Source organism: Bombus vosnesenskii, unplaced genomic scaffold (genome assembly GCF_011952255.1).
Source record: "Bombus vosnesenskii isolate JDL3184/JDL3185 unplaced genomic scaffold, Bvos_JDL3184-5_v1.1 scf7180000013398, whole genome shotgun sequence".
Lineage (NCBI taxonomy): Eukaryota > Metazoa > Arthropoda > Insecta > Hymenoptera > Apidae > Bombus > Bombus vosnesenskii.
This window is the reverse complement of record NW_022883023.1, coordinates 708,109-1,130,791: the sequence shown is the minus strand read 5'-3', so window position 1 is coordinate 1,130,791 and position 422,683 is coordinate 708,109. Positions and strand designations below refer to the sequence as shown.

The 422,683-nt window shown below is 39.5% G+C and overlaps 35 protein-coding genes, 2 long non-coding RNA genes and 2 pseudogenes across 88 annotated transcripts; 19 read left to right on the top strand and 20 right to left on the bottom strand.

Moving 5' to 3' along the window:
* The first annotated feature begins 28,191 nt into the window (after positions 1-28,191).
* Positions 28,192-37,948, top strand: LOC117237742 (DNA (cytosine-5)-methyltransferase 3B-like). Its single transcript, XM_033502042.1, has 18 exons — positions 28,192-28,200; positions 30,287-31,484; positions 31,778-31,866; positions 32,254-32,358; positions 32,433-32,514; positions 32,898-33,008; positions 33,095-33,238; positions 33,606-33,697; positions 33,786-33,896; positions 34,020-34,242; positions 34,857-34,984; positions 35,087-35,134; positions 35,598-35,662; positions 35,751-36,016; positions 36,117-36,353; positions 36,749-36,890; positions 36,963-37,177; positions 37,265-37,948. Exons 1-18 carry the CDS (start codon positions 28,192-28,194, stop codon positions 37,489-37,491), a joined length of 3,492 nt encoding a protein of 1,163 aa, XP_033357933.1. The 3' UTR covers positions 37,492-37,948.
* LOC117237713 (polynucleotide 5'-hydroxyl-kinase NOL9) lies at positions 37,633-41,611 on the bottom strand. 3 transcript variants are annotated; one of them, XM_033501989.1, is made up of 7 exons: positions 41,432-41,611; positions 41,093-41,316; positions 39,387-40,963; positions 39,107-39,306; positions 38,563-38,613; positions 38,283-38,476; positions 37,633-38,196 (listed from the first exon to the last, which is right to left on the bottom strand). In XM_033501989.1, exons 1-7 carry the CDS (start codon positions 41,497-41,499, stop codon positions 37,940-37,942), a joined length of 2,571 nt encoding a protein of 856 aa, XP_033357880.1. In that variant the 5' UTR covers positions 41,500-41,611; the 3' UTR covers positions 37,633-37,939. The 3 variants fall into 3 exon arrangements, with proteins under 3 accessions (XP_033357880.1, XP_033357881.1, XP_033357882.1); XM_033501990.1 differs by having other exon boundaries at positions 41,093-41,304; XM_033501991.1 differs by lacking the exon at positions 41,432-41,611 and having other exon boundaries at positions 39,387-40,940; positions 41,024-41,235.
* A 193-nt stretch (positions 41,612-41,804) lies between these two features.
* LOC117237734 (histone lysine demethylase PHF8-like) lies at positions 41,805-72,240 on the top strand. 4 transcript variants are annotated; one of them, XM_033502031.1, is made up of 14 exons: positions 41,805-42,010; positions 42,371-42,456; positions 42,549-42,827; positions 42,912-43,053; positions 43,155-43,604; positions 43,686-43,887; positions 43,970-44,739; positions 44,803-44,850; positions 45,093-45,301; positions 45,389-45,591; positions 45,823-45,870; positions 46,171-46,354; positions 46,445-48,120; positions 72,034-72,240. In XM_033502031.1, the coding sequence occupies exons 1-13, from the start codon at positions 41,913-41,915 to the stop codon at positions 46,522-46,524; spliced, it is 2,799 nt and encodes a 932-aa protein (XP_033357922.1). In that variant the 5' UTR covers positions 41,805-41,912; the 3' UTR covers positions 46,525-48,120; positions 72,034-72,240. The 4 variants fall into 4 exon arrangements, with proteins under 4 accessions (XP_033357922.1, XP_033357924.1, XP_033357923.1 ...); XM_033502033.1 differs by having other exon boundaries at positions 41,837-42,010; positions 45,126-45,301; XM_033502032.1 differs by having other exon boundaries at positions 41,837-42,010; positions 45,117-45,301.
* Positions 72,241-87,739: 15,499 nt separating this feature from the next.
* On the bottom strand, positions 87,740-95,134 carry LOC117237733 (leucine-rich repeats and immunoglobulin-like domains protein 3). Its single transcript, XM_033502030.1, has 14 exons — positions 94,571-95,134; positions 93,365-93,436; positions 93,111-93,254; positions 92,885-93,022; positions 92,648-92,788; positions 92,275-92,562; positions 92,019-92,162; positions 91,698-91,936; positions 91,448-91,594; positions 91,047-91,361; positions 90,680-90,961; positions 90,309-90,584; positions 89,924-90,229; positions 87,740-89,823 (listed from the first exon to the last, which is right to left on the bottom strand). The coding sequence occupies exons 1-14, from the start codon at positions 94,864-94,866 to the stop codon at positions 89,696-89,698; spliced, it is 2,916 nt and encodes a 971-aa protein (XP_033357921.1). The 5' UTR covers positions 94,867-95,134; the 3' UTR covers positions 87,740-89,695.
* A 475-nt stretch (positions 95,135-95,609) lies between these two features.
* Positions 95,610-98,585, bottom strand: LOC117237736 (RING finger protein 11). Of its 2 annotated transcripts, XM_033502037.1 has the most exons (3): positions 97,980-98,585; positions 97,277-97,667; positions 95,610-97,055 (listed from the first exon to the last, which is right to left on the bottom strand). In XM_033502037.1, the coding sequence occupies exons 1-2, from the start codon at positions 98,109-98,111 to the stop codon at positions 97,314-97,316; spliced, it is 486 nt and encodes a 161-aa protein (XP_033357928.1). In that variant the 5' UTR covers positions 98,112-98,585; the 3' UTR covers positions 95,610-97,055; positions 97,277-97,313. The 2 variants fall into 2 exon arrangements, with proteins under 2 accessions (XP_033357928.1, XP_033357926.1); XM_033502035.1 differs by having other exon boundaries at positions 95,610-97,667; positions 97,980-98,584.
* Positions 98,586-99,637: 1,052 nt separating this feature from the next.
* LOC117237750 lies at positions 99,638-117,458 on the top strand. The gene is made up of 23 exons (XM_033502048.1): positions 99,638-99,902; positions 100,140-100,403; positions 100,701-100,745; positions 100,828-101,962; positions 102,359-102,722; positions 102,949-103,258; positions 103,334-103,836; positions 103,964-104,259; positions 104,380-104,887; positions 105,038-105,179; positions 105,243-105,416; positions 105,497-106,042; positions 106,276-107,203; positions 107,390-110,339; positions 110,591-110,940; positions 111,074-112,461; positions 112,575-112,759; positions 112,871-113,025; positions 113,225-114,396; positions 114,478-114,689; positions 114,805-115,833; positions 115,952-116,395; positions 116,480-117,458. The coding sequence occupies exons 2-23, from the start codon at positions 100,316-100,318 to the stop codon at positions 116,561-116,563; spliced, it is 13,008 nt and encodes a 4,335-aa protein (XP_033357939.1). The 5' UTR covers positions 99,638-99,902; positions 100,140-100,315; the 3' UTR covers positions 116,564-117,458.
* Positions 116,830-121,331, bottom strand: LOC117237752 (TBC1 domain family member 22B). Of its 2 annotated transcripts, none has more exons than XM_033502053.1 (8): positions 121,214-121,331; positions 120,257-120,430; positions 119,583-120,142; positions 119,379-119,509; positions 119,035-119,289; positions 118,694-118,943; positions 118,378-118,601; positions 116,830-118,274 (listed from the first exon to the last, which is right to left on the bottom strand). In XM_033502053.1, the coding sequence occupies exons 2-8, from the start codon at positions 120,337-120,339 to the stop codon at positions 118,134-118,136; spliced, it is 1,644 nt and encodes a 547-aa protein (XP_033357944.1). In that variant the 5' UTR covers positions 120,340-120,430; positions 121,214-121,331; the 3' UTR covers positions 116,830-118,133. The 2 variants fall into 2 exon arrangements, with proteins under 2 accessions (XP_033357944.1, XP_033357943.1); XM_033502052.1 differs by having other exon boundaries at positions 121,157-121,246.
* On the top strand, positions 121,226-127,153 carry LOC117237751 (tetratricopeptide repeat protein 39B-like). Of its 3 annotated transcripts, none has more exons than XM_033502051.1 (13): positions 121,226-121,345; positions 123,061-123,181; positions 123,438-123,644; positions 123,733-123,802; positions 123,881-123,909; positions 123,981-124,161; positions 124,236-124,368; positions 124,815-124,947; positions 125,035-125,134; positions 125,202-125,267; positions 125,350-126,071; positions 126,154-126,387; positions 126,462-126,564. In XM_033502051.1, the coding sequence occupies exons 4-13, from the start codon at positions 123,779-123,781 to the stop codon at positions 126,562-126,564; spliced, it is 1,725 nt and encodes a 574-aa protein (XP_033357942.1). In that variant the 5' UTR covers positions 121,226-121,345; positions 123,061-123,181; positions 123,438-123,644; positions 123,733-123,778. The 3 variants fall into 3 exon arrangements, with proteins under 3 accessions (XP_033357942.1, XP_033357940.1, XP_033357941.1); XM_033502049.1 differs by lacking the exon at positions 121,226-121,345 and adding an exon at positions 122,272-122,529; XM_033502050.1 differs by lacking the exons at positions 121,226-121,345; positions 123,061-123,181; positions 123,438-123,644 and having other exon boundaries at positions 123,779-123,802; positions 126,462-127,153.
* Positions 127,154-127,516: 363 nt separating this feature from the next.
* LOC117237741 lies at positions 127,517-128,072 on the top strand (annotated as a pseudogene).
* A 529-nt stretch (positions 128,073-128,601) lies between these two features.
* LOC117237714 (importin-9) lies at positions 128,602-133,911 on the top strand. Of its 4 annotated transcripts, none has more exons than XM_033501995.1 (14): positions 128,602-128,617; positions 129,173-129,268; positions 129,335-129,719; positions 129,801-130,034; positions 130,110-130,479; positions 130,556-130,800; positions 130,904-131,165; positions 131,250-131,569; positions 131,642-131,861; positions 131,953-132,224; positions 132,348-132,756; positions 132,981-133,129; positions 133,209-133,275; positions 133,401-133,911. In XM_033501995.1, the coding sequence occupies exons 3-14, from the start codon at positions 129,393-129,395 to the stop codon at positions 133,613-133,615; spliced, it is 3,090 nt and encodes a 1,029-aa protein (XP_033357886.1). In that variant the 5' UTR covers positions 128,602-128,617; positions 129,173-129,268; positions 129,335-129,392; the 3' UTR covers positions 133,616-133,911. The 4 variants fall into 4 exon arrangements, with proteins under 4 accessions (XP_033357886.1, XP_033357884.1, XP_033357883.1 ...); XM_033501993.1 differs by lacking the exon at positions 128,602-128,617 and adding an exon at positions 128,639-128,705 and having other exon boundaries at positions 129,338-129,719; XM_033501992.1 differs by lacking the exon at positions 128,602-128,617 and adding an exon at positions 128,639-128,705.
* Positions 133,706-192,451, bottom strand: LOC117237717 (PDZ domain-containing RING finger protein 4). 2 transcript variants are annotated; one of them, XM_033502000.1, is made up of 7 exons: positions 191,668-192,451; positions 138,374-138,754; positions 137,424-137,594; positions 136,817-136,915; positions 136,443-136,478; positions 134,917-136,368; positions 133,946-134,821 (listed from the first exon to the last, which is right to left on the bottom strand). In XM_033502000.1, exons 1-7 carry the CDS (start codon positions 191,686-191,688, stop codon positions 134,441-134,443), a joined length of 2,541 nt encoding a protein of 846 aa, XP_033357891.1. In that variant the 5' UTR covers positions 191,689-192,451; the 3' UTR covers positions 133,946-134,440. The 2 variants fall into 2 exon arrangements, with proteins under 2 accessions (XP_033357892.1, XP_033357891.1); XM_033502001.1 differs by lacking the exon at positions 136,443-136,478 and having other exon boundaries at positions 133,706-134,821.
* LOC117237726 lies at positions 164,008-165,049 on the top strand. The gene is made up of 2 exons (XR_004494054.1): positions 164,008-164,124; positions 164,271-165,049. It is a non-coding gene; the product is annotated as an uncharacterized LOC117237726 (long non-coding RNA).
* Positions 192,452-195,972: 3,521 nt separating the features above from the next.
* Positions 195,973-197,890, bottom strand: LOC117237724 (BLOC-1-related complex subunit 6). 2 transcript variants are annotated; one of them, XM_033502013.1, is made up of 4 exons: positions 197,548-197,890; positions 196,911-197,438; positions 196,651-196,811; positions 195,973-196,561 (listed from the first exon to the last, which is right to left on the bottom strand). In XM_033502013.1, exons 1-4 carry the CDS (start codon positions 197,635-197,637, stop codon positions 196,510-196,512), a joined length of 831 nt encoding a protein of 276 aa, XP_033357904.1. In that variant the 5' UTR covers positions 197,638-197,890; the 3' UTR covers positions 195,973-196,509. The 2 variants fall into 2 exon arrangements, with proteins under 2 accessions (XP_033357904.1, XP_033357905.1); XM_033502014.1 differs by having other exon boundaries at positions 196,272-196,561; positions 197,543-197,888.
* A 117-nt stretch (positions 197,891-198,007) lies between these two features.
* Positions 198,008-200,759, top strand: LOC117237722 (GPI transamidase component PIG-T). The gene is made up of 8 exons (XM_033502010.1): positions 198,008-198,476; positions 198,545-198,722; positions 198,816-199,047; positions 199,118-199,285; positions 199,352-199,649; positions 199,724-199,876; positions 200,015-200,261; positions 200,351-200,759. The coding sequence occupies exons 1-8, from the start codon at positions 198,299-198,301 to the stop codon at positions 200,604-200,606; spliced, it is 1,710 nt and encodes a 569-aa protein (XP_033357901.1). The 5' UTR covers positions 198,008-198,298; the 3' UTR covers positions 200,607-200,759.
* Positions 200,760-200,991: 232 nt separating this feature from the next.
* Positions 200,992-205,639, bottom strand: LOC117237718. 6 transcript variants are annotated; one of them, XM_033502005.1, is made up of 8 exons: positions 205,393-205,502; positions 204,021-204,468; positions 203,289-203,568; positions 203,021-203,161; positions 202,732-202,929; positions 202,457-202,642; positions 201,865-202,375; positions 201,067-201,743 (listed from the first exon to the last, which is right to left on the bottom strand). In XM_033502005.1, exons 3-8 carry the CDS (start codon positions 203,490-203,492, stop codon positions 201,067-201,069), a joined length of 1,917 nt encoding a protein of 638 aa, XP_033357896.1. In that variant the 5' UTR covers positions 203,493-203,568; positions 204,021-204,468; positions 205,393-205,502. The 6 variants fall into 6 exon arrangements, with proteins under 6 accessions (XP_033357893.1, XP_033357896.1, XP_033357897.1 ...); XM_033502006.1 differs by having other exon boundaries at positions 204,370-204,468; XM_033502007.1 differs by lacking the exons at positions 204,021-204,468; positions 205,393-205,502 and adding an exon at positions 205,568-205,639 and having other exon boundaries at positions 201,260-201,389; positions 201,487-201,743.
* Positions 205,640-205,788: 149 nt separating this feature from the next.
* On the top strand, positions 205,789-209,324 carry LOC117237719 (nucleolar GTP-binding protein 1). Its single transcript, XM_033502008.1, has 8 exons — positions 205,789-205,878; positions 205,966-206,240; positions 206,314-206,551; positions 206,639-206,881; positions 206,955-207,206; positions 207,307-207,585; positions 207,665-207,943; positions 208,055-209,324. The coding sequence occupies exons 1-8, from the start codon at positions 205,831-205,833 to the stop codon at positions 208,352-208,354; spliced, it is 1,914 nt and encodes a 637-aa protein (XP_033357899.1). The 5' UTR covers positions 205,789-205,830; the 3' UTR covers positions 208,355-209,324.
* On the bottom strand, positions 208,847-221,437 carry LOC117237721 (bone morphogenetic protein 2-B). Its single transcript, XM_033502009.1, has 3 exons — positions 219,352-221,437; positions 214,045-214,165; positions 208,847-211,172 (listed from the first exon to the last, which is right to left on the bottom strand). The coding sequence occupies exons 1-3, from the start codon at positions 220,282-220,284 to the stop codon at positions 210,340-210,342; spliced, it is 1,887 nt and encodes a 628-aa protein (XP_033357900.1). The 5' UTR covers positions 220,285-221,437; the 3' UTR covers positions 208,847-210,339.
* On the top strand, positions 213,674-219,121 carry LOC117237725. The gene is made up of 4 exons (XR_004494053.1): positions 213,674-213,891; positions 214,121-214,222; positions 215,111-215,237; positions 217,159-219,121. It is a non-coding gene; the product is annotated as an uncharacterized LOC117237725 (long non-coding RNA).
* A 2,946-nt stretch (positions 221,438-224,383) lies between the features above and the next one.
* LOC117237723 (inositol oxygenase) lies at positions 224,384-227,701 on the bottom strand. The gene is made up of 6 exons (XM_033502011.1): positions 227,556-227,701; positions 226,898-227,081; positions 226,255-226,463; positions 225,982-226,118; positions 225,678-225,908; positions 224,384-225,406 (listed from the first exon to the last, which is right to left on the bottom strand). Exons 1-6 carry the CDS (start codon positions 227,571-227,573, stop codon positions 225,298-225,300), a joined length of 888 nt encoding a protein of 295 aa, XP_033357902.1. The 5' UTR covers positions 227,574-227,701; the 3' UTR covers positions 224,384-225,297.
* A 2,414-nt stretch (positions 227,702-230,115) lies between these two features.
* On the bottom strand, positions 230,116-234,779 carry LOC117237716 (splicing factor, suppressor of white-apricot homolog). Of its 2 annotated transcripts, none has more exons than XM_033501996.1 (8): positions 234,527-234,779; positions 233,469-233,638; positions 233,183-233,385; positions 232,867-233,089; positions 232,521-232,603; positions 232,210-232,380; positions 230,712-232,120; positions 230,116-230,526 (listed from the first exon to the last, which is right to left on the bottom strand). In XM_033501996.1, exons 1-8 carry the CDS (start codon positions 234,721-234,723, stop codon positions 230,364-230,366), a joined length of 2,619 nt encoding a protein of 872 aa, XP_033357887.1. In that variant the 5' UTR covers positions 234,724-234,779; the 3' UTR covers positions 230,116-230,363. The 2 variants fall into 2 exon arrangements, with proteins under 2 accessions (XP_033357887.1, XP_033357888.1); XM_033501997.1 differs by having other exon boundaries at positions 234,221-234,670.
* A 1,242-nt stretch (positions 234,780-236,021) lies between these two features.
* Positions 236,022-239,653, bottom strand: LOC117237737 (beta-1,3-galactosyltransferase 5-like). Its single transcript, XM_033502038.1, has 2 exons — positions 238,891-239,653; positions 236,022-238,722 (listed from the first exon to the last, which is right to left on the bottom strand). The coding sequence occupies exons 1-2, from the start codon at positions 239,030-239,032 to the stop codon at positions 237,617-237,619; spliced, it is 1,248 nt and encodes a 415-aa protein (XP_033357929.1). The 5' UTR covers positions 239,033-239,653; the 3' UTR covers positions 236,022-237,616.
* Positions 239,654-242,481: 2,828 nt separating this feature from the next.
* On the top strand, positions 242,482-253,103 carry LOC117237729 (calcium-dependent secretion activator). 6 transcript variants are annotated; one of them, XM_033502019.1, is made up of 15 exons: positions 242,482-242,823; positions 244,457-244,981; positions 245,071-245,238; positions 245,922-246,413; positions 246,599-247,005; positions 247,198-247,662; positions 248,285-248,641; positions 248,730-248,969; positions 249,086-249,388; positions 249,857-250,023; positions 250,309-250,760; positions 251,162-251,320; positions 251,427-251,543; positions 251,618-251,853; positions 251,947-252,142. In XM_033502019.1, the coding sequence occupies exons 2-15, from the start codon at positions 244,559-244,561 to the stop codon at positions 252,140-252,142; spliced, it is 4,182 nt and encodes a 1,393-aa protein (XP_033357910.1). In that variant the 5' UTR covers positions 242,482-242,823; positions 244,457-244,558. The 6 variants fall into 6 exon arrangements, with proteins under 6 accessions (XP_033357910.1, XP_033357912.1, XP_033357911.1 ...); XM_033502021.1 differs by lacking the exon at positions 242,482-242,823 and having other exon boundaries at positions 244,559-244,981; positions 251,430-251,543; positions 251,947-253,103; XM_033502020.1 differs by lacking the exon at positions 242,482-242,823 and having other exon boundaries at positions 244,559-244,981; positions 251,947-253,103.
* A 4,093-nt stretch (positions 253,104-257,196) lies between these two features.
* On the top strand, positions 257,197-259,665 carry LOC117237770 (pyruvate dehydrogenase E1 component subunit beta, mitochondrial). The gene is made up of 5 exons (XM_033502092.1): positions 257,197-257,369; positions 257,485-257,547; positions 257,951-258,157; positions 258,261-258,891; positions 258,976-259,665. The coding sequence occupies exons 1-5, from the start codon at positions 257,361-257,363 to the stop codon at positions 259,122-259,124; spliced, it is 1,059 nt and encodes a 352-aa protein (XP_033357983.1). The 5' UTR covers positions 257,197-257,360; the 3' UTR covers positions 259,125-259,665.
* Positions 259,654-261,603, bottom strand: LOC117237769 (acidic fibroblast growth factor intracellular-binding protein). 2 transcript variants are annotated; one of them, XM_033502090.1, is made up of 6 exons: positions 261,240-261,603; positions 260,915-261,116; positions 260,603-260,830; positions 260,290-260,517; positions 259,968-260,222; positions 259,654-259,878 (listed from the first exon to the last, which is right to left on the bottom strand). In XM_033502090.1, exons 1-6 carry the CDS (start codon positions 261,322-261,324, stop codon positions 259,800-259,802), a joined length of 1,077 nt encoding a protein of 358 aa, XP_033357981.1. In that variant the 5' UTR covers positions 261,325-261,603; the 3' UTR covers positions 259,654-259,799. The 2 variants fall into 2 exon arrangements, with proteins under 2 accessions (XP_033357981.1, XP_033357982.1); XM_033502091.1 differs by lacking the exon at positions 259,654-259,878 and having other exon boundaries at positions 260,016-260,187.
* Positions 261,604-264,953: 3,350 nt separating this feature from the next.
* LOC117237768 (inhibin beta C chain) lies at positions 264,954-270,016 on the bottom strand. Of its 2 annotated transcripts, none has more exons than XM_033502089.1 (5): positions 269,879-270,016; positions 268,806-269,758; positions 268,033-268,290; positions 266,004-266,386; positions 264,954-265,321 (listed from the first exon to the last, which is right to left on the bottom strand). In XM_033502089.1, exons 2-5 carry the CDS (start codon positions 269,287-269,289, stop codon positions 265,154-265,156), a joined length of 1,293 nt encoding a protein of 430 aa, XP_033357980.1. In that variant the 5' UTR covers positions 269,290-269,758; positions 269,879-270,016; the 3' UTR covers positions 264,954-265,153. The 2 variants fall into 2 exon arrangements, with proteins under 2 accessions (XP_033357980.1, XP_033357979.1); XM_033502088.1 differs by having other exon boundaries at positions 269,828-269,893.
* On the bottom strand, positions 269,720-274,149 carry LOC117237771 (cathepsin L1). 3 transcript variants are annotated; one of them, XM_033502093.1, is made up of 6 exons: positions 274,038-274,149; positions 273,223-273,760; positions 272,804-272,980; positions 272,173-272,532; positions 271,441-271,601; positions 269,720-270,893 (listed from the first exon to the last, which is right to left on the bottom strand). In XM_033502093.1, exons 2-6 carry the CDS (start codon positions 273,358-273,360, stop codon positions 270,698-270,700), a joined length of 1,032 nt encoding a protein of 343 aa, XP_033357984.1. In that variant the 5' UTR covers positions 273,361-273,760; positions 274,038-274,149; the 3' UTR covers positions 269,720-270,697. The 3 variants fall into 3 exon arrangements, with proteins under 3 accessions (XP_033357984.1, XP_033357987.1, XP_033357985.1); XM_033502096.1 differs by lacking the exon at positions 274,038-274,149 and having other exon boundaries at positions 272,804-273,051; positions 273,223-273,353; XM_033502094.1 differs by having other exon boundaries at positions 270,739-270,888; positions 273,223-274,112.
* A 310-nt stretch (positions 274,150-274,459) lies between these two features.
* LOC117237760 (microphthalmia-associated transcription factor) lies at positions 274,460-292,038 on the top strand. Of its 5 annotated transcripts, none has more exons than XM_033502067.1 (8): positions 275,679-276,612; positions 278,770-278,977; positions 279,580-279,927; positions 286,273-286,462; positions 287,074-287,149; positions 288,410-288,689; positions 288,900-288,991; positions 290,446-290,582. In XM_033502067.1, exons 1-7 carry the CDS (start codon positions 275,921-275,923, stop codon positions 288,978-288,980), a joined length of 1,875 nt encoding a protein of 624 aa, XP_033357958.1. In that variant the 5' UTR covers positions 275,679-275,920; the 3' UTR covers positions 288,981-288,991; positions 290,446-290,582. The 5 variants fall into 5 exon arrangements, 4 of the variants coding, with proteins under 4 accessions (XP_033357959.1, XP_033357958.1, XP_033357957.1 ...); XM_033502066.1 differs by having other exon boundaries at positions 275,681-276,612; positions 288,900-288,906; positions 290,446-292,038; XM_033502068.1 differs by lacking the exons at positions 275,679-276,612; positions 288,900-288,991 and adding an exon at positions 274,460-275,086 and having other exon boundaries at positions 290,446-292,037.
* LOC117237740 lies at positions 291,623-295,208 on the top strand (annotated as a pseudogene).
* A 1,118-nt stretch (positions 295,209-296,326) lies between these two features.
* LOC117237764 (alkaline phosphatase 4-like) lies at positions 296,327-302,426 on the top strand. Its single transcript, XM_033502082.1, has 8 exons — positions 296,327-296,933; positions 297,884-297,990; positions 298,718-298,938; positions 299,020-299,212; positions 300,210-300,376; positions 300,729-301,040; positions 301,158-301,587; positions 302,168-302,426. The coding sequence occupies exons 1-8, from the start codon at positions 296,905-296,907 to the stop codon at positions 302,359-302,361; spliced, it is 1,653 nt and encodes a 550-aa protein (XP_033357973.1). The 5' UTR covers positions 296,327-296,904; the 3' UTR covers positions 302,362-302,426.
* A 1,727-nt stretch (positions 302,427-304,153) lies between these two features.
* LOC117237766 lies at positions 304,154-307,052 on the bottom strand. The gene is made up of 2 exons (XM_033502083.1): positions 306,586-307,052; positions 304,154-306,007 (listed from the first exon to the last, which is right to left on the bottom strand). The coding sequence occupies exon 2, from the start codon at positions 305,975-305,977 to the stop codon at positions 304,361-304,363; it is 1,617 nt and encodes a 538-aa protein (XP_033357974.1). The 5' UTR covers positions 305,978-306,007; positions 306,586-307,052; the 3' UTR covers positions 304,154-304,360.
* LOC117237767 (solute carrier family 41 member 1-like) lies at positions 304,937-311,942 on the top strand. 3 transcript variants are annotated; one of them, XM_033502085.1, is made up of 8 exons: positions 304,937-305,044; positions 307,770-307,854; positions 309,256-309,685; positions 309,781-310,252; positions 310,360-310,507; positions 310,602-310,804; positions 310,867-311,015; positions 311,115-311,942. In XM_033502085.1, the coding sequence occupies exons 3-8, from the start codon at positions 309,293-309,295 to the stop codon at positions 311,298-311,300; spliced, it is 1,551 nt and encodes a 516-aa protein (XP_033357976.1). In that variant the 5' UTR covers positions 304,937-305,044; positions 307,770-307,854; positions 309,256-309,292; the 3' UTR covers positions 311,301-311,942. The 3 variants fall into 3 exon arrangements, with proteins under 3 accessions (XP_033357976.1, XP_033357978.1, XP_033357975.1); XM_033502087.1 differs by lacking the exons at positions 304,937-305,044; positions 307,770-307,854 and adding an exon at positions 307,861-307,999; XM_033502084.1 differs by lacking the exons at positions 304,937-305,044; positions 307,770-307,854 and having other exon boundaries at positions 308,998-309,685.
* Positions 311,943-312,511: 569 nt separating this feature from the next.
* On the top strand, positions 312,512-321,896 carry LOC117237762 (solute carrier family 41 member 1-like). Of its 12 annotated transcripts, XM_033502073.1 has the most exons (9): positions 312,512-313,172; positions 315,469-315,571; positions 316,044-316,202; positions 316,302-316,563; positions 316,875-317,325; positions 317,437-317,616; positions 318,739-319,178; positions 319,310-319,530; positions 320,033-321,896. In XM_033502073.1, the coding sequence occupies exons 4-9, from the start codon at positions 316,475-316,477 to the stop codon at positions 320,371-320,373; spliced, it is 1,722 nt and encodes a 573-aa protein (XP_033357964.1). In that variant the 5' UTR covers positions 312,512-313,172; positions 315,469-315,571; positions 316,044-316,202; positions 316,302-316,474; the 3' UTR covers positions 320,374-321,896. The 12 variants fall into 12 exon arrangements, with proteins under 12 accessions (XP_033357964.1, XP_033357966.1, XP_033357968.1 ...); XM_033502075.1 differs by lacking the exon at positions 316,044-316,202 and having other exon boundaries at positions 312,512-312,959; positions 316,423-316,563; XM_033502077.1 differs by lacking the exon at positions 316,044-316,202 and having other exon boundaries at positions 312,512-312,959.
* Positions 321,897-322,709: 813 nt separating this feature from the next.
* On the bottom strand, positions 322,710-328,868 carry LOC117237759 (RNA exonuclease 1 homolog). 2 transcript variants are annotated; one of them, XM_033502064.1, is made up of 9 exons: positions 328,367-328,868; positions 326,409-328,213; positions 325,963-326,302; positions 325,706-325,872; positions 325,166-325,636; positions 324,790-325,087; positions 324,541-324,703; positions 324,161-324,420; positions 322,710-324,032 (listed from the first exon to the last, which is right to left on the bottom strand). In XM_033502064.1, exons 1-9 carry the CDS (start codon positions 328,464-328,466, stop codon positions 323,947-323,949), a joined length of 3,690 nt encoding a protein of 1,229 aa, XP_033357955.1. In that variant the 5' UTR covers positions 328,467-328,868; the 3' UTR covers positions 322,710-323,946. The 2 variants fall into 2 exon arrangements, with proteins under 2 accessions (XP_033357955.1, XP_033357954.1); XM_033502063.1 differs by having other exon boundaries at positions 326,409-328,216; positions 328,367-328,867.
* Positions 328,869-329,399: 531 nt separating this feature from the next.
* LOC117237709 (rho guanine nucleotide exchange factor 18) lies at positions 329,400-345,069 on the top strand. 3 transcript variants are annotated; one of them, XM_033501984.1, is made up of 18 exons: positions 329,400-329,548; positions 329,863-329,954; positions 332,099-332,434; positions 332,558-332,934; positions 333,092-333,241; positions 333,319-333,512; positions 334,320-334,457; positions 335,286-335,361; positions 335,436-335,548; positions 336,662-336,733; positions 338,772-338,825; positions 338,912-339,464; positions 339,558-339,787; positions 339,872-340,416; positions 340,503-340,708; positions 340,966-341,145; positions 341,209-341,915; positions 342,004-345,069. In XM_033501984.1, the coding sequence occupies exons 2-18, from the start codon at positions 329,915-329,917 to the stop codon at positions 342,245-342,247; spliced, it is 4,215 nt and encodes a 1,404-aa protein (XP_033357875.1). In that variant the 5' UTR covers positions 329,400-329,548; positions 329,863-329,914; the 3' UTR covers positions 342,248-345,069. The 3 variants fall into 3 exon arrangements, with proteins under 3 accessions (XP_033357875.1, XP_033357877.1, XP_033357876.1); XM_033501986.1 differs by lacking the exon at positions 334,320-334,457; XM_033501985.1 differs by lacking the exon at positions 336,662-336,733.
* A 238-nt stretch (positions 345,070-345,307) lies between these two features.
* On the bottom strand, positions 345,308-347,815 carry LOC117237711 (WD repeat-containing protein 89). Of its 2 annotated transcripts, none has more exons than XM_033501987.1 (7): positions 347,391-347,815; positions 346,667-346,893; positions 346,269-346,603; positions 346,063-346,188; positions 345,885-345,988; positions 345,626-345,728; positions 345,308-345,550 (listed from the first exon to the last, which is right to left on the bottom strand). In XM_033501987.1, exons 1-7 carry the CDS (start codon positions 347,552-347,554, stop codon positions 345,395-345,397), a joined length of 1,215 nt encoding a protein of 404 aa, XP_033357878.1. In that variant the 5' UTR covers positions 347,555-347,815; the 3' UTR covers positions 345,308-345,394. The 2 variants fall into 2 exon arrangements, with proteins under 2 accessions (XP_033357878.1, XP_033357879.1); XM_033501988.1 differs by having other exon boundaries at positions 345,885-345,979.
* A 153-nt stretch (positions 347,816-347,968) lies between these two features.
* LOC117237730 (probable ATP-dependent RNA helicase DHX35) lies at positions 347,969-357,128 on the bottom strand. 2 transcript variants are annotated; one of them, XM_033502026.1, is made up of 12 exons: positions 356,726-357,128; positions 356,212-356,426; positions 350,758-350,937; positions 350,481-350,621; positions 350,225-350,387; positions 349,791-349,952; positions 349,540-349,686; positions 349,258-349,399; positions 348,870-349,156; positions 348,461-348,766; positions 348,228-348,381; positions 347,969-348,136 (listed from the first exon to the last, which is right to left on the bottom strand). In XM_033502026.1, exons 1-12 carry the CDS (start codon positions 356,754-356,756, stop codon positions 348,010-348,012), a joined length of 2,055 nt encoding a protein of 684 aa, XP_033357917.1. In that variant the 5' UTR covers positions 356,757-357,128; the 3' UTR covers positions 347,969-348,009. The 2 variants fall into 2 exon arrangements, with proteins under 2 accessions (XP_033357917.1, XP_033357918.1); XM_033502027.1 differs by lacking the exons at positions 356,212-356,426; positions 356,726-357,128 and adding an exon at positions 351,561-351,722.
* On the bottom strand, positions 352,238-354,886 carry LOC117237731 (ceramide phosphoethanolamine synthase). Its single transcript, XM_033502028.1, has one exon. The coding sequence runs from the start codon at positions 353,913-353,915 to the stop codon at positions 352,839-352,841; it is 1,077 nt and encodes a 358-aa protein (XP_033357919.1). The 5' UTR covers positions 353,916-354,886; the 3' UTR covers positions 352,238-352,838.
* Positions 357,129-357,895: 767 nt separating the features above from the next.
* Positions 357,896-361,175, bottom strand: LOC117237738. Its single transcript, XM_033502039.1, has 3 exons — positions 360,948-361,175; positions 359,448-359,638; positions 357,896-359,258 (listed from the first exon to the last, which is right to left on the bottom strand). The coding sequence occupies exons 1-3, from the start codon at positions 360,965-360,967 to the stop codon at positions 359,098-359,100; spliced, it is 372 nt and encodes a 123-aa protein (XP_033357930.1). The 5' UTR covers positions 360,968-361,175; the 3' UTR covers positions 357,896-359,097.
* Positions 361,176-364,721: 3,546 nt separating this feature from the next.
* LOC117237748 (cAMP-dependent protein kinase catalytic subunit 1) lies at positions 364,722-368,708 on the top strand. Its single transcript, XM_033502045.1, has one exon. It carries the CDS (start codon positions 365,838-365,840, stop codon positions 366,897-366,899), a length of 1,062 nt encoding a protein of 353 aa, XP_033357936.1. The 5' UTR covers positions 364,722-365,837; the 3' UTR covers positions 366,900-368,708.
* Positions 368,709-422,683: the final 53,975 nt, after the last annotated feature.

The window sequence follows — 422,683 nt, the reverse complement described above, 5'->3', positions numbered from 1 at the left end:
GGTGCACGCCATACATCGAAATCGTTTTGCGCGAATTACAAACGTGCGACGTCGTCTCTCGGCCCTCGTTGATAAACGCGCACTTTACGAACGTGAGTGGAAATCGTCGCGTATCCCGGAGCCGCAATTGCGGAAGATTCGAATCGCGAGAGTCGCGCGGAGATTACGTGTTCCGAGCGGCTGTACAAACTTCTCGGCAAGTGAAACCATTACGATCAGCTGTGTCGTTGGATCGATTAAGTAGTTTCACGTCCGCAGAATTTCGCCATTCTCGCTCTCGTTCTTCCACTCTTTCGGTCTTTGTTCAGCCACGTGGCGATGGTACACGCGCCGATCAGCTTTACGCCAATATTTATAGCCATCAGACTGCGTGGATTTCAGACTTTGTAAGGCAAACAGATTTCTGGCCGATGACGAATCGAAGACTCGTTAAACGGGTCGTTCCTCGATCGATAAATTTCACGATCGTGTAGAATCGAAAATTCACGTAGACGCCGTTAATCGTAGTCGAGTCGTGTTTATTTGGTATTTGGTATTCGATAGGACGCGTCGAAGAAGAAAAGATTCGTACGTAGCGCGGTACTCGTAGAGCGAAGGTGGCAAAAATATAAACAGAAATACGAGCACGAGCGTGCAACTGGAATTTGAAGTCATCGATTCGTTTTACCGCGTGGAAGGGAATCTGAAAAGCGGAGAAAGTCAGCGGACGTCAACGAGCATTCGAGTAGATACGAATATACATGTAGAGAGGAGAAGGCCTTCCATTTAGCGGATACGCGGTTCCGTGCGTTCGCGATACACCGCACCATGCCGTGCGTAATGGGCACTCGGCCCGTGTTACAAATATTACGTTCGAGACTAAATACAAACAATCCGGTTTGTACGGTTTGTACGGCGCAACATAATGCGGACAGGTTCGTTGTTTCCGTTAAAATCGAAAATTATAGACCCCCCCTTCCCCCCGATACGTTTGTCGAAGCTGCTGACAAAGGGGGCAAAATACGAAGTCAATATTTGCGAGTACGTTGTCCGGCCTGAGCTTTCTAATATTTGCGAGATTCGCTACGAACGCTTCGATTTCTTCTGCAACAGCAACTTCAAAATTATAGCGTAAACGAAGGTTTGCAGAATTTGAATTTACCTTCATTACTATCAGGTCGTCGGAAAAGTTTCTTACGTTTTATAAGGATGCACATTATATTATTTTATCGAATTACGTATGGTCGATTTTGTTCTATCAAAATGAAGATCACAACGTTGGACAGGTTAGGTTTCACGTTTGTGTAAAGATGCATCGTTGTGAAAGACGTTTCTGTAAAAGAAAGACACTTTTCGAACAACTTAATATATATTGGTAGGTTCGTACGTTATATCTTGGTGGACTCGTGGTAACGATATTTAAATTAGTGTAAAGTATGCAAATTCGTGATAGATTAATAATTAGAAGCATTATAACTCGCGACCTTATCGATAGAATACACTTGAGTTATCTGCTTAAAAGACACAGACGCTAATGTGTTTTACTATCCGTATTTTACTTTGATATACGTACGTGTATTATTTAAGTACGTAGGTAGGTAAAACAGAACGTAATATGCGGTTAGAGACATCGATATCCGTAATAATTCGAACTTAAATGCCATAATCATCGGTACGTTTCCGCCTCGACGTAAATACTAGTTGAATGAAAACTTGAAAATTCTCTCTCAAGTTCGATTTGTAGTACGGCCGACTATTACGTAGGGTCGAGTCTGTTAATAACGAACGAACGATACGAAGTAGCGCAGGTAAAACAGTTTGTCAGAATTTTCGCCGACGATAAATCAGCTCTCGTCGATAAGCGTCGATACGACTGCGACGCGAGAGGAACCTTCTGGAATCGTTGTCCGGAAACTCGATCGAACGTCGATCCATCCGCGTAACCCTCTTGCTGTCGCGTCACGTGGTAGGGACGTAAAACGCGTCGCGGTATCGCTGGAACGTGGAGGCGAAGCGGTACTTTTCTGTCGATACGGTTGCAAGGAGAGAAACGTTTGCACGACTGTCGAAGACAGAACGATGCCGCGAAAGAAAAACTCGTCAGGACGAAAGAGTTACGTAAAGTATCTCGAGCGGGTATGGATCTTGGAGTGGGTAGAGTTTACGATCGAACGAAAACGCTCGAAAAGCCGGAACTAAGTTTATTTTTTGCCACAACGCCGCGTAATCGCCCGTCACGCTCGCTTTTGTAATCGTCGCGAAAGAAACGCACGACCGTCACGTTCGAAGAAACACACTTATTTTATCGAGTGTCGTTATTCGAGATTCGACAAAGTTACTTTTAGACGTCGTACGTCAAGCTACTTATAGTAGGTGCAAGCGATATAATCGGTGTATTCACGCTCGAAATACTCGCAACATAATTTTACTTAAAGGATACGGAGAAATTGGAACATTTCTACGTACCGTGCGATTCGCTGTGTACGTACGCTTTGGCGAACCAACGAACGTTCCACCGATTCTCCCTGTTTATGGGTTTTTGTTCGCGTAGCAGCGCAGGTTGATCTGATCGGTCGGTAACGTTAAATAAAATCTCGTCGAGCAAGCGGACTTTGTACAAGCGAATTTCTCGTCTTTCGCTGCACGCGTTCCTCTCCGTGTCGTTAGGACGTTTCAACGAAACAGGACAACAGTAGTGGAAAGTTTCGTGTTTACAAATAAAATCATATAATATTACGTGGCAATGAGCGAACGTAGCTCCGTGGTTCTCTCTCCTCTGTGCAACCTGACATGCCATTTCCTCAGCGACAAACAGACCTCGTAACGATCGAAACAAACGAAAGGATATCGTTTTGCTTTCTTTTCTCGCGAACACCCACGCCGCGTGTTTTTGGCTAGTTACGACAAACCTCGTATATATCGAAAACGATCACCGTTTCATCGATATTCCGTAGTCAGCGTTGGCAAAGTTGGCAAGGTTAACTCGAATCGGCGAGCAAACGTCGATAAGAAAGATCGTGTATCGCGTTACTCTCGTGTATATCCTTAGAAATTCATTTTCACGCAGAGACGATAGTTTGGTGTGCGTGTGTCAGCGAGAGAAAGAGAGACAGAGATAGATAGATAGATAGAGAGAGATAGATAGATAGAGAGAGAGATGGAGGGGAAGAAAAGCTTTGAAAGGAAAGGAAAAAAGAAAGCCGCGATAAAAGTGGCTTCGTAGGGCTGTAGCTAGGTAGCTAGGTAGGTAGGTAGGTAGGTAGGTAGGTAGGTGGGTAGGTAGGTAGGTAGGTAGGTAGGTAGGTACGAAGACCATGGGATGCACTCGTACTCGTTCGTAGTGTTATCGACGCGACGCGTCGAGTATTCACGGTGCAACGCGCACTGGCAAACGATCGTTCGGATGCATTTGAGGAGAACCGTGGCAGCAAGCTCGTCTCTTTCCAATTTTTTTTTCCTCCGCCACGCAGCGCCGTTACCTCGGCGCGAAGAAAAAGCTTGGAATTACTTTGCGCCGTTTCTCCGAGCGTGCAAAGTTGCAGCTGCGTTCTGCGTTCCGGTTGGCCGTTCGTTAATAGCGCGCGGCCATCGTTATCTTCGCACTTTCGCGTCGTCCACCGCTGGCTGGCATCATCGGCCTTAAACTCTCGTCTCTCCGTCGTCCAGACAATACGGAGAGACGAAGACGCGCGTGTAGGCGTTGCAAAGGTGACTCTCGGCTCTCGGAGGAGAAAAGAATGTCGGGTTGCGCGCATCGCAGTCGTCGTCGCCTGTATTTACATCTACCGTCTACGTAACGCGGCGAAAGAATGGCGCCGACGGAAAACGTAGTACAGTCACGGGCAATGCGGCGTGTTTCTCGTGTTGTTGCTCGTGCCGTAGCTTCGTACCGAGCGATCACGGACCGAGGCGGTGACGGCATTCGCGAATCGAGATCGGCGAACGCGAAAACGCGCGCGGACCACTCCGTGCTTCGATATGCACGGCTTGCTCGTGAAGCTTGACTAGAAAAATGGTAAACGAAGACGAAAGAGGGGAAGGAAGGGAAGAAGAAAGAAAGAGAGGGAAAGAAGACGGACACGGTTCGTGGAGGAATTTGGTCGTTGAAGCGCGTTCAAGAAACGAACGAGCGGGGTCGGTACATCGGTGAAAACTACGTTTCGTAGTCGGCCTTTTTTTTCCCCCGTGCAACGTTGCTCGTTTTTGCACGCTAATTCGAAAATACTCGGAATAATTTTCAGCCAGAGCTATACCTACCGGTGGTCTATGTACTTTTTATGTGGCGCTCGGACCTATGTATCGCGGGCCCCGATGTACATGCATATAGGTGCGCGTATATGCCACTAAGGTAAATATACAAGGTATATAAGGGTAGCGTGTAGGAGATGGTTGGTACATAGAAGTACTTGCTGGAAACGACTAGGGCAGTGAACGAGGGGGGGTGAGACGAGGGAGGCAGGCAAGGGAATGGAGAGATTCTATCCGTCTCTCTTCCTCCCTCTCTCCCTCCCTCCCTCCCTCCCTCCCTCTCGACCCCTCTCTCCACTTCTGCTCCTCCCTCGCCCTCTCTCAAACCCTCTCCGCCTCTCTCGCATTCGCTCTCTCTCTCTCTCTCTCTCTCTCTCTCTATCTCTCCTCTCGTCTCCGTCTCTGTTCGCTTCGCTCCCTCCTCTTTCGTAGGGAAAGCTTCGAACCGTTGGTCGAGAACGTTCTTCCGTGTTACAAGGAAACGATTGCGAACGATCGAACGAGATTCGTCCGTTCTCTCGTAACCGATCGTTTCGTTGCTGTCCGTCGATCAACCACGGAATCGCAGTTTCCAGCACGACTTTCCGTTTGATCTTTGGAAAGAAAGCCGGGCTACCGTGTCAACGGTGTCTCGAGCGATTCATCGAATCGAAGCGGAAAACGGAGATTCTGTCGAAAGTCGGCATCGTCGGTGCTTTTACTCGACACGATTGTTTGATCGAGGTACGCGTCGTTCCCTGCCGAGGTCGCAGCTTCTTTTCCAGCTTCCGACGACGAACGTTGCGAAACAGAACTCGCTCTTACCGCTAAAAAAACAACCTTGTTCTTCGTGACGGCGATCGGCGGTGCGTATACCACCGATCCATCCTCGTCGTTTCGTCTTTTCTCCTTTGTTCTGTATCGGAAACACGTCTCCCGCGAACATCGACGAACGCGACAACGATCGGAAAACGTTCCTTGCGGTTCGAGCAAAGGAGAAGGCGCGAGCGTTCCCCGAGGAAGGTCATCCGAGCCTCTTCCTTTCGATCCATCGACGAGACGATCGAACGCGAACGCGAGAGCTTCGGTGGAAAAAATCGAGGAAGAAGGAAAAAGCAAGGGGAAGATGGAAAAAAGGAGCGGAAAAGAGGGAAAGAGGCGAGGTCTCGCGCGGGGTTCGTAGCTACCCCTAAGCCGGGCTGTGGCTGGTGCTGGTGCTGGTGCTGCTGCTCGTTGCTAGGGGAAACCTCCAGAAAACTCTACACACATACACTGCCCGTATGCCCGCTGACACGTATACGCATACCCATACAAATTTTCGCGCATACACCGCCAGAGACACCTACACTACGCACAGACACGGTCGCCAGCTCGCACATGCTCACCGTTAAAGGGGGCAACGAGAGGAGCTCACGCACGTACGCTCACGCACACCTTCATGCGTCCTGGAAAATGTCGATAACGAAAAACCACTGCTCTTTCGCTCTCTCCTCCTGCCCTTCTCTCTTTCTCGCTATCTTTCTCGTCCGCTTACTCGCTCGCCAGCTCGCTCGCTCGCTCGCTCCTCGTTTCGTTCGCTCGATGGTCCGCGCGCGCACCATCGCGAGTACCCATTTCCACTGTTCTTCGAATACCCTTTCCCTCCGTTTCGTTTCCCTTTTTCGCGCGCGATCAAACCAGCTTCCGGAAAAACTGTCTCGTTGCAGCCAGAGGACGAACCGACGATCTCCTTCGATGCGCCGAGCCACGCTCGGTGTCGCGGTTCTCCGCCTTCGTTGCGTGGACGCTCTACCGAATCCTCTGCCTCTACCCAAGATTCTCCCAGCTGCTTATTACCAGACTCGTTTCACGCCCGATTTCCTCGCAAATACGACAGCCCGGTGGGTAGCGAGTTTTTTTTCTAACCGATGTATCCGATGGAGAAGAGAACGAGCGAACGCGGCGAGAAACGCGTATCGCCGAGCTTTCCTCGCCAAGTTTCGACGAAGCAACGAATCCGATTCGATGGCATTTCGCGACTAGAAACTTCTTTCTTAACCGCGTTCGTCAACGTAGCGCGTAGGGTTGGAAAGAAGGCAAGAAGGTGGTACGCGAGTGCCAATCGATCGTAATAGATATTACGTTATGGTTAGAACGGATGCTGTGGAACAAGACATCTTGGAGAATGATGTAACCACTTTCGTAAAAGAATCTTTCGTAAGAACGTTCCGACAGAAAAATAACGAAACGCTGAAAATTCGTAGCGGTTCTAATTGGATGGATAGGGACACCGACTGTGCTAGCAGCTTGGCCTCGAAACGTACGACGATGATCGTAACGCGAATCGGACGATCTCGCGCGCCATGGAGCCGCAGGATCGCGATATCTCTCGGACCGCGTCGATCGCTCGAGACCTTCGTCGAATTATCAGGCAGAACAAGGGAAACGCTGGAAGGAAAAAGAATCGCTGGCGTAACCTTACGTGGCAACGACGTAATGGCTCTCGTAAAAAAAAAACGGAGCGTCCTGCGTGCGCGATAAAAATTTACGAGGCAAACAATAATCCGAAAAACCGCAGGCTCGGCAACGTTTCCAAAGTCGAAGGAGGAGGAGGAGGAGGAGAGGAAGAAAGAGGAGGAGGAGGAGGAGGAGGAGGAGAAGGAGGAGAACCCGTGGTGGCGCCATCGTCTTCCGACAGTCTGCCTCCGGCGTACCAACGATTTTTACATCCACGCATGAATATTTATTTTGCGTAGGAGCGTCAACGTTTCGGCCATATCGAACTCTCTGGTTCGTCATCGCCAACCAAACGAGAAAACGGCGGATGGGTGATAAAAGTAACGCGCGAATCTCGCGCGGACGTATCGAGAACAACCGGAACGAGTGCCCCTGGTATCGCAGATTCGTTTCGCGGAAACGTCGTTACTTTGATCGAAAGCCGGACCGAAATTCGAATTCCCAACTCGAAATCGTTGATTGGATGCGATTGAAAAAGTTAGCCGAGTCATATCTTTCGTAGTTGGTGACTGGAAAGCGCGAATGAAACGCGCGATAGAACGCAACAGCCGAGATGGAGAAGGTTAAGGAAAGAGGCAGAGAGAGAGAGAGAGAGAGAGAAGAGAGGCGAAAAAGAGAAAACGAGAATAGAAGGAAAAAAAGGAAAGGAGCGCGGATCGGCGGACAGGCATCGATTCTGGTCGAAGGTCGAACGACCTTCGGCAAAACGAAGAAGGGAGATTCCCCTGAGTGGAATCGACGTATCGCCTTAGGTCGCGTCGTAGTTCCAAGTTTCCAGTTATAAATTACAGGGTAGACGACCGAGTTCCACCGTTTCTTCTTCGGTCTGACGTCGACGGGGAACGTTCTCTCTTTTCTGCCGAGCCTGCTCCTTCGACGTCCGATCCTTTTTCTCTCGCGTCCTGTTTTGCTCCTCTGCGCCTCGATTCCCCCTTTTTTCTTCTCTTTGGTCGTCTAACTGCCCTAACTGGCTCGCAGAAGCGGTAGACCGCGTATCGAAACGTGCGTTCGAACCACGTGTGGTCCCCATTCATAAAATCCTCGAGCCGTAGCACGTGCATCGAAACCCCCTAAAGGACACCGGCGCACTTTTAAAACACTTCCCCGGGCTCCCCTCGCGATACGACCTTCCCTCTTCTTCTTCTTCTTCTTCTTCTTCTTCTTCCTCCCCTTCCTCTTAGCATATTCGAGTACGCGGAATAAATAAGCACCGACGATCGATCGAACGATACGCGGCGCTACCCTTGCGAAACAAATTGGCCGCGACACGGTGATTCGCGATCGGAATCGATCAACGATCGACCACGATCAACCGTGATCTTACGACCAACGAAAGAAACAGAAAGTGCAATAAAGAGACAGCTGCTCGACTTTCCAGTAAAAGAGAGGGGAATAAATTATCTGCTTCGACACGCTGTGTACATGAAAATCACGGCAAAGAAATATGTCACTTTGCGAGATTAAACGGAAGAATTTTAACGTGACGCGATTAAAAAGGAAAACGGCCGAAGTAGGCGTGAATCTTTTCGAAATAGCTGATACGTGGACGAAGCTTTAGGGAAAGTCAAAGAGAGCCGCCTGTTCACCGTGACGAGCGATGTTTCGACAATTTTCAAGAGTACGAAAAAAGTTTGTCTCTGAAACCGAATGAAAAGACAATTTTGGCATCACACTGTAGCGATCGAAAACCTACCGAATCTGGAAACTGCGCTTGCCTGTAAAAAAATTGAAAACGTGGTTCGTTCCAATCTTATCCCGTAGCTTTCGTATTATACAGCGAGTCGCGCTTTCTCTGTCGATTCGTGGCCGTATAACAAAGATTTTGCGGAAAAACGAAAAGTACAGGAATGATTTTTTTTCTACCACGTACTGTATACGATAAACCGCCCTTTTCCTGGCCATGTCGCGTCAACTAGTCCCTCTCTCTCTCTCTCTCTCTCTCTCTCTCTCTGTCATCCAGCGAATCGATTTTCGCTTCGGCCTCGTCTAGTCGCGCCTAGTAGCTAATCCATCGGTCTATCGCGATCGTCGTCGGGCCGAGTCAAGTCGGAGTCGAGTCGAGAATAATCCGCGTCGTTTGGCTCTTCGGCTCGCCTTCGGACGTGCTCTTCTCTCTTTTCCTCTCGAAACGAGACAAAGAACTCGAACGAGTCCTCTTGTTCCTCCCTTCCTTCTATACTCTCGTTGCCTCCTCTCAGCCGTTCGAGGAGCAACAACTCTTGCGGTCGAGGCGCGATAATCTTGCCTCGAATCTGTATAGTCGCGATCGATCGAGAGGATTCTCCGTTGCCGCCCCTCGAGAAGCGTGCTCGATTTTCATGTAATTCAAATGAAGCGTGAGCCGTCCTCGCCGAGACTGGCTAAGCCATCCTACCGAAACCGAGACCCAAGTCTCGCCGATCAAACGCATCGTGTATTGTTCTCGCTATCAGGTCCGTTTCGCTTCGCCTTACGCGTCGAACCGCGTGCAGAGAAAACCGCGTCGTCCATCCGCGACGTACGTTATTTCGAAACTTTGATCAACACCGACCTATCGATTTTCAATCGCGCGAGAGGCGCTTCCGAGTTTTCCAGTCCAAGGTCTGGGTTATTCGCTCCAATTTCCGCGTGCAAACTGTTCGACGCGATATCGGCTCTCGCGATTCCATGCCCCGTCCAGACCATTCGTTCTCGTTCTATGCAGAAACTGCGAAACGAATTCGCCCTTCGCTCTCGTCCGAGCGTATAGCTCTCGCGTGTCTCTATCTCGATCGTTCGTAAAACGTCGTTGCGCTGTTACAGATCGGATCGTGTTACCCTTGCAGCGGTTTCCGTGCGTTACGATTTCGACGGAGCAGGCACGAGAAGAGGCGGTGGTTCGCGTCGCTGGGTCATTCGGTCGCGATAAACAGCCGCGCGGTTTAAAAGGTTTTCGCGTGATGTACGCTCGCGGAGGCTATCTTGGTCTGGGAACGAGAGAAGAAAAAAAGAACGAACGAATGGACGCGACGGGTTTGCGCGCGGATTCTCTCGACGTTTTTTCCTTGCCTTTCGTTTTTTCTCGCGTTCCATCTGCCTCCCTCTTCGGCCGGTGGAAAATACGCGGAGAATACGCCAAGTGAGTCAATATATCGGATACACACACAGCTGGTATTCCCTGGCCTAGGTCGGCCCAATCAAATTTTATGATTTGTATCCATCTCGTTCCTCGCGATCCTGACCTACCGCCACCCGTTTCACCGATAGTACTCTTTTCGTTGCTTTTTTCGAACCCTCTGTACCTCCATCGGATTCCCCCTGCCTCGACCTCCGCGAAAAAAAGGGAGAGTGACTTCGAAAGTCAATAAATCGAATTTCTATTCGACGCTTTAAACTTTTTCCCTCCAGCCGGCTCGTTTTATCTCCACCCGCCGCACCAACCTCCCTCCCACTCTCCGTTTCGCTTTCCTCGCACGTTCGCCCCTCTCGCGTCTAACGCCAATGAAATACGAACGACCAACAAGATCGCGAATATTTTCTTCCTTTTTTCTCCGCTTTTTCTTCTTCTTTCTCGCGCTTTCGTTACGTCGATCCTCGCGATCGTCGGGTACAGAGTCCAGCCGGAGCGAAGCGCGGGACGGTCGTTTAAAAAAATAGCTCAATCGCGATCGAGCGAGCCGTCTCGTTTGAAAAATATCGTTCTAGCGCGTGTCTCCGGTTTGCGAAAACTCGAACAGCCAGATCGCTACACTGTATCGGTAAAATATCGCGAAACAATTTCGAAATACACGCGTACGTTGTATAACGTACAGCGATCTTGAACGTGTAATTTACGTTTGTATTCTCGTTAAATATCGCGGTTTATCGATACAACGAACGATCCACTGTTCAAGCAGTTAGCGATGTTCGCAAAGCTCGCAATAAATATGTTGTAACTTCTGTACATACCTGTACACCGTCACACTCGTTTCAAATTTCACCGATATAATCGCGATCGTTGCGTCTCGCTACGGTGCTAATGAAATTTCAAAACGTTTCGTATCGCGCGCGTAACCTACGTATTCGTCGACGGTTTCCTCGAATGTTCGAATATTTCCGTGAACCATCGTACGTACGTTAGGCTAACGATACCTTTTCCAAATTACCGAACGTCTGCAAGCGTGTGACGAAACGACCACCGTGCCAGTTACGAGTTAACGAATTAACCGGTTTTCGTTAACCGTGGCGTCGAACGGGCTCGCGATTTTCAAATTTATTCTCCGCTTCTTTAAATTAACGGAGAATCGTCCGGTCGGTGGGAGTTTCGTCGCCGACGATGCCAACGACAACGGCGTCGACGGCGACGTCGGCGATGCTATTGGCGAGCTTAAACGACTGGAACGAGTCTCGGCGTTCTCGGAAAACGTTTAGCCGGCAGCCGGGTGAAATTTGCAGTCTCGATCCGACAGTTCCTCCCCCGAAAATCTTCCACGCTCCAAATGTTCTCCGGTCGGGCGGTAAGACGTTTCGCGGAGAGAAACGAGGTCGTCCGTATGACCTGAAAACTGTCGGCCCGAGCAGAGAACGAAAATCCAAAAGCAGAAGCCAGAGGTAGCGCCGCGTCTGGTTACGATTCGCGGCTCTGCCAACGCGGATATTTGCGTTCGCGTGCGAACGCGCGAGAGAACAGCGCCTGGCGAACGGAAGAAAGGAAACGGAAAGAGAAGGAGACGTGGCAGAATAACAGAGAAGGAAAGAGGAGAACCGGCGAAGGGAAAAGAAACGTGGAACGAGTTTGGGCGAAGACGGGCAGGGGCGGGGGAAAAAGGAGATCAAGAGAAAGAGAAACGACCCTTCCTTCGAATCCCCAAAGCGAGACGCCACGGCGACGAGACTTTGACCGAGTTTTGAAGCGACTGCTACAGCGACGCGAGGACGAGAGGGTGAGGGCGGCGCAGCTGGTGGGGCCGTTGGAGGGTGCGGGAAGCAGAAGAGAGAAACGGAGAGGGTAAGCGAGAGTAAGGAAAAGCGAGAGCGAAGAGGAGCGCGCCGCCCTCCCAGACGACCTCCTCCGTTGCCCCGTATCGCCTCGTAATTTCTCGCATAGCCGACAGTAAACCATTTACCGTGGTCGGTGCCAAAAGTTCGCCAGTCACGCTTCGCGATTCTCGCGCGCCCTCCCGTTGCCTTTCGTTCTTTCCGTCCAAGAAACAACCGACAAACCACGTCGAGCAAGCTACGTCGTCCTCCGCTGACGGAAAAAAACCCGAGAAAATAAGGGCAACACGAAGCAAAGGAGAAGAGGGAAAATTTGTATGTCGTTGTACGGATTGATCGATCGATACCGCTCGTGTACCTGTTAGCCGTCGACGCACCTGTTATCGGGACGCCACTGTCCACCAGATACATCGTAGAAAGTAAAACGCGAGGACGATAGACGATCGCGGTAACGTGGCGAAAAACGGAGATGGGTTGGCCGAACTGAAAAGGCGAGACATGCCTCGGGCGCGTAAACAAGAGGGCCACGCGTACGTCCGATATGCTGGATGGCCAGAGAGAACATAGCTCGGATGCCTGAGGGTATCTACCGATCAAAGTTTCGCTCGGACGTGCGCACGCGACGACCGGTCGAAGATATTCATGGGCGACTTTCCCAAACTTGTCAACAACCAGCCGAAAATTCTTCGTGAAGGGGCGCGAGAGGGGTTGCGCGCGAGTCGCGTGTTTCAAACTTGCCAGTTTCTCGCCGAATTCCGGAAAGTTCCGCCTCTTGTTAGCGCTCTCACGCGGCACCAACCAAATCCCCGCTTACTACGGGCTTGCAACGAGAGATAGCGAGCTGGAAACTTTCGCCAAACCTTCTCCAATCGATTCGAACGATTACACTCGCGTTAGCTTTTTACGAGCACGCGTCGTAAAGGCGCGTCGTAAATATCGCATAGGCGCGGTAGAAACGTTGCTGGCGGAGAACAACGGAGACAAGTCCGCGTGGAGATTCGCGTCCGACGCTGCGTCGTCCGTCGAAACGCTGCATCCGTACGCGCGAACAAAATTGCAACCGATCGGACGTCGATCGTTTTCAGTCAACGCAACGGCGAGATTTTGCGGGTTCGCACGCTTCGCGCTTTCAACGTACCATAGATTTACGAGAAACGCAGCGCGTTTGCGCTCGCGCTCGTCCGTAACAACCGACTCCGCTAATCGTAAATGCCACCATTACGCGTTATCGAGGGTACGCGCGATCTCGCGTCGACTGACGGCGATTTTCATCGAGCGAGGAAAACGCTGGACGACGAACACCGAATTCTGTGTTCTTCGTAATCGCGTATTTCTCTCGGCGTCGTTGAACGTGTCAAGAAAATAATAATTTCTGTCGCGTTGAACGGCCACGCCACTTCGACTCTGCAATCAACGCGTTAAGTCGTTAACCGTGCAGTTCCTGGACGACAAACTCGTATAATCGTGGAATCAAAGGTAGCGAGGGCAAGTCGATCTCGGTTGGACACGTTTCGTTCGCAACAGAAACGAACGAATTCGACGTTCGTTGAATTATCGGCTGTTCGACGATCGGAATAGCGCGTGTCGATTCATTGGTATTATTCACGAGAGCCTAGTATTATGGCTAAAAAATTCATTATACATAACATTTCATCAGTCATGAGAACATACAACGATAATGAATTTTTTACGTAGTTTCGGCTTAGTTTGTAGAGTAACATTATAAATAAACTGTAGATGTTTATTCGAGTTCTTAGAAACGCAATCGAGGCATTAGATTCCAAGTAGAGATTTGTTTTTGTTCGTCCTTGTACGTTACACGTATCTCGTAAGTTTGCGTACAGTCGAGTTTCTCACAAGATCCGCGTTTTAGCCATAACTTGATCAACCATAAAACCGAAACCGCACGACCCTTGGAAAAATGGAAAAATACGTGACCGAATATAAATTCGCAGAATTTTCATTTCCATCGCTGATTTTACGGTATACGACGTTAAGTTGTACTTTGTATTTTCTACAGGGTGATTTGGTAACTGGTGGTACAAGCAGAAGGGGGGCGGGGGGTGATTCTACGCGAAAAAAGAAGTCGAAAATATAGAATACAAATTTTTCGTTCGAGGCTTCGTTTTCGAGAAGATCGACTTTGAATTTTCGCTCGGTACGCGTGCACTTTGTCGCGTCTCGTTATATCGGATCTCACTGTCTCGATGGAAAAATTAAAAAAAAAAAAAATTTTTTTTATTCTATATTTTCGACTTCTTTTTTCGCGTAGAATCACCCCCTTTCCGCTCGTACCACCAGTTGCCAACCACCCTGTATAAATACGCCATATTATACAACGATCTTCGTTCAAACCTTGTTCGAACGTTAACGTTCAACTCTTTTAGGTGTGAAGATACGAGCGTGCTCGTGTGTACTTTTCCATACAACCGAACGGACTGTTAAAACGCGCGTGAAACACACAGGCGAAAAAAACGAAACTCGCTGGTTTGCGGCAAGTCTGATTAAAAAATGACTCGTTCTTTAATGTTGGCTCGTATAGTATAAAATCGAAACACAGGCTGCGATCGTCCTTTGTAAAGGCACGGACAGACATTACACACGTTGCGAGCAGTGCGCATTCGCGCACCTTCGTGCGTACAGACGAAACGTACGTGCAAGTGCTATTTGCGCGTTCGATGCACGTTTTCCCAGTGTCGCTGTACGCGTATGCGTGTCATCGCGCGAAGCGACGCGCGTCATTACACGCTAACCACGCACTGTCTTTCGTTCTCTCATTGTCCGTCGTTGGACAAAGAAAAGAAGATCGCGTGTCGTAATTTTGGCAAGTCCGTCGTTCTTTTCGCGTTGCTGTGTTTCTATCGTTGTTGTCCTTTGCGTTTTCCCGTTCCTATCGTTCGCGGAGAGGAAGATGGAATACGAGAGAGTCTCGGCGACTCGATTACCTCGTCTCGGTGGAGAAGTTCCAAATTTTTTCGCTTTCACGGCCATGCGTTTAATTTACGTTTCGCGGCGAAGCAAGTGGCGAGGAAGAAAGTTGCGGGACGGATCTTAAAATTCAGTGACGGGCATAATTAAACGAACGTTGCGTAATATCTGGCAAACCAGTGGTGTATTATTGTATTAATTTATAAAAAGTGTGTTTAATTATTCAGATCGTTATAACTCTCTGACCGGTGGCAGGCGAATCTACTCCAAAAAGCAGCGCCGTCGTACCGCGATGCAATTAAAGTCAAATGTAAACTGATAGGGACGCTGTTACACGAAACTTCGAGGTAATGATTACGCGAACCGTTGTAATTTATTACCGCGTATGTTCGTTATTCTCAATTGTAACGTAATTCGGTAATACGGCCTAATTGCGGTCTTAATAAGACCGAGTCTGCTACTGTCTTCCACGTGATTTCCACCTCTTTTCTCTTTTGCTATCGTATTTTCAAAAGCGGCGAGCGCAAAGCGAGAATACATTTTTCCACGTTCGTGTAGCGGCCGAAACACGCTATGTCCTTGCTCGGTCCGTACCGAAACCGGTTCATCGAGCATATTTATATCGCCAACGTTTCTTATTTCGTGCGCTGTATCGCAGCGTTAACAGATAAGGCGATCGTCTAAACAGAGGATAACTCGAACGAACGGTACACCCGAACGTATGCAACGGTTAAACATTTCCGTTGTAAATACCTTTTCGCAATTTGTTTCGCGTTCGATAAGCAGGATGACTCATCGAACGCTCGTTATCGCGTTCCTTGCCAAATGGAGCTCGATACGTTTCTCATTAACGCTGGAAAATGCCGCTTTCCTACGTTTCGCTTCTTTTTTCTTTTTCTTTTTTTCCTTTTAACATTTTCTCCTGAAATTACGAGGATACAGCGATCCGCTGAGAACAGGCAGTTTGGAGAAATTGACTAACGATAATCGGCGAAACTACACGTATCCTCGTAGTTGTTTGTGTTTCGTTTGGCCGATGCGTCGACGACGAGCTTTTCCACGGATATTATTCGTCGCGTTAGAAAGTTTGACAAGTTTACGCTTAAAGAACACGGTTTACCAATACAGTGCGACTCGGATCTTTTAAACGCTCCTTATTCGAACCTCCGACGTGTACAAGACGTTGAACTGGAAGCGTATTATTTAGCGGAAACTTAGCATGCGGCATGAACGGCTATCTAAAGTATATAATAAGCCTTAAAAGTAGTGGCACTGTATATCGAAGCTTATTAATATAATGAATATAATTGGCTGTTTAAACAATTTTATCACTTCTTCTAGAAAATGTATACTTGCACCAAATATCCTCTATACTTCCATACTTCAAACTACCATACCATTTCTTTCCGTTTACCGTGTTAATTAAAATTTCAAAATATTTTAGAGATCATCGGCGATCGTGCGTATTCGTAACGAGTCTCTACGAGTGCGGAAATACGTTTGCGCATAACCGTAATTCCTTTAATCGAGGTCCTATCGTATGTAAAAACGGAGAAGAAGAAGAAGAAGAAGGACGAGACGGAGGATGTGTCAGGCACCGTGAAAGCACTGCGAGTTCTCGGTGTTTACGAGCATTTCTCAAACGTTGCGACCCGCGTTGCTTACATCGACTTTGTCGAGACGAAAAGGTCGAAAGAGCGAAAACCGTGGAGGAGCCGGAGAAGCCCGAAACGCGGCGAACGCGCACGACGTATTCTCTGCTTCGACATCAGCGTGCTGCACCTATGCGTGGATGATTATCGAAAGAAGAGAAGAAGGGGAAATAGTGGTGGTAGTAGTAGTAGTAGTAGTAGTAGTAGTAGTAGTAGTAGTAGTAACAGTAGTAGTTGTAGTAGTAGTAGTAGTAGTTGTACTGGTAGTAGTAGAAGTAGAAGTAGAAGAAGAAGAAAAGTAAGGAAAAAAAAGAAACTGTTCGGCGGGTTGGTACGCGAAGGAAACCGTAGGTAATCGAGCGAGCAGAAACGCTGACGCAGATAAGGGAAACCCTTACGACCGCTTCTAGTGCGGCAGCTATTTACGAGCGGTCTCGGTCTGCTCCGATGGAAGAGCCAAGGTGTTCGCGCTGGTCACCGGATCGCAAATCCGAAAATTCCGTGGCTCTGGCAAATTTTCATCCCTTTACTTTATTCTCCGTGTCCGAGAATCGTGTTCTCTCGACACCCTTCCAATTAACCCTAGCTGCATCCTTCCCGATCATTTTCGTTAGTTTCTCGTGGGTAGACATTTTTCCAAGTCGAACACGGCAGAATCGTTATTGATAAGCGAGACTTCTCGTTTCGATCGACGAACTCGTGACGAAATCAGTCGTATCCAAGATTAGACTATCTTCGAGAAAGCAATAAGAGAATGGTTTTTATTTTAGATATAATCGTAACGGAACGTAAATGTCCGCGGTTTAATTACGAATCTCTCGGTTACATGCCGATTATTCCTCTAAAACGTAGAAAATTCGACCGAGACGTAACAAATTCGAGGATCGTGGCAGATTCGGTCGTGCTTTTCGTACAGTTCGTGTGATTCGTCACGCCGTAAAACCTTTTCGTAGACACTGAAATGGCGATAAAATTTTGCTAAAATCTAGAGATGCGCAACGTCGCGACGTAATTTATTCGGCATTCGATTCGCGATTTCCAAGCCGTCGACCGAACTTGTTAACGAAATTATGTAACGGAAGAAGCTTCGACGTATCGAGCGTTGGCGAATCCGCGGATTCTTTTTCGATTCCACTTCCTTTCGACCGTCGAATGCGTAATCGCCGCTCGAGTTTTTGCGATTCTCGAGTTCGCGAAGGTTACTCGTAAAATTCACGCACGTCGTTACGCGCTTTCCGTCGAGGATGCCAAGGTTGCCGCGAAATCGCGTACAACGCGTAACTCGGTTGCCAACAGAATCGCCGGATCGTTCGAATTTCTCGCTCGTTCGTTACGTTGTGCCCGCACCGTGTCAAGAAAACGGAGACGGAACGGTTCTTGTTCTCCGAGCTTTCTCGTCGATACGCGCTGCTGCCGTTGAACGAAAATACCAAAGACACGTATCGCCCCGAGAAATGTTCCTGTCGACCGAGTCCGCGACCCGTCTTTTTTTAACGAGTCCCACGATATTTCTTTTTCCTCCTTCTTCTTTCTTTTTTCGCAACCATCGCCGATACGGACCTCGTGCATCGCTCAAGTTGGTCGATTTTGCAGGACTCGAGAGAAAAAGTTCTAATCCGGCAACGTTGGCCTCCGAGCGAGAACAGACCGGTACAGCTTGATAAAAATAAATTTGCGCCCGGAATAATCACGGAGCTCCCTAGAGATCCGTATGGTCGGTGTCTTAGGTGCTGTTTGGCGTAGCGAGACCGATACGTAGCGCGTTATGCGTTGTGCGTGGCACCCGATGCGTAGTGCGTTCCGATCACGGAGAAGTCGTTTTTCCTCCATAACGGCCGGAACATCCGCGTCACAGCGAATCGCCGAAAATCTGCTGCAACGGACGACGGCTATTCGCGTTCCGCGTGTCCGCCGCTTTCGAAGCTATGGCAAAGCAAACGCTCCGATCGAAGATGTTTCGCGCGACTTCTCAAACGGACGCAAAATCGATCCTCTAGGTCTGTCATTGCTCGATCTTCTTGGCGACGCGGTTTTCCTTCGTCATCGATCGTGTACGATACGATGCTTTTTCGAGCGGAGGACCGGCCACCGCGGCGACATCGCTGTCGTCGTCGTCGTCGTCGTCGTCGTCGTCGTCGTCGTCGTCGTTCTATCTTCCGTTCTACGGAACGAGTCACTCGAACGGGTCCTCGACTTTTGAAAAGACGCGTATCACGAACGTTGTGGAACGCGTTGCACGAACGAACAACCGATGGAAGAGGAGAGAGGCGGAGAGCGGGAAAGACGCGTGTTACGAAACCATAGCCTGCGAGAACCGAAGGAGGAGAAGAGAGCAGCCCGTTCTCGACGAGCTTCCTCTCGTGCGGCCGTTTCAGGTTTGATCCGCAAAACCTGAAGAAAGAAAGACTGAAAGAAAGAAAGAGTTCACCCGATTCTTTGAACGAAAGAAATTCTTTTTTGATCCACCTGAGTTTGTCTCGACGCCGATTTCTCGACTCGGATTGTTGAATTCTCCTTCCCTCCTTCCCGTCTTTCGCATCCACCTTCCTACTTTTCCTTCTCTCGCTCGTTTATTCCCTCTCCGCCTCTTTCTTCCTCTTTTGCCGCGTTACTCGCTTCTCTCCTTTCCGTCTCCTACCCTCCTTCCTACCTCCGGCTCGCCGTTTCCACCTCGACGTTTGCTTCGGGCTAAAATAAAAACGCGAGGGAGATAACCGTGTGCGAGACGCGAGAGAAAGGAGAAGAGTGACGGAACAAGGAAGAGGGAGGGAGAGAGAGAGGAACGGCCGAACGCGTACACGTACGGAGAAGAAAAGAAAGAACGGACAGAGTGTAAAGGCGCGAAGGAGTGGAGAGTAAAATGATCGGCGCGAAGGGAAGGAAGAGACGACGGAGCCGGAGAGGAAGGTAACGCGGACGAACCGAGCATACTCGAAGGAAGAAGAACGAACAGAAGAAGCGCGAGGCGAGGAAGAAAAAAGAAAAGAAAAAAAGCAGCAACGGACGCGCGAGGAAGCAGAGGAGAACCAGTCGAGACACGGGGTTAGGGTTTCGCGTCGCTCGGAATGCGATTTACGCGCGTTAACTCTAAAAGTCATGCACGTCTCGTCCTTACGTTCCTTTTTCTCCCCCTTTCCTCTTCCTCCGCTTGTCCTTTTATTCTGGTCCACTAGGCGGGAAACGATCTAACCGATCGGCCGCCACGCTCTCCTCCTCTTTCAAAACGCATGCCGAGTGTTTTTCCGCGTTTCGACTACGTGCCGCGAATATCCGAGACTCGGCCGTGAACGAGACGTACTCGCCATTCCATCGCGATTTCCCGAAATCGCGAATTCTCGACAGACGCGCGCGACAATCAGCCGCGTCGATCACGACTGCTGCGTCGTTCGTGTAATAACGCTCCCAGGTAATTAGAATCCTAGTCCGTCGAAGAATAATTGCCGTGATTGCGCCAGCCTCGATGCTAGCGATCGAGTTAGCCAAGACTGGGCTGCGACGCTAGGTTCCGCGCGAGCTGTAACAGCGGACGTTCCGACCAATTCCAAAATCAAAATGCACAACTACTCGAAAGAATACGCGAAAGGATCCGACTAACAGCTCCGCTAGTCCAACGCCGATAACAACGAATCGAGGATCGGCAAGACTCAGTTAGCGACGTTGTACAGTCATCGAAGTTGCGACGCCAAGTCCAAAGTGGTCAAACTCTCCGTAGAACTTTAAACTCTGACTCGTCACGCGTCACGTATTTACGCTATTTGCATAGAACGCGTCGACCGTCTCCTGTTCGTCGTTCACGGTTCCAGCCTTATTCGTTCTCTACCTCCAGCCGACTCTTCGAACCTCCGATCGCGCGTGAATGCGACAACCTTGGTCGCGTATCTTTATCGCGGTGCTACCCTGGGACGCGGTGCACGAGCAAGCTTTGACCGAACGTGTCCGTGTAAAGTTCGTCCTTGGTTGGCACGTTCCAATCGTTCGTTACACTCGGGGGAGGAGGACGCTTCGCTTTTTTTCTAAGAGAAACGTTAAACGGTGTTAAATTACCGTAGCAAAGAATACGGCTTTGTCGAAGCCGATTCTCGGATACCTGGCTCTCGTAGGCCATTCATGTATTCCGAACTTATGGAATACATGAATAACTTGGACGAGAGCGACCGGCAGCGAGTCGAAGGAAGCGAGCGGACAACGAAGAAAGAGAAGGCAGACTACTGATCCGAGAAGGAGGCTCGATCTTATCGATAAGGTCGATTTTTATCGCTGAAACACGATTTATCCGCGACACGTGACCGCGTTCGCGTTCTCTCTACTCTTGTTGCTCGCGTCCGAGGAGCGTAGGTGGCAGCGATGAAATCGTTTACCATATCTTTCTCGCGTTATCCACGCCAAAACACGTCCTTCGGCCACGTGGCTTCGTTTACCTTCGTATCTTTCGATTGTTGCCGTGCCGAGACCGCGACCGCGACCACGACCGCGATCGCGCGTTCGCACCACCGACTCGCAATTTCCTCGTCGTTCCTTCCCTTCGATCCTCCGTAGATACGAACAACGATAATCTGCCAGATCTACGTTACGCGGAGCTCGCAGCAACCAGTGCAAGTCCGATCGACTCTGCCGGGTTAGACACACGGACTTTGATCTCACACGCGTTTTCCGCTGTAGTATGGACGCTATTAGTAGATTGCGGTTATCGGTTGATTTACGTTTACGGGAGAAATCCTGCTGTTCTTCTCGCTTCTTTATCGAGTTTCTATCCGATACTTGCACCACACGGGTATTTGGAAATTATCCGTATCTTAATAATATCCGTTGATATCGGATCGCATGTAGCTCGACAGAGTGGAAAAAAATAGCAGGACTAGAAACGTATCGAAAAAAAAAAAAAAAAAAAAAACATACGGATACAGACCGGAAGCAAAGTGTCCTCTATAAAACTTATAGAGGAAGTCGCTCTACTTAGCTTTGGATTATCTCTTTGGAAAGGTTCGAGAAAATAGGAATTCGACAAAAAAAATTCGCCACTTAATCGTTAACTGATACGCGATTGTATTTGCGTGAGCGAAGCAAACGGAATATTCCTTTTACCTCTGCCTCGTCGTTCCTAGTCCTGTTTTCCACTGCGCGTAGTAGCGTTCGATACTATACCGTTCGTCGCTTGGAAGGCACTCGAAAGGAATGCAGATCCGATTGGTCGTTTATCATAAACTCGATGCAATAATAAAAAACACGCGTATCGCTAAAAGTTTCGCATCTACAAAGTTTTTACGCATCTACAAACTCTCAGAGTTTTGTTTCTAAAGGCATCAAAATTCATAAACACGCTGCTTGCCAGAGAATTCGGTGCTCGATGGGTTTCGTTAAACGAACACGCGCGTCGTTTCACGCGTCATCTTCCGAACGGCGAACGACGTTTCGTTCGAGGCGACGCGCGTCTTCGTGCATCGGACGAAGCGAAGGGATCAAATGGATATCGGCGACTCGCGATCGTATCGAAGAATAGCGCGATGGAGAGGCGAGGAAAGTTGGCGAGGAATTTGCCGGGAAACGGCTAGAGATAGCAGATACCGGTCGAAGCAGAGAATCTAGTAGCCTTGACCTATTGGCGGCCTCGCGTCTGGTCCAAACTTCTCGCGGTTTCGCTTCGCTCCTGTTCGATTCGATTCGGTTTGATTCTCCAGAAGCCGCATCAAACGCGTTTATCGGTGTCCGTTTCCGGGCCGGACACAGCCGCTGCAAGAAACTTCTTCCTCGCAAGGAAAAAAGAAACCGCACGGCTATCGGCGACTATGTTCACACGATGCGATCACCGACGGATTTAGCTACGCGTTTCGTCTTTTTTCCTTTTCTTTTTTTCTTTTCCTTTTTCTTTTTTTTTTTTTTTTTTTTTTCTCCGATCGAGGAAAACGCTCGCTCGACTCGCGCGTTGCCTTCCACTCGGTTATCGTCGCGACATCGATCACGGTACGCAGACCGTGGTGGGAACTTCAACGACGAGATACCTCAAACAAATTGTACGGTTTAAGGAACGAGGGCACGACCGGACCTTGCGCAACGAATACAAATGCTACCCTGTCCCTTCGTGGCGCGTGACGAAATTCATAAAAAGCCTGAGAGGTCGGGAACCAAGGGTGGAACCGCGGCCATGAGACGGAGAGACAGGGACGGAGAGAGAGAGAGAGAGAGAGGAGACGCTCCTATCGACGACAACGCGATAACGCGTTCGTGGGAAAGGCTGTGACGAAATTGAAGGATTCGCACGGTGCGACAGAGACCACAAGTCAAGTCGTCGTCAAGGAATCGGAGATTTTCGAGCCACGATCCTTCCATCGTCTCGGTTCCAACTCGAACTTCTCGTTGGCGATCCGACGGCGACCGTGGTGGAACTTTCGACTTGTTCGCTTCTGTAGCGCTTTTGCTCGCGCTATCGTTGCTCCGTGACAACGGACGATCGCGATACGCGTTACTGCGAAGACAAAAAGTGAAATTTCACGTGGAAACGGGGAACGCTGGTCTGTGTCGCTGTGTCGTCACCGTCGGAACGCGGATTCGGCCTCCGATTCTCAACGGAGATCGGTGCGAAAGCCTTCTAGACGCGTGGTTGATACGTTTCGCGGTTAAAACGGTAGGCGAGCGTAACAAAAGTAAAGACAGCGAAAGGTTTCGCGTATATAGGAAACTTACAGTTTGTAGTGGTGCTGCATGTGATGAGCCAAATGCAGGTCGGCAGGATGTTGTTGAAGTTGCTGCTGCTGCTGTTGTTGCTGTTGTTGTTGCGGGTGCATAGCCTGGTGATGATGTGTCTGCGGGGGATCCAGGCTAGAGGCACCCAAGAGGGTGGCGCTCTCCCTAAATAGCGTTGCCACCTGCATCCTGGCTGATTATCGGCCGCGTTTCCGAGCGAATAACCGCGTATTTGTCTGTCCGCGAACGAGTCACGTCCTTGCGAGATTCGATACCACTTGCACGGTATCACCGGTAGTGGTTGCCGACGGTTTTGCCAGTCTTTGAGAGCAGCACGCTTCCTGGCGTCGAAGAACGTCGGGATACTCGGGATCGCGAGGTTCCAGAGAAAGATTGGAAGGGTCGATAGACGGACAGGTAGACAGGTAGGCAGGCAGTCGGGTGGCGGACGGGTATGCGGGCAGGCAGGTACAGGCAGACAGGCAAGCAAGCGAGCAAGCAAGCGAGCAAGCAAACTGACAGACAGGACCGCTCTCCCCGACGGCTTCGCGGAGAGAACGCGAGCCGTCGGCAGGGTAACGCGAGTAGAAAGAACGCGCGCGATCCCGCGTGACTAATATGCTCGCACCAACACTCACTACTACGGCACTGTGTGTCACCCTGCGTTGAACGTAAACTGTCGTACCGTCGCGACGACGGGACCGACGGCGAGCCCGGTCGGTCGCCGACGACGGTCGCCGGCAAGGAGGCGAGACGGACGACGACGGATCCGGCGGCGGCGATGGCGGCGGCGATTGCCGCGTATTCGAGCGGATTCGATCGAGATTCAATCGAGTCCTCTCGTGCTGCTCGTCCTCCGGTTACCGCTCGTGATCCTCCTTACCACCATCGTCATCGTCCTCCAGGATATCCGACGGTCGGTCTCGGGAGCGCCTCGATCCTCCGTCGGGCAGCTGTTGACGTCGGCTCGGTGTATCCAAAGCCGAGGTGTTGCGAGGGCGAGAAAGAGAGAGGGAAAAACGAACCGCTGTCGTTAGCCGGACCCACGGTGTCCAGCTGTGTCGATACTTTTGGCTGCAGACCTTTTCGAGAGACGCTGCTCTCTCGCAGTTTTCACCCGTACGCGGCTACACGTGACCACCACAACTGCGATGGTTCAGCCAGCCGAGTATCCCTCTCGGCCGAAAACTTTCTTCTCTTCGAGTTTCTCCTGTTCCGCGTTGCCGGTTCTCGGTCGACCCTCTCGCGTCTCCTCCAGCGTCTCCACTCGTTTGGTTTCGTCGTCTTCGACTCTCGTTTCTTCGCTCGCAATGCCACTGCACGGTTTGCGTTGCTCGGCCTCCTCAAGACGCGCCGACCAAAGAAAAGGCTACTCGACTCGATTCTCGCGACGGATCCGTTCCGTCCTCCACCATCTCTTTCGCTCCTCGTCCGTTTCCTCGCTCTCGCTTCTCTTGCTTGTTCGCTCGCGGCAAAGCGGTCTCGTCCGAGGGATTCGCGTTCGCTGCACCCACGCCCCGAACGATAAAGACGGCACAATGTTTTCTCTTTTTTTCCTGTCTTCCGCCTTTCTCTCTCGCTCGCTCGCTCGCTCTTTTTCTCCCTCTCTTGCCTCTTTCTCCGTTTCACTGGACGAGCGTCGATGGTTCGTTCGGTCGTCTCGCCAACCGGACGACTCGTCGCGTTATTTCGCTCTCGATAACGCAACGACGTGTACCGCTCCTAAACCTCGGTACGCTGCTCCACGATACGACACTCCACCGCGAACGCGCCTTCTCTTCGTCTTTTTTCTCTCCTTTGTCTTCGGTGTCCGACTCTATCCCGTCTCTATCTGCTTTCTCTATCCTTCGCTGTATACGCCTTGCTCCGTATTCGTTTCGACGAGAAGTCTACTGTCGCGTAAACATTCGTCCACGCACACCACGGATGTTGAAACCGCGGCAGCAAGAGTCGGTGCCGCACTGCTTGGCCGTGTCGCTGGTTCGGTCGCTCGAGCCGAGAGGTTCGTGCGTTTCCGACCTCCATCGACTACGTTCGGTCTCGCTCGGTTTCAGAGCCTCCCGCCGACCGCGTCGGCGGCGGCGGCGGCGGCGGCGGCGGCGACGACGACGACGACGACGACGACGACGACGACGGCAATGACGACGACGACGACGACGACGACGACTACGACGACGACTACGACGACGACGACGACTACGAAGACGACGAAGACGACGACAACGACGACGACGACGACGAAGACGACGACAACGACGACTACGTTGCTGGTACCAGTAACGGTAGCAACGGCGATATCTGTGCCAGCGACGACGATTACGATCGTTGCTAGCAACGTCTGTAAAATTTCTACATTTGTCTCGTCCTCTTCTCGCCTCTCTCCCCTCTGTCGATCGTTTCTCTCTGTCAGGTGTAATAGACGCGTTCGCGTTCGCGTCCGCGTTAACCAACGCTAATCGATATTCGACGATCGACGATAAATCGAGTCACGCGACTTTGATTGGTCAAGAGGAATCGATCCTTGCTTCTCGCTGCAATTATTTGCCTTGCTGAATTTCCAACGGTTCGCGGTTTCATCGTACAGACGTAGCCAAGAGAAAGAACGTATTTGGTCGAATCTGCGTGTATTCCGATACCGACGGCATTATACAAATTACGCGACAACATCGCGATTGCTGGAATGTCGTAACCGAATCCTTCGAGACGAGTAACACGCCAGCTCGTGTCCTTTTCTCGACGCACCGATGGGCGCGACTCCTTTCGACGCAAAGCAACGATCTTTCGAAACTGCCGCGTACCATCGAACCAGTCGTGCTAATTGACCGCGACCTGCCACCGCTATCTCGCTAAAGCGACCTCCGAATTCGCCTTCGAACTCGAAGAAATCGCGAGACGCATCGAACAGAGACGATGGCGCGAAACCGTTCGAGTTTTCAAGGAATCGCGACCTCGAATCTCGAAAGAGACGCGTCGACCCGCTACGCAGTTGCCACGAGTCTCGTAGATTCCGCGGGGAAAATCGATCGGCGTTATCGATCGAAAGGTCGCGCGGCTCGACCGGCCGTTGCGTTGGTTGGCCGATTTCCTGCCAGTCTAACTGGCTCGCTGGCCAAGAGCCTGGCCGCGGCGGCGGCGGCGGCGAGCCGTGCGCGCGGCTTGCGCTCCCAGCGTTTCACCGTAGCTGCATGCACGCGTCGAAACGCGGCTCGGTGCACGCGTGTCCGTGTAACGCGTGCAATCCATTCGACCGAGTCCGCCGTGAGGGTGTAGATCGGAGTGGGAAGGCGAACGCGAGCGCGACTATACGCGAACCCGTGTGGGTGAGAGAGCGCGCGCGAACCAGCGTATATCGCCGAGAGGCTGACTGCGAGACAGAGAGACAGAACGTTGGAGAAACCGAGATAGCTTCGACGTATATAAGGGCACGTACGCGTACACGTATGCACGACCGACTGCCATGGCGGTAGTGGTGTATGCGGTGACCCTGCCGCGATGTAGGTGGATGGGTTGCCAGGGCTGTACCGAGAAACCCTGTGTCGACGTCTCTCTCGGCCCCTCGAGAACCTCTATATCTTTCAACGAATTTGTTCGCTCGCGTCTCGATTCGAAATGTCCTGGAATTTCCATTTCGATCGCTTCGAACGATACGAAGCGAGATGATCCATCCAACGGTTCATACGCCGATCTACGGTGAACCGTTTTCGATTCGGGGCAAGTGGCGCACGCTCCGATCGAAAGTCGCGCGATTTCGCGCAAACTCGAAACACCGTTGCTCGATTCGCCGTTTAAACGATTGACATCGAAACGAGAATCGAGTTTTACTGTTGTTTCTTGGAGAGAGGGCAAGCAAACGAATATTTAACGAGACGCGTAGTAACAGGTAGTAGAGAGAAGATAGACAGACGATCGTACCGGTTTACGAACGGAAACGAAACGAACGCTCGTTTCGCTTGGTAGATACGATAGGCGGCGATAGTTCGATCACGCGCCGATATCGCACGTGTGGCGCGCGCGATCTCTTTCGTCGATCGTCGCGGTAAAAATAATGTCAAAGTCAAACTCCTTAACACGCTCCTGTTTCGAGTAGCCGCTTCGTGTGTGTGTGTGTGTGCGCGCGTGCGATGGCCAATCGTACGTATATAGATACTAGCAGGTCGCAGCGTGAGCGCGAGCGCGACCGAGCGAAAGCAGCGGGGTCGAGGGTGGATTTCACGCAAAGCCGAGCGAGCGAGAGGGAACTCGTTGCGCGCCACTCGATGAAGCGAGAGACGAACAGATCGCGACCAAGCGGGAAACGCTCGTACAGACCGATCCTCGAAACAGAAAGAGAACTACCGCTGGGGAAACGAAAGGAGGCTCTCGCGCGCGCGATAGACAGAGAGAGAGCGCAACGCCTGCTGCGATCAACCCATCCTTCGCGTAGAAGGAGCAACGAAGAGAGAGTAAAAGAGTGGGACAGAGAGCAGGAGGGAAGGAAAAGACGATACCGTCGTCGAAGCTCACGCAAACACGCTCCTGGCCGAGCTCGCACACCGCTGCCTGCCAGACTCCCACCACGCGAACTTTCGGAAAAATCAATAGAATACAAGAAAAGCCCACGCTGCGCTAGGCGAGTGGAGCCCTCTCTTCCTCGTTCTTCCTTCTCTTTACTGCTCCCTTCTATTCTCTTCCTTCCTTCCTTCCTTCCTTCCTTCCTTCCTTCCTTCCTTTCCTCCTTCCCTTCTTCCTTCTTGCCTGCCTGCCTGCCTTCCTTCCGTGCTTCCTTCCTTCCCTCTGTTTCCCTTCTTCCTTTCGCCTCCGCGGTTCTCTGTTTGTACTCGCTTACTACTCGCCGGTCGCGTCCACCACGCAAACACGAAACGCTTGGCGATGCTCTGCGTCCGACCCAACAACCAAGATAAACGGTTTGCCTGAAAAAATCGCGAACGGAGAAAAAGCAGCTGACGGAGTCAGCCGCACGTGTGCGATCGACACGAATCTCAGATCGACCAAATTGTCCGCTCTACCGTGAGTTTGCACCGAGTTGCGCATTACCCGTATGAAACCTTCCCCGTCTCTCTCTGTCTCTCTCTCTCTCTCTCTCTCTCGCTCGCTCTGTCTCTGGCCCGCATTTTTCCACTTTTTTTGGAAACGAGACGTTCATAGAGACGTTGTTCCGTAGATTTTTCTTCAGTTTGGCGAAAAGTGCTTTTCCTACAGTTATATAGCATTTATGGTAGTAATAACGTAGATACGATGTAAATAAACAAGGCGAACTGAGTAATGCAAATTTGATATAAATGTAGTATAAGTGAGAATGGAGCAAGTAATTCGAAAACGATAGAAACGCGCAGCGTAGACAGCAACGCGGAAGGCTTTCGATACAGAGTGGAAGGAAGGAAGGCCGCATAGAGAGAGTGGAAGTTGGTTGGGCGAACGATCGCGCGGTGCATGGATCTCGATCCGTGTGCACCTTCTGCGATCCAAACGGAATCGTAGCCTACCTCGTACTAAACGGAACTGACCCAGCTTCGTGGCTTTGTACCCTTCGTTGATCCGTCTGTCTCTTTTTCTCTGCCAGTCAGTCGATCCCTCGCTCGCTCGCTCGCTCTCTCCCCTCTCTTTCGCTGCTTCTTTTCATCTTTGTCCGGTATTGCCGGTGCACGAGGCCTCTCTCTCTGTCCTTCGCCCCTTGACATTCTCCCACCGCCGACGAGACACCCTCGAGAAGTTTCAATTTATACTGAAAGTCGTCATGACCGAATCTACAAATACGTACACTCGCTCGCGTTCCTAGTCCATTCATATCAGCTGAGTGCACGTAAACGTTACCGTATCGTTCTTGGTCCGTGATCGCGTACGAGCGGTTCGTCGAACCGCTCTGTATTTTCTGTCACGCTGTTCGCTGTGCCGACCGAAATCTCTTCTGCATCGCGACGAACAAGATTTTTCGAAAAACCTTGGGATCGTATCCTTGGCGCGTTAATCGACGTTTCGTGCGGTCCGAGCGAAAAAACCTCTCGCGTGAGATCGCTACGCGGATCCAGTCACGCGACATCGAGAATACCGTGCGGCTAAGAACGCTACGCAGGATCGCGTGCGCGAGATTCCCAAGCTTCGAGTATCTTTGAAAACACCTAACGATACGTTTGATCGTCACGGCACGGTGAACGGCGAACAGTGAACGGCGCGAGTCGACAACCCAGCCGACCATTCTATCTCGCTCTCCCTTGAGAATCGTTCGCCTTCCGTTTACATCGGCGAGCGAACCAACTCTAGTTCCAGCTTCTCACATTGTCGCCCTAGTCACCGTCTGTTTGCGTTACGAGGCAGACTGTGTAGAGTTTCGCGTGGTGAAATGTTCGCGCGCCATCCAAGCCACGATCGGAGAACCGTAGTCGAAGACTCGGGGCTCAACTTCGAGTCGGAGTCGCCGAATAGACAGGCAGAGGAGGAAAGGTGGGAGGTAGGCGACAATGTCGGTTAAGGAGGCCGAGAGGCCCGTTAAAGAATCGAGAACGCGGCCTCCAACGAGCCGACTGCGAGTGGACACGACCTGGCGGACAATAAAATAAGCGAATCAGCAGGTCGTTGTCGTAATTCTGGCTACGTCACTGGTACTACCCCTCTACACTCGACAGAGGGTCGTGTACCCTCGCGTAGAGGGGGATAACGGCGGCGGGAGAGTGGCGCGGAGCGGCGCACAGAGAGAGAGAGAGAGCGAGGGAGAGAGAGAGAGAGAGAGAGTGAGTGAGGAGAGGAGAGGAGAGGAGAGGAGAGGAGAACATGGGGTGAGAGGCGCGCACGGGGCTAGGCAGGAGGGACAGCGGTGGTGAGAGGAACGCGCGGAACGCTTTATGAATGAATGTTTCCACGCCAAGTGTGGCGAGAGAGCGAGAGAGGCCCCCGTGTGTCCCGCGTGTAAACACAATAATACCGACGTTTCCATTCATCAGGTCGACCCCGGCAAAGCATGCCGCGACCTCGAGAAATGCCTTTCGAGGCGCCACGTGGATCGCATACCCCTCCCTAACCCTCTACCCTACCCTCCCCCCTCTTCCTCTCCCTCTCTTTCTTTTTTGTTACCAACCCTCCGCGGTGCTGTTTCAAACGCGATTTCAATCTTTCCTGCTCGTTTCATCGCGCTATATCTTCTCCGTGCCATCGCCGTGGATCTCGGGCGCCGGCTCGCGCGCTCCATCCGTTCTGCTTTCTATCGTACCTGTGCCGAAATGCGTCGTCCTTCGGGGGAACGCGTTGCCGCGATCGATCTCACGCGATCTCACCAACGAAATTTCGAAGCCGAGAACCTGGAAATCCGCGGGAACGATGATCGAACGCGGCTAAAACATTCCCAGTTGTTACCCCGATGAAAGTTGCGCTTTCTAGTTCGAATTGTACGCGTGTTACAGGTCTTTGAGCAACCCAGCAAGGATGCGTTGCAACAATGGGCGGGGAACAGCGTTTGGTCCATGGTATGCGCCATGGAACTGGGCTTGATATCAGACGCTTCCCGAAACAACACGGTGTCGGATGAACGACCGTCCGTCCAGACTAACGCCACCGTTTCCAAGCCCTCGTTGCCCTTGGAAAATGACTGCGTCGGTGCCGCGAGTGAGACGACGAAGAGATCGAGATCGTCCACCAGGAGGAAACGAAAGTGCAAATTTCCATCTAGATCCAAACACTCGTCCATCGGGAAAGCGGTAAAGAAGAGCAAGCGCAAAGATAGAGGAGATGATTCAGCCACCGCGAACAACGACTCCAACACCGTAGATAAGTTTTGGAAGTCCCGAAAGGCGGGTCTCGACAGATCGGAGAAACGAACCAACCAAGAGTCCGAAAGTTCGCAACATTTTCTTCCTGACGAAGCTGGAAACCAGCACCACCATCGAGACTCCATCGTAGCCGAACGCGACGACGATGATAATTCGGCGAATCGATCGAATCACGCGGCAAACGGCCTCGTCATTCAAATTGACGTTCCGCAGACTCGTGCGTCCGATCAGCAGGTGTCTTACGAAAACGACGTGGCTAACATCGTTTCACCGGACTATAATCGCACGGAGGAAAGCGATCTCTGTGTGATCACGGCGCAGATCTTGGAAACCAACGAACTCGGCGCTTTTCAGACCTCAACGCTCGTCCTCGACGAGCAGAAGGAGCAAATGTTGGTCGACAACGACGAGGACGTCGTTGAACGTCGTTCCTCGAAAGAAGAATGTAACAACGAGGGTACCTCGACGACGAACAACCACGTCGAAGATAACGCGTCGATGGCCGATCGAATGAAAACTGAGGATTCGTCGGAGCAACCACCGGAGAACGACATTGCCCTTGAACGGTTCGACCAAGCCGAATCGACGAGTTTCGACGATATGGATACGCTTCCTCTGGCGAAAAGAATCTCGTCCGAAAGTCGAGCGTCCAGCGAAGGCGAACGAAACAACGAAACGACCAAGCCGGTGAAAAAAGCGGCGAGAAACAAAGGATCCAGGTGGAGCGAAGAATATTACGAGATCAGAAGGGTTACGCGAGGATCGATGAAAATCAGCAAGGATCTTTTCGTCGGCAAGCTGGTGTGGGGCTGTTGTTCGGGATGGTGGCCAGGCGAGAATTTCAAAACTATTTCTTTCTAACATGTCCTTTCGTTCGGTAGCTCGTACTCGAGCCTCGTACTCGCGAGTTTCCTACTCGATCGATTATCGGCAGACTGGAACGTAGCGATCGGCTTACCCGATCGAAAGTTTAAACGCGTGTATAAAGCTGGAATAGGATCACGGGAATGCGCGTGACGCGATGTGACGCGATGTGACGCGACGTGACGCAACGTGACGCGACGAGACGAGCACAATCGATGTTGCAGCTATGTCCTAAGTAAACGTTTCTATGTGATATTACAGCGTTAATTATCGATGCCGACCATGTAGGAATGTTGTCCGAAGCAGGCAAATCATGGGTTTACTGGATTGGAGAAGCTCGTATATCATTAGTGAATATATCTTTCAATTTATTTATTTTTCCTTTTTTTTTTTCTTTCTCTCTCTTTCTCTCTCTTCGTTCTTCTTACTCCCTTAACGGTCCAGAAAATTTGATCAAAGCCGACCAAAGACTCGTTAGTTGCACTTTGTCGAGAAATTAATCGAATATTAAATTACTCCGTGTGCTTGTAACGAATAAGTGGCTGCGATACAAACGTTATGAACTTGCCGAATAAGCCGGTGTGTAGTTTGATGAAACGCAAGGTATCAATTGCAACGTGACCGAACGAGACGTACGAGTCTGAGACTGTCAGAAACTGGACAGTTAAGGGGTAACGCTCACCGCGAGCAACGGATTTTTCAAAATTGCCAACTGACATACCGGCGTTTCGTTTTAGTTGAATGAAAAGACACAGATCGAACCGTTCTCGTGCAATCTCAAGAGCCGACTAGCGCATAATTCAAACGAAGCGCGAATGCGTGTCATCGACGCAACTATGCAGGTTTTTTTTTTCCATCTTTTTCTCCCATTTTTTCTCTCTCATATTTTATTACTTAGATACGAGTTTCGCTTCAGATGTTGCGGAAATTATTGGGCGGCACTTTAACCAAGCCTTACTTCAACTGGATCGAGAACAATTTATCATTCATGATCGAAAGTAAGTGATCGAATACGTGGGTCGTGACCCCTGCAACCAATTATTCTTAGCTGATAGATTTTTCACGCTAACGAAACGGAGAACACGCGAGAAGAACGCATTTCTTTCGATCGAGAATTTTCATACCTCGCTCCTTTTAGAACGATAACGAAACCTACGATATGACAAACTTTGGTACTACACTTTCGACTTATTTTTATGCGCGTAATCGGATTCCGTCCGGTTGAACTACGATTGCGAAATAATAACAGGAGGTCACGACTCCAAAAAAAAAAAAAAAGAAAAAAAAAATAAAATAAAAAAGAAAGAAATAGAAAAGTATTGCTTTGGCGCACGAACCGATAAAACGGTCACATCGATATGATCGTATTTTTCTTACATAGCGTTAGACGAAATCAGGTTCTACCCATATCCAGACAATATACAACGGAGATTAAACAGGCTTAAGGAGAGGAACGCAAAAATTACGGAGAAATTCTTGCTAGACCAAAAACGTATGTTGTTACTTTCTTCGTTCTTTATTTTTCCTCTTCTGTTTCTCCTCCGATGCGAATATCAATTGCTGGATTTCTTTCGATAGGCGAAAGTCAAGGGAAAAGGTTGGCTGAAAAAGCGAAGGATTCGCTGCAACGAGGCAACGTAGATTTAACGCATTTGCCGTTGAAAGAACAGAATCCGGGGATTATAACGTGGGCTAAAATCGCCGGACACAATTGGTGGCCAGGTAATGCGCTTTAAGTTCCTTCTTTTACGAGGCTGTTCGCGGATTACGCGTTCTCTCGTACAGTTTTCAATCGTTTCGTTCTTTATTACGAATATCGATAGGATGAAATTCCACCCGTACACTGTCGTTCGTACGTATGCGACCACTTTGTTAACACGAATATTACTAAAAATACGCGAACAATGAGAAATTAACGATTGAAAGATTTACGTACTATGGTCGCGTAGAGCTACGAACGACAACGTTGTTCGCGAGTAAATACAATTTCAAGACTCGTCGAATATTTCAAGCATCTTTCGAATATTACAAATTCACGTTTTAAACATCCCTTCGCACGTTTCCCAAACACGCTCCCTTTACGTTGCAGCGATGATTATCGATTATCGTGACTGTTGCATGCGTGAACCAAGCTTTGGTTGCCAGTGGATTATGTGGTACGGTGATTACCAGCTCTCAGAGGTAAAAATTATCGAACGTTACTAAATGTTCCATCGAAAAGGAGCCGAATATACGCGTAGACTGTTACACGATTTTCATTGCGCGACAGGTGCACCATCAGTTGTTCTTGAGATTCGACAAGGGCATGGAAAAAATGCGCAACTACATAAATAATACGAAAAAGCACATATACCTCGTTGGAGTTCTCCAAGCCTCCAAGGTATTTATCCGCGTGTCGTGTCGTTTTCACCGTCTTTCGTAATCCACAAAATTCCGTTTGAACCGTTACTTTCCAATTTTTTCTTTTTTTTTTTTTTTTTCTTTCTTTCTTTCTTCTTTTTAGGATTATTGCTCTCGTCTGGGATTCAAAACCGAGGACTGGACTGTAAACGACGCGTTGAGATATTTCGCAACGAACAAAGATTCCAAAGAATCGTGCGCTCAAAGGAAAGAAGATTCCGTCAAAATATACGATAAATATTCAGCTTGCATAGCCAAGAAATTGAACGAGTTGAAGAACAATACAAATGTAGACGATGACCGGACGAATGACATAAAGAACAGTGGTAAGTTCGGCTGAATGGATACAATGTCGTGCCGTGAGTACGCGGAAACGTTGAAACGCTTGCACCGACAGCGTATAAACGCTCTTATATCATCTTCTTAATGAAACTAAAGGAACGATACTTTTTAACACTTTACCGACCGATAGCCGATTAATCGGTTTTTGTCGCCAACGCTCACCGACCGATAGCAGATTAATCGGTTTCTGTCGCCAACGCTCACCGACCGATAGCCTATTAATCGGCTTTTTGTCGCCGATGATCTTTCTCATTATTTGAGCAGTAATTTGTTATTTAGTACTAAGGTACCTTGCTCAGTTGCGTCAGTTGCAGTTTTATAGCAATTTGAAAAACGTACCGTTCGCGATGAACAAAAAGAATGATATTGGAGAGTCTAAACCGAAACAGAGCCAGGCAGAATCTGCGCCTGAGCTGCTGATCGAACCGCGCGTATGCTGTCGAACCGCTAGCGGTCAGTAAAGTGTTAAGAGTCGAGATACGTGGCGAACTTTGAATTCTGAAAATCTTGACTCGCTTACACCGCTATCGGTCTCAGCACACCATATACGTTATGGAAAAATATCTGTTGTAAGACATAAGTATCTGTTTCGATCTAGATGACTTACGTTCTGCGATGAACGGAAACATCGCGTTCGAATCGTTGTGCCTAAAGTGTCTACGAGTTGCTGAGGGTAAGACGGAAATTCATCCATTCTTCGAGGGATCTTTGTGCAAAGATTGCTCGGTAAGGTAACGCTAGTAAAGCATCGATAACGTCACAGAGACCTCGTATTATAATTTTGCAAAGGCAAATCGTTGTTCATGCTTGGAAATTGAACCGTTCTAGGATCGCTATAAGCCCTGCATGTTCCTTTTCGGCAACGACGACAAATGCGTAAGTATTCCTGTTTCGATGTACGTGCTGTAAAAAGTCCCAGGGTTTGGAAGTTCGTTATGAAATGCAAATAAAGCAGGTTATTGGTTTTTGTCAAGTTAAAAGAAACATATTAGAATAATAAATACACTATACATGTGCATTACACAAATCACAGGTACAAGAAGAATATATTTTCCAAAAATAGTTGGTCATAAATCATTATAATTTATAACAGTCTATCGTTCATAAAATTGAGATTCATAGAATTAAGATTGGACATGGTAAATACCATGTAAATTAACTAAAAGGAAGTTACAAACGTTCAGAAATTTCTAAGAAGCTGCACGTTTCTTGCTTCGCTAACATACCTATAGAATATACCGACAAGCTTTGACTGTTAAACCCTGGGACAGCCAATGTATTGTACAATGTTTCACTTAGCCGAAATAATCGTCCAATTCATTCATTGGTTGTTGATTAGTTTTACTGCACGGTGTGCGCAGCCTCTGGCATGATGATCATATGTGACAAAGAGGACTGCCCAAGGTGAACTTTTCTTCGTCTTTGCGAGTATAATTTCCAAACGTATGAACACTGGTAAATTGTGCTTTTCTCTGTTTCTTTTTTTTTTCAGAGTGTATTGTACCGCCTGCATGAAACACCTGTTGTGCCCAACGACCTATGAACAAGTTCTTCAGGAAGATCCTTGGGAGTGTTTCCTCTGCGCAACTAACAATAAGCCTCGACCGTCCTTCGATTCGATCATCAAGCCACGAGCAAATTGGAAAGACAAGATGATCAATATGTTCCGTACGAAATCTAACCCGCAACAGTTAGTGAAACGTAATCAGGAGAAGAAAAAGATACGCGTCCTGTCCTTATTCGATGGCCTCGGTACAGGTGCTGCGTTGAGATTCTACTCTTTTTTCTCTGCCAAGAAGCTTGGCACTTGGTCCAGTCACGGTTTACCGATTTTTCCTAAAGATACATGCTTTTTCAGGTTTACTGGTACTTCTCAAGTTAGGTTTAGTCGTGGACACGTATTACGCGAGCGAGATCGACCCGGATGCGTTAATGGTGACCACTGCGTATTTTGGTGATCGAATCGTTCATTTGGGTAACGTGCAAGATATCACGAAGGAAAAGATTGAAGAAATAGCGCCTATCGATTTATTAATCGGTGGATCGCCGTGCAATGATCTCAGCTTGGCTAATCCAGCGCGACTCGGCCTCTATGGTTCGATTAGTTACTTTTAAACACAATACCATATATATGTACACCCCCGTTTATAAGTACACATTAGAATAGAGGTTAATAGTTCCGGTTTTTGAGAACCATTATTTTCTTCCATGCGGTTAATTCGTTAGTTTCGTCCAACTATTAGGTTAGCAACTAAGTGGTAATTAGGTGGTAATGACAAAAGCCGCAATCACTTAATTGCCAACCCAATATTATTGCATTTTGTCATGTAAGTACGTATTGTATTCTGTTCTTAGACGAACAGAATTCTGGTAATCTGAGATAAGGATTAACCTCCATAGGGGAGCAGAAAATACAATACTTGTAAACCAGAAGGGTGTACGTAAGAACGCGTAAGCGTTTTACGGTTTTTCACGGGTTTTTCGCTTCAGATCCAAAAGGGACTGGTATCCTATTCTTCGAGTACTGTCGTATCAAGGATCTGCTAAAGGAAGTCAACAACGAATGCCATTTGTTTTGGTTCTATGAAAATGTCGCTTCAATGCCGACCGAATATAGATTGGAAATTAACAGGTAAGTTGAAACCGAGTTGAAAGTTTTACAGAGTTCTTACATCGAGAACATTGAAACCTCGTTGCTTAACAGACATTTAGGACAAGAACCTGACACGATAGACTCGGCAGATTTTTCTCCTCAGCATAGATTGAGGTTATACTGGCATAATTTACCGATAGAAATACACTCATTGTCTACACAACGAGAGCAGGACGTTCAGGATATACTTACGCCGCATTGTCAACGTTATTCGCTTGTTAAAAAGATTCGGACTGTTACTACGAAAGTAAACTCGCTAAAGCAAGGTACATGTTCTTAATCCTTAAAAATGCTACTCTCCGTTCGTCGCATTAATCGCGTTTTAATTATCAACGATTTCTTTACATTCGTAGGCAAATTGGCTTTGAAACCAATTCTTATGAAGGACAAAAGTGATTCCTTGTGGATAACCGAACTCGAAGAGATATTCGGATTCCCGCGTCACTACACGGACGTGAAGAATTTATCGGCGACAAAAAGACAAGGGTTGATAGGAAAGTCTTGGAGCGTTCAAACACTAACTGCCATTTTTAGATCTCTTTGTCCTTTTTTCGAGTGTAATACGAATGAAACGAACTAATCGTGATACGTTTAGGAGAATCGAAAATGTTTAAGCATAGCGTGTGCTTTAAGAAGCAAAGACAAAACGATCAAACGTGAACCAGATCTCGCTTCGTCTAGTCCAAAAGGAGGATATAGCGAATACTTTAAGCATTTCATTAAGTTTTCTCCAATTTATTTTGAATTTTGTTACAATCAAGATAAAACAAGTACCTCGCAGTATTTTCTACCATTTCTGTCCTTTCTATTAAAATTGCATCTTTGTCTTTTTCTCTGAAATATATACTTTATACACGCCTCAAACACATCATACATTTTGTACATTTTTTTTTTCTTTGGAACGATGAGAAAGATAAGGAAACGAAAGAAGAAAAAAAGGAAAACAATATTACAAATGCGTATTCTTAAAAAATGGAACCAAATAGATGACACATATGCAACACTTTTTTGATACACATAAAAATATATTATAGAGATTTATCGTTATTGTTTCTAGTGTTGTTTTGATATCTCATACGGAAATACCCCCTGCGATGTTCTCGTGACATTGGTAAAACATCATTCCCACCGATATAAGGTACGTTCTTGTGTTGATTATTTTGTAGCAGCGTAGTCGGTACCGGCATACATCCCATCAAACAATTCACATACCGCATTATAGAAATCGGTAATGGTGTGTTTATAAATATCTCTCTTCGTTCCATATCAACTCCTCTGATGATACCTACATAAAAAGCAATGTCACGCATTAACTTCTAATTATCAAGTAAATACGAAAAGAGAAAAATATATGTACGTTGATATGCTTACCAAACCCATAACATGTGCAAAGAGGTGCTCTGTTTAATATACGTGGACCAGCCATACTTTCACCTTCTTGCCATTCATTGTTATTCATATCGATTCCACATAATGCTACTATATTACCATTCACTACGTTTAACGCATGCGATGGAGGCACTGACGCTCGTGGAATTGAAATGTACAACGATGCAAAAGATGTTCTGTAAGTAAAGACATTTTCTATACATTAAAGTGACTTAATAATTTGATACCTTTCACTCGACATGTGCGGAAAGATGATACTAACACGTATGGAACAGCTTCGTTGATGCTTAACGATAAAGGGTCATAGCGTCTCCTAAAGAAATATCAGAATTCACACCATTAACATACGATCAAACAATTGTGAATATATCAAAATGACTATCAAATAATATTGATATTGTAGCGGCACGTGAGTCATAGGACGATTCGAATCGAGAGTGACTCGTGTTGTTGTTTTGCTTCGGGGTATTGACACTGTTACGATGTACGAGATTTAAATGTAAACAAACTCCGGGCAAAACAATATCGCCGCTACGTGCAATCGTCAACCGGAGTTCAACCTTTCCAGTAACCCCCCCCCCCCCGACCAGTATAAATAAGCGAACATGCTCTCTAGGACATTCATTAACTAGTATCCTTATATCGAATAGCATTGAGCTATTATATATATATATACTAACTGTGTATTCTGTACTTAGAACGATTTTAAATATATCTGATTATCATAAGTATTCACTCGTGTCGTCATTTAAAGCAACACGTTTAATATCCACCACAATATTGTATGTTAAATTCATATATCTTACTCGGAATTCCAAGAGTTTTGTACAATTTCACTCAAGTAGGAGATCATTACAAGTTCTCGTTTTTGATACGGCTCCATGTTCCAATTGTCGTATCCTGGAGCACCTTTACGTTCTGCATTTGAATGTATCGTGAATAATTCGTAATCGCATGGTTGACTCCAGTCAATAACATTCCAACTCCAACTCGACCAGGATAATTGCTACAAACAATGCGTTTCTTCCGACGTATCTGTTTGCAAAACTATTCAAATGTATAGAATGGTAAAATAGTTACAATTACCTGTTGATTTATCACTTCTTTACTTAAGTAGTTGATATAGTTATTCTTTGGATTCTCAGACATAATCTGTACAACGAAAGAAGGTCGAATCAATTTGATCGTAAACAAGATGATATCCCAACCAATACCATGTGAAAAACCCATCGTGTTTACGATAATAGGTAGGCGTGACAAAACTGGGCAACTTAACAATTTATTAATCAACATTTTAATACTCTCGATGTATCGTGTAATGCATCGTGACACGTCCACATCTCCGATATACAATTGAAAAGCCGGAGTCTTTAAATGCGTGAAGTTTGGTCCCAATAAGGGTTGTTCGATTAAACTGTATGATATACATCCAGCTGGTGTGCATTCTGCTTGTCCTGGGTCAACGTCTACAAGAACCACCATTTTGGAAACAGGTAGTAGAGTATTTATTAAGCATCGCATTGTAGTTGATTTCCCGACGCCTTTTCCACCGGCTATTAAGGTGCATGACCATTCGTTCTCACGGCAACGTTTCAACATTTTGTCAGTAACTTCTTGCATAATACGTTGGTCAATAATTATTTCCTTACACGCGTAATTATCAATATAAAGATTCGACTGTAATATTCTTTCAGCCCTCTTGGGGTCAGTCCAAGAATGATAAGATACATTTTTTATTTTTGGAAATAGGTTAAATGGATAAAAAACGTGTAAAAACCTAGTCAATTTGTTGTCCAAATTTGATAACAAAACAACTGCCATGCCGGGTTGAAGTTCTTTGATGTCTGCGATTAGTTCGTTCTCTTTGTTTTGATCAATGCCTTCTGTGGACAAAGATACCCATATATTTGATTCCAAATTTTGTGAAAATTTTTCACTCGTTTCGATCGAAACGTTACTATATCCTCTTGGTGAATAAATTTCGATTGGACTGTTCTGTGTGGTAATGACGCATCCGTAAACTTCTATAGCCCCATATACTACTTGTACAATTAACTTTCCAGTAAAGCAAAATCGTGTGTTTTTCGACATAACTGCGACTACTTTGTTCTTAAGACAATAAAATCGTACCGAGTGCTGATCAATGAGAACAGTATCATTATTACTTGAAGTTACTGTTTCCAATGTATAGCATTTGCTACTGTTACAGATGCTACTTTCAGTGTAGCATATATCAGAAGGTCTCTTAGGTTTTGCTGAATTACTGGGAGTAGTATTTGAACTGCTATTTTGTAATTGCTTTTTATCCTTACGTAGTTTGTGATTACTCTTGTACGGTGATACGATTTTAGTATCCTTTACTCCATCAGATAAATTATCATTTGGATTTAATGATTCACCAATGATGACACAGGCCTCATTCCTCATACTTTGCATACATAATGGATAATTGTCAAAATCATTGCCCTTCATCTTTTTTTCTTCTTTTTGTTTAAGTACATCAGGTATACTTAGCGAGGATAAATTTTTTGACAGAGCTTCTACTATTACTGGTGAACCTATAGTTTTTTGCTCTGGAATGTTGCAATACTGCTTGTCATTTCTATCTCTGGTCAACTGTGCCCCTAAAAAGTCATCGTTCTGGAAGGAAAGATCCACAGAATCTGAAATTTAAGCAACCTGTTTCCATAATGGTGTTTTTTGCTTTAATAAAGATACTATACCATATTTTATCTTCTACTTGTAAATAGTGTGCAGTATTTATCCCGATTTGTGAATAATAAATTCCTTACGTTGTGTTCCTTTTATATTGGTGCACTTTTTCTTTTTACGTTTTAAATTACATTGTAAGAGTATTTGGTTTTTGTTTAACGAATTTTCAGGCAGCACACTGTTTTGAGCACTTTTATTCTTTTTGGCCAAAGAATTCATATTTAAACATTTAAGAAGAGATTTTCTTTTTCTTCGTGTTCGCTTGTTTCGTGCTTTATATTGTGGTAATTGCCTAAATTTAAAATTGAAGTTTTTGAATCAATACAATACGTGTTTTAACAAATTTACCAACACATATTCATTCAGTCATATAAGATAAAATTGTTAAGAAGCATTCTAATTGTTCGACATTTACTCACACTTTGGTTTGCTTTATACCAATTTTCAAAATTTTCGTTTTTAACTTCGTTGCTTGTGACGATTCCATTTTTATGTTTTATAAAATTTGGTTATGAAATAAGAAGATTCAAATCTCAGAAAGACGCATTTTTGATAACTAACCTCAAAATAAACCAATATTATGATCCGTTCTTACAAAAATGTTTTGTATATTTATGCAAAGAAAAGCTATACGACGCATGCGTGCTGTAAGTGTGTGTATATAATTATATGTATATATATACATATTAATAACAAAATCGTGACAAGTGAACCCGGTTTTCAATTAGGGTACCTTTTCCACTAAATCTCCATTCGAAAAATAGAAATGCTCCTTTAGTATGCATTCAAAGAAGAATAACAGGGCGGCTCTTTAGCGACGCATCACGGCTACTATAGTTACCATCCAATGTTAACGATACGGAGTCGCGAAAGTGTATTTGGCGTTAATATTCACGAAAAATGGAGTTACCAGTTACATATTGTTTATGTGGCCGTTCTTACGATTTCGAACAATTTATGATACAATGTGATGTTTGTAAAGAATGGTATCATGGAGGGTAAGTGTTTGAAATATTGATAATTAAAAACAACGGTCTCTCCAAACACTATGATTAAATTATGCTTCCCGGACCGAATATAAACACGTTTCGTCATCTATCCTGCAAAACTCATTAAATAATTTAGCTACTCTCTCATGATTTCCTTTTCATAATATCTTTTCTTAAAATAATGGTTACAGCTTTTGCAGCAAAAGAATTAGGTTTTGTTGATACTTGCATAACCTATCCTAATGACGCGAAAATTTTTGATGCATAAGTAAATTATGCGGCCAGATTATATATTTTATGAATATCTTCTACATGTAACAAGATGTATCCATGCTATTTAAAATAATTTTTATATTTTTCTCTCTATAGGTGTGTTTCTGTAAAAGAATATATGTCCATAGATCTTGACAAATACCATTGTCCGCGTTGTGAAGCAATGTGCGGGCCATCGCTTAGTGAGCATATAGAAATTAATTTTCTCTTACTGTACTATTTATATAAAAAGATCTACAGCTCTTTTATTATTCAAATGTTAATTGTATTTCAGTGAAAACAAAATTGAATTGGCATAGACATGATTATACCGAGCCCGATGCTGATACAAAACCAGTTCAAACTGGCACACCAGTATTTATAAGGGAATTAAAATCCAGACATTTCCCAAAAGCTGATGAAGTTGTTAAACATGTTAGAGGACAGCAATTGACTCTTCAATATTTACAAGCTAATGGCTTTGAAAGTCCTATTATAATTGATGGGAAGGATGGACTTGATATGACCGTTCCACCACCAAACTTCAGCGTTTATGATGTCGAAAGTTACATAGGTATTAATTCTTTGTATATATGAATATTTATGTTACTCTTATGTATTAAATGTTTGTGCTAGATAAAACTGATTTCTTTTTCAGGTGGAGATCGAGACATGGATGTAATCGACGTTACAAGACAAAGTAATATCAGAATGAAATTAAGAGACTTTGTTGAATATTACAATTCCCCTTGCAGAACAAGGGTTCTTAATGTGATTAGTCTTGAATTTACAAACACTGGGTATACCAATATTAATTGCCTTGCCACATATTGGCTTTAAATGTTTCTAGGAAATATATGTATATATATATAATATATAAATTGACAAATAAACGTTGCAGTCTTTCACCAATGGTCGAGGCACCATACATCGCGCGTAAACTTGACTGGGTTAATTCTGTTTGGCCGCGTGATTGGCTCGAGGATAGTGACATAAAACGCCCCGAAGTGCAAAAGTATTGCCTAATGGGAGTCAAAGACAGTTTCACAGATTTCCACATTGATTTTGGTGGTACATCTGTGTGGTATCACGTGCTACGCGGAGAGAAAGTGTTTTATCTGATCAGGCCTACCCCTGCTAATTTACAACTGTATCAACATTGGATGTGCAGCTCAACGCAGAGTGAAACCTTCTTTGGAGATCAAGCCGATGCGTGTTACAAATGCGTTATAAAACAAGGCCAAACTATGATGATTCCAACAGGTTGGATACACGCTGTATTAACTCCAGTTGATTCTTTGGTCTTCGGTGGAAATTTTGTACATAGCCTTAACATTCCAATGCAACTACAGTGAGTACATAAACGCGACTGATAGTGATCATTGATTTAAAGATCATTTCGAATGTTTCACTTAATCTCCAAACTTTATAGAATATACGAATTAGAAAAAAAAATGAAGACTCCTGCCAAATTTCAATATCCTGGTTTTGAGACAATCAATTGGTTCGCAGCAAAGAAATTACTGAAAGAATTGAAAGAATTAAATAATGAAGGAAAGAAATGTCCAGCGTATCTTTTACAGGGTGTTAAAGCATTACTCAGTATTCTAAAACAGTGGAACACAGATAAGGACGTGAGTTCATTTTTTCCATGGTAAAATCATTTTATCGTAGATTATGTATCTCATTAATATTTCTGAATTGCTTCTATTTTAGTATAATATGACCAGTAGAGGTCAAATACCAGAAACAATAAATAGTCAAAAATTGTTAAAAGATTTCAGTAAGGAAATTCGACATGCTGAACGATACTTAATATCTTTAAATCCCCCGAAACCAGAGCGAGAGAGTAAACGCAAGAAAAAGAAACCATTGAATAAAGATTTTGTAGATTATGATGTTGCCGATAGAATGCCTGATAATCCGTTCAAAGCAACGTTAAAAGAGACGAGTAAAGCGAATTCTACGATTGTAGAGTCACCGTCATCCGGTAGACCACCCTTGAAACTCACATTACCGAAACCCATCATGTATCCCTATGCCAAAACTCAAAGTCCAACATTGGAAGAGAAAAATGTTTCCCCTGTTAGTAATAGAAGATCGTCAAAACCGGGTAAACAAAGTCCAACCGTAATTAGATTTAAGCTCGGCAATAATGAGGTGGTCAGGAGTACACATGATGACATAAATACGTATAATAATTTACACTCTGACCATCCCCTTGGGACATCGAAAGAATTAACTTGGAAACAAACTTCCATATACGATTTTCACGACGGCAGCAATGAAAGCGATTATGGTCGATTTACTATTGACGAATCGCCAAAACGAAAGAGAACACCCAAAACTAATACGCAAAAGCGTTTAAAACGCGATTACGATGGAGATGTTGATGTTTTAAATGATGCACCAAAAAATGGAATCGAAGAATTATTAAAAGCTTCGGCTTATACCTTGGGAAACGGGACTCAAAGATTGGATGTAACGTACGTATTAATTGTTCAACAAATTTAAGCATTTTCATGTAGTACAACGTTTGCTGATTATAGGACATCAATGATATCACAATATAGTCAACCTATGCCACCACCTACTGGGTAAGATAATATGAAAAGTTAGCATGCTTGAGGAATTTATTTGAAAACGCATGTTTAACATTACTTTATTATTTCATCTGTTCTTTCCTTTTCTTTTTTTTTTTTTTTTTTTTTTTTTTATTAAGAGAACAAACAGAAGTGTATATATGCACGCGTGAATATGTAAATGTGCGCACTTGCGCGTGAGTGTATTAATTTTTAATAGTGTAGCATTGTTATGTTTTACGTTTTTGGTGTCCTAGTATTTATAAATTGAAAACAACCAGTTCTGGTAGGGCATCTCCTTCGACTCGGGAAGCAATTGCCGGGATGCTATCCTTCAGTGAACAATGTTATTCAACTACGTCAAATAGTACATCGAAATCTACAAAAATCACGAAAGTTCAAACTAGCGAGGATGACGATCAGTCTATAGAAAATATCGATAAAGTTCATCAGGACGATGATTTTAGTACGTAAAATTATAAAAAGATGACTTCTACATGCGAATGCATTTGTATTGATAATTAACATTATCATGTATATATTTTCGGTATAGTTTACCCGACTCTAGACGCTTCAGACGATGAAGATTTTATTTTTAAACCTAAAGCGAAAAGTCAAATAGACGAGGCATGGAATCCAAAAGCCAGAGTAGGACCTCTCTTGCCAAAAACGAATCGTCCAGCTCGAGAAGGTGTCAAGAAAACATCTGTCGAAAAAGGGCTCGAAGCAGCGGCAGCGAAACGTGCAAAACAATCGGTATGTACAAATTTGCTTTTATCTTTTTGTTGATGTTTTTGTTATTGTTATTCTCATTATTATACTGATCGTCACGTTAATTAATAATCAAATAAATTCTTAACTCGATAGATAATATAGGTTCCTCTTTATAACACAAATTAACTCATTTATCATTCTATGTGTGATCCTATGTTTACATTCATTTGTATTTCCATGATTATTTCTTTCTTGCATACTCATATCGCATAGGACGATTATCTGGATAACAACATGGATAAGGGCTCCAAGAAGAAATTGGTAGGCATATTACGGTTTCACTCTTCGTTTCATAACATGTGTTGCATGTATCTTGAATACGATATCATAATATCAGCAAAAGTAATATGTTATATATTTGATGTATATACATACATATAACTCTATGGTACACAGATATTACTATTGATTTTATTGAATATTTGATTGCAAATTATACTTCTTTTATAATATACTTATGATATACTTTTGTAAATTATATTTCTGATTATATTACTTTCTATTTCGTTGAACGGTATTTAAGGTGAAACTAATTTATCTTTAATTCGTATAATATAATAGAGCACAACTAAGCGGACGTATAATAAAAAGAAGCAAAAGAATTCATCTGTAACTTCGGCAACTGGTACATCGGCCACATCTTCGGAAAATACCGCAAAAACAAGCATCGGATTCGGCTCGATATTAACGAGTCCTAATAGGCTCAAGGATGTTAAAGCGAAATTAGCCGCCCCAGTTCCAGTTGGTAAGATACTTCCTTATTTTAGAACATTTTTTCTTCTGGTATTTTATCAAAATCAATACTATTGTTATACTATTGTTACTTAATTTTCAGAACGAAAACCAAAGAAAGGAATGAAAACGGCGAAGCAACGCTTAGGAAAAATTTTGAAACTTCACAAAATGATGCACTAGGTTAAAAAATAGCAAAAAATCATGAACGTAACGGACTATACATCACATTACACTCTCGATTTGTGTACAAAAACTACATATGTAATAGATGTACATTGCTATGTAAATATGTTGAAATCATTAAGGTAGTATAACTATCTTAAGAATCTAGTTTTTAAAATTACGATCGTTTTTAACGAGATATTTATATTTATTATCGCAGTATTTAATTTTAAGATATATATACATATATATGTATATATTGTATGTTTTGATACTTGACTACTTCAGTAAGAGATTATTTATGTTGTAGCGAACACTTGCTGAAGCTTTTCATAAATGTACAATTTTATTTTAAAGCATTATTCGTTTATAACTAACGAAAGAACAACATTGTCCATCTAATTGTAAAGAGGCTGTAGTATATTAAATCTTTTTCAATTCACTATATAATAGTGAACAGCAACAAATTTTGTATGGCATAATAGCTGCACGACAACGAAAAACAGTGGGATAATCGATACTGTATTCTGTATACATTTACTTAGAACTTTTGGTCTCGATTATGTGCTTTTCGTTATATTTACGTCTTGTACTTACTTCTATCTTCGGTTTATATCAAGTTATATTCACTTTGATATATTATAATATTTAATAATTTATTCAATCACCTATACTCTATACGTTTGAACAAACACTAAACGTGTTGTAGAATATGATTCATTTTCATTTTTATAAACTAATGTAATCCTTTTTGTATATCTATTAATATCTTGTAATTGAGCATGCTCATATGTCAAAAGAATACAAACATTGCACACATATACACATATAAATTACAGCTGTCTGTCTTCATTTATTATCAGTTTCATTATCAATGACACAATTTCTCATTTGTAACCACTGATTTATATGTATAATTATTAATTGAAAGATGACACTAATTAAAAGGTGACACAGTCTTTCATTTATAATCACTGATTTGTATGTATTATTATTAATTGAAAGGTAACACCGATAATATAATTTTCACAGTAATGTATACAATATATTTCTTTTATAATTACTATACATACTATACATTCGTTGCGACGTTTATAAATGCGAGATGCGATGTATGGATTTCATACTTCCCGCTGAATATAAAGTGCAAAGGAGTGTGAGCGCATGCGTGTAATTATCTGTACTCGGCAGTATTCAGTAGTACCTTGATTGATGCTGACCGTTTTGTAAAATTTCTCGTTGATTTGATGTGTCTTCGCGAAAAAGTCTATCGACCGTTCGTTCTCTGTGTCCGTCGCTAATTATATCTGCGACTGTGTATTTCAACGATTTAATCGTATTCAATATCTGTTTTCTAATCAGTGTCAATTGCTCGTGTCTTTTCTTCGAAAAATTTTCTTCTAAAATTTATGGTGCTTTCAACACGTAGTGTATGTATATACGTATAGAACTTACGTATAGCATACAAATTGTGAAACGATCGTGAGCCAGTGAATCAATAGTAAAAGGGAAATTCATTGTAATATGCGATAATACCGACTGGGACGTGAAATTGTTTCCTTTTGACCGCGTGGAATATTCAAGACGCTATCGCGTGTATTTGACGTTCACAAGGTAAGTGAAATGCATGCCTTCCAAATGAAACATCGTCAGATTAAAACATACATCTTGCCTTATCCATACACAAGAAATCTAATTAAATACTTCTATTTTAATGTTCGATACACTTCGCTAATCAAAACGTGCAATGCAATCTTTTAATCGTTTATCGTGAACTGGACGAATATGAATTAAGAAGAGAATTATTGAAGATTTTCCATTTTAGACCTTCCATTTTATCCTAGTAATGTCTTATTTAAGTATCGTTAATGAAATCGTTTATTCCCTAAATAGCAGTTATCATTAACAAACATATGGGGAGACTTCCGCCTCTGCAGTAATACTTCTGTATATATCAGTATTACTTTGAACTTAAAATAGATTCATCACGAGCATTCGTTTCTTTTGGCATGTTCAAATGGCATAAAATTTAACTCTGAAACTGTATTACGCAAAATTATTATTAGACAATAATGTGAAGATATAAACAAATAACGTTTCGTAGAGAACAAATATCAAGTAAGTTGGTTAGTATTCATACTACCTATTTACATAGTTTCGTAAATTTAGCACAGTGATCTTTCAACCATTGCAAAAAGAGTTGTCAAATCGCTTTGATGATCACTTACGCCGAATTATAAGAAAAAGTGTATTCTCTTACAAAAATTTTATATAATCATAAATCAACAAAAATAATACTATAAATTAATAGTCGATATATCGTACATTATACATAATCATAGGTAAGATAACAGAGTAGACTTCATACGCAACGCATCTTTATGTTATATGGCCTAAGGACTTTACACTCTGTTTATGGCCGATTCAAAGCAGAGTAAGATTACGATACTATGTACGATATGAAAAGATATCAATTAATCGATATTCAACAAGACTAAATGTCTATACAAAAGTCTTTCTTCAATTAAACAGATTTTGGTTTTACTTAAATGTGAAATTAAAAAATGTCTCAAATTTTATGCTTATTACTTCTATATACAGGGTGTCCCATTTGAAACGAAGCACGTAATTATTTTCTAAACCTAAACTATTCGTTACGGAAAAATATGTTTCAAGTAAAACTTACCTTTGTTCCGTGGGGAACATCTTGTATGGAACTATATGTTTTCATTGAGCCACGTTTGTAGTCTACTACAAGATGAATTTCATTAACCTAAATGTGTCGGTGTTTCAAGGTCATTTCCTGCTGTTCAAAACCTACTTTCGTTGAACGTAGCAAGATCTCGTTCTTCGCAATATTTTATCGATACGGTTGTAAACATAACTCGAAGTCACACTAATAATATGCATTATCGTTACTTCTGTTTACAAACAGAAGTTTCCTACCACTTTTGTTTTTAATTTTTTTTTTTTTTTACATAATCTGATAATAATCGATGAATAAAACGAAATATTTACAACGGCTTTCAGTGTCGTAATTCATTGGTTCAAAAGTTGCGCGTTATTACAGTTCGAGGAAATTATTTACAAGCACTACTACCTCATTGATTTCGATGATTTTTGAATATGCGTAGAAACCGACATTGTACAACTTTTTCCTATACATATAACCCTCGTTCGACCTTAGTTTCCCAGATATTCTACTGGCACAGAACAAAAAACCATTGGTAGTACTATAGCGAATTCTGTCTCTGTTTCTGTGAATAATTGTACATTCATGACAGCGTGTGCGTTAGCATTTGTTGTCGTTATTTGGCGCGGTAATAGTATTATAGTATATATAGTATATTATATATAGTAGGCGGGTATAGTTAGAATTGATCATAATGCTACCTAGTTTTTTGCGAATATCGCGGAAACTAAGGTTAAGTGACGATTATATGTATAGGAAAAAGTTGTTCAGTATCGTGGCACGGACAACATATCTAAAAATCATCGAAATTGGTAAGGTGGATGAGATATCGATATTTAAATAAATTAATAAAATCGATTGCGATTGTTATCAGATTATTCGAAAACAATCGTAAAACAAGTGGTGCACTAAGACGAAGTTTAACCAGATCTTTTGAAATCGATATTAACACATCGAGTACTGCGGCATAGTCACGTTATAGACGAGTGTCGTTCTCTGTTGAGGTCACGTGTACCACGGATTACTCGCGTGATTACATTCATTGGAAATGTTTATAAAATATGAGTTGACATTTATAGAAGTACAAAAATAATTAGCAGGAAGAAAAAAGGATAATATATATATGATACGCAATATAAAAACAATGCACACATTTATTTGAGTAAGATATAATTAAAGAGATATAAAATCAGTGACGGTTCGTGGATTTTACACCCAGCGCACTGTGTGCTACGTACACGTGTAATCCTAAACAGTATGAAATTATTAAATCGGCACGACAATTTTTTTTAATTGCGAACATGTCAATAATTCTAGTGTTGTGTATGGGACAGTTTTTCTTCCCTTCGATCGGATGTACTCGCGTATTAAATTAAGATTCCAATTAAATCAACAGGAAAGACTTTGAAACATTCACAGCAACCACAGAAACGAGTAGAACGCGCAACACTAACTGCAGCACGGAACAGGACATTTTGAACGAAGTTTGAAGAAGTATATAAGAGAGAGCGAGGAACTTCCTACCACTACCGCTGTCACTGCCTACACCAGTAAGATCTTATTTGTATATGTGACTTTTCGGTCAATACGCGAGTTTATCTTTTCGATTGTATTGAGCATGGCAGTGGGAGTAGGGGTAATCTTTCCTCACTTAAGGAACCCCTCCGGTTACCCTGGCGAGGAAAGATATTAACAGCTGTAGCGATACAATGGTCAGCGATAGACTTTTGTTTAGTCTAAAAGCGATTTTCATACATTATGCTCGCATTTAATGAGCAGAAGGCGTGTAGCAACTGTTGCGAGCCGGCCGCAGTCATTAACGCACGTTTCGTTTATGCAAGGAATCAACTCGCTGTGACAGTGAGCCATGAAGAAATAACAGCACAAAAGAAAAATTATACTATCAACAATTTCCGAAATATTTGAATGTGTTGCAACACGTGTATTGAGTAGCTGCCCTTACACAAAACGATGTTTAGCGCTAAAATACATTAAACAAAAGTGAGATTTATTCGGACAGTCGTCACAAAATGTTACTATTCTCACAGTACATCCTCTTGCTTGTTTGCCAGCAAATTTTTGAACACTGTTTATATAACATTCAGTTGACGCTTTGCTTTCTTCTTACTGCATTTCATTACGTTCCAGATATATCGCTCGAAAAATCTTCGTCTTAATTCCATGTTGATCGTTGAGGATAATTTATATAAACTTTTTATTTATATTTTGGAACCAGATGAATGGTAAATCTAATTTTCATTCGCTTTATTCTTTTGAGATGGAGGATGTGCTATTGAAGTTACTGCGGTGTTTATCTCCAACAATGTTTATTTCGATGCGGAGTGTGCATCGCTTGAGCTCCACCTCTGTCACGTTACGATCCACCTCAAATTGGTTACCCCGACGTGATCTGAACGAAAGAGGTGAACGTGTTTGGGCCGCATAAACATCCTACCGTAAATCAAGGCTGTTCATAATGGCAAACGGCGAACGCCACAGCGCAGACACAATAAGTCAACTACTCCGCGTACCTCCACTACGGCCTCAAAGAATAGTAATGTGGTTTGCCATGTTGGAAGCACAGTTCGAGGCGGCACGCATCACAAATGACAAAAGGAAATTTACCGCCCTCGTCGCGAACCTCGGTGATCAATATTTATATCAAGTCGAGGATATAGTGCTAGGATCTGCCGGCGACGAGACGATATTAGAAGCTCAAAAGTGAACTCGTCAAAAGACTGGCCGATTCGAACGGCACGGGAGTGCGACTGCTGTTCGAAGGTTAAGAAATGCGAGACAGGACACCGTCTCAGTTCTACAGGAACCTGAAGAAGCTGGCCGCCCCATCGGACGACGATGCTCGGAAGACGAGTAACAACACTGTGAACACCTGCGTACATTTTTTGATGTACTGTGTATGTACTGTTCGCGTTTCCCTGGTTCCAGATACAGGGGAAACGGCACTTATTCGCGCGATCACGGAAGGTTCTATGGTAGTTGCATATGCCGGGCTGCTGCAGTCTTTCTCTCGAGCGCGATCTGCGACGTCGCGAGCGTGACCCAGGTCGGTGACGATTGTCGAGGAGCAGCGCGCTAATCTGCGCTTCCAATCGACTTACCCGGTCGTGCACCGTGTCTAGGGCGCGGTTCGATTGCTCGCTGACCGCTGCTATTTGTCCGTGTACCGGGCGTATTTCGTGGATCCTGTCTGCCACCGTGGTCAGGACTGCCGCACTTGTTTCCCTTATGACCAGGCCAGGATCTGTTGCGTATTCACTGAAGAAGGATCTTCCAAAGCGTCGGAACGAGATCGTCCGAGATCGATGGGGCGGCCAGCTTCTTCAGGTTCCTATAGAATTGGGACGGTGTCCCATCTCCCATTTCTTGACCTTCGAACAACAGCCGCACTCTCGTGCCATCCGAATCGGCCAGTCTTTTGACGAGTTCACTTTTGAGCTTCTCGTATCGTCCCGTCGCCGGCGGATCTAGCACTATGTCCGCGATTTGACCTAATTATTGATCGCCGAGGTTCGCAACGTGGGCGGTAAATTTCGATTTGTCACTCGTGATGTGCGCCACCTCGAACTGCACTTGCAACGTGATAAGCTACATCGTTATTCCTTGATGCCGTAGTGGAGGTACGCGGAATAAGTTGATTTATTGTGTCTGTGCTGTCCGTGGTGTTCGTTGCGCCCCCTTCATCGTTGCCATTTGCCATTATGAACACTCTTGATTTACGGTAGAATGTTTATGCGGCCCAAACACGTTCACCTCTTTCGTTCAGATCACGTCGGGGTCACCAATTTGAGGTGGATCGTAACGTGACAGAGGTGGAGCTCAAGCGATGACGATACAGTTCTGATGATCACTGAACTAAACTGCTACTGTCTCGATAGCGCCTCGATACAGACTCCATGCAGATTTGATACAGAATTCATACAAACTCGATACAACTAACCGTGGCTATCTGTCTGACTGACTAACCGTGCGACTACCAGCGACTACCAGCGACTACCGGCGACTACCAGCGACTACTGGCGACTACCGGCGACTACCAGCGACTACCAGCGACTACCAGCGACTACCGGCGACTACCAGGGACTACCGGCGACTACCGGTGACTACCGGCGACTACCAGCGACTACCAGCGACTACCAGCGACTACCAGCGACTACCAGCGACTACCGGCGACTACCGGCGACTACCAGCGACTACCAGCGACTACCAGCGACTACCATTGCGAGCTTCTCTTTGTCTCGCTTTTTACAGGGTACCGAGGTGCTCGGAAGAGAAAGTTTTCTTCCGAGGTGGGGATGGAGAAACCCGTAGGCAATAAAACAATAAATTTTCTCTTCGAAGGCTCACAGGTTTTTTAATAAGTCGCAGGATTTGTTTTTTTACGACGTCCTGTCTTCGGAAGTCGTTTCGCGGACTATGCGGCCAACACATGTGCTTCAACCCTTTCTATACGGCCATGGGTTGCTACACTTTTATGCGTATGTCCTACCCAGTTGAATTACGTTAAGACTCTCGCTGAATAATAAGAAATGACAAATAAAATGAAAGAAAAACGATGGCCGATTTGAACAAATTAGCAACGCCATCGTGCGATCCAAAGACGCATCATCATGCCGCATGACCCACCGATGGCTCACAGTATGATAATCCTGTTAAACATGACAATTATGTACCAATTAATGATATTATGAAACATTTCGCGATAATGTTTCTTCTTATGTGTAATTATCCAAATGACCTGAACGAGAAGTTCAGCGTGGGCCATCCGTGGCTCAAATCAAAGGTATCAAATCAATTTACGATGGTTCGTTACATACTTAATGAAATTACTTGAAATATAATTCCAAACGAAATGAGCCATCGTAAATTGAATTGATACCGATACAAGAAACACGCACTGCCAGACACAACAATATTGATTCTTAATACCGATTCCACGAGATTGTAACAGGAACTAAGAATGTTCTGGAAAATTGTTGTTTGTAAAGAGAAATAACAATGCAACTGTATCGACGAAGTGCTACGAGGAACGAGATCATCTTGAATTTCTGAAGAAAAGAAAGTTTGAATTCGCCTCGAAGTGGGCTATAAACCTAGCTAAATGAAAACATATACAATTTATAAAAACAAATTGAGGTCTCGAACTCCTTGACAAATCTATTGGTCATCGTAAGATGTCCTCCTCCAAACAAAGTACGTATTACTTGAGATATTTTTTTCTGTAATAAATAGTTTAGCAGACAATTGCGTGATACCATTGAAATATTCTGTGACACCAAATGAGACAAAAATGAAACAAAGCAGAATTGCACACACAAACGAAAATAAAGTTTGGAAACTCAAGTCTACGCGAATTTGGCTAATTTCCAATTAGACAGGAGTAGACAATCTGTAAGAAGTTACATATTCTACGAGCGAATATAAGCCCGTAAAATAAAATAAAATTCTTCTGTTTAAGGTCACATTTTCCAAAGAATACAGTTTGAACACGTTCAGCCACGACTGTCAGGGATTTGGAACGAAAAAGAAGGATGTTGAAAAATGGCCACTTTTAGACCTCCTTGCGAACGATAAATTCTTACAGGACATTTAAGAGCATCTTTCGACGAACGATGCGTGTTATTACCATTTATCCAAAATGCCATAGGAAAGTTAAGAAGAAAATGAGTGCGAAGATGAAAAAGTGGCAAACTTACTCGTGTGTTACACTTAATCTTCATTTTCTTCATACTCTTGTTCACTTATAGGATAATTTTTCGTCTATATCGACATCGTAATATCTCAGACATTCTGCTGTAATACCACTAGATAGTTGCTACGTGAGAACAATGATGAACGATACGCTCGCTGACTTTGTATCCGCATATATATGTTTTGTATGTCAGGAACGAATTGCACTCGGTCTAAAAACAGAATTAATGTAAACACATTGAAGTAATTATGAAGTGCGAAAAATCAGTCAGAGTCGCTCTCAGATACTAGCTTGAAGACGTAAACAGATAAGACGTTTCCCCATTGCATCTGTCAGTTTCGATGTTCGACTTTGAATTGCAGATTGCAATTAGCATTCGATTCCATTCACTATCAAAAATATCAAATTGAAATAGAACCGAATAATTGCATTGGAATAAAAGGCAGTCGAATAATTAAAAATACTTTGTTTACCTATTAATTGACAAAGATAAAACCGAATTGGAAGACATTGTAGCATAGGCATGCGGGTGCAAAGTTGATGAACGTAACAACGATCCTGTGATGCTCTGGACTGGCTCGATTCCAAGCTTCAATTGATTTACCGGCAGAATTGCGAAAAAATCATTTCCTAGATGGTTCAGTATGTGGAAAAGGTGAAAATTAAGTGTAACGCATGGATTAGTTTCTTGAATTTTCTAGAATTTTTCGTACCCAAGGAAATCAAAAAATGGTCATTTTCTAACATCCTCCTTTGTTTTTCATTTCCCACGCGTATACTTGACAAGTTTTCAAACTTGATTTTCCAAAAACTGCAGCCTCCAACGCAACTTTGTTACTCCTCATTTTCATCTTATTTTGATTTATTATTCATCTTATTGTCACGTGCAAGAAAACGCAAAGTTCGAATATACAGAACGTACTGTAAACGCGATTGTCTTGAACTCGTTTCAATTATTTTCCTGCATGTAGAATCTCTCTGACCCCGTTTATTATTTTAATATACCCTTTTTGTAGCTTAACGAACTGGGTAATATGTAAGTCATTTATTTAAGTTTTTCAGTAATATAGGTTTGCGTAAATTTTATGCATTCGTTTTACTCCTTGGTTCTTAATGGGTTAAATTTTCGTTTTGCTTGACACACAATCAGGATAGCAAATCAACTCTCTATATGGACAATAATGACCACATTTGCACAGTCATCGTCGTTGACACAAACAACTGCTTTTCTATTACGATATCCTACAATTTATTAATTCTTATATTTTTATTGTAATGTTACGTTTTCGTCAATTTGCTATAGTAATAAATGTTTTGATTTCTGCAAACTGACAATCAAAGGCGATACTTATTGTCTTTCTGTAGAATATACAGATATAGATCTGTTATATGTAATTTAAATTGTTTATTTAAAAATCTTATCAATACTATATTAAAATGAAATACTTAACAGATAAGTTGAACGAGCCATTTTGAAATTGATAGCGAGGCTATCGTGATTGAAATCGATTAACAAAAAGACTTATCGTATATTTGTTAGCCTCGCTATCGATTCTAAGGAAACTTGTACAACTTATCTGTTAAATGTGCTCAGAATAACGATAGCTTCTTGTACAAAAGCTACTCAACGAAACTACTCCAAAATATTTGACATTTACTAATACTAATAATAATTCGTTAGAGATATTTATCGTGCCATGATATTCTACGATAACTCTAATAGAGATCAATGTTGTCCCGAATCTTTCCGCTTTAATTTTACAAGTAAATTACAGTCTGTTAATAAAGTCAAGTGTCTACAGTCTACGTAGTCTTATATAAGCAGCAATGAATGAGTATATTAATATTTTTATCGTTTGTTGAAAATATTAGTACGTAGCTGCAAAACAGCCAAATCTCAGACTGATTAGTGTTAAAGAATGGAAAGAAAATTCAGATTGGCCAGTAATAACGAATGGAAAAAGTTACTGGTGTGAGCAAAGCCAAAAGTGGAGGAACGTCTACAAGAAAGGAAATTTTATAAATTAATTTGCAATGGTATACGTTTGAGAATATTGTGGTAAACTTCTCATTCTATGTGCCATAATGTATATATTAATAATATATTTATTTTATTCATGACTTTCGGCTGTCGGTCACTCGCGATTACATCTTCGTTTACATTTACATGTACGTTTTATTTAAGAATCTTACAACCTACGTGATACGTATATCGATAATTGATGAATTTTCTTAATTCTGTCCTAAGCAAGTATGACTATTCGACAATTATTTATTAATTGTATTATTTTACTTGTTTATACAACGTTGCATTAAAGGTATTATAATCTCACTGTCTCTCCCTGGAGCTCGCGAACAGCTCACAAGTAGAACTTAAATACGTAAACCTGTTATGTATGCAATAGAACTCTATTTACCTGATCTCATCAGGAACCTATCGTACAATAATTTATCGACTAATAATTTCGATAATAATAGATTGACAAGTTACGAGTTGTAGCTTCAGTTATAGATTTCTTTGTTACACATTAGCTGATGGAATAGTCATGTAACTTGTCGCTTGTAAAGTTTATCAAAAATTTCGCTTCGGTGCTTATTGTATCTTAGTGAAAATGTATTGTTAGTAACAACAATGCGTTCCTAGCATCATACAAACGCCACATAACATATATTTCGCGTATCTTCGCATTTCTTATCGGCGATGGAGAAAAAACCATTGCGTTATATCGTTTACGGTAATAGCTATGATTGTGATTCAACAAACTTGAACCTAAATGAACTGAGACGACAATACATATGTTGTTTCTTATAGATTCGGGCAAACCATGTTGCAACATGGATAATAATTGCGCGAGCAAGAATTTGTGTGAATAACTAATGATAAAATTAAGAAATGATAAGAAATAATTGGATAATTGTTTTAGAGTATCGATTACAAATTCTAAGGATATATTCAGCAGAGGAGAAAACAATTATTGGTTAGGAGATGGACACGAGTAAAGACTTGAACGAATTTCGAATATGCGGATTCGGAAACGATCTCACGGTGGTTGGCAGCGGTCACGGTAACTCGGTGGAAAAATCTATTGTGAGAGTGGGAATTGTTGTTTTAGGTCTTAAGTGAAAGTTCAGTTGATCGGGAAGGGGATACTTTATGGAACAGAGGCCCTTGAGCTTGAGTCTCACGATCTGGTCGCTGACTTTTCCAGTTTTAAATGACGAACTGAATACAATAGTTAGACTTTCCGAAAACGCCGGAAAACGGAAAGAGTATCATCTAACAGTATATAAAAATCGCTATGTATGGGGCCACGTAAGGTTTAACGACTGCACGTAGTAGGAAAAGTACATTATGATGTGTAATACGTTATTTAACCCATTAAGAACTGAATAGCGAAATAATGTGAATATTAAACTTCAATTTAAAATTCGCGCTATAATTTTGAATGTCGATGGCAGCATATCTAATCAGTAAAATTGCAAATCAACATGAAATTGTACGAAAAATGAGAAAGTTGTGTAATAAAATTTCCAAAGAAATTTTTCCACACGGTAAAAACCAATATCTCGAATAAATATCGAATAATGGAACATTTTAATACAAGGTTACGTTGGAGTTTGTCCAATTAATTCGAATGGAACCACAAATTGCTTGATAATTGTTCAGCGTATGAAATACTTTGATTTAATATGCCACTGCATAATTTAATCTATAGAAACAAAAAAAAGAAATGATATATTATTTCTCATTTCGTAATACGATCTTCCGATTCCGAGCTGCTATCTTTTCGCATTACCGCGCTTGCGTACGTGTACGCATATTTTATATGTGTAGCGCAAAGTTGATTGGAAAGTTGAGATAAAGAAGCTGAGGGTCGTTCGTTTGATTGTCTAGTGATGCTGGTTGTTTGGCAAGGAGCTCGCCGTTGCCTGAGTTGCAGCGGGCAGCGCACCCATCAAGGCTACCAACTGCGTCGTCATCGTGGATCAATTGGTGATAAACTCGATCGATATCAACTCGGTACCCGGTAAGTCGCCTGTGAAGACAAATCGTAATTGATAGGTGTGCAAATTTGTTAGTTGCGCATTTTATCGAACCAACCTAATCTCCCGTTCGATTCGTGTGATCGTACCCCCCTCTCTTCTCTTTTCTCACTACAAAGATAAAACGGTTAAACATTTAACGACCGAGATAATCTTCCGTGTCTGGGTTCTCACGGGTTTTATATAATTCGAATATTCAAAGATTTGTTTGCGTTTCAGTAATTTTTTTTTCTCCCTATTTATCGTTCCCCCGGAGCCGATACATTCTCTATACATTTCGTCCAATCAGACTCCTCAAGGCAAATTAATTACCCAAAGGCTGATGGATAGTGGACTTACGAGAATAACTTTATCTCGTAGTCCAAGGTTCAATGCACGTAAGTGCCTTATTACAGCATTCAAATTAATTGAACGCCAGAGCTAGTAAATCACATTTCAGTATGTATTACGTATACGGGTATACATATGTATATGGTCACGCATACACGCACAAACACATATGCGCAAAGAACTCTGGACATTGTGTCAACGTACTTGGAGACCCGAGTAATCCTCCACTCTTATTGACCTGACCAATTGATCGAATCGTTTAATCGTGGAAAAATTTCATGTCGGCCGCTAAAAACATTGCTACAAACATTCACGATAATTTCAAGCACGTGTAGACTCGATGACTTTACCAGAAAAATATAAATACGAACAGTTATAGAGTGACTTTGAATCACTTGCTGTACAACTGTGCAACGGCTATCATCACGGCTCGCTTTGACTCGCGACACGATTACCTTCTCCATCAACTTTTACATACATTCGAATTGTATCTAACGTTGGAAAATAATTCCGTTCATTCGTCGTTAAACACTCGATATTATTTTGTTATTATTCACTGGATCGTTAATGGAAGATGAAATGACATATAAGCAAGCCAAATCGAATGTATCGATAAAGCAGGCTACTTGATGCGCGCGAATTTAGATCACGTGACGAAATCGTAATCGCGTGACATTAGGAAAATCAGCCGACCACACGGTCACGCAGAATCACTGACGTTAAAAATCTGTCGTTTAAGTCTACTATTCTTTATGTGCCAATTTATTCTTCTCGGCCCACCAGACGAAATCAATTGAACAATGACAATTAGGAGATCCGAGGTTAATTGAAATTATTATTGTTGAATGTTTTTGATTTGTTGCGTTATAGGGACAGGAGGCGACTTGAAATGATTTCTCGCTAATTACGCTAAATGATATAATTTAATAAAATATAACCTATATACCACTACAAATTGCCACAAATTTTGTGTATAAATGGAATAAGCTTTTGTACTGCTTTCTTTAATCTTGGCATATATAATTTAATTTTAATTAACATAAAGGAGAAAATTTCTCAAAGAATACCTATAAGTTACTTCTTGCATAATTGAAGTAATATCATTAAAATGAAACTCTACGAGTCAGGAGTTACAAGTTATTATTACTAATAAATTCTCTTGCATCATAATAACAAGTTTGATGATAAAACAGACGACATTTTTTACAAGTAAATTTTATAAGTCAAAGATATCTGGATATCCCATTTCACGTAAAATCGTAAAATTATGGAAAAGTCTAGAACCTATAATTTGTAATTTATCAATTCACTAATATTATTTGTTAATAAATGATTGTGTAAATGGACTCAGTATGTAAGTAATAGATTCTAGAAAACGAAACGTTGAGGGGAGTATCAGAGAAGAGTTCACTATAATAGATTACGGCAGATACATAATTTTTACCGGCGAAACATATCGATACGAGGGGTAACTCTATAAAAGTTCTCCCGATTCACGCCAGTGCGTCAGTGAGCAATTGGACGCCGGAGCGTTCGTATCTCTCGAAGGTTACGCTCCTTCGTTGCCAGTGCCGTATAAGATTCGCCGTGGTGTGCTCATATCGTTTCCGTTATTTTAATCCTTCGAATAGCAATTTTCTCTCGTTTAAACGCGACGTCATTACCGTGCGTGCGTTATTTCATGTTTGTTTCCTTCGGCCGATTATTTAATCCATACAATCGTGTTAGGAATAATCGTGAAGCATAGAACTGGTACCTAACCTCTAACGATATTAGCTTGCTGACAAGAGATATTCAACACTGTCATAGGCAAAAAGTCACGTGTATTGGAAGAGTGTGATGTTTAGCGTGCACGCGATACTTTCTTGCCACATGTTTACGATCTAAAATTACGTAGTGCAAATAACTTGGAACGAAATACATTACCGATGAGAATCATTCAAGTGACTCGAAGTTAATGTTTATTCTGCTTATTGCACCTCGATTTCTGCAAGGAATTTTTCTTCGACGAAATAGTGTCGAGGTTAAGGACGCATCAAAAAAGAGTCTGAGGTTATTTCGAACGGTATGTATATAATATCTTTCATCATCTATCGAAAAACAAGTAACCGTTCTTTTCAATCAAAATAAATATTCGTAAAAAGGCGGATTGTTGTAAATATTTATTATTCTTTTTTTATTTTTTTTTATGTTTGTGCAATTTTACAAATACCGTTGTTCTGCTTATACGATTTATTTTATTGCCAATTCAAAGATAACATTGCAATTAAGTGAATCGATTCTCGGAGTCACAGGTTTCTCTAACGGGAGAGGACCGATCGTTATCGTCGTCGAGTTGAGTTATTAAAATGAGTTACTGTATGATTTGTGTAACTACTAAGATAAGGTAAATTATCGACACAAAATCCATTCTTTAAAAAACTCTCAGATTAATTCGGCGTGTCGTTATGCAGCATCAATTATTGCGATCAAAGAGAGGGCACTTGCGTTGTAAATGTACGCGGTGGTAACGTGTTCAAACGACACGTGGTATCTTCGGTTCCTTTCGTATCGATTCGGTAGCCCTCGTACGTTTAAAATCTATTTGCAAAGATCAAACTATGGATGGGATGCGAGCCTTTAAAAAATTATCTTATTACGACAAAAAAAGAAAATTAAATGATATTGAGAACGACTTTGTATTCTCCCTGTCTGGCGAATCTGTCTAATCTATCGTGCAAAAAGTTGGAGAGAGGTCACAAGAAAAAAATTCGTATAGATTACATTCTCGCAATTACTGTTCGCATAATGGAAAAATATCTGTATGTACAGTATGTGGATAGAAATGACTATATTTCGATAGTATTTCACAAACTTTTCCCCCATAATATATTAAGCGAATTAGTAAGTAAATCTATAACGATAAAAACAAAAATTTTGCTCGTTTATGGTCGAGATAAAATTAGTGAATGATTCGCATCGTGGGCACGTGGTTCGCCTTCGGTTGTTTTCGCTGATCCTCGCGTAAACTCGATGTCTGGCTAGACGCCACGATGCACACATACACGTCGATGCAAACCAGTTCATACCGGGTTGTCCATGAGTGTAGACCGAGTTTGAACGTAAGTGGAAAGATTAAAAAAAGAAAGTTCTTCCAGATAATGTTTCATTTGTTTCCCTTTGATATTGACTTCATTACTCTGCCATCTCTTTAAATCTACGCAACGCTGTTATTATAATTTATAGACAAAAAAATTTGATTGCTTTTTTCTGAGACACTGTAGACACACGATGGGCATGCCTACCTCTTTATCAAGAGAACGAGGATTTGGCAAATGTAAAAAAAGAGAGGGGGAAGAAAGACTGACAATCAGTAAGGGCGATAAAACGAATGAACGTCAAAGAAAGAAGGAGCGGGTGGGATGAAACGAGAGAGATTGAAAGAGGGAGACGGACAGGAAAGGAGAAAGAGGGGACGAGAGCGAAAGAGCGTCTGAGTCTGAACGGTGGAGGTTCACTTGGATACTCTCGGTCAGTCACATACGCAACGCGGAACAGTGAATAGTGAATACTTTTTTCTGTAACGAATCGATTAATTTGATTTCGTCATCAACGGTATCTACTGCGTGTTTAATATCTGTAGCATTTCCTTGATAGCTATTTGTATCGCGTGTGTTTTCGCTTTCAAGATTGTGCGATTCGTTTGGTCCGATCTTAAGAGTGGTTAACCGGGGGTGTGAGTGGGTTTGTTACGTGCTAATTTTTCCTCTTTCTTCCATCTGGTTCACCGATAGTATGGACAAAGGTACGTTCGCCTCCTGTTCAAAAGAAACACAATTTTATCGATCTATCGCGTTTCGACTGTTTCTCGATATCATTCAAAAACACGTGTTCTGACGTTCGCCACCGCTAACTCGATTCCTATTGGACGGAAATTCAATTTTTTTTTTAGAACGTCTTACATAATGTGTTTTTCTTATCTTTAATAGAACGTAAATTTTTGCAAGTTTGAGTGTAGTTCGGAAGATTGAATTTTTATACGTACATGCAAGTGTTCAGACAAAGAACATTTTACACGTGATTATAGTTGTTAGACCAATCGGTGCTAACACGCACATACTCGTATATGTTGTACAACTTTTGCACAGAAAATAAGAAGGAAAAATAGCCTTGAATTTGGTATTTCGCATTTTACGCTAATGTTTACTGACATGATCACATTGGAACGTTTCGGCAGTCTTGCAACTTATCGAATAGATAATAAAAAACAAAAACAAGAAAAAAAAAAAGAAAAGCGATACTCTTTCGATGAACGTAGGGACGTGTCGGAATGCTATTTTTTTTTACAAATTACAATTTTTTTGCGATGAAATTAACGAGACCGTCCAAACAATATCCGCTTAATGATTCAATGAATATTATCTTAAGTAATGTTGGTATGGCAATGGTATGGCAATGTCACAATTGAGAAGTTGCCAGAATTGATTTCAAAGTAAGTTAGAGGGTCGACCTAATGGTATTATTAGATTTCATATTGTAGTATTGTGAACTGTCGTATGGGAAAGATTCACAGCTTCTCATTTTCAACGTGTTCAATTATGACAGCAGACGAATTAATTGATCAAAGCAAGCGCACACATCACGCGATAGAATGCATTTATGTTGTACCAATATAAATCGAAATGATAGGAACGATCGTAAAATTAATTCGGTCACGCGTTGCTCCGTCAATCATCAACGATGTTTGTGACCCTCTACGACCAGAGAAAGCGGATACATACGCGCGGTCGTGCCTTCGGAAGTCTTAATCTCCGATTGGTCGAATTGGTAGGCGTTGGTTTCGAGACGTCTCGCGATTGGTTCAACCAAAGGGGCTCGATCCTCAGCGACTCTCATTCCTCCACCTTCTCCTTCCTTCTTTTCATTTGTCCTTTTGCATCTTTAATTAACAACTACGACTCTCCTCTAAGATTTGACGTAGTTATACAAAGAATCTAAATATGTCCTAATCCTTTTGGAGATCTTCGAACTTTTCTTATTCCAATCTTGCACTATTCGATTCATGCATTGCTTTTACACATGTGTAAGTATGTATACGTATCACGATGATTGGAGTATCGATGCCAAGTTCAAAAGGTCATACTATCGAGTGTCTGCAGGTTTCACTGTTCTCGCGTGTTTCGATGGTGGTTTTATTTGAGCGATACCATGGTCGTGACGAATGTTCGATCGTCTACTACCAATGAGCAGGTTATTTTAACACTTGTGACGTAATGAGAAGCGCTAGGAGACTTTGTACAATCTCGTACGATGAGATGTGTGCTAACTGACGATGCAATTTCAGTCGCGGCAACTTCAATTCGTATAGTCGATAGTATCGAGGAAAAAATCTTCGTAGAAGTTAAAAAAAAACCAAGAAATTGGCAAGTTACTGTTACTACGGAGATTGTCCGGTTAGAAAATTAGAAGACTTTAATTTCGTAGATTACGAGAGAGCCTTTTTGTTGAACTGCGGTTATATGAAGTTTATATGAAGTTGGTTCAATGAAGTTTTAGTTTCAGTACCCAATTAAATAAGCTACTACTGATTGAATTTACGCATTTTAAAGGTTCTGTTATATTATTTTGTACATTTTTGTATATTTTAATTTCTCATAAATACATAAACATTCGCATTCTGATTATAATATTTAATTAATTATGAAACAAAGAGAACGACTCTTTTGATAGTTGAAATATGCGACTAGATCTACATTTTCAAAATCATGACTTATATTGGTGTGATTTTCAGTCCGCTGTTTATCGCAACAGTATTAGTATGATCTTTCGAGATTGTAAAATCCTGAGAAATGAGCGATAAGCTTGAAAATTTCAAAATCGTGAAACAGCAATAATTCGAATGTTGCACGAAACACGCAAGAAGCGCGGGAACAACGTCACGTTGCAACGTCATGGGTCGAATGTCGGATAGTCGCGTAGGTAGTAGAGAACCTCGACCGAGAAGATGAGATTCGAGTAAAAGTTGGCAGCTCTATCTTCGTTTCGTTTTGTCACTGGCCTAAATTCCGGCTTACTCTCGTCTTTTTTCATCATTATTTAAATGCAACTTTCTCCTTATAGACAATGATAAAAACTTAATTGGAAAAACAAATTGATTACATTTGTTTTCATTAGATGAGTTAACGATTTTGCGAGTTATCGGTAAACTAACGTATACTTATACATTTATAGGAAGTCGAAATGTATAGAAATACAGAAAATATGCATAATACAGGAAAACATATAAAATATCGTAAAAGTATACGTAAATTTGATATAAAGTTTCTTTGTGAAATCGTTAAATAAGACGCACGTTCGAAGAATGCTTCTAGTGATATACATCTCGTTTTATAAATAAATATTATAAGCCGTTGTTAATTTTATTTTACATTTACGCATACGTATAAAAATATAATATATTGCATCTTTATAATATATAAGGAATAGAATATAAATCGCTGTTTATTTGTATATATAAAAATATGAATTTGCATCGAAAATATGAATCCGCAGTCCCAGTTATGGATTCACGAATTCGATTTTCAAAAAGAAAGTTACCGATCGATCCGGAAACGGTCAACAGATTAGCAAACGATATAATATAAAAAGATACTTGAAACAATGAATTTTATTTGACTAACTAGCGTGTCATTGAAAGAGGGAAGGTCAAATATCGAGCTTCTATGAGACTTGATCATTAAAATCGTGAGGAAATTGTACGCGTGTTCGTCGATCTTCACTGGGGGCTCGTCGATGCGCGAGCTCGATGATTGGTCGCTGTATAACTTGACGTCAACGTGCAATGAAATAATCGAGGGCTGGCGCAATTGCGCTTTATTATTTTGTTCCTTCCTTGCAAATCAGCCCTGGTAAATCAGAATTATCGTGATTAGACGTTATCGGCGAACGAGTCGCAATAACGACGAAATTTTTCCGCGTTAAATGTTTCAAAATAGATTTTAATCCGAATTAAACTCTACACTGTTCGTTAAAAAGAATAAAGCGATTTTTATTCTTATTCATCGACTAAACAGATACAAGAAAATGTGTGAATTCTCTGATTTTAACCGAGTTAATTTGGTTTTACCGAAAAACAGAAACAATGATGAATACATAAATCGAAACGATGTTGCATCATCTCATGGTATGTACATATCACGTAGGCCTTCGCTCATCTGGACGCTATAGAACGCGAGACGGGACTCGACGCACGCTTTACCTGTTACATAGACTAGCACACATTTCGGTATACGTGCCGATGCACACGCCACGTCGCTGTATCCCGTGATCACTTTAAATTTTAAGTAAACGAATCGCTGTTCTCGCCACACAAATTCCGTTACGCGCAACATACGCTGCTGCTTAGACCAGTTGAACTGACTGGATTTGACTCGTTGATCCATAATTGAGACATTCGTCTTTTATTGCGTAAACGTGTCCTTTTGTTTCGTATATCGAAAGTTTTACATTACCAACAGATGTATAGTATTCGCATTATCGACTACTACCGCTATTGCCTACTATCAACACTGTTAGCGACTTGTACATTTCGTTACGTTATCTCCTCAAAAGATGGAAGCACCAACGTTCTTAGCGATTTTTTCACCTTTCGAGAGTTTGGAGCACTCGTAACCGAATTAAGCGTAGAGTAATTCGTATCGTGTCACGCGTACATTTTTTAAATAATCGATGGGAGAACGATTCAAAGAACAATTCTGCATAACGAAATTTATTCAGTTAATTACGGTTAGTTAGATGAAAAGGAGAAAAATATGTAGAAGTGATCAATTTTATTTCGTGAGTTGACACGTTCTTTTTTAATCAGTTCGTGCATAATCGACGCATGGCTTGATCAGCATAACATCAACATTATCTTTTTAGTATTTAAGTTTAAATCATTACCAATGAGCAAATTTTTGCAGCAGATTCGTAAAATAATTTTGATTTTTATATATTTACCAAAGTTATCTCGCATTTTTCTGCTTTTCGTTGACATTCAAGGACACATGTTCAATTCAGTGATAATAATTATTTGACATACCTTTAAATTCGTTAATCTTTCGCGGCGTAATCGTCGCGAATTATTTAGCATATGTATTCGGTGTAAATATTCGTCAAGGACGAATATTCGTGAACGTTGATCGTTTGGGTCACGTTCATCGTCATACATATAGGTCGAATCGTGAAAGGAAAGGAAGGGAAGAATATTCGGCCATTGTTGATTGTTCGCTACGCGTTACAGGCTACAGGTGTGCAGCTGTGTCGCAACGTTTGAATAAAACGCACGTTCGTGAATTATCCAATAATAGCAGTTTTATTACACGGATGGCAATTAATTTGTCGTTACTTTTCGTACACGACACAACGATCGACAATTATACGACTTATTGTCGTATCGTGACCTTCTACTTTGTGGTTTTTCACATCAAACATATTCTCGTGCCTTGTAATTCGATCGAACGAGAATTTTAAAGAGCGCGCTACAGATTATTTTTCGTTTCTTTCTGGTTGTCATAGTTGTCGTCATCGTCATTGTGCCCTCTCGAAACCGCGAGCCCTCCACTCCGACCTATTTCCAGCTAAAAATAGCCAATAGAATGATTGTCGTTAGAGCAACGTTCATTCGGTCGCCGCGTATCGCCATTAAACTTGAAGACTTTTTACGCGCAATTGACACTCTTCTCTCCCTTTGCCTTGCTTTCCTCGTTATTCTTTTAGTCAACTCCTTTAAGCACGAGTCTTTCGCCGCGAAAGCAACGTGCGCGTTGCTGTCCCCACTTCGCTGCCAACAGCGAATAATAAGCAACGAGATACGCGCAACATCGCTGGCCGCCGCACGCACGCGAATCAGATACTTTTAACTTGAACCAGATCTATCGCACCTTGTCACCTCTATCCAATCCACTAGTCTTCCCGTACTTCGTGCTTATTCTCTCAAACTCGCTTTCACTTGTGTGACTGTTCCTTTCACGGCCATATTTCTTTTTTTACTGGCAATTATAAACCACGAAAGAAAGCGACACGAACGTGCCACCTTTTTTCTTTTTTCTCTATTTTATTCTTCCTTTTTTCTTTTTTGACCGACAGACCTTGAGACAAATACATCCTAGTATTACTGTATCACTTTCGACGAATAACAAGCGAACCTTGCTTTTGTTTTCAAATATCATAACGTCAGATTAGAATATGAATATACATTATGCTTCTTTGCTTTCAAATACAGTAACGTTAAGTTAAGTTAGAACGTATGTATTAATTTTGTGTTTCATTTTCACATACAATAACGTTAGATTAGGTTAGAATATGAAAGTGAATGTTGACTTTCGTTTTCGGGTACGATAATGTTAAGTTAGATGAGAACATAAACATAAATTATGTCTTTCGTTCTGAAATACAACAACGCTTAGAAACAGAATAGATTAAAATATATTGTTTCCAGATATATATGTGGACGACATCTGGCAAATGTCGTAGCTACTAGCTTCTAGCTACCATCGTCGTGTCCTTGACCGGTCGAATTTAGCACATAGATGGTTGAGTGTAAGAGGTTGGATGAGGTTAGAATCGTGGCTAGAATCGTTGAGAGTAACGAAAAGTTGTTGTCAGAGGGGAAAGAGAGTAGATTCGAATCTGTGACGGTATCGACGAGGCGCGGGACGATGGTGGTGCGACATGGGCCGATCGGGACCAATCGGGACCGCGATACCGGGGGCTCGGCTGTAGCGTTCCTTGCGCATTCCTCGGGCATTCCTCGCGCACGGCCTATCACGAGCTCATAAAGAAGCCGCGTACCTTCTCGGCCGATTTAGTCGCGTACCGTACCTATTGCCGCGTAGCGTGCATCGTGCACCGTACACCGTGCACCTTCCCCGCACGAGCACCACCGACCTTCCATCATCCAAAAATTCCTCGAAATCGGACCTATTTATATTCGACTAATCCTTCTTTCCCAACTTGTGACTACATATTGCTCGTTAAGTCGCGGTCAATTAAAATTGTTTTTCGTTATATCCTCGACTCAAGCAACGATCTGCAACAGCTATCGTTGTAAATCGGCCAAGGATTCCGGAAAAGCAAAACTTTGGCGTTTCTGCCAGCAAACTATCGTCGAGTCGTAAGTATCGAACGATCGATCGAGACCTCGTAAGGAAGGAAGCAGACGACAGCAGTGTCGGTAACAGAGATCGGGGAATCGTTAGGCGCGTAGGTATTACGTTGCAGCGATGACCTTTCTGCCCTCGAAATTGTATAGTTTTACGATATCGCGTGTCCGCGTCGCGTAAACGATCCACTCGGCTGATCAATTTCTCGTGGCGATTCTGTCTATTCTCTTGGCTAGAGAATCGAATTGAAAATCGCGAATCCAATGAAATCGTCGTTGGAATGGCGAGATGCGGCACTATGACCACGTGTACTTGCGTCAGAAAGTCAGCTGGAACGAGAGACAGGTTTAAAAAAATGTTATTCGTGGAAATGAAACGGTTGGTCGATGCACGTTTTATCCGCGTGATAGTAAACGCGTGAATGTTATTGCGATCGCGGCTAAATACCTTGTGTTTAATGGGTGTTGCTTTAAATTTAAGCCTATATAGATATATTCCAGCTGGAATTGGCGGTTGGTCTGTTTCAAGCAGTCGAATCGAGTTGTCGCTGTTACCGCCACCATTGTCGTTACCGTCTTCGTTCGGATTACAGTAATTGCAATCGTCATGACTTGGACGTGTTCGCGGCATATTGTCCTCGTGATCGTCATTCTTTTTTTTAATTCCCACCTGTTTTTTCATTCTCGCCAGCTGCACCGTCTATTTCAAAGTCGTGAACTTTCAATCGAGATTGTACACCTTGTCTCTATTATATATTGTGAGATAGAATTCTATCGCATATTTTCGATTGTGTCGTGTCTTAAGAAATGAAATCTTCGATTTGTTTGAAAGATAAAACCCTAACATATATTTCTGATTCGTCGAAATTCAGATAACGAGACAACTAAATACACATAATTTTCACAGGTGAATAAAATCATCTGTCTGTGGTGGATTACACGTGCCAACTCTGTCGCTCGCCACTCTTTATGCAACATTTCGCAGCGGTTTCTTTCGCCGTTTCACCGACGGCCTCCAATTAACGAGATTGCTGGTGAAACGGCGCCGCGATAAATCCTCCAAGCGATTCGCGATGCGTATTCGACCTTGCTCGTTCGTTTCTCATGGAAATTTCCCTAATCGGCCTAATGCGATCGCGCGTATCGCCAACAAGATCGTTGGTCGATTTTGCGCTCGTCGATAGCGTCGTTTATCACCTTGACGAACGATTCTGACGCAAAGCCAACGAAAATGCGAGACGATCCAGATGGGCATACACGTTGACGAGATAATCGGCTCTTCTTTCCACTCGACGAATCTTGAACATCGGTCCAACCGACCAGCGGAAGGAACACGCGTTTACGATTAGGCGTCAGTGATTGGTAACCGGCACGTTATTTTTAAGCGGTCATACCGCCAATAGCTCTTTCGCCTTCTATTCAAAGACGCGAATAGAATGGCGCGATTTGTTCCGTTTCCTCTTTGGTTCTGCCGACCCTCGTTGCGGCCATTTCTCCGACTGTTGCATCAAATGGGTGGTCGAGCTTCGTCGCTCGCCTCTCGGTTCCGTTTGATTTTCAAATAATTTTTTTATTCGTCGGCTCGATCTATTCCGAATAAAAAAGAGTGGATTCGTACATTGAAATTTTGGTTCAGATAGCTCACAATTGGAGTAATATTTTTTTTATTTATGATTTAGTTCTCTGTGAGGTTTCATTTATAGAGAGGGAGTGACGATAGGACAATTTGCATCAACAAGGAGATAGTTTCTATACTTAAATTGTATTTATCGGAAGAGAAAGAAAGTTCACTACACGATTACTGCATGAATATCAGTCGATTATAAATTTATAAGGTCTTTCGTTTATTTACTCAAAATACTGGGAAATGGAGCAGTCTACTTATTGTGGCAATTAACAAGAGACGGCCGCAATGATTCAGATTTCCTGGCGGTTAATGTGCATGTCAATGAGTTAACAAGGAAAAACGAGTTGGCTTGTTACTCGGATTTCCAGTTTCTTGTACATAACGTTATCTCCTTTGTAATCGGAAAAAGTGCGAATAATAAAATCACGAAGCGAAGTTATGATTCTGTTTCTTACAATTTACATATTCGTACGACGGGAGTTTGGTAATTTTTTAAAACGACAAGAGCTCGGCTAATAAACAGATAAATTGGTATTAAGCGAAATTTCGTTCATGTAAATGGAGCTTTACGGCATGGACATTTCTGAACAAGTAACGTTGATTAACTTTTAAAGGAAACGTGGAATTTCACAAAATCTGTATATTATTATCTAAATATTATTACATACAATTTTCTGTCATCCTTTCTAATAATTCTCAACTCAAACTTATTCCAATCGCAATCAATCCAAACTTACAGCGCAAAGTACGAGATATCTCGTAGTAAGCAATGGATGGGTTAAAGTAGGACGAGTATCGTTCACTGAAAAATGTTAAATAACGCGAATAATTAGATAACACACGCCGTAAAGTGGAGAACCTGTTATTCGATGCTTAATAGGTCTTCACATCGTTGTACGATATTTGGCAGAAGTGAAATGTCGCGTGCCACAGGCAAATCGTATAAACCAAGCGCGACAGTGGGGGTGTTAAAGATTAATCGAAGCACGAATTTTCTGTTTCAGGGAGGATGATGCGGCCTTGGAGCTGAGACCGCCCCGCAGACTGCGTCAGACGGAAGGTCCGGTACCACAACCGATCTCCAAAAAGTAAGAAAAGCTCTAATATCGTCTCGCGTCTCGACCTTTCCACGTTGCTAGCGTACTCGCAAACAACTCGAGTATCAGAAACGAAACGATAGAACAAAGCGTTACGAAAACAAAAAAAAAAAAGAGCGAATACAAAAAAAAGCAGAGCTTAAGCGTGCGAGAGGGGGGAGAGAGAGAGAGAGAGAGAAAGGGTGAAAGGAGGCGACAGAAAGAAGCGGACGGAGAGCACAGGTGGTAACCAGAGCTAAGAAGAAGAAGGAGGAGCAGAGACTGAAATAGGAAGGGCGAAGAAACGAATGCTTTCGAACTGAGACGGTGTATAGGTCGTCGAAACTATACAGGGTATGTTGCAGCGGTAAACAGACGATCGAACGAAGAATTTAAGAAAGTTGGTTCGAGTGGCGCGCTTACTGCCGCATCGTTGTCTTGCGAATTCGAAGCAAAAGAGGAACTTGTTGAAAGAAGGGAAGTAGAGGAGACAAAGAAAAGGAAGAGACAGTCGACCGAGATAAGAAGAGGGATCGTGTGAAAGGGTCGACCGGGTGGAGAAAAAAAATGGCTTGCAGCTGCACGCGCTGCGGTTCGACGAATATGCTGCTGAGTGCTGTGTTCCTCGCGTTTCTCGTCGTTGCTCCGTGTTACGCTAGCACAGAGAAGGCAAGCTACGTGAAACCGCCTCCGTGTCAGAGGTAAGTACACCATCTAGAAGCTAACGCGTAGAAGTCGCCGAGGTAGCCGTGTCCGCGATGCTCGTATCTCGAGCCGAGAACCGCTCTTCGCTGTCGCGTTTTCTCTACCTTTCTCTCCTCTTTTCGCCTCGTGCGCTGCCACGCGTCCTTTCGTCCCGTTTTCCTCGCGCGGTTCCGTTGGCGCGCGTTAATCAACGTCTTTTTTTGCCATCGAATCTATCGTATAGCGCAGAACGGCCTCAGAAGCGGCATTTCCCGGCCAAAATCGAACTTTTGAAACTGGATATTCGTAGCAAGAATCTCGTACAACTGCCGCGTCTCGTAACCAGACTGCGGATATTTGTGTAAATACGCGGATACAGATATATCTCGCGAGCACAGTTATTTACATACCTGTGCGTGTTATGAACGTTTTGTTATTTACGTGCGTGCAAAGAGCGTAAGCTTTATTGTAATTTGAACCTTGAGAAGATGGATAAAAAGATAATTGGTAGTAATGGGCGTCGGACTTTTTTATACGAATGTTTACAACGATGTTGAGTTACACGAGCGTGTAAATTTTACTTCCAACGAATTTTAAATCTTCGCAAACCCTAACAAACAGACGTCCGAGCAATTTTTCACGTTCTGGCTACGCGTACCAAATTTCAGAAATTATGGCGTAAAAATTCGTATTTTGGTCGAAACGAACTCCGACGACGAAAGAATTTTTCCCTCGCTTCTTCGCCATCGCTGGCTTTATCGTTAGAACTAAACGCTGTTTAATCGAAATTGACGATGGTCGAACGTATTTCTTTTTTGCACAAATCGCTTAGATTAGTACTTGGACGTTAATGCGTGCTATCTATTGCATAAAGATAAATGGCCGTCTTTCATCGTCGAACAAAGTCATTGCCTGTCGACCGTGTTTCTTCTTTCATTTTGCCAGGTTTCGAGAAATACGTTCGCCGTGGCTTCTCGAATAGCATCGTTCGCCTGATCCATTAGTTTTCGCGTATTGGCATACACTTTACTTTGAACGTCACTCCGTAAAAGCTATTGGTTGACTAAAAATTGCTATTCGAGAAGCCAATACCGAACGTACCTTGCGAGATCTGGCAACATGTAACGAGAAACGCGATAGACACCAACTGGTGATCGTTCATTTCTAAGCGGACGCCTTTCTTGATATTATACACCATAGGAACAGTGACTGCAAACAATATTGGCACGCACCCTTATTTATCATCGTGAAGCGTTCTTCGTCGTGTTCTATACATATCATTTTCACAGTACGAAATTTAATATACTCGGGCCTAACCGATTAGTACATAAATATTTTGAGGAATACGATGGCGTGGCAAGATACTTTCTGCAGTCGCCACCGTAAATCCGTCCAAGTATGAACGAACGATTTGCGTTAAAAGAAACTTTTGCTTTATTTTATCTGTAATTTTATTTGTTTTATTTGTTTTATGCGGCTTAACGTGCATACAAATCGATCGATCGTATATTCTCTCTGGCTCGTACCATCGGTGTCAACTCTAGTAAATTTAGATGTTGCTTCTCTCGCGGACAGAATAATACATCGGTATAAATATGTTTGTAATTTTGGCGACGAAATAGCGCATCCGAGACCACCGTGTATCGTCTGCGCGAAGCTAGCACTTCACGCGCTCGTTGCGTAACCGGATGACTCGCGAGTCCCGGCCATTGAAACGAGGAATTCTCGTGTCCGGCATTGTCGTCACTCGTGGCAGCGCGCAAAAGGCGATCCGATGATCGACACGCGCGATCTCATCGCGTGACTTTCGACGAAATTAGTCGCGATTCTTTCGTTCGCAAGCCGGACTAATCTTATCGACCGGAAATAGATGTTCGATCGTCTGCAAGTTGATATTATTTGCGAACGCACGACTCCTGCTGATTCATCGTCGAGGAGAATGCCAACGAAATTGGTTCGTTCTCGTCGCGCGTTTTCTCAGCTTCCTCGGCGAATCGCGGAATCGTCGCGAATTACAAGATCCCGGCGAAGTTGCAGCCAGCGAGAAACGGCCTTAACAATGAACTTGGCCGAACGAAGCTGCGCGTGCCTCGCCTAAATTAGCGTGTTCCGCAAGTACAATGAACGTGACCTTAACGCGCGATACGTCGAACGAACCGAGCACCGTATTTGCGAGGTTTACGAGCGATTTCTCTTGCATTCGCTCGTCCCTACTCGGCTCGGCTCGGCTCGGCTCGGCTCGGCTCGGCTCGGCTAGCGAGGCCGATGATGTTTCGCTGAACGTTTCTTTGTTCGGATTAGTCGAATTACACGAAACCCGTGTTTTTTCAACTCTGTCGAGTATTTTTAATAGAAAATAAGAAATAAACATCGGGTAACACGTAATATGATGATCGCATAGTAAACGATTGTAACGCTCGTAGTAAGTATCGGAACAGTCGTGTAAACTTTTTACGAACACGTGTACGTGTCTTATACGTAACGTCGCGAAGTCGCATACGTAAAATTTGTTTACGATAAACGTTCGAATGCTTTCGCGAGTCATTGCTATAACTTAGAATCGACTAAATGCTTATGCTTCTGGACAGGAATATCTGCAAAATGTTAATTACGAGCTTGATTACAATCTGAACGGAATAAGAATAGACCTGGCTGACAGAGCCAAGGAAAAATCGGCTTGGTTTTCAAAACTAATATTAGCGAGTACGAAACTGAAAATAACGTTATACAATAAGCTTGGCGATCGCTGTTACTTCCAAGAAATCACCGCATCCTCGTTCGAAGCTAGAAAGCGGATTTCTAGCGAGACGAGCGGAATCCAAGTAAAACAACGGGTTTGTATCGACGTTTTTTAAACGAGCTTTGCAATAACGTTCTTCTAAGCGCTTGAATTTTATTGCCGTGATCAACGAGGACGAGAACAGAAACTGGCAAAGAATATTTCAAGCCAAGTAAATAGAACGGTTTCAAGTTACTCGAATTGATCCGAACGAGGCGTTGCGTTTCAGCCGCGTACGATAGCTTATCATAAAGGTGGTAAACATCAGCTACGAACGAGATAATGGATTAGCCACGTTATCGTAGCGAGATCACAGTTTTACAAAGACTCTCGTTTGCCGACGAGATGCGCGATAACCAAAGCACACGTGATTAGTTCGATTCGCACGACGCGTTACACCGCGTGCGTTCCTATAACGCGTCCGCAGGAAAATTTGATTATCACGATGGCGATGAAATTGAACGAAACAAAATGGAATTGGACGAAGCGCTCCAGCTTCGGATTATTTACACGTGACTTTAATCAAAATAAGAGCCACCGGGTTAATTGATTGGTCTATGAAAAGATTGGTCACGACGAATATCGAGGGACCACGTTGCGTTAACGCGACGTATCATTTGCAACTTTGCGCCATCGATTTAGTTTCTTTTCGGTCTACTTTTTAACGTTGCAAAGAGAGAAAATAAATTCCACGAATTCGGTCGACGCTGCTTCCATGCAGATCCTATAACTTGCGAATACTCGGAAACTTTTCTTTTTATCGCCATTTGTTATCCCGCGCGAATGTTTCAAACGATGCAACGTTCGAGAGACGGTTCGTCGTTCGGATATTCGCGCGACACGTGTGGAGGTCGATATCGCTGGGAATTTTCGTTCCACGCTTACGTGTAAGAGTATCGTAAATCCTTGACCAAATCCTGAGACTCGTGTGATCGGAAATTGCTCGTGACGTTGGACGGTGCCTCGTTAACGAGAAGAATACGACGAGTTCGGGGAAATCCGCAGATTTCTACGATACGGATTCGACGTAGACGAGCGACGCGTATTCCTTGAGAAGATTTATTTCAATTAGAAAACTACGGGTAAATGGCTTTGCTACGATCTTATCTTACGATATAACATCGAACAGAATACCGTGGCTCGATTAAATTGATATTCCTAGAGCGAATACAAAGCAATAAAACTGTCGTTTGCAATCGTAAATATGTTTACTTGCTTCTCGCGTTATCTAAGGAACTGATGAAACGCGCGTGAAATTGGCGAAAGAAACGTCGCTCGTCTGCGTCGGACCACAAGACGTAAGGGCTGGTAGGAACGAGACGCAAGCTTATCGAGACACACAGCTAGCGAATTCTAGCTCGTTTCGACCGGAATTTGTCGTCTGATTCTATCGAACGTGGATGAATCGGAAAATCAACGTACTGATGGGACATACGCGTGCGTTTCTGTGGCTTGCAGCGATATTTACTGCCATGGCGAGCTGCTGCACACGATACAGATGGCCTCGATCTACAAGGACTCGAAAACGTTCGTCGACATGAAGATGAAATACTCGCCGAACGAGACGCTGCTCTTATTTCGCGAATTCATGGAACGCGTGGATCAAGCACCGACCAGGAACCAGATCGAACAATTCATCAACAACACGTTCGACCAAGAAGGATCCGAGTTCGAGGAATGGAACCCAGTGGACTGGACCAGCCAACCGAAGTTTCTTAACAAAATCCACGACCACGATCTTCGCAAATTTGCATCTGACTTGAACCAAATTTGGAAGATGTTGGGACGAAAGATGAAGGACGACGTGCGGATCAACGAGGATCGATATTCCATCATCTACGTGCCGAATCCAGTGATCGTCCCCGGCGGCCGATTCCGCGAGTTCTACTACTGGGACTCGTACTGGATCGTGAAGGGGCTGCTGCTTTCGGAGATGTACACCACCGTCAAAGGAATGCTAACCAATTTCGTCTCGCTGGTGGACAAGATCGGTTTCATCCCGAACGGAGGCAGAATTTACTACGCCAGGAGATCTCAACCTCCCATGTTGATTCCTATGGTCGAAGAGTATCTGAAGGTGACCAACGACTACAAATGGCTGGAAGATAATCTTCACCTTCTAGAGAAGGAGTTCGAATTTTGGATGACCAATAGGACGGTGGACGTTGAAGTGGATGGAGTCAGATACACTTTAGCCAGATTCTTCGAGGAGTCTTCGGGACCTCGACCAGAATCCTACAAGTAAGTAAGTTGACCAGAATGTCCTAAGAGAAGAGTGGATTCTTGATTTTCCCTACGCAGTCCTGTCTCGTCCTCTTCGTTCTCACCTCTGCCTTTCTCTTCCTTCTTCGGTGCTTTCGTCGCCGATCCTTCGTCGCGACCGAATCTCGTAACGCGTTCTAACGAGCACATTTCTACCGACCAGAGAGGATTACCTGACCAGCCAAAGTTTTCGCACGAACGAAGAGAAGGACAACTATTACGCGGAATTGAAGACCGCGGCCGAGTCTGGCTGGGACTTTTCTAGTCGATGGTTCATACTAGACGGCACGAACAAAGGTAAAGCAGCCGCGCGTTGTTTTTTCGCCTTGTCTCGAAAGCGAGTCCAAGTTCGCGAATTCGAAGATGAAACGATTCCTCAGATTCGTCCCGTTGACGATCGGTAGTCGCTGTTTCGCTCGCGTCGTTGCTGTTCTCCGCGCGGCTCTTTGCGATCGAACGCGCGAATTATATCGCAACGCGTATTTTCAACGAGATGATGCGTAATTTTCGAAAAGGAAGGTAGATTCTCGGAAAAAAGACGTCCGGAGGTGCATAAGCGTAAAGAAGACGAGGAGAACAGCGAGATTAGAGATTACTTCGTATCAGACTCTCGTATCGCTCGGTAGTACGTGCGTAATTTCATACGAATACAAAGAATTAACGCTACAATCACGAAACGCGGAACTCGATAAAACTTTTCATCGCAAATACTTTTCGTAGCCACGTCTGTGTCGAGCGTATCGTATCCTGTAGCGTCGCCGTGTCCCATTCACGATGAGTAGCAACGCGGCCACTCTACGAACTTCTTGTTTAGGTAACCTGACGAACTTGAAAACGAGATACATTATCCCCGTGGACTTGAATTCGATAATATATCGAAACGCGCAGCTGCTAGAACAATACAATCAAAGGATGGGAAACGAGACCAAGGCCGCGTACTACCGGAAAAGAGCAGAGGACTGGAAAAGAGCGGTCACGGCCGTACTGTGGCACGACGAAGTCGGTGCTTGGCTCGATTACGACTTACTGAACGACATCAAAAGAGATTATTTTTATCCGACGAATGTTCTACCGCTTTGGACCGATTGTTACGACATCGCAAAGAGAGAGGAATACATAGCGAAGGTGCTCAAGTATCTAGAGAAAAATCAAATAATGTTAAATTTGGGCGGTATACCGACCACCCTCGAACACTCTGGTGAACAATGGGATTACCCGAATGCCTGGCCGCCCTTGCAATACTTTGTCATCATGTCGTTGAATAACACCGGAGATCCGTGGGCGCAGAGGCTCGCCTACGAGATCAGCCAACGATGGGTTCGCAGCAACTGGAAGGCGTTCAACGAGACGCACAGCATGTTCGAGAAGGTAACGCAAAATTTCATGGGATCTAGATAAACTTAGGTAACTGTAAACGAATAGACCGTCTGTGACATGTTCGTTTCACAGTATGACGCGACGGTATCAGGCGGTCACGGAGGTGGCGGTGAGTACGAGGTGCAACTAGGTTTCGGTTGGAGCAACGGGATCATCATGGACTTGCTGAACAAGTACGGAGATAGACTGACAGCCGAAGATCGTTTCGTAATAGTGCAGAGCTTGGCCCCACCAGCGGTCGTCGTTTCGACCGCCGGTCAAGTGATGACCGGTATTCTCGCCCTCGTAATATCGTTGGCCGCGGGATTCATCGGGTGAGGTGAGTCTCGTTCCCCTCTCGTCTTTTAGCTGCAGCCTTAGCTTAATTCCGTACGGGGATACGTGTGTCGATGGTACTTATCACCGCTGGAAAGAATAAAAAAAAAGGTGGAAAATTAATCAGATTCAGAAGTGCCTACGTACGTTTACATCGGCGAAACAGAAATTTCACAATACCTAGGAATGGTGTAATAAATTATTCCATTCGCATAAACATCTCATCGTTCTCTCTCTAGTTTTCCAACTAAGAAACAAATAATCGACACCCAGCCATTCTATTACAATTAAATATTGTATCACGTGGGTATTTCTCTCCTGGACACGTATCTCGTACACGTATCACGGTACACGTGTGGAATTAGTTATGGCCTTTCTATCGCTGAATAATACGTCACTCGTCTCTTCTCTTTGCTTTATGTTTCAGATATCCTTACGTGCGCGGTCTGTCGCATCTATCCGTCTATCTGTCGATCTGTAGGGGAATCTTTGCGAAATCAAGCCGTCTTTTATCGTTACTATGTAGTAGTATTAATCGATCGTAAACGCATAGATCCAAGAATTATCCCTGTTTGCTATCGATCGTTTTTTCCCTTTGCGTTAACAGGTCGACGTCCAAGGGAAAAGCCGAGACGTATCTTGGCTATTGTTACGGTCATAAACGGTTTATCCAAAGTCGTAACGTTTCCCTGTTGCCGCTAATTATCTAGCAATTATCTTAAACGAACGTCGCTCGAGATTATCGATGATATTCCTTTCGAGCGCGGTATCGTGACAAGCTACAACATATTTCTCTATTCCATCCTGTGTCTCCGCATCGTGTCGCGTGCAATATTCTGTGATTTTCGTAACGCCTCTTCGCTGGTCGAGGACGCGCTTCTACGATAACGATCTTTCGGTTCAACTCGGTTGACTCGCGGATCAGACCACGTGCGCATTAACGTGTACGTTAATTCGCGTAGAGGAATAGCCGAACGAGGGATTTCGCCATAACTTTCAGTATTAATTGAGTTGTATAGCTTTGCGTCGCCGCCAACGTATCCAGCTGAAAAGCGAATCACGCGTATGAATTTGAATAACAACGGTGTAAGGAAATCTTATAGGAAAGGGTGGGAGGAGGAGCTTATATAAAGCACGTATAGCTACGAAAGCTTACGTAAAGTATGTATAGCACCGACGAAGTACGCGGAGTATTCTGAGAAGTATTTTTGAATTAGGCGCGCCGCGTCTAAACGTTGTAAGACAAATGTTGTTGACTTTGAAAAACACCTGTTGGTGTTTGGTGAAAAACAATTATGGTGAAAGGATCGAGAGCGAGAATAGTAGCGCCTTGTAGTAGATCTTGTCTAGTCAATCCGACCACCGTGCTACATCGTGCGTGTACCAAAGAGACCTTATCAAGAACCCATCTCCGAACCAGGCTACTCCTCAAGAAGTATTTATTTTTCTACGTTTCGCCGCTAGCAATGACGATTCTTTATTGGAATAATCGCTACTATTAGATTTACGGGATCTCCAAGTATCGGGTAATATAGCGTGTAAGTTCGCTTTTAAGTATCGACACGTTGCATTAGCAATACGTCAGGATTTGTCGTCTTAGTTTTCAATATATTTATTTGAAGGGTAACGTAACAGTTAACGTAACAGAGTATAGCGTTCGCTGGTAACGCTCAACGCTTACAATTAGACCAACTATTTCGTGATAGTAGTTGAATCGTTCGAATATGTAAATTTTATTAGTAAATACGTTCGTTCCACGCGTCCTAGCGGGTCGTTGATCGATCCGTAAAGCAGGATGGGGGTGATGGTTGCAGGACGACGAAACGAAGTAGGAACGACAAACGAGACAGAGTAAAAGAAACGTCGCTCGTATGAAAAAGGTAAACGGAGACCGTCTTCGGTTGTTTCCGGTCAACGATATCGGCATGCTTCCTCTTACCTAGGTTTACCTGCGTGTGTGCTGATTTTTAAATAAAGAGTATATATTAATCAGAAAATTTACCTAACCTGTTCCTCTAAAGTTGCGTCCTCGTTGAAGCGATTGAACAACGAGGATCTTCTTATTCAAGTTGCATGAAAAAGTTACGGGTCGTTGCTCGGTGTTCTTTCATGTTCCCTCGCGTTTCTGTTGCTAATGACGAAGCTTGGTGCTCGTTGCCTGTTTCCGTAATGTCGAAGACCGCGGCTGAAAGTAAGAAACACGCAGCAACGCGTTGCAACAGAAACGAACGTTCCTTCAGCGTGTACAGTTCGTCGACTATTTTACAACGCATTTGGATGTAAACGATTTATTAAAAACAACTTTCGCTTTGAAATCGGAAAAGAGAACTCCGAATGTCTAATTTTACGATTCGATATTTGTTTAATTTCGTTCGGAACATGCAGCAACGACAGGCAACGAAAAGCTGTTCGGTGTTGCTTCAGCGAGGACGCAGCCTATCGTTTCTCCGATCCTCAAAATTTATCCCTTTGGACAAATCCAAATCCATTTCGCATATCCATTTAAATAAACTCGCATTTTTCCAACTGCAGCTATTTATTCGCGCCACTGTGCCGGTTGATCGTGCTGAAAAACGACGCATAAAAGTGAACGTGACTCTTTCTCGCATAACATTTCTCTTTTATCTCTTTTCTCTGTTTGTCTTTGTTATCGTTAAACACATAAAATGGACTCATTTCGAGAACGTGGAATGACGACGTTAGAACTCGATCGTATTGTCGAGACAATCGACATTGACTGTCTGACGGTTACGCCGATTTCATGGCGACGCACGGAACACCGGAAGTCGCAATGATATACGTAACACACGCTCGCTATATCGCGCCGACGTAACCGCGATCGGTAAACCAACGCGAAACAACATTTTCTCGTCGCGACTCTTCGATTCTACACGATCTACATAATCTATCGTTGTATTTTATTAGTAAACGGATAACGAAAACAATTCGTTCGATCTGAGAACGTCGAACAAAAGTTTATTAGTCGTTTGATCGTTTATCGATAGAACAACGATACGTTTCAAGCGTTGGTCGCGTAGAGTCGCGTGAATCCCATGGACCTAACATTAACATACATACGCTCACATACGATGGCTCACGAAAGTATTCGAACACTCGTAGAAACTCTTGGAATATGTTACGTATGTTATGGAAAAGATTTTGCATGACACGAGATCATCGATAAAGTTTGAAACAAGTTTGAAAAAGTTACAAGATATTTCTTGCAAACATGCGCTTCGTTATTATTATTTAAGCTATTATTTAAACAGTCATGTATCTATTATATTATTATCATTTTTAATGTATTTAAATTATATTACATTTTTACAAACTATATGCTTACAGCAAATATCTTGTGACTCCTATGTAAATTTTTAGACTGCTTTCAAATTCTATCACCGTGATTACGATACTTGTGATTCGTTATAAAATTTCGAAAAGTTTCGTATGTTGTAGGTATATGCGTAATATATTTTAAAAAACTTTCTACGATAAACGTTTAAATACTTCTGCGAGTCAAATACTTTTCTCATCACTGTACGTACACGTGTTCATACGGACGTGACGGGAACGCATCGTCGAAGCACTTGACACGAGTTCTCACAGAATCGATCTTCAAGATGGTGTATCCTCTTTAACGCGTATATCGCCAATTGCGCTTCGTTTCTTCCTGAAATATTACAGAACGATATTACGCGATTCCCTCGGCAAAATCGATAGCAAACGGTGGATGATTCTTAAATATCTCGCATAACGATACAAATCGATGGAATAGGAATTAGGGATCGCGATTGACAATCGACTAATCGAATCGTTTGCTACGTTTACAGAATGGTGGTTTACAAAAGGCGGCACTACTATGTTCCTGGACCGTCGACGATGCCAAACAAGAGAAAAGTGATCTCACCGACCGGAAACGTTTATCGAAAGAGGATCGCCTACACTGAATTGAAGGACATGAACAATGATTGACGACCGTTGCTCTTTTAGAAAGCCGATTCGTTTAAAGAGACTCTTAAAGCGCAACAAGAGCACAAGAAGACCGGGGATAGGATAAAAGGAGCGCAGACGCAAAAAGGACACCAACTAGAAACCAGAAACCGTCGATTACTGACTGATCGCGATCAAGATCGACCGTGAACCAACCAACGAAGATCGTCGCTTTCGATTTTCTCGCCAAAGGCTAGAAAGCTTGGTAACAATTCGTGTGCGGTTTCAGATCGTCCTCGCACGATTCGAATACGCGAACATCATCGCCGTTGATTCGCGCACGCATCGATCGCGGTGAATCTTCCGACTCGAACGTTTTTACGGCCGGATATTCGTAACGAAAGTTCGCACGTTGGTCGTGCGTGATCGCGTCCGTCTCAAGTTCTTTTTCTCTTTCTCGGTTTTCAGTTCGGTAAGTGGATCGCGCGCGCTACATTCGCGGGGAAGGTGATACGGTAGCACGGTGACACGTTAACGACTCTTTGTAGGACAATTCTGTCGCTGATAGACTAAAGCGCGAAAATTCGACTTCTCCGAAGGAAAACGTTCGAGAAGAGACGTCAGTGCGGAACGATTTGGAACGCGACACAGCGCGGCACTAAAAACCGCTGGAAACCGTGCGTTTCGCTCGCCAAGCTTCGCCGCGACTTCGACGGGTGTCCGCTCGCGTCGTGGGCTCCCCCACTTTAACCCTTCCCTTCCACTACGCGCTCGGCCTAATTACACGACAGCTATCTGTATTGCAATCACGCGCTTATCCTTCTTGAATTACCTTATAATTTCGAAACACACTGGCGACGAGCGGAACTCGCGGAATTGAACACGGATGATGGTGTGAAGAGCTGTGCGGTGCAAGGATCGAAACGAACGACAACGTGCGTGCGTTTAAGCTTGGATGAAGAATGTGCAACTTTGCGACCAAGCTTCGTGGCACGTACTTCCACGTTCATTGTTTATAGGTGAGTTTAGATAATCGATTCTGTAGATAAAAATGTCGTATCTTTGAGGATATTTTTGTATAATGAGCAGCTTGTACGTTTGATGAAAGTTGCGTTCTGATTGCTATTTACCATCCGGGATAATTCGCTTGAACGTTATTATCGACTTGTATAAACGAGTCGCGCGAAGTTGCCGCAAGGTGCGCATCGCTATCCAGAAACGGTGACGAGATGAATGATCAATTACCGACGACGAGATTTCGCAAGAACCGATCTTCGTGCTTTGTATCCGTCTAATTGTAAAAAATGCATCGAGCTATCCTCGTTCGTTTGTAACGATCGAATCGAAACATCGAAACGAGACGTCGTTTCTAATTCGAACTCTATGCTCGCCCAACTTTTCTTGTAAATAGTAATGCGTGTTTTCGTTGTTCGACGATTTGGAACGTCGATACGCGGCACGTAATTGGCCAAACGCATAAGACAATTTGAACCGTTACTTCGACTACAATCGTTGTTTATAGACAGATTTACGCATCAGAAAGCTCGAACGAACAAAATTTAGCATGGCCACGGAACGAGTTATTGACGAACCGTCGTCGAAGCGCGTCAACCGACGAATCGAAGATCGACTGGTTCGAGACTGAAGAACGTTACCGCGATATCTGCATCTTCCGATAATCGCGATCGATCGCCGGCCGACGAGCATCGACCAACGAGCACCGCGTCTTAATGATTTTTGACAATGTTAGTTTTATTGTGAGCGACGCAAATATTATATATATATATATACATATACATATATATATATATAGATAAATAGATAGTTAGGTAGATAGATAGAGAATTTTGTGTTTGCGAGTGAACGAAAAATCGGCCGAAAGCCGACGAAGAATGATCGCGGTTGATCCTACGAGGAAATTTACCGCATCACGAAGGATGACGACGCGGTCGGATGGACTCGATCGTTAGCTGCGACTGTTTCGCGCACGCGCATGCCTATTCTGAAACCATCGCGCGCCGTCTTACCGACGAAAATTCGCTCGAAACCTGTACATATTTTGCGGTGAAATAAATCTGTTATTTTCGCGTTACCGTTTAACGACGGAGACGAATCGCCTGGTTCGTTCAGGATGCGCCGAGTCAGAATGCGCATCATGTTTAACAAGCAGGATATTAAGTAATTATATTTGCGATTTGCAGATAAAACGGAACCGGTAAGAATCGAACAATTCTTTTTCCTGCGAATATCACAATTTTCAACGCCTTTTATTGGATTGTTCGAAAAGTTCGTAGCATTTTTATTACAAATTCCGTTTATCAAATAATGAAATGTTTAAACAACTATACTGCTCTTGGTTGGATATTAAAGAAAATTATGAAGAAGTATCCAAAATTTGTTAATAAAATATGTTTCTCTTTTTCAGTGGGACAATGTTAAACGTTATACATTCAAATTTTGAATCGTATCTAGAATGTTTGTCTCTATCGGCTTCGTTATTATTTATTGTGATCTTTACAAAATTTAGTCGAAAGTCAAAGATGGAATAAAAAATACTTTAGAAGCCTGTAAAAGCTATGCGAAGTTCATTGATGAAAAAGACGACAAATTTTTAATTTAGATCTTTCTTAACTCACATTACGAATTTCCCGAACAGTCTAATTTGTTGGTAAATTCCTTCCATTAACGACAACAAACTTCAAGAGATTTTTCGCAAGAGATATCGTGGCTTTTTACCATCAAAGATGTTGCTGTTCCCCATTTAAAAGGAACCACACGATGTATTTTACTTAACTAAACTATTTTCTTCTTATTTATTTATATATTGTTCGTCCTTTAAAGCGTCATAACCCACGCGTTTTCTTTTATTGTTTAATCGCGTCGCAGAAAAGCACGATTCTACTTTACCATCGCATGAAATGAACGTTACCAACAGATTGCGAATGTTTACACAAATATTTATCAAACTGAAACATAAATATAGATTTCTTCCAATTATTAAATGCTATAAATTGTGCTTTACTCTGAATATTTTATATATTTTTCTCCTTTATTTTCCATAAATGCATAAATATTCGCAATCTGGGTATCAACAACGATCACTTCTTGCGTCAACGAATCGAACGACAATTTTAACACACACTGTGTATATGTACGATACTTTGATCATTGTGATACTTGGAAATAAGTAACTACCCACGTGCCGTTATATATGTATTACGTTTCTTACATCTTAATTCTCTTTTCCCCGCCCAAACTTCTTGTTTCTTTCGTTCGCATTTGAAAACTATGTATAGAGGAAAAACACGATAAGCATATTTCCCATCTCTTTTCTATCATGCTGTAGTTTTAAAGTTCACTATGCTATTAATTAATCTTGCGTTATAAAAATTGTTCTTTTATTTAATATTTATTCCAAACATATATTTTTCCATTTTATTCATAGTTCGAAAAGCACTGCTTGAAGTTATTAAAGTATTGAACATATTAAAATTTTCTTTATCTTAACAATCATACTTCCGGCTATCCATATCTGTCAGACTCTTTCCAGTTCTAATTATTTTATATTAAAATATTCCTTTTCGGTTTTAATACGATATTAACGTCGAAAAATCAAGAAAAAAGTACTTATCATGTTTTCTCTTAAGATCTTAATTCTTAAACGAATCGGACATCGCGTCCTTTTATTTTCTTCGAACGATTCTAATCGCGAATGCGTAACAAAATCATCGAAGGGGTTTCGTTCCTATCGATCGTTCATGACTGACATCAACGCCAACAGATTGATGATAAAAAATCAATTCTGAATTCATCTGAATGCGAATCTAGTATTTTTTAACCCTTAGAGAACTAATATCTCGTGGGAACACTTGTATATGTGTGTGATGCGTGTTTTCATGATCACCGATGTAGTGTAAACAGGAATATTTGAAATCGAGAAATGGCTGCAACCGCGCAAAATATGTACACCCGCACAGATACGTTCATTGATAGCAGGAAAGAAAAAGGAAAAAAGAATATAGAAAGAAAGAAAAGAAAGAAAGGAAAAAAAAGCAAATGGTTATGATACGCTGGCGTATCGTTTTAATGTTTCTAAGAAGATTGCCGAATCCGTCTGCTTTTTTCTTTCTTTCTCCTATGAATGTACATGTACATGTATCAGCAATTGTATATTTTAACAAAGTATGCTCGTTTGGTAAATAAAGCTCAAGAGAAAAGAAACGAAACGAAATGTTAATAGAGAGGAAAGATGAGGGAGTTTGTTTGCTGACTGACTATATAACATTATTCTGATAGATTACTTGTATTTGTTTATAATATACCACGTAACAACAAGGAAAAATACTGAATTAAACGAGGACACCTTATTCGGTGTATCACACACAGGCACGAGTCAATCAACGTTTTCGCGACAGATTCTCTTGTTTATTGGCAAAATACGGTTTAATACTTGTCAGTGGTAAGTTTGCACGATCCCACTGGATCTGCTGGCCTGCTGGACGCAATCTTAATTCGCAATCGTTCGCGACTCATTCCTGAATCCACCGGCGACGATACATTGAATTTTCATCCTCTTCTCTTTCGCAGAACAAAATAACTGTATATTTGATAAAAATCTTCCGTAGAATGAAAAACGACGCATGCTACAAGTCATTGATGACGAAAAGGGAAAGAACTAATGAACGAAGTTGATCGTAGACCGAACAACCATTTATCGCTCGTGATACGTTACTACGCGATATAATGCGTTGTATCGCGTCAACCAAGAATGACAATATTCGCTTAATCTTCTTTTTCTCTTTCGCTTTCTCGAATTATATGATTTAAAAAAATATAGATGATTATGAAGGATGTATTTTTAACCGCGACATGATAGCGAAACGATAAAGTATCACAATAATAATTTTTGCAAGCGTCGGCTTTTACCAAAGATTTACGTTTTCCTGTTTCATATCTTATACCATGTATGTTCACGGTCATTTTAAATTGCATGTGCGCAGCACGGTAATATCACAAATGAACTTCAAATTCACAAAAACGATAATATCCACTGAAGTTTTTCTACACAGCTACCGTCGTCTTATCGCTTGATCGCTCAACTAATTACAAATCTACTTATCTTACGTTTAGATTTTCTATTAAAACGCACGAATACACAAGAAACAAATTATTGATAGAAGAAAAACGAAGGAAGAAAGTGTTTTCTCCTATTAATTTCTCCTCGATCAAAACGACGATAAAACGCAATCGTGACAACGTTTGCGAACTTTCATGAAATTACTATAATAAATATAGTATTCTTTTCATGTATAGACGCTATAAATTTTAGTAAATTAAATACTAAAGGAAAATCGTTGACTTTAAGCGATGATAATACACAGGCAGATACTAGAAAACTGGTATTGATATCTATCGGTGATGAGCAATCGTTATCGGATTAAATTGTATCAAAGTGTTTATCTAGGTGCGACGTAACCATTAGCTATGAATAAAAAATAAAGAGGAAGACAAATCATGAAGTGTCTACATATCAGCACTTTGGTGCGTAACAATTGTACACGCATACCCGTTCGCTCGTACGTATATATGTATACACAATTAACGCGTTTGTTGTATATGTAAAATACGTGTGCGTGAACTTGTGTACGTATGTACGTTTCTCTTTCTCATTTCATCTGTTTTTTTTTCTTTTTCTTCTTTTTCGTTTAAGACAAACTGACGTCATGGGGCACTATAAATACAAACATTATCTAATAGTAATTAAGTAATCCTAAAAATAAATATCTATCACAAAAGACTGGTTTACGATATAGGTGGCTTTTGCGGGTTACGGTAATTCCCAGTGTCAACATACTCTTATTATTTTACCCTTTCCTCGACGGCACTCAGTTACACACTAATTACGATGAGTCCTTACTTTTAAATATTTACAAATCTTACGTCATTAGTACTTTCTAGTTTACGTATCGCTCTTCTGACAAACGTTTTTATAATAAATACGACAATGATCGGGATCCTTGTCGCTTGTACCCCTATCGTACACCACGACATTAATGTTCATGACACACGAGGATTGACAAATTGCACATTTGCTGTAGCAAATAGTTTGTTATCAAACGGCTGAAACAACGTTCGATCGCTTGCGATTTTTCAATCGTTCTTTTGCACATGGTAAAGAAGAACGTTTATGCACGGACTGCGACGAACCGTTCATGATGAAGACATATTTGAAATTTCTGTTTTTTAAACGGCGCAGTCTTTGTTCTCCAAGACCTGTCGTTCATGATTCGTGTATCGTAACAACGGTGCTCCTACATTCACCACGGCACTTGTTTCTTCCTCATTGTTCACTGAACATGTAACGATCTCTTCTACAAATAGAAGTAGCCAAATTTCAAGATAAAAAGGAACAGAAGACGAGAATAAAATGAAAGATGAAACGGAACAAATGACAAAAATATTTGTACGTACCGGGTAAACATAATTGTAACTGATCGCTACTAGGGTTGGTACTGTCTCCTGTACCGCTGTCTTTACTATGCTGCGAACTCGTTTCCAAATATATATGTGTTTGCGTGTCCGCTACCGTAGCTGCTATAGCTGACGACGGTTGTGAATTTCTAGTCTGAGTAAGAGCATTCAACCGTCTTCTAGTTTGATAGATTATAACCACCCATACTATCGATGTACCAACAGCGCAACATACAACGGTGATTATTATCAAACCTAGTATATCATCCTCGTTTACCGACATAGGATTAGGAGTTGATATCGGAGCTGCAACACGTACAATATTTTTTTATTAGATTTTATTCCAAATTTGAAAGAAAGATCTAATTCACTGAAGATCTCTTACCTGGTTTCACTGTAAGGTGAGATGCACCAACGACACTACCCAATGAATTGCTCATTTCACATTCATAACTGCCAGCGTCGCTAATTTTAGTGTCGACGATTATCAGTAGTTGGTCTTCAGCTGTAAAGAAATGTCGCTCGGTCGCCTGCAGAGGATTTCCATTCTTACGCCATGATAACTTTGGTCTGGGCATACCGCTTGCCATGCACTCCAATACGATCGAACCACCCATTGTCACTTCTTTGTTTTCCATTGGTTTTACGAATGATGGCGTTTCTTTTGGAAGAAAAAGTTAGATATCATAAATCCGATTGAATTTTGCCTACATTAAGTAATTGTAACTGTATTGTGTAAAAGCACATGACACTTACCCAGTATCGTAAGAGTAGCATTCGCGACGATTAAACCAGCAAGATTTTGCGCAGTGCACGAGTAAATGCCACTATCCGCTGTTTTCACGTCGACGATGAATAGTACATCGTCAGTAGGCATCATGTGCATTCTTCTCTCTCTTGCCGCTGGAAAGTCGTTACCACCATCTTTTTGCCACGCTATTTGCGGCGATGGATGCCCATCCGCGGAACACTCGAGTCGAGCAGTGCTTCCAGCGATTACACGTATATCGTGCGGAATTTTCGAAAATGATGGATAAACTACAACGAGGATAAAACATTTTATACTTACATTTGACAGTTTCATATTAGGAACTTACTTAACTTATTTAAAATGAAAACTTACTTAAAATGCTTATTTTTGCTTTTGTGGAATATGTCGTTCCGTATGTGTTGGTTACCATACATTGATATTTCCCAGCATTCGCGTGTGTAACATTAGTAAAATGTAAAATGGAAGATGCCTCTGTTACACCGTTTTCCATAGAATCGGTGTTTATTTGCAGATTAACATCATCCATTTCAACGTTATCATGCTTCCAGGTAAAATGTAGTGGTGCATTGGCAGTACTCGTTGCTCGGCAAACTAGCGTCACGTTATCTCCTTTAATGCCCATTTGACTTTTAGGTTCTTCAATAATCCTTGGCTTTGGATATTCATCTAAATATCACACAAAATCTCGTTAATAGTTACTAGTTTATGGTAAAGTTACGTATGAATTCTAACTTAGAATATAATATACTAACCACATGTAAAATTCTTATGATGAAGCTGAGTCAACGACATTCCTTGTAGCCAATGTGGAAACCCGCAATAAACTTCCGCATCACTGTAACTGTGCTCACGTAACCACATACTTAACCATTGCAGGCCACAGTCACAAACTAAAGCTCCTGTGCATGTAAAGAAAACATGATAATTGCGTGCGAATACTTTGAGTACCTCGTTTCGATTTAAATCGTATCACAAAAGAACACGTTTCACATTCGTACTTACTTGTATTCATTCTCAGTTTTGTTAGGCTAGTCATTGAAACGAATGCATTTTCTTGAATGCTCGTTACATTGTTTCCGCTTAAATCCAGTTCAGTTACGCTACTTAGTCCGGTAAATGCATTTTTGTTTACCGACTTTATTCTATTGTGCGCCAATCCTAGTTTCCATAGTTGTCCAAGTGGATCAAAGGCACCGTTTATATCTTCCACCATGTATGAAATTTTATTGAAGTTTAGTTCCCTTTAATAAAAAGATAGTTATTGAAAGTTTCACAAGGTCTCATATCATTACAGTGTATTATGTTATACTATACTATACGTACAATATCTGCAAATTAGGAGTTGAAGCAAATGCACCATCCGAAATATAGGTAATTTGATTGTGATCCAGTTTGAGCTTTTCTAATTTTTCCAAAAATTCAAAAGTATCTCGTTCAATGCTCTTCATTTCGTTATGCGACAGATCCCTGCAATCAAATTCTCGATTATAATCGAATACACTATGTGTTAATTAACATTACAAATTCCAGAATGTCTTATTGTATATTATATGTATTACGGGATAAAAATATTACTAACAACTCCACAATTTCTTTGCATCTATCCCATGCTTGTATTTCAATGGTGCTTATTCGATTGTGCGACAACGTTAACTTTTGTAAATGCTCTAATCCGAAAAGGCCTCCTTTTCTCACAACGGTTAACATGTTAAAGTCAAGTTGCAGGATCGTCAAATTTTCGAGTGGCCAGAACGCACCATCATGTAACGTTTCAATCTTGTTTCTCTTCAAACGTAATTCTTTCAAATTTTTTAAACCTGTAAGACTAAGTCCTTGGATCGTTTGCAATTCGTTTTTATTTATTTCTCTACAAAAGGAATATCGTGCTTTTATCATCATCGTAAACACAAGTAATAATAAACGACAAAAGATCATACGAAACAATTTCTTACAATATACGCAATTTTTTCAAATTCGTAAAGAGATCTTTCAGCTGCGTCAAATGATTTTTATTCAAACGCAATTCTTCCAACGAAGTTAGATTATCTAAACTTCCGTTTTCAATTATCCTTATTTGATTCATGTTCAAATTTCTGTAAGAAAATAGAAAATACGAAAGTTTTCGTAATTATCGTTATGAAACAACAACGTATCATAAGTTATACAAATAAATAGTAACCAATACATACAAATGTGTAAGGCAATTAGGAGCAAGAAAGGATCCATTCCGAATAACACTTATTTTATTTCCACTCATATCCAAATTTTGAAGTAGCTGCAGAGTAAGTAATGCAGTTCCATTTATATCAGTGATAGAATTATGAGCTCTACAAAAACAGAATATTATTTTCTTCTGTGTTAAAAATAATAGTTTTATGTATACACTATACAATAGTATCTAATTGATATACTCACAATGCAAGGTGTGTTATGTTTTTAACAAAAAACATATCTGGTACCTCCGTTAATTGATTTTTATTTATTTTAAGCCCTTGCAAATGTGTATCTTCTGGTAGAATGATTGTAAAATTGTCTCCAAATTTATTGGCGCTAAGGTCTCTAAAATAATTATCAAATAAAACATCAATTACAATTAATAAAACATTCTTGCTTCAAAATATATTTGTGATTGAAATAATATTTTAAAGGTATTTATAAAAGATACTCACAATTCCTTTAATTTAGTTAAATGTAATAATACATCAGGCTCCAAGCTAGCTATGTTGTTCTCTCTTAACTCTCTACAAAGGAAAACAATAATCTTGATTTTAATTTCTTTCTTCACTTTTTTTTATTTTACTTCTAATAGAAAATATTTTATACTTAATATATATATATGTATATATATATATATATCATCTTTTGTTCTTCATAATGCCAAGCATAATATCTATAAATACAATTATACGTAGCAGATAATATAAGTGGTCTTAAGACAATTTAAGATAAGGATTTTTCCACTTCGATCTTGATCTCCTTGACTCTAAACACCATGTAGTCTCAAACGATTTATGTCAGTACATACTGCTATATATAGTTAAAAATCCTTGCCAGCATATTTGGGAACAAAAACCTGTTTTCAATGTAAAATCTTCCCATGTTTGGAATACAATTACACACGTGTCTTGCCTGTACTATTTTGATTTATTTATAATTTAAAGAATAAAGACTATTTAGATAAATATTAAAATACTCTAGTATAAATTAATTGTTTAACAAATATTAAACTAAAATAACTATTTAAATAAAAAATTAGCCACTTCTTATTATTGCTAGCCTATCTTACCTTACTCAATGAACTATTCTGTACACAATCTTATTAAAGAATGGAATCATATACTATATCTATACTATATATTACTATACTATATGTTATATTTTTAGATTTATTTATGTTACACATAAGTTCATAATAAGAATATAAAGAATATGATATATAAAAATACAATGAGAGTAATAAAAATATTTGAGAAAACAACAAATTAACAAGATGTCATGAAAAGTATTTGTTTTCGTTTAGTTAATGAAGCCAATGTTATTATTGTGTACATTAACGTTTTTGTTAGAAATTCATGGTACGCTATCTTATCTGGTTAGATCATGTTACACTGGGTATATGTAGTTACCCGTTTAAATTTTGGCGATAATTGTTATAACGTGACGTTATAACGATTGGAACAGAATGAAATTAAGAAAAATGAACTTATATGATTTCTAAATGACAATCAGCGTTAAGACGAAGAAGTGGAACATAGTAGCATCTCGGTAAATTTTCGGAAACGAATCAAATGAAACAATCCGTGAAAGACAAGACGGCGTGGCGTCATGATGATGCACGTTCTTCTTGATAGAATAACGAGCGATTATTTACTTACAAGATCTCTGTCCATGGTGGTAGCCCGCTGGGTGCTCCGATCAATTGTAAGCTACTGCAGTCCACTACATTCCCAAGGCACGAACACTCAACGGGACACTGATTACCCTTGGTACTATCGTACGATATCCTGTCGGCTTTTGTAAAGTTCGATGGTGTTACGAGTAACACCGACAATGTAACAACCATCCATTTGTATCTCCACACAAGTCGATGTTGAAGAAAAACTTGTTCCGAATTCGACATCGTATGCACCGTTGTATCGTTCCGCTTAAAATTTATTTCGTAATTGTACATCGCGCGTCAATGATTTTCTCCATAGCGGCTTGCGGAATAACAATGGCATTTCCCGTAAAACCATCACCGTAATAATAAAAATGCCTACGTCCTATCGATTAAAAACAAACTTGTCTCTCAAAAACGCTTCAACCCACACACCATGATGACGCCCACGGACCGATGCGAGACTCCCTCACTGATTGCGCGATGCCATTCTCTCTCTTTCTCCTTCGTGTATCCATCTACTTCTTTGCAACGTTCCAACCTTTATATCACTAGAATTTTAGTTCCTAGCTAGTAACATATTCTATGTTTGATAGCATCGGACAGCATATATATACATATATACATACAGATGCAGATTTAGAAGTATGTATCAAGAAGTGGTAATGAAAATTTACTTTTACGTTTTTCATTAATGGAGCTCTTACTGTATGCGAACGGTACCACAAATGTTATAAAAATGAATTGTTGACAGTCTATGTTCTTTCACTTGATGAAAGAATGTATTTAACACTTCTAGCGCCACCAAAGTAAATTTTTAGAAACTATTTAAATATTTAATAGTAAGATATATGAAACGTAAGAATTTATTTATTTTCAGCATAAACATATTCTGAATCTTTCGTTCATTTATTTCAGTGTTTTGTCCACTACATTTTAACTAATATGAAAATTCTCGTAGGATGAATTTCTGAGTTATTATCAAAATAGCATATCTATCTAAAGTAAGGATAGGTATTGTTGAAAAAATCGTCAGCTGTTACTAAATATTTATATTATTATTATTCAATTTCTATCTGAATATTTATATCTTGTCAGTAAATCACTATTTCACAGCATCGCTTACTTTTCTTCCAAACAAATCATTAACATTACACATGAAGCTTTCATAAAACATTAAAATATTTTCGTCCAAGTAGGAAACGTATGTATATATACTATATGTACGTATATGTACTCTTAAAAGAATATATACATTTATATTCTATGTATGAAATCGACCGATTCGTCCAATTTCTAGTAACGTTATGGGCTGGAAAACCATCATAACTGTTGCAGTTTTTTTATTCTTACGAAAATTTTATTTATGGGCTTTAAGTCCATGTAGAAATCTAAGTTAAATCGTGCAGCCTTTTGTTTAAGTTACGATTATATCGAACTGGAATAGATTGAGTTTAAACTGTTATACCAACTACGTTCCTCCATTTGAAATCGAAATTGTGTTTTGAATTTTATAATGCTATTCAACAAAATCTCCCAAATTGTATATTCTTTATGAATACTTTTATAAAAATAAAGAATGAGTTTCTTATACGTAGATACCTACTGCGATACACGATTATTGTTACTACTAGTAAGAAAACGCAACGGAAAAATATTCAAGTAAGACGTGTTTAATTACTGCATTGAATGAGACTTTGATAATTGCGTTGCTACTGCTTATGACGAAAGCACCAACGAAACAATACGTATAATGGTCGTTACGGTCGTATAAAAATTTTGCCGATAAGGCCATTAGGGTTAATAAATCTAAACTTTTAAATAATTTGAATGCAGTGTAACTATGTGTATATAAAAAGTACATATAAATGATACTCGATAGATACTAGTATAAATATAAAATCCAACCAGCCTGTTTCCTTCTGTGAAGTAACTCGGAATATAAATAAGAGACACGAAATACCAATACCTTTGCTTTACAATTTCTTCGATTATAATATGTACTATTTTCAGAAGAAAGATTATTCATAATCTAAGGCCAGGTCACATGAAAATAAGAGGCATTATATTTAAAAACAATAAGATTAACTTTATATGCCACAAGATATATTCCGAAAATAGGTTTTTAGTATTTGGAAACATGAAACCATCATAAATATGGTTGAAAATATACATAGTACGATATTTTTTGTGATACATAATATTACTTATGATATTCACAATGCATACAATTGGCTATAACTACTCGACCAAATCACCAAAGTCAAGTAGATGCTATTCTTCCTTCAACTGAAAGTATTTTTAACAAGATCTCACATCTTCGGTTGCTCCGTAAATTCGAGCATTAGATAGTGTATCTTTTGCAGCCATATGAAAGAAAAGCTACTCTTTAGATTTAGCAGAAAATTAACAACTATGGCGATTGCTTTCTGATCGTAAATACACTTTACTTCTTATCAATGATCCATGTGTAGAACATTACCCTGTAAGAGGGAATGACCTATGTAGAAGACATTTGAAACTTTTTATAATACAAGTATTATTATTACTTAGCATACGAGCAGGTATGGTGGATACAATGGCAAATATGATCGACCATTAACAAGAAAAGGTCCCTTTGCTAATTAGAAGCCATTATACGTGGTAATAAAATTAATGGTTCTTCTTTCAATTTTTCTGTTCAGCAATAATATTGTTTGATTACCGATTAGCTATTTATTCCATTTCCCATCTTCATGGTGTTAAGTGGTTGGATGGTACGAACTAATCAATGCTGCATCTACTGGTTCCATGCACGATGGACAAGTCAAGGAACGTAGCAACCAGTCGTCGATACATACAGCATGATAAGTGTGCATACAAGGTAAATAACGCACTTCCTCTCCCACTTGAAGCTCCATCATACATATCACGCATTCTCCCTTTTTAGTTCCGTCATATTCTCTCATAGGCAAGTGTTGGATAAGTCCAATGCGCTTTGCTATTCTAACTTGTTGTTCTTCTTCGCTACCTGGTCCTAGATTAACACCGATGCCAATTCGTTGAAGATGAAGTTCCCTTGTGAAAACTGGTGCATAGGAAAAGGTAACTGCCTCCTACAGAATCAAGCATTAGTAAGTTTCATTAGAGTATACTAAGCAAATTTTTTTATCATTGATATATCTTATTAACTTCTTGAGAAATGAAAATTTAGCTAGATATCGTCTTATTTGACAAAAATAGATTATTATTATAATCGTTTGTATATCTTGATAGCATTTTTACAAAAAATATTTTCATCGTTAAAAATACACAAATGAAATCAAAGAAATGGAGTAGAGACACAGTAGGTACGATTAATGTAACGATAAACACCATTCGGATAATGGAATCACGGTTGGTCGAAATATAGGAAGAAATGAAATTACATTGTTAGGTATTGGAGGTCCAAGGCCTTCTTGCAAAGAACCGCTAGTTAACGTAGGAGGATCAGTATTGTTACTCAGCAAAGTGGTATTATCCTGGTGGCCGCTTCCAGAACGTTTCAAACAATTCCCCATTTTGAAGGAACGTCAACTCTAGCTTTGCGTTTCTCGGGCAACGTGGTTCGGTTCGTCAATCCCAACGTCGTGATTAAACGATCGCGATAACTTCGACGTGGGATATTCCGAAACTTGTCCCCATCATAAATTGCTTGTTTTTCCGCCGATACACTTAACAAAGCCCGTTTCGGCCTTCGAACGGATGACACTTTGTGTCTCGATTGAAAATTTCACGTACGAATCTTTACTATCAAAACATCTTCAACCGTCACATACCCGTACCACAGCTGAGCGCCCGACGTATCCAACAAAACGTGACGAGAAAAAAAAACGGGCCAGTTAGTCACAGGTTGTGAAAAAAACACTTTTCACATCCCCCACGCGACGTTCTTCAAACGTTTAGTACACACCACCGCTTTCATCTTACTGCGTAGAAAATACCTCGCTGTGATTCGTCGTTACAACCGTGTCGCATTTTCCAACCTCCAATCACCGAAAAACGATTCCGTGTGATACGAAGAGTTTGCAAAAGATTACGTACGTTCCGTTCAGAAGACACTCGGCAACTAACATGCGATTGGTTCGAAACCAACACCGACATATCGTGAAACAACGTGTTTACACTGTGCCTTTAATTTAAATTTTTGAATTCGAAGCGATTCGCGAAAAATGTCGATAAACATGCTTTTCCATTCGATTTGTTTCCCATTTTTTAAAATACTTTCAAAAGATGGGGTTATTATAATAAGAATGGATCGGTAAATGTGAATAATGAATTTGAAAAAATAATTTATCGGTAGAATGACTGTGGTATGTTCCCGCGTACGGATAGCGTGAGATTAAATACATATGTACAAATGCTGTTTGATTGATACTGTACATTTATTTACGTTCATTTTTGTTACTGTTTCTTTATTTGCGATATTTTCTGTGTAATTTGACGTTATATCGATATTCCTCCAATTTAAAGAAGAATGCGGAAGTTGCAAAAACTCTCGATGTTTATGCGAGAATTTATCATACCATGCACTTTATTATGCACTTCTGATCTTTGTGACTTTGTCCTATTGATCTTGAACGATTCCTCGTTTCTTTCGATGATATGCGGGAATACGTAATATTTAAAACTATACCACATAAGCATTCATTTCAGCAAATACGATTTCTTTGCTCTCCATTGTGAAATCTTTAGTTAAACTTCAACGACGATAACAGAGCGGCGTCGATGCGTTGATCGATAACTTTATAAAATGGTACGGTTCATCAAACCGAATCTGTTTCGAAGCAAGGGGCACATTAAATTTGAAAAGCAACAAGAGAAAAGCAACGATGTAATTATCGTTAACGCATTATAACAGACAAAAATGTGCCGATACTTTGTTAACGTTTCTGAACGAAATAGAAAGAAAATATGCTATAAGTACGTATGGTCAGTGATCAGAGTATGAACTATATTGTTGCAACTTAATGTAAAAATCTTAGGTGGCCGAGAATAATCTTTTTTGTTGTTATCTTATCTAGTTATGACCTGTAACCTCCAATAAGCACGAAAAGCAAGAAGACCTTTGATACTGATCCTCTCCCCCCTGAAAAGAGTAGCAGTGTCGTAGTTGATTCGATGTCGTTGGCCATTCGGTCAGCGAACATAGTCGGGGCAGGAAGCACTTACTTAACCGATCTATCGTGTACCCGTGCTTCCCATCAAGCGTGTACGACCGCGGCCTGCTTTGCACCCCAATCCTGTTCTTAGTGCGATCATTCCCCTCGATCAGTGATTTCTTAGCGCAATCTTTGGATATCTTCGACACGGTACGAGCTACATTATATTCTTTCATGTAGTGTCTTAAATCTCTATCATTTCTCTATTCGTCGATCGAATCCTTTAAATCGTTTCGTGTACAAAGCAAAGTTCAAAAGGCGATGGATCAGTCAGAAAAAGAGGCAAGGAGAAAGAGAGGGGGAGGAAGGGAGAGAGAGAGAGAGAGAGAAAGAGAGAGAGAGAGAAAGAGAGAGAAGGAGAGAGGTAACGAGATCGAAATGTTGCAGGAGGGTTCGAGTATCTGATCGTGTTCCGGTCAGAGGTGTGCTAGTGCTAAACCGCGGGTCATCTCATTCAATTTAAAAGCTGCAAGAAGTCTATCCACGAGGAACGCAAGGGGATGAAGGAGCGAGCGTATAGATGAAATAAGCAGACATTCAGCCCTGTTATCGTAACCAGCAGTATGATTTGGAACAAGGAACGGTCGCGGGGACGCGCTACTATTTTTCTTCTCGTTGCGATCTGTTTCGTCCTCGGTACAGCGCAGCCAGGTAAATTCAAGTTTTTAGCAACCGAAAGATCAACCGACGATTTTCGATCCACGTAAGATCAAATTTGAACGGAATGAAATTCATTTATAGAATAGTTTATCGGTTTCGCGTCGATATTTTTTCGTCGGCTGGTTATCGGTGCCGCTTATTGTTTGACGTTTCCTTCCAAGAATTTACGTCGAGTACTCGATTCGCGGGTATCGGTGGCCACCGTTATCAGTTCAGCGTGAAAAGCGTAGAACGTATTTCTAAGAATCACGAAACGGAGCGTATTTGATCACGAAACTTTCGTTACAGAATTCGTCAAAGATCCTACATTGTGCGGCCGAGCGAAATGCAAAGGTAATTGATACGATTTAGAAGTTCTTGTAGCAGTATAGCGAAAGGGAAGAGGCGAATAATTGATGTCGATCGATGTTTACAGTGACAGCGACGAAGAAATTCAAATACGAAGAAAACGTGTCATACTGGTACAGATATTCGGTAGACGTGAGCACGAATCTGGGCAATGTATCGTCTACGTCGTTTTCGATGCCGCCGTCATCGGATTTCCTTGCGAACGAGTCCACCTTACGATTGGATGCGGATTTGGTGATTCGCTTCAACAATCCTTGCGAGGGAAGCTTGAAATTCCACAACGTGAGCCTAAGTCACGATCCTCGGAAATACAATCCAGAATTTCCCGACCGTGCCGGCTCGGAGTTCAAGAAGAACCTGGAACGTTTCGCGTTGAAGTTCGCCTACGACGATGGTCGGATAGACGAGCTATGTCCGGACAAACGCGACCCAGTCTGGGCCTTGAACTTGAAGAGAGGCGTGTTGTCTACGCTGCAAAACAGCATGCACAGATTTGACGTGGATTATCGCGCGGAAGAATTAGACGTGAATGGCATCTGCGAGACGAGTTATCGATTCCACGAGGCGAGACAGACCAGTCTGGTCGTGAAGAAAACGAAAAATCTGTCAAACTGCATGCACGGGCCAAAACATTTCTCTGTTATTCGTTCAAACGCTTACAAGAGTCCGCGATCGGGCGCTCACGGTCCTCGTCATCCTCTTCTCGAGTCCCGAAGCGATTGCGAGTTAACGATTGATCACAACGTCTACGAAAAGATCGTGTGCAACGAGTTTCACGTGCTGGTGCCGCTGTCGAGTGGCAGTACAGGCGCAAGAACCGAATCGACCACTACCCTTCGATTGATCAAAGAATTGAAAGACGATTATAGCTACGGCAACGAGTACGAACAAAGCGACAATTACGGGTCCGACCAAGAGGAAGACGAAGAGGAACAGGAAAAATATGAAAAGGACAGACACAGTCGCGCGAGAAGAACCAATTTGTTGTACGATTACTCGAAAACACCGAGGACCATTCACGGCGAGTTGAGGAGTGCCAGAGATTTGCTGAAGACAATGTGTAGACTAGGAGTGAGTACGGATGAGTTGCAGCAACGATTTCCCGAGACATTCACTGCGTTCATTCAGTCGGCGCGACTTCTCGATTATTCATCCTTGTCGCAATTATTCGTCAGGGCCCACGGTATTTGCAAAACTGGCAAGTGAGTAGCGTTGAATTTAAAAGGAAAGATTATACTTCCGAAAGACACCGATCGAGATGAAATTTGTTACGTATTATGGGGAGAAACTGTGAACCTGTAATATGAAATCTCAGTTTCGAAGATTCGTGCGTTCGAATGATGCAAATACCTATACGTGAGGCATCGTTCCCTCGTGAGGCCATACGTGAAAGCAAAGCTGAACCAAGTCAAAAATTGTATGTCTGTGAATTTAAATTCCAGTTTGTTCCAATAGACTGTACTCGTGTTTCAAAGTTATCGTATCTTTCCACGATATCAAATTTCATTTCGATCGGTTACCGATCCCATTTGGAGTAATAAGGCACATAATCCAAGATTCCTCGGAATACACGAATTTATTTTTTATTAATTCCACAGGAAACACATTGTCGACTCGTTGCCATTCATTGGCAGTAACGCAGCCTTGAACGTAATGAAAGATCTGATAATAAAACGATACGTCAATCATTCGACGATCGACAAGTGGGTCATCGCGTTTGCTTTAGTTCCTCGGCCAAATCGAGATACGATCAGGGCTCTGTCACCCCTTCTTGATTTTCATCAACAAATTCCAGAGACCCAGTTCATTTTGAGCTACTCCACGACGATTTATGGTTTCTGTTCCACTCACGGCATAAGTTGTACCAATGTGGAACAGGTGACACGATTCCTTTCATACCTCGAGCAAAAGATCGAAAAGGGATGTGCACCTCGAACGCATTCACTTTCTACAACGAAAGAGGTACGTTAAATATTGAGGTGTTTCGGTGAGTTATTTAACCCTTTAATCTTTGTAAAAATTACTAGAATACATTAGAATCTGTAAACTATCAATTTGGTTCTCAAGTGTTTCACTCGTTCAAAAATTTTAAGCTGGAACAACAATTTTTGATCGGCTGACCTATGAGCAGAAATTCGAAAGATGCTGCGAGGTGATTGGCTTACCTAATTCTTCCTTGCTTTTACAGACATTAGAGGCGTTAAAAGCGATCGGAAACATGGGCTTGGAAACCGAGAAGCTATCAAAACTATTGAAAGAATGCATAGATGACGTAGGAGGATTTTTATCCACGGAGGTTCGCGTAGCGAGTATCGACGCTCATCGTAGAATGCCGTCTTGCGAGAAAACGCGAGATCTCTACTTTCTGAACTACTACCGGAACTTTACCTTGGATACGGAATTACGTATCGCGTCTTATCTGCAAGTAATGCGTTGCCCCGATTACAACGTCGTTAAAACAATCAAGCACACGTTAAAATCGGAAGAAATTAACCAAGGTACTTGTTGAATTCTCTTCTATAATCTTCGTTTGAAATAGAATCGGATTTAATTTTTCGAAACTTCGTTCACAGTCGGGACCTTCGTTTGGAGCCACTTGACCAATCTCTATAATTCCGCTTCGCCGACCAGAATCGAAGTTCAAAGTCTTTTGACGGATCGCGACCTCGACGACAAGTTCAACAAAGACAGAAGAAAGTTCTCACGAAACTACGACGGATCCTTTTTCTCGGAGGAATATAATTTCGGTGGAAATTACCAAGGAAATTTAATTTTTTCTCCTAAATCGTATATACCTAGAACCGCTACGTTCAACTTGACCTTCGACCTGTTCGGCGAATCTGTGAACGTTTTTGAAATAACCACCAGACTCGAAGGCTTCGAATATTATGCGGAGAAGTTCTTTGGTCCTAATGGACCGTACAGTAACGAGAAAGTGTCGGGATTCTTCAAACATTTATTCAGAAACTTCAGAGCAGCTCCGGAGCAAGAGGAAGACTATTGGAAACGCGTGAAAAGGCTACCGAATGTTATCGAAAATAATTTCAACGAACCCAGAATCAGCTTTAGTTATAAGGTGAGATAGAGAACGTGACCAGTTAATGATCGCGCATAGCGATGGATTCCTATAAATGTTATTTCGATGTTCGTTATTCGGCTATTTGCGCGCTGTACGAAACGATGGTTTTTCGCTTCGTTTGCAGATCTTCGGAAGCGACTTGAAATATTCTATGTATAACAGCGATCGTGAAATTAGAGAGGCCTTAACGCGTATTAATCCATGGGAGAAGTTTAATGAAATTGCTTCTGGAAAGGAGATTCGCTACGAAAATGCAATAATGTTCTTGGATTCCACTTATGTGGCCCCGATGACATCGGGGCTACCTGTACGCTTGGATTTTGCTGGCTCCGCGGCTTGCAATTTCAAAATGTCAGGGTTATTGGACACCAAGAGGATTTCTAAGAAAGAGATCGAACTCATCAGTAATATTGCACCTAGGTATAATTAAATGCATCGTCTCTCTTCTCATCTTCCTTGTTTTATTTCTCTTGTTGCCTTTATTTTCTTCGGCATTATGAAATTATGATGTATGAAACTAATATCTATATGTGTGAACAGCATGAGCGCCGACTTGATCGGTAGCATGACCGTAGACGCCTTTTATAAGACTGCTGGAACTAAATTACGAACGAACGTGTACTCCTCCGGAGCAGTTCAAATTCATCTGGAGGTAAAAGGATTACAGTCGGTCAAATTGAGTTTGGGCCTGCCGAATAAACAAATGGAGGTATTTTCCGTTGGCACGGACATCCTTTTAACAAGAGGCAACGGCGCCGAATTAGTGGAAAAGCCACTAGGCATTTTAATCGCCGGCCAAAATAACAACGATCGAGCTTTAATACCAATCCCGAAAAATGTGATTAGCAACACGAGCTGCACTTGGGCCGCACTCGATAGATTGATTGGTTTAAAGATGTGCGTTAATTATCAGCTATCCAACGCAACGAAAGATCCGAACGCGCCTTACTTCGTTTTGAACGGACCCACGCTTTTCAAGATCTCTTTGATCAAAGCTGATCCGACCGCCAAGAACTACTTGCTGAAGTATACATGGGAGAAGACAATGGTATCGTCTCCTTTATTTTCGTTTTACAAAAACCGCTAAATTTACACGTACTTCGTATCAGTATAAGAATAAAAGATTTTACGATGATTTTGTAATTATGGGAGACGTAGCGTACATTAGTATCCAATATTTTCGTTTGTCTCGTTTTAGGAGAGAAATATTTTTAGAGTCGCATTCGATACACCTGGATCGTTGGTTAATAGAGAATTAAGCGCAATGGTAGCGTTCGATACGAAGACTCATAACGTAACGGTTTTATTAAAATCTGCTGGAAATTCTCTGGTGGCCGAAGGTGAGCTCGTACGTTAGCAAAGCTATGAGTAAACTTATCGACGATTAACTTCATTGCTTTCAGGTACTTACAAAAGCACGGAAAACGAGACATTCGTGGACATTGGTTTCGACATAAATGGTACCAAGCACTTGGACGCAAGCTTAGGTTACGCGATTAAAAAGTTTCCCTATGGATACACGTTCAACCCACAAATGCACTTGATCGTGAACAACGAACGGGTTGCGGCTCTTTCAGGTTTAACTCTATCGATTCGCCTATCATCAATTACTTGGTTTAATTCGATTTGTTTAACCAAAGCTTCGATTTTATTAAAGGTAAAATCCGAAACGTTTGGAAAAGCAATGTTTCTCAGTGCGATATAGACCTGACTTTCCAAACGAAAAGGGTATGGAGCAAATTCACGGGATACATCGTTCGAAGAAACGTGAGCTTGACCAGCGCCTTCCAATTGGAGTATCAGATACAAAAGATGCCCAAGAAGGAAAGTCTCATATTCGAGCTGTCAGCTTACAATCGTTCGTTGAAACCTGTAACGCACAAAACGGTCGATTTAAAGTTACAATCTAGCGCATATCCTCAATTGAACACGGAGATCAAAGGATCGTATAAACAAGCGCTCGGTCAGTTGGAGTTACGCGCGGAAGTGAATTCAAGTCCACATCTCAAGGACGATCGTCACAAGCTTACAGCGTTATTGAGCATCTTTTATTCGAAAATGTATTTTCAAAATCAGGATACGAAAGTAAACGCGGTGTTCGCCATAACAAAACCCATTCAGAACTTGGACATCAAAGTTGGAATTATTCACTATGCTATGGGACCGGAATCGAAGACGGACTTGTTGATAAGATACGCCCCAGGTTAGAATTAAACGCACAATATTGGGGAAAAAACGCTCTAGAAAACAATGGTCAAATGAAATTTCTCATCCCTAGTCCCTGAAATCCTCCTCCGATCTTCTTCTAACGCAAAATTCAACTATTTCCAGTTGTGATTCTTTTGATATTGATACAGCCTCGTATATAATAATTCAATTCCTGACGTAGAATAAAACCCTTACCACGTCTTCTCATCTCAATTTCTTTGTGTTTAGGAAAAGAGATTAACCTAATAGTGAACTTGATAATGCCTCGCGGCTTGGCGTTCATCATGGAGAGTCGCGTAAACTTGACGATTCCGAACTTTAATTCGATGCTGGTCTACGTACGAATCACAGAGAGAATGAAGCGAACGTACGACTTGGATCTTGCTGGAACTTGGTTCAGCGGGCACAACATAACAGCACGTGGCACCTACTCGGACAGATCCGTGGCGACCGTATTTAGTCACAGTTTGAAGCTGATATTGAAATCTCCAAGTTTCGTCAACGACTTCCTGGTGAATTGCAAGGTGTATCGAAATTACAGCGACGTTAGAATCGCTCTGCACGTAGAGCAGCTGAATCAGGATAGGTACGCTTTCATCTTAAATCACACGGTAGCATCACCGACAAACATTATATCGTACGTGGAAGGAAGATACAAAGGAAACGTGTATTCGGTGATGACAGAAGTTGACACGCAACGAGAGATTCGAATGCAGATACACTTGGACAAATGGCGAGACGTTCATTTAGCGTTTATTAGCATGAACGAGGAAAATGAAAAGAGATTCGGAGCGGAAGTGAAATGGGACGCAAATCGAGATCCTGCGTTGAAACTAGCGTTGTTTTTCTCGTTAGATTGTCAAAAGGCTCAATTGCCCGCGCTTTCGAGCGCTGAGGAACAATTAACTGAACGAAATATTAGCACAATGGTCACTCTGACCTATCCTGGTCGTTTACTAGCCTGCTCCTGCCACGTGACCGCGCGGGGATACTACAATTACATCGTGGATGCTACGATCGATTGGAATCCAGAAGAAGCGATAAAATTGTTCATCGCGACGGAATATAACGTAAAACCGTTGATAAAATCGATCAGCCTGGACACTCGATTGCTCATGCCATTTGAAAATTGGAGGAAAACGGCCTTAGGCGTCAGGCAAGTAACGAAAATTCTTTCGGTTATCTTTGAATTATCTTAAAACAACGTCTATCCAGATAGAATAACGTATCCTTTAACGAATCATTTCTCAAATATTTTATTTAAGTAATATATATAAGTCTAATACAGGAACGTATAAGTCAATTTGGCTCGATTAATTCGTTCGTTCGAATTGGGTTACAGGTACGAACAGGAACAAAACAAGATAAAATTGAACGGTAATGTTCACTGGAAGGATTCGCAACGATTGATGGCGGAATTGGACGGCAGTACGGAAGAGCACGATAACGTTAAAGAATGGAGAGCCAACTGTGGAATAAGTAGCTCCATTCATGACATTTTGTCGACCACAGTCAATGTTACTCATAAGGTTATCGGTTGGGAAACCGCGAACACTCGTTTACTAGTTAAATATCACCCGGATAAGGTGATCAATGCTTGGAGTATTTGGCACTTGGACAAAAAGTCCGATGACGTTTTCAATCTAACTGGTAATCTGCATCTCGAGTCGCCGGTGACTCGCTACAAAGTGAGCGACATGAAATGTCAGCTGCAAGTGTTACCAAACTGGAAATTCTTAGGGGCGGCTAACTTGGATTTGGATGTAAAAACCTATACTGGCAAACTGATCGGCGATCTTCATCGTTTGAAGGAATCCATGGTGGAATTCAACGTTACCACTCCGTTAGAAAAGTTTTCTTTGGTTCGTGGAAGATTCGGTCTGTCGGAAAGCAATAGACACATCGTCGCGGAAGTGACCACTCCAGCTAGCGTTATCGGTTTCGAGATACTCTGTCAGTTCATCACGCCGATTTACAACTTCAACGTTCTACTGTCACTCGCGACGCCATTGGAAATACTTCAAAGGCTACTTTTGGTCGCTAAGTTGAACAATCGAGAGGCCGACTTCCGTGTTGGCTACAACCGTATACTCGCTGGCTTCCAGGGTATTTGGCATTATCGCAATATTACTGATTTTCATTACAGTTATGTACTGTTTACGCCTGTGGAAGGTTTCGAGGAGAACGGAATCGTTGCCAAGTTAATCGTAGCACGCGATAAGAACGAGTCTGTCGACATCGATACGGAATTCTCCATAAGAATGTCTGACAAAAAATACACAGACGTGAAAATCGGTGTCAGAGCTAAAGCCGGTCCGAAACCTGCGCCGATTACTATACCGATTATTATCACGGGTAACCAGACGAACATCGATGAAGTGAAGAACGACGGTAGCAAGGAGTTGACAGAGAACGAGGACAACGTCGAGAAAGACGAGCTGGATCAGTTCGAGGATTACGAGGAGCAAAGTAGCCTTCATTGGCACGGTGAATTCGAAGTGTGTGTTATAATTATCGAACCTATCGTAGGAGAACTAGATATAGACAACGAAGGACCGACTTACAAGGTCGCCGCTGTTCTGGGCAGTTTCGACGACAAGAAAATCCTGTTGCACGACACATTTTGGATGGAGGATCTTTTCAATATGCGGAACAAATTGAACTTGGTCGTTCCGTTCGGTTTCGTCAATGAGATCGTCTGCTCGAATGCGTTTATCGTGGACCTAGAAAAACTCATCTACAGAATGGAAGCAACTGTGGAAGTTAAAAAGAATGTGACTTGGTACGAAACCGGAGTACTCGCTATTTACACCTATCGAAGCGAAAGCGAAGAGCAAGTGCTGGAGTTGAACATAAAAACTCCGATAGAGTCTCTGAAATTCATTAACATTAACAGCAGCCTGCGCGTCTCTGGCAGCCTTTACAGGCCTAAGTTCAGTGTTCGCGCACCGGACAGTACCATCGATGTGAACGGATTTCTGGAAACGAAAGAATCGTTGATGGACACGTTGATAGTTATCAAGGTCGATACACCATTGCTGAAGATACCGAAATCTACTATTACCGCGAAACGAGAATTTACCGTGGAAAAAAGGTACGCGCAGATAAGTTGTAACGTTGCCGAACCTGCCGGACTTTCCTTCCTGTCGAGCTGGCACGCGACGAAAGATGAAATTAAAGCTTTCGTTCTCTTCAACTCTTGGATAGAATCGTTAAAGAACATCAAAGTTCACGTCTCGTATCATCCAAACACGACCGCGAACAACGGTACCGCGAATCTAGAAGTTTTAGCGAAACTACTCGACCGACAATACAAACTATTGGGCAACTATAGCGGTGACAGGATCGAGTCTGAGTTCTATACGCCTGCCTCAAACGGGAAACCGCATCTCCAGTTTCATGGCAACACGATGAAAGAAAGCGATTCTATACACAAATTGAACGGCCAGTTACGAAATCACATGACTTCAAAGGTGTCTACTGTTTTCGGTACCATCGAGCTGACGCAGAATGGCTCTTTGCACGCTGTCGAGATAACGATCCAGCCAAAGGAAGCCGAAATCGGTCAAAACGACAGTTTACTTCTGAAACTGAAGAAGGAGAAGTATGGATTAACCGCTGCGTTAATTGGTCACCCGATAAACGGATCGTTGGACGCGAATTTCGTTAACCCTTTGAACTGGGATGTGAGAGCGCGTGCAAATTTTGACAAAATATCGACCGTGGAAGGTCAGGTGCAATTTATCACGTTTATGAACGTTCAAGTGAACGGTAACAAGACACTGTATGTTCATGCGGAAACACCATTACCGGATATTCGCAACGTCACCCTTACCGGAAGCATTCTGATGTCCAACAATAGCGGTGATATTCGGGCAAGTGGTTGGCTGAACGAGTACACTCGATATGCGATTCTTCAATGGAAGTTGATCTATATGGCAGACATGTTCGGAAGGGTTTTGATTGGATATGAAGGACCGACCGATCTTGACAACAGGCTTGTCGATACTCGGCTATTCTTCAAGAATCCTCGTCAAGCATTCAAAAACGTTGACGTAGGTTTCGATTTGGACGTGGATCGTGAAAAATGGAAATTTGCGGCGAACGCTACTGTTGGATTCCGCAACCATGAGAACATCGATGGAGTGTTTACCGTTAGACTACCACCTCCTGATAACGATGATCATCGTCTTCTTATTAGCTATCACGCCAACGGAGGCTTCAAGGATGTGTCTTACGTGATCGGGTACAACTGTCTGCGTGCGAAAACTAACTACGCTTCCGATGGCTCGGTTTGTCTTTCCACATTTTTTTATCTTGTATCCTTAAATATTTAGATTTTATTTCAATATTTTTACTGTCATTGCCTGTACACGTTATCGTCGAAAACCTAGACACCCGTTGCAGATCTCTTCATCGTTCCGAATCGACCAACTTTGCCTTGACATAATTTTTTCTAGCGGCAACACTACAAACATATTAACGAATACAAGACAAGCAAAACAATCTGTAAAATGAAAAATTCATTTCGGTTTTACCACAGATACACATAGACGAGAAAGACATCAACGGACATCTTCGCGGTTCCTGGGGAATGCTACCAGTTCAATCCGTGAATAATCTCCTGAACATAAGCATCAACGAAGAGTTCAAACTGAAATACTCGCTATACAGTCCAAAGTTTCAGCAACAAGAAACGTTAGTTTTCTTGCTTGATTACGGCGCTACGCAAGGCTCCATAGGCGCTCAAATTTATTATCCAGCTAACACGCGATTAGCTTCGGCAAATGTATCGTACGAAAGTCTGGAGAACGTGAACGGAACCATCAACACCATCTTACCTATGGCCAATATCTCGTCGTTAGGATGTCAGTTCACAGTTCTCACTACTTTGTAAGTAAATCGCGTCATTTATGCGTTCACAGATCTATATCTTTGTCTTTACATATAGTGGGTCGTATTTCTTTTCAATTAAGTTACGTCGAAGGTACGTCTGGGTTAATACAACGAATGATAACTGTTGCAGGCAACGAAACAAGAGATACGTGAAATTATACTGGCCACAAAACACTGCGATCGTGGATTCGGATTACAATTACCGGAGCGAGAAATTGAATTCGGATCTGGAAGGAATTCTGCACGCTGAAGTTCCTCTGAATACACGTCACATCGGCCACTTGACTTACGGTTACAAGAAACGACCACAAATGACCAGCGGTTACTCCAAACTGACGTACAACGGTCAGGAAGTTCTTCACGGTCAATATAATTCGAAGAGCGAGTCGAGAGCTGGCTTCGAGAAAGATCACACTCAAATTACGATTGAGAACGCATACAAGCCGATAGGTATTCTTTACATAAACCAATTTGAGTACAGCGCAGGAAACGAAGGGACCAACTATCCGACTGTCGAATTTAAACAAGTTAATCTGTACCGATTGGATAACAAGACGGCGTTCAACGTAGTGGGCGAATCTAGGATTAAAACGTCGCACACAGGCCAGGATATCCATTTGAAGGCGATACATTTGAACAAGACTGTGCAATTGAAGACCGATTATCAAGTTTTACCAGGCGAATTCGAGCAAACCAGCTGGCTCAGTTTGGGCGACGACGTTTGGGCTTCTTACAGTATCAACATTTTGAACAAAACTACCGAGGAAGTGGATAATCAATTCTTAGTCCTGAACGTCTCTTATCCTCGTAGAAATTTCAGCCTCGACGGCTCTTACTGGATCAGCAGCGAAGAGTTGAGGTCTGCGGTGAAACTCGCTTGGGATCAAAAAACGACGAAACCTAGAACCATAGGAGCATTATTTAACTGGACGAAACTTTCTTCGGAGGATAAAGCTGGCATGCATCACCGAGCAACCTTCGCTTTGATCCATCCGAGTTTCCTGAGACAAGCCGCTCTGATAGGCGAAGTAAAACATAGCAATTCCAGAGACTCCATGAATATTCTTCTCGTCGCTAATTACTCTATCGATCCGAACAAGTGGTTAGAGTTTTCAGCGTCGTTTAGAAATGAAAGTGAGCCACCGATTTCTAAAAAATATTCTTACCAAATAGTGGGTAAGCATCCAAGTACGAAATTCGATCTAGGCGCCGAAGGATTCGTATACGAACAGAATAGCAGGCTGTTCGGAATGGCGAACAACGGACATTACAAACGTGGATTCATAACTCGAGATACTGGAAAACTAAATGCACGATTGGATCTCATTCGCAACGAGATATTTTACCAGCGAGAGTATAACGATGCGATCAAGTTTTTAAACGCTCGGTATTATCCGTTTGACCGCAAATACGTCTTGAACGGTAGTATAATAAATACACCGAATCTAAATGCTACTGGTTACTTCTTTCTCGATCCGACTGAAAAATTGACGTGGATGATGGTCAACTACACTCCAGGTTAGCGCACGAGCTAAAAAGAGAAACATTGTTTCAATAATTATTTGGATTTAAATCTTGCTTCTTTCTAATGTGAACTTATTTTAATGAATTTAATGAAAATTCTTTAACAGATGCCGTGGAGAGTTTACGAATGTATGGTAGAATTCCTGACGCACGGAATGCTGTATTCGATATTTGGAGAACTTACGATGAAGATTTTACCGTGTCAGACGTCTCTTTCTACTTAAAGCTCAATCATTCCCGACTGATTACCTCCACCCTGCGCTGGAGACCCGAGCTCAAGGCCGATATTATTGTACGCAACCATTTCTCACACTATCCTTTCTCATTCAAATTTCACTTGAAAATAGACAAGTTTTCGAAGAAGACGAAGAAAGAAAATAAATATACGTGCTCTTAATTTTAGGCTCTTTTGAAAAATACGGCAATGGATGCATACGATGGTATAAACAACGATATATATTATTGGAAACAATATATTAAAATCGAAACCGTGAACGTAATTTCGGATGTTTGGGATGACGCTCAATTGGATCTTCGAGAATTTATCGATGACTGGAAGTGAGTAACTGTCATCGTTTTACTGTTTAGTATCAATAGACTGCAGATATCTATGTAAATTTATATTTGTATAAATTACCACTAAAATGGCAAAATCTATTTTATGTACATTATCGCTCAGAAGAATCTTTCTAGTATTTGACGATTCAAACGATAGCCACAATAGTCATAGTCATGCCATCGCTTGTTTATGTTATAGCAATCTGAAGGAAGTTCAGACAGACCTAGAGGAGTTGAAGAACTATTTAAATGATTCTTACAACGCAAACGATTTTTACATTAAAGATATCGTTCTTTACGGAGGATATATAATAGATGAGCTGTCGTTACGAAGTCACATAGAATCGCTGCCAAATATCCTGAACGAAATATGGGAAATAATGGGCGAATCTGGGGAAGCGATCAGGAACTCGTTACTCTGGATCATTGAAACGATAAAGAGCGCGTTAAACAAAATCCCCGAGATCACTGCAGCGATTCTAAGGGGTGACATGATTTCTCAAGTGGCAAGCACAATCGATCAGCTGCTCGAAAAATACGACAAGTTCATGAAAGATCTTCACGTGTCGTTCATCAAGTACATAGGAAATCTTTGGGGACAGATTTCTCAGTCGATCTCGCAGCAATGGAATCGATTTTTACTGCTTATAGAGCCGATGTTCATTCGTTTCATTCACTATTTGGAAACTGTGGTCTGGAAGACGAGCAAAGAATTCCTTGACTTCCTCTACGATCGAAGAAACGACCTTATTTCTTCTCCTTATTTCGATCATTTCTCCAATTTCACTCAAGATATCGACAAGTTTTACCGAGACATCAAGGGCAACGATATCATCACCAACATTCAGAAATACTCGAGTTTGATAATACAATTCTTGAAAGATAGATACTTCACCTTCGTACCATTTGGAAAAGAATTGAAGGACGTGATCGACGAGATCGTGAACGAGCTAAAGGAATTACAAAAATTGCCGTCTATACGTTACGCTTTAGAGAAGATGCAACAAGTGTACGATAAGGTGTGCTATGCTTACGATTACTTCGAGATACAAGCGAAAATAGAAAGTGCCATACGATTAATTCACTTGAAATTAATCGATATAAGTCAGACAGCTCTCCAGGCTGAAAGTAGATACCGGGTAGCCAAAACGAAATTCATCTTCGATCCTAGACAGGGCTTGATGTGTTTGGAGCAAAAGCTTCCCATGTCTTGGCACTCGTTCAATCAAACGCCAGAATTTCACGAGATACCTGAAATCAGAGCCATTTCTGACGCAAGTTCCTACTTCGCGTCCTCAGACGTGACTTTCTGGAGTTTATATCGGTACAGACCGTACATGGATCCGTCTAATTGGCTTCCACCGTTCAGAGGTAATCACATGATCGAGTCTTTTGTGTCTCTTTCATTCTGTTAATTTCGCGGCGATCTAATTTCAATCGATCTAATTTCAGCACAAGCAATGATCGTTGGTTTGCAAGACTTTATTACCTTCGATGGAAGACACATAGAGTTCATCGGTTCTTGTACGTACCTGTTAGCACGCGATTTCGTGCATGACACCTTTGCCATTCTCCTTGAGTATCAGCAACAATCCAATCGAGTTACGCACAAGATTATCGTGTTACTTGGAAAGGATACTCTCGAACTCAACTTCTTCAACGATGTTAGTAACCATAACAATAATAATAATAAGAACAATAACAATAATTAGCGATATGCTCAAATTTTTTTCCCTTGTGAAATAGCATTCGATTAATGATACATTTACCTTTGCGCAGAGTATCAAACTCATCTCCGGACAATCGTCGAGTACAGCAAATAATCTCGCGCTTCCGATCGAACTCGAGAATGGAACGACGTATGTCTATCAGGCAGAAAGCGTGGTTACCGTGGAGCGCAAGCAAAATCAGTTCCGACTCGAATGCAATTTGAAATTCAATCTGTGTACATTAGAATTATCCGGTTGGTATCACGGCAAAACCGCCGGTATTCTCGGAACGATGAACTACGAGCCAATGGACGATACCATCGCATCGAATGGTATCGTAACGAAAAACGTGAGGGTATTTGCCGAAAGTTGGTCGATCGAACAAGAAACCGAAGATAAGTGTCCGACAAATAATTCCGATCCAAGAACAAAATCAAAAGCGGATTCGATGGTCATAGAATTCTGTAATGATTTGTTCGTGAACAAAAGTTCGGAATTCCTTAGCTGCTTCCACGTAATAGAGCCGGAAGAATACTCAAAAATATGTACTGCGAGCGAGAGCAGATCGGAAGCCTGCACCGTGGCGTTATCCTACATGCAGATTTGTATGTTCCATGACACGTATCTCAGAATACCGGACGTATGTAGTAGTTGCAGTATGATAGACGGTAGTCAAGTTGCGGAAGGCCAGTTCATTAAATTAGAAGGTGATCGAGTACCAGGCTCGACCGACGTAGTGTTCATCGTCGAGGGGAAAGAATGTAACCACGGTGTGAAAGAAAATCGTAGCATCGAACAGTTAGTCACTCAATTGAACAAGGAGCTCAACGATCAAGGTCTGACGGATAATCGATGGTCTCTGGTTACCTTTGGAGCGGACGGAGTGTTTGATCATCCGAGAAGCGTCGTCTTCGATGGACAAATCTTTACTAAAAACGTGGCGCGATTTGTCGATTACTTCGATCACGTGCCGATCGGCGATGGAAGCGGCGATATTTTCGCAGCAATCGCGTTTGCCTCGAAACTCGTGTTCAGAACCGGCGTATCAAAAACTTTCATCCTAATGCCATGCTCGCATTGCGAGCCGGAAAATCAGACGGTAAGTGATTCGACGATATTCTTCTGAATGGCACCTGTGCTTTTCAGAACTACAATTCGATTTGAATCGTTCGATCAATCGGTTTCCTTAATTTTCTCAAACAAATTTCCTCTCTTAGCTTGACTACGCAGTGGTACATGAAGTATTATTGGAACACGATATTACGCTTCACATATTGATGGATGGTGATTTCGAATTCGAAAAAGAGAGACTGAATAAGATCTTCTATGGTCTGGACGCGACGAAATCGTATACGAAAAAAGATTCCAGAACGTTGATCGGTGATATCGACCTACGAAGACAAGTGAAACTTTCAAAAAGTGCGTTAGGTTATTGCACGCCTTTGTCTCTGGAAATTAATGGAACAATATTTAGCGGTAACAAATTACGTTTCGATAAGCTGACTTCGATCAAAAAATTCGCCAGTGTTTTCTCCAAGAGGGTAGCTTTAACGGCGCAACCTAATCCTTGCCAAAACTGCGAATGCACCGCTGATAATAATGGCGTCACACGTATGGAATGTATACCTTGCATCTATCCAACTCTGGTTTCTGTTGATTACGTAAGTTTCTTCTTGTCATTTTCATCTGTATTTCTGTTTTTATATTAACATAAGAATATAATGAGCTTTCTTTTTTTTTTACAGGAAACGTTTAATCTGAACGATTCTTTGGCATCTATACAGTCACTGAACATCGATTATGATCAAATCGATATCGATGACAGCTGAAGAAGCACTAAATGGGCACACGCGTCCCTCCTTTTTCTTACTTATTTTGTAGGTATTGTTAATTTCGCTCGAACGAAAAACTTTTACCAATGTATATGCCATACATTTTTCGACAATGAGTATTCAAGACGTATTCTGAACTTAAGAATATCATAATGATACCATACGTTTAGTAAATAATTTCATGTATTTATAAAATAATATTCAGTCCGATTTTTACTTCGAGATACTTTGAAAGGAATATTATATTTATATAGATACATAAGTAAGAAAGAGACAGTCTCGTTTATTAATCGACGACGCAACACGCTTTATGTGTACAAGTTTTCGATCAAAAAATTGGAATCGAAGAATCAAAAAACATTACGCTATTTTAAATTTAATCAACAAAGAACATAACAACATCGAGTAAATAATAATAATACGTGCCATATGTTAAGAGTACAATTCATCTTATGAAATACGCATTTTTTATATCTTTTTCCTTTTTATACAATTTTCGATTAGTCTTTCTCGACATGCAAATTATCAGGCAAGTATTTTTCGATACTTTTACGTTCTATTAAACTCTTGTGTGTATATAAACGCAATGTCATTCGTTCAAAAGTCAATTGAATCACTGACCAAGGACAAAATATCATACATTTTAATTGTTTTGTAAGATGTTCATAGATAACTAAGAATAACATACAGATTATTTAAAGATAGAAGCTCTCTCTGTAATATTTGTATTATGGCAATGCATAAACATGGCAAAGATTTGCATCGAAATCTCTTGACACGAGATTCTAAATTCCGAACAATAGCCTGTTCTCTTTTTAAGGGTATTCTGAAGTAAGAAAAACTGACAGAAATGGAAATAAATACTATCATAATACATGTGCTACTTTTTTTACGTGTTTTGTATATTGTAAATTACATATACTAACTTGTTTAAATGAAATCGGTCACAAACTGAAAATTTATACGAATAGAAGAAAACTTGTAATCGCTACGTAAAATAGCAGTCATATAATTGCAACTGGTTTATAAAATCTTTTGCTTATTTGTTACCGATGTATGTAATAATTTTAAATATATTATACAAATGTAACACGAACCATGAGTGGCGGTTGATCCGCATTACATCTTCATATTTCAGGATGCATCTAAATATATTTTTCACAAATTGAGAAATGGCGAGCAAACTTATTGTTCATAGATTATCGTCCAGTAACTCTACAAATAATTGCTACAATATTATTAGTAATAATGATAGAATAATAATAATAATAATAATGATAATAATAATAAAATATATCATATAATATAGTAATAAAATTTGTAAAGACTTTGAGTCTTTGAAAAACATAACGAAAACAGAGCTTCCTTTTTGAACTACAAAAGCGACTTAAAATTAATAACTTGAATCAGTTAGAAAACAATTGAAACTGGTCCTGAGAGTCATCGATATATTATATAATATAGGTGATGACTATAAAAACAGGCGTATCAATTTAGCACAAAATCATTTGTGTCAATGTTCGTGGCTGCAATTCTCATATCGTTATCTAAACACATTAGAAAGTGGTCACCTGGTATCGTGAGCTTGCAAGTGATTGGGAGCATCTGCGAATGTGAATTTTAATTTGTATGCTTCTGCTACTAATATTCCTATTTCTGAATCTGTCCAATTTTGAGTAGGCAGGTTTTGTAGCATTAACATTAGCCCCTAAACAGTAATAATAAACTATCTCCATCTTTCTTTACTTAATAACTGAAAGAAAGCTTTACATCGAATTATAGTTTGCATTAATGCTATGGTCTGAACTTACTTGAAAATCAGGCTGCAATAAAAGATTACGTCTCCAACGAAGAAGAAACGCGGCGCATACATAAAGTTGAAACGAAGCAAATCGATCAGATTCTGCTAAATAAGTGTCCCATAGACGAATGGTACAATGTAGAGGGATTTCTCTTGTTAATAGATTATTCATCCATCGGAAAGAAAACTGTAAATAATCCACGCCATGTTGGTGTAGATGCTGATGCAAAGGTACTAAAGGAATGAATTACATCTGTAATTATCCAAAAACAAGGTACAATGGAAAGAAAGAAAAACAGAATGTTCCAAACGACTGATTTACAAACCATCAATTCTTTGTATCAATTCTTTCAACTGATTTACTTTGTGCTGAATGCCTAATTGAGCAAAGATATAATTATCTTGAATACCATCGAGAAACTTGGACAAACACCAAAAGCTATCTGCTTCTATAATATCTCGTTGTTCTTTTTGTAATGATGCAACATCATAATTTTCTAAATCTTGCCACGCTGACACAGGCACTGCTTCTTGTAAGAACACGAGAAAGAAAGGTGTCACTAGATCATTCATTCCCTAAAAACAAAGAAAATTGCAAGAAAAAGAAATGAAAATAAAAACAATTTGAAGATGACAATTAAAGGTAGAACAACGGACGTAAACATACTTGAACGTAACCAGAGGCGGGATGTCGAATCGCCCAAATATAGAGTATTCTTTCAAAGATGAATTGCACTGTTGTTTGTTGAAACAACGAAATAAGCGGTGACATTCTTGGAATGTCAATGTGTATTTGACGATATGTATCTTGGAATCCTTCATCTCTTTCAGTATCGTAATACTGTTTCACTAAATTCCAATAATCCAATCGTTTTCGTTCTAATACGTGTTGCCTTCGTTCCAAATTAGCTGGTAAATACTCCTGGATGACAAAAAACAAAATTAAAAATTTTTTACGAAATTTTATCATTATGCATAAAACATATGACACAGTTTACCTTTATTACTTACAGACAATAACCTCCATGTAACAGAACGCAGTCTTGCAGGTATACCCGACCACGACAACTGCCTCAGTTCGTCTAAGTTTAATACAGAAGCTTCCAGAAGGGACTGAAATTTATCTACTTTACTTTCCCCATCTACAATTATTAACAAATCAAAACTAAGGATACATTAAAGATAAATGGATGTAAAAAATTGTTCCATAAGCACCTTGTTCTTTAGAAGGTACAAAAAATTTAGTAGGTGCGGTTGTTTGTCTTAGCGGTTGCGGTCTGCCTGGAAATTGAGTTGGTTTATGTTGCGGGGAAGCGCCGTACTTTACACCCACATCTTCTGTGGAATGTTGACTGTTATTCACTTGAGAATGCATAGACAAATTAGCATTTCGCAAATGCAACGGTTGCACGGCTAATCTTTGGAGAGCTTCCGCCCGTTTTTCCTCCGGAATAATTTCTTGAACACGATGCGTAGATTTTACATTTGTCCCTGAATCTATGCATGCTTTTCCTGACCTATGACTATTAATGACACTGATAGCAGCAGACTGGCTAACTCGTTTTGATATTTTTACATCTGAGACTGTGCAAAACTCATCATCTCCCGAATCCCAAGCATCATCTACACTCTCTTGAAAATCTTGAAATGATGTAGAGCCTCCACTACTTCCTGATATAACTCCACCACTTGTAGATATTATATTAACTGAACTGCCAGACATCAGTGCAGTATTACCTATTTTACCAAGCTTACCATCTTGTTTGGGACTTGGTCTTTTATTATGCATGTAAAATATAAAAAACTATATTATTCTCAATAATCAATACTAAAGATTAATTGTAACTTTATTTTGACCATTATTAGAAGCATAATATTATTATACATACCTGCCTGGAACAGCACGAGTATTTTTTTTCCAAAAAGATTGATACGTTTGGTAGGCTTCGCCTTGGTGACTCTGATTTTCCATAATTATTAGAAATTATGTTAACTAGCACCTGTCACCTTTCCCAAATAATTAAAAAAATGGTACAAAGTCCTCATACCCTTAGAAAAGTTTACTGAAACAAATTTTGATGATAGTGTTTGTTATTATTATAGTTACACTGTCTTACACAGTCTTATTACAGTCTTTGGGTTATTGTCATTGTTATGCTAAATATACAAAATTACAAAGGTCATATCATTTCATATACAAGCGCCAAAAATAACAGACATTAGTGAACTTATGTAATTGTTATTTTTTTCTAATTCATGTTACTTTATATTATATAAATTTTAATACATAAGTTTATCCAACTTATTGTTCATCTTATGATAAATATATCAATAGTTAAGAATAATATACAGCTATTTTGTATAGGATAAAAAAAAACATTTATTTGATATATATATAAAAATTATATTAAAAATTATAAGTTATAATAACAAACTATCTCTAAAAGATATAGAAAAACAAAAATATTGTAACATCAAATCTTCACATTATTTTTAATTATGAACAGGTTAGGTTACACTGTACAAATATTTTGATCACAGCGAGTGACTAGGAAGAATGGAGATAATACCATTATATCTAAAAATATTTATGCAACAGCGTAGTTACGTCAAGAATGAACAAACTAAAAAGGCATTTAACATTAAGTAAGGTTTAAAGTATGGGACACTGTGCGTATAAGGCGAATTAGTTTTGATTTCTTGTTTTAGTGCACTCAACATTTCAATCAAGATGTTAAAACAAGTGCACTATAAACTATATAACATTAGATGACTTTTTAAAAATTTACCAAATGTACAAGAAATAAGATATGATACAAAATTTTGTTTGATGCATATACACTCACTGCTTTTGACGTATGACACGTCTTTGCTGGTGCTGCCATCAAAGAAATGGCTAAATTAAATTTTGCATAGGTATATCAGCATATGTACAATACTATTCGTTCCACTACATCACCTTTTTACATACCATATACGTAAGTACAATATTCTTTTCTTGTTAAAACTATACTAGTAATTTTAAAACCTCTTTTCTGAAAAAATATCCTTCTCTTGATATCAATTAAACTAACACGAAACTTATAAATAAAAACATTAATGTTATAAAGCACAATAGTGTTATGAAAAATGGTTTTTAATAATAGCAAACAATAAATAAATATAAAACAGTAACAGTTTCTCGACTAAATGAAATTTCGCGGTAGAGAAAGCAGTCTGCTAGGAAATCAGCGATTCTCAATATTTAGAAAAGTTTAGTGTACATCAATACGTATATCAACTTTCTTTATATAACAAACTTTAAACATTTGGTTTAATAAAACATAAAACTTTAAAATCTCATTTGAAAGTAAAATCTATATAGAATCATTTGTATATGTCCTTATAAAATAAATGTGTCACATAAAAGTGTTGATGTAATATTTATTATTTTCTATTTTATGAACCTACGAATTAGAAGAAATGTTTTAATTGAAAATATTTCTTTAAATTGTGTATACCATTCTAATACTTTATATTGTTATTTCTTAGTCTTGAGAAGGATTAGATATGTGATAGATTACATAAATATTAATATACATGTATAATTAAGGTATAGAATTTCATAGATTCGAAATCTAGAAAGATTACACGTGACTATCAGTGACTCTTGAAATTTTTAATAATTAAATTTGTCACCTTTATAAAAATACAATTGATTATTTTTTATGAAGAACAAGCATTAAACAAAATTGTCATCGTGCTAATCATATGTTGATGATCTCGAAAGAAGTTCTTAACAAATCTTTCTTTTAAAAACTGTGATTTCGATGTTACATATATATATATATATATATGTATATCGAGCACCATTATACTGTGTAGAGTTAGTGTCACGTGTACAATTGCATCGTATGTGATCTGACCGATACCAACATAATCAGTGTTCTGTCAGTCAGTCGCGTATGTTTTAAACCGTTATGTTTGTAGCTGCGTGTTACAAGAATTCTTGCAAATCTTGAGCAAAAATGTAAAAACGTCTACTTATAATCTTTTACATTGTAACATATACACATATTAGAATCTGATTATATTAACTTAGAAATGTTATTAAATAAGTATTAGTTTCCTTATTTTCCTTGTGAATCGGATCAGCTACGTTTTGACATTTTATGGATTCATGGTAAGTTACGTTGAAATGTTTACATATAGTAATTTATATTATTGTTAGAAGTTATAGATTATAAAAAGATCAGATTTTGTTAATTTATAGGCATTGATTAATTGTAATGTATTCAATCTATCGATTGCCATGATTTCATCGTGAATTTATATGAGCGATCTAGGTCTATCGGTACCATCGCGGTAATTCAGTTATACTACTTTCTTTGTAACATTCTACTTTAGATCGCTTCCGGGTTCATGTATCGTAGTTGCCAGTTTATTTTATAGAACAGAAAGAATTCTAGTAATAAGATTGCGATTGAGGTTTTTACACTTTTAATAACAGTTATGACTACAATATGTATTATGTTTATTTAATATGATAATATCTTCTTCACTTTAAAATATTTTAAATTCAAATTAAATACATATATAAATTTACATATAGTTCGCACATATCAAAAAAGATCAGTAAATTGGTTTTTGTTTCTATACGTACATGTATATATTGTCTATATGTATATTTACTATCTATAATTTTCATTTCTAGCATTATCACTCTACTATCACCTTCCACCTGGATATATCTGAAGAAAGTATCTTTTCTGCAAAACTAGGAATATAATAACAAGAACATTCCATGATAAAAGTATATATCTATATCATTCACGGTAAACATTTGACACTGTTCTTTAAAAATTAAGTTGTTTTTATTAATACAATCTTTAAAGAAATGATAATGTTGCTCTGAAAAATATATTTTATCTTATCATCAATGTATCTTTTCTATCAATATATGTTAATCTATAAACCTGTTTGATATTTGTATAATTATCATAATCAATTTTATATATCAAAATACATAGATAAATTATAAAAGTAAGGATATGTTATAGTAAGAAATTGCTTTTATTTTTTTTGTTGTAGTTTATTTTTAATAGTTATATTTACAAATTACAAAATGTAATTTTTATGATGGAACAAGAGAAATAACGACCTAAAATTAAAGATAAAAGCACAATTGAGAAATCTGTCTTAAGGAATATATCTTTCATCTCTAATAATTAACATATTTGGTGCATAAAAGGATCATCTTACAAAATATAAGATCTCTATGCTGTATATTTATTGAATGTGAGACTATTTTATTTTTATACAAATCTCACATATAAATTAAGTGTCAATAAATTAAATAGTAATATACAATATTTTATCTCTTTAGCATATTAATTCAAATATTATCAAATATATTCAAACATTAATTCAAAATGTCAGACATCGAAGAAGATGAGGTATGTATGCATAAGTAAGGTTGTTTCATTAGTAGTGATAGCAGTATCTTATTTAAATTTTCATTCTCATGATTTTAGTTTCAAGATGCTCAAGAATCTTTACCACAGTGAGTATTTTATTGATATACCTGTATATATGTACATTATATGTTTTAAATTAATTATATTTTGTCTCAAGGCCTAGTTCTATGGATTTGGATACAGCAATAATGGAGGCAAAAAAAGCGATACACTATTTTTTTAATAATGATTTTGAAGAAGCAAGAAAGATTATGGAGCCCTGGGCAGGCAGTAGCATGTATCATTCTTTAGGAACAAGTATATTTGCATTCCTCGAGGCTATTCTTACATCTGAACAAGTATTAAACCACAGTAAATTGTGATATTCGGAAAATATGTCTTTCAATAATACATTGTAATGTGTATTGCTTAGAAATGCATTGAAAAGGCGGTTGGAGCTGTAAAACAATGCATGACTGTGTGCTTGAAACAACGTAAACATGTTACACTAACACAAAATATTGGCAAAATGGTGAAGAAGACTAACTACGATGCTTATACAATTGGTAATGTATACACTTATACCAGATTGATCTGTACCATCATGTCTTATCAAGCTAGTCATATTATTTTGTCCATAATGCATTGTCAACACAAAATCTCCTGGAAAGCATGTAATACTTTATATGTAAGTCGGTTTTCAAATTAACAGATAACGTTTCACTACCAGTAACTTGTACTAATTTAAATATTTAAATCTCCTCTTTGTAGCAAAATTATGGAATATTGTCAGGACACTTTGTTATATTTATTATATATATATATCAATCTGGATAATTCAATAGTCATAGTTCATTATCTAATGCGAAGTATTTTGATGTACGAATTTATTTACTAACAAACAAGTTTTCCATTTTTAATAATTAAATTACCCACATATTATAACATGTTGTGGCACTGATATTACTAAATCATTAAGCATGCAAGGAATGATATCGAATTACTATTGCAGAGGAAGTGCATGCGGAACTCTGTTATGCCGAGTCACTTTTTTTAAAATCGATGCTCACGTTTGTGGAGGACGAGACTTTGGTCAGCTTTGTTAAAGCTGGATTGAAAATTCGTACCTGCTTTCTGTCGTATAAGTAAACGAATCATAGTGTGAATTATCTATGTAGATGTTATGTCGATTAAAAAATAGTATATTATTTATGTACATTATTTTTTTTCAGAGAATGTTTATCAATTTTAAATAATCGTAAATGGGAAAATAATGCTCATAAGATACATTTTGAGAGCGGTGTCCGCACTGGTATTGGTGCATTTAATTTGGTATGTGGTATTAACAATATTTACTATACAAAATAAATTGCAATAACTATTTTTGAGAATTTTTTAGATGATTTCCCTGTTGCCAGCGAAAATTATCAAACTGTTAGAATTCATTGGATTTTCGGGTGATAAGGTACTAAAATATCTTTTACTATAAAAAATCTTTGTATAAATCTTTCCATCTTATGACGACAACATATTATTTTCATCAATAGGAATATGGTTTGTCGGAATTAGAAGCGGGATACGGAGAAAGAAGAGGATTAAGGCACGTGTTGTGCGCGATGTTTCTTTTGTCTTACAATTTAATAATATCATTTGTTCTGAGTCATACAGACGGTGATCTATACTGGTGTGAAAAAGTTTTGGAAGAAGAACTGAGTCTTTATCCAAACGGTATATGGTTTTTGTTTTTTAAAGGCAGACTAGAACTAACGAGAGGAAATTTTGAGAAATCTTTAGAATGGTATACAAAATCTTGGAAAAGTCAAGATCTATGGCCTCACTTTCATCATATTTGTTTCTGGGAATTAATGTGGGCACATTGTTCGCTGCAGCAATGGGATGAAGCTGCAACGTTTGCAGATGCTTTAGCCAAAGAATCACATTGGTCACGTACAATTTATTTGTATCAAAGAGCTGCGATACTTATGATGCGGAAACCACCGGCACAAAGCGAAGAGAAGCAAATGATAGATACTCTAATGATGCAAGCGTCTACCTTTAAACAACGTATTGCAGGGAAGTCATTACCAATGGAAAAATTTATAGTAAAAAAAACTGAACGGTACTTTGCTCAAAAAAAAAACCTGGTCCTTCCTATATTTGAACTTATGTATGTGTGGAATTTGTTTCGCATAGTAGGCAAACGACAAGATTTGACGCTAAACATGTTTAAAGTAATCGAAGAAGCTGAAAAGGAACTTGCGAAAGCTTCGTAAGTCTTCCGGTCGATTTCATTTCTAATCTAATTCAGAATATTTATCTGGTAATATACAAAAATTCCAAATATTTTACAGGAAAACAGAATATCACACGGATAATGAAGCACTTTTATTGCTTCTAAAGGGTGCTTGCTTACGACAAATGAAACATCCTTTGTTAGCTGAAAATTGTTTAAAACGCGTTCTCGAGTTGGACAAATCGATCAAAGAGGATACCTATTTACTTCCTTATGCAACAGTAGAATTAGCTTTGCTAGCACAAGATCAAGGAAATATTCAACTCGCTATTGGATATTTAGAAGACGTCAAGTAATTTCTATATGATTCATTTTAGACGTTCACATAACATTTGTTATTCAGTTGTTAACTCTTATTCGTTGCAGAAAAACATTCGCTGGATATCTGTTGGAATCCAGATTACAGTTTAGGATCCATTCTGATTTAATGAAATTGACTGGAAGGAAGGCCGAAGATATTTTAGTATAATAGTACCTGAAAGATAAGTTTTCTGCGAAAAAGAATTCTTTACTACCAATAGCATCACACTATTGCAGATTCGGGCACTATTAATTTTTTGTTAAAGTTTTATTTTTATGTAATAAGTTATTAATGATCTTTAATGCTCATTTTGGAAGTAATAACTTCTAGAATTCCTGTCTAATATTATCGATTTTTTTTCTATTGTATAGTATATTTACATCGTGTATATTTTTTGCTAGTTTTTACATATCAACGAATATCTTTAATGATATTGATTAAAAAGTACCATCTTTGATGATGATATTTATTAAGTATCTAGTGCATATATCATTCATTGAATTCATTGAAAAGATCTAGAGAAAGATTTAAAGATTGAATGATTTTTTTAAATTTGTTATTTTAATTGTAAAAGATATTAGCGAATTTGTATCGATAGTATAATGCGACAGTTTAATTGGTGGGAATAGAAATCACTATTGTTTATATGTATACGTTCTCCATTACATATGTTGTATTTGCAGTGTTTAATAAATTGTAAATCAAACAGAATATAAGAAGGGGGTGAAATGGAAATAAAAGTAATTTATTGCTGATTAGACTTGTTACAAAAATGATTGACTTATAATTCTGCCTTTTGCATTATTTTATTTAACATATTTTTCCTGGTTGTCGTATAATAATTTTAATGTGATAGATAACAGATTATGTTGTAAAAAACTATGAAAGGGTCCAAGAATATTGGTAAGTATTACTGAGTATCAAGAGAATAGAATAAGATACCAAGAGAGTAAGAGATATTCGAAACTTTTGAAAATTCGTGGAGATGATGTTATTTTTTAGAAAATCCGAGAGCAAAAAATTTACCATACGAACAAGAAACTTCTCGGCCGGTTTTGCAGTTTCAGATTACGAGAACATGATAAAGGAAGAAATTACACACTTCCAGCGATTTTTGTAAATGTCGTGCAATTCCAAGAATTTCTCGAAACCCCGAAATTTTTTGTTCCTCGAGAAGTATTTCGGCCGGTTTTACAATTTTGTATCAGGAAGTGGCATGACTCCAGCAGTTCTTGGAAATGTCATCATTCGTATTCCGGGAATTTTTTGAATTTGGAGTTTTCGAGTTTTTGAAGAAATTTTTCATCAAAATCATAATTTTGTATCAGGAGAATATAATCTTGCAAAAGGTGGCACTGTTTCAAAAATGGTTACTAATTTTATTTATACAGTTATTAGTTGAGTACCATTCAAAAATGTTGCTTCTTATTAAGTTTCATGGGATCACCTGCAAATGGCACCACTATGTCAAAAACAGGATACCCACTAATGGTATGTAATTAATTAATTAGGAAAAAATCTGCATAATATTATACAAAAATGATTTCTGGGAGTTTGATTTGATTCCTGAACTGATCTGGAAGTCGCCCTACAGACAAAATTTCACTTTTCAATTTCTTCATGAAAATATTAGTTCCACTATTTCACCACTAGGTGGTTATTGGACAACTTTTTAAACTTAAAACATCTTATTACTAAGAAACTGGGGGATATTTAGACAAAACAAATTTTAAATAATTTTTTGATTCTAAATTTTCATTTGAGCCTCGAAAGTTAAGAAACCCTACCTAGGAGCCGGAAAATTGGAACTTTTTAATTTTGCTACTTATTGATTGAATATAATTAACTTATATTACCAGATAAATATCTCAAAATTAAATAATGAGAACGATATGGTTATTAAGGCCGGTGAATTTGATTTTTCACGTTCTACAAACGATATCGGGAAGTAAATTTAATTTTTTATTTAAAAAAATACTGAGAGCCTAGAAATTTCGTGAAAAAGATGACATGGAAGAAAGCTATTTCCATCATATGTCACATATATATATATATTATATATATTATATATATATATGTGACATTTTATACAATAGTCGTATAACTTTATTCTGAGAAATTTTTTCATACAATAGTAAATAAGATAGGTATTTAAATGATTTCGTTTAGTTGGGTATATGTACATGTGTGGGTAATATCCACTGGATATGTACATACGCTGGTAAGAATTAATTTCTGAATTGCAAGACGCGCGTGCACAAATACATTGATGTTCGATATGTCGTTTTGTACTGTTATACTTCAATCGCGTACGTATGATTTCGATTATAGAAACTTATAAAGTTATCAGTAGTACGCATTTATTGTTACAAAGGAATTTCAAATTAAATAAATTACACGTATAAACGTTTTATTCACATAATATTAAGAGTGAGAAGTATTCATTTTTTATCTTTATATTATCTCAGATATGGTTTAACCTTTTGTGTCATTCGATTAAGCCGGCTTTGTCCGCAAGTCAGCATATGGAAAATAAAGTAAATTATTTGTCATCTAAATTTCTTTCCAACTTTATGTATTTTAAAAGTAATTCGTTTCATTAGGTACAAGTGGTTTGCTCTAACATAAGTTATATACACGTTGATCTCTTTTAGGTTGTATAACTATTAATTAGCAACAATGTACTTATTTTTGTCATTTGATTTTTTACTTATCTTCATATGAAATTTCCTTTACCTTTTTGTTATATTTATAATAGTTATTCTATTATTTGCAGAGAAATTATTTTTGAGAGATTAAGATGATTGGTAATGTTAAGAAGTACTTGTACTAGCAATAGAACAATAATAATTTACCAAGGACATGTGCTCAGGTAAATTAATATCATATAAATTGAATGTAAAATTAAAAATATAGATTCTAATTGTATTATAAAAAGAAGCATTTAAGGAATAAAAAATAAGGGAGCAGAAATTTTTGCAATAAGCACAATTACGATGGACGTTCAAGGTTCACTGAGGGAAGCTTTGTATGAAACTTTAAGTGGTATTTTGTCTCCTCATACAGAGACTCGTCAAGCAGCAGAACAGAGAATTCAAGCATTAGAAGTGACAGAAGAATTTGGTATACATTTAACGGAATTTGTAGTAGATCCAAATGGGCATTTACCTATTAGACAGTTAGCTTCTGTATTGTTAAAGCAATATGTTGAAACTCATTGGTCTTCCGTGGCTGAGAAATTTCGGCCGCCTGAAATAAAGTATGCAACAAAGGAAAGAATCAAAGAGTTACTGCCAATAGGTCTCCGTGAGTCCATTAGTAAGGTAATCCATTAATAATTATGTATATGTATACACGCTGTACACATTACATGTAAAAATGTTTTATTTCGTTACATATTTCAGGTACGTGCAGCAGTAGCTTATGCGATATCAGCGATTGCACACTGGGACTGGCCAGAAAATTGGCTCGGTTTGTTTGATATACTTGTCAGCTGTTTAAGCGGGGAAAGCGAGTATGCCGTTCACGGAGCTATGCGGGTTTTAACAGAATTTACTTCAGACCTTACCGATAACCAGTTGCCTAATGTGGGACCAGTAATCCTTCAAGAAATGTATAGAATATTTCAAAGTGAAAATGTAAGTTAATTATTTTATCAAGCATTGATTCGCGACAATAATAATAATAATGACAATGATTATTTATGCCTTTAGCAATATTCCATTAGAATTCGTGGTCGTGCTGTTGAAATTTTTACGACGATCGCGTCATTAGTTGCTGTTACGGAACTGTTCCAAAAAGGATTTGCGGAGCAATATTTACAGCCCGTTATACCCATGTTTTGTGAAAAATTCGTTTACTGTTTACGACTGCCTGATGGTTCAACTTGCGATAGTGGTCTTAAAACTGATGTTATCAAAGCTATAAATTGCCTAGTTACCAGATTACCTAAATACATCGCAACTTTTTTACCTCAAATGCTACCGCCCTTTTGGGAAACTTTAGTGCAAAGCGCGAAGCTTTATCAGGAAGAATTTGTAAATGGCGAGGGAGATACAAACGAGAAGGAAGTCGATTCAGATGGTAATCTTTGCATTTGCAGTCTTAATTTGTAATCGTTTAGGATTAATCTATTTTCAATCTGCTTTGACTTTTGCAGGTGAAATAATTAATTTTAATAATTTGATTATTGCCATATTCGAGTTTGTTCATTCTATTGTGGATCGTAAACGATTCTCAAATCTTTTGGATAGTTTCTTACAAGAAGTAATGTATTATTTAATCATTTTTATGCAAATAACCGACGATCAAATCGAATTATGGACAACTAACCCCAACCAGTTTGTGGAGGAAGAGGACGTACTGACTTACAATGTTCGTATTTCAGCGCAAGAGCTCTTAACGGTAAATATATGTTTTCTAGGGAACAATTGGATTAGTTTTGTTGATAATAATAGAACGTTTAAACTGAATTTCTTTTCTCTGTAATTAATTTGTTCGAATGCAGGCTTTAGTAAATTATTCTGAGGAAAAAGCGGTGAATGCACTTTGCGAGGTTGTAACGCGTCACATCGAAGCAACTAGTAGATTACAGACTGCAAATAATGGAAGCGGAAACAGTGAAACGTGTTGGAAATTACGAGAATCGTCTATTTTAGCCCTAAGTAAAGTAAAAGATATCGTTGTGGAGAGGCATAAAACTGGAATGCTTCAATTCGATATTATTAGATTTTTAGATACGATCGTTTTAGCTACTTTAAAGGATTCAGGTATCCGATATTCAATAAAATGACAATTGTTTCTACTTCGGTATTCATTCGTTTGTCGTTTCGTATCGTGCCGGCAATTTTTAGGTTCACCGCCGTTACTTCTTGGCCGTTGTTTGTGTATTGGTGGCAAATACGCTGAAATAATGCCACCAGAAATGAGTTCACGTTTCCTGGAGGCAACTGTTAATGGTTTACAGGAGAATCAGCCTTCGTGTATCCGCATCAGTGCAGTAAAAGCTATTTACTGGTTTTGCAAAGCTTCAGTGGCGGAGAATAACAATACTCTCGGCAATATTATACGATCGCATTTGCCGAACATATTTCAAGGACTTTTCAATATAGCTAATCAAACATCCACGGAAATTTTTACACTAGTAATGGAAACTTTTCAAGTGTTGGTTTCGGTAATGTTCGAGTTATCATCTTTCTTTGCCTTTATCCATCTTCGTTGCATCAGGTTTTGCTTGTTTTTACAGTTGGACAAAGCATTTACCGCTTCAGTGGAAAATAAGATTTGCCCCTTAACTATCGCTGCATTTTTGAAGTTCTATAGCGATCATGATATTTTGTACATGTGTCAAGACATATTCAAAAATCTGACACAAAATCCTGACTGTATAGGACCATTACAAACACGTTTGATACCAACGTTAACCAGTATGATGGCCGTATCGCCTATGGATAAATTAAAAGACGGTAAGTCTTATTAAAAATTAGACATACTTGGATACAGGCAGTAACATGACATGAAAATTGTAATTATTCGTTCCGATTGTTTGTACAATAGAGAGATGTCGGAACGTAGCTCTAGATGTTTTGCAAGTATTGGTGCATTACTCTCCTAAACCACTGAGCAGCGCGTTAGTCGAAACTGCATTTCCTGCTGCGTGCCACTGTATTCTGAATTCGGAAGACAACGAAACGTTGCAAAGTGGCGGGGAAGTGATACGAGCTTACCTATCGGTCGCGGCTCGGCAGGTGACGGTACATCGAGACAATGACGGTCAAACGGGTTTACAATACATACTGCAGATCATTGCTCAGCTATTGAACCCGCAGGTAACTTGACAATCCTGATTCAACGGTTAGATCCGCCTCTGTTGATTTATTCCACCAGATGATCGACACATAATCTATATTATAAACGAATTGATTTTTTAACGAGGCGCGTGGCATTTGTAGTCGAGCGAGTTTACAGCGACTTTTGTCGGACGATTGGTGACGACGTTGATTAGGAAAGCGGGAAACACATTGGGCGAAAATCTCGATCTATTATTGAAGGCTGTGTTGAGCAAAATGCAGCGAGCTCAGACGTTGACTGTGGTACAAAGTTTGCTCATGGTATACGCTCATCTCATAAACACAGAGTTTGACGCTGTCCTAAATTTTCTATCAACCGTACCCGGTCCGACAGGACAAAGCGCTCTCACTTTCGTGCTCTCCGAATGGGTCACAAGGCAACACCTGTTTTTCGGTAAATACGACCGAAAGGTAGCAACGGTCGCGCTTTGCAAGATATTAGAGTACGGCGTTACTCACGACGATAGTCGATTGAACGAGATCATAGTCAGGGGAGACCAAGTATTCCCAGGTTCGTATTTGAAGCATCGTAGAGAATTTGATAACGGAAACGTTCGGACGGATTAAACGCGTTACGAGCGTACACAGGGAAAACACTTTGATCGTTGTTTCTTTCTTTGTTAATCCTTTCGAATGTTTATTTTCAATTCATTAATTTCATTAATTAGTACAAGATGTCGATAAAATATTTATCCCAAAAGAGCGACTGACTAATTAAAATTCGAGAATACGTAGGAAACGAAGAAGGCGTGAGGACTAGGAGTAAAGCCGAATCACAGCCTTATCACTGGACCACTATACCTGTTTTGGTGAAAATATTCAAGCTGATAATCAACGAGTTATCGAACGACATCGAAGCGGTCGCCGCTGGTCATGACACGGATGTTAGTGATAATAAAGAATAATATTTTTCATATTTTATCTTTGTTTCACGGGTCGAACTAATCAGTCTTTAACGCGCAGGATTCATACAACGACGAAGACGAAGATGAGGTTACCTACTTAGATCCTGGCTACGAAAATATGATAGGTAAGTGGGGTACGATTCCGTGGTGTTTTCGGCACATCTTGATTCATTAATCTTTCTCGCTAACGTTAACGTTATAATATATTTTCGTTATTTAACACACGACAAATTATCGTTTTATGAATTAGTACTTGGAGAAACTGTGCCCGAAACTGAGGAAGACGAGGACGATCCGGACTTGCTGCAAGATTCCATCTATCACTTGAATCTGAATCAATATTTGCAAGACTTCCTATTAAATTTTTCGACTCACCATTGTTTTCCGGCATACATTCAGCATCTAAATATTCCGGAACGAAAGATTTTAAGCAGTTTAAACATCAACGCATCGTTCATGCAATAGATAGATGGATAAATAAGATGGTTAAATAGACGCATGAAGAGATATACGTATGTCGATAATCAGGAATTTCGAATTTCGTAATAAAATATGTGATTCTTCGTATATATATGTGTATGTATATATATATATACGTATATATATTATATATATTTTTGTTACGGCACATTTTACCTGTTTTACATTGTTCGCGTGGCAACTCGACGTTTCGCATGGTCCGATCGACGACTCGCGTGCAAAGAAAGATGGCACGAAGCGATGCAAACATTCTTTTCCTTTTATCCTTCTCTTACAGTAGGTCGCAGGGCCATGATTCACGATTTTCACCCGCGATTTATTCATACCATCGTTACGTTTATTGTACATATCTACAAAAGCGTACTCGTTCTATTTTCTTTGTCTGCAAAAGTTTCAGCTCGTGTAAAATAATCTACATACATTTATTATATCGTCATACGAAAAATATGTACAACCTTGTTCGTATTTACGCTACTTCCACGACACGAGCATTACACGACTCGCTTCAGTTACTGCGAATAGAAAACGAGATAAAGCTGCTCGGTCATGGTTTTCATAGCCCTATAACACGAAAATGAAACGACGAGATCGACGCGCAAAGAGGAATGGAAACTCGTGGAGCGGTGATAGGATAACGTGTGGATCAAATATATAATTACAAGTTTGATTATAATTACGGAACCTGAAAAACGATCGAACAATGACGAGATCATCCGTGGCAAGACAAATATAACGCGACAAAAGGAAACACGCAGGAACAAGGAAAAAGTTACTTTTCGTCGTTTCCTTGGATATCGCGGGTCATACGGTTCAAACGGTCGTTACCGAAAGAAGACCCATCAGTTTGCCACCGGTACCGGGACCTCCCGCGCTACCGATTCTGTTTCCATGAACCAACATCTCCTGAACGGTAGTGAAATCGTCCAGGGTGTTCTTTTTACGAGCCATTTTTTTGTGACTCAGTTCCACGATATTCAACGGTTTCTTCGGAAGCTTCTCGTGCTCGCCATGCTCGCACGTCAACAATTCGTTGGTCTGCTGCATTTGAAGCTGTTGTTGCTGTTGTTGCTGCTGTTGTTGAAGTTGTTGCTGTTGCTGTTGCTGCAGCTGAAGTTCTTGTTGTCTCTGTTTGCGTTCGCGAGCACGTTCCAGCTGTCTCTTACGTTCCTCCTTGGTCCAGTATCTGCCAACCTGAAATACGAACGAACAGATAAGAATTACAGCTTATGAAAAAGAGAGGAGGAGAGAAGAGAGATAAAAGGTTGGCCTGAATTCGATGCTGTCACCTTCACTTCCGACATGGTGTCGTCTTCCGTGCTGTGACCGGCTCGCTCTTCCGATATTTTGATCGCCCTATTTCTCAGAATGCGATTCCTGACTGGCCTCCGAGCGATGTACCTGGTTCCGTCCGCTCTCCTCTTCACTTTCCACTCCATCTGCACGTCGTTCGCTTTGTCCTCCGGGGGTATCCAGGAACTGGACGCGCACACCTGTTGACTGCCGACAAACTGGTACCGAGTCAAATTCGGTGCTTGAAAATTACCATGAGACCTGGACTTTTTCGCAGTGCCACCTGCAGCGACCGCGGTAACGCTGCTGCTCTCTCTAGATCCACCGATGGTCGAGTTTCTCCGGTCGAGAGCCTGCTTGAACAGCTGCTGTTGCAGAAGCATCGTTTGCTGAAGGTTAGCCATGTTCGTGTACATAGTATCCGCAGGCAAGTTGGTTGGATCCGTCGCACGATCTCTGTAATAATGAGAACTCGAGCCTCTCTTGTTCGATTGGTTCCTTGTCTGTCTGTTGGTGAACGCGGGGCACGTGCAACCGAGCCTCTGTTGTTGCTGCTGCTGCTGTTGTTGCTGTACAGCCAACGCTTTCGGGGGGCAAAGCACCAGTGTACTTTTGTGATGATCCCTTTCACCGCGTTGCAATTCTAACGTGAGCGGATTGCTGTTGCAGGATTCTCCGGTGTTGTACGCGCTCGAGCTATCCTTCTCCTCGCCCGAGCTGTTGCTCTTCGACGAACAGTACCATCTTCCACTCTGGTTCGCTTGGTTCTGCGAGTATTGAATTACCGTGTTCGACGTGGTGGTATTTGCAGTAGTCGTGATAGCGATCGCGATGGTAGAGACGATGGTCGTCGGTGGCGGAGGGACGGTGGTGATGGTTGGCTGCGCAGTAGCGACGACGCTAGAAGTATGATTCGCATGATGCCAATGTCTGTGATGTTCATACGGCGACGAGTAGATCGGCTCGCTGTCAGACTCTGGTATAGTCTCGTAGATGTGTTCTGTTTCGCTCCACACGTGATTCGAGTAAGCGTCTGCCAACCTAACCGCGATCGTTCCTCCTCCTCCGCCTCCGCCTCCGCAACCTGTTTGCGTTTGACCGCGCACACAGAGACCCTCCATCTTCTTCGAGCAATCCTTCAACGTCTCCTGCATCCACTGCTTGCGATCGTGATCCGCGTGTCGCGCAGGCGACGCAGCGTTTCTACCGGAAGATTTTTGCGACGTTTGGGAAGAACAGCTCGAAGAAGGGGTGTTATTGTTAGCTTGGTGTCCAAGCGTGTGACAGGGCACCGGTGGAGGCGGTGGCGGCGGCGGCCTCAACGTCGAACAGTCCTCTTCCGTGTCTTTGGTCCGTTCCTCCGTCTGCTGTTGTTGCTGTCGAATCAGCTGCTCGATCAGGCTGTTCTGATAGGAAGGCAGATGGTCCGGCGAAAGCAGCGGCGATCCCTGCACAGAGACCAGAAGGATCTATGAATTTGTAACGAGTATCGGAAATACGGAGGACGATCGTCCCTACTCACCCGAGGGTACACGCGCCTCTCCTTGTAATCGTCCTCCTACGAGAGGAAAAGAGGAAAGAAACAGTTTTCGAAAGATCAAAGTCTGATAAAAGGATCGGCTAGCCGGTGGAGTACGTTAGAACGAATTACGTACGAGGCTGGTTGGTTCCTTTCAACTTGCAACTATATCGATCGTAAACCGCGTTAGAAAAGAAGAAGGCATCTTCTATGAATATTTTTTCGTATCTGATGCAGCAATTTGACTTTACTGGCAAAAGTTGCTCGTTACGATGTTCGTCTCTTGGAGTTCGTTTTGAAGGCGTTCGTTGTAGCATACTTTACCATACTTTGATTTCCTTAGCATCGTATTTCAGTAGCCCACAAAGAGATCTTACCTGATAAAGGCATCGACTGACGAGAATGGTCACGGCGTTTTTCGTTTCGGCGAACAGGTTCTCCGTTTGTTCTTTGTTCGCCACGTCCTTTCCGTTCACCTGTAACACGAGTAACGTGGTTTAGTGCGGAAACGATGGTCGCAACGTGTTTTCGTGGCGAAGTTTCATCGCTGTTGAAACGAGTTTGATCGCTCGTCGATGTATAAGAACGAAGAAATTTCGACGAAGAACCGCGGAATAATTAGAATTCGTTCGTTTGGTTGTTCGCGGAAATTTCCTATTCAGCGCGATCGTAGCCTGGTTCTTCTGGAGCCTCGCGAACTGTAAGAGAATTTTTCTGCCGCAACGACGTTGCTCGACGGATTCGCGGAAACGTGGAAAATCGAGGGAAGAAATCCGTGACACGGTGGGTCGTTCTTCCATCCGATTTCCCTCGAGCGAAGCGCAAAGTCTTTGTTCCGCGATTACGATCCGCTTAACGAGATTAGAAGGGTAGCAGATTGGAAGGAAATCGCGAGGAGAAAACGCGATCAGCTCGTCCGGCTGGTTCTCCCGTAATCGAATCAACCGCTTCGATTCGTCGTAGTCCGCGGTCTTCGCGATTTACCCTCAAGATTTGGTCGCCTTCTCGCAATCGGCCATCGCGCGCTGCCAGACTTTCAGGAACTATTTCCGAGATGTAGACCTCGGTGTCGGCGTCTTCGCTGCCGGATCCGGAACTGTAACACACCGTGAGTCCTAGCTTCTCGGCGCTGCCCGCCTTCCGCAACGTCACCTCCTGTAATTGTGCTTTCGTTACAAATTCGTCCAATCTCGAACGTTAAAAAGAAAAAATATTTCCACGTACTCTTTTTCCCCGATCGACTGTCTTTCCTTCTTCTTTTTCTCTTTATCCGATTCTACGTACGTTTCATTTTCGTAATCGAACGATAAGAAATTTAATTAGTCGTAACCAATTAACACTTTACCGACCGCCAGCAACTCAACAACCTACGCACGTCCGACCGGCATCTCAGTCGCAGATTCTCCCTGGCGTCGGCTCTGTTTCGGTTTAAACTCTCCAATACCATTCTTTTTGTTCATCGCGAACGATACGTTTTTTAAATTGGTATAAAACTGTGGCAGCTTACAAAGCAACGCAACTGACGCAAGGTACCTTAGTATTAAATAACAAATTATTGCTCAAATAATAAATTGTTGTCGACAAAAAGCCGATTAATAGGCCATCGGTCGGTAAGCGTCAGTGACAAAAAACCGATTATTGGCCATCGGTCGGTAAAGTGTTAATCGATACGTACACCATCTGCTCGAAAATCTACGGACGCTTACTCGTCTCGTAAAATTACAAGTAGAAAGATTCGTCGATTCGTAATATCGCAAGCAACGATCGGCCATTGTTGACAAGAATCGGTCAGAATGTTCACGGTGACTACGTACTTAGGAACGAAGATGTACACGCGTTAAATTAAAATTATTTAAGAAACGTCCATCGACCTGTATGTCGTTCGGATAGTTGCTATGTCGTCCGATAGCGCGCGTCATTTCCACCTAACTTACCTCGAAATCGATGTCGTGCGCGAGAAAGTCCTCGAAACTGTCGTTTGGCTGCTCGTCGACGACCGGCAGCAGTTCTTCTTCCTCGGTCTCGAGAAGTCCAGCCCAGTCGGTCTGTACCGCGGTCGACACCAGATTCGAACAGGTGTTGATCGCGTGTTGATCGCGTTTATTGCCACCTTCGGCCGTTCTCTCCCATTCTTTCTCCGGTTCTGTGCTTCGACTCTCCTGTTCCTTCCATCCGGTTCGCTGACTATGCTGTTGCTGTTGTTGCTGTTGAGTTGGCTGTCGTCGCAATACCTCGACGATGATCGGTTCTTGGGCCGATTGAAAGCAACGCACTGCGTCTTCGTGACTCGAGTTCGATACATCTTGACCATTTACCTGCAACAAAGCGAGCAAACTGCACATTAACTAGAACTAGCTTTATCCCGCGTGCTAAATCGGATCTGCGTTTGATCGCGAATATTGAGAAGAGTAACGCGATAGAGGAGGAACCGGGTTGTCTTTACGGTTGGCAAATATCAATAGGCGCGACGAGGTCAATTGGCAAGAGAGCGGAGAGAGAGTAGAGTGGAAAGAGCTTCTTCAGAGTCGTTTAAATGCGAGACAGAGGAGGATGACGGTGCAGCACGGCGCACGGTCTTTTATAACGACGTTCGAGGACGAATTTTCTGTACGATTCATTAACGGAATTACGGATATTCATCGCGTTTTTATCTCTTCCGGTTGGCAACGAGAGCCGTCATGGTGCTTGAGGATTTCAGCGGTGACCCAGTGAGCGGCTTTACGCGAAATCAAGAGGTCTCCGGTTTCTCGTTATTCGCTATTTCATGAAATTTCGTCTTCGTTTCCGTTGTCTCTTTTTCTTAAGTTCAAGTCAAGTTCTTTTCTTCGTTCGCTTGTCCCAAATCGCGAGTATCCGTACAACGATGTCGCCGTCTATAAGCAGGCTCTTTCGGCCGAGATATACACAGACAATGTATACCATGCAACGTTAACGATTCATTTTTTCGCAAACAGAGCTGCATACGAAAGAATCGTCCGTAATTCGTTGCTCTATAATTCCTTTATCCTCTATAATTCCCGGTTGTACCATCGATTACGAGACCATCCTCTATAATCTCGCCGGAGAACGCGAGTTTCCTCGTTTCTCCGACATAGTCGTACAGCGTTGTTTGTCATAGTCGTCGCGGTTCGACGTATCGTTGCTAATAACTCGTCTTAACACCTTACCGACCGCTAGCTCAGGCGCAGATTGTCTCTAGCGCCGGTTCTGTTCCGGTTTAGACTCTCCAATACCATTCTTTTCGTTCATCGCGAACGGTACGTTTTTCAAATTGGTATAAAACTGTGGCAGATACGCAACTGACGCAACTGAGCAAGGTACCTTTATACTAAATATCAAATTACTGCTCAAATAAAGAGAGAAAGATTGTCGGCGACATAAAGCCGATTAATAGCAAATCGGTCGGTAAAGTGTTAAAACGGAAGACACGCGTTAAGCTACAGACTAGCTCTGATGGTAAGATCGATACAAAACATGGATCCTCGGACCGATTCGGACGATAGATTTTTCTCTGGAGTAGAGGGCAACAGCGGCAGTCGTCACGGATAATAATACCTCCTAATCGGCGAATAATTGCCAGAGAAAAGCAAAGGAAAAACGGACGGGGGCCGGAGTCGTTTCGACGCCAAGAAGTCAGTCTTTGTAATTTCTCGATCGATAGTTTACTCGCTTGTTCGTTCGTTGGTTCACTCGACTACCCAGTCGCTCGTCCTTTCGTTCCATTAGTCACGACCGAAGGATGCTTTCGACCGTTTTACGGAGAACACTCGAGAGTCCCCCCCCCCCTCCCCCCGCCGTTTTTATTCTTCGTCGAGGAAACGATCGACGCGTCTGCGTTTCGTCGAATCGTTACCAGAGACGCGTCGTTAACCGCGTCTTGGTCACGGTAATTCTATCCGAAAGCGATCCAAATCGAAAGACGATCGGTCGTTAAAATCGACGTTTCTATTCCCGAGTGCGGAATCGGAATAGCAATATTCTTTTAGCTTTATTCGACGAGAAGAAAGAATATGTGTGCCGAGAACCATAACAGAGAGAGAGGCGGAGATTACTAAAATATTAAAGTAATTCGAAACTTCCTACTTTAGTCGACGCCCACTTGGATACAGAACTCAGATAATCGTAGAACCTCGCAACGTACTTATTCGAACGAACCTCGTCGTCGAATGTTGAAAGCGCTGCGCTCGATTCTAATACCTGAAATCCGCGAAAAAAGCAAAAAACGGCCGAATACTTTGGAACGTTTGTCGGTGAAAAATCAAGAATTTCCACGCGCCCCAGGGAAACAATCCTATCCAAGCAAGAGGAACGCTTTCGCGCGGCTAAAACGCAGAGCAAACGTTCGCGAATTGCGTAAATCTTCCCTCTTGGAACGAGCTACGTCGCTGTCCCGCAAACAGACTTATCACGATGCGCCGCGTTCCCCGTTGGTCGTTACTTTCTCTCCTTTCTCTCTCTCTCTCTCTCTCTCTCTCTTTCTCTCTCACTTCTTAACACGCAAACAACGAGCGAGTATTTCAAACTCGCGAAATATATTTCGCGCGATATGTCCCGCGCGAAAAAAATATCGTTCGTGCTCGCGAGGTGATTAGAGCGAGATGACGAAAGCGAGGGGGAAACCGGGGAAAGGAAAAAAGGAGAGAGAGAAAGAGAGAGAGAGAGAGAGAAAGAATGGGATCGGAAACGGGAATGGGAAAAGCGAAAAGGGACGAGGCGGCAAAGGTACGGGAGGAGAGAAAAAAGGAGATTGAGAGAAGAGAGAAGCGACAGAGGGCAAAGGTAAGGGCGTAAGAGAAGGTAAAGCAGGGGCGAGCACCAAGGCGCGGGAAGAGGCGAACAAGCTGGCATTTCTGTCGGCAAAGCGCGGATTGTGAGGCAGGTGGTGAGGGAAGTGCAGGGTGAAGGAATCGCGTACAAGGAAGGAAAAAGGGAGCCGTCAAGCAGTCGCTGGCGTTCCGTAAACACGGAAGTCTGAAGTAGTCGGGCTTTGAACACCGACGACTACCGAACGGTGACGACGACGACGACGACGACGACCGCTACGACCACGACAAACGTTCTCAAGACGATCGCAATTACCGTAGTCGAAATCACTGGAAAATTCGTACTCGTTTAAATTTAAGCTTTTTCCGCATCGCGCGTTTTCCTCGTTTCAAACGGTCGTAATATACAAAACCGGCCGACCAGCGACTACGCGTTCTGTTTCGTTTTGGCTGGCGTGGCGGCATGGCACGCGCCAACATCGCCCCGAAATCTTCCAAAGTATTAATAGGAATCGTAAATTTGAACCTTCTCCTTCTTCGTGATATCGCGTCGACTCGGTCCCACCCCTGTTCATCGACATCGCCGAGGGTAAGGTTTTTGTAGCTCTTGCACGTTGGACGACTACGAGTCACTGACTCACCGACCGACGAAGCAGCAACCGAGCTGCTACGCTTAAATACGTTAAGGTGAGGTTCCGTGTATTTGCGTGGGACGCGTACGTTTCACGCGAACGCAACAGCTGAAAACCATTTGAAAGCGTGTTCCGTAGCGGAAGATGTCGTACACGTATTGCAGCGAAGCATCTAACATCGATAGGAAATCTCTGTGGTTGTGTTGCACCGAACGCGTACAGACACGGATCTCTGACGCTTATGGGAAATACGCGCTGCGTCTACTCGCTTTCGCCTCGGAAAATTACGGATTACCGCGAACCTACGTCTCTTAACGTTACGTCTCGCAAAGAATCCTACCTATATCTCCACGGATTTCTACAAATATCTTAGGGGGAAGTTCACTCTGTATCGATAATTTCGTTCGTCGTTGCGTACGCAGCTTGGTATTTATTATTATCTAATATTTGTGCAGGCTCCGCGAATCGTATTCAGAGTCGTACGTTTGGAACGCGCAGGAGCACATCGTCGAAATCAGACGAAGATAATTAGCTTCGTCCGTCGAATCTCGCCCATCGGGATTTCAACGTCGATAAGGATTCGCGTCAAGACGGAAATAAATCGTAAATCGCGGTGACGTTGATCGGCGCCGTCGCGGAACGAACTTTGCAACTTGCGCGATTTCGCGATCTCGCGTCGGTAAAAGTTGTTTCGTTTCCATGGATTCGATGGAGTTGGCGTAAACAGGATGAAGGGGAGGTTTCGCAGAGGAAACGCGATAATCGCGATCAGACGCCGCTAACCGGACGCGGACAGAGACGGACGAGGGATAATTTAAAATCGCGCTTCCGCCTTATCTCGGCGACGCTTATCCTCTCGCACCCGTCCTACAGTTCTTCACTTTCGCCCTTCGTTCCTTCGCGGTTCCCTTGATCCTCCGGATCGTTATTTATACGCCGTGAAAGCAACTTTCCCTCTTGGTCTCGTTCATCCGCTTCTCCAAACCGCGAATCGAATTTTCAGACGAAACGACGTTGGAACCGTGCCTCGCGATCTTTAGGCTAATTTCGCGCAGAGATTCACGACCATCTGTTGGTTTACTCAGAGGCTACGGAATCTTAACACTTTACTGACCGCCAGCGGTTCAACAACTCAGTTTCGGTTTAGACTATCCGATACCATTCCTTTCGTTCATCGCGAACGGTGTTTTTCAAATTGATACAAAACTGTGGCAGCCTACAAAGCAACGCAACTGACGCAAGGTACCTTAGTATTAAATAACAAATTGCTGCTCAAATAATGAGAAAGATTGTTGGCGACAAAAAACCGATTAATAGGCTATCGGTCGGTAAAGTGTTAACCGTTTGAGTCTCAGGGGCTTTGAAAAACCACTGTCGAAAAATGCCGAACAGCGCGATGGCGAAGAGAAACAAGCGGCGCAATATCGCTCCTCATATTTGTTATTTTATCAAATACATCGGTATTATTATATATGAATACTATTAGTTTATAAATATTTCAAGTTTTGTCCGATAAACATTATTGAGAAGATAACTATGGCGGCACTCGACCACGGAACTTTCCTATGGCTTCGCGACACAAAGCGCTATACCTTCAAAGCGTAAGGCCGACATGCCTAGTCATGTACCATCGATATCCCTACGGTTCTTTCGCCGAATATTCGAAAGAATGCATACGCGGCAACTGTCGCGGACATCTAACAAACGCGTGCATAGTGGGGATATCGAGGGGCAACAAAGAAAAGAATTCGCTTGGTTTCGAACAAAAGATTCATTCTGCCTCGAGCTGCGAAGTGCGAAAGGTCTAACGTCATAGCGAAGCAAACACATTCGAGATACGTGATTGTTAACTCTTGATTGTTAATCGTTGACTGTTGATTGTTAATAGTTTAATAAACCTTTTTTGTTGAACATCCAGAGTGTTTCTTGTGGGCACCTTCACCAATAACAACCACCTCATAACAATGAAATACAGAACACCGTCCGTAGCGTTCGAACGTACTGGAACTTTTCGACGCAAAATCTAAACAGCGCGATCGCAGCGACCCAACCGGTTGAAACGAAGAAACCGTGACTCGACATTGCGATAAACATCTGCGCGCTCGATTCTGACACTCGCGTCGTCAATTTCTCTACGATCTTTGTTCGTTTGCGAGCCTCGACAGCGTAGGGAAGAAAAGGAATCGTCGACAACCAGCTCGGACCAACCCTGGCCTTGCAACCTCGTGAAAATAGACTAATTCGGCGCAGAATGTGCAGCAGCAGGTTGGGTCAAACAGAAAGGTCGGTAAAAGTGGTCGGTCACTCAACGAGAGGTACTCGCGTAAAGTACAAACCGGCACAGCTACGAGGCGACTGTTGCGAACTTCAATTTCTCTCCTACAGAGTCACTGATATTTCGCAACTAGCGATGAAAAGAAGCAAGAACGGATCACAGCGATCGATCGTGAGTTCGATTGGAGCGGACGGCCGCGGCGTGGGCGGCGGGGTGCGTTTTTAATTGGTACGTGGAAAGCCTCGATATCGATCGTTGCCGCGTAAAGGCAACGTTATCGCTATTTGCTCTCCTCGCTCGAGCTTCCCTCTTTAATTTCCTGTCTGCGCGCAATTCCGAGCGAGCAACGTCGCGCGAGGAAACGTTCCGATTCGTTCCGTTGCTCGAAACCGTCCGAACCGAATCACGCAACGGCGATCAACGAGAAAAAGAAGGGGCTGCGCTGTTTTTCGTCGTTCTCCATAGACGCTTGCCAAGGTGCTCGACCAGCGGCGCAATTACGACCACGAGATTTCGGCCCCTAGTCGGGCCTCACGGACGAAGATACAGAAAAGTGTGTACCTTTTTCTCTTCGCTGATGTCGCCACCGTGTTTCTCGTAGCTCGGACAGCGCATTGAAAATCGCCGAATGCGCGCGTTTTTCGAATGCGTTTACGAGACGTTCGCGACGCGTAGGTAGATTTGTGAAAACGCGAGGCTAATTCTACGCGAACAAACGTGTACGGAACCGTGTATCGGCGCATAAAAACAGTATTTCGCGTTTATCCCCGTAAGTAAAAACCGTAAAAGCACGATACTCGAGCCTGCCGATCTCGAGTCCCTGTATCATCCTTCTTCTCTCTGCCGTCGTTTTTTGTCCTTGTTTCTCGTAATTACTCTCTCCCTCTCGTTCACTTTACCACTTCCCTTCTCATCGTTTCTCTGGTTTTTCTTTTTTTATTTTACGGTAATACACGCTTATTAGTACACGGCCAGATGAACAGTTCAGTGGGCTTTTACGATCGATACTTCGATACGTCGATTCTTGGGAGAGAAAGACGTCGATAATTTCGCCGATAGCCACCGATATGGATAGATAGAGAGGGACGACGAAAATAACCGCGCCCACAGCGAAACGCGAGTGAGAAAATTGAACGAACAGGGGAAAATGCGTGCTGGCATAGGCCGAGAGCCATGAAAACGTCGGCAGATCTCGCGCTCGTCTATACGCCGACCCGACTCTAGACTCGGATTAACGGGAAAACCCCCGTTTCCGCTCTTCTCTCTCTTCCTCCTTCTCCCCTTGCCTCTTTCTCCTACTTTTCATCTACCTTCCCTCTCATCCCTTATATCCTCGCCAGGCAAGCCGAGGGAAAAAGCACAGCTTCGGTGCGAACGAGACAACGCCGGTTTGATTTTCCTCATTCTCTTTCTTTTCTGCTCGGCAAATAATAACAAGTGCCGAGCGAGAAGAAGAGCGTAGTTCGGTACGCAAGCGAAACGTTTTAAGTCGCTCCCTTTCCGCTGTGACGAGCCAAGTGCCTCTTCTTCGGAAGGGCTCGTTACCTACACCCTGTTCTCCTTCGAACCTTAAACTTTTACCGCTTTTACCGTTATCGTTCTAGCTTCGTCTCGTTCCATGTCAACCTATTTCGTTCCTATCCCTTCGTCAGCCGATCTTTGCTTCTCTCAAAGTTCCTTCGGTGACTAACGCCTCGTTCGAACCAGTCGGATCGTTTCGACTCGACAAGAAACTCGACGAGATATTTTAATTGCTTACGATTTTCGAATCGCTATCTCTTTTGCGATGCGTTCTTATCCTACCCTTTCTACGACGCTCTTACCTTCTGTACGTTCGTACAAACCGTTGAAAAGTCGACTCTGTATATCGAGAAATACAGAAAACCGACGACGTCAAGGAACGTTGTGTCTTAAGTCTACCGTTGTTCGTATCGTCGCGACAAGACGAACAAATTTATAAGCTTAACGAAGCTAAGATACCGAGGAAAAGTGAGATTTTTTAATCGGGTTCGCATCCCGTTCGAGAGACTCGAACAAGTTCATCGAAGCCGAAAGTCAGTCGATCGTTGTACAAACGATACTGTACGGTACAACTGTAAACTTCGTTGTCAAAATCAACAAACGTTTCATTGGTGATCCCACTGCACCGTCACACGGGGATTGCAACGATCTTCTCGCCGAATCCCCAGCGACTAAAATCTAAAATCCAGCAGCGATCTATCCCGGAAGGTCCTATTTCGAATTTCTGTCGTTATCGAATTTTCTCGATCGCTTTCTCGCGGTAACCGCAGATCGTAAAATCGACGCGGGAAGGAGCCGAGCCGAGAAACCCCCGGGGCAAACGGTAACGAGATTCCACGTATTTTGGACGGTATCGCCTAGGGAATCGACGTTCGACGTTCGACGTTCCGTAGCCGATAGAATAGGCCGAGAACAGACAGGCGAGAGGAACGTCGCGCGAGACGAGACCGTCCAACGACCCTTCGTCTCTCATCCAGTCTCGCCTCGGTTCGCCTCGCCTCGCTTCGTCTCGCTCGTCCTTCTTCCCGTCGTTCTGTTTCGTATTTAAAAACGGCCCGTTGAGAAAACGAAAGCGACACAGGGGATCTTTCGGTTTGCGAAAGAACTGGCTAGAGTTAGGCGGGACGCGCGACTTGGGAACGGTCGTCTCTGGACGTAAACTCGTCTCGTCGCTGCAGCGCGGATTTTCAATGCGATTTCGTATTTTTACGAATATAACTAAAAAAGAAAAGAAAAGGGGTAAAGAAAAGGATTCTCTTTCATCTTGAATATTTCATATATCTTTGCACGTTGATGATACAGATACCGTTGCTGATCGACGATTTAAGGAACTGCGCACTGCTGGCTTTGCCTTGGCGTATCTCGCACTTTCTTTCGTTTGTAACTCTTCCAACGATCGACTGTTGCTCTTTTTCCGTTCTGATAAGAAACAGAGTCGACGCGCTGCTACGCGTGATTTGTACTCGCTTTTTGTCGAATTCATCGCGAAGGTCTGCAGCTGTCCCAGGCTGTCGATACGTGGTCCGTGCATCGTTGCTTCTAAGCGGACACGACGCGAGACAACCCTCGCGATTCTCCGCTTGTGCGCGATCTAGGGTGGAAAGGCGCACGAGACAAGGGTGGAACGAAATGAGGTGAAGAGCAAAGGACGAACGGATTACGTCGTCCAAGTGGACACCTCGGCCGTCCCCTTTGCACACCGATCGCGTTCCCTGCGTGTGGTCTTTGCTCATAATCAAAAGGAAAACCTATAATTTAAAGGAGAAGATCGCGTATCTGACCACGCTTTATAAAGAAGAGGGACGCGCGAGTGTGCGAGCGTACAGTGAGAGTCAAAAGCGAGTACGCGAGTTTTACAAAGACGCGTCGTACGACGTCGGCTTATCTACGCACTTACCGACGTTCCTTTTCTTTTCTATTAATTCGTGTTTCTATATACCGCGTCAAACGACGCTTTTCTTCGCCAACGTTTAATATCTTTTCGATATTAGGGTTCAGAAGTCAATCGGTGTAAACCGCATTTCGCTAAAAGCAATTCGTATAACGTATGCAATTTAGTCGTTATAATACGATCTTTATAGCGCGGTTGTATCATAACGATACCATAAAACCGTTTCCTCCACCCGAAGTCTTTTTTTTATCCGAAGCGGGCAGGTTAACACTAGAACTACCACACCAGTCAAATTGACTGGTTTTACAATTTTATTTTAAAATTCCTACTTCGTGTTATATTTTTCTTCCACGATGATGTAACGACTTTCGCGACGATAACTAAAGGATAATATAATGAATTTTATTCTGTCTTTTGTGTATTCAAACTGAAAATAATTTTGTATCAAGGCTACTTATACCAGTAGCAGTCAAAATGACTGGTACTTGTTAAAGTGTAAAATGATCCTGCGATCTGTTTATCGAACCCCGATTAACCAGTTTCCTCGTTTTATACAACTTCCCACATGCTTTTAAAATTTGTACCACGTATCATTCGATATGATGATATCGGAACAATGGGATTATAACAGAGAAATACGGCGATTTAGTGAACCGAAACGAACCCTTGGCCAGAGCTCTACGTACGAAGAAATATCTAGTCCAGTATCCCGGCTCGTTCAGTTATATTCCGGATTTTCAATCCGTGAATCGTAACCTCTAGGAAGTCTTCAACTATATTCCACGCTTTAAAGAATCCTGCTTATTAATACTAGAATTACCATACCAATCAAATTGACTGGTCTTACAATTTTATTTTAAAATTCCTACTTTATGTTATATTTTTCTTCCGCAATGATGACTTTCGCAACGATAACTAAAGGAATAATATAATGAATTTTATTTTGTTTTTTATATATTCAAACTGAAAATAATTTTGTATCAAGGCTACTTGTACCAATAGCAGTCAAAATGACTGGTTCTACAATTTTATAAATGTACCCAACCCTCGTTTAGGGATGATGGTCGCAGATGGAGTAACAATACCAAAAATGTACTACATAACATGGTACTGCTTCCATAAGAAAGTAATAAATAAATATAAAAATATTCTATTATCACGTATTTTTTAAAGACCAGTCATTTTCACTGGTTTTGGTAGAAATAGCTTCGTGTTAGCTATCGCTAGTTCTAGTGTTAAGACTCGCGCGCTTTCTGTCTGCCCCTAAATATTCGCCGCGTATTTTGCGACGCCCTGTAGAGTTTCTGCAGCGACGAACGCGTTTCAACGATCGCGGTTTCGTCCGCCGTGTCTCGCAGCTTCTCCAAGCGGATAACTATGCTTTTCCGCTCGATCATCCGTGCGAGAGCAATCGAGCGCGATCGCAGACGAGTAACGCGCGTGCCGGTCTGTTCGACGTTGCTCGACCTCGTCGCTGCACTGCGCAACGGCCGGCGGCACGCGTGGACGAGCTCCGCTTCGCTTCGCCGACCTTCCAGCGATCGTGATCGCGATGGTCGTCGCGTCTCGGTATTTTCGTTCGCGTCCAAGGAACGTGCGCCTCGTTCGAAACAACCGGTGACCGCGATGCGTCACGGTCGAGGGACAGAGACGGTCGGCGACTCCCACGGAAACGCGACTAACTGGAGGTCTGCCAGCTCTTCGTTCTCGATTAATTTATTCCGTCTGGAGCGCGCGTACTCTCCCTCTCTGGATTCGTTTCCTCGTCCCGGTACCCGCTATCGTCTTCCACGCTATACTCCAGCGCGTTCCAAAGCCACCAAACGTATACGCGCTCCGCGTGCAGACACCGTGACGAGGAAAGGAAAGGACCGCGACCTGCGAGCCGTTAGACTCGCGACGTGACAGTCTAACGACCGGTCACGGAACACGTCATCCCGGATTACGTCGCCAGCCGCTGTTCTCGCTTCTACGTTTTCCTTTGTCTCGAAAACCTGACGCTACGCGCTCGGGCTCGATACAGGCGAACGTGTTTTCTCGTGCGTAAGTCTGGCGCGCGTTGCGCTAACGCGTAGGGTAACGCAGAGTCACTCTCGTCGTGAACAGTCGAGTAATTTCTCTGGTAACTCGAGGAATTCGCCTGCGAACGATTTTTAAAGGACGCGCGTTCGAAAGGGAATTATTCGATTCGTTATTGGCGATAAACCGTACGTTGTAGAGAAATGTAGGGAATCGTAGACGCGCGTCAATTTTTTATCCGTTATGAACGCGAGAGACATCGCGGCTTACACGGCCGTACGTATGTATTTTTCCACGTGTAATCCAATGTACTGTTAAAACGCGCGTGAAACGTTCGCGCGACAAAGCTACATCGAGCCTTTTATCGGTGAGTGAGTTTGCATCGGATGGTTTTTACGATCTTCCCTTTCTCTCCTCTGGTTCGTTGCCGGCCTGTAGAGGGAACGAAAAGGTCGTGATACTGTTCGAGAGACCCGTGCTTTACACGCCAATGCGCCACCGAACCAACGGCCGTAAGCGGAATTTTAATTTCCCTCGTTCCGTTACTGCGCATCCGGTTTTTACAAAGATAAAAAAAACCAACGCGCTGCATAATGTATTTCGCGATGTGGCGTACAATTACTTTCGCATCTGGATTATTTGATTTTGCGGAAACGCGTCCAATCGATTTTCGTTGATAGTGCGGGTTGATATTTACGGTCGTTCAAATTTCCCGGAAAATCTTACGTCTTGGACGATTGCAGTTCGTCGCTGTTTGTTCTGTTTTTACCAGTCTGTAACCTGAGAAAATGCAGTTATGGGATCTAAAGGAAGCGAATGTTCGTTGCCTTCCAAGTACAGTTTTCGTCGTGTCGTAGCGAATTTCTGTTTATACCAAGGCAATTATTATAACACGCGTGAATCGGTCGATTACGTGTTTTTGAAAGATGCAGATGGGATAGTTAGGAACCATGGCGACGAATCGTTGAATGACTAATACCTCGCTCTTAGCTATGATTCATAAACGATTAAGCAGGTAAGCGACGCAGCTTAGGGACTTACTCGGCTTAGTTCCGAGTGAATTACGCTAAGAGCTTAAATGTCTAAGGTCGTCTTACTTCCCCACAAGATCGATATAACGTATATAAAATCGTCTTATTGCAGCCGTGGAACTGTCACGCGTTTCTTTAAATTCATATCTCTACTTTTACTCGACGTTGCGCAACGTTGCTCGAACGCCTGTTCCATTTTGCGATAATCTTCGTGCCGCTACTTCGTGACACCGATATAATCGCTGGTAGCCGAAATCACACACCACCCGCCGCGAAAGCGAATCGCTGCTAATAGAAGGGTAGTTGGCCAACGAAGATATCAACGGTACAATCCGCTGAGGGCCGAACGCCTCTAATCCGATACGAGTCTACCAGTTCGATAACGCGTTTCCGCGATTGCAGTTTCCAGTGCGCGCGACTAATTCTGTGCGCGAACTTAAATGCGATTAAGCCCTCTATCACAGTCCATTAACCTCCGGTTGTTGCTCCTCGAACCGCTCGAACCCACCTAATTGCAGCTGCCGATTGCTCGCCGAAACTTCTGCCAATCTCCGCGTGAAAAATTCATTCCGACGACACGGCGATTTAACGAAGCGTAGTTGGTCGATAAACCACCACCTATCTACGGTTCGACGGTGTCCATTCGAGGAAACCAATGGAGCCCTGTTCGTTCCGCTTCGCAGTTTCCTTCCGTCGAGTAAATTTCTCAGGGATCGACCACGCGCGAAACGTCTCACGAGGAAGATTACTCGATCGACGATGGAATCGCCTAGACTGTTCGACGTGACTCGTGCTCGGTATCGACGACGAACAAATGTCTTGTTCATGATGTATTAGGTTGTCCGGAAAGTGTCTTTCTTTTACGGACACGTCTTTTACAGCGATGCATCTTTATACAAACATGAAAGCTAATCTGTCGAACGTTGTCGTCTTTATTTTGATAGAACAAAATGGATCTGAGGTGTATAAAGTCGTGTCCGTGATGATTGTGGCTGGTGGCTGTAGATGTCGTCGCTGCTGGGGGTACTGCTATATTTTCTTCCTATTTAGAATCGTGGAATAAAAATCGATCGCTGGGATTCGATCCCGCGTTCCGACGTTCGTAACCTAATGCGCTAACCACTGCGCTACCGTCGTTTGTTAGTTGTTTATGTCGGATTTGTGCTGTCGAGTGCCGCCACAGATCATACGTAATTCGATAAAATAATATAAAGCAGAAAATTTTGTGCATCCGTTATTTCCTTATAAAACGAAAGAAACTTTTCGGACGACCTAATAGATTCTCTTTGATATCAGTTTGAGTGAACGCGAAGACCGATTCCTCGAGCAAAGTTTCTATCTCTGTCGGATATAGTGTTACGATTCAAGCGCATAAACAGACAACTGACGGGGTGCGTGACCCGATTGACCATGAAACCGCGTGCAAAAGTATTCTCGAAAACGTTTCAAACGCGTTTCGCGTATTCCCGATACTTTGGAAATGTCCAGATAATTACAGGCGATAGTGTACGGTTCTGTATATGGCATCAACGGATGTTCCTTTCTAAAGCTTTAGTTTCTGTCGAGGTTAATTGATATAAGAACGAGTGGATGAATTTGTGATAGAAAAATATATTTAAATAAATAAAGGTATAAGTATAAATATAAATATAAGTTTATGCTGATTCAGATCCTCGCTCTCACAATGTTATAATACAATAGAATCGATAGGGGGAGCACGTTCATATATTTATAGGAAAAGGACATTACCAAAAAAGTTAACCTTATAGCTCTAGCTAAAGGCTACAAGGAACTACTGAGGCATGTATAATTTTGTGTGCTAGACTAAATTAGCCGCGTAGTAGTGACACACGTATGTTAATATGAGTGTGTGGAAGTATGTGTGTGCGCGGTGTCTCGAAAAACAGATGAATGTAACTGTTCCGTTGGCAGTGTGGTATAGAAGATGGAGGGACAAAGAGAGTGCCGAGACGCGTGCAAATGCATATCGACGAAGATCCTGGAAATCATTTATTGAATAAGTCTAAAAGTATTTTAATATGAATTCTAAGTGTAACCTTAGTGTTCCTTTACTTTTATTTCGGCAATTAAGATCCACAATTCTCAACAGGAACATAAATAGAAATCTATTTATTACTTCCTTTGTTCCTAGACCTTGTAACCTAAAACATTTTCTGCGTAATAGCGGTCTCCAATTTGTATCCAAGCGCGGATTAATCCACGCGCTGCGACTGCTTTTTTTTATTTCCATTTTAAACTAAATAATTTTTTTTTAAATAAATAATTTTTACTTTTTTCCTCTGTTATAAAGAATGTAAGATGCGATGTTTGCGAAGTAACATTGTCTACCATTCGTTTTGAAGAGTAAATTTTCGATAAATTCCATGAAGAATTCGGATGTCGTTTACTATACCGACCGCGCGCGGTGATAGGTATCAGTTGAAAGCCGTTGATGCTTCCAACTTTTTTTTTTATTTGGTAGAATTTTTACAATCAATTTTCATTGAGAATTATAAGTAAATTATTTTGGCGTGGTACTATATCGTGTATAATAGGTGATTATCGTATATTTGATTCTAGCTGAATCTAATGTTTAAATCTAAAGGGTAATGTCTTTCTAGCCTGCAGATCTGATCCGTCGTGTCAAGTAATTGGGTAACTAATGAGTTTTGGTGGTTGTTAACTCTTATATTATATCTGTTACTGAATTTGGATATTTCTTCCTTAACTGTGGGTATCTTAAGGTCGCGATGTATTGTTTCGTTGGTAACATACCAAGGTGCATTTATTACGGATCTTAGAGTAATACCTTCAACTGTCCTCTTAAGTAGGGCCATCATGCAAATGGGATATACATAAATAAAGATGTAGAGTTTTTTTGAAATAATTGCTTCAACAGTTTCTAACTACGCTATATCATTTCCATTTACTACTATACGGACTCGCGGATAGTTGAACGATATACCATAACCAGGAAGGTTTCGCGTTTCTCGCGAAGCCACCATCGCTGCCTTTTCGAGGAACGCGAAACGAATACCAGTGGAGAGGTGAAAGCAGTTGCTAAAACCATGTACGGTGACGCGGGAGGGAAGAAGGAGAAGAGGAGAAGCAGGGAAGAAAAGTGGTAAGCTTAAGCGTGTGCACGGAGTTTGTTTCGAAGGGAGAGGAGCAAGATTTTCTTAATGATAGCGTTGTTAGTGCCACTTTGCGTAAACATTCTCGTTTAGCAAGCAGCCGAGAGAATCCCACGGCTTATGCTTTACGTCCCCTGCGGCGGCCGATTCTTCCCTTTTTCCCCTCTCGCTGCTTCTTTCCCTGCGTCACCCTTCTTTTCCCTCCGCTTGGTCACCTTCGCCTTTCTCCCCCGCCGTTTCACCCTGGAAAATTGTGCGCGCAACGGAGTACCGATCGGTCAACTTGTTCCTCGACTGGTTACGAATAATCGTCCAAGCCGAAGGAAATTTAACTTTCTCGACGTTTGCCAAGGGCAGGAGGAGAACGCGTCTTTCGGACTTTCTCATTGTCGACAGATAAAGCCAGCGATTCGTAGAAAGTTAAAAAAACAGGCTACGCTGAGTTAGCATCGATTTGTAAATGCGAGCGTTTAGAAAAGATCCGATAAATATTCGCTAGTTTACTTACGATCGATTGCGTAGGCGCGCACGTCGGATCACGAGCTCGTTGTACGGAAGAAGCGCAAACGGAAACGAATCAAACGCCGGGCGAAACTACGCGTCGACAAAGCGTCCGGCCAATTTTTCTGCTATAGCGATGGAGGATAAAGGGAGAGAGAAGGAGAGGAAGGGAGAGGAGAAAAGAGGCGAGAATGAGAAGGCAAACAGACAAAAAGCGGAAGGATCGTTGGACGGACGCGAGTCATCCTTTTTACGAATGCCAGCGACTCCCCTTGTTGCTGTTTTCTCTTTCGAATGTCCGGTGTGCAAGCGATTCGCTTTTTATCGGCCGAGTATTCAGACGCGATCCAATTTCGTCGAAACGAGAGGGGCCGTCCCGATCGTTTCGCGCTACCCACCATTGTTCGCGCTCCTTTCCAAAATCCATTGAAACGCCGGAAGCGTGTCCGCGCTTTTCGTCCGACCGCGCCACTGCACCGCTCTCAATCGGCAACGAATACATCGGGTTCGGTATGGTTTTTGGAATTCACTCTTATCGTTGCTGCGATTCCGAAGAATCTGCTGCAGTTTGCACGGCAAACGTTAACAACGTCGATAAAACAGCTTGTGATACAAACGAAGCAAAAGGAGGCTCTAGCGTCTTTTGTTTTCTTTTAATACGTCTCCATCTTTCTAACAGAAATACTCATCGGATAACGTAATTCTCGCGAGCGCAACCGTTGTTAAATTTCGGAAGGGAAGTTCTGTAATTAAAAATTCTAAATTTTATTTTTATCGAGATATACGCGGATCGTTTTTCCTAATATCGATTTCCACCATGTTGCGGTTAGTAGAATATTTCTCAGAATACGCCGACGATGCGATAGTTCTGTGGCGAGCAGAAGCTCCGTGGCAGCTTTACGTAGCGACGCAAGGGGATGCTTCTGTACGCGCGGATCGGTCGAGAGGACTCCGTGTGCAATCTGCACGCAGGTGAATCGGAAAACGGCACGACCATCGGAAAAAGAGCTTCTCGTACGTGATTTTTAAGAGTCTCGTACCTATATTATAATATTATAACCTAATCTATATTATATATAACCTATATTATAATATAACCTATAACCTATATTATAATATAACCTATAACCTATATTATAATATAACCTAATATTCTCATTATTTGCGGAAAGACGATGGAGAGAGGATTGCCGTGATCCTTAACTGTACGACGAGCAGCTAAACTTTTTCTAGATTTTAAATTTTGAAAAAACGAGAGCGACTAATTCGTTGGAGCACGGCGACTGGTGCGCGTTCGTCGCTCGGCGAGCCGGTAACTTTGTCGACCGACAAACTTTATGACCCACGAGACGCGACGTTTTCTTTTTTCCCGGTCCTTTGCTCGTTCGCGGGGAACGTTCAGCATGAAAACACTGGAATCGATTTCTCCTCGCGCCTCACGGTTTCCATATAGAGCGATATTCGTCCGACGATAACCGTCGTTGGCTAAGAAGCGGGGAAGACGCGTAAGTGGCGGAGACAAAGGCTCGCGACCATTGTCCCGTGTTTGGTCGCATTCACCCACCCTCGCCATTCCACCATTGCATCGCAAATTCCGTACCGACATCGTCTTTGGCCAACTCTTTCCCGCTCGTAGCCTTTGTAGCTTCTCGTTTCTTCCTCTCTTCGTCGATCGCCATTGAAACCTTTGCACAACGAAACCGTAATTAGCGCCAACTTAATCGATCGATCTACGCTTCGAACCGAACGTTGTACCGCTGCCGTCATCCGACGTTTGCCGTTCGCCACCTTCCGTGCGCTCTACGTCAAACAAGTGAATTTCTCTACGAGAAATTTTATTTTTTTCCTCGCGCGGATACGTCGGGTTTCGCAAACTTGTTCCAATTCCATTTCCACACGGTGCAGCGTGAAGAGAGTAAAAGGTATGGACCTAGTGAACCGGAAATCAGCACGCCGTTTAAATTAAGAGAGTTTTGCAAATGAAATAAAATTGCGAGAACGTGGAATTTCCTATAAACGCGTCAGACACGTGTGGCGCCCCATACGAACGCGATAGTCGAAAACCTTTTAGAAACACGTTTCTGCGACTTCGTATAAGAATTTTACACGGGAATAGGAAATCTTTGCGAAATGTTCGATGCTTCTCTTTTTAGGGATGCGACGAGTTTGTTCAAAGATTCGCAACCATTAATTTTAACACTTTACCGACCGCTAGCGGTTCAACAGCATACGCACGTCTGACCGGTAGCTCAGGCGCAGATTTTTCAAATTGGAGGGAGCTTACGAAGCAACGCAACTGAGCAAGGTATCTTAGTATTAAATAACAAATTACTGCTCAAATAATGAGAAAGATTGTCGGTGACAAAAAGTCGAATAATAGACTATCGGTCGGTAAGCGTTGTTGACAAAAACCGATTAATCGGCCATCAGTCGGTAAAGTGTTAAAGGACAAAGAGACGTTCGGAAGATCGTCAAACTTGGAACACTCGGCAGACAGCTCGTGTATCGCGCGTATAACAGCTGAATGATGAATAATCTCTGCTATTGGAATCCATGCAGGTCTGTAAATTTCATTAAAACAGTGGCGAGCGCGGAAAGCTTTGAGCGATCCTAATTCGATATGGCGAGGAATAAATTGGACAAAGGTGCGAGGGAGAGGAAATCGTGGTGCGCGAGCCACACGAATTTCACGCGTCGAAGCTCTGCCGCGAATCGCAACAACGCGTCTCTCCACGTTTCGTTCCAGTCGTGAACGCGAAATCGGATTAATTCGAATCGTCGCGTCTTTTCAGTCGCCTCTTTGCTGCCGCTACGCTTTCTGCTTTCTCCTGCCTGGTGACAAAAAAAGCAAAAGGGCGAGAGAGAAAATAGTCTTTAATAATTAACGAATATCCGACGACAATCAAGCTTCTGTGGTATCACGATCATGAATTCATCGGAAGAATCATCATCATATTGTCTACAATTGTTGTTGGAATGAAGAATACATTATAAGATGTTACCTCAGCGTTATAATTAATTCAACTACCTCTATTATCTTAAACGAAATAGTTTCATGGCGTCGATTGTAAAATTGTAACGGGAATTTACGACTCCCGTTGACACGCTTCCTTGAGATCGCGTCTTCCCGCGAACGGTCGAAGAAACACGCTGTCAGTGGAAAAATTGAAAGATTTCAACTTTCTTGTTGTTATTTCTGTATTCAGACGTAGGATCACAGTAGCTATTATTTTATTTTTTGGATAAATCTATCACATCGTTCTGAGGCGAAAAACCTTTATTGCAGTTTCTTACATGGACTAGGGATAAAACCAAAAGAACATCTTAAAACTATCGATTAAATCTATCGATTGTATCTAGAACTATCTTCTAGTTACTATTTATTGTAACTAGCGTATCTGCATATAGATGGCGAGCGCGAACTCACGTTGTCATTTTCAACATTTCTATTGGAAAAACGTTCTACGTATCGACGAGAGGATACCGCGGTATAGAATTTAAGTGCCACCTCTCTTTCGAAATAGTTATTAATATAATGCTGGAAGACAAAGAAACGCGAGATGTCAGAACGTCTCCTCTACAGAGTAAAACACAAGTGTCGATAAACATTAGTTAACGGTTCCTTGACTTTCGTCTGTGCCATCTGTCTAAATGAACGAAACGTTGAGTTTTCTTTACAACCAGAAGGCACGTACAGGATTTATTCGACCGATGGGATAAACATCTTGACAAGTTGACAAGCTCGGTTTCCATCGAAAACGAAGCTTCCAAAGCAATTTCGTCGTTCTTGTTTCCAGCGACAAGATCTTCCTGACTTCGCTTGTACCACGAATTTAGGCTCGCGGCGTATAGATAGCGTTGAAGGAACGTGAATGGTGGAAAGAGTTATTCGGTGGGGAGCTACTCGCGACTTTCCGAAGATCGGCCGACCTTGTCGCGAAAGCGACTTCCTAATAATTTTCTCAAGGGAGAAAAGTTTGAATTTAGACTCGGTGGAAGGAACGAAAGATTCGAGGGCCATGGGCTAAGGATACTACCGTTGCGTTGTCGCAGGGAGATTGCGAATTAGCTCGACCGAGAACTCGTCGAAACTACCCTCTCTCGCAATTATTTCCCTTCTTTGCCTTCTCCGAGTCTTTCCGCTTCTTCGGCAACCGAGAAAAGTTTTTCCACGGAAGCAAGCGGAAGCCACATTTTCCTCGCATTCGGAAGACGAACGTCTGCTCGAATGCGACGCGACACGGCGCGTTCGATCAACCTTCGACAATTATGTGACGGACTGAAAATGAATTTAGATTCAGTCGGACAGCTGTCGATCCTTGCAAACAGACCGCAGATATCTATGCAAATTCACTGTTTTATCGAGTGCTACGATATCGATATTTTATACATTTTTATAGTGCGTTGTTGCGGCTTGAAATTTCCCATAAATTTCCAACGGAGTTGACATATATCAACTATATTTCATACAGGAAAATATATTTCAAATATATCTCGTAATTAATACACAAATACATTTCGAAACCATCGAATCTGCAAGATGTAGCATATTCTACGTAATAATCGAATTTTCTTCGACATTTTCTTCGATTTCGCTTAGAAAATACTCGTCGGCACGGTATACGCGGCTCGTCCGGAGCAAAGAATCGCACGGTACAAATTCCAGAATGTTCGAGTAGAGTCCAAAGGCAAACGACACCCGTTTAACTCGTTCCACGACAGTAACCGTTAATCCCTCGGTTTTCACGCTTGAGAGAGGATTTCGATCGAGCGAACGCGGAAGGTAATCGTCGACACGTAAACGACGACGTCGAGCAGGAATTCGAGCGTTGCTAGCCGAAATGATCGGCCATGTGAGAATTTCACTGCCAAGCTAGGGTCTCCGCCGTGTAGTTCGGTCTCGTCGATCGGTGTCGACAGTGTCGTTCCTTCCGATCTGTGGATTTCCTAGTGTCGTTTCGCGATATTTACAAGTCGGCAATAACGAAGTCGCGACCAATCGGTTAGAAGGTAAAAAAGCGATACGATCGTACCGACGATCGAAAAGAACACACTCGATAGTTGCAGATCTGTGACGTGTTACGAACGAATATCGTAGGTAACTGAAAATTCGTTACCGTGTCAAAGAAAAAAAAAGAACAAGAAAAATATATAATATATACATATATATATATATCGGCTTATCTACCGATTTTCGAAAGATCCCGTGAATCCAAAGCTCGCGTCACGATCTGGTCTCCGTAATCATGGTCGTAGTTAAAGCATTACCAGCCGGACGAACGAGGTCCTTCTCCTCCCTAAATCCCATCAACGTCGCCGAGAGCAAATCCTTGTATAATGGAGCGATCTGGCCGACCCATCGATCCTCAGACTTTGCCACCGTCTCTTCCTACGTCTCTATTTTATCTTCCCCAGACAACCTATCTCTCTTCCTCTCCCCCCCCCCTCTCTCTCTCTCTTTCTTTCTTTCTTTCTTTCTCTCTCTGTCGTTCATATTTTCGGCGAATTTCACGCAGAATGCCTATGCTGACCTGGCTTGACCTGCCTCGATTCAACGTATCCGCACGATGCGTCCGTACACAGCCGTTTTCAATTTTCTTCGCACACAGTCTGACCGCTATTCGAGCTTTTCCTCCCGTGAATCATTTTCATGTAACGCACTAATAAGCCGTTAACGCGCAAATTTCCTACATCAGCCTATATTAATCCTGTGTAGGCTAGTACGAAGGAAAAATTTTCAAAGCCGAACGTTTCACTAGATTTGCAGCGGATTCTGTAAATTAATTCGAATTCGATTCTCGTATGGAGCGCTGATAGAAGCGCGCGACGATGTCCGCAAAGGTCCTGTCTAATAGCTCTGTAATTACCGGTCCTACCGATTGCGAATACCTGGCGGTTCATTACGTTGCGGTGATGCGGTAGGCTACCGGCCCTTGGTCGATATCGGGATAACGCGCCTGATATAACATACATCGTTCCATCATGGGGCTGAATATCGGCTGGAAATTCTGCAGTGAAAATTTTCAGTCCACTGGATCAGTGGACATGGAAACGGACGAGTAACGCTTGGTAGAAACGCGAAGAACAAAGTCGAAAAATTGACCGTTATTTTGCCAAACTTACGTCATACGTGTGTATCTATCAATCGCAAAAACCATAGAAAATACAAGACGTTGCTTCTTTGTTTCAAACACGCCTGATGTAACATACATCGTTCCATTATGGCGCTGAATATTCGTTGGAAATCCTGCAGTGAATATTTTCAGTCTACTGGATCAGTAGACAGGGAAATGAACAAGTAACGCAAAGAGCAAAGTCGAAAAATTGACCGTTATTTTGCCAAACTTACGTCCTACGTAAATCGTGAAAATACAAGATGTCGTAACCTCCGCGACTCTCGACACATCAAACGTGCTCGTTTCTCGAATAAAACTACTTCTAACGATTGTACGTACAGCGCTGCAACTGGTTTCGTCAACCGGAATCCAACGCTTCGATCTCCCGTAGCTCCCTCTATTGTGGCTACGACTACATCGATCGATCGATAACTTTACTTGACGTTTCGTTTTACAACCTCGCTAGAAAGAGACAGTAAACGCCGCGAAATAGATGAACGCGCAGCGATACGTAATGCAACGTGGTATCTAATTCGATATACGGTGCTATTCGCAATAGGCAGTTTAATCACCGAATGACGTTTACCTCGTCGCTTTTGCCGCTGCCTATTTATTCGACCGGATATCCAATGAAACGTCGATCGAGTTTCTACTTTGATTCCATTTGGCGTTTTACGATCGCGTTCAATCGGTCGCGAAACATCTCTTTCGATATATTCGACGTATCGCGTATCAATCGCGAATCACTTTTCGTATTCATCGATGGATTTGCACGACTTTGAAACAGTTATTCACCGGCGTGAAGTTGCCAGCGTCGGCATCGCATTATCGACGTTACGCGAGAAACACGATGCGTTTATATCTCAATTATCTTCTCCGATCTCGAACCGTGGTCCGTGTGTAGTCGTAAATGCCACGATCTCGTTTTAAGAATTGTTTTCTTCTTCTTGGAAAATTTCAAGCTTCTTTCGTAAGATCGATTCGTTAAAGGAAGCAGAGTAAAAGCGAACGAATCAGAGAAAAGTAAGATCGATCATAACTGCGAATCCCAAGAAAATCAGAAACACAAGACGTAGAACGAATTGGATAGGAACTCGGAGCGTGGAATTTCTGCTTCGCTGAAAGAAGAGTGCGAGGATGATCTCGCGTCGAGAAAAAGAGGAGCAACCTAAAGAGAGAGAGAGAGAGAGAGAGAGTGGCAGCAATGAAACAAGTTTCCGTGTTTCTAAAGGTTCTTGCTAGTGATACCGACCACGAGGAGAACTCTGAGCACGGTTGACCGAGCTCGGACGGTCCCCTCGGCAAATACTGGCTTCGACACACAATATTATCGCGCTCTAGGGATCTAAACCATCGTGAAACCCGCGAACGTTTGAAGGTGTACGCGCGAAACCACCATTCCACCAAGCTACAGACTGACTCTTTCAGCGAGCGCGGCGTGCCACGACCGATTCCACGCTTCCGCCGTTATCTCCTCGCACTTTCGAAACCGCTTCCACGATCCAAACCTTCCCGTTCAAATGCAAATGCAGATGCAGATGTAGATGCAAATGCAGATGCAAATGAGAGAGCGAAAGAGAGAGAGAGAGAGAGAGAAAGAGAGAGAACTCGCCTAGTAGACCGCTGTTGCTGTCGCGTCGCTGTATCGCAACGAAAACACTCGCGGGCAAAGCTCTCATCGTTGCTTTGTTATTTATTTATCTGTTTATTTATCACAAAGCCGCGTCAACTTGGCGGCTATTAGCAACGATCACGTTAACTGCGTACACGTATACACGATATACAGCGTGTTTCGTAAATGCATGTGCATACTCCGTGGGATTAATCCGCAGATTAAAAATACACGCGGCACTCTTTTTACACGGTCGATGAGTAGCGTTAAAAAAAAAAAAAGCCAGGCAAAAAGAGAACTGCGAGAAAATCGATTCGCAGCAAAGTATAAAACTTGCGCTAAACTGAAGCGAACGATGGGGAAAAGTAATTTAAAACATAGAAGCGCATTCGATAATGACATTTAGTTCGACAGACATGCGGAAAACAAACAAAAAAAAAAAAAAGAAAGAAAGAAAGCAAAAACGCAGTACGTAAAGGAAGATCGAAAAAGTATTTCTTTCCCAAAAATCGGCTTTCATCGCGCGAAATGTCCTTCGTTCGATCGTCTTTCTTCCCAAGAAACAGTTCGTAAAGAGAGAAAAATCTGCGTGAAATTTGTACAAACAAACTCGAGTCTCTTTGAACTCGCGTAAGACGCTTGAAATATGTCGTTCGCGTTGAAACGATAAAACGCGTTAAAAAACCGCGTAAGAAGAGTACCGTGCGAGGAGAGTGCCAGAGCTAAGTAAAAAATACATCCAGAAAGGATCCATCCGCGAATCGACGTTACGTTTCCGACCGATGCAATTTTTTATTCCGCCGATTAAAACTCGTATACGTAGTCCGAGAGTCGATTGATTTTACAACCTCGCCATCGTATACTTTTCGCAAGAGGCTCGCGGATCGATCGCTTCGCACTCACGAGGCGACGACGTATCGACGTCCCGTCTTTGTATCGAGAATTCGATTAAAGGACCGTTCCACGAAGCGAAACCCTCGGATATATCTGACAATTCGATCGGTAGCCATCGGGGGATAAACTAATTTCCTCGCGTTCCACCTTCCCTTTCCATAGTTCCGATCGGATTTCAGGAATAAAAGCTCGCTACCCGAGGCAAAGCGCCGATCCAAAGATCGACCCAACTATCGATCGCGACCTCCCTTGCGTCTTCTTCTTGGCGAAGGGCAAACGTCGCCGAATAATTCTCGAGCAATTAACGCAGCGGTCCGCGACATTGGCGCAATTAACGAACACGCTCTGAGAAACATTATCCGTCTCCCTAAGCATCTTTCGCCTGCGTCGATTTATCGTTTCCCCTGCATCTTCATCGAGGGTGCGAATTAACGAGGTATTTTTTCCAGCTTATCGGCCATCAACAGCACTCAGACGCTTTTTCTCCTTCTCTTTTGTGCGCGAACGCCGCGGCGCGCCGCGGTGTATACACCGTGGCGTCGGTATCAACGCGACGTCGCATCGATTCGAGAAAAGTAAAAAGCATCGCGCGATATCGAAGGCTGCAGTGGCCGAACAAGCGAGTGTGTGCTGTTCGTCGATCGGAATACGTCATTCGGCAGAGTATAGGTGTAAGAGGAGTGTCATCGTGGCTCGTTTACCGTCACCCGATGCCTAGTGGTCTTATTTGTACACGGATCGGTTAACGCGTCGATCGCCCGCGATGATCGGACCAAAGGACGTTTTACGATTCATTTAGAACGATCGAAAGAAGATCGAGTTCCTGGACTGATCAATTTTCAACGATGCGAGCAATTTGGATAAATATGGTCGGAAGGATGTACGTAAATATCGTGTGATATTTTGCAAAGTGTTGAGATGTGTATAATTTTCTGTGCTGCACTAGGTTAAATGCGTAGTAGAGATACTTGTATGTGAATATCAGTGTGTGGAAGTATGTGTGTCCGAAGCGTCTCGAAAACAAATGAATGTAAACTCTTCAGTCGGTTAAGAGTCGTCGGTTTACAGTCGGGTATAGAAGAAAATGCTGAGACGCGTGCAAGTGTGTATCGATGAATATATAAGGAATCGTCCATGAAATGAATATTTCATTATTTTAATATTAATCCTCGGTATAAATTTAGTGTTCCTATAACATTATTTCGGCCTCGAAGATCCACAATTCTCAACACGAAGATTAAACATTATGGCGAAGTGTACTTCGATGTATCGCGGCTCCCTCAGCAAGATGTACGCGTAAGTGATAGTCGACGTGTTAATCCGACGAATAAGTTACTCTTCCTCTAAGAAAAAAAAAAAAAGGAAACAAACAGAGTTTATTTTAGAGTAACGTTCAATCGGGCTGTTTCCATTTTCGATAAACTGGAACGAGCTTCGGGAAGTTTCAGGATCACGAAATTCGAAAACGAAAAATGGAGGGAGAGGAATTGCGACACGGGATACGACATGGACGATGCGAGAACCGTCGATTACTCGCGGATATCCCAGATGACAGAAGCGGAAAAAGAAAGACGAAGATACCGAGGCAGGAAGAGAAAAAAGAAAAGCGCCCACGCCCGGACCGCGCCCGGATTCGCGTGTATCTTCGAGAGGGAAAAAAGGAAGAAGGGAAAAGGGGGAAAAAGGGAGAAAAGAGCGGTTGGTCGAGGGAAGGAAATATCAGGAATAGGGACTGTAAAGCGAGTTCCCGAGACTAGCTCCCGAATCGAGATTGGAATTGAGATTGGATCGCGACAACGTACAATTGGATGAGATGTGAACGCGGTATCAATGACGACATTGACCCTAGCCGCATGATGCGGTTGCTTCGAAAAACTTGGGAAATTTATTCGATCGATCGTTGGGTGGGCTCGGCAAGAAACTAGGCGAACTTCTGCTTCTTTCTTACTTTTCGTCGCGCTTACGGACTTTTAGAGATGATCGGACACGTTGAAAAATCATTACCTCGATCGATTTAAATATTCGCGCGATTATTATTACATCGTGGATGTTCTTGCAAATTCGTTGTTTTACGAACGTAACTGAAAAGATGGAAACTAAATCGAGATTTGTTTTATTTCGTAAATATTACAAGAATTATTCTACTTTGAATATTTTTTTTTACAACTACTCTGGTAAATTACGTACATCCTTAATAAATGCGTAAGCATCCGCGATCTAATTATCAACTATATCTTTTCATTATGCGATCCCACACACGCTGCGAACGATCTTATAATCCGGATTCTCGGAATTTCGTAATAAATTCGCAGCAAGTTCCTATAAATATTCAAATCACCCGCGTGAATCACCGTATCTTCCGCTTTACGTAATTCAATTCGATGCTAATGAACATTTTAATTCTGCCCGTATCGCGCTTCTCTGTATAATTAACTAGCTGTAAAACCTATCGTATCCTGCGATCATGTTTCGATCAGAGGCGAGCTCTCCCACAAAACCGTATCGTACACCAACTTTCGACGGCGTCGTACAACAAAAATTCATGCAAACTGCTACAAGCAGAGTAATGAGAGCGATGTAGCCCGCGGTACTTCGACAATAAGAAATATCGTCGAGGGAGACAGTCGCGTCGTTCGTCCGACGTAAATTCCGAAAGTTAGTTGTTCGCCGCTCGAACGAAACTTGTTCCAAAGAATCTTTCGCGGCTAAAAACCAGCATTCCGTTGCTTTCAAACTTGGCTCCTGTTTTCCTTCTCTTCTTGCAACTCGGTAAAATTTGCAAATTGCAGATTCATTGCCGGTAATCGTATAACGTAACGCGGTGACAAGGCGCGGCACAACGCGCGTCGTGAAAATGCTCGTCGCGCCGCGGCGAGACAAAACGCGCTATGGCGAACGCATACAACGGCAGAGCACTTAGGCGTACGTGCATCGGGATCGGTTGACCTCCTCCCCGACACTGTCTGCGAAAGCTTTTACGACCAAGTACCGAGTGCTAAGCTTCCATCGTACCTGCAAACCTCGACAAAAGTAACTCGTCCCATTCCGTACCGTACCGTACCGTCCCGCTTTCCTGCGATTCGTTTCGTCTCGTTCGCCCCGCGAGCACAAACTTCGATTCGATCCCGATTCGCCCTTTCTCTCATTTTCCGACTCGTTTGCGACTCACGATCGCGCGTTGGAAAGCGTCAACGACTCGCAGCGCCCAACGTTCAATCCCCCCCCCCCCTCCCTCCGAAACGAAATGCGATACTTTGAAAGGCAGCGATTTTGCTCGCCGATATCGACGAACGATCTTATATTGGCTTGGTAACTAAGTGATTGCGGATTTTGTCATTAGGTGGTATCGACAAAATCCGCAATCACTTAGTTGCCAAACAAATAGTTCAGATCCTGAGCAATTAGTCGGCGGAGGTGACCTCCTTTCTCATGGATCGTCGAACAAAGACTGTTCAGTGCGAATGTCCTGTCTCGGACCAAGTATAATATACTTTTGGTGCGCCGCAGAATTTTAGTAATCTGTAGCTGCGTATGTGTCTTAGTACGTTTCGATACAAAGATGCCTTACATGATTGTTTTGCCACAGAGGATTAACACTGTACGACGCATATAATGTAATAAACAAACTCTGCACAAAGCAGAATACAACCGGCGACAAGTTCAAACTTTCCGGTATCTCCCCTCCACTAGTATAAATAGACGACCACGTTCTCCAGAAGTCAGTCAGTCGAGCGAATAAGTACAACGAATCAGTCTAGCGAATCAGCATAACAATTAGTATCAGTACCGCAGTATCGCGCAATCTTATAACGAATATCATCGAGCGAGCAAAGGTTGCGATTAAATTTGTGTTGTTATTTCTGTATTCAGACGTAGGATCATATTAGCTATTATTTTATTCTTTGAGCCGAGAAACCTTTATTGCACTTTCTTACATGGACTAGGGATAAAAACAAAAGAACATCTTAAACCTATCGATTGTATCTAGAACTATATTCTAGTTACTATTTATTGTAACTAGCGCGTCTGCACATAGATGGCGAGCGCGAACTCACGTCATTTTTAACACTTTGTATTCTACATTTTAAAATATCTGTAAATATATTTAATTAAATTAACTCGTCTAATTATTAATTTAACCAACAACACGTCTCACCGTCCACCACAAATCGGTTTATGTGATCCTTCAGAATTTAACATCGATTTGAGCGACCACGTTTTGGATTGTATTAGGTTATCCGAAAAGTTCCTTTCGTTTCATAAGGTGATAACAGATGAACAACAATTTCTGTTTTATATTATTTTATTGAATTAGGTATGATGCATTTCGTTATATTTCTATTATTATGATCGTGCATAATTCAATGAACTAATATAAAACAAAAAAAAATTGTGCGTCTATTATTTCCTTATAAAACGAAAGAAACTTTTCGAACAACCTAATACGTCGTACTCTGTATCAACCCTTTCACGATTGAACCCGTACACTCCCCTAACAGTATCGCAACATCTACTGATTTCGCAGGAAACGTGACGGTTAATTTAGATTATCGAGAAAGCGATACTACGTAGCTGTATTACATTAAATGGATTAAGTAGAAATCTTTAACACTAGAACTACCGATAGCTAACACGAAGCTATTTCTACCAAAACCAGTGATAGAATATTTTTATATTTATTGATTTATTACTTTTTTACAGAAGCAATTCCATGCTATGTAGTATATTTTTGGCACTATTACTCCACCTGGGACCATCACCCCTAAACGAGGGTTGGGTACATTTATAAAATTGTAGAACCAGTCATTTTGACTGCTATTGGTACAAGTAGCCTTGATACAAAATTATTTTCAGTTTGAATATATAAAAAACAAAATAAAATTCATTATATTATTCCTTTAGTTATCGTTGCGAAAGTCATCATTACGGAAGAAAAATATAACATAAAGTAGGAATTTTAAAATAAAATTGTAAGACCAGTCAATTTGACTGGTATGGTAATTCTAGTGTTAATAAGCAGGATTATTTAAAGCGTGGAATATAGTTGAAGACTTCCTAGAGGTTACGATTCACGGATTGAAAATCCGGAATATAACTGAACGAGCCGGGATACTGGACTAGATATTTCTTCGTACGTAGAGCTCTGGCCGAGGGTTCGTTTCGGGTCACTAAATCGCCATATTTCTCTGTTATAATCCCATTGTTCCGATACACGCAACGCGATTACTTTGACTCGTTCCATAACTTCGTTATACCTTGGCCCGGGTCCATCGTTTCCAACGAATCCACTTATCATTCCAGTTCTTCTGTAACTACCTTTGTCCTACCCGTATTAGCTTTTTCCCCTTTTCTTCCCTTTCTGTGTCCTTTCAAACCTCGAAGAGTAAACTAAACATAGAAAATTGTCTGAAACACGACCAAACATCGCCAGAGTTGACTATCGAACATCGCCAAACGGAAGATTTTTATTTGAACGGTAAACGTTTTCAATTGAATTTGCGCGAGTTACCGCGAGAAGTAAAGTAAAGACAAATTAGAAAATAAGGGGAAAAAGCAAGGACAATGTTAAAGGAGCAGAGATAGAGAAAGAGAGAGAGAGAGTGAAAGAAACGTTAGACAGATTCGGAGTAAAAGCTGAAGTACGAGCTTGAAAACATGGAGCATAAACGAGTCAGTATGTAGGATAATGAGGTACTACTTCTCGGTCGAGTCAAAGTCTTGAAGCAGTAGTTATAAATGAAAGCAACCTCGACTACCGGTTACGCTTTCATGAAAACGCGTTTATCGTACCTCGTAGCTTTCGCTGGACTACGCGCTTTTTTTCAAACAGGTCCAGTGGATCTAATTGCTCGAGGAAAAGGATACAAGCGCGACGATTAAGTGCCAGTGATTCGCGAATAAAAGAAAAAGGTTGGAAGGGGCAGAAGGAGAAAGATAGAAAAAGGGAGAAAACTTGGTTTCCAGTAACGTAGTCGACAGTGACGACGTCTGCATGCGCGTTGCAAACTTTTGAGTACGTTGATCGACGTTACGTGGATGGATACGCCCCGTAAGCAAATTAGCAACACGGGAATCAGCCTTCTAGTTGGCCACATCGAAGCGTTGTTATATACAATCTGTTCGACTGGCGTGAAAAAAATTCAGTAACATTGTGTAGCGGCGTGTGAGTCTTAGGACGTTGCGATACGAAGATGCCTCGCATAATTGTTTTGCACTGTACGACGCACATAATGTAATAAACAAACTCTGGACAAAGCAATTTCGCTGCTACGTGCAACCTACAACCGGCGACAAGTTCAAACCTTCCGGTACCCCCCTCGACCAGTATAAATAGACGAACATGTTCTCCAGACACAGTCAGTAGTAGTGCGAATGAATATCAGTATCGAGTCAGTGAGTCAGTCAGTCGAGCGAATTGGTATAACGAATCAATCTTATAACGAGTATTATCAAGCGAACCATTAACCTTGTATTCTACACTTTAAAATATTGCCATTAATATTGCCAAATAATGCCATTAACTTTGTATTCTACACTTTAAAATATCTGCAAATATAGTTAATTAAATCAACTCGCCTCATTATGGATTTAACCAACAACACGCATACCGTCCACCGCAATCGTTTTCGTTGGATGCGCGTCTATAGCCAAGCGGAAAACGCTTGCAGTACCAGAACGAAGATTCAAGATTTCGAATACTTTGGCGAGCTACTGCGGTTGTTTACGACAGTCTGGAAATAACTGGACAAACGGAAAATTTGAGAAATGGAATAGGTAAAAATGGAAAGGAAGGATCGTACTGATGGCGCCATAGATTTCTACCCTCCATTTACCTCTTGCATTCGCATTTCTTCGCGAGCTAGGTTGGAAAAGGATGGTCAATGGGTGGGTTTCTCGACCAAAAGCAACGAGACTGCTAGTGGCTGAAAGGGACGCGAGTCGCTTAACCCCCTAAACGCGCGGAATAATTTACGATCGGTTTCATCCGCGTTCACGACCACGATTTTCTTCGTCGGTTTCTTTCAACTTCGTCTTCGCTCCCCCAAGCCTCGTCCCTTTCTTCCTTCAATGCAAACTACCACCGGTCGAAATCACGTTCTCGTATCCGTGCACCAATTTTATTCTCCTTGGAATTCGCATTTCTTTTCCGACGTACAATACCAAAGTTCATCGAGTTAGGATCGTTGAAACGTTCCCGTACCTTTCGCGTTTCTAGTCAAATTGACGGAGCAAATTCCGATAGCATGCTCCATCCATCGATTAGATTTATAAACCCGTACATGTTAATAATTTCTCTTCCCAAAATTGGATTCTTTATGCTTTACGTCCTTGCTAACACGCGCTCCTTATTTCCATATGTTTCCGAACGTTCTGAATTTTTGTTTTCGAAATAACCGAACGTAACGTGGTATAATGCGTAATGAGGTGGATTTTAAACGTGTTGGTTTGTTTATCAAAGAGACGAGTGATAACATTGTAATAGTCGGTGTATATTAAAATCACTGTAGGTACAAGTACAGTGTTTTTTCGATCAGTCGCGGAGCACGAACGATCCCCTATTTCGATTAGGATAATAGAGGTGATTTAATTAGTATAACACTTGATTAACAGTTCAAAGATATTATATATTTGCAACAACTTTGTAGAAAAGATAGTTACGCTGTTGCGTAAGGTATAAGTTAAGTAGGTGAATGATCGATCTAAGGGTGAAAACCCGGTAAAGTGATGTTGACTGTTCTAAAGACGATGAACCAGTGGAGTCCCGTGACGATGCTGTTGCAAAGGAAAACTCCTACTCGGTGATGATCGCCCCACCACTGGTCGCTTGCGGGTGGAATCCCGGGAAACATGGGAAAACCTACGTTTCCCCAATTTTTACCTGATGGAGCAATAATCGTAAGGAACCCCTTGACTCGAAGATGTTTCATGTCACGTGACGGCCTTAACGGTTTTATGACGGTTCCTTAGGATTATTATGATCCGCTTAATTCTATGTGTACAGCTGGTGGTCGCCACGAACGTAACATACAGAGATAGCGTATGCCGGTCATAATCGTCGCTATTCGATCGTATGACTCGCTATACTGACTCGTTCTAATCTTTGTTCTAGAGAGCACGTTCGTCTATTTGTATCGACAGGTGTTATTATAAAAAGTCCAAATGTAACTCCGGTTGGCGATTACAAATAACGACGATAATATTTTGTCTGGAGTTCGTTTACCTTTGAACCTAGCAAACCAAAACAACGTTGGTATTCCAAGGCACAATAATATGAGTCCCTCTGCTGATTCAAATCTTCCGTTGACTCGTGTGCCGCTACAGTGATAATAAAAAAGATCTTCAACGACGCTCTAATCAGCCTAGTTGCCCGATTATGAGAATACGGGCGTGGTCTGTGATACACTAGCTAGTGTTAGCTAACACTAAATTCGATAAATTAAATAGTTGCTATACGTCAAAGATGATGAAACTGTGGCACTCGTATGTACATTAATTCTTATTCGCTCGTACGATTAATTTTTATTCGCTTACACGAAGCTTAGCCTTGATAAATTAGTTTTATCGTACGTTGATCGATTTAGTATCTAACATAGATCGGTCACGCTAAATCCCAAGTTTTTATAACATACAGGAAAGAAGGTAGAAGAGAAAATACGATCAACTACTTAACTATATCCTGTAGAAAAGATCGCGAGACAAAAGAGGTCGATGTCGATCCTTTCTAAGCAGTTACATTTGCAAATAGAAAGAACGCTAGGTACACCGAACGCGATTCGCAATTTCATAAAGTCAGAAAAACCTCTTGCAATCGGTTTGCGATCGACTCGACCGTTATCCGATAGAATGCTCGAGCGCAACAATAGCTGAGCTAATATTTGCCATGCGATTTTCAAGGAAGTCGTTAGATTCGTTGTACGAAGATCTTATCGCGGAGGAGACCTGCTGCTTCGTACTTACATGTGTACTTTCTGCCGATAGAGGCACGCGTGGCCGATTCTACTCCCGATCGTGTACCATCGATGGTACACAAACCGGGGAACGTCACGTTTCAACCCTCGGTACACGCACTATCCTACTAACATCGGATGTAGCAAGATGCGTAATACGATCAAAGATACTTACTCCCCCTAACGGAATCTTCACCAAGAGCGGAGAACTTTCTTTGTCCTTGGACCCTTAACCCTTTCGCTTCGGCAGTCCAGTCCACCGAAGTACAGTCACTGAACGGAAACGCGCGCCAGAAATACGCACAGTGTGCGTGGTTGCTGTATATACGTTTTTCTAAGTCTTTAATAACAATAATTCTTGTGAAATATCGTTTCACTGTCAATGTATTCAATAGATTTTTTTAGCATGAAACAGTATACGATCGTTTGGATGTTTGAAATATATTACGCGAAACGTTTTGATGTTTCAACGATGAGTAACTTTAAGAAGTGATTGATCCAATAGGTCAATAAAATCAACAGAAAATGTTCTGTCGAGAACGAAAAAATATATCGTTGACTATAGATAGCACTTGTATACAGGGTGGTTGGTAACTGGTGGTACAAGCGGAAAGGGGGTGATTCTACGCGAAAAAAGAAGTCGAAAATATACAATAACAATTTTTCGTTTGAGGCTTTGTTTCCGAGAAAATCGACTTTGAATTTTCGCTCGGTACGCGTGCACTTTATCGCGTCTCGTTATAACGGATCTCACTGTAGATCGTTGTCTCGATGGAAAAATTAAAAAAAAAAAATTTTTTTAAATTTTTAATCTATATTTTCGACTTCTTTTTTCGCGTAGAATCACCCCCTTTCCGCTTGTACCATCAGTTACCAACCACCCTGTATATGTAGCGGCACATGAGATAGAGGATAATTCAAATCACGTTGTTGTTTTACCTCGGAGTATCAAGATCGTTAGGATCACGTAATGTAAAAATAAATAAACTCCGGACAAAACAATGTCGCCGCTACGTGCAACCGTCGAACAAAGACGAACTTGAATTTTCCGGCTCTCCTCCGATCAGTATAAATAAACGGACGCGATCGCAAGCGAATCAGTTATACGAGCTATCGACGAGTATCTACGAGTTTTTATCGATCAGCGATTATACACTGTCTCTTAGCGAATACGTTTGTACGAGTGTCTCAATATTTATATTTATTAATTTATTTAAATTTAGATATATTTGTCGGGTTGCAACAGCAAGTTCTCGTTAGTTTAACTACGGATCCTCTACAAGTCCTCTACATATACATCATTTGGATGATTTGGATATGAAGTGCCGGTCTTAGGATTCGTCGCCAATATGCGGCTCATCTCGCGGGTGCCGCCTTTAAAACACGTTGACTGCCATGACACCCGTATTCGGGTGACAGCAAAGTTTCCGGCAGGGCCGCGTCACCCGTATTCGGGTGGCGCTTATTTGACTACTTGCGATGGATCGTCGTAGGTGAGGTGTAGTTGTTTTGTTCGAAATAATTGTTGCGCTGCTGGTTATATACTGCTGGGGTACTGCTGTTTTTCTTTTCTAATTTAGATGCGTGGAAGAAAAATCGGACTACGGGGCGCCGGGATTCGAACCCGGGTCCCGGAACGTTCGTAACCTAAGGCGCTAACCATTGCGCTACCGTCGTCCGGTAGAAGTTAGTGTCGAGTGGCGGTATTTGTTGTCGAGTGCCACCACATAGGTATTTGAAAAGATATTCCAGAGGAAATAATAAAACTATTGAATCGTTATAAAAGTGATACGAAAATGGTTTATTAAAAAAATTATTTACTCGCATTACTACAATATCGATGGAAGTACCTAGCAAAGAACGCTTATCAACGTGATAAGCGGCGCTCGAAGCGAAAGGGTTAACGGTGCGTTTCGACCAACACATATGGTCGTCCTTCCCTGGTTTTACGAAAAATTTACAAACGAAAGTTTGACGATCGAATCGGAAATTTAACTCCGTCGTACGCTTGTCGCGGTATGGAGCGCGCATACGTAAGTTCCGTGTCCTGATACTTGCGAGCGGAAGCGTGCGTGTCTGATGGAAAATCGCGGGAAATGGAATAACGCGAGGCAGGAACGTCTTGTGGTTTACGCGTCGATGGAAAACCGCGCGGATATTAGAAAGACACTGGGACGAAGAGGGTACAGAACGAAGTAGGGTAGTGGTAGTTTGCTCGGCGGAAGGAAGAGGAACTGGTCTCGGTAAGAAAGGCGCGACGGCGAGAGGATGGAAACGGTGGTGAATGCGTGGAGACAACGCGGGACGAGATGGGGCGCGAAACAAGGAGCGGGAGCGGTCGCGAGGATTATCGTCGACATAAAGGGTGTGCCCTTTTGCGAGCTTCGTGCCAGTCATCCGACGCATTCATCTTTCCCGAAGGTTAAACGCCCGCGCCCCCGCGTTCTTGTCCAGACTGGGGACAGAGAGCGAAGCGAAAGGAAAGAAAGAAACGAAGGGAACGAAGAAAACGAAAAAAAAAAAAGAATTTCACGGCGAGCGGCAGAAAGGAGCGGAGAGGAGGGTGATTGTGTTGCGTGGCACAGGGTTGGGGTAGAGTCGGGGTGGAAGGATAAAAAGGAAATAGATAGACGGGGGCGGAATCGAGACGACGCGACGCGACGCGATGCGACGGCGGTTCGTAGAAACCGTTCGAGTTCCGGTGCTTCGTCGAGCTGTAAGCTACAACGAGTTTTGTATCGACCTACGTCGACGAGATGGAGTGGTTCGTGGGACACTGAGAGAAAGAGTAGCGGAAGTAAAGCCTCGACTCAATTAGCTACATCCAGCTTAATGAAAGCGGCCACAGCGATCCAATAAAATTCTAATAAAGTCGCGCTTGCTGCCGTGTTACGACGCTAAAAGGAGACAGAGAAATAGGATAGGGTGAGGAAGGGTGCCGACAGTGCGCGGGGCTACGCGTTCACCCGCCGCATAGAAGCAGAGAAAGAAAGAGGGAGACAGAGTAAGTGGTAGGAAGGAACGTTACGTTATAAAAGAGAAACGAAAAAAAGATACGTACAGAGAGAGAGAGAGAGAGAAAGGGAGGGAAAGAGACTGGCAGAGCATTCGACAAACGGCAACGTCAATAGACGCGGATTCGTATCGCCCGAACAATGTGCATTGCCAGTGGACAAGGGTTGAATGCGGCAACGGCTGTATAAAACCAGAGAATACCCAACCGCGCCTCTCTTCCCTGTAGAAGGGAAAAATTAGGCTTTAATATGCCACGAAACTTTCTTAATTGCATTTCCGGATATCGAAGCTCTGCTCGTTCGTGACCAGACGCGATTCCAAGCGAAAGCAAAGCTCTGACAATACGTAAGGGACGTAGCTTAAACACGATCGATCAAACCACGTGTATTTACGTTCGTACTTTCAACGGTATTTAACTGGCGCTGTATTTACCCGAGACCTATGTTTATTACGTTGCGTTTATGCCAAGGTACGTTCATTTATTCGCGAAAATATTTCAACGCTCACCGTGGACAATTCTTACGAATGTATCGTGCGAAACTTCTGAAATTTCGTTAGCGAGATACGAGTATCGAGATGGAATTGGAAAATTTCGGAGCAAATTGCAAAGTTAAGAATGTATAGAGCAGTTGTAGAACCTTTATCGACGCAAAATCGCTAGATTCGCACGAACAGCGAAATTTACAAATATCGAGCACATTTACGATTTGCGACAGGAACGTGTCGGAAAAATTATGCAAAGGTCCGCGAAGAGAATCAGCGAAGCGAAGAGAACAGCGTAAGGAGCGCGTCCGCTCGGAAAAGTGAACGAAAGAAAAGCATCGGAATTCGATGAAAACGAAGGTAGCAAGAAGATTCCACAACCATCGAATCCAATACCATTGGGAGGAAATACGTAACCGATTTTTCCTCGGTGGAATGAAAGGTCGGAAATGGAGCACCGGTCCAGCTTCCGATTCGACTATCGCGAAGTAATATCGCGGACTCGAATCAGCGTAGAAGCTTTCGGAGATGGTTGTTCGCAGTAACCCAAATACGCGTTTCGAATCCATCCATTCGTTCTCGTCTCATCATCGCCGTAGATCTGTCGGTCATTCTCAGCGACACAGTTGCGTACATATCCAGCGGCGCGCAGTTGCAACAGTAATTGAAAACTGCTAGTGTCTTTGCTGCAAAGTTCTCGCTCGAAGGCGGAAGAAAAAAAAAGCCCGAATGGGTCAGCGAGAGAAAAGCAACTACGGAAATGAGAACGAGAGATCGAGCCATCCGTGTTTAAAAGTTAGAGGACGCGGTTCTTCGGTGTTGGCGTCGATGTACACCATGTTTCACAAGTATACGAAGCCCGTAGAAAATCGTCAGATTCTGGATTTATTGCTGCCAGCGAATTACGAGTTTATCGTCCGCTTCGTTTCGTACCATTTTTACACCGTTGTTCGAGAAACTGCCTGTGTTATTTCCATCGACTTATCGCCACGCGCTCGTCGTGGTATCATTTCGAATTGGTCAGGGAATAGATGAAAGCGTTTTGACGATTTTAACAATCAAATGAATCGAAACGTTTCTCCTTCTGTTGCGTGTTCAAATTTGTTGAAGCTTCTCTCTTCTCGTATTTGTTCCGCAATTTTACGATGAAGGTACATCGTGTGAGAAATAGGCAGGCGCGGGAATTTTGAACGACGGTGTAGTTGCCGGCAGCGACAAGAACGTCTAGAGCAAACTAAAGATAAATAGGAAAAACGAAGGAGAAAAGAACGCGAGAGACGCGTGGATCGAGGCGGAAAAGGAGGGAGCGCGAGGAAACGCGCGAGGAACGTTGAGATACGAGTGCAAAGCGAGTCGAAATCGCAATGAGAGGAAGCGACAAGAAACGGAGGACGAGAGAACGAGGGAAAGGGTCTGATTCTCCTGACTACGACGGACAATGGATGCAACCATCGTTGCAATATGCTCCACTTTCTCTCTGTACTACCATACTTGCCCTCTCTTCGTCTCTTGGCAAAGCTCGTCATCCGTTATCGATGTCTATATCGAAACACGTGTTTGTCTCTGTCGCAAGAATCAGCATAAATCGCGATATATAATTGTTCCAGCGAGTACACGTTTCGAGTAAATGCCTTGCCATAAGTGCGCTACGAGTATAAATTTTTTCAATCCAAGTAACTCGACCGAGATTCTTACTTTTAACCGAGATGCCTTTCTTCCGTTCGAGGAAAAGAAATCTTTGCACGTTGTCGCGTTACATTCTACAGAGCGTCGCGATTGTCCAACTTTACACAAAAAGAGGTTGCTCCTTCTACAGGGAATAGAACGACCTCGATATTCTTTCAAGCGTTTTCCTTTGTGACAACAACACGCAAGAGAGACCGTCGCCTCTGTTTAGACATCGTCGCCCTTTTTCTTTCGTCCAGCTTGCGATCTGCGAACGCGACTCGGCTCGAATCGCCAACGATCGTCTCGTATCCTGTTACGCTTCACGTAATCAACTTGCTGCCTTTAAAGAATTACGTTTCTACGGACGCCACGTATAATTCTTTCGATCCTCTGTTAGGTTTAGCCGAGGAAAATACTTTTTAAGAAAACGTTTTTAAGAACGTATTAGGGTGTGCGAAAAGTGTCTTTCTTTTACGGACACGTCTTCTACTACATCGCATCTTTGTACAAACATGAAACCTAACCTATCGAACGTTGTGGTCTTTATTTTGATAGAACAAAATGGATCATACGTAATTCGGTACAATAATATAAGACGGAAAATGTTGTGCGTCTATTATTTCCTTATAAAACGAAAGAAACTTGTGGACTACGTGATATATTCTCCTTTCCCGTGGTAGAACGTGCGAAGATCGAACGATATGAAAAATGTTTCGTGTACGAAGTCGAGAAACAGGACAAAGCGTAGTGTGACGTCTCGAGACAAAAAAGAAAAGAGAACTGGACACTGGATCGAGATAAAGCATATGAAGACTGTGGACTTATACAGATATACTTTAGCGATAAAATGACAAATGTATCAACGATTTCGCATGGAAATAGAAACAGCGACGAGAGGCAGCGACTCACGCGCGTATGCAAATGCAAGCTAGTCAAGAGACAGAGAATGTAACGGAATGGGACTGAACGAAGCGGCACTGAGGCGCTTTGTACGCATAGAATAGCGTGGCCAGTGGGATATACGCTACATTTTGAACTGGTCTCCCGAGACTGTATTTGTATACCTATAATACGCATTCGCAGAGTCAAACGTTCTCTTCTCCAGGCGGTTCCTCTCTATCCCGGTTGTCGCCAGCCTATTCTAAAACCGAACACCCATCGCTTCGCATATACCGTCGCAATTGTCGCTTTAACAGATTCATAGTACTAGGAATACTCTCGACCATCGCTTTGGCCACCGAACCCTCGTCGACCGTGTCTCATTCGATGGCACAGCCGAATCTTCGTTCGCTCGCTACTTTGCGTTTAACGTCGTTTAGTAAGAAAGATACGCGTGATTTATGGCTATCGCGACGTAAATGACAAATTTTAAAGGACGAGTGCAAAGGACGAGTAACTCTCACGATCCAGAATATTCTAGCAAATAAATGTGTTTTTTTCGACCGTTCGCGGAGAGACGCAATCGCGAGGAAACGTGTCAAAGTGAGTCGTAAATTCCCGTTACGATTTTACAATCGACGCCATGACTGATCGATCCCCTATTTCGATTGGGATAATAGAGGTGGTTTCATGAGTAGAATATGAGGTGTAGTGTTAGTAGTTTATTAGTGTGTAGTTGTGATGATAGTGCTACTTGCTGATGTAGATGGCGCTGAGGGATAGTACTGCTGCATTTCTTCTCATTTAGATGTCGCGGAAGAAAAATCGGACTACGGTTGCCGGGATTTGAACCCAAACGTTCGTAACCTAAGGCGCTAACCACTGCGCTGCCACTAGTTCGTGTCGTATACAGCTACAAATACTTGATTAACAGTTCAAGGATATTGTATATTTCCAACAACTTTGTAGAAAAGATAGTTACGCTGGTGCGTAAGATATAAGTAGGTGAATGATTGAAGGGTGGAAACGCGGTAAAGAGATGTTGCCTGTTCTAAAGATGATAAAACAGTGAAGTTCGGTGACGATTTTTACCTTATGGAGCAATTACCATAAGGAACCACTTAACTCGAAGATGTTTTATGTTAATTGACGGCCTTAACGGTAAATCGAAAAGCCTCGTTTTATGACAGTTCCTTAGGATTATTGCGATTCGCTTAATTCTGGTGGCCGCGTCGAACGTAAAGAGTCACCGGACGTAACAAAATGGTACGAATATCTGTCAGGTTTCCATGTAGCCGGGTTAATCAGAACGTACGTAACTAGATTTTGATCGTAAATTTCCATTTGTAAAAGTGATTCGTAGCAGCGTTGAGTTACAACAAACAGGGTCGTTGACGATTCGAGTCGATAAATGAGAGAACAGCGGACAAAGTACAGCGGAGAATAAAGAGAAAGCGAGCTTGGAAGACGGAAGCGCTAAGAAGCACAGAACAGAGGACATCGGAAAATTAAACTCGATCGTTACCAAACGGGACAACTATTTTCCTGATAATTGCGATCGGACGATGCTCAACGTACCTCGTAACTTTCAAAGCAGAACGACGGAAAAGGAAAAGGGATAAAAACGAAAAGCGATAAAATGCGCTCGATAGCTCGTATTCTAAGTTGACATTAGGGGGTAACATGCGCGTGCAATGAAAAAGGGATGCACCTTTTAATCGACTGCGCGCGAATTGCCCTGCGAATGTCGCTTGGTCCGCTAACGCGTCGACAGGCTATTCGTTTAATTCAAACCAGATCCCGTATTCCCTGTGTCCTCTGTTCGGCCAGTTTGACCCCTTGTTTTTCCCTCTTTCCCTATTCACCGAAATCACCGAACCGCTTTACAACGTCAGTCCAGCTCACCGCGGTTGCGTCCCACCGCTACGAAACGCATAAACCGCGAAACACTGCTCGGTCTCGCGTATTTTATTCGATACGCGCTCATTCGACGCATTTCGTTGGAAAGATTAAGAGTCGCGTACAATACGTACTAGAGTCGTGTCACCACAACATGCGCGGTTTCTATCGAAACGATCGTACAAAGGAGAGTCTCGTTCTTTTCTTTCTAATGAATATAAAAATAAAAATACGAAAATATCTAATTTCCATCGAACGAAGGGAAACAAAGATACCGCGAAGAAAGTTACGCAAGAAGTTAGTCTCGTTTCCTTTTCTTTTATTTCTTTTTTTTTTCTTGTCCTGAAATGGCAGATGGAACGCCTTAACCAAGGTGGGTCGGAAAAAACTTTTCTGTCATCAATCGCGCTGCGATGTACACGCGGACGTACTGCGCAACTTCGTTTTCCTTTTAATCTTATTCTTCCAATTATACCAGCGAGATCAAAGGCTAATACGTTTCGGCGTCGATCGAAAAGCCAAAAGGACGATAATTCGCGAGATTCGACCATCGGTCGTATCGGACCGCGATCGATAGACGCGTAGCACAATCGCGTGCTGTTGTTAACCGGTAAAGAATTATCAAATAAACGTCGGAAGGAAGAGATAGACAAAGAAGGAGAAAGAGCAAATATTTGTCGGCTATTCCGCGCTTTGAATTTATTTTAATTATACCAATTGCGTTTACCATTGTAACGATCAATCTGCAATCGTGATGAATATTTTACACGCTCGACCGATCATCGGTTGCGTTATTACGAGCGAAAAGGGAGAACGGTAGGTGCGGTTGGACACAGAGGGACGAACAAACGGCGTGAAACGGATCGAAAATTTGGATTAATTTCACGCCACGCGTCAAACATATCGAACACGATCTCGCGTGCGAGAAGGGTAGAGAGCGACGTGTCGTTTCTTGCTTGCTTTTAAACCGTTTCAAACAGCGATGCTATCTTTTCGTTTTTCTTGCTTAGTCTGCGCAGACCCACGAACCTTTCCTCTATGAATGCATCACATTCAACGCGCCAGCGGACAGTCGGCGTAAAGCTGCAGCTCAAGCTCTCGCGAGTATACCCAGCCTTTCGTCTATACCTTACAATCAGACGCCTATCTTCGATCTGCCAACTACCAGCCAGCGACGAGCAGAATAAATTACGTCGTCGCGTCGTCTTTTAATCGCTTCACTCGGTTAATCGTTAATGATCAATCGAAAATACAGTTTTACCTTCTTTAGTCCCGAGGACATTTATTTTTGTCCTTTTTACATCGATACGATTTACGTATCGTACGCGAAATCCACGGACAGCTAAAGTTTACGCGTTTCTAACGGCGAAACGTATTAATACGTAATTGGAAACCCATTTGGAGGGGCGAGAGTTTCGGGTTTTCAAGGGTTTTCAAGATCGAACGACGTCTAGTCAAAATTTTCTGTCTGCCTCTTTCGAGAATACGAGTCCTAACCTTTAACGACTACCAGTTAATCTTCACAGATACGACAATCGTCATTTAAGAGGACGAAACACGGACTTAAAATCATATACGCGCGGTAAAAGATTAGAGATAGAACATAGACGTGTCAATAATTTCTACAATACGAGATTTTAATTGCCTTGAGAAAACGCGCACGGTCCTGGATGCAGCTTCATTAACGAGGGTTCCCTCTTACAGCTTTCATTTACAACCTACGCTCACCCTGCTATATCCTTTCCACCTGCTACAAACCCCAGTCTAGTTTCTTTTTCTACGGTTCCTCCAACAATGCCTGTGCATCATCGTCGTTTCGCGTTTCCCGAGCTCGTAACCAACTATCTATTTGTCTGCCCAAAATGATCTCTCCTTGTTTAACACGTACTGCGTAAATCTCGTCACACATTGTAGTAACGATGTAAATGTTGAAAATGACAACGTGAGTTCGCTCTCGCCATCTATATGCAGACGCGCTAGTTACAATAAATAGTAACTAGAAGATAGTTCTAGATACAATCGATAGATTTAAGATGTTCTTTTGTTTCTATCCCTAGGCCATGTAAGAAAGTGCGATTAAAGGTTTTTCGGCTTGCGAACCGTGCGATAGATTTATCCAAAGAATAAACTAATAGCTATTATGATCCTACCTCTAAATACGGAAATAACAACAATAATAATGAAAAATTTATAACTATTTACATTTGTTCAAATTACGTATTTTTACTAATCTTGGCGTGCCGATTACGTGTGACCTCTACGGCGCTACCGACAAGTTGAATGCTCGAATGCCCCGTGGCATTCAACGTGTTAAAATTCCCGCGAATGGATATACCGAGTGAAACACTTTGAGCGTCAGAAATTTGCACATTGTTTACTATAGTTGCAAAATCTTTTAAATCGAGGTGTAAGCCGCGTCCTCGAAGAAAGAACTCGAAGAAGACCTCAAAGAAGAACTCGAGGAAGAACTCGAAGAATATCGAGGGTCGTTTGATCTCTGATGGAAACGTGTGTATAGCCGCAGTGCTGGAGAAACGTCGGACTGTAGCTTGCCCGATACTAAAAATTTGATACGTACTTTAGAGATCGCTGTAGGCGTCATGCCGAAATACGTGGAAACACGGTCCGGAACGTTAACGCGATTACAAAGCGATTTGCAAACTATGTACGTAAATTATGCTCTCGAGGCAGGCGTCCAAGTACTTTCCAAGTTTCGAGCAGCGTCGCGTACTCGAAACGTCGCGTACACCGTCCCGTGATCCGATTAGTCGACCTCTTCATATTCCTCGGCGTGTTTCTTCTTTCCACGTACACCTGTTTCCTGGTTGCCATTAAACCGGCATTTCCTAATATCTCTGACGAGTTTCAACGATGCTTCACCGCGCATCTCGAGAAAGAAAGAGGATTCGTTCATTATGTTGATTCGTCTCACGCGTTGAACTGGGTCGTCGAGCAGATTAACCTTGCGAGTTACACAACTTTTCCAACGCACGACGATACACTTTCAGGAGAGTTTAGAACAAAAAAACACAGAGCAAGGGCAAAAGGGTTCTCGGTCGTGTTCGTTTGGCGTAAACGGTCATCGAACAATCACGAGTTCGTAATCTCATTTACGACGTTCAAAAAAGCTGCTTTTCGAGCATTTGCGATTTTCTACGATTTTCCAAAGAACGGTCGTTTACACCTCAATTTTACTAAAGCGGTCGAGGAAGCGGTCTGTTTGCAGGACAATTCGATCGGATGGAAAGTCGAAGGGTTCGTAAGAAAAACGATCGGCGTCAAATTTTACGATTCTTCGGCTCTACGTGCGTAACGTGATAGAAGCGAGGCTTCTAAAAAATGATCCGACAAATCGATAGCGGCAGATTGCGAAGGGCTTGCAGATGAAAAATGGGCAACTAGGAATAAGAAAGGAGGAATAGAGAACAGAGAACGATCGGAAAGAGTAACAAAGATCGTTGATGCGTGAGATGTAATCGAGGAGTGAAAATGGCTCGGGGAATAGCTTTCTGCCGGTTCTCTTGTTCGCTCGCGCGTTCTCTAGTTCCGTGGGAATATACGCGATAATGGAAGGCAGAGACGGTCGACGAAATTAATTTGGCGAGATTCGAGGCTGTCACGCGGGGGAAGTAAACGAGAAAACGCGTGCAAATGTAGCGCGGGTGCCGCAACGATTATGCACTTGTGCATTCGTTAAGCCCACTTTATTTAATGATTTCGTGTTCGAATATAGTTACTGAATAACCGCTTACTCGTGATTCTCGACGCTCGTAATAAAGACGATAAATGCATCTGCGCGCGCAAACGCTCGTGTTCTGTCTGTTATCTCGTTCGCTCTTTTGCCGGCGGCTAGACGTCTCGTTTTAGCAATTGAATCGACCTATTTCTCCCTGCGGATCGTTCGATTCTTCGTTAAAAAGGAAAACAAAAGGGAGAAAGGGAGAGGCGTTTAAAAAGGAGAAAAAAGAAAATCTATCGCCGCAAGGTAGTCCGTCGGTTTTATTATTAAATACAACACGATGCACGCGGTACAGCGAGAATGTAACGAGACTGGTAAAGAAAAAGAAAAAAAACAATAAACCGAAGATCGCAGAAGAAAAGTCCGATAAATACGCTTTTATCGATCTTCCGATTTTTACGTCGCTTTGCGATTAAACGGGAGAATTTTAATGTGACACAATTGAAAAGAAAGACAACCCGTTTGGTCGTGATTACACGGAGAGGGGTTAGGTTGGGGTTAGGTTAGGTGGCAGAAAATAAATCAAACTTGTAGATTTATACAAAATGGGCGATACAAGTGATAGGCAAAATAGGCAAATCGAGCAATGGCACGGTCATTACCACTGCTGGAAATGCCAATTTTTCCGCCTATCGTTTACCCCCTCGACGCTCTTTGTATAATCACGGCCTTAGGATTCGATGGTACGAGTCTTTTAAAAATAGCTTATTGGTAGTGAGCGAGACGCGTACAGATACAGTTTTGTATACGCTTCTTACCCCTGTTTGATTCTAAATTAACGAAACACTACAGGTTTCTATTGAATTTTCGCTACAGGATTTTAACTTACTTATAGAACTTTACATGCTAGGAGTAAAAAATGTGCCACGATACGGAATACCGAGTCCGGGTCCTATTCCACGCGATTAAACCGACTATCGAGTTATTTTCTCTTTTGCATTTTTTATTCTTCATTTTCATTCGTCCTTTCGTTGCTAAACGCGTCATTTATACCTGAATTGTCGGAGGAACGGGCGAACGAACGAACGAGCGGACCAGTGAACGAAGAACGATCGTTAGACCGATTCCGAGTCGAATAGAGCCGATTCTCGGAAATACATGCGAAATCCTCTCTTCTTTTTTTGCTCCGTTCTTCGCCTCTCAGCTATTTCTTTCTTTTGTTTTTTTTTTTTTTTACGCCAACGATTTTTTGCGCTGCTTGACACGCATTATTATCGCTACTAAACGAGTTTTAGCACGCTAACGAGCTCCAACCACGACGAATCCACTTTCGATAAACACTGAACGCGATTGCTAGCAAGATCGATATCCGGTTAATGATGTCTCTCGTCGAACGATCGAGAAGCTCGAGAAAAGTAATTAATCGCACATAGGATCGGATCGGAGCGAAGCGAATCGCAACGAGCAGTTCAACGTTTCGCTCGTCTTACCCTGTAAAAACGAATAAACGAGTAATCTCACTCACACTTTTTCCCGCTATTAGATTCAAAATTAGACTACTCGCTAGACTACCGTCCGTCGTTTGACTCAAAACAGGTTACGTACTCTATCCTTTGTATCGTCGAGTGTTCCCGCTCGGAGAAATAAAGCTCGATTTCAACCGGAGGCGAAATTAAACCCTGCCACGGTGGTCGTCGATGACTTACGTTTCCGCTAAATTTCTTGGCAATCGATAAGTATCCATGTGTAATATATACGCGATGAAGAAGGACGAAAAGAAGTCGTGGCTTCTTAGAAAAACATCTAAACAGTGACATTCTAAACCAAAGTACCCGCTGGAAATAGAAGTTCGATTGAAGCGTGAAAATTTGAGAACCGCAGCGAGGTTAAAAGACACCTCCTGTTGTCTCGCAGAGCCGTCAATCTGTCCCCCCAAAAATCATGGACCTTCGACACCGGAGGTGCAGCCCCAAAAATATCCGGTTGCAGTCTGTTGTAAACTACATATGTACAAATATGCTGCTGCACCGACGACTGACAGAGAGCGAGGCGAAAGGGAAAGGGAAAGGGAAGGTGGAAGGGGAAGCAGAAAGAAGGGACGTGGCTATGTCGGTAGAGTCGATAAAGCATTGTGAGAGGATGACTAGGAGGAAGCTGATGGTAGGTGTCAACGATGCAAACATTAGCATACGGTGGATATTGCGAGCACATTAACCTTCGGAAATTGGAAAACACGACGATGAGTTGGAAAAGTACGCACACTCGGTTCCATGGGATGAAATCCGAGATACGGGAAAGTAACGACGAGCCCGGGGTAAACGTAGGTTTATACACAGATCCATGGACATACGATACACTCTTTCGGCCGAAAAGTTTCCCTTCTATTTCTCTAGTGCTGATATCGGCCCACTCTCCACGCTCTCGACTCTCTCGGTTTTGCCAGCTGCACGCAGCCCATATTTCGGAGTATCCACGTAATCCGAGAAGCAGAACGAAAATCGTTCAACGCTGCACCGTTCTTTCGTCGATTCTAGATCGATTCGAGAGTCTCGGTACATGTGTAGCTAAGTATTAGGTTGTCCGAAAAGTCTTTCTTTTACAGACACGTCTTTTACAACGATGCATCTTTATACAAACACGAAACCTAATCTGTCGAACGTTGCGATCTTTATTTTGATAGAACAAAATCGATCATACGTAATTCGATAAAATAATATAAAACGATAAATGTTGTGTTATTTTTTTATAAAACGAAAGAAACATTTCGGACAACCTAATATGTACCTACATATGTCTACAGGGTGACTTGTTACTAATAGGAAAAGTAGGAAAAAAAGAAGGGTGCAAAAGTTAAAAACGTAAAGTAACATTTTCTTACGCGGCTTAAGTTTCGTTTTAGAAAAAGTTAACTGCGAATTCTCGATGTCACGAATATGGATCTTACTACAGGTTTAATCTTATTACGTATTAGGTACAAACTTTCAAAGATATTTCCTTATATCTGCCTTCTTATTTTAAACGTTTCCTATTAAAAATATTCGCGCGCGATCAGCCTATGTAAATCTTTGAAGCATCAAGTTTCCGCAGGAAATGGTGAAACGTTAAATACCTAGAAGGATAACGATACGGACTCGGACGATCGGCAAATCTTTTAATCGTAACAAATGTAAATTTTCTCTCGTTAATTAATAAGTCGAGGGAAAGAGATGTTAAATACTTTACGAGAGCGAATGTTAACTAATGTTAAACTAACACCTCTGCCGTGTTTGCGTATTGTATACCGGAGAATATGCAACGAAACCGGAAATTTCGCAAGAATGGGTATAATCACGGCAGAAATTATATGAAACGCTTCACGTTCTGCCAAATAGATGCTTGATTCTTCTCTACCTATTAAATATCTATGGAATTAAATTTCCTTCGTTACAGGTCGTAATTTACGCATCCTCTTTCACAATTTCCCAATTTTGCGAATAGGATAATCGAATAATCTCATTTGATTGTTTTTACCAAAGTTACTACAACGATATTTATCTCTCGTCTATTATCCGTAATTTCACTCGCTCTGGGTGATACTGATATTAGCTCAATTGTGCAAGAAAAAGTCCAAAGACGCTAAACAAATATACTGAACGAAAGCACTGGATTCGTACGGAAATATTCTATTCTTTGTCTTTAATTTACATTTCCATGTAGAATCATTCCCTTTCTGCTCGTTATCGTCAGTTACAGGACACTTTGTGCGTATACGACGCGCCGTCCCTTTGTCCCAATAAAAACACCATTTCCTACTATCTCTGACACGTTCACGGTGCTTTTCTTCGATGATCGTACATGTTGGTACAAGACTTCGTTGATACGCGTGCAAAAAATCTCGTCTAGTTATCATAATTTTCGATTACTTTGAAATACAGTATTCAACTAGTAGCAGATTTTCGCTGCTGTTTCGCTACTTCTTCGGTCATCTGCAGCCCTTTGTCCTTCGAAGCTTGTGTCCGCCTTTATCTATCTATCCTATCCGTCTGTCTGCCTGGCTGTCTGTCTGTCTGTTTGGTTCTAACTGTGCATCACTCACCCTTTATCGCGCTAACGCTTCGAGATCTAATCAACGTCGACCTTAGTCAAGCGATTGTTCCATGTGCGACAGCATCGAATGCGACTGGATCGATAAGGTGCATCATACCAATAATTTTCCTGTATAGTAGGCGAGAACGATACAGTAAGCATGTAAAATCGTTCGGTAATTAAAGTTCGTAAATGTATTGGGAATTTAGAACCGGTTCCTGCTTCGCGGTATATTTACAGAAATTTGTCTCCCGCTAAAAGGAACAGATTCTTCTTTTTTTAAGATCCTCGATAGGCTATTGTAAAATAACGACTGAATATTTTTAATCGAACGAAGAAGGAACAAAGATTACGGAAAGAAAATGAAAGATACCTCTGCGTCTCGAATGTTTCGAAAAATGTAATGGATAGAACAAGTTCTAACCTTAAAATTGCGGTATATCGATTGTGCTTACTATATCGTTCGATTGTTCGGCGAATCGATGTTAAAATGTCCGGAAATGGGATTGACGCGGCTGGAGAAAGAGGAAATATTCCAGAATAAAAGGAAACGGAGAGAAACAACGAGGAAGCGTGCCGCTTTAAATCGTCGCTTCCGTATCCAATTCGATATTCATCGGCAATTTCAAAATTTCGTGACTAATAATCGTGATAGGAAGCTGCTGCTGCCGCTGTTGCCAGTGGTGGAGGTTGTGGTTGTATTGGTTGTATCGGCGATAGCACTGTTACCAATACTGGTGGCCGTTTAATTAAAATGTCCCGACGAACTTACGGTGGTAACGGTGTTATTACGGTACCAACATGCACCGCACGTGTGTCCAGTGTCCAACAGATCGATAAAAATACACGCACGATCGAACTGCATGCAGTATCGATATATCGAATAACGACTATGTTTTCATGCATGCTGTAAACAATACCATGACAAGCGAATACTTGATCGCCAGCGATAATTCGGCGTTCGGTGTTTCGTCCTCTGTTTCGACCCTTTTCGATACACGCGACTACCGGACCGCTTTTCATCCGAATATCTTGATCAATGTGAAACTAAAAGTAATCGATGTTCACCATCGATCGTAAGTATCGCGATGGAGAATGAAATTAACCTCAAATATTATTAGGAAATTACTAACCTCGAAGAATTATTACCTCGTTGGACATTTTGAATCAGGATAGGCAGACATTAGCGACATCTCAAGTAAATAAAGAAATCGTTATAATAAAAATACCTTCCGTTAATAAGATTAAATTTTTCTTCCTTTGTGTCCCTTGTCCGTTACCATACACACGCTCTCGCGCACGTACACAGAATAAGGAACGAATGAAAGAACGAAAACGAGGAATAGGAACAGCGTGGGGGTGAGAGGTAGGGAGAAGAAGGGGAGGAGGGGAGAAAACAACGGTGACGAGCGCGAGGGGTAGGTAGGAGGAACTGCCGAGATTCCGACTTTATTGGCGCAAATGGCAATTATCTGGAGTACGAGGAGTGTTCGAAGGAAAGAATTAAAATATTTCCACCGTTCCCAGCTGTCAAGTAATTTTTGCAATTTCATCCTCTACTCTCCGTTCCCCTCTACTCGTCCCCCCTCATCGCTATTCTGTAACGAACACTTTACGCGTTTCATCGACGCAATCGAGTCGTTATAACATGCGTCTACTAGCAAACTAATTGGAAATCTTGCGAGTCTCGCGACACCGTTCCACAACGAGACAATTTCTCTTCCCTTTTCCATACGCCGATTACTTACAGTTACTCCGAGAAGTACTTAGTCCAATAACTTACTAACTATATGCTAACAACGACTATAACAAGATTTAACTGTAAAGAGTGATTCACATGACTGAAACAAGTTATGTTTCCTTCTTGATTGAAGTTGGAACAAAACGTTAGAGTAGAAACGGCTATCACGTCCCCTTTTCTTTTTTGTTTTTAATTACGCTATTTTTTCTACTAAGAAAATGTATGTACTTGTTGGATCTTTTCGCTACGACCTTCGCTTAACCCAGATACGTTATTATATCGCCTTAATCATCACTGCCTGAATACTTTTACAAGTAATTTTATCTTAAAATTCGTGTGCCGAACACACGAATCCTCGCCAATCATTCATAACCACTTACGTAACAACTTTGAACATTAACGAAGTTCGCGAGCGCATTCAAGCGAAAGAAAAGATCGAACTCTTCTAACAATAAGTGCTATATATAGTTAAATCCATACGAAAGGTAAAACTTTTACAAGTAATAGAGGCTGCCGTCTGGGATACTTCATTGCCGATATAACATCGAAGGGTAAAGTAAAATTTTCAAAATATCTTGCAAAATCGAAAGACGAAGCGTGATCCTTTTCATCCTTTTACAGAGAGGCTATTCTCGTCTGATAATACGTCCATTCTCCCGACTAGGTAGACGAGAGAGAAGCATGCAGAAGTTGCATCGTGTCGCACGATATGCATTTAATTTAAGTTCCGATATTAAAGCGCGATACGCCCGTTTCCTTCGCCGATCAAATCCATACATCCGGAAAGGTGAGAGCTCCAATTCTCGCTTTATCAAGTACAGAAAGCGACGCCTGCAGCTAACTCCGTTGCGATTCTCAAATTTTTATATTTCGATCTTGCCTCTACTTTAACGAGTAAAAAAGAAGGCTCGACATTTGGCTTTGGACATAGAATTGAAATGAGAAATCAGATACGATAGAAATAAGAAGCCCTTTTATTCAGTTCTTCGCGTTATGGTTATAAGGCAGAATGTTGAACGCTCGTAACGATAACGATCTAACCATCGTTCAACGACGTATTTATCGTTTTATCGAATCTTTAAAACCGATTCGATAGAACGTTCGTAACTTGGATCATTCGAAATTACGTGTAACAGAGAGGAACGCAAGAACGAAAGAAAGAAGAAAAATAATACAGCATCCCCTAGATCGCAACGTGAGCGCTAAAATTAAACGGAACGCATACAAACGTATATGTACGGCAGGGCTAGCAACTTCGATAAACGACGAACGTTGGTAAACACACCTCGGGCCACTGTGTTTCTTGGAAATTTCTTTATCGTCGTGTTTATTTAAAGCGTACTTGCTTCACTAGTTCGAATACGATAAGAATAAAAGGTAAGCGCGTTCAGGTATGACCAAAGATACACTTCGTCAGAGGATCCACAATTGTGCTTCTATTTTATCTTACATTCCTGCGTGATTGTACGTCATAACATAACGTACATTCTTTTTGATACTAAAACAATAACTGAAACTACAATTACGTAATAATACTTTTCAGACACTTTGCTACGTATTCACTCCCATAACCCTTGTCTATTGTAAAATGCCACATTATCAAAAATATGGGAATAAAAATTATCGTTATCTTCGTCGATTGTCTTCGCTTAACTCTGATATGGTCACAGAATTCTTCATATCTCTGTTTAGTTTCAATCGAAAAATAGTCTCCTAGTATTTTATGAAAATGTTTAGTATAGGATTCAAACAAGAAAGAAATCAACCAAATATTGTCAATAACGATTCTTTCTCGTGTTACAATTTTTGTAACTGATTTTTGAGTTTTTAAACGTTTGGGAATTTTCCAACGATAAAAACATGTTACTCGATCGATAATAATCCAAAGAATTAAAATTTGATACTACGATGTATACTATGTTATTGTACAGAGAGGTTTGAAATATACACATACATTCAATAACTGTGTCGCACGACAACAGCAATTATCCATGAAAGCACACTCGATAGAATACTCACGCACGCAATATAAAATAAAAGAGAAAATAATACGCAGAGTTGATCTTTTATTCGCGAATGCTAAATCATCTTGTTCTATGAACTCCACTCTTCTCTATCTCCCCTTTTTCAATTTCTCAAGCCGATAGTTTGTATTATCTTATTCGCAATAAATCATCTTCCCTCAATGACAATTATGAAAGTTTATTATTATTATTCGCTAACAATCGCTGTACCATATTTGCCATTACTTACTGACGTGCGCCGTTTTGGAGATTATACTCGAATGGAGTATACCTCCATGTAACAATTTCGAATTAACTAGGTGTGTATACGTCCTTTGGACACAACGTTGTAAATCACCCCTATGAAACTCGCCAAATGTGTATTGTACCGCGAATCTTAAAATCGAACATATAAATAACGAAAAATAGACGAAATGGATCACAGAAAATTGTGCTTACCTTTAAAATGACAAAATCCATGTTTCGCAGGACTGGAGTTGATGACGAGGCGTGCTAATGACGTTTTACAAAGAAAAGCGATGGCAGATGAGAACGTTGAAGTCAAGATTGGTCGGGACGTGCTTGGTTTGGTGTACCAGAGATGAACAACGAAGAGCTCGAAAGAAGGATCAGATAGAATCAAACGGAAACTGAACGAAAGCAATTACGGTGGCGAACCTCCCACTCGACACTTCTTTCCACTTGTTCGAAACAACGAGGAATATCGACGTTGGCACTCACACACGGCACGAGGTGGCTAGATCGTCCTTACTTCGATGATCTAGCATCGTCGTAGCACGCCTCCTCGCGATTCCACGCCACAAATGCAAACGGACCGATTACTCGCATTGCATCGAATGCAACTTTCGCATTTATATGTTGACAAAAAAAAAGAGTGAGAGAGAGAAAGAGAGAGAGAGAGAGAGAGAGACAGGCAGACAGACTCTCGAGAACTCACAACTGTACGCGAGAAAAAACGAAAAGCGACGAGGCGAGGCGAGGCGAGGCGAGGCAAAGCAAGGCAAAGCGAGACGAAGCGAAACGAGGCGAGACGAGACGAGACGAGACAAGACGAGACGAGACAAGACGAGATGAGACGAGATGAGATGAGGTACGATGAGACGCGGCGAGACGAGGCGAGGTAAAAGAAGGCAAACGGCGCGGTGCAACGTTGTAACACGCGAGAAAAATATTCAGCCAACACGCGTGCCGGCTTGGCGTCGACTGAATTCAACGGCAGTCGCGCGCCACGAGTGGGAGGCGTGTCTCGAGTGTACGATGAAAAGAGACCGAGGTATACTATCGCGACGGAGAAGGGATGAAGAAAGTGCGAGGCAGAGGGGAGAATAGTTTTCATTGCGTTAGACAGAGACGGGTAAAAGGATGAGCGACCGCCGCGACCGGCCGTCGGAGACCATAGTCACACTGGTTGCAACTGTTAGAGGGAGTTGAACGGCGTGCAGAGGAGTGGAGTGGAGTGGAGTGAAGTGGAGTGGAGCAGAGCGGAGCGCGGCGAAATGGAGTGAAGAGAAAAGGAGAGAAATGGTTTCAGGAGAAACGGACGCGACGGGATTGAACGGAACGGAATGGAATGGAATGAGATACATACATACCTCGACTCGTGAAAACGGACGAATGACACAAAGAGCAAAAGAGAGTTACACAAATGCTGATTATCCAAAACTACCGTTTGCGACGCTACCGTTGCGATAGCGTAGGTATGCACAGACACCGATAGCTCTTCCCTTTAACGATACCTATCGTGTGCTTCGTGTTTCTTCTTATGTTTCCGTTCCATTCCATCGAATCTTACAATCGACTTATCACGATTCGTACTAATGTTTCTTTCGTTTAATCAATTTCCGTTTCAATTTTTTCAATGCAACGCTTTTTGATTAGTTGCAACTGGAAACACGGAACCTCGATAAGCGATCTTGTGGATACATAAAAGTTACGTGATAAAAATCATCGTCATATTATATTTAATGGATGTTTATGCATTTATAAAAAATTTTTAAATGCAAAAATGCACAAAATGTAAGGAGGATATAAAAATAGTAAAATGTTCGAAATATGATACTGCTCGTGATATTTAATAAACGCAACAAATCTTTGAGTAGATTCTATATCTTTGCATTCACAAAAATATAAATTTATTCGTTCATTCGTTTACTGTTTGTACGATAAATATACTTCAGTGGTACAATTCTGTGCGCTTTCTATTCTCCCTTCTCTAATCTGTAATATTGTCACGTTTTTGGTCAATCACAAACTCGCGCGTAGTCTTGGCAAGAGACTACAAAATAAATACGTCGCTAGCTTATGAAGAGGTGATCAAATAGAAAATTCATAATCACGATCTTAACAAGAAAAGTTGTATAAAAAGCGACTGAAAAGTTACCAAGTTCCCGCGGCGCCGTCTCGTTTGTAATCCCAACTCTCCAACCCTTCCTCACCGCACTGCTCTCGAAGCCCACTCATAATTACCAAAGTTAATTTGCGAATCGCAATTTAATTGGCCAGTTCTTGAAGGTTCTTTAAACTTTGTCTTTCACGGAATAGGATTTTACGATGGTTCGGTTCAGTTCATTCCCGAAAACAACACAGTGGTTGCGTAAACGAACAAACCGATTTATATGATTGAAAGCAAATGCTATAAAACATAAGAAAAAAAAAATACTTTTTCATGAAAGAAAAGTTAGTTTCCAAGAAGAAAGGAAATTATTAAAAATTGGTTACCAGCCTGTAACAAAAAGAATAGGTTATACCGAACAACATAGATAGTTACAGCATAGATATAATAGTTCAAACAAATTACAAACAGCACAATACATATGTAGGCAAATATCGAAGCATCTCCAATCTATATATTGTGTGTGCAATGGCATACTTTTGCGCATTAGTATACATATAATATACATACGTATATATGAGTGTAGATATACGTATGTCTCCTTTTATCTTCATTTCTGTAAGAAAGGGCAACAACGTTTCGAAAGAAGATACCTCCGACTCATTACCAAGCAACCACGAACGGATGTTCATAGATACGTATGCGAGACAGGGTTAAAGACAGGACAAAAGGGAAGAGAGATGTCGGCTTCCTGAGATTTTACCGTTAGCTGCTCTTGTTGAAACGAAAGAAAGAAAATTCTGCGTGACGGCGAGCCTTTTAATTAGGCTGTCTGTGATCTGCCAAGCATTTTTGCTTTCCTTATTCACCCTTCCCTATTCTTCCTCTTTCTTCTCCTTTCTCCTTTTCTTCATTCTTTTTCTCCTTCCTCAATTTTGTACTCGACTGATTGCGAGTCGATCACACTTCGCGCACCCACTCCTTAGATATGCCACATTTTCAAATATCAATTTCTCATTTAGTTCTTCTTTCTTAAGAAAGAAACAGAAGAACGATGAAATATAATTCGTTATGTCTCTAATCTTACAATTAGAACATACATAGTATACGACGTAAACGAAAATATCCAACCTAACCACGATAAACAAATCGAACTGCGTTCTCGATAAAGAATACATAATTCTATCGAAACAATACTTGAGAACATAAAAATAAATTATTTGTGTATATAATATAACGTAAATTATATTAATGTATAGATATGTAGATGTAAATACAAATGAAATAACTTTAAATCGTCGCAATCGCGATATACGATCGACGCAACGAAATATGTAATATCTTTTTCTTTAATGATCGAGATATATTAATGATCAATGCACGATATATGATCTGGGTCTCCTTTCTTCTTTGAAAGAAGAGGAAACCGACAATGCAATACCTGTGACTGATACGCGACGGCATGTAATGACATCGAAAATATACTGGTAATTCAAGCGTTTCGTTTATAATCTAAGGAACGTGCTCCCTTTCATTGAGGCCGTGTGGAAATATGAAATAGGGAAGAGGATTGAGAAAGAGGAAAAGGAAGAGGAGGAGGAGGAATCGGTGTTCATCGACGGGAATTCAAAACGTGCAAAAGAGCGAACGCGTGAGCACGTTTGTAGAGAGTGGTACGAAAGTGATACACATACACACCTATCCGCGATCTCAATAGGCGTCGGGCCAGGAGAATAAATTAACGAGGTGTTTGTCCGCTATCACCACTCTTTTTCCAAGCCGGATTAAAATCACTCTGTCTTTAATAATTATACCGACCGAATACGTTAAATGAGGCGCGCGTCGCGACGTATTTACCACTGTTGCTTTTTGATAATGTTATTTACAGCTGTGATTTACAATAGATCGCCACTGAACCTCGCAATCCACGCGAATTACTTCCTCCCTACATTGTATATACCGTTAAGAAATAAAAGAGATATAAAATGCGACGTGTGGTAGTAAATTTTATTCGTTACGTTGAAAGAGAAGATGCGCTCACTGAATACGTATAAAGCATAAAAGCAAAACACTGGATATTGCTTTTCGGACCATTATCGGATACTATATCACTACGATCTCGCACTATGTGATAATTGTAAGATTACTGTGCGCATATCATATTCGAAATATCAATTAATATTTAAAGGTTAAAAAATACACGTTTTGAAGGGTTGATTAACATTGCTAACATTTAATTAAATTATGTACATTAGGATAATAAAATCTGTTGCAATAAATATTTGTATGGTACATGCAAGATTATGAAAAAACATTATTGTTGAAAGTCAGTATTTCTCTTCAAAATAAGAATTATATATCTTTTACGATTATGATACAAGGGAATTTATTTTCTTATTTTTCGACAAGTGTATCGAGTGAAAAGATTGTTAGGAAACATTCACATCATTCACTTCCCAGAAGTAATTTTCTCTAAAACCACTTATCCAAAGAAATGAATATTCATAAAAGGTCGATGAAATCGTGTCATTCGAAATCCTCGGCATTTGATCAAGGTTAAATTGAAATGCAAGATAATTTGAAAATCACAAGAAATTTGGCAGACAGTCAGGACCATGTTGTTGATTCTCATAGTTACTAAAGTATCAATTGTAGATAATGGAGGTTATCAAAGACGCCTCTGTCACTCAAAATCATAATTAAATAAACATATTTGTCTAGCCTTATATTTGTATCAAATAAATACTCCTGCATTCCATTTGTGACAATATATTCAACGTAATAATATTTGTGTAAAGGAAACAAATGTTGAATTTCAGCAAATATATGTTTTTCAAACTAAACAATTTCAAAATTGAGACAACTTCCAAAATGATCTATAACAAGACAAGAGCTCTAATCGCATAAACATATTAGAGTAAAAGCTTAAAATCTTTTTCCTTTATAAATTACAGATTCATTGCACTCTCAAATAGCTCCAACATCCTTTTCATCTCTTTACTAAAAGTTGAGAAAACAAATAAATGTTAGTATGATTACAGAACTGGAATACACAATACAAATGTAAAAACAGATACTCTAATACTCGCATTTGTTCTGCTAGCTTATATACAGGTCCCATTGATTTCGATAATTCTTCGCATTTTGCCATTAACTGATACATCGATTTAATATTGTGATCCACTGCATCGCACGTTTTACAAACAGCATCCCTATATGTTTCTAAACAGCCTACGGTGAGTGCAGATGCCTAAAAGTAACTTTGATGCAAAACCCTTTGAAAACTTAATGAAAGGAAAAATTTTCACAAAGCAAAAAAGAAGAAATATAATTGGAAAAGATAATTTACACTATGCAAAATGGCTGCCAAATTTTCTGTTAATGCATCAACAGAGGTGGCCACTTTTCTCGCTTCCATCTCTAATTCATTTAACACATTATGATCAAGAAGAGGCACCTGAGGCGTTAAGGCTTGCCTGTACAAACAAGGAGTAGAACTGCGAGAACCCGGAAAAGATGGAGTTTCTCCCTTTTTTGTTACAGGACTTGACAGTTTAATTTTGTTTTCTAAATCTTCCGCAACAAACAGTACCATATCACCATCTTGCATTACTGTCCCCTCAAGTTGCAAATATCCCATGGCTTTGTGATAACTTGGGGGATCTATATCGTCGTCCTCTATTGGACTAGATTCTCTATTCCTTAAATTTAGCTGGTCTGGTCTACCACCAATTCCGTTCATTTTATCTAGGCTACCATCTAAAAATTTTGTTCCATCAATATCTGGTGAATCGATCAGCGATCTTAACTCCGAAACGGGTGGAGATGATTGTGAATCGAATGATATTTCCGAATATGACGCTGTCATCTCATGTAGCTGAAATAATTATAGTTAATGTCCCTAGTATTGCCCTTTTCGATCAATCACATTTTGCAAATATAAATAACAGTTTTTTTTACACAGGATTCATTAACTCTAACCTTACTCTGTCTTCATCGTAGTCGATAGCTGCATTCTTTTCACTACGTATTGTTGTTCCTTGTTTCGGATATGTTTCCCCTTCCTCTGATTCCATATTTAAAAAACAATTTATTTTTCCAGTCCTTTATAATAAAACAAACGTCCCTTTTAATTGACGTACGTCACAATTGATATAATGGAATAATACTGTCACAATTATCGATCCTTAAGGGACGTTTCTACTAAAACGATAGTTCTTCTGAAACAAATTTCTCTTAAAATTTAAGAAATAAATTTAAATAAAGAAATAATTATACAACTGTTCCAAAAACGTTTCATTAGAGTTACGGTATATTATCTCAATCCTCTATAATAATGAAAACTCGCCTTTAAACGAAAAATTATATTGGTTGATATCATATTGATATAAAGACGAATTTTCAGGTTAGTTAATTCATAGCTATATGCTGTCTGTTGTCATTTGTAAGTGTTGAACAACCAATATTTGACTGAAACTGATTAACCGATTAGTTGACTGAAAATTAAGAAAGATTTAATAGCATTTGATATAATGTACCATAATATGTCATCTCATGTTTATATCATTTCCACATTTACCCATAAGTGAATTAAATATGATTTACTCAGCGTACTAAAAGGCAGATATTGTTTATTGATCTAAATCTTTATTTTTCTCTGTTATAACAGATATAAAATGTGTGAAAATTATTTTATAGTTAAAGCAAGATTAAATTGAACTTTATCAAAATCATTTGATGACGATGCATTTTAGAATACCATTATTTTTTATCCTTGTCACCCTTATGAAATGCGTGTTTCCGCAAAATGATTTCTTTGATGAAGAACTAATGCTAAAACCATTACCAAGCAATCATGTCTATGCATATTTTCAATTTACTACTGTATGGGAAACCACAAAAGACATAACAACATGTAAGTTACAAGACATAAGTTACCAAATATAAAATTCTTTTTTATGCAAGTAGAAGTTAATATTTCAGTTCAACATTCTCATTTATTTCCAAGAGGACTTGGTGAAATTATAAGTCGTCACAATGTAAATGAATTACATCTTACATTAACCAAAGGATTGTGGAATTACCAAAAATGGGGATATCCTTATCATGATGCTGGTCCTGGTGCTGAAATATATTCATGGTTCCACGAAGATGTTAATAAGTAGAGTATCACTTTGAACTCAATAAACACAATGTATTACTCTAAAAATTGTATGAATGATATTAATAACAAAATTATTTTTTATTGTTATAGCGTTGATGATGAGTGGAAAGGTTTAACAAATGCACTAGCTGGCTTATTTTGTGCTTCCTTGAATTTTATTAATCCTGCAAACAGTATGTCTCCAGAATTTACATTCCGTCCTACAGGGGTAGTAGATCACAGTATCAATTCTAGTCATTTACGTTATTCATCATTACCAAAAGAAATAGTTTGCACTGAAAATTTAACACCATTTAAAAAATTATTGCCATGTAATTCTAAGGTATATGTGAAAAATAGAGACTTGTATTTATTTTGTGTAATAGATACTGATATATATGATGTTTTAATAGAAAGGCTTGGCAACCTTATTAAACTCTGCTTATATTCACAACACAAACTATCATTCCATTGGAGTACATTTTCGAGTTATATGCTCAAACACAGTCTGCACTAAAACATCATTAGAGTTACGTCAGTCTGTTTCATTGATATATGACACAATGACCGATGTATCACAGGTAAATTTTTAACAAAATTTTGTATGTTATAAGAAATTTCTGGTACTCATATGAATTTTCCTTCAGAATTGGTCAGTTCGAAAATTTTTTGGAATGGGTATTAGAGGAGCATGCCCTCTTGCTACATTAAGCAATGTATATATTGACATATCTAATAATAATACTAATCAAGTTTATGAGTTAATACCTCCTCCAAGTGCAAAGGTCGTTAGTCTTCGAGGAGGACAATTAAATAAAATAGCTGTTTATGACATTAGATCGCTTTCTTTAAAAGGAATATTTAATATTGAAGTTCTATATAATACTACTCATACAGCTGGTTTAAATTATCCTTCAATTCTATATGCAAATAGATATGTCATTGGTTTGTAATACTACTTAAATTATAATAGATACATATGTGGGGAGAAATAGCAAAATAAAAATTCTTTTCTGCAGGATATGGACAAGAAAGAGGTAGTTTAGTAACAAAAATTTACAATAATTACTGGCAAACACTCGATATTATTTTATTAGAAAGTATTCCATGGTATTTGCCAGTATATTTACATTCTGTCAAAATAATTTGTGGGGCAAAAAATATTATACCATGTGAGTAGTTGTATTCACATATATCATATATCATTGTATTCATCATAGGCAGTGATATATTCATTGTAATTATTTGTATTTTTTTTGTTTCTGTGATCTTTTCTTTGTTGTCTTAATCTGTTGAAATTTTGTATATAGTGACACAGCGTTATCTACCAGGCAAGGAACGAAAAAGTCCTTACTATTTGGAACTTATTTTACGTTTACCACCACAATCAGTAACTAAATTTTCTATAGAAATGGATTATTCATTTCTTAAGTGGCAAGAATACCCGCCAGATGCAAATCATGGGTTTTACATGGGTCCTGCTATAATCACTGCATTACTTCCAATTGCAAGAAATTATACTGCGTTACCACTCGATGGAAGTACCATAACATCAAGGTTAAAAATGTCTACATTAGTAATTAATATTACAACATATGTATAATATTTAACACTCAAGTTTTGCTAAAGCATAATTAAATTTTCAGTTTCAATGCTTCAAGAGAAGGCTATCTAGTACAGCTAAGAACTGAATCTTTACTAGTTAGTTTACCAACGCCTGATTTTAGTATGCCCTACAATGTAATTTGTTTAGCCTGTACAGCAATTGCCCTAGCATTTGGTCCACTTCATAACATTTCAACTAAAAGATTAGTTTTGAAACGTGTTGAAATGGATTGGAAGGAAAAATTATTATCGTCTTTAATGAAAAAGATCGTTAAATCAAAAAAGAAAGAAGAATGAAAAGTGTAATTTATTATTTGGTTTTAAATATATATGCATTTTTAAATAAGACAAAAATTTTTGTTAAAATATAAATGGAAACAAAATACAAATACAATCATCTTGCAATGAGGTACATTAACGAAGTTTATCATAAAGAAAATTAACAATTCATCTCGATTTTATTTATCTTTTCCTTAACTTCTTCTCTTTCTCTATAGTATATAATATATAAAAATGCGTAGGCTTATCTTTTATTATATAACAAATATTATTTGACGTTTCCCTTTAATGAAAATACCGAGTTTGTTATTTTACAGTTGAGAGTTTCTTGTAATGATTGACAGTCTACTGCAAATAATAAAACATTATGATTTAACGTTATTTTACGCATTTTAAAATCATATAAAAGTAAAATAATAAATATTGTAATAAATGTAACACGCATACAATGAATACTATATACTAAATAATCATTATTTTATGGTGCTGGTCTAAGGATTGGGGATAAATTTGTAAATGTATTTAACATTGTACTATGGTACTTGTCTGTATAATTTTCAACATCGTTATTTAAAATATTATCCGATAGCCACTCGCATTTTTCATGTTCTAACTGAAATTTAGTTGAAGAAAATTTTTCTAAGAATGATTCTGTTACACCTTTGACATCATGAGATAAACAACTCATTGAATCTTTATTTTCGTTCGAAGATGCAGGAGTACATGTATTTTCTTCCTCATCCGAAGAGCATAGATCGATTACTGCAATCGCTTCCGACGGTCTTATACACGATGCGATCTCTTTAATTGAATGAATGGTAGTCGTATTATTTTCGCCAGAAGAACATTTACCTCCAAAATCAATTAATTCTACATTGATAATTTCATTGCCAACTACCTTTTCTATGTTTTCTTTCATCGTGTTTATGTCACTTTCATCACTTGGAGCTTTACGTTTTGAAGGAACGTTTGGTCCTGTTTTTCCTTCATTATGTGTTATCATTTTCTTGTTTACAATAGAAACATTTTGAATAAGACATTGATATTTTGGCTGATTTTGTTTAAAATCATGTATTTGTTCCTGGGTCAATCGATTTAGAATAACAAAAACAGGTCGACAAACAACATACAGTAACTGTGATTGTATGCTCAACACTAAAAAGAAAAAGAACAGTTCTTATATATATCATAGAAAACATATTATAATAACATTTAAAAAACGTAGAAATAAGGGAAATGAAACCCTATGAAACTCCCCCAAAGATTAAGCACTTACTTGGTTTCTTTTTAACAGAATTTACAAATTTATATTGGTGCACATAATTGCATGCCAGTTTATCTCGATTTGGTTTATATGTAACACTCCATTTATCGTTATCAACGTCCGCTTGCAACCACTTTGGTTTAGACGAGCTGTTTAAGACAGGAGCAATGAGATGTCTTTCTATCCTTTCTAGCCTTTCTTGTTGCGTTTCTTCTGTCATTGCCTTGGATTTTTTAGCTAATAATATACCAGCAGGAGAAGAAAAAGGAATAGTCGGACATCTTGTAAAATTTACAAACCCTCTAACACGGCGGGAGGTTCGGCTAATGATATTATTGTTATTATTAACTGTAGCATCATTGTGAATTTCAACTGATTTCGATTCCGATTTCACTGAACACAAGTGAAAATATTCCAAGAACTGGTTTTGCCTTAATTCAGGCTCTACAATCGACAAGTCCGGAGTTGTAGATCGAGAATTGCTTCCGTTATGTTCTTGTTCATAACATACACTTTCATGTTCCTTTAATATACAAAATTGCTATTAATTTCATTTATGTTTTTTATTAGAATTCATATAAACACACACATTTGATGTGTGTACCTTCATTTTCTCTAGGCCTATAAATTCCGCATCACAATTATCACATAGATAAATATCTCCTGTTGGTGTATGATTCATCATAACGGAATGCTGTTGCTGTTGCTGTTGCTGTTTCGTATAGGAAGAAATTACTCCTCTACAAGATAACAACTTCTTTCGTGGACTTTCACAAGTTCTATCATAATTCTGTAATTAAAATAAAATTTCTTTATTTATTTTTTATAAAGTTTTTAGTATTCTACAAAGCAAAGTAAGATGTGAATACAAGAACAAACCATATTTTCATTGCGAAATGTCACTAATAGCTTGCCAGTACTTTTGTGATACAAACTTGTTGTAGAGTCCCAATTATTAACATATTGTAGATCTTCTTGCGAGTACCGTGCAAGATATGAGCAAAAACGTAAGAGATATTCACTTCTATGGTATGTATAACATCTAAATACTAATTTTTTTAAATTGGCCATCCAGTTCTAAAATATAATTTTACATTTTAAAAGTTAAATACTTTACCATTGAGGAAACAATTATATCATTATATTTTTACTCAGATAATTAACTTACATCATTCACTCTTTTAGGTCTTGTTAAAGGATTTGAAAATTTAACTTCTTTTGGCCACCACCTCGGTTCACTGATCACTTCGTTAGTATCATGGCCCAAGGAGCATTTAACCATGAATGTAACAAAACGTTCTAATTGTGTCTAAAATCAAACATTACCTTTATAATACTTATACTACTAATAATTTATTACAAAATATAAGTTTCATTACCACATGATTACTTAAAATTCATTCTAAATGTATAAGTATAAAAAGTAATATTCTTACCACAGTAATTTTTTCCAATGACGTTGGATGTCCATTGGCAAATAAAAGCGGAAGATTAGATACCACAGAAGCTTCCTCCAAAGAACTGCTTTCTATTTCCATAGGATCTGTATCGACCATCACACATTCGTTCATTTCACTGGGCACCAGATTTTGAGGTAAACCTACCCCGTATTCTTGTTCTTGCAACATTGAGTATTTCATGTTTTCAAAGCTATCTGCATTATTTTCACTTAAGGTACATTTTCCTTTATAAAGCTGTTTTCCATTTCTGCTTATTCTGCATACAAAAATATTGTCTTGAAGGCTACAGATGTTATTTATTTTGTGAATTAAAATAGCAATGGAAAAAAGTGATGAACATAAAATACTTTTATTTATAATTAAAATCTATTCACAAAATCAAGAAACAAATTGATGTATTTATATGTACTGTTCATAATTTTGTTCATACATAAAGTACTGAACAATTTTGTATGCGTACTTCTGACAATTAGAAATTGTGAAAACTAGAAAATAAATGACATGAAGCATTACATGGATCAACTCATCTTGTTTATATTTTATTAATATCTAATTATAATCAAATATAGATGAAAGTTAGATTTTAATGAAATATATCATAAGAATGAAAACCGAACAAAATGAATACAATATACATGTTAAGAGATATAAAAAATTAATTAGTTTTTTAAACAAAAAAAAACAAATTTACAGCTAGCAATCGTATACCTTTTCAGACGATCTAAAGATTTTTCTTCCTCCGTATTTTCAGACTGATATTCCACACGATTAAAAATCTTCCTGATCACTGATTTGTAAATTACAATTTGTATGCAATTTAATATATAAGTTGCACAATAACCAGATTATCGAATAATTTTAAGACAAAACTGCTATAATGAAGATACATCCTCGCATTATCTTTGTAATATTTGTTAAAATTTGAAAAAGCTTAAGACGAATACGGATTTAAATGTGCAACCTACGTGTACTTTTGTAAAAGTTAATTTACTATTTAAATTGGCAGATGTGGTGTAAGTGGTAAAAACGACATCTGAATTATAAAACTAGTCTGTACCCCGTTCGATTGAGGTTCGAAAGTGGAAAGGCACGCGTCTTAATACGAATTTACAGATGTATGTATACATGTACTGACAGTTCCCTCCGTGGTTCCCTCCTTGAACAGAATATTTTGCCACGATAAAGCACGGTATAATTCAAGATGGCGGAACGAATCAGCTTAATTCGTGGTGGCTAATAATCGTTCGTAAATTATTTTACTTCTCACATGATGCATTCCTTTTTAGGTTTTATTTTACTTTCTTGTTATTTCGATTTTTCTTTTTACTAATGATGCCACATCACATGTACAACTTTTTTTTACTTAATACAAAAATACCGATAACTGATTTAGGAAGATTTTGAAATTCTTGAAATTCCCCATTCATCGGTGGTTGTTCTTCCTCTCTATCGTTTCTGGTCACGATCATATAGGCAGTCACATTCGCTAGGGAAAACCGTCCGTCTTTTGAGTGAAAAATGTTCAAGATGGAGGGCACGAGAAGGTTTCGTTCTGCAAGACAGATAAAATGAGTGGAGTGTCTCTGTCTCTGTCTGAGCATTCATAGAATTTATATATGCACACGTAGTATGCATGCATGCATGTATATACATGTGCATATACCCAGAACGAGACCTTTTCTTACCCTCCACTTTGACTTTTTTCGACTCAAAAGGCAGACAGTTTCGTCAATGCTTTCGGTATAGAAATGTTCAGACCTGTTTATATGACCGTGGTTTCGGCTACGGTCATTCCAGCTAAATGTAAATATTTGTTAATAATAAACTCGTCAAATATTTTTCCACTATCATTCAATGAGCTACTCAAACGATTCGTAAATTCAAAATTTATGTTATTTATTTAATTGTACAGTATTTTATATCTAAACAAAATTAACGAATAATATACAACGAAAATAACACTATTTTTCAATTTTTCTCTTTAATAAAAATTATTAGCTGAATAAATTTTATGTTAAATATTTAAGATGTACGTATATAAATAAGTATGTTTTAATATATATGTAAGTGAGTCTCATACCTATACATTATGTACACGTATGTTTCAAAGAGCGCAGTAAATTGAAAAATTATATACTAGCTTTTACGTAAGTTCAAAGAAGAACCAAAAAATTCAATATTAATTTTACATTCAAATCCTTAGATTATGTTAGTGAGGAACTAGTGATTCAACAAATACTTGGTGTAAATGTAACCTTTCTGGTGTAACTTGATGTAACATGTAACCAGTATCTGACAGTACCATTAGTCTCTTACGTTTGCCGCCAGAGTGCCGATATCGCAACTAAAGTTGTCTTCATATGATGAATGATGTAAAATTTCGGTATGTACACGTGGTTGTATACGCTTTGTGAATTTTTTACTTATTTTACACTTAAACTTGGTCATTAAACAGTTTTTACGAACTTTTCAAGTATAAGATTTTTATAAAACGATAAGTTGAGAGAACAACGCAATAATGGCCTTATACAATTTCAAGAAAATCGCGGTTGTACCCACCGCAAAGGTTAGCAACTTTGTTTTTAATTTTATATTTGGTAATTAATTCAATTGTAGTTCAAATTTCATTTAATAAATATTTACTTTTGTCTAGGACTTTATTGATATAATTTTATCAAAAACTCAACGCAAAACTCCAACCGTTATACACAAAAATTATAAAATTGCAAGAATACGTGCATTTTATTTGCGTAAAGTGAGATTTACGCAACAAAACTTTCATGACAGATTATCGCAAATTATACAGGAATTTCCTAAGCTGGATGATGTTCATCCATTTTATGCTGATTTAATGAACGTACTTTATGACAAAGATCATTACAAATTAGCTCTTGGTCAAATAAATATAGCGAGACATTTAATCGATAAGTAAGTATATTGAAATAGTATTTTTTCAATTACCACCGTTTTTCAATGAAGTTCACATATATTGTCAAAATAGTGTAGCCAAGGATTATGCCCGTTTGATGAAATATGGAGACTCTCTATACCGATGTAAACAATTGAAAAAAGCTGCTTTAGGTCGTATGGCAACAATTATGAAAAGGCAAGCAGCAAATCTGGCATATTTGGAGCAAGTTCGTCAGCATTTAGCCCGATTACCTAGTATAGATCCTTATACACGCACTATAATAATATGTGGTTTCCCAAATGTTGGTAAAAGCAGTTTCATTAACAAGGTAATTTAATCTTAATAACTACTAACAGATTATGTATGCATATTATGCACAGGGAACATTATGAACTGTGCTAATTGTTCTATTTAGATAACTCGTGCTGATGTTGAAGTCCAACCATATGCATTTACAACAAAGTCATTATACGTTGGTCATATGGATTATAAATATTTAAGATGGCAAGTGGTTGATACACCTGGAATTCTAGATCATCCACTCGAAGAAAGGAACGTAATAGAAATGCAGGCAATAACTGCACTCGCGCATTTACGAGCAGCTGTACTTTACTTTTGCGATATATCGGAACAATGTGGTCATAGTTTAGACCAGCAGGTAAAGTATTGGCTTCATAGCTAACCAAAGTATACATTCTATTCAAGTGTGATTCAACAGTTTTATCTTCTAGGTGAAATTATTTGAATCGATTAAACCTCTGTTTGCTAACAAACCTTTGACAGTTGTGGCAAATAAAGTGGATATTTTGCGTCTGGATGAACTTCCGCCCGAAAAACGAGTTCTTTTAAAGTCGTTGGAGGATAAAGATATCCCAGTGTTGGAAATGAGTACAATTACTGATTTTGGTGTAATGGACGTGAAAATACAAGCGTGTGAACGTTTGTTAGCTTTCCGTGTTGATCAGAAGATAAGAACAAAGAAGGTAAGTTAAATACTTTTTAAACACCTCTTTTGTGTTGCTTTGTAGTAATGTAAAAGCCGTTAAAACATTGGTTCAAGTTCTTGAACGTTTATGACTGCAGGTAGAGGGACTGCTTAATCGTTTACACGTTGCACAACCTGTGCCGAGAGATGATAAAATTCGCGCTCCTTGTATTCCTGAGAGCGTTTTAAGAAAGAGAAAGGAAGGATTAAAGGTAAAACGAAAATTAGAGCGAGAAATAGAGGAAGAAATGGGAGACGATTATGTACTTGATTTGAAGAAGAATTATGACATCGAGGGCGATCAAAAATATGATGTTATTCCAGAGATTTGGGAAGGACACAATATCGCTGATTACATCGATCCAGAAATATTTGATGTTTGTACATATTTATTCGTTTTAAACACGCGTATGACATTTTGCTTGGATAGAACTTTATTTTTATCCTTTACGGTAGAAATTAAATGAGCTGGAAAAAGAGGAGCAGCTTCGCGAAGAGGCGGGAATGTACGATTATAAAGTGGCCGAGTTGTCCGAGACGATGCAAGAAATTGTACAAATAGCTAAGCAAATTCGAGAAAAGAAGGCTATTATGAAAGACGAAGCCCGAATACTGAAGGCTTCTACAAAGCCTGTAATGCCGCGCACAGCAGCGGCGAAACTTCGAGACAGATCGGTATCGAAATTGAAAGAACAAATGGAAGACTTGGGTATCGATATGGAAGACACAGAAAATGTGAGTAACGCATCGAAATATAATCAAAATAAATACTAAGAATAACGATATGTAACGGAACGAAATGTGTATAAGATTCGCGTATATGATTATTTATTTAAATTCCAACAGGCGCACTTTACCAAGACTAGAGGACGTGCAAGGTCTCTATCGCAACCAGCTAGGAAACGTATGCGATTGCAATCCGAGTCTCAGTCAAGAGCTCGAAGTAGTTCAAAACCTGCTCGCGACGAAATGGGTGTAAAGGATTTGACGATGAAGACTAAATTAAAGAACATTGCGCATAAAGCTTTGAAGAAAAAGATCGCGAAGAAGGGATTGAAAGGAGAAGCAGATCGATTTATCGGCACGAAAATGCCAAAACATTTGTTTTCGGGAAAACGAGGTGTTGGAAAAACAGACAGGAGATAGTGGTATTTCGAAATTGTTATTTTCGAAAATCTTTGTCAAATTTTCATTGAATCGATTCATCGAATGATTCATTTCACATGTATTGCGTGAATAAATCGACGTTGCTTTGTAATTACGATAGTATCCGTAAAAGGTTAGTTAAACTCGTTGAAAGATAACGCAACAATGTGAATGAATTGTCTTAGATTGCATAATTTAGTGCCAGTAAAGCGACCTTTGGCTTCGTACGTAGGGTAAGAAACATCGCATTCAGCGAAAGTTTATTGCTGTCGTACGGTGATAACCTTTTACATGCTACGGTATTGAAAAGTTTGCCTTATTCGTAGATTCGTATTCCTTCCTGTGTAACCTATATCGAATGTGTCATGTTGTGCAATGCATACTGTCGCTTCATATCATTGTTGCGTTAGAAAATCGAGTAACTCTTTATGCCGGCTGTTGAATGAAACATTTTGTTCAATCAGGATCAGTTATGGGTTATTTGGTTATAAATAAGGAATAAAATTTTATTTTACATCATCGATAGTAGTCGATTAGACAAATACATGTAACGCGAGGTTACGATTATGGTGCGTGATCGAAATTGACTCGGCGAACGATACATGTTCGCGTCACGACATGAGAACGCATTTAAACTTTTGATCGAGGTGCAGCGGGACCATTATAATTTCGGTCATGCGTTTGTACATTTACAACGAAGGCGAAACAGGAGAGTCTTCTGGGTGATAGTCCATAAATGTTATACATATATATAGTTGCAGGAGCATTCGCGAGATTTCCGCCGTGCACAAACTTCGGTTATGCTACCAAGTTTCGATCAAATCCTCTGTACAACATTAACATAATTTCATTGGTAAAAAAAAATGCACGATCTTTCAAAGATTCGTTCGATAATATTTTAGCATGTAAAAAGATGTAACAGTTTTCATCGTTCGATATTTGATCGAACAATAAATTATAAGCAATTAAATTGTTCCGATTAAGACTTCATTTAAGAGTGACACTAATCAAATAATCGAAACATTGCTGTCGCGGTATTTCTTTCTTCTCGTTGTGAATAACTCTATACACTTAATGGTTCTTCAATATCAAAATAGAAAAACAAAGAGAAGAAGGAAAGAAAGAGGAGGAGAGAATATAGAAAATAGTCGAGAAAATAAGATAGAGAAGAGGAAATAAGGCAAAAGAGGATGAAAGTGTGAAATACGATTACTACAAGCAGAAACGCCAGATATCTTTTAGTATCACAGTCAATGCGAAAGCCTGGATCGAGAGCCTGGACTTTCGATGATGTCTCGAGTCGAACCGAATCGAACGTTTATCAGCGATACGATTAAATCTTTCGTCATTCGTTTTACGGAATAACTTTTATCGATCGAAACGTTCGCAAATGTACATGCCAAGCGGACAAGGGGTCAAGCGGAAAAGGAAAGTTTCGCGTGATACGTTAACAGCAAGTGTTTTCGGTATGTCGCGAGTAACGACGAAAAAGTGACACAACCGAACAGTATTCGGACGATTCTTTGGTGAGTCGTCTGCGACTATGAAAACCCTTGTCCTTTCGTCATTCTGTAACCAACGTTTTTAATCGCAGCATTTACTGGTCCGTATCATCGTGTCGTTTCGATCGAACGTGTACATATATATTCTATCGTTCGCTCCCATTCACTCGTTTGTTCGTTCGCTCGTTCGCTGTTCGTTCACATGTACATATACTAATTATTAGTTGATTGAATTAGACTGTGGTTACAGTGGATGGGTATTCGAACAAACTGACATTCTGACGAAGATACATCCGCCTAATCAAATATGTATATAGATTTTTATGAGTATATTTATATGCATTGCAGTCTTCAGATGTTTCATTCGTTAGGACTCAAGTTCGTTCGAATAAGTATCCACTATAAACATGACCTTAGTTAGCTCTGTTGCTCAGTCGGTCATTTAGCCGGTTCGTCCATTCGGGAAGAAAGGACAAAGTATTTTTAGGAACAAGCGCATTCGAGTACTTGAATGTTCTTCCAGTACGAGTTTTTCAACTGAGTAGCATCGTTCTCGTCGAAATAAACGATCATCAACTCGTCGAGCTTACTCGGCGCGCAGCATGGTTTAGGCACTTTTTTTCTATCTTCCTTCCACAGCAGACTTTGCAGAAGGGCGTGATGATGAGCTGGATTGTATCTAGGCGGGCATCGCCCTTTACAGTATCCAGCGTCGAAGGTTTTCGGGTAAACGATAAATTCGAAACCTTTCAGGTCTTTAAACATGACGGTAAGCTCGTGTCTGCAACACTTTTTACTCTCGCCTTTGCACTTTGTCCTACGACCTTTGTGCAGAGACATCACATCTTTGGGTGAAGAACGTTTTACTCTGGCACTGCCCGAATACGTCGTGGTGAACACGTTAAGAACCGGCAAGGAAAAGGTACGTGTCACCGGTTCGCTGTCTATCATAAATTCCAGTTCGACTCCTAGGTTCTCGAGCGGCGTCTCGATCCACGAGGAAGCGGCCTGAGTCACGTCGAGTTCGAGCCATCTCGGATTTCGGGAGTCCTGCAGCTGAATTTTTCTACGACCGATTAACTTTCTCGAGCGACGAAATGACGAAATTCGAAGATAGAACAACACCTCCAGCTCGGAACGTTCGGTGTAGTAATCTGTCGTCGGCCCGTGAAGCAGCAGTCGCAGCGTCGCGTGATCCACCGACGTTTGATCCAGATCCTTCTGAGGAATTTCCACGGGAAAGAACAACCAGTGACGATAGGGTTTTTCCTTTTCGCTCGTTCCATCCAGTCGACTCGATTCGTTTCCAGGATACGCTGTAACAATCACGAACGAATAAACATGAACAATTGATACGCGTAACGCGTAACGTTACGTAAGTGAAAACCTTGAATTGTCTTCGATCTTCTATCGCTACATTCCCTCCTCGTTCTCTCGCCTGTTGGTATGTCGACGCTAAATGGAATCCACGATCTCTGCATTCTCAACTACCTGTCTTTTATCTTTCACCTTCTCATTTTTCCCGTCGCGACTATCGACTTAACCTCACGCACGTTAAGAGATTTGACAATGGACGCGAAAATATCGTTAGAACCGCCTATGACCTATGAGAATGGACACGTTCACTCGTATCCGGCTAGAGATCACGAGAACGGCAACTCTCGTCCGTTCCATTTTCATCGGTTAATTAGTGGAATTATTAAATTCCGGGGTAATTCGTTGGTACACGTACGCACGAGTCCTTGTTCGCTTTTTCTTCGCTTCGCGGGCGTATCGAATCTTCGATCTCTTTCCGCGTAATGTGGCCCGTACACGATCAATATCGTTCACGATATATTACATTTTCTTTTGCAATTTTATAGAAGTCCGATAGTAACAACTTGTCTTTTGTTTTGAACTTAACTTTCAGAAAAACCGCGTTACTTATGGGATGATTCAATATTATTATCAATATTTAATTCTTATCAATATATAATAAGCTCTAAGTTGTGTTATATCGCATTTACATATTTAAATTTTCGTGGATAAGTGCTAAACAATATTGAGAATATTATGGATTGTACGCAGTCACCTTCATATTAAAGCACGCAACGATCTCATAGAAGAAAATTGATACCTATAGTTACGATGCAACTTATTCGTTAGATTATTTCGATATATTCGATCTATATTCGATCTCTCCAATTGGAAAATAGATGTTGGGTTTGGTAAGAGAAAACACGGTGGCATTCTTGTAACACAACACCGACGGATTAGCGTCGCGTCACTTAGATCGGCTCGTTCGGTAGCAGTCGTAAAACATCGTGTAATACGAAGCTCGCGTTACGGATCCTAGGAAATAAATCTGTCAGGAATAATCGTAAAAATACGACAAAACAGATTGAGAAAGTTATCTGGGTATGCGTCGTATGTCGGCAACGATATACAACGCGCAACGGTTCGACTCGAACGTTATCTCGACTCGATGTCTCGAAACAGTCCATATTATGTATATGTATAACAAACGATTCGAGATATATTCGGTAATGTTTCTATTTTTCTTGGAATGTTTGAAAAAGATTTTTGAGTCGATTTATTGCTAAAGAAATGATCTGGCCACGATTATCGTAGTAAATATATATCAATAACAGAAATCAATCATTGAAAATTCTAACTGTGAAGTAACTCGAAACGAAGTGAAATTCAGGAATTGGTGATATTTCGATATTTCAGTTAAGTATTTCAGTGTAAGTAATCGAGCAAGCCTGTGTGTTTCCGTCATTGAATGGAAATTCAACGGTTTCTCTGAATATTTGACTCGCACCAATTATAGCTTACCTTGCACCACACTGCTATCTAAAATATTTTAGTCTGTGGGTATATCTTTTATAAATAGTATTTTACGATATTTTTGGCTTAGTTTTCGTAGAATCGGTACGGCTCCATTCGTCTAGAGTCTAGAGTCTGGGTTCGTGACGAAAAACAGTAAGGGTCGGTTTGGTATAAATTACCGGCGATCTGCAATCGATTGTCGAGAGTCACGCGTGAGAGTCGTCGACAAATTGATCTTTCTCGACGATTCGTTCTTATTGCATTCGGAAACTCGTTACTCGGCATTCCGTGGCGATCGGAATTTCTCTTTCATAATAACGCAGATGCTTCTGGCGAGGCCTCTCAAGCGGAATAACGCGAAAACGGAAAAGGAGAAAATAGACCGAAGATACGAGTTGATGGAATCTGATCGAATCGAGATAAACCGAAGTGGAATTACGTTAAGCGAAACGAAGCGTTTTATTTGTAAACTCATTCGCTTTATATCGTGTCATTCCATAAGTAACGTCAGTCATGCTTTGTACTTTGAATTTCTACGATAAACTGAAACGGTAAATACGTAGTTACTGAAATTTATAATTAATTATTAGGAAGATCGCAAATAACATCAATATAAAAAAGATCAATACCAATGAATCAGAAAATAGGTTTGTTTTACTATGAGAATGATTAGTAGCATAGAAAACATTGGATAAACTATTTAAAGTGATGTAATTGGAAATTGTTGCGTTATTCGCTCTATCCTCTAAACTTAGTACCGACAGATGTTCGTTTATTTTGATCACTACAGGATCTAAACAACAATGTAGTTGTAAAATAAACAAGCTATAAGAAATTTAACAAAATAGCGAATCTTAAAGAGGTAACAGAATAAAAAGGACGAAGAAAGTGAAATAGTTAAATATTTAGGGAAAAGCAGATGATACGTTATTTATTCGCAATTACGATGAAATTTACGTTCTTTTAATTTATTTTAAACAAACGTGAAACGACATGTAAAAAAAAACAGAAGATGCGTAAATAAGAAAAATTATCATGATATTAACAATCAAAATAAGAAATTGACTTGTCTTTCTCAGTTTATAGGTTAATGCGAAAGATCGATAATCGCGGTTGGTTCGATACGCATCGATTCCAGATACGCCTGGTAAAATCTCGTCGACGTTGCCGAACTGGCGGAAACTAGGATGCTCGATGTTTACACAAGTAGTAATTATAGCGTGGGTATGTATATTTTTTCAGAAAGATCGTAAGATATTTCGCGTTTCCAAAGATCGCCGGTTCTGTTGAACCGATACTAAATTATCAGTGATTCGAGAACGAAAAAGAATGTCCCAATACACTATCGATCAATCGTCATCAATTATCGTTGGTTACCTGTAGCGGGAAACACATGTAGCAACTTCTTGCTTTCAAAAGTTCGCTCGTCGAATGGCGACTGCATTCTCATCAGGTACTCTCTGTGTGCTCTTTCGTATTCGGCTTGACTGACGTTTGCCTGAAAAAAAGGAAATATGTAAGGATGACTTATTGACCAGCTAACGAACGCACAGTAGTAGGTATGATGGTTTTATTTATTTCACAGACAGGATAAAATTTTATTAGCATACAAGAAATTAGCGTAAAATGCATAAGAAGATGAGCAAGCGTAGCGAAAGTCAGGTTATGTGGAATGGAAATTCTACAAAAATGAAGCTATGAAAATAGAACGTAGAACTTGATACAATATCGTTTTATTGGAAAATAAGGATATGGGGAGAAATGATTATGAGGATCTCAACGGTCTTACTAACACGCAAGAGTTACATAATTAGTTTAAGGAATTGTGGACAGCGTACTTCCATTAATCAATTTGGTAAGGGAAATAAAGTCGTTGAATATCGGAGGGATTGCGTGAAAAACGCGATAGAATCTCTGTTGGACACGTAAAGCAAAATTCCGGTGACCTATGGAAAAATTCACCGAATCGTACGCTTTTACGTTTCACTGAAATCGATCTTCAAGCGGGATAATTAGTTTGCGGGCGAGGCACTGATATAGTGTCTGCCATCTTCCCAACGTCGCGGCTCAACAACCTTTCTTCGCTTTGCCTCTCTCTTTCCTCGCCACTCGTCATTCGCCTTCTTTCCCCGTTGCTCGCCGGTCCCCCTTTGTACTTTTTTTCCTATTCTTCAAATCCCTTTGTCGTTCTCGAGCATCGTTGCAATTTTCGAGATCCACTCGAAACACGTCCCTCGCCACTTTACCCTCGCCGTCACTCGTGTTGGTATATAATTTCCATGGTGAGAAAGTCCAGACACGCTAGACGTTTCCGGTAAAATTAGCCAGTTCGCGCGGCTCTAGCTAGCCGCGGTACGCGAGATAACGCACGAGCCGACCAACATAACGCAACGCAACGATTAATAAGTGAAAAGACGTTTAATAAATGAAATGAATTTCACAGATCGTGAGGTTGAAAGGAAGGAGGACACGAGTACTGAAGGATCGTGTCGTTAAGGATGACTCAGCGAGCTATCAGAGCCGTGAGCCGTGTGAAACGGAGACACACGGACGCCTCCGCAATACGTCGAGTAAGTATGGACTCGTTTAACTGGCTGTTTTCTTTAAAGTCGGCTAGTTAGTGGATTCGAGCGAGTTCCGGTTTGTCGAGACGGTGGTCCGTCGCGTCATTCGTGCGTCAAGTATTCGCCAAGGTTTCGAAGTTGCATACTTCGAGGGAAAGATAACCCTCGTCAACCGGAATGTACGACACAAGATCGTTAGTCCGTCAGAAGGACTCGTGTGGCGAATCGTAAATCGATTGAGACACGCGTTTTCGCTCGTTGCGGATTGAAACCGAGACGTCGTTTGCCGACCCCAAGCGAGTTGACTCGTGTGCAACCGCTTGACTGGTTCGAAAGGTCGGTCAGTGTCGGTCATCGATGTCGCGTTCGTTGGTCTTTCGTCTTGGTTTGTAGTTGGACTCGACTGGCGCACGCTTGCTCAATGGCTATCACGAAACTCGAAGATGTTTCTACTTGCAAAGAGGTAGGAGAATGTAAGGAAAAGAGGAGAGGAGAGGGAATGGGGTAAAGAGAGGATGTGCGAGGAGGGGTAAGAAGATGTAGACATGGTATGACTGCGCGAACTTCGAACACGAACGAAATTGTAGAAAGATCCCGATACATAGTACGTACGTATGGTATGTACATGTTGCTCCAACGAGCGTTGACCGTGCGCCGGAATTCAAAAGGAACAGAATCTAAACGCAACCACGTCGCGTATCACTTTCATCGATAGTCTTGTATTATTTTCTTGGAAAAATACACCGTGGCTAAGGAAATAAGATAGGCCTGTGCAAGCTGTATGAGAGACGATATGGACCAGATTCGTTGTAAGATATTGCACGAATTATGAATCTTAAGGTTCTTTGAACGAAGTAGACAGTGGATCGAACTTATCTTCTGTACGCCGTGGGCCTAAATTCGTAGTACAAATAGAGTTAGGACGACTGAAAATCGGAATTCGTTTCCGAGAAAATGAAGTATCCGACGCAACTTCGTCATTCTTGGTTTTAGCGATTCACTTTGAAAATAGAATCGTCGACGTAACTTCAACATTGGCGAATGGGTGTAATCGCGTGGTCGGTGCGACGACCGAACGACTGCACGATCCGTTCGCGAGATATAACGTATTTGGGGAAAGAAATCTGGAAACAAGTGTATGTAAACGCGCAACGAGGGCATAGGTGACGTTGTAGCGAATGCGGACGACCTTGAAGAAACGTTCGCGCAACCACGTACGCTCGTTTGCCTCCCACGCCTACGTCTCGAAGAAAGATCTTTCGCAAGCAACGCACATCGCGTCTAGGTGTATCGACGGACGAGTCAGGCCGCATTCTTCGCGTAACCCTCGCCCCTCTGCCTCGAGGCTCGAGGGCTCGACGAAACACGCGGCGGGAATGCGCGTCATCGTGTTTCAGATTCGAACGTTTCTCATCGAACTCGATTTCGTTCGATGTCGAGCGCGCGTTTGTAACACGTTCGATCGCGAGCCAATGCCATCACGCTCTTCTCCCATAGCTTTCTCTTCAGTATCAACCATAACGACCATGAATCTCGCTGTATCATTCTTTCCTCGAGGTCGAGATGGTCTAACGCGGTGAAAGTCGCGGAAAGTTAAGCAGACAGATATCTATTTGCGATTTTCATCTTCCGAGATCGTTAAGTTCGCTCGATTTCATTGTTCATCGAGCAGAATGATCGCTGCGAATCGCGAATCATCCGAGTCGATTGGATAAATTTAGACGATCGCCACTTTTCTGCTTCGTAACTCGTTACTTTCGTTTGCAAACGGAATTAACGTTTCCTTCGTATACCGAATTACCTGTCATCGGTGTACAAAAAGTATAAAGTGTACATAGAAATCGCACGAGTATAAAATAGAAATTCGCGTTACTAGAGCCGAAGGAAAAGTCTAATACAATGTTATAGTATATTTGCAACATTACAGAAGCGATCAACGGACAGCGCAATATGTAATCTGCGACGTCGTTTGCTTACAATCGTGTTGAAACTATCTCTGATCACTAGGACGAAGTGCTTGCAAATCGATTGCGACGAATGCGAAAGAAAGTTAATTGGACATATTGTATGTTCTCGACGTCGCCGGTTCTTGTCTCGTCGTCCCGTCGTCCCATCGTCGTCTCCTCGTCTCTTCTCGTCTCGGATCGACTCTTTCGTCTCGTTAAAAACCAACGAAGCTGGATATAAATGTGAACGATGGACGGGTGGGTACGCGTTAAGTGCGGCGGATCATCGAACGAGGTAAAAGAAGAATGTATGTCTGCGCGCGCACGCAACCAGAAGACCTGAAAACTAGAAAACCAGAAAGATAACTGGTTCTATCTTCCCTTTGGCATTAGAGCTACATACCTACATGTATGTATATATGTAGGTGCTTGCGTTCGAGACACGCGTACTCTCTCTCACACTTGTCGAGGATGTCCTCGAGTTTCGAGGACGGCCAAGAATCGACGTTCGTTATCGCGTGCGCGCATAACGGCGAACCTACCGGCTATAAAGGCTGCGACAACAGGTGTTCTTTTGCGATGTCGCTCCCGCCACCTCTTCTCCCGCTCTTGTCCTTTTCAAGATCCGGAACGAGACCTCTTTCGATCATCGTCATCGACTAAATCGCCGTTCCTACCTTCCTTCCACTTTCCTACCGAAATCGCCAGTCCAAGTTCCTCCGATTTCACCGATCGTCTCGGATCGCTTGGGAATTTCCGAACGATCGATGCCAACGTTCACGTAACGCTCCGAATTTAGATGGAAACGCGTACGTCTAAAATCGCTCTGCATCTCGTGCTAACCCTCCATCGATCTCGATTCGTCGCCAACTAAATCATCCCGCGGCTATCGAGTTTTTATATCCGAACTTATACTTATTTTTATTGGTCGAATTGCTTCATTCGAATTCGCGTAACTCGATTGATCCAAATGAGACGTCGCTTGCTTTTGCGACAGGAATTAGTTGATTCGATGCGATGTAACCTGTCTCGATCCTGTATCGATAGTCCAACGACCCCGGCAGGTCCGGCAGTTTCATCATAGGCAACGTGCTGCATCTTCATTAGTAGCAGAAAGCCAGGGACCAGATGAAAAAAAGCGAAGAGGAACGAGGGGAGAAGAAGAGTTGAATAGAGTAGAAAAGAAGAGAGCATGGCAGCGGCGGCGTTGTCGTCGTACGCACGTGGACAGCCGGTTCTGCATACCAGCAGGAATGCGCACGTGCTCGTGCATACGTAGCGAAAGTGGGGCAACGCAGACCACCCACGTTCCTCGTCTTCGACTCGCCGTTGTTTACGTACTACTTGCCGCTTGCACCATGTCGTTCCCGCGATTTCTACGGTATACACATAATACCCTTTCGCCGTCGAGTTGCTCCTTTCGATTCGATTCCCTTCCGTTCCCTTTCTTTCCTTTCTCTTGCATTCCCTTCTCTCGCCATCTGTTCCCCTTCTCTGTACCCTCTCTATCTTTTTAGTCCTTTCTTCCTTTTCGTTCATTGTTCGTTACCCTCTGCGAAACTCGACTGCCGCCATTACCGCCACCGCCACCATCGCTACTCTCTGCCTTCTCTACGTCCAGCGTTCTTCTATTTCCACGTAGAGTTCCGGCTTCCCTTCACTTTTTCTTTTCACTTTCCAACTGCTTTTCCCATTTTTCTCGTGCTATTTATTATTATTATTATTATTGTTATTACTCATTCCATAGACGGGAATAAATTTCCATTAGCGTATAAAAGATTGGTATAAAATATATAAAAGGAAACGCGAGCTCTTCTTGCTTGTCTCGCCTGTTAAATAAATAGAATCTCATAATAATAACAACAACAATAATAATAGTAACAATTTTCTTCGCTCAAGCAACTTTCTCGTTGACATTACGTATTGCTGTCTGAATTTTTTACAGACCAACAATTCATTGCCTAATCGGCAAAACTCCAGATGGATCACGCAACTAACGTGTTCCAACGGACGTGTGACGTTGTCACGTGAAACATCGACATGAATATGCATATCTGTGGCCGTTTCCGTATCCGCATCCGATATCGAGTGGAACAGAACGAGAGACGAGAGAAGCAAAAGCGAACTGAGAAAGGGAGGAAAAAGGGAAGAGAGAGAAGCAAAAGACTACTCACCTTGGAAGGGTCGGGTATCCTCTTGAGGCCAAGACCTCGCGCGATGCTCCTTCTGATAATATCCAGCTCAGTCTCGTCGAGAACGGTGCTCGTCGTCGGTCGATCCTCTTCTCGGAAAGCGTCCTCGTAGACGTCCTCGAGACCGGTCGAGCGGTCGAGGTCGTGTCGAGGACCGGTTCGAGAGAGCGGACTCTCCCGCGGCAGCATCGGCACGGCCGACGCGGCCGGCACGCAAAGCGCCGCCGCCGCTACTGCCACCACAACCGCCACGATCGTCGTCGCTATTCCAAACAGACGAGAAGATTCGTTGCTTCCGTTCAGCCACCGACGTCGACGACATCGTTCGCATCTCCTTCCCTCGACGATCGTTCGCCGATTTAACGATTCTTTACGCGCCACTTGTCGCCATTCGTTGGAAATTCTCGGACGATATTCCCGAACGATGTCTCTTCTCTTCTCCTTTGTATTCTGCTCGACGATGTCGTCGAACCACCATCCGGATTTCCGACCTAGAGAAGACTCGAACGACGAATCTCCGAGGCGAACCACCGCGTCATCTCTTCCGGCACCGTCGTCGCCGCCGGTTGCCGTCTCGACCAAGTATCGAGAGTCTGGATCGTCGATCAGCGCCTGGTGTCTGGTCCGACAAATTCCAACCAGGGCTATCGTTCGGCGATCCTTCTTCCTCTTTCGAGCACCGTTCTCCAAGCAACTGGACGCAGTGCCGGTAAACGCGTTTCGGCCGGTCACCTCGATCGGTGCTTCCGATTCAACTTGCGGGACGATCACGCCACAGACTGCGACCCCGCCGATAGGGACCGCGACGAGAGCGCGGCCGGAACTGGCGCCGCTTCGCTCGAGCAACCACACCGATGCCTCTTGCCGCTCGTTGTCACGGGTCACGAGTCGACCAGCCGTTGCCAGCTTTCCCATAGCCGGCTCCTGATCCACGAGTTTAAGCACGATCCACCGGGGTACCTCCTCCCTGGGAAGCACCTCGTCGCTATCGTGCACCGATTCTATATCTAATTTCCTACGCTTCTCTTCTTTCGCCTTCTTTCCTCTCCTTCTTTCCTTCGATCTTTCTCGTCTCTACTGTTATTATCTTCTTTGCGTCGCTTTTCTTACCTTTAACTTTTACTCTTTTGTCAACCATTAAACGCGTCGACCAACATGTCAGCCGAGACTCGCGCGAATCTCAACGAATCGGAGAAGACGGCGTTTGGCGATCGACTTGGAAACGAGTACGCAAAGGTCTGCGAGATTTCCAAATCCTACGACAGTGTCCGACCGCTATTCGAACCGTATTCGATTCTTTCACTTTCTTCCACTGTTGCTCTGCCACGCGACGATTCATCCGCTCCTCATAACGCGTAATGCCAAACAATGCCGACCACGATGGATCGTCCGCTCGTTTGGTTTCTTCTTCCTACGCGACGGTAACGGTGACTGCGACAACGACCACGACGACGACGACGATGACAACGACGACGACGACGTTGACGTGGACGGAATAGAACCGAACGCGGAGAAGGATCGAAGAAAGCGAGAGGAAGGTAAAGGAGACAGTGCCGAGGCGGTCATCTTAAAACACAGGCCGGTCGAACATTTACGATTGTCGACTGATTTTCAATGATTCTAGGCGCCCTTTGCTCCCTGTCTCCCTCTTCTTCGTTGACTCGTCGGAGATATTTAATATCGAATGACACGAGGAACTTCTTATTGGACACGGCCAGGTTGAGACGGAACGGGACGAGAAAATACGACCCGCTCCGTTCGGACGTCGCGCGTCGACTGCCGAATACCGTACTCGGCAACACGCACTCGCGTATATATCCCGTTTACTACTCCCCGCCGGCGCGCCGGCCGGCTGATCGCGCTTCCAATCTCTTGGCGTCCAGTTCGACGTCGTAACCACCGCTGCTGCTGCTGCTGCTATCCTTGCTGTCGTCGTAGCCCCCGTTGACCACATTGTCTCGTGTTCGTCGTCTATCGTTTCCAAGCAACGATCTTTCCTCGATGGAATCTGACAAAATGAGGCACGCGGTGGTTCACCAAAGTTTCCCGATTCTTATCGTTGAAATCTTTCATGTATATATGTTGCGTATGGGTCACGTGAAACGTTTTAAAGTATCGTTTGCGCTGTAAAGAGACGCGACCGTAACGATCACGTCGATCATATTCGAAACTAATCCGAACAAGCATAGGTATACAAATCGGAAAATATTCGTTGCGAATCTTTGTTTCATGAAAAATTGGTATACTGCGTGAGTAAAGGGTAGAACAGCTTAAAAGTAACAGAGATACGGAGGTACTTTATTTCCAGATATAGTCGATCGTATCTTACATGGAGTCTCGTTTCGATGTTACGCGCCAATATATCAACGCTGTGCGGTATTACGTAGTCGCCAGAATGGAGATTCTGAAAATTGCGTGAAATTAGGACGAACAGGATTATACGAAGCGTACAGGAATTCCTGTCGAGTGGCGGTTCTTATCGGTAACCATCAAAGTTTTACGCGATAAATGCGTCCGTGTGACGGAAGCAAAGGCGGCGCCTAGTCCGTGCTTCTTTATCACCGGAAGGACCGTTAAATAGGACAACGTCAACGAGGAAATCGAGAGACGGTCAGCCAAGAGATTGGAATAATCGCTCGCGAGGTCAAAAGTCGCCTTGAAACGACGAGTGCCTGTTCGTTTTTGTGACGCGAGATATTCGGTCGCGAAACGGTTGATATCCTTTTTTCAAGCCATCCAATCAACGAAATACGTATCTCGATGCAGGGAACGGTTTGCAGACGGAACTGCGATTCGCAACATTGACGCAACTGCTAACCGGTTACGCACGCGACCTCAAAAGTACGGCAGACTACCCTTCGGAGAGTTAAACGCTGCTCGATTTCGGGGAATCGATTGATCGGTGAAATGAATTCGCGCTAGAGTTGCGCGTTCGTGTCCCCCGGGCTCGCACGTTTTTTCGTGGAATGAAAAGTTCGCGTGACCGCGACGCAACGACTGCGTCGCATTTTCGTGGCAGTCGACGCGTCATCCGAGGGATCTCGTTGCTCGTCGGAACAACGTTTCAGCCCTCCGTCCATCCAAATCGACGATCCAACGCGAGAGAAAGTTTCCGCGGCCGAATGAAAAAGGAAACAGAGAAACAGATAAAATTACTCGCGAATGTACGCACACTTATCCAAACTCCTATTGGACCATCCTCGACTTTATCAACGCTATCGTTGATAGTCGGATGTCGCTACAGCGCTAATGAAATTTTCAAATATTTCATACAAAACGCACGATATACGATAAGTTGAGATACTTTCACGAGACACTGCATAAAGAAAGGGAGAGGAAGAGAAAGGACGACACGTAACTACATATATAGTTTGTACGAGAATGGTATTTAGTTTGTCCTGTTTAACGCGACATACCGCACCGCGTCGCACGATGCCGCGCCTCGCTCCGTCACGTCGCTTCGTGTTTCGCTTCGTTCTACCTCGCATGGCGCGGTACGCTTGCTTAGTCTTACCCCGCCTTGCCTCGTTGCGCCTCGCTAAATGCTCCTACCTCTTCGGTTTACCTCGCGTCACATCGCGTCGCGTTGTTTGTTCTTGGAAACGGCGACCGGCGGACTTGCAAGGTAGAGCATGATTCACGAATACCGGGGACGGCCAGTCCTTCCTGCACGCCCCTCGTACACGTCCGCCTAGAAAGTCGTGGTCGTTGCCGGTCGTTGCGGCTGTTCCCGCTAATACCCCGTAATATCCCGTAATACGTCGATGACTAAGCCAATTTCGCGAGCAGAGTTCCTTCGACAACGGGCAACCTACGCGCACCATCGCCGTAACGCGCGTCGTTGCGAGTTACGAAGGATTCGCGCTATTTTCGAGGAATCTCTGCCGATGGAAAATCCTCAACTATATAACGCCGATTCTCGGCACCGTTACACGCTATTCGTTACGAATCGCCTGGAATATCGTTCATTCTTCGTCACTGACAAATCCTTCCAGATGGTATCGTACTTGATCACTGTCGTGATTATCGTCGGTGTTCACGTCATCGGTATCGGTATTGACATCAGAATCGACAATGGCATTGGCATTGGCACCGATACCAACACGAACGTTACCGCCTCCGCTCGGATATCCTCAGCCGACACGAGAGCGCCGATGAATCGCGCGTTAAAAATAAAGAAGCCCCATACTGGTGTTTCCCGTTCGCGTCCAACGAACTTGAGAGACGACGCGGCTCGAGACACCAACCGTTCCCAAGACCAAACGAGCGAATGTCCCGCGAATAACCTTCGAAACCGTACTTCCGGATTTTTCTCAACCAAATTCTTTGCCGCTATGTCATCGTAGCGTGTAAAAGACGTAGGAATCCGTTTTAACGATCTCTCTCGTTTTAACCGGCTCTTTCTCTCTCTCTCTCTCTCTTTCTCCCTCCCTTTCTCTCCCTCTTCTCTTGGTCCAGTCTTTGACCGAATCTTCGAATCGAATCGTTTGAATCTGACGTTCAGTAACGGGAAACACGTGAACGTTTGAAAAGCGCAGCAAGTTAGCGAAGGCTAATCGCACCACGTGGGAACGAGAGAACGCGACGGGCGGGTTAAGCGAATACCATCGTTTGATGGTGCACGATGGGTCTTCTCGAAAGTCGATGCGTTTTCGATTACCACGCATACCCGTGGTTTCTAGAGCTTCCCATACTATCTTTCGCGCACCAAGGATACGGTGCATCGCAGCACGGGGTGCACCAAGGAATTCTCCCTCGACTCGAAATCTTTGCTTTGCAAAGTATCGTTATTCGCTCTGGAATTTCTTCAACCCGTTTCTCGAACGTTCTACTTAGAAATCGATAACGTAATGTTTAAAACTTCAATGGGAATTGTGTGTTTAAGATTATGCGAAAGTTTAGGACGATAAGAGTATTAGGCGCTGACGTAAACGGCCCATAGTGCATCGAGCATAGAGGGTTGATTCGTCATCGCTGATAGTAGTATCTGCCAAGATCGTAAAACAAAGAGAGATTTTGCGATTGTATAACGAGAATTCTTTATTTGACGAATATTAAACAAAGACTAGTCGCAAAGAACGCATAAATTATTATATTATATCGACCACCGAGTCTCGCGCTGACGACTCTTCGTTCCTTTGGAATACGAAATGGTAAAGAGCGGTACTCGATCGAGCGAATCGAAGCAAAGAAATGGCTAAACATATAAGCGGCGAGAGCTAAGGGTAAAACGAGGGCGCGTGCTAGAAATCGAGCAAGAGGAAACAAAAACGAAAGGAAGAAAAGAAAAGCGTAGTAAACGCAAGAATTTTATGACTGTTCCGGTCGATACGACAATTTCCAGCTTGTCCCAACTTTTCCCTCTTTTTCCCTGTCTTAGTCAGCTCTTTTCTCGGAACTCACGATCGCTGGATTTTCTATTCGATCAACATTAGTCCTACTTTCGCGCCGATCCCTGATCCTATCGATTATACCGCGAACTTTCTTCGAAATTCGAAGCTTGAAAGTCACGAGTCGTACAATCGATGAAAAGGAACGAAACGCGAACACGTCGCTCATCGTTATTCCCCGTTATTCATTCGCTCCTGCACGCTACAATTTTCTCCGTTCTTCCACCGCTTTGCTTAACCGATCCCGTTCTCTTCGACTCGACTCGGCATCGACTACTTCTCTTTCATCGCGCTTTCTTCCAATCGAGTTTCGTCGGGAACGGACAAAAGCGAAGCGGATTGCGTATCAAGCTAGCGACTAAGGGATAAGTACAGTATCGTCCGATCCATTGTACTATCGTTATCGCAGACAGGAAAGCTCGTCGACAGCACGATGCCCGATGGTTGGAAGCAGGTAAACGATAGCCGGTAATCGGTCGCGGACTAATCGTTTGTCCATGCGTAACACGCACGGCGCGAAAATCTAAGATTTCCATTTTCACCATTCTAATACACCTGGGATGTACTTGTCGATCAGTTTCTCGTAATAGGGCCACAATTTCTCGATGTCCGGGACTTCGCCGCTCTTCGTGTACAGATCGTATTTACTGAAACGCAATAGTCAAACGGTTAGTCAGAGCGTATCATTCATCTTTCTTCTTTTTATATATATTTTGGAAGACGATAAAATCGACGGTTGCCTGATACGTATTTATCAAAGACACTAAATTATTCGAGGAACTGATATTAACATTCCGCGTATATTATATTCTACCATTTTTTCCTTCTTATTTCTTTTGTTTTTTGTTTCCTTTTTTCATTAGTTTCAGTCTTTTTGAAGAAAGAAGAGAAACGCGGTGATTGAATATGGATACTCGCTTAAAGTCGTTGATCCACTTCAGCATCTCCATATCTTCGTTGGTGCAAAAGTGCATGTAGTCGCCACCCGCGTGCCATGGATAAAACGAATGATAACGAATCATAGCCAAAGCCTGCTTCGGTAGTTTGGTATTGTTGTGCACCAGGACGCGATACAAGTATTCGTCGTGACCCCAGGACATCAGTAACTTGTCGATGCCGCACTTTGGTTTGTACATGCCGTATTTCGTGCTGAAGCGAAACGTGAAAAATGTTTTACCACGATCTTTCTCCGAGGAGTGAACCAGTTCTCTTCGATACTTACTTGTATCGAGCGTCTCTACCGTCCGGATTATCTTCGAAGCTAGTTGCCCTGTAGACGATAGAATCGGCCCAAGCGCATCCCACGGGAAACGTGTCACCCACGACTGCCCATTGCGGTTCCCCGTAAAACGCCATTATCTAAATCAGAGGAATTTAGCATTTACTTAAGAGAGAAGTATTTTATTTAAAGAATACGGTCTCAAGTACGAAATAACTAATTCCTTGCCATTTTTTAGGATGGTTTCTAATCTACAGAAGCTCCAAGATACGTTACCTTGCCCAAGTCGTGAATCAACCCGGTCAAGTGGTACCAATCCATGTCAGGATGTTCCTTTCTGATAGATTCTGCAGTTTGGAAAGCGTGAACGATATTTGGCAAACTGGTGTCCGGATCGCTCTCGTCCACCAAGTCGTTCAACTTGATCAACGATTCCTTTATAGTCATCTTGGCCTTGTCGAATCGCAGCCATTCTTTCATGCGAGCTGAAATGTAAGAGTCGTAAGATTACGAATACGATTCATCGGATGATTATTCCCTTCTTTTCGTTCCCGTTGTTCGAAATTACTCGTTCGTTATCTATTCGCTACTTGTTTCGGAATAGCTCGCAATTGAAAACTTGATCGGCAAACACGCGACATGAAAGCAAAACTTAGGCGCACTTAGGATACCGATTATAAATATTAGGACATCCGTTAATATACAAGTATCTTTTGCTTAGTAATTGAATTAGCTACTACATTTATTTTATTATAAATCCATTATTTCATTCGTATCGCGTGTACTTTATAGTCTAAAACGCTGAACAAAATAAGATAAAGTAAAACTGCATAGAATTTTCCATTGTACGTAACGAATAGGTGTCCTGATACTTACGTCAGTGCACGTACATGCATGTACATTACTATGTATTACTCACACTTTACAAACTCGACGGTTTGATTAGCGTGCATCTTTTCGTAGGTTTGTCGAACCCGCTCCTTCACCGGGTCGGTCGGATCCTCGGAGAAATCCCTGAACTCGCCCTCCAGTTTTCCCGCGTAAACATTCTCTGGTCGATACTTGTCCGAAGGATCCAGGATGGTTTGCCTTTGCGGCTGTGCCTGTCGTCATATATCAATCACACTTAATATTTTTTGTTTTTTCCTCGCTTCCCTCTATTTGATTTCGAAAACAGTAAACACCGAGGTCGTTGCCTACGTTCCGATCGATGTCAGAGGACTCCTTTGAAAGGAGGATTCGTAATTCAAATTTAGAGCAAAGGAGAAGCACGTTTGCCTCCAAATTTCGTGAAAGTCGATCGTGATTCGTGTTCATCGACATCGTCTTTTTTTTTCGTAGGGTTTATCTTCCGTTGCACACCGTACACCGTACATCGACAACCGAAAAATTTTGTACCGCAACGAACGACACGGAAGTCAAAAAGGAGACGTCCCGGAGAAAGAGAAATGGAAAATTGCGTTCGATTACCGTGGCGACGATTAAAGATCAAGACGATCGATCATCGAGGCAAATTCGATCGAAGAAGCTAACGATCATCGTTACTACTCGATTCATCGTCTCCTGTTAATACTTACGAGCGTTTTAGCCGACATCTGTCTATGCGGCTATGTTCCAACTGGTATTGAGTATGCAACACCGACTAACTAGTCCCATGCGACCGAGTTAACTTATAAATCTGAGGCAATTCAACCCTTGACCTCTGCTTCATCAAAGTATGGTCACGTGCGTAATGCCCGATACGCGTTATCTCGATCCCATACATTCGTATATGTTTTTAAACAGACGAACCCACAAAATAAAAAGCATTTCGTGGAATTTAGCAATTTTGCAGTAGTGCATTCTACGGATCTCCCCATTTCGAACTCCTCGTCCAATCAATCTATCTATCTCTTCCGTACCGTTCACAGTACCAACCCATCTCTCTGTCTGTCTCTCTCTCTCCCTTCTTCTCCTCTCCATGCCTCGCGAATAATATTTTATTTTACTGTCCTTTCGTTGTCAGCGTTCCAGCTTGGAAAGTTTTTAACTTCGCTCACGTAATATTCTGGTGCCATTGATATTCGATTCACTGGATAAAGCCGATTTTTTGTCGTCATTTTTTCTTAACGTTCTTTCTCCCCTTTCACCCGTATCTTTCCCTTTTTGCTGGAATTCGTTTCGCGATGAAACTAAGGATACTAATTCGGATGAAAATCAAAGTGCAGTTTCCTTTCTTTTATCCCATTATTCTCTCTTTTTCGTTCGAATTCCTGTTACCAAAGAGATATTATTTTGGATGAAAACAAACATTTGCATTTTTCTTGTCTTCTTCCAATTCTCTTTCTTCCTTTCTTTCGTAAGCGAGTCCTTTTTACCAAAGGGACGCTATTTTCTTATACTATTTTACTTTAATATACTTCTCCTTCTCTTTTTATTAACGGTCTTCTTATCAAAGGAGCATTATTTTGGACGAAAATAAAACTGTACTTCGCGATTCGAATCGATCCATGACGTTATATAATTAACAAAGCATACAATTGGACGTAATCGCGTGAAAAGCGACGCATAAAGATATCGTGCGGGCTCGTGAATGGCATTCTTTATATTATGATAAAGATGTTTCGAACTGTACCAGGAACGGTACGAAAAAGTCGCGTAACGATATTTTTCTATTGGCTAGTGAAAAGACAGTCTATTTCATCAACGATTAAGTCTTTCTTGAAATTACAAGGACGAGAAGGAGGACCAGAAGGAAGAGAAAGAGGATGAAGAGGAGGAAGAAGAGGAGAAAAAACAGAGGTTACTCTGTTAGCCTGTAACGATATAGACCCTGAATTCTTTTGACTGGAAATCGAAGAAATGAAATTGGTGCTTAACACTTTTGGATTACAAATTAGTACTGAACGATTTACCTCGTGGTACACGTTTCTACTTTCGATCGAGTTTGCGCGTCTACGAATTATCGGGCACTTTCAGTCATTTTCTATCCACTCGTATTCTTCTAACATTGGAAAATATCTCAAGTTTGAAGAAAATACGAAGAAAGTCGTTACTGATACGCGATTTCTTGTTAAACGTTTCCTTAAAATATCAAAAGTCTTTGATTTGTTGAAATCGAAATTGACATATAAAAGTTTGAGAGCCGCGGCAGGATTAAAAGTAACAACGTTGTTGCTCTCGCACTACGTTGTTGACTTTTCGAGAAAACACAAGGAAAATTGCATTTTGAACGAGTACAGTTGGCACAGTTATGCGACAGCATCGTTAAACAGGTGTTTGTTGGTATTTTATTCTTTGTTTGTTTCGACGGCACACGTGCCTTCTGCGGACGTAGTTCAAGCGACGCGTTCTCGATTTATTAAACTCAATTAGACGACGATTGATTTGGCGCAAAAGGAAATAAATCCTCGGGGCAGTTTATATGCGATCGGTGTTAAATGCATAACACATCGATGCTATTTTCATATCACAAATTATCGAGGAAGAACGACTGGCTTACTTATTTAGCCGATAGAAACGTTCAACGACTATGCAGGGAAGCGGCGAGCAAATGGATGAAGGAGAAGACAAAGAGTGGAAAGAACTCGGAATAGATTACTGTTTGACATCTGTGAATGCTTCTCTCGTAGTAACACTGAATCGATTGATGCCGCGCGTATGCCGAATCATGGAATATTTTAAATCGATAACCTTTGGTATTACGCAAATGATATATTTTCAAAGTTAAATATTTTTCCTTCAAATATCTAGAAACGGAAAAAAAAGAAAATACGAAGCGAGTTGCCAACAGTGTTTCCGCTTTTCCTTACATCAGACTGACGAAACTGTGACGGCAATCGACGTTTGCCGCGATGACGGCATCTACTTTGACATTCTTTCGCATAATGGCAAACTCTTATTATATAATCGGTTTTATTTTGCTCTTAGCATCTTCGTTCTTTCTCTATCCGCCCTCTTTCCCACTGTTTTTATAATCTACGAAAATTGATGTAAAACAAATTTAGCTCGTTTCGAACGACATTCGATAAATTTCTGTATTCTCGATACGTTTATTCTTATTTACAATTTTTATCGCAACCAGCTCCAAAATATTCGAGTGTAATTTGATTTACGAGTAATCGGGCAAAGGAAAAGCAATAAATAAATTACGGCTGGTCATATACAATCTTGGCAAAACCTTTTTATTCTTCAATCTTTCCTTATTTTCGTTTTTTCTTGGACAGTGGTCGTATTAAAATTATCACCGACACTTTAATTACCGATGCACGAAACTACGTATACATATGTACTCGCATATTTACATCTCGTATGCGTGCACTTATATATACGCGTATGTAAATGTACACTTGTAAGGTATACATCTCCGCTTGTCGATAATACGCGAATATGAGGACAACACGTTTTCAGGATGAACACGAATCCGAGTACGAGGAGTTGCTTCCCTTTCGTCGCGCACTGTGATGATGTCTTCGAGATGATGTTTGCGACGGTGACCTATGCTTGGACGAAGACTTCTTGCTCTTCTTGGATCTATGCGACCGAGAACTGCTCGGACTGTCGTGGTTGCTGTGACAAACAAACGATTGCGAGAGAAACAGAGGAAGAGAGTATAAAAGAGAGAGCGAAGAAAAGAGATCGATTACAGATAATCGAAGCGGTGGTTTTGGCTGTATTTACGAATAGGCATAGATAAACTGTCACTACGTTGTACGCAGTATTAGACGTGATAATCGATCGAAAAAGTCGCGTACCTTCTGTGAGAACTTTTCTTCTTTTTGTGTTTCTTGTGAAATTTTTGTCTATCTGTGTAACTTCGACTTCCACTTGGACTCCTCGATCGCGGTCTAGATCTTTTACCGGTCAAGTCTGCGCTCTTCAGCCTGTCCATCAAAGAGTTTCCACCGGTGGTCCTTAAGTCGCAAGAGGACTTTGCGTCCTCCAACGACGGCGAGGGAGATGGCGACGGGACGGAGTGCACTTCGTCCGAGTCGTCTTTCCTCGTTCCTACTTGATTCGCGACAGTCGCTACGGTACCACTACCTTTCGGTAAACCGGAGCTCTGTATTTGACTTAAAAACGCTGCCGCTTTCTTTTTCCTTTCCAATTGAAGCTGCCTCTCTCTCGAAGTAGCAGCCAGTTTGTCACGTGCTGCAGCAACTAGCTTATCCTTAATCCTATCTTCGGCCTGCTTGTGCCTAATCTCCTTTTGACAGTCTTCCAGAATCTCGTCCGTAAGGTCCACTAACTCCTTTTCCTCGTTTTTCCACTTTTTTTCCGACTTCCACGCTCCACTGCTATCTTTGTCAACTGAAATCCCGACACCGATTAGCGAATTCTGTTCGTTCGAATCTTGTGGCGAGCTTGGTTTTGAATTTCCATCTTTGCTCTCGGCTTCCATTTCATCGTCACTCTCTTCCAACGGCAGTGCATTTCGCTTTTCGATCACCCCGGTATCCCCGTCCTTTGGCTTTTTTATCGAAAACGAAACTGTCGTCACTTGTTTCACTCCTTCTGTGTTCGACGCCGTCGTCGTCGTCGATGTCGTAGTTGTTTCTTTCATCCTGGGCTCACACTTCTTTTTCGCTTGTATCATCTTCACTCTTTTCTGTACTTCCTCCATTCTTTGTTGCTTCTTCTGCAATTCCTCCAGTTTCTTCTGCTTTTCTTCTTGCGGCTCCTGTTTCTGTAATAGCTCTTCCTCTGTCAATACTTTCGGGTTTACCGCACCTTCGTATATTGTCAATTTGTGCGCATAATAACCGTGGTACTGATGCGATAATTCGAGAAAATTGAATCTCGGATCTCCTTTGTTTTTAACGATCGCTTCGAAATCTCTACCGTTCTTCGCCACGTAACTCGCCATTTTATCTATAATTATTTGTACGTCCGCCGGTGGAACGATAAATGAAGGTCTACTTAATTGTTTCTGAGATGTGGATCCGTATGGTACCAATTGTGGCTGTGACTCATTCGTTGTAATTTGTGTCGTCGACATTTCATTCGTAGATGTTAATAAGTTCGGTACAGCCATTTGTAATGGTGATTGTATCTGCCCGTTTGGTCCGTATATTACTGGACCATGAGAGTATTGTACAGGTGTGGCAGCCGTTGTAGCCGTTGCAGTTATCGCAGTAACCGAAGTTGAATAAGGGTTATAATTCTATAAAGAATAACAGAGGGTGCTCGTTACATCGTGTTTCGCTTTAACCATGTTTCTGTTTGTCATATTTTGCGATCCGAATCTCTTACCTGTCCTGGCACAGGATGATAATATCCTGTGCTAGTTGTTGATTGAACCGTGGATTCGCGATGTAGCGGTGGTGCTTTCGAAGGCGGTGGTTTTCCGGTTATTTTATTTACAAGCATCGAATAAGCACAGTCTGCTGATGGTTTGTACTGTATACTTGGAATACTGGGAGCCTGCAAACAACGACGAATTTGAGATTGATTTGTAGTCGAGCCAAGTTTACGAGAACTGCACGAACATCGAAACACACAATCTACGACTCGTACGTACGAAACGTATTCGGCATAGAACGCATTAACTGCAAGTTACATACCGCTTCTATTTTAGTTAAGGACGACGCCAAGCTCGGATGAAGATACGGTTCATCGTCTTGATCGGATGATCCTTCTTCGTGTTCTATCATTAAAAAGAATACAAGTTAATAAAACGTTGAGTTGTATACCGGCTTACTAATACTTCCTATGAATTATAGAGATTAACATGGATTAACAAATGTAACATAGAAATACTTACAGATGGAAAAGCTAAGTAGAATCAAAGTAGATGTGGGTAAATAAATCCTGCTTTAAATCTCTTGGATTATTTTAACACGACATAATAATGTCAACATTCGAGAATGTTGCGATAAGATGATCTCTTAAATAAAACAATATGCGTACCGGATTCTTCTTTCTCCGGCTGCTTTTCAGGATTATACTTTCCAGTCTTGATCGCATCCAGTATATATCTATAATATTGATGAAGTCGTCCGTCTATCGACAAGAAGGAAAATTGTGGATTATTCGCCTGCTTCGCTTTAATTAGAATCTCCATTTGGCCACCTTGACGACTTATAAATAGCGCCGTTTTTGTTATGATGGCATTCAATTTTTGTGTTTCTGGCTGTTAAGAAGCAACAACAATAACAATAAGCATGATGAACATAAATATGAATTATATATATATAAACACATCTATTGCTGTTTGTTTACCAACCAGTGAAATACCCTCTGGAATTTCCAAATCAGGCGGTGGAACGAAAGTTTGATCCTCCTCCTGGGAACCCTCAGACTGTTTTGGACTTTGTGAATCATCGCACGCGATCTTTGATCCGTTCCCTTCCTCGTTGTAGTCATATGCTACTTGAGTGTATGTGTTCTCTGAATCCAGAGCTTGATGTAGCCTCTTTATTTCTTCCTCTGAAAGACGACCATATATATTTTGTTGTTGATTTCATGCACTAATAGTAAATACGAATGTACCATATATGCGATCCACTTACCATGATGCACAGCATCTTCCATTTCATTATTGTAGAGAGACCGATACCGCTCTTCGTCGCATAATTGCTCCACTTTCAGTTCATCCTCGGTCAGGATCGTTCGATGATCGAAACCACCTGTCGGTGGTTCGTATATCCGTAAGTCCCCCAGAGCACCTCGTCCATCGTACCTATACACATACATAAATTGATTTAAACGTAGAAGAGATGTTATGTGTTTCAGATAGCAATTTGCTCGATTGCGGCATCTGAAAATTGTGTCACGAAGCAAACCCTGTTTCAGTCAACCTCAAAATTTCTCTGAAATAGAATATAGTTATACCACACACGTCCCGTTTATATCACTTTACAAAATAATAACGACAACGATACAATAACAACGACAACAATTCGATTTCAAATGCTCTATTCATTCGAACTATTTGTTACTATTTATAGACATCGCGGAAACTTCCGTAATCAATCCAAAAAGTTGAGTAAAAGGTATTACTCTTTTTTACTTATTATTAACGGACAACGAATGACATTACGCTAGAGTTTCTCTTGTTTCGCGAATGTATAATCGTTTGCATTGAGCATCGTTCAATTCGATCTTGTACAGATCCAGAAGCAGAGGCGAATAACAGGAACCGCGTTGTGCGTCTATGTAGGTAGATACACTCGATTCTAAAACGCTAAAATACATACCATGCTGAACGATTATAGTACCTACAATCGTCAGCTGCCGTTTGTCTCTCTACGCTGTGTCTCACCTTGCTGCTGCGCCGTCGGTCAGCCACAAAACACCAACGTGATGAGACCACGTTGCTCTACGGCCGTGCAAAGCGCGTATATATCGCGCTTCCACACCGCCTGTTCACAGCCAAGACACCTGCAGAAACCTTAAACAGTCTCCAGATTGCTTATCCGTACGTTAACCGTTTATCGTTGAATTTTTCCAACTGCTGCACTTTGCTTAGTTTCGATTGATATCATTCTTCTAAAGGTTACATGTACGGTGCATTTATGCAAGAATAAATATCCTAGATGATAAATTTGTCTAGGTTAGGGAAACGGACCTGTCTATTTTCAATGTGCTATCGCCCATCCATGGTATCAAATGCTTTCCTTGATCAATCATTTTCGCCTTGTCATCATCTCGAAATAATTTGCAGCTATATCCAAACACCAACAGCTCCTGCGGTTCCTCTTCTCCATTTTTTTTACGCAGAATCCCCGAATCTACCATCCAACGCTGACTTTTCGATGTCGCCATTTTCTATCCACTGATACTACTTGCGTTCCACCTTGTACATTGTACATGTCAAGAAATAGCCAATAAACATGAAGTTGGCTGCGAGATTAGAACGTTGCCTAAACGTACCATCATAATTTTCAACTCTTTCGTCCTTAAATCTGAAGACCTGTGGCTCTCTTTAGCGTGAATATATTGCATGATGCAACAGCGTATCCGAGGCAACGAATAGAAATTATTTAACAAATTTATTAACTAAATGTCAAAATTATTTGTCAGTAATAAGTGTGATCACTCACAAATTTCGTATTTACTTTCTTTACCATAGGAAAGAATATTGCCAAGGCATAAATCGCCCGCTTTCTAATATTGTAAACTCCAATCAAATTTCCTTCACTGTACATATGTACATTGTATTTACGTATTTATTAAATATGTATATACCATGATCATTTTAATAGATCTCAATATTCGTATACCGAAACTTTGAAAAAACCGTCCGAAAATTGAGTCATGAAAATCAACTTTTGTTTTTCATGTTGATTTTTTACAATTCAATGTTTGGATGATTTTCCCGAGTGTCGAAACCTGTTTATGGGTTAGTGGTAGGGTACACACAATGGGAGAAATACAGCTTAGAGATGTAAACGTCTTAAGTTATACTATCAAATAACAATATTGATTAATTATAATGAGACCTATAATCGCATACAGTAGAAATTTTCCAATAGAAATCGAGATTAAAATGTGTGTGTGTGTGTGTGTGTGTGTGTGTGTGTGTGTGTGTGTGTGTGTGTGTGTGTGTGTGTGTGTGTGTGTGTGTGTGTGTATGTATGTACATATGTATATTTGTCATTGCCTATGTTCATGATATTTATATATCTCAATGCGGCCCTGACTGAGTATTGGTTTTCCTATTTTCTCAAATTTCTGATAATTCGTACGAACATATTATTTTTAGCGTCCTATATTTCTTCCATTGATTATAATATCTAATTTACTCATGGACAAGTTACTAGATCGAAACATAAATAAATAAAATGAATAATATTTTGTTTTCGTGTTCAAACTTTCTATTACACCGACAAATTCATCGATTTCTCTCTTAAAGCGTTTTAATTTCTCAAGTCTATTCCAAATTACATGATTAGTGTATTAGCATGACTTATATATATAGCATATGATACAAATAATACTTGATTCTATGTACCAACATAATTAATCACGATTCAATTATGTGGTGATCTGCGATTCTAATAGACGAGTTATGAACTATAATTAAGGGTTGATAACGTTTTGTAAAAATCAATAAACAGATATCGTTAGAAAATTAGATATATTTACGTTTTGTAAAATGATAGCACACTGGTACCTGTTTCTTTGATATTAATTTTAAATTGAGATTAGTGTTTGTTTTCAGAATAAAATTATTGTGAAGTAATAACAATTATTTTGTCGAAAAATCGGTATACGGATCGTTCGCGTAACAATTACACATATTATAGTATAATTTCACAGAATATATTTGCAATAGAATCGTATAAAAATAAAATGCAAATTGTTCATGGATAGTAACTAGTTCAGCAAAAGTATGGAATGTAGGTATCTCATGACCGTACATACGTTACACAATCGTTGGTATAAAACGATATTGGTCATCCCGGAAGGCATGTCATAATCGTTAAGTCATTGTTCATTGTATCGCGTATTATAATAGTTTATAATACTGACATGTACAATATTTTTCTATTGTACGTTTCATTCATCTGAGTAATGTCATTATTTCATTCATGTCTTTTCTTTATAGAAAAAAATGAATTGTTTTAAATAATACACTGCGCATACGATTTTTAAAATACCATTTCTCCAGTTATATAAAAATTCAAATTCGATATATCTCAGATTTACACAGAGTACATATATTTATACGATAAACGCGCTTTTTCGTATACACCTTCGAATTCTAATTATTTTATTTTATTTCTTTCTGAAACGCATCTTAAGTACAGCTATTTTCTGCTTTGTTTTTCTTTTAAAAGAAAGAAAAAGCTTTTGATACGAATTGAATCACGTACTTTAGTAATTAAACGCGCTGTTTACTCGATGGGGATTCCTGTTGAAACATTATTTTCACATGTCTACCGTTGAAAGCGTATCGAGATTATCAATACATGTTTGAATAATACGCTGTTAATTTTTTTATCGCTTTTTACATCGTGGGAAGGGCGTATCTTGTTCACATATATACCACTGCGTAACGAAATGATAGATTACGTAATCGTATTAAATCATTCCGCGTTATATCCAAACAAAGAGCTTTGTGAAAAGTATTTGATCGGAGAAAATAGTTTTAAATCCTCGATCTTCTTATGATAAATACTTAGATATTACTCGAAATGATTGCGCAATTGTGCATGTAGGAAGCTTCTATTTCTCGTATATTCATAAATGTTAAAATATTAAGTATATTATGAGTACTGTTGTTTGATTGTGATGTTTGAGTATTATAAATATTAGATAGTTCATGCATGAAACTACGAGTCATTCATTCACGTACAATTATTTAGAGAAACAGTTCAAAACTCATCACTATGATGAGGCGTAAAAGTACATTACGTATCAAGTATGCAATATGAAATCATGATTTCTGTTCTTAATTGATTTGGAAAGGGAAAAGAAAAAGAAAAAAAGAAGAGAAATAAATGTTACAAATTGATTTAACACAGTCTAACAGATTTCATACTGCAATAAATGACTAACATTATTTGTCGTGTGACTTGGAAATCTCAAACATCTACTGTAGTTATCAAGCTTTCATAGTGATAGGATATCATATTATTGATTTTTTCGGAGTAATTGTGTTGCAAAATAAAAAAATCAATGATATAATATCTACTATCTTATTGAATATTTATCATTTACATTTGCTTTTGCCGTCGAGTAATTTTTTCCAAAGATCAAATTGCTCGCTGTACTTGACCATGTGAATACTTATACCTCGTTGAACATTACACGCACTATACGATATTTTTTTATTTAAAAATTCATTAGCATGCGTCCTTTTGATACCCAGTTTATTTGCAACTATACCAGTCACAAAAACATCTTCTAGTTTAAGATATGTTTGGTCTAACGCAGCATCATACAACTTACGTATGATATCGCTGGATAAAAGATACGCTGGTCCAGTGGTGAAGTCGGGAAAGATGGCATGTTTAAACTGTGCTTGAGATACATAATACTTGCTTTTTTTGTTCCTAATTGGTTTCCATTTTTTGGCTAGTCTGCCAAATATTACGTTCTTCTCTTTTGCATGTTTAATCGTGAAAGCTTGCAAACGTGGAACATTAATAAACATGTCGTCATCAGTCTTTAAAAGAAATTTAACCTTGGAACAATAACTATCTACCCATTCGAGAGTAGAAATTGTTTTAAGCGTCAAATTAGAATATGAATCTAGAAATTTCCCGCGTATTACGTCGTTGTAAGTTTTTTGTTCCTTTCTCAAAATTGTTTCCACTTTGGAGTCCATAGTTGCACCTAACATAAACAAAATACTAATATCGCTTCTCTGACCAAAATGACCCCATGTTTGTCGTATTGCCATTCTGGCTTCTAGATGAGTTGGTGCAGACATTATTATTATTACCAGATCCATTTCTTTACCAAAATTTGGACATTTCTCTGGTATTGGTACCATATGGCCAGCTTCATAAATAGTACGTGCAGAGTATTCATTGGGAAGCACAGAGACTGCTTTGGTCTCGTTGATAACCTTGTCCATTTGCGTAGGTGGTTTTTCGCTGCTTTGCTTGGAAACAACGATTGATACGTTCGCAGTTTGAGAACTAGAAGATGTTGACTGTATAGTAATCAGAGCATTCGAAAGATTAGCATTTTGTACACTGTAAGGATCAATGACAGATAATTCTGGAGAGTCATTTTTAGACAAAGTTCCTATATGAATCTCTATGCTGGTGTTTGATCGTTGCTTGTAAATCTCCAGAGATGCAGGTCGACCTAAATAGAATATAAAATTTCTTAAAACATGTAGACGCATATTCAACTGTTATCCAACGATTACAAATAGTTGATCCAACTATTATCAATAGCAATAAATGTTAAAATCATTTCGTAATCCTATGTGAGCGAAATATTATTTAATATTAGCAAAGAATCAATACTTACAAATGTTTCGTGGTACAGTATATTGAGGAACATCGTAGAGAGTCGTACGATAATACGCGTAGAAAGTCAAACAGATCAATCCTAGAATAAGGGTTCGCAAAGAGCGACTACGAAGATGTAGTAATTGACACACGGCGATCATTTTTATTGCCCGTTTATTCCGCTTGTTTTCTTCAAAACGAATCCTTCTTCTTCATCTACATCGTCGTGATATTCAATCCACTACAAACAATAATTCGTTCGTCAGAAATTTTCCATCGTAGTGGCGAGTTCAGCGAAACAAATTGACAAGTATTTAGATAAATAGATTATCCTCATATTGTTTCGTTTGAAATTATTATAAGAGTAACATGTCGATCTTCCTCCGAGTTTTCTTTTATGGTACTAAACATGTTTAGAACAGATGGTCGGTACAACAACAGTTCAAATCTTCTTTGTAATCTTCATATCCTTAAACCATTCTTTAACCAAGGTACGTCAATTTCCGATGCGTTACCATGTATTAATACGCACAGTTTTTTAATACTATCCGGCAAAAAATAGACAAGTATATTTATACAGAGGAATTTACGTAACTTTCATATTCGCTGGACGAAGGAATCGTTTCGAGTACATGAAAGTCTGACTACTATTCCGAAGTTCCGAATGTTCTATATACTATAGAAGTCTGTGGTTCCGATCCAAGATCCAAGTAAATACACGGTCCTGTCCAGACGAGTATGCAGCACAGACTTCTCATCTTATAGCACTTCGTGAATCATGTCCCATGTTCTGAAATACCGATCGTGTAAAAAATCGTACTGTTTCTTACGCCCTCTGCGATTTACAGCGGTAAGTGTAGGAATTACATTCAATATAATTACTAAAGTTGATAAAGTCACAGACAAGTGCTAAAGGAGTAAAGCGTACACGACTAAAAGTCCGATAAGAATACCCCTCTTGTTACACGGTACACGTGATTAGACGATTACACCAGGGATGATATATGTACATACAATATGTACGTATATATTACATTGCATCTTAGAATATTCAATGATTTAACGATAGCAATTTTTCTTACTTTATTTAAGCACGATCTCATTAAATACAACGTGAGATACGTAACTGGAACCACTTGGATTACTATATAAATAACGATTTCAATGAAAAATATTTCAGATAGAAGTTGAATGGTTTCAAGGAAGGCGTAATTAGTTTCTGATAATTATTATTAATATTATTATTGTTGCTATTACAGCAGTTTGTTCTTATTGCACTGATATCGATGATTTCTGAATATATCGTTGGGGCACGATTCTGAACAACTTTTTCTTATTCTGCCGCTCGGTCTTAGTTTTCAAAATATTTGTAAAAAACTGTCGGTACCAATCAGTGAATTCTGCCTATAATTGTGCGTCCGTGACGGATCAAATGACATCTAACCCAAACCTAATTTATATTTTTTGTTCATAGTTTATAGTTTTCTTGTTCATAGTTTTCTTTCATCTTCGTTATTATTATATCGATATTTGTCATATCGATCACATCGGATTTTCGATCATTAATTATAATTGACATCCTATCGAAAATCGTAAAATTCGTTTCTCGAATAATACACCTATCGAATAGTCGTATTTCCTTTTTTCCCTCTGAGATGTCGTTGTTGTCACTCACGCACTTTCATTCAATCGTTCGTTCCTCGAAAAGCGGGAAAATGATAAATCAATCGGATGATAATCTTTCGAGTACTGATTTTTATTCGTACAGTTTGATATGGTAAATTTGAGAAATCGACCGATCGTTTAAAGTTAGATGTAGTCGTGCTGATAAAGTAAAGAATAACCATAATATCACGAGGTATTAGGAAATGAGAGAGTAAAAGGTAAGACAGATGAAAAGCGGGAATAATGAACTAAAAAAGAATTAAATTCAAAGATAGAATAAAATAAATATAAAATAAAATATCTTGCAATGTTTCTTTACGAATTTAAAATTGCAGCTGGTGCGAAATACGAGCGATTGATCGATAACCTATTTTTCCATAGTTGGCAGAGTGCCAGATTTCAAGTGAATACGCTGACTCTGAGAAGGCAAATGGCGTAACTTCATCCTAGGTCACGAATGTTTTCATGTTTACTGGACTAGCGAAATTAATAACGAGACCTCGGCAAAATCGTTGAATTGTTCCGCTGTAACTAAGTTATTACAGCACTTCTAATTTACTTGATTAAATATCGATCTACAATAATCTGCATATACATATGTGTTCCTACCAGAAGCAGAAGCGAACCTAGTGACAACCACGTATACGTATGTTTAAGCGTAATGTATATCAGACAATTGTTTTCATTATTCGCATTCATTGGCATTATTTGAATAAAACATTATTTTCTTTGGTACGTTTCTAGTCCAACACAGTTTCATTTTGGTTGACAACGACAATTGTTCGAAAGACGAGTTTACAATGTAAGCGTTTTACTTTCATTTACGCGAAATGTGTTAGATTAGGATAGAGCTAGGATATATTGACTCGTAACGTGTCGTAAACAGACGCGTCGTTTCTATCTCGAATTTAAAGTATTTCGAAGCATCTAGATTCTGGATACTAGACTCTAGACTCTAGATTCTAGAGAGAAGTCACTTGACCTTAAAAACCCAGCAAGCGAGTTGGTCGTTAGCAAGTGGTTGAACAGAATATTTTTTCATTAAAATTACGTGAAACTTTTATTTCCTTGCAAAACGGAGGGTTCGTTAAGAACAAAAATATGAAGCTATTGCTTCGCATACGTTGATAATCTAACCTAGTAATCGATAAGCGAATAATGTAAAAAATCAGAGGCGAGGTGAGAATTACAAAACGTTAACGAAAAGGTAGAATAAGAAGGAAGAATTAACTACATATTAGAGTATGTTTAAGCGCAGATATAAAGTATCGATATGAAAAGAGAAGTAGTAACGCCGGATGGCCGGCAACGTTGACAATCGCGCGCACCCAATCGATGGCCCACTGCCAATCGTTTCTGCCTACAGCCTGTCTTTCTTACTTTCTCTTTACCTCTCTTTTTAACCCTCTTCTTCGACACACCCCATTCTCCATGTTGTCCTTCCGTTCTCAGACTCGACGTAGTTTATGCTTCCACTTCATCTTTACCAACTTACTTCGTGTAATTATTTTCATAAAAAATTTTTCTTCCTTCTTATCTTCTTTACCTCAAATTTGATTTTTAAAATACGTTCGTTTATCTTTACGATCATATTTCTTTATCTTTTTTGGCCTTTTTATTAGAGGAAGACGTGTAACACTTCGTTACGCATAGCAATCCACTTAGTATTTACTTTCATCGTTTGTTTTTTTATACTTTTGAATATTTTGCTTGCAACACATTTCATTTTTAGTTTTACATACTTCTGGGTATTTATATCTCTTTTCTTTTTATCAATCCGTTGTTTCGTCTGCTTTACGACAGTTTGTCTTTATCTTTCGGAGTGTTTCCATAATGGTGTGGACAGCGTCGGCGTCGGCGTCGGCGTCGGCGTCGGCGTCGGCGTCGGCGTCGGCGTCGGCGTCGGCGTCGGCGTCGGTGTCGGTATCGGCGTCGGCGCTATGATCTCGGTGGTTAGTTAGTAGACGAACGAAGGCGGTCGAGTACGTTGAGGTACGTCACGTTCGTTGAGAGTTCGTCCCGTTCACTCTCTTTAACCTTCGTTCACGCTTGTCGATATCGGTCGATGTTTGTACGATAGCCGGTGTATTAAAGGAAATCAGCTATCCTTCCTTTTTCTCTTGCTAATAGATCGCAGTGTCGCATTACGGGTACGCATTACGAAAATTCATCCAATATATTCGCGACACGAAGGAAGACCTCGGAGTGGATTGCAACGTGATAGCATGAACGCAGGATGATCTGCCGATATTCAGGGTCATTGTGGCCGCGTATCGCTTGAAAAAAAAAAGGTTGGTTTCAGTGGGTTCGCAATAACGATCGCGAAAGCTGTGACACGTGCGCATGCACGAAAGAGAACGAGAGTGCGAAAGAGCAAACGATAATACGAACACGAGCGAGCTTGTGCGCTAGTAAGCGAAACAGGAAAAGAGATAAATACATAGCTAGATAGGTGGATATATAGGTATACATAGAGAGAAAAAATCACTCCAACAAGTAGATTCGTTTCCAAAGTCCTCTATGTACCGTGACACACCCAACGAACACCGTACGACGGTACATTCTTCCAATTCGTTTTCGTGTTTCGCATTAAATCAATAGATAACGTTCGCGCCGAAACGTCTGACTTCAACTTGGTTTAGCTCGCGGTTGTCTATGTGGTACACGAATGTTAAAACAGGTTTTGATAGAACGTAGCAGAAACGCACTTAACAACGACGATAAACATCTGAATCGACGGAAGGATATGCAGGCAAAGGATACGCGGCGATAACGAAGCATATCGCTGCCGGTAGTTGCGCGCGTTTCTATTCGTCGGTTGAAACGGGAGTGTCGGTAACTAGTATATCCTGTAGTATAGTATAAGCGTATTACCCTGTATCGATGCAAATTACTTTCTCGAAACGAGCGTTCGTTGATTCACGTTGTTATCTCGACTTTCCCTGGATAAAAAATATCGGAGGAGCAACGCGAACTACCAACGTTTGGTCATAGATAGGCTTGCTTTCGTTAAAAGAGATCCTTAGTTAACTAAATATAACGTTTACTTCGTGGTTTTGACGCGCGTGAGAGGCAGTAACAAGGAACGCCGGGCGAAGAGAAACGATCCGTGTAAACGCTAGATGCACTAAGAATAAAAAGAATCGATATGAAACGCATCGAGGAGGAAGTTTTTCTTTCGTTCGAAATACGTTATTCGTAGAATGGCAAATCTGTGAAAACGTAAAAATCGGCAATGTAAGAAAGTGGAACACGTGGGTAAAACGTTGAAAGAGGAGAAACGAAAGTGTCGTGAGAAAGATGTGTGTGAATACGAAACGTTCTATTCGACTCGAATCTAAACTCGTGCTCGGACTGTGACACCGCTTATCGCCGTTGCGCCAGAAATATTTACATATCTGTATGTAATTAAGACCCATATACGGGTGATTATAACGAATTCGTGAATCTCCTTTACCGTGCTGGCGCCGAATCTCGCGTCGTGCCGTATCGCCTCTTCGATACACGAGTGTGCGAGAGGATCGATGATCGGCGCGTTGCTTGATCAGAATCTGTCGCCGGGTTTCTCGTCGCGTTCCGTGTCGCGTGTCTGACGCGCGAGCACGCGCGCAAGTCAATTCTTGATCGAAAAGGAAGTGGAGTGACACGAAGGAGCAACAAAGAGAATAGAGTCGAACGGAGACGAACAAACGGTGGACAATCGATATTCGTTGCATCTGAACCGGCAAACGTTTGTTGTTGCTTTATCTCTTTTAATGCTCTCTCGTTGGAATTTACGTTCATGTACTTGCTCTCTCGAGTCTCGCGTAAATAACAAATGGAAATAAGAAAGAGCGTGAATACGAAAGTAGACAAAAAACGGAGATAGATAGAGCATGTATATACGGCATACGAAAATGAAAAGAAACTGGTTCGATCGTAGGTGCGGTGGAGAAGAAGAAGCGGAGGAAGAACGGATCCGTAACTGAGAGGGAAGGTTAGGCTTCCTGGACCATAAGGGAAGTATATCCTGAGGAAGCAGAATGATTGACCCGAGCTCGTCGGAGTCGGAAAGCGAGGAGGATCAAAGTTCGCAGCATGTCGGGAGTGTTAGCGGCGGCGGAGGTGGCGGAGGTAGTGGTGGAGTTCGCACAGGGAGCGGTAGCTCGTACGGATCCCGGCGACAGATCGGACCTGGGGCTAGCCTTGGTGGCGCGAGCGGTCCCGTATCGGGTAGCGTGAGCTCGTTGGCCTCACCAGGAGGATCGATTCACGGACCGGTCGGGACACCTCGTGCTGGCACGGCTACCAGCCAGGATGGCACATTGGATGCATCTAGTTACACCACAGCGAGAAGCTCGTTGTCGCCGTCGATGTCTACCGCCCAGGATGCGGCAAGTTACGCTCAGAGACCTACCAGCCCTTCGCCCTCCGTCGCCAGCGAGAAGACCGAAGCGGATCTCCAAGTATCTATCTATACCTTTGTCTCATTCATTTACACTTTGTCCTTTGCTCAAAAGATTTTTACGTTCAAACGTGATCTTGCTCTGCATAGGATAAACAAGAGCGGGAAGAAGAGGAAAGGAAGACTAGGATACAGTTGTACGTGTTCGTATCGAGATGCATTTCGTATCCGTTTAACGCCAAACAACCACTGGATATGACGAAACGTTCGCTAAAAGTGACCAAGCAGCAACTCGAAACGATATGTTCTCGTTTTCAGGTAATCATCGATGTTTCTTCTTCGCATCGACTTGCCCGCGAACGATCAACCGACAGATATTCCATCTTTGTTCGTTTCTTTCCCGTTCTCCGTCGTATATGCAGATATACGCACGTTGTCTCTGCCCATCTTCGTACGATATAACTCGGTCGTTCGGAGTCGTGCGAATGTCGACTCAGGACCGTTTCTTCGTGTCTTCTTCGAAAGCACACGTCCCAATCTTCGCCGATTACGGATCAATTTTGAAAGATTAACGAAAGATCGCGAGCAGAATATTAATTTACAAATAACTTTTGCATTTTAAGATAACAAGTAAGATTAAGTAAGATAATTGCTTCTATGGTCCTGCGTACGGCTATGTCAACGGCTGTCTCTTTTTCAAGCTTCGATTAACGATCATACTATATCGTTTCCAGCGAGTATACGTATAAACGATCGAAAGATCAAAGGGCGAATGAAAGAAACCCGTCTAAGAAGATGTAACGCGATGAAAGAAGCCGTATACTGTCGTTTTATGCACGAATTCGTCGCAAACGAGTAACCTTCACCTTCGAGTGGCTGATAGAAGGAGAGCGATTGACACGAGTCGATCCGTCTCGACTTCGTAATCCGTAGAAAAAGAGACGGGGAGAAAGAATGGAGAGGGTGAAGGAAAGACTCATATGCTTTGTTATGATTTACAGAGTTTTCTAAAAGGAGAAACGCAGATAATGGCGGATGAAGCGTTCCGCAATGCCATACAGAATTATTACGACGTATTTCTGACGTCGGATCGAGTGCTGCAAATGGTGCAAAGCGGTGCTTGCTCACAACTCGACTTCCGCGAGGTGTTCAAGGAGAACATAAAGATACGTGTTCTACGCTTCCCGGAAATCGACGGATTGAGCAAAGAGACTGTACTTACGTCCTGGTTGGCCAAATTCGATTGTATCATGAAAGGTTCGGGAGACGAGGAGACCAAGAGGCCCTCCAGGATGCAACAGCAGTCTTTGATCTCGGAGATGATTCTACCGAAGGAGCAGCTGTACGACATGTTTCAGCAAATTCTTGGCATCAAGAAGTTCGAACATCAGCTTCTGTTCAACGCCCTCCTGTTGGACTCAGCCGACGAACAGGCTGCCGCCATCAGGAGGGAGCTGGATGGTCGCCTCCAAAGGGTTAATGACATGGAAAAGGTAACGCTTTTCGATGCATGCATTCGTCTGTTTGCGTTTGTTTTATATGTTTCCAAGTACGGTAGTACCTCGTTTATTCGCCATTCGTTTATAGGAACAAGTTAATGTTCAGCTTCGGATAAACGAGATTCTACTCCGCACATACGCACGATCGTTACGATCGCTGTTTTCCTCTTGTTCGATAGAACCGCAAGCTTATGCCCAAGTTCCTTCTAAAAGAAATGGAGTCGCTCTACATCGAGGAACTCAAGTCGTCTATCAACCTGTTGATGGCTAATTTAGAGTCATTACCGGTCTCGAAAGGTTCGACAGACAGCAAATACGGCCTGCAGAAGCTGAAGCGCTGCAACCATCGACGTGAGCGCTCCCGCTGCCGCGGTCAGGGTTCTCTCGTTAAATTGGAGAGCGACTCCGCTGACTCGGAACCGCAGTTAACCAAAATGGACGTAGGCCTGACCTTCCAGCTGGCTGTGGTAGTTGTAGAGGTCAGGGGCTTGAAGAGTTTGCCGCCGAACAAGATAGTTTATTGCACGATGGAAGTCGATCGTGGCAAAAAGCTGCAAACCGATCACGCCGAGGCTTCGAAACCTATGTGAGTAGTAGCCCGAGCATTAAGTAGACCACCGGTAGAGCTAAATTCTGCGGAGCTAAACCGAAAGTTCGATTTATTTTTTTCTTTTCTTTTTTTTTGCATCCACGTTTTGGCATATTGCACCGACTCGCCCTTACATCGTTTCTTCTCTGTTTTTTTTTTCTTTCTCTCTTTGGCCGCGTCGATTTACAGGTGGGACACGCAGGGCGACTTTACCACCATGCAACCGCTGCCACTGGTCAAGGTTCGACTCTACACTGAAAATTCGGCGATGCTCGCGCTCGAGGATAAAGAGCTAGGCAAGGTACATCTGCGACCTACACCGTTCTCCTGCAAACATCCGGAATGGTATCGAATGTCCGTCCCGAAAAATTGTCCCGACCAGGATCTCCTCATCAAAGTTGGTTGCCGAATGGACAAACCCTTTAACATGAAACACTGCGGCTACCTTTACGCAATGGGCAAGTCTGTGTGGAAAAAGTGGAAGAAACGATACCACGTACTAGTTCAAGTGTCTCAGTACACGTTCGCGATGTGCTCGTACAAAGAGAGGAGAAGCGAACCCTCAGAGATGATGCAGCTAGATGGTTATACGGTTGACTATATCGAACCTGCCTCTGCTAATCTTATGGTTGGCATGGATCTAGATGACGGAAGGTAGATATCACCTGTGTACATGTACCAGTGGAGTATGTTATCGGAACGAACGTATGCTAGCTACACGCATGACCAGGGTTTATCAAGAGAATCAGTTTGGTACAACAAAATACACACAGATATCTCGGTGTATGCTATACGTATTCCTGAATTAATTACATTCGTTCCGGTACACTCCACTGTATCTATACATTTCACGCGAATTACGATCGATGTACGATCGGATACAGTTGAATACACGAATGGTCGTGGTAATACTCGCGATTGCAATCGCAACGATTACAAGTATCTGCGTGTAGTTATTCGACTTGCAACTAATAACGCGATGAGTTTATGAAACCTTAAGAGTTTTGATTTTCGCGTTCATTCGGAAAGTACACGTTGTCGGGTGTTACAGTATATTCTTCAACGCACAATTGAATGATTATCGATGCATGTATTAATCCAAAATACCACCATTTGTAAATTTCTAAACATTTCGGTTACGAGTTAGAATTTGTTTCAAAAAGTTCAGTTAAACGAAGAAACGCGTATAAACGAAACAGAGAAATACAGAAATGATGGAATAACTGGACTGACAGTGAGCGTAAAATGATAACTACCATGCATCATCTTTTTGCAGATTTTATTTTAACGCCGTTCGCGAAGGGGACAGCATAGTGTTCGCTACGGACGATGAGAACGAGTGCCAGACCTGGGTGATGGTCATGTACAGGGCGACTGGCCAGTCCCACAAACCCACTCCACCAGTTTCCGCGGACAAAAATTCCACCATCAGTAAGATACAGGGCGACGCCGATCGAGCGAAAAAGCACGGGATGGAAGATTACATTAGCGCGGATCCTTGCAAGTTCGATCACCACGTTCTCTTCAAGTTTTTACAAAACTTGATTCTGGATTATCGCTTGAATGATCCATACTGTTCCCTTGGCTGGTTTTCACCCGGTCAATTATTCGTTCTGGACGAATATTGCGCTAGGTAACGCGATTATGAGATGCGAGAAAAGATCTCCCGTACCTGAAACAGAACATCGTGAACTTGCGCTCTCGTCCGCTTGCCTTCGCAGATACGGAGTACGAGGCTGTTTTCGACATTTGTGCTACTTGAACGATCTACTGGACAGAATCGATCGCGGACTCATGATCGATCCAACTCTGATTCACTTTAGTTTCGCCTTTTGCGCCAGCCACGTCTACGGCAGCCGCACGGACAGAGTCGGTTCTATCACTCACGAGGAGAAGGAGAAATTTCAAGAGGTGAAAGAAAGGCTCAGGCAAATCCTCGAAGAACAAATTACTAATTTTAGGTGAGAGACTGTAGTTAATAGCGATTACTCTGTATTTCTTTTGTCTTTCTCTTTCTTTCCTCCTTTCGTTCTTTTGCTGAAGTGATAAAAAATCGAATTCTTGTCGAAATACATAGATACAGTTTCCCTTTCGGTCGGCCGGAGGGTGCATTGAAAGCTACTCTGTCTCTTTTGGAACGAGTAATGATGAAGGATGGCGTCAGTTCCGTACCTCCCGAGGAAGTGAAGGCTTTGATCAAGAGTTGCCTCGAGAAAGCTGCTCTTGTTAATTATACGAAACTTTCTGCCGAAGCTAAGATCGAAGATGACTTCAGCGGTGAGGTTTGTGCCTCGCCTAGCAAGAAGCTCGAGGATCTCATTCATCTGGCCGAAATGTGCGTGGATCTGCTTCAACAAAACGGGGAGCACTATTCGAAGGTATTAGTTGGGTTTCTACAACTGAATGTCATCTTTTCTGGATCCTCGAGAAGTAAGATCATTGACGAGAAGGAAAAGGCAAACAGTATTGGTAATCACGATCACATTCATCTGCATACGAATCGCGTTCACGCTCAGACTACGTCCTCGCTGAAGCAACAAAGAGAATTTTTTTATTTGCCTGTTGTTGCTGCATGTTTCAAAAATTCCAACAAACACTAAGTCGTAGCTTGCTGTTTTTCCATGAATTCCTCGAGCCATTTGGATTATTTAGAATCGGTAGGCAAAATGCATAATACATATACGTTATGTACAAGATCGTATTACGACAAATAGGCCTTATCGTACCTACGTATACTCGAGGATTCTTTCCTCAGGGCGAAAGTCCCATCGCCCTGAGTTTTATATTGCTCATACCCGCCGTATGTATGTGTGACGTCCAATATTTTCACGAGCCGCTCCTACTACACTGTACCGCAGGCGTTCGCCTGGTTTAGCGATCTTATGGTGGAGCACGCCGAGATCTTCTGGTCCTTGTTCGCCGACGACATGGACAAGGTGCTTGCCGAACAACCGCGCGACACATGGGACAGCTTCCCGCTCTTCAAAATCTTGAACGACTACTTGAGGGAAGATGGTACGTGTGCTTTTGTTGTTCCTCCATACTTTTTATTCCTTTTGTGATCAATTTACAGTCAAAATGTTTCACTTTTATTCTTTCTATTATATAGAAATATAGTCATATCTATTACGCGAATTTTGACTCGATCACAGCTTGTTTTTTCTTTTTTTTATTGCAAGTTCATAGCTTTTTTCTTATCTATCGTTGCCATTTTCTTCTTCTTTTTGTTCTCCTTCTGATCTTCATCGTTACCGCCGTCAACTTTCGATCAAGGCTAACTTTCTTTATCTCGATTCGTAGATAATTTGAAGAATGGAAGGTTTCATCAGCATCTTCGCGATACTTTCTCTCCGATGGTGGTGCGTTACGTGGATTTGATGGAAACCTCCATTGCACAATCGGTTTTAAAAGGTTTCGAGAAGGAACGTTGGGAGATAAAAGGGAATGGATGCGCTACGTCCGGCGAATTGTTCTGGAAACTCGATGCGCTTCAATCTTTCATTCGTGACCTTCATTGGCCGGACCAAGAATTTCGCCAGCATCTAGAACAAAGATTAACGTTGATGGCATGCGACATGATCGAAACTTGCATGCAACGAACAGATGCCGCGTTTCAACAGTGGTTGAAGAAAGGTGTAACTTTTATTTCGACTGATTACATCATACCATCGGAAATGTGCGCGATGGTGAACGTTATTCTCGATGCAAAAAACCAAAGCTTCGAATTGTGCACCATCGATGGTGTGGACGTGGTAAGTTCTTTATTTATCTAAAATACACCACTGATAAAGAACAAAGTGTACCGTGTTAGGAATCACGTTGAAAGGCAATTTGTCTTTTCTTCTGCAAAAAGATATATTATATTCTCGTTTTGTAACCATAGAACCAGTATAGCAGAATATTTTGTTTATACTAACATGAAACTCGGAATGCAATTGCAAATGAAATTGTAGCAACAACTTCTAGTTATTCGTTAAATTTTGTACGTTTCTAATCAGATGTTGGCATTTTGTATTTTGTACCTCGTACCGGTATAAGTAAATGTTACGTTTGGATTTGTAGTTACGAGGCGCAGTGTGTTTCCTCGTCGGGTCATATCCGATTGTATTAATCCTTGCTACAATGACTATCACCGATTGTGATTTCCTTTCAGCACCAATATCATGGCAATATCGACGATTTGATAGAAAAAATGTTGGCCTCCATGACCCAAGGAATGATCAACAAGCTGGTCACGGTTCTAGAGACTACCTTATCCAAACTATCTCGTTACGACGAGGGATCTTTCATAGGTTCCATTCTCAGTTTAACGGTAATTTATTATCTTTTTCTTAAATCACGAAAATCCGATAAGATAGAAGTTAACAGATAGAAATTAACACGTTCGTTCGCGAGCTATTTACGAAACTCTTTTTTAGAAGGTATCGGGAAGCGGAAAAGAAATGGGACAGGCCTATGTGAGTTTTACGAGAAACTGTATGGATCAAATTCGTGGAAAAGTCTTGGACGAATTATGGATTTTAACGTTCTTCGAGGTATGCATACAGATAGCTTGATCAAACTTTTCTTCTCTGTAAAACTGTTTTCTACTCGTTCTTCTTCCCTTTAGCAATGGTATACGGCGCAAATTCAAATGCTGTGCACATGGCTTTCGGAAAGACTCGATCACAGCCTACATCTCTATCAGTGTACCTGTTTGGCCCACATCGTAAAAAAGATTTACTCGGACTTCGAGCTGCAAGGTGTTATAGAGGAGAAACTCAACTCGACAACATATCAGACTATATTTAAGAGGATGCAAACGGAAGAAGCGACTTGTGCCTTAACGAGCGTTCAGAACGAAGAGTGAGTACTCGTAATTTGATCGAACGACGATACCTATAGTGAACGAAAACGATACGACGGAGTTGTACAATCTTGTTCTCCCTTATTATTTAGAGGTCTTTCGGAGAACGGTAACGACGACGAGGTAGAACGACCAAAGCCAAAAGTAACGGTCGTCGAAACGGTCAACAGCGAAGACGCGAATCTAATCAGCAACGTTACTTCGAACGTTGTTGAAAAAGTTGGAAGCATGTTTGGCAAGGGCATTGGTGGACTTTCGACGAAGTTTGGCGGACCTAGCTGGTTTTGATCATTCTTCTTATTACGTCTAGTATTATTGCTTATCTTAATTTCTCCTTCTGTTTCTTCTTTTTTCCTCCATACTTTGCTTATCTTTTCTATCATTATGATCGTCAGTATCCTTGTTATACGTTGTTATGTTATATATATATCGTTGTCGATAATTACCGTCAATTCGTATTATTAATACTTTTCTTTTTTACTATCGTTATCAATTTACTTTCGTTATTACTGTAGCTACTATTACTTCTAATATTCAGTCGGCAACTTTACATTGAACGAATAGATTGTTTTGTCTATACATATGTACATACAAAACGAGAGTTTCGACGACAAGATTGTCCATAGTACACTTTAGAAATTTGTTCGAACGAAGCATTCTTCGAAGAAGAATCACTATTCGGTACAATCGATCGAAAGGATAACCCTTATCGTTATCGCACAGACGTGTGTGTTTGTGTTAGTCTTCATGGATTCTACAGGCTTTTCGACAAATCTTCGTTTCGTTGTTCGATTACGTTCGGCCGTTCGTCCAAAGAGAGTGTGACGCGTCTTTTTTCGAATCGTTACCGATTTGATACACTTGCTCGAACGAAAACTACTGGCGAACGCGACCGCTGTAAGGTCGAAAGATCTTCTCCTTTATCTTTCTCTACCATCTGTGCATCGATAAACGTTTCTTTCGTTCAAAACTTTTATAGATATCATGTTTCTCATTTATACATATAGGAAACGCGCCGATCGACTGTGTATTTATATTCTAAACGATCCTATACAGTTGCTGTTGCTGTTGGATGAGTATTTCAAATAGGTGTTCGCATCGCGAGAGAAACCAATTTGTAAATTCACTAATCATATCTATGTTACAGCTATTTGTTGCCATATTTTCGTGTTTCTTCCTGTTTCTATCTTCGCTCTTTATTCTTCACATCTCTATTTCTCTGCAAATCCCTACTTTATTCATACTAATGCCACTATCGTAAAAATGTCTAACGTTGTTTGATAATCATGTTTATAATATACATAGATATTGTTTTCAAAAAAACAAAGATTTGTCAACGAAAGCTATATTATTTTTGGTACGAATAAGCGTTCAACGACGCGACAGTTCAAAAGGGCTCAATCTGTGCGTAATAATGATTTAATAGACGATCGCGTTTCTTCTCGTATCAATACGAAATGATCGATAATTTTAAACGATTGGTAACATCGCATTGACCGTCGAGCTCTTCGAATATTTTGACAGAATGGAATGGAATGGAATGGAATGGAACAGAATGGAACGAACGAATGAAGAATGGAAGAATGGAATGGAAAAATGGAATGGAATGGAATGGAATGGAATGGAATGGAATGGAATGGAATGGAATGGAATGGAATGGAATGGAATGGAATGGAATGGAATGGAATGGAATGGAATGGAATGGAATGGAATGGAATGGAATGGAAGAATGGAATGGAATGGAATGGAATGGAATGGAACGAAAATGGAATGGAATGGAATGGAATGGAATGGAATGGAATGGAATGGAATGGAATGGAATGGAATGGAATGGAATGGAATGGAATGGAATGGAATTTGGCCATCTCGTGAAACAAATACATACGCGTACGTTTAATCGTTTTGTTCCCATTCAACGTACAAGGAAATAGACCAAGAGCTGGCTACATAATAAATTTCAACGTTACTCGGCGCAGTCATTTCTACTTGAATAGATTGGATTATCGTTGCTTATAAAGTTAATAATGAGCGCGGCGTATACAGTGTGCGCATACTACGAATCGTTTCGTGGTCCCAGCGATTCATTTATACGATTGAAACTGTAAGACTAAAATTTATATTCGATTTTTGTAGTTGTTCGCTAAAGCTCTTTTATTTTTTGTTCGGTCGATGCTTTTAAAACGGATTGGGCTCAACAACGGACATGAGATCTTGGAATCCAATGCTCGAACAGAACGAAAGTGGTAATTGATTAGCCGCTATCGATTTTGACAGTGCTTCGTATATTTGTTCTGTTCTTGTACGATCATTGACTTTACCAACTTTGGCGACATTTTATCTTCTACCTAGACTTCCGCCGATACTTTTCCATGTGTGTACTATTATTTACTGTATCTACGCGTATTTTCAAGACCCATCTTTTGCGCACCAGCTTCTACCTGGCAGGTTTTGTTACTGGCAACGATAGTCCAACCTTTCCGTGTAGAAATCACAGCTGCATGATGCGAATCACGACAAGTAACGTTGAAATTTATATAGCCAGCTCTTAGACTAAAACAGACGCTTGTCATTAAATAAATAGAGAAACGTTGACGAACGAAATGGGACAACTCTATTTAAAAATACTTTGTTCGAAGAGAATGCGCGCTGCATTCGAAAAGAGTTATCGGTAGCCGTTTATTTGTACATACATTAGCGAAAAATGATACAAAGGAAAGGAGATTTTTATATCGTGTAAATTAGCGCGTTGAAATGATGTTTACGCGTCCAATCGTATGACACGTGCGCCGATTCCGGCCTGGCGCCTGCTACTGCGCTTGCGTCTGAACTTGTGTCTGCGCGCGCATTTACGCCTGCGCCCATGCCCGCATTCGCGCGCTTCAACGTGTCGCCGATTAGCCAGGAACTCTATTGTTCGATTCGACTCGTGTAAAAAATTTCCTAGATTATTCTTTCGACAGATTCTCTCGACGCGTAAACACGTGTCAGTTATGCCTTGTTATTTCTTATCACAGATGCCTTTCGTACTCTCGGTATACATGCATCTGTACTCGTAGATTGTTACGCGTTTTGCGATTAATTGGCACGGAGCAATTTGACAAGCTCTCGTCGAATTATTAAGTATGTATACCTAGATTAAATCACAGTCAAAATCACTGGAAAATTTGATCCTCCTTGGAATGTGGTTTGCTTGCATTCGTTGCGATCGTTTGTCGCGGGTGCACAACGATCAACGTAAACGCGCGAAAAACGATTAAACGATTCGATGCCATCAAACGAATTAAGTTTATGATTTAATCAGAAAAATATTGTGCCAGCATTTATTCGACGACAAAATGTGCAACGAGATGGGCATTTATCTCGGTACTCGGGCACATTGGAAGAACAAACGTACAACCGAGAGTAGTGGACGTTATCAAAACTGAAGTTAAATCGTTGTAGTGTACTTACAGCCGATGCTAACGGTACTACAATTATTATGATCATTATCATTCTTACTATTGACGATTCTTCTGCAATCTACGGCTAATTAGATTAGGATGATCAAGAAAGGATCTCTTTTTGCTCCGACGGCAGTATTCTTACATCAACCACGATTTCTACTTCTCTTTTCGATCTTATTTTATTTACTTTTTGTATCTTTCTTTTATTTCAATTCATTTTATGCCTTCTTACAGCCATAAGCGACGTATCTGCGCGCAGACACATACACGCATACACGTAAACGCATACACGTATATACATACATACACAGATCGATACAAATACACACAAAAGAAAAACAAGTACCTAACAGTTAGTAGACATATATACAAGTCCCATACTTTTGGGCCTTCTCTTCGTTCTCTTATCTCACTGGACCTCGATTGTGTTATCATAATTTTAATTACAGACTAAACAGAAGATCTTTTACTCTAGCTAGTGTTTTACTCGATTAAACTTCTATGCAATTGTTGTTCTCTCGTTAATAAAAAGTCCGACAAAGAAAAAAAAAGCTATTACGGTCTAGAACGTATACCCAAACTGAATTTCCTTCTCGAGATATCGATGCACGGAGATGTTTCATTGTCATTCGTTCATGTAGTACGTTTCATCGAGCATTCTTTTCGCCGATTTATTGAGAATCTGTACGTATACTCGAAACAAGATCCTAAACACAGTCACGATGCAAACAATGTCTTCGCATACATTGTTCTTGTATGATTGTTAACAACGTATGCATTTTCTATAAAAGCAATCCTCATGCACGCACGCAACACGCATTTTCACATAGCATTGTCATTGTACCATGAGCGAATACTTTTTGTAAATAAACAATATGCTAATGTTGGTACTTTGTCTCCTTGATCTAAGGATTCGTAAGCCAATTTCGTTCCGTTCAAATATATCATCGATCGAATCGCGGATTTGATTGACGCGGATTCCTTATCGATCGATATATCCAAAAAATACCATCGATATATTTTTTACGCGATAACTTCGATACGTCAATATGACATTACGATATTTTTATATTTATTTTCGCTTCCTAATCAATACGTTCAGTTCACGTCGCCATCGTTCGCAAAACTGCCTAAATTCTATGATCTTGTTTCATTCATTCATATTGTATAATATACAGACTACACGTATATGTATACATGTACATTCGCATACATTCGCAGATGCTTAAACGATACGTTATATGATATAATACAGTTTTTGATGAACGAATTATTAAATCATTTTCCCTATTTCTCTCTTTTTTATTTCCCTTACATAATCGAGATCGACAATAAATAACTGCAAAGTGGATAATATAATGCACACTGTTGTGGTTTTCGTGTAAGTATATATGTAACCATCGTTTTAAATATGTAAAACAAAATACAAGAACTTGAGATTAAAATATAAATTAAGAGAAATAAATTAATTCACTTGTTTGAATGGTTCGCATGTTTTTAATTGGACCGTTTTTACTATGTTGTTACGTGCTGTACCACGTGCGTTCATCATACTCAGGACTAACCGCTAATCTTGCTCGGACACATTAATAAAAAGAGACCGACTCATTAAATCCTGCCGTGATTGGTTAAATCATGAACTCGGTTAACTATCATTGGCTTGAAAAAGTGGCGCTTTCTATTTATCGTCATCATTGTTATGAGAGTCAAATGATATATTACGTTTATGTACAATTTCTTAAAACTCTATGTAAAATAAAAAAAGATCATAGGAATGTTTAAAAAAACGATAGGTTAGATGGCTAATAATTCGTTTTTTGGTAATTTATTAAAAATCATAATGTAAAGATATAAATTACAGTAAAAATGTTTCATAAGAGCTCGCCTACTGACCTTGAATTGTTCTGGTTCAGCATTTTGATCTATGGTAAAGACTAAAGACAAATTCACGAACCAGAGGCCCTGGCGACACACGTGAATAACGAGTAGGAGCAATTGAACCGATTGAAACGATCGAAACGATCCAAAATTTTAAGATTATTAAAAACAATTAACGGCCTACAATGTTCTCGGTAAATATATGTTCTCATAAAAACCAACTTCGAGTTTAAATGTTATAGAACATATGATATTGGTAGTTTAAGAAAAAATGAAAAACTCATAATTTTCATTATTCATTATTTTTAGTCAGCGGTAAGGAGGGTTGTTCGACGATCGTTTTCAACGTCAAAATGGAGTGGCGCACAGCAGGTAAAAATTATTGTTGTACATTGTACAACTATTCTTTTTCTCTATCATTTGTTCGGACATAACCTATTTCTACTTTGACAAGATTGTACTTGTGTGTGACCTTCTTGTCGCTTAATAAAAATAGCTTTCTTAAAGAAAGGTTCTTCGTTTCTTTCTATTTAATGGATTTTATTTGCTTTATATTGTTCATTTAATAAATCATACGATCTGGTTGTTACATGCTGAAGGACGACAAAGGTCATCTATTTCCGATGTCAATTATTTGATTATGACTTAAGCGTTTCAATTTATGATAACAGTTCTTACTATACGTTGTTCGCAATGATTCTACTGTTATCGAAAAAAGGTAACATTAAATTTTAACGTATTTTTTCTCATTACTGATTTCACAATTACGATGTAGATGACGGTTCGAGATGCTTTGAACTCAGCCCTGGATGAAGAAATGGAAAAAGACGAGAGAGTGTTTTTGATGGGCGAAGAAGTGGCACTGTACGATGGAGCATACAAAGTGTCTAGGGGCCTCTGGAAAAAATATGGAGACAAACGTGTCATTGATACTCCTATTACAGAAGCAGGATTTGCTGGTATAGCTGTTGGAGCAGCTATGGTATGTTCTTACTTCCTCTTGTATAATATTTCTTCCATTTTTCTGAAAACTCATAATTTCTTGTTTCCTTAATTAATGCTCTTTGTTTAATTAAATGTTTTAGGCTGGTTTACGTCCTGTATGTGAATTTATGACATTCAATTTCTCAATGCAAGCTATCGATCAAATTATCAATTCTGCTGCTAAAACGTTTTACATGTCTGCTGGAAGAGTAAACGTACCAGTTGTTTTTCGTGGACCTAATGGTGCAGCAGCTGGAGTGGCTGCACAACATTCTCAATGCTTCGGTGCTTGGTATAGTCATTGTCCTGGTTTAAAAGTACTATCACCTTATACTAGCGAAGATGCAAAAGGATTGCTAAAAGCTGCCATTCGGGATCCCGATCCGGTTGTTGTATTAGAAAATGAAATATTATATGGTGCTCAGTATCCTATGTCTGATGAGGCTTTATCGAAAGACTTCGTCTTACCAATTGGTAAAGCAAAGATTGAACGTGTTGGAAAACATGTTACATTAGTGGCACATTCCAAAGCAGTAGAAGAGGCTCTTGCAGCAGCAAATGAGCTTGCAGGGAAAGGAATAGAAGCAGAAGTAATAAATCTTAGATCTTTAAGACCATTAGATATAGATACCATTATACAATCAATAGTGAAAACAAATCATTGTTTAACTGTGGAACAAGGTTGGCCACATTGTGGTATCGGAGCGGAGATTAGTGCTAAAATTTCAGAAAGTAAGTTTTCCTAATTCAATTGATGTATAAGCAACTTAATCATCGCGTGTAATTTTTATTCACGTTTCACTCGTTCGTTTTCAGGCGAAGCTTTCTATCATCTTGACGCACCGGTAATTCGTGTCACGGGTGTTGACGCGCCTATGCCCTATGCCAAATCATTGGAAATCGCATGTTTGCCGCAAACAAGTGATATTGTGTTCGCAGTAAATAAAGTATTGGGGTTGGAGTAATTATTTATATAGATCTCTAGGTAAAATGAAAAATGCTGTTTGTTTCTTCTTTGAGTTTCACATGGTCTTTGTATCATTTCACGTTACGGCCTCTAGTAGATTCCTCATGAGGTAGAAAGTAAGTACAAAGTTTAACGATAATAACATGGTAGAAAGTTGTTTTGCTGATAGAAAAAGGGTTCAATTCGCAGTACTTGTACACTATATCCACAGATCTACACATAATTAAGTGATGCGTATGTGTGAATGTGTGACGTTAGTGCGTACAAGGTTGTATACTTGTACATGTTGATTCAAAATAGTATAACTATTTACTAAAACAAATTAACGTTACTGCTTCTGGAACAATACCAGAATGTCCTTCGTACATGAAAGATAAGTCATTGAAATACTGCCACATCTTATTAGATGCTACTATGAGTTAATCTCATTTTAAATTAACTTTAAAGATAATTTTCAAATGTATTACATAGATAGGCAAAATTGTAAATTTTTAGCGTGTACGAAATGAACGAATAAACATGCCGCATTTGTTTATTAATTATTTATTATGAAAACTTAATAAATTCCAATATGACTACAATTTTCTCCATTTCATTCATTTTCTATGGCTCATTTGTCATCATTCCCAATCGTATTAATTTTTTGTATTCCATTTTCCTCATTTGTTAATGGTCATGTATGATACATGCGCAATAAACAGCATGTAACAACAGTCATATAACGTTCAAACGCGTCTCTTAATTCATTATCCCTGAAAAATAAAATATTGAAATTAGACAAGTTAGTAAAATATCTTCAAAAAATTATTTTACTTCTTATAGTAATCTATTTGGCCTTCACCTAAGTACATCCATATCTAGTGCACATTGAGTATATATTGACATGAAATTTCTGAGGTCAGCGTGTGTCCAGTTCACTTGACGCCAAGGTTCTATACATCTTTCTACCAGTTCCAAGAAAAAAAATCGTAAATCTCTGGTGCGATGGAGATTACATCCTATACCTAGGATAGCTCTTGTATATGAACGAAAGTTAGTATCTATTTCTTGAAATGAACGTTCTAAAAGCATAGGTTTAAGCTTGATGCACACCAAACTGTAAAGGAATATAGTAGAAACTAAACACAATGTGTATCCTATATATCCAACAAAAAAGATCTTACTGTTTATGATGTTTATCATTTTCTAAAAGCACCCTACATTCTGCTAACTCTAACAAAAATTCTCTATCTAAATCAGTGTCAAAATATTCTGATCCAACACAACGGTATGTCCACGATGACATCATACTGTTGGCACAATGATATAAATCAGGAAACGTTAAGAACTGAAGCTTTCTCTTGTTCATCTCAAATCTAAGACACGCTATGAACACCACAGCAGCATATCGTCTGATGGATAATAAAAACATAGCTGCTAAGATAAATTTTACATGTATATGGAAGAACAATGCAAAGTAATAATTTTATATTGTACTTGGCAAGATCTTCTGAGAGCAAAAAATGTTGTTCGATATTAGCAGCCAAGGAACCTGGCAGATCTTCAACAACTTTGAAGACTCTTTTCACATTATCATATTGTCGACGACAACTCTTTAATGTTATGCCTGTTTTTTCTGACACCTCATCCATATCTTTCCTACTTTTTGACGTTAATTTTTTACCTAATAATTCTCTAATAACAACGTCATCGAATTCATAGTACCTGCGAATTATAATCGAGAGAATACGCGTTTTAAGAAGAAGTATGTATATATAAATAACATTGTTAATAAAAAGATCTGGTTACATTTCAATAAGCATTTGACTTGTTTGTGGTTCTATTTGAAACGCGAGCTGTTCGCTCGCCAGTTTAGTAGGCGTGTGAAGTAATTTTTCTAGCAGTGCATAAGTCCGATAGTGATCGAGGATGTCAGAAGCTACTAATTCAATCGAGGCATTCGTTTGTTGACATATTCCTCGTTGATGTAAGATATTTACTGCTTCGCTTGCTAAACGAATAAGAAAGATTCCTGTGAATTTTCACTTATATCTATACTCGACAATCCAAGTAGATTGGTAATTTTATTTAACAAAAAGTTCTATTTTTATACAACTGTATTTGACGAACTTACATGAATGGCCATCGACCCAAAGCTGATATATCTCAGGATCGACAAGAGTATAATTACTGATAAATACATCGACTTCTGACAACATCACGAAGATACAGTGTCTTTTAATTTCACACTTTAAAAGTAGGCCCGTAAATGGGCTTAGCTCACATCGATTCAAGACATCACGTACATTTTCAGTTTTTAGGTGTGTCGTATTTATATCATCGATTGCGTTTAACGTCTTGTTCCATAAATGAGATATATGTTAATTAAGGATAGTATATATTATACATTCTAAAAACTACAGACGATAATTCATTAGTGGTAATATGTCTATTCTGTAGTCTATGTATTCATACAGATCTGTGTTTATTACTCGTCTGGGTTAGAATTCCTTTACCATCTTTATGTCACTTCCGACGTTATCGATTCAATATAAAATAAGGTTAGGTTAGAAAATGTGTCATGTTAGATTATGTGCATTGCAAGCTAATCCATTCTGTGTTATAATTATAGACAAAGTACGTATAATTTATTTCCCTTACTGTTCATATCATTTCTCTTTTCATTTTTCCTTGGTCTCTTTTTTATTCCATTTTCTTTCTCATTTCTTAGCCCTTTTACTCCTCTCAACTTTTCTTATTCCCTCCTCTTTCTTGTCATTATATTTTATTTCATTCACTCCTGATAATCTCCCTCCTAGCTTCTTTCTTCTTTTCCCCCTTTTCTTTTCCTTTCTTTCATACCATTCAATGTTTTCTCAAGGAATCGTCCACTTAGCATGTACACGAGCTCCTTAATTATTAATCAGAAAGCTAAACGTTAAAAATTCTTTACAACTATCTGGTTTGAAAATGTTATAGTTCGTTAAAGAATTGTTTAGTGCAATATTTCAGTTTCTCGAGTCGGTTTTAATTGATAAGAATCCGTGCCGCCTCAGCCAATTAGCGATCAATTAGGCAAGCATTTGGCAGGACAAAGCACCACTTTCATGTCTAAAAGCATGACATCTACACTCTACACGTGTTATCCTGTTTAAAAGTGCGTGATTTCCGTAACGTAGTAATTCTTCGCCCCTTATAAACTACTACAAGGTTTGTTTAACGAATATATATGTTTATTTAATAGTTTCTTAGATAATGCTATATCGAAGTTAAATAGTTTCTCGAACTCATCTTGTTCGCATTTCATTGGTCTCTTACTTAATTGTCAAAATCGCACTTATAGTTTGCACTATAATTTCTTTTACACGGATCATTGATTGATTGTGAAGATCACTTTATTTACGCTGACTTTGCTTTCCTTCCATAATATTTTTTCTTTCTTATTCCCATTTAAAGACAACTACACATACATGATACAATTATGAATTGTATAGTAAATAATATGAGCTGCTTGGTTGATTGTGTTATGTAGTTAGAATATTTACTAAGTAGTTTCGCTGATTTCTATACAAGTATAGATTTTTATCTGATAGTTGTCGAGTAAAGTACAACGTATTAAATTCTACATTTAATTCTGTGTTAAGATAAACGAATATTGTAGAGGTATTCGAACTGCAATTGTAAGATATCATTGCTTGTATATTATTTATAATTTCATAGTAAAATTTAATTTTGTTATACGAATCACTAAAAATTCATCAGGTACCTTCTCTGCGTTTATAAATGTAATTTCTACATTTGTTATCTTAAACTCTGAACTCTAGGTTCTCTAAGTTCTCTAAGAACTCTAAGTTAAACGGTCGGTATTTCAGAACTTGTGATATCAAATCCCGTAAGATGTCAGGTCTATTTCATTCGTTACCGTAATTATAGTTTCTATTGAAACTTGTTTATAGTTTCAATATAATCGCTACACTCATCGTTTTAAATCGCAAAGGGCACAGCAAGACCACTGATTTTTTACATGTTTTGTATTTCAGAACATTTGTTACGAGTCACGAAGTTCCTTAAGATGTAAGATCTATCCTAAACTTAGCCAGTGGTTAATATTCTACATATATTGGATCCAATTCGATCATTCGACTATTTGGTTCATGCATTCAATAAACAATGGCGAGGATATTGATCGTAATTCTCTCAGTAAATATAGAGGCATTGAGGTGAATAAGCGTATTAACTGAATTGACAACGGGAGGAAACAAGCTCGCCTCGATGGTTGTTTGTCTGTTAGAATATACATATAATTGATTTGACTTAATAATAAATACATTCTATCAACGTGCGTGATTACGCAATTACGTTTGGATTAAATATGGAACAATTAATTTAAACGCACGTGGTGCGCGCGATTTTCACGCCAGCGGTAAGTAGGGCTAGAAAATGAATACTGTTTCAATTATTCGCATGACTTAACGTGCAAATAATGTTCGTTCTTATCGGCATTACGCAACTTTCTATTTAACTTATTAATGAGCACCGTTCTCACGTGAAAAATTAAGAGGCGGTCTATTTTTGTGTATACATATGTGTACAAAGATGGATACTATACGTGCACTTGCTCACAAAAGTATTCGAACGCAAGTATTTGAACACAAATGAAAAGTTTTGATGAATGTATTATGTACATTGTACCAAATTTTTTAAAATTTCATTAGTAACGAGACATAGTCGTCGTCATTATTTTAGTAAAATTTGAAACCAATACGAAAATCGGATGCATGGCCACCGATCGGGACCTGTTTGACCATATATCCTGGGAGTTGACTTTCCGAGAATTTGCCCACATTATCTGACTCCTGCTCACTTCGCTGTCCGTGCATGAAAGGCAAAAGGGAGAAGTAGACAATGCGAGTGAGACAGAATAGGTAGAGTGTAATAAGATACTGTAGAACCAGATCATTTTTTACTCCTAGTCGTATATTACATATTTCATTAGTTTAGTTAACAATTGTTGATCAGATATAGTCATGTTTGTACAAATCTCAATAATCCGACTGAGGCTATCTCGTAACGATATAATAAAAAAATAAAAAACATTGTATTTTTCTTATTCCGATTTGAATTACATTGATGCGGATCATAGATAACGCAGAGGCCTGCCTCGCGCCAGCAGTTCCAGGGATTGGTGGGGATAACTTGTGGCCATACGAGCGGACAAATTCGTGGCCACATATCCGAACGCTACTGTACATATATCAATCTACATGTCAAAAAATTAGTATGTATACAGCATGAATAGTGGTGTTAAACGTATAATTAGTGCTAAAAATGATCTCATTAAATATCGTGGTTCATTAATACAACGAATAATTGACTGTTCAAATATTTTAACTTCTATATATATAAATCTATATATATATATATATATATAGATTTTTAAATTCGTTTCAAATTTTACCAATTGTGACAGTCGTGTTAATAATATTTCAAAATGTTCTGCGTAATATGAAGTTACTGTAACCGTTTAAATACTTTCTTGAGTCTCTGTACGCGAAGGTATAAACAACTGTATTCGACGTGGAAACTAAAATCAAAGGCGACTCGTGCGTGTACATTCTTTCTCGATTCTGTATTCGTGCCTTCCACGGGCTTTCTGAGAGCATTTGTAGTTCACAACGTTTAAACTTTAAACGTTTTCCTAGTCTCTTCACTGCGAACCATAAAACTACGCGTGAAGTCCATTCGATTCGACAGAAGCATCGCGTTTCTCCGCGATAATGTTTCGATAAATTCTCAACGAAACGGTGAACATTCGAGAGTTCTATACACTTTAGTATATAGTTTTGCTCCTTTGAAATTCAGGATACGAAGAGGTTGCATGCTCAAATTTATTCAAAAGGAACTTGTTTCAGGTAACGAAGGGGATCAAACTCTCGTCGCTATGGAAACGATTGAATCAGGTGCGATAGGACCTCGAATTCGAATCGATCGAGCCGACGTAGAGTATTTTCGGGGGATTTGTGGGAGAATTTCAGCGACTTTCGTAAATCACATGCAACCGCAGGCTTCCACTACCATATTTGGCAGTGTTTTTTGCGTGATCGTATTGTTCGAATCAACGTAGAGCAGTTGAATCGGCGACAATTGCGTAGGTGAACAACATGGAATGATCTCGTTTTTACGACGCGTTGTGCTACCATTCTTGGCCAATAACCTCTAAAACAATAAAAGAGAAAAAATTAATACTCCGAAAAAGTTCAATATAGGGTATGGCCGAATAACACGTACAAGCAGGCATCGGGCGATTCTCTACGAAAAAGTAAGACGAAAATATAAAATAAAGTTTGTTCGTACGATACTTCGTTTTCGAGAAAATCGAGTTTGGAACTCGATCAAGTATATTTGAACGCAGAGTGACATCTGGACCGAACAGGAGTAAGCAATTAACGGCATTTTTACTAAACGCTTTCAAACTCTGTTTTCTGCAAGATGAAACGCTTTCAACGAAAAAACTTTTTTCTCATTTTTGACTTATCTTCGCATCTAGAATGAAATAACCTGTTGATTTTTTACTCGTATCCAGTCGGCTTATCAACGGGTAAAATATAGCTGAAAAATGTTCAAACTTGATTCTCTTGAAAACGAAGCGTCATAGGAGAAAAATTGTATTCTATATCTTTTTTCTTACTTCTTACGTGTTATTCGGCCGCACCCTATACAATCGTTGGCGGTAGTCTCTGTTGATTATTTGGCGGGGAAGGATACTGCGAGATTGTAAAATAAGTCAGGTTTGAGAGCATTACGTTGTGTAATAAATTCAACCAAGCAATAAATCCAATAAATCCAATCATAAATTCAAGCATCAAGAGCAAAAGAGAAGATAAAAGAGGATGCCTACTCTGATCACGTTATTGTAGGGAGATCCACTGATGGTCAACGAAGCTGCGGAAGAACACGATCCACGACAGAAATACGCGTGATATCCGCTCGGATGAAGAATCCAATCGCTCCAACCGATGTCTTTGAAATTAATATAGAGCTCGTCCCTGCAGCACTCCTTCATTTCCGGCAGACAATTCGAGTTCCTCTTCGGTCTGTTTTTCTGCGGTAACGGCGACGTGTGTATCACAAGGAACGGTTTTAATGTCTGTTCAACGGATACAGGCGCTGTGTCCCGATCTATCGAACAGGTACTACAAGCTACCTGTATCGCGTGATTCAATCGAAGTTCTTCCACCCATTTCTTCAGCGTGAATGTTACGTCGGTCTTCACCCATCCCTCTGAAACAGCGATCGTCCTGATCGTTTTAACCTGCGATCGCTTCGTATCGTCGCGCCACGCCTCGTCCCTCTTCTCCTCTCTTCGCCTAGCCTCGACTCGCCTCGCCTCTCCTTTCCATTTCGCTTATTCTTATTCTTATCGTTTCGATTCGACTACATCGTTGTTCGTTCGCACAATCGAGAATGTTGCTGTATCTGCGAGCATCGATATTTTGTCCATTACCATCTCTATATTCCGTATATTTCCTTTCTTTTCTTTCTTTGTTTTACCGTTTTTTTTTCATTTCTTTTTTCAATGCGATCGCGATTCTAAATGCATAATTGCATTGCGAATGGCTAGAAGCGTGGGAAGGTGGAGGGTGGTGGCGATGGTACATGTGGCACGAGAGAAGAGGTTAGAGACAAGATTTGACTACGCTGCCATTGTTCTTTCCATTTTGACACTCGCCCCTCCCAATTCGATCGAATAACCGCACGACCGTTAGAAAGTTTCGTGACACGATCGACTTAATATCGCGTTCGATTCCTGTAAATTGGTCGATTCGTAATCGCGATACTGCAGTAATACAGCATGAAGTGACTTTATACCGTGAGAGCGTTGAATTTTTTTGCTGACATACCACTTCACGGTCTAAAGTCCTTACCAACTGTCAACAAATATCTTTGCATAGTTTTGCGCTCAGTTTCGCCGATTCCTTTCGTGTATCTTAACGAGTTGCCCCTCTCCCGTCCGCCCTCTCATCTTCTTTCTTTCGCTCTCATGTTCCTATAATTTTTTCGCTAACTAAATCTATTAAAATATGCTTTAAGATTAACATTTGTCCCGTACTTTCGGTGTATGGGCTTCGGTGCAACATTTCCAACGTTTTAATCTGTTACCTGGGGCAAGTCGAATTAACCGATTATTTAGATTGTAAATCTGTTCGGAGGAATCATTTTTTTTTTTATTTAGAGATCTCCGACCTTTTTTTTTATGTATCGTTCCATTCTGTCGAAAATAAATTATATAATACATAGTTATATCAGCGGGGACTAAAAGTTGACCGAAATCGATTTCTTTTTGCTCAATTTTGATTCGGTAATTGTAGAAGTTTCCGATTAAAGGACGACCCGGTTAAAAACAGTTTATCCCATTAAGGATGAACGTTGCGTTAACGCAACGTATCATTGACAATTTCTTTTCGATCAATTCGCTTACATCGTCGAATTCCGCTTTTATTAGCATCGTGACTAGGAAGGGGAATTCCAAGGATTCGCTTAAATTTTTCCGTCGTCACTATATCTTCCGGTGAAATTCTACAATTTTATGAGAAAAGAGATCGAAGTATCCACGTTGTTACTCTAAATCGTTGTTCAATCTTCAAGCTTAAAGCGTTCATTTATAAAACGATAAACTGTGTCGACAGATGTAAACGCGACAAAATTACGACATGGCAAATGGTTTTGCTGTAACGATGATATGTAACGGGACAGAGGCAGGAAGAGAAGCGGTCGATTTCACTCGGTTCGGTATTTTTACGATAACGTCGTATACCCCGTATCTAAGAGAAATGAAAACACGAAAGATGCACGAAAGAACGAGAATTAGACGAAGCTTTTACCTGTGCGCGAATACCTAAGAAAAGGAAGTATCTCGATTTACCTACCTCCGATATCGGTTTCAAAGATAGCCATAATCGTGTTTTTCTCGAAGTTCCCGCTCAAATCCCAATGATCGAGCTCGGAGAGCACGAAAGTTTGATTTAGGTAGTCATTTTCGTCGTATTCCTTGTAAAACCAAAGCTGCGCCGAGGTCACATCCACGAATTGCATTTCGTTCGGTAGATAAAACGTGAAACAGGCTGCCGGATTAAAGCCCGTCAGATGGTTCGATTTCTGTTGGCACTTTTTCGAATCGGCAATACCTGAAAAGTTTGCCATTTATTTTCGTATTCGGTTTGCCGTTACTAAAAAACGCAAAGTGGTCTCTGTCCGATTCGAACATGTTAACGATGGAATAAAGACGACAAGATGCTTACAGTAGCGAAATGCAGAAGAGAAGGTCTAATGTCAGTTAATCGCCGCGCGTAAACATCTTATCGATGGAATTTAAATGCGAGATTTTTAATTAACGTTTAATTAAATGTAGAAATTTGAAGTGATCGAATAATTCGCAGACTGCAGATGTTTATGCATTTATAGAAAACTTTGATACGCAGAAATCCGCGAGATATACGTAACGCGCTGAAATACTCGAAACAATGGTATTTAGTTGCGGTATTGTCGTAAAAATACCAACTTGCATAAATAGTTGCTTGAAAATTTATACTCGTTAAACGTAAGATTAGATGTATCTTCCTTCCATTTTTTCGCCTCGCTTTAATTTCACAGAGATACACGCGTCTCGTGAAACGGATCGTTCAGTTTCACAGGGACTGACCTTCGTTCGGAAAAACAACAATTTGGTCTGTTTTTCCATAAAAACTGTCAGCTGATTTTTCCGGTTCGAGTGGTGCTCCGGGTTGAAGTTCGAGTACACGACCATTTATCAGAGGCTTCGGCAAGGTCGACAGCGGCATCGATATCTCGGGTGGCTTGGAAAGTCTCAGCTTCTTCAGTATTTGTTGTTTGACATACTCGACTCTTAGCTCTGTTAAAATCGGATCGGTAACGGTTAATATGCCAACCTTATTTTGTGTACATTCAGCGCAATTCTCTTCCTCGAAAGAAGTCGATAAAGAAAACGAGGAAGAGGAAGAAGAACTCGGTGAGGTCGAACTGCCTGATCGTAAATTAGATGCCCACCGAAGGTAAGGCAAGGGATTTGCGGCCTTGGGCCAGGTGACTTCCACCTGATTATCCAACAAGAGAATAGAAAGTAATACCAGCTGTTGAATTAGACGCATCGTGTCGATATTTTGCATCGGGTATGAATATCCCACTCACACGTGTTTTCCTACAGATATTTTTCTTTCATTCGTTTACCCCTTTAACATTGTTTCGAAGAATCTCATCGATCCAGGAATACCCACTGATTTTCCATTAAGTCGCACATCGATCTCCTTTCTCTTCTTTTTATCTCGCTATCGGTAGCTATCGAATGCATGGACCGCTAATAAAATCGTCAGTAATTCTACAAACTCGAATTCGACCGTGTTTTAAAAAATATTCTTGTTCGATTAATCCACATTTTTATTTTCCCTCTTAGCCTTCTTTCCTTTCCTCCTTAGTTCCCTTTTTTGCTACCGCGTTTTCTTCCTTTCTCAGGTTCCTCCCATTCTGCTCCTTTCTACCCCCTTTCTCTCAACCTTGCTTTCCTCTTTCTCTTCTTCCTTCTTTACTTTCTTCTTTGTCTTTTTATCACTATATTGTCCTCAGGCTCGACGCAGAATGCTTGAACGATAAACGAGCGAAAATTATTATTCGGTCCACGTAATAATCGATAATTCGCTATGGCTCTACCTTTCGATTGATTCGGTCGTTTTCGCTGATCCAACAACACATGCAACTTACCCGCGAAGACTGAAGACACTTCGTTAAATCATTATTTAGTCACGCATCGGCTCTTGGTACAGTCTGAACTTTGCTCCATCAGCGGGGGATACAGCGGATTGGACGGAGACGAATCGTACTGATATCGTCGGGGGAAACACGCGCCACGAACATGCTTTGTGCTTCGTCGTCTTTGTAGTCCGTTTTTTCATCTTTTTCACCTAAATTCTTAATTATGTGCTCGGTTTGGTAAGAAAGATTTTGAAATTACTAGAACATTTGGTACGTAAAGCGAAAACGCGCGTCGTCTATTTACCATAAACGCACTACTGGACGAATTCGTGGAACAAATTTCGTCGACAAAATTTTCTCGATCCACGATTGCCCACGCGTACGTTACTCTTTTCGATAAACGGTTACCCCTTGCTAAAATTTTATTTCAAGTGTCTACCAGATAAGAAGAAATGGCAAAAAGAATCAATCGTCGAGAAAATGAGTAATCTGTAGCTGAATTCAAGGTTGATTAAACTATCGCTTCCGAGAGCGATCAAACTCTTACTGTTTTATACTTATACTATCTTGTTCTTTCGGAGGTGGGAAACATCGTGAAAGTACGTAAATCTCTTCAGTGTCTTGAAAGAGTTGGCGAGCTTCGACCTAATCGTGTTTTCGGATCATTCGCACCCATACACGCCGATCTATACGTTCATGCCACTATACGTTCTTCCTTTAATGACCGAGAATGACACGAAGAGATGTACAATGGTATCGTCGTTAATTTAAAAATAATAGATTTTAATAAATATCTTTTAATGGGTTCGTTCTCCGATTCATATTGAGTTAAACTTTTGCATACGCCGCATAATTGGCTATGCCGCATCGATTTTTGTTTTTAGCCAGACGCATATATCCATTTTCACCCCATTCGTTACCCCACCAGTTCTTCAGAATCCATTCGGTTGGCGTGTATCCAACGATCACCATAGCGTGATTCACCATGTCCGAGCTACAAACTTCGTCATCGTAGACTCCTGTGCTGCGAAACAAAATTTTCTTACCTTTGTAACTAGGAAAGAACAAAAGAATAAGAAAATGAGATAACAAGAAAGGAAATGCGAGGATGGAAGGTACAGAAGATCGCGTACTGTGATTTCGATAGAGCAATCGTAAAAACTTGTGACAACGAGTATTTTTGCGAGTATGTAAAAACTTCCGCGCCTCTTTTTAATTCGTAAACGACAGTTCAATGACTTCGGTTCGTTGTCGTTTCAGGGTCATCGCATAAACGATGCATCAAAGGTTATCGTACGAATGGACCAATTTCTTTGAACATCTGTCAGAGGGGGATGATACGAGTTTTCGTACTTTCATCTTTCGCGTAAACATTCATTAAACACGGATTGGTCGCGTGTCAAAGGCGCTTTGTCCGTTTCCTTTCTATGCTCTTTTATTACAACAACTCTGTTTAATTCTCTGCTCCCTTTCAAACCCCATTTTCGTTTTTCTATCACCCGGAATACCACGATATTGTTTGCCTTAACAGACCCGATAATCTTGGCTTCCAAGGAATAAAAAATACTCACTGATAAAGTTGAAACGTTTTTGGACTGGCATTTACCGAAGCAGCTATTGGACCTATGATCGCTACGGCAGCTTCCAAAGCTTTTTCGTCACGTGCTGGTAAAACTGCCCATGAAGTGATGTTAACTACGCTCAAGTCTTCTACAAAACGACACGGACCTTGCTATCCTCCAAAAGCAAACATATCATTGGTGGATAATTATCTTTCCCTCCTATACATATACATGTATAATCTATACATACTAATCTACGATACATAAAACACATAATCCGAACGTAATTCGATATCGTTTGGACTTTCTTCGATATTGATTTCGTTGCCTCATGTTTGTTGACATTCGCGAATTCCTAATGTACACATTTTGTTTAAAAATATACTTGTTACTTCAGCCACGAGCGTATACTTAAATCAGCATTTGGAGATAAGATATATTATGAAACACGAGGGATAACGGAATAACGGAAATCTCGATACCGATAGTCTGCGAACGAACTTACCTACAGTAGCTACGAGAAGAATTTGTACGTATAATTAACAAACATAACGTTGTGCGAACCCTTTTTCTAACCACTGTACGTTATAGTCGAAGTATAATGGAATAAAATAAAGAATGTCTTTCCGAATATAGCATTATCAGGATTGAGAACAGTCCGTGTTTTGCTTCAACATTTCGTATGTCAGTGTTATCGTAAAGAAAAATGACAAAGAAGAGGAAAAATAGAAAGGAACGTACTTTCGCTGTATACGAATAACGGCTTTGAGGCATTAGACCTTTTGCCTTTTCGAGATATCTCAGTGTGTTTCTCAGAGAACCTCCTGAACAACCTAAATTTCCAGTAGACGTACTGCAATCGATCAACTGTTGTTCGCTCAATGGAATTAACATTCCTGTTTTTTTGAAGATTTGCCCTTGAATGCTGGTGGCTACCGAGTACGCGTAACAACTGCCGCAGTCTCTTTGGTTTTCTGGCGGCGTTTTAAATCCCATTTCGCGCCAATCAAGCTGTGGTGGAATTCTTCGAGGATCATGTAAAACCGCTCCGACTATCGGTTCATTCGATACACGCCGCTTACGACTAGGGATTAGTTTTACCTAGAGAATAAAGAGAAGAAAAATCCAAACCGTTATACTACAAAGAAGAATTTTCTTTCAATTTTTCTCCTAACTGAATGTTTATCTAAAATTTAAGTTTGTGGAAATGTGCGTGCTGCGCATAATATGAAAAAATATGGAGAATATCTCCGCTAGATGGTACTCTATACTGTTGGTTATAGTATGATTAGGAAATGAAACAAATCTCTAGTTAGAATTTATTTATTACCGAATAATATCCGTTTTACGATAGCTCTCTTAGAATACGAACCATTTCTCGAATGTATTGCCTAGTTCCGAGATCGGCAATGTGATTGTCTCTCAATGTATAGCTGTGATGACCCGCAGCTGCCATCATATTGTGCTTATAAATCGTTATTAGATTTTCTTCCCAAGCTATCCTTCGGTTAGTCTCGAGATTTCCAGAGTAACTTTTATTGTAACGAGTCTGCGGCAACAGTAATATCTTAGAGTAAAGTATTATAACACACGATACGTACGATGGAGTAAAAAATTTTGCTGAAATATTTAATAATTCAATAAGGTCCTCGTAATATTTAATAAACGAATCAGTCCTTTATTTATATTCCCTACTTCTTTTATGTATATTTGTAAGGATATTAATTTGCATTACAATCTAGCCTAATTGTAATATTGATCGAAGATATTCAAATAAGACGCTTATAGTACCTTGTACAAGTTCCAATATTCATCTAGCCGTTCCGATACTTCTTGAGGAAAACGATTTTGTTTGTCAAACACTTGAATGCCATAGTTACCCCATATAGCTAAAAGGAGAACTAAAAGGACACAAAGACGAAAAGACATCGCGAATGCAACCGTATTAAAAATCGACTCGATAACACACGAATCGTTGTTTTTTCTGTAGTTTGATCAACTGACTCAAGCGTTCGTTATTTCGATTCGAATGCAGTTTGACCTTACGGCTGTTCTCATTTGACATCCAATTTGTAACTACAGTGTCAGCAATTTTACAAATTTCGTACGTACGTAAGCACGAGGGAAGTTGAACCGCAAAACTTGCGTCATCTTGAGTGCAATATATGTAAGTATATTTACTAGCAGTCTGCAGAATAATATCTGCGGTGCCCGATTTAATGCCTCTACAATATGATACGAACATCGCTTCCACCGCAAATGGGTCAAAGAGCAAATGACAGATCTGCTTTCACAACCTTTCCTGCACTTTTCCTTCGAGCAAGCTTTTCTATATACATATAGCTTGCACGAAAACTCGACTATTATCAGTTATATTCTTCAGAGAAATTAAGCTTGTACCGTCGAGTGATATTGAAACGCGAGAAGCAAAGCTAACAAATACTCAAACAGAGTTCGTAAGATCGTGAATAGCGTTCGACACGAAAGATTGAGAAATTCGTCGTGAGATGGCTGTACTTGCAGAAATCGCGCAACTTTTAGAAATAAGGAATTCGAGGCACACACACTCATGCATTGACCGACGATTAATTCATTAACTCACGTACCGTTTGCGCATAACCGACCGCTTGTACTGTACATTTCACTTACGGTTTGCGTTTCTACGTTCTCTGCACTGACATGTCTAATTTCTTCCAATTTACGAATTAAATTTTTTTTGCAGGGTTGAATTATTTGAGCGCGTACACGCGCGCGCATGCATGCATGGTCGCCAGCTAAATCTATTAGCCGCGTCTCATTCGCTTTCGCTTGCAATACATATTAGCAGTGATAGTGGTTGGTGATGTAGTTGCGCGGGACGGGATAGAGAGAATGGCAAAGACAATGAGAGAGGGGAGGAAGAAAGATCGCGGATGTTGGCGAGAAACTCGTGATCTGCTCGTCTCTTATCCCCTCGTTGCGTAGATAGTTGGGCATCGAGCCGAGATCGGACATGGAACATCGAAAGCATTGGGCATTGGGCATCGAGCATCGGGCATCGAGCATCGAGCATCGAGTAGCGTGGATAGTCGAGAGTAACGAACGCGACCCCCGCTCGTTTCCGATCGGTTAAAAGTTCTCGCACGACTCGCGACTACTGTCTCTCTCGTCTCTCTCTCGGTCCGATTATCGCTCGACACGCGCGTCCTAGCTTCTACCAGTGGGGAGGCGCCACGCTAGAAAGCAAAACTCGGGAACATCGTTGTCTCGTAATCGCGATCGTTTCACCGAGAAAAGTATCGAAGATCGTAGTTTGTTCGCGGTAAGAGGCGTCGCGACGCTATTGACCGCGACGCGTCGCGTCGCGTCGCGGCTTTCTTTTATTATCCGCTAGTAGTAACAGTATAAGAATGGACGAATCTGGCATCGACATGGGTTTCGATCTGGCAGCTATTACCGCTGATTTGGAACATCGCGAAGCGGATCTCTGCGATCGTCTATGTCAGGAGAAACAGAATGGAATAATTGGTATCGATGAATCAGATTGCGGTAATAAACAAGACAATGGGCATAGAAACAACCACGACGATTGGGAACAAGCTCTATCTTTTCTCTCGACACCACTGCAAGACATCATGTACTACGAATTAAAAAGTCGAGCGCCGAATATCGACAGGTACGTTGCTTCGAACTTATGATCACGATACACGAGCACGGTTATACGGGTCAAGGTTCAAATTGTTTCTTAATCCGAACAGTTCCACGATATCAATTCACCGTTTGCAACTTCTTGAAGTTACATTCTTTACTCGTCTCCGTCATCTGTGCGCTCGTTTCTTGCTTCGGCTCGAGTCGGCTCGGTTCGTCGTACATCGAGTCGACTCGGTTTCGATTCGGCTTGGTTCGTCTGTCTACCGCCGCTCTCGCACTTTCGATCTTAATTTCGATCTTGGAAGAAAAATCTCTCGATTCTGGAATAATCCGTACCTCTGACGTTCCGTAGGATTTAAATCTCTATTGCCAAAACATTTACAAAAGTTTCATTCCGTGGAAAATTGGTTCGTGCGACATATGGGCACGTGTCGATGTTGAAAATAATACGTGTTCGTCGATCAAATCATCTTCCGAAATAATTCGCTACAAACCTAAAAATCCCAAAAGAAACGCCTTAGGTGGTGGTTGGATAATTTAATTGCCGCGTTTTGCATTCTTCAAATCGGCGATGTTGATATCTAGTTGATAGTTGGTGTTTAGGCGACGAACGAGGTTTGGCGCGGATACGCGAATGCGCGACAGTGGCGAGATGCGCGAGCGAAATCGAAAGGGTGGAAAAGAGATAAGAGTAACGGATCCAGGTTTAGAGCAACGATCGTTGGTTTTTTCATAGCTAACAGCGTGGTGGTCGTCGACGATGTTGAAGATAACAAAATAAGACATCTGGCTTAGTAGCGTCGCGGCTCGTCGCGTCGGCTAGTTTGGCCGTAAAGCGTCTTCACCTCCTTCGGAGGACATGCAAGAAATATCCGAGACAGTGCGGCAAATCGTCGAATTCGAGGATTTAGTGTCGCGATTGAATCGAATAAACGACGTTGGACGTCCGTTGACCAATAACCGTTCCGTTATCGAAGGAAGAATCGGGACCACAATTACACTACCAACAACAACTATAACGGCTACGTTAACGAGAACAACGACGACAAAGTCGTTGTCCAATTGGACGAGTAATACTGACTCGTTGCTAGGTCCGCGTTATGTAGCTCCGGGATCAGTGCCTGAATTTGAATCGGAATCGGTATCAAAATTGGGTACGGTGCCTGTGCCGGCGTCGGCGCCAACGTCGACGTCGGCATCGGTAGAGTTTGCGAGCAAACAGCAATCACCATCGTTTAGCTCAATTCCATTGTCGTTATCGTCGTCCGCGCATTCGGACATCGAATCTGCCGTAAAATCCGCCGTTGATCGAGCGTTCAATTTCTCGTCTACCTTGGATCGTCAACGGAAAGACGGGAAGGTTGGACAACGTGATCAAGAGCAACGCGTGCGCGTGAACATCGGTATCGACGAGGATTTGCGCATGATCCTCGAAATGGATCCGTCGATCGTTGACGGAACGCCGACGTCGTCTCCGTTGCACGGCAATTCTCGGAACAACGGTCACGTTGCGTTTGCCCGACCATTACGATCTACTCGCCCACAAGGCTGGTACAGAACTGTTAAAAACGGTTCGAGTTTCATTCAACGCTTTGCATCTTTTCATTTCTTATCATATCCGTATTCAACCTGATTTTTCAATTACGTTACGTCCTTTCGTTTTTTTCAGCTACTCTCCTGCCCAGTTACCGTTACGCCTTCTACTCCCACTCTCTCATTCCGTCTCTATCTCGCTCCCGCTCTTGCTCGTCTGTTCATTACTATCTATCTATCTATCTATCTATCTATCTATCTATCTATCTATCTGTCTATCTATCTAAATCTTTTATTCGTTCTGGCTTTTGCTTGTTCAACCTTGCTCGCCAAATAGCGAGATCTTCCTCGTAAGATCGTTCTTCTCGCCGAACATGTGTGTCCATTTCCGTTTACCGCTACGTCTACATTCTTCTCGACTGTAAACATTGCATCTAAATATAAATGCGTCCTTGGTTCTTACACGTAGATGTGTTTCGTGAACCTGGCGGCGTACCGCAAGTATCGTGCACACGAGTCTCGTCGTTACCTTGCGTCTGTGCCCTTCGTCTCCTGTTTTTCAATTTTTTTCCTGTTTTTCAATTTGGTTTTAAACACGCAGAAGATTCGATCGCTCTATCCTGTCACAGACGAAGGAAAATAATGTTCCTTTCTCAAAAGGAAGTCCGACAGTGGCTATAGCGACTCGATATCGCTGGCCGGTAAATCGTAAATTTTGTTTTACATGTGCGCAATTCGTTGCGTTATATATTTTACACGTTACGTTACGTTTATCCCTCCTTGTTTCTTTTTCGAAATTTGTTCACTGTCACCAAACGATAGATACATATCTCTGTCGAGTCGTTTTCGATCGTTTCTCAATATATGCGTTCAGTAGACTGCGGATTTTTATGTAAATTCATACTTTTATAAGCTAAAGAAAGGTAATATAAAAGTTTACCTTAGAAATTCTATACATCATTCACCATTTCAATTTCTCACGAGTGTATAAATATATTCGAAAAGAAGAATAACGTTCGTCGGTATTTTCCCTCTATGGTAAAGGCTAGATGAATAGAAATGAAAATAATTGATTGCCAACGCGACAAAAGCGAGATAGAGAGGAAAGGCACAAAAGCGCAAGAACAACTTACAATTAGAGAGAGAGAGAGAGAGAGGGGGGGAGGGGCGAGAAAGAGAAGCAACGAATAGATATAGAGCAACTCGGTTAGTTTTCGCCGAAGATGATTACGTAACGCAGTTGCGACAAACATGCGAAATGAACGGGATCCCGATCGCTTCGAGACAGAAAGCAGCGACAGAACCGCGTTGTGCTTTCAATGTATTGTTCGGAAGAGAAGATCGCCACTCGGAGGACAAGAATCGCATCTCGATCCAAATTGCACAATATCTCTATTTTGGTTTTCTTATGGCTATAATTTGGCAGTGTTCCCAAACCAGGAATACCTTTTAGGCGACTGGTACCACCTCCTCTTGATAAACCGTCGATTCGCCATGCGATTTCTGCGCGTCTATTTTTTGCATAGAACTCTGCTCTGTAAATGGGCATAGATTTCTACACCTTTGCCATTTACCGATCCTCGTATCAATTATAATAATCTATACGCAAGCATCGGATCAACCGAACTGGTCTCTTTACTTTTGTTCGGATATTATAAATATTAGCAGGAACATGATCGCGCCAAGTTACGGAAATAACGGCAAAAGAAAATCGTTTTGACGCTGTGTCGTAGATTTTGATGTTAATGAACCACGCCTTGATTCTTGATACGCGCGTTCTTTGATTTTTTACATTTCGACGGTTGTATCGCGCGCATGTTGCTGCAATTTGCGCGTACACAGGCGCCATCGTTTCAAATATTTCCATATTTCGTTCTTCGCTTTAGTCGAGGATAATAGAATAGATGCGTGGAGCAAACTACGAAACGATCGAACGATCATGGGATAGAGAAGGTACTGCTCCCTCGACATTTCCTCGGCATTTTCCTCTCGCTCCTACGAAAAAGAAAAAAAAAATTGATTAGTCGTCGCTGCTAGTAACGAAGTTAAAAACGAGTAGCTGGTTCTAACAAAGATTCGTTAATCGTGTCCAACGTATAAGCGGCTCGTACATCAGCTTGGAGAAGGAAACTAAAATTTGATGCATAAAATCGATTCGTTTCCGATGGCTTTCAGTCCACCGACGTTTAAAACTGCGACGCCCACATCGCGTACGCAACTGAAGCTCCAGCTGATGCGAGAGCAGCTGCAGGAGCAAGAGAGGCGAGAGGCTGAATTCCGTCAGAACTTGCAGCAACAGAGACCAACTACCGCCCCTCCTAGACCCGTACCCACTACTACGCTGTCGACTATCGGGGTAGATGTACCACCGCAAGTCTTACAGGTATGTATGTATGTATTCTTCTTATCATTTCTCTTATCTTCTTATCATTGACTTCAATTCTACCCTCGCCCTTCGTCTACTTTATTTCGACGTTGTGTACGAGATGCAGTTTATTTTTATACGACGTATCGTCCCGTCAATACTCTTTTTCTCTTTTCTTTTATATTTGTTACGCGCTCGTGTACGCTTGAACGCGACAATGCAACGTGTGTGCAAACACGTGTTTCAGAAAAACAGATGATTCAAACTTTTAACGTTTTCACAGCGTAGCACAATTCAAGCCGGAAGGAGGGGAAGAAACATAAAATACCGTCTTTTTCTTAGCTAAAGACACGATAAAGACAGACGAACTAATACGATTCCGGTGCACTTTCCAAGTAATAGCGTAAGAAACCTACGGCGTTCGACCTTATTGCATATTTCTTCAAGCTTTAGCCAACACTGCCGATAAGACCAGAAATAGAATAGAAACACGTGTCACTTGGTAACAATCACCGAAACTGATAGTCGTTTCTTCGAATAGAAACAAACGCGAAATGTGGTTTAAAGAAAGAGAAAGAGGGTCGATAGATTAAACGAGACGCGCCACTTTTTGTTCACAGGTACGAACGCTATTGGAAAATCCGACGCGTTATCACGTTGTTCAGAAGCAGAAGAATCAAGTGCGACAGTATCTTCACGAGTCGTTTCGCGGCAATGGTACCACCGGGGACGAAAGCGTTCTCGGAAGAAATTCAGTGGAAGCCGTGCCGACGTCTGCGCCGATGGTTGTCCAGAGCGCACCACCGGGACCAACCGTACACCATCCAAAGCCACAGCATCCTCACCTGGCCTCGTACCCACATGGTCCCACGGTATTGTCGCACGTTAATCCGCTTGCGGCCAGTCCAGATCCTGCGACTGGTGCCATGTCACCAGGACTTTCCAGTGTCGCAACCAGCAACTCCGAGGTAATTTAATACGTCTACCTGTTGCCTATCGATTTATCATTGTCATCAAATTCGTGCTCTCAATTCGTCCAACAAAGGATTATTTGAGCCAGCTAATTCGAATTGCTACTAAAATGTACTGTTATCTGAAAAGACAAAAGTCATTTTGCTTACGATTCAATTTTCAATCTTCTTACGATTGTTTAGCTCGACTCGAATAATCTTGTTTTACTCTAGGAAAGCTCAGTTCGTACAAGGTATCGGTAAACGGTAATAGAAATACACGAAATTTAGGAAAATTGGAGCAGAGACGAACCGCAAAGAATCTATCGATGCCACAGGCGTCCATCATGCGTATGAGCAAGTACGTGTACATAAGAGTGTAACAGAATTTTGGCTTTTTAAAGTGAAAACAAAACCGTAGAACGTACTTTCACCTGTTTCGTTCGCTGAACGTAACAACGATTAAACGGCTGGAAATCATAGTTACGATCATACTTGGCAGCTTGAAGGTCGAACCGATCGATCGATCGATCGTTCGCTCGCTCACTTTCTTTTCCTTTGTTATTCGTGCGGCATCGAAAGTCTCGCGGAAACTATAATGCTTTTTATTAGTTGCTCGACGATGACACGTGTCATATCACCGCGAGGATAACTGGTTCATTTGCAGTTGATTCTTTTTTATAAGATGCGTAAATGTTATTTATTGCCTTATTTTTTATTTATTACATCGACAATTTTCTTGTCGGAAATTCTTTTCATTTAACGTTTTATCGAGGCTCTTAAAAACGAATAACACGAGGAACGAACTACTACGAGTATTTAGTACTACGTCAGAAACGGATTACGTTACACGTATCTCCGTTAAAACGAACAAAGAACGTAAACGCGGCTCTCTTCGTAATTTGCTGTTAATTTTATCAGTCGAAGCCTGTTACATTGCTATTTTTTAGCTATGCTCACGAGGTCGTTGCATGCGATATTTTTCGATCCCGCAACACAACTGGGTTAACGGAGAATACCTAAGGCGCGTCGTACGGTCAGTGCGAGAGTAGAATACATAATAGTACTGGACGATAGGAGAAATTGGTCGCGACACAACTTCAACAACTGTCGTAAAATTATTTAAGCAAAGAACGTATCGAGTGCGAGTTGGTGAGGAGATAGGAAGAATCTAAAAAAAAAAAAAAAAAACGACGCATAAAGAAGCGAATACCTCCGGGGCGAAAACCAAAACTTAAAATGTCGTTCACGAGATATTGGCGACGAGCTAGAACTAGAAATTTTGTTATCGCAGGCAATTCGCGTAGCCAGGAAAATATTTACAAATACTCTCCGCGACTCGCGAAAGGCTGAGACGATGAACGGATAAATGACAAAGGATGGAAGAACGAAAGGGATCAAGCGAATATCCTACTTCGAAGCCTCGTTTTCATTGGTCAAGTTTGAATTCCAACGAGTCGAAGCGGTTGACTGGACCAATGAGCGTAGAGATTCGAAAGAATATTGCATTCGAATCTGATAAATACCAAGTTCACGCTAGTCAAGCTGTTTCGAGTTACTGGAATCCAAGGCGTTTGGATTCGATTTAACTGGACTAATTTGAACGAGGCTTAAATGGCGAATGATAGAAATGAAAATGCGCGACTGCCATGTGGCCGTAGTGCCGTGGCTGTAGCCTAATAGTAGGGGATAATGGGTAGAAGCGGTAACTTAACGATAGCCGATAGCGCAGCGGGCGTGGGGCATGGCGGTGCTCGTGGCGCGTGGCGGGCATTCGAGCAGCAGCGAGTAGTAGCGAGCAGTAGCGAGCAGTAGCGAGCAGTACCGAAACGAGCCGATCGACGGTGGAGGTTCGGGTTCGCGCGAGAGCAAACCTTCGTGGAGCGTCGTTTACCTCGACGGTGGTTCGATGTTTGTTTCGCGAAGCGATCTTCCGTGTCGTCTCGTTTCTTCGATTTGTCAGAGCGATCGACGTTTTCACGACGGGCCAACAAGGGGTGAGAGAAGAAGGAAGAGAAAAGATCTTCCCGCCACAGATTATTCCACGCGGAAATTTTCCACGCGATCAACGCGTCCATCGTGTGGCAACACCCGGTAACGATGTTTCACGACGAGGAGTACCGCGATCGATGAATCGTCGAACGATCTCTCTCTGGTTAAGAACAACGTCGGCGCGATATTCCTTTCGCATCCGCTTTAAGCCGACGACCAGCACGTAACTTGTCATCCATCGATACGGTAAAAACGATTTTCTGGCTACGACAGATCCGATTTAGAACCGAAGCAGAAGGATAGAGTTCGGACGCTGATCATTTTTAAGTTTATCGCTGCCAATTCGAACCGATAACGACTCTTTTCGACGATAGATCGTTCTAAAGCGTGACGTATACGTATATTTCAACTCGACGTACTATCGACTAATATCGAGTTATCTTCGCGTATACTACACCTGTTCGTCACTCGTCATCTATCATCCGCTGCCTGTTCCCAACTCTCCCGCCGTTCCCGTTTAACTCGGAATCCCACTTCACTTCGCCGAGATCGTGAGATACGTTATTGGGTAACCGCAACCTTGAGGTACGCTTAATCGTAGGTAGCCGAGTCGCGACGGAGTGGCGGTACGAGGAGAAAACGCAAGGTTGCTACGAAACAACGTCGTCGCATCGGCAAAACCTTCGAGTCCAAGCCCCAGTCCGAAAAATGCACTCGTTCTTCGATCGGTTATCCGCATTCGTATTCGCTTTCGCGCTCGTTCTAGCACCGTTACTTTGACACGTATTCTTCGCACAAGAAGAATCGTTTGTCCTCTTGAATGCCAATCCACCCCGTTATCAAGGTTGTAGCTACAATTATATTCGAGTATCCTTCGCGACCGCGACCGATTAACCGACGTTTACTTTCTTTTTCTCCTACTCGTATTCGTTCTTGTTCTCGTTCGCGAGTACTGTTGTCTCGGTGTTTCGATTATCGCGCGCGTGTACGTTTCGAGTGCCAGCCACCGAACGGGTAAATACGATTATTCATGAGGAGAGCGACAATCAGTTTTACGACAAAATTTCCCGGAAATGGATGGACGAAGCGGAGAGTAGTTAGCGGAACACGCAACGTTTATCAGGAGTTACGATCGGCGTCGAGGATCTTCCTTTTGCAAAGAAGAAGACAGACGGAGGTCGGCGAAGAAGCAGGAAAGGAAAGAGAACAAGAAGGACGATGACGTCGAAAGTGGTGGCAATGACGTTGACGACGATAGTGATGATGCTAACGACGACGATAACGACGATGACGACGACGTTGAATCTCATCTGAGATCGCGAGGAAATAATTTCCATCGTCGGCTTCGCTTCAAGATAGTTTTAACGGTTGGGATGATTACCGTACCGTATATACGCTTCTTTAATATTCAGCGGAGAAGCGAATTTTACTGAATTACCAATCTTCTTTGCGTTTGTGAGTTCGAACCCACGCGGCCCCACGCCACCATCGCGCGCTACTAGCCACGTGCGTGAACGCGTACTACACGTGCGCACATGTCTCTAGTACTTGACCGCACGAATATACGGTTCTTGTTACTTTTTCGTTCATCGGATCCATTTCAAGCAACGACAACATGCCAGTGTTCAATATAATAACCCGAAGGTGTAAGGTGAGTCTCATTCGATTCGTTAAACTATTACCAACGAAACGATTCAAGATACGTTCGTTCACTGATTTTGCTCGTATTTTACGCGCATCTCGACACGCTTCGTTTTCGTTAATTGCATCTAGTTACTCGTGTTATCGCGTTATCACGCTATCGCGTTATTACGTTATCAGCGCTGCATTTCACAACGCAAACGAGTAGACGAACGGATGAGACGTTGAACGGATCGAAGCGAAGGGCAAGACGATGCAAGATGAATTTGAGGAAAATTTAATAAGTTTACGCCTTGTTTGATCGATTCGTATTTGCGAACTAATCAACTGTCAAAGATCGATATCGATTAAGTCGGTGTAATCGGCGCTTATCGCGTCCTTTATCGTTTTAACAAAAGACTATCGTAAGTGTAACATCTAAAAAATTCACGAGTGGCGATGGATTGTTTACGTATCCTCAATCTTTTGTATTTCGCATTTTCTGCATATACGTATACCTATACGTATATATTTTTATAGATATATATATATATATAGGATATAGCAGCGATCGATGTCGTTCGCGTAATCATCAACTGGTAGATCTTTGGTAACAGCACATCGCGACCTCTCATCTTACGAAACTTCGTTGCTATAATTTGCTATTCTTAATTTTCTTTTACTATTCAACGTATATTCACGGCGAGGATGCGTAAGATAATCGTGATAAGCGTCAGCATTTCCGACCGCTTGGGCGAGCATATAAATCTTTCTCGATCAAGGATTGAAAACGCTTTTCAAGATAACGACAATCGCCTCGATAACAGCTTATCTAGGTAAAAACACCTAAATACTACGAACATTCTGGGCGATGCTAATATTTGTGAGCGATGCCATACTTACGTTTCGTAACGAACAACTTCGTTTATACGAAGTCAGAAACGCGAACACATAACCGATACCAATACGAACAGGCAGACATAGACGGCGGATCAGCGAGAGGATGCCAGTCGTGATGGAAATGCACATATGTATAACGTGTTAGCATATTTATTACGGAAACCGCCCTCCGACCATTTTGGTTTAATCGCTCTCAGCCGATTGCAAGGATAGCTTCTATTGCAGCTAACGAGTAGTCTGTGAATTTTTATGCGTTTATGGGAAATTCGAAGTCGTTAAAACGTACAGAGATATATAACACATAAATATATAAAACAAATTGTATAAAATATTTGAAGCAAAATATCGACTATAATATTTTAGAGTTCTAGTTAAATTCTATTTGTTTAATTAGGTTGGTAAAAATAGGAATTTGCAAAAATATTCGCAGTCTACTAAGGCGTATAGTATTTTCAACGAACGTACGAACGAAAAAGAACGTTGTGTATCCAATACAATGCTAACGTCGTTTTTCACTTGCGTAGCGAAAGATATAACACGATATGACGAAACGAGATGAAACATTAGAACGTAAGACCAGACACGACTTCAACTATGATAATTGTTTTATCCGATGTGACATAAACAATAGCGATTTCGATCATTTTTTCCAACTGTGCTTCTCCGACTATCTCTAATTACTGATATCTTTGATATTATCGCATAATCTTGCAGTTAGATTATCGGTAGCTGAAACATAAATGAAATTCCAACGATCAACTAGGTTCCCTTTATTAAGGCGCTTACTTGGTTCCCTTTATCAATCGACTTCGTTCTTTTCATTCTTTCTTATCTCTTGACCTTTTCATATTTTTATCTGTTCGATCGCTTTCTCTCGTACAACTTAAATGTATACTTTGGCTCTGCCTTTTGCCACCGTTGTCTTTCTGACACAACACGTTCTATCGGCACGTTCTTCCACGGACAGACATCGGTTATTGTTGTTACGTAATATTTACGTAACTTACACGTACGCAACTTGAATAGCCATAAGCGCCGTACGCTGAGCACCAATGCTTGCGATCCCAACCCGTTTCATATCGTTTCCTCTGAATTTTCACCATTCTGCCCTCCTTTTTCATAATCGTTCAACTTCTCTATCACATTTCTCTTCTTGCCTTTTTATCGTCTTTATCGTCTTTCTCTTTTCGCTCAACGCTTTCTCTCTCTCTCTCTCTCTCTCTATTTCACTATCGTTTGTTCAAACCTGATCTACCACTGTCCCATTAAAACATTCTTTGACCATCGACAGCAATTGAATCGGCGATCGTCAATGGAGAGAATATCAAGAATTGCGAATAAAGTCCACGAGATTCGATAAAATCGTGGCAGTGTGTACGATATAGGTGTGAGAACGTTCTTCCTGTTATCAAATCTGCTTAACAGGGCAAACTAAGCATGATATAATCAAATTGTTTTTTCAAAAATATCACATCCTCTATGATATTTCTCTCATTCGAAGGTTGGATCAGATACCCGGCGAATGAATCGATAGAGAAAAAACACAAAAAAAGGAAATGTTAGAGAGAAAATGTGATATAACAATTAGCTTTGACAGCGATTTTAACGTGAACTCGTTTGCTGACCCCGCATCGAAGCAAAATCGCATCTACAGTCCTCCTTCCACCGATACATCGATAAAGTATAAATTGAAAAGGCATTCTAAGGCGATTGAAATACGATAGAATCATGTACCCTCTGTTGTGCGTAAAAGTACATATCACGATGGAATTTTTATTTATCGTCCGAGAACGCAGACGATCCGAAAGTTGAGTTTAATCGTTTGGTCATATGAAATTTGTATGATTACAGGCGGAGGATCTTCTGGATGACATCTTGTCGTTCGAAGCCAACTCCCTAGGCGATAATTTAAAAGACAGCCAGTCAGGAAGTCTGTCCAATATTCCAGAATTACAAATCAAGCCCGAACCTCTGTTGCTTACCGATGCCGAGATACACGCGCTTGCCAAAGATCGACAAAAGAAAGATAATCATAATATGAGTAAGTAAATACGATCGACTATTGGCTATACGTATACGGTGACGGTAACCTGTTACTATTAATTATTAGCAGTATGCGAAAAACCATAATACATTCGTATGTCTCTATTTCGGTGCTCGTTGTTCGCTTAAAACAACTGAAACAGTCATTTGAATTGTAAACGAATTAGAGACGGATTGCTCTTCCTGCGATCGTGTAAAATCTGATATATCCACGCCAAATATCCATGGAGCGGAACGTAACCGCTTCGTTTCTGATATTCGTGCTTCTTCAACGAGATAACTCTTTTTGTTGGTTCATACGTAGGCGAATATATAAAGTATACTAACGTAGAATACGATAGGTTGTATAGGCGCGAATAAGAAATCAGCAGAATAACGTGAAACGGCTAGAAATGGCAATTTTATAAAATTAGAGTAGGAGATAATTTTGTCTATTTATTATTAGTAACCGACATGGTTGTCGTTAATCAACACGGCTGCTGTCGATGCTGCTTACCATCTGAACGCCAGCTTTCGCGCGCCGGCACTCGATACGAAAATATGTAAAAATATTTTCAGACGCAACTGCGATATCCTAATTATAATTCATATTATTATTATGATTTTCAGTCGAGAGACGGCGACGGTTCAATATCAACGATAGAATCAAAGAGCTCGGCACTCTCTTGCCTAAAACTAACGACCCGTAAGTACGTTTTTCAATTTCACGACCGTTTACCACGTATCGCTAGCGGTAAGGCAGCAACAAGCAACTCACGCGTAACTCCTTTGTAATTTGTAGAGAAAAAAATGCTCGATAAGATTCGTCAAACACGTTATGTACGAAGAGCGTTGCTCGTCGTGCAAAATATATCGTTCGCAGACGAAAAACGTACGTAGACAATTTTTTGGAAAACAAACTTGTTAGTGAAAACGTAGTTAATATTTTTCGACGTGAAATATTTAATCAATGGGTCGCTTATTCGTCGTCTTTAATCTCTGCTCATTTTTCATTGCCAGTAGGCCGAGTATCTCAAAAATGACGTTTACGTCATTCTTCTTGACATGTTCTCTCGTTTCTTTTCTCAGCTTACGCTTCCTTCGTCATGAGTCGATATTAAACTAAATTAATAAATCTTAAGAATAGATCGATCAGAGAATGGAAAGGTGAAAGAGCAGCGAAAAATGAACGATAATTCTCTCGTTTCTTTTCTCAGCTTACGCTTTCTTCGTCATGAGTCGATATTAAACTTATAAATCTTAAGAATAGATCGATCAGAGAATGGAAAGGTGAAAGAGCAGCGAAAAACGAACGATAATTCGTTCTTGAAACAACTTCTCCAACCTAAATTCGTTCGATTTCGTGTCTCCCTGTATCCTGCGTCTTGCATTGCGTAATAAATTTCCGGAGAACGAAATAGCGAGCGATACTTGGTACGGTCGAGTACCAAAGCATCGCCTCTTTCTAAGATTAGCATCGTACGAAAGAAAGATGTACGGAACTGCGAGTAGACGGTGTTACCGTGTCTCGAGTCTCACCTCGATAACGAAACGAGTCTAAGTACAATGGCAAACATTCTGATACGACCCCGTTTTCCAAAATTCTCTCTCTTTCCCACCGTCGATCGATGTCTCTTGGCTGGCATTACGTATGTATCTTCCGTCTCGTATTGTGTTCGATTTTATCCAGTCGAATTTTACACCACTGTTTTACTTTTCCATCTAACATCGAATGATAAGAAAATATCGAATTGCATTTGTCTAACTTTATCAATGGGATTTTTAAATAAATAGGAATACATCTCGGAGGAATTTTTATTCGTTCGAACGATTTCTTTCCGTGATAGCTTTTAAGGATTGAACGTCTAATCGAATATATCTCACGAGAAAAGAAGACACGACGAATCTTTAATAACGCGACTCGAACAGCGTAACATCGTAATCAACTAATTTTCACTTGTTCCAGATATTATGAAATCGTCCGAGACGTCAGGCCAAACAAGGGAACGATTCTGAAGTCTTCGGTCGAGTACATAAAATTATTGAAAAACGAGTTGACAAGGATGAAACAGAACGAGCTGAGACACAAGCAACTGGAACATCAGAATCGTCGACTCCTTTTACGAGTTCAAGAGTTGGAGTTGCAAGCGAAGGCGCATGGTCTTCCGGTGACTGATTTTAGTTGGGCTTCGACTTCCGGTAGCATGCTGAACACCTTTCCCCGAAACAAGCTAGAACAACGCAAGGTAATTTCTACATATACCGCCGGTCATGACAGAATTAGGACATCCGTTGATATTTAATACAAAATTGGATATCTCCTACTGCTTTTACTTCTTAGTCATTTACAAGCTTATGCGTAAAAAGAAATTCAAATTTTTGTCCGTGGTCCTAATTCGACGGCCCATATTATTCTCTCTTGCTTTTTATCACGAACGTCATTTGTCTTCTCTCAGGAACGAGGTGAATATGTACATATTCTCGATGGTGTGCATCCTCGCGCAACGACGACTGTCACGATATCGCGGCTGCTATGAATTTCGTCAAGGTTATGCCGATCAACACCGATATGTACCGCTGATCGTTTCACGATCCTTGATCCGAATAAACGCTCGCTTCGTTCCCGAGACTGGTTTCATAATTCGCATGTGTTCCGATCAGACTGCCAGCTACGAAATCGCTCGTCTTGCTCTCTGTCTGTCTGTCTGTCTGTCTCTCTCTCTCTCTTTCTCTCTCTCGTTCCATCTCTCTGTTTCCTTTTTTACGAGTGTGCGTGTACAAATAAATAGTTCTATCGTCGATATCACATCCTCTTCTCCCTTGTTACTGGTGTTTCCACCAAGCACCATGTTTCCGTTCGTTCTTCCGTTGTACGCGTATTCTTATTGTCAGTCTGTCTTTTCTTTATTCTGTTTGTCGTTGTAATATTTTACTCTCTTTTTCCCTCTGCATCGCTTCGCTCTTCTTGCTTTACCTCGCGTTTCTTGGATTCACATCGAGCACACGTATTAGACATTCTAATCCTACGTTACAGAACTATCCAATCGCGGAAATGACTTATCTTATCGTGATTTGGAAACATTAGCTATATTTTTACATTCGGTATTCTATTTTTTTTTCTTTTTTGTCTAATTGTATTTTCCTTAAATATCCGCTTGTTGACAACGGAAACGAGTTAATTCGTTAATTCGCCGTAAAAGTCTTAAAAGACTATGAGTCGATTCGTTGTTCGGGCTGTTGTCAGTCTCCCGAGTTTAAGCGAAGGAAAAGATTTTCGAAACGAAAACGGTGAGACCATTCCACGCACGGGAATACAAATATCGAAACGACACATTGGTGAATTGTTGTAGATAAAATCTAGTCGGTATATCAATAAGCGATTTGTCGGTTCTATGAAATGCGAACGTTGATAAGAGCGCAATTTGAATCGCATGTTCAAACAACAAAATAAAGCGAACGTCTCTCGCTGCTGTTCGTTCGCGATTACATCGAACGAAAGTGTTGAATAATATGCACCGTATATACATGTATAATTTATTTCTATCGTTCATTCGCGTGAATTGAAAATATTTCGACACTATATGACGATTAGCTTCGGTTATCGCACTCGAAGATTACAAGGGAAAGACACGATAGGTCGCATTTTCCAACCTTCGCGAGACAACAGTTTTAAAAATCAGAATATTGTCTCGACTAATCTTACATTGTCAAAATTGTCGTTTTATTCGATTTTGGGATTTAGCATGTATGTATTTTTCTACCTTCTTCGTAATTAAAGAATAATATTGTTTTGTATTAAAATTTCGAAGATACCAAAGCTCCGTTTGTCTTAACAACTGTTCCTTTGGCTGGACCTAACAGGGTCTTTCGATTCTTACGAATTTTATATAAAATAATAAACAGAAATGTACTTATCGTTCTTTCTTCGTGTGATCTTCGTTTGTTAATAAATAGAAATAGATCGTCCGTTGTAAAGACACGTTATTTTTGTGTACTAAATAGATTCCAGAATTGGTTACCGAAGACGCAACGAGCTTAAGTATGTCGCAGCTGGAAGATCTGATGGAGGACGATGGAAACGGTCCGATTCATAGCGGCGACCCGATGCTCTCCTCGCCTCATTTACCACCGCTAAGTCCAGCACAGGCTGGCTGTCAACATGCCCTACCAGACGAAGATACCCTTGGTAGTTTGGCACCAACCACACCGAATTCCTCCTCCGATATGGATATTGTCGCGTAATAGGATGCGAGCGTTAATAGCGCTCCGAATAATCAATTTATATATTTTTCGATCGGAAGGACATTCGAATTTTATCGTAACGAGAAAGTAACAAACGCAATATAATCGATACTAAGCGATGCAATAGACGAATAGCGACTCGCGAACGTCGCATCCTTGTGTCTGATTAACAACATACATGTTATGTGTTGTTCTTGTCCTTTTTTTCAACGGCTGGCCGTTACATACATACGTATTATAAATCGTAAGTCTATGTAAAAAGTTACTTAGTATAATCGTATAATAATTCTTGAGAAAATTCACGTACTTTCACTCATTCAAATAGTTCCAAAAGCAAAAAGATTCTCGAACTCGTATTCGTATGGTTGCTTTCGATGGTAACCATCGATCCCTTACAGGTGTCAAATACTTATGGGATATACGTAATGAATAACGGATGCGATCAGCACCGAAGTTCTACGATAAATAAACGCTCGCGCAGGTCGCGAGTTCATTGACGAACAAACAAAGAATTGAAATATACTTTAAAATACTTTTTGGAGTTGTCCAAAGTTGCGAGAAATACTTTGGATGTTCCTTTTAATTTCTAATTTTTTTCCAGTTCGATTACAGTCAGTGTTTCACTGTATTGCATTATGTTGCGTTTCGTCGTATTATTAGGAGCAAAGCATACTGCAATACTCAAACCGGTTCGTTCAAGTGCCTTTTAATTTTTTTGTGTCACTCTCCTTCGCTACCCATTGTCTTAGTTGTTCGTAATGTGCGAAGAGAATCAACTGCGTGTTTCATCATCCAACGATTTCGTTGACCATTTTTAATGATTATTCGTTTCTTCCTATAAAATTTCTCGATTTAAAAAGACATTAGTGAACATACGTTCAGATATAGATATATAATGGCGAGTACGGGCTAATTAAACTTGACACGTAGATCTAAGATGATAATCGATCAATTAGAAAAGAGACGATTCGATAACTCGAAGGAAAACTTGAACAAGTGCTGTAAACAAGATAAGAGGAGGCGATTTATTGAAAGACGAAAACTTACGTAGGAGAAAAGCCTGCGGCAGAATATATATTTTCTAAAGTATTTTGCGTCGGAAACAGCAAATGATTAATGTTACTAGTGAATAATGTATGCTCTTATTCCATGGAGATGTCTCGTGTGCGCGTATAATATTGCTGTTCCCGTCGCTCTGTGATCCTTTTAATATATGTAACTATCGCGTTTTACCTCGTTAATGCGTATTATTCGCTCACTGTTATCCGCGAAAACCGTGCGAGAATCTCGTGATAATTCTTCACGGTGATCGCGCGAAACTACAGAGTATATAAAGAGACGTTACAGAAAAAGTGTTTAATCATTTTTTCACGTTTTGTCTTTTCCTTTTCTTCTTTTTCTTTTGTTCATATATTCCCAATATTCTTCCTAGCATCTTAGCGATGGGCTCAAGTACCTGACAAATTTATGTTAATAATTTAACCAAAATAAGACATACTCTTCGTTTGGTATACAATATTTTACATTTACAATACCTTCCAGTCGTTTCTGCGTAGTAATTTTTACAATATTCATTTTTCCGGGCAAATTTTAAATTGTTTTATAATTCTACCAGTTGCTGAACGAATTGAAAGACCACTAGCCATCTGTTACGTACAAAAATTATGTAAGAGATAGGTCGCATAGGTCGGAAAATTAATTAGATTCTGGCATGATAGATTATTATGTTTAGCATTAAAAGCTATTTTCTGTCTTGCATGGCCTGAATTTTTTTCTATTATTGTAGTACAATTTCATAAGTTTCTAGGATAAAAGGTTATCACAACAGTCTCTTCTTAGTAGCCATGTGTTTCTTATTTCAAGTGACAATTTAAGATAATTATTTTCCGATATGTAACTATATTCTTAGTAGTTTACAAATGTGTCATAATCTCTGTTTTTTTTTCTATACATAACTCCAACTTGTCTTTCTTAGTTATTTTAATATTTCTAAATGGCTTTTCTCTTTTTTTATACATAATTGATTACATAATTTTTATTAAAGGAACCATATATTTTAGTAATAAAAACTTATAACATTACAGAAAGGGTATGTTCCAGTCGGCTCTACTCTACAGACGCAAAGCTCCAACATGATTGAAACTGATACCAGAAAACTATAAAGAATTGAGCTAGCTAAAAAGGAGCATCCATCTCAAATAGGTAATTTTTTACTTCATTTGATACACAGTTAATTTAATGAAAATTCTAAAAATGAAACTTTCATACTAATATCTTATGTATATATTATATTTATTATAGTGCAAATTAAACTCTCGTTCCCCTTGTTTATTAAAATTCTTTCGGTTTTAATCTTTTTCAAGCAAACTGATTAAGATTCAATGCTTTATCGTTGATTCTTATCAATAGTTTGCAATATTAAAAATATGATGGTTTTTGAGATAGTTATGACATTTTGTCATGCTATTATGGGTAATCACCAACACTTAAAAGTTAACGTATACTATATTTATTAAATTTATTTATTTATTGAAAAATACAATATATATAATCATTACAGCTATGACTAAGTATGTAATTAAATTATCTAGGTGTGATTCTTTGAGATTCTCATGGAGTGGTTCAAATGCGTTTCCCCAGTGCAAATAAAATTCTCAGAACCGTCAAAAGTGTGATGGGTCGTGGCCTAGACTTACCAAAAGATTCATATTATTTGATTAAAAAAAATGCAGTCGCCATTAGAAAACGTTTGGAAAGAAACGACGAAGACAAAAACAGCATGTTGATTCTTCTGGAGTCTAGAATCCATCGACTTGCTCGATATTACAAACCCAAGGGAATTCTTCCAGCAAACTGAAAATATGGTGAGAGTTCCATTGCTAGCGTTCATGTCGCTTAATTACTTTTACGAATTTTTGAACAGAATAAAAATTTAAATATAAGACTTGTGTTTTACTAACCAATTCATTCCAAATTCTCTATTTCCATTTATGTATATCCAACCTAAATATAGTTACTACCAATCTGAAATGAAATATTGGTATTTAAATACAAATGAAAAATCTTATTAGCGTAAAGATCACCATGGTATAATATTATTTATAATAAGTAATGAAACACTAATCGTCTATTATTAAAAAGTTAAGGTCTTGAAGCCAAGATATTGAACTTCCCTTAAAATTGGGAATTCAAAAAGAATATCAAGGCGCAAATATAAAACAAAAATTACTACACGTCCCTAACGAACGAATTCACGATTGTTCGAATTGACGCGACGATTGATGGACGCCAATTTTTGTTGATCATATTTACGGCTTGTCGTGCTTTTAATTTTAAAGACGGTATCGTAATAAAATAATATCATAACATCGTGCAGCTAACAAACGACAGTTTGAATCTCAATGTGATTTGTAGGATAGTCTAAAACGTTTGCGATTTGAATATCGCGTTCACTTTTCGACTTCGCGCGGTCCTTACATCGACTTCTGCGCAGGCGTGCTGCAGTTTTCATCGGTGAGCGGGATCGCCCGAAAACGGCCGAATGTTGACGATCGGAAGCGCGCGTGAATACGCGATCGCTTAAAATCTTGCTTGTACCATATTTGAATCACAGTTGGTTGTTATTTCCCTTATCAAGAATAGAAGATATAAAATTATTAGGCAATAAAGATGCAAGAATTCACTGAAATTCGTTAACTGGAAACTCAAAGTATCGATAAAGTTTATGGTATGCTTTTCTTTAATACGACTCTATCTATGTACACGAAGGTAAAAATTACTCTCGAACCGTATTGTACAAGTTAGTACTATCTATTCGTAAAATATATATATCCCGCATACGTAGTATTGTATCTCTGTTATTAATTACAATTTTTATTATATAGCATATTAAGAAGAATGGAGTAGAGTATGCGTATGTAAGAAGTTATAAAGAATACTTAACTTTGCATTTTATTTGATTTTTATCACATTTAGTAAGAAACGATGCGAAACGTAAGTTGCATAATAAATGCATTATGAGGTATCGATGGAAATCGTTGTCGTAATTATGACTTCACCGTCTCATGGATGGATGATCATGTAATGGCTTCAGTTTTTAGTTTAGTCGTTGTCGATGCCGGTATTATACCAAATGCAGTACTGACATCGACAACGAATAGTAAGTAGGAAGTGCTCGTATCAATTAATCTCCTCTCTTTTTCACAAGTCAGACATATATGGTAGAACTCCGTTTATGTAAAATTGCCAAACCAAAGATAATATATTGGTATAATCGACAGTATAATCGGAGTTTAGGTAACAAGAATCCTCTGATTATCCCCACAACCAATGATTTTTCGTTTACGTAATAACGATTCACGTTCAAGTAAGCGAATCCGATCAACGATAGTTTATTTAATCAGGCATCAACTACGATTTCGTTGCAGCAAATGAAGTTCGTACAAACGAAGTACTATTTTGCGATAATAGAAAGATGTATGTATCTTCGAGCAATTTGGACTTGCGGTGAACTATTTCGATAGTCTATCGAGAGAAAAAAGTCAACTGGTTTACGTTATAAACTATCTTGCGTCGTAAAAAGAGTCACAAATTCGGAGTGCCCCGAAATAAAACTCAGCTCGACATATCGTAGAAAATAGATAGCGGTACGGAGAAAAGCAGTGGATTAAGTAGGAAGAAATGCAGAGAGTTTTAACACGCACGATGACAATACCCGTGATTATCGTTATCAGCTAGTGATCACGATGTTCAGCCGGTGTTTGTGAAATGTGAACGCCGATCACGCATTGGTCGTGAGAACTTTGAAAGTTGCTTATTTCGTACTTGTCACGTGCACAGAACGTGGAGATCAACATCGAATCAACACGCGAGTTCCTATCTCCAACCAATCGTGCGTCAAACTTTCGTCTCACCTCTTAAGGCTCGTGGCAACTTGGAAATCGTGATTGGCTAATCTGCATCCCTCTTCGTTTTGCTGTCATTGTTTTTGACACACGGCACTCGTGAGATTATGCGCGAGCACATCGATCTCATGCTCGTTACATTTCCCGATCTTGCGTCGGATATGTCGCTGCAAGGTGAGATTAGCGATAAAACTAGCAAAAAATGAAAGAAGAAGAAAAGGAAACGGATACCGGCATATAATGTAATATCGGGATTTTTATCGCAGACAAAATCTTTCTCCTCTTTCCTCTTCTTGTCTTTTTCTTTTCTCGATCGTGTCTGTTCCTCTCGCTTTGCGTTTTTTTCTTTGCCTTTTCACTTTACGACGATTGAAAATTCGCTACTCGATATCGGCAATCGTTAAAATCTGTCGATCGATCGGTCGATGATCGGTTTCTGCAACAGTTCGCTGTAACAGTTTTTCATACGACAAATTAATTTGAGCGAAGAGGGCGTAAACAAAAATCAAGGCGACGTTGGCTCGAAAGCGGTTGTCGAAAAATCGTTGAGAGGAAAAATTGGACGAAGAGGGGGCGGGAGGAAGGAGAAAAAAGGTGGCAAAGCTAAAGAAGAGCGAGGAAGAGCGATGAAGAGCAACAGTGGAGAATTGGCGACTCGCAAGATGCTTTGAGATCCGCGTTCGAATTAATCTTTCGCGGACATAAGACATAATGGCACCGAGCAGCTCAATTACGCTCGGATTAGCAGTACACGAGGGGTTCCCCTTCTCCCCAAACCACTTCTCTCCTCGAGAATCTGTACTCTCAGTGTCCCTTGCACGCTCTCCACCTCGTGCACAATCTACCAGGGCCTTTGAAACGCTATATAAAGTGACAAACTTCCTCAGTGCCGCTGTATTGGCGTTAATACGGCATCACGTTCCGGTCAGGTAATAACCGCCGGATAAAATCTACCGAACGACGATACAGTTCTTAATTCGCATCATCGATATCGCGCCGTTACTCTTCTATCGATTGTTACCGTTGCTGTTGCTACTATCGCTGACTGCTGCTCTCGTCGCTGTCTCTTTGTGTTTGTAAAAATTCGGGACATCGCCACCGAACAGGATCAACCGATTTCGATCGAATCGGACAAATCCATTCGCCTTCTCACTGCTAACTCACGTTCGTCCACGGTGATCCTTTTCGTCAACCGTTGAAGGATGATCCCACTCGAAACACGTGCCTGCTAACGACAGTAAACGCCGTGAGATCTACAACTAGAACCTATTCTATAACGTACCACACGGGCGGAAGAAGACGTTTGTCACGTAGCATGATCCATTTACGGATCGAGTTATTTGGGTAGGTAATTTTCACGAGTATCGTTCCCCTTTATTGCGCCAGCAAAATACCGCCAAACCGCTTCAAAGCGCTGAACCGTCAAGCACGACAACGATTTTACGATCGAGTACGACTATTCGAACGACTTTCGACTATCGACTTTCGATTCTCGACTCTCGGTCGGTATGCACAGTGACCGTGTATCGCAGCTATATAGGTTAAAGACAATAGTCATTCGCTGTTCGCGACTCGTCTTCCTATCTTTGCTATCTTTTCGCGCGCTACCTATACAGTAGCCTTGTTACAAACGTCAGGATGTGTATCGGCACGTTTTCGCTACTCCGCTGACTGACCCGAATACCAGCTCCCCTTTTCATTGCCTGTTACTCGTTCACCTCATATCCCTCTCCCTTTTTATCAACCTGTCCGATACGCGCAAACACCAAACCAATTGTTCTCGCCTCATCGAGAAAAAACGCTTCCTATCTTTCTTTCGCTACCTATTATTCAATCGGCCAATGCACGAATCAAAGAAACCTTAAATTATAACTAATGAACCAACAGCCACGATTAACTTACAATAGCCGACTACTGTTACATATATGTGTATATATATATATATAAATATATATATGTTTACCTAGAAGAACGGCCAGTCATTGACCACAAAATCCATCATGCTGTAGTTGTAAATACCACCTCTGGTTTCTATATCTCTTTCTTTCTCTGCCTCTGTCGCGTATTATTGGATCTTTGTTCTATTTATTTAACGAACAAGTGATAAAAGTTCTTTTGTTTCCATTCTTTCGTAATTGTTGAAACAATTGCATTACCACATATCGACCACCGATATGGAAGTAGCATATACGAAAATAACTTAAATTCTTTAAGTGATCGTTTCGCGACAAGTCGCGTTACCGAAGAACCAACGATACGATATACGATTCAACATGGTATAAAATCTGTTACAGATTTACAAATTCCACAAAGATGAGGTGTCTGGCCGTATTAGCGTGTTCTCTGTTGGGATTTCTCGAGCTCGCAAATTCTCTACCTCGAAATGCTACCCATTACGAAGGTTTGTTGATATTTCCAAATTATTTGACCCACTTCGGCTTTTATCAAAAAGCAAATTTTGAATATTAGATAAAATAGTACTTGTCGCTCTTTGCGACAAACACGTCCTGGCATGTTGATAAGAATCGATTATCTTTATAATTATTCGAATTGACAATTACGTGGCATCCAAGACTCACGAACTCGTGAACTGACATTACCAAGGTCGCCACTTTCCACGCTTTTAAATCGCTTATTAAACACCGTTCACGTTTCTACTACATGTGCATGCTCTTCGAGCTTCATCCAGATCGGTCGTGTTTCCTGAATTCCAGCAATTTAAATTCGAGCAACTCGAAACGAAATGGTTCGTTTTCGTTCAAATTCGATAAAAATTGACGATGATCGAAAGCAGGCAGAAAAATAATTTTTCGTTATCGGCGATGGTTACAGGTACCTACTAAAAGGATAGTTCTCCTATCGATAATAGTTATCGATAACCAATAAAAACGTGTATCGTCCATAATATTTATCGATAATGACGACTAACAAAATTTTAGTCGTGTTTAATGGTTAATCCTAGCCAAAATCGTTCCAAGTAAAATATGAATTTGTATTCTGTAGCTTTCTTAAATTTGGGTCATAACGGTTACGGTCCCTGATAAAAATACAAATTTACGTAAACATCGGTAATCTCGTAGTTATTCGCTATGATATTACAAACGAGCGTGTTTCTTTACTCTTTACAGATATGTCCTTTTGGCTAAAATCCGGCCAAGAGAATCTTCAAAGAATTCTGGCTTATCGAAACAATGAAAATCGCGCGAAGAATGTAATTATCTTTATCGGTGATGGCATGGGAGTATCTACGATCACAGCTGGTCGAATATACAAAGGCCAAATCAAGGGTAACACCGGCGAGGAATACAAATTGGCTTTCGAAAATTTTCCTAACACTGGATTCGCCAAGGTACTTATACGCGTATACGCGTACAGCGGTTTGCAAAAGTTTCGTAGCCGGACAAATTTCTATTCGAGCTGTTCTTTATAGACGTACAACACCGACAAACAAGTACCCGATTCAGCTGGGACAGCTACCGCGATATTTTCCGGTGTTAAATGCCGATACAAGGTTATTGGATTAGATACGAAAGCTTCGTTTAACCGGTGTAATAACAAAACCGACAAGGAGAGCAAAGTTACGACTGTCGCAGATTGGGCGCAAGAAAGTGGCATGGATACCGGTAAGCCGCCTTGTATCCTTGCGAAAAGAAGGAAATGATAGGGCAAAGGGTTGAACTGATAACCCCTTGCAAATATGTAAATAGACAGATGAAAATAGATTTCGCCAGAAATTTAGAGTGTATGTGTGGTGTGTATATATATATATATATATATATATATATGGTATATATATAAATATATATAAATATATATATATGGTATATATATATAAATATATATATATGGTATATATATATAAATATATATATATATATAAATATATATATATGTATATATATGGTATATACACCACACATACACTCTAAATACATATATATATATATATATGTCATGTGTGTATATATATATATATATATATATATATATATATATATATATATATATATATATGCCTATATATATACCTATATATATATACCTTATATATATATACCTTATATATATACCATATAATATATATACCATATATATGTATATATGTATATACTGTATATATATATACCATATATATATATATATGGTACATCTATATATATAGGTACATGTAGATGCACGTATCAAGCGTAACTATACATACGTATAATTGACCGAATGGAATGGTCGATACGCATAGATAGAACCGGGACTGACGTGAACGTGACTCGTTAGCAACGACGACCTACTCACGGCCAGCTACCGGTGTTAAACATTAAACATCAGTATCGAATAGACCTTGCCGGGACGAGCTCGAAAACGACACGGCAGAGAGAAGGTCGCGAGCCAACTTTCCGCTTTATCTAGGGCATAACGCTCGTAACTCTCGCTTTTTCGCCATTACTTTCCAATATGTCGGTGAATGAAGGAAACGCGAGAACAAACATCTTTTTCCTAGTATAAACTCGCATCAAATATGAAACGAAAGAGACGCGTTAATACAAGATAAAGCGACTCGGTCGTTGACAAATTTTGGATGATTTTCTCATTTCCTTTTTTGCTGGATCGTTCGGCGAAATACAGGGTTTGTCACGACAACTCGGATCACGCATGCTACTCCGGGTGGATTATACGCTCATACTAATAATCGCGACTGGGAATGCGATACGTCGATACCGGCGCAATATAAAGGTTGCGTAAAGGATATCGCGAGACAACTAATCGAAGACGAACCAGGAAACAAGTTCAAGGTAAGGGAATGCATTTGTCCTTTCCCTTGATTTCGCGTACCCTGTTCGCCATAAGTATTAGGACACGTAATTTACTATTCGTATTTACGTTAAGCGTACGTGTTTGCAATAACGATTTCGTAAATTTTTATCGTACAATGCACATTTTCGATATATATGTTTCAAATTCTGTACTGTTATAATCGTGATGATCGTTCCTCGTCTTCAAAATGCTTTATATAGCGTGCGTGATAATATGTTCACAAAGATATTCCACGATCAGTTGTCCGGATACTTTGGCGAGCCACTACATTTCCATACGTATTCGTTGCCGCTTCGAACGTTCGTCTAACGATCGTTTAATTAACGTTAGGTGATTATGGGCGGTGGAGCGCAACATATGGGCTTACCAATGGAGCCGATAGATCCCGATACGTGTGTCAGAGGAGATGGACAAAATTTGGCGGATGTATGGGCTGAGAATAATCCCGACGGGAAAGTGGTGACCAATCTCGAACAGCTTCTCTCCGTCGATATCGCTAATACGTCGAAAATTCTCGGAATTTTTGCTCCTAGTCATCTCCCTTACCATGCTGTGAAGACGGAGCAAACACCGAGCTTAGCTGAGATGACTCAGCAGGCTGTTCGGTTGCTTAAGAAAAATGACAAAGGTTTTCTTTTAATGGTGAGTGAATGATTAAACAGATCCAACTTTATGCCAGAACTTTATCAAAATCTTTTGTTCGTGTAAAGAGAAGCAATGTCATGGCAAAGCGGTTAAAAATATTCGTTGCGGACATAGGTGGAGAGTGGAAGAATAGACATGGCGCATCACCATAACTGGGCGAAGCTAGCGTTGAGGGAATTATCGGAACTCGAAGAGGCGATATCGGTCGCTCTGCAGGAAGTTAAACTGGAAGAAACGTTGGTGATCGTAACTGCGGACCACTCGCACGCGTTCACCATGAATGGTTATCCGAAACGTGGAAACGATATCCTTGGTTTCGCCAACGATCCAAACAACCCAAAAATACAGTCCTACGAAACGCTCAGCTACATCAATGGTCCGGGATTCTATCATCATAGGCGAAACGATAGTAACAACGTTAACGAAACATGGAGACCTGTCGATCAAGACAAGGAACGCGATGAACCATATTACCCCCATATGGCTGGCATATACTTGGAAGATGAAACTCACGGGGGCGAAGACGTTGGAGTCTACGCCATAGGTAAAATATATTACCTTTGCTTGCTTTCGTCTACCGACGTTATCGAGATATGGAAATTAACGACAAACTAGCGATCGAAAGTAATACTATGCTTTCATGAAATCAACGGACACTATGTCGTATGAAATTTAAATCGTTAGTTCAAAATCTTATCGATTGGATATTAATGATGAAGTGGGAGCTAGCCTGCTGTAAATAATACCGCTAAAATTAATTAAGATAGCGCATGAAATTGGAAAAAGCGTCTCTATCTTATCTATATAACTCGACAATCAACGTTGCATAATGCACTGTTCAACTGACGAAATTGCTGTATGTTTGACATTGACAGATACCATTCTATTTATTGCAGATTAACTTCCAGAAGGTAGCTTTATTGTGTCATAATATTTTACGATAATTCTAAAACATAAAACAAAATACAATTTTGTGTTATCAATTTCTACGACATCTATCAAACTTATTATATTCTTATTATTCTTCTTATTATATTCTTACTTATTCTAACTTATTATATTCTTCAATTTCTGACTCTATATTCTACTTGAAGAAATATAATTAATTCTTAAATATTTTTCAGGTCCGTACTCCCACTTGATTCGTGGCACTTTCGAGCAAAATTACATCGCTCACGTGGTAGCGTATGCGGCGTGCCTCAAAAACTGGCCTTCCCACTGTGATAACTCTCACAACTCGGTAACTCAACCTACTAGTTCCCCTATTGTGTTTCTCTTGACGTCCGTGCTGCTTTTAATCGTCACCGGGTTCGATTAATCGTATGTATTAACCATAAGTACGAACAACGCACGTGACGAGTATGCTTCTTCTTGCTGATCGTACTTTCGCGTTTTCTTCGCTATTCTTTCTCGCTTAAATATCCTTTGCCTGGGTCTCGTCTGTCCCTTTTTTCTCTCCAATCGTTGAATTCTTCCATAGCCAATTATAATTTACGCGTCAAATATATTTGATACCTTTCCTACTCTTTGTTACTTCTCCTCTGTATTCCTCTTTTTCTTTTCTATCACTTTCTTTGATTTTGAAAGCAGTACAAAAGACACACGTGTATACCGCTCGAAAGTATTCGAACTTCTTTTTCTTATTTTTGCCACAGGATGTAATTTAATTACTGGATCACGAGCCAAAGTTACGTGTTAACAAATAACGGCTACATTCTGTATTATTGTTATTTTATCTTTATAACACGATAAAATTGGTTTTACCGTCTCTGAAACATAGATGAGATAAGAAGGATTTTTATAAACTGTAAATCAACTAAAGCGTTGTTTCGAACGCTTATGAGCGGTAATGTACACATAGGCATAAGCGACAAATATATTCGCAAATAACTATTGGTACGTTTGATCTAGAATACAGTGATCAACAATACGAATTGTCCTTTGTATATAATTTTCACGATTCATATTGTATTTCAATGTCTGGCTCAACTTACTATAGTATATTTATATACTTGCGTACATGTATGCGTGCGTAATGTAAAGGCTCGTTCAGACGCGACTAATAATTTAGTCGAGTAGTTTAGTAAGACGTTTCAATGGTTTAGTCGAGTGGCGAGTAATTTTAGTAACTTACCGTGTGTGGACGAAAGTGTAGTCGAGTAATTTAGTGAAACGATTTGGTCGATCTTCTAATGGATGTAGAAAGATCCGTTTCGAACGTACGTGTATTTCAAACGTATCCATAGTATTATGGCAATAAAATCTAATAAAACGGATCTTCTCGACAAAATCGTTCTACCAAACTAACGAACGCGTCTGAAACGGGCCTTAACGCCCTTGTAAGCGCGTGTCAGAGAACATAAGTTATTTAATTAATGCAGTTTCATCTGTGATATATACGCAAATTAGCTGATAATCGTAACCATAACTATAATTGTACTCGTTTTTGAAAAATATGCGGTTCACTTACAGTTGACCAAACGAAAAAAAATCGAACGGAAAACCGTTTCCGATGTACGACGATACGAAACATTGAGAGCAGAAGCGAATAAAACAACGTTGTAAACTCGCATTTAGAGAAGAAGTAGCTTAGCTCGCTTTTGCGCTCAATGCCACGTATATGTTTTCATTTATTCGATCTTCGGCGAGAACGTTCGTCCGTCTTGGTCGATTCCTCCTCCATTCCACTCCTATCCCACTTCGATCTTTCTGAAAAGAATCAACGATGCCCCTGACACACATTTCAATCAACTAATTCGTCTACGTAATTAAACGTAAATCCTGAAATGCAAGAGGAAGGAGAGCACAGTCCTGGTACCTCAGATACATCAACTTATTGTTCGGTTATTCTGATATCGGAAAAAGTATGCGAATCGACGTTGAACATGTGGAAATCAGGAATACAAAAATACACGGAGACAGGAGAAATCGTCTCGTGAGGATGATTTATTAAAACGGTAAAAAAATGTACATATAAGTATGCATAAAGACGCTAGAGCCGAGTTTGTCAAGAGCCCTTCGATTCATCGAGTACGCACGTACTATCAGACTAATTCTTGATTATACAAGTTCCAACTTTATTTTCTTCAAAGCGGAAAACTCTTTTACTCTACATTTTTTACCTACTTCCGAATGAAAAATAATGTCCCGCCAATTGTCTGCTCCTACCTAGTTGGGAATTTCTCAAACTCGCGTATACTTGACGAGTTTTCAAGCCGTAAAAGCATACACTTTGCAGTTGATACATAGTAAATCTAACGATAAGAGCGTATACAAGGCGCGCGTGTATACTTTATCCGCGTGTGCGATACAGAGGACTAGAGTACAATCGATTTCCCTTTGACAATGGTAATGTAGTAATTCTTATAGATAAGAGGGTTAGTATTATCGCTAACGAAGTTTCGGTCTGGCTTGACCGACGCAAATGGATTTTTACACGGTTGTAAAAGAACTTCGACGTCAGCGACGGAATTTATTCGATTTATTTCCCAAAGCATTTCTTGCGCAGTGTAAGACGTGATGGTGGTTGGAGCTAACGTCTTGGAAAACTCGCGTATCGTTTCGAGCCATGTGTCTTTTCCTGCAAACCCAGTCGTCCGATAGAGACCAGGATTGTAGAGACAAATTAAATCAGGAGTAGCAAGAGTTTGCGATGGGTCGCGAACCAAGCAGTGATAAAGCTTCTCCGGTTTAAACGTAACGATAACAACTCGACCAGCGGATTTACATTTCTTACAAAGTTGAACCATGGATAAAAATCTAGGTGGGACGTCTTTCGGTAATTGTAACTCTGGCCCGATCAGAATCAAATGGAGCTTCTGTAAGTTCGGTAAGAAATGAAGAAACAGTTTCTCCCAGACGTCTAAGTGTATACCTTCGAATTGGAATTCCGCGCCGAGTATATGAATAGTCCAATCGGTTCTATTTCGCCATTCGGGGCAAGAAATCTGCATGGAATAAAGGGCTGTCAGTGGGATAGTGCACAGATGCGATAATAGAGCGTACGTATAACAATCCATTTGACGATAATATAAAGAATTCCCGTAAATTCGATGCATTAATTTATCAAAATCGAATTCTGGCTGCGCCACGAACATTTCCAGATGCACGTTCGGAATTTTCGGATTAACGTAACCGTGTTTGTGTTGGAGGTGCAAAATTCTTTGATAAACTCGGAACTCTTCGCACCAATTTTTATGTTCGTCACCATGTTCCTCGCAAAAGAATTCCATTCCGCATTGCACGCAGCAGATCAGTTTCTCGCTAAATCGACGACAAACTCGACAAACTCTAGGATATAATATGATTTCTTTTTCCCAAAGATCCAACGATCTTTTGACCTCAGACTCGAGTATCGCCAGCAATTTTAGCCGATAAATACGGTACTGGTCCGCGTCCAATTGCACGCCAGAACCATCAGAGAGTGTCAAGACGATGGACGAATGAATCTCTGTCAGTGCTTCGCACAACTCACGATGCTGCGACAGTCCCTGGGTTTGATGCATTATCGAGCAATAAGACACCATTTGGCAACGCTCACAGAATAACTGAGACTTCTTCGAGCAAACCATACAAAGGCTAGACACGAATACGAACCGTGGCTTTACCTTTAATTCGATGCATTCGTCCTCTACGCTCTCATTCTCCTCTGATAATATCGATGAGTTGATTAATAAAGACAGCTGAACCAAAGGATACATTAATCGCGAACGTACACCGATTGGATCATTCGTTTGGTGAAAACAGTCTGTCCTTTCTTTCTGGTAACGCATAACACCGGGTGTTATAGTTTTCTCTGTTGTTCCTCTTCTTTCTCTCTCTTCCTTCGCTTTCGTTTCATCGCAAGTCGTTGATTTCTCACAAGCGACGTTACATTTCGACGATCTCAACGGTGGTAACTTGCTTCCTTTGCTCCGATGTTTTCTGCGACCCATCGCAGATTCTTCGAAACTCGTGCACTGTCACTTTATTCAAATTTGAAATTAATTACGGTGCTGACGTGTTTTATTTCGTGCTTTTTTATTTCCTTCTTTTCTCTTATTTCCTTTCTCTCTCTCTCTCTCTCTCTTCCATAATTTGATATTTATTATATTAATCAGCTATAGTGGGAAACGTTTGAACAGTCGCGAAAGTATGTGAACCCTTAAGGAAACTGTCTTTAAATATATGGGTTATGCAAAAAATTTCGCACGTACATACAATGTGATACGATTATCATGATTACATTGATAAATTAATAGGGTCACCTCTCGCGTGATGTAGCTGTATATTTAATGTCTCAGTTTTGTTTTAATTGAAAGTATTATGTAACAAAGAGCTTTCAAGTGTTTCTTAATTATGCAATCAATTATATACAAGTGTTGGATCTAACTTTATCTGGATCGAAAGCGTGTAACGAAGAAATGCAAATGAACGAGCAAACGAATCCGATTAAGAATACACGGGGAGGAGAGAGAAAGAGAAAAAAAGGGCATACGAGAAAAGAAGATTAAAATTTGTACTAAAAATTTAGTAGACACGAATAAATAAGAAATTCTCTTACCTTGTAATATTACACTAAATCTTGATAATATAAGAGTAATAAACCACTAAATAATATTTATGATGTATATGAATCCATTATTATTAAAAAGAAAAACAATTATCCGATTCTATTTCAAATGATATGACGTAAATAACGTGTGATCGATTTGACAATAGAAAGGCGCACAATGGACGCAAACTAACTCGTCGAAGTCTCATATAATACGCATGCATCGTCTAGACAGAACTCTCTTACGGGCACTATGCCCATTGCCCAGATAAAGTATTTCGAGCATCATTCCCCCGTGTATACCCTCTATGCCCAGGGTAACTTGCATCTAAATTAATTAGTCTTCGTTTGTAATAAGATGAATTTATTACAAAGCAGCCGCGTGTTTTCTTTATTTCTTCCTTCGATTTCCTATTGAATTTTCCTCCGAAATCAATATTTTTGCATTATTTTACGATCATCGAAGCTTTTATTAAATTTCTTGTTCTACTATTCAACACAAGACTACATTTTTTTTTAAGCATGTACCTTTCTCTTGCATTTTTAGGAAATTATGCATTTAGTCGTACGTACGTGAAAGAATATATACAAAAATAAATAATTGTATAATTTTTTGTTTATTACTTTAATTTTCCAATTTACTTTATAAAAATTTCTTTTTGCATTCTAAACATATGTTCAGCATATTCCTGTTTTCCTGTTTGTTTTATGTAAATTTAATTTCTTATATTTAACGAAAGAAACAATTTCATTTATGGAAGAGTACATGACAACTGCCACCTCCGTTAACATTGCAATATAAAATACTAATCCTATTTTATACATTTTCATAATATTCAGAAAATTCGTTCTCAGATTAGTTTCGCTTTTTATCATTTTTACAAACTGAAACGTATCGGTAAAGTAAATTTCCTTTTTTGTTACGTTTCCATACAAACAATAAAATCAGTTATATCGTTTATCATCAACCATTTATTATCCAATTGTCTGTTTTTATCTATATGATCTCGCGTATCTCTGGTACATCTTTAACTCAATAGTTCGAAATTACAACTTTAAACTCGTCAAACTTGAACTCGTCGATATACATATTGCATTGCGTGAATATTATATAACACGTACATATGTACCATAAAAGAGTGCATACATCATTCACGGTTCAATAACTAGATTATTAATGTTTCGTATTACAGCTGTTCATACTTTTTCGCTGGTAACTGAGAACGCCTCCACGTGGTTGAACGACGAACGAATATGGAGCCGTACTATACGTTCAAGGTAGGTTATACGGCATCGAGGTTATGTTTTCCACGTTGAAACATCATCAATTTGGCAATACAGTATTTCCTTGTTTTATTGCCAAAAGATTATTTATAAAAATACTACTAACAGCCAGAATATCTTTATCAATGTTAAATATCTCGTACGTAAAATCAAAAATATTAAGCTATGCAATTATGCAATTACAATGGAAACACCTTTTTTTACACATAAACATGGCATTTTAACCTGTAGCATCCCTATCTCGATCAAATTTTTTGTACAATATAATATCGTTTTTCATAATAGATTATTGTTATAAACAATTACACTTTTATTTCAAGCTATAGCCATTTTCTATTTTATGGCAATCTTTTAGATAACGAACCTCCATTTACTCTGGATATTATTATTTCTAAAATTTTATATCGGTAGATATCTATTAAATGTTTAAACGTATCATTATACGAATTCTATTAACTTCACTGTCGTTCATTTTTTGACTTTCATAATTTTACTCGTATCATATTCGCCAATTACTTTGATCTTATCATTAACTTCACGACCATGAAATTGTGTTTCATTGTCTTTCATTTTCTCGTTTCTCCGTTATGAATTGTTTTCATCGAATTTTCCATTCGATCATGATTACGAAACAATCGATTACAAAACAGGTAAAAAGCAATGCGTTTGACTTCATCCCAAATGGATAATGGATACAAATATCGATATCGATCATTAAGAATTAGTCAATTCACGCCTAATGTCATCCGATGCGTAAGATATGGAAATATTATGTACTTTCAAAATGAACACACAATAAATACTTTTTTCTGTACAGAATGCATGCTTTTTCTTATACGATGCTAATTTTCGTTTGACAGTTTTGTACAGCAAGAATAAAAAGATAAGCTGTCCTATGTGCAATGAAAAGAGATCTTTCTTTTACTGTACAGCATTGTAATTATTGTTAATTATATGGTGAAGAGAGAAAATATATCAAAGATGGAAACTCTCGAGCAATGCAATAATGTTAATGATGACAATAGCGATGGTGGTAGTAATGACGAAAACGATGACAGTGATAATGATCATGATGACATTGACGATGATGATGATGACGATAATAATGATGATGATTATGATGATGATGATGATGATAATGAGGACGATGATAATGATGATAATGATAATGATAAATGCAATGACGATGATGAAGAACAGGAGGATGAAGACGTTGATGCTGTAGATGATGATAATAATAATAACAATAATGATAACAATAATAGTAATAATAGTAATGCTCGTTAATTACACATCAGTTACAACAATTACACTCACATTCTTCTGATTAAGATGCAAATTCGCAATCTTTGTCAGAGTTCAAAAGAATAGCAGCAATCATCTTTTTCGTTACAGTTTTCGTTAGTACTGCTTGGAAAGCGATTTATCAAGAATGAGCCATGCTAATGTAGGAATGAAGGTGAACGCAAGTAATTTATCAGACATACGACAGAGAAAATCAGAAAAGAAATTTCGCGTAAACAGAATGGTGGGACTAGATAGTGATGAATCACTTCGATCGAATATTTCCGATATTACCATGGAAGTGGAAATTAAAACTGATGAAGAAACAGAAAGCGATGGAGAACATACACAGCGACTTATACCATCGCCAATTGATCATCAATGTATTAACGATGATGCGAAAAAATCAGTTACACGAGACACTCAATTTAGGCAATTCAGAGATGAGAATGTTTGGTCTATATCTATACAAATGTTTGTGCCTTTTCTGTTAGCTGGTTTTGGTATGGTGGCTGCCAGTATGTTACTGGATGTTGTGCAGGTACGTACGAGTACCGAATTTGATAGGAGCGCAATATAAAGACATTGAGAAAATGTTTAAACGCACACGTCGGTTGATTTCCTTCTTTCCTGTAGCATTGGCCTGTATATCAAACAGTATCCGAAGTATATATATTGGTGCCAGCATTGCTTGGCTTGAAAGGAAACTTGGAAATGACATTAGCTTCACGATTTTCAACTCATGCAAATCTTGGACACATGGATACAAAGAAACAGCAATGGACTTTAATCGTTGGAAATCTTGCTTTAATACAATGTCAAGCAACCGTAGTAGGCTTATTGGCTTCTTTAGCTGCTATCATACTTGGTTGGATTCCAGAAGCACAGTTTGATATTTACCACGCGCTTTTGTTATGCGCCAGTGCCTTAGTTACTGCATCCATAGCAAGCTTTTTGTTGAGCTTGGTGATGGTCGCAGTTATATTATTATCCAAGCGGATAAACATCGATCCAGATAATATAGCAACACCGATTGCAGCTTCCCTTGGTGATTTAACCACTTTGATGCTTCTTTCAGGAATAGCATCTCTTCTATTCAAAGCAACAGGTAAATATGTATATTTGTATATATGTATATGTAAACACAAAAGTGTATACAGTTGTTTAAAAGTAGAATAGCTTTCCACTAACCAAACATTCACAACATTATTTCAGAATATGCACAATGGATAGCACCCATGTTAATAATATTTCATGTCATTGTCACGCCACTTTGGTATTATATCGCAGCTAAAAATCCATTTACCAAGGAAATATTAGATTACGGCTGGGCACCTGTGATATGTGCAATGTTAATTAGCAGGTATTTACATATTCTTCATTTTGAAAATGCATGCAATTGTCGCATGCAAAAATCAACATTGGTCGCTTAACAGCAATGTTTCTATTAATTTTAGTATGGGTGGTTTGATACTAGATTATACGGTATCCAATTACAAAGGTATAGCAGTATTTCAATTAGTAATAAACGGCGTTGGTGGTAATCTAGCTGCTGTTCAGGCTAGTAGAATATCGACGTCTTTGCATAAAGATTGCCGATTTAATAATCAAGAAATACCCGTCGTTCGTTTCAACCCGTTCTACGTTTTCTGTACCAAAGGTACGTCAATTATAACTAAACTTAAGATGTCTTCCATATGGTACAATGGGAATGTATTACAGGCGGACACGCAAGGACTGCTAGAGTTCTGTTAACAATGGTAATACCTGGTCATTTGATATTTAGCTATACCATTAGTTACCTCCAAGCTGGTCATACTTCCTTTACACCTATATTTCTCATTGTTTATCTGACTGCCGCTTTAGTACAGGTATACAGCCAATTTTTTATCAGCGCTTGTATTATATAATCAATAAAAAACGCAATGAACAATTAGATCATTGCATTCGTATTTTCGTTTGAACGTTAGGTAGTATTATTGTTATACATCACACAATTGATGGTTGTATGGATGTGGATACGGGGAATGGACCCAGATAGTTCTGCAATACCATATCTAACTGCAGCAGGTGATTTAATAGGAACAGCACTACTAGGAATCGCGTTTCACCTACTGTATGCCATAGGAGATGGAGATTCTGATGTTGGAGACTGATTGGATTTTATATTCGGAGTTCGCGTGAGATACCGAATGTGTATAGAAAAGAGAACATTGACGATTTTGTGTGATGTTTAATTGAGTTTGAAATATTTCATGCAATTCCTATCTTTATATATTGTATTCTGTAACAAGCCATATTATTATTTCTTTTATCCTTTGTTTTCTTCGCTGTTTTCTTATAGCTTATTTTCTTCTTTGCCACTTTTCGTTGTACAGTACTTTTTCTTGATTTTGATACAAATGTAAAAAGTAATGAATGTTATGGACGGAGGAAAATTATCTGATCTTGGAGCAAATCTTGGGATTGTTTCAAAGTCAGTCATCTCATAGGCAATACGTTCGTGAAGTTTACACGATATGTGATCGAATTGTTCGATTCTTAAATATCAATATTTACGTATTTTTACATGTATGTTATTAATGTATAAAGATACATACTTATCGTTTGTATTTCTTAATACCATCATGCAAACACGTATGTACAAACGTTAATAACATTTGACGAACACAGCGTTCATTTCAATTGCCATTTTTAAAGTGAGCACGTCCAGCATACCGTATATAACGCAACATGCTCAACTATTTTGTACCAAATATTGTACTTACTAGTCGAAATAAATTCGACTAAAATATATACGTCGTTTCACCTTTACTATTTCTCATCAATTTCCAGGTTTCCTCCTGTTCTATTTTTATTACGTACGGTATTATAATTGCTTTAAAAATTGAAGCATGTAATCCAGAATCAGAATGAACGTTAAAGGGGAAATGGATTAAGAAGAAACGCAGAAGGAGAAAAAAATGAGGAAAAGTAGAAGAGAAGTATGAGTAGATAGAAGTTTCGCGATAAGATATACACAGGGGTAAGAACGCTATGAGTGCAGCCGCAGATAGGCCAAATTGTAATATGGTTCGAGTTAAGCGCAATTCTACTTGGACCGTAACAGTGGTGTCTTTCTTTCGTACGATATTGTACGATCGAGTTACGAATAGGGCTTAAAGGTTTGTAAGCGTAATCGCATAAGCGAGGCAGCATCTGAGCGTGTGCGTTCAACGAATATACATCATGATGCGTGCACGTGCACATCAACATTAGTCAACGATTCGCACACGCACAACGTACAAACGAAACGACCAAGCTGTGGTTGAGAAGCACATCAGCCTGTCTCCGTCAATGAAATAGTTAGATCTGTCAGTGCCAACTATCGCCTCGTTCTCGGCGGAGCCTTTTAGATTTTATCTATCGCGTTGCTTGATTAAGTCGTTTTCTAAAACTGTTCTCGTACTGACCTCCCTACGTCCGCCGCGGTAGCTTCTAGTTCTCAAGAAGAAAGGGAGAGAGTGTCGCGAACCTTGAGTCGATTGTTACCGGTCGAATATCCGTTTCTATATTTCTTTTGGATCCCTTTTTCTACTAAATACGTAATAACGAAAGGGTAACGGAAGAAATAAAAATCCGCTCAGTCGATTATACTTTTGTCTCGGATCCGTGTTATTCTTTTTCGTTTGTATTTTATCGTCCCCCATTCGTACGTTGTAGATACATACGTCTTTCGTACTCTGTCCTTCATTCTTCGTTTACTCATCGTCAATTACGAAAAAGAAAGAAAGAAAGAAAGAAAGAAAGAAGACAAAATAAAATACAGAACGAAAGTAACTATCAAAGTAGAAAATTATATATCAGTCATTGATTTTCATAACACGTTAAGTTTTAATTGGAATAGAAAGAAAAATGCAATTTGACGGTGTGTGAAGAAAGGCGATTGTAAAACACGTTTTAACGTGAATCTATTGTTTCGTGATCTATTTTCTTCTTACGTATTTCCTTGCTGTTTACTACCGTTCCGCCTCGCGATACAACCGTGAGTAAGTATAATTACGACACAACTACTATACCCCCTTTGTCATGAGATACGAGGGCACTATAGGGACGAAGGAACGAAATTCTTGGCCTTCCATGATAAACGAAAGAGATGCGATTGAATGCACGCTTCACGGGTCACGGGAACCAAGTATCAAAACGTATGTTAAGTTATTGCTCCTCATGGTCGAACTTAAACACGTGGAGTAATTTATCAATTTGTGAATATGTTACGGAAGTGCTTCGTACTCGCGCGCCGTTAACGTTAAACGGCAATGTTTGCAAATCCCGATGCATGAATGTTGCAGGACATATTCGATTTCCGACCGCATACGATCATTTCATTTTTATAATTAAGATACTTCTGATTACCCGATGTCCTTCCGTCTTTATAACATGATGAGACGAACAGCGCTTTTTATTCACAATTTCTATTATTTCATTCATCTGCAGATATACTTCTACGATTAATATTACAACGTTGTGGTTATTGGATATTGATTTAACAAGTACATACTTACATTTGAAGAAATATGTCGTGCGGCTGTAGAACGATCGAAAATGATATATCGCACTTATAAGTACACGTGATATCATAACGTATCGCAATTACGATAATAGTAGTCACCCTCGGCATTCCTATCTCTCTTTTCCTTTTTCTGTACCTTCATTCTTTCCACTCCATTTTTCCATCGCATTATAAATTTACTCATTTGCATATTCGTGCCATAAATCGTAATTATTCTATCTTTAATTATTATTAAAACTTTACTCGATACGTTTCAATCTCTTTTACGTTATTTGTATCAATTTGTTTCGAACTTTATCGAGAGTGCTTAAATCTATTGAAAGAAATACCGACACTATTTTAATTATTTTTAATATCTATAAATTATTATATATCTAAATGGGATACGTAACGATGTCAAAATTCTACAATTTTTCCTTCGAAGATCGCACACTTTGTAGATGCAATTGTAATTTTATACTTGCAGCAATTAGTTCTCTATACCACGTGTTTGAGATCAATTGCGACGTCAACATTATTCGTATTCAAGATGTATTTAAACCGAGTTACTGTATTAAAATTGAATGAACTCATCGAGGAAAAAAAAAGAGTAGAATTCGCAGGCAAAATACGGAAGTCGATTTAATTAGTGAGTAAGGAAAGTACATTGAATTAATAAAATACGGGAAACGTAGATTATCGTGGCATCACGACATAGTCTAGAGTTGAAACTCAATGTCATAGCGAATCACTCGATTTATGGACGACTAATTGTAAGAGATCTTACATAACCGGTCTTTTAGGAAATAGATAAGAATACATAGTGCGATAAAGATATAATAATACGTACACATACAGGAGATCCAATTAAATAGTAAATAAACATTGCGATGATAGAATCTGACTTAAATCGTATAATACAGTCGTGGAAACTTACGTTGAAATGATAAACGCGGAATGAATAAGTTTCAATATAAGCGATCTAGTAATGTATACAGCGAACTGATTAATACCGTAAATTTAGAGATTTCAAAGTGTGATAAATGAATATCGAGTTCGTGATCTTTACCGAGAAAACGCACCTACGTTCTAAATTCAAATAAATTCTGCCCCGGTATAAACGATATCGTGATGAAACATTTGTCGATTGATCGATTACATGATAGAAAATCGAATCTCGATAGGAGATTACATTTGAAACGGATTAAGGTATCGATTCTTTGCGCGAAGGTCGATCGAGCAAAATAACGCGATGGTAAAAGGGAGGAAGAGGTGGTGAGAGGGAAAGAAAGAGACAAAGAGAGGGTTTAACCGATAAACAAGTTTAAAAAAGTAGCCTCGTCGAGCGAACGAAATATAATCAAACATGCGAATGGATATTTAATTGCGTGAACGAACAGTTAGAATAACAGATAAACGTAAATAGATAAAGAGTAAGGCAGAAAAGTAAGAGAGATATGCAAGCAAGCAAACAGATAGGAAGGCAGGCAGGTAGGCAGGCAGCTAGGCAGACAAGCAAGAAAGCAGAAAAGCAGACAGGTAGATAGGCGAGGAATAACAGACGGTAAGGTAGACGAACAATCAAGGTTTACTTGGGCTGACGATCGATAAATTCGCGCTTGCTCCGTTTACCGTATGTTCCCGGTAAAAGTCCTAAGTGAGTTTAAAGGAGACAAACGTGATGCATGATCGAGATCAGTCGCGATGTAACCATAGCGTGAAACGGCCTCGCACCAGGCCACCAGCCTTACACCACCAGATGCGTGACGACGGTTGATTTTCTTTTTTATCAGAATCGATACAACAGTTTTGAGAACATTAAAAATCAGATTTTTCGAGTCTATGAATCTGGCCACGATTCGACACACCATCGAGGATTCCCTTACAGAGGTACAGGTATGGTCAAAGTATCGATGCACATCCAAGTATGATATTTATGTAACATCTTTCCAAAATTCATATTTCTTCCTTTGCCGAAACGTATTCGTTACGTAAACAGCAGGGACGCTAATCGATATCTTATAATCCGCAAACTACACTTTAGAGTTGTTCCATCTTCTCTCTCTTTTCCTCTTTCTTTTTCTTCTTTCTCTTTTGACATCTTTTTCAAGCTAGAAAACAAACGTTTGATATCTTTGTCTTAATTCTTATCCGAAGAAACTATGTCCGAATAAAAATTGTGATCATCGACTATAGAAGTATTTTACGATTTTAAATAACCATAATATTCAAGTTTTTTCACGTAAAATTATAATATACTTGACTATTAGAATCGTTTTAAAGACGATCATATTCTTACGTGATATAACACGAACGAAATGTAGGTTGATTCGATATTTGATTTTAATTTTTTCTTTTTTTTATAAAGTGACTAGTGACAAAGATAAATGAGACAATGAAAAATTATGAGAGATGCAGATTAGTGAAAATGGATAGAAAAGAAAAAACAGTGATATCGAAAGTAACGAGTGGCAATAGACAACGTGTCGAATATAATGAATGCACCGATCGAATCATCGATAGTTTGGTACGAGCAAAAGAACAGTTTGCAGAATTCGTAACACCAAATCTGACTTGCTTACGACGTTAAAAGTCGATGTGTTTTAATTTTCGACGTGCCTTACAGTGGTTCCGAGCGAATCAGACTAGAGATATCGTCCCTCGCTGGTTACGTAATTTGCTCGATTCTTGTCCTGAAATACAACTACAACGAGCGAACATTTAGACAAGCGTTATCATTCTGAAAGGAGAATGGCTATATATCCGTGGCAGCGAGTCACACGGGGTCCTCAGTAGAAGATGATAGAGGACCAGGTGCATCAACATCCGGTACGACTACCTCCCGACAAACACGCCCATATCGATGTTACAGGAGCTAAAACTGAAAAGTACGTTCAACGATTGACATTATTTCGTTTTCAATCTTAAATCTGATACGCAGCTCGTGCATCCTCGAAGCGTACACGATAATAAATAAATTACGGACTAGTTGACAACCATGATCTTGAACGAGATATCACTGATAGAATTAAGGCGTACGTTTTGCCATATCTGTGACTCGATTACATTTCTTGATTGGAATTCGGTTTACACATTCATAAAAATACCTGTTTATCTACCGTCGGGTATAAATACATGTATATGCTACAAACATGTATATTATGAATATATGCATTTTATATTAACTTTCTGTTGACAGTGATCAATGTAAGGAACCTTTGCTTTCCGAGAAGCAAACTACCCACAGGGTAACGCCAGTTCGTGCTCGTTCGCGCACTATCTCAGAATCAACAGTCGGAAACACGATCATGGGCACAACTTCTGCCACAGGCACGAGTATGGTTGCGGTGACGGCTATGGGAACGGGCACGAATGCGAATGCATGGATGGACACCGTTGTCGGGGTGAATACTACCACCGATCCTACCGACAAATCCATCGAGGAAGATTGCGTCGAGGTACCCATGTTCGACGAGGGAACCACCGATAGCGGCCGCCTCCCCGACGTCGTCGCTGAGAGTAAAATCTACGGCGTAAACGGGGATGAACCCCTCGAATCGTACCTAGCGATCACTATTCAAGTTTTTATACCGTTTCTTATTGCCGGCCTTGGCATGGTTGGAGCTGGATTAGTCCTAGATTTGGTTCAAGTATGAAAACATTTTTTCCCTCGTCTTCCTCTATCTCTCCCATCGAAATCGGATTAAATACCGTACAGCTTCAGATTTAACATCCTTTTTATACGTCGCTGCTTTCCACAGCATTGGGTCGTGTTTGAGAAAGTGAGCGAACTCATCATTCTGGTACCAGCACTGTTGGGTTTGAAAGGAAATTTGGAAATGACTCTCGCATCTCGTCTTTCGACTCAAGCAAATCTCGGACACATGGACGCGCCGAAAGAACAGTGGCACATGATCGTCGGAAATCTCGTCTTGATTCAAGTGAGTCGGATTCACATTCTATTTTTAATCTTTCCTTGTTTTTTATCCGCAAATATTGTCTCAAGTGCACTCTCCCTTTCTCTTTATCTCTATTCTCTCTTCCACTTACCTATCGCTTTTTGCGATCGTTCCACATCATTGTCGATTTTTCTATTCCAACGCGTCGTCTGTTACTTTATTGCATCTTGTCGTCTCCTTTATCTCGTTTTTTTCGTACTCGTTAATTCCACGACTTTTTCCACAAACTCTAGCAATTGTCAACACATCTTACGATATATTGGCCACAAAAATTATTCCATGTCAGATACCTGAACTGACAAGACGTACGACTCGCAGGTGCCTTATCATTGGCGCCACAATTTTATTTGATTATACGTTCAACGCGTCAACGGTAAACGACCTTCAAGTGTAAACGTCATGTTACTTGCGCTCTTCCACCTGATCGTACGATCATTTACCACAAAATGCATACGTTTTAATTTGCAATATTCATTTTTTATTAATCTATTAACCAGGACATCCTTTATCTTGGGAACACTCGCAGTTTACTGGAAGAACATTAAAGATATCTACGTTGTACAGTTCCCTAATTATTTATCGGACGTATCTTGATACTCTGAAACGTTGCTATATTTCTAAAAGTCACGATATATCCTTTGAATATTTAATCGAAAAATCATGCAAAAAATGGGTAAGATGCGCGCAACAGATCTCTATTTGAAGACCACAAGGGAAGAATGCGACAAGTTACGTTTTTATAGAGGATTCGTTTCCAAATTCGCCGTGCCGTCGCTCGACCTTGCACTGCCAAACCATTTTGTTCTTTGGTTTTCGGATTAAATACATTTTAAGAGATTTTAAGAATATTTATTGATTTTCTGTAAAATTTCAAGACTCGTCGACTATTTTGATGCTGCCAGATTTGCTAGATTCCTCTTTTCAAGCGACATCAAGCTCAGAAAGTTGATAAAAATGGACTCATCCTGTTCTTCCCGTGTAATTTTCACTTTTATTTGTCTCCGTTCCTCTGGTCAACAGTTTTTTAGTAATATGTCTTATACAGCCGTTATTTCTGCCGTTTGGCGTGATATTTGTGTAAAGAAGATCAGTTCGTGTTGGCAGTGCCAGGCGATAGTGGTTGGATTTCTGGGCTCTGTGGTGGCAATCGTAATGGGAGCATTCCGAAACGGTACCATCTCGTTGGATCATGCATACCTATTATGTGCAAGCAGCCTAGTTACCGCCTCTTTGGCATCCTTCGTCCTTGGATTGATCACCGCAGGTGTGATTGTTTTCTCCCGTCATTGTCACATAAATCCGGACAACGTCGCGACACCGATCGCCGCCAGTCTCGGTGACATCACTTCCTTAGCCCTGCTCTCTTGGATATCCACGATTCTCTACGAATCGATAAATAAACAAGATTGGGTCGCGCCTCTGGTGATCGCTTGTTACATCCTTGTCACGCCGCTCTGGGTATGGATCGCCAAGAGAAACAAGTACACCAACGATGTCCTTTACTTCGGATGGACTCCTGTAATGATCGCTATGTTGATCAGCAGGTGAGTACAGATATTCCGTTTCGTTAAAATTATTGCGAGTGCCAAGAACGACTCAGGAAAGTAAACAGAAAAAGAAGGCACGAACTAACTATTAAAGTGAACACGAACGACCGCTGTTGTTGACCAAGCAGTTGCGGTGGTCTAATACTCGAATTCATGGTGTCGCGATTCGAAAACCTGACCGTTTTCCAACCGGTGATCAACGGTGTCGGTGGAAATTTGGTAGCTGTGCAAGCAAGCAGGATATCGACGGCCCTTCATAAGCAAGCCGAACTGGGAACGCTTCTAATTCCACCGGGTCACACACATCCTGTTATCTTCATTACACCTATCGCTAACTTTTTTGGCAAAGGTAATTAAGCCATATTAACGAAACTCACGAGTCGAGACTTACACCGACGACCACGAGTATCAAGACGCTTGTTGATATTTAGTACAAATTGATTGCCATTTACCGCTTTTATTTTCTTGTTATTATATTATGAATCTGTTATTTCATTGTCATCGTATGGCAAATCGGAAACCATGGTGATGCGAATCAAGATATTGGGAATTTGCATTTCGTTATTTGTTTCAAATCGTGCAAGAATCGTTCCTTTAGTTTCATAATTAATTAAGTTATGCCTTTGATACGTTTCCGTAATTTGGAAAAGTGCAAGGAATTTCTTGTAACAGTATTTTAAGAAAAATACCAGCCTTTAATAAAATAATAAAGCGAAACATGGTAAAATTTCCCAGTAAACGTAACACGTGGTTTTGTCCTAATGCTCATTGTCGACGGTGTATATGCATCTGTCTCCACTTAATATCAACCTAAAGGTGAATTAATTACTTCCTCTTTCTTTGATTGTCAGGTATGCACGCGAGAACAACAAGGGTCCTAATGGCGATGGTTATACCAGGTCACATCATTTTCATTTACCTGATCAATTATATGAAGGACGGCAACACTTCGTTAACGCCACTCTTCGTTTTTGTTTACTTGTGTGCCTCCACGCTGCAGGTTGCTGCTCTCCTGTACATTGCTTACATAATGATACACTGGATGTGGAAGCGAAAAATCGATCCCGATAATTCAGCAATTCCGTACTTGACGGCAATGGGGGACCTATTAGGCATCAGTTTATTGGCAATCGCTTTCCAATTCCTCTATCTCGTTGGAGATCAGGATTCTGATCAGACGATCGCTCCATAAAAATTGCATTCTAATAGATTGCAAAGATTTCGTCGATTATTTCCTGTGAGGCGACTATAGTTATCGATGCGTCGTACAAAATATCCTCTCTCGAAAAATCATTGACATCGTCTTCGTCACCGGCATCACCATCGTCGTCGTCGTCGTCGTCGCTGTTATCTTCATTATCATCATCAACGTTACCATCACCGTCATCATCATCGTCATCGTCATCGTCATAGTCGCCGTCGCCATCGTCGTCGTCGTCGTCGTCGCCATAGTTTCCGTGGTTATTATCGTCGTTACATATTCTATGTTTTTTCCTTGTATAAGGAAAATTACAAGTTAGTTAATCGCTTTGTTAGTACGCCATGTGGAAAGGTAATACTTTTTTTGCACGAAAGAAAGCAATACATCGAAAAAATGTATATGTAACTGAATGAAGGCCAATGCCTAATAAGGCTGTGCTTTTGCGGAGGTACATATATTGTATAGTAATATAGAGCATACCTTGTTGCCCGAAATATTTTTGTTTGAATTAAACCGAATTCTCATGCAGATGACTCGATTCAACTTAGTTCGATTCGGTTTGATTCACTACTTAGTCCCGTACTACAATGATTCCGCGATATTATTTTTCCTTGTTCATCTAGTCGTGAAGAAATTAAGTTTATCATAATTGGACTATGTATGTACACGAGGTCTTATGATAGTCTTTAGCTATAAATAATTTTAGATCGATGGGCAATCCGCGTTTTCGCGAAGATTGTGATCAGAGATAAGTAAAGGAAGGAAAAGGCATCCCAGAATCCGGATATGAAACAGTTTAAGAAAAAAGTATATTCGAGATATTATTTCAGCTTGGATACTACACTGAATTTTGTTTTTAGTTGATCAGTCGTTAAGTCGCATATGTTACGAACTGAATGAAATCCGCATACCTAATATTTGTAACATCGATACAATGTGTACGTGTCTTCGAATAGTTGCCTTCGTATACGATGGGAATTAAGTAGGTAATTTAAATATCGAGTGATGTCCACACGAACTATTTTTGAACGCTTTGAATAACTTGTTAACGAAGTTAAGGGGGCGGGACACTGAGCGACCCTCCTTGTAATAACTATTAGCGCATTCTCGATCACTCAATAAAATCAGTCGCAGTGCGGCATTGTAGAAGTTCATATTTCGCTATGATAGTTACACATCTGCTATAGTCCATAATTTCGCGAGTCTTCCACCGAAGCTAGACGATTATCGACACTGCAAAATGTATTTTCTCTATGTACACAGATTATATTGAATATGTACCTCGAAACGAGTTAGGTTTCGTCATAGGAGGTTTCTTTAGGAGTGTCGCCGATAGATACACGCGCATGTTGAAATGCAAACGATGCAAACATATACTTTGTCTCTTTTTTGTCTTAACACGCGTACACGAGCGTAGCATATGCCTAAAATTTGAAAAACATTGTAAAAACCAGTAGGAAAACCACACCAAAGATTAGGCTATAAATATATCTTGACAATAATGTTTGTTTCAAGGAGGCAGATAGACTATTTTTTACCCAACACGAACAAAAGGTGTAAAGCAAAACTCTTCCTTTTACAAATATAGATACAGATTTCACGAGAACGATAAACGTTCCGTTCTAGGAAAACTCGGAGGAAGATACTTCATTGCTTAACCAGTATCTTTTAAGTGAATTTAATTTTTTCCCCAAACAGATATGTATATATTTGCATACGTGCCAACAATAATGATACGAACGATGAAATATTTTCCTTCGAGTCTCTCCTAACACTCGAACGAAAAGAAAATAAAATTTGAACAGAGGAAAAGCGAGGAAGAGAAAGAGAGAAGAGAGAGGCAAAACTAAATTTGGACACACATAAATTTCAAGAGGATGAAAAAGGAATGATAATTATTTTTTAATACGGTGCTACTGAAAAGAAAGTAGGTTTACGACGGCAAAACGCATGCGAGCTGCTACGAACTATAGACGTAAATGGCGAAACGAGCTCGCTTATTCACGTCATGGTACCTGTTCTTCGTCAAAGTATACGCATTCTAAAATGTCATAGTTCGATCGAACGAGTCAAGTAAGAGGAGCGTTAACCATTCTTTAATGGTGAGATTAAAATCGAGATGCCATGCTGGTACAAAGCGATTGAACGCACATTTGAATGAAACATTGATAGTAGTTTTATATAATAAAATTAAATGAAAAAAAAATCTAATGTGCTTCTTTACATTATCGTTTAAATTATTTTTTACCTATCCTAATCTTTCTATTCCACTTATCAAAATATTAAAACATTATTGTAGGGTAAAAGAAATTGAAAACCTCAACGCATACAAAATATCGAAGTTACTTTATTGCAGGTTTCTTAATCTCCAAAAATAAGTTTATATCGTGTATAATTTCGAAAACAACTAAAGAGACAGATGCAACGCAGGTACCACTTCAAAGTACAATGAAAACGTAATTATTTACAAAGCCCATTACCCTGATCCAGCTGGTTTCAATGACCTTGCGATATATCGTCAAGGTCTATATGTTGTGTAACATCGTCTATACATACAGGCGCCGCTCAGCATCAGCCTTCAAAATGTTTGCAAAAGTACTTTCGGTACTATGTATCCCATTATGTCTTTTATTATTTTACATGTCTTCTAAGGATTTGGCTGAGTCTGGATTAGGTTTCATTTAGGTAGTAAATAAAAGACATGATTATAATTTCTTACGAAATTATTATTACCATTAATCTGGAAGGTAATTATGTAGAATAATACATACTTCACCGATATGACCTTAATATATATTGTCAAGCTCAATGACTGAGTAATTCCAGACAATCGTCACTTGGTTTTAGATTCGATGATATTGTATTGATTGGATATACACATATTTTTTGAACGCGCCATTATCGTAAATGCAGCTGATTTTGAAAAAAATAGAAACAATGCTGCACCGAAACAGGTGCGAAAAAGTATGCGTTTAAACAATCCAATATGCATATAATGGCATCGAATTGTCAGCGATGTATATATGCTTTGTTTATGTTAAGTATCAATATCTTACTAACGCCTATTATTTCCGCTGCGGTCACTTGAATTCTCGAAATACTTACTCATTGTCAGATACAACTACTTTTACACGCAGTATTGTGCTTATCTATGTACTTTCACTTTTATATCTGAAACTGAAGCCTACTGACAGTTATACGTGGATAGAGTAAAACTACTCAACGCTTTGGCTTGGTAACATATCTCAAGGCCATTGAAATCGGTAGCGGTCAATTGCTTTGTAAATAATTACAGTAGAATTTTATAAAAGTATGAATTGCGCGTAATCAAAAGAACAAACGTGTATCTACCATAATTAGAATAATGAATGAAATTCGAAGATGAGTGGTGATTGTATAATAATCGATTCTAGAATTAACTGGGCACATGTATATCACATATTTATACATGAAAAACTATAATACAACGCATACAATAATTTAAAAAAAAGTTATCATCGCTTCATATACCACAAAACCATAAGCTGTACACAATTCAGTCTGACAAAGTGCTTGTAGATTCGCTTATTGTAATTTTGCTTCTTCCTTTGCTTTCCAAAGAATTAACTCCATACAAGCGACAGCATCCTCTTTGCTGTCGTGTCCACCAACTGTAATATGAAACAAAAGATTAGTTATAGAAGAATTGTTTTTACTTCATCACGAAATAAAATATCGTTATTGAACTATACATTGAACTATGAAAAAAGAATAAAAAAGTATATGATTCTAAACTAACCGTCATTTTGAATAATCTTCCTTAAATATTCGGAACAAAGATTCTTTAATGCTCTCTTTTGTGGATAACCATTTTTGTGTGGAAACATCACGCTTGTATCAACGACAGTATCGTGCAAAAGCCTTAAAGCTTTGAAATCGCTTTCTAAACTATGACCCACTAATATAGTTTTATCTGAAAACATTGTCAACAACGTTGCTTGGACATCTAATAACGTTGTTGTCACGTCTTTCATATTTTCCTCCGTAATCCCAGAAAACCTGTATACGCAATTTTAATATTGATTTGATTATTTATAAACATTGTATGAAAAATTACTTTTCTTTTTATTTGAAAGGAACAGGAGAAAATGAAAGAAGAAATATTTTTATATTTTTTACCTTGTATTATAATCGATTATAGGATTTTGGGGATTCACTAGCGTCTCATATACTACACTGCAATCATCATCAATGACTGTTATCCTGGTTAGTTCCAATCCTTGAGTTGTATAACACATTTCACAATCGAGTGCATATACCCCTTGTTCTTCTACCGGCGTATCTTAATAATAATAACAATGAGGACAAATAATAGAATACATATAAACTAGAGTTGGAAATAGAGATAAATAAACATTTACAAATTACCTTTCGGTAAAGTTCTCACGTAACCACGAAGGTTTTCGTAGTCTGTATAATCCCAAACGTGCGTCTTCGCGTCACAACAACCAGTTGCAGAACCATATTGTTGACAGCAACTGTATTTGCTTTCACCTCTGATTGTGAATTTTCTCCCCCAATGATATATACAGTTCTGTGATCGCGAAGCAAATCCTCGTTTATCAATCGCATAGGTTTGACCACATCGACTACAAATTCTTTCGTTAGGCACTTTTGACAGAACACTTTGATTTCGTGTGTTAGTTACATAGACTTTGGCACGACCCTGCAATTGAAAGAAATTGAGCGATATTTTCACGAATATTTTACTATATTTCTCAAAAGCTTTTTTCCCTCGGTTTACCTTCTGACCATCTGGATGTGGACGAGGAAACCCGTTATCTTGAAGTTGTTGCTCCGTCATTATCCATTTTTTTAGCATACCATATAAAGCTGCCCCTTTAAATTTCGTAATGGATCTTTTTGTTTTAAGAACACTCCACGAACCTTTAGTTTTCCCAGCCAACACTGTTTCATGAGAAACTGTACTACTACCTGGAATTACTATTGCATTATTATCCACAGATGAATTTTGATCAGCCTCTTTTCTCAATCTATGCGTAGCAAGCATGCAGGAATTTTTGTAAACAGCTAGTGCTTTGCATCTTTCGTGACAAGCATATTCTTCTTTAATCGCACGTTGTGCTGCATCCTCGGCATTTGTGTAAATTAATACACATACGTCATGCATCATATTCACATAATACTGACGAACGTTTAAAGGAAATTTCTGCGTGGTTACTTGTAATGGTTCAGGACGAATTAACTGAGGAACCTGAAACACAACCAAGACATTATACAGCTCTGTACGCCTATAATTAATTAAAAGACAAGGAATACAGACCATTTGTGGAACGTGAGCTATGCGTACACCACTCTTCGCCGTTTGTGCAGCTGTTTTATAATTATCTGCGGCTTTCGGTTCCACTAACTTTCCTACATTTTCTGTTACCTTTCTTTTTTCTAGTGCTAAGGATTTAGCATACGGTACATGTGCAATTCTGACACGACCTGTCGAATATGTAATTAATTATTAACAGTTTCTATTTATACTTTAAAATATCTTCATGCAAATACTTTCTTAAAAAAATAGTTATGTACCATTCCCATTTAACTTCAATTCCTTGTTACTCGTTATACCTATCGCTTCGGTACAATTACGACGTACATCCTTGGGAGCACTACTACTTGCAGAAATTGTTTTTTCTGCTACAGCATCGCGCATCAGACGCCACCTTTCGTACATTTTCTGTTGTGGATTTACAAATTTTCTCGCCTGTTGATTAACTCCAATTTGCCTGATAACACATGCAGCTGCTGAAGGATGTGCTACTCTTTTCTTGCCAATTTCTTCTACCTGTTCCTTTTCTTTTTCGTGCAATGCAGATGATCCGACTTTCAATGGTTCTGCTACCCTTGATTGTTCTGGTACTTGGTATTCCTTGTAACAACATTCCCAATAAAAATAAGTATACACAAATTAATACATTCTATATTGCAATTTTTAAGTCCCCAGAATTGTAACAAGATAAATTTATTACACATACCTGAAATATCTTTAAACACTCTTCTTGTACATCATGGTCTGAATCAGACATGCTAAAAGTTACATCAATATCATTACTGATGATACTACTATGATGATCATCATTCTCTTCATCATTGTCATTCATGGAATTCAGGCGAATGCTTTCTAAAGAATTTCCGAATCTCTCGGTTAAATCTTTCTTTTCCTTACTCTTCACATATTTTTCGTTTGTTGTATCGTCCAACCTACGATGCGTTTTCAAATGTTTGCTACTTCTATCACTTTTATTCTTAGTGTGCTCTTTTGAAGAACTCTTGGAATGCCCATGATGTTTCCCAGACCTATGATTGTCCTTTCTATCGCTCTTAGATTTGTGTTTACTGTCATCTTTATCTTGGACCTTGTCCTTTTCCTGATGTTTATATTTACTCCTATCCTTATCATGATTCTTATCTTTTGATTCTTTGCTTTTGTGTCTCAAATGATTTTTATTTTTACTTTTACTATGCGAACTGGAATGCGACCTTTTGCTTGACTCATGCTTTTCTTTATACCTTTTATGAGATGTACTGTGATCCCTTTGATTTTTGTCTTTATTATTATCCTTGCTTTTATATTCCTTTACATTTTTAACCGTACTTTTATTCAAATCTACCTCTGATACATTTCCTTTTTCACATTGTGAAGATTTAGAACTCTCATCACTAGGGAACGTTTCTTGTTTCAGAGTATCGCTATATGTCAATATTTTTTCATTATGATTTTCTTTGTTAATAGTTTTATCAGTGCTATCTATTATCTTTGGAAAATACATATCCTGTAAATTGTTCACATAGTCAGATTTTTTTACATCAGGATAAGATTCATTTTGTTCTATAGTCTTAAAATCAATGTGTGCAGTATTATTTTTATTTGTGTCATCATGATCGTCAGTGTTATCGCAATCATTACTATTCTCTTCTTCATCGTCAGAAAATTTTGGTTCGATATCTAAAGAATCTGGAGATATTTTACTAGACTGTACATCAGAAGTTGATTTAGAGCATGTGAGTACTTTATCCATCATATTGAGATCTGTTTCAATATGATCCAGTGCAGATTCATTTAATCCGTCACCCGTTTTTAGTCGAGTTTTCACTTTTTTTGGGACATATTCTTCCCTTTTCTTTTTATTCTTTGGATAATAGGTCTCCCTGAGTTTAAGTAAATATTCATTTGAACTACCATCCTTAGATGAATTTAGTGAAGCTGAGTCTGATTTGCATGTAGGTATATAACTCTGCATAGTATCCCGAACTTCAGGTGTGATTATCACAGTAGGTTTGTATTTAATTTCAACACTTTGAGGTTCTGCAGATTCATTGCCCATATTTAACCAAGGTTTAGTTTCATCCGGAGAAGATTTACGTTTCACAGCTACTGTATTTTTTCTAGTTGGCATATAGGAAATTATCGGTATGTGACGTTTCTTTAGTTCTGCAATTGGTGTTGGATTATAAACGCATGGTTGCATATTAACTGATGCTGGTGTATTTGTTCTTTCTTCTACCATAGTGGCCTTAACATTGTTTACTGTACCAGAAGATCCAGTGGTTAATGTTGGTTTTAATTCTTCAACTACCTGAGAAACAACATTCTGACAAGACAATTTATTATCTACATCTGTGACACTTCGATTAGCTAGGACTTTTTTGACAGCTTCTGTTACTAATTGTTGTAAAACGCCTGAATCAGATGTTACCATTGTAGCAGCTTTAGAGTCTTCAGCTTGACCCGCGGAATGGTTTTCCACTGTCTCTGTAGCCTCTGTGGTAACTCCAACATCTTCTAAAACAATATATAAACTTATATTTTTTAGATAAATGGTTTATGCTAGAAAACACTGAGATAAAACCGAAATAAATTTCTCGAGCAATATAAAATATCACGCGTAATATATTTATGATAAAGGAAAAGCTGAACAATAAAGGAACTTACCTCGTTTCGAATGCTTGAAATGACAGTAAGGTCTATCGCACGCTCCATTTTCATAAAATGGACAGTTTATAGCTTTAAAGTAACCAGTCGAAGGCAACATAACTATTTCATTGTATTTTATACTTTCGATCACTCATTCTTTGAAATGGTATCGTATAAAGTCATATTAGAACATTGGCTTTTAAACAAAACCAACCTTTGTAAACTTGCTTTATGTATCAAACATTATTCTTCTTTACATTTAATTAATGGACACGTGTGATTATTATAAATCAAGAGATTTATGAAGTTTTGTTAGACACATCGAAAACACGAAACTCAAAGCGAAGCGAATCCCGAGAACAGAGGTTATGTACAATTGAGTAGTACATTTCCCTATTTGCAATTTGTTTGAAAGTATTCAATCCCTTCCTTCCCCACCAGAACCAACCACCCTAACGACATCTTACTGTTTCCTCCATCTGCTCTTCCTCAATTTCGTACTTTTTTCAAATCTGCAATGACCAATAATGACGGTAAAACAATTCTATTATTATAACAATGGGTGCAAATATATAAGAAGTGCGGTCGTATATTGTAATTGTTTTTCTAATTTAATTGTACAAAACAATACAATATTCTAAATAAATACTTGATTCAAATTAATAAAAATATGGCACTAAATTTATAACTAGGAACTTATAATCTAAATATATTTTAAATCTAATAAAAAATGAATCCGGAATTTATTAATAATTGAACCTAATATGTGTATTAATTCGAAATATATTTCGAAAGTTTTATATTTCGAAAATTCGGTATTAATGAATATTTTGGTTAAATATTTGAGAATATTAACATAAAAATAAAATGCAATATATTTTGAAAAATAAGGTTTTCGTTTTAATTTGTCAGTATCCCTTGTGTTCTTTAAATAATTTTCATCTTCCGATAAATAGATTTGCATCGCATAAATTTTAAGTACGCGCCTAATACTATATTGTTATTTCCACCAAGCGATTCATGCGTTACCACATCTCTACGATTTCTTACTACCTATAGTTCAGCTAGTACAAAATGGTCGACGTGCCTTGACTGTATGATACAGATTGGTAGATACAACATTTTGTTTCCTCATGAAGGAATTAGATACAATACACTACGTGTAATATTAATGGATTTATAAAGGTTATTGCATTTCAGGTGTGTATTATTTTTAATGTTAAGTGATATCTTTCAATAAGCAAAGTAATTAAGTCGAGCGTTCACCTGTCAATACGGCTTCTTTTAGCAGCAAAGTGTGTACGTCGCCCTTATCAGAGTGTGAAAGACTGCATATATAACTGATGTTTTCCAACTCATAATAAGTCTAAAATATATCGTAATTGTGTTGTACTTTTTATTTGCGAATTTTTTCATTAACTATATAAAGATTCTCGAATTTATATGTTTTATGAAATGTTTTCGAAACGATAAACTTAATGTAACGCTATTTGTAATATTTACAAATGTTTCAGTATCCGATTTCGGAAAAATTAAATAATCATTTAATCGTCGGAAATAAAAGAGATGGAAAAACGACAGGAAATATTGGCTCCGTTTTCCTCTGGTAAGTTGCTACTAACACAAAGACATGAGTAATTTCTCTCTGTCTATATTATATACATTTATTGATACCATCATTGTATGTAATAAAATATTGAAGGAAGGAACATAATATTTCTTAGAGAGTTGATATCCTGTCTATATTTTATTTACTAAAGCCTTTCTTTCTCCTGTAAAAAGTATAAATGTTTATTGTTAATATTTCATACAAATATTATATGTAAATATTAGATATGTATAACTTTTTATATATTTGTTATGGAATATATATTCCAATATTGTTTCAATGTTATTGACTTAATATACAAATACAGTTATGTATATTAAATCAAAGTAGAATTAACGTTGTAGTATAGATGTGTGTCTTGTTTTCATAACTTTTTAAAATAAATTAATTCTCTTTAGTCTTCATTTATGACTTTAAATCGAATAAATATTATATTATACATATGCAATTTTATTTAATAATCTGTTATTATTATTATGGTTTTGTTTAATAATTAAAAACGAATTTCTATTGTAACAACTATAACTTTTTGTTTAAATTAATATTTTAGTTGTAATAAATTTTCTAAAATAACAATTTTCTACAGAAACTTGTCATTTGTTATATTTATAGGATGAGAATATATGTATGTATATTTAATTTTCACATGATTGGATTCAATGCTTCCATGAGTATAAAATTGATACAATACTGGTATTCTAAAATTATACATTTTATCAATACTTCAAAATATAGAAGTGTAATAGAAAATATTTGAAATAAGTTATAGTTTGAAATAAGCATAGCTAAATCATAATCAAAGTATTTCGAATTTATGTATAATATTTTTACTAATAAAAATATAAAAATTAAAACAAATTTAAATGATATTTTTATATTAAAATTATTTAGCATTTAAAAAATATTAAACAAGTAAAAAATTTAAAAATATGGTCAAATAATGAATTCGTCATTATTCGGATTAAATAATAATTTAGTTAGTTTAAGATGAGACTCCAAACAGATACAATTTAGATTTAAAAATATTTTGATTAAAGCCTAATAACTCTTGTAAACGATATTTAATCGCGAGATATGAATTATGAATACGGAAACAAAAGATAAAATTATTGAAAAGGGTGGTAATAAAAGTATTAGGTTGAAGGTTGGAGGTCGGTTAAGGATCGGGGGTGCATGGAGGTGGGGTGGCACGCGCGGACCAACGGATCAATTCGCGCTTGGGAGCTACGGGGAAAAGCAACAGTGTGTCTACCCCTTGCTTCCCGGAAAAGTACTTGATACGATTTAATCTCTTTTATTTATTCGTGATACTAGGATGACAATAAACAGTTCATCAAATCAATATGTAGGTACAATAGAATATGTTAATTGATTGAATATTTTCATCAGGAGTGTCATTATCCGGGTGATTCATGTGACCAACATCTATATTAGATTCTCTTTTTTGATAAAATTACAATAACATGTAACTGTTCGATCAAATATAATAAGAAAACTGGTTTTATCAGTAGAAGTGATAAGATCAAGATAATAGTCCTACATTTATTTATTACCAATTAACGTTAAATCGATGTAATAAGACATACTTGTTTCCGAATTGTGACATTTGACAGACGACCTTGGATTATCTGTGATCGATATTAATGTAATAAAATATAGCTACTATTTTCAATTAAGTTCGTTTCGATAAAAGAACTGAACAAATTATTCGTATTGATGTTCACACGTTTATAAAATTAAAAATACAAATATATATACCATACAATTTGACCTGGTTTTCATTGAATATATCTTTATACATTACTGACATGAGAGCGGGAGGCTGCTGCAATTGTCACGAGCGGGTCCCCTATTTGTTCTCTTCGCAGTCAATAGACGCGAGGACATTTGGATATCGGTTTTCTCATATCTCGATGCAGTTCATGAAGTGCGATATTCCTTGTTGCAGTACCGTCTTTTTCGTGAAAGATTATCTTACAATCTAATTTTTGAGTAATTTATATTGTGCCATACAATAACGTATTGTTATTACTTAAACTGATCACTGAATGTGTTTAAATAATAATTATTTTGTTATATTTCATCTCTGTATTATATAGTCATAAATAATAAAAAATGATTTGTTTTTAATATGCTTATAGATGAATGTCCAAATAGTGGGGAGGATAGTGAAGAAGATGTAATAACTGATTATTTAGGATCATCGCATTCTGATTGCGATCGTATACCTATTATTAATGGAGATCTTGGCAGTTTAAATTTACATGGAAATATAATTACTGAGACCGGCTACACCAAAGACAATACAGAGAAAACGGCTATTACAATGTCTGAAGGGACTGAAAGAGATGAACAGCAACAGCAGCATTCGCTGCTTACACTTGGCACTAGTAGTCAAGCTCAGACTAATCCGTTGGTGCCAATTATTAGTGTCACACCTCATTCACCTGGTCTTGCTAAAAACTACCCAGTTTTAGGTAAATATTTTTGATTTTTGATTTATGTAACTCCATGCATTACATTTCATTGATCTCAGTATCACTTGACATTACAAAATTTTATGTGCTTTTGTGGCTAACAATTCGTTCACCTCCTTGCAGAGGACAACTTGCAGCATCTGCATGAAATCCATGATTGTATTCAGCGTATGAGAGATCTGACGCTGAGCAACTGGGGATATAATCACCGCACATCTCACAATGATGTACCTCAACGGTTAACTTCATCATGTCCTTCCCTATGTCCTTTCATTTCACCTGAAATTGCACCACGCTCAAGCAATAATGATACAGGATCTGATCCTGATCTCCTTGCTAACTGTTCTACCAACAGCTCTCCCACACATTTTCCATCAGTAGGTCCTCGTTCACAGAATGCACAAGGTATAGACAGAAGACGCAGCTGGACTGACTTGGAAGACACTCGATGTGGGCGTCGCAGATATTCTGGGCAAAATCATCTACAAGCACAAAACATGGTTAATATTGTCTGATACATTTTTAAAGAAATACTTTATTCATTGTACACTTGTGGGATGAGTTTAATAGCTTCATTGCTTTTTTTAATATGTTTTGTTAAAGCTTTTGACTATTCTTTCCATTATTATATTCATTGTATAACCATTACAATTGCAGCGACAACGCAGTATTAGTTTAAGCAGTTTAGACAGTGAAATGGAAATAGAATTACATGGAAAATCTTGTACTAGACCTGTAGGAGTTGCTAGTCGAGCATGCAGATCGCAAGCAAGTACTCATTCTCTCAATGAAGCTGATCTTGTACAGGTAATGGATGCTCATATTGAGAAGTTTCTTATATGTTTAATTTGTAATGAAGTGCATTGCAAATTTTTCTTTAACAGAGCGAATATCAGAAGATAGTTACAAAACGATTCAAAGGTAGTCAAAGATTAGCAGACAGCAGTGGTTTAATGCCTGGTCTTACAGGTTCTCGTTTACCTCTTCAGAAATCTATTTCAACGCCTTCAATTGTTACACCTCAAGTTAATGCTCACTTGGCAGAAACTGTAACTAGAACAACACCGTCACTTACAGCGTAAGCTAAATAAAAATATTTTTAGATTGCACAGCTAGATCAATACTGATGCAAATTTGTAAGCTATTGCATTGTCTTTTAATACATTTAAGAAATAACAATAATATTTTTTGTAATAAAATTATTAGTGTAAGTCTTATATTTTGAAATGTCATTGAAGTATATTAATAATATTTTGATTTTATTTTCAGTTTTGTATTTATTTCATCAATTTTTAACAACTGCTTATAAATACTTCATGTTTTATGATCTAGCTTGCAATCTTTTTATGATATCATATACAAGTAGCATATAAAGTAACACATATTTTATGTATATATGAAGTATAAGATATGTGTATACATATATTTCTTTTAACTTAAGTAATTTTTAAATTAATAGTAAAAACAAATTGCATGGTTATTAATACGTTTATAAAAGATTTCAAAATTCGCCTACATTTAAGAATGCTTGCATCTTGTAGATGAAAGTATTTTAGCATGGTTGCACCATTTATTGCTATATTTAAGCAATTTTCAATTTTTTAAGACTACATTGCACCTATATTAAAGTCAAAATATTACTTCATCCTCATAATATTTGATTCCTAAAATTATTTCAAAAATTTTTATCTCGCGTTGAATAATCTAAGTAATCATTAAATAATCATTTAAATGATATTCCGTATACTCTGTTTAACTGTGCGTCTTTGTGGCACTATTATCTCGGTGGAAAACCACGCGAGAATATCTGATTTGCATCTTTTACACAATAGTCGCATACTTTGTGTTTGTACTTGATAATTTCCTACCATCCTGCATGGTACAGCCGACGTGAAAGAAACGAAAAGGGTAGTGGAAGTGAAACTGAAACTGAGGATCTTCACACTCCAAACAGCCATGAATTCCATGAAGACAGAGAAGGCACTCCAAATGCTCAGATATCCTTTGATGAGTTACTAACGGAGTGAGTATTATACATTTTCAGTTTTTCACATATATATAAGGTGTGTGGTAACAGATAGAAAACAATTTAAGGGGTGCTTCTATTATACAAGACAAAAAAGAAAAATAATAAAATTACGTTTGAATTTCTTTTTATTAGTTATTGACATTTAAAAGTCAATTTCAATATCCCTATAATATAGAATATTAAGAGAAGACTTTACTACCATAAATAATGCATTTTATTAAGAAAGATTATAGATTGAATATAGAACTTGCCTACTCACAAAAATCCATAAGAGAATATCAATCCACCCTATGGAATTTCTAAGTAGGAAAAACTATCATCTCCTCTAATTCACGAATTTGTCTGTATGATTACAAAAGAGATACATTATGTACACGACTTTTTTATTCTGCATTTTAGTCTTATTTTGGTTTGTCTAAGCAGTTATTTATCATTTGTTACCAAACACTTTATATAGTATATTCTGCTAACAAGGCACAAGGAAAAAAATAACTGGTTTGTATCAGCTTTATTATTAATTATTTTTTTCTTATATCGTATATACATGACAATCAGATTATAATACTATTTAGATTTTTCTATGTGTATTTTACTCTTTCATTAAAATGCTCAGTAATGTACGCATTTAGTCATAACTTATAATTTATTTTTATCGTAATCACTAGTGTAAATACACCATAGTACTGCTTGTAAATATTTACTGCTAATCATTTTCATACTATACTGTTTTATATTGTAAATTATTTAAATTAATTACATTTATACATATATTAATTATAATATGTAGATATAATAAATAAATATATGTACATTTCTTTTTAGTGGAGTTGTATATGACGATCATCAATCAGAAAAAACTAGAAGAAAACGAGGTTCTATCTTTTTTCGTAAAAAAAAGGTATTAAAATTATGATATAGGAGATTCAAGTATATAGATAAAATATAATTCTAAAAATTACAATGAAATTGCAGGATAAGAGTTCCATCAAATCTACATCAAGCATATCCACAACTTCAAATAGCTATAATGTTAAGAGAGGATCTACCGCATCGTTACCCCTACCAGCGTCCTCTGGAAGTGGAAGGTAAATAACTTTTATTATTAGAATTATAGATTTCTTGCATTGGATCTGCGTATCTGTGGTTCAAGATTCGCACGCAATTGGCATGACTAGGCCTAAACTCGGAGTTTATTACAAACTCTTCTTATTTTCAATAGAAGTACAGGAGAACTTCCAACATCCGAATTATTAAGAAGGCATGATTGTTTAAATGAGAAAATTTTTGAATATCGGAGAATCAAATTTCTAATAGCGAATAGATCTTCGGATATTAGAGATTCTACTGTACTGTATAACTTAAAGAATACATACACATATTTGCGCTCAGCAAAAAACGCAACTTTTTTTACTTTTCTTTGCTCATTAGATTTTTATAAAAATGTATCATCTGGGAGAAGTAATTAAACTTCGTTAATTGCCACTTATCAATTGATAATTTAATATAATTAATTGCCAAAAAAATTTTGATGTGTCAATATTTATATATATTTAAAACTTCTGTTAATCTATTATATTTCACATTTTACTCTGAGAAGTCTCTCTTACTGAATTTCTACATTTTGTATGAAAAACAAATAGAATAGGATAAATGCTAGAGGAAGTATTGTATCTGCTTATTATTCAGAAGCTTTGGCTGGCTCAAAAGCTTATTATTTCTAATTAATTTTGCAATTTAACCAAATAGTATGGCAAGCTTTAGCGTGTTTATCCTCGCGTCTCTAACATTAATTGATAAAAACATTTGCATATACATGTTAATTAACATACAAATTTCTATACCCAAACTTCTTCGGATATTGATTTTACAAGTTCAACATAAATTATAGATACGATACTAACGAAAAATGGTAGTTTTTACAATTCGAAAAGGGTATACACAATCTTTTTAAAAATGCATATCTATATGTTCTATATTGCACTAAAGTATGCTTTCGAAAAGGTAATGTTTACCTATAAAAGAGCGTGTATTATCAAGTGATATATAAAAGCTGAGAAACGTAATAGAGTAAGAAAACTGAAGAAGGAAGGGAAACAAAAGGCAAAATAAGGTTGCCCTAATGCAGTGTGTGCTTTTTCCTTCCCTCGTGCATTCCCTCTCGTGCAACGACAAACCGATCGATTGTTCGACGATTAAAGGGAAATTAACAGCAAGAAAGCCGTGACAAGCTACAGTCCTTGGCGGCGAGTTGCTACTAAGCTCGGAGTCAAGTAAGTCTCAGAAGTCTGATGTGTTCCTCCTATTCTGTCGAAGCGTTCGTACGTTTCTGTTCGTATATTAAGTCCTACACAGTAGTAGGATGACCCGCGTCTATCGTTTCTCGATTCTTTTCTTGCACACATTGTTCAAAAGGCAATTGTATTGCCTCTTTGTGTTGTATTGACAGAGACATCACCTTGCCCCTGCCTATGCTTCTGATATGCTTGCTTCTATCATTTCTGATTATTCAATGATATATTTTATGTATACATCTCTTTGTAACTTCATCCAATCATTATAATATAAACATACAATTGTTAAATAACTAAGTAATTTCTTTATCAAGCATCATCAAGAATGAACATCTAGTACTCTCGTGCTTCCAATTGATATAAATTTCTTTATTACCCTGCACTTTGACTTTCCCTCCATAGTATGAATTTGTAGCTTTATTTACAATCTGTCCCGTGCTACTAAATGTATCTCAGAATCTACATTCAGCATTGTTCACTCATAAAACTTTTGTAGAAATACATTAATAATAAACATTTTAGGTGTCAAGTTAGGGAAAATTCTATCATTATACACAGATAGGCGATTTCATGCTAAATTAATTATTTCTTTATGTTAGTAATATGTATTTTCCAAAATAAAATATGATGTAGTGCACGTAAAATCAGAGAAAAGGAGATTTAAGTAATAATTTTGCTAATTTCTAATTTATTTAAAAATATTGCGAAATTTGGAATGTTTGCCTGTTTTCATTAAAATGAGTTACACTTAAAAAATTTGATTTCAGAAACTATTCGCAGAACTTGACGTATTGTAATGTTGAAAATATTATTTAAAATATTCCTATTCTTTTAATTTGTCCGAAAATTGTGTGGTTTTTAAATTTAAGATGATGTAATGAAATGCTCCTCGAAATTTTAGTTAAAGAATAAGTCCTTTCCCCGATGAAGTTTTTGAAAATGTTTAATTGATTCAGCTTCTAAAGACGGTGCAACACGTGCACCTTATTTCAGGTAAACGGACTGTATGCTTCGCTATTATGGTCGGTTGTTTGTACTACTCGCATTCCATGTTCTCTCCATATTAATCCTTTCCTTTAATATTCAAAGTTTAGCAGCGCAACTAAACAGAAAATAAAGTGAATATAGACTACAATTTATGTTGAGACACATCATGTGACACAACCCTCCTTCTTTATATTCATTTGAATGACATTAAAGAAACCCTTCGGTAGGTACAAATGACATATGGGACGGATACGAGACCTGCCACTTTATTTTTATTGGATTGGCCACTAAGTGATTGCGAATTTTGTCAATACCACCTAATGTCAAAATCCGCAATCACTTAGTTGCCAAATAGATCTTATTCAAGAAGTATCTAATTCTTTATATATAATTTATCCAAGTTTTGCAGATACCTGAGATTACGGATTCAAAAGAGTCGGACAGGCTCGGATAAATATCCAAGATATACGAATGAACGGATAGCCTGTCACTCTCAAGCCGATTTGAGTCGATTAAAAGAAAGAAGTCATCCGACTAGGTCGGACATGATCGGTTTTGAATCTCGAAGTTAAGAGCTCACGGTTATTCATAAAATTAGAGATACGAATCGGTCCAAATTAGTCCGAAAATATTGGGCTACATGAGAATTCATGTCTTGAATATCATCTCGTTACCAGGTCATATTTTAATTTCGGGTACCCGCAGTACTGACCAATTAATATACAAACATCTGTCCCTAATTGATAAATAAACTATCAAAGAATTGTAACATGTTCAAAATATCTGACATCATATTGACCTTATAGATTTGTTTAATTAGAATTGCATTAATAATTTTGTGTCACTATACCCTTTATTACTTCAAGTTATGATAAATGTGGCACTAGTGTTTAATTTTCAAATCAGCATTAAGATAAAATTGTCTTTTATAATGTATAATTTTAATTATGGAATACTACAACAAACACAACATTTGTTTCTTTATGATAGAAGCAGTATTTAAAAATATAGACTTATATTTTTCTTTCAGTCAAACAATAAATGAGGAGAAAGATGGAGATGGACAACATCGTGATATATCTAGGTTTGTAGAAACTTGTGTATTATTCAATTTTCTTTATCTTAAAATATCTAATTTATAAGAGCTTTTTGTTTAAAATAATATTGCAGTGGATTAGAAGGATTTGACTTTGGAGATGACGCTTATCAATTCACAGTGGGCGATCTGGAAGGTTTGGATCCTGAATTAGGCCTAGCTAAAGAAGAACCTGATTCTTGGAGTGCTGCCATTGGACATAACGTTGCATTACGATTAGCTGATAACTGTGAACGAAAAGTGAAAAGACAAGAACACATTTATGAATTTGTACTTACGGAAAAACATCACTGTTTGGTACTTCTCGCCATGGAAAGAATTTTTGCGGAAGGTCTGCGACGTCACTTTCGTTTGGGTCAAGCAGATCTGGAACGCATGTTCCCAAGACTACGCGATCTCATTGATATTCATTTACGATTTCTGCAAAAGTTACGTAAGAGGCAAAACACAAATTCTATTGTTCCTACAATTGCTGATATATTAGTGGATCAATTCTCTGGAGAGAATGCGCAACGTATGAAGAGTGCCTATGGAGAATTCTGTAGTCGTCACAGAGATGCTGTTGAAGCTTATAAGTATTATTTGCGTCATGACCCTCGATTTGCACGATTCGTACGCCAATGTCAGGTAACCATAGTAGAGCATTTATTCTTTTGTTCATTTGCATATATATATATATATATAATAACATGAAGATGCATATAATTAACGTTTATACAGTCACATCCTTTGCTGAAGAAGAAAGGAATTCCTGAGTGCATTCTATTTGTTACTCAACGTTTAACAAAGTATCCACTGCTCGTTGAGCCACTCATAAAAACAGTTATTGCACACGAAGAAGGTGAAGATTTACGCAAAGCCCTGGTTCTTGTTAAAGAAATCTTAGCAAATGTAGATGCATGTGTTGCTGACAAGGAAAGAGAAGATAGAAAATTAGAAATCTATAACAAGTAAAAAAAATTATATATTTTATAAACTATATTTTTAATGCTTTCATACTTATCAATAACATTTCTTTTATTATTATCATTTAGGATCGACGCAAAATCTTTTGCAACATATCGTGGTACCAAGTTCAAAAAATCAGACATCATGGCATTTAATAGAATCTTAAAATTCGAAGGAACTGCATATTTAATGCAAGGTCGTGGAAAAATGACTGCCATTGTAGTGGTTGTTCTTTCTGACATATTATTTTTCTTGGCTGAGAGAGATCAGAAGTATGCATTTTTTGTGCCTGACAATAAGGCTGGTATAGTATCACTTCAAAAATTACTAGTTCGTGAAAAAGCGGGTCAAGAATCTAGAGGAATTTATTTAATAAGTAGTAATCCAGCTGAACCTGAGATGTTCGAATTGAAAATTCAAAAACCGAAAGATAAACAATTATGGATACAAGCAATTAGATCAGCAGTTGAAGCCTGTCCACAAGAATCTGAAAATGAAACTGATATATTAACTGAAAATAATAATAATAATGAATTAAGAGATACACGTTCCTCTTCTATATCGTTACTTTCTGTTGAAGAAAGACAACGTTTAGTTAAAACTAAAGAGTTACATGTTCTTAAGATAGTTGGTACGTGCGACATTTCGTTATTAAATATATATATTTTAATAAAAACGTGAATATGTTATTAAATCATTTTATATTACTATAACTAGGTGAACTGCGAAAAAAGGATGCAGAACAGGCGTTATTACTCGAAGAGAAAATCAGCTTACAAATGCAACTCTTACATGCTGCTAATATTTGGAGTGGGAACGAAAGTAGTGATAATGAGAAAATAGAAAAAGCTGATAAAGAAATTGCAGATTATACAAGATTAGTTCACAATGAAGGAACAGATACTACACAGTTACGACAAGAGGTTACTATGTTTTATATATACTACTTTATATATTTTCAAATTAAATTATAACTATAAAGGATATTCACATAACTATAAAGGATTTCTGTATATACTTTATAAGATATTATAACTTATATTATTCAAACTTATATAACATTTTTATTTCATTTTTAATCATATGCATAGAATAAATTAATCATATGTATAGAATTAAATTAAATATCCTGTACATATAAGTGCAGTGAAAACTAAAGAAAAAGTAATTCTTTTTGTAGGTGATTGTTGCTGTACAAGAAGCAACAAAACTTGCTAGCTCATTATCTTTTACTGCGGGTGGCGCTACTCTTTCGAGAAGTTTAAGTTCTGCGGGAGAGCGACATAGTGAGGCCTATGTTCCGTCTGCTCTTTGTGTTCCTCGAAGAGCTGAGACATTTGCGGGTTTTGATCATAACAAGGTAAATACACAATACATACATAGCAATTAAAATCAATATAATAATATTGTGTTCTTTTTTTAGGAAAAGTATCCGTTACGAGAGTCTGCAATTCATTCTGTAATTTCTCTTCCAAAGGTTAGTGAATTTATAAAAGAAGGTCTAGAAGAAAAAGGAAATCAAGATACAGAAATAAATAAAGATCAACAATGGGCAGCGATTCGTCTGTCTCATCATGTCTATAGGTTGGTCTGTATAATTAGTAATCAGATGACAACAATTGATAGTCTACAGGCTCAATTAGCAGCATGTAAAGAGGGTAGTATGGGCAAATCAAATAATAGACCTAATCCAAATCGCCAATTAGAAGAATTACGTAATTTACAAGACAAGTTAAGTCGAGAGAAAGCAGCGTTTCGCGCCGCATCACAACAAGAACAAAAGCAGCTAGAAGAAGAACGAGCCGAATTGGTAAGACAACGTGAACAATTAGCAGCAGAACAGAGAGATGTTACGCAGCAACGAGATCAGCTATATCGACGACTCGAGGCATTAGAACGGCAAGGATTGACAGTAGTTACAGGTTCTGCACCTAGTTCTACAACTATTCACTTATCCCACTTGACGCAAGGAACTGATACCACTGTGCAGACGCGGAAAGCACAGCCGGATGCTAAAAGAATACCATTAAATTTAATTAGTGCTACTAATCAGCAAAAAGTGCAAAGTAATCTTCCAGTCAAGCAACAATTGCCTCTAAAACTTGCTAGTGGAAGCAACAATAATAGTAGGCAAGTATAAATATTAGTTTGAAATTATGTGTTTAAATTACGAAATATATTTCATGCATATACATTTTTTATCTAATAAAAAATATAGAAGTGGAAGTACGAGTAATAATAGTCCAGATCGACATTCACGAACGGGAAGCAGCCCAGCAATCGTAACTGGCTCTACGTATTCTTCACCAGAATTAGGAAACAATCATGCCGCTACAAGTCAAAGTCATTCCTCAAATCGTTCACTTAGAATTACACGATCTCCTCCGGAATATTCACATCAGCAACAGCATCAAAGAACGGAACAGCAGCAACCATTGGAAGAAGAAGTCATTTTTTTCTGACGTTTCTTTCGTTTTGGTCGGAAACATTCTCGATCTTCTCGTCCTGCAACTGGCGAAGCTACCCCGACTTCTACATTAACTCCCTCTCGAAGCCAATCAAAAGATGCTCAACCTAGAAGTCGCGTAAAGTCTTTTTGACTTTCAACATTTTCTCGGTAAGATTTACGTTATTTTTAACGTTCTCTTCATTATTACTATTATCTTTAATTCTTCCTTGTTCGTATCGTGTTTATGATAAGCTCTTCCTCGACCACTTCTTTTCTTCTTCTTACTTGCCCGTATCTTTTTTTTCTCTTTTCTTTTCTTAAAAATTTTATTAGTGTTGTACATTGAAATGCAACATAGTATATAAGTGATGCATTTATGGTGTCCATAATAACAGTATGATTGTCAAATAAAAAAAGGGATATACTATATTATTCTCAATGAATTGATAAAAGATAGTGTTACTTTTCAACTGCTACTGAGGGCAATAATATCATTTTTATGCAAATTCTCACAGAACCTATCATAAAGGGAGAATAACTATAAAATATGTGAAGAAATAAAGAGATAATGATTAGTGCTCAGAAATATTTACGAAAAAAAATATGTTAAAATGGCCGGCTTAGTGAAATAGATCAGCCGATCTTGTTAAATTCTTACTCGTTATGTTATTAAGCCGACTGACAGTTTTAGAAACATGATTTTAGACGAATCTTTTAAGCAAATCTGTTGCAGTTTGCTGAAAATGCAAAATAGAGAAAATACATTATATTAGGGTTGCATATACAGACATATATACATGGATGTGTATATATATATACTTTTTCATGACATATGTATGACATCACTTGTACGTATGTTGAGAATGAGACTTGCGGAAGTATATTGTGCATATGAATGAAATATTGAATGTACGTTCGTACGTAACAATTTCATTTTGCGGCACGTATACGTGTATATGTATTTGTACATGTATGTGTATGAATGTGTGAGCGCGGTAGCTATTCTTATACCATAACTTTAAAAGTATTTTAATACGTGCTAAAACGACGGGTAAGATCCACTGTTAACAATAATGCATTGCTATTATGTGTGCCAAGCCACAGATCGAAATCGTTAATTATTTGAATTTCATTACATCATTCCTGTAACGGGTATAAATCATTTTTAATTTAATTGAATCGAAAGCAATTCAAGCAATATTTTATATTTGATACTTTTCTTCGAGATTATTCACTGCCATTATCATTAATCTGTAATCGTTTTCTCTTTTCTCCTTTTTTTAATAACATATTTATTGCATTATGTAAGATCAGTGATAATTCTTGATCGTTTAAACTATTTTATTTATACTTTATACGAGACTTTTTTGATGAAAAGACTTACTGAGTATTTCGTGAAGATGGAAAAGTTCCAGAGAAAGTATTATACAAAGATTGATCATACTGCACGTCTAATTGTAAGATGTTGGATAAAAAGTAATCTTGAAAATGTGGCTGTATAATCTAGATCGTCGTTATAAGGTAAAAACTTGTTTGTTTTGATATGTACGTCTTGTTTAAATTTTGCACGTATTTACCTCAAAAGATGCTGTAGCGTGCAATATGATCGAATAAAAGGACAGCGTCGTCGAAGCACGATGATAAAACACGTGACTAATTAATTTATCTTCGTGAAGAAACATAAATAATGCTATCAACTTGTCTCAATCAATCGTGATGACAATAGTTCTTAAAAGTATTTCCATAAGATGTAAAGCGTGAGAGAAAAAAAAAATATAATTGAATTCTTACAAGTCTATTATTAAAACAATGCCGAGTATATATTAGCTCGCAAATAATATTGTATTAACCTGTTAGTAGCCTTCATGGATGGGTGTACGACTTCATTTCAAAAACACTTAACACAAACTAAAATATTCTTAATATCATAATGCTCATTATGAAAAAAACATAGAACATATGCGAAAAGTAAGTTTTAACACTGGAATGTAATTCCACGAAATTATTCCAAATAGATATTACAAATTATATATTCTATACAGGTATATATATATATATATATATAATTATATATGTATATATAGATATATAATTTAATATATATTAAAGAATGTATTCTTTATATACATTAAGAACGTTGCACCATGTCAAATGTAACTTCATGCTATTAAAGTTTATTGTTATTAAATATTATCCTTATACAATGAAGTCGCACACCATCTTCAGGGTAACGCGAAGAATCAAATTGGGATAACAACTAAGGAGTAGTGCGGCGGCCTACATGCGTCTTGTGGCATCTAAAATATTTGAGGTCACTGGACAGCATAAGTTTAAGAGAGGATATAAAGAATTATTAGTAACGCGGTTTTCCACGTTTTAGTGAATCTTTACGTCCCGGACGCTCATGGGAAGTATTTTTGTACGTTTACTCTGTACCTACTATTTTACTCTAAAACTATATATTACTGTTATCATTGTGATACTCGCAGCTGCGATCGTATTTGGAAACGTTAATATAAAATTACACCTAATAAGTAAACGCGTATTTGTTTTAAGACGCGTTCACTTGATACATCAGCATTAATTCTCTTAGAGTTTAACGATTTTAAACTAAAGGCCGTTACGTCGGTTATATGCTAATATTAATTGTTATCATTGTGTTATTTGCTTGATTACTTCATCAAGATTACCATTTATTCGCGATACACTAAATGCGTCTATTCTATAACAAATGCACGTAAACTTTTATTTTAATAACTCCTTATATTGTAAAATGAAATGATTTTTCCGGAAGGCGATATCCATAGAAATTAATCTGTTACGTGGCAAGAGTAAACAAATATTTACGATATTTTTCTTCCTCTTTCAATTCTATACAAATATATACATACTGATATGTGATTTACATTCCTTAACGTTTATATATATACATATGCTACATTTTTCGATTGATACATGAATCGCCGTTAAATCATTAATCGCATAAAGAAATAATATCTATTTATTATAAATGTACATACAACTGTTATTGTAATAAAGAAAAACGTGAGGGAAATGTACGATTATGTTAATGTTACACGTAATATTTCTCTTCTGTTTATTATATTTACTTACAAAAACTTTCTTTGCATTTACAAATTTTTATCCTATCACTTTTACTTTAATATGGTTTGGTTCTATGCTGGCGATCACGTACTTTACCAGTACCAATTTTCGCCACCAATTTATGGCTAGAATTTTGTTGAATGGGTATAGTTTCAGTTGTCCTCCAAATGTTTATAAGTCCACCTTCACCTACTGTTATCAAAGAACCGCTCTGTAAATGATATTAGACAATATTAATTAAAATAATATGAATTTCATTTTAACTTTATTTATATTAAAATTATACCTTTTCATGTAGCCAGCTATCACGTACTATTTGTTTATTCCCTATCATATTGTAACATGTTTCTAATTGATCATTTATAACATTTAAACATCTCAAGTTTTGCCTAAAATGTTTTAATAAGGAATATATGAAAAATATTGTCAGTATGTAAAACTAATTGTTTATGTTCAAGTTTCTAATTAATATTGTTAAGAACATCATTAACTTTGATGTTATACTATCTGACATTATTAAATTTTTTAATTATATAGTAATTTACCCTTTAACATTACTGGCACCTGCAAGAAGAAACGGTTGTCCAAGAGCATTTGAAGCATGAAATCTGACTATGTAACAATCATCTGGATCATCATTCTGAAAAGAATGATATAAATTACGTAAAGTTTATCATTTTTATAAACATTAATATTAATATAAATTATACATATCCTATTAACCTGAGAAACTACTAAATTACTGCGATCAAATTTAGCATATGGTGTTGCTCCATCATGGTCCCAAAGTTGTAGTGAATTATGTGTTGTGCACCAAAGGTTGTCATCATTTAACCAACCTATCCTATCCTATATTTTTGTTTAAAATGGATTCTAATTTTTTTTAGAGTATAAATACATTTCAGATTTTATAAAGCATATTAACTTACCACTGATGATTCAGTGTTTAAGGAATAAGTTAATGCAGAATCTTCCGATGGCTGTGTAAGGTCAAAGACATTAATCAATCCATCTGTACTACCAGATGCTAAGACGTCCTGCTTACTAGAATGAAATGCCAAAGAGGTTACATCTTCTACATGAGATTCCCAGTATCCACCAAGAAGATTATTTTTGTCACCCAATTTTGAACTAGTACATCGTGCATCCCAAAATAAAATAAATGTATCTCCTCCAATATGTTCAGTACCACCTGCTATAAGCTTTTCATCACAATTGACATCAAAACTACAGAGAGGTTTTGTTTTTCCATCTTCTGTAATATCTAAGAATAAAGAAGAAGTATATTAAATGTACAAACTTAATTGTAAAATTTATCATTACATACCTTTAAACCTTGCAACAACTTTGTCTTTAGCTCTCAAGTCGCATGCTGTAATTTCTCCACTGTTTGTAGCTGTATATAAAATATTTCTAGAAGTAGGGCTAAATCTAATACCGACGATAGGTGTTTGATTATGAGTTAATGTGGCAGTTTGGTTTAAGTTTTCCCCGACAGAGTATATTACACATGTATGGTTGGATAAGGCTGTACCAATTCTAAATTCTGGATCACTGTACATAAACATTAATTCATCAGATATTTTGATGATATCTTTTAAACATATATAATTATGAGTCAATTCACATCAAATCCAAGTCTAATATTAAATATCTAATATCTATACTTCGAAAATATATTTTCTGTAACTATAAAAATGGTATTTTTAATTTCACATTTAATTGGATATATTGTAAATTAAGCAAAAATATTAAAATGCTTGAAAAATTAAATATATTTATAATATTAATATTTCATTCACTACGATAAAATACTAATTCCCAAATACAAATTTTTAAAATTATTATATATTAAATAAATTACATTTTTAAAAATACTGATTTCTCTATGGAATTGTTAAACAGCATGTTCTAAATGAAATGAAGAGAAAAATTGCATAGCACTATGTAATAATAAACATTCACGTAAAAATTAAAAAAATTGTTTAAATATCATACTTTTCTAAAATAGATTTGACGTAAAATGCTCCATAAGGATAAATAAGATTTACCTTTGAGTTCCACAGATAGCAAGAATATAATTATGATCAAGAGATACTGCTTCTTCAATCGACGATATTAATTCGCTTTTTCTTTTGATGGTTCGATTGTCATCATGCTTACGTGCACCATGTTCAACACTTAATCTTTTTAATGATTCAACAATTTTAGCCATGCTGCTCGTTTTCGAGGTTCTGAGCAGATATCACAAAATTAAGGTTAATATCACATTCGAATTGTAGCCATACGCCTTTTCAAATATAAAATATCTGCCACTTTGGACTAAATTGGGATTATTAGATTTTTTATTTTTAACTTTCTATTTTGATGTGTAAAATTATCCAACACGTGTTTTCTTTTTTTTTATTTTAACTGCGAGTTTTATCAGATTGCATCGTACAAAGACGCAATTTTTTTGGCGCTAGTAGGAACAAAAACTAACGTAAACCATGAAGTTTGTCTAGTGTTAGTTATGATAACTATACTACTTTATCGATAGGTGGCTTTGTGTTTGTAGCATTCTTTTAAGTGGTCTAATTTTCAAATTAAAGAAAGGTATTTGAATTAAATAGACTTTCGTTCTTTTTTTTACTGCATTATTATTTTAAGTATGTACATACAAAAATTATATTAAATAGGATCAAGAGATGTTTTTTCATAAAAATGAGGCGCTAATTCTAATAACCATTCTGGTTGTATCACAGTTATGTCCTTTATATACGTTTTGTTTGTTTGTAAAACTTCATAAAATAGTAACCTTGAAAAAGAAAAAACAAAAATTTAGTATGATATGTACATGCGTTATTATAGAAATATACAAGATGTTACACTAAGGTTGATGTACAAACCATTGAGGTTGCTGAAGTGTATATAAACAGCTATTTGGATGTATATACAAATCCTTATTTCCACGTACTGTTTTATATACTCCAGTATAATGCAAGTACGCTGCTTTCGGAAAAAGTCCAGCAGTTATACATTTTAGAATTTGTTGTAAATTTCCTTGAAGGAAATGAGCTATTATCAGAAAATTTTTATAATTCATACTATATATAAAACAATAAAATTTAGTTTAATTTACCATTAGCCGAAACCAACGGTATATCTAATTTCTTCATCATAGAATGCATTTGCGTTCGAATTTCCGTAACTCTGCGTAAAGCTTTGTTATTAAGAAACTGTTTTTGACACCAACTAAGTGTTCTATTTTTCTCATAAGCAGTATATACATTCAGCAACGTTAATAAGTCTCCTTCCTCAACTTCGAATTTTCTATGCGCTATTCTTGCCTTTATAGCAGCTTGGCCTCCTGCAGGTCTTACAAAAACATTTTGTACTTGAAGCATAGCTAAAATCGTTGATAATTCTTCGGAACATCCCATTTCACCTGCGTAGGGTAGAAGCTAATTACATAATAAATTATTTAAAATAATTTTCGGTGATTTATATGGAAAATTTATGAGGAATTAAGTCTGTTCATTAAACTTTACCTGATACTATAAGAGATTTTGCCAAAACAGGCTCCAATGGCATTTCTGCCATTGTTACGCCCAATGGTGTCGTTAATTCTCCATTACTGTCAATTGCTCCTAGTGCATAAAGTAATTCCAGCCCAGTAAGAAGATTTTTACTTGGTGGAGCAGAAGGAAAGTTAAATCTTAATACATTATCAATTCCTAAAGCTTTTAATTGTAAGATCGCCGGTGCTAAATCCGAGCGTTGCATTTCTGGTGGCGTTGCCTCAAATAGTTCTGAGTATGCTTCCTTTGTGTACAATCTAGATTTTAGATAAAACTTTGCAAAATATGGAAATATAAACCAACAAATAAATTTTTATTAAATTTTTAAATAATTTAAACATTTACACATATTGTATACCTATATGCTTTTCCTGTTCGGACACGACCCGCTCGACCAGCACGTTGATTCGCGGATGCTTTGGACACAGGAACAATTACAAGAGAATTTGTCTGAGTTTCAGCCTCATACCATGGAACTTTTACAAAGCCACAATCAATAACTAGATAAAAATTTCAATCTTGTTTAAACTGAATTTTTTTATATAAAGTCTTATATGTATATTTAAACAATAACAATAAAAAATAGGAATATTTTATTTAGAATACAACTAACAAAATCGATGTTTTATTAAGTTCATACCATAAACAATATTTGGAATAGTGATAGATGTTTCTGCAATGTTCGTGGCTACGATAACTTTACGAGTGTCTTTGGCAGCCCTCCAAAATACTTTCAGTTGTTCTGAGTTTGGAAGAGATCCGTACATAGCCAGAGGTAAAAGTTTCTCTGAAAAAGAACAATACAAAGGCACTGATAAGATCTATTTTAAACTTCGGACAGTTATATAACAGGACAATGATGACGAGGGTATCATTCCGTATTCTACTCACGCTTGCCTTCCTTTATGAGCTTTGCATGCTCTGATAAAAGAGAAACTGCTTGGTCTACTTCGTCCAAACCCGTAAGAAACGCTAGAATATCACCAGGTTCTTCATTTTCGTGAATTTTCAAAGCAGTATCTATGACACTGGTCACGTAATTAGCTACTGGCTCTAAAATAAAATACAAAAATGAGAACATATTCATGACATAATTATAAGACGTCGCATAGGTAATATATATATTACAAAAACTCGAAACGGAGATAAAAAAACATGTTTAAAAAATTGGAACATTAGGAAACAAGTAAAAAATCATTGTAGAAAACAAGAAAAAGATATTGATGATTAATAATTGTAAACCAATTGCTTTATTTATCAATTGACCTAACGTATTATTTATAGAATGATGTGATGTATTTATATATGTATATATATAGATATACCTATAATGTAGAATACATCCACTGGATAAAGTCTACCTTCGACGGTAAGTATAATTGCAGTATCTTTTGCGGAATCCTTCGTTGTATTTGTATTGAAAAAATCTCGAAGCTGTTCTGCATCGACCGTAGCGGAACAAACGACAATTCGTAAACTTTTTCGTTTCTAAAATAAAACAAATTTTTCATGATAATTAGTATATCTTTTACTTAGACTTAAATTAAATTAAATGTTTATGAATTTACAATGTTCAATTACCCGGATTATTTTTTTCAGAAGTCCCATAATAATATCCGTAAGAAGGGTCCTTTCATGTACTTCATCCACCACGATTACAGAATAACTTGTCAACAAAGGATCGCTCATTAATTCACGAAGCAGAATTCCCTCTGTCATATACTATCAATAATATAATTTTATATAATTACTGACTTCATTTAACATTTATTATTTTTTAGTTTTCTGATAATTAAAATTCTCTATTATTTTAATTTATTATTTTCTTTGCTGCTTCAATTAACGTCTAAAATAATACCTTGATCTTTGTTGTTTCATCCGTATAATTATCGAAACGTATAGAATAACCAACTTCGGTGCCTAAAATACAATTGCGTTCATCAGCAACACGATTAGATAAAGATGTAGCCGCAACCCTTCTTGGTTCCGTGATGCCAATCATTTTCCCATCTGTACACCATCCTGCTTCAAGAAGATACTGTAATCATTTTAGAAAATAAAATTTCCTATGTATGCAATTCATAAAAATAAATATATGTACATTTGTAATTAATTGAATATTATAGTAATATACGTTTAGTACATTAAGAAAATATACTAAACATTTTATGATTTAGGAATACCGAAATTTTATTGATTTTTTATCAAAATTTTATTGCTTCTAATAATTTTTATAAAACAAATATCAACTATTAATAATAAATACAAAAGAAACAGTAAAAGATAAAATAAACGCTTATTGATACTGGAAACGTTCTAAGATAATAATGATAATAATAATAAAATGATGAATGATATGATATGAGTAATACGAATAATGATAAATGCATAATAAAGAAATATGTAATGAATGTCGAAAAAATCCAATATTACATTTATATTCTTGAAAATACTAATACGATTTTATTTTATCTAATAATGTAATTCTCCTCATATTTGAGGGGAACTACCAAATAGATACGAAATACATTTTGCGAAAACTATAAAAAGTAAATTGCCTCAATATAAATAAACTATTGTTCTGCATTTATTTTAGACAAAAAGTTTTGTAATAGACATTGATGTGTTATTACGTAATATTCGATAGTTATAAAACTTTACCTAACATAAAAATCAATTGATACTCTTATCGCAGAATGACTAAGGCTAAGTAAAGTAACACCATATGTCAGATAAGCAAAAGTTATATTTCACATAAACTTGATTAGTACACTGTTGAATGCACTGATCGTTTTCCAAGTTCAACGTGAAGTTCTATTCTCTGAAATCTACTACCAGCTTTAATCTTGCGCACATCGGTAACGGCGGAATATTACATGTATTACGTCTTTGTGGTTTTATGTCATATTTATATCGGATTTTATTGAAAGCTTGTTATAACGATTTACTTCGACTTCGGCAAACTTACAAGTACTCTAATTAGGTAACTCACGACACTGGATCACGATAGAAATACGGATAAAGGCAAGAAGTTGTTAATTATTACTAATAAAAAGTACAAAATTATATACTTTAATGCACTTTGTGTTAATAATTATCACGTATCAATATATATTACTTAACTCTTATATTTAATATAAATACATATTTATGTTATGCATATAATACAATTTTATTGCATATATACAATATTATTGCATATAATAATGACAGTCAAAATATGCGATAATTTGAAGTACAGGTATAAAAAACATACTAAAAACATTTTATGAGGTTTGACATTTTATGAAAACATTTTATGAAAATTTACGCTAAGGTCCATCATTATTTTTCAATAGTATGTGTAAGTTATTGTTTATTATCGTATAAGTAGATATTAACATTATCCCCAAGTATTCCAATAATATCGAACATCACAGCAATACCACCAAAATCAATAATCTATGACAATTAATCAATATATTTTAATAACCATATTCTACAAATATGAAATTGAGACATATTATATAAATGCTTAACTAGGAAGACAAATGTATTATTAAATATTTAGTGATGTAAATCAGTATTAATTATTACTAATAATTATGTTTATCTAAAAGAGCAACATGTGAACTAATACATATTACGATCTACAAATAATTTAGGAAAATTACTGTTGAAAATTTTGTTTATAATAGAACATTAACATATCATATATTTTATAAAGCTAATTCGTAATAAAGTATTATTATCTTATCATTTAAGGGGTTATACACATTTTTTTATACATCAGTCTGCTGTGTATATAAAATACATGCAGAAAAATAGAAAATACAAAAAATTTTATCAACATATTGCTTTCGTAGACAAATTTGCAAATTTCAGTGTACAATAGTCATCTTAGTCATTATATCACCAGTAACAAATAGTAGAAAACAATGCTTTCCAAGATTCACACTGTCATCCTTGAGTGTAGACATCAGATGAAGATATCTCTTCATCAATCAATGATGGTACATCTTGCATGTATGTATAGGCCCGTAAATAATGAAATTCAGTTACATAAACAAGTAATAATACAAGAACATATAAAGACCACTTTACAAGTCTAATATACTCCCGCATACGATCAAAAAATATTGCCAAAAGCAAGTAATCCATGACAGCATGAAAATTCAAAAATTTCCAACAAAGGGTTATTATTGTAAAGGATAAACTTCTAAATATAGCTGTTTGTCTAGCATAAAAATGTTCTCTACTAATCGGTGTTGTTCTATATTCAGTCTCAAGAAGATCTTGATATAAATATATATATCGATTCCAGGCGGCACTGCTGAGGAACAAATGGACGGCTATAAGTAATATGTTACGAAGTGCTGCATTTGAAGTTTTCAAAGTTACATTTCCAGGTTCCAAAACTGAAGATACAGGAAGTTGTGGTAGCTTATCGTAACCTCCACGTCTACTTGAGTTACGAGCAAGAAATTGATATAAGCCAATAATAAAAGCAACACATCCAAAAGCATCACAAATACCATCGATAATGTAACCAGATGAGCCAATGTCTGATCGTTCACCATTAATATTTGCTCTTTTTCTAGCAACATGTCCATCCAAATCATCCAACCATGTTCTTGCTTGAAACAGTATTACACCTAAACGTCTATAAGACAACGAATCACTGGAAACACATTTACCAGCCAGCACTGCTATTAATACATGGAAACAACTGATTGTGTTTGGTGTCACCCATATCCAAGAACTGCTTATATGCAATAGATCATCCATGATAGCTGCAAGAGGACTCAAGAGAAAATGATTTGGATGATCAAGCATTAATCCTTTTACAGTCACTGTACACAATGGATTAAAATCACAAGGTATGATTGAAACATATTGTGTACCATTTGATATAGGTCTTATATCATAATTTTGTGTTCTAGAATACAATAGAAGATCCATTCCAAGGAAGTATAATGTCATTAATATCAAAATTGCTAGGAATGACCTGCTTACTAGAGTTGTTGAACCAAACATTTTGTATATAAATTTGGCACGTTTGTATAAATTGGTAAATATATTGTTATATCTTTATAACATGTTCCTTATGTTATATTATCACTTTCTTTCTTTATAATAGATCCAAATATATTAGAGATATGTAGTTAATGTAAATGCACACTGCTATTAAATATTAGCAATAAATTCATTGCTCAGTAATTTTATTATAGATACTTCTTTAATATAACACGAATAAAAAAACACGTTCGTTTATTATTTTGAAGCAATAATATTATTGTGATATTCACTTTTTCGATATAATGAATTGTGTATGGCAAATAAAAAATACAGTCTTTCAACTTTTAAACTCATCACGTTACTAATTTGATTACGATGATTTTTGTACCATACTTTTTTGCAGGATTACGAGTACAGTGGAATTATCATAATAATTAACAGTACTTTGCTCCATTGTTAATAATGTTGCAATATTCATGGACGACGTATTCATGGGACACGGATCAGTGTGCCGTGACTACACATGGCTAGATGAAATCTGCAGATTCCGAATATACTATTTTGATCGATTAACTGATACCATGCCGGTATATTTTTTTTTGGAAAACGTTTGGTGTTGGAAAACGTTTCAAATACCTTATTTAATACATTATCACGTTATTTATCAAAATAGCATGAGTTTCTCTCATAATAATAATATTTCAATCGCACTGTTGTCAGATAATTTCTTTTTTTAATTGTTCGATAACAAAATAGCGAACTATAAAAATTGTTATTCCATGATATTTCTTTTTACGACACATTATTATTCACTAAGTTATTAGGTATAACTATTATGAAAAGTACAGTTCTCGAAAAATTTGACTAACACACATTACAATTTGAAAAGATGATGATGTACTGTCGAATTTGTTTGACCACAACAGAATGGCGATACAACAAGATCTTCATCTGCGCGCGTGCGCGAGTTTATATATTACTCAAAATTTCTATTATATATATATATATTATATATAAATAACATTTTTATGATATTTGTACATATATCATGTAAATGAAATCCTAAATAAGTAAATATAATATACAGGGTGTTACTGAACAGATGGTACAAACCAAAAGAAGATAAATGCATGAAAAGTAAAGTCAAAAATATATAGAATAAAATTTTGTCATATAATGCACTGTTTTCGAGAAAATTGAATTAAAAAATTTGTCAAATATGCTTCAACTTAACTAATCATGAACTAAATATGCGTACACGATACATTTTAAAATAAAATTTTTTTGTTTCAAGCCTCGTTTTCAAGAAAATAGAGTTTGCATATGTTTAGTTAAGAGCTATCTTGGTACACGCGCATAATAAATTTTCAAATTTATTTTTTTCGGAAAAAAAAGAATGTAATTCTTATGAAAGGATCTTATTACATATATTTGACTTGTTTTTTCATGTAGATTCACTTCCTTTCGGTTTGTACTACCAGTTCAATAACACTCTGTATATACAGAGTGACCGATTTTAATTTATATACGCAAATTACTCCTACAACAATGTATCAATTGTATAAAAAAATAGCTCAGATAAGAAGTGAATGGTTTCGAGGGGGCCATAAGCTGGTGTAAGTAGTTCTTTTGAAAACAACGCATAAACAAGGACAACGTAAACATAAGAATACCGCTCCGCGTCTTTCCTTGTCTTTCATACATTATATTTGACATATTAAAGTTAAGATATCTGCTAAACTAGTGATTTTTCGATATAAATAGGTTAATATGGTATATAGGTATATGGTATATAGGTAATACAAAAACGTGTCATCTTCGTATGAGCTTTATGTGTCCGTATACAGAGAAAAACTATGTATTTACATCAGATGGTGTACGAGTAATTTACGTTTATAGATTCAAAACGAGTCATCTTATGTATATGAAAAACAATCAATTAAGTTATTTGGAAAATCATGTATATTCATACTCTCAATCAAAAAAATCAGAACTGTCACTCAAAAATATTACACAACTACTATAAATGTTACATAAAATTTAAAAAATAAGCAAGAAAAATTTAATTATGACATATTGAGAATATCCCAATTTTTATAAGTGCATGTTTGAAATATGTATAACTCTGTAAAAGATTATATAAGTGGCAACAGCAAATATGTTATATATATGTATATGTTACATTATATTTTATATCATAAATTCATGTAGAATTATATTACTACATACAATAAAATCCATATCATCACAATGTTATTTATTTAAATTTCACCTCCCTATATTATAATATAATTCCTTTAAAATAAAGGCATACCTGAGGTAACTGCGTACTCTTTCCACATCCAGTTTCGCCGATTAAGACTAATGTTTGATATTTTTCCAGTAAGTATATAATATGACTTCTATACTTAAATGTAGGCAATCGTTGACGTTGCATATTAAGTGCAAGCGAATGATGAGCATTGTATACAAATTGTGTGGACGAATGGGCTTCTGTATCTGGTTTATCCTCTTGCCACATACTATCACCTGTAATTAAAAAAATTATCAGATGAATATAAAATTTTTCTCGATATAATATATATAAACATATGGAAATAAGGCACATATATGTACAAAATTCATAAGTTCAATAGGTTATGTCATACAATTGTTATATATATATGTAAGAATAAGTTTTACAACATATAATAATGTCAGCGTATAATACTACTTTTAAATCAGTTATGATTAAAAAGAATACAATATTAGGAAATAAAAATAAAAAAAGAGTAAACATTATGCTTTTACATGTTTGTACGGATATGTTCAAAAACAATTGTACTTACCAGGTTTAGAAAAAGTCGGTTTTGTATTCATTTTATATAATTATGTAAACAATACAACGAGATAAAATTAGTTGTCAAATATATCACCAGATTATAAACTCTTATATTTACATAATAATCACACAATTCAAATAAACACAACTATTTTACCGCCCGATATATATGTAAGTAAATACACATAATGCGTTACTGGTACGTTGACAGACGGAAGGAATGCGGACCTAATTGGTTATTTCCGATAGACTCAACACAATCATAAAGATAAACATGCGTATTGGCTGAAAATGTCAGATACAAATAAAGCAATATAGCAACGCATGACGATGAGCGATATAATGCAGTACTTCTCTTGCCTCTATGCCATTCGAATTGATAACGACACTTACGAACAATGCAGTATATACATATTTCTCACACCTGTCATATTCCTTTAAACTGTAATTTTCCTATAGATGACACTGTATGTGATTTAAAAATATTTAAACAATTCTAACTATAAGAATATTTATAATTATTATATTTTATATTATTTAGCTATATAAACAGCAGGAAAAAATCCGCTTGGTAGGAAATATTTTTTATTTTTAATTGAATTGATGTAATCAGAAATTTCAATTTCATACCCTCACACATACATATATTTCAGCAAATTATTTAATTTTATTTCAATTCTAAACTGGACCAACAATATATAAAAAAAATTGAAGACCTAATATAGGAAAACATGAATATAATATTTCAGTTGAAATAATATAAATACATAGTATTAAAGTAAATGAAATAATAAACATGGAAATTATACATGGTTCCTTTAGATTTAAAATCAATAGCGATATATGACATTATATATACATGTATATAGAAATATGTATATCATGTATGTGAAATCAAAATACAAATAGTACAAAAAAATTCTTTAATGTATTATGTTAAAATTTTTCAGGTTCTGTAAACTGATAGTAAATAACTTTTTATTGAATTATATATAAATTGCAATATTATATACAAAGATAGATATATTACTTTGTACACAAATAGTTTTCTTAATAACAACCATCTCGTATTTTGTGTAAATTATAAGAATATAGAAATCTAACACAAATATAATAACATTGCGTTTTAATTAATTTTATCTTGTCCCTGGATATGTTTTAATATAATTTTATACAATTTTGCCAATTCACATGTAATATTTATTATGTAAGAAATAATATTACAGAGTTATTCTGATTTTATCATACTTTATATGAGAACAATTTGTACTAGATAGTAACTAAAGAAGACTAATGATGATATAGTAACATCTTCGTGTTTAACATTATTGATCAATTGGTTATATTGGTACATAAACACTAGATTGCTTTTAATTTTGCACTTATCATATTCTGTTTAAAAGTATGCTATTATATTATTTTATTCACGCATAAACTTCAAACTTTTGATATGCAACTTTTCACTAAAGTAAAACTGTTAGTATAGTATTTTCGGTCGCTGTTATTGCAAATAACATTACATGTTTTTTGCTCACCAGTATTTTTTTGTACATACAAGTTATTACATATATTAAGTATTTCGATAATTCTGATGATTGAGTAATAGTATATATATCTTTTTTTATTAAATGTAGTTTAAATTTTAATTGTAAATCATTTAAACTATATATCGTATTAACGTCAGCGCACTCACACACTTTACAATTTGTGTAATTTCTGTTTTGCGTTTGGTGAACGTCAAATTATATATGTACATACATGTGTGAAACAAGTATTTGTAAGAATTCACAAATAGGATTCGTTTTACACCTTTCGTCAAAAAATACTAATGAACACTGGGTGAGTTTTAAGGTATTTTAGGAATGTATTTTGATTTGCAAACAAATATTGTTTCTTCCATCTTCGATATAAAGTGTTAACATATGTCTGTGCATCAGAAAGAATGAGAATTATATATGAAACATCTTCGTACAAATATCATTCTCAAGCACCACACTATCATCTACTTTTACGTATCAGAAATATATTATTTATATTATTTGTAATCTCCTCATTTTGTAAGATTAAATCTGTGTGTATACACGTGTAATGTATGGACGTCAATGGAGAACTTAGGAAACATGAATGGTAGTCATCTAAGATGGTAATTTGTAATGATGTTATGGATATATACTATTGCCAATCAAAGACATAAAAATGGTTGCAATAAACACACATAAAATGTCTGAACACAAAAAGTCATTAATACAATATTGAAATTTTCGTTTTTAATGCTCGTCTACCATGACGATGCATGGATAACAAATTTTAGGTGTTCTGACTTGTCAGTTAGCTTAAAATTGCATCTATAGATTAAATCTGCAGTAAACATAAAAAATATTAGGCCGTAGCTTCTGCTTCTCCATTGCTTTCCGTTTCAGCACTCTTCTCATCAAGTTTTGTTTTTTTTTCAGGACTGGCACCATCAGTGGCAGCTTCTTCCGTTGTTTCACTCAAAGTCGTTGATTTCCTCTTTATACAACAACTATCAATGGGAGCATCTACGAATAGAATCAATCATTTTAATATTATTCTTATAAATGTAAGTTGCATTTTCTACAGTCATTAATAATATATTAACTACTTATATAGTTTACTCTTAGTATAATTATTAATACGCATACAATTGAACATATTAAGTGTTTAATCACAAATTAAAAAATTTTTTGTTGTAATTTTCATGGTATTACCTGTAGAATCCCCATTTTCTGTTGATTCTACTTCTTTCTCCTCTAACTCTTTTTCCTCGTTTGAGCCATTTTCTTTGGTTTCTTTGGCATCTCCATTTTCAGATGCTTTTGAATCTTCGTCAACTTCCTGAACAGTTTTCTTTTCTTCCTCCACTACTTTCTTTTCTGGGGTTGTAACAACTTTGGTGTCTCTAAAAATTGAGATATATTATGTGCCTACATTAATTTTAAAATAATTCATATAAAGTAAAACAGAATATGTAATATATTCTGTACTGAAAATATCCATGACATTCATATTCGTATGAATGAAATATTTATTCTATCATGATACGTGATTCTTTAGAGCGGCTAAACTTTATAGCTACAGACAGAGATGGAATGACAAGGAAAAGAAATAGAGATAGGACGCCAACCGTAGCGGCACCTACCGATGTTAATATTATCCTGCTTTCGTCTTCCCCTTCCCGCAACATACTCCTTTCAACAGAACGTTACACACGTATACGTACGCAATACATACAGACTGTTTCGGCGCGGCAAACCGTGGATGTTCGTGGACCGTAATATATACATCAATGTTACATATGTATTTATTCCCATATTATCGGAACTTAAATAAACCTAAATATTACTGATGTTTATTATTACAAATATTATGTATTTTTTCTTAGAAATGTTTAGTAAAAAGTAAAATGCGAGTATTCCTGACATTTAGTCGGTAAGGGAGAACAGATCGATACGTTGTCCATTTTCTTTTTAAGGTGATACGTGTACAATCATCCGCAAAATATTTCTAGAGAGAGCGAGAGTTCTTTTTATACATGCGTAATCAACATTCTATGTGTTTATATAAAAATGTTCGAACTATTGTTAATATTGAAAAATTACAATTTAACGCATTATAAAATATTTTATTTTAATTTGCAGTCACGTTTATCCATTATATTCGCAAAAATATCGAATGATTCATAGATAATAAATAACTGGGGTCTTTACGATTAAAATATTCATAAAATAAATATTAATAATAGACGAACACGCGTTGTAGTTTCTTATCGCATGTCTCGTATAACTGAAGCTACAAGTGGGGAAAATAAAAGGGTAAACGATACCGCCAGAAAAGCGGCTCTACAAGTAGAGCACATGTCATGGCAAAAGCAGGTAATCCTGAGAACGTAACGCGCCTTACGAATCAAGCTGAGAATATCACGTAGAGAGAGAGCATCCCCTCTTCCTCCACTGTGGTCCCTTTCTCGTGACTGTACAAACTACGTACGCTTTCAAAAGTACACAAACAATTGCGATACAAATAAAGTTATCAAAACAAGAGAATCGGCTTCAAACTTGAATAGTTTAAAACAGATAAGTAAAAAATATGGATTATAACGCATTGTTGACCCGCCGTTACTGTATCCAGCAAAGAAACATAACAAAAGCATTCAGTGAAAACGTGTGATTTCCTTACGATAGATCAATAAAAAAGTCTGTAGTACTTACTTAGCTTCTGTATCCGCCATGCTGATCAATTTAATCGTGTGATCGATAAAGCACTTAGATACAAAACGCACTTAATAAGGCCTGCGTTTTTTACGCACCGGTAAGCAGACGTAGAATTCTGGTATCACCACTGCCGCGTAGTCGCGTACCGACGCGCAAATGGCAGAGAGACTCGCACACTGATTCGCCCAAGACCCGAGTTACTCGGTCCGGCCGGCAGGCCGGCGGCCTTCAAACACTTTTCTTTCCCGCTCGTTTACAGATGGCGCACGATTCGGTCCCTTATTAAACTATTCGTTGTAAATATAATTTTAAAATGACTAGAAATCGTTGATATATAATTCTTTCACAGAAGAGCAAAGAATTACTGCAATATGTTTAGTAAATAATATCAATGGTACTTATTAATCTCAGTTTATTTTCCGACGAATATGACCTTAGAATACGTATAAATAATTTGCCGCTATATTTTAATCATGAATCATGGTTCAATGAAATTTCTTCGAAAAATGCCTGTGGATCACAAATAATATGGAATGCAAGTAATTAATTATGGTATTAGTTTTATTTTCTTTCAAATGAAAAATACGACACATGTGAAGTATAATACATTTATCTAAATCTGTCAATGATTATGTGGTTTTAGGTTCATGGTAGTGGTAGCTTCGCCACTACCGCATTGTTAATGCCCCTCCAAATAACACACTAGCCAATTGGATCCTGTCTTACGAAGCTCGTAAAAAATCCCCGTGCTTCCGGCGCTAGCGTTGTATTGTTTGAGAAACATGTATTTTGTCCCGCATCACTTTCAAAATAATGTCTATTAAATCTTATGTATGATTTAAGATATTAGCTCGATTCTAATGAAATTTAATGTATACTATGGATAATATATAAGATATAAACGGAAGCAAGGTGCAGAAAGTTCTAGAAGTTTCGCGTATGGTTCTATTTCCGGTGTATATTAAAAGGTGCGCGATGCTTTCAGGTTGATCCACGCACCCGTCTAAAAGGCTCTGCTGTATTTACGTCCATGTTACAGGTTGCTTTTAGCCATAAAATAGTAAAAGATTACATTTCCTGTTCGCTACAGTATTATTTTATTGCGATGTTAGTTCTAAAAGTCTTACGGGCATTTTATCAGAGGTGTAACTTAACTCATGATGATACTCTAAATGCCCTTATGATACACAATATGCATACATTAGATACTATGTGTATGCTAGTATATATATATATAGATGTACATACACATATAAAAATTAATACATATTTATATATATCGATATCTCATTACCTAGTGTAGAGAAATATAATTATTACTTTTATATATGATTATATATACATATATAAATATATTTTATTTTTTTCTATAAATGAGAAAGAAGTAGATATTAAATTCGTTTTCAAAATTTATTCCATCACACTGCAGAAAGTTTGAATACAATAATCTATCCTATACTTACATCGAGATGTAATAATTTCGAAAACGAAGGTAAAGAATCGTTTTTCTTCTGATAATCTTATCTATAAAAACGAATATTCGATGATTTATCAATCTTCATATTTGCAAAAATCATGCAAACGTGTTAGTTTAGTCTGTTAAGAAATGTATTTTTTGTCCTACCGAACATGCCACGTGCCAGAGGTCTACGTAAGCACGAAGATAACACCAAGCAGCTGCTATAGACGATGCAGGTGAAGACGTGCAAAGCAGATGCTTCTTTTTGAATATCCTTTACACAGTAAAACCTTGAAGACACATTTATATCAGATTGAGTTAGGTTTTCAATGAAACTTTCCAAAAGGAAAGTGTTTCAAGTGCACTTTTATTTATGTTACATATGGAACAAATAAATGCACGATATTTACATAGGAAAGAAACGATATATATACATATGTCTTTTTTTCTTTGTTCAAAACGTTGTGAACTGGATTTATCTTTATATGTACATTTTTGTCTTTTCTAACAAAGTTATTTTAATAAGCAAATTTCTTCATGATACATGCATATATATATTGGTAACTACTGTAGAACTTTCTTAATGTTTCAAAATATTTTATTAACGAAAATAACCATGTAGTTGGTGACATGCAGTATTACTTGATAAAATTAAATTTCGTTTAGTGGGTCAGTGGAAGTGTTCAGCCACAAGCTATTTCGATGACAGTAACCTATATTTCCACTGGCTTTGCAGTGTCAAACTAAAGATAGCATCCACGCATCTAAATTTTCATTTCGCTGGACTAAATTCCCACTTTTCTTGATGCGTTCTTACTCACCACGCTATATACTATTTTGCCTATTACGTTTGTTTCGTTATTTTCTTTGTGCATTAGAAAGTGTCAAGAAGCAAAACGAATAAAGGAAGCGAGACATTTCAAAAGTATTAAACATACACACATGCGAAAGTAACAATTATTTATATACGCCTTTTTTTATATTTTATACCAATATATACACAATTTTTGTAATTTATATGTAGGTAGTGTTTTTTTTAGTATTAAATATTCAGTCTTTTAATAGATTAACATCATTTGGGGCTCAAATTTACTAAAGTATACTGTATATACAATTTTTCGAAAAGAGTATTCAAGATATAGTAGAGTCGATTCTACTTTCCTTCCACAAATTGGCACACCACTTTCAGCTTCGGGTCATGGAATCAATAGAACGCGTGGTCGCGCGCATCCCATAGGGTAGAAACAAACTAAAGTTAATATAAGTAACGCATCCAATTGCAACCTCGATGGACATGTCTTTTGTCATCTCTGTCTAGTCTGATGTGCAATGCACCAGGGCTGTACACAAAAATACTGTATACATCCGAAAGGCCTGACCTGGTCGTACCTTTTTGACTCGATCGTAACCGGTTCGTCCCGTCCCCCACCGACTCCACCTAGCTTTCTCGACCGTATCTACCGCTCTAAAATTGTGCCTATATGCCTACCTACAGTTAGAAACTAATTGCCAAAGGATTATCACAGGTCAGCGAGTGTTCAACCTTCCGTGTGCGTACCACGGTTCAATACCACAAGCAGGTCGATTATTATTAATAACCATGAAACTACCAAATTAATAGTAAACGCAACGTAAGATTAGTTTATAGCAAAATAACTATAATATAGATTATATTAGTTATACTAAGTACAATGACAAAAACGTAGTCGTAACCTTGCAGTTGTTTTAGATTATTAAAAAATACGTATATCAATTCCGAGCGAGTAAAAATAGCTTAACACATTAAGACAAGCAGGCTTCTATCTTTACTACAAATATCAATATCATAAAACTATAATACGTAGTTTGTAAAAATAATAAAAAATTTTATAAAATATATATGATGACATCACTGAAGTTTTAGTACAATGAACGAACCTTAAGTTTACATGGTAACCATAGAATTTAATCAAGCTAATATAAGAATTTAAAAGTTAATAATTAGTATTATTAAATGGATGAACTTCAATGATAAGTTCGACAGATAATTCACAAGTTATCGTAACTGTTTTCGCGATGACTCAGAGAATCACATTCCCCATTGAAATAGCGACACAAGCAGTTGTCCGAAACATTTTGTGATTCAGTATGTACGAAAACCTTGAGGATTTGGAAGCAAGAACGAGTTTACTTTGAATCGAAAGTACGTTGACGCTTTCGTTTGGTGGCAGCACTGATCGAGGAAGTCGTTAAACCTTCCAATGCTACATCTATCGGCGATAAGTGGAAGCAATATCCGATCTGTGCATTACAGTAGCTCTCTCGCTTCGTAGAGCGATACTTCGTCATTTTCGCATCCGTGCGAAATCCCGAACGAACAAGCGGAGCGAGCCGCGTCGCCATCTTTAGGAACGGTACCGACTATCTCCGCTATCGCCGCCTGCTTCGCTTTAAGAGCTTAAAATCAGTCCGCGACTATAGTAAAAGAATTCGTGTGTTTAGTGCGATAGCGCGTACTTTGTTTTCTATCGCGAGAAGATGCGATACACGTTTGTTCGCGATGTTCATTTAATACGTCCGAGTCAAAGTTTGTGGTGTGCGTGTCGCGTAAGTTGAGCAGACGACGTTTCGCAAGCGTTCCGAGGGTTGAGAGCGATCGAAACCGACGTCATTCTCTAGTTCCGTTCGACCCTTGTTTCAAACTGTCGTTCCTGAGTTGCGAATTAGCCACTCGGTACTATTACTGTGAGAACCGACTAGTGTTTAGTGTTTTGATTTGTCGAACCAGTGGAACGAACACGTCAAAGAAAGTTGCTGCGGTGTACGAGAGTACAGCGACAAGTTAAGGCAGAAATAAAGAGAGAAGGATAAGAAAGGAAAGACTGAGACAGCTCTAGTAGACGACGACAACGACGGGCTAGTACAATTGACAGGAAAGATGGCGCAAGGTGCGGACGAGGATTAATGCTGACCCATTTTTCCGCGCGAAATCGCTCGGTCTCACTTTGTCGTACAATTAAGGGACCACGAAGGTTCGTACCGAGTGCGAGAAGTCGTACGGTTGTTATTAAGTGAATCGAATACTGGCGAAAAAAGGGAAGGATAGTCCGCCATCGGTAGGAGTGTATCCATCGTGCAGTGCGCGCGTGTGCCCTGTTCTTGCGTAAGTGTGAGTGCTCTCTCGGACGTTTATAGGTCTTGTAGGGCCAGCATTGACAAGTATCGGATAGAAATATTGCGAATCGTCGGTGACGATAGGAGAGAGTACGGATAGTGGAGGAAAGTAGTAGAAGGTAGCAACAATTTTGAAGAGAGTGGAGATTGGCAGGGCCGTGGTAGGCTCGACTACGGAAGAGGGCAAACGAAAACGAAAACGAAGACGCGGTCTTCTGGAACTTCTTGAGCTGTGTAGAGCCCTGGCAGGCTCGTGTACGAGCGCGGCTGCTAAGATGGGCAACAATGCCGCGACTGCAAACAAAAAGGTTGACGCTGCCGAGAGCGTCAAGGAGTTTCTTGACAAGGCAAAGAAAGAGTTCGAGGACAAATGGAAAAGAAACCCTACAAATACTGCTGCCCTTGACGACTTTGAACGAATCAAGACACTGGGCACCGGCTCGTTCGGCCGTGTCATGATAGTGCAACACAAGCCGACCGGAGAGTATTATGCCATGAAAATACTCGACAAGCAGAAGGTCGTGAAACTTAAGCAAGTTGAACACACGCTTAACGAAAAGAGGATACTGCAGGCGATTAGCTTCCCGTTCCTGGTTTCATTACGGTTTCACTTCAAGGATAACTCTTATCTTTACATGGTCCTCGAATATGTCCCAGGAGGGGAGATGTTTAGCCATCTACGAAAGGTTGGTCGCTTCTCGGAACCACACTCGCGCTTTTACGCGGCACAAATCGTATTAGCGTTCGAGTACCTTCACTACCTCGACTTAATCTATAGGGACCTCAAGCCGGAGAATCTGTTGATCGATTCACAGGGCTATTTGAAAGTCACGGATTTCGGCTTTGCCAAAAGGGTACAGGGTAGAACATGGACCTTATGTGGCACGCCGGAATATCTCGCGCCTGAAATAATTCTCAGCAAAGGATACAACAAAGCTGTAGACTGGTGGGCGCTCGGTGTCCTCGTCTACGAGATGGCTGCCGGTTATCCACCATTTTTCGCTGATCAACCAATTCAAATCTACGAGAAAATCGTGAGCGGAAAGCCACGATTTCCCTCGCACTTTGGATCCGATCTGAAAGACTTACTACGTAATTTGCTGCAAGTCGATCTAACCAAGAGGTACGGTAATCTGAAGGCCGGTGTAAACGATATCAAGGGTCACAAGTGGTTCGCCAGTACCGATTGGATAGCTGTCTTCCAAAAGAAAATCGAGGCCCCGTTCATACCAAAATGCAAAGGGCCGGGAGACACAAGCAATTTCGATGACTACGAGGAGGAGACGCTGAGGATTTCGTTGACGGAGAAGTGTGCCAAGGAATTCGCCGAATTTTGAATTCCCACATTGATTCAAGATGGTCACACGTATCGCGTATACATTCATACGCGATGGTTCGTCGCTCGCTGCTCGCTTTTCTTCGGGCGAGGGATATAGATGAAGTAAGAGAGCGGGAGGATGGGAGCGAGTAGTGTAAACGAGAGAATGTATTACATGTATGCAAGATAGAAAGAAAGCGTATACAGGTGTGTGCGTGCGCGTGTATGATTCTGTGCGTTTGCGGGCACGCTCGATGCAATAGTTTTATAAAGGAAGGAAGGTGGCTTAGAAGAGTCGAGAAAGGGAAAGAAAACTAAGGAAGACGAGCACGTAAGAAGCAGATGGCAGATTTTGCGCTTTATTTTGTGATTGTGGACTTCTGAGAAGAGCGGAAATGGAAAGAGTATACGAAGGAAACACGGTAATCGGCGTCGTTGAACGTATTGAGATTGACAGAAATAAAAGAGATATAATATATTGGAAAAAATTACGATATATTGCATACACAGATATCATATATAAACACACATACACATACGCGTACGCGTGTGCTCACACTCATAGTCACTGTCACCACTACGACTTTTTACAAGAGAAACATCTTTTTTTTCAGCCAAGTAACTGACATTATTGACGTATGAGAATGACGATATATATATATATATTTATTTATTTATTATATATAAATATATATGTATATATTTACACGTATATGTGTGTGTTCCCTAAGATGGCTTTATTATCCGGTTTATTAGAGGCGGCGTGTGTAAAGATTGCTCTCGATAAGTACTATTAATATCGGAAAACGTGGTTTTGCCGGAATTATTTTGTACATACATCTAGTGTCCCTGTAATCTTTATGAATGTTCCCCGACCCCCTTTTACACCACGCCCCTCTACTCCATCGTCCTGCCTCTTTTAGCACATACAAAGTTTATAAAAAAGGGACTTGACGGGAGAAAATGGATATAAAATACACCAACAATTAATTGTCATGTCGTGCATTGTTGTCTATCTGTCTACGAGCATTTTTCTCTTCATTCTCGTTGGGAGAAAAGTTTTTGCCACGATACGAACCGTATTTATAATAGCTAGTCGTCACACGATTATTTTGCTGAAGTAATATTTATATGACTCGTTTTTCATCGATCGAGAAGGGCGAGAACGAGAGGGTGGGAGAACAGGGGGGAAAGAGAGAGAGAGAGAGAGAGAAAGGTAGACCTTTATTATAGCATATTATGAATCTTATTAAAAGAGAAAAAATGAAAAAAATACTCGTTATATACTGGCTACAGATGCTCGTTGTTGAATTATATTGTACCTTGCATAAATGATACAGGAAAAATAGGAACGAAGAGACGAAAGGGAGAGAGAGAGAGAGAGAGAGAGAGAGAGAGAAAGAAAGAAAGAAAGAGAGAGAGAGAGAGAGAGAGAGAGAGAAAGAGCGAGAAAATGAGAGTATTTGTGAAAATGCGATCGACGGGAGTACGAGCAAAATAAGGATTCATTTTTGGAACGTTTTTAATAGAGGACCACCGGCGTTCGTACATAGATACGTTATAAGAGTATTCGTATATAATTATATCGCCTTAAGTTGCTGTATGCAAAAAAAGCAACGTTATCTTTTATATAGAGCTGCACTTTTAGTACGAAATGTAAACGTATGGACAATCCTGTATTTGTGCAAGAGGAAAGAGAAACGAACGACGCACACGCGCGAAATGGCCAAAGGAAATTGCGCGTGTACGTGCACGTGGAGTGAAAATTTCATTTAACGGGATACAGAAGCGTGTTAAAACATGATCGCGAGAAGACTGTCCAAAAAAATAAAACGAATGACGAAACCAGGGACAAAAACAAACAAAGGAATGTAAACGAAGGAGAACAAAGGGACACGATAACGAAACGAAGAACAGCAGCAGTAGCAATGACAGCGAGAGTGTTATCGCTGAAAAACGCGTTTGTTAATTTATTTTTTGTTCTAATCCATTAAAACCACCTCCTTTCGAGATGAAGCGTATGGGATACTTTACGGCATCGTATCTCGGCGGTAATGAAATTCAACGGCCAGTTAACATAAGGAACGCTAGAATCAGAGAATCACCAACACCAACGAACCCTGAGCGTCGACGATTGGACACGCGTCGATCGTATAACGAGAATCGATTTTACAATGAAACACGCACGAGAAGGTCCGCCACACGCGTAGCTTCGTTCCAAGCCACACACACTGTGCGTATATACAGATATTACGAAATTTTCTGCGAATGGTTTCGCCGTGACATAAGATTGTCACTTCTGATCCGAATTCAAAGGGCTGTTCGATTATTACGCGATAAGAAAAGTTATAAGGTTGATCGTAGGCACGAAGTAATTTAAATTACGGGGACGTCGTATCAATCCGATTTCGGCGAACTGGCCAAGGCTTTAGCTAACCAGCTTAGATATATGTAATAAGAAAAAGATAGAGAATGCGAAACATTCGGATAAATCTGTGGCACACGTTGCGGTAACATCGGGTATACGATTACCGCGGTTTCCAGTTTCCTTTAGCTTCGTCCAGTTTCGTTCTCTTTGCAAACGAGACGAAACTTAACGATCAAAGTTGCAACTGAGCAAAAACAGGTAGAACGGGGTAAGGGAAACGTAACGGGTAACAAGTCAAATTATAACGAGGCTTACTTTCCCGCGTGCTTTGAACGTGCTCGTATCTGGATATTCTCGATAAGAGTTATATATATACATGTATATAATATGTATGTATATATACATATATGTATATAACGTAAAAAATGCGTGTTTGTTTTTGAATAGAGTTTCTTTCAACAAGAATGTAATTAACGATCATACGTATAGTTTTCCTAAATCGAACGAGCTGCTTTATCGATCAACGTATATCCACGAAAAATTTATGTTTAAAGATCGCAGTTTGGAAAACGCGAAATCTTCTCTCTCTCTATTGCGGTAAACGAGCGCGTCATAGCAATGCGCAAGTACAAAGAACTGGACAGAGAAAAGAATGTATGTTCTTTTTTGTCGCGTTGGTGACTTTTAGGATGTATATTCCATCCCTACCTTGAGTATACACGTGCACATTGTTCGCTCGCGCATGCTGCAGTGTTGAATAAATAAAAACAAGAATAGGCTTGGTTCGAACAAAGTAGCACGGAAGTTGTTGGCAAGGAATTGCGCGATCGAGACAGGTTATGCTTTCAAATCGTCCAATTTTGGCTGGTATTCTATCCGCATATACACACACACACATACACACACGCATGTATACAATGAAACGTTGCGGCGACACGACTACCAGTATCGTGATTAGCTTGTCGTTTATTCCTGTTCTTCGATATTTGTAATTTGGAGAATACAAATTCGCTGGTTTCGCTTCTTACGCGTATAAAATTCATCTTTTTTCTACATTTTACAAAAACCGTTTCTCTCGATATGTTCAGAAAGAAAGGTAAACCTATGACTCGGTAAAATTGTTTGAATAGCACAAATTCATTTCGCTCGGTATTCTAATCTCCAAGTTGGAGCAAATCGCCATGATTCGCGTTGGAACTTTGCTCATAAAAGTTCCACGTTATCTCACCTATGTGCATATCGTTATAGCTGAACGCTGTAAATTTAGCGCACATTGAATTGCTCGATACACTGCAAGTCATACAAGCAGGATCAGATCTATCAATTTTTAGAGCAATTGGTTTTATATTTTATCGATCTTAGTTCGAAGATGTTTCTTTGTATGTTTTTCTGGTTCGGTAAGGACAGCACGCTATAAAAGGTCGTTAATCGATCGTGGCACCTCTGTAAATCGGATAATCTTACGCGTTTCATACTACGCTTCTTGTTACCAACCTTTATCTGATTGATTATTCGTAACTGTCCTAGGACAACTACAAGGCAATCGTCTAAGCTTTATCGCTATAACGTGAGGATTTGAGGAGATAAGGCCTCTTTCACCGTCGCGTATTATTTTCTTCGTTATAGCTTCTCTACAAATGGTTGTAGATTACGGCATCTTAATGTAGCGTTAATGCATTCGAACAATATTTATTTTCGACGCATAATAACCGTCGAGTCATATCTGTGCAATAAAAGTTACACAGGATAGTTTCATTGTATTTTGAAAATCTTGAAGAACGTGTACGATCGTCGAGTGTACAAAGATTCTTTTGTAAATATTAGTTGTAAGCGATCGTTTAAAGCCACATTATACCGCTATGTTTATCGTAGTTTTGCTGCGTTAAGCGATTCTTTCTCAAGAATTTGCCACGGAACGCATCGTTAAGTCGATTCTCAATTACGTATCGCACTCCTCAATCTTATCCATTTCCACTTTTTCTTCTTCGATTCGACGTGCAATACGTGCCGTTATTGCTCTATCCGTAAATAGATCGTCCCTTGGTTCTCTGAATGATCGTTTCGCAATCGTTGACCCACGTGTGTCGATAAAATTTTAAACAATCACACGTATAAATACTTACGTAATCGTATCAAAAGTATCTTCGTTCAAGTTCATATCGTAAGTGGTAAATTGCCTGCGTTACAGACGCATACATTCTGGCAATAACACTTTGTTCCGCTTTGTGTTTAGTACTTTACGTTTGTCTTTTGTCTGCCATCTCTTTGCACAATTGTACCCGCCGATCAAGGGAGGGATCTATTTTACGACTCGTTATTAACCACTAAGCAATCTTGTTTTCTTTTCTCTTGTAAAACCAGTTAATCGACCATAGAGAGGAAATTTGTCAACGGTCAGATAATCTGGCAAATAAGAGAACGAATATAATTCTATTTGATATTAAAGCCTCGAATGTACAGAAATATTTTAGCGTCTGCGAGTTTCAGGCCACTCCGTAGCGAAAAGAAATTAAAAAAAGAAAAGAAGATTAAATTAAGAAAGAAAAAGAAGAGAAGAAACGTATTATTTCGTATCAATTTTTTAATTTATGGTTTTTATGTTACTTTATTTCATATAATTTGTTACATGTTTTTTATTGATTCTTATATCGATGGAAATTTAATTTGATTTTTCTGTAACAGGGGAACGTTTTTTTTTCCACAGTTTCAAAAATCATGTAATCAAAAGATTGTTTTCTAATTATACATTTTTCAAAAGTTGTTTATTTCTGTTACGTTGCATCGTATTATTGATTAATTTAAGATCGAAAATCAATTATATCCGGTGTCATTTACTGTTATTACGCGTAGCTTGTAATACAGCGACAGAAGCGGTCTTAAACTTCTGACTGATAGTGCATGCGTATCGATGGTTACTTTCCGTCTGTTACCCGTATGCTCTCAAATTGGAATTAATTATTTATTGAACGTAAATCAAGTGCAATTCCGCTCATGGAAAGCGGTCAATTGCGTTATTTTATTGTTTCATCCATTGTCATGTAACGGTTTGCCTTCGGCGCCCATTAAAATATCGTTGCACAGAACAGAACAGTCGCAACGTTTTTGCTTGCAGCGTAGTGTATTTTATTAAGATTCTACGCAGGAAGTGAATCGGATCGAATAAGACAACTTATCTAATCGCTATTTTAAATATCTCCGGTGAATTATAATGATCGGAATCAGTGGCAGTTCATTTTTGATACGTTTCTGTATCTATGTTCTTAGTGGCCTGGCTTGTAACTCAGGATAATGTAATCAGTACGATTAGCATTGGATAATTTGATGTTTTAAGTCTTCGATTGGTATCGTTGGATTGTAGATAATTCACAGTAAGGTAGATTAATTTTAGGATACTTTATTTTAATTTGTATTTTCTATTTTATGTGATAAAGATAGTCAGCGATCGAACTAGCATCGATCGATGATCGAAGTATGATACAAATTAGAACGAAATATCCTAAAATTTTGTATAAATGTGACGCTAACGTGGTCGTTTCTCATGCAATGGTTCCAGTTGAGGGTTAAAAAACCTACATCATTCGAAAAATAACAAACGGATATTTCCAAGTAATTTCATTTCGTAGCAAATTAATTCTGGGAGTAAATTATTCTTTGTTATTTTACGAATGTTCATTTTCTGATATAATATTATTTTCTTGTTATTTCTTTGGAAAGGTAATATATCCGAATCACCGTGGTGAACGGATTTCGGATATTCACGGTGACTTTGCATCTCAAAAATAGCTACCCAACGTCTTTATAGCCAGTAGCGCAGTGTCCTATGGGTATCCAAAATTAAAACAAGGTTTGACCTGTTTCATCGATCTGTTTTTATAGTAGGATATTCAAGCGCCATAGCAATTATTATTTTCTCGAAATCCTATCTCATATTCAACTTCGTCCAGTCGATTAACGATGTATCGACTTTTATCAATTTTTCTCAATACGATTTATACACGATGTTAATGAGTAAAAGAATCAGCTTATCCGTCAGTTAGTATCTTCGAAGCTATTTGTTTTTACATAAAATAGCGAACGATTTCAAAGTTTAGTATGAAATAACGTTGGAATCGAAGCATAAGAAAAATTTGACAGAACACGTGTCAGTGAAATATTTATAAATGTAAAAATACCTACCAATGAACTGTTCACCGATACTTTTGTATTTTTATATTTCACCATAACATGGTAGTATTGGTAAAAGCAAATCTCTTTGAAGAGCTTGGGGGAATATTGGCATGAAATATCAGGTTCGGTCGAGACGGTGCAGTTTCGAATTAATAAATTCAATATTCATGAAACGGACACACACACACACACACATGCACACACTCTCTCTCTCTTAGCCGACACATTGGTTCTTCCCTCTTCGCGTAACAGACAAACTGTTGCGACGTTTTAATAAGAGAATCAACGAAGAAGGAAGGGGGATAGAGGTTAAGAGAGTACTCGATAATATTGAACTGCTACGATAGAACGTCGGCGAATATATGGACTTGGAAATTTTCCCATCATCGTAGTTTTATCAACTAGCCAACTCAACGGTAATTGATATTACCTTTGTCCTTTCTTCGAAAATCGATGTGTTTGTCTTGCGCTCTATAGGTTGTTAAATCTACCGAATAATAACTGGTGCAATAGTAATTTATATATATGAGATATTAGGACGCGTCTATCTCTGCGTATCTTTTGCCAGGCTATTCGTATTTAAAATTCCAACTTTCTTACGGTTTATCATGTTCTCGTGAATTTCCAGGCGTACTTTCCTTACGTAATACAATAGGATATCTTCCTTTGCATCGTTACGCGTTTCATCGTTTTGTATTTTGTATCGACGTACCGTCGATAATTATATCAAAATATTTCTACGATCAAAGATACGAAGATGATCCTCGAAGGTTACTTTCTGCTCGTAAGAGTCGTTATCAGGAACATTCACGTTCATATTTTTATATGAAACATCGACGCTGCGAGATTGTTGTGCGCACAAGTGAAGTTCGATAAAGTAGTTGAGTAAATTCCGTTATAATATGCAAACTAATTCTACGTAGAACGACGAAGGATCGCTATTTGGAAAATAAAAGGGAGAAGCGCAGAGGGGAAAGAGAACGAAAGAGAACGAAAGAGAACGATGATCTTAAAGAGCGAAGCATGTACCATGCTGGAACATCTATGACAAGCACGCTCGTAAAATTTACGATTGGGCTATTAACGATCAATTTAGTTTGAGACAAGGCGAGCGTGGTAGTAGTTACGCGGTGTGCCATTCTTCGGAAATAACTTGCAGTGTATAAAGATTTCTTTAAAATCTACGTGCTCGCAGATTATTTTCATATCGAGCTTTGTAAACCGTGCGCGGTATTGATTTATCGATCAAAATTCCGTTTCGTATTTATTGCTGTAATATCCGTTTTACATTAACGGCGATGTCTGGTCGATTCTTTGTTTGCATATTGTAATTTTAGATAGGGAACACGTAATAACGTTTTTTGTTAATCAGCGTTGGGAAAATTTTTACGAATTCTGCAGAGTTCTCGATAGATAATTGAAAATCGTTGTTGTTCGTGCAGTGGAACAGTCGGACAGAATACGTAAAACTGCGCGGTAATTCGTATCGATTTTTTGAGATCGCAGAATGACGTTCGAGTTGTTCGATCGGCATTGAAAATTCCGTTCGGCTCTTCGATCTGCTTAAATTTGTGAAATTCAACAAGTCGTTTAAAAAAAGTTGTCCGATGTTACGCCAAGTTTTATTAGCGATCAACGTCGAGTATTTTATAATTCCTCGAAGTAAAACGTTCGATTATTCGTAGCATAGAAATTCTGATCGGAGGACGAAGAGCGAAGTTGTGGAATGGAACACTTTGAAAGAAGCCAGCTTTAATGAAATGCATTCTTTTTTTTCCTTTTTTCTTCTCTTCTTTTCAGATCTTCGATTTTCCTCTCCGCGTTTCCAACGATTTACGCGTCTCTTTGTCGCTTAGTATCGAAAGTTGTTCATCGTTCGTTATCGTTGGTATTCTGTTATTTTATTTTATCTTTGGCGGTCGATTGCCGCAGTATTGCGTCACAGAGAATCGTAATGTAATACAAAGAATCGCAGAAATACGCTTGTACCATTTATACTTCTCACGTATAATTCCAGGCTGCTTTCTTTTAAAGCGAACGCGTCGTTTTGCCTCTTTCGTTTCTCGGTACTTATCGTCGGATAATAGATTGAAATTAAGGAATTCGAAGGCAATGGAAGTGTCTAGCGTGGTAATTACGATCGATGAAATGAAAATTCACAGGCCTAAGTTGCTCTCGTGCAGTGCGCTTCTATTTGATTTGAATCTGATAAAAAGGTTTCGTCGTTTCGTCTCTTTTCGGTTGTTTCGCCTACAACGCGAAACTCATTCTGCATTCTAACAGATAGCGATTGCGACATCACGGTTATGCTTCGTTCGTTGGAATATTCACAGTGCACGTCGTAATGCACAGAACGTCTCGATAGGTCTACAATTGCGGGATCAAAGGAAATTAAAATTACGTCGGATCTTGAATTTACTTTGCTATTTAACGAAACATCGAACCCTCTTCTCTATTAAAATCTTTATTCGAGAATTTCTCTTATACGTTCGTTTGTTTTACCGGATTAGACCGGAAGTTCTGCCGATGTAATTCCGTTTTAATGGAAATAGATTTGTAAATAAAAGTCTATCGACGTTCTTCTATCATTGAAAATCTATTGAAGTTGCTCGATTCGTAGAAATCTATAGCGCGTTCAAGCGTTCTAGAGAGATAGTTATAGGAAAAAGCGGCGAAACTTTCGCATCGATACGATCCGCCGCTCATCTTCGATCTCTTGAAATTGAAATTCGTAAGAGTTTCCGAGCTCCAACTAATTTTACCGTATGCAATTCGAAACTACGTTATTTCCTTTTATCCCGGGAATTACGCGATTAAATCCACTTTCCACCGACTCAGGCAATGCCATTGCGAGCGTAGGGTCGTGTCTTTTTTATATCAGGTACAAGATTATTCGATCCGGCTTGAGAAGTAATTCCGACTTATTCGATCAGCAAGGTTATCAAGCGCGCAAAGAAGGACTATCCGTAGTAAATTAATCGTCGGTCCTCTCAGCCGACGTTCCTCATCTGTGGCTGTGCTCACGATAGTGTTTCTGCTTCTCGGATGTTATCGTCGCTCGTCTTGATATGTAGATAGTCGCTATCGATGCTTTCGACGCGAATAAACCGCGTTATCTCATGCTGATACCAGTGATGCTAGTTAGCGAGCGAGGCTTCGATCCGCTTCCTAGTTGCACAAGGGTTACGCGTACCAGGTTATTTACATTGCGCGTCTCCCGGTTTATGGGACCAAACGTCCCCGTGACATCCTCGCCGACATCTCGAGGAACCGCAATTTTCCACACACTCGGCCAAACTTCGTCTCCTTCCTGGCTCCGTAGTTTCGTTCGTCAAACTGAAATTCGTCGAACTGAAAATCCGTTAACCGGCGTCGGAAGTATCGCTTCGTCGAGCTGGCAGTTTCCACTCTTGGCCAGGTTCATTCTCCTTCTTGACATTTTGTCTATCGAACGGACAAGCGTCGAAGCTGACTACGCGACGATGCAACCAGTCCGAAAGAAGATATCGTTCTCGAGATCGCATCGTAAGTTCCGACCGAATCGGATTCCAGTTATCGTCGATCGAACGCGATCGGCATCGACAGAACGTCGAGAAGATTTCAGAAGTTGTGAAAAAGTTCAAATTCCAAGAGTTTCGCGGAAACTTGGGGGCTGCGTGTGATCAGCGAGTGATGACCGACTCTTGTGAATCTTAGGAGGATATCGGCCAGGTGTCTCTTAGAACGGAAACTCTTCTTTCGGTAAGCTTTGTGTTAATTGGTAGCGCGTTCGAAGAACGAAGCTGAGAAATCGCTTCTTCGTATCGCGTATCCTCATCCGTTTCATCGACATTCCATTTCTCATTGACCGTGAAACACGGAGACGACAGTTGAAACACCGACAGTTCGTTCCATCCGCGCGCGTCAGGCGTTTCGTTAATCGACGAATCACGCGACTTATAGTTTTGGAAACACGTACACCATCGCGTGTGATAACGCGCTAAATCGCCATTCGATCGATACAGAGAGAACGACGTTTTCTCCACGACCATTATAAACATAGGGAACTAACGACCAAAACGAACGTCAGATACAAGTTGATAAAGTGGTGGGATACGACGGTGAAACATCGCCGTTTTAAATGAGATGACACGGTTACCGTTGATTCTGAACACAGCTTTAGAAAATGTTCCTCTGTCTGATGTGTGACGTAGAAAACTAGAATCCAAGTACGTAAGATTTTCACCGGATTTTCACGCGTTTGTGCGTCGTAGCAATATGGACTTTTTTTCGTCCACAGGAACTTTCTTGGGGAATAGTTTTTTTTTTTTTAATTTAATATTTCATATTCACAATTTGTCCAATTTGGATATTTGGTAGAATTTTTTAGTTGCGAATTTTTTAGCCGAGGAATAGTTTGATCTGCTTCCTTAGTTCTTATCGCGATTGGGATTTTCGAAGGATTTTTATTCGTGAATTAGAAGTAGTCACATGTTTATTTTTTTTTTTTTTTTTTTTGCTTTACGAAAGCATCTACTTCGGAGAATTTATCATCGAGTTTCGCTCGTTTTCGAGTTATTGCATCGTTAAAAATCCACTTTGCACGCGTTTCATCCTCGTAATAATCAATAGAATACAACGTAGCAAGTACAATATCAAACTTTTGATTCTTAAATGTACAAATGTATTCTGATTTCATCAGATACGTATTAGTTGTACGGATATTCGTAAATACGACTTTAAACGACGACGTCTATGTTTCGATTCGCGAGTTTCTTCGATTCCATTCTATTCCTATCGCCGCTTATCTCGCGTTTATTTAGCTCGTCGTTGTCTGATTGCGTAATAGATAAGCGTACGTCGTGTTGGGTATCGTAGAGCATTTACGGGCGAACTTGCAAACACGAGGAAATCCTATCGTTTTTCTTGGAAATAATATTTAGTTGGTCGATTAGTAATTATCGCACGATATAATACACGTCTAATTATCGGGAAATATTCAGTCGCATTTCCTTCTCGCCAAGTCGTAAACTCGCGCAAACGGGATAAAACCGATTAGTTTTCAGGATTAATCGAATTGCTTGATAATTTTTGCCAAACTAAGATCTAAGACAGATATTTGCTTTCGTTTCTCCTTCTAGATACATGTAAATATTTTTCTACCTGCATCGATTAAACGTAACACGATCTTCGACTCTTCTGGTTTTTATCGACGCACGTGTGTTGCCGTCGCAGATATCACGGGAACGCGTTACCGATAACGACCTCGTAAGGTGTAACGATTTTCGATCGCGCGACCAGATAAGATTGCGTTCGAGCAAGAAGCGTGCGAGGAACTGTTTTGATTGCGAATATTCGACGTAATTGTAACGGCGTTCTCCATCTGTCGAACACTTCAATGACGTATCGCGTGATTTTAGTATGGCGATGTAAGTGGAACAGCGAGGACGGTCTTCTATCGGAAGGAAGGCGACTTCGATTCAAAGCCAAGTACATAGTTTTGTTGGAACGTAGTTCTCGACGTGTTCGATCGGCGACAGAAGAACGATATCGCGAGTATGGTCCCCTTCTCTTTCTCTCGTCTCCATCCTCTATGATCAGTCCCGATATTCCTAACGATCGAGAAATCGAGTCTCGCACTTTTCCCGTCGAATTATTTCGCGCTGTTCGTCGTTCGTCCAGCATCTCGGCATTTGAATTTGCTGTCTGTGACGAAAAACGTATCGCGTTTAGGCGTCTCGTTAAATTAGGCGAAGGAACCGTCGAAGCGAATGCATGACATTTTGTATTTTATATATAGCATTCTTGTTACGGAAATAATGATGGACACTTAATAAAGTAAAAGCGACAAACGCCAGTTCGATGTTGATCAACGAAATGACGCGTCGTCGTGTTCAGGAAACCTTTTTCTATTTTCTGAGAAACAGACATATCCGATTTCTGTTGTTTTCGGCCGTCACGGCTAGGTTTTCGAAAAGTATCATCAGATAACGTTTACGATGGCGAATTAACGAAACTTTGGAGACGTCAGTTCGCCAATTTTTTTTTTTTTTTTTGTATAATTTATGCGTTTTTTCGGAGTACGCTTATGTCCGCGAGTACGTGTTTTCGCGTGTCGCGTTTGCTGTGTATAAGACAAAGTAAGCGTTTTTGTCTGCGAAATAAAAGTAGGTGGGAGCCTTTTATGCTTGTACATAGGCAAAGTAGTCAGCCTTGGTGAAGTTCGTTGCTTTTCCGTACGCAATGTCTCGACCTCTGAAGGCTACCTGCATTCGTTAGGCGTTCAGCCGCCCGCAGAATCTTTTTTGTCGTCGCCAACGAACGAAGCCGTTTCGCTGGCCTCGTTAATCTTCCCTTCCAAATGTGGAGACGAGGAAGGGCAGCCCGTTCGACAGTTGATATTTCTCGTCGACGTCTTTGTTCTCCTGCGTCGAATATGAAAGCGAAAGCGATTGGAATTTTACCGTTACGGATATCGTGCGCAATCGTCGTTGCAATATTCACGTTTACCTCCATAATTAGTCGTTGTTAAGTTTGAGTTTTCTATGACTTGATCTTCTTTTTACTTACTACGAAACATTCGCGCTGTTTCCTTAAATACGATCTTTCGTACGTATTTTAAGAAGAGATACGAATATGTTGTGGAAAATACATTTTTCAATTTATCTTCGACATTTTACTCGTAGTATCATTTACACTCTCGTTACTTATACTAACTTACCTATATTAGCTTCAATTACTTGTTCGTCTGCAGTCAAATCTAATTCAACCGATACCTAATTCCCATTTTAAATTAGAACGATCAAAGCGTTGCTCAGTATTATGTTTCCTTTTGATATACGGTGGCTAGGAAAAGTATTTGCGCATCCGAACGAGGCATCTTTTAATTACGCTTTGCCTTTTATTTATTTGCATAATATGACATTTTCTTGATTGTACGAACGTACTACTAAATTCTAGTAAATTTAATAAACATGAAATATCGATAAAATCGATATAAATATCACGATAGATTCAACGATACGTGCAAATATCTTTTCGCAGTCGCTGCATATTTGAAACTTTTTCTAGTAATATTCATGGCGAATGGTTTTGTATGAAACTAGAAGTAACATAAGCGTTTAAGATACGACATTTATAGTACCATGTATACTTAACAAGTTGGCCGAGTCTCTTTCAGACGACACTGTTAAATGGATTAATACGTGGAATATCCTGAAAACGCATTAGAACGGGAAATTGTTATTGAAGTTGCGACTAGAATTAAAATTATCCTTCGTCCCAGAGCACAATTATCCAGCTATACTTCGGTCGGTAGAAATAGATTTCCCGATCTAACGTCTCGATCCGAAGTCGGAGCGTTAACTGTGTGCTTTAACTCGAGCAATAGCTACGATGCGCCGTCGTTAGTCACTATAATTTTATGCATCGACCTCGTGTCTGGCCTCCAGATGTGACACTCGGTAGCGAACGACCATTGTAATTATTCGATATTAGCCCTGCTGCGTTTTAGTATCGACACTTTGCAGTTTCTCGAGTCGTTTAACGATAAATCAATTACCAAACGTTAGAACATGTAACGCCTCTTCGAAACCTTGACACGGTTCGTTTCTTACGTTCCGCTTTGTTAATTAACGTTCTTTACATACAAATAATCTTTTTACGCGAAATCTTTGCGAAATAATTTCGAAAAATCGAGGATCGGCCGATTGGAAGCTGTGTGATAATCGCGTTCGTATAGTTCGCTGGCTATTAGTTCGATGAACGTACATGTACTTAAATGCTTCGACTTTGCGAGGGTGTGTGCTCAACGCGAACCGAAATGATTCATCGAGGCCCGCCTCCAAGTTGTACTTCACCATGGCGCATGTATTTAGAATTCGTACTGAAATATGTACATACCACGACGCGTTCGTACGATTTTGTTCCGAGAGAATATAACGTTTCGTTGCTTCGTATTTATTACTCGCGATCAGATCGCATGAAGTAAAAATAATCGGGGAAGATTCCAATGAGAAAAAGTTAGAGCAAAGGACGGATAATACAAATTTCTGCCAAATTCCTCTTGGTCTCGGAGACAAGGATAGATTGGTTCTCTTAGTCTGAATATTTCTTAAATGGCGATATTTCTCGTTAGACCGATGATCGAAGGTTCCAACGAATCCACGTACGATACAAAATTTGGGCTTAATTTTACGGACTACGGTGTATGCATGGATCGTCGATTTATTAAGATTTCTTTCCAAAGACTCGTATTCTTTTATAGGTCTACGCCGTTTGAACGACGATATCGAGATTTCTCTGGCGATCGGAGATAGATCGTATCTGGACAGTCTGGACATAGTTGTTTGGGTGGGTATTCGATTAAACTCGCTGGTTAATTTCTATTTTATTTGAGTGGAATTGGTAAAGACAGGAAAATCGATCGATAGCTTCTTGTCTGTCCGATATAAAACCGAAGATTTGATAAATTCGTTGCGAACGTTTAGGTTTTGTTCGAACTTTATCAAGTTCCTTCCAAGTTCTAGATCTGCTAGCCAAATATAAGACGAGCTAAGAAATTTCCAAGCTTTTTGTTGCATCGCAGTGGCATTAAAAACTCGTCCTTTTATTTATGTTTCCCGTCGTTGTCCTTTAGAGTGACTCGTCTCTTTCCTGCAAATGACACGTAACTGGAAACGTCGCGTACAAAGACAATCGAGACTCTCGGGGAAACCTGATGGAACCTCGTTCTCGACGAGAATCCTAATATATATCATATATATATATATATATATATAAAACGTAGATTTAATTCAGTTCGTCGAAGCGGAGAAGTAATCGTCGTCGATTTTTCATCTGAATTTTCTCCGGATCTTCTTTATTTGGAAAGGAAAGAACGATCTGGTTGTTCTCGATAGACGGTTTCGGTTTAACGCGTACAATATTTTTAGCTATTTGTTCGACGAGTCCTTACGTTCATTCTTCCTCATCGACGTTTCAACTCTTAATTAGCGTTAGATAACTACGTTTTCGCTAGGTAATACGTGGAATACTAACGTAAACTTATCGAATCTCGTATCGAGTTACGTACGTAATTACGACTTGAAAAATACGTAAATAGATAGAAGAAGTCGTTCGTAAGATCGATTTAGACCAAACATAACGTTTATCGGTACTCCACGTGAGCACACGAGCTGTTGCTTGTAACAAAAATCTCGTTATCATCGAGTGGAGAATCTCAGGTGTCAGGGCAGGGACAGGACGGTCCTTCCACCGCATTCATCCAATTTACTTTTCTATGCTCTTGTACATGTAATACACGCATACATACGTATACTTATATAAATATAATACATTAAATAAGCGTACGTAACACTAAAACGAGAAGAAAATTCTATTATATCGCCCCTATTTCTAGTCGTGACGGGATATTAAGGATCGAAGCGAACATTGTGAACCTCGAATAGATGTAACGCGTATCTAATAGGAAATTACGTACCTCGGAGAGAATTACACACCGTCCAACACCTTCCGAGTCGTACGAAATGAATTAATGAATTAATACGATGGATTAAGACAGGAAAGAAAAGAAATTACGGAATACCGAGCGGCTGAGAAACGATAGTTTTCCGCGTTACGATTCTTACCGCGTAACCGAACAAGCCGCGCTTTTCTTTGAACAACGGCGACTTATTAATTCAATTTACCAATGACGTTCGTTTTGCGAATTAAAGTTACTTAAAAAATTTACCAGAATCTCAAAGGCAACAGCGTTGGTTCGTCCTTACGTTGCTCGATAACGGGTAACAGATATTATTTATTCTACGGCAATTTCATTACGTACCAATTTATGTCTCTTCGAGGTATTTACTCGCGATAACGAGATAGATAGGTACGAACGAGAGGGTATACTTTTGTCGTGCGTCGTTGGCAATCGAATTTCGAAGATGGATGCGAACGACGATAATTGGCGTTGTGCGTGTTTTCTTGGTAAAAGTAAACGAATGTTCACGGTCGTGTAAATAATTCAAACGACCGTCCGAAATATCTACGTCTGTGTAAAAATCGAATACGCGTGTACAAAGTGGAAGATGCTTTTACCTACGAACAGCTTCTCTTATCGTTCGATCGCAGTTATTCGTCGTTGCAGATTTTTCCTCTTCGTCGATAACGTGCACCGAATATGCGACTCGATCGTTAACTGGCACGATGACGTAACCAGAAGATCAGATTTCTTCGATAATTTTTGCGTTATCCAACGACGTAGTTTTATAAAGCGGCTACCGTCACACGCCGTTGAAAACATATTTCAAGAAGTCGGTCGTTCGATTAATCCTCGTCCGTCCGCTCGTTTTCTCCGCTTAATGTTCGTACTTTGGTGTTAAGTCAGAGCAGACAATGATAAAACATCGATCTAACGAAAATCAATGTAACGACCGGTCGAGTTTGCAAATTCTCTTACCGAAGATGAGAGGGATGTACGAGGATTAACGATCAACGATATTTCTGCGAAAGAGTATCTCTTAACGACGTTCGAAGAAACAAGGTTATTCCAACAGTTGCTAAGATGTAATATCGAAGAGATGGTTGTTTGAGAATTGCAGCATCGTATTTTCGAACGGACCGAGCCTCGTTCGATCGTGTAGCTCGCGTTAATTAACTGTTTCGCCGAAAATTAATTGGCAACGTTCGACGAAAATTAATTAACTCGTATCTGCGATATCATCTGGTTGTGTCGTTGCACGCATATCGAACGCTTACTCGCTCGCACGCGTCCAATTTCTCCTTTCTAGCTTCCTACGTATGTTGCCTCGTAGATGAGATATACGTATGCAGTTGGAAAGAATAATGCAGAGGCTGGACGAGTTTCGACTTGTCCGGAGCATTCGACAGGGAGAGAGCTATACAAGCAGGCGATACGATGAACACGAGTCGTGGCTCGTGACGCGTCAAGGCTGAGTCGCATGATTTTTTTCCCTCTTACGGCATTTCTCTGTTAAACGTGCAATTTGTCTACTCGTCGTAAATGAAAACCGATTCTCTCCGTGATTCGACCATTCTTTTCCATAGTCTGCCTCTGTCGTCGTCCGTGTAGTCGACACGTGTCTAAAACTAATTGCGAAGTAAGCGAATATTTCGAAGAAAACGGTGAGCGAGGGGGAGGGGAGAAGAAGTAAAAAAAAAAAAAAAGAAAAACTCGGAGACGAAGAAAAGAGGAGGAAAATCGGACCGTTCAGCCTTAGGCCGAAAATAGATGCAACGTACAGCGATAGCGAAATCTAGTAAAACGTGGCAGCAGATAGCCGCGCTTGTATTGATTTTCCGCAGTCACGAGTAAAGTACACACACGTACGAAAGAGTGTCGTTCGCCCGCTTCGCCGGGAAATTCGCAGACCGATGATACGTTATCGATAATTTGGAAATTTGTACCGGCGAATCTAGACGCGGCTCGTTCGCCATAATTTCGGAGATTCCGCGTACGCTGCCGGCCCGTTTCCGGTACGCCGATTTTCCGAGATCCGGGCGCGTGGCGACCGGTAAATTCAGGAAATCATGCTGCATCGATTGTCGACGACGACGACAACGACAACGATAACGGCAACGGCGCAACGTCGAACGGGAGCGTGTCGCGTGTTTCCGATCGATCGACGATTTCACGAGTCGTTGCCGGAAGTTCGACGTGGCAATCTCGACGCTGTCGTGTGTGGCGAAAGAGCGGAGCCCGTGAATTCTCCGGGTACTTTTGTCGTCGGTAACCTCGAAACGTTGGCCAGATTAAACACGACAGTTTCGAGATTCGCCCGGTTGGCCCGTGCAATTAGGGCTATTATTAGGGTATTTCGTAGGATTAGCCAGTGACGTTCGAATTGCTGTCGATGGTTGACCAGTGGAAATTCGGTTCGATAATCCCCTTGTAATATCGATGGCGAATTTCGAGGCGAAATCGGAATACGAAAGCGTTGTCAGGCACGCGAGCGTCGTTGTCGATCTTTGCCGCGAAAGCTTGACGCCGTGTGCTACACGTTTCCGGTTCGTGTAGATATCGAGAAAACGCTTTACGCTGAAAAAAACGTTATTTTCACGGGTCGGCTTTCAACCGACCCTGCTGCCGCGTTTACCACGGGCGCACCAATCAAATCTCCACGTACCTTTTTCTTATAATAAGTAGGCTCAAAATGATTTCGCGTAGCGATAGCAACGCGAGTCTCTCCTTCTTACGTATCGATGGCCGTGCAGAGATTTTATCCGTGCATGGAACGGAACGTAAGCACCATGATCGTTATATATACGTAGGTATACTGCGTCGAAAACAAAACCACGATTGCTAAAGATAAAAAAAAAAAGAAAAAAAAAAAGAACAATGGAAATATTAGCTTGTTCGTTGATATATTGTTGCGTCAAAAAGTACGTACTTGTGAAGTAATTTATGTGTACCGCGATAATGGGTGACGCGATAAAAATTTTTGCGAGTATGGAAAATTCGAATGAAAAAGAGGAACGAAATTTAAGGGCGGGAGGGACAGAAGGGAGGGGAAGAAATCAATATCATCGCTATTTTGCATCAGAAGTATTGTAAAACGGGGAATTTTCCTCGCCTTGTGATCATTTATGTTTGTAAATTGTAGCCGACTTACGATTCCTATAATACGATGTATATGTACTCTAGACACTTCGAGAAACGGATTTGTATTATTTTATTCTTAGCACTCGATGATGAGTTACGAAGTTTCGTTGATGAATATACTAATCTCATTTTTGTAAATATTAATTTAAAAAGAAATAAATCTTATTGTAAAGATTGTATAATTTAAACCATCGTTACGTTTTTACCGATTTCTCTCAGTCAATCGTTACTGCACGTATTCCTTCGATCCTCCCTCTCCGTTGCGCTTTTCATTTTCTTTTCTTTCCTTTTCTTTTCTTTTCTTTTCTATTCTTTTCTTTTCTGTTCCCCTTCGTTCGCCCATGCTGCATGAAATATCTTTCCTGCCTCGTTTCACATAAAAAAAGCACATAAAAAATTTGGCAATTGGTATTGGCAATGGCGCGTCTTTACCGTACACTGTTAGTACGCTTTTCATTTTGCAAATAGCGGCGGAACTTTCACGGTATCGTATTATTTCGATCAATACGTAACGGAACGTCTCTCTTTCTCTTTTTAGTTTAAGCACTTTTTATCTGCAGGGAAGAAAAAAGTGAAAAATGCGTGCAGCGTTTAGAATTTATTTGTGCGATTACGTTTCATCGTGCGACAACGTTTTCGATTCTGTAATCGACGAACGAATTCTAACGAAAGATTGTTACTGTTGCTTCGACAACGATAATAGGTGTTACGCATCTTAAAATCGCGTAATCGAAGAAGTTATTGTTGAACGCTTCTTTCGACAAATATAAAGGAAGCGCATACGTTGAAACGTTTGTCCGTTTAAAGATAAAATAATTTTTATCCGACACGAATGACTTATGTGATTACATTAGTGTCTTATAAATGTGATACTTGACGATTAAAGAAAAATATTTACGGCAAGAATGTATTATATTCAAGAGTATTAACTATAGTATTCTTTTTGTTAATAGTTTACAAGTTTCCTGTATTAAAATTAGTCCAATAGAATTGGCCTTTTCTTTTTCTTTTTTTTTTTTTTTTTTTTTTATCAAATGATATTTCTACGTTGTACTATGCGAATAAAATGTGACATATTTATTAAAAGGAATAAAAAGTTTCGAAGCATAAATCGAGTCGTAAGAAACGTAATTTGCGCGATATATTAATCTCTGACTTTTTTTCCAATATATTACCTTTTTTCGCCATTTAGAAGTGATAATATTTCCTTACCAACTTTAGAAGTCGTTTTAACAGAACTTTGCTACGATATTTCAAATAATTTCTTTTTTATCATTTTCTTTCGTTCATATACGTCTAACGCGTTTATTACGTATTAATAAATTTAATCATTATGAAATTCGAATAATAACATGGACAAAGAAATTGCGAAACAACGGTATTATCGAATTAAACAGAATTCGTACATCTATCAAGGTTCGTAAGTGTTTTAAATCATTATATTCCATCGCGTGTTTCCTTCAGCTCAATGCTACGAGTTACATGTGCACTCATAAAATAGGAACAAATGCATCGTCTTATATAATACACGTAACACCGTTATTTTCAGTAACTGCAGATACCAAGCCATCGTTAACTCTCAATAACCGTGTACGGTTCTAGGTATCTTCCCTTTTACATTTCCAAAGACTCGATCCTCCACGGTTTATATACATCTTCTCCCCTGACCTTTAAGGCCGAAGACTTTTATTATAAGTGAAAATTCATCGCAGCACGTCCTTTTCAATTTCAAAGGAAATGGGATTAAACGTTCTATCGTTACTCGATACTACACGACGATAACGTTAAAATAAAAATCGCGTGGCGTGAAATTTCGTGATAGCCTTTAGGTGCTAGATTTCTCTGAAAGATATTCTAGAAATGTTCCAAAATCGTTTATTTACGAATATATTCGTTCGTGCGATTTACGAATGATCGACAACGATCATCGTACTCGCGCTAACATCGGTAGATTGCGGTCGTGCGGTTACGTTATCGATATCGGATGCTCAGTCTTGGCTTTCCGTCATCTGTATCGGTATCGAGATTGAACAGGATACGCGGAACAAAACAGTGGTTTCCAAAGTGTTAATCGGATCCTTCGGGAACGGTCTAACTCCTTGGACACGATTCGGATCGACGGTCGTATTTAGTTGTAAAGTGGGAACTTGTGGTTGTAGGTCATGTAGTTTTGAAATTTTTTAACGTTTCGCCAGCATTGCGGTTGTTTTCAATGGATCGGAGAACTTTGGCATTGGTCCTGGCGTTGTACGATAAAACTGTGTTGCGATGCTGGCGAAACATTGAAACGTTCTTTGGGAAAAAATATGGATTACGGGAAAGATATAAATTATGAAACGTTGGGTCGCGGAAGCTTGAAAGTTACGTAAAAGTCACGTAAAATTTTCGTTACTTCGTTTATATACATATAAATAGAATAATAAAGCTATATGTATCGATTATGCAAAAGCTACGTTACATAAGTTGATAAAGTTTTGTACAAAAGTTTTGCAGAAATCTCTTAGGTTTATTACGTCGTACTAGATCGCTCGTTCGCGATTTCTTTGCTGGTTTTGTTGACTAAAATTACTTTGGTCGAATATACGTTGCAACAAAAGACATTAAAAATACGGAATCTGTCGGAAAATTTCGAAACGAAATAACGTTGCATCGTTAAATTTAGTCGATTGTTAACAGCGAATAACGCGAATAAAACGCATTTCGTTCGTTACAGATGAATTTTCTCAATTACGGTATCTTTCAATCAATTTTTTCATCCGAGTTGTAGGACGAATTTCTTTTCTCATGGATGCACGAAAGTTAATAAGATAAAGTACCATGTACGTTCATTGCAGTTGTATTATTGGCACGAGTTCGAACGATTACAAATTGCCCGGTACATTCTTATCGTGGACAAATTTACGAGCTGCAATGTTGCAACCGTAGTCGACTCGGAACTGTACATTACCATGCATCGGTACTTGGGTAACTGATGCAATTTGATCAAGTGTTCGATATTTTCGTTACAGTTTCGAAGAACGATCGCAGAACATTTTCCTATTATTCATTCTCTACCTCCTCTTGTCCTAATTGGGATCGCATTCCCTGCTAAATTTTAACTGAAGTACGGAATATATCCGCATTATCGAATTTACAATGTAACTATAAACACTCTAGGGTCCTAATATTAAACAGATACGTTTACAGTTACCTAACTAACGCAGCATCAATTACTCCGTACTAATTACATGTACGTTGCCGCTTGAGATACGATCAGGGACTACAGAATTAGACGAAAAAGTTTCGTTCGAAATACATTTTCCAGGTTTGCGGTAATTTATCAGTGTCTAAATATTTATGGATGGTAGTGTACATGGAGCAACACGATATGAACATTGTGCTTTACCGTGTCGTAGCTTCGAATTGACGGCGTCGGTGTATTAGAGCGGTATAACGATGACTGCCGGTGCCGGACGATAAATTTTAGAAAATCCTCGAAATAGAATGGCGGACGAGAGGAGTGGCTCCCTGTGAAAAAGCCAGCGGCACGACCTTGGCTCATCTATAGATTGTTGCTGCGTCTAAATTCGTACCACTCCCGTGTGCACGAACAATCATAATGTTTCCGCAACGATACATCGTCCACCGATGCTCCGAAAGCATAAAGAACGTTAGACAAGTGACTTTCCTCGTGTCACGAAATCATTCTTGCGTCGTACTCGTGTTAATTCGTTTTCTAGATATAACAACGAACATCCGATCTTTCGCCATATCGAAACCCGAAACTTCATAGTTACTTACGTTCGCCTCGTTTTCGTCTAATTATTTTTATCCTTCCTATCTACGATAATAATTCTTTGGCAACCGAACCGATCTCCGCTTGAAAATTTCTCTCTGCGACTGTGTAACTCATTGGCAAAATACCGTTGATTCGCGTTATTCGCTTGGCCACGGAGCAACAGCGAGATGATTTCCTTCGGACGAACAACGATACTTTGCTTCTCATCGATTGCTTTTATTTGATCGATATTTTTCAAATGTACAACTATCTAATTAGACAACTCGATACGACAATTCTGCCGAACGTCAACCTACAGCCAGATATCTTTACCGCAGTCTAAGATTTTCCTCTGTCTAAGTATAAAATCGCAGGTAATATAAAGGAAATTTTGAAGCCACAAATCTTGCTGCCTGTCAGCGTGTAGCTAAAACGTTCGCGAATTGCACAGAGTGTGTTATTGCTTAGAAAGCGACGGTATCGAGTTTCTTGTTGTAGCGAGAAGCGCGATGTTGTAGGACGCCGTGAGTCAGCTAGGTGATTAACAATTGATCGCGATACGTATTTCACTCGCCATGGAAACGTATATTTAAGTCCGTTCACTTGGCTAATAAAGAGCAGAGCGATCTGGAAAAACGCGGTGTTCGTAAGACGGACGGGAATCGGTTCACGCTGGAAAGGTTGGAAAGGTTAAAAGACCGCGTTTCCCGTCGCTGTTATCTCGCTGACGGGCGTCAGATGGTGGATCTGTCTAGTTCACAGATGTCACGGTGACTCGTGTTATCGCGTGAATTATCTCTGAATTTTTGCATAATATTAACGCGATGATTCATGCGTGTCGAACCGAATAAAGAATCGAATAAAACTGTTTCCTCCTCCTTGAAGAAGAAGAAGAAGAAGAAGAAGAAGAAGAAGACGAAGAAACGCCCGACGGAAATTATTTATCGACAGTTGTCAAATTATTTCTCTTTTTTGCGAACCATCTTTCCGCTATACTTTCATCGACGTTCGTTACGATAGCAACTTTTCGTCAGAGGATGTTTCAAAGGAAGATGTTTATTAGGCGTCGAATATACCTAACGTTCGATCGGAAAGTAAAAAGACAATGAGAATGCCGAGGCGATGATTTGTTCGGTATCTGCTCCGAAAAGTTTCGCTCGGAAATATCACGAATTTTCTCACAGGTGGATCGATCGTAGGCAGGATAAACGCGAGGATGAACTTGGCTGCGATCAAACTTCAACGGTTTATACGTGTACGCTGTTCGTAAGAAAGAAAAAGTTGGGCTAATTAACAAGTTGAAGTCTGAAAATACGCTTTGCTCGAGAACACGGCACGTAATTTCGTATCGGCTTGGATACAAAGGAAATTAATTTCGCCACGTGTATAATCGACGCGAGGGAAACAGCGTTCACGGTTCGCGTATATAGTTTCTAACGTTACGGCGAGGCACACAGTCTGTGGAAGACAAGTTCACTGATTGGAACGGAAGAAGATTTACGCCATTCCATCAACGGTTAATCGAACGATATTAATTCGCAGTCTACTTGTTACGCTGTTAGGTCGTAGGAGATCGAGACTAGAGCTGCGTGGGTCCAAAGTACGTTAATAGGTAACACCGATCGGCTGGAAATCTTTATTAATAGCCGTGTCTCGCTAACGAACCTGTCGTGGCGTTCCTTCGCGTACGATCGACGTGAAAATTTTCGTACTTCCCAAGATAGCTTGTTTCAGGTACGAGGCGCGCAGCGTTTCTACTGTCGCGTGTGAAGTCGGCACTTCTCGTTATTTTTAGCGTGTCTCCATCGTGCAAGTTTCTATTTCCAACACAAAGTGGTTCCTTACCGTCGTTTATCTCTACATATGCGTTAAGTTAGAATAATAAGCTACGCATATATTTTACGATTACCACGAGAACAAGCGGATGTGCTCGACGAGGGTACGGTATCGCGTGCTGTGCCAACTCGTCGATTGAACGCGTCGACCAACAAGTTAAATTCAACAAATAAATTAAACCATATCTGCCCGCCTCCCATCCCTCAGGAATAAGCTTCTTCTTCGACGATGCGTAAAAATGCGAATGGTTGATTAAGTATTTCATTGGGTATCGTTGGTGACGGCTTGTAAATTCGTTCGGCGCTTATACAGCAATGAACATCGATATACCGTCTTTCTTTATCTTTGTTGAATCTTGTACAGACGTCGGTGAATCGTAGGAACAATTTATACACGACTTTGATCTTTTATTTGGTTGTTTGAAAAGTTCATAGCGTTTTTTCACGATCAGTGTTGATCTTCTCAACGTCTTAAATTCGTTTAAACTAATTTTTGGTAGCACGAGAGAAACATATGCACGAATATTTATATAATTTCTACATGTGACACGTATAAGTAAAAATAGAAATAGAGATAACTCGATGTTCTATAGAACGCGTACATATGCTTTTTTTTTTAGCAAATGTAATACCTTCTGTGTAAAGAAAGGATTAAGTTCTGATACGTAGCTGACGTTTCGATGAAATATAGCGAAACGTTGAATTCACGCTGGTCGAACGCTACATGCACAAATTAAAGAGAAAAGTGTTTTCTCCTCTTCTGCTCGAAAATTTTTCTGAAACTTCGCTACGAACTGTTCGAACAATCCCCATATGTATTTGTTTATCCTAACGCGAAAGCGTTGTATATTTACCTCACGTAGTAATACGTTTCAAATTCAAAGATAGCCAAAGCTGAGAGATAACATCGACAAGTGCTTCTATTCTTCTTGGAACGAAAAATTTTACATCTGTAAGCACGAGTTGTCGCAAAATCTATTACTTTCATGGACACAAATTGTCGCGTATCTGCTCTTTCCCGGATTGATTTCATTTTGAGCGAAAACCACGTGCAACGTTATGACGCTCCTTAACGAACAATTTTGCAGCTCGGTTGCGACTTTACATTCGCAAAATTTTTGCACAAAATCTTGAAACACGTTGATTCTCGCACTGCTTAGAAAAAGCTTTCATGCTCGAATGTTTAAGGGGTTGATGATATATTTAGGGAAAGAATTTACCAAACTTCATGTAGACATTCGGGTTACTGCGAATTGTTTAATAAGGTTCGGGTGTAATATAGTTGTATAGTCGGTTTATTTTGTTAATGCGTTTTTCAACAACGGGCGGATTTGTAGCGATAGGATACGGAAAGCAGGGATCAGAAGTGTATTAAAACGTAATTGTTACGTTTTACGGATGAGATGCTTCTGAGAAGTGGACAATGTTTGCCGAGTTTCTAGCGATTGTGGCGGAAATGTAAGACTAACGTAAGATGTAACGATAAATGTTATGCGTGCATATTTGATACGTAAATTCATAGTTTAATTAGAAAACTTTAATTAAAAAATGCAGAAATATTAAGTGGCACGATTTGTTCCGAAATTTTGGAGATACTCTGTATACGTGGTTCAGAATTGAACGTTACCGAATAGCATCGAGTATAATTCGGCAAAGATACATTTTTCTCAATCTCTGCGAAATTACATGATAACAATGCGTTCTAACATTGGTCGATGGATCGCGAAATTTGATACATTTACAGGAAACTTAAAGACGTGAAAATGCACAGAATACATATTCTCTACGATGGAATCTAGACGCGATTTTAATTGGCTTTTCTCGCTTCAGTTTTGAACCACTTGGTCGATTTCATGTCATTCTAACGTACGTAAAACGGATAAGGGGAAAGAACAAGGAACGTTACGAAATAATTTTATCGAGGAAGATGAACTTTGATGTTTCGGTCTGCCAATAAAGAACAAGGTTCGGTAAGTTTATATTGTTCATGACGTGATGCTTTTTACCAGGAATCGGTGAAAATACGAACAAAACGATAACCGTTCCACGTTACGTCGATGTTTCTCCAATTGTAAACTGCGCAACGGTGGAACAAAATGAGAAATGTCTGCTTCCATTGTTATCAGGACGAGAAATATCCAATCGTTTTATTAATATGTACTTAGATGCATCGTTGCGCGCTCGCTTGTTACGTATGTGAATCGCGTAATTCGATCTTAGACTAACGAAAAATAATGGAAGTGGGAGGAAATTGGCAACATTTTCTGTGTCTTGTTTCACCGGAACGGTGGATCTTGTTTTTAACCGGTGCGCCAAACGATCATTTTTAAGCAATGTCGTTTTAAATTCGTTTTATATTTCTGCTTCGTAATCCAACAAGCCAAGATACGGTGTACATGGCAGAATCAGCGAACATAGAAATTCCATGTTTTTTCCCTTCGTATCTAAATCCGTGATCCATAAGCGTGTACGAACCGATATCGTTATTAATTCGTCGCTGCCAGAATTTGAAAAACCGTCTCTTAACAACGTTGTCTCGTGTATAGCCGATAGCGTTTTTGGTGTACGTTTAGCGGAACCGGCAAATTGTTTTTCAATTCGCATCGCCGTGCAGAGAGGCACGCGTGTAGGCAGAGCACGTAACGACCAAAGGAAGGCGATTCGAATGCTTCAGGCATTCGTCTGAACGAAACGAGTATGCGTGATGACCTGCCAATTGTCGGCTCCAATCGTTTGCAGGCTCTTGAAGCGTGCTTTTTGTTAATAGCGCTCGTCGAAGCTCGTTAAACTAGCAGCAGGCCCAGCTGTCATTAAATGTGTCGTATACGTGCTGTGTTATCTTTCCAATGTCGATACCAGTTGGAAATAATTAATCCCGGTCGCCCGTACGTCCCGTGAATCGTTTCGAGTCGTCATCGAGCTTAACTCGCGATTACAGGGATCGATCCTTTCGCTTTGAGTTTCAGCTTGACTCGGTTTAACCGTTTCTTGTTCGGTGAACGACGAACGTTCGTAGTCGTCCGTCGTTCGAAAATTTCACGTCCATTCGCGAACGAAATTGAACTCGTTACTGGCAAGGAAGCACGAGGTTTGGACGTGCGTTTGGATGACGCTATCGGGATCCACGCGCCGTTTCAGGGTTAAATCGACTCGAGCCGCAACTCCTACGAAACGATCTCTCGAAGGCAACCGACCGAAGCCACCGCTTTTGCAAGTAGATCGCTGTTAAAAGGGGCGATCATGGGTTTAAAGAGCGGACAGCTAATTGTACGATTCATCCTACGCCACAGGGTCTTCCCTTAGTGGAACGCAGATAGAGTTTGGTCCTCGGCAGAGCCATCCGATTCCAGCGTTTAGCTATCGCGAGATGGCGAAAACCGGTGTTTCGGCGTGTAAAACTTTGGTTTTCGCGGCCAGCTGCGAATCCGGAGATGTAATACACGGCGGAGGAAGTTGAAGTTGCAGAACCTCGACGATGGAACCAAAGTCGCTTAATACGTATATATTTTTCTGGAGTGTTTGGGGCGAGAGGAAAACGTATCGTCGTTGTGTAACTTAAACGAAGAGAGATCTGTACGTAACCTTTGGTTAGATAGTCACTCGTCGTTAAAGTAGATCGTCCACCGAGCCCAGTAGACAAATGTCTCGCACGAAACGACATCTCACGCGATCTTTCAAGATTATTTAAACAAAAGAAAGAATGCTGTACCCGTTTTAGTGTACTCCTGAATCGTTCGACCGTTATCGTGAAGCTATCGTTTAAGTGTCAACTTGTATCAAGGTACCTTTTTGTGGGCCGCATACTTACTGTTGCTGCTGCTGTTGCTGTTGCTGGAACAGACGCAAGAGGAAACGAAAAGAAACCACGAAACGATGCTTGTGATCGTTCGATGACCGACCATTTGCTCGCCCAGGCATCCAGCTAGAAACTACGAACAAAGAGGCAACCGATATCACATGCTGTTGATCGAGTATCTCAGCTTCAGATCGCCAGTTTAGCGATGCGCAAACAAATGTAATCTAGAAGAATCAAAATACGCGAATACCCGTTGCCATGATATACCGTTGAAAGGATCGTTGAACCAGCCTTTAGCGAATACAATAAACGTTAAACTAGTTTTCAAAGCAATAATTACGTGGCAAGGGACGAACGTTTAATCGTATCGTATCGTCACTTCGATGCACGTTTCGCTGTTTCTTTTCGATTCGCAGCTATGATCGCCCGTAAGGATGTACCTATAAATTAAATGAATATAAATATAAATAAATATATAAATAAGTAAATATATATATATATATAAATATAACGAGAAAGAAATAATAAAGAATCTAAGTGCGGATCGAAGTCGCCGAATTACCTGAGGTTCGCTGCAATTCGGCCTCTTTGACGTCTATGATCCGTGACAATACGGGTCAATTGTATATGTATAAATATAGATAATACTATCGAATCAGAAACCGAAACGTGGCTAAGTCTGTCTGTGAATATAATATCAAGTATGTAAACAAAGATGTGTTTTAGGCTATTTGTATTTAAACTAATTTGAGCTGATTGTTTACGTATCCCTGGTACTTACGAGTGATTATACGATAAATACAAATAAATTAATTAAATAGTTAATTAATTTGTCTTTTCTACCACGATGTAACGCGTTGCTTACAGGATTCTCTACTTTTCAATTTAATCTCCGTTCTATCGATCGATCAGGTAAGTTGCTGGAAATTGTATGCGTATCGAAAGAATCTTTGTTGCACCGATTCAACGGCGCTTTTAATTAATTGCACGTTTAGCATGAAATTTGAACGATTAGCTTTCGTTCTACAAGCATGTGCGTTCCGGTCACGTTTATTCGCTGTAACGTAGCTGTAAACATTTATTTCGACATACGTATCGTTTACACGGTTCTTATTTTCGATTTGAATCGTATTTCGCGACGATTACACGCCAACTCCACGAACGACGCTTTGCGTCTGTCTTTGCTGCTCTTAACAGCAGTACAAAGAAAGATATATAGTCGCGTGGGCCTCGCACAATAAAATATCGCTCGTACGCAGTCAGCCTTGTACAGTATCGTCATTGCTGAATATCAGCAGAGTTCAGTTTCCCTTTTACATCCGAGCAGCTCCTTAAATAATCGAGATACGAGTTTCGTATCTCGGTAATTTGCTTATCGCATGGAATTGCCTTTAGTTCGCTCGAGTCTTAAACGGATTACATAATTAATTACATTCTCTTCGCCGTCGAAAGAAAAGATTAGACGAACAATACATGAATGAAGTAGGATAATTTCGAGTTGCGTAATAATCATCGTAATAATCGTCGCGAACGTTCCGTTTCGTTACAACGGTTGTAAAAATTGTAGGTGCAAATTCAAATTGCTCGATATCGGCGCTCGTAAGTTATAGAGTAATTCGTTTCTCCGCACCTATGAATTCGAGTGTTTATTGTTCCTAACAGATATTACACGCGCGTGATCGATACTGATACCGTAGGAAAATTAACTCGATACGAGAGCAACGAATTAAAGATATAGAGTGAAATTCTTTCACATTCGTTTCATCGGGTTACATGTTTGTTTTTACAATTGCTTTATATCCTATATCGCTAAACTACTCTCCGATATGAATATCTTTATTTGATAGAGTCAGTGTACATATATACAGGGTGGTTGTTAACTGGTGGTACAAGCGGAAAGGGGGTGATTCTACGCGAAAAAAGAAGTCGAAAATATAGAATAAACATTTTTCGTTCGAGGCTTTGTTTTCGAGAAAATCGACTTTGAATTTTCGCTCGGTACGCGTGCGGTACGTTATAACGGATCTCACTGTAGATCGTTGTCTCGATGGAAAATTTAAAAAAAAAAAAGGAAGTTAAAAAAAATGTTATTCTATATTTTCGACTTCTTTTTTCGCGTAGAATCACCCCCTTTCCGCTTGTACCACCAGTTACCAACCACCCTGTATAATACACATAATAATACACATAGTACAATATCAAAGTAATTATCAACTGATAAACCATTCGAATTGCAATGTAATTTTTCAGAAATTATCCACGCACGTTTAATAACGTACGTTTTTGTATTCGTGAAATTTGCATAACATCTGCATATCAGCTCCACCCTTTTACGTAACTTGGCTGTTTTAAGGGAACCGTGAAGATGCGGTAAAACGGAAAAGGGAGAAAATGGTGAGTTTTGCAGCGTGTTTGTAGTAGCTAAATAATTCGAAGACAAGCTTGCCAATTAGGCAGGGTTTGTCGATTCTTGAAGAACCGAAGAATGTATTCCGACATTCATCGGCCGGTGCTGAATAACGATATTAAACGATGTCACGCGTCTGAATGGCGCAATTATTGTTTAAACGTATGCTTCTCCGAGCTCGGCTGTGAATCGAAGTTAGCTTCAAATTGAGCACCAACTCGATTTAGTCTGCACACAAAGGAGCGCATGCAGAAACGTAACGTTTACTTTGTACGCGTGTGCACATCGGTCGATGCGGTCTCAACATGGACTTATAGATGTATCAACGGGGAGCAGAATCAAGCGTGAACGTAATAATTGTGTTATATCTACTTCGCGAGCAATTAGAAGCTGCACATCCGTAACGCGCGCTCCAATAAGTATATGCATATAATAATTGCAGAGGAATATCGTGCAATTTCTCGGTGACGATTGGAATCTTTTACTCGGCAATAAAGGACGTTATACATATATATATATATATATCGTTTACTTTTTTAAACAAATGTTTTATATTTTCAAACGCGTGGAAGTAGGATATTTTTTAATTAATGTTCTCTATATGTGCTGTACAGGATGTTTGCGTTATTAATCATTAATTGCTAAGGTTTTTCCTGTAGCAGGAAGCGGAAGATGTTTGACAAAAATAGAAAAGCACGAAATTGTATCATATTTTATAAATTATAATTTTCTCATATTAGAAACTTCGACTTCTCATTCAAAAGAAATACATTTTTAACAAGCTGAAAAGATATAAAAAAAAAAAAATGGACATTTCAAAATATAATTCTAACTTAGTATTTAATTAGCGTTAAAAATATTCAGCTGGAAACAACTAACCGTGGCGGCTGCTAGAAAACACCTCGCGACACCAAAGGGGTCAGTTGTAGACAATATGCTGCCTGAATAGATTTTTTTTAATTTTCCGTATAAAACTTTGTAACGAGACATTTTTAATGAAAATTCTCCTAGCGAACGTGATACGTCAAATACGTATTTATCTTTCCACGTAAACAGAGATCTTTATGCATGTGAAAATGTATCGCGTTGGATATTCTAATTAAAATTCCAATCTGATATCCGAGTTCTTCTTTCGATTGGACTGGAATTACATTTTTTTTATCATAGAATCATAATGCGTAATTAGCTGTGATAACGAGGTGCAAACTTATGCATGGATTTAATAACACATCAGTTCTTGGCCATTTGTTTTCACTTAACACGTTTCTGAAATGGGACGTCGTAAAACCTTGGTTTCGTAATTGTCTCTCTACTCACCTGCTAGTCGTTATCTCTTTTTAATTGCTTTCTGTTTGATTTCTAAACTTTGTGTATGATTATATTCCGAACAAACTCGATGTTGCAAATTACTGGAAATATTTGCTTACATTAATTTTCCTATTAGCAAGTGTCGACTACGTTTAGAACGATGTATCTTTTCATATACGTTGTTCCACGAATAAAGTGTAAAATGTACGTAGTTAGTACACGGGAAGAAAGAACACATCGATTAAGATGTTCGAATAACGCGAAATAGAAGACTCGGATTGCCAAGGAAGAAATTCACACATTTAATTGGATTGAAATAAAAAGGTAGATCATTCGGATAATTACGTTGCGAAATCGGAAGATGATAATGCCAACGCAAGATCGTCTTAAGCATGCTCGAACGAGACGAACACCTACCTAAACTAATTGTTCGATTAAGCCAAGCCAGTTCCTTCGTCGAAACCGCGAAGACCATTAATTGCTGCATCGACCAGCCCGAGGCCTCGTATTTCTACGTCGATCTCGCCGAGAACACGTTTTCCGCCTTCTCGACGTCGATTTCCCATGGAACTCCGTATGCCATAGATCGCGATCAGATGTAAATCGTACGAAAGGAAGAAGATTCGATCGATACATCGACCGACGAAACAGATCGTTTTATGGGTCTACGATTTACGGCGTTCTTCCTACATCGACGTCGTTGTCCAGCGGAAAGTAGATCGCTCGAGAGTTTCCTCCGCTGACTCGTTTCTGTCTATCCCATTTTGATTTTTGCCGCGAATCGAGAATATCGATGCTGTAAACGGAGTCAAATGGATAGATGGTACGATTCACGCGCTTTCACGAGAAATACGTCAGCGTATTTTTGTATCTCGTTGCTTTTTTATGCAACGAGTTTCTCAAAAATAGGACAGACGCAAGAAACGAAAATATCTGTATTTTTTCAAAGAATGGTCTTTTCAATAGTCAATCTTTTATGGCCATAGGCGGCAAAGTAGTTCGATGTTCGTACAGATTGATTCCTTTCGTGGCGAAAAACCGATCAAATTCGTTCGTTGCGAAAGAACAGGTTGACAGAAATTTCTTCTCGACTCGATGTAAACTTAATCTTTCCTTGTGTTTGATTATATCCCCATTGAGACACGTTCCTCGATCGGCAAAAACAATCGACTTGATTCACAAAAATCAACGACGGACACTCGACGACGAGGCAGAGACATTTTACGCTTTAGTTTCTGTACGTCTTTATGACGCTTTTACGACGCTGTGCAGCACGAGTGCCGAAAGTGATCACCACGAACGCGACGAGTCGCTAGAAATTCGCGGTCTTCGATCGCAAATCAGCAAACTTCTGGCGAATAGCACACAATTAATTTTAGAGCTACGCGACCAACTGCCTCTTAGCCTCTTTGCCAGTACGATGATCGTGTCCGTGCCACGGTCCTTTGCTTGCGTAACGATGTAACATTACGTCTACGTAATTATATAATGGTACGATATATTCCAAAGGCCAAAGTTGGATCGATGTCTTCGCTCGTGCACAGGCATCGTAAGACACTTGCGAGGTCCTGTATCAGTCCACTTCTTCGTATCCATCGGGCGACTGCGATCGATCGGAATCGTTCGTAGCCACCGTGAGTACGTTCGTCAGCGATTCGTCGAATTATAATTTTTGAGGTCGCACGATCCATCGTCCATCGACTCAGACTCGGTGAAAAGATTCTTTAGGAAACATCGAACGTTTGCACGTTACGAGACAAACTCGACGCGCGTGTATACGGCGAAGGATGGCTGGTGCGAAAAGTGAGGCAAAACGTGGCCGTTTCGTGGAATTTCGCTTTACCGAGAGTTTCGCTGAAACGTTACTTCGATTAGATCGAAGTTTCCAAACGGGACATATCGTGGTATCGTTTTTGCAGGTTTTACAAAATAATTGGCGGGAAGCGCAGTGGCTGGATGACTTGATCGTGTTATACGTTGCATCTTTTTTAACCGCGCGTTGCGTAACGCCCTCGAAACGATGTGGTAGTGTGTTACGTGGTTTCAGTAAATTTAAAAGCCAGGATCGATGAATGAAGCGCACGCCTCCTGTGTTCGTATTTCTATCGCCGCGTCGTCGATTGGGTGGATAGAAACAGAATAAACGGGAATTTGCGTCACGTGAAACGGAGCTGCAGATATTTTCCATTGTATTCAGCTTTGTGAAGTATAAACGTTTAGTTGCTTGGGATCGGTATTAGTGCAGCTACTACTTATTCGTTTTTTATCCTTCAATTTATTCAATTTATTCAAAGACACTTTTATTTAAACGTTTCTCGGAACACCGTGTGCAAAGCTTCGTATCAATCAGCGTAAAGATGTATATTTTCAATGGTCATCGAACACGAAAGTGAGACGTGCATCATTTGCATTGCACAACCTTTATAGCATACGAACAACGAAATATTTTCTATCGGTGTTACTACGATTTCTTCTTCTTTATGCCCCTTTTCATCTTTATTCCAAATCCTTTTTCACTATACTCGCGTTATTCGTATTCCGGTTAATCTATCCGTTCATACACGTAATAATAATATCCTCTGGAATATCGCGCGAAAAATTAAATATTGCTTGTATACGAGGTGTTTCGCGCGAAACGCTTAATTACCAAAAAAAAAAAAAAGAAAAAAAATTACAAGTCGAGGAATAAATTGCCTATGATTATTCGTGGACGTTCGATCGACTTGGGCGGCATTTACAAGTACTCAAGGCAACGAGCGGAAATGGCAGCGAGGGCAATGACAACGAATCGCCTAAACGGGTATTAACCTCGTCGAAGGTGTCGTGTAACGAACTAACGTCAATTTTTACTTAGACGCACGAGTTACTTGCGTCCATTAGAATGCGTATGTTGTTCAAGGACGAGGTGAGTTCGTTGACACGGTGTAACTGTATCGTGTCATTTGTTGAGATTAGACGTCGAGACCCTTTTTTTACAAGCGGTTTCACGAATTCTTTACGATCGTACATACTTAACGATTGGAATAAAAATCGTATTTTTCTTCGTTATGAAGGAACAAGCAAATACGTTTAAGCTAATCGTAATATGTTTCTCCATCAATGGTTTAACGTTAATCATTTCGCGTTGTAGAAATCCAGCTGTTCTTGGGCTTGTTAATAGAATTTAGAACAACTTTGTATCGCTTCTCAAACGTTTTATTTCATTTTTAATCACTTTGCTGCGTGATAGAAAAGGATACAAGGCACGTACATGTTAGAAGCCATTAAACTCGTACCCTTTTGTTACGAAAGATAGGCAAACTTTTATCGAAAAGAAAATGTAATTTTCAATGGCAGACTACGTAAACGGAATTTCTGCATCGTGTTTGCGGAGTACGATACAACTTCGTTTGATAGAAGTAGTTGTTAAGAATAAATAGAACGTGTCGTCGCCTCCGAACCCTATGAACGTTATTGAGTCGGTTCAGCGCGTTCATCCTTGATCCGCATCGCCGTTCTTGTGTAACAAATCCAAGCTAATCTTGAGGTTCATACAGGTGTAAGATGTCTACCGAAGGTCAAAGTGGGGTTTCGGAAATTTGATTTGACCCGACATCCAGCACTCTGTTCTTTTTATCTACTAAACGCATAATATAAATCATAACGTAAGCATAATCGCGCACAAACAATTTTATAAACCTGGTGCCTGTCGAATTCCTATCTCGTCGTAGTATCGCACGATTCACTACTATAATTTTTCCTCCATCGACTTTCCCCTAACGTTATGGAAATTTGTCTTCTATTGGAAACGCGCCGATGCTATTTCTTAAGCGTATCACTCGGTAGATGATGGAAAAATGAATATTAACGTTACGACCGACGTTTCCGTTGCTACGAGTCGTTATAACGACGTCCGTGTATTCTTTATTAAACTGATGGAACGATGATATTAAATTACCACGAAACAATATAACAATAAACGTTCGATCGACACCAACGCAACCGTATGGTACGTTCTTCGTTCTGACGTATCCACACGAATATGAATCATTTTTTGTAAAACAGTTACACGGAGAAGGGCGATACGTTCATGATGGAACGACAAAACATCGTCGAATAGAAATGAAGCTTACATTCGTCATTTTATCAGAGTATGGGATTTTATACGGGACGTTGCTTGTAACATATGTGGGTCAGTACAGTATGTAGAGAATGAGAGTTTGATGTATGAGCCACGTGTCAGAAATAGACACGTTGCTCCAGAGAAGATGGATATTCCCTCAAACGACGGATATTCCTTTTTAACGAGCAAAAAAAAAAAGAGAGAGAGAGAGAGAGAGAAAAGCAAAAATAGAAAGATACGAAGACAAAAAACGACGAAACTCAAAACGCATCTTCGTTAGAGGGTGTTTACCTATAGTTTGCAGAACGTGCTCGTAAATCGAGTTGCAACTATTGATTGTCGATACCGTTCGATTGTTTCAGTTTACGTGAGTACAATGGAGGTGACGAGCTTTTCGATGACCCCGCAAGCTTCCAACTTGATTTCTTTTTTATGTTTTATAGTTCGCTACCGTTTAACGTTTCAAGAGGACTCGATCGTTTTCTGTTAAATCGTTTCTATTCTTTCAGCTCTTTATAAATCCGTTTCGACGAATTTTATTTGTTCGCGTAAATATCGTTCGAGAATAACGAAAGTCGAAAAAGACGCTTGAAAATACGACGCGTAACACATTGGAAATGATCAATAGTAAATTGAAAGTACCCGTTACACTACTATGAGACAGAGATACGGATATGTACATATTTTTGCATTGTATTCGTAATCAGTGTCGTCAAGTATAAACATCGAATACTTTGAATCGGTATCAATGCAGCTACTTCTTTCTTATGCCCTTTTTTACTTCTATTCAAACACATTCGCATTGTTCGTATTCAAATGCATATAATATACATACGTATTTATAGAAGTTGTAACATTGCGATGTCAGGTGACTTCCAAATACTATTAACACGAACGATAGTCAATAATTACTTTTGCTCGTTCTGAAATGTCACGGTATTTGTGTGCACAGTCGTGTCATCTCGAGATGCAAGTTACTCGAATATAACGACTTACTAAACACGTAGTGTGTGTCTTCTTCTTGTCGAGTTGGTATATGGATTTTACTATGATGTTTAAGAAAACATTGTTAAGATGCTTTGCGCGAGGAACGAGAGACGTACCAACGTCTGTTGAAAACGTTTCAGAGATACTTGAAAGAAGGATCTAACGAAATAAACAGACCTTTGGTGTAGAGAGACTAAAGTATAGAGACAAGGCAACGCGTCGTCCATTTACAACGCGTTGTCTTTAATAATCGATTTTTCTGGAATTTTTCATTCCACCTGTCGTAGCTGAATAGAACAACACGTACGAGCAAACAACGTATAAATAGATATTCTACATCTTTTTTTCTCCTTTGCCGTACTAAATAAGAATAAACGCCTTAACTCCAACATAAAATAATCTCGTTATAATTGTACTTTCCTCTATAATCCCACGATTTTCAGTTTTATTAATATACACATACTTGCATACTACGAACGATGAAATCAACTCTTATACAGGGTGTTAACGATTATCGTATCTGAATGATATCGTAGCGCGAAAATATACAGATATACGTTCATCTAAAAACGTACGATCGTGCAATGAGAATTATAAATTGTAATAAAATGTCGCTATTCTCGAGCCACAGAGTCGCTAAAGAGGAGACGGCCGATAATAAATAGAACATTCTCATTCAGATTCGGCACGGCAGACTTTGCACTCTGCGTCGAAGAAGTCGTCGGATGGCGGTTTCGTCGTTCGCTTGCCCCCCGACTTTGTTCGTTTTCGTTAAAAATAGTCGTGAAGCGGAGCGTAAATAGAATCGGGAATACATTGTCGGACAAAGCGTGGGGATACAACGTGCTTTTCGAGGCCGATAACGGGCAATTATTTTGCCGCGATCCGACAACGACGGTTTTGTTTTATCGTGACATGACGTTAGAGAAGCGCCAGTGACGTCACTGGATCCACTCAGCCGATAGACGGAAGTCACTGGAGCGATAAACATATTTATTAAGTGTGTTAAGAGGGGACCTTTGGCGCAACCCGAGGCGTTCTTGCGCTTAATGTTTGCCTCGTTATTACACTCGCGATCGGTCCGGTCCTTTTTACCTCCGGTTCAGCCTTTCGTTTGCCTTGTGAAAATTATAAAGATTTCACTGCTTCGCGCCACTCTCTTTTCTCGCTTGACGCCACTTCATCGTCGAAAATGTCAGCAAACACCTCTCGTTTGCGACAGTGGCACGTTTCGTAAATCCTGTGTTCTCTCTTGTCTCTAGCCACTTCACTGCCACTGTTACACGCAAGCTTGTCGCGATTCGATAGATATTAGCTGGCTGATCGCAGAAAAGCTACTTAAACGACACTATGTTAGATACGTTACAATATCTTTCTAAATGTTTTACAGGTTTCGGTTTGTATATTTATACAGGGTGGTTGGTAACTGGTGGTACAAGCGGAAAGGGGGTGATTCTACGCGAAAAAAGAAGTCGAAAATATAGAATAAACATTTTTCGTTTGAGGCTTTGTTTTCGAGAAAATCGACGTTGAATTTTCTCTCGGTACGCGTGCGGCACGTTATAACGGATCTCACTGTAGATCGTTGTCTCGATGGAAAAATTAAAAAAAAATTTTTTTTTCTACATTTTCGACTTCTTTTTTCGCGTAGAATTACCCCCTTTCCGCTTGTACCATCAGTTACCAATCACCCTGTATATTTCAGTTATATCAAGTCGTTGCCTTTTTCGTAGATATACCGTACGCATTTTTACGTTTCGTACGGATTATCGCGTTGGAATTCGCACAATTTCCATCTTTCGTTCCTTCGATCGGATCTCGCGATACACATACGTCTGTAGCTTTTTTCCTGAACAACTGTCTGACATATTTACATATGTAGCAGCTGAATTTAAGCTCGATCCGGATTGTTTTAATCGAACACCTCGCAGACATCGAATTTAGGGCGCACAGTCATAATTATAGACGCTTCGATATTCTAGCACGCTTTGGAAAAGAAGTTTACGAATGTAGTATTACATCGTACTCGTAATTGTTCTCGTAAGATCATTTTTCTTACGGACGCTTCGCAATTTTGTCGGCTGTGCGTTAACTTGAGATTTCGGGACTGTCGTCGCCGCCGGTAAACCACAGGCCAGAAATTTCACTGTCATCAATTTTCATTTGGTCGTTACGCCTCGACAGCCTAATCGACCATTCGCGTGCTTTCCTGTGACTAGATGTAATAAGCATCGGGTATAAGGCTCCTCGGACGACTACACGGTCTGTCTATCGGTTCATAAATTGTAGTCGATAACGAGACAAAAATCTGATGAGATCTGGTGAGATGGTAAGGCCGAGGACCACGTTGTTGCTCTTGACCGACGAGCAGAAGGTAAAAAGAGCGCGCTGATGCTTTCTATTTTTCCGTGTTGCCGGTTTCTCTCATTCTTCCTCTTCCCATCCGCTATTTCTGCGTTGCTTTATTTTCATCTTGCACCGGCCAAGCGGCAAGAAAACGCGGTATTTCCCATTTCGCTTTCCGGGAACGAAGGGGAAACGGCGAAAGAAATAAAGGGTGAGTAAGGAGGAAAAGGAAAATGCCCGTGAATGAAAATGAAACAAACGAAGTAAAAAAAATGAAAACTGGTTTTTAACTATATGTGTGTAGAAAAGGGTATTGTGTTCTTTAGTTTTATATTTTACCACGATTATTTCTCTCGTTATTTGTACTTTTATCAACGAGTTTTTAGCGACAGGAAAGAATAAAAAGTTGCGACCAAAATGGAAACGTTTGTACGAATTTATAAGCGAATACAATCGCAGAAACGAAACCTAAGCATGGATCTGTTTATTAAATTCTGATATTAAACATCACAACGAGTACCACTATCACTTCGATATTTTACGCGATATACATTTTTGCGTGTTACGCGTATTCCGTGCATTTCTGCGTCTTTCTCACAAACGCGCGAATATTCGCGGTTCAGTGATAAAAGATATTTCTATCGTGAAGGATACAGATACACGTTTTCTTCGTAGAAGCTAAAAATGAAAGCACCGAATTTTTTTTACACCTAGCAAACGTGGGATGGCGAGAACCAGAAGATAAAGCCGTGATTATTCGGATAAACAGGTATCTCGTCGTTTATCAGGGCAAGGACGTCGCCGGATATCATCGATAGCCGCGAATATCCGCTAGACCGCAAACGTATACATACACTTGGTGCGCGTTTCGCATGGCCTGTCACGTTTCGATAAGTATTCCGATGGATTTAACTGTCTCTGTGTGAATTGACATTCGATATAGTTATGATAGGACCCGTAACAGGCGTGTGGTATCGTTATACGTATTTGATTTTATTTTGCATACCGACGCTCGAAAACGGATTTAGATCGCATAGGTTAACACGTTTGTTGAAATTCATCGAAACAGTTTGCAAACGAAACTATTCTCATCACGATCCGAGAGATAATATTTTTCTCGTTTTGTTCTTTTTCGCGAAAAAGACCTGTTTCCCTGATGTTGATCAACGTAACATTCGTGTTTGAAACATGGCTGTTTGAAATGTTCTATCGGATATAATTACGGAACTATCAACTTGTAAGATATTTTCATCGAAATGGTTTATCGTGAATTTTATTTTCCTTTAAACGTACAGTCAAAGATTAAAGTCTGCGATAAGTTTTCTATTCGCATCGTATATTCTACGCTCGACTGATAATTGATCGTAAAGTTCATTCCTGCAAGTAATGTTAATCATCGGAGCAAACGCTTTTTCTTTTCCTTGATATCAATCTATTATGTATTATTATTACGTATTTCAATGTATCGATTAACATTTTTTCGCATAACTGTACGACTGCTTCTTCGTCGAGGTATGTAGCAACCGTTGATGCCAATTTCGATTTATAAAGCGTACAAACTCAGTCGTAATGAACGCTGTGCAATTTGTTCCTTGTGAATTTTTCTTCAACTTTGCGCAAGCTTAACGCATCTACACGCATATATATGTCAATATAAATACCGGTATAAATTTGTTTCAGTAAATGGCAATACATCGTACGATCCTTACACGATCAACTATTTCCTAACACGTTGTCCCAATACTTTCTTCCTTCGCAGTACATACGTATATAACGTTACCTAGTTGAATTTACGAACGTTCCTCCACGTAGCAGTTTCCACCGTTTCGCTTGGAAATATTTTAAGCATCGAATTCGCGTGTTCGAAATTCGAATTAATCAAAGTCACAGACGCTGTCTCATCCCACGCGGTATCTGGCAACGCGGGAAATAGATTTATCCGTACAGGAAACTAAATTCGGTCGGGCAGCTCGGTACAAGGACCGCAAAACGTATCTTGCCCTAGTCCTAACAGCCGAGACCTAGTTGGCCAAGTTGTTCACGTTTCGTCCTACCAGAAACATACGAAATTGTCAACCGACGAGAACATAGATATAGAAATGGGTTAGGATGAACGAAAGCAGTGACCGAAGAACCGGCGGAAACCATGCGAGTACACGTACACGCGTTATCTTCGTCTGGTGAACCTGTTTCTCCTTCGTATGGAATCTATTCGTTTGTTCGTCGTGTGGTTTGCGCAAGTAGGGAGAGGAATACGACGATCATGGTCGTTTCCTTTGCAGCGGAAAATTTTAAGTATTCCTCCACGATGCCTCTCGTAGCCTCGTTCGGGTCTCCGATACGTTCGAGTGTACTTCTTGGAAGTTTCTGAACAACGACGGTGTTTCTCAGCAGTTCAGCTTTTGTCCTTTTGCGCGTTTATTTAATCCTTTGGTTATCGCGATAACGTTTTTCTAAAGTTTTGTCAAAATACAGAGTCAAGAAAGTTGGATTAAGTGGATACTCGTATGTCGTAAACGCTTTGCAGCTATTTTCTTCGAAGTTTCACGAGGAAGACAGATGATAAATTTGTTACTATTTTTAGTACAGAGTAGTGGCCGTAGGCTGTTAATTCGCAACACATTATACACGTAATCCTTCGCGATACTCTGATCTTCTACGCTAAATTGTTTTGATGAAAAACAAGGCAACGTCACTATTCTCAGCTGAACGTGGTGATTAATTTATCGCCATTGTCCATGACGACACTTCGTTGGCGCATTACGCACATGTTTAGTTCTTTTATTCTCTTGTAGTTTTTTTTTTTTATTCTTTCATATCTTATAATCCCTTTCGAGTAAGAAAAATAAGTTTTTATATCTTCCGGAACAGACGTTTATTCATAGTTATGATTTCTAAATATATTTAATAGCTTATCCAAGCTTGACAACTTTTACGAAAAACGTCGTTTCTTATAGATAACTTCTTGTATTTCATGTACAGTCGAATATCGCATAGACACAGACGATCTTTCCATCGAAAAAGCGTCTATCGATCGGTCTATCAGATTTACTGGCTGAGTACCTCGTAGTTTTCTCTGCATACGCTAATTACACAAGTTGCTAGTCAGTGAGCTGCTGCGAGCTTCTATTCTGCTTTTATAATTCATGACCGTTTCAATTATTTCTTTGTAGGCAAAAATTAAATGCTTGTCCGATTGAAAATTGAAACGGAGGTAGTTTAAGTGGTCGTCGTTAGACGTGGATACGCGGTGACAAACGAAAAGGTAGATGGATCGTGGTGTGGTAAATGTTCCGTAATCTTTGCCAGATTTTCCGAGTTCACCCTCCTTCAGTTTGCCCTCTCCACATCTCTCTCTCTCTCTCTCCCTACTCTGCCCATTTCTTTAGACGTTTAAGCTTCCGCGATGCACTTCAAGGTCTCGTCTCCGTTTATTCGTCGCTCTGGTTCCTGTGTTCTGCACGTGTTATTATCGTGTTTCTCTTCGTCATGCAACGTATTATAGCCGTTTGAAATGATATTTAAACGGGAAGACGGCTCGCCAAATCCCCATAACGAGGACTTTCATGGGACTACGTCACGTTATGTTACGTGCAAGCGGGCTTTGCTCGTGCTTACTACGCCTACGGACATTTATTTCAGGCCACCTTAGAATTTGCCACGGCGACGACACGAGGGCAGTGATTTCGTTCGGAAAGGTCGATCGCGAATTTCCTTGGATTTTATAAATATTTCAATCACGTTGATCAATAACCACGAGACCGTTCGATCGCGTTTTAATGCCACCTATCAGATAAATTCCAAGCAGGAAAATTACCGCGAAATGGACCACCGCCAGACGAATAAATCAACGAATTTTAAGCGTGCTTTTGCGCGCGTGTTTCGTCTCGAACGAACGATTTGGAAACTAGTTATTCCTTCATCGACAAGACTTTTTACGTTTCTGGCATCCGACATCTTTGACTTTTTGTGAAAAAATTAATATCAATAGTCACGTTACTTACGATACGCGAGTAGATTGCATCGCAATGACGCTACATTACCCAACAATCGGCGATTTTATCAGGTGTCTCAAATTCTTTATTAGAGCGTTAATGCTTTCTTTTCAACAAGTTTTACGTATATATATATATATATATATATATATATCTTCTCTAAAATTCGATTGTAATTTGAGTCAAATGTTATTCGAGTCCGAGCTGCGTATCTATATCATCGCTATCTTTTGCAGTAACCGATTGATTCGTCGTATCGTTTCATGGACGTAACAACGAAAAACATAATTTTCACCGGGCGTTTTGTTGCGTTGTCATAGCGATGCTAAATCGCCCGTAGTATCCGACGTTTTGTAAAAAGCCACTTCCAGTCTCTCCCCTTGTGTGCCGTTTTTTTTAAAAATACACCACAATAGCGATCCTGTCTTTTTTCCTTGGGCTACGACAAATAAGTTGGTTATTTATAAACGATGCCTGCGCTTCTCAAGGAAAATGCGTTGTATTATTAATAAACGCGTATTCCTCCGCGAAAACTTGATAGCAAATAAAACTCGAACTTTCACATTTATCCCGCCGAGCGTTATTTTCCCTTTTCATTTCGTTTCGAAGAAGATTCTTCGCGCTACCTCGCAACAACGTCGAACGCGGCGTTCGATGATCGAAAGATACGCAATGAAATTTCTCGATAAAGTTACGTACACGAGGAATATCGAGAATACCGTCAAGAAGTAACGAAGGAAAATAAATCAAATTAGTCAGTGATGGAAAGACTCATCCGTTTGATAAAGTAATATTTTTATTACATGACTAATTTATACATACAACGCGTTTGGATTTTTAAATATTCCAAGACCTCTCTCCGTATTAGCATAAGAATATTCTAATTATACTAATATAACAATTACTTCGAGTCCGCTATAAATTGTCGTATAAATTCTTTGATTTTCTCAATTTAATAAACCCAATTATTTCGAATTAATAGTATGAAAATTTCACGTATATTAACATTGTTGGTTTTATTAGAAATGTTCGATAAACAAGTGGTTCGTTATATATAGAGCTCGCTTGCCATCATTTAACAGAGTAAATATGTTTTACATTGATTATAGAAAATATTATTAATAGAGGATAGACTGAGTAGAGAGAAGGAGAGAGAGGGAGAGAGAGATAGAAGGAGGTAGCAATAATTTCGTGTACTTACAATTTATTCCACCCGATATAACAGTTTCAGAAGACAACGATGAACGTTACGGTTTACGACTATTCAAACAAACTTAGTCAATTTCTTTTAGAAACATCCAATCGTTTTGTATAGTATTGTACATGCTCTGATTCCGAATATAATTCACTTTTTCTCCCAATAACCTTTCCAGTGAACTTGGAAACTTATCAATATCGAAGCGTGGAGTTACCCGGAGGCAATCTGTCCTCTTCGAAAATGCAACACAACGAAGTAGCTCCGTCCGAACTTTAGGATATTTGTTCCAAGTAGAGTAAAAGCTTATAACGAACATAGATCGAGAAGTAATTTTCGTCGGGTTTACGATATGTTAACCGAAATATTAATTTCTTTTATCGTTGGATGTGGCGTATGTTCTCCGTTTACGTTGATACAAAGGTCCTTTATGCATACGTATGTCTGTTTGCTGACTTATACTAATCGCTGTTACTTTACCATATAAACGCGATAATCGGATGCGACGTGATTAAAACTGTATGAAGCAGCGTAAATAAACCAGGCGCAGAGAACAACGATTTTTATACTTTACCTGATTATCTTTTTATTTTTGCCATTTTGTTGTGGTATTATATATGTAGTGTATCGTGGTACTGGGTGTTTAAACAGCGTACCAGATTAAGGACGTCGAAACTTCACACGCAGCTCGTGCTTAATAGGCTTCAATTTCACGAATTAAAATTAAGTATCGTTCTAAATATAAGCTTCGTTACATTTTCATCGCTATTTGCAAAAGAAGGATAATAATGTTAGTTCAATCGTGCAAGAAGGCGACGATAAAAGGTTCTTTAAATGATAAAACGTTTGGGAAAATTGAAAGCCATAAGACGAAAATATGGCAAATTCATCTTTATTTTCTGATTTTATGTTACTCGATAGCTAAGAGGGAGTATTTTAATGTGGCATAACAGGTCGCCGGAAAGGGGGAAGAAGCTATTATGTGCAAAAATATGAGGCCTCGTAAAGATGGGTATTATATCTCCGAATTTTTATTAAAAGCTAAGGGCTTAAATAATATCATGACAAGCGATATTTTCAAAAGAAACAATTTTACTACCACGAGAATAGTTATCGGCATATTCGATTGAAAAATTGCTTCCTTACGAAGAACGAACTATATAACTTATCGTATCTTATCACTGTGGCCTTAAATTCCGAGCATCGATTCTGTTTGCAGCGAGAATTTCATTCATTAAAGCGAATTTTCTTTCGTCTCTGAAGGTAAGTTTCTATTATGCGAAGAAAAGTACCCGTAGCAAACTGTAGATGAATTGTAGTAAGTGAAATTAATACGAACTTCAGTTACATCGACTATTTATTCATCGATGCAAGTTGATATAGTTTTACCGTGTAACATATTAGTTTTAAAAAGCTAATATTATCGCGTCGTAACAAAATTACTGCAAACTATTTTGTAATTAAATATGCATCCTATAAAAAATGAGCAAGAGCATCAGACTACGAGTTCTTTGAGCGGTAGTGTACCATACCGATCGTATAAAAATGGCCTTTTGCCTCCACCCCTTCTTTCCCGTTCCTTTCTCGATAGAGCATGATAAATAAGCGGTTGGTTATTTATATACGATATCTGTGATTCTTGAAGAAGATGTAGTGGTCTACACACTTCTGCCAATTTCCCTCTTGCTCCCGCTCCCTATATGTATCCTTTCCTCGCTCGTTTCTACGCCGACAACCTCGATAAAGGAGGCGAGGCGCTCCTCTGAACGTTGAGACGCCACTTCGGAAATGTACCGACCCGATCGAACGCCTATTGATTACGTACGGAAATAAAGTAAAAAGGTAGGAGGCTCCTTTTAACGCCACGGATATATGCGCCGTTCGAACGTTACCGCGTCAAGCTTCTTCGCAAGACGATCTACCTTCATCATGCGTTCTCCATCATCAGTTTTTCGCTCTTCTCTTCTCGTATCTACAATCCCATTCTTTGTTTTCTTTTTCTTTTTATTGTTATAATTTTCGTATATGCGATCTATCGTACAACGATAATCGGCACAGGTCGGTGACTTAAGTCGACACGAATATAAACACATCCAGAGACGTATCGTCGTGATGTTACTCAGCTTACGTGGTTAAATCTATTTGGTAGACGTAAAAGGTGTCTTCGAGTTTCCCTATTCTCTCGTGGTGTCCAGTAATTTCGTAGCCAGATTGTTGGGACGATTTTTCAGCCGTTGTTGATATAACCCGTTGTGTCTGCTGATTTCTTAGTTTACGGTGGGTCTACCGATTTCTTTCTTTGTTTGTTTGTTCGGCACGTACCGATCTGTTTTCAAAACGCCTCTCAATTTTTTGTTTTGTCATGTTTCTATTGATTTTATCGGAATTCGCGGATGTGCTCCCCTAATCGACAGGAGTATATTTCACACGGGCTTGAAAATAGTTCTGCGTGTCCGCAGTTTGTTGCAAGTTTGTTCTTAGCTGTGAGTTCTTGTCGATCAACCACCAAAGTTTTCTGCCGTTCGTTCAATCGCTCTATTTTCTTGCGTTTTTCAATGATAATTTTTTGTCAAAGTATAGCAGCTGTGATAGTAATTTAATTTTACTGCAGGGCATGCTCGCTTTTTACGATGAATTTCACGCGTGTAGATTTCGTAGTATTGATTCCAGTTCTTCGTGTTTTTAGCCAATATTCTATCTCGTTGAGACGTTGTTGCAGTTTATTTGAAGTTTCACGCGAATTTCGATCGCACGCTAATACAGCCGTATCGTCGGCAAACGTTCAGGTATTCACCGAATTGGGACTATTCGAAACTCTCGATATTTCTGGGCATCGTCTTGAACCGAATATATCGCAAATAATAGTAAGCTAAAAATCAAGGCTCGCCTTCGACAAATTTAACGAAGTTGTTAATTATCATCTTGTTTATAATTCAGCCGTGAAACGTATGTTTATTAGTAATTCTTGTCGTTGATTAGGGTTGCAGTAAAACTAATTAAAAACATCGCTCGCATGGAGGACGAGCTTTGGTTTTCTTCGAAAACACGATTACATAGTACGTGATAAGATTTTAAAGAAAACATCTCAAAGATCGCGTATGAGATATATTCGCGTATATTCAAGAAGAACGTTGAAAATGACGAAAGCGGAGAACATGTTTCTCTAAAAAGAAAAAAAGAGGCAGAATATCATTTGCATTATTATTACGCGAAATTATTAATCGAATTATCGACAGTATGCATTTAAGGCACACGCGTATTCACCGCCAATTGCTCTCTCTCTTCCTTCCTGTTCTTTAAGTTCGTTTAATTTTAATTTTATCTTACGTTCTTTCGTATTCATAGAGTAGATTTTTGGAACCACTTTGGGTGAATATAGAACTATGTATGGTTTACGCGGATGTATGTATTAGCAGGGCAATTTTCTGAATTGGTAGTTTGTCACCTTTGACCCGGTAACCGGGCTTCCTTTGTTTCCACGATGAAACGACAAGATGCGTAGGCGACATGCGTCGAAGCCAGTCAGATTGCGTGGATCGAAGTAGTAACACATTTTCTTATTCCTAAGATTCCTTTATACGTGGCTTGCACCGTTTAAATCCATCTGAAAGGGAAATGGAAATGGAAACTCACGTAAATGTTATAGAAAGGATATTATAATTATTCCTTAAATAAATAAATTGCAACTTACGAATAAATACTAGCTCCAGATGAATCCAGTTTAGACAGCTCCTTTGGCCAATCTTATGCGTAAAAAGGAAAAGATATGGAGGATAGGAAAATTGAGGAATTGATATTCGCGTAAAACAATGGGAAAATTTGGAAAGCTTCTCGACCCGAACGTTACACGATGCCGGAAAGTTATGGCCGGATAGATTTCTTTGCGTATCCCAAAGATATTCGAATCTATTACTTCAAGTGGTATTTTCTTTCACTTTGAAAGCATTTTTCATTGCCACGATCTACCGTTTCTTATAAAAAGTAACTTTCCGAAAAAGATTTGTCCTTTAAACTCTATTCAAGCTCTATAGCTTTAATCTATCACGTCACTATCGTGTCACCATCTATTCTTCATCCGCGAACTCGGACATAAAAAAGGACAGAATGCTTGATAAATTGTATCTCTAAAGGCTAGTCCTTTTAAACTCACAAATTGGCTATTAAGGGTGGCAATTACTTTTCAAATGAAAAACTTTAGACAACGCTCTTCTACTTTAATGTAATACCAAAGTAAAATGAAGCAGTCGCGTCCTTTTGTTTGCAGCATTCTGCACGAGCAGATATGTATTTCGTTAAAACTTGCGCAACTTCTGTCGAGCAGCTTGCCAATTTCCTTTTAGACGTACCATCGACTCCTGTTTCCTTTCAAACTTTCGTCAGAAATTTTTCTTCCTCCGCCTTTTCTGCCTTGCTACAGCGCGTCAGTAAAATCGCGCATACCCCGACGAGAATCGGGTGCAAAATGTTGACGAAATGGTTGATGGAACGAACGAGATATAGAGTTAGCTGCATGTACGATTTTATACGGCTCGGTTAGAGCACGTAAGGGTATCTCAGTCGAGCAGTTTGAGTTACAGATGGTACGAGGTCCCGGGCTTGGGAAATCAATACCGTCAAAACCTCCCCTGGTCCTGTGTCACAGCTATCCCTATTCCTCGTGCCAGCTGTAAAGTCGTAGCCCCGCTCCACGCAGAATACCTTGCCTTCGATCACTTTTCTCGAGGAACGGTCGGGTTTTAAAGCGAACAATCGAGAATCAGCTCGTTCTTTCTTTTTTCCTTTCCTTAACCTTCTCAGCTTGTTCGACGTACACGCGTAGGTTTCTTTACACATCTCTGTTCCTTTGTATCGGATTGGTTCGTAAGCTGGTGGAATTTTGCCCGCGCACGATTATCTGACACATAGTAATAGGACAATTTATTCGTGATTTGTAAAATTTCGTTAAATTCTTAATTTCAATCTTTTTTTTTTGGATCGATCGTGCTATAGGATGCAGGATGGCTGCATTCGTTGCAAATGAAATAACGCGTCTTTTGTCCGATATTCCTAGCTATTAAAGTCTTTGGTAATTCGCCAGAATAACTTCGATACCGACACGATCTTCGCTATTTAGGAAGAATCATGAATATTTGAAATGCTGTCGCCTTCAAACGCCGGCTCTTTGAAGATCGTCTTCGATCATTCGGAGATTCGACTCGTCGAGAAACTGTCACGGATCTAAATACCACTCCGTGAGCTTCAAGGCTATTAAATTACGTTACCGCCAATCCGAATTTACGGCGCGTTATTGAATAAGCTCCAGATGATACGCGGTAATCCGGCGCACGATCGAAGTTTATATTTAACACGGGAACAGCGAACGTATCGATAGGCATTAAATTTAATAAATACATATCAGTAACATAGATAGCATTTGGTATTATGGTGCTCGCCACGGATCATCCAATGTATCGTCATTATCGTTCGCAGTGACACGGTAACCCGTATGGCCCAGCGTATCTCGGCTAAAGATCGATTTACATCGAGCCGAATACGTCGATGGATTCGCAATCGCGACTATTAAATTTTTAATGAAACCGAGCGCGCCGGCTGCTGTCGTTTAATTAAACAGGTGGATCGCGCGAGAAACGACGAACACCGTGTAGCCTAGCGAGAGATGTTCGACGAACAAACGCCGCTAACTGAATCTTCGTGGCTGCCTCGAAATATCGATCTCCATTATCTGTCAATCAACGTCGTCGATCAGCAAATGGGAAACACGTTACATGCGTGCACACGTTGATTCGTCGCGATGCTTACAGAGATTCCCTTGTTCGCTGATTTTCCTACTCGTTTCGCGATAAGATCTATATAATTACCCTTTCTAAGGTAGATAGCGGTTAAGCACGAGCGATAAAAGCAAAAAATATCTTTCTCGAAAAATACCTTTTCTTTCGACCGTGTCATAAATCACGTAGATCTGAAATAAAATAAATATTATCGTACCGCTTTTGAAATTCTCTCTTGGACTCTTGAAATTCTCTTTACCGATAGACCTCTATTTTTAGAATTCATCCCCTATACGTCGTGTTGCGAATAAAATTATATGTTCTCCCCTTTGAATTATTAATCTCGTGTAATTTTCGCGATTTCTTGCTACAAAGCAATTTGTAATTTTTCCTATTTCGTAAAAAAAAAAAAACGAATAATTGCAGCGATTGTTGTCAACCATCGACTACGACGATGTACAGTGTTTCTATTTTTAATAAATTATCGACTAGTCGACTGAGTTTGATAAGAGCGACGCTATCGATTCGAGTAATTTCTAGAGTATCGTAAGACTTGTGTGTAAAATGATTATTTGTATACTTATTGGCAAATGTTTTTTTATCGTTTATCTTAAGTATTCCTACGAAGTAGTCTAACGGATATTTTATCGTTTCTTTTATCGAACTGTAAAGTGGAATTATGAAGTGGATCGATGTTTGCTATCTTTAAGTCCTTTAGTCGAGACAACATAAGTGTGATCGAAGTATTATCGAAATATTTTTAAGAATTTGAAATTAACGTGAATCGTGTAGAAGAACGTGTATAACTTTACTCTTGAGTATTTGCAATAGATTAAGCAGATGCGCGTGAGATAACGATCGTAAATCATAATTTTAATGTGTCGTTTAAACGCTAGAAATATCGGTTCGGTTATTTAATAAAATTCGATAAAGGCAAATAAATAAAGCACGTTGTTATATTTATCATCGAACGATTAATCTGCCATTAACCAATTAAGCATACTCTTTAACAGTATACATGTTTATAATAGAACGATATAGTGCAATTCAATGTTCTATTCATGTAAATTAATTACTTGCGGTTTTAATTAATCAAATAGAATCGATTGTTTCTGTCCTATGTACCGAGCATCTGGCGTATATCGAATAAAATGATATTCGAAGTGATTAATTGGTATTGCCATGTACAGTGAATGTATTATAGAATTTTCATTTAAAGATATAAAGATATAAAAGAGAAATACAAAAAGATCATCCATTGTTTCACGTCTAAACGATTTCTAGATAATTTCTCTATTAGTAATTCAACAACTTTCAAAAACAAAAATAACGTGAAGAGAAATTATCGGATATTCGCTACATACCATTACTGCTTTTATCGAATATCACACCTTAGAAGTTATTTTCATGAAACGAACAAACTTCAAACGTAGCCGTCGTTCTTGCCTTGAGAAACTTATGGATACGTTAGAAGACCCGTTAGGACGATAAAATGATAAATGGTAAGGTCTTCCAGATTTTTCGTAATTGTGGTATCGATGAATCGATATGGTTTGTCGGAGATGGATGAATTTGAAAGAAATATATATATATTAGTCGCCAAGTATTAATCGTTCTTACGTAAAAGCAGATTTAATGGAAAAAACAATTTCGTTAATATACCCGACGTGACTCGAAATGCGATACGCAAACGGCATCTAATTGACGTAAATGGTATGCAAACTAAATACGACACGTTTACGTCCATCAATGTTTATTAGTATGTTGTTCTTCTATATCTGAATCGAAGCTGTAATGAAACATAGATTTTAATTAGAGCACATTTTCCAATAGATTGAACGGCTTTCACGGAAGAATATTACTATATAGATCATTATCGGATTTAATATTCCGCTTTAATTTCAATATCTATAGCCGTATCGTTATTGTAATCTTATTGAACGTTGCTATCGAAACAATTATTGTTTAAAACTCGGCAAACTGTTAAAGCTCGTTTATAAGTCAACGATGACGGAGAAAATTATTTATTCATAACTTGTGATACTTTTTACGCGGATAGAGACGAGTTAATCGGTCTTGGTCTATGGACGAGTGAAATAACGATGCTTCATTACCGATTAATTTATACCAAAATATTTTCTCAGGGATAATCAGCGAATTAAAGGAAGTTGTACAAGATATTCCTAGCCGTAATTAAGCCGTTGAATTATTCACGACGATATTTATCGAGCCTTATCTACGATAAAATTATTACCGTTATGGTGGAATTAATTTTATCTCGCGTCGACAATTTTCTTTCGAACCCTTTTAAGTTAAATTTCTTTCTTTTTTTTTTTTTTTTTTATTTTTAGCAGTTACCAACAATACAAACACATTCGTCGAGCGGTTTTATGGAAAGAGACAAAACGTATTAAAATAAAATACGTGAAGTTATTTGAACTTTGAACCTTTCCTTTTCGATTCATCTTGCGTTTACACGTAACACGCAGCCACGAAAATTAATTCTTGTATGGCAAAATAATGTTCAATTTTACGTTGCAAAACCAACCGCCGGTGTCCCATCGACGTTTTGTTATTTTCCAATACGACTGTGTTCTGCGCTACGTGTTTCAGGGATGAGGAAGGCGATAGTAAAGTTGTAGAGTACAACGACTCGAGGAAAATGTAACGACTCTGTGAGAAGTTCGTATTGTCTCGACGAGTACCTCTATGGTTTCCTCGTGGAAGGAAATACGTGGAAAGATACGGTCCATCGTAAAAGGTAAACGAATTTAAGCATCGAAAATATAAATTTCCAGCATCTCGATGGCGCGACAAATTTTTGTACACACACGTTGCTCTAAATTAGAAGAAAATTATAAGGGACGACCGGAAAAGACGAATCTACTCGTTATTCTTTCGTCTTACCAATATCTTGAAATTGAGGTGATTTTTTTATTCAGCGATCCATCGTTTTCATTCGATTTTTATATCGGTGTTACGCGCAAGTACGTCACGTTATATTTACGTTCGTAAGAAGTAAAACTGATAAATGAGAATTGAATTATTATTAAATTTCATGTTGGTTATTTTCGCTTGGAAATTTACTTGTACAATGATGTAATTATAAAATGCAAAGTTGGTAGTTTTTTCTTTGAAGGTAAATGAAATATAATTTCAAGCGAGAATACCGGTATTTTTTTCCTTTGGGAAAGTGTAATTTTATCTCCCTTAATCCAGACTTCCTCGAAGTTCAATCTCCTGCCCTAATTTACTTTGCCGGCGCTTATGCTTTTCTTTAGCGACGTAATCCTTGTCTTCGTGACGTTCCATGGTATAACTTTAGTGATAGAGGGCAATTTAGAATAGCCGACGATTATTTTCGCAAGTATTTCAACGATATTCAATTCCTTTCTATTTATTACGCGATTTATTTATTGCGTTCTTTTTTTTACGGGGAAACCAATTTCTTTGGCAAACTCATTACGAGCTTCCACGGCGCTGACCTAATTTTTCCTTTACAATAATTTCGCGGTGTTTCCTCGAGAAATTAATATTTTTTCAGAGTTCGTTGGAAATCTGATCTTTTATATTATTCGCGATTATTTTACAATTTTTAGATATTCGCGTTATATCCGCGAGTGTGATAAAAATTTGCTTTAGTTTATAACAAGAAGGAGAGAGGAGAAGAGTCGTTGATGCTTCGAGATCATTGTTATAGTTTAAGAGTAGAATATAAAGATTCTCTGATCTTTCAATATCCGCTGTATAATTTACAAAGTGGGGAAAAGAAGGCCCAAGATACTAGATTCCCCGGATATTTCCATATGACCGGAGAACAGAAGAAAGAAAGTCGAAGGGGATAAGATTCGATTTACGTCAACTGTCTTTTGCGTTGAAAATGTAAGTTCGGTTCGCTTGGCTCGTGCGAATATATTTATCTCGCCCTCGTGTGCGTGTGCGCTTGAAATGTCACGCAAGTGCATCCCATGTGTACGCAGAAGAATTTGCTCGATGATAAAGAGGGGCTCGAGAACCTTCGAGCTTCGAGAAACGAAGGTTAATGTTAAGGATAGTAGATCGCACCGAGTATAACATTGCGAAATGGATCTACTTCGAGCGTAACATTCGTTTCTCGAAAACGCTTTTTCAAAATTTACACTCGTATAAAAGAAATCACGCGAAATATATTAATAAGCCAAGTTTCCAGTCACCGACATTCTGTATTTGAGAAACACACGCACTATGCGTGTGCGACTATGCGTTCGTGAGTTAAATAACCACGACTTCACGAATAGCGTAGAAGCCTATAAATGGAATTAATCTGATTTTAACAAGCTTCGACGAGACGAATGACGAGCCTACTTTTTTCAAACGAGTGATATCAAACGTCGTCGATCATCCGATTTCGATAATTCCTCTTATTTTTCTTCTTCGTGGCGCGATCAAAGAGACAACCGATTTACTTGGATCCACGCGCCATTCGTAATACGACGAAGGAAATCGTATGAGAGAGAGAGAGAGAAAGAGAGAGAGAGAACCGTCATTACGAGAAATCGTCGGAGGAAATGAAATTAGATACCATGAAGGCCGTTGTTCGCCATTTGTCTGTACTTTGCAACGTTCAATGTTAATGTCTATCCTTTGCCTGAACATATATGTACACGTGTACGCCGCTGTATAAGTATTTATTGGGCAAGTCTAGTCTATTCGCTTGGAGTTTGTTTTCTTAAAACCCTCTCTCCGTGACAGCGACACGATGGCGCTTCGTCATCGGGCAAATTGAAATTAATTGCTAACTTAAAATAAAGTTACCAGTATAGAGCAAGTGTACGTTCGTCGTTGGTTCAAGCTTCTTCGGACAAATGAAATTTGGTACAATGAAAGCTATTAGGTACGACATACAACGCGAATGATACTGGCAATATACATGTGTTCGCTTTATAGATTATACCGGTTCAGTAGGATTATATTGTAAAACTTTATTTATACGAGTTTCATCTGTTGCAACGAAAGTTTAGTTTTTTACCATTTAGCGTTATCAGGCCACAGATGGCCATTGGTAGAAATTGTTAAAACGAGAATCATCATGTACGCACTACATGAAGATCGGTATATTGGGAAAATAGGTGTTTCCATAATTTAGAAGTCGAGCGGTAATTAATGGCGCATCAACTAAACGGGGAAAACCCGAATCTCATTTTCTC

What these genes read in the sequence shown, in the direction of transcription:
- LOC117237742 (XM_033502042.1), top strand. An exon ending in GAGAAGCTCGTATATCATTA is followed by an intron (nt 31,867 to 32,253) that starts GTGAATATATCT and finishes GTTTCGTTTTAG; the next exon opens with TTGAATGAAAAGACACAGAT. An exon ending in GACAAAGAGGACTGCCCAAG is followed by an intron (nt 35,663 to 35,750) that starts GTGAACTTTTCT and finishes TTTTTTTTTCAG; the next exon opens with AGTGTATTGTACCGCCTGCA.
- LOC117237713 (XM_033501989.1), bottom strand. Translation starts at nt 41,499, where the DNA reads ATGGAATCGTCACAAGCAACGAAGTTAAAAACGAAAATTTTGAAAATT. An exon ending in GGTATAAAGCAAACCAAAGT is followed by an intron (nt 41,317 to 41,431) that starts GTGAGTAAATGT and finishes CAAAAACTTCAA; the next exon opens with TTTTAAATTTAGGCAATTAC. An exon ending in CAAAACTCTTGGAATTCCGA is followed by an intron (nt 38,614 to 39,106) that starts GTAAGATATATG and finishes ATATTTCTTTAG; the next exon opens with GAGACGCTATGACCCTTTAT.
- LOC117237734 (XM_033502031.1), top strand. Translation starts at nt 41,913, where the DNA reads ATGGAGTTACCAGTTACATATTGTTTATGTGGCCGTTCTTACGATTTC. An exon ending in CTTGAATTTACAAACACTGG is followed by an intron (nt 43,054 to 43,154) that starts GTATACCAATAT and finishes TAAACGTTGCAG; the next exon opens with TCTTTCACCAATGGTCGAGG. An exon ending in CCTATGCCACCACCTACTGG is followed by an intron (nt 44,851 to 45,092) that starts GTAAGATAATAT and finishes TTGGTGTCCTAG; the next exon opens with TATTTATAAATTGAAAACAA.
- LOC117237733 (XM_033502030.1), bottom strand. Translation starts at nt 94,866, where the DNA reads ATGTACAATTACGAAATAAATTTTAAGCGGAACGATACAACGGTGCAT. An exon ending in CCACCATGGACAGAGATCTT is followed by an intron (nt 93,437 to 94,570) that starts GTAAGTAAATAA and finishes TTTCCTTTGTAG; the next exon opens with AGAGTTAAGAGAGAACAACA. An exon ending in AAAACTGAGAATGAATACAA is followed by an intron (nt 91,595 to 91,697) that starts GTAAGTACGAAT and finishes TTACATGCACAG; the next exon opens with GAGCTTTAGTTTGTGACTGT.
- LOC117237736 (XM_033502037.1), bottom strand. Translation starts at nt 98,111, where the DNA reads ATGGGGAATTGTTTGAAACGTTCTGGAAGCGGCCACCAGGATAATACC. An exon ending in GACCTCCAATACCTAACAAT is followed by an intron (nt 97,668 to 97,979) that starts GTAATTTCATTT and finishes TTGATTCTGTAG; the next exon opens with GAGGCAGTTACCTTTTCCTA.
- LOC117237750 (XM_033502048.1), top strand. Translation starts at nt 100,316, where the DNA reads ATGATTTGGAACAAGGAACGGTCGCGGGGACGCGCTACTATTTTTCTT. An exon ending in GGTATTTGCAAAACTGGCAA is followed by an intron (nt 101,963 to 102,358) that starts GTGAGTAGCGTT and finishes TTAATTCCACAG; the next exon opens with GAAACACATTGTCGACTCGT. An exon ending in GCGAGCCGGAAAATCAGACG is followed by an intron (nt 115,834 to 115,951) that starts GTAAGTGATTCG and finishes TTCCTCTCTTAG; the next exon opens with CTTGACTACGCAGTGGTACA.
- LOC117237752 (XM_033502053.1), bottom strand. Translation starts at nt 120,339, where the DNA reads ATGGAAAATCAGAGTCACCAAGGCGAAGCCTACCAAACGTATCAATCT. An exon ending in TTACATGGAGGTTATTGTCT is followed by an intron (nt 119,290 to 119,378) that starts GTAAGTAATAAA and finishes TTTGTCATCCAG; the next exon opens with GAGTATTTACCAGCTAATTT. An exon ending in CCGCCTCTGGTTACGTTCAA is followed by an intron (nt 118,944 to 119,034) that starts GTATGTTTACGT and finishes CTTTGTTTTTAG; the next exon opens with GGAATGAATGATCTAGTGAC.
- LOC117237751 (XM_033502050.1), top strand. Translation starts at nt 123,779, where the DNA reads ATGTCAGACATCGAAGAAGATGAG. An exon ending in CTATTCTTACATCTGAACAA is followed by an intron (nt 124,162 to 124,235) that starts GTATTAAACCAC and finishes TGTATTGCTTAG; the next exon opens with AAATGCATTGAAAAGGCGGT. An exon ending in GGATATTTAGAAGACGTCAA is followed by an intron (nt 126,388 to 126,461) that starts GTAATTTCTATA and finishes TATTCGTTGCAG; the next exon opens with AAAAACATTCGCTGGATATC.
- LOC117237714 (XM_033501995.1), top strand. Translation starts at nt 129,393, where the DNA reads ATGGACGTTCAAGGTTCACTGAGGGAAGCTTTGTATGAAACTTTAAGT. An exon ending in TCCGTGAGTCCATTAGTAAG is followed by an intron (nt 129,720 to 129,800) that starts GTAATCCATTAA and finishes TACATATTTCAG; the next exon opens with GTACGTGCAGCAGTAGCTTA. An exon ending in TATGGATAAATTAAAAGACG is followed by an intron (nt 131,862 to 131,952) that starts GTAAGTCTTATT and finishes TTTGTACAATAG; the next exon opens with AGAGATGTCGGAACGTAGCT.
- LOC117237717 (XM_033502000.1), bottom strand. Translation starts at nt 191,688, where the DNA reads ATGGATTTTGTCATTTTAAAG. An exon ending in TGGATTTTGTCATTTTAAAG is followed by an intron (nt 138,755 to 191,667) that starts GTAAGCACAATT and finishes GCTTTGTTGCAG; the next exon opens with GTAAATGGTCAAGATGTATC. An exon ending in TCAGTCGATGCCTTTATCAG is followed by an intron (nt 136,479 to 136,816) that starts GTAAGATCTCTT and finishes TTCCTCTCGTAG; the next exon opens with GAGGACGATTACAAGGAGAG.
- LOC117237724 (XM_033502013.1), bottom strand. Translation starts at nt 197,637, where the DNA reads ATGGAATCAGAGGAAGGGGAAACATATCCGAAACAAGGAACAACAATA. An exon ending in TCGACTACGATGAAGACAGA is followed by an intron (nt 197,439 to 197,547) that starts GTAAGGTTAGAG and finishes TAATTATTTCAG; the next exon opens with CTACATGAGATGACAGCGTC. An exon ending in TATAAGCTAGCAGAACAAAT is followed by an intron (nt 196,562 to 196,650) that starts GCGAGTATTAGA and finishes CTCAACTTTTAG; the next exon opens with TAAAGAGATGAAAAGGATGT.
- LOC117237722 (XM_033502010.1), top strand. Translation starts at nt 198,299, where the DNA reads ATGACGATGCATTTTAGAATACCATTATTTTTTATCCTTGTCACCCTT. An exon ending in TATTGCCATGTAATTCTAAG is followed by an intron (nt 199,048 to 199,117) that starts GTATATGTGAAA and finishes ATGTTTTAATAG; the next exon opens with AAAGGCTTGGCAACCTTATT. An exon ending in TGCAAATAGATATGTCATTG is followed by an intron (nt 199,650 to 199,723) that starts GTTTGTAATACT and finishes TCTTTTCTGCAG; the next exon opens with GATATGGACAAGAAAGAGGT.
- LOC117237718 (XM_033502002.1), bottom strand. Translation starts at nt 205,617, where the DNA reads ATGGTACTGTCAGATACTGGTTACATGTTACATCAAGTTACACCAGAA. An exon ending in CATTGGAAAAAATTACTGTG is followed by an intron (nt 203,162 to 203,288) that starts GTAAGAATATTA and finishes GTTTGATTTTAG; the next exon opens with ACACAATTAGAACGTTTTGT. An exon ending in TAGGCCTAGAGAAAATGAAG is followed by an intron (nt 202,376 to 202,456) that starts GTACACACATCA and finishes TGTATATTAAAG; the next exon opens with GAACATGAAAGTGTATGTTA.
- LOC117237719 (XM_033502008.1), top strand. Translation starts at nt 205,831, where the DNA reads ATGGCCTTATACAATTTCAAGAAAATCGCGGTTGTACCCACCGCAAAG. An exon ending in CGGTTGTACCCACCGCAAAG is followed by an intron (nt 205,879 to 205,965) that starts GTTAGCAACTTT and finishes ACTTTTGTCTAG; the next exon opens with GACTTTATTGATATAATTTT. An exon ending in AAAGCAGTTTCATTAACAAG is followed by an intron (nt 206,552 to 206,638) that starts GTAATTTAATCT and finishes TGTTCTATTTAG; the next exon opens with ATAACTCGTGCTGATGTTGA.
- LOC117237721 (XM_033502009.1), bottom strand. Translation starts at nt 220,284, where the DNA reads ATGGGAAAGCTGGCAACGGCTGGTCGACTCGTGACCCGTGACAACGAG. An exon ending in GGATACCCGACCCTTCCAAG is followed by an intron (nt 214,166 to 219,351) that starts GTGAGTAGTCTT and finishes CCTTTTTTTCAG; the next exon opens with GCAAACGTCAGTCAAGCCGA. An exon ending in ACATGTGTTTCCCGCTACAG is followed by an intron (nt 211,173 to 214,044) that starts GTAACCAACGAT and finishes TGATTGTTACAG; the next exon opens with CGTATCCTGGAAACGAATCG.
- LOC117237723 (XM_033502011.1), bottom strand. An exon ending in TGATTCACGACTTGGGCAAG is followed by an intron (nt 226,119 to 226,254) that starts GTAACGTATCTT and finishes CCTCTGATTTAG; the next exon opens with ATAATGGCGTTTTACGGGGA. An exon ending in AAGTGGATCAACGACTTTAA is followed by an intron (nt 225,407 to 225,677) that starts GCGAGTATCCAT and finishes ATTGCGTTTCAG; the next exon opens with TAAATACGATCTGTACACGA.
- LOC117237716 (XM_033501996.1), bottom strand. Translation starts at nt 234,723, where the DNA reads ATGGCGACATCGAAAAGTCAGCGTTGGATGGTAGATTCGGGGATTCTG. An exon ending in GGAAGATGCTGTGCATCATG is followed by an intron (nt 233,386 to 233,468) that starts GTAAGTGGATCG and finishes GTCGTCTTTCAG; the next exon opens with AGGAAGAAATAAAGAGGCTA. An exon ending in TTCCAGAGGGTATTTCACTG is followed by an intron (nt 233,090 to 233,182) that starts GTTGGTAAACAA and finishes GCTTCTTAACAG; the next exon opens with CCAGAAACACAAAAATTGAA.
- LOC117237737 (XM_033502038.1), bottom strand. Translation starts at nt 239,032, where the DNA reads ATGATCGCCGTGTGTCAATTACTACATCTTCGTAGTCGCTCTTTGCGA. An exon ending in TACTGTACCACGAAACATTT is followed by an intron (nt 238,723 to 238,890) that starts GTAAGTATTGAT and finishes TATTCTATTTAG; the next exon opens with GTCGACCTGCATCTCTGGAG.
- LOC117237729 (XM_033502020.1), top strand. Translation starts at nt 244,559, where the DNA reads ATGATTGACCCGAGCTCGTCGGAGTCGGAAAGCGAGGAGGATCAAAGT. An exon ending in GAACAAATTACTAATTTTAG is followed by an intron (nt 248,970 to 249,085) that starts GTGAGAGACTGT and finishes CGAAATACATAG; the next exon opens with ATACAGTTTCCCTTTCGGTC. An exon ending in GTTCCATTCTCAGTTTAACG is followed by an intron (nt 251,321 to 251,426) that starts GTAATTTATTAT and finishes ACTCTTTTTTAG; the next exon opens with AAGGTATCGGGAAGCGGAAA.
- LOC117237770 (XM_033502092.1), top strand. An exon ending in AATGGAGTGGCGCACAGCAG is followed by an intron (nt 257,548 to 257,950) that starts GTAAAAATTATT and finishes ATTACGATGTAG; the next exon opens with ATGACGGTTCGAGATGCTTT. An exon ending in TAGCTGTTGGAGCAGCTATG is followed by an intron (nt 258,158 to 258,260) that starts GTATGTTCTTAC and finishes TAAATGTTTTAG; the next exon opens with GCTGGTTTACGTCCTGTATG.
- LOC117237769 (XM_033502090.1), bottom strand. Translation starts at nt 261,324, where the DNA reads ATGTTGTCAGAAGTCGATGTATTTATCAGTAATTATACTCTTGTCGAT. An exon ending in TTGGGTCGATGGCCATTCAT is followed by an intron (nt 261,117 to 261,239) that starts GTAAGTTCGTCA and finishes TTATTCGTTTAG; the next exon opens with CAAGCGAAGCAGTAAATATC. An exon ending in CTCTCAGAAGATCTTGCCAA is followed by an intron (nt 260,518 to 260,602) that starts GTACAATATAAA and finishes ATTATCCATCAG; the next exon opens with ACGATATGCTGCTGTGGTGT.
- LOC117237768 (XM_033502089.1), bottom strand. Translation starts at nt 269,289, where the DNA reads ATGCAAAATATCGACACGATGCGTCTAATTCAACAGCTGGTATTACTT. An exon ending in CTTTGAAACCGATATCGGAG is followed by an intron (nt 266,387 to 268,032) that starts GTAGGTAAATCG and finishes TCGCTGTTTCAG; the next exon opens with AGGGATGGGTGAAGACCGAC. An exon ending in CCTACAATAACGTGATCAGA is followed by an intron (nt 265,322 to 266,003) that starts GTAGGCATCCTC and finishes TTATTGTTTTAG; the next exon opens with AGGTTATTGGCCAAGAATGG.
- LOC117237771 (XM_033502093.1), bottom strand. Translation starts at nt 273,360, where the DNA reads ATGTCTTTTCGTCTTTGTGTCCTTTTAGTTCTCCTTTTAGCTATATGG. An exon ending in GTTATTCGTATACAGCGAAA is followed by an intron (nt 271,602 to 272,172) that starts GTACGTTCCTTT and finishes TTTGGAGGATAG; the next exon opens with CAAGGTCCGTGTCGTTTTGT. An exon ending in AAAACGTTTCAACTTTATCA is followed by an intron (nt 270,894 to 271,440) that starts GTGAGTATTTTT and finishes TTTGTTTCGCAG; the next exon opens with CACAGGAGTCTACGATGACG.
- LOC117237760 (XM_033502065.1), top strand. Translation starts at nt 275,921, where the DNA reads ATGCAAGAAATATCCGAGACAGTGCGGCAAATCGTCGAATTCGAGGAT. An exon ending in TCGCAACCAGCAACTCCGAG is followed by an intron (nt 279,928 to 286,272) that starts GTAATTTAATAC and finishes GTATGATTACAG; the next exon opens with GCGGAGGATCTTCTGGATGA. An exon ending in TTGCCTAAAACTAACGACCC is followed by an intron (nt 287,150 to 288,409) that starts GTAAGTACGTTT and finishes CACTTGTTCCAG; the next exon opens with ATATTATGAAATCGTCCGAG.
- LOC117237764 (XM_033502082.1), top strand. Translation starts at nt 296,905, where the DNA reads ATGATCCATTTACGGATCGAGTTATTTGG. An exon ending in TTACGGATCGAGTTATTTGG is followed by an intron (nt 296,934 to 297,883) that starts GTAGGTAATTTT and finishes AATCTGTTACAG; the next exon opens with ATTTACAAATTCCACAAAGA. An exon ending in AGAAAGTGGCATGGATACCG is followed by an intron (nt 299,213 to 300,209) that starts GTAAGCCGCCTT and finishes GGCGAAATACAG; the next exon opens with GGTTTGTCACGACAACTCGG.
- LOC117237766 (XM_033502083.1), bottom strand. Translation starts at nt 305,977, where the DNA reads ATGGGTCGCAGAAAACATCGGAGCAAAGGAAGCAAGTTACCACCGTTG.
- LOC117237767 (XM_033502085.1), top strand. Translation starts at nt 309,293, where the DNA reads ATGAGCCATGCTAATGTAGGAATGAAGGTGAACGCAAGTAATTTATCA. An exon ending in TGTTACTGGATGTTGTGCAG is followed by an intron (nt 309,686 to 309,780) that starts GTACGTACGAGT and finishes TCTTTCCTGTAG; the next exon opens with CATTGGCCTGTATATCAAAC. An exon ending in TGTGCAATGTTAATTAGCAG is followed by an intron (nt 310,508 to 310,601) that starts GTATTTACATAT and finishes TATTAATTTTAG; the next exon opens with TATGGGTGGTTTGATACTAG.
- LOC117237762 (XM_033502079.1), top strand. Translation starts at nt 316,475, where the DNA reads ATGATAGAGGACCAGGTGCATCAACATCCGGTACGACTACCTCCCGAC. An exon ending in ACAGGAGCTAAAACTGAAAA is followed by an intron (nt 316,564 to 316,874) that starts GTACGTTCAACG and finishes TTCTGTTGACAG; the next exon opens with TGATCAATGTAAGGAACCTT. An exon ending in ATCGCTATGTTGATCAGCAG is followed by an intron (nt 319,179 to 319,309) that starts GTGAGTACAGAT and finishes TTGACCAAGCAG; the next exon opens with TTGCGGTGGTCTAATACTCG.
- LOC117237759 (XM_033502063.1), bottom strand. Translation starts at nt 328,466, where the DNA reads ATGTTGCCTTCGACTGGTTACTTTAAAGCTATAAACTGTCCATTTTAT. An exon ending in AGTGTTTAAAGATATTTCAG is followed by an intron (nt 326,303 to 326,408) that starts GTATGTGTAATA and finishes TGTTGTTACAAG; the next exon opens with GAATACCAAGTACCAGAACA. An exon ending in ATTGAAGTTAAATGGGAATG is followed by an intron (nt 325,873 to 325,962) that starts GTACATAACTAT and finishes CATATTCGACAG; the next exon opens with GTCGTGTCAGAATTGCACAT.
- LOC117237709 (XM_033501984.1), top strand. Translation starts at nt 329,915, where the DNA reads ATGGAAAAACGACAGGAAATATTGGCTCCGTTTTCCTCTG. An exon ending in ATGAAGCTGATCTTGTACAG is followed by an intron (nt 333,242 to 333,318) that starts GTAATGGATGCT and finishes TTTCTTTAACAG; the next exon opens with AGCGAATATCAGAAGATAGT. An exon ending in CGGGTTTTGATCATAACAAG is followed by an intron (nt 341,146 to 341,208) that starts GTAAATACACAA and finishes TTCTTTTTTTAG; the next exon opens with GAAAAGTATCCGTTACGAGA.
- LOC117237711 (XM_033501987.1), bottom strand. Translation starts at nt 347,554, where the DNA reads ATGGCTAAAATTGTTGAATCATTAAAAAGATTAAGTGTTGAACATGGT. An exon ending in AGTTGTTGCAAGGTTTAAAG is followed by an intron (nt 346,604 to 346,666) that starts GTATGTAATGAT and finishes CTTTATTCTTAG; the next exon opens with ATATTACAGAAGATGGAAAA. An exon ending in GTAATTTAGTAGTTTCTCAG is followed by an intron (nt 345,989 to 346,062) that starts GTTAATAGGATA and finishes AATTTATATCAT; the next exon opens with TCTTTTCAGAATGATGATCC.
- LOC117237731 (XM_033502028.1), bottom strand. Translation starts at nt 353,915, where the DNA reads ATGTTTGGTTCAACAACTCTAGTAAGCAGGTCATTCCTAGCAATTTTG.
- LOC117237730 (XM_033502026.1), bottom strand. Translation starts at nt 356,756, where the DNA reads ATGAATACAAAACCGACTTTTTCTAAACCTG. An exon ending in ACCGACTTTTTCTAAACCTG is followed by an intron (nt 356,427 to 356,725) that starts GTAAGTACAATT and finishes TTTTAATTACAG; the next exon opens with GTGATAGTATGTGGCAAGAG. An exon ending in GGATGTATTCTACATTATAG is followed by an intron (nt 349,953 to 350,224) that starts GTATATCTATAT and finishes ATTTTATTTTAG; the next exon opens with AGCCAGTAGCTAATTACGTG.
- LOC117237738 (XM_033502039.1), bottom strand. Translation starts at nt 360,967, where the DNA reads ATGGCGGATACAGAAGCTAA. An exon ending in ATGGCGGATACAGAAGCTAA is followed by an intron (nt 359,639 to 360,947) that starts GTAAGTACTACA and finishes CTCAATTTTTAG; the next exon opens with AGACACCAAAGTTGTTACAA. An exon ending in AGAAAATGGGGATTCTACAG is followed by an intron (nt 359,259 to 359,447) that starts GTAATACCATGA and finishes TTCTATTCGTAG; the next exon opens with ATGCTCCCATTGATAGTTGT.
- LOC117237748 (XM_033502045.1), top strand. Translation starts at nt 365,838, where the DNA reads ATGGGCAACAATGCCGCGACTGCAAACAAAAAGGTTGACGCTGCCGAG.